Source organism: Grus americana, chromosome 4 (genome assembly GCF_028858705.1).
Source record: "Grus americana isolate bGruAme1 chromosome 4, bGruAme1.mat, whole genome shotgun sequence".
Classification (NCBI taxonomy): Eukaryota; Metazoa; Chordata; class Aves; order Gruiformes; family Gruidae; genus Grus; species Grus americana.
In genome coordinates, this window is record NC_072855.1 from 28,981,828 (window position 1) to 29,506,208 (window position 524,381).

The 524,381-nt window shown below is 39.8% G+C and overlaps 10 protein-coding genes and 1 long non-coding RNA gene across 42 annotated transcripts; 7 read left to right on the forward strand and 4 right to left on the reverse strand.

Annotated features, from left to right (window-relative positions):
- The first annotated feature begins 9,683 nt into the window (after positions 1-9,683).
- On the forward strand, positions 9,684-12,402 carry SLC10A4 (solute carrier family 10 member 4). Its single transcript, XM_054823106.1, has 4 exons — positions 9,684-10,186; positions 10,564-10,774; positions 11,438-11,966; positions 12,207-12,402. The coding sequence occupies exons 1-3, from the start codon at positions 9,801-9,803 to the stop codon at positions 11,951-11,953; spliced, it is 1,113 nt and encodes a 370-aa protein (XP_054679081.1). The 5' UTR covers positions 9,684-9,800; the 3' UTR covers positions 11,954-11,966; positions 12,207-12,402.
- A 246-nt stretch (positions 12,403-12,648) lies between these two features.
- On the forward strand, positions 12,649-15,896 carry ZAR1 (zygote arrest 1). Its single transcript, XM_054823105.1, has 4 exons — positions 12,649-13,488; positions 13,573-13,665; positions 13,755-13,829; positions 13,903-15,896. The coding sequence occupies exons 1-4, from the start codon at positions 12,649-12,651 to the stop codon at positions 14,044-14,046; spliced, it is 1,152 nt and encodes a 383-aa protein (XP_054679080.1). The 3' UTR covers positions 14,047-15,896.
- Positions 15,897-16,190: 294 nt separating this feature from the next.
- On the reverse strand, positions 16,191-197,490 carry FRYL (FRY like transcription coactivator). 12 transcript variants are annotated; one of them, XM_054823073.1, is made up of 63 exons: positions 197,282-197,490; positions 177,422-177,625; positions 120,789-120,988; positions 112,997-113,050; positions 105,893-106,032; positions 105,345-105,441; positions 103,346-103,425; positions 102,767-102,847; positions 102,174-102,342; positions 101,012-101,104; positions 97,866-97,964; positions 96,264-96,365; positions 93,358-93,402; positions 89,967-90,070; positions 89,231-89,339; positions 88,183-88,269; positions 87,343-87,514; positions 86,503-86,635; positions 86,145-86,252; positions 84,637-84,874; positions 83,821-84,006; positions 83,641-83,727; positions 82,570-82,838; positions 81,953-82,148; positions 80,828-80,952; positions 77,979-78,036; positions 76,884-76,975; positions 75,555-75,727; positions 74,926-75,086; positions 74,276-74,386; positions 73,194-73,348; positions 72,867-72,966; positions 71,687-71,855; positions 70,659-70,918; positions 69,591-69,731; positions 67,985-68,153; positions 66,597-66,681; positions 64,788-64,900; positions 62,385-62,535; positions 61,938-62,041; positions 61,131-61,316; positions 59,228-59,432; positions 58,144-58,265; positions 57,489-57,679; positions 56,698-56,792; positions 54,844-55,451; positions 54,134-54,231; positions 53,002-53,172; positions 52,476-52,616; positions 50,145-50,342; positions 48,762-48,923; positions 48,398-48,472; positions 46,728-46,904; positions 43,857-44,060; positions 42,789-42,959; positions 38,332-38,585; positions 35,996-36,203; positions 33,869-34,018; positions 30,348-30,446; positions 25,675-25,743; positions 21,262-21,372; positions 19,700-19,896; positions 16,191-19,324 (listed from the first exon to the last, which is right to left on the reverse strand). In XM_054823073.1, the coding sequence occupies exons 3-63, from the start codon at positions 120,906-120,908 to the stop codon at positions 19,066-19,068; spliced, it is 9,087 nt and encodes a 3,028-aa protein (XP_054679048.1). In that variant the 5' UTR covers positions 120,909-120,988; positions 177,422-177,625; positions 197,282-197,490; the 3' UTR covers positions 16,191-19,065. The 12 variants fall into 12 exon arrangements, with proteins under 12 accessions (XP_054679048.1, XP_054679047.1, XP_054679040.1 ...); XM_054823072.1 differs by lacking the exon at positions 197,282-197,490 and adding an exon at positions 191,536-191,705; XM_054823065.1 differs by lacking the exons at positions 177,422-177,625; positions 197,282-197,490 and adding an exon at positions 162,161-163,648.
- On the forward strand, positions 192,053-193,703 carry LOC129205535 (uncharacterized). Its single transcript, XR_008576770.1, has 2 exons — positions 192,053-192,482; positions 192,740-193,703. It is a non-coding gene; the product is annotated as an uncharacterized LOC129205535 (long non-coding RNA).
- On the forward strand, positions 197,482-214,760 carry OCIAD1 (OCIA domain containing 1). Of its 2 annotated transcripts, none has more exons than XM_054823109.1 (8): positions 197,482-197,691; positions 198,514-198,598; positions 202,627-202,680; positions 203,164-203,211; positions 207,445-207,574; positions 209,758-209,966; positions 211,321-211,470; positions 214,315-214,760. In XM_054823109.1, the coding sequence occupies exons 1-8, from the start codon at positions 197,497-197,499 to the stop codon at positions 214,350-214,352; spliced, it is 909 nt and encodes a 302-aa protein (XP_054679084.1). In that variant the 5' UTR covers positions 197,482-197,496; the 3' UTR covers positions 214,353-214,760. The 2 variants fall into 2 exon arrangements, with proteins under 2 accessions (XP_054679084.1, XP_054679083.1); XM_054823108.1 differs by having other exon boundaries at positions 197,574-197,780.
- A 9,514-nt stretch (positions 214,761-224,274) lies between these two features.
- Positions 224,275-241,299, reverse strand: OCIAD2 (OCIA domain containing 2). 5 transcript variants are annotated; one of them, XM_054823129.1, is made up of 8 exons: positions 241,113-241,299; positions 239,304-239,421; positions 233,662-233,755; positions 232,771-232,824; positions 230,991-231,038; positions 229,872-229,977; positions 228,546-228,633; positions 224,275-226,180 (listed from the first exon to the last, which is right to left on the reverse strand). In XM_054823129.1, exons 2-7 carry the CDS (start codon positions 239,331-239,333, stop codon positions 228,552-228,554), a joined length of 414 nt encoding a protein of 137 aa, XP_054679104.1. In that variant the 5' UTR covers positions 239,334-239,421; positions 241,113-241,299; the 3' UTR covers positions 224,275-226,180; positions 228,546-228,551. The 5 variants fall into 5 exon arrangements, with proteins under 5 accessions (XP_054679104.1, XP_054679105.1, XP_054679103.1 ...); XM_054823130.1 differs by lacking the exon at positions 241,113-241,299 and adding an exon at positions 240,668-241,091; XM_054823128.1 differs by lacking the exons at positions 239,304-239,421; positions 241,113-241,299 and adding an exon at positions 237,909-238,038 and having other exon boundaries at positions 224,275-226,076.
- Positions 241,300-248,291: 6,992 nt separating this feature from the next.
- Positions 248,292-278,458, forward strand: CWH43 (cell wall biogenesis 43 C-terminal homolog). 2 transcript variants are annotated; one of them, XM_054823102.1, is made up of 15 exons: positions 248,292-248,475; positions 253,308-253,428; positions 253,566-253,720; positions 255,077-255,278; positions 256,307-256,395; positions 258,361-258,615; positions 262,329-262,454; positions 264,620-264,699; positions 265,911-266,016; positions 268,814-268,949; positions 271,813-271,962; positions 274,319-274,463; positions 275,115-275,176; positions 276,252-276,407; positions 277,935-278,458. In XM_054823102.1, exons 1-15 carry the CDS (start codon positions 248,322-248,324, stop codon positions 278,020-278,022), a joined length of 2,025 nt encoding a protein of 674 aa, XP_054679077.1. In that variant the 5' UTR covers positions 248,292-248,321; the 3' UTR covers positions 278,023-278,458. The 2 variants fall into 2 exon arrangements, with proteins under 2 accessions (XP_054679077.1, XP_054679076.1); XM_054823101.1 differs by lacking the exon at positions 253,308-253,428 and having other exon boundaries at positions 248,432-248,475.
- A 6,948-nt stretch (positions 278,459-285,406) lies between these two features.
- Positions 285,407-333,873, forward strand: DCUN1D4 (defective in cullin neddylation 1 domain containing 4). Of its 14 annotated transcripts, XM_054823117.1 has the most exons (16): positions 286,382-293,043; positions 295,303-295,373; positions 296,331-296,370; positions 299,541-299,629; positions 300,132-300,300; positions 300,901-300,954; positions 302,387-302,416; positions 302,955-303,307; positions 303,721-303,835; positions 313,352-313,443; positions 315,764-315,834; positions 317,397-317,488; positions 318,326-318,434; positions 322,179-322,283; positions 322,745-322,847; positions 322,958-327,245. In XM_054823117.1, the coding sequence occupies exons 8-16, from the start codon at positions 303,262-303,264 to the stop codon at positions 323,011-323,013; spliced, it is 789 nt and encodes a 262-aa protein (XP_054679092.1). In that variant the 5' UTR covers positions 286,382-293,043; positions 295,303-295,373; positions 296,331-296,370; positions 299,541-299,629; positions 300,132-300,300; positions 300,901-300,954; positions 302,387-302,416; positions 302,955-303,261; the 3' UTR covers positions 323,014-327,245. The 14 variants fall into 14 exon arrangements, 13 of the variants coding, with proteins under 13 accessions (XP_054679085.1, XP_054679087.1, XP_054679089.1 ...); XM_054823114.1 differs by lacking the exon at positions 286,382-293,043 and adding an exon at positions 285,458-285,485 and having other exon boundaries at positions 299,541-300,300; XM_054823113.1 differs by having other exon boundaries at positions 299,541-300,300.
- On the reverse strand, positions 332,396-341,739 carry LRRC66 (leucine rich repeat containing 66). The gene is made up of 5 exons (XM_054823089.1): positions 341,615-341,739; positions 340,892-341,392; positions 338,364-338,533; positions 337,502-337,829; positions 332,396-336,077 (listed from the first exon to the last, which is right to left on the reverse strand). Exons 2-5 carry the CDS (start codon positions 341,385-341,387, stop codon positions 333,379-333,381), a joined length of 3,693 nt encoding a protein of 1,230 aa, XP_054679064.1. The 5' UTR covers positions 341,388-341,392; positions 341,615-341,739; the 3' UTR covers positions 332,396-333,378.
- Positions 341,740-341,876: 137 nt separating this feature from the next.
- Positions 341,877-350,914, reverse strand: SGCB (sarcoglycan beta). The gene is made up of 6 exons (XM_054823107.1): positions 350,777-350,914; positions 348,324-348,533; positions 347,218-347,403; positions 346,914-347,105; positions 345,574-345,705; positions 341,877-344,738 (listed from the first exon to the last, which is right to left on the reverse strand). The coding sequence occupies exons 1-6, from the start codon at positions 350,798-350,800 to the stop codon at positions 344,535-344,537; spliced, it is 948 nt and encodes a 315-aa protein (XP_054679082.1). The 5' UTR covers positions 350,801-350,914; the 3' UTR covers positions 341,877-344,534.
- Positions 350,915-351,006: 92 nt separating this feature from the next.
- Positions 351,007-378,570, forward strand: SPATA18 (spermatogenesis associated 18). 2 transcript variants are annotated; one of them, XM_054825545.1, is made up of 13 exons: positions 351,007-351,414; positions 358,010-358,115; positions 358,220-358,335; positions 359,802-359,920; positions 363,407-363,502; positions 367,226-367,360; positions 368,022-368,259; positions 369,271-369,429; positions 369,976-370,151; positions 372,100-372,223; positions 372,565-372,633; positions 373,444-373,489; positions 373,945-378,570. In XM_054825545.1, exons 1-13 carry the CDS (start codon positions 351,328-351,330, stop codon positions 373,950-373,952), a joined length of 1,479 nt encoding a protein of 492 aa, XP_054681520.1. In that variant the 5' UTR covers positions 351,007-351,327; the 3' UTR covers positions 373,953-378,570. The 2 variants fall into 2 exon arrangements, with proteins under 2 accessions (XP_054681520.1, XP_054681521.1); XM_054825546.1 differs by lacking the exons at positions 363,407-363,502; positions 373,945-378,570 and having other exon boundaries at positions 373,444-373,506.
- Positions 378,571-524,381: the final 145,811 nt, after the last annotated feature.

Consider the following 524,381-nt stretch of genomic DNA (forward strand, 5'->3'; position numbering starts at 1 on the left):
TCATCCTCACTGCAGAGCCGCTCTGGGAGCAGAATTCATACATGGCTGTAGGGACTGAAGGTGATTGCTCATGGCTTATGGCACATCCTATGGAGGGTTTCAGCAGTACCACTCAAATACTTCAAGAAACTACCAAGTGAAAATTGATTCTGTGGATGTTTAGCAGTTGTAGAGACACAGAGAGTGGTTTTTTTTGTGATGAAGGGATCACTCCGTACACGCTTGCTCTTCAGGAGTAAGGTACCTGCTGGAGCTCAGTGCGCTTGTCCCCAGTGTGCAGCTTTGCCACTATTTCCAGTGTGATCTCGAGCAAATGCATTAATCTCAATGTATTACTGCTCCGGCTGTCCATGAGCATGATGATGTGATGATCCTGGATCTTTGCACTCGATAATAAACTCTTTGGGGAAGGGAGAGGGACAGAAACCCCTTCCTAGCTGGTTTTGCCTAGCACCTAACATTTTGGGACCTGTTTGTCTTGGGCTTCTTGGTGTCAGTTTGAAGCAATTTGCTTTGCGAGGAGTTTCTGTATTTCCATGGGAAGCAGCAGCTCTGTTATCTCCTTGTCCATCCCTGACTCCTGTCCTGCACGGGGCTCCCTTGCCTGGAGGAGTTTGGGCAGGGTTTGGTTGAGTGTACTGAGATTACTGCACAGTACCGCTCACACCCAGGTGGAAACACCGAGCACTGGTACCTTCCATCGCTCTTTGAGTAGTTACTCTTACAGTCCTGGTTTGAATCAACTTCAGCAGCAAGACTGTCCTCATAAGTACTCAGCATTTAGGCTACTCATGTATATATGGGTAAAATATATGTTTCAAATATTTTATTTTAGAAATTATATGTTTAAAAGTGTATGTATAATACATGTTATTTATTTAATATATTAAAATTAATAATATTTCTAATCTTTTGCTTTCTGATATTATCATGGACTGAGCAAAGGTAAGGAGCTCTTAAGGCAGCCATCTTGTACATGTTCATTCCAATCTCTTGTCTTCCTTCAATTCTTTCACCCTGAAATAAAGGGCCAACGGCTTTTTAGTCCTTCCTCTGACTATCCAATCTTAAACAGCTCTGCCCAAAGCCCGTTATCTGGCAGGCAGATAAGATGCTGCCAGTTTAATAAAATTCACAAGGCCGCAGACTTCAGTTCTGGGCTGTGAACCCCTCCTGACATTTCCAGCTTGGCCAGATCCCCGGTCCTCGAGGTGCTGCCAGCAGCTACGACCACGAGCGCAGTTACGCCACAGAGAGACGTGCAGTTTTATCGATACCAGCGGGCGTCACAGCGGAGGACAAAGAGCATCCGGGCAAAGTACAAGAGAGCAGGGCCACTGGAGGAGCTTGGTGGGGTCACCTGGTCCCACTGCGCCCCCCCCAAAGCGAAGTCAGCAGCTGCAGCTCACCCCGCGGCAGAGATGTCTGCCGGACCTCTCCTGGGAGATCACCGCAGCCTCCCCAGGCTAGCCAGCCTTCGGCACCATTGTTTTTATTTGCCCCATCGGTATCTAATCTGAATCTCTCTGTACACTTGTGAGGTTATTTTCCAAAGCCACTTGCATTTATTTCTTTCTCTCTAATTCTTGTACCCTAAAGCAGCTGAATATACTTTCCAGGTTGGGCATCTTTAGCTGCTGTTGTAGGCAGAGATGGCAGAAATGCTTAAGAATGTTGTTTTTCTTGAAAGACATGGCTTCAGACAAATTAAACTACTCACAAATTTGTGACAGATTTGATTAACTCTTTAGCTAAAAAAAAAAAAAATTAAAGTCAAAATGCAAACCAAATTGGAATTACATTTCATTTAAAAGTTGGCATACTTCAGAAACAGCATAGAAGGACAAAGGTTAATGAAAGATTATAGTAGATTAATTAATTGATTTTACTGTAAAACTGATTTTTCTGTTTCGATTCAGCTCCAGGTGATATTCTCGCCCAGCCTCCTGTTCAGCACAGACACCAGGACTGCAGCCAGGTCATGGTATATCCAAGCCAACGCTTGCACACAGCAGTCGCTGCACCCCAGCAAGAACATCTCCCACTTGCATCCAAAAAACAACACGTGATGGTGAGTTGGTCTGCACCTCAGCCAACACCCTTTCCATTCAAACCATACACCCTCTTCCCCCTCTGAACTTGCCTTGTTTCAGTCTCTAAACTTTAGATTTACTTGTGCTCCTCTCCACTAGCACAGAGAAGACTCTTTCCTATAACGAGCAATCTTTTCTGCATACGAGTAATTGGAGACTGTGGCCAAGTCTTCCAGCAGCTTCCCCTTGGGTACATAAACCAGACCACCAACCCTTCACCATAAGGCCAATTATCCACACTCAAGCAATTTTATAGCATTTTCAACACTAATTTATCAGAATTATTTTTAAAGATGAGACCCCAGAAAAAAGAGACTTTCAACTACTGGTAGAGGGACACCTCAGGCAGGAAGAAATATCCTCCTGGCTTCACATCCAGCATTTCTGCTTATACACCCCAAAAAGGAAATGAAAGATCTTGTTGACTGAGATTTACGCTTTCATCTTCCTGGCAAATCAACAAGTTTACAAAACCTATGGTACATTTTCCTCAGCTGCAGCAAATTCAGAAGATTCTTTAGGTTATTAAAAAAATGTCCTACTTCATCACGGTTTTAAAAGTGCACATAACACGGCGTGTCAAAGCTATTTTCATGGGATTCATATGCAACATTATCTAAGACAAGTACTAAGAGATTCCTATTATGTTTGAGATTTATTTCTTCCCGTTTGAGATTTCTTTGTAGGTAGCTTGAGATTTAATTTAGGTAATAGTGCACCTGTTTTGAAGGGCTTGCTTGTTTGTTGATCAGCGTTACTGATAGTCATTTTTGTTATTTGGTAAAAATTTGGCAGCAGGACAAGAAGCATTTTTATTCTACGTTTGTACAGTTTCTAGCACAAAACAGTCTTAGTCCACCTCTAGGCACCTCAGATGCAGTGATACAAGTGACACCTGAATACAAAGATTTTTTTTTGCGTAACCTGAGATAGAACATTGATGCTATTAACTCTTCTCTTTCCCACGGGGCTCACCATGAACATCCTTTTTAATATGAAGAAAGCTTTGGCAGGAGAGGGATGTAATTTGTCTTTGTTCCAATTAAATGAATACTCTATAAAGTAAATGAATACTCTACAAAGCAAATTATGCTGTAGGTATTATTAAATTTACTTCTGCATTTTGTGACATTTAAGCTGTTCTGCGGGGCAATACCGTCTTGGTGTCATTTACTCTGATCTGGCATTTTTTTGCAAACCCCAAAATATAGTTTTTATCGGCACACAACCACATCTGTGTGATCTGCTTCCGTATTACCTCCCTTGATTTATGTCCCTAACCCTGACCAGATTCCTGCATAGGAAATCGAGAGGGGGCTGGGAGCCTCAACGGCCAATGGAAGCCAATAAACCCGGCTGGATCTGGGTCTGCAACTGCACACGCATCCTAAAGTCCCACCATTTACCAGGTTGCGCATGTCCCGTTTTTAGTGTGCTCTCCGGCCTCGATGACACCGCTGTCCCCTCACAGCCATCAGGGTCCCCCCGCTCCCGCGGACGCTCACCGGCTGTTTGCGGCACTCCCAGGGAGGGAAATCAGGGCTGCAACGTCAAAGACGTGCCTGTCGGTAAAGCACGACTAAGAACGTCTGCCTGTGAGAGCCCGTGTGAAGCGAGACCTGCGCCTGCGGTCCAGAACACCGTCTGACTTCTTTTAAAAGCGAATGCAATGCCTTCAGAGGCAGCCTCATCTCACCTCCTGTCCCTGCCTGGCTGGACAGGATGCTAATTTTGGATCTTCTGGACTGAGGCATGCATTAGTCATCAGGTCATTTATTTTATTACGAATTTCATCTTAATCTTGATAATACTCCAACTCCAGAAAAAGATCAAACGGCAACAAAAGGGAACAACGTCTGAGGCAGAATTATTTCTTATTTGAATTTGGGTAATGGTATCTCACATAAAGGCATTTAATTGCTTAAAAAAAAATTGCTGCTAGTAATTGGTTTACAGTTGTAGGGGTACAACTGCCTCAACAAATGACTGTCAGCAATCAATTTACAAAATTACTCTTCAATGATCCCCTGATTTTGTCTCCTTTCATGGATGAAAAGCCTTTTTCTAATGGGATGGTTGGCAAAAGATCTCTTCATCTCGTTTTTGAAAGGCAGATCATGCAGCCTTAAACACTTCGTTCTAGTTATGAATTATTGGAACATTGCGACCCGAGTCATGATGCACTTACTTGTTGATTAATGGTCTTCAGACATCTTGAAAATAATCATGGGGGAACACCAAGTATAACGGGAGGGTTTTATTATAATAATTTCTGCCCTTGACTGCTAACCCACAGCTCCAGTGAAAGGATCCATCCCCGGCTGCTCAGAGAGACAGAAGAGATAGCAGGGACACAAAGGAGCGCAGCCGAGTAATTGAGGCTTGCGCTGTTTCCCTTCCACACCACTTCAATTTAATAAAATCCTGGAGGCTATGAGTTGCAGAGCACTTCTCCCAAGGGAGGCGTAAATACAGAGTATTTATTATGGACTGAAACAGGCATAATTTGGAAGAGGAATCAGAGGGAGAAGGGGACAGGGCTCCCATCAACAGAGAAATCACAAAGGCAGCAGGGAAGGGGAGAGACAGCCGCAGCGCAGAGGAGGAGGGAGGAGTTGGAGGGTGCCTGGATGCCTTTGCCACCTGGGCCAAGGGGAAGGGAAGGATGATTCGGTGGGATCCTGCCTGTAGAGGAGACAACAGGGACGCAGCGATGACTCCCGCTGAGGAGGGGAGGAAGGGACGTGTATCTAATTTTCCCCAGTCTGAAATTCAAACCATGGGTCTGGTCGAGGCCGCTGGCCATGGGATAAAAGATGCTGATTATTTTGGAGATTTACCAAGCAGGATTGAGCCGTGGTGCTGTGCTAAGGACAGGACAGAGGGGAGTTTAAGAAAAGCAAGTTTGGGACAAGGCATGACAGGGCAGGGCTGGGGCTGGGTGTCATGCTGAAGAGTAGCACAGAAGCCTGAGGGCAGGGAAGGCAGGTCTGTCCTTCTCCTTCGGCACTACAGACAGCTGTGGGAACAATGAACTAACCGGAATCCCACAGCTCTTGCGTGTTCTCCACCTTTGTGGTCGAGCTGTGCTCAGCCTTTGTGGATACACACGTGGTTTGGGGCAGGAGCAACGTCAATCCATTAGCACATCCTCACCAAGGCAGTTTTTGTCTGTGTCTGGCTGGGAAGGTTTCTTAGGAACAACTTAATGGCACGGATCTGAATGCTTCATCTTATTTTAAAAATGTATTTTCTTGCCTGTTTAGTGAATTGGCTCCCAAACAATATAAAATTTTAAAAAAGAAAAAAAAAGGCCGTGACTGTTAAGATCTTACAGTTGCTGGTTGCTGGCTCAGTGAAGATGGGCTACGGGCCAGGGGTGGCAAAAGGAGCAAAGTTCCCTCTTGTGCCGCTGCTGCTCTTGAGAGAAGGAGCGGGAGCCAGGTACCAGAGAGGGCCCTGGTTCCTCAAAGGAAGCTGACATGTGCTTCCTAGCACAAAGACAACCATGGAAGAAAAAACAAAATCTCCAGTATCTCTGCACAATTATGCTCCAATTCCTAACACTCCTAAGCCACGAAAATAAGCACTCTGGATCTAAGTTATAAATAAGAAAAGGGATATATATTTCATGGATTTTTACCACAAATTTACACTAAATTGCTTGTAGGGGATCACACGATACACATTAAGGGTTATTTTAATCAATGACAGCAAAGACTTTTTTTTCCCCATGGAAAATGATTATTGCCCTATCAAGTCTTAAATTTCATTTTTATTTCTATCTATAACCTAGGTGCATAGCAAGTAAATTAGAAACAAAGGGATTATATGTCCCATGAAAATCAGAAACTGCTCCTGCTAGGTCTCACCTGAACATCACTTTCACCGCACTATTTTGTCCCAGCCTCTTCAGTAGCACCACCACTTAAAGCTGCTGACCGAGAGCTTTCCATCCTCCAGGACTATCCTTGGGAGGCCCCTCTTCCTCTGGAAGTGCCCAGCACAGCTCCACAAATCAGCTGGCACGGACACGCAGAGAGGCAAAGCATGACTTATGGGCGGATGACGCCATCCCGCAGCAGCTGAGCTCCGCTGCTTCCCGCAGACCCGGACACAGCACATAATGAGGCAGGGCGGGAGGAGCGGGGAGCAGAAATGAAGACTGAACCGAAATGGGAAGAATCAGAAAAGAGGGGGTGCCCGCCCTTTGCTTTCTTACCCCATCATCCTGCTTTTACATAGTGCTCATAAACACGGCATGCATGCACCTGAAGTGCAATGCAGTCACAATTTAGGCTTCTAAGTCCAAAACTATGATTTACCTGTGCCTGCTTCATCCCTAACATGCTTGGGATTTGCAAACCAACCCTTCTTGCCCGAGGCTCCTAAGCCTGTGGAGGAACGGGCGTAATGGCTGTGTGCACCGAACCTCCTCTTGTTGCCCCAAATTCAGCACAACACCCACAGCGACTTCCCTTGGGGGACGCTGAAGGGACCTCATTGCATATACGCACTGATTGCAATTTTGTAATAATGCTGGGCTATGCCAGAGGCTTTTAGTCTCTGGCAGAAGTGAGTGATTCAAACAACATCTCCACACAACGTGCTGGAGCAGCCACTAGCTGCATGAACAGCAAGGTTGCTCTGCTCATTTCTTACAGCACTGTCATAATTCCTTACAAGCCTATCCTCCATTTTTCACCTTTGTTTCCAGTTAAATAAAGGGAAGGCACAAAAATTCCTGTTATAAAAGAGCAAACAAAATTCCTAATGCTGGAAGGACTTCTGCTACTCCAGACCGGTTTATAGCACAGGTGCTCTCCTGTGGAAATCAAACCCCTCCTAAGACTAATGTAAGGCAATATTATTTATAAGTTACAAATTACAACAAGCTTGTATTTCAGTGAGTCCTTCCCCTCGCTCTTGCTATCTCTTATCCTCTCACCCATTTTTCAACAGGACTAACGAGGATTAATTTGAGAATGATATATGATCATTTTTATTTGCCAAGTCTTTTTATACTCAAATAGTCAATCTGTTGCTTCCAGTAATAGCAAGGCAGGCAGCATGCTCTCTCCCGCCTTCCACAAAAGAAAACAGAGAAGGAATTAGCCATTGATTTAGATACATCGTGGTGTGCGCTATGTGTGAGCTGGCTGCCTCGCAGCCAGATGCTGCAAAACTACTTAGCATCACTCCAGACTCCAGACTGTACTTTAATGATGACATATCAGGAAAGCCTGCAGTAAGTTAAAGAGACAAGAACCATGCTCAGCAGCAGATACAACATTTCTTCACTCTACGTGCTGGATGTGCAAATATGTCGGGTGCCACCCGCAGTGACAGTACCCGTTGGATGGACAATTAGCGAAGCACATCAGCTGGGTTCAGACTTGGCTTTCCCTGAAGTCGGCAGTACCACTCTTGTTTAAACCAAGAGTTAAGTTTGAATTTCAGCTGACAAATTTTAAGAAGTCTCAAGAAGTCTTGATTTGTTACGATGCATTCACAACATTTTCCCATCAGAAACGCTGTAGTTCAGTGTCCCTTGAAACCGAAGTTCACGATGACTGGGTGGGCTCTGAAACAGGACGCATCTGCTTCACTGTATCTAGGTTTACTGAACTCCTCCTATAACTGCCTATATGGTATGCTATACATCATGACACAAAAATATCTTCCCACGACCAGCCCTGTTCCAGCGGAGAGTTTGGGGAGTGACACTCGGAGATAAAATAGGCGGCCTGGCCTGTGCCCTTCACACCTGCTCGATAAGCAGCTGCCTTGTGCTCTGCCTTGCCCACCATAACCCCGTCCTGGTCCCACCGCAGGAAAACTGCATGGGCATTACTTATAAACCAGGGAGGGTATGATAAGCAAATGACCTGCATGTTGGGAAGCCAAATACTGGCTGCATGAAGGATGGGATACAATACAGCAGTGGTAAGACTTTAAGAAGCACAACAAATACACTGCAAGCACTGTTCTGCATACGCAGACCTGAAAATGAAGTCAAGAGGACACCGTTAGCTCAGAAAGTCACCAGACTCCATGCTCCCCTAGCCTAGCAGCACATGGAACCCAAAAATATGAACGAACTAAAGCAGTCTGGATCCTATTTGGTTGTTCAGCTCTGATGACTCACCTCCCCTGTGCTCTCCTCAAGCTAATGACAGGGAAACAAACACAGGAAGAACAATATTAAACTTGGCATCATTTTGGCAAAGTTGCTGTACCCAGGATTTTGTCAATAGGTACTACTTGCACTTCTTGTGTTGCCTGTGCCCCAAGTAAGAATTAAAGGTTTAATAAGCAAATAGTCTGTTTTTCTCTTGAGTCACCAATAATTTCTACTCAAATCCTGGGACAGTCTAAAATTTTACCCAAATAAATTTTTGAAAAAGTTGCTGTCCAATGGAGCTTAAGGCAATCAGCCAATCAGGGCAGCTCCCATAGCCTCCCTCCTTAGATTCGGTGCATCCTCCTTGAGCTGCAACCCAAGATGCTCCCCAGGCAGCAGAGCAGCAGGCTCAGGGTGGAAGCTAAGGGGCAGCTCCTGGGGATGCTACATACTGAGCCAGCTAGTCCCACCCAGGAGTGGGGATGTGAAGCAGTGGCTGCAAACCCTCTAAATCATCTGTATTAAAGAAAAGATGGTGACGCTCCCAAGGCATGGCCGGCAGAGTAAGAGTCATCCGACCTCCATCCTGCTCCCGGAGGCTGCCCTCCTTTCTCGGGAGCTCCTGCCCTTGTGAGCCCAGCCTCGCATCACATACAGCACTTGGCTTTTGAAGGAACAGGGTGACACGCAATTATTAAATTAAAAGTATGAAACAGGGAAAACATAAATGTTTTAAGCACAGTTTTATGACGGATGACGCTACAATCACTCTTGGATGTGATTTTTTGGGTGATGGACTACATTTCTTACCCGGTTTGAATACTTGTGTGCTTGTGAGCTTGTCTGCCTCCTCCACCTGCACAGACTGCCCTATAAAGGTATCAGCTCTCCTTACAAGCTTCTGGGACCCCACCAGCAGAAAACAGTGCCTCCTCGTCTTCCTAAAAGAGCTTTTCATCCTTCCTCACCCGTTCCCGCAGCCTTCACAGCAGCCGGCAATTTGCATAGAGGGGGGATGAGCTCGGCTGTCCCTCAGCAGAGGGGGACTGGTGATGCCCACCCACATCGGGTGACATTGCGACGTTGATTGTCTTTCTGGTGGCGATGCCAAAGTGAATCCCCCGACATCACGGTTCCTCTGCTGGAAAAGCCGGGCTCTGCCCCGGCCCTCGGGAGGATGCAGGCGGCTGTGCCGGCTCCAGAAGTGGGCTGCCGGGGGTCGCACCGGGAGGGGTGGGGGTCCGGCCATGAGCCCCCACCGCCGCCTGCGCTTCCCCCCGCCGGGGCCGGGCGGCGCTGCCCGCCGTCGAGGCGGCAGCGAGACACCGCCCACGCCGGGGGTGGCCCCGCGTGGGTCCGGAGACGCGCGGGCGGCGCCCGCAGCAGACAGCCAGCGCGCAGCGACGGACCGCGGCCGCGGCACATCAGCAGCGCCCAGCCGGGCTGAGCCGGGCCGGGATGCGGGCTCCGCGGGCCGCCGGGGCGAGCCGGCTCCGCATCCCGCACTGACGCCCCCCCCCGCCGCCCGCTCCTTTCTCCGGGGCTCGGCGGGGAGCCGGCGGCTCCCGGGGGCCGCGCAGCCCATGGCCGGCTCCGCGCAGCCCCCGACGGCGACGAGGGGCGACGGCCCCGACGGCGGATCGCTGGCGGGGGACGGCGAAGCTTTCGGGGACCGCTCCCTCAGCCAGGGCTTGAGCGTGCTGGTGGGGCTGGCGCTCTGCGTGACCATGCTGGGGCTGGGCTGCGCCGTGGAGCTGGGGCAGCTGGGCCAGCAGCTGCGGCGGCCCATGGGGCTGCTGCTGGCGCTGCTGGGGCAGTTCGTGGCGATGCCGCTGCTGGCCTTCCTCCTCGCCCTCATCTTCGCCCTGGACGAGGTGGCGGCCGTGGCCGTGCTGCTGTGCGGCTGCTGCCCCGGGGGCAATCTCTCCAACCTCATGTCGGTGCTCGTCGACGGGGACATGAACCTCAGGTAGGCGCCCCGCTCCACCTGGCCCCCAGCTGGCCGGGGGGCTGCGGCGGCCCCGGGACGCGGGGAGGGTTTGCTGGGCACCTACGGGGGCGGTGGGGCCGGGACGGACGGGCACGGCACGGCACGGCTGGAAACCCCCAGCGCTGCTCTCCTGCCTTTCCCGGGTCGGGCGGCTCTCACCCGGACCCGACACACGGCTCCTGTCCCCTTCCCTAACACGCCTGCCTGCCCGCGCCCCGGGGGCGAGGAGGGCTCTTGCCGTGAGAAGCGCCTCGGCCGGCTGCAGAGCCCCCTTCCCGCGGGGGGTGCGGCTTCCCGGGGCAGCCCCCCGGCCGGCCGGGCGGTAATCCGGTGTCTCTCTGCTTCCCCCGACGCAGCATTATCATGACGGCCTCCTCCACGCTGCTGGCCCTCTTCCTGATGCCCCTCTGCCTCTGGATCTACAGCCGCCACTGGATCAACACGGCCCTGGTGCGGCTGCTGCCTCTGGGGGCGGTGAGCCTGACGCTGGGCAGCACCCTGCTGCCCATCGGCCTGGGGGTGCTCATACGGTACCGGCACCCCCGTGCCGCCGACCTCCTGGTTAAGGTAGGCACGGGGACGGGGGTGCGCCGCGCTGCGGGGGATGCCCGGGGACGGGGCGGGGGGGTGGGGGTCTGACGGCGGTAACCTTTCTGGTCCTTCCGAACGGATGGTAGCTTCACACAAGCATATTCCACTACTCAGGTGAAATATAAGGGCTTATAGTCGTGACATAAACCGGTGGGAGGGAGACAGAAAGCAAAGGGAAGGGCAGGTTACCCCCCCCAGCGCACGGGAAGGAGGGCAGTGCAGCACTGCACCCCGGGAGGCAGTCTGGGCCCTGGAGCAGAGGCATTCCCTGGCATCCTGCTCTCTCCCCGCTCCCGCTATACCCAGGGCTACCAAAACCAACCCACAGGCATGGGGACACTTCCTTAAAACATACAAACAAATTAGCTTAATTATGAAAGGAAAAGCGAGGCACAAGCCCTGGCTCTCTAGTTTCCCAGCAAGTCACCCCAAAGCAAAATGATAGAGGGCGATCTCAGCCCCTTCCTTTCCCAGGATATGACCAAACACCACCAAAGTCCCGAGCCAGGAGCAAACTCAGGAAGGGCAAGGCAACCACGGTTTGCAGTTTAGACTGTGTATCAAGCTTCTACCTGCTATGCTTATCCTTTTAAACTAATAACCCACGTGTTGTTTATCAATGTCTGTATCTGTTGCCAGATTTCCTTGTGGTCCCTCTTGGTGACTCTGGTGATCCTGTTCATCCTGACTGGGACCATGCTGGGCCCAGATCTGATGGCACATATTCCTGCATCTGTCTACGCCATTGCGGTGCTGATGCCTCTAGCAGGGTATGCCTTGGGATACGGCTTAGCCACGGTCTTTAAAATGCCCCCACACTGCAGGAGAACAGTGTCGTTGGAAACAGGGTGCCAAAATGTCCAGCTCTGCACCGCCATCCTAAAACTCACCTTCCCCCCGGAGCTCATTGGGAGCATGTACATGTTTCCCTTGCTTTACGCGCTTTTTCAGTCGGCAGAAGCGGGACTCTTTGTGCTGATATACAAGATGTATGGGAGAGACAGCTACAAACAAGATACGCTCGGTGAAGAGGAAGACACGGATATTTCCTACAAGAAACTGAAGGAGGAGGAGGTGGCTGACACTTCATATGGCACAGTGACCACAGCGGAGTGCAACTCTGTTCAGATGGAGCCGACACAGACGGCGCTTTAGGCGAGATAGAAAGGTGACAACCGGGGACGCGTGGTGTGTGTTGTGCTTGTGACCAGGCCGAGGCCATGCTTACCGCTGTGCAAGCGGAGCTGCCCAGCCTCCATCGTTTCTCCAGCCGCTCCCATTGTACAACGTGGTGTGTGTTTATTACTGTGACAGTTGCATTTCCTCAAAAATACATATTAAAAAAATTAAAAACAAAGGAAAAAGTATCACTGTGACACAAACCAGTAACTGTGTGTCTTCATGCAAGGAGGCTCGTGCCCGCCTGAGTGCAGCAGGAATGGTTATGAGGAAGGAGACCAGCGTTTTGCAGAGGCAAAGCCAACGCGGGCGCGGTGCCAGTGCGGACGAACGGGCAAACCACCTTGCGCACGCGTTATCTCCACGCCTCCCACCCGCTGTAAAAGCATTGTGCTCGTTGTTCTCACCACAAATACATGGCGAAGCTGAACGAAACCCGTGTTCCCCGCTGATTAATCCCGTGGGGGCAATTAAGTGTCGCGCTGTATGATTCACCAGGGAAGCTGTGCTGGGGGGCGCTGGGGGATGCCCTGTCCCAGGCCCTGGCCCCGGCGGGGATGGGAAGGGGCCGCCAAGGCCGGCTGCCGTCGGGGGCGGGGGGAGCTCGGCCCCGGTCCCGCCCCGGGGGGTATTTAAGGCCGCCCCCCGGCGGCTGTCCCGGGTCCGGCGCGATGGCGGAGGAGGCGATGGAGAGCTACCTGTACGCCACCTACCACCCCTACTCCTACCGCTACCCGCCGCCCAAGGGCAAGGGGGGGGCAGCGGGCGGCTGGCGGCCGCGGGGCAGCGGCTACTTCTCGGGCTACGGGGAGGCGGCGGCTGCCGCCGAGTACTTCGACAACTACCAGCGGGCGCAGCTGAAGGCCATCCTCTCCCAGGTCAACCCCAACCTGACGCCGCGGCTCCGCAAGGCCAACACCAAGGAGGTGGGCGTCCAGGTCAACCCGCGGCAGGACGCCTCGGTGCAATGCTCCCTCGGGCCCCGCACGCTGCTGCGCCGCCGCCCCGGCACCCCCGCCGGGCCGCGGCCCCGTGAGGCGGAGCAGGAGCGGGAGCAGGAGCAGGGCAGCCCCGCCACCACCAGCACCCGCGCCGTGCGCTTCCCCCGCACTATCGCCGTCTACTCGCCCATGGCGTCCCGCAGACTCACCGCCTTCCTGGAGGAGCCGGAGCCGGAGCAGCGGCCGCAACAGCAGCAGCAGCGGGAGGAGGAGGCGGCGGCGGCCGTCGAGGAGGAGCCGGCCGCGTTGCGGGAGCAGCGGGAGGCGGAGGCGGCCGCCGTGCGAGCGAGTTGGGAGAAGCCCCCCGAGAGCGGCGCCGAGCCGCTGGAGCAGCGCCCGGCCGAGCCACTGGGGCAGCGTCCGCCCGCCACCCCGGAGCCGCCGGCGGCGGGGCCGGAGGAGAGCCGGGAGGAGGAGGCGGCGGCGGCGGCAGCAGCAGCGCAGGCAGAGCCGCCGGCTGCCCCTCAGAAGCGAGAGCCGCCGGCGGGCAAGACCCGCCTGCGCTTCCAGGTGAGAGGCGGCCGTGGGGGAGCGTGGGGGGGCGGGCTGGCCCGGGAGGTGCCTGCCCCGTCGAGTAACGGTTGTCCCCGGCAGTTCCTGGAGCAGAAGTACGGCTACTACCATTGCAAGGACTGCAACATCCGCTGGGAAAGCGCCTACGTCTGGTGCGTCCAGGGCACCAACAAGGTAGGCTCGGCTCGGCTCGCTTCACCCCGGCCCGGCGCGGCCTCCCTGCCCGCCGCCGCCCCCACTGACCCCGGCCTTCCCCCCTCCAGGTGTATTTCCGGCAGTTCTGCCGGACCTGCCAGAAGTCCTACAACCCGTACCGCGTGGAGGACATCACATGCCAGGTAAGGGACCCCGGGCCGCTCTGCCCCGGACTGCCCCCGGCCCGCACCTGCCGACTGCTGCCTTCTCCCGCAGAGCTGCAAGCAGACGAGGTGCACCTGCCCCGTGAAGATGCGCCACGTGGATCCCAAGAGGCCCCACCGCCAGGACCTCTGTGGGAGATGCAAAGGGAAACGGCTCTCCTGCGATAGCACGTTCAGTTTCAAATACATCATCTGAGTGGGATGGGGTTTTTTTGTTTTTGTTTAGGGCTCTTCTAGAAAACTGCAAGTAGAGCAGATTTTTTTTTGTTGTTGTTATTGTTTGAAGGTACTTAGGGAGGTGTAGCTAGGAAAGCGTGCAAATAAAAGTATTGCAAAGCACACTCAAATGGTAAGGTGGGTTTGTGCCTGGCTCAGAGGGCACATACTGCAACTTCTGTAACTTGCATATGGGAAGAGCCTACAAGTAATGTTTTGTAAGTCAGCAATGGTCTTGGCAGCAACTGACTGAGGACCTTGTAGAATCTCAGGTGGGAAAAAGTGTTTGTTACTATCGCTACCTTTGAACTAACCACACACCTAAGGTCAACATCAAATTGACATCTACAGCAGGTAGTAGAGCATCATTCTGTGCATACTTCTATTCCATGTAGAAAGTCTTCTGCACTTTTTCATCACTAGAAAATGATTGAGAAAAGCTACATTTATCTAAGCTGGTGCTCTTACCTTGTAGATTAAAGCCAAAGAGAGCCTGGGGTTAATGCATCTTCAGGGATGGTTCTCTCAAACTGCTGGGGAAGGGAGTCACTGATGTTACAGTCCCTTGGTAAAGGAGTTGCTTATCTTTGCTTCCACAAGGTTATCAAGAGAAATTACACTTCAAATGCTCAAAGTATGACACTGCATCTGCCTGACTTCCTCGTGTACCTGCAGGTGATGCACAAAGAGCTGTGCACTTAGTGGCTTACACAGGGGAGTTTCATCTAGTTACGGTTTAGCTGTTGGGGAGGGATCAAACTCCCACACCCTCCTGGAACTAAGTTTGCAACTAGGGATTGTACTTCTAAGTAAGTGCTTGGTAGTAATGGCAGAACTGGCATGGTTACTCCCAGATGATGCTCTCCAAGGCCTGTTGGTGCTGTCGGTGGTAATGGCCTCTGTAGGAATACAGCACTTCAGCCAAGTGTTACAAGCTGGTTCTGGGACTACAGCATCACCATCTGAGCAGATTCACAAGCTAGTAAAACCTACACACCACTAGTCTACCTTGTAACTGAGGAATTGGGTAAACTTAGAGGAAAACATTCTCTTGCAACAATGCTAATAAAGCTGTTAATTTCAAAATTGAGCATAATAATGCACAAAACCTTTTGCAGAACTCTTGAGGTAACTTCTGTTTGGAAAGACTGATCTATCATGACTAAAACTTACCTACACCTGTACCCAGCTTACCTGAGACCACTCAACTAAAGGGGGAACCAGTCTGAGTCAATCCTGTTTAACAGCTTCAGTGCCAGGTGGTCTTATATTTCTAAATGGAAGTCAGTGTATGGCAGGGTAGGCAAACGTTGTCCTTTGTATCAACAAAGGACCATTTAGAGGGGCAGTGAGCGTTAATTCTGTAGGCTTAACTCATCTTGCTGTAGAATCCTGCTTTATTTTAATGTGGCCCTTGAACTTGCTGCAGTAACTAAGGCTTAATGTCTCAACACCAATTTATTGCCAAGTAATTTTATTTATTCTTGCTCCATTCATTATTATAGCAGCATGAGGCATTCTGGGAACAAGTAAACCTGCCACCCCCAGAAAGGGGTACTGTTTCATTTCATGCTTCTGTCTTAAACATTTTTTCCCCTGATCACAGGAGAATATCCCTTGCTTTACCATCTCCCTCAAAGGCTTTCATAGTAAGTTCCTTCCTTGCCTTGTTCAACTTGAAAAGTACAACTGTAGCTGGGCAGTTTTCTGTTGTATTCACCTGTAGTTACAGTAATGAACAGTGGCAAATCCCCAGCCCAAGGCCCTTGGTGCAGCTGTCTGCCTCAGCTTGCAGTTGTAACCGTGATGGGGGATGTCCCTTCTTTTTATTTCTGAGCATATTTCCCTCTAAGGGTGTTCTTCAATTATGTTTTCCTGTTTGCCTTCCCCATTCTAACAACTGTAGTCTGTTCTCGATGGATGTGGTGTGGGAGACTGACCACGGTGAGTCTATGCACCTTGGTAATGAGTGTCAGAACCTAAGCTCTGGGCCACGTCATATGAAGTTGTATGGCAACTCATAGCAATATGAGCAATCGAGTGCTTCCTATTTATACAGACGTCCTTGCAAGCATTGTTTTGAGGATTACTTGCTGTAAATATGGTGACTCAACGCAATTATTATCAGCACTAGCCCAAAGTGAAATTTAGTACAACAGAATTGTCATCCCCACTAACTACAGTCAAAGCAGCAGTTGCTTCTGTTTGATAAGATGGAGAAGAGGCCTAGCCCATCTGACCTGTATGGAGCGCTTCAACGGCAACCGGTCCAAACAAGCTGATGAAGGCTCCAAGTGGCTGGCAGCAGCAAACAGCTGCCCCTGCTTTCATCAGCTACTGCAAGGTTTTGAGTGCAGTGGGCAGCAATATTAAACAAGCTTTCCTTCATCCTGTAGCATTCCTCAGTTCTGCAGTAGCTCTAGATGGCATTCCTCTTACATAAATATATACAATACTTTTACTGGTCCATGCTAAAGTACAGTTCTGTATCCTCTTCCACTTACACTGCTCTGTCGTGTCCTTGACAGCACACACTGTGTATCACGGGCACTGGTTCCTAGACTCAGCAGAAAGAAGGAAAGCTACTCGTGACCTATGTCATTGACTTATGTGATTATGCAAAGCAGAAAGGAACAGAGTCTTCATGCTGCCAATTCTTCAAAGATGTCTTGAACTTGCCCTGTACAGCTTTTTCATGAAGAGATGAGCAGTCAGTGCTGTATTTGCTGCATCTTGCAGAAGAGGGCTGATGTTTGCCTTGTTTCTAGACAGCTTTACCATAGCTTCAGCTCTGGTACAGACCTGGCACCAGGTAACGCAGGGCGACAGCTTATGCTGGAGTTGAGAATGAGTAATTTTGGAGAAGCTTCACAAAGCAGCATCAAAGACAGTCAGCTAGCGTGATTCTGCACCATAGGGCAGGTTCCACTAGTCATTGTAAATGGAGGAAGAGGTACAACCTAAGGAATTATGTATATAAATTCAGGTTTGAGTTGCATGAGAAAGCCTTTAACAGCTTCAGAAGAGGCCTAGGAAATGCTGTTGTGTTGACAGGACATAAAAGGAAAAAAATATGATTTCAGGGCACCCAGGCCTCTATTGTCAGTGTTTAGTCTGTTTAAATATTTTAGCTAAACTCTAGCTTGTAAACATACACAAAGGGACAGATACAATGTCTTTTATTTTTACAAAAAAAGCTGGTAAAAGATGATGTAAATAAAAGTGTAATGCGCCACTAAATAAAACTACTTATCCCCAGTAAATACTTATTAAATAATTAAGAACACCATCTACAGTACCACAAAACCATCAAAATAATTAAATTTTATCAGGGACAGGGAAAAAAATACAGTGATTATGGATGTGCCTTGACCAGTTACAGAGCTTGTTAGGATAACAGAACTACTGTCAGCAGTCCAACAGCGTGCACAGTGCCTTCAATTAATGCATTTCAGCATAATTACATTTCTAGTGGGGTCCAATTTCCCCAAAAAAGGCAGAGCTATGAATTTCAATTCTACATTCTAAACTCTGGAATTAGAGCCCATTAAAAAAAAAAATCACAGTGGGTAAGAGATGTATATAAAAATACTGGGTGTTCCTTTCAAATCACAGGAATCATGGGACTACATTCTTTTTTCTGGGTTTTTTCTTTTTTTTTTTTTTTTACAAAATGTTATTGGTTTCAACAGAATCCAGTTTGTTTTATGCTACAGACTTTGACACTGAACTATAAGTATATTGCCTGTTTGTGTGTTTTGGTAGTCAGTCTTTTTTTTTTCTTTCCTGTATAGTCCCAATTCCTTAGGCTTGAGTCATGAAGATGCATGTACGTGCATTCAAACTCTTTGAACCCTGCAGGCTACTCAGACTGCAAGTAATGTATGTGACCACCAATAGGGAGAAACCCCCCTCCCTTCCCCTCATAGCTTTATACACCTACTGTCTTAACAGTGCATTGCACAAATTTACAAGAAAAATACTGGTTTTGCACTATACAGTTTCTAGAATATATACAGAATAAAATAAGTTAACTTCTAATGAGAATTGCTGATGGGCAGCATATATCTTTAATATACATTTTAAAGTCTCTGCAGGCAGCTACTTTTTGGTTAGTTGTTATCAATATTTGTAACATAAGCACTGATCAGAGAACTGAGCAGCATTCCAATAAAGTTAACAGATATATTATTTCTTTTAGAAACACTGGGAAATCCCAGTTTAAAATATTATTAAATGTCCTAACATTTACACACTATGAGGATTAGATCTAATAAAATAAAATTTCTTCAAAAATAATCTTGCAGCTCTTTTAAGCATGCTCTGAGACCTTATTTAACAATCATCCATACCTTCAAAAAACAAGTGTCACATAGCCACACATTCTAACTCACACACATCATTTCCTTGTTACAGACAACAAAAGCAAATAAAACATTGAGAAGTCAACAGTTTTTGCAGTCGTAAGTCATTCTACTTATGTTTGACCACACATTCTTCATGACATTGCAAAGTGTCTCATTAGGTATTAGTCAATGATTATATCTACTACTGCTGGAAAGCCAGGAAGCCTTGCAGGTCTTCAGCCAAAATAAACCAGCCTTGATTTTAGCCTCATCCCACCTGCGATATTGATTCAACATTGAGAGGCTGTTACTGCAAACACCATTTATAGTTCTTTTACAACAGAAAATAATGCATACGTATGCATTACATTTAAGCCCTTTTCCTTTTGTGTAGTTTTTATACATATATTTAATAAAAAAATACTACTGCCACACAGCTACTGTGTAGAAAGAGCAGTCAAGTAAGATGTTCACTTCAATTTTCAGTTTTTTTACTTTTGATGAAACAATTTCTTGCTGTGATGAAACTGTGTTCGTTGTCAGGATTGCTGGAGGTTGTTTTTCTTTTTTTTTCCTTTTTTTTTTTAATGAAAGGTGCTCAATAATAGTCTGAAGTGTCTTCATCATCAGTTCTTTTCTAAATGACAGCTGTTTCAGAATCCAGTGCTCACAAGATTTATTCCTGGTTTGATTTTCCCTAGAAGCTGATAGGATTGCACCATGCGTAGAGACTCTCGAATTTCTAGATTGAGTTCCATCAGCTTTGAGCTGGCCTCAGACATATCTTGGTTGGAGCCTACTACTGCGAAGCTACCAGTTTGTCCAAGCGTCTGATGACGGAAATATATGTGCAGCAATGTTTGAACTGGGTCATCTTCAGAACTGCCAAATATGTCATGGGGCCAAATAGATCTGTAAACATACAATTTGGATTTAAACATTAAAAAAAATAATATAAATGTTTAAATATTCTTGTTCTTTAAACAGACATTTGAACAGAAGACATGGGAAAACGCAAGAGAAATGTTTCTTCCGTAGAGTCCTGGTAGTTAACACTATCATTTTCTCAGAAATAAATTCTAAAGAACAGGTACTGCTAGAATTGGTTACTTTTAAGTTGCAAAATACGTACGAACAAGCTGTAATGAAGCAACAGCGCTTGTCCTTTTCAATAAGGACATCTAGCAAGAGCTGAAAAAAAACCTGGAATAGTGCCTATCTCTATCTTTAAATTAAAAAGGCCCATTAGCAAACTCGGGTCTGAAAGCATAATCCTTAAGCACTTACCTGAAAGCCTTGACCTGTGCTACAGCCGACACAAACTCCTTGTTTCTCAGGGTTTCAATGAGAGAGTGAATAGCCGTCTCTGTGCTAGCTTGGGAAGCCTCTGCAATTTCAATTTCTTCGATACCACTGTCAGATGCAGCCTCAGCCTCTTTCAGACAGCTCTCCAAAAGAGCAAGTTCTTCAGACATGTTTATGACCTAAAACAAATATAAAAGTGAGCTTTTCTAGTTTAAATGTATTTCCAACCAAAATAACTTTCAGCACATCAGACCTAGATTTTTCCTCCTCTTTGCAATCATAAATGAGAAGCAGAAAAAGTACATCCAAATATTTGCTGCAGTTGCCTAAATATACAGTTAATTTAATGGTGCAAGTGTGCATGTCAAGTATTTGGGCTTTCCCCTGATGAAGTTTCCATCTTAGTTCTTTTAAAATTTGTTTCCAAAAATACATTTATTTTCTCCCCACATGACTTAATAACAATGACACTGATAAGAAGAATTAAACGCTTTGGAAAAGTACAGCAGCAATTGTGTTATTACAAGGGACAACTTAAATACGAAGAAAAAGTCTGGAAGACTAGTAACCCAGCAGAATAACTGTAGCGCAGCTGGCATATATAGTATCATCTTTGGCTTCAGCTCCAATGCATGAGTAAAAGACAAGGCCATCACTCAGAATATGATTCTACATCTAACTTAGGCAAGAAGTGGGATTGGTGTGATGCCGACCTTCCGCAACATTCTCCAGACAAAAATGAACTCACTTATTTGCAGCCTCTACAAAAATCTGGAAATCTAGGTGAGAAACATGCATCATTTTTTCCTAAGCTACTCAAAACCCAAAGACTTTCACGCTGCTTTTTCATTTTCCTCCCTACTATATCAAGCAAGACCAGGCCTATTTTTTTTCCTGTTACCTCTCTTTATTGAATTACAGACCCAGGGGAGAACTTTCAGAAGACATTATTAATAGCATTAATGGCATAATGCATTCAGATTAACTCAATTAACATCACAGATGTGCGCAACTGAAAGACACATTTTATTTCTAACTTCTTAGTACAACTAAAAACTAGGCAGAAGATGTCTAGAACACGTTACAAACTGCACTTAGGATGCGAAGACTGAATGGTGGCTGAAGTGACAGAGTTATATAAATCAGCTGGTAGTAAGTGACGGTGTTCGCAATAGGGGTGATGGAAAGGGGCTTCATCACAGAACTCTGTTGATTGGAGTTGATGTGCCTTGATTGTACCTTGATTAGAATACACCAGGAGCGCTACTGAAATATTTAAGATCCTCATCACTGGACTCCCCGCATTCCTGTCTATTTAAAAGCTTTCAAGCTGTACAAAAATCAACACAGATAATTGAACATCTCAGAAAATTCTTGCGAGCCTACTTAAATCTTTTATTAATTGGCTATAAAACAGCTGGTACCCTTCTTCAGTTTCTAGAAAGATGCCCCACTGATGACAATGTTATCAAAATGTATTTTAAATGGTTTGGCTTTAAAATGTCAACAATTAGTAGTGGAATGAATGGCATGGTTTGCATTACCTCTGCTTCTTTTTTGATTGTTTTTACTTGGCTGATGAGTTTGCAGTAGGCTTGGAACAGAAGCAGCAACTGGAAATGCAACTTGTATAACCTCCGACACAACTCCAGTTCCTACAAATATAAACAACATTATTAGATTCAGGAAGTGCAAAACATCTATCCAATACAAGAGACAGTAAGTGACAACTTCTTCAGTATAGAATGTGCAAAATTAAAAGTAGTTATTTGGTTACTGAAGGAGATGCCAAAAAGATTTAGAAGCTAACGTAGCAGGAAGCTAATGAAAAGCAGATCAAAGCTTCATTCACTTCAAGATTTACAGGTAGCCTCTCTCACATAGGTTTACTTTTTCATAAGAAGTTACATTTCCAAGAAGGGGGGTGGGGTGAGATGTAAAGTGATTCAAAAGGCATTTTCAAATGTCATGTTCCAAGACAGAGTTTTATAGATCACTTGCTTTTATTGTTGATATTTTACTGGTTTAAATTCAAGGTCTAATATCAAAAAGAAGCAGTTGTGGTCTGTAAATATAGAATCTTTCACAATTATTAATATAAATATGTAAGCACAGTTTATAAGCTGGCCCTTAGCTTACAACTACCTGATGGTGTAAGAGGAGAATAATTCCATTCTTGGAGGCAAGAATAATGTTTCCTTTATAAAAGGTAGCTCTGATTCTATTTTAGAAAATACCACGTGATATATTTTTAAGGAAATGAAACAGCAGCATTAACTTACGCACTGTCTTGCTTCCATTTTTATGTGTCTAAAACACTAGTCAAAGTGCAGACAGTGTTAATACTGCTTTACATACAGACATAAAAGCTATTGCTAATGGAATAATCTATAATGCTCTATTAACTACAGGATCACATTATCTACAAAAGACCAACAGTTCAATGGGTTAGATGATGCAAAATTGAAGCACACAGCATTTTTGTAGTTGTCTATGACAAGACATCACTATGTCACAAATGGACAAGACAGATGGAGACCAGTTTGGTGACTGGCACGGTTAAGCATTTGATAAATCAAGAACTGTCACTTACTGCTAGAATTTCCATTTGCTAAGCAAGAAGATGAGCAGGTCACAAAAATACAAAGAAAGAAAAAAAAGATCAAGAATTAGTGTAGGAAATAATTTTAATTAGGGTAAAAGATGTCCCAGATAAAATGGAGGAAGAAATACAAGTAGCATGCTCCAAATATACCCTGAATGGAAAAAATTAACAGACTGAATTTGAAGTGAAATTACTTGCTGCTATAACTAACAATAGATAGCGTTGGCTTTGTTGTCCCGCAACATGAGTAACATACTTCACTTACAACCCTGTCTGGTCTTTATACGTTGTGTAGTCTTAAAAGGTATGCAAATTTAAGAAATCAAAACCAAGGACACTTAGGTCTGAACATCTGTACAATGTTTTTTACTTGTTCTGTACCACTACAGTTTAAGCAAAAATAATGCCTTTTAAAATTTGAGATGTAATGTTAAGTTGGATTCTGAATCAGTTTAGAAAATTCTTTGTTTTGCTAAACTCAATTCTCAACACCTTGTTGTGAAATTTCTGTAATTTAATTGCACTTGGTTTTTACAAGCTATTTCAGAAAAACATTTGGGAAAGAGGGACAGGGAGAGAAATTGTCAGAAAATATATGTCAGATTGGGGACAGGAACTTCACTTCTGTGCTTTGTACAGTGCTAAGCGTATTGATGGCATTTAAGCAACTACAATGGTCATCGTAAACATACGAAGATGCAACCAATGTCTCATTCCAAAAGGCAGAAGGAGCTGAGCTTTACTAATCACAGTTATACACAATGTGTGTAAATTATACACTATGTGTTTAACAGACTATAAACATTGCATGGTTTTGTTCTGTATTCTGTGCTACCATATATGTAGCACAATTATTACCTAAGCAAAAAACTTGTGAGGCACAGCACACTGTGAAGAGATGAGAACTTGAACTGCCAAAGTCAACAAGAACTCTATGATTCACTTTAATGAAGCACAGAGAATCAGACTTTGAGGAATGGCAGGGTCGATTATTTAATATTTTTTAGCCATTAGGTTCCAGTGTTCTTTAAGCCAAGTCTCATTATTACTGTAAGCCATAAATAATCCCTCTCCCCCAAAATCACACCTTGATAGCTATTCTAAAAATTCAAGAGAGGTTTTCCTTTAACAATGGCTTTGTACTGCTTCAGTGTCTTTCACATACTGAAGACATCTGGTTTGTCTACCTGCCAGTCCTGTACTAACAGTCTAGCCAGAGTCCAGATGCATTCTTTCAGGCTTGCGAGTAAGTACTAATAGCAAAAATCCAGTAATTAGATTTACTTGCAAGTCTGCTGGCAACACACAAGCCAGAACAGAATTCATCTCACTATTCCTGAGCTGTATTGACCACAGTGCTAAAAATTAGCAGGAAAAATCTTATTTGTGTTAGTGAATGAAAAATATCTGTTGAATGAAGCAGCTCTGTTTTCCTCAGCAAGACAACATTTACATATTTTTAGCATTAACTGATTGACTGGATAGACTTATCAGCCCCACACTCCATTTATACAAGGACTTTTGAAACAAATGATCTTACACTTGGTAACTTCTCAATCTCCTTTCAAGTCACTATAAGCTTCTGTGAATAAATTTAGAGCTTCTGAAAACTGTGTATATTTATGAAGCAGGATAACAGGACTCTGCTTTCTCAATGGATACTATATATGAAAATAATTTTAACTGAACCTGCAAGCACAAGGAGCACATAAAGAAAAAATTGCCAGCATGTCTTGCAGGCTAGAATTGAAAACCAAAATCAAAATAGGTCCCCACAAATAATCAATGTGAATGGTCATGTAACTCCTTTTCAGAGGCTATCTTCAAACCCTGCAGAAACAGGGAAGAACAGACAAAACTGCCTCACTTGGAATCCTGCGTTCTCTGTACAAGCTAAATAAAAGCCTGCGTGTGGGTTTCCCTCCATATTTCTTAGTTTCCCTACCTATACAGTGGGAAGGTTTACCTTCATGGTAGGAATGGTTATGTTCTGACAGTTAAATGTTAGAACAGTTCCTTCGTGTACATAAACAACATTCTAAATATGGACTGAAATACATAAATGCTGCTTTTTTATTAATATATAGAACATTTACTGTATTGTAATAGTAAATGTTGTTACGTATCTAAACACATACCAGTCAGTATATGAAAATGTAAACCAAGTGGAAAATACACTAAACATTGTGTTCTTAGGCAAAGCAAAAATCCTTGGAAATGGTAGCAAATTATTTTGCTGTATGACCTATGCTTATCCACATGAAAGATTTTTTTTAAATGTGCAACTTTGATGCAATATAAAAATCAACAGCATATTACCACATGTTTCACTACTCTAGAAATTCAGGTGCATTTTGTGATTGAATTTAAAAAAATATATACATATAATATATATGAGAGCAAATGAAAACTGTATAAAAGAAGAAACAGTCCATGCACACAGTAGACATTTCTGTTGCTGAACACTATATTTTCAGCAACAGAAACATGACCAAATGCATCAATGAATAGTAAAATAAAAGCAATAAGATTCCTCTTCTAAGCTGAAAAGCTTAGTTTTGGGATTTTTGTCATTGTGAAAAGGTAAGTTCATCTGCTACCTGCAATTCTACTTTCTTACGTCTTTCACTGCTCTTATTACAGGACTCTAGATGGCAGATTCCTTGTGCCTAGTTTTTGGCTTTGTTTTTTTATCTACAGTGTCAATATTATGCAGCTATTGTTCAAAAAAAAAAAAGTCCTAGTCTACTTAGGGAAAAGCTATCACTCACTATAGCAATTAGTAATATTAAACATGGATGAATGCCATGCAAATACATGCAAAATATTGAACTACTATTAATAGGTTACTTCACCTATTGTTGTTAGATGACAGATGTGTTTCATGAGATGTATGCCATACTACTACTTTACTCCCTGTTCCTTCCCACCCAAGTAATAGCTCCAGAAAGGTTGTATGTATTTGTATAGTACTAATTATATTAAATTCAGTAGAAGTTTTTGCCTAGACAGTTTATCTGAGCATATAAGCAGAACACTAATCTTTTTTTCTTCTAGAAACAGCTGCAGAAAAGCAGACTTCCTGGTACACAGATGGTATCTAGTCTGCTTATCTACTCAGTGTTATTAAGTCTAGAACCCAAGTGGGGATGCCAACTTTTAATAAAAAGAGCCCTTTTTATTAGACCACTACCTCATAAGAATCTGAGTTTCCAAAAGATAGTATGATAACTGAAATGAAAAGCTTTTCATACATTTTTAATCTCTCTGCAAATATTGGAATTTTTGTGCAATAGATATAAAGATGTTTTTTAATCTCATATCCAGAGACTCACAGCTGACATACACCTACCTGGGCATCTGTGTTAGTGCCATGAATACCATCATCAGTACCAAATGTTCTTTTGCAGTCTTCTAGCCACTGCAAAATAAATATAAACAAGATTAAACATCTTCTGAAACAGAGCAAATTGAAGACTGTGCTAAACCTGCATAAGACACTTCATCAAGTCTCGCACAATTGCAGATTACATAAGAAACTGTGATATGAAATCAATTGTTTACCAATGTTGTTTGCACTAATGATCTCCCCTCTGATATATCACTTTGTAGTTTTTGTGTCCCCTGTAAATTTCCTGTAGCCTTCATTAGCCCAGATAGAGACAGTACACTTTAGCATAAATACTCATCTGTGATTGAATTTGGGTACTGTCACAGTGACACGTGTGCGAGGATGGAGACAGAAAAATCCCTTTCGTTAAATGAGATCATATTTTCTCTTTACTTGCTGCACAAGGTTTACACCAACATGATTTCTCAGCCTTTAAAATATAGCACTAAATCAGAGAGTAAGAGTAAGCCTGTTATATTTCTTGAGGTTACTTTAGAAACAGAAGGAAACAGAGCTCTCCTGTGTAATTAGATGCAAATGCAGGTTTACTGGATGGAAAAAAACCCCATAAATTCTTCAGTGGGAGTTTAGCATCACCTCCAGTTCATACAAGCCAGGAAGATGAAGTATTCTCACATTACACAATGCAAACATGCACTCTCCTTCACAAATACAGGGCTGTATTTAACCCCAGTTCCTATAGCAGACAACAAGTTTCTTAATTTCAGTGGGTAAGCTCTTCTAGCTTTAACCAACCACGCAAATTTAAAAGTGTTAATGTAAAGCCTTTGCAGAATCAAATATGCTCTTACTGGACAATACGACCTGATCATCTCATCGACACAGTGCCCAGCCTATTTTTGCTTGCAGTGCAAACAACTGCAAGCATGAGGTAATTCAGGTATTACTGAAATGGGAATGCGTCATGTTGAGATAAAGTGCAGATTATCTTCAGAAATGAAGAACAGGCTCTATATAGATCCAAGGAAGAATAATTTAGCATACAGTGTGCTTGATATCTTGAGTCTCATAGGAAATCTTAGTGACCTTTTTCTAACCTTTGTCTGATGCAAGAAAAAGAAAAATGTGATTTCCCATCTGCTCAATTTAATAAAGGTTACTTAGTGAATTAACTAGGCCTGTGTGCTTATCAAGAGGAGAAATGGAATTCTCTAAACACCGCAGTGTCAGTTCCAATTAGTGACATGGATACCAACGTACGCAGCAAATCTCATTTTTCTTTTTATCTGACAGCATCCATCGGTAACAATGGAATAGGTTTGCACTGGAACAAAAAGCATCAGCAATTGGGAAGCTAGTATTTATTTTCACACACTGCCCTTTTGAGATCTTTTTAAAATCTCAAAACCCATCTGAATAAAGGGTGTGCCTAGAATGGTATGATATACATATAACCTTATATTTTCTATTACATTTATCTGGTTCAGTATCTTTGTCCCTAATACACACATGAAGTCAAAGCAGCCCCCTTGCAACAAAATAGAACAGTAGCTCCAAAAAGGTGATGAAAGTAGTTTGCTAAAAATTTTTACAGAATATATGTTCAGCATGCTAGAAAGACCTAAATTTTCTCTTTGGGAACAGCAGTAGATTGTGTGACAAAATAATCTTCTTTATATGTTTGTTTTACATCAATTTATGTTTTCTCCATATATCTCCTACAAATATACAGGGTGAAGAGCATTACTGAAAATGTAATATAGAGAGGTATGTGCTTGGTCTTGGTCATAGCACAGGTTGGTTTGCCAAATTAACCCCAAAACAGACGTGCCAAACCACCCCTCCCTATACTATAGGTACCTTTCTCTCTCTCTTCTGTCAGTGCATAGATAAGAGTTTCAAGCAACTGCAGCCCAAGCCTCTTACTTTTTAGATTTGATTCATGTGAATGCCGGTAGAACACACAGCACTGATAGTGACAAACATCATCTATCAGGGTAAACTTTAAACAACAGTTTTCCATTAAATAAGTTAATGTACAGAATTTTCCAGTGGTTGATTCTAGAGGATACCAGATTAACAAGTAAACTATATTTATTTAAATATATCTGTTAACTTACTTTTACTTTATTATACAATAGCCCAACCATCTCAGTTTGATCATTTTTCTGCATGTCTCTATGAAAAAGGCAAGGCTCTGCAATAAGCTCATTATGTGTTTTGCTTTAATACTTTCAGATTGCAGGCAATTGTGCTAGGTATCCTACTCAATAACGGAAATTCAGATTTGACTTGAGGAAGTCTCTTTCAATCATTCCCTATACTCTAATAGGACAGAGTAAGAAAACCAGTAAAACATATCTGAGAAGTAGCTTTGGAAGATTCTTAGTCTACATATACTATATAATACACACACACATGTGTGCAAAAACCAGCTGAAGAAATGCTTTTAAAAAAGTTTTAGAAAAACAAATTATCCAAGATAATTAGTCACTCCTTCTAAATTAAAATGCTAAAACAAATACTTAAACAATGCACTAATTTAGCTAAATGACATGCTAGCAGGAGTCAGGAATGATTGGTCAAAGCTACACATTTCTTCCTCCTCAGTGCTGCTTCTGTCTGTTTATAAATGATTAAATAAAAATTAAACCCTGGCAAAATGCTCTCTGTTATTTCAGAACAATTCCTTTCATCCTGTGAACCCTTTTCTTGCACCAGTCACTCACAAATCCTGTGGCAGAAGACAGGCTGACCACAAAAACATGTTACTGGACATCCTTTTGACAGCTGCGCTACAGAAAAACAACATTCTTTCACTATGATATGACGACAGAGGCCACCAAACTGATATCGATATTCCTTTGTCAAGTAAAATAAAATACAAACAAGCTCTTAATATCCAGCATGGATTTATGTCGATATGATATGTGGCAGTGCAAAATTAGCTAAAAATACGTTAAGTGAATTCATGGCCATCTGAAAGGGACACAATTTTAACTCATCATACTTTGACAAATCAACCAAACAATACCATTTGTTATTGCCATGATAAAACTGTAGGCTAAAGGAGGAGTTTATATAAGGAGAACTCCTCGATGTTTTGATAGTCAACATTCTAAGGACACACGCATGCACTCCTCTATACCCTGCCTCAAATCTTCCTGTCTGGCCCTGGGGCAAATCAGTTAGCCTCTCTGTGCCTCAGTGTTGCTCTCTGAAATGAGGAATGAAATACATTATTTTCTCATAGGAGTGATGACAGCATTATACACTGGAGACTGACAGATATTACATATTACATCGAGGAAGGTAATCTTGGCCATTACAGCACTTTGTTTCTGATTAAGCCTAAATGGCAAAATGTACCTCATTATATTAGACCTCCTGAGTTAGTTTACAAATAAATTGTTATTACCACAGAGCAGGGCAAAAACTGCAGCAATTCTTTAGCAGAAATGGTGGCTTGGATCCTAGAAAACAGTTTATCTACATTAACAGTGCTGTGTGGCATATTCTAGCACTGGTTCTGAGGAAACTGCGTTCTTTTGAGATCCTTTCCACAAAAAAGTGGGTATCTATTCTATTCAACAGATGAGCTGTCAGCAATCTTCGCAAGGCAGAGGCCATCATTTTCTAATAAACGCAGCACGATCAAGAAACATGGAGCCACTTGTGCTGCAAAATACAGCTCTGTCAAGATGCCACGGCTTGAATTCTGGTTCTGTTTCATTCTCTCTCTTCCTGTACCTGCAAAACTAATTGTTGATCCATGTTTTCTTTTGGCTCTTGAAATAGAAATCTTACCTGTTTTGGTTTTCTGAAGTTAGGATCTTCCTTCCTGAACTTCACACAAAGGTTCACAAAACCAAATATACAGGCCCTTGCTACAGAAATCTTCAACTTTTCAACTTTGTGTTTCTTTGCAAAAAAGGATATAACCACTAACATATACCTTGAAAACTAAACTGTATTATTCTAAATAACTGACATAAATATTAGCCTCAATGGGATCCAGTTGAAGGATGAGACACCTAAATTTATGTGCTTATGTATGACACAGCTGTTTAAGCCCCCGTTACAGTCAGCGGAGATCCAGTCAACAATAAGAATTCTAAAGACCTATTCAGCTGAGCAACAAGTCAGTATCTATAGTAGGATAAAATGCATTGCTTTCTTGATTTTTTTTTTTTTAATTGCATTGACTTGATGCTTGAATACTCTGGGTGTTAAGGCACTTAATTCACATATAGGTAGTTATCTGTAAATGTCTTAATCTGGAGGTGAATCCCACCCTTCCAGTCTAATAAAATAAGCCAGAACGTTCATAAAGAAAAAAACCTACCATGATTTACTGATATTCATGTTAAAAATATCTGAATATTTTTAAAAGAGGATTTTTAAATTACTAATACTTTTTTCCCCAATGCTGGTGTATTTGTGCAATGTTATACATTCAAAGTCAGTTTCAGAAATATGTGCAACAAGCATGAATTACATGCAAGAAAACTGTCAGGTTTTCAGAATAGTAGTAAGAAAAGGAACAGGACTTTATTTCAGAATTTTTTCCCCACAGTTTACTTTTAGATACCCACATTGAGAGATAAAGACCTGTAACATTTTCTTGATGAGCAGATTCTAATATTTTATGCTTTGAAATACAAGAGACTCACCTGTTCTGCTGCCTCTCTTTTGACATTATAGGTATCCAAGTGTTCTTGGAGCTCTAGAACACTGAACTTCAATGTTTCTAGCAGGCCACAAGACACTAGCTGGAAGATAAAAGCAATCACCTCTGTAGTCATGTAACATCTGACTATAATCCATATGTTCTAATATCTAAATTATATAATATGAAATTCCAAGTCCACATTTGGAAAAACAATCATATTAGAACTAGTTGGGTACAGATCATTCATGACACCTTTGAGTTAGTAAACACATGTAGCTGTATCAGTTAAATCAGTGAACAACAGTTTTGATTCTTAAATAAGAAGGGCCATACCTAGTTAACATTTGAAAGAGAGATTTCAAAGGGATTTTTAGGTCTTTCAAAAAGAAGAATATTTGATATACACACAGCTAGTGTAAATAGAATAGCCTGCAGCAGGAAAAAAGGTACCGCTGGATTGCTCCTGTAGCAACCTAAGGAGTGTCCAGTGAGGGTTACTTGCCCTTCTCAATATACAAACTATACCACCAGCAAAGGCTTCAGTCTGTAGGAACCAGGAACTGTTGGATATTTGAAGAATTTTCTACCATTGATAACTTTGCCTTTTTCAACATAGTTTCAAAATCTCTTTCTCCCTCAGGGGCTGCTACCTCAGCTTTGCTCCACACCATTTCTCCCTGTAGTTTTATTTCCACTTGGGTTTTTCTTACTAATCCTTCTCCTGTCAGTTCCTGTAATAATCATGCCTCTAACATGATGCTTCCTCCCTCACACTGGTCACCCCTTGCACACATTAAGAGCCTGTTGTTTTCTCCAATCCCTGTTACCTCTTGGTCAGTTTGAAAGTGCAAGCGCAAGACTGTGATCACAAAACTGTGGCACGGAGAGTCACAGTATCCCATATTATTCAGGCAGGGGTGGGAATGATGCCTACATGTTTTCCAAGTGCATCAAGAATATTATTCTACCACCGTATTAAGACACTGCTACTCCCAACCTCTATGTCCACATCAATCAAGAAGCATTTATGGCTCTGTGGCACGATGTCACTCTGCATTCAATGCGTGCAATAACATCAAAGTGCAAAGAAGTCAGTGGGCATCTTGCATCACCAGTAGGCCATGAGCCACTCCCAAATCGCTCGTGAACCTGTGCTTTGATGTAAGGGGGCATCTTTCTGCTGAAAACTACTTTCTGAGTGAATCAAAGGCCAAATTTGAATCAAATGCCAATCTTGTACGCATGAGTAGACATCACAAACCCAAAGATTTGTGCATGATCATTATTTTGGATTAGCTGTTCTTTCTTAGTGAGAAGCAAGCTGATAAACAAGTAGGTTCATTTCAATTAAATAATTTGGAGAGGAAAGATTTATCTACACAGTATTTGCCAATGTAACAACACTAATGTGTGGATGTGCGTACATATGCAAGTACACATACACACAAGCCTGTATATGTGTTTTAGCTAGACACTAGTGTAATTCTTCTTGTGCCTTCTCATCCCAAACAAATTTCTTCTTTTGGTTAATTTCTACTGCTTTTAAAGTGGCAAAGTCAAATGAAAAACATTACACCCAGTTCCCTTGAAATGCACTATCCATGCTTTTTTAGTCTCCATATTCTAAAGTGAGAGCATAAGAGCAGAGCTGCCCCTTGGCACCAAGGGAAAACAACAGGTCAGGAGAAGTGGCCAAAGATCCATCTATCTCAGTCCCCCATCTGACAATGTCTAATAGCAGTTGCTTAAGGAAGGGCAAAACGGGGCAAGCATGTGGTGATCCACTTGCTCCAGAATGCTTTCTTGGCTTCTGTCAATGTGTTGTTCTGCATATTCAGAAATTTATCCTGGGGCTATTTCTTTCATGAATCTCTTTAGCTGCTTTTTGAGAACATGAACAGACACTGTGAAAAAGAACAGGGTTTCATAGTTTGATTATGTATCACATGAAGGATCACCTAGCTTAATTTGATCACGCTTAACATCAAATAAGACAACAATACAATAACTTCTAGTATTTTTCACAGAATCATAGAATGGTTAGGGTTGGAAGGGACCTTAAAGATAATCTAGTTCCAACCCCCCTGCTGCGGGCAGGGACACCCTCCACTAGACCACCTTGCCCAAAGCCCCATCCAACCTGGCCTTAAACACTTCCAGGGAGGGGGCATCCACAACCGCTCTGGGCAACCTGTTCCAGTGCCTCACCACTCTAACAGTAAAGAATTTCTTTCTAATATCTAATCTAAATCGACCCTCCTTCAGCTTAAACCCATTACCCCTTGTCCTGTCACTACACTCCCTGATAAACAGTCCCTCACCAGCTTTCCTGTAGGCTCCTTCAGGTACTGGTAAGCTGCAATTAGACCTCCCCGGAGCCTTCTCTTCTCCAGGCTGAACAATCCCAGCTCTCTCAGCCTGTCCTCACAGGAGAGGGGCTCCAGCCCTCTGATCAGCTTCGTGGCCCTCCTCTGGACTCGCTCCAACAGCTCCATGTCTCTTTTGTACTGGGGCCCCAGAGCTGGATGCAGTACTCCAGGTGGGCTCTCACAAGAGCGGAGTAGAGGGGCAGAATCACCTCCCTCGACCGGCTGGTCACGCCTCTTTTGATCATTTTAATGATAATCAAGACATCTGTGAACAGATTTCTCTTCTAAAGGGCTGAAAAATCCTACCCTACATAGTCATATCTTATATGGAAGCCATTCCATATATTTCATAATCCTTGTGATCTTTCTTGGAACCTTTTCCAGTTCAACTGTATTTTCTCTCAGAGCAGAGGAGCAAAACTGCCCCCAAAATTCAGGATGTAGGTATATTGGGGATATGTACATTAGCTCAGTGATGTTTTCTGTCTCTCTTATTTATTCTAGCATAGCTTTTTTTGACTGCTGCTGAACATTGAGCTGACTTCTCACGTTAATATTTACTGTAATTCAAGATTTCAATTTGCCTAACAACAAACAATTCAAAGCCTTCATGGTATATTTGTAGCTACTTCTCATGCATCATTGAATATATACATAAACAATATAACTTAAAAAGGCAAAGTTGCTACTAGATAAGTAGTCTTCCTTTTTCTTCTCTGTTCCAAGAATATAGAATAAATACGTACAGGCATAGAAGTTAAAGAATAACAAAGGAATTTAAGTGATATCTAGTATCAGTAAGTTCCCTCACTGTTCACTGTTACAGCTGGAGGTTATTTTTAGAGAAAACGCACTTCTCACTTGTGTTTTCAAATGTTTATGATACATAGTAGCCACCTAACATTTGAATTCCTTTCTGATTTCAATTATAAAAAACATTTTTTTACATCCCCAAATTATTCAGATGTTTCAATTAGTAACATTAGAGAGCACCCTTTTAAAAGGCAAAAATATAATTAACACATTTTATTCAACCCTCTGAAAATGCTCCTGAGCATTGCTATTTTCCAAATGTTAAAACATCATTTTGTACGTTACATAAAAACGTTTAAGCAGATAGATATTTCAGTACGTAAGTTTATGAGATTTTTACCGTTTCTGCATCCACAAAGACTGTCGGACATTCTGAACATAGCATCATCACTTCCAGAGAACTTTTAAATTTTGTTCCAATGCGCTGTAGACTTTCGCCAAGAAAGCTGACTGAATCATTTGTTATAGATACAAACTTTCTTTGAATGGTCTAGAAATCAAATCAGAAAAACATTTATTTTACATTGTATTTTACTACCCCTCCTCTGGCTTTCTAGATTAAGAATTTCAGGGCAAATTTCCATCATGACAGCATATATTTTGGTCATTAAATTACAAACTAATAATTTGCTCTGAATATTTATGTAGAACTAGCTCCAGAAAATGCAATCAATCAATAAAACCACCATGCATCTATAAAGACAATAACTCCTTTCACATCTAGGCCTTTAGCATCAGTATAGCTGGATGACTATTTGTCTTTATGCAGTATAGATAGCAGTTCAATTTGTTTTCAAGTGTTTGTGTGGTAGAAAATTATATAGAGTTTTACAAGTCAGAATACAACCGGCATGGCATTATCTGTGTCCAAAACCGCCACCTGCAGGGTTTCTACTTTTTTCAAAAATTGGTCCTATGTATATCATGTTCGATTACATAGACTGTTGGCTTGGCCTAATACAACACTGTGGCTTTGCTATATATTAGTTCATAAATCCTAGAAAGCTACATGTAGAACAAAACTATACAAAGATGATATTTAGAGCTGCAAAGTTAAACACAGTGTAGGAGCCAGAAGACGAAGTGGAAAGGTCCAGTCAAACAAGGCCTCCAGGGTGTCATTTAATAATTTTAACCCTCCTCTGCACCCAGTAATGACTCCTCAGGAACACTTCTTTGCCCAGGCTTGAGCCCTGGATTGCTATTGCCCCTCTTCCCAGGGTATCCATCTTCCCAGCGGACTGAGGGCTCTCCCGTTAAGCCTCAGAAAAGTTCACCTTTCTTTCTAGCTCCCTCTTTCATGAAAACAAGAGAATATGAACTCCCATTTTAGCACTTTCAGGAAATGAATTAATGTCTGAAAAGCAACTGCAGCTAAGCTTTGGTATAATAGAGAAACTAAACCCCTGATGTCTAGATGAAGCAAAAAGACAAAAATCTAAAACAAGTAACAGGAATTTCACAGCACTGTGGCAAAGTTCAACTAAAAATGGAAAATGGGTATAGATGCACAATTTTTTCTATCGATAAGGTAGAATTTTTCACAGGTAAGTTACTGCATAGTACTAACCCTAAACCTGCCCTTACATTTGGGATGAAATGTGTGCTAGTGTGGTAAAACAAAATGAGGCTCTCGTTGAGAAATTTATTATGATATACCAAACAGCAGGCAAAATTAATATTGGAGATATTAGAAAGGGTTGGAGTCATAAGGTCTTGGTTTGTAGTACTGAATCTGTTCTTAGCTCACTTGGCACATTGCCTGTAAGTAAAATAGATTAATTGTTCTTCTCCTATCCCATAAGAAGTTGGAAAGAATAATGTACGTTCAAGTGGTACCACCTTGAAAATGTAAAAAAGCCACCCCCTACATACAGGGAGAAGGGACCCAGAAAAATTAAGCCATAGGCATTTTGTGTTGGATACCAGATCTGTGAAGTAAATATAATTAAAGAGAGGCATTTGAAATTTCCAGCTTTAGTGGATCTCCTGGTGTTTCAATTACTTCTCTGCAGAAAAAAACCCCAAACTTTTCTCACAAGACAGATGCAAGATAAATTCATTAATGTTTGTCAAGCTGCAATCCCTTAATAATGAATCCCACAGAAAACCCAGGAGGAAGACATTAATTCTGTAATCAGCACAAGACCTGAGTGAAGTTCAGAAAATTAAAGAAGGGGCACAACCTGAACTAAGAGCTTACAAGAAACACTGAACCAGGGTTTTTTTGAGCTGTTTTTTTTTTTTTCCACCCCTCCTCCCTGAGTAGATATCCCACAGAAAAACAGTGTATGACCATATAACATTCTTTTAGCAACGTGGTGGGTTTTCTGTCTGCTTTTGATCTGCTTTCTAAGGCTTCTTGCTGTCATAATCTTGCGGCTTTTGCAGTTACAGAGGGGAAGAAGTTTCGAAAGCAGGAGGAAAGGCTTTCAGACAAACAACCGCACATTGACAATTCACTGACCTGAAACAATCTCGAGAAGACGTGAAATGTATAGACAGCACAAGATCCATCTGTATCTGACAGCATTTGATTGACGTGGCAGCGCCAGGCTTGCTCCTCATCATCGTATGCCACTGGTTGGAAAGCTGCCAATATGGCAGAAAGAAACGGTGAAGGAGGTGGGGAAGTTTGTACTTCTGGGAATCCATCTTGTTCTTCTTCATCTTGACTATAAGTAACAAAACAACAGAAATTAACTCCTCAGTAAGTTTTTCAGGGTAAAAAATAATTCATTTTGGTAAGAAGAAAAAAAAAAGAATTTGGAATTCAGAGTAGTGCTTTGTAAAATAATCAACTAAGGTAACTATGAACCAAGAAAAGAGTAAAAAATCAAAAACTTTTGCTTCTGCAATATAAAAAATTGCTTATCCTCTCAAATACCCCCAAAGTTTATTTAAACATGGTATTTCTGCGCATCTGTAGGTTATATATAGCACTATACACCACTGAATTAACTTTCAATTCTTCAAATTTTTATTAATCTAAACATATGGTCCACCAATACCTCTAATAAATTTTAGCTTCCCTGAAGAGAAACACAAGAGCTAATTTAGCAGTGTAATACTATTTTATAACTGTCTTAAGTAACATCATAAGTGAATGGAGATAGATTGGAACACTTTCATTTTTATGGGCAATCAATTTAACGGGCCTTTGTTCAAAGAGCATTCTGCAGTCATACTTTCCATTAGGCACCAAACAGCCAATAAAAATACCAAACTATAAATCAATCAATGCTACTACTTACAATCATTAACTTAATTGTTAAAATTTTCTGTATTACAAGGAGTTATACATTTTGACAGTTCTCCTTATATAATTGTACTTACGCAGCAAAAATAGGTGAGGGAGGATTCCAAGTACAGATAGTTCATTAAAATAATTTTTTAAACACATGCTGTTTTTCTCTATAACACCACCTCATTCACAGCAGCACCAAGTATGTCTTAAACAAGACTTAAACGTGTCTTAAACCAGAAGTGGGGGTGCTGTTTTTAGGTGCATTCATTTCAGTAGCACAAAGCTCAAAAGCTAGACGCAATCCTTTGGAATAATATGTGTAAGCAAAGCTTCAAAAAGATTTTCAGACGTTTTCTAACTAGCGTATCAACCCTATAATCACCTCTGTTGCTCTTCAAACTAGAACTATGGGGGGTTTGTTTGTTTGCTTGGTGTAAATAAACTAAAACCTTAAGAGATTTTTTCAGTTGCATGTTAGGAAATAAACTGCTATTAACTGGTACCAGCCTTCTTGCAAGGCGTATTGCTGTAGGTTGCATATGGGATTACAAGATGCAATTTCTCTGTGTCTGTCCCAGTACAGCCTTCTCAAATGACTTGGTCTTTTACAGTGCCTGTTGTGTCCTTTTCTGTAAAAGGCTCCTTAAATGATTGCTCTGACAGAATACACACAAAGTCTACATTCCTATATACACTAAGCCTATGTATTATTCAATCTAAACTTCTGAACAAATTTTAAGTATGAACAAGTCTATGAACAATTTGGATTTTTTTTTTTGTTTGGTTTGGGGGGTGTTGTTTGTGGTTTCATTTGTTTGTTTGGGGTTTTTTGTTTGTTTTCCCTCCTTCTGAGACTGCTACCTTCAAGAAGCTTTGGGTTTCACTTTAAATATGACTCAACCAGCTAGGACTAACTCTAACTTTTCCTCTCAATAGTTATTTTTGCTCTCCATATTAAAAAATGGAAAAACATTATTGTACTTTAAAATGCCTTAGAAATATACAAGAAACTGATTAACTTTAACACTGAAAATAAACCTTGAGCAAATTCAAAGACTAAACTGGCCTGACTCCTACAGGAGCTTTGAGTTTAAAAAAAACCCCACAACATTCCCCTCCCGCCCCATCTTTTCCTGTCTTTGGGTGCCAAAATAGGTTCTGCCATAATTCAGAGCAGTTCAAGGGCTTTACCGTGTTATACTGCTTGCAGCTGGTGCCTGCCAAGAAAACACTCCTAAACACGCTCTGACCTCTTTTCACGTTTCTGTCCTATTGACAGTGATGAACTGTGCTAGATTCCTTTGATTAAAGAATTCTCATCTTTTCCTGCACAGCTGTTTTCCCTGTACCAGAAACAACTGCTGAGCAAAGTACTGAGTTTACTTGCTATAACAGGCAAAACCAATCAAGCATTATTCCAGATATGCAAAACATCATTTTAGATACTTGTACTATGGGAGTCATGGAAAACCCCACACTATAAGAAAGCCTACTTTCTTTGATCCATGCACTGATAACATGTAATTCCTATCACTTAGAACCAATATTAATCTCACCTAGACAAACCAGAGAAGTCAGCTTCTTCTTCTTCACATCTCTCATCTAGCTCTTTCAAAGCAAGAGTGACATCCTCTTCACAGATAGATTCAGAATAGCTCTCGGGAGCTGCTGCCTCTGCCAGTTCTGGGGTCTCTTCCAACTCAAGAGATTCGTGACAGACCAGACAGTCTTGTTGTTCTTGTAGCAGAAACGACCCAGTATCTTCACTAGCAGTGCTAACCTGTTCATCCCTTACTGCTGAACTGCCTTCCTGTGAATCAAACACACTATTATTACCTTTATTATCAGGACTTATGTATTCTTATCAGTTTTTATTATGGTAAAGTAACAGTTAGAAAAACTTATACTTAAATCGTTCAGCTCTTTGGATTGTTCACACAGTTTTACTTGAGCAAAGACAGGCAGTCTAGTTGTAATGTTTATAACTTCTGGTTAACATTAATATCCTAGAACATGACTTATTATTTATAACAAATACAATTTCTCAAATACACTCAATTAAATCTGTTAAGAGAACAGTCCCAGAAAAATATCTGCAAATAGCCTCAAACATATTTAGATCACAACAAACACAATCAAGACTTTCATATTTCACTTTTTTAAGTAAGGACCAAAATGACTGCCTCATGCTTGCCTATGGGGTCTGGAACCAGTACAGAACATTTCTTCTCCTTTCCACTCTCCATTTTAACAAGTTTCTAAAGCCTAACTGAGCAATAGTGTAAGAGATGAACAATGGAAAAGAGACATTCCACTATTTTTATTATTTTGCCATTACTGTTCATATGGGGAGCTTCAAGGTTTTTACCCTCAATCTCTAAATACAGGCTTTCAATCATTGGCAATTATAGAGAGACAATGATTAAAAACTCAGGTAGGTAATATTAGAATGACCCCTTCTCCCTTCCTTCTTCCTCCATTAACATTATTATACTCATTAACATCGCCATATTGAACAGAGAAATTCAGATTTAGTTAATTTATGATGAATCCATTTGAAACCTTTTACTGGATTTTTCTGCAGAATAAAAATAACACTTTCTTGTACTTGCTATTTCCTAAAGCCACAAATTATCACAGGTTTTCATTCTTAGTGTGATGGTCTTCCTCTACTGGCATATCCAAGACCGGTCAACAAACCTTGGGACAGCCTCTAAGCATACACATCACTTAGAATCATAGACTCATAGAATGGTTTGGGTTGGAAGGGACCTCAAAGACCATCTAGTTCCACCCCCCCTGCCATGGGCAGGGACACCCTCCACTAGACCAGGTTGCCCAAAGCCCCATCCAACCTGGCCTTGAACACTTCCAGGGATGGGGCCTCCACAGCTTCTCTGGGCAACCTGTTCCAGTGCCTCACCACCCTCACAGTGAAGAATTTCTTCCTAATATGGCTTCCATCAGTCTAAACAGATCCTCTGACAGATAAGTAACTGTACACATATTAGAAAAGACAATTCAGCTTTAAACAGAACTCTATCACAGTGATCCAAACCTTATCTCACTTTGACTACAGTACTCCTCAATGTGACACTGCTGTCATTTGACACAGCTAGTGACCTCATTTTTTATGCCTCTTTTGTAAAAGTTAAATCTGGACTTTTATTGCACAGAACATCCATTTTGTCACACTGAGCAGCTAAGGCACACAGGAATGCAAGACACTTTTACAATACCAGGGCAAAATAATTTGGATTGAAGCAGTGATAGACGTTAACGTATGGTACAGAGCTGCACTGATAACGTCTGGTACACATGAAGGATTCACTTTTAGAAAATACTAAGTGCTAATTGTTAGTTAATAAATTTACAGCTAAGTTGGTCTTCATAGTGCCATGACTCCTGATTTCTGAAGTTTTCTGTGTAACATTGGACACGTCTTTCCTACCAACATGAATGTTCTTTAAGTATCTTTAAAATGTGATTTATGTAATTGACAACTCCACGGAACCTAAAGAAAATTACTTCTAGTAAACCATTCCCTCATAAGTCCACAGTGAAAGCGAGTAAAATAGAGAATCATTTTAGTCAGAAACTTTCATATATTTAAGCTTGTAAAACTTATTGTACAAAATTGAAAATTTTCTTGTAAGCTAGACTGTAAATTCCAACTGGAATGTGGAATGTCCTTTTTGCAAAGATACATGCTATTATTGGCAATCAGCCAAATATATTTCAATATGGTATTTACTTAACTCTTCAGCATCCCTACAAGAGAAACAAGGAACTCAACTGCATCTAACAAGCTCACATACTTGTTTTTAAATAATAGCTTCAATTTTTTTTATTTTACCTTAGATAAATTTTGATACATATTTATATTAAAAAACATCAAAACATTTTGATAACTGAACAATTGTCATGCAATGAAACGCCTGTGTTGAAAGAGTTATGAGCATCGGAAAAAACAACTGCACTATGCTGCGAGTTGTGCATAAGAATTTGGAACAAAATTAGTTTTACCAGGCTTTACAAATTTTTCAAAATGAGTTGATAGTGTGCATATTTTCAAGCTCATTCTGTTAAGAAGCATAAAGCCAGCTCTCCCTTTTAGAAACAAAATCCAACTAGATATCTAACTCCTGTAAAAAGGTAACCGAGTGTTTGGACTGTGCTTGTAGACAACATATGTATTTGACTGAATCTCATATTCTAACAAGCACAAAGTAAACCTGGAACATGTCATCACCTTTAGTGATTGTATTTATATGCAATTTTTTTTTTTTTAAATATAGCAATTTTTTTCTGGATGAAATTAATGACATTATTTTACAGCCCAGTTTAAATGTTTTCAATATTTTTAATGACATTGGTGCTTGTTTTGTGTAAATGTTTTCACCTGGTTTATCAGAAGTATAGTGATTTTATAAATGGGAGCTGCAGAAGAACAATGAATCCAAGTATAAAGGCAGTCTCGAAAAGAACTACAAAAACGTAAGTGAGTTATAGCTGAGAATGTACCCCAAGCTAACAACGGAGAAGACAAAGTTCTATTGTGGTGAATTTCATTCTATAACATCCCAGCTTATATACAGCTTCTCCCTTTTGAAATCTTAACATAAAACATCTATTCTATGTGGAAAAAAATCATCCAGATTAAGTGTTCCTTCCTCACTCAATATTCTATTGGAACAAAAATGTATGTTGTAGACAAGCAGATGAAACGCTAACAGAACAATGTGACAATCTAAGCACAGGTGCTCTACAAAAGTTGAGCCAATTTATTAACTGCAACGTAACCAAACACTTTAAAAAAAATCATATAGATAATCATAACGGAAAAATATGAAAAACGTGGGAAAAAACTGCTTTATGAAAGTCACAAAATTACACTTCTAGAAGGTGAGGGTTTTATCAGAGGAAACCAGTCACCCACACTTTGCCTTTGTTGTAATTTAAGTATGTCTTTTGTTCTTATGGTTATCTTCATTAAATGCTAGCTAGGTGGGTGGTTTGCCTGTTAGTAAGAGTGATTTTCTAGGTAGCAAACAGGCAGACTAGAGCCTTTGTTCAGAAAAACCAGTCACTTGACCAGTCACAGCTGACTGTTTAAACCAAGTTGGCTGAAGACTCATTCTTAAGTATAAACCATGCATTGGTTATTCAAATACACATAGGAATAGCTTAATTCCCTGGAAAACTCAATAAAAGTGTATCTTTGGTTGAAGATGGGATTAGCAATGCTTATTCAAATAAAAATAAGATTGCCAGTAGCATCAGTAATTTTAACTGAAGAGATAAAAAGTCCACCTAAACCAAGTCGCTTCAAGAAAAAAAGCAAACACATTGAGGTTTTAGCTACAACTGCTAAATATTGTAGGAATTGCAGCAGATGAGAGTTTTATTTTAAATGAGGTTTTTTAAATTATTCAAAAGATTGTAAAAACCAAGAAACTGAAGTACTCACAGATTTGCAGGTGGCCATTAGCTTGAAATCTGTCTCAGTCCACACAGGCCTTTCCAAAAAAGTACACCACTAGCATCTGTGGTCCTTTTTAAAGGATTATTTAACGGAACCAACTGCTAACACAGCTGGCCTGAGGTTTTATTCCCATATAGCACCAATCACATTAACCCAAAGAAAGCGGAAAAAAAAAAGGAGGGGTATGTGTGGGAAGAGTATTTGAAAGAAAATTGCTCGAGAAAGATTTCAACCATATCAAGTAAAAGCATTTTGAATATTAGCCTATTTTCATTCTGCACCACGAAATGATCATTATCAGCCCTTCAAGAATATTTTTAACCTGTGGTAAGTTCCCTCAGTCCATCCCAAGTAGTCTTCATACTGAGGGAACATTTTGTAAGAACATTCCAACAGGTTAGAAATATTAAAAGCAAATCAAATAATCATTGTAACAGATGAAAATTCAGTTGAAAAGAAAGCCAAAGTTGCCACTAAACACTAGAAGGAGCCCAAATCAGCCATGCACCAGCCCACATTTCTCCCCACCTCAGGCAGCTGGTTGCTAGAGTTATCTAGAGGAGAAGCCTCCAAACTTGGGGTCTCAGTTCTGATTTGAAGCACCTCTTCCGTTCCCACACTGCTAGTGGAATCTTGAGACTGGAGTGATAAACCAGCATGATCTGATATACTTTCGTCTATGGCAGAATCGCTGTTTAACTAAGATGGAAAAGAAACAAACATGAAATTCTTCATAGTATATTGAACAATAAATTACAGGGAAAAACACATTTATTTTGAAATAGGCTGTTTCAGTATAGGTAGCTATTTGAATTTATTTATGTATTATGTTTTTAACAGCTTTAAACTAAAACCATTACAAGCATCACATGTATTTCTGTAACATCTAACTTTGAAGAGAAGTTTGAAATTATCCTTGGGATCCCGAACATTATTTCCTCTCTTGTTCTTAAAGGTCTTTGGCACTGGTGAAATGCTAGACCGAAAACACTGAAGAGCAGAGCTCTTTGTTATAGGCATTAATACAAACTTTGCCTAAAGTCTGAAAAGTGGCATACTATATCCATGCTGCTCCTTGTTCAGTCAACTTTTTTCCTAATTTCATTTATGTAATGCAGAGAGACTTTCAAGTGACCAGCATTCTTGATTTTCCTTAGTTACATGTACACATGCTTCAAAATCCATAATTAAGTTAGCAATTTCAGTGGCTAAACACAACTGAGGCTCCCACTGGATCACTTACTGCTCTTGTTCTTATTTAGTATTTTGGGTTTTTTTTTTAAGCTAGGAATCCACAAGGACACACACTTTATATATAAACACATGCAATTTTGCACTTGTATTGAAACAAATATATTAAGTACAATCACACTAAAAAAAAAAGAATGTTGTACTACAATTATAAACCCGTTATGTACCACCACTAGGTACAGTAACTCTTTCCCTTCATTGATGTTGTTACGAAAAAGAAGCTTACCCACATTCATTTAGTTCCCCTTTAGTTCACTTAGGCTGAAAGCGTGAGCCTTACTTATCCATTAAAAGTGCAAGCGAAAGCTTAAGTTCTCAGATTCTTTTCACAGAAAAATAACTTACCATCTGTGAACGAGACAGTATCTGACTTGCAGTCAGGGCCGCTTCTTCTTCTGAAGACTCATCAGTGTCTTCCTGGTTGGTCAAGTTCAAGCTGGGCGTGCTACCAGAGTACTGACATTCTTGAAGAGACGGCGTGTCTCCTTTGTCAATACTGTCAAGAGAGCGCCTACGAACGCCCCAGTTGAAGTTGTCCATGCTTTCACCCTGTAATAAAAATAGTTTGCACATATGTGTATGTTCGAATTTCAACATGAGAAAATTAATACACAAATGCAACACAGAAAACACAAGTACGAATGCCTTATGAACAGAGTTTCAATCAGCCCTTTAAATTTATTAAAATTTTAAATACCTTGTTAAACGATGTTTGTAGATAAATTAAAATATATGGCAAATGAAGTAGAAATCTTTTGAATATCTTCTTGGAAAGTAACTCAATATATAATCTAGAACTATATCACTATCAATTTTATATATCTGACTAGAAAGTACAAACACACCACAGACAACAACAGATGAACAAGCCAGGGCACCAGGCTGCAACTTACCTGCAGCTCCTGGTTAGCAAAAAGGAAAACACATATAATTAGAAAGAACGAGGACAAACACTTAAAGATACTCTAGAACCAGGGAAAAATGTTTTATTACATAAGATTTGCCAACAGTAAAAGACTGATTCAAGCTCTGAAAAAAAGCTTTAGTCAAAAAACTAGTATTCAAAATAATTTCTCTTTCTAATGGGAGACTGATTAAAAAATAAACAAACTGACGACAAAACACTAAAACCAGCATGCTTATGATACATTTTCTCTAGCATAACATGTAAAGCAACTGTTTCAACATACATTAGATGGAAGTCTTTAACTAACACACATGAATCTAAACTGACCACATCCAACTGACAAAGCATCATCAACATTAATTATATACAGGTTGTAGAAAAACTGACGTCTTCATTAACTCTTTTACCAGCTACTTTGTATCAGTTACGATATGCACCCTAACCACCAATAGCTGGATCCCTTCTGTTTGCACATTTTAAAGCTGGCATACTTGGGTTTCAAACATCCAACATACTAAGTGAAATACGCATCTTAAAAACATTATTGGTTTAACTCACAAGTACAATAACGATCTTTGATTTTTCTCAAGCACTTTGTCAACCTTCAACAATTCATCTAAGATGGAAAACCTGATCAGTTCACTTCGCCAGTCTGCAGAGTTACTAAAATATCACACCTAGCCCCAAACGTGCAAGTATGGCTTCCAAAACTGCTCTTAAGAGTGCCTATCTCTTGTGGTGACTTCCAAGATCATCACGATGCATTAAATATGCAAAGCAAACTAAACATTTTGTAGTCCCTTTCTCTCTTAGTGATTTGTTTTGCTCCAAAAAAGGTGAAAAGTTATGGCAAAGCAAAAAAATCCCAGTTACAACAAAGTACTACTACTGTGGGCTGAAGCACTTAAGTTTAATCTGAGTATTACTCAGATTTTAATGTAGAAGCCCCAGTTCATACTGTTGACATTTAATTATTAGCAACAAAGAACGTTCTATATTTTTGGTGCAAAACTAGACAGCTCTTATATCAAGTGCTACAATTTATATGTAGTGTCCTACATTTGTACAATTTGTGCCTTTTTTTTTTTTTTTTTTGCAAGTATAGCACTACACGTTGCATACAGGCAAGTAATGAGAAAGAAACTGTCTTGTCTTCATTATGATCTGCTATTAAAATAATACAGAAAATGAAGTTAATCTTTAACTCGGTTTGGCAAAGTTTTCAACTTTTGGCATCCTACCTGCAAAGCCCCATCTGGTGTTAAAATAATGTTTTACTACTACTAAGCGTTGATTCTGAACTGTTTGACTACTTGCGTTCAATACAGGAAATTGTATCTGTATAGTATGTGGTCACATACATGCAGTAGACCATAATGAGCCTGTACTTTTCCTAGAAGATGCAAAGATTGGCTGAAGTGAAGCAATACACAGGAAGCATGAAGAAAGTGAGATAAAACTAAAGTATTGGGAAGAAAAAGCAAGATTTTGTAAAAAGGGCTAGATTAATCAGAAGAACAATCTTAGTGTTTCGATAGGCAGATATTCTTCTTAGTAGCTTGTTGACTCATGACCTGCAAGGGTCTCCAGTATTAATTCAATATTTTGTATAGACTGTAACAAAAACACTGAAAGAAACTACAAAGCATTTGATTTCTTCTCCCCAGTCCTTTTACAGTCATACTTTTAAGCTTCAGAAATTGTTAACAGAATCTTTACTATTTCTCGATATTTAATTTTGTTTTACCTCCCCTCTCTCTTTTTTGACAGGAGGAGAAGTGGAGGAAATGTAAGAACTGCAACAAACCAGATATAATGTAAAAGTCAATGCAAGCAATTATGGTGACCAAGTCAATCATATATAATGAGATAGTATATCATACAGTTTGTAACTTTGAAAGCTATTCTTCACGTTTTCAAAATGCGGAAACATATCAGGAACAAGAATTATGCCATTTTCTTAACATATTGTTCCATAATTAAGTTTTCTACTGCATGATACCCAGGTGTTCATCCCGTCATTGGCTTATACTGCCATATCACTTCACTTTCAGGTTAAGTCATTTAGCCTCCCCCACAAAAAATCCCAACTCTCCCCCAAAACAACACCCAACAATCTGCAACAACTTAACACTGCAAAGTTTGTGACACAGGTTTCTTTATCGTGCAAGTTAAGTTCAATCACGTCATAAATTCTTCCCAATTGGATTAGTTAGAAGAGCTGCCAATTTCTTAGAATTGCACCAACAGAACCTAATTTTTAAAACGTTCTCAAATGGAAATACACAGAAGAAATCCCAAGGTCTCACCTCTGCATCTTCCAATTCAACATCTAAAAAGTCAAAGTCTTTAAAAACTCCAAATTGCTGTTCACTGGTATTGTCTTCTACAGCCACTTCCTCCTCCTGAATCACTTCTTCTGTTGTTGAAATAAGACTAGTTTGTTGGTCTCCAACTTCCAAGTCTTCATTAGAAGAAAATACAACCTGCAGATATGGGTAAAAACAGAAATAAAAACTTCCAACTTCTGTAATTCCAGAAGTCAATTATCCTGCTTCCCGCAATTTATTGGCAGTTAGTGTAGCTCTGTAATGGTAATTCTAGGGCAAGTGCAGATTGCAATTTGTTTCAAGACTAGTTGCATTTTAAAGTAGTGACATCATTGTCTCCTTAATGTCAGCTGAGAGTTGCAAAGGTACAAATAAAGAGGAAAATATATCCATGAACCTTCATTTTCATAACCACAATATTAGTCAAACTCCAGAACAAAAAAATCCATCATAATCATCATCCACATAACACAGGCGGCCATGTCATTTTTGCCTACCAATTTCTGTGGAAGGACTGTATACCTTTAAAAAGGCATCCCATGCTGGCTTCCAGTGATCATAATCTTCACAAATTACAATTTGCTGTTTATTTCCATTTGATTTTTTAAAAATCTCTTCAGTTTCAGCTTTCAGACATCTAATTTTATTTTAGCCTCCTCCACTAGATTAAAGATCCGCCTCCCATCAGTATTTTTCCCCAGTTAAGAACTTCGATGTCACAATAAAAAACAATGTTCTAGATGATAACCAAGGTAGGCTACTCTATTTTAAAAGCTCTTAATGTCATCACCACCATTAAGCTTTGTATGCCAATGGAGGTCTTTTCTATGCTGTACACAGAAATAACACCGTCTATTTCTACTCAATAGATAAGACTATTGTTCCTACTGATATCCATGGTAGTTTGAAGGCATGTGATTCACTGCTAATTTTCAAGGGATTCAATGGTATTTTCAATACGGCATCAACATCCTTGCAGTCCTCAGCCACTGCTGCCCCTACTGTCTACAGTGCATCTTATTTATAACGGACTAGAGATTTACTCAGAAAAAGGGGAGATCCTCTTCTAGCCAAGACAATTAAAATTCATACATGCAGCCTCAAACATACAACACACTATTCTGGACACAGCTGTGTTCTGCTTTTCCGTGAAGAATGCAAAAATATTGAGAAAAAGTATTAAGGATTAATCTGATCAATGGAGCTCCTTAGTAGTCAACTAATTTAATTTGGAAAGATTTGAGTTCCAGTCCAAAGATTTTTTTTAAAAAAAACCTTGTTTTGATAACCACATAAGATAAAAATTAAGAATTAAGCCTAGTAATTTATCTTTACTTTAAAACACATAGACCTCCCCCTATAAGACTGACCTAAATTCACTGAGATGGCAACATTAGTTTTGGCTGAATTTAAAGACTGTTTTGAAACCTCTCTAGTAAAGAACGGTGCCCACTGGACTTCTTGAGGAATAACAATAATTCATTACTTATGATTCCATCTCTTTTTAATTCTTCAACTGGATTGTGAATTGTTGAACCAAAACCAGTTTGTCAAAATCCGCTCGTTACAACTTCACCAATACCTGAAAATGCAATAACATTCTCTCTGCTGGAATTTAAAAACCAAAACAAACCACCATCACCACTTACAGAAGGATTCTTGGGAAGACCAGATTCTGGACCACACAGAGAAAGTACGTTCATTAGCTTCTCCCTAGTTCTTCTCTGAAAAATATACCAAAAAAAATCATATAGCAATGTATCTGCTGGAGGTCCAGGTAAAAATGTAAAACATCTGCATTTTTAACTAGTCATCTCGCATACTGACATCATCTAAGAAGAACCTTACTGCTTTTTCTTTTCACCAGTATTAGCTTTTAGTTTATGCTACATTAATTTACTGTTTTGCTAAGACACAATACAGACTTCAAATTATACTTCAACAAATTGTTTTTATATACGTTCATAAACACTGTCTATAACATTTGTACAATGTGTTTGAGACACAATGTACCTGAGATAGCTGTGGTCTCTTCCAGCTGACAGGAACTAATGCATTTGAATTGGAGCCTGATGAAGTTGAAGAAGTGCTCCGGGTGACAGCAATGACCTTTGGCTTCCCATTTCTACCAGCTGCGCTGTGTTGATCACCATACTTATTCCCAATAATTGGTGTCTATCAAAGACAACAAATACTTTCTTAAAATTCAAATCCATATTAGTAAAGACTACACATTTGATTTCAGAATTTAGTATTATATAAAATGTAGGAGGCTTTGTCTGTTTGATTGTTTCTAAGCATTCTAAGAAGCCCATGTCTAATCCACTGAGCATCGGTACACTAGCAAATACAAAGCTGAATACTTCTACCCTATGCAGTAGGCTGCCATTCTGCACACCTGTGGTGTTTTTAATTATGCTGACAATCAAGTTATATTTTTAAATACACTTTAAAAACACTGTGTTCTCAGTTTAAAAGGTGCAAAGCTTCTCTATAGAATCATTCACAGACAAGAACAAATTGTTTTCACAGACCAGCAACTGCACTAACACACACACACTTCTGAAAACCAAAGATCAAATTCAGCCCTTTGACAGTAAATGCTGCTCCAGTGAATTCCATGGGAATTCATCTTGTCTCTCAATCACCCGCATGCACTGAAACTTTCAGTAAGGAATTAACTTACCAATTTAAATAATGTTCCCAAGACACCCATATCTCAAATCTTTATCTAGGGTCAGCTTCAACTAGGAGCCCTTACTTTTGATTACTTCTAAAGTTTCTACAATTTTCACATCCCTATATAACACTGCAGTCATTTGGTTATGCTCTCCTTTTCAGACATAGAATGAGTATCAGATATATTAATATATCATTTTCAGTTCTAATGAACCTTAATTGGGGAGCAGAAGTGTTGCTTTTAACTGCAGGAGGTTTTTCTCCAGTCGCGTCCATCTCACACTGATGTTCCTATATTCTGTATCCTACTCCTCTAAATTTTCTCCCCTTTCCAAATACGGGGTTTTAATCCTGTCAGCCCTTGAATGCACAACCCTTCATTTGAAGAAAGCCTGGAACATTCAGCTGCAAGCAGCAGCCGGGTGCATTAGCCTGCTCTCTGACACAGCTGAAATACCCTTGAGAATAATCCTATTGACTTCTAGTAATTAATTCTCCAGATATTCAAAGGGGGAAAAAGGCAAAAACACAGCATAAAAGAATTCAGCATTTATCTTTCAGTATGACTCTAATTACATATATGTAAAGCTTCAACATCTGCCATTCTTGAAAATGATACTTATTTTAAAATAGATAAAAGTAGAAGGCTAACAGAAAACAAATCTGAGTTTGGAACAGAAAGTCATTATTGCATTGTAATTTAAATATAAAAATTACCTCTGATATATCAAAATGAAAATCTAAGGTCTTCCCAGGTAGCTCCTTGGAGACATTGTTAAAAATTTTCGTGAAAGAGATTTCAGGAGAACCTACATCACCTCCATAAGACTTTGGAATATCATTAGGTACAACAAGGCTTGCTGAACGAGACACCACCAGTTTCAAAATATTAAGGGCTTCCTTCCAATATGGACTCTAAAGAGAACATACACAAACCACAAAACAATCACTTCAAACAAGACAGCCATTGTTAACGTACAGTAGGATTTTTGTGTCAATTCATTGTGAGGTTCCTAAACGCAAAAGCTCTAATCTTCTACACGTGGCTGCAAGGCGCTAGCACAGGTGGACAGCTGCGGACCCTGAAGTGCCAGGAAGGCAGTGGCAAGGTACCAGGTCATCCCACAGTGCATGGTCAGGTCCAGCCAGGCAGGTTCACTAGCTCCAGGTCACAGTGCCAACCGCACCAGACCCTGTTCCATGTCCCTCGCTCCCTGTATTTACACTATGGGTTTTACCATTCTCTGAAGTATCTGCCCTTCATGCCCCAGAAGATAAAAACTGATGACATTTAAAAGCAAAACAACTTCCTCCTCCTGGCATCTTTAATTATTTTACACTTATGGATAGAGTAAACCGAATTTGAAACAGACAAAAATATTTTGTGCTTTATGTTCCCTCAGGCACTTCAAAGATCTTAAAAAAAAAAAAAAAAAGGCAAAAACATTCACCAGGTTTTTATATAGTATCAAACCAATGGAGTACTTAAAAAAGCCAGGGCAAAAGTATGAGAAGGTAAGACGCAGAGCCTGAGTTAAGTGCACTCTCCTTAAAAAGATGATTTATGTAATGTAAATAATTCAGTAGTTTCAACTACAGAGATTGTGGAGTGAATCACAGAAAAGACTTACACCAAAAGCAGCACTTTGGGATGGTTAAGGCTTACACACTTCTGAAAGTGTTAGGATTCTACCTGAAACTTAAATCTTCCAGTTTTTGAAATTAGCAGGATGTCTGCTTTTCTTTTTTTTTTTTTTCCAATTAGGATGCCATGTTTGTGAAAATTTTTTTATTGCATTAAAAAAATAAACACCACTTTCAAGGCTCTAAGGAGTATATGCCTCTTTGTAGGTAATGAGAGTCCTCAACAATCTCCTGAATTTCTGTGCATAGTAAACATACAAAAAGTAGTCTCAAACTTGAACCATCCTGTAGCAACTTAAATTTATGAGGATGCATTGTGACTGCAGAGGACTAAAAAAAAAATCAGCTTAGTAGCACCACATTGAAACAAGACATGTTCATTTATGATCTTTTGTTCTGTTATTTACAGTAACAATTTTTATCGTATCAAAAATACATAGGCTACTTGGAACATTTTTTTGCTAGTAGCTTTATTTTGATAGCTAACATCTTCTAATTAAGATTACATTCCATGGTAGTGTGGGCTTGCATAGAAAGCTCAGAGAAGGGTTAGAGGCAACACAAGCAGCCGTCGGGCCATGAAAACTATAGTTATGCTAATCATTCCATTTTGCTTAATGCACTCTGACAGGAGCACAATATCTAAAGTACATATCCATCAATAACAAAACATCCAGGGACGCTACTTCTCCTCGTTAATTATGATTAAACCATTTGACTGAAATACATTTGGCAATAATGGAATTCAGGAAAAAAGAAAGGGGAGGGGGGAAGAGAGAGAATGCTGTGCACTGAAATGGTTTTATGCTCCAGGCATTTTTATAAAATCTTTCAGCAAGATGCTAGACCTTCTTCCGTGAAACTGATTTTCAGTAAATTGTGTTCCAAGTACAAAGGATCAAATTACCTAGGGCAAAACACTGTTCTTCATCTTTTGGGGACATTCTTATAAAAAATGTACTCAAATTCGTTAAAGATGCACCTTCATGTTCCTCACAGATGTATTAACGAAAGTGATTTAGATACACATTTAGCTGTAAAACTTCCTTTTGAAAACACATACACTTAAATAAAACATTTTTACAGTGTTCAACAGTAAACATTTCCTTATATTTTAATAGTTGAAGGATCATCTCTAACTACATATGTAGAGTTGCCTATATCTGTAAATAGATGCACATTCATCCAGATAATTTGTTCCACAAGGTGTAAATCAAACTGGACAAATACATAAGCATATAGTAAATTAAGTACATAGGACAAAAAATAAAATGCTATGGAATCTGACTTCAAACAGCTATTTTTATATCTGAAATAAATTAATTACCCCAAAAATTCAAATGTAATTTCACTACCACTTTGATAATAAGCAGAAAGACTTTTATAGTTTTTCAGAGTACCTACCTGAACATATTTACCAATAACTTTTATGATTTCCAAATTAAACTGCTTCACTGGTGCTGTGGATAGGTCAATATGACTCAGAAGACTGTAAATGATCTGCAGTAAGGACTGTTGCATACTGGATAACCCTTTCTCTAATAGCTAAAAAAAGAAGTTTTTTAAAATACAGAATTTAATCAGGACCTTTAATGGTAACAAAATAAACATTAAAATACAGCTAACTTCCATACATATTTATTTTCCCCTTCAAGAAACTTAAGTGTACCGCTTCATGTTTTTCAAAACTTTGTTTAAGCATTAAAAAAAAAGTAATGCAACAGAACAATGGTTCTCTGTCCTAATTAATTTTTGCCCTGAATTTTGACATATTTGTTAGCACAGATCTAAAGTACCTAATAAAACACTTCTCACTAAAGAGAGCTCATACAAATTCAAAATCTCAAAGCTGTATGAAAAATAATTACATCTACGCCTTAAAGAAGGCTAGCAAACACAATCTCACACACAAAATTTATCAAAAATTTACCTCTGCGAGATAAGTTACGAGGTTAAATGTGGCATCTGAGAAAGAGTCATGCAAGTATCTACACACTACATTAATCCAGTTAGAACAGTCTCTGGAATAACTGTGTGTACTGTATAAACTCATCATATGAGCCAGATTGGCAAGAGTTGGTGACTTCTCCTCTGCACAAACCTGAAAAGCAAAAAGTGTATTTAAATATATTAGAAATGACACATTTTTAACCTAAGCATTCACAAATCATTATGGACTTCTCCCAGATTTCACTCTCATTTCTAACAACTGAAATCAAACTAATCCCACAAGCAACACCTACAGTTTACGTTAAGTTTTGGTACTGTGGCATCCACGCTCCAAGCTGTTCTACTACTCGTACCAGACCTTCCTCAACTAGCGTCCCTAGCTAGTAGTGCAAGTATTTAAGGGACAGCACTAATTTCTGGATTTGCATCAGGCACGTACTCCTTCGAGACGGCCTGCACAGAGTTAAGGGATTTTTGTATCTCAGTTTGGGAACGTAGAGGGCTATGACTGCATCTCCTAAGACAGCCAGCACTTTCTTATTCCCCTTTCTACATTCTTCCTTAAAATGCAAACTGGCAGGCCAGCGTACCACCAGCCTGGCTGGAAATTGTTGGTGTGTACCATGCACTGCTTTAACAGACACTACAGTTCAGAAATATTCCAAGGTTAATCACTGTACAAGAAAGAACATACTACCTTTTCTCTGTCTACCAGTCTGAAAGGTAAGGATCACTTCCATCTCACAAGTAAATTAGGAAGTGTGCTTAAAATTTGATTAAGTTTACTTTTAAATATACAAACTGAAAAATTAGACAAGTAAGAAAGTAATTGATATCATTAATAAGGAAATTTGTTCTTTACATCTAAATTTTATAGAATAAGCTAAATGTGTTTTTTCATTGACAAAGGAAAACTCAGAGGTTGATATGAGGTCCAACTATATAAATTAGGACAGGATCACATCTTTAAAATACGATCTTTTATAGTTATTTCTATAGATATTACTATTAGAATCACCTAAAAGGACTACATAAGGGAGCAGAAAAATACAGAAGTATTTAAAATGCTGGTATAAAATCCTGGATAATTCTCCAAGCATGATTTTACATACCTTTGCTATCCTGTCAGCTGTTTCTTTACAAAATTGAGTTGGGTTATCAAAATGTTGGATCAGATGAGGAAGTAGGCACAAGATGTTTAGGGGAAATCCTAAACACATACATAAACAGAGTTATATGAGCCCTAAAGATTTTTAATATGACTTAAATTAATGTGGAGTTACCTGATATTTAAGAACTCTTAGAGCATGGTACAGATACATTCACACAGGTTTATAAATTATATAAACGCATACATGTACCCAAGTGTGTATGTATGTAGAATGTATATAGATGTGTCTGTGCATAGGTATAAATATGCATAAGATGAAAAAACCATCATCACTGGACCAATTAAGCAAAACTACCATGAAACTGGATAGCTTTAGGCAGTAGTCAAATTGTTCCTAAAATGTGTAAATATTTGAAATAGTACTAATTGAGCTAGTTAGCACAAGAAGATCATGAAAAATAATACATGTGCTCTTAAAACTCACTTGTAAGCAAGTTTAAAGTAAGTTAATAGTAAATACATAAAGTTTACATGCAGTATCATAGTCTGTAACGCATTCCCACTATCTAGCACTGTAATATTGACAACTGCAAAAAGCGTTTAACTGAAGGATTTTTTTGTAAGGCAAATATATAATTACTACTGATTTTGAATACACTTAATTTGATGAAAAAAATGTATTTTCATTACGTATACATTTACTAAAGATACCTGCTAACTGAGAAGGATCCACCAAAGCATGCCTGGAAATTGTGATGAGTTTACTGAGGAGATGAACTGTCATTTCTTGTGTAGATGCTGAAGTAAAGCCTTTCAGGAAAAGCTGCTGCAGGCCTGGAAAGTTATTCCATTTCAGTTTATTCTGCACCTTTTCTATCTTTTCCCGACTCTCTGATTTATCCAGAGGCAAGTGAATAAGAAGCTTGTTGAGTAGCTTGAGAGCCAAAAGGTATTCATACTCATAATCTGACTCTAGCAATGAAGCTGCAATCCAAAATATGGTGGCCATCAAGTTGACAGGGTCAGTAGTGGGCTGCACATCATACATCCCCCCCTCTCTCAGGGAGGAAAGGCTTCTAGTCCTTGCCAAACTTCCACCATGATTTATCCTTCCATCCATTATATCCAGTGTGTTGCTTCGTCGGCGATCACCTCTCCGCTCACTTATTAAATTCAGTCTCAAAGAATTACTCCTAGTATTGCTGTAGTATCCCAAACAACTGCCACTATTAATGGGACTTGTGCTTAGATTTATCTGTCCAGTGCTTTTCCTATTAGCTGCATACTTGTTTCCCATTACAGAATCATGGTATGAGGTTCTAGAATAAAAATCAATATTACATATTATTTCATGCAAAATACTTTAATAATATACAGTTTAGAAAAAGGGAAGAGAGGAAAAAGATTTGACACATCACAGATATACACACAGAGTGAATACTCCGCTTCATCACCAGAAGATTATTATAATATGTGAAAACTGAAAATTTATATATAATTATTAAAATATCCTATGTCCAGTATAAGGACAAGACTGTAGCATCCTGTTATCTCTGCTACCAAATCTATTTGTTACAATCCCAGAATAGCAAAATAATTACATAAAAATTCAGTAAAATTAGCCTATAGCATGTAAAAGATTATGTGGAAATGAAGATCTAGCATTCCAACTTACTTATAGATGTGATAAAGGTAGAGAAATGAGTTAATAAATTTATTTATTTATTACCTTATATTTGTCAGAAGTATCTGACCTAGAAAAATCAACACCTCCCAGTTCTGATACTGAGAAACTGAAGATATTCCTAGAAATCACAACATTTTCAAAACCTTGCCACAAAGTCAGACAGAGATGTCTGTACATTTAAAGATTATTTTTTTCCCAGTTTGATAAAAAGTCATTGAGCTAACCACTCAGACTGTAATGAGACATACAAATGACTCAGACTGTTCAATTACACTTGTGTCATATATGGACAACAAATCTGTGGCCTAAGACAGACTAGCATTTGCTGTAACCAAAGAAATTCCTTCTGCATTAACATTGAATAAAAATATTTCTTGCAGTCCAGGACTTTTCATCTGTGAACCTTAAATTATCTTAAATTATCTTTTAAAGACTGGTGTCACTACCTTCATTATATCTATGGGGAAAAAATAAGACCCCCAAAAAATTACACTATTAATCAAAGTCACTAGGGACTGAGTAAAAAAAAAAAAGTTCTAAATGTACTCTGTGCATTTATTTCTGAGAAGTTTCAGAAGAACTGACAACATTTCAGAATTGAGCCATAATAAACACCTTGAACACTTTTTTTTTTTAAATTGGACCCAAGCAGTTAAATTTGGAAAGGTAACAGAGATCCTTTTCAGAAAACCTAGATTCTTACAAGTTTTGCTTGAGGCAGAATGATTAAAAAGTACAAGAGCAAGTAATTTTGCTACTAGGATATGACTATTCTGCAAAGACAACATGAAATTATTTCATTACTTTTGTAATACAGATCTTTAATAATTCAAATGTATAAAAATGTGTAATGTAGCTTGACTAATAAAAGAACTTACTGAGAAAGGGCAGAAAGCAGATCATAATGCTTCATGGTTTCAGCCAATGTATCAATAGCAGACTCTAAGGTCAGAAGCAGTTCTATGACAAAACCCTGGGGAAAGCCACAGGTCGTTATAAGTTATGCAATAGGCACTAGGAAGATCACAGAAAATCTGTTGAGTAGTGATATAAAATCAGTATCAGTAACCAAATTATTATTTCGTGCTTGAATTAGAACACAACGCTGATAAGATGGCTGAAATTACCAGTATAGATTCAAGACAGGAAAAAACTATTTCTAAATATTCACAAAATTCATTCTGGTTTGCATTATTTTTATGGATGCACATAAGGATGGAGTCATTTAGACTCTCATTTTACAATATTAAAAATTAGATCCACTTCTTTAGATGTACAATGGAGCTAAGCTGGATGGCTGTTAACACTTTATCAGGTTAAGCTCTTAATGAAAGAAAACCTGAATTATTTTTTATATGGCTGATCTCAGGATTCACTAGCTATGAAAGAGAAGGTGATTTCAGGAAACAAATGTATCAAACTTTCTGAAAGTTTCTATTGCTGTAGAAGAGAATGTGCAAAGCTCAACTTTTAATAATTTCATTAGGTGAAAATTCAGGAAGTGTCATGATTAAAACAGTTCTGATACTTGAAATATCTTTATTTAAAAATAAAAATCAACTGAATCAAAAAGGCCTTTAAATTTTACTGTCATTAAAATAATAACAATGTAAGTACGTCATTTAGGGAAACTTAGCTTTCTAATAAAGTGGGGGAAAAATTCAAATACCTGAGCTTCTTCTCCTGCATCTCCAACAGTTTCTACAAGTCTGGAGAGAACATCAGAAAGTGTAGATGCAGTAAGAGGCTGCTTCAGAGCCCTGAAAATCTGAAAGGACCTCCCAGCATAATGTCGAGAGGAGCACGAAAGCGCAGTTTGCAAAGCAACTTCACTGAGACGGTGTTCTAACTGAAATCCTCCTATAAAAGTAAATAAATACCCAAGCAACTTTATAAAAAACCAAACCCACTTGAATTTAATAAAGAGTAAATTGCCAAAGTCATTCCTTACTTTAAAATACTATCCTCTTCTACATTTTTCTCAAGGAATATTATTCTCAAAAATCTTTCCAGGCATATGAACTTGTTTTCTATAATACTTAACACTGGAAAGACTTGTTGAGAATAAAACATTTATGATTCAAATTGTGTCCACAGTAAATTAATATTTTATCTCATTCCTAAAAGATTACATTTAAATCTGTTGTAACAGAAACATGAACTGAAGTGTGCAATGCACAAGAAAAATCTATTATTTAGAAGCAGTAAACAATCACCTAGAATGATTTTTATAGATTATCTGTAAACTTACAGGCACTTACAAAAGCTCATTTAGCTTGCAGACTTGAACACTATATCAACACATCGACTGTTTTCTAACATACCTGAGCTAGACTGTTTAAATATAGATACCACATGCTTTAAAAACACAGTTAACTGTTCAGCACTCTTTATATTAGGGTTCTTGGCCGAAACATCTTCATGATTCCAAAGTGGCCCTCTTTTCCTAAAAATATAAAAATACAGTAAACAGAATAGAAAATGTAGCCTTTGTCATTAATATTATTTAAATGTTGTTTTAACCTTAAGGTTAACTGCAAAAGCATCTACTACCTACCGCATAAAAGAAACCATTTAGAACTGCAGGCACAAATTGGAAAGAAGTTTGTCAACTGTCCAATATTGTACAAAATATACAAGAAGTTAAGACAAGGTGAAAAGCAATGTATCAGATCCAACTGATACAACAGCGTAAGTTTAGGAAGAGATGTTCTCTGTTAGATAATATTTATCTAAAAAAAGAACTAGTACAACTAACACCATTATACACTTCCTAATACAACCCTCCTTTCTTCCCATTTTCTTCACATCAGTACATCCCACTCTTCAAAATTTAGGCTGATATAAAGGGTTTTTTTCTGTTGGCATAAATAATCAAAAGCTTTGAGAAACAAGCGCGATTTCAGATTTACCCAATCTTGAAAGCTTTATATAAACTATCATACCAACTGCACAAGCATTGCTTGTTTTTACAGATGTTCTTTGCTACTTATTCATATTTTCTGAACAGCCAGCTCTCTACCATTAGGCAATCCATAAATTCCACACAAATCTTGCAGCTCCCTAATCATCTTTATGTATTCCAGCCCTAATCCTTTAGTATTGTAATCCTTTAGATGGAAAAGGGAACTCTATAAACTGTGTGGCAAGCAAAGATAACAGACCTCTGCAGAACATGGCAAAAGACTTTAAACAGTCAGGACATGAAAGGGGGGCCAGAATACCCTCAAATTGTTGGAAAGAGAGTTGATAGGCTGTATCACATAAAACCACTTCAGGATTAAAATCTTAATCTCTTACTGGTGATAAAACAGCGACAAAATTAGACAACATCATGCTAAATAATAAAAGGTTTGCCATATTTCCACAAAATACATGTCTTGACAAAAATCAAAATTGAAATCTTACCTTGAGGTAATAAACTCTATCAGAGTTTTCACTTTTTCATCCTGCTCTACTGAAATGTCAACCTCATTGAGGATTGTGGTGTGCAGATGAGAAATGGCAGCATTTGTATTTCCTAAACTGATGCTAGAAGAGGTAGAACTTGAACTAAGCCCTGAGTCTGTCATTGGGGAGGGCTGGTAATCTGGTATAAAATCATGAACACCTGCTGAAATGAAAAAAAGATGATTATGTGCTCTGAAGTTGACAGCTAATATTAGCTACATAAAAAGAAAAAATAGCCCTCTAAAAATCAATAATTTGGCAAAGATAATGAGAATAATTTAACTGATGCAATCAATTCAGTGAAGTCAACAACTCTGATATATAAGCAAAGTCTTCGTATGATGGGACCCTTAATTAGAAACTGCTAGGTCCCTCTAAAACCACTGCATTGTTTGATTTTGTATTGGTAATATAACAGCTCATCAGTTTGAGGCATTTCATCTTAAGTTGAGATATAAACTACTTCTCAATAATGTGCAGATAATTTTCTTTTCTTAAAACTCAGTCCCAGTATAACTGACAGCACTTTAAATCAGTGAACACTATGTATTAACTAGTGAATCAACTCTAAGCAGCTCCCCTCTGGCTGCACAAAGTTTCTCTGAAGTTAGTTTAATCTCATTGCTGCAAGACTTTCTCTCTATGTAAAGAATCATGTGGCAATACATTACAACTGCGGGAATGCCTCACATTACGCCTATATCTCTCTACCTATGAGGTGCTGGGAAAAGTAAACTAGCAAGGAAAAGCGGGTTGTGAATCTTTGATCCTAACAATTGTACATAAGCTTCAGACACGCTGACATCCACCATAAATTTTCACTCAACAGAGCCACAGGGTTTGGACTAGAGTATTAGTGGTTCAAATAAAATTTAACACCAGGTTGTCTGACCTTGTGCTAGGCATGTGTACCTGTAATCACCTTATCTTAATGCCCAGCTGAAAATGTTTGATGCTGATCCTATTCTAGTTTCTATCAGACATTTTTGTTTTAATAGCAGCAAAATACCGTGTCATGTTTAAACAGTTTTACTCCAAACTGCAAAGAATAGGAATGGAATGGTTTGTATAGGTCACCATATAGGTGCATTGGTAAAGTTCTGCAAGTAGGTTTACATAAAAGAATTCCTCCACTATGCTTGCTTTATGTTTCCTCATTGCCATGAAGATCAAATTCACAAAACAGATTAATATTTTTAGTTAGTGACAGAGTCACTTCTGGTGTCAACAAAATGGAATTAACAGATTGTATAGCAATATGCTGCCACCTACTGAAATAATATGAAATACTAGCTTTCAACAACATTTCTTTAAAAACTGCAACAGGCTTACATCATCAAAATATTGCTTTCGTAAAGAGATACATATAAACCACATAATTTCCTGTATAATTACAATATTGTAATATAAAATGAACATTAAAAGGTAAGATCCCCAAAGGGTATTCTGATAGCCTATTGAACAACGCAATTACACCTGACAGAAGTCAGAAATTTAAAGTTGCTATACACAAGAGATGTATCTTCTTGGTTTTTATTTTCAAGTGCGTCATAAAAATTGCTGTATTACAGATCAAAACATAGAGCTTTCTCTCTTGTTTCCACTATTATTTAATCATTCAACTGTGCTCCCAACTCTGATGACTGGGCACAAAATGCTAACGTGAACCATCTTCATTTTGACTTAATTAAAATCTGAAGAAATTCATTTTAACCAGCTAGACAGAGCTGAAATAAAATACATTTTAATGGCAAGGGCTCAGGGAAATATTACACATATCAGAAATTTTAATAATGCCTAGAAGAAAAGATAACTTTCCGTGTCATTTTAACAAGCAACACTTAGTAAATCTAAAGCATACCTGTGAAAGTATAATCTAAATGGGTGGTTTGTTTTACAGTGAGCACCCTGGATTCATTGAACTCTCTGTTTCTGAGTAGAACAGAAGCAACAGACTGGACATTACTGCCAGATCCCATCACTATCAGGAGATGCAAAAGCAGTCGTTTACAATGCTCATAGACTTCAGGGTGACAGTGGTCAAAACCTAACACAAAAGGAAAATGGAAAAGCTTTATTAAATTCAAAGGGCACACGTCCTGGTTTCAGCTGAGAGTGAGTTCATTTTTCTTTCTAGTAGCTGGTATAGTGCTGAGGTTAAACCATGACAGCACACTCACTTCAATTTTTAAAAAATAGTAGTATTCAAACTGGTCTGTTATACTTTACCAAACAATAGATACATAATTCACTGAAGAGATGTTTTTTCAGTGTTTCAATATAAAACCAAAAGCATACAGTTTAGCAAACATTAATATATCCTCTTGTTTCTCACACACCAGTAAGAACTTAATCTGTGGTCTGTATGAAAATTACTACAGAGAAACAGAAAGGAAAAATTTGAATTTTACTGTGTCTTCTAAAAGAAGAAAGAGGCAAAAGTAGTTCCACCAGAAAGGGCCTTCAAATGACTCCAAACCCCTCTATTATATTCATATTAATCAAGCTGAAAGATATTTAGCTGAATTTTTTAAAATATTATAAATATTAACAAATTAACGGGATTTCAATGCAATGGCACACATTCATTTAAATGTGGAAAAGAACAGCTACATCAGTAGCTACAACTGTTAAGTTACCAGACATATTTCTGTAAGAATTCAGTTACCTATAAAAATTGCATGAAGCAAAAGATGCAAGTATCCCCCCCATTCCACCTTGACGCTGTGGTCAACTATCAAGTCAGTCAAAAGAATCACTGCTATGTTGCATCTAAAAACAAAAAAGTAATTTGTTAGAAGAATGTAACATCAACTTTATGAAGAGCTGCAATGAGCTTAATATGCTACTAACCAGTATTCTTTCTTAAGTCTATAAACATCCACAAAGTTGTACTATAAGGGAAAAGATGAATGCTCAGAATGAAGACAGAAAAACCTTAGTCCTTCAAATTAAAAGGCTGAGAAATCTTCAACGGCTAGACATGTGAATAAAACCACAGAAAAGAAATCTACTATCTTTAAATCTACTGTCTTTTAATCAGACCTCTTTAAATTACTGTATTTGTGCAACACAAAATGTAGTGAATTGCCATCAGCATTGTTAAAACAGTTACCTGTGAAGAGACATGCCCGGAGGAGAAGTTTCAGGCAAGTAATCCACCAACGGTGACCAGCAACCTCCAGTAGGTGGAAAAGGTAGAGGCTCTCCTTGATTGTGCTCCATCACCTTCAACCGCCAGTTTGAATATAGAGGCATTGAATCACCTAACACAACAGGTAATTAAACCAGAAGAAAAAAATAATCTGTTTCTGTATTATATAGTCTTCTAAAGAAGTACTTTTAAATGATTCTACAGAAGCCATGCACATAACAGTAGGACTTTGTTGAATAGGTTCATAAAAGCGATGGATGCACATAGGGAACATGTATGCATATAAGGGAAAAAAAAGGGCAACGTGGTCTAATTCCTTGAATTTCAAACCTCATGTCAGATAGGGAGTTAAGGCTGGTCCCAAGATCATACTGAACTAATTCTGAAGAGCTGCATTTCATTATAGGCTAAGGAAGCACTTCTCAAGAGCACCTCTGTATAGGTCTTGCTTGCAAAAATCCACCAGTTCTGTGTGTCAGGTAATGCTGGCCTGATATAGGGGGTAACTCGGAACTTGCTACTTTTACAGCAGCATAGCCCAATCCCACTGTTTGACAAAAGTCACTGCTCAGAAAAATCAGTAAATTTGTTGAGAAAATACAGAAAGACATCCAAGCTTCAAAAGTGGAGGAAGCACATCAGCTGTTTTGGTGTATACTGTGTTATACATCCAAAATACTTTTCTCTTTTTAAATGAGATGTCTTGGACTTCAGAATGACCAGTTAAGGCTAGAAACAAAGAAGGAGACTGCCTCAACAGTTCACTGTTTCAGTGATTCTACCAGTTGTCCTTTTGGAAGTATAGCTGCAGAAGTTTAAGCAGTTCACGCATGTATCAGCTTGTTATCACCTTCTTGACTGGAAGTGACAAACTTCTTACTGATGGAGCATGTGAATTATCATCTGCTTCAGGATACTTACTCAGCGTTGCTATCACAAACAGCAAACAAAGGTGAAAACGACCACAACTATGATATTGGACATCACCCATCCAAGCAGTAATAAACACACTGGCTGCCTGGAAGATCCACCAACCTGTTACTGACCCAAAGTTTAGCAGATCTGCATTAGCACGCCCGGCCTTTACAACAAGCTCTGTAGAGGACATTATGTTCCGCTTTCTTAAAAGAAGCACTACGCACCACATATTCACACTAACCTTTAGGTCTGCACAGAATCAGACATTAAGGGGTGCATAAGGAGACCCTAATGGACTCTTTTGCTTCAATACAGCATGGGACACACTAGGTTCCATACCGGCATGCAACGCCCAAAACACAGTAGTTTACATCCTCTTCAGTAGCAAAAGAAAGGTAAGGAAAAGGCAGTACTGTATCATGTGCTGTACTATACCCTAACAACTTAACTGGCAGCAAAATCAACTGTCAATAAAAAATGGAGTGAAACCTAAGACGACAGTCTGTGGGAGCACTGTAATAACCTGGATCAGACCGAAATCTATCTGATAACCCTATGCAGGGTTAAAGTATAAAGTAATTTTAATTACTAACAGCTTGTTAGCTGAAACAAGAGTTTCAGTCAAACAAGCACTCTGACAAAGCTTACAGAACCCACTAATGTAACACTGTCTGACCACTGTCCTCATTTTTGCCTGATTACATGACCTGTTTAGCTTTCCCTAGTGTTGTCACGATGATTTATCTTAGGCACTGTTACAAAAGTAGCCTCAGCTAATAAGCCTCCGTTAAAGAAAAGTCTCCAAAAGTATATGTAGTTTCAGGATATACTTCTGCCTCTTTCCTTACCTCTGCACCTCAGAAAAAACAGGCCACAGATCACGAAAACAAACCCAAAACATATTTTCAAAACAAGCTTGAAAATTAGAGGTACACAACAAGATCCTTTTCCCCCACTATATTTTCCTTTGCTATGGCTTCTCAGAAAGTTTTGTACCCTGTTTTTAAACAGGCCAAGGACTGCTATCACTTAAAAGCATAATTACTTTCTTCTTTTCCATCATCTTTTTCCTCATTTGTCTCATGTTCCCCCTGCCAATCTCTCTCCTTTTTCTTCTGCCTATCTATCTTTGGTGGTGGTATTGGCAAAGAAAATAGACTAAAACTGCCTCATTTGGGAAGATGGTCACAATTCATTCCAAAGGACAAGGGAAGGAAAGAAAGTGTTATCATCTTCCTTGCACATTCTATTGTAATCAAATATATGCTAGACTTCGATAGCAGTACTAAAGCCAAGGAATGCAGAAGTCCCATATTTTTTAATACGTTTGTGCAAAAAAACACTGATAATGCCTGTTCCCTCATGTTCCAACCTTCAAGCAATAGTATTTAACTTGTGAAAATTTTATTTTCTATACACAGAAATATCTTTCAATAAAAATATTACTTTTTTCCTCTTCATATGATCCTCCAGAGCTGCTGCTGTAGCGAGATTCCAGTCTGTGGTGTTGGCGGTTTAAGTTACTGTTCAACCCGCTGTAGATGTCTAGATGTACGTAACTGTAGGAACAAATAAAGCAGCACTAGTAACTGACATTCTGCAACAAAAATTAATCAGGGTCTCTCAGTAAAACTGTATTTCAACAAAACTAAGTGCTATGCAAAAATATTTCATCTTACAAGGACAATATCACAGCATCTCAGCTGAAGCAATGGTAGATAAGGGGATCCAAGAAGATAATCCACTATAAATTATATTTCTGTTAGATGATTTTCATTAATATTTAAGTACCTTAAAATATTTGTTACCATTATACATAAGTTGTTCTCACTCTTAACAAAATAATGAAATCCCTATTTGATCTCGCACAGACATATATGTGTGCATATATATATATACACACGCACATATATACACACAGAGTCCAAGATTCTACCTTGCTAATCTGATAAACATAAAGAAATCAGAGAAATAAGAGTGCTAAAAGCACAATTTCCAAGCCATTTCTACATAAATTTCTAAAATTCTCTCCTCCTGCCAAGTCCAAGATGTACAGGTATATCTTATCAAAAAGCATATACCCTGGGGAGGTTTTAGACAACCCTAGAGCGTATGCCAAAACTTGCAGAGACTTTCAAAACTGCCTTCGTTACTTTACAAATTACTTCAGCTCCAGCCCCCACAGCAGCCAAATACTTGTCTGTGCCTTGCTAGGTTGAATTCTGAATGATGCCTCAGACTACATAGTCTTCTGTGATTTATTTTCTCTTCCCCTCAATTTAACTGAAGTATTGGGGCTGTCTCTGTCAATATATTTATTAATCTAAATATATTGACATAAGTAACCTAAGGAAGAAAAAAAAGTGTCCAACTGGGAAATTATATTGGAAACATAATTACTAAGGCTTTCAAAGTTGTCGTCACAAAGTAAACTGGTATGTGAATTTACCAACAGTAGCTACTCTACAGTAATGGCACGTGTGCACTTTTTTCTGCGCACACTTGTTCTCATGCTAATTGTAGAATCCCTACTCCCTTTTCACTTTAAGGTTAGCTATCTCATATTTAACACACAATGAGAGCATGCCCACAGTCAGTTACTGCTGAGCTCACTCCATACCCTGACTAAGTCCATGTCAGCTGTTTGCTCTCCACCACCCTCACAGCAGTTCCACTGCCTGGCAAATTTCCTCAAAAGATAGTTCTTAACGATCTCAAAAATTAGGGAGGCATCCATTTTAAAGCTAGCTGGAAGGGATCTTGCCACAGATACCATCCAAATACCCTAACTGGGAGAATAAACTAGCTGTCAACACGTGGGCACTGCTGATTTCTAGTGAGCTAGGAAACCAATTTGTGATTTGGCTACATTACTAAACTAGTAACATTTGCCATTGGTGTACCTATATCCAGCTGCAGTATCATTTCTTTTATGTAAACATATACAATCCAGTGTAACAGCAGCTCATTTAGGCATCAATAACAATACAGTTATAGCAATACAAAGCCTGACCTGGATTGGTCCCTTCAATTATTCAGCTTCCTCTACAGCTTTTTGAGTTCAAATTATGATTGAGGCTGGTACTGTTAATCCCAAATAGTATTCCAGTTCTGTTGCTTCAAACTTAAAAAAAACTTAGTCATATATTTCCTGCAGTGTAGACATACCTGGAGCCATTGATATGAAACTATTTATAGTACCTACCAGGAATTCCTGTAATTCAATTAATAACTGTTCTTCGAGGAGATACTTACTTCTCTTCAATACTGTCTTTTATATGTTTACTGTCGGGGTTGCCATCTGTGGGAGCTACCATTGTATTGCTACTAGAAGTGGTACCTGTGAATTATGGACAAAGAAAAAGATTGGTGAACAAAAGAAAAGCAGTCCTAAGCACTACACTGTGACCCTTATTTACTCGTCCATGCCAAGAGCCCTAACTAGGTTTACACTACAGTGATGGGCACAAATACAAACTGAGCCACAGAAATTCCTTTCATATCCAAGAAAAAAATTGTTGTTTAGACTAGAAGTTTCTAAGCTGCTATCATAATTTCACTAACTGGAAAAAACCAAAATAATTCACTCCAGGAATCTCTGAGTCTTCAATGTAAATTAAGTAGAAAGGCTTGTTTTTGAAGCAGAATCTAGAGCCCTATTTCTTTCTTTCCTGTATGCTATAGCTCGTAGCAATCTGTACAAAGTAGTTGAACTTTGGTATGCAGTTAATTCAAAACACAAACAGATTATGGATTAAAACCTAACAGTCTTCAGAAAAGCTTGCATCAATTTCTTTTTAAGAGAAACTTGCAAGCATCACACTGAATAGACGACCACAGTCGGAAATAGTTTTGCACCCTCCCCACAGATTGTGCTACTCTCAATTACTCTTAAGTGCAAGAGCCCCATAATTTTTTTTCATAATTTTTAAACACTTTCATAAACAAGTGTCAATGCATCCACCTTGTGATCCAGATAATCCCTATGTGATAGGTCCAGGTTGCTTCATAGCTTTTGTGCTGCAAAGCTGTCAATGTTAAGTCCTTGCTTAGATACTCTTCCATCCATGTCTTTTGTGGCTCACTTTGAGAGATGCTTCACCAAAACCAGACAGCTTTTCCCCACATTTCTCAGCATGTTCTTGTATTGAAGTGTGAGGTAGACACTTTTTATATTTTCAGTGGTGGTTTTTTTGATGATTGATCTATTGTTAATTATTTCTAAACAAATTCTCCTAAGTAAGTTCACTTAAATCCTGTTGAATAAATTCCTATGGATGCAGCTTGTGTCTATAACAGAACTTAAAATATAACAACTTACATGGATTTAAAATTATATAGGTTTTCCCAGTTGTTTGACTGAACTGACATAGAAGTGATATAGCAAGGGTGAACACAAAGTCTAAGACATATATTAATACAAACCTCTTCCTTATGAACCTACTGGATGTTCTTTAATAACAATGCTCGCTACACCAAAATCTGCAGATCTTGTAAAACAAACTTCGTACCTTAATTTATTTTTAGAAACAGAACATTGTACTTCTATTGAATATTTACAGATGAACTCCAATATTATAACTGATTGATAATAGCATGTTTATCATAAACAATAATAAAATTTTAAGTTAATAAATTCTCACCTGAAGTGACAGAAGGGATTTTGTAACTGGAAGTAATGCGGTAATATGGTGGATTATCCATATGGGTGACTCCTGAACTGACAGGATCTGTAAGCTGAAGTTCACTCACCAGCTCTTCTAGGAGTTGCATTGTTTTATCTCTACCCAAATAAACAATAACTTTCTTTACCTGCCATCAAAAAAAGTATATGTATATAAAATAGGATGCACATAAATAAAATTCTTACTGCAGTAATTTGATTAAAAAATAAAACCAAAATAAGATAATTGAATACAGCAACTTATTAGAATCAGTATCTACCTGCACCGCAAGTGAGGATACCTGAAACTTACTCTAATTCTAAAAACAAACAAAATTGCTTTCACAGCTCTCAATAGCAGCAAGCATCAGAAACATATCACAAGAGTGGGAAAGTAAGTCTTCTGAGTTCAATGACAGTTATATAAGAGGCAAAAGATTTTCTCTTACAAAGGTTTTAGCAACATCTGAGATCAACATTGGAGAGAATGTATTCTGATATAATTTATTTTTCATACTTCACAGTTGTGTTCTACACTTCTCTTCCAGCAGATAGCATATTTTCCTCATGTTATTCTGCAGTGCTCTCACATATGCTTCTACAAAAAATAAACCTGGTTTTGAGGGGGCCTGTGGTGGGGGTTTTTTTGTTTTAATACTTGGTCATGTGAGAATAATCACACTGTCCTTACCTGGTGTGACAGGTGCTTTATTTCACTGTATTATCTGTCTGCTTTTTAGCACTATCCTAAACTATAGCATGAAAAAACCCCATGTAATTCCCAAAATGCTACAGGCCTTTTATTCTTATCAGAGTATATAACACCTAACTATAGGAATATTTTATTAAGCATACAGTAATTAAGGATTCTCCACTACATCTTACTTCAGCAAAACAATCCTGGTCACTGCTAAGCTCAACAGTTGGCTGCTAGTCAGTGATTAGAAATCAGTAAGCTTATTTTTTTTCTCCTAACATTTTCTTGAGTCATTACTGATCAATTATTTATTTCCATTGATTTTTTTTTACTACTAGCAAAACCTGTAATAATTTTCTAATGAAAATATTGCTTATGGAACTATCTTAGTTTTTCCTAACAAACAGAGACCAACAATTGCAGTAGATTTGTGTTTTATGATGGAAAGGACTTGTTCAGTGTGTACTCCTAATAAAATTAATCTAAATTCAGCAAACTCTTAAGTTTCCTTTTTATCACAGAGAAAGAAAAAAATGCTAAGACAGATGTAGACATTTTGTTGTCTTAAGGAAGTCTCAGCTATCTTTAAGGTGAAATATCCTTTCTGGTTATTTCCTCTCCCAAGCCCATTCCATAAACGCCGAGTTTAACTGAAACTGATACTGAAATTTGGACACAGATGTCCAAAGTAACTCAAACAAAAGAACTGAATTTGATTTGTTCATAGTATTTAGTGGTCATAGAATATGGGGTGACACTATTATGTGGTTGGAGATTTTGATACTAGAAATCCTACCTCACATTTTTTGTTTGGTCATCTTTGCTGCTAGACATACAACTAATTTTTCAACTATCAATAGCAATAAGGAGAAACATATCACATACTCACATAAGGCAAAAGGCTGGGTTCACTGTTTACTCCACAGATGCTGATCAAGAAGTGCAAAATTATTTTCAGATTCTTTGGCCAGCTGTCTGCCAAAGTAGTCCAGACATTTTCTATCTCTGACCAAGCCACTTCATCACCGTACTAGAAAACAAAATAAGTATCTCTCATGAAAACTCCAGTAGAAAACACTGTATTTGAAAGTGATCTGTATTGACCAAGTGGGACAGGCTGCAGAAAAAGCAGACGTAAATCCTGTAAAAAACTGTTGCCTTTTTAACATTCCAGAATGAAGCTTTCACGTACATTTTTATAAACACATTCTGGAAATAACTATTTTCATTTATAGATATAAACATATGAAAATATATCTAAATATATTTGTACATATTATATATTTATATATAATATATACTTTTATACATTATGTAAGTACACAAATATTTATCTATATGTGAATTTATTTCTAATTTTATATATTTATTTACATATAAATAAAAAAGCTATCTAAATAAAAGTTAACTAAATTTAGCAGAGGCCTGTTTTCCCAGTTGCTGACAATCCTGAATAAAATTCCATGGACCACAGGCTACCAAGAGTTTTTAATTTGGTTTTAGAACATGATCTCTCATCAGGAGGATTCAAAGATATCAAGAACTGGCAGAGGCACTGCATGTGACCAATACTTGTTCTCTGTTGGAAGTTGCTATCACAGGAAGGAGGAGGGTCTATCAGCCTCGGGCTACAAGATCTGTCCCAAAACTCCACTTTGAGATCACAGGTATACAGGTGACTTGGTATTATCCATCCAGCTAGACATCTATATTGCAAAACAACAGTTATATACTGCTACTATATATATATATAACAATTACTATAACATTTACATTACGTATTTCTCATAATACCTCAAAACTGTATGGTATAGTTTGGGTACACAAAAGCAACTCAATAAATATGAATGTAACTCTTGAAAGTTTGGTAACACCCTATCTCTGAACAGTATTTTCTTGCACCCTAACCACAACAATCCACTGGAACAAAACGAAGCACTTAAGTAATTAGTTCTACCTTTGCAGTCATGTACAGCAGATTGTTCAGCACCATAGCTGTAGCCTGTGGCGATCCCCAGCCTTCTCCTCGGAGCCATCGTCTACTGTTCACCATTATTTCTCTGTCTTTCAATGAATCTTCTTCATCTTCATCTTGCCGACGAATGGTTGGCAAAGGTTTCAAGTCTACCAACTCAATATTGTTCATCCATGGCAGCAGATAATGCAGCATCACCTGTCTCCCAGCTGGGTGAGCCGTTTGGATTCTCTGACTTACTTCTGTCATTCGAAAATTAGGTACATTCATGAATTGCAAATCAATAAGGAGAATTGTTTTGGTAATAACAACAACAACCACGAGCCAATAGACCATAATGATAAAACATAACACTGATACAGACATATTTTTTTCTTGTTTAGCTGACTAGAGCCATTTCATAACGGTAAAGTCCACAGTCTTCAGTAGAGCTAATTGAAGACACTGCTGACAAACAGTATGTTGAAGAAACTGTATTAGTATACACAAATATATATATTCCTCTAATTGCAGGAGGGAACTGAAAACCTAGAGCATGTAAAAATGTACCAACTTTGGCAAAAAAGCACTTAAATTTTTTTCTTCCTCGTATTAGTCCTAGCAGTTTTTTTTAATTGGTGTAAGAGGTTATTATACTGCGATTGTTTAAAAAAGCTATGGAATAATATTTTTAAGCGATCTACAGTAAATAAGAAAACAATAGAAAGAACAACAGAAGAATAGTTTTAACAAACAGTTGCAAATTATTTCTCTAACATGATTTTTCATGGCTATTAGAAAGTCAGTAAAAGTATCTTTGATTAATATTGTTTCCTCTTGAATATATTTAAAACACAAGTAAACAAAAATTGTCATTCAGTAAATTTCATTTTCTCCATTCATTATGATGATGTTATCGTGTCCTAATTTTAGTAAATTACATATAAATTATGTATTGAAAAATAAGAATTACATGTTTTGCACAATGCTTTTGACTCAATTAAATTTTTTGTTTTGCTTTAAAACCATACCTGAGAAGATAGCAAGTGTTAGTTCAGGATAAGTTCTTGCTAATTCTTCTGACAGTTGATAATACGACACAGAATACAGATGTGGTAGAGGAGAAGGCTGACCCAAAACCCCATCCGTCCGCTGAACTTCCAGTTTGTGAGCATAACGGAACATCTTTGGTTCCAAGATCTACAACAGTAATGTTCAGAATTTGAAGCCGAGTATAGAGCTACAATGGAAATCTTTATATACAAAAAATCACCTTTTAAATTAATGTATCTACTCTTATTTAATGTTTCCTATCTATGCAGATCTCCATACACCTAGAGTATTCACCAACACTGTGGTAATTTCATAGAAGACTAGCTAAGACTCTCTCCACTTGAATTTCCAAGCAATAAATTCCAGAAATCTTTCACAAAACACCGCATTAAATATAAATTTCTCTGTAACAAAACTTAAAATACTGCTGAACACTTGTATTTCCAAACAATATCAATTTCTGCTCATCTATGAGACATGGATAAGAGCAACGTAATCTTTGACGTAGCAGAGATGCAGCAGGAAGCTAAAGCAGTTTGATACTTTAAAAGTCAGTTTGGGCAGTGGTATTCACTTGAGAAGAAAGATGGGGCTGAAAGGGAGGGTGGTGTGAGTTTTTAAACACTAATGCTGCTTTGTAAGATTAAGCTCATCCCTGAATGACCTTGGAAAGGAAGATACAAAAGCAAATTAAATGGCTAACAAAATTTTCAGTATCATCTCTCCACACAGATGGATGAATAAATGTTTGGTATTAATGCAAAAATCAGAAAACTGACTGCTACCCCAGCAGACAGAGTAAAGGGACAGGAAGCAATATGCTTCTCTCTGAGGTGCTTGTGAACAAACGGAGCTATATACTGCTCTGTTTCAGGGCCAGATCAGAACAATCTTCATTTAGGTTTTGTCTCTTGAAAAAGCAGGTATTATGAAAATACAAATCTTGAGTGCTTAGTTCATGAAAACAGACACACTTCTGAAGTTTATTTGTGTCAGGTAAGGATCTGGCCTAACTACGTACTAAAACAGAGAAGAAAATATATATATACACATTGTATTTCATTACTGAAGGAACAACCAAATAATAACATTTTTTTTTTAAATGCACAGGGACAATTCTTAAAGAATAAAAAAAATAATCAAAGTTAGCTTACAAACCTGTAATAGTTGCATAGCAACTTCATAGATAGCCCTAGTAGAATCAGCTGCTTTAAATAGTATCAGATTCAGGAGGGTCACTGTGTCACACTGGTAATCCCTAGGGGAAAATTGCAAGTGTGAAATGAGTAAAATTTGAATTTACTAACGTTTAATTTACAGGGGATATGACATGGGATAACATTACATTTTGAAAAGTTTCTCTAGTAACACAGACACACAAAGAAGGGTCATCTTTTCTCTTTGGGGGAGGAAAAAAAACCCCAGTTCTACATGAAAGCACACTTTGAAAATTAAAGTTTAAAGTTTTCAAAAATGCTGTCATACCTGTTTTGGAACACGCTGGCTATGGCTTTAAAACAGCCAGCTGCTACCCGCTTGGAACCTGTGTAACACCGGTCTACGGCCCAGTACATGAGGTTACTCTGGTCAGGGTTGAGTTCCAAGAGCAGCATGACTGCCTCACAGCCTAGCTGGTGAACCTGTATTCCAGAAAAGAACCCATACATGTTTACAAATATAGAGAAAAAGACCAACTTACAAAAATGGCATAAAATAGGGAAATACTTAATTAAAACAAACAAAAACCCCAAAACCCAAACCTGCAACACACAAAACTTGTTCCATCTAAAACCAATGAGACCACATCTACAAATAACAATAGGTAATTCTGTTTAATGTTCAACTGGCACACACAGTCATAAATTATTGAAGAAAATAACTAGATAACTCTAGTGACTTTTTTTTCCTCCCCTCAGTTCCAAGGCTACCTTGAGCTCTTTACTCTTTTCACTTGTCTTACTACAAGCTGAACACTGACCTGAAAGCATCAGATACAGAAAAGCACTTAAACATGCAGGAATTCCAAAGGGATGCAAGGGATAGATCTACATGAAGACATGCATGTTCTCTTGAATCAAAATAGCCCACTGGAGCTGTATTTTTATGTAGTCATACTATTAGTACAATGGAGAGACTATCTTTTAAATCTAAAGCTCGCCTTGCTGTTTCGATGTAAAGCTCAGTCTTTGTAAGTCCACAGAACCCTCAATGGGCTCTACAGTCTCATGGAGTTCACGTTTAAAATCTCATCTCCTTTAAACTTCTAAAAGATTCGCTTATAACTACAACTTAACCTAGCTGATTAGTTTACAAGCGATACACAATGTTTCACTCCTTGCCCTTTCCTCTTCCATTCTGTTTTGTCTGGTCTTAGACTGTGATTAGGGACTGCCTTCCTCAACAGGGTGAGCACACATATTAAGGACAGTGCAAAAACACGCACTACTCCAACAGCTTTGAGCTTAAGCCAGTCTAATGCATTTAGACCAATCTGACTGCAAAACCCATTAAAGCATATGTTGAAGGGACTGATAGTTGCAAACCAATGTTGACGCTGCCTGTATTACCTTTTTATCTTGTGAATCCAAAATATTATCCAGCCATTTGTATAAATAGCCGTCAGATGAGAGCCCGACGTTATCTGCAACAGGGCCACAACACAGTACAGCAGACATAGCCTTTAGAAAGTAATTGAAAAACACTACATTTTAATAACTCAGACACAGGAAGTGCTTGGTAAAAGTCCATTAAAATATCAGAAAACTAACTTCTATTCAGTCAAGGAAGGAAGACCAAGGCTAATAAAAACACTGTTTAACATCTTATTCAAGAAATTATCAAATCACATTTTTCTCAACTCCCAAATACAAGGAACTGTCAATACTGAAATGCTGACATACGTAAGAGTTAATAAGTCAGTCTGAATGTTAAAGTACTTTTATATGAAAGCCTTTCTCTGCAGGTAACTGAGGACTAAAGTTATGGGAAGTGAACATTTAGTAGTAATTTTAAGAAATTCCTATAGCGAGTGCAATAGTTTACAATATGGAAAAAGTCGAACTGTCATAAGTACACATGTAGGTAGACGAGAAAAAGAACTAAGTCATGAATGACAACAAGGATGTGAAAACCACATCCAAAAAGCCCAAACGTTAAATTTGCATTAGAAAAGTCAACATAACAATCTCTTTCCAAAATTCAAAAAGTGCTGAAATACCTTTAACGCACAGTATTGGTGTCTGTTTATTCGCATATTCCTATCACTGTATCTGTCCAAGGGAGTAAACATGATACTAAAAGGACCTGCCCAATGACTGAATAACATAAATAGACTGTGGCGTAGACTCTGCTGCGGAAAGACACTTCTTCTCTGGTGTACTGTAAGAAAAGCACACAGTTAGACACACTCATCATTCTTTAAAATAAACTATGTAAAACAGACCCAAACAATGAACATTAAAGGAAAAAATCAATGTACAGACACATTATTTCAACATCATAACAGCTGGATGTAGGTTTACTATTGTCCTGTTTAATGCCACTAGTGTACAAGAATAAGCTATTTATTAGTCTAGAAAATTTAAATGCACTGCCAACCAACAAGACTTTTTAAGAAAATTACTTGCATGCTTCCAAACAGTACCAAAAATCCCTCTTAAAAACTCATGCTGTGAAAGTTATATTCAAAATTGATGGCCAATTATTTTTATGAAAGTATTCTAAAACTTCAGAGAAAAAGTGGATTTTTTTGTTTGTTTAGTTTTGTTTGGCTAGCTTTTTTTTTTTTTTTTAATGTACTGCATGTTAAAGACAGTCATCAGAAGTTATTAAAGCATTTTTACATACCTGGAACATTTTGAATGATATTTGCCACTAAGGCACTAAAATGGCATCGGATATCTTTCAAAGTATCAGAATCCTTTTCATTTTCTGCTTCTAGGAGCTGTCTCGTTAGATCAACATACTCAAGCAAAGTGTTGTTGAGGGAATGTGTTTCATTATCAAGGCCACCGCTTGCACTTAAAAATAAAATTAAAAAAAATAAATCAAGTAGTATGATAAATACATGCAAGAATTTTTGAAAACAATCCTTATTTTCTTCTCTTTAAAAAAACCCTACAACGTCATCAATGCAAATATTTAATTCAAAGTCATCTCTTCACCCAGCTTCTATTTCAGTGTTAAGTAAAAAGCGCCAGTGAAAGCAAACTAACTAGCCCTAAATTGCTTGCTAGCTTCCACCACAGAGTCAGACTGGCCTCAGAGAGAAAAGCTGACAAAGTTTCAGGGTGCAGACTGTGGTTAGGAGCTATTTTGCATATGCTAATTAAACACCAGTGAGTACCTTAAAAGATAAGAAGGGAGAGTACAATTTTAACAGCTGGACTCTGAAAAATCAGCATGCCAAAAAGAAGAAAAGCTTTTTAGCAATGCTTCTGAGGCAACCCTCTGAAATATACTGTAATAGCTTCTTAAAGATTGAGAATTTCACACTGATTATATTGCTAAGGTTGACAAATATATATTTAAGTATCATCGTCTACGAGAATGGGAGGAGCTAACCTAACCATCTCCTAACCTACTTGCTCTTACACAATTCCACCTGCATAGAAAAAAACATTTGTAAAGAGACATGTTGAACATATGCAAGAATTTTAAGTCTTCTTTCAAAGTGTCCCTACATAAGTAGGGTAAACTGAGAAAAAAACCCCAACCCGATTAACACTGCCTCCCTCAGAAAGGAAGAAGTCCAACACTAACGAACAGCAGCCTTCTCTGCAGAGGACACACTGACTAGTGCCAGGACTCTAGCTGAGGAAGAATTCCAGACTGATCATAGAGTAATTGTAACTTGTGTTTTCTGATTCACATAACTGGTGCGATGCTTGAGCACACGCAAACAAAAAGGAACATGACACACTGCCTGTTCAGAGCAATGTCCCGGGGAATAGTAGCATTTTAAATAAAACACAGACCGCTGTGATAAAAAGCATAAGGGAGGGAGGGATTAGCAAGCCAGTAAAATTCCAAGTTTTATAAAGCCATGTCTATTTATTTAGTGGTATACTAAAACTCACTGAAGAATTTTGCATGCTTGTTATAACTGTGTCATAAGAATACTAATGACTTAATTCAGAAGCATAAACATCATCATTTCACCAGTGCTGCCCCTACCTGTGACTAATGACACCAGCATCTGCCAACAGTTCAAATATTCGTACTAGCTGTACTCGTAAAATATCTCGACGCCTGCGCCGTTTCATGTTCTATTCAACAGAGGAAATACAAAATTAAATGAAGTAGAGGAAAAACTAAGTATAAAACCACGGTATAAAAGCATTATTATATGTGTACTACAACTGGCATCAATTATCAGGGGTGCCAACCTTTTAAGATGAGTTAGCAAAATCACTAGCAATTTTAATAAACCAGACAACGAACAAAGTTTTTCCCTGTTGCAACTCCAAGATATACCAGGTTTGCTATTACATGTATTATCAAAATAACATGTTTTTATCAGTCTCCTGTCGCAAAGTGCAACACATAAAATAATGAACTGAAGTACAAATGCCAATCTTTCTACATATTTGCATGCAAGGCTGACTAAACACACTATAGCCCAGTAACATTTTGAAACAGAAGTGATGTTCCTTCCCATCATCTGCACTTCATCACAAATTTATTATTAATAAGAGTATGACAGTTACCACAAAAAATACTGAGTAAACATCTCTGAGTTTGTGTTTGCAGAGATTATTATTTCTATGAATACCTACTGAGGCTTCTAAACCCTGCTGTAAAACATGCTCTCCATCAGAAAATTCTTAGTCATAGCAGTCAGTCAGGTGAGCTTACAGCCTTTCTCATTTAAAAAAACCCCAAAGTTGGTAGACAGTAGAACTCAAGTCTGTATCTTAGGTACTACTAATTGTGAGCATGTTACTGATGATACGACAAAATAACAACTGTGTAAAACTATGCTTAGGTAAAAGGAATTAAAAGAATGTGGAAGAGGTTACAATAATTTTTTCATCATTTGAAACAAAATGTCTTTAGTACAGGAATAATACAGAGCTCAAAACAAACGCAAAGCTTTTCTAATGTAAACACCTCACAATCATTTTTAAAAGTAGCATCTCACCTTTTTATCTGGTATACTGACAGTTTTTAGGTGCAGAAATTAAAGAACATAGGTAACATTTCTTCACCACCGTTTGTGAGAAGATAATTAAAACTGTGTACTGAACATAGTGCAAAATATCTAATTACCTCTGGCCTTCTTTCAAGTGCTTCCTTAATTATAGGATGTAATTCTTCTATTAGTTCCCTGAATTAAAATGATAAAAACAACCATTAAATTAACATCTCAACTGAAAGATGTTTCACAGCAACTAGTGTTACAATATAACTTAAAACACCCTCAGGTTTTCCTTCTTTACCTGTAGGTTTCTGGAATAAATCAGCATTTAAGAGAGATGTTTCCTAGAAAGATATTTTCCTAATTTAAAGACAGACTACTAAACAGATGCCTCAATTACCACTAAATTTGCATTCACCAAGTATCATGGTGTATTTCTGTCACAGATTATTTTCATTTATTTTCATCTTCAGGGTTTAACAAAGCCTTATGGTGCAAAAAGATACTATTAAGAAAAAAAAATGTTGGCAGCTTATCATACAATGCTCTTTCAGTTGTCATGATGCATTTAGCTGTTAATAGAGATTGTTTCTTTAAGGCTAATAATGCTATGCTGACAGAAGTCAGACTAGTCTTTATGAAAACTAAAAAGCAACATGCTTTGATGCTGTGGTTACACTCCAAATTTGTTCTGAACCTCCACAGTGTTTATTACTATTCAGTTCCTTCTGCCAAACTGAGACTCTTAACAACTCCAAAAAGCAGGCAGGGAAAGGGGAAGATCAGTAGTATGGATCTACACAGACAAAATACTAAGGTAAAAACATTTACTTGTTAACATAACAACTACTGCCTCCAGATTTGTTGGAGTGTGACACATTTTTCTACCTCCTGTGCTACTGTAATTCAGACATATTAAAAGCATAAACTGCTTCAAGTTTTCATGGTAAATGACTGACTCCTCTGCTACATGACTCAAAGGTTCTCCTTCAGAGAATGGGTCCATGTTATCGGAAAGCTGCAAAAACTTTTGTGGTGTGCTCAATTACAAGAGATTTAAGCACGGTTAGGGATCGTTTTATATTTTCTTTCAAATGTAGAAAACACAGAAAATAACTTAGACGACCTTTTTTTGGTGCTAAAACATAGTAAAGGGTCTGCTACCAATGGAGAGAAAGAGACACCTAGACAAGTTCATGTGATCAGTAAGAGAACACAAAAGAGAAAAAGAATATTGTAGCAAGTTTTAGTGGACTGCATATACATATAATCTATAATGAAAAAAGATTCCAAGTAAAACATCCCAAGTGGGGAGGAACAATGCTTAAAAAGACAAAAACAAAACAACAAATCAGTGGAGAGCTGCAATGGTGAAGGATGGGCTACAGTTACCATCTGGTGTGAGTACACATGTTGGACACAGGAAAAAAGGTAGTCATCAGAAGCAAAACATATAGTTTGAACAAAGGAATCAGAAGAATGAGAATGAGATTATTTTTTTTTTAAGGTTTGCTGAATGCATTGCTTCTGATTTAGAAAACAAGGATTTCTGGTAAAAACCTTTCTGAAAGCATTTTTTAGACTTGTAGAGCACAATTATGATTTAAATGGCTCGGTAGATCTCCAGAGTCATGGGGCAAAGTCGTGCTTTACTCCTGGTAGGAGAGTAAAGTCAGACATGATATACAACTAGAAAGATTATCAAAGGAGTAAAACAGAGTAACAGTATAACAGTAAAACTGAGGACTTGGCATTATGGTTTCAAATACATCTTTGGCTCCTCATCTACCATAATATGGGACAGACATGATTGGAGAGAAGAAGTATCTCACTGAAAATCAGGAGTGTTAGCGATCCCTGGTTTCTTCTGCAGAAGCAGAACTGGTTGCTATAGCGTGGTACAACTTTATAACTCTCCATTATAAGAGGCTGGCTGCTGTCAGAGAACATCTGATGGTGGACACTGGCCTTCCCAGAAAGTTTTCTTCCCCTCAGATGTTCTCCCTCTTCATCCATCCTCCATACAGAGAGAGCTTTCAGTTGAGAACAGTGGCATAGAGATGCATTTTAAAACTCATGGCTTCCTGGCATAGAGCTGCCTTTTCACCTCAGTGGATTTGTACTACACATTGACAGTACAGCACATTAGGATCTGAAGAAAAGTAAATTTCAGGTGAGGCAGGAATGCCACAATGGCTAGACAGACCATTTTGAATTCAACGTTTATATAGACTTGTCACAATAGGGTAACCAAAATTTTTGGATTATGAGCTGAATCCAAATATGTATATAAAAGTAAATTGACAGAACAAGTGCCTTGGCACCGATATAACTCTGCTACAGTAGATCACAGTTACCAGCACCCAACCTAATCCACATGTCATCGGTACAACATATGAGAAAGGTGTATTAGTTATGAAGTTAAGGGAAGCTTACTCATGAAAAAAAGGGCAGGGGGGTGGGGACGGATGCATCATGAATTTCAGAACCTTCAGCATTAGTCAGAAAACAGTTTAACTGGTTTTTTTTTCAGCTTGATCCAATGGTCTCTTTTTAGAATACAGTTATCATGTATCTCCTACACACAAAGTGCTCAGAAACATATGATGTTGGCAATACCAATAAGGAGAGTTTAGTAACTCTTACAAACATGATTATCATTAACATTTCAAATATTAGTAGTCCACACAGCCTGTTATTTCATTTAAGGGCAGCCTTTAACATCAATAAAAGGCAGCTGTTTATTGTTTCAACTAACTTCTTTTTCTTTATGTAGACATGACCTCAACGTGTCTATCTAATAAAGATTATTAGAGGTTGAAATAATTTTATCACACTACTAAATGCTAGGAAAGATAATCAGTTTTCACAGCTGTTTTAAAATTCTGGAAAGAAAAAAACCCGCCAACCTTTTTTTTCTGAGCTCTGACTCCCCAGCTTTGTAATCAATTAGCATAAAAACAGATGAAACACCAGTTACCTAAAAGCTCCTGGGTTGGTCCTGCCAAGTCCCAGCACAAGGGATTCTGTAATTTCCATGCTCTCAGAGCGCATCATTGGAACTATGTGCTTAAACAGGGAGGAAGGGGATGGAATGCCAATGATCTAAGAAAAAAAACAGAAGAAAACAGAATGAAGTGGTTACCAAACAATCAGGTGGTGTTGACATTAAAACGTCTGCTGTAATTTAACAGTCTTCTCACACTGATCAGCGATTTAAAATGATAAAAATGAAATTTTTGATCTTTGACATGGAAAAAGACTTTCTGAAATAGTAAAGTAGTATTAACTACTTCTCCATTCCTTGTATAATTGAGTTTTCATTGTCAGATGACAATGAATGGCTCAATACGATAAGCAGATGCTTTGCATGTTTACCGTATCTGCCCTCCTTAGGGAGAGGAAGCAGACTTCTTGTGTCCAACTCCTTAGACTCCATTGTGGGTCTCACAAAGAACAAAGCTTTCAGTCTACAGTTTCTCAGATTTAGGGAAAGGATCTTGGTAACAAACAAGTGGAATAGGCTGCTTCTGCCAAAAATCTGCTGCATAGGCCATGAGTTATCTACACCTCTACCGTACCTTCTACAGGAAGCCAAAAAGAAGAACAAAAAGAAGCAAAGCAGCAAAAAAACCCCAAAACAAACCTGCAGGTGATAGGAAGCAAGGCAGACAGAAAACTGTCTGTGGTTGGGAAAAGCACAACAAGATACATCATGGCTGAATAGGTCACTGTTTCAGTTACTGAGGTGAGAGGCTATTTGCTCAGAATTGCAGAAGTCTACTGACAGCAAAACCACCTCCTTAATGGTAAATAAAACATTTCCTCATTACCACTAGATAAGCCTTTACAACTAGGTTAACGTTCTCTTGACATGATTAGATTCTGTGTTAAAAAAACATAAGCAGAAAAGCCTCTACAGCACAGATTGGGAGAAACGAACAGAAACACTATCCTAAACAAATGAAACACAATGTGTGTGAAAACATGTTTTAATATAAAATTACAACACTTTCAAAGAATCATGACAGTTATTCTAAGCCTCAGGTCTTTCTACTTCCAATAACATGTAGACTTATTTAGAGTAAGGATTAGAACCACCTACTCTTGAATCAATGCTATAACCACTGTCAGGAGTAGACGCCAGCGTCTCAGGAGGGGAACATCTCACAGAGCCTGTGGAGGAGGAGGAGTTTGAAGAAGATGCTGCACTGCAGCAAAGAATCAGGTAGTTTCTCCAGAGCCCAATATAGGAGTCACTGCTTGTAGTAGTATTCACTTTCTTTGCATTGATAGGGCTGCTATTAAAAACAAAACAAAACATCTCAGCATAGTAAATAAAGCTTACCAGGTTTTCCCTTTGTTTTACTACTGAATTTATTTTTCAATTAGGTACATGCCATTGCTTCCAAAATTGTTAACACAGTAAACTCTGAATAAATCATTCAGAATAGAACTGTACATCAACAATGTATGCTTTTATAGTCAAATTTGTTGAACTACGATATGGCCAAAGGCATGAATTAATTAATCTTTACAACAAATAACTTTTTTCCAGATAGAACTGCTTTAATTTTTTGTTATATAAAGCTGAATTAAACCCACAGAAAACATTAACAGGGCATATGTCACCTCACTGAAACATAATGACATTACGATGATGATAAATGTTGAAAGAATACTCATTATAGTATGTTGCATTTACTTTAGGAATTAACTTACTTGATATCCACTTGTGGAGACAGCAGTTGTAGTCTGGTATAAGCAAACGTCCAAGCGTAGCTTACAGCTGTTGGGCAGTGTTTTGGAAGATTTTCCTGTTTCATAAAACTTGAGAGGCTTATAATCCATGGGTCTTGGCCTTGAGTCACATGTGCAAATATCCATATATGTGATGGACTGACCACATCAAACTGGTGGCTGATTGGGGAGGAATTCCAGTCAGCCAGAGTTTGCAAATCTATTGAACTGGGACAGTACAATAAAGTAGTCTGTGTGCATAAAAAAAGAGAACAAGGCAATATTTAATACCCATGTATATTAAAAAACAACCTCTTCATTGTTAAATATCTAATAAAGTATTAGTGTCAAAACCACATCTGGAATAGATAGAACATATTACTTAATTATGTGTTGGGCTTTTTTTACAGAAGTTCCTAATGTAAACAGTTATATAAATGTGTTGTTTGGAAAGGAATGGGATAGTAGGAAATAGTAAATTCTAGAAACAAGCCCTTTCACTCATGATGACTTAATTCTTCCAAAAGATTCGGGACTCTGAAAGCCTTACTACTGAATTCCAACCTGTTTCCTAAACCTAAAACCAGAAGGGCTTCTCCTTGATAATTAAGAGTTAATGATAAATATGGAATTCAGTTGATATTCATTGATAGTTATTACAGCTTTCATCATGGATAAAGGACACATAGACTGTTAGACACTGTAAAAAAAAAAGCAGTGGTCTTTCTTTCAAAGAAATTGTAATCTATGAGCAAGATGATAAAAAACAGATATAGCTGTCTCTGTGTGTATGGTGGTAATAACGACACACTATCAATCCGAAAGCGTACAATGGTGGTGTCGGCCTCACAACATTCCTCAAGTTTTTTGAGGTGTTTGTTTTTTTGGTTTGGTTTTTGGTTTGGTTGGGTTTCTTTGTTTTAAGGTGATAAATTGCTGATAAAGTTAGCATGAATATAGTGACACTATCACTTGAAATATATACAATTTATTTGGGATGGTTTTGCAGAATTACCTCATCTTGCATCCAACTTAACATAAAAACTCTCCTACCTGGTCAGCCCCAGTGAGATGGATGAAACTCTCCAGGATAGTAGCACTTAGTCTGTCCATTACATCAATAGCCAACTCATCATCACTCTACAAAAGACAAAACACAAAGCATAAAAAGCTCAAAGTCAAGAGAAAAGCAATTTCCTTAAGCAGTCAGAAGAATGGGTCATCGATTCTCACCTTAGAAATGTCTAAAAGTGTGAACAAGGCCCTTATTTCTCTAAGAACGCTGACAGCTAATCTCCTGGTGGCAGGCCTTGTGCTGCAAAGGATGACCAAAGCAAAGCCTTCCACTACGTGAAATACACTGGAATAAAGGGTCCTCTCCAGAGGAAGGCCATGGGCAGCCCCATTGGATACACCACGCTAAGAAAAAGATCGCAGAAGTTAAGCAAATTAAGAAAAAAAAGTAAAACACAACCAAGCTACAGTTCCATTACTGGCAATGGCAGAATTAATCACCAGGTATTTAGATCTTGTCTGGCTACTAGTCAAATTTTGCATTATGAGAATGACATAATATCATCTATCTCTCTGAATTCAGTCCAAACGAGTATCACAAGAAAGTCTTTCTTATTTCGCTTTCTCATGAGAATGATGCAGTGAGGGCAAAATTAAAAATACACAAGTAATACTCTTACATATAGGATTGTATAAAATTATTTGAACCCTTTCTGTTCATTAAAAAAACCAAACTTTTTTTTTTTCTAGTTCTACTGTTTAAACATTGCTACTTAAAATAGTTCCAGTTACACATGATGACTTTTGATATAAGCAAAAATGTGGCCATGAATTAGTGTTTAGGGAATACTTAATAATATTAAAGTAATTTTTTGGCAAAAATACTGATTTAAAATAATAGATCTAAAAATCTTCAAGCACTGAAAGAAAGTAAGCTCAGTTTTTATTACTTAACAAAACTAATAGAGACTACTAATAAAATTGTATGTAGATTCAAACTACATTTTAACATCAAAGGACCTTATTTAGAAATACCTGAGAATCTTGGTTTTTATTGTGCATTTGGGCTGCTTGTTTCCACTGATTTATGAGCTGCACTAACATTTTTACTGCATTGTCAAGAAGCGTTGGGTGGACATCAGTCACTTCACGCACAATAAAATATACAAATCCTGAAAGAACATCTTCCCGCCAATCTGGAAAATCAAGCATTAATGCTTGGAGAGTATTGAAAGCCAAGGCACGAAGTTCTTCATCCATATGAATTGTCAGCCTGTTTAGAAAAAACAGTGGTATCATCACCCCAGATTGGCATACTCTTAACCAGCCTTTATAAATTCAAGTTTGGTGTTAAGTCTTACTTCTTTACTGTACAATGGAGAATACTTCCAACACAGATGCATTTTCTGCACTGAATACATCTGAAACTGGCTGCTAACAGAAGGCACTATTACTACAGCAAAATAATGCAAGACCTAGCAAAACTTTTCAAGAGAGATAGTCAAGTCTTTCAATATAGGCACATCTTTGCATGCATCTGAGCAATTCAGAGCTCAGTGAGCAGGCACCCTGTGACGTACAGGTTATTTTTGCCAAATTAAAATTGAAAAGAACAGATTATTTTTGCAGATAAAGCAGCTCAGCCCACTATGGTAGAAGAAACTTATCCAATACTGCATTATTACTTAATATTTCATGTCTTTTAAGTGATTTTTGACACTGAAGAAAAAGTGTTGGAAAAATCTTATTCTCTCGCATTATTACTAACTTTTTATATATGTAACAACACATTATATGCAAATGAATTTATAATTTCAAAGCTAAAAAGCTATCCTGTATTTCTGCACCAAGATGATTTTTCTATTAAAAATAAAAAATTAAAGAGGAAGGTTTATCACCTCTAGTAATACATAAAGACTGTCTGCACGTACCACCAACCACATATTCTTACTGAATGCTCAGTTTAGCCACCTGCAAACACCTGGCTGTCCAGTTGTCTCAACTACTTGTCAGTACTGATAAGGCACATTCAATTTAAATTGAGATAAAAGAGGGAAGTATATGGGTAGTGTTGGATAAAAAAAATAAAAATAGAAGAAGGAAGCAGGATTAGTAGAGACAAGGAAAAAAGTTTCCCATAAGTGTCTCGTCTCACATTTTGGTAACATTGAACAAGAATGCCTTTATGATTGTTTACTATTAGCAATAGGAAGGGGAAAAAAAAAGAAAGAAAGAAAAGAAAAAATGGGAAAAGTTTGATAGTAGTAATAAAAAAAACCAAGACAAATTCAAAAAAACAAAGCAACAGAAAGAAATCCCTACTTTTCAAAAAATTCTCTCTAAAAATAAGTGCAGGTCTTCAGAATAAATTTATGTCCTGCTACTCTGGCCAGTAACACCTGACCAGCTGCAGAAGTTAAGCAGGAATAGGAAGAATGGATTCTGTACACAGTGGTCTCACACTACATCGTGCACTGATAAACTCTCACACACACAGCATTTAAAAAGAAACATCCACTAAGAGCAGAATTTATTTCCCTTACCTTGCAAGCAATTCAATGAGGTCAGTCCTGCTCATGCCATCTGGAATCAGTCTTGGGATAGCAGCGATACAAGTTCTGAACAAATCTATCTTAGGTTTTCTCTCACCCCTACAAAAACAGTTTATAACCAACAAAACAACAGGAAAATCTACTTCAGTACACCACAAATAGTTTCAATTTCATGTCAAAACTAAGGAGCTAACAAAAAAATTTATAATTAATTAATAAAATTAGCATTCATTTAATAGTCAAGTAAAAACTCAATAATTAAAATGTGTTCATGATGGCATCTGCAACATTACAGCATAAAAATAATGACATAACTGTGACAGTGAAAATATTGTAATTCAGTACATACGTAATCATGTCTTCAGGTTCCTTATTGGACATCTGCACACTAGTCATGCACATGGGCCTTCCAACTTCTTTGTCCAAATGCCTAAGAATGCTATCTAGCGCTTTTCTGACTTGAGGGTAGTATATGGACATTCCTGAAAAGCCAAAGAGTTCTGATCATCTCTTTCATTTGTTCTCATCTAATTTTCACATTTTTGTTAAAATACTTGCCACTTATTCATCTTAAGACAAATTTCTTGTACAAAAGATGACACGAAACACACACTTTAAGCGTCAAAAGAAAGGCACGTTACAGGAGTAGTAGTAGGTATTATGTGAAAGTAGAACTTTCTTTCAGAAAGAACATAAACAAAGAAGCAACCATTAGTTGCTTTTCTGTTTTCTCAATTCCAAGCGTTTTACTTCTAGTTTAAATTTTACATGTTGAAACAGTCCTTTAGAGATGACTACCTCATCCACAGTAGATCAACAAAGCACAAGGATAAAAACTGGTTTACTCCACTTCAGCTGTGGGACATTTGGGACATTCTAGAGAGACATCAAGGGAACAAAAATTGCCATGCTATTTACCACACTAATTGCACTCAGGCTTCTTTGTGCTAATATGGCAGTGCAAAACAATTTTAAAAAAGCCACAGATTTGGTCTTAGACACCCAAAGGTCAATATTTTCTAGCAGTCCTCCCTAAAGAATCAAAGCAATTCTGTTAAAACAGACTATCATTAGATTATCACTAACAAAATAAATACAGAAATAAAATTACACAAATGTACTGCTTGACAATAATTGAGAATGTATACACACGCACTGGAATGCCAAATTACAAAAGAATACAACATACCTATAACTTTTGCTTCCTCATCTGTCAGTGTTTTATTAAGAAAAATTTTCTTCACGCGCAGAGTATTTCCTGAGGGAAGAACGACTCCTGTTGTTGGCATTGGTGGTTCACCATCTTTCTGCTGCAAGCTATCTGCTATGACAAGGAAGACTCTGAGGCCGATATTCATCCTCTTCAATAGCAAAAAAGGGAATGAAAAGGAAAGAGAAAACAGAAGGAATTTTAACATTAAAGTAACACTGATGAGGGAAAACACAAATTGTATTTTTCCTCTCTTTAAGAGAGACAGCAGTATGGTTCCAGTAGGACAGGCATTATTTAAATGTTACCTAGGAGGGTAATGAAAGTAACAAGAATAAAGTTTAGGCCTTCAGTGCCTCCCCACAACTCTGATTCCAGTTAACTAACTCGACACAGGCTAGTATACCAAATATTTTAGAGTACAGGGCACTAAAGGACTTAATATGAATTTCAAGAATTACATACTGAAGACAGACATTGCTTAAACATGCCATCTGTTAGGTAGGGTCTTGAACCAGAAGAGCTAGGTACAACTTTCCTGAAAAAAGGCTTTACAGTTATACTGTAACAAAAATTCACACATACGGAAGGAAATTATTGTTGAAATGACTCTCAACTGTTGCACTGCTGCTAGGGTACTCACCAGAAATGAAACAGCAATTGTGCACAACTACAATCACTTCTTCAGTTTTAGCAGAACATCCCTTCAGATATTTATTAATCTGCTTTCATCACGGCTCAATAATAGTTAACCGCTTTCCCCCAAAAAATCCCCCAATGCTCTATTCTTGCTGCATGCAAGTAATGAGCTTTTATTACCTCTGGATTAATAGTGAAGGTTTTAGGAGATTTTCCAACACTAAGAAGATCGAATATTATTTCTTTCATTGCGAAATCCAAACGTTCCTATAAAGGAAAACAGATTGATACGATCATCTCTTTTCTGTTAATATGCATAATTTAATTTCTTGGCTTTGCACAGGTGCTGGGTATCATGTCTTAAAAGTTTAAAAAAAAAGTTTTAAAAAATATTCCTTTTTTCCTATTTATTCTTATGACTTAATGTTCTTTTTTAAATACAGTATAATTCAACACAGCTCATCCCCTGATATGGTTGAATCATTTCTCCTGAAAAAAATTCCCAGGCAATTCTGCTCAGGTCAAACACATTTCTACAAATGAGCTGAACTGGTTTAGATAACTAAAAATTAGAGATAAAAAGAGGGAGCTCTAGGAAACAAATATAATAAACAGAGAAGGGTTGTGTGTCCTGCCTCATCCCTGTATGACCAGAAACAAATAATTTTGGAAGCTGAAGCACAGACAAGCTATCTGTAAGACAGGAAAACATGTCTCTAACCTATAAGGTTATAGATGAATGAGAGTTTATCTTGTGAGATCATATCTTGCATGTTGCTATTGAGACAACAGAAGCACCTAATATAAATCATAATGCAATACTGCATGCATTCCGTATTTTTTCTGTCTACAGAGCCTAGTCTCCAGGCTAAACATAAGTGGATATTACTGTTCAAATACCTTGTCCCTTATAAAAATATTATAGTGGCATATACTAATTATATTAGAGTGTGTATATATATCTATATACACACAACAGTGTAATAAAAATGAACATATTAATCATCATAATGTTCATACACGAAAGTTACTGAAGTTTAAGTAAAATAATTTTGCCACTACTAGAAACAGAATGAGCCTTTCATTTGTTATACATATTTGGGGAAATACTAGTCAAGATATAAGACCATTAATTTAGTGCAAATATTTCAAAACCGAACCTTAAATTTACATTTCTTCCAAATAATGTTCATCCTATTCTTATAGTTCTACCTAGATATATTCTTACCTGAGCAATGAACTGAATAATCTTCACAAATATATTCAGAGGTGTGTCTCGTGGGACCACACTACGTGATCCTTTTGGAAAAAGTGCTGAAACAATGCTCATGAGACGGCTACAAGAATTTAGAAACAAAAAGAAATTTAAAAAAAACTTTTAAAAATAACTTTTTTATAATAGCACAGATGCTACAATTCAAATCTCTAAGAGTGTGGTGGGGTTACTATGAAATAATATAAAAGCATATGACAGGGAGGACCACCTACAGAAAGTTACAGCCCTCTGCTGTCACAGGCAACAGTATCATGGGTTCATTTATAAAGCGACCACGATCCTGCTTTACACTAGTTAGAAATAGTCAGGAGGAGGGGCTAAATCTGAATGACTATTCCAAATCCTCATAATGCTCATTTATAAAGAAAACCTTTTCATTTCCAGCCCATAGTTAGTGATGGCCACTTCATATCCATATATTCATATTTGTTCTTGTACCATTAGTGCCTTTTAAATTTCCTGCTGCTTATCTCTCTGCCCTCTTCTATCCCTGCAAAGACAATCATAGACGAGTCTTTCTCCTCATCAAAGTAATCAAGTTCTTTTGGTGTTCTCTAGTAAGATGAAGTCTTTGTTCCCCCGTTTACTCAACTAGACCATCCCTGAGCTGGCTTCAAGATCTCTTTTGAGATCACTAGGGGGAAAAAACCCCCACCAATCAATAAAGTCATTTGCATAATGAACTTACCTTTGAGTTACAGTGTTGCTTTCACATTTTATTCTAATAACATAAACCCACAATAACCTATACAAAGATTCCAGTGCAACTCGGGACATTTTGGGATCTTTATTCTGTAAAATAAATGAAAAATACAGTTACTGTTGCCTGTGAGACACTCAGAAAATTCTATTATTACTCTTTTGACAATATTTTCAAATTTTTTTAACCATGAAAACTGGTGTGTTTAATACTGACTACAAGTTTCAATGTGTTTTCAGAAAAACAACCGTGTATTACATATTGCCAATACTACCTGAATATTTAACTAGCAATTCCAGATTATTTTACGCATGTTTCTCACTCCGAGAGCAGATGAGTAACTTAAAAGCACATATTCCTCTTGAGATGAACACCAAGGGTGTACTGCTTCCAAGAACTTTTCTCAGAAAGCCATTGGTAACGAATACCCACTTTATAGCAAAGTAACTTCTAGTTTGTCTAAAGTATGGGAGTAGCTGCTTTGGATCAGGTACAAAGTCTAAGTCCATCATTCTGTTTATGACAGCAGACAGTAGCAGGTGCAGAGGAAAAGAGTGCAAAACAGGGCAGGCACACAAGGATGCGTCTCTGGGTGTGCACTGCAGGCTTCACCCAGCTTAGCTGTTTCCTGTGGGCTGTATTAGTGTTTACTCACTTCCAGTTACTGCACTCACTTCAACTGTTATTGTAACAGTTAAGCTAGTTTTTTCTTGAATTAATATAAAATCTTGCGGCATAATTCAGTTTAAATTATGCACTGTATGAAAAACAATTATTTTTTGTCTTAAAGGGGCTACTAAAAGTTTACCTTTGCTCCTCCTAGCTATTAGACTGTATAAAACAGCAAGTAACTAACATTCTTCATACTAATGCCAGCAACCCCCTTTACAACTAGTGATTCTTGGTGTATTTATAAGCTTGAAGTGTCCAGTGAGACTCTTGGAATTGGCCATACGTATGAGCTTATGAACAGAATAAATGATTGCCAGTTGTCATCTTTTGAGGCATTCTTTCAATTAAAAAAAAAACAAAACACAAACCCAAACAAACCAAAAGCAAGAAACCCAAAAAAACCCAAACAAAAGCAACAAAAAACCAACAACAGAATCCCAAAAACATACCATGCCCATCTCCAGTGAAGTCTCTCTGTTTCAAGTCATATCTATATGATGGCTTGAACCTAACCAATTCCACATTTTGTGGCCTCTACCACGAGCCAATGAGTGAGAATGGCAGAGTACTTTGTCCTCCCAGGACAAGTGGGGTGCAATTTCACAAAGGGTGTAAGTGGATCTAAGACCATACTGTTCAAAAAGAGATGGTGTCCTCCTTGGTTCCCTCTTCTGCAATCTCACTGCTCCCTTTGCATTGGCTCTAGCAGTAAGAAAAGTCAACTCAGATCAGTAAGGTAATCCAAATAATTTCATGGCCATGTCTGTGCAATAGACTACACAAAGGAGAATAATTTGGATGGCTTTAGCACAGGTGGGTTGGGACTACTGGTTTGGGCAGCAGCTTACTTTAAGAAAGGCTGAAAGTCTATCACAAAAATCACAGAGGTGAAAGTGGTGCTTCACAGACAGATAACATACATGACTTTATCAGAATATTAGAGGAATAGCTTAACCCAGTCTATGTGAGTGATAATGCTGTTCTACCCTCCCTTCACACTCAACGTGTTCCTGCTGTCACCTCTGAAATAGCACACCTGCAACTAGACAGCGGGTAGATTTAGGAAGGTGATCTGGACAAAAACTAACCAGCAAGAAGTTACACGTGTCCCTGGTTAGTATTCAGACAGGTAACTGTCCCACTGTCCAGTTAATTTACCAGCAGCAGTTGTGTTAGGAAGAAGCAAACACTCATAATTATACGAGAAAGCGAAACTGTGATAGCTTTGATTTTAACCAATTTAAATGGCAAAACCCCCATGATATTATTACTTATATTTAATCTACAGGCCAACAGTTCTTGATGTTCGAAGTAGGCTGGTGAATTCATTGGTACACGTATTATCAAAGTCTATCTGAAATGCGGTGTCTAGAACAGAGCAATGCTTCAGTTTCCTTATTTCTGATATTCCAAAGGGGAGATTAATTTACAGGTCTAGAAGAAAACCAAAAATTTACTATTGGCTTTCAATCATCCAATCAAAAAGTGGTATACATAGCAGATATTTTACCATGTGTTAACAACATTCCATCTGTTCAGAGGTTTATCATCCAATATAGCTACTTCTGATTAGTTATGACAAAGTTTGCTTCTTTTTTAAATAAAAAAAAGAATACATGAGGAGGCATTCACCTTTTAAACAAGGGTTACAAAATAAATACAGCAGTACTTCTAATTTCTTAAGCACTGAAAATTTTCATTATCTCTTCCTATAACTAGGAAACTAAACAATTATGCTAGAAGAAAATGGCTTTTGGGGTCTAATTTATGGCACACTTCTTGTATACTTGGTGTTAATATATTAGTATTTCCTTTTCTCTCTGAGATGACTGCAACTAGAATGCAGTACATATGCCTATGTAACTCATCAACCTGGCTGAATTTCAGTCATTTTAGCTGACGCCTGTCAGATTTTAAAGCACTCTATCTGGATTTTTTTTTCCAAACATAGGGTTTTTTTAAAATCCTAGAAATTTAACATAAATTATATCAGCGGACTATGGAATAAGTGGTCAAGAACTGAATTACTGTTACAAACCCCAAAAAAGTAAGAGCCAATCTACAGTAGTCTTACATGACACATTGAGTCAATGAAACATATCTCAATGAAGGCAAGAAACAAAATAGCATTTTTTCCATGTTAGTCAAATGTAGTCACTTACTGAAGAAAGTACTTTTTAATACTGATGTTAAACTTTTCTTCTGTTCTGAACTAAAAGAATTTCTATTTTTTAAAACCTGCAAAACCAACAGTGTAAAAGTCTTTCAAGTTAGTGTACTGCAAGTCATCATAGTAAATCAGTTTCACATTTTTTAATTGTGAAAATGTTTTCAAGTTTGCTCACATGCAAGACACTTTTTGAAATGAATTAACAGAAAAAACCATACATCCGAATAGGCAGTTTACTTCCAGTGGAAACATGCACTGCTGTTCAGGGAAACTAGCTGTGATATTGATACTCAACCTCACAAAGCCACATTTTCACCCTCAAGGAAAAACCGATACTAGACAATTTTCTGATCTTTCTCCTTTACTCCCTGGCAAGAAAAATGGATCTTTGAAACATTAGCTATTCTAGTCCTGTTGCCTCTTAACATACTAACAGCAGTTTTACAAAGAAAGGAAAGCACAAAATACAACAATTAACAAAAAAAAAAACCAAAACAAAGCAACATTTCACTGAGTTATAACAACATATTAACTCACCTGCAGTGTTTCTATTTGTTTTCTGATACTGTTGTTAGATGGCATCTAAATAAAGCAATGTGAGACAGCAAAACATAACAAACATGAGAATGGGAGGCACATGCATGTTAGATGAAAAAAAGCACAAAACCAACAGATAGCTGTCTAGTAAGGACTCTATTCAGTAGAAATACAGATTTTGCTGTAGTGGCAGAAAATGTTCCTCCAACTTTCAAGCTTTTGTGGTAAGACACACTAAGGTTAAACTGTGGGAAAAAAAAAAAAAATCTTTTCCACCCAACAGTGGTGCAGAATGATAGACATTTTTCTCTCCTGTTTCAGCGGCTTGCTTAAATGTTCCTCTTCTCGGAAGAGGTGGCAAGGACACCACGACAACTCAGTATCATCCGAGAATCTGTCAGCTTTCTGATAAACCTGCTAAAATTAGTCTATCTAAATACTAGTCAAAAAGCGAGCAAAATGTTTTACAATACTGACCCAGTGTTATTGTCTGCTGAACAAATTCAGAATTTTGCCTACGCTACAGTGTGTAAAGAAATGCCCTGCTGGGCTCAATGCTGAAACAGCATCCCAACCGCTTTGTGGAACAAGGCCAGCTATACGCATGCCAAGAGAAACCCTTTGGTACACTCCAGGTCTAAACTGACTCCTACAACTCACTTATCTGCTATTTGCATTGATCCAGACCCAGAGCTATTTAATCCTTTCTCATAGCAGTGGCAGCAGGAAAGAAAAAAGAAAAAAACCCCAAACCTAGGCTTCCTCCTTTCAACAAGGCTAGGATGTTTTCCCCATACAATATGCCCGCCTGCTTTGAGGATAACTAAAAGTAGCGTGCACTGAACCCAGTACAAAGAGTTTACAAGGGCCATAAATATTACTAATATTGGATCAGGATTCAGAGCGCTCTCAGGAGCACGATCACATACAACGTAGCACTGAAACACTGCAGGGTGAAGGAGGGTATGAACATACTATACATCAGGTACTATGGAGCAACTGCGAAGATGTGAGCTTTTGCACCATGGCAAAATGGGAAATTGCTTATTTCTGCCGTCAAAGTGTGACCACGTGGTGTTTATTGCTAGGTAAGAGTTTGCACTGGGCAATCACCAGGAATAAACTGAGCACCGTGAATCCATGACCTACACTACCTTTCCAGGACTTGCTAACGGGCCTGTACTCTTCATAGAAAATCTCTGTTACAGAGTCTAGGTATTGTTATTATCTCAATTGTTAATTTTAAGTAACATGGTAGGGGTGTATGAACATTTTCAGTATTCCCAAAATTACTTGATTAAATAACAAAGACACTAGAGAGAATGGATTTGGAATCCTTATTGCATTTTACATATTTAAGTAACCGCAAAAAAATAACTTTAGTCATTAGGAAATCAGGAAATAAAATGGGGAAGGGGAAATCTAAAAGACTAAACTGCTATGAAATTCAGATTTCTAAATTAATGAGATTACTTATTACAGACTGCATGCATTTAATTAGCTTCAGAAAAAAAGGAACACATTCATTCATAAAACACATGAGGACAGTGGGGGTGTATTTTTCAAGATTAAACTCAACAATGTTTCTGAACAAGCTAGGCTCCCAAAATAACAATAGTATTCGGTGGGCCAAGTTAAACCAAGCCATAAAATACCCTAAATAACTCGTTGATGGCACAGCATCAGAAGACTGCAAATTCTGAGTTGCGGAAATTCATATGTAGAATTTCTGCTGAATAGAGCCTTACAGTAAATGTGTTAAGCTGTTAGTGGTTAACAAAACTAAGTAAAATATAAAATGCATGCTCAGCAACTACCAGTTAAACTGACTGGCATTTATAGTTTTAATACATCCATTATCAGCAATGGACATTATGCCAGAAAAAAGCAACTCCTAGATTGTAAGAATTTTTTTAAAAGCTTGAAAAACAAAAGCAAAAGCAGCCTCCATAAGCAAAATAAACAACAAAACAAAAATAAAGGCAAATATTGCAAAAGAACTGCAAATGTTAGATGAAAAATATACAAAAACCCAACAAGCAACAGAAAAGTGTGAAAGATGTCATGAAAACAAAATGACCCTTAAAAAACAATCCAAGCAGCTAAACCTGTTTCCTCCTGACTTCATGATGGTTTACGTATTTTACTAATAAGCTTTGGAATTGTCACTCATACCTAACCAGAATGAATATTGTAAAGGTGGATCAAGGAACTTATTAAAATTATCAAAATCAATACATTAGGCAAAATCATGAATTATATTAATCAAAATTAAGGAAAGAACATGTACAACAATTAATGCTACAAGAAATTCACTACAACAAATCCCCAGTTTCTACGTATCATGATCTCTTTGTCAATCAACTCATGTTTACAGTCCTATCAACTGAAGCTATGAGTTAAAGGGACACTGTAATTTTTACTTGGAAAATATATATCACAGGCTGTAGATAAAATCTCTTTCCTGGACCCCCAATTCATTTTCTGTTCCTTCAACAAGTGAACAAGAGAGAGAACTTTTGCAATTACTATACATTCTACTTAGAGGAGTGGACGAGCCACTTATTTTCTCACATATAATTTGCACATGAAGAATTATAGTTTGTACTTTCTCTGGCATAAATACCATTTAATTAGCAGATACTTCTCCTCCTGCAGATTTTACTCAATAAAACTGATGGTCCCCCAAGGGACGCACATCTATTTCCTGCATTACATAGCATCACAAAAACTTACTACTAAGTTTAATACTAATGGAGACTTCAGACATTTAATTTAAAAAAAAAATCACAGTGTCCTTTTAAACAGCAAAATATTCATTGTCGATTTGGCACAAGAATGCTGAGAACATATTGGAATAAATACTATTGATTTGCGATAGTTCCTGAATTGGAAAGAAGTCTTACCTTTAGATGTGACAAACAGTTCTGCAGGAAAACGTGCCAGTTATTTAAAAAAAACTGTTTCTGACTGACACACAACAGGCAGGTGATCAATGGATACAAAGCCTATGAGTAGGGGGGAAAAAGAATTGATCAAATTGCTCTTCGCAGACCTCCCCAAGTCTTATACATTGAGAATAAGACACACAGTCTGTTCTTGGCTCTCGCAGTTTTAGCATTGCACGCAGCCTTTCCCCTGCACTAGGGCACGCATGCCAGGCATGGTGTCCTGCGTATAACCTATGAGCTCATGGTGTAAGACCAGGGCAGCGGGACCACGGTGGTGCTCATCCCCTAGTAAGGTCTGATCTCAAAGACTGCGAGCAGATCTCACTCTTCCTACAAGATTCGCTCTTTCCCTGCAACCACATGATTCAATTCATGGGTTCCTACATGCTGGGAGAAGGAACTGCCTCCAAGAAGAATAGTCAAGGAAAACATCATTGATTCAGTAAAACCTGAGGCAGACTTTAGGTTGTCAGAAATGTTACTTCTCCTCAAGGTATACTTTTAATAAGGAATGAAGAACAATTTAATAAAGTCTGTGAATATGCAGACTAGCGTGACTTTGTTTTGCTTTAGTAACATAAGATTTGTTTAAATACCACATACTTTAACAGAATACATAATAGTGATTAATACCAAATCTGACTGCAGATTATCTTGTTATGGAGCAAAATTAAAGAATGAGCATGAATAGGTAAATTGTAAAGTTGATGTAACAATGTTTCTGACTTCATAAATGACATTGTGAATACTAACATCAACTACTTTACATTATTCTTATATAAGGAGTTTAACCATGTACAATGACATATGCTTTATATGCTCAGAAAGTAAAGCTCGTCACTAACATGAAAGTGAGGATAAATCATTTTCACTTCATTTGCATTTACTGAATATGCCAACTGTAATGCAAAATCTAGCTCTACATTTCCAGCAAAGTAAAGTGAATCAACTTGAAACACGACTGCTATGGTCATCAAGAATTACCAAACACTGCATTAATAAGAGATTTAAATCCTTGCTAAGATGCAGTCTTAGGGGAACAGTTAAGATGTGGTCTCAAGGGGAAATAAACCCACAGATATTTATATTCAAGAAAGATAACTTAAAATATTGGAAAAAAGAAAAACAAAATGTATGAGGAGGGGAGAAAATAGGCAGAGCAGGGCTATTAACAGGCTATTATTTTGCTGAAAAAATCTTGTCTGACACTTCTACCTTTTAATTAAACATAATTTAAATATACAGACTCCCTGAATGCAAGTTCTTTTTAGAAGAGACATTAGGTTAAATAACTCTGTGCTAACACCCACTGAAATAATAAAAAACGAGCATTGATTTCAAGACAATCTCACAAGTGAGATAACAGAGCATGTATCTTGCACAAAGAAACAAATCAAAATCAGAGCAAGTGTACATACACAGTGTAAATTTAATTATACTTGAACTGAGGAGTTAAGATTTAAATTAATAGAGCTGTTAGCTTTCCCTCATATAATGTACTAGCTTAAAAGTCTAAGATGAGCAAAATGGAGAAGTTGAAATATTTCTTTAAAATACCAGTGAATGCTTCTTTCTTGAACTCAATTCAAAGGTAGTCTGATAAAGCATCTCCACAAAATTTTTCAAACATGGCACATTCACTTCATTTTTAACAGCCTATTAAAAAAATACATACATAAATGGGTTTAAAACTTTATACAGAAGGCAATTTAAATGTACATTAAAATGTCCATGAATTCAAGAACATTCAAAAGTTAAATCTCACATTAAGTGAGTATTTGAGTGTATTTACTGGAAGTATAAACAGAAGATATCATGTCATACACTATACCCATACAGTTAAAAACACAAAACAAACCCAAAACCCATTAAAAAAATCCATGATTTTAAGAATGGGGCCTGCATTCCATACTTAAAGAAGAAAAAGTATTTGCCACCAACTAATAAATAAAAACTATGCTGAAACTCTTTAAAAGTACAATTTCAGATATTTAGAAAAATAATCCCCATAACTTTTTCCACTATTCCCCTCTTCAACACTACCCTTTTCTTTTACGTCCTCCAGTTCTGAAAACTGGAAACTTAGGAAATGATACACAGGATTACCAGCCAACCAACCACGTTGGTGGTCTTTGTTCAGCTTTCAGAATTAATGAAACAGATACATAGAACCCTACACCTTTTCTACCCACTCTGTCCCTGCATACAGGACAGACTTCCTTCCACAAACCAGGCAGCTACCTTCATCAAAACCTCTGCAAGTCTCTCCGGCTTCTCTCCGGATACCTGTGGTGATCTGTTTAAACATTATTCTCAACCTGCTGTTTTATATTGTGTTTCTGCTTTACTTATCAATTGGGGGGGGTGGGGGGTGGGTGGGTGTTGGGGTGTTGGAGAGGGGGTTGGCTTTTCTGGAAGAGATCCTCTATACTCATAATTTCCCTATAAGGTGATTGTTAGTTTTTATTATTCAAAATTAATAAAAGATATGTTATGTCCACCTTGCTAAGAACACTGAAAATATTCATAATGGGGAAGTATAAAAAATAATGTATAATCTCTCTGTAATGTGTACGAATCCAAAATGAAAAAACTGAGAAAATAATTATGTTTCAAATCACTTCCTACATACCCCCAAATTATTTATGTTTTGCTATTCTCAAGCTGTAAGTTGATGAGTACCCTGATAGCTCCACATGATATATTAGTCAGTTGTTGCCAGCACCACACTTGCTTTGGGATATAACCTTGGGCTTACAGATCAGCCTTAACTTCCCCATTGTAAAATATGCTGTCATCCGTCATACCTGCAGGGTCCAAATCAGGTCATATTTTTAAAAATGCCTGAATGACTAAGGAAGAGAATGACATTAAAGAAGTCACAATGCCGAAACCCAACAGCTTCCTTGCTTAAGCAATTTTCTGTATCCAAGATACAGAAAAATCTAGATTCAGTTCCTTCATCTGCTTCAGGAAGATTCAAACGTCTCACATCTCACATCTTCCAAGAGAATGACTAACCCTCTCAACTGCATCTCAATCTGGGACGGGGTTCTTCGCTTCTACTTAAGAAGCTCCATTTGCATGGAATGATTAGAGACTCAATGAGTCAGAAGGAAAGATCAAGCCTCCCTCGCCAAGCGTTTAAAGCGCTGATTCAGGCTATGCTTGTAGGAAGCAATCCACACACCACCACACACGCTCTCTGCACAGCCGGTGTGCATGCCTGCGTGGTTACCACCAGATAGTCCCAATTCCCCAATGCTGCTTCTGCCTTGTTACTGTACATGCCGTTTTCACTATATTTAAATTGTGATTTTGCGAACTAATATTTGTGTTTACCTAAACGCTAAGTACTTTCACAATGCATTCCCACTCCAACTGCTGAGCAACTATGATGTTCAAAACGACAAATGCATTCACTTTGAAACAGGATATGTAATTTGTTTCTAGAAAAGTATAAATATGCCCACGTAAGATCAAGACTTCAGTCAATAAACAGCTACTACTAACACCACCTCTCTGTGGTCATGCCTTAAGAAGAAAGATTTTCTCCTTCTTAATTTTTTTTAAAAAACACCCAAGACTGAGACCAGGGAAGGGAGAGAAGCATTTCCCCATGGCTCAGGGCAAGGCAGACCATTTGAAAGAGGATGCAGAATTCTGAGACATTTAGCTTTTCCTACAAGCTTGCTTGGATGGGATCCCCAGCCAGCGTGCTAGTCTTTGTATATCCCATTCTACAAAATGGGATCTATATGTCTCAGTTCTCCATATATAGCAGGACATGCCCCTATAATTACGTGGAACATGGAGCCATGACCTGCCATTCTTCAGGACAGCATGTTCAACACACTGTGGCCTAGCATTTGCTAATACAACCATCATTTGAGACAACAGTGACAGCAAGTATCCATCTTACTACAAGGAAATTTTCTGAGCTTGTGGTGAGTGGTCAATTCGAGGTTGAGCTGCCATAACTTCTTGTTGACCTGTTGACCAAGGTTTACACAACTGAGTGAAGCGGCCTGGGAGGAAGGGGGAGAGCCTGTCCTGACCGAAAGCATTCTCACAAGCAGCATTACAGGCACTGTACGTCCAACACTGTGATGACATCGAGGTTTTTTATTTGTTCGTGGCTGCTGAGTAAAATTTCTGGCTTTAGATTTAAAACACGTACAGGAGATGATTGACTGCTCTTCCACTTCAGGGATTGCATCTAGTGGACACTCACCTCTACGAACAATTTTTATTTAATTAGCCACAACCTACATTCTTCCTTCTTGCATAGGAGTTCACACTCTCCCTATCAGACTGTAAAAATGTTACATATCTCAGTTTATTCTAGAAAGAACTTAACAAGTTTCAGCTAATAAAGAAAAGTCAAAGGAACTTTTGTGTAAACAAATATTAAAACAAGTAAATTTCAAATTTTTAGAGCAAGTGTAAGATTACACAGTGCGCTGGGGACAAAAGGCTCTAGAAAACAGACAATTTAAGAAGTTCTGAAAAAAAGGTTGAAAACTAGCTAATCACACTGACACATTTCCCTTTAAAAGGTTATGTAGGTGCTCATAATTTACTTACATCTTTTTGAATCTGTAAAAATGTAATAGTATGAGCATTAATGGAAGCAATTTTAACAATGAGAGCCTAAATGAAAGTGAGGGAAATAGTGGGGGAAAAAAAATAAAAATACTTACAGCAGCCACAGGGATGAGAATTTCCACAAACAAACCAGCAAGTGCATGTTTTATATCTTTATCTTTTACTTCCAGGAAGTATTGAGCACATTCCTTAGTAAGGAAGCATTAGAAAAATACTTAGAAAAAAGACGACAAATGTCACTATGCAATAAAAACTACTAGCAATATCACACTGAATTTAAAACGTGCAATGTGTTTAAGTTAGTCTTATATTCCCTGATGATATCAACATCACAAAACATTAGAAACTTTGAAGCCTGTTTCCCCAGCAATTACAAAGAAATTGAAAGAACATTTGTAATACCAGATAGCTATTTAGTTTCTACCCAGAATATAGAGTACTCAGAATATAAAAGACCATAAATATGCACATTTTTTTTAGATTATTCTGAAGTTTTAGAAAATTAAACACTTATCTCTATTGAAATTATCAGAAAATACCGATTTTTTTTATATACTCATTTTCATTTTCAAGATTACTTTTATGCACAGAAAATTTTACAGAGAAATAAATAATCCATACACCTGTATGCAGTATATACGGTGTATACACTCCACTATACTTAACTGACCACTCGGGACACCATTTAAAGCCCCTATGTGTATGTTAGTTTTTTCAAGACTGAGATCAATGTCAATGGCTGTTAAATAACTCTAATAAAATTTATGACCAAGTTGCAATAACTTCAGTTACTGTGGAATGGATGAGTTAAGACAATTTTTAATCCACAATCAAGAGAAGCAAACAATTAGATTTTAAGTCTCTCTGAAAATTAACTGAAGAGTTTTTTTAAACAAAAGTGTTTCTTGACACCTAGGCTGTTAAAGATGTATCAAGTAACTTTTTTTTTAACTTGCTGCTTTCATAAAGAAAGAAAATTATTTGATTGCTACCCATTTTCATTTAGTCTTAAATAAATTCATGTATTACAGGTTTGTCACATTACTGAGACAATTGAGAATGGGTTCTCATTATGCTAGGTACTCACGAACTACAGAGAAAAAAATGATTCATACCTCTGAGAACTCAGGAACTAAACAGAAAAGGATGAAGGATGACACACAAGTAGAGTGAGCGACTGATCACAGCAAGCATCATTGTAGCTTCATGACTTAATCAAAACTGTGCTCATTTCAATTTTCTGTAATATTCATTTACCTGCATGAACTGAAAGGATGCTTCAAAATCCTCCACGGGATACATCTTTACTCGAAAAAACTTCATTCCCATAATCAAACTGATGATACTTTGTACTACATGAGGACTCTGTTCTTTTTGTCTCAGTTCCTTTAATTCAGTGACGAACTTCTTCCTAACAGCTTGAAACCTGAACAAGGGATATAGATGGCAGTTATTTGCATTCTTAGTTACTTTTACATGATGTCTGTAATTTTGAACCAATTTCTTTAGTCTGTTAATGATAACAGCACTTACAGTACAAGGAACACAAGCAAGATGAATCCTGATACTTAAAATCTAGGCATTTAAGAGTACCTAGGATGATCAGCACATTAGAATATGCTCATTAACTGAACAACAACTATTGACTGATACCAGGCCTCCTTGCCCTGCACCTACAAGTTGACAGCAAAGCAATTCAATATTGTACTAAACATGCCAGACTACACCTGACTTCACTTGACACTTAAGGGATTAGTTACTGGGGTCATTAATTAATGCTGCTGTATTAAATAGTCTCTAAGTCAACTCATTTTTCCCCAAATGCAAGAAAAGTCAGAGACTGAACTTACTTTGATTGAGCAAGAACCCCTGTCACTTCTGCGTATAAGTCTGCAATAATATGCACGTTCCCAGTGTTGGTTCCTGAATACCTAAAGAGAAAAAAAAAAAAAAGAAAAAAAGAAGAAAAAAAGGTGTTAAATATAACTTTGCTCTTCTAAACTCCAAACATGTTCTCAATTACAAAAAAAAGTTTGTTCCATACCAATGTGGACTATTACCATAAAACCAATGAAAGTCAAGCATAAAATGCATGGTTGATATTTAAAGTGATGTAGTTTAATTGAGCGGACATTAAGAGACATATTCTGCATAGGAAGTTTACGATAGTTATCTGAACTCAAACTTTTCTTATTCTGGCTAGCTAAGCAAATCATTCTGTATATTCGAAGCAAAATAAACTCAGCATTATATTGAACACAGCTGTGTTCTTTCAAGATAGGTTTTCAGTTTAAAGATATCAATCAGTGTTCATTATCAAGTGTTGTCACCAACATGTTACATGTGAGGCAAAGAAGAAACAATCACAACAATCAAGTACAGGCTGGTAATACACACAAAATATTTTAAAGTACACAAGTGAAACTTACCCTTCCTTATGTTTAAAGTGCTTAAAAGCCAAGTTTAGAACTTCATGTACTAAAGGATCTGGCACTGGATGAACAGGTATCTGAAATGCAGATATCATTTATATGTATGTAACTATGCATGTATACATACACACGTGTCTGTATGAAGTAAATAAACAGTACTGTGAGATGCCCTGCAGAAATCTCTCCCAACACTGTCAAAGGACACATCCTTTGTTGGCATATGATATCAAGTTAATTCTGCAATATATGAACATTTACACAACCTGTATTGACATTCTCTTAAATTATTTTGCATACTGGCTTCTAGGGAATAAATTAATAATAAAAGAAACAACAGTAATATAAATGCCATGAATTGGTCATCAAAATTTATCAGACTGTTAAACATGCATCCTTCTACCTTGTGTGGTGTTACTATTACAGATTTAACCTCAAAATGCAATCCGCCTAAATATAAAGCAAGTCAAAAACAAAAAATAAGAATGCAGAAGAGATTATCATCTCTATTTCAGACTTTCACAAATGAAAGCAGTCAAAACACATAAAAATCTTCCTAGCAACAAGTAACAATTTGGTGAGAAACTAAAACCAAGCAGTGTTTAGAAGGCCCTTTTTAACTGAGGTTTTCTTTGACATCATTGCTTTTCTCAGGTTTAAAAGAAAATATTTGCTTAAAAATCAAATGTATTCTTTAAAAAAAAGCACTATATATAATTATGAAGTCATATAATCTTTAAAATTTAAAAGGAATTTAGGTTGGGACTAGGATAACCCTACTAAATATTACTGCTTAAGAGTGATTAAGATTTTCACTAAAATATATTACAAGAAGAGATTACTGTCTTGTCTACAGAAAGTGCAGCACTTGCTGCTTGAGAACTTCATACTCTTCTGCATCAAGAAAGCTATTTGTCCAATAACTTCCAGTTACTGGAACTGGCTATTTACATGCATATTCATACAATGAGTAACATGTAGTCATTTAAGCAAAAAACTTTTGCTCCTACATAGGTCATGTCTGTCACCCGCTCTCCAGTTGCTCTGTGCACATTATAGAAAGGGCTGGATCATACCCTTTGCACCCTCTAAAACCAGTTTCTAAGAATTAAACAATGATAGGGTTCCCAGGAAGACAGATGTAACACGAATGTAAATACGTTTATTGATAAAAAGCCATCCTTTCTGCGCTCTGTTTGTGCCTAATTGCAGGCTGGTCAGTGGTGTCTCAGAGGGGGATAGGCAGCTCTTTTGTTTTACTGTTTTCATTTTTCCCTGTATCACAAACATGCCATACACAACCACATAAACATAAATCGCCTACAAATTATTTGCAAATTAAACCATAGTTCTTGCTTTTCTTAGTACAGAAAGCCATTTAATTTTCATGTATCTATACATAAAACACATAAATTACTTAAGTATTTGAAACATGAAGTTTGCTCAAGTTTGCTTCATGTTTCAAACCCTTTCTTACAGTAATCTTTCGCTTCTGTCAAAAAATTCAAGAAATAAATGCCACTGCTTGAAGCCAAACTCTATGCTCTTGTCCATATACCAAAGCAAACTTTGCATTAACAGAAATTGTGCATGTGACATCATCTAGTACCACACTACAAGGCAAAATTACATACACTTTCTAATTATTTAAGTGACATTTTAATCTTGTCATTCAATGATTTCACATTGTATTTCAAAAGTGTTTAAGCAGACAAAAGGTACTGAATATAAATAAAATGTTATTTTTTACAGTTTTGCTTTTTGCAGTACCTCAGCAGCTTTGACTTAGTGGATCCAAGACACATGAACTAAGACAATGCAAGCATGTAAAGAAAAGATAGGAGAGGCCAAAGGCTTTACGCAAGCTGTATAATTACAGCTTTGCATATGCTCATCGTATATATGCTCCAGTTTTTAATCTAAAAATTTAAAGATGATGATCAAAACTGACATTAAAACCAAAAGATTGAAAGAAGTTTGTCAAAGCAAAAGATCTTACCTGTTTTAGAACCTCTATTAAAACTAAACAAAAAATGAAATCTACAGCTAAGTCCCTCCTTTCAAGTAGATAATCTCTTTCACGTTGTTGGTCATCCCTAAAATAAGAAATCAAGAACACACGTATCATACACAAGACTGAACGCAAATATTGCGGAGAAGGAGTATACATGTCTTTCACGCAATCATTGTTACACGTGTGTAGAAAATGGATGGTTAGAGAAACTTTGGGGTTTGATGCAGCACTGACATCCTGCCCACTCCTGAAAGGGTCTACCAAGAACCAAAACAATTCAAAAAGGGGACAAACTAGCTTGGAATTATCAGCATCTAACTTCCTTCTGTATATCAATCCCCAAATCATTAAGTCACTTCATGCAGATCATCTACACAAGTTAAATACACTACCTCAAAGAAGCCCACACTCCTCCTACACAGATTTAGGTCATGACAGATCCAAATACAAAATACTTGTCAAAAAATTACAAAGCATGCATTTTCTTACAAGAAAGCACACAAAACTCAGACTTTTGCAAGAAAAACTCTTACCCCTTTGATTTTGTGCTAGACCGGGGTCTATATTCATAAGATTCATCTTCTGTTCCATTTTGACGCCTGTACCAGTCAAACAAGGTGCGTAATAAGGAGGGGAGACAGTGCTCTGCTACTGAGCTCATAGAGCTTATCAACTGGAAAAAAAAAAAAAAAAAAAAGAAAAATAGTTTAGCATGATAAAGCAATCTAAAAATCCTAGAACTATGATCATTCTTTCAAATTGGTTTTAAATGTGAAAAACCATGTGTCATATAATTTTACAAAGTGGCAACTTTACGTAACGTTTTCACCTAGGAGAATTACTGTAAATATGACACACTAAGTCTATTATTATGATAAATTTAAGCAAAGTGTTCCAAAGTTCACGGGGATCACTGAACCCTAAATTTATACGGATAACCTATTAAAAAAAAAAAAAGAAAAATTGAGAAAACTGCTGTTTTAGCATGTCCCTGAATGTTGCCATATATATATATCTCTCTGAAGTATATGTACCTTTACATTACAAGTGAGAGGTAACCCTCCTAAACTGAGCAAGCATGTAACCTTCAAAACCATGTTTCTTTTGCTATTATACAAACAAAAATAAGAGCCTTTTAGATATTCTAATCTACTTTTAATACATTTGACTGGTCTAGATCTCAAGCTCTATGTACTTGCAACATAACTCCCCCATCTACTGCTCTCTTTTCAGAAAACCCATATGATTTGTAAACTTATCCGTGAAACTGTGGCAGTAGAAACGATTATAGAAGGAAGACTTTCACATGCCGTGAAACTTAAATTCTCTAGGCTTCCTTTAACCTAAACTTTAACAGAACTCATCAGTGTCCAAGCTCTGAGAGGAGAACGACTGGGGAAAGACAGCATAAAGCAGCTGGAAAGTCCGTGCCAGGAGGCAGCAGGGAGCAAGCCCATCCCCAAAGCACTGACTGGAAAAGGAGAGTTACCACGTTGCTCACTGATGCCATACATTAATTACCTCTTGCATCTTTCAAATAAAAGGTTTCAACAGAAGCCATCCTCATGCTGTAACTTATCTATTATTCACTGTTCCGGAAAACCAAGATAACATCAGTGCCATTATTTCTTTGTCCTCATTTGAAGCACCTTGGTTTTTCAGGTTTGGGGAAAGGACAGGGGCAGGTTAACCATATGGAAACCTCAGGAGGACCTCTTTCAGCCATCTGAATACTTTACTCAACTCGTTAACCAGTCAGCTATTCAAGTCACAAGAAATATGTAGTACTCTTGACTCTCTGAAAAATTGCTTTATTATATAAACAAGTGGAGAAACTTCCTCAAAATAAGTAAAATCATATTCTTATTCTGTAAGTTCATAAAATTTTAAATCCCAGTATACAATACAAACTACATATATTCCAAATCTGAACCGGAACTAGGTTTCATTAAGAAATTTTTACTAGAATGAGATTACTTTTTTCTTATTATTATTGTCTGTCAATAGAGCACTCACTAAAAAGGGATTCAGTAGAAAAACTAGGCACGCCTGCTGCAAGAGGGGCACACACATTGAGCTAACTGCACAAAAAGATGAAGGTAGTTATGGCAGGCAACACAAAACCATATGAAGCCTTTTTAACACGGAAAAGAAACAGAACCTAGAAATACTCTTTAGGCTTGCTATAATGCCTTGCATCTCAGAACAAAGGCTAAATTTTGAGAAAACCTTCACTCTTAAACACACTGAAATCTTTATGACTTGCTTTGGAAACCGAGTATGTTGTACGCCTGTTCCTTGTGCACCGATATCCATACAAAACAAATACCCAGTCAACCAACCAACATGCGTACACAAACAACTTTGAGAAGTGGGCGGTAAAAACCAGCTCAATTTTACCACTGTAAAGTTCCATTGTGATTTGAAATGAAGCAGTGCACGATGAAAAGGAAGATGTACAAATTAAGATGTTGCTCAAGAGAATTTTCTGATGTGGCAGTGGCCTGACAAACTTCCTTGGAAAAAAAGCAATAGTGAAAATTTGTGAAGAGGGAGAGTAGAAGAAGAAAGAAAAACTACGAGGAAATTTTAGACACTTGTGGGCTACTATTAAAATTATAATCCTTCAGTAAGAGGAAGCATCAGAAAAAAAGAACTCAAAAGATTCATTTGTATTGTTAAAGCTTCAAAAAATCTTCATTGAGATTTCATGTGCAAGAAATGCCTGTTGCTTGCATCAGCTTGGGGTTCTCAAACATCTCTGTTGACCTTACTTCAGCCACGAGCAGAGATCACAAATTAAAAGCATTAGTGTATTTTGGGAAAAAAAAGAGATTCAGAAAGCAGAAAGAACAAAATCCCCTCATGAGTTACTAAATTGAAGGTATTAGACTTAACATAAAAGCATCAATGTAAATGGTAATCCTTAGAGTGAAAGCTAAAGCTAAACTTGATGAAGAGGGGACCTATCACCAACCACAGCAATTCAAAACGTGTTTTGCCTTCAGAATTTACTATCGTTTCCCATACCCCAAATAACCTTAACACTGGGGAAATACATTAATTTCTCTTACTCTAAAAATAATGGTATATCCAATACATATCCATGCAACAGGACAGGAACAGTTTAAGCCAACACTTAAGTTACCCTGTGCTGTCAATGTAAAATGACCACACAAAGCACTTCTACTACTCCTCTGCCTTCCTCTGAACTGATGGGTTTAGTAGTAGAAGAAAAAGAAGAAAGTTGTATTTTAAGCTTTACTAAATCTTTTCCTTAAGTTTTCCTGCAAGTTTCCCCAGTATATTAATACTACTACCATTCATAACCATTCTAGTAGTTAGGCAATTGACATCATCTTCCACAGAAACAAGCTGTTATCACATGCATTAAAAAAATCTGTCATTGGTAAAGTGCTAAATGCAGAAACTACTGGCATTATAAAGCATTTTCTTCTTGAAATGAAAAACCAGTTTTACATTAAAATTATTTATTTCCTGCCAAGTTTTGTATCCTTAATATTTTAATGTAAAGGCATGGGAATTATCAGGAAGATTAAATCTTTGCTCATATTACATAGCTGCTAAGCAGAACATGAGCTATACACTTATTCTTTTTATTTAAAATAATTATCATACTGGTTGGATACTAAATTCAAGATCATCTTATATAAAAATTCTAAGAAAACCCTTCTATTTTAGCATTAAATTATGCCTAGGTTGAAAGCAGCAATCCAGACAGAGATCCTATAATGCCCAAGAGGACAGGGCTGGACTAGTCATCGTGACGTATGCTTATATTCCTTGGAATGAAACAGCATAGTGTGCTCCAGTCTTAAAGGCCATAAAACATTGCTAACTGCTGCACTTAATATACCCAACAGCATACTGAAAGGTAAGGAGAGACACAGGCAAAATTATAGTAAGATGCTGGAGCCCAAATTCCAGCTATGGCCAAAATCCTGATCCTGAAAACATTTCTCAAGTTGTGCCTAATCACAAACAAGCCTGAATGTCTGAGACACGTTTGCTTTCAGCAAAGTCACTGAGATGGACAAGATATGCTTCTGCGTGATCATAAAGTTTTGGTGCCTTAGGACAAGAGTAGGAAATTGCCAAGTATGATTCCTACAACAAAAACAGAAGAAAAATACAAGCTATTTCAGTTTTGAGCTGTACAAGCAAAAAATATTTTAAGTAATGCAATATGTGCTCTATAAAAAAATTCCTCTCCAGTACCTTCTTGATGCACTGGGAATGACAAAGGGAAAGCACCGGTACTAAAATGCTCAAAATTTTATCAGTTTAGAAGTGTATCAACATAAAAATTTCCTTCTCATTTTCCAAAGTTTCATCTCTTTTAGCTAAATTTATGTTTTTGTTCAATTAAAACCTCACTGACAAATAAAAGAATTGTACTATTTGAAAATTTAAAACTATTGATTTTGCATTCTCAAATCTAATAGCAGCCCTCTTGGTCTGGTTATGTGTGTTGGGTTTGCACGGCAAGGATTTCGTAGCGGGGGGGCTACAGGGGTGGCTTCTGTGAGAAGTTGCTAGAATCTTCCCCCATGTCCAAAAGAGCCAACGCCAGCTGGCTCCAAGATGGACCTGCTGCTGGCCAAGGCCAAGCCCAGCAGCAATGCTGGTAGCTCCTCTGAGATAACATAGTTAAGGGGGGGGAAAAACATCAAGAGCAATTGTGGCCAGAGAGAGAAGTGAGAGTATGTGAGAGGAGCAACTCTGCAGACACCAAGGTCAGTGCAGCAGGAGGTGCTTCAGGCGCCAGAGCAGAGATTCTCCTGCAGCCTGTGGAGCAGACCATGGTGAGACAGGCTGTCCCCTTGCAGCCCATGGAGGTTAATGGTGGATATGCTCCACCTGCAGCCTGAGGAGTACCCCACGCCGGAGCAGGTAGATGCCCAAAGGGGGCTGTGACCCCATAGGAAGCCTGCACTGGAGGAGGCTCCCGGCAGGACAGACCTGTGGCCCTGTGGAGAGAGGAGCCCACAGTGGAGCACGTTTGCTGGCAGGACTTGTGACCCTGTGGGGGACCCACGTAGGAGCAGTCTGGTCCTGAAGGACTGCACCCCGTGGGAGACCCACATGCTGGAGCAGTTCTTGAAGAACTGCAGCCCCTGGGAAGGACTGACACTGGAGAAGTTCATGGAGGACTGTCTCCCATGGGAGGGACCCCACGCTAGAGCAGAGGAAGAGTGTGAGGAGTTCCTCCTCTGAGGAGGAAGGAGTGGCAGAGACAACATGTGATGAACTGACCACAACCCCCATTCCCCATATCCTGTGCCACTGCGGGGAGGAGGTAAAGAAATTGGGAGTGAAGTTAAGCCCTGGAAAGAGGGAGGAGCGGGGGGAGATGTTTTAAGATTTGGTTTTATTTCTCATTACCCTACTCTGATTTGATCAGCAATAAATTAAACTATTTTTCCCCAAGTTGAGTCTGGTTTGCCCATGATGGTAATTGCTGAGTGATCTCTCCCTGACCCTATCTTGACCCAGGAGCCTTTTGTTATATTTTCTCTCCCCTGTTCAGCTGAGGAGGGAAGTGATGGAGTGGCTTTCATGGGCACCTGACCTCCAGCCAGGGTCCCCACCACATTATGCTTCCAACAGAAACAACTTATAATCCCTTTAAATAGCTATTTTTCTTTTTCATGATAGGGACAGGCAACACTACACGCCTTCCTCCTCCATCCCTCTTCTCATCACTTACTGAGCTGAGAGAATGAGTGTTAACTAGATACCTTCTCACTCCCAGAGTCTCTCTTCTGTTTCAATCATGCTCTTTTTATGCACAAAGTACACCACTTACTAGCTCAGACACCGTATCAGTACAGCTAATGCCACTTTTTAGACTCGAATTCCTAACTCCATGAAGATCTCTGGGTGAACGAGGTTGGCCCAGCAACAGCTCTAGCTTCTCTGCTGTGTGCCACTGGATGTTGTGGCCACGCACTCTGGATCTTCCTCTCTCCCACACTTTGCCAATCTCTTTTTACTCTGCAATCTTCTGCGCTGCTGGAGAATTCGCCTTAATGTGGGTTTCATACACCCAGCAATGAACAGAGAGAAACAATCTTAATTTCTTTTGGCAAGCAATGTTCAAAATTCCCTATCAAAAGTCACAATCCCTGTTGCCACAAGAGAGCCATTCTGCTCTGACTCTCTAAAGTAGTTCTTCAGTACCATTAAAATTCAGATCTCGATGAACCCAAACTAGATTACAAATAACAAAAGAACAAAATAAGAACTCACACACACATATATATATATATACACATACACACACATTCAAACCTAATTATTTTTAAAGTACTACTTTTTCAGGAAAACTAGCTTATTTCTATATTACAAGATTACAAAAGTTATATGCTTTATTTTTTACTTCACTCAGCGTATTTTTAGAACCTATATGTAGTTCAATACATGACTACTAGTGATGTATAAAAAACATCCTTAACTGAGGAAAAATGCGGGGGTAGAGAGGAGGCTGGAGTTAATAGAAAAATCAGTGGTATTACTGAGTTACAGATTTCCTTAGATCATCCCTATCATGCATATTATTCAGCTTTTGGTCAGATTTAAAACAAAATACTGTAGCTACCAAAGAATTTATGCCCTATTCCCCCTCACCTATTTTCCTTGCTTATGAGTAAACTCTCATTTAGGAGATAACAGCCTTACAGCAGGTTAAATTAGAAAACATTAAAAGGCTATGTGAGGGGTTTGCTGGTGGTTTTGGTTTTTTTTGAAAAGAAAATTATACATCAACTATTACATGCTATTATTTGTTTCTCTTTTGGGAGAAGGGAAAAGAGACTATTAATTGAAAAGCAGGGGCAGGTCCACAGATTTCACTGCAATGTCTAATACCTATATCTGAGGAGTAATGGAAAACATGAAACAAAAATACAGTTACAGAAGATACGGACAGAACACTAAACTTTATACAGTAGTATGCTAATCAGTAACAGATAAGAACAGGAACAGGCAATTAATGGGGCTTCATCTGAATGCTGCCTCTCCATTGCAAGGAAGTAGTTATGGGACAAAAACCATGTCTATACTATGAAGGAATTAGAAACGCAGACAATAAACGTGAATAAGTTGAGCACAGAGTTATTCCAGGTACAGCTCACTCACAGCAAGTAAAACAGAATAGACTCACAGTGTGAATATATATTCAGCAAAAGGACAAAGTAACATTTTGAAACTACCTTCTGCTACGGAATCCAAAAGCCCTCAGTAAAAGCCAAGTTACTGAAATTAACACTATTTGCTGATAAAAGCAGAACCCCAAACACTGAAACAGTAAGCGACATAGGCTGAGGTTACACCAAGCCTGTGAACAGGAACAGAAATAAGTCTTTTTGTCTACCATATTTCAGCATCTTTCCTCCAGCAGCTTTCACTGTCACCTTCAAATAATTAGTCTAGCAGTTTCTTACAATCGTATTCTACAATGGAAAATAAAGTCTAACTAATATTCAAGGTCTAAATCTTCTGATGCTGATTCAGACATGGATGTTCCAAGTCATTACAACAGTGGAACCACTATTCTGCAAAAACAGAGGCCACCTTAATCCAATAAAAACTGCCTTCAAGTACATGTTTCCTACCTGATCAAACTGAAGATCTTCACCTCTTTGAAGAGATCTGGACAAGAGTTTTTCCTGTAAAAAAAGAAAGAAACGCAAATTTCACAACACAGTTGACTTATCGAAAATAGATTCCTTTTTTCTCAGTTATATTATAGAACAAAGAAATAACTCTTAATGTGAATATTTACATTATTTTTCAGCTAGAACCATTTCTGAAGATATGAAGTATACATCTAAAATTAATTTGGTGACTTAATAGTAATAAGGTTAAAGACTGACAAACAGAAAACGTCAAACACCTCTCCCAAACAGCAGGGCCTACTGCAGTGTGCTCAGAGATAGCTGGCAGTGGGTGCCAAGCGTAACTTAGAAGGAAAGCCGTTCCCATCTGAATTAACAAGCATATTCATGTTCACATACGGCAGTTATTGTAAACTACATGAACGAATTTTAAAATGCCTTCTACAAAGGTAGAGACAATTGTTCAACACATTTCCAATCTGCAACAAAAAACAGCTAGAAAACCTCATCCACGAAAAGGAAAATGTCAATAACAACTTGCTTTGCATTTGAAATAACTCTGTAAGGTACAGAAAAGATGCAATTTAGAATTTAATTATTAGAATATTTCATCACTACCAGTACCATAATACATACTGCTCTGTTAAAAGCAAAATTAAATCATATTTCTGCAAAATAATTTAGTGAGAATTGAAGCATTAACAAAACACTCATGAACTGTAATAGTAATTCTTACTAAAGCAGTAAGATAATATAAAGATGTGATGAGCATTTTTTGCTACTTAAATTTTAAACTACTTTTCACTTTATTATAAATCAATTGAAAATGTTATCTTTGAGGAGGAAAGTAGAAAAACACTCAAGGTAAGGAGTTAACAGCTCACATTAGATTGCAGTAAGCAAACACAGAGCTTTTATGGAGCAAGTTAAGTCAAGCAGTAAACTGGAAGAGCCGTTAACTTGCCTGGTGTGGGATGTAAAAGGAGGTGTCAGCATACTGACAGGCAGTACTGCTCTCAACGGGTTAATATAATTGCTCAGTAGTTTAATAAGAGGCAACACCCATCCTGTCAGGCTGTTGATAAAAATTTAAAGTCTCTATTGCTTGGCATTTAACACTTGCAAGGCTGCCACAGATGACTACATGTTAAACAGATACAAATCGGGATTGCATGTACCAGGTCCAAGATTCAAACTGGCAGCTTATTTTCGCTTGTCCTAATCTTGAAAACACGAGACTATTTCTGGCATTTTCTGCTATGATTGCAGCTGTATTTGGCATTCAAAAGGACACAACTATTACAGCCTCTGAAAACTTGAATTCAACATTGCCCAGGCAAAAAGCATTTGCCTACTCAAAGCATAACTTGAAATAATACAGGTACCAATTCACAAGTCAGACCATTTTCACCTTCTATAATCCAAAGAAACACACTTAATCGTCTAGGAAAACAGTGGCATTTATGTACACTTCCGATACATAAATATTTAAAAAAAAGAAGGTAGTTTCAGGAAAATGCATTTAATATTCAGAAATAGTTCTATGTGTTCACCAACTGATATATTAGCCAATGTTCCTACACTGCATATTCAAAAGCAAGGGGGAAAGGTTTCAGATACTGGCAAATAAAGACTTCTTTGGATCTTACAAATTCATATAATATTACATGTTAAGTCTGTTCAAAATACTGTTATGAGAATTGACATTTTGCAGCACACACACTAAAAGCTCCAGAAAGCACTTGCAAATCATAATTCCCTTTTAACTAGAATTCCTTCCTCCCTCCCCTATTTTTATAAGGAAACATCTACTGTAGGTGAATTTGTGTTATCTGGACTATGTTTTTAGATAAACTGCACAAATAATTGTAATCTTATCTACAAAGCAAAAACATGAGAAATGTTCCACCCTATATAAACATCATATATTGCTGAATAAGCTGAAGGAAAATAACTGGGAAAATATTTCCTGAGAAGATGGAGAAGTGACTTTCCTGTAAGAAGAGGGTGAAAAGTCAGGCTCCTTAAGTCTACAAAAACTTTTGTACAGGTAAACAAACACTGGGTTTGTTATACCCATTGCATGTGTCTAAAACCAGAAATAGCTAAAGAAAAGAATGATAACAAATCAGAGAGAACTGAAATAATCTTTAAGTCTTTAGATGAAGTTGAAATCCATGTCAATAGATAGCAAACTATTTTTAAGATAGTTCTGAAAGTTTAGCTTCCCCCTTACACATTCTATACTAATTGAGACACTTCTGTACATCAAATGTTGCTACAACTTTTAAGATTTTTAGTATCAGAAAGAATGAAGACCTTACAAGTCCATAATCCTATCTATTATTTTTCCTCAGCATTAAAAATCTTAACTGCTAAAAGGTAAATATTACCATAGCTAATGTAACACCGACCAAACAAACGTGACATGACCAAATAATACTCTTTAACCCAGTCACGGGTTTATCAAAGCCTTTGAATTACTTGTATAGCTTTAAAAGATTATTTTCTTTCAATGTCTTTTTCTAACTCTGCTTTGTCATGGGCCCAGTCATCTCACATGACTTACAAAAATCTATTCCAACAGCATAAAGTAAAGGTCTGGAAACTTTCACTGAATTAATAATTTAAGATTTATTTTCCTGGCTTCCTGAAGATCAGAGAGAGATGGAAATAACAGGTCTACATTTATCTTTTACAAGTGAAATGAAAAAAAACCCACTATCGAATTAACCAAAGAGTAGTTTGCATCCATTGCGTAAAGCAGAAATGTCAACATATGGCAGGCAGCAGAGATCAGGATGTAGACAGACGTGCCAGTGTTGTGCAAACAGCAGCACCGGTGGAAAAAAGGTACCACCCGTTGGCCCCCGTCCAGCGTTCACCAGCACCGTCCTCTGGTGGCTAGCACACCTCAGCAGGGCAGCTCAGGTGAACACAGCGAAACTACTGTGCTTGTTTCTGTCCTCCAAGCTGCAAGTAAGAAACCAGACAAGTGATGCCGTCTTGCCTCCCGTAGCCCAAGCGCTGGGCAGCACCTGCATCCTCGCCCCAGTGTCAGAGCAGCGTACGAGAAACACTGCACTGAAGAAATGTGGTGTGCTAAATTTTACATATTTCAGAAAGGCTTTTGAAAGCATCTGGGCAAGACTTGCAAAAGTGTACAGTACTAGTCTGAGCAACATATAGTTTCTCCACGATGGGATAAAATAAAGCTGTTGCCAGCACCACCAAAATACTCTTGATGGTTTTCACTTAGATGTGAGACAACTACAATTTAGTCAGTTAGCAACTTACCTAGTTAACAGCTTGGTAACTTGGTGGTACCATGCCAAACTGTCTCTGCTTAAATTCTAACCATCTATGTTGACATGCAGCCTGACAAAATACAAGATAACTGAATTCATCACTGATCCTTTTCACTGGTATAGTTGGTTTGACATCTGGGGAAGGCTGGCATCATGCCTCAGCAATCCTTGCTCAGCTGAGGAAGAGTATTTTAAGCTACAATAAATTGTGTCTGAGCCCTTTTTCTTTTAAAACTATACAATACTACAAAAGACTTAGAAAAAATGATTTTAAAACAAGAAAAAAAAGGTGTTTTAATTTTACTGACTAAAAGGATTATCTTCCTTCCCATGGTTATGCTCGCTACTGGAACATTTATTTTAAGCATTTGCTGATAAGCTCTTTCTGTAACTTCGGAAACTCTGCGGTATTAAAATTTTGCAAGCAGAGAACTCTTAATTAAATCAGTGAAACTACTTTGTTACTTACTGAGTATCTTAAGTAAACTCACAGCCAGAGAAACCATTTAGTTACTTCTAAAAATCACAAGTCCGTTACTCCTAGACGATACTGGTACCGTCCCCTCACCCCCAGGTGCTGTCTTGATCTGAGGTTACTATTTCATTTTCTTTTAAAAAATTATTTATTTATTTTAAATTCATTTTTGCTCCCCTCATGACATGTTCATCTTCAAGTTTTAAAAAAGTGTCTAGCTCCTAACTGTAATTGGTCTGGCTCCAAATTCTCTCCAACAGCCTAGCTTCACCTAACATGTTAAAGATTCACGCAACACTATATCTATTCTCTGCAAACTTGATTATTTGTAGCCAAGTCATCCCACAAAATCAAATCACACTAAAATGATAAAGGCTTTCCTCTCTTCCTGTAAAGCCTTCTCTCCAATCCCAATCAGTACTTTTCCTGTGCCCCTTCAGCCTTTTATCTTTCTCTTTAAATGTCATATACTAGAACTGAATATTCAGTATTTATATCAAATACTACACACAAAAATAAAACCACTTTAGTACTTCCTTTCATTCAGACACCTAAGGATTCCCGTCCACCTCTTTGTATTACGCTGGCTCAGGTTGTTTTACTTTTTCACAGCTTCTAGCACCTCTTTTAAATTTCTGGTTTTCCACAGAGTCCGTCCTTCCTATCAGTAAGGAATGTTGGTTATATATGCAAATTTACATCTGACTGCATTAAAATATTTTGTTTAAAGAAATTCAAGTTAGCAAATGAACCCAGACTGAACTGTTAAAAAGACTTTGATAAATGACTACTTCACTAATATTTATCATTTCATATTTTTCCCCAAAGCATATTGTATACACACAAAATAACGATTTCAGAATCTTATTAGTAAAAGATCCTGACTAATGTAGACTTCATGCAGTCAACACAGAACCTCACCAGACAAAAGAGCTGGGAATCACTCTTCTGAAAAGTGCATTATTTCATTAGTTTCATGGGTTTTCTAATTTTTAACCTGGTAAAATGTTTGGATTTTGTATGATTAACAAATTTTAAAATGTTTAACAGTTAACAGCATGGCAGGGAGATGCAGCCTGGGACTGTCGGAGTATTTATCTGATCTGGTCTATGCACAAGCTTTGCAGCACAAGTGAACTGCAGGGCTATTATATTTACCTTGCTACCAGCATTCTGGTTAGGAGATTGAACTCCAAACTAGCTATGGCTACAGGAAAAGCCCTCTTCAGCATATCTGAATCACAGGCAGCCTAGGTCACTCTGGCCAAGCGCTACCCTCCCGTATGTTTAGGAGATGAATGGAAAATGGGCTGAGGGAGCAGCATTTGCAGCAGTAGGCATGCAGAGCAGCCCGAGTGGAGCTGCCTGCTTTTCCACCTACAGCATCCCCATCCCCACAGCTCTCCTCTCGCTTCCTAACCACGTACCCTTCGCTGTTGGCATGTCGCTTTTCCTACAAACGTTTCTGTGCTTTCTTACCAACTCTCCTGAATACCTTTTGGATGTCTCTGAGGAAACAGACAAGTTATGTGGTACACACATATATATATACACACACACACACAGAGCGTATAGCCAAGTAGGTACGTATAAATAAATGGTTCCTTTTCCTCAGTCTTTGATCTACTAAGGGTTTTAGCTGAACAAGATCCACTCAGACCAGAGCACGTTTAGCCTCCTTTTTGTGTTCTTTTGGATTGCTGCTTATAACATTTTTCCTAAAGTGTCAAAACTGGGGTCCAAGTGCTCACATGTGCTTTCTTTCCTGTAATAGGATCATTCACAGTAATAAAGAACGTTTTTGCAAGTAGCAGTTGCAAAGAGAGGCCTTTCAATTCAGCTGACTTTTTAGTTATAATTTCTAATTATTTTATCTTTTGCCTGTAATTAAAAGAACTTAACTTTAAGATTTCAACACTCAAATGCATTGCACGCCACATCTATTTAATGTCTTTGACCTATTTTGTCCAAGAGATGGTAATGTAGAGATTACAGCCCCCTGCTTATATGTAAGGAACTAATAACACTTTAAATTGCATTCCAACAAAATAATTGCATCTATTTAGAAATAAAAATTAAATGTATGTTGCAGGAAGCATTCCTGGCTGAACAACATGGATAGCATCCAATAGTGCCGTAGCTCTAATGCAAGGATTTCTGTCAATTCTGAAACCAGTAAGCCTGTCCTGTACATTATACTCTACCTTCAGACAATGAGAAGAAATGAGCAGAAAGAAGCACCCTTATGCAAAGGCAAGTAGATAAAAATTAGGGAGAGAACTGCAGTAAGAGAAAGCGAGAGGACTTGACACGCGGTGGGTGGCAGCAGGGGTTGACACAAGAAGGAGAAATGGAGACACAAGCATTCGAGCACGTGCCCTTCCAACCCCAACATCAGGCCTGCTTTCTCAGAGGGCTGACCAACAAAAGAATGAACAAACAAATTCTTTTAGGAACTGCTAAAGCATGATGGTTACAAGGAAGAGAAACATCTGAATTAAGACTGCCACCGTATGCTCAATTCAACATGTCAAAACACAGCTTACTGTAAAGTTCATTCTACATAGTCATATATTGCTCTTACGTAAGTATCTGTGTTGCATCTTGCATGCACAGGATCACTATGTGATACAGCAAATTGTAACTAAGGTGTGCATCTGTCTCATTTCTTGTAAAATTTGAAAGGTATGTAGGAAATAGGCAGGGTGGTACGGGACAGATAAGTTTATTTTTATAGCTGTTTAAAGCTATTTGGAGGAAATGGGACACGTAGAACAACAGTTTATTTGATAGCATGCCCATAATATAGCATAATCTTGACATCATGCCTTGGGCATAGCAGAGTCATGATTACTTGCCATTACATAATGTTATGGGGTTATTAATATTTTAAAATTTTTTAAAAATTACAACTAAATCCAGTAAACTTCTGGTTTTGTAACATAATGTCTTCTTTTTTAAGCTATACAGTAGCTGTATAGCTTAAATCTTCATGAATCTTCACTAAAATTAACTTCAATATTAGGTGGCTGAGTGAGCTTTCTTCCTCCAAAAGGCTATATGCATCCTTGAATGAAAAAGTCTGAGAAAAATTGCACTACCAAGTATCTTCAAAACAATTGTATTGTGAGAATTCAAGGAGAAAGAAAAGCACAGGGACAAGAATGTTGAGGAACTGAGCAAAGTCAAGAACATCAAAAGCTGCATTACCACATGGAAGACACTACTGCTGTATTAAGTTATACCTGTAAAAATATTATTATTTTAGTGAAAGTTCTGATCCGATCACAGCTGCAATGCACTGGGTATGACCTTTACAGGTCATATGTTGAGACTAGAGAGTGCATTTGCATTTCCCATTGAACATCAGGATGGTAAATCACTTGCGTAAAAAACCCCAAATCCTGCATCTTAAAGGGATACTAACTCATAGCTTAAAAAAAAAATAATTAAAAAAAAAAAAATCAATCCACAACTGAGTGAAATTTCCAAGTTAAAAAAACCCCAAACCACCATTTATTTCAAGATCATGCAGTCTGGATCACCAACAGAATTTTGCATTTTGCCTAATCTGCAATATATACTGCCTACTATTTTCCTCCAAGTGTTAGTGTCATTACTTGGGAAAACAAACCAAATGCATCTCTTCTTGAAAGTACATTGTACGTATTATTTCCAAGGAACACCAACAGGAAACACTTTGCAGTGTTAATGAGAGAATATTTTTTGTTGTCACTGTTTCCTGTTGTAACTTTACAGAACTCATGAATACTAAGAGGTCTTGTTTCCAGTAACCACTGCATAACAGTTTTAACGGAAGTCAATAAAACATAATCCAGGTAGCAATCCTGTTTGCAGAAGCCTATTTATTCTTGAAGTAATTCCTTTGAAAAGTCAACAATCTGGGGACAGTTGTTTTCCAGTAATCATACATATGATAAATCAGCCTATTTTAGAAAAAAGTAGGACCATTTCAAGGGACACTAAGGAAAAAAAAAGGACTCACCAAAGGTTCAGCCATTACAACTTCAATTTTCTTTTCAGCCTGAACAGCAAATTCAGCAAAGAGGCTTTTGATGACATACTCGCCAGGTTTGACATCTGGATCAATAGTAAGGTTAGACATGATGATGCCTCTCTTTTCCCAGGTGGAAACAACACTTGGAGAAACTCTGCGTTTATTTACTCTGCTGGGTGGCGTGGAGGCTATAGAAGAAAAAAAAAAAAGAAAATTAAAGAACAATAAAGCAGAGCTTCTAAACACAGTGCCTGTCACTTCTTTACTTTACACACTAACTATTTTTGTCCACTCTCTAGTCACAAATCTGAAAGACCTGCTCCTTATCAGAAGTACTAATTAATTGATCAATATAAATAACACTGGATATTAGTCTCCCTTTCTAAGGATTAGTGCTTTCACTCTTCTACTGAAATTGTCATATACTAAGTTTACATATATTTATCCACCTTCAATTTTATTTTTCTCCCTAAGCACTCAAAAACATTTCTTTATTATCACAGTTGTCACCCAATGTGAACTGCAATACCAAAAATCAGGTATCAGAACTCACTCACACACAAGTTTAACGCACGCACGTAACAATTCGAGTAAACAATTACAATTCTTGTCTTGCACACTATAAATCAAAATCACTACTGACATCTCTAATGACGCCACAGATCTACCCAGACAGGTCTGATATTTCTCTAGCATATTTTACAATTACAGAATTTATTTTTTTATTGATACTAGGAATTGATATTAAGAATTCTTACCAATTGATATTAAGATGTTATTTTCCTAAGATCGTTCTGTAAGGAGCCTAGTCTCGGTCTATTTTACTGTATTACATATCACAATTTTTTCAGGTAAGCTTCTTTAAGGCTTTTTGCAGCTGAAGTGTGAGCAGATGCACTTGGCCAATTTTGATGAACTTTCAAAATTTTTGTGTTTTCAACTTGTACATGTGCAATTCCTGTTAACTAAATATTATCCACAATTTTGACTCAAACATTTTTTCAGTGTTCAACTCATTCATGAAAATGTCAGTTGCCATGGAGACCAAACTTTTGGTACTTCCCTTTGCATCTTCCCAAGTTTGCATCTCAGCCATTCATAATCTCTTTTATCACTTCAGAAAGTTATATTTTACATAACTCAGACTTCTTCAACTTCCATAGAAAGTATTCATTTATCAAATGCATTACTGAACAACAATTCAGCATGAGTGAAAACATAAGCCTCTAATCAAAAAGGAAGGGTACCTTGCATAAGGTTGGGAGTACTAAATATGCCTTGTGTTTTTTCCATTAAGTATTTTTTGTACAAACTTGCTGTTTAGTTGGAGTAATGTTTATTTTTTCCTACGCATAAATTGCATTATGCCGTCTTCAAGGCTGGAAGGACTTGCCAAGGTCACAGAGCTGAGTTCCCAGCAACCAGGGACAACACCAGAACGACATGCATGCACACTGCATGCCATAAAGCATTTCTGAACATCCTCTAACACTTTGATCTAGCACTTTGATCTTGGTAACAGGGATCCTAAAAGACACAGAAAAGCATGTACCACGGAGCGCAGGCAATGGGAGATCAAAGACACTGCCATGTTCTAGATCCCTATGGTGGAAGTTCACTAGATGAAAGGACACGAAGGTGTTAGGAAACAGACCAAATTGCATGCTGCAAGGAAAGGCAACAACCCAAAATATCTGACTTGAAAGAAAAATTCTTTCTTATCCCATATATGATGATTGGCTTGTCCCTCAGTACAGAAGTATAAACGTGTCAGGTGCTTTAAAAAAATTTTCATCTCTTTACAATGTCTACTTTCTCCAGCATCCAAGCTCTTGTCACTCTTAAGCTCCGAGGCTTTCAAAGGCAGCCCAGGAAACGAGAGAGATGCATTATGTGTCAAGAACGGGCACACAGAGGTTTAAGGAGAGAAGAGGTGAAAAAAAGGAATATATCTTTAGTAGGCAACAAGCAGGAACAACAAGCATGAAATTGACAAAACAGAAAAATGCTGCAACACAGATTTTGAACAACTCTCCTTTCATATCCATCTGCAGATGAACAAAATAAAAAATCAAGTACCTAAGGACTCCTAACAGATACCATACCTTTCTAAGGAAGCAGTTGCTTCTATCCTAAATACAGGTTTCTAAGGAAGCTAAAGCTTTGTTCTACTCAACAGACAAATTGCACTCTATTATTTTAAATCACATATTGAAGCTAACAGACTGGAAAGAAATGAGAAGTTTAAATCTCCTTTTGAACATCATTAGCTGCGTCTGGTCAGAAGAAATTTAGCAAAGCAGCTGCTTTGACTCCTTATACTTAGCTACTGAAGCACACCACAATCCTCACGTTATCAGGACTGGGGACTTAAGGGAACGTGCCACCACTCCGGTCCAGTCCACGCTCCTGAACAGTGAGAAGCTGGTATTCAACCAGCTCTTGTGTCTCAACAGGGAAACTGAGCAGGACTAACATGCTCCTTAGCCCAGAACGACATCTAGATATGCTTTAAGTAGACAAGTCTTAACAGTGTGTTTACACAATACATTTCTGTCTCCAGTTTTCAAAAGATCGCTTTAAAAAGCCTCTGTCATTTAAGAGTCAGGAAAACACCAAGCGCTGATCATCTTTGAACCACTGTCTTTACTTCGCATCAGTAAACTAATCCTTAGTAAGAGACCATCTTAATATGTTAACTTTCAAAGCTACAAAACAGCTTCTCTCACTAAGGATGAAACCCCAAGGCTGTTTAGGCTGATCTAAACCCAGGCATACTGCAGGCAAATCCCACCCCAGGCTTATGCAAAAACATAGAAAATCAATTCAAAATGGGTAAATTGGACAAAAACCTAACCCTGGCAAGAAAAGAAAAGAAAAGAAGAAGAAAAGAAAAAAAAAAAGAAAAAAAAGAAAAAAAAAGAAAAAAAAAAGAAAAAAAAAAAAAGAAGCAGCAGCAACTGGACTATACAACCAGACCAGCTCCCAGAAGTACTGCAGAAATTTCAGTGCAAGGCAGAGAGCACAACCATGAAGCCAGGGGAACGCGGTACCAAGACAGCCTTCCATCAGCCTGCAATGCCACAGACCCCACTCCTTGGCTACAGTTTCGCACAGGCCCCTTCAGATGGCATAAGCTGCAGCACTGTCAAAGGATGCAATGCCTCCCAGATCCCTCCTTCCCTGGACCATCCTCCTCCTGTGCAAGCAAACACAAGTGTGCAGCTGTGCAATGAACTGAACCGGAAAAGCAGCATAGGTATTAATTTCTTTCCCCGGGTTAATTTTGACACAATCAGTTGTCCAATTTGCTCACCACATGAGTGCATATATGCTTGTGCCAGCACAAAGAGGAGAGTCAATGCAGGGACAGCACTTGCCTTTTTACTCTTCCAGCAGCAAAGCAGGGTTGAGGCTATCCTACAGTCGTATGTGTTGCTAATCCCTGTGTTCACATGGACAAACTCTTCAGTTGGTAATAAACCTCCCCAAAAAAATCCAAGGGAAAAACGTCAAACTGAAGCAATTATAAATGCTGCCATGAGAGGATTACAAATATCTTAGTTTAGCTGAAATGCCAGCACATTCAAAAGGCAGAATAAATGTCTAGGATTTACTTTCACCTATGAACTTGCTGAGGACTCTAATTCGTGACAGCATTGATGGTTCACATTAATGACTCTTGCCTTGTATATGACAATGTTGGTGGTTTTATCTGCTATGTAAAACCAGTAAGTTAGTTAAACACACACAGAAAAAAAACACGTAGGAGGGAAAAAGGGGAAGGAGCTTTACTGTGTTTAATAAGATAGATAGATAGATATAGTAGTTCCTTAAAGAAAAGCCAAAATCTATTATCAGATTTCTTAACTAGGTCAAACAACATTATTATCTGGTATAATTATGGCCAGTGGGATTCATTTACTCATGAACTTACAAACGATAACACTGTAAGAAGGGTCTACATGGATTTTTAAATAGCATGTTTAATTGAAAAAAAAAATCTCACTACAGGACAGGGTTAAATAATTTCTTTCTGCTATTCTTTGCCATCAAAGCATAAGCCATTCTCTGCTGTTAGCTGCCAGAGAAAATCTAAGTTTCAAGCATTGTTTTGAAGCTTCGAAACATGGACCATTCTAAGAGCTTCAGATGAAATCTGGAACCAAAAAAATCATACCACTCGCAACAGTTCAAAACCAAAAAACTACTTTCACAAATTGCTTGAAAACACTGAATGTTATTCACTTGAAACAATATCCTGTTTGTTTGCTCTGATGCAAGCTAGCGCTACGTGGGAAATCTGGGAGCAAGTGCCTCGGAAACCTCTGTTAAACAGTATTGTTTGGTTGCTAGGGCCACACCAAATTGTTTGGATAGTTTCAAGGAACAGTAAAACAATACAAAGGATAATTAGACAGAAAACATACTCCAAGGTCAAAAGGCAACATGCCTTGATGTATGCTAAATTAGAAACAAAGTTGCTTCGTGTTAAACACAAGTGTCCAGAACTAGCAAAGGTTACTTAATACCCAAGTTGGTATTAAAGAATGTTATTTTTATTATCCCGCTTCTCTCTGTAGAGCCCAAACACATCAAGTATTTGAAGATATAAGTAGTGTCCTATTTACTAAAGAGATTATTCAGGATTCAAACATACAAAGCAGGTACCAAAAGGTAACAAACGCACCCCAGCCTGTGACAGTCTACGAGGGCATTTCACTTCACAGCTACTATGAAATGATGAGGTTTAGCTTTTGTATACTTTTTTTGGTACTACTTTACACTGAGCCAAGTGTTGACCCTCCATACGTGCTTTAAATAGTACTTTCTGAGCCTTTTTGTGTCTTTTCCTATAACTGAAATTTGTTCTCTTTTAGTTGCTGCTGTTTCTCAGGAAGTTGGAATGGTTGGACTGAAGCATAACTTCTGTCAGGTATCTCCCCTCTTTCGAGATACCTGAAAATACATGTAAAATTATTTTATGTATTTTAAATAAGGTATCAAACTATAAAACAAGGATATTCAACACACTTCTAAGAGGGCCTTCATAGTTTTCATCAAGTAGATCATATTCCTGGTTGCTATTTTTAAGGTCATTGCTAAGGTCGTAAATAATATTACACAGCTTATATTTAACGAATAAGCTTTTTATGATTATTTTTGCAGCACAGGTAATATCATGGGTACTTTATAGGGTTTGCATGTCCATCTGACAACACAAAAATTCCCAAAGATTGAAAATATTATCTGTGAGGCTACTTAAAGGAATTTTAATTAAGCTCCTTGTCTTCTACTCTGATAAACATCTAGAACATTTCATCCTACCTCACAGCAGTGATTATTAATATACACAGAAACAGATCTGTAACAATTGTTAGAGTCCTTCATAGCAACCAATCTTCAGTTATTTTACCAATCATTATTTTTTCCTAATAAGGATGTCAATGCTCAAAAGAGATGACAACCTATCATGTAGTATCATCCCAACAAATTATGAGCAAAGCTAAAAAGTTAAACCAACCTAAGTGTCCTGTGTCCCAAACCAGCAGTCTGTTTTCTAGAGCAGACAACTTCAATAACTTCATCATTATTTCACAATTGTACAATTCCTGTAGACCGTCCCATTTCTATTGTTTCCAAAGTCTCCTTACTCATATCAGTGAAAAAAAAAAATCTCATTGTATGAACACACCTTATGATATGAATGAGAGAAATTGTGAGCATCTCTATGAAGACAACGAAGTTGAACATATAGTGCTCTAATAACAGATGCACATTCCAAATCTTAGCCTCTGGTCTACAGACAAATACAAAGAGCTGTTCTTCACTTAAATCTCTTGGATTTGCTTTCAGAGTAGCGACGGGAGGATGTGGTTGCTGTTCATTTATCAGGCCCATTTACCCGAGTTGCCTAAGCATGTGACAGCACAGTAGACCAGCTGGCTCTACTTCACTGGTTTTTGTCCAAACTACGTACTGCTAGTGATAGTGATAGTGCATGGAGTATGTCCATAAATTGGATTTATTATTGCCTTACTAGCTCTATACTGAACCCCAGCTGATCTCATGCACAGCCAGCGCTGCTGCACACCCGGCTCCAGCTGGTTCCTTCGTTCGCCAGTGTCACTCAAGTGCTGGATTCAGCTCACATCAGTTATCGCAACAGAGCCCATGCACCCGTCAGGAACTGGAAATGGTACGCAGCACAGCGTGGAGGTGGCCAACTGCTGCCCTGGTACAGCAAAAATGGCATTGAGCTAGCTATAGTAACCCACTGGGTTCAAGCTGGCTCTTTGCAGAGATGGTGGATACTTCTGCATTACATTGCATTTATCCAGACTTTTCCATTTATTTCAATAACATTTATTTACCAGCTAAATGTCACTCCCTTGAAACTGTGCTAATAGTTTACAACAAAAGAGAAGAAATTGCAAACTTGTAAAATATACATATATACTTATTATATATAAATGCTATTCCAATTTTTTCAGTGATGTATATTGTTCTCAGTAATGTGCTTAGATAGACTAAGATAATAACTTTCTGCTAGACGCCATTTTTTGAGGCATTCTTAGGATGGGTTTTTAAAAAAGTACCTCATGAAAATATTATTCTTGCATGAAAACCTTTAAGTGAAGGGAGAGGCATAGCAGCCTCCTGACACCATAGTCATGACACTTTACAAGATAACCTGAAGTATGTGAATAAAATCCACAGTTGTTGCCAATGAAATTATATATCTGCTGAGGGCCGCTGACCACACAGATTTTCATAGATTGTGTTAGCTAGATATTCCTTTGCTTTACATAATATACACCCGCTGATTGGTAGCACCACAACTATAAGCACAGTGGTTGAAACTGAAATCAGTTCAAATACATTAGAATACACATGACCAAGGGAAAAAAAAAACAACCCTGCTCTTTCTTCCCTGTATCTCATACCTTGGTCTGGATACATAGTTCCTGGTGAACAAACATCCTATTATTTTCCATACAGACTATATGACTAAATCGTTCAGTGACATGAGGTATGGCATTCTCTTTTCTTTCTCTGTGTTGGCAGTAGACAGTGAATTATCTTTGGAAAATGTTTAATGATGATCATGGCTCCACGTGTCTAATTCCACTACATAAACAGGCAAAGAACCACCATTATCTCATTAACAAGCCACATGGACTAAGAGCCCAGATTGCAAATTCTTATTCAATTCTCTCTCTTTCATTGATTTTATGCAAATTTGATGAAAAGAACTAATTAAGCAGCAATAGTAGCTGGTACTTCTGTCATGCCTTTATGAAATATCACATGTTAATAAGGTGAATGTATTACCAACTTGTGAAGTAGAAACAGGCTTAGAACTGGCTTAGTTCAGCAGTACGGTTCAGTGTAATGTTTGTAAAGCCAAGTCAAACCTTTCAGTGAGAGGAAGTTATATGTGTATTGATAACTTCTCCCCCCATGTCTCAATCAGAACTTACATTTTACTTCTGCAGTAGAAATACTTCCCTATAGACAATATACCTAAGGAGCTTCAGATATGTTTATATTACATTTTAGTCATGCTGTGGAATAAAACAAAACATAAATGAATGCCACATCAATAAACAGAAGTTTATTTCATCAAGTAGTTAATTAATCGTATAGCTAAAATGTGAAGGATGCCCTGGGAGGAAATATGGAAAGGAAAGTTTTCAAAGTGTATTGTGAGAACTGGTACTGGGACAGCTGAGCTTTCACTTGGACTCAAAAAAAAAAAAAAAAAAAAAAAAAAACCCAACCAAAAAAAACCCCACCCCCAAAAAAAACGCCCAAAAAAAACACCCCCCAACCCAGAAAACCAAACAAAACCCCCCCCCAGAACAAAAACATCACAAATCTTCTGAAGCTTTATCGTACAAATAATTTTTCTACCCCCAACAAATACGAACACCCTTTCTTTATGGAAAGTTGACTCAACTAGGAGAGCAGCAACCCATTTGTCTAGTGACGGGCATTCACATGAAGCTTGTTTTCTGCTTTCAAAGCCTCTGAAGATTAAATTTCTTGCTTGTGTTTTCACTTTCCCCAAAATGCAGGCTCCTCTGCTAGTAAACGGTCATAGAAACATTACTTCAGGCCAACACAGAGACACAGCAGAAATTCTAAGGCATAAAATCTTAATTTGGCAATATCTGGTTTTCTAGGTATCTAGGCCAGATTAGGACGCTGATGGGAATACTGGCTGAAATTGCTACAAGCACAGGCAAGAAATACAACTCATTATGTGAATCACTTTACAGAGCCTTCTATTGTAGGCCATGCATGTAGATTATTATCAGACAGGAAAGAAAAGAAGAAATTAAAAAATAATTTTGATAGCACAAGATGCCAAAAGACCAAACCATACACATTGGAAAACAATGTGATAAAGCACAAAAATTGGAGGGGGAAGAGGAAATCGGTTTGAACTCAATTGTTTCAAGTCCTGCCCAGTCATTCTTGATTACGGCATGCCATCAGGAAATCCTGACCATTAAAGTGTCAGACCATTAAAAATGGAGTTTATGTAATTCCTTTTCTAGAACAACTGCCAGAATAGAAAACCTCTTCAGATAAACCGTTTTAATTAAAAATCGTATTTTGAATTCCCCAGAAACCTTCGCTTAGAAAGACATCAAATTTATTTCATAGCATACTTCCAAACTGGTAATACATTTAACATGTTTTGCTTCACTGTCAGAAAGCCATTCTCGTGCAAGAGCAACCTAAAAGAATATAAAGGATAAGTCTCTCTCACCTGTCCATAATCTAGAACACAATCCATCAAATAAGGAAGCGGGATAATGGTAGGAATGTAAAGGTTCAGGACTAGAAGTTAAATTCCCAATGGTTATTTTCAGAAACACTTTTACTGTCCTGAAGTTTTATACAACTGTAGCTTTCAATTAAAATTAAAGCTGCACATATAATAAAGCAAGTTAGGCTTAACACAGGAATTTCTGCTGGAAAACAGTTCTGTAATCAAGTTGCAAACTTCTCAGAGAAAAGATACGACCCTAAGCACACATCTGTTACCTACGGTCTTCTTTCCCAGTAGACTTATTGTGAAGACTTAACATGACCCTACTGTCAAATTACTTTGCACAGCACCAGCAAAGTACTAGTGCTGTGTTGTCAAGTAAGAGAGGTATGTATCCTGGTATCTCAGTTTCCTTCAAAACACTGAATTGTAATACCTGAGCATATATAACTGCCAAGTTTCACTCATTTACAAATTTTGTATTCCCTCAAAAGAGTAACCACATAAACAAAAAATAAAGTATCTAAACTTGTTTGTTTATTCCCTATACCTCAATGTTAGGCTTCCACAGCGCTGTAAGTCAGTAGCAATGCAAACACAGAAGCAATTCTATTCCAGTATGATTAAATTGGGGGGGGGGGGGGGGGGGGGGGGAGCAGCTTAGACTACTAATTTGAGAGAGCAACATCTGATGCTTATTTTTTATTTAAAATCATTACTGCAAGAGGACTAAATATGACAACTTCCTTTCAAACACAGAGAGCAAGGACAGACCAGCGTAACTTTGGCTTGTTCTGTTAGCTCTTCTGATTGACCTGCCCTTAGGAAAATGTAAACCAAGCCACCACTAAGTCTGAGCTGGTAGTGTTCCCTGGCTTTCAAGGGGACCTATAGGCTCAGGCTCATCACCATACCAGTCACGGTCATCCTGCTTTTAGATAGTACTGTGTGTTCACACAATAGCCAAGTGGCCATAACTTATGAAAGCACCACACATCTTTCCTTCAGCTCTAACTCCTGGAGTCAGAAGGACAACTGGAAGGAGCTCAGCTCAGACATCTAGCTATCCGGCACCAATTCCAATTATTTGTGCCATCAATTTTTTCTCTAAACACAAGCAGTTACAACTTTCTCTGATGACATGAAAGCTATAAACGTTGACATCATCCCATGGCTCGCTGCTGGATTCCCAGCCTGGCTGCAGCATTTACCCAAACTTCACCAATAAAGACCTAGAAATAGGGTATCCATTTAAGCCTAGCAGGTATGTATAAATCCTATCACCTGTATCAATGTTTTCCAGTATTTTGCCATTAGCAGTTTTTATTATTTTTTTTTCTTTTCACAGAGTTTCCAAGGGGGATGCAGATTTCTACTGAGCAAATTTAAGCGTGCTAGCTGCAGTTTGGTTTCTCTCCATTTCCTCTCCCGGCTGATGGACTGCAGTTTGAGAGCCACAGAACAATGGTCACCTTCTCAAGTGACAGGTAAGTCTGCAGGTAAATTTTCTGCTTGGTATGGAAAGTGTGCCCTACTCAGCCCATGGGGGTGTGGGAAGCAGGGCAGAGAACAGAACATTTACTGCTAACACAGAAATCCATTTTTTCCTTCCTGGGCTATCAAATTGAAGGCTGCACCAGGCTGGAAATGTATTGATGCTCTGAATCCTATGTTAAGCACGAGCTAACAAAGGCAATAAAATTATATCAATGCTTGGCTAATTGATGTTAAATTAAAAAGCATAAGGGAGGCAAAGGCAGCAGTGGGAAAATACACCAGTCAGGCCTGGGGACTAGAAGAGTAGAAAGAGAAGGAGAAAGAATTATATTTGCTAGTGTTTATTCCAGATTTTGATATACACTGTTCTTTAAGTTAAGGAAGCACACATTTCCACGGTATGAACTCACTCTGAATAAAGACTTCATTTTTATGGTACGCTAATTACATGAAGAGAAAGAAAAGTCCAAACTGAACCCTAAATCTACAGCTTTAAGAGGTAGTACCTAAAAAACGGAAACAAAGATATAGCATCAAGGGAATACAAACATGCTGATATATGGGTTGCACAAACAACTGAATTCTAACACTTGTCACTGCAAACATATCATCTATGATGAGGTCTTGCTTCCTTTCAATATATTAACAGATACATATACACCACACACAAAAAATGCATCAAGTAACAAGGTCAAAGTGATCATAGGCATGCCTTCGTTAATCAGCAAACAGAAAAAGAAACTTAAATACCTTCTCTCATGTTTCCTAATCCACATTTCTCTGGAAAAACAAAATTCCAAATCCTCAATTTCAAGAATTAAGAATATTAAAACCCTATTGATGCACTGTACTGAAAGAAAAAACAATGACAAAATACTCAACAAATTTACATTTGTGTTACTTCCAAAAAATAGTGTCAAAAGCCAGCAGCTTTTGCAAAGAGTTCTCCCACCGAGCACAACCCAAGGTAGTTTGTTTAAACCCTGTCTCCCACTCCAGGCTTATTCTTTCCTTGTGAGAAGAGGGCAATTCCAGCTCCCAGTAGAAAGAGGAAAAGACTTTTCCTCATTATGCTCATTATCCTCAATTATCCTCATTAATGTCAAACTGATACCTTTCCTGAGTAAATGCAAAAAGTAATGAATACTGGAAGCTTTGCTGTAAAAAGCTATTTTGGAAAAGGACTCTGGAGCATCAGTTAAAAAATAGCCAATAACTTCAAATCATGTATCATTAAAAAAAAACCCCAAAACCTATTTTTAAAAAAATCTATAAAGAAGCCAAATTAATTTATTTTAATGTTCCATATGAGCATATTGATATTTCAGATGAAAAACATATCTACAATTTACAGCTCATAACCATTACATTAGCCCAGACCGAGTCTGTTCACAGAGCATTTTCACGTCTTTGTAAGTGACTGCCTAGTAAAGTACTCAGAAATATTATAATAGTATTTCTAATACTGAGGAATGGTTTGAAAATTAAAGTCTTAGATATAAACACATGTATTAAAAAAGAGAATAAACAAACAAATACATTTGAGCATTGGAGTATGCTCAAGCATATACAAATCAGGGTTAGAATAAGTCCCATGCATTAAGTATCAACTTCAGGAAAGAACAATCATTCTAACAACTGTTCTACACTCCTATTCCGTCAGTTTTGCCTAGTAATCTTCCATATGAACATATGAGCTGAAAAGAAAATAAACCTCTGAAGACTAACTCAATCTGTTGTGTTTAACACAAATATGCTGAGGAGGAAGGGCGGGGGGGGAATCAACGTTTTCAAAAGTATATTCTTACAGTAAGTTTGCTGAGGAGTCAAAACAAAACAACAGAAAACTATTTTTTGCACATCCAGGTAACTACCTAAATTTGTTTTTTTAATACAAATTCATATCTGAACATATTCCCTAAATAAAGTCTTCTGCCCTGCACTGAGGGGATCAGCTCCTCTGAAAATTCAGCTCTAATGGGTTTCAGTTCCCCATTCAACTAATCAAAGAGTTAGCACATAGGAGAGAATGATTATTTCTCAACAAGAGCATAAATTTCCTTATGAGGGCACACACGTATCTTACAACATTGTTGTAAATTCTCCATTTTTAATTTAGGTGTAGATGTCAGTGTTTTTCTTATTACCAAATGTACTCTTCTGAGCCAAGTCCTTTCATTCACCAAACTCTACAGAAAAACAGCAAATGTCAGCTGCTGAGGTGGTGATGGTCTGGGAAGCCTATTTTCATTTTTTCTTGGGGAAAAAAGTTTGATGAATATGAAAATTAGCAAACATCTAGAAGATTCAGGATTGCTTACTAGGTCACTTTTCCAAATTTATTTTGCTTCTGTGGTTAGTGCGGGAACTGTATTTTGAGGCTCCTCAGCACTTTTAAAGTCTTTAACAGCATAAGGTAGCGCTGAGTTCACATGAAGCCCTAGTTAACAATATTTTTTTTAAAGTAAGCATGAGACACTTGTATTTCTAACCAAACCTTCTGAAGAAATTTATCTATGCTAACTGCAAATAAAAGTGAACTAAACTAGCAAGAATCTGAAGTTGTGCAACTCCTTAGAAAAACAGCTGACAGCCTTCAGGGCTTTAAGTCTTCAGGAAAAGTGCGAGGGCACAGCACAAACCTGGTGAAAAAATCTCATGTAGCACGCAGACACAGCCACCGCTCGAACTGGACCTCTGTGAGAAGACAATACTAAGTGCCATGCGGTGCTATTCTTAGCCACCATCAACACACTAAGCTTTCAGAGTTAACAGTTTCTTTGTCAGTTCCAGGGGAGGAGACTAGTCACATCTGAAATAAAAATAGGCTATCACATGCTTGTCCATGGAACTCCAAAATACATGGCTAAAATGGTCATTTAAAAGATGTGAGCTATACTGGAATTCAAGGGAAAAATAAAAAGCTTTTTTCTCCTACCTTTCTCAACTTTCATTTTAACTTTTTATCTGATTCTAATTTACTTCAGAAAGTAGCTTGCTTTCTCTACAATAAGAACCTTTATCTGGTTTCAATACACTCTTATAAACTCTAAAAAGCATTGCAGAGAACCGTGAGAGGCTCAGACTGGTATGGAGGGGAGGTCTGGCTGTGGAGGCACCAGGGGAAAGGGGCTCAGCAGGGCCTGAGCTAACAGCACCTGGGTGAGCAGGTCATGGAGACCCCCTGCACATCTACCTGCAGTTTCACAACACACCCAGATCTGGAGACAAAGAACCACAGAGACTCACAATGACTCAGGAGAGGTGGGACAGGATGGAGACACTGATCACTGTCAGCTCCAAAATCCAAAATCTGTTGGCAACCCAAGAGGAACCTGGGACATGAGTAGAATGTGGCAGCTGGTAACCTTACCTCCCATGCCATGGCCATGGATTCTGGACCTAACAGCTAGACACGAGCATCGTGGTGACTTTTTGCTGGACAGACACCTTGAACACCCCTGTCCCGGCTCCTGGACAGACCTTGCGGACACATACTCTGGGCCTTGAGAGACTGAGAGAGCAAGTGAAAACTCTTTTTTCCCCTCAGTTCTTACTCTACATAACATCTCCTTTCCCTCTTATAAGGTCTCGCGTTTACATCTGCTACATGGTTTATACAAAGTTGCAACAGTATTTCCTACATTGTTTTCTGATAAAAATTAAATAGTAGGATTCCTATTTTTGTAGGAAAACACAGAAAATATCCACAGTCTATCAGCAAAGTAACAGAGACTGTTCTGAAGTCTTCCATGCTGATGGACAGGAATGAAAATATGTTTATATATAAAACCGTATTTTAAAGAGAGCAGCCTGTAAGGAGGTAGGACAATTGTATCACAGCTACATTCAGAACTGTAATCGTTTGAATACTACCAGGTTTTGAGGCTTGAAAAATAACTATGCATCTAACTGTACACACTGACACCAACTATGGGCTTAGCCATTAATGACAGGAGTGGTATCTGGGTGATACTTAGAAGACTACACAGTTCACCACAAACATAAAAAGAAGAAGAAATATATTGCAAGAAAGATATGAAACTATTAAGATTCTGCTTTAAAAATTCTCCAATATACAGCCCTCTTGAGGAACAGAGGGTGAAATTTCCTAGTAGAGGATATCACCAAAAAAAAAAAAGGATGTATAATCCATAGCACTCCTTACTATTGCTACATGAAATAAAAAAAAAAAAAGATTACTTAGGTTACCAACCAAAATTAGTACAGATAGCCAGACAATGCCACCATCTCCCAAGTTGTGATATATAAATATACTGGTAGCATTATTTTGAAGATGGAACAATACTTGCTTCATTCTTGCTCAGGTATGTTATTTCCAAAATTGTTTTTATGTGCTGCCCAACCATTCCCACTCTGCCCTGGAAATCTCAGCTTCTATGGTCAAGGCTTTGGACCTCAAGCTTCCTTGGTGCATTAAAGTTACACAGGCAAAGCCTGTATGTATCCTTTGAAAACATTACCTCATTAATCATTCTGCAGTAATAAAAGACCGATTAGATTAACAACCGAACAACTGTTGAGGGGGACAGAAGCAGAGAGCAGGGGTACAGTCCAGCCGTGGTGGGATGTGCAGCGACCACAGAGCTCAGTCAGGGGTTAGGGCCTCAAAGCAGGGAGCGCTCTGGTCCTTACACTGGGAAGGAGACCAACACAAACCACAGAAAGATAACAAGCTCTGGCCACTGCTGAGTTAAAACTCTCAACCAGTGACCTGGAAATTTGAGTTTCACATCCAGAGCTCATCGTCCATCTTTTTCCCCAGTGATGTGGTATTTAAATTAGTATGGTCAGGCATCAACTGCACCATAAAATATCAAGCTGTTTTAATCACACTATAAAAGCCCACTTCACTTCTGAGCTGATGACAAGTTTGCTAGACCCATAGAAAAACAAAACTACAGTTTTCTTCCTCTGCAGATGGAGAAGAGGAGGCAGTCCGACCAGCAACACACCGCTATAACCACAGCCACAACTCAAGGGGAGGAGCAGCATTTAATCTCCAGAAATATGGTATCAATACCCTGCTACAACAGCTGTATTTAGTAAGAAGCACAGGACAGGAAAACAGAGGAAGCTCAAGAGAAGTCTATCAGTTGTTTTTTTCCTAATTGTAGATGCTGATGAAAACTTGCAACCCTCCACGAGGCTCTGCCAACTCAGTGGAGTCAAAATGCAGACCAATTGGTTTTAACGTTCCCCTCTCACAAGACTTTTTTAGGTAAGACACACACAAAGTGCGCACATGTTACAGGGCCATTAACTCAGAGGGTTAACTCAGGCCTAGCCAAGCTTCTGGATAGTACTGCCAGTCAGCAGGAACCAGGGACTGAGGCTCCTAAGAATTACAACCCTGCGGAGAAAATCCTGTCAAGATGGCACAGCTGCTCTTCCACACCTTCACAGGTCTCTGTCACCTCTCCCAGTCCCCAAATAGCTAAAGCTATCCAATATTCATGATAACTTTTTGGCAGTCAGTCTTCATAACCCTAGTCTTAAAACTGCAAATATAGAATGAAACCAATTAATTCTCAAGGACTTGACACTATCGTTCTCAGCACCATTAATGTAAATGGTCTTAGTAGAAGTAAGAAAGTACAGAAGAGATACAAAAGCTTGAGAAAGAACTAAAAAAGTGCAAGAATATATCTAATAAACCAGTATAAAAATTAAAATTAACCAAGGAATCAGCACTTCCTCACTTCAGGTCTTCAGAATAAGCAGTGCATACTATTTTTTTATTCTGAAAACTTGCATCTGCAGGAAGACACCAGTTTGGCACAGAGAGATTCAATTTTAGTGAGGTTGAACTTCAGTTCAATACACTTCAAACAGTTTTCATGCTCAGTGGAGGCATAATTCACATCCTCCACCACATTTTAGATAGTGAAATCCTACAGGCTTGTTCCCAAAACTAGAGAACCAATGTCTGTGCCCTCCATATGGCCCTCCCAGGCCCTGTCCTGCCATCCTCTCCTCTACTCAATTAAACAAGTTATCTTCTTGTTTCCCTTATCCTCTCCAAGATGAGCACTCTAAGTTTTCCAGTTACAGTATCCCCTTCAGGGATAATGTGGTCATAAAACAGAAGCACAAACTATAAATTAAAAAGTAAGCAAAAATTATTCAAACAATCCTTTGAACAGTACTACAGTGAATGCTAGGAAACTTTTAACAGTGGAATCACTTTCCTTTTGGTTACCTTTTGCCATATTTGTGAAACCTGGTTTTACTTATATTGCTTTGCTTAACGTAATTATTTCAGAAATCATGAGACACTTTTTCTTTCTTTCCTGTGGAGGAATAATTATAGCTGGGAGTACCCATTCAGGGTTTTTTCAATTATTATTTAAGAAGAAAAAAAATAAGATAAAAAGACTCCAAAATCTTTCTCTTCCATGCACTTCTGCTAGGAAATTTCTAGGTTTTGGATTCCTCCTCCCTCTTTTCCTATCCTCTTCATTTCTGGACAGAGAGAGAGAAAGGTTCAAAGATTAGAACACCCCTACAAGGGGAACAATGCACGAGTCCGCCTTAAGAGCTCCTGGTCAGTCTATCCTGGGTTTCTGGCCACAGTGTTTCAAACAGCTATCAAAAAAAAAAACCTTTGAACTTCTCAGCCAAACCTCAGTACATCTGGGTTAGCTTCCTTCTTTCTTTGCTTTGCTGTCATAAAAACAAAGTGCCAGTTGCCAGCCTGCCTTTTTTTCCAGGACAAGACCTCGTTTGTAGCTGAAAGAACATTAAAAATCTGGTGGTATTTGGCCCAACTGCTATATCCTGCTGACAGCTGGCACAAACAAGATGTCAGAGAGAAAAAGGAGACAGGTTTCCACTGAGATGTCAGACAGTTTTCCAAGCCTAACATCAGCTGCATTAAGAGCAGCCGAGTTGTTACTGACCAGTGACCCTGGCACGCTAGCACTCTTGCAAACATTGCAGTTCCTAATCTGAAGATCTTAAGTTCTAATTCAGCAGTGTGAACAAAGGAAGCAACCAGGGATGAATAATAAAAGAAGCAAAAGGGAGAAAATCAACAATTCCTAGGGCTACTTACGCTGCTTTGATAGCACTGTGAATAACAATTCTTTCCAATATCCATTAATTAGTTAGCATTGATTTGCAAGGGTTTAAGGCTTTCATACATCTTTCTAGACCAGCATTCTGGTCTGTAGCAATTGTCTACAAAGGAAACTTCAAAAAGTAAAGCTGAAAACATCCCCAAATCACATGCCAGCTGTGCCTGATGGGCAGAATCAGGAGTCATTTATATTTCCCATGTTGTGCTTTCCTAAAATCTCTTTGAGAAATTAATTACTTCCAGAACTTGAACTAATTCTTGAGCAAGAAACCTATAAATATTAACGTTTTAAATGATTTTTTTTTTTATTTTAGAAGCCTGAAATGGTTGGGTTTTTTAAACTCTTAGCAGTCTATTTCTGAGGCTATGTAAATCTGAAGAAAAATCACTCTTTCTCCCCTTTGGATTTTCAAATTCTTGATTCTTAAGAGAAGAATGAGAAAAGGTAAAGAGCGAGGAAAAAATTTTATATGTTTGTTGTTTTCTATGACTTTGAAAGCATTATATATTCGTTAGTAGTATTTATTCCGAACAGAGTAAAATCTGCCCTACACGTATTGCTTTTCTCGTTTGTTCTAACTATATCTACCTAGGGCATCAAGTCTAAAATCTGATGAAAATAAGCAGAGAGTCATAAAACATGTAATTCTGTTACTGTATTGAAACATTCTCCACCTCTACGTTTTTGACCATCACCATATTTTGAATACTTCTTGATCAGTCCATAAAAACTCCTGGATCTGTCTAATCAGTTATCAATGCAAAGTCAATGATATAAAGTTTATTTCTTTCTATACCTTGATTTTTCAGTAATTAATATTTTAATATTAAAAGTAATTAAACCAAAGCAATTCTATACCTTAACATCTTATTTTCTTCTATTATTGAAGCTTGGCGGTCTATTATACAAATAATATTTCACTAAACTCTCTTGAAATTTGTCTCAGAAAGTAGTTTCTACCAGACTTACTAACGTAAAGCTTTGCTTGTGACATTCTAACAGGCAACTGGGAATGTCAGAGTTCAAACACTTAATTCATATTTAGAGTAGCAGGCCTAGTATCTTTTAGGGTCCAAGTGCCCCTTCTGATGTAGAATGGCCTTTTCCTCTTTACGTTTAAATTCATCCTTTATTTTGTGCTGTACCTAACAAAATTTAAAAACTCCCTTTGACTAGCATCATTACTCTTTGTAGAGGAAGAGGAAGAATATTTCTTTTTATACAGGGGAAAACCTGTAACTGCATGCAAACAGGACATAATATAGCAAACAACAGTTTTGCTCCATAGAGTGTTCTAAAGTTGGCAGCCACCTTTCTAAATAAATAAATACTGTTTTGCCAGTGATCCCTTAAATGCTATTAAATCTCTAGTGTCTGAACCTTTCCTCTTCAAATACAAAAGCGCCGGAGCTAGAGTTTAAAAAAAAAAAAAAAAAAGTCAGCAGAAATGGGGTATTTGATATGGGTTGTTGGAATCAGTTTATCTGGAGCTTTCCTGAAGTCCATGCAGAGCATGCAGTTTATTCTAGCAACAGTAGCTGACAGAGTGCTTTGCATTTGGGGCACTTTCTCCTTTCAATAGCATTCTCTTCTGCAAGTTGAATCATTACAGAATCTATTTATGGGTTTAACAAAAAAGTATATTGCTTTAATAGAAAGAATGCCCCAAGGGAAAGCTCATTCTAGCATATCTATGCCTGACAGAAAATAAATAATGCATATCCCAACACATAATGTACTTAACACAACGCAAGCATCTTGTTTAAAAATTAATATAAAGAACCTCACACAAGACAATCTTAAAAAAAAAATCAGTTCAAGGTTTTCCATGTTGATGTGCAAAGAAGTCCAAAGTAAGGCCTAAAACATCATATATCCTTATCTAGTTATGACTGGTAAAAATCTGGTTACATATAATTCCCTAATGAACATCCATGCCCTTATGCCCAATCTACTTAAAAAGTGTTAGAATATAGACCACAGGCATCAAACGGCTAAGGCAGGGAAACAGTATACATGTAGGTATGAATGTTTAGCAACAGGGAAAGCTAGACAAACTCAAAAATACCCCAAAAATAGTCACACAGCTTCAGTCATACAGAAGAAATAAGACTGTGGTGGGTTGACCTTGGCTGGGGGCCAGGTGCCCACCAGAGCCGCTCTCTCACTCCCCTCCTTCAATAGACAGGGGAGAAAAAGTATAACAAAAAGCTTGTGGGTCGAGATAAGGACAGGGAGAGATCACTCACTAATTGTTGTCACGAGCAAAACAGACTGAACTTAGAGAGGGAATTCATCTAATTTATTACCAAGGAAAAGAGAGTAGAAGAATGAGAAATAAAATCAAATCTTAAAACATCTCCCCCCACCCCTCCCACCTTCCCGGGCTCAACTTCACTCCCGGCTTCAACCTCCGCCCCCCTCAGCGGCACAGGGGGACAGGGAATGGGGGTTACGGTCAGTTCATCACATCTTGTTTCTGCCGCTTCTTCATCCTCAGGGGGAGGACTCCTCTCATCATTCCCCTGCTCCAGCATGGAGTCCCTCTCATGGGAGACAGTCCTTCACAAACTGCTCCAGCGTGAGTCTCTCCCATGGGATGCAGACCTTCAGGAGCAGACTGCTCCAGCGTGGGTCCCCCGTGGGGTCACAAATGCTGCCAGCAAACCTGCCCTGGCATGGGCCCCTCTTCACGGATCCACAGGTCCTGCCAGGAGCTTGCTCCAGCATGGGCTTCCCATGGGGTCACAGCCTCCTTCAGGTGCCTCCACCTGCTCCAGCATGGGGTCCTCCACAGGCTGCAGGTGGAATCTCTACACCCCCTCATCCTTCCTCCATGGGCTGCAGGGGACAGCCTGCCTCACCATGGCCTTCACCACGGGCTGCAGGGGGATCTCTGCTCCGGCGCCTGGAGCACCTCCTCCCCCTCCTTCTGCACTGACCTTGGTGTCTGCAGAGTTTCTTACATCTTCTCACTCCTCTCTCCGGCTGCAAAAGCGCTCTCTCTAACTGTTTTTTTCCCTTCTTAAATATGTTATCACAGAGACGCTGATTGGCTTGGCCAGCAGCGGGTCCATCTTGGAGCCAGCTGGCATAGGCTCTATCTGACACAGGGGAAGCTTCTAGCAGCTTCTCACAGAAGCCACCCCTGTAGCCCCCCTGCTACCAAAACCTTGCCATGCAAACCCAACACAGTGACCAAATATAAATGCAATACAGGTGAGAGGAAGGCTCAATGATCCAGCTGAGCCCAGACACCCATACAGAGCCACAAAAAGAGGTAGTCAGCCTCTCGCTGCTAGGGAGGTGTGCCTGACCCTTCTTTTACATCAGCCCCCACATCCACCCTCCTTGCCTTGAGATGATTCAGTTGGATAATTTAACAACAACAAAAAAATATTCTTCACCTTTCCAAGAAAATTTCTGCTGATGTAATGACCTAAACCAGCTCACTAAAAGGACAAGACAAGTACCACAGTTGGCAGGTGAAAAGGTGACAAGGCTGCACTGCTGGAGGCAAAGCCACCACTTTTGGCAAGAGTGATGAGCTCAGCTATTTTATGAAACTTCTCTTGTCTTCATCCTGCTCACCTGACTCACATCTAATGGAGTGGGACTGAAAAAGTTTGACAACTTCAGAACTTTCAGTTACATATATGGGTATTCTTCAGCTTCAGGGTGGTACATTGGCGTGACTAGTTTGGGTGATCTACTTAAAGCCTAGTTGTCTCCTTCCAGCCTACATCCATTTATAGACCTTGTTATTTCAACTCTACCCTGAAAGAAAAGAAAAATAAAAAAAGCTATTGTCTCTTTACATAGCAGATTTTACTACACAGAATGTTACTGGCATTTCGTTTAATTGACTGTATGCCAACACACCATATATCAGGAAATGCAATGACTCATGATCTTGTGTGCCCCAAGATGTACTGCACAAGCAGCCACCATTAAAGGTTGCCTAAGTTCATAAATAGGGCCAAACATATAGCTTACACTCCATAATCCCTTAAAAAAAAAAAATATAGACACATTCACATTTTATTGGGTGATTAACTACTGTCAAAAACTTGCTTTTCCCATGACAACTGCCAGGCTGTAGAGAAGCCATTGTAAGCACTACATCCCTTCTACAGCAAACAAACTTGCTGCTCCAGCAGAACAGGGATCTGTAAGTACATTTACAATCACAAAGTAGACTTAAATACATCAAAATAAAAAAAAAGGTAGAATTTAGTAGGTTTTTCAAAACTTAACATAAATTTGGATTCATCTTTCACTTAAAAATTTCACTTTTCAGTATGTCAAAATAATTTCAGAAGATATAATCATAAGGAAAACTGGTGCATTCTCTGGACACAGACTATGGAGTTTCAGTACGTAAGACGACTACTGTTATGACTTTTTGAAGTCAAGGTTGCAATTAACAAAAAGTTTCCTATGAAAAGACTGAACGTATTATTATTTGGGATGTTTAATGTTGGAGAAATAAAGTTAACACTCTACTTAATATTGTATTTATTTAATTACTATTACTGTTTAAGAAGGCACCAAAAATAGTATCTCATGAAAATAAGACTTTTCTTGACTGTGACGGAAAATCAATTTTGCCACTGGAATGTAAAACTGCTGTTAAGAGATGTCTGAAAGTTCTCTAGAGCACTGTCCTGCCACTGATAACTGCTACCCCGAAGAACAGTTTTGGAGAAGCAACCACATAACATCTCAGACCAATTTTTTCCCTAGGTTTTATTTTTCTTTGCAGTTTAACAGTTGCTGGGAAAACAAGCTGAAACTTATCATACAATAATGATTCATAAAACATTAAGAAATTGTGCTTTTTAAAAGTATAATCCACTAGCAAACTACAACAGAAGGAGCAAATCTGTCCTTTTGCTAAAGCCATGCACACCTCCACATACACCCCACCTCACCCATCTCCTTCCAAAGATGACAACGGGCAACAAATCATTTGTTCCACAATTCTTCATATACTTCTTTTTCATATATGTTCCTATCGTGGCATTATAAGGTGATCTCACCTTTCTTATTTAAATTACAGTTTTGTTGCTATCATCAAATGAAAAGTCACAAAATAAAAATGAATCCATTACATCTACTTTGTTAAATACTGTATTATGAGAGCAGAACCTCTCTTGAGATCCAACAGTTCATTTTTGGTTGGTAAAGGAGGAAGTAATCTTCAGTCACACTAATCCTATGGGAAGGTAAGCAATTCTTCAAGTGCTTTTTCCATTCACAGAAAGAATGATTCAGAAGTATCTGCCAGGCAACTCCCCAGTTTTCACATGCTTGTCAGCACCTGGCAGCCGTAGCTCCAATAATTCACTTCCTTTTAAAGCTGCTCCATTTCTTTCTGATTTTATAACACATTTTCAAAAATGACTGCTGTACAGGCAGATACAGCTCGCCTTCCTGTCATGACTTTGTTCCCAGGCTCACATGTTTAAGTAACTTTGAAAATCACTGTCATAAACCCTTACCAAAAAAGAAGCCAAGGGCAACAACCTTGATGTAGCTTTGGCAGGCATAATGTTAAGAGCAGCCTCATTCTCTTACTAGTAAGTATGAGCTCTTGAAATATATACATGACTTCTGAATCAAGCTGAGCAAGATGATATGAAAACCTCATGAGCCACCTCCAACCAGATTTACCAGAAGAAGGTACCCTTCTGTTTACCAGACAGACACACCACAACCACAGCACAGCAACAGAAAGCTGCATATTTGTTATTAGAAAGACAATAGATACATTTTTGTTCTTTTTTTATTACCCAGAAATAACTATTTATTTCTGAACCACACAAGATTATTAATACAGTAAATACCAGAAAGACAAAAGAGCTTTTAAGAAAGCAGTACTGGGTCGTACTCATGTTTAGTGGAAAGCAGTTCCTGACTAGACTGTAAGCCCCAGAAATACATGCGTAATTTTCATTAAAATATATGTCATATCTTACAGAAAGCTATTCATTACATAATGCTTTTCATTGTAAGTGGCACCACATTTGGTTTTCGAACCCATTTGTGCATTACTAAAAGTAATTCTTTTGGCATTCAGACCTCCTTAACCTTAAACAAAGGTTTTCGTGGACAAAATATGAGAGCTTTCTTACACCAATCAACATGAATAACAATCAAAATAAGTATTTGTGCTACAAAATCAGAAACCTCAGAAGAATGGTTAAACAGACCACATATTCAAACTGCAATGGACTAAACAACAGAATCCATAACTTTAAGCACATTAGGTTACATGACCACAACTAAGATTCCTTAAATACTATGGAGCCAAGCAACCTGAGGACAAGCCAACATAACGCCTCTATTACATCCACAACTTCAGTAAGTAAATAATTCTTAAGTGGGAACATCCTCACTTCACTGTTGGATTAAAAGAACATTCCTGACTCCATTTAAAAAGAAGTAATGCCTAAAATTGTTGGCAGAGAGACAGCATTCTGAAACTAGGCCATATGAATGTCACTTCATTGTTGTTACTGAAAGAAAAAAGATCAACTACAATAAAACCTTAGCCAGCACTGCAACAACATTATGCCAGCTAAGCAAGCCCCTAACCAGACCCATGGAGCTTTGCTGCCTTTCTGTTACATACCTAAACACTCTCTACAGATGGTTATTTTTATGTATATGGAAATGCATGTAAGCATACTCACTCCTCTTCTGACGTTTCTTTAGTATACAAAATTCTGAAGTTATGATACAAACCATAAAAAGTAGCATTTGCATATAAAAATTTCATGATAACACAGGAAAAACCTTTCTCAAGTAATTTTCTCAGCATATGCACATTTATTGAGTTTCCAAGCACATACTCAACAGAAATACTGCGTAATTCCTTGTTCTGCACAAACTGCATCACTTGACTGGAAAACATTTTAAAGAAAAAAAAAAAGCAGCAACTGGCTTGCCCACTCAGCTCAATTCACTAAGCTACCCATGTGAATCAGGATACGTAAATCCAGTGTAGGCTGCACAGAGAGGTCTGCTCCTGGCCAGTCTGCACAGTGGAAAGCCATCAGAATGCGACTCTCACACACTTACAGAGCAGGCATGCAGCTATGCCGTCATCGCGGCAATTTTCACAAATGAAGTGACAATCATGAAAAAAGAAAAAGTGAAATAAACCCCAGCTATCTAATCAGTGTGCACAGAAAAGTAGTTTGGTGGTAGGTGATCCAAGTACCACTTTCTGATGAAAGAGTCAGGAAGATCTTCCTCCACTGTGCTTACATAACAGAGGACATAAAGGAGAAAACATAGCATGATATATAACCTCTTCTCAGATACCTTTTTTATTAGTAGTAATACTCTCTATCTTATTACAGCTGACAATTGTCTAGTCTAGATTCTGCTATTCATCTCCTTATCTATACAGCAATTATTTATCTAGCTGTTGATTGAACTTTTTGTAACTGAATATATTCTTTAGTATGGTTTAGTTTGGAAACAATATAAATTAATAAAATCAATTTTAAGGATTTTTAATCATTTTTATGAGACACCTTCAACTTCTACTATAAAATATTAGAAAAACCCTTCTGGTTATCTTTATTTCAGCAAGAACATTAATAACTATCAAGTACTATTACAAGGTATAATTTGGAACAGATACAGTTAATCTGCAAGACACAAACTAAACAAAGTAAAAAGCAAAACCTGTAAGGATGCCTATTTTGAAATATCCATTGCTTTAACTTAGAAGTCCTAAGTTCAAAACATGAATTACAGTAGTTAGTGCAAAAAGCAAATCTCATGTCTGAAGAAGCTATTAGGACATACTATCTGCATTCTCTCCTAGCAGTAATTAATACACTGTACAATAAATACCTTACTACTAATTCCTTCAAATAAGGCAGACCGGTGAAACGGACCATGCTGTATTGGGGTAAAAATCTGAATGGAGATATTTTGATGAAGCGCTTGGTGAATGAAAACTGTGCAGCCTGATACATCTCAAACAGCAATTCATGAAACATAACTTAAAGCTGAGATACCAGATACCTCCTGCTTTTGACTTTTTTAATTTTTACAAATACAAGAAACTTAAGACGTACGAAATACTTAACTGACATACAATTACGTCATCTTTATCACCTCCTGGCATCCTGTCATTAAGCTGCTGTGCTTATGGTAGCAGAGCCTGCTACACAGTGCAAGGCAGCTCCCGGGCCCAAGACCCTGCATTGAAGTGTGTGTGAAGGGGTGATCTGAGGACAGATCGGTTGTCTTTACTCAAAGCAGCATCCTTGCCTTCCTCGGTTCAATTAAGACAAGAAATCCTCATAGAAACTCTCGATCCAGGCCACTTCGAAGATCAAAGTGGGCACTTTCTGCAGGTATAATAAGGCGTTTGAGGCACAAAAATAATAACCCCATAAACACTCAGTCCAAGGATGATTGTTTTGCTTCCAAGGAGCATTTTGAGCTTGGCAGAACCAAGCCATAGTGTCAGCATCTGATAACTCCGCAGAGACGAGCATCTACGTGTCATCTCTCTTGGACAGCAAAGGGTGCAAAGAACTTTACCAGACTGAAACAACTGCAGCCTAAGAAAATTTTTATATATACATACATAAACCTTACAGGACAGCTAGGAAGCAGACAGAGCACTTTGCTCACCTCTCACACTGGCTATGCCAAGTTGCACCAGCACACAACGGACCGCTAAACCCCCGTTTTTAAAGCGTAATTTTACACAGCGGCATGCCAAAAAAAAAACCCCACCAAAAAACCAAAACAAAAAAACACCACAAAAACAAAAGCGCTATGTCGCTGGCACGGAGAGCCACAGCATCATACTTACTGCTGCTGCTGCTCCAGGATTTCAGCAGAGACTTTATGTTAATTTCGAAGAAGAGGGAATCCTGTAGGCTGAGCATGGTGCCGGGCAGGGCGGCAGCGGGGCGCCAGGCGGCTGCGGGGCGGTAGCACCGGCAGGAGGAGCGTGCCGGCACCCGCGCCGCTACCGCGCGGCCGCCCGGTGACGCAGGGCGGGGGGGGGGGGGGGGGGGGGGGCTGAAGGCGGAGGCGGGCGGGCGGGCGGCCAGCCCAGGGGCGGGGCTGGCGGCGGCTGCTGCTGCTGCTCGCGGGACCCCTCCTCGCCCGCCAGGCCCCGCCCCCCGGCGATGGCGGCAGGGTCCCGGCGGGGCTGGCGGCGCCCAACGCTCGCTCCCGTCCTCGCCTGTACCCGAACGCCTCCCGAGGGACCCTGACACTGACGGAGCGACCCGCCCCGCCCCAGAGAAACGGCGCAACGGCTCGCACTTAAACCCCGAAAGGACTACAAAAGGCTGTGTGCGCTTCCCCGGGTTTTAGATAAACTTCCAACCCATCTGTTACAAGTGTAGTGAAGTAAATGAACTGCCCGACAGTACTCTGCACAGCGCCAAAGCAGAGCAAGCCTTCTACACGAAAAGATCGGCAAAATAAAAAAAAAAAAATCTTTTAAAGGACCCAGCAACACAATTTTGATATTTTTGTTTGTTTACTTCGTTCAGCATCCTCTCAAAGGTCACGACGGAAAGTATCTTAGGTGTGAAGTTCCTGGATTCCCAGGGATGCAATCCAACACCAGCTTCAGACGGGGCTCAGGATTTACCACCGTTCTTCGGGGATAAAGCAAGACACCCCATCAGCAGCCTTTGCCCAGCTCCGCACATGGCAAAGTGGTTCAAGATAACCCTCCTCAGCTCTACCCACGCTACCAGGTACAAGCAAAAGGTGCTGCATCCCTGTCAGCTTGAGCTGTGCTCTTTGCACAGGTCAAAAGATGTCTGAAAGCGTCTCGAGATTTAATGGACAAATCTAAAAGTAGTTGAAAAATCTCTGAACGATTTCCGCATACTGACAGGAAGAAACAATATGGAGAAAATAATGTTTGTTTCTTTAAGTGCCGCCAAACTATATGTATAATGTTACCCTTGGGTCAAATACAGAAGATTGAAAGACACTGTGATTAAACTACTGTTAGCAGCCACTGTCACAGTAATTAAATCTATTTAAACTATAACTCAACCTACACCATACAGATGAATTAAAAAATTAATTATATTGGTCCAAGGTATACTGATTAACTAAATCTGCTTTAAGTTAATTTTTTAAAAAAACCTACATAGGTTCAGAACTGCCCCCCACCCTGTTCTAGGAGTAAACCAGCCCTGAGGAGGAAGAAATCAGACCTGTGCCCTCAAACAACTTCAGATAACAACAGTTTAAAAGATTTAAGAATGGTGTACATCAAATATTTTTGTTTGGTTTTTTTCATGATTTTGAGGGTTTTGTTGTGGCTTTTTTATTTGTTCTAAGTCTACACCCCCCTTGGAAAAAGGCAAAATAATTATCAATAACAGCGAGGTAACATAGACCAGTTCCAAAGGACAGGTCTAACACCAGCGGAAAGATGCTGGAGAAAGAGCGGGAAAAGCGTGTCTGTGCACTAGCCCATTCAACCACTAAGACAGCTGCTGTCTGACATCTATTCTGAAGATTAATAGTTTTATTAGAGACTGATGTGATCCCTCAGTTTTCATAGATTAAAAGTCCTCAAAATTTTCCCATGCAACAATATTTTTCCATAATAGGATACTAAATTGCCACATGGATCTAGATACTCCTTTATTTTTCTTCCCAGCTAGAGTACAGAACCTGCATCCACATTGAGTAACTTTTTGGGACATTGCATCAAGCTTGCTCTCATAAGCCTGTTTCAGGTAATGCTGCCTATGTAGTACCTCAATTACCTCATACTCCTTTTTCATCACTTCTTTTATGAATACATCCAAAGTATTCAAGCATTCCTTTTTCCTCTTACTAAACAAGATATAACAGAGGTTGTATTTTGTTAGGAGTAGGATATAAAGGTCAGATTTTGGAACTAGCTGATGAATATCACCACTAATTTGAAAGACTGTATTAATTATGGTTGGTCTCTTGACTGCCTTTAACACTGGGCTACAGAGAGTTCTTCAAAGGAATCCTTGTTAGCAGCATGCATTCCAAAATCATGAGCCAACTTTCCCAGCACCTCAAAAATAATGACTTTTTAAAATACACTTTGGGTTCTTTGTAGTTGCCCTTTCTCTCTCTCTCCCCCCCCCCCCCCGCTTTTATTTTTTAAGTTATTACCACCAGAAACTTATTAAAAAAAACAATCATCCCAGAAAAAACATACAGGACATATACTAAAACCCTACAGAAATACTAATCTCAATGTTCCACCACCTGAAGTCCTGTTAAGGATACTTTCAACAAACAGAAGAGCTGCCAGTATTTCTATGTAACAATGTTTCAAAAATCAATGAATGTTAGAAAATCTTTTTTAAAAATGTGCATTTATTTGTAATATCGATGTGTTTGGCCAAGTAAGTTACATGGCATTCCCACATGGCATCTGAGATTTTGTTGCACTATTATTTATTCATATTATCAACAACTGATCACTGCTGATAGGGCTTCCTGAAGGATACTAGTAATTAATTTTAAATGGAGTTAGCTCAATAGAAAATATTAGTCCATTAAGAACTGCTAGGATGTTAAGAATATTTTGAGAAGTGTATGTACCAAGAGTATAAGCTCTTCATTCTAAAGATTTCGGTAGCAGTATTGAAGACTAGGAATATTTCATATTAACAAAATTTTTTTAAAAAGAAAAATCCTCTTTTACTAGTACATAAATATACATAATATGTATGTTTTCATATATATATATGCACAGACATAAGAACTTGAATTCAATGGACATCATTAAAGATTTAAGAATGGCATACACCAAATACTTTTACTCCTCCTGCCCCCCCCCCCCAAAAACCAAAGAAAATACATACCAGTACAAGTCCATTTAACAAGAGGGGTAAAGGACCTGCCAGTATCCTTGCATTATCATACAAGCATCAGTATCATAAGCATTGTCTTATTTAACAACAGTGCACAAGCTTTCTAACATGTCTTCTTCCTCACAACTCAATTTACATGCTTTTATAATCAAAGATGTATGGATGACAACTACTGCTATTTTGGACTTTTTGGGGTTTGTTTTGCCTTTGAGTTAATGAAATAACCTACCAGATACTAGAACAAATTTCAGGATAAACCACCAAGTTTAAAATGTAACCTTTTGTTCTCTTTTTAATCAAAACAAGAATAGTAGAAGCAGGAAAGAAAAATCATGGATTGCAAGCCTCTGAATCTTGCCAAGCACAGATGAGGCTAATTCACTGAGAAGAGCCCAATAAAAGTCATTGTGTAGGGTTGCAAGATATCATCATCATGTATTTCTAAAACTGGGTAAGAAAAGGTCATTTACAGGATGGATTCTTTTCCAGTTCCTCACTGAGTGAGGAAAATGAAACAGACTCTGGAAAGTACACTGTGTTTAAAAGTGAGAGCAACAAGTATGTCCACTGCAAAAGAGTATAAAAATACACGTTGGAATACTTATATGGGAAGTCTTTCCTAAGATTACTATTTTACTGCATAGAGAGAAGATGGAAAAGAAAGCACTCACATTTAACTATAAGCCAATAGCTTTAATCTGGAGCTGGTTTATGTAAGAAAAACAATACAGAAAGAAACTCTCGAACTGAAGATTTGTGCATACTTATATTAGTAGGCTGGATATTACCAATAAATCCGTAGTTTATATACTGATCCCAATATTTGCATACCTTTTGATTCTGGACTGGTTATAAATTTTACTATTAAAAGGGAGCAGACTAAAGTCTATGGTTTTGATACTTTCACAAGAGTCAAGGCGAGATATTTGTGAATGAGCAGAGTGGTATCAGTAAACTCTTAAAAGAACAAGACAAGAAGTGTAGGTGTAGTAAAGCAGAAGTGCTCAATCTGCAAATGCAAGCTGTTTGCACTCTACTAAAATTACTAATGCAAGTGTCCAGTCTATCACATGCTTTTTGCTCAGATATGAGAACCTTTTAGTAAAGAAGATGGCTAGAAGCAAATTGCTTGAGCCGCTTCAGTGACGTAAGCCTGCAGACTTCAGGCTGCAAGTAGACCTATACATTACGAGATTCACGAGTAGTAAGACCAGCTGCTCTCAGAAGTATTAGACCATCCACTCACAGTACTGTTCATTCATTGCACACTTGACCTAGACAAACCAAGTGAATTCAGCCCTCTTCAAATGCATACCTTGTAGATGTAGTGTTCTATACATGCACAGTACAACAGGGAAGAGCTGCCCTGGGTGTTATAAGTAGCTATGCCCAAGCAATATAAGACATCAGACACTAAGGTGCTGTATTACAGATAAACAGAAGTTTCCTTTTCTTTATTTGTAGAATTTGGAATTAAATAAAACATTTCTAAAAGGATCACTATACTTACTAGGATCGATACATTTACTGCAAATGTGTATGCAAAGGTTGTCTGTGCAGCTTTCCTGTAATTAAAGTAGCATCATGCCATTTTCTTGGAGCTGCCTAGAAACATCACTAGGAACTATTCTGAACAATGTACATAAAATAAACGCAGTGCATAACTGCTGTTTCTATAACTGCCAGAGCTCTGGTCTGTGGCAAAGACCAAGATGCAAACAAAAAACCCCAAACTCCTAACTCCCCCAATGCAGTTCTTGCTCTTTTCTACTGGGATGGCCGAGATAAGAGAATCCAATTTATCTACTTACCCCTCTGCAAAATAGTTTGCATTAATCATTCCAGCATAAGTATTCCATTTAAAAAAAACACAGCTAAAGGCATTATTTTAAGTTATGTAAAAAACATGCAGTCACTGTTGCTTCCAACAGTTTCTTTGATGTTTTCAGTTTTACTACACTCATCTTCAGGATGACACGGACTGACAGAAAATGCATTCAGGCAGAGAATTACAAATAATATTTCCCATTTAAAGTAAATTACAACTATGAGTTTTCCAACTAGTTTTGGGAGGACAATGAAGATGCACAGCTTTCTTGCAGAACACAGTCTTTGAGTAAGATCAAAGAGGATGCTATTAATATTTAACTTTTCAGTATGTTAACAGTACTTTAATTGAATAGTTATCCTATCTTAAAAACACCAATCAAAAAATAAAAACAACCAAAAAAAGAAAAACCAACCACCACCACCACCCCCCCCCACACACTTTCAAGAAAGAATAATTAAATTCTGAAAAAAAACTCAAATAGCTTTCAAGGTAGTTTAACAAAGACTTTACCATCTTTGTAAGGATTTAGACTAAACAGATTTCAATCTGGCCCTTCCTGAAAATCCAGCTTTCCAGATAGCAAACGTCACAAGATTACAAGGAAACAAATCAGTAATAAAAAGGTGAAACATTTCAAACAACCCAGCAGGCAGTTCTGAGACGATATTTAACCAACCTCTCTCCAAGAGGAAATGAGACAGATAAAGTGATACATGAACCTATAGCTGTTACCAAATCTCATGAGCCTGACAAATCTGAGTTTCTTGATTTTCACAGGCATCCCTGTAGTTAAAATTCTAGAGAACTCAGTGATTTACTGTCTCTCAGATGCTCAATTTCAACTTTCCATGACTGCAAATAAACCTTAAAGGTATAAAGCCCACTTAGTACAGTTCTGTGTCTGACAACTTGACATAACTGCCCTAAGATCTGATCTGCCCCATTCTGTACTGTTTCAGCCTCCTTACTTCAAATGCTTCACCATTAATGTAACAATGTACTGCTTTTGGGGAACCAAAACTCCAGTTTTCGCCAACCTTTTAAATGGCAGCTGGAAACAGTTACAGAGCTACACGGAAAAAATCCCAGCTTAGTTGCTGGACATTTAAATGGATAGAGTAGGGCAAGGCTTAACTGTGTTACCCTACAAGGCCTTAAGACAACTGCTACAAATCAGTTATGTTTCTATTTTGGTTGCTCCTCCCAAGCTGCTAGATTTCTGTGCCACTTCTACATGAAACATCATATTTGCATGATGGGAGGATCAGCTACTCTATCCCTACAGAAAGTATTGGGGAAAAAACCACCAAGAGTTTAGGAATCATCCAGGAAAACTTAAAGTGAATTAGCTACAGAGGTAAGCTCAGCACAGAAGTCCCAAGTCTGTTAAGCCTCATGAGTGCAACAGCACTGGGGTAGAAAATGTTCTCGGCTGCAGCCTCCCACAGCAACTGAAGGTACTCGTGTATTTGCCTTCCCCTGCGTCAGGAGATAAATTCCTGCCTTCCTCCCTCTGCCATAAGCAAAGTTGAACATTTGCTCCTGAGCCACTGCCATTGGGAGCCCGCAGCCCATTTCTGTTTACACCTTAAAGCACTTTACAGCCCCACGTAATGCAGATGTACTTCTGGTTCAACCACCTCCGCCACAGAGTGCTAATGGTAGGTAGGGGGGTGAAGGACTGCACAGTTGCAAGTGGGAACTACTTCAGGTGTCTCTGCTAAAACTCCTCACAAGCACAAGCCTAACAATTCATTCCACCATAGCTTCTCTCGAGGTTTCAATTCCTGAAATTGCCATTCCAAATGTTTCAGTTACACAGGGCAGGAGCATAAGGAGCTCCGTCGCCCAGTATCATAAATAAATACATTAACATGGCACTCTTCATAGTTGAAGTAGATTGGCATATTTCTTCAAAGCCAGCAAATGTTTAATTACAGTGCATTTTTAATGCCTTAGTTACCAGGATTTAAACAATTAACTGCTTTTAATGCTGAATTTTACAGCTTTCCCATCTCTGTGAAACAACAGGTATTGATATAGGAATCTGAAGCAGGAGGACAAAATAGAAATGCTTTAAGATTAAAAAAAGGTAATTAATACATATACATTGATTTGCAATTATGAATGCCATTAATTCTTATTAGTGTCATTTCTGAACCTTTAGCCACAGCAAGTATGTATTATATTGAAGAAAAGCAAGAAAAGAAATACAAAAATCAGGAAGGGAGAAAACCAGAGGAAATAAAAACCCCAAAGGCAGCTAAATGCAAGTTAGACACCAAACACCTAACACACACTAAAACTTTACAACAAGGCCACATTTGTCTGGAAGTTCTGCAAATAGTCTGCAGCACAAAGCTCCCTAAAGTGCCTCAGCTGGTGGCCTACAAGATAGCCTCAGGCAGCAGATGCACCTGTGCCAGCACTGGGAGAGCTCATCACTTCACCAGCTCCATCCACGCACCTGCATCTAGCAGAGCAGATGAAATGGAAAGGGCCACTATCACTCCACTGCAATCCCTACTAGTTACAGAAAAATGCAGAACCAAAATCGGGTGGTAGAAACATGTTCAGGTAAATGGATAATATGCTTATACTTTTTCCATTCATGGAACTGGCTGCTCTCTATTTGTCAGTCATGTTATTTCTCAATAGAGCACCAGCATACTGTTAATTTCTTTCGGTAATTAACATGAACATGTTAACTTTCCAAACATACAATCTACCTACAAATATATATGGTATAATTTCATCAACTTCTGATTAAATTAAACTACTCAGTGCTACACTGCTCCTTCCATGAAATAAAAGGTTATGGAAACCCCAACCAAAGAATAAAGAAAGAATACATTAAAACTGATTCTAACCAACAGAAAACAACATACTAAAGAAATACAGTATTTTTATACAAGATACGAGCTGCTTTTATGTGGTTTACTTCCTGGTTTTCCTGCTTTAAAGTTAGGAAATATTTTGAAATTAAAAACATTTTCCTTCAGCCAGTCATCTTCTCAAAGAACTGAGACAAGGCTCACCCCAGTGCATCTTAAAAGATGCCACAAGACACCAGACAGCTTTGGGTCAGTCAGTGTCCAATACAGCTGTGCAACACCATGCTGATGGTAAAGTGTCTAAAGCTCATATTGCCATACTGGTCTTGTCAATGAGCAATGAAAGTCTCCCAAGCAATCGGGGTCCAACACAGACACTTGTCACTACAGACCTCACTGGTACTAATAAGCTAAAGAATTATTATTTATGTAGAATTTCTATATAAGGGGTACCACACAGCTTATGAAGTGAGGGTATGCCAAGTTCTGAACATCCAGAGCGTCTCATGAAAAACTGCTGCAGCCAGGAACTTAATCCCTTTAGAAAGTACCATTGCTAAAGTGATGAGGCTTTCTGAAAGTTTCACCTATCTCTTCAAATCAGTAGTGCCTTTGGATTTCTCGTAACAACATCTTTCCTTTATAAATAAATACGAACACCAAAAGCCTTCAAGCGTGAGCCGAAAACCCTCTGTCTGGGAGGCTCTCTGCTTGCAGGGACTTTTTAGAACGTGGCTGGAGAGCAAGATGCATGTCGAGTAAAACAGCTGAGGCTACAAACACTACTTCCCAAATCACAGGTATTCTTCAACAGTACTTACTGAGAAAACATATTCCCAACTGAAGAAAGCACTCATGACATTTCCTTACTGGTAGGACAACTAAAGGCTATTCAGTGCTAAGTTTGAGACACAAAAAATACCATTTATTGAAAATGGAAAGGCTTTCCAAAGTAGCCCTTGATTAAGATGAGATAGGTGAAATTATTTTCCTTCAGTTCGGATCCACATAATACTTTTTAGAAAGAACACATATAAAGTTAGCACTTACAAGGAAAGAACCATTCTGTTATTGAAGAGCTTAAACCAAAAGAAACTGGAAACATGAAGTCTACAAATCAAGACATAAAACAGCTAACACAGGCAGCCAACAAAAACTGCCAACAGCCATCAGAAGTATCATGAAGTACTGGAAAAATGTCATAGTCTATTTGCCTCTTCCATTTACAATCACATTTTCATTAGAAACAGAAAACACACCTCTAGAGGAAATTAAGACTTGTTAGATCACCTATAAGCTAAAACTTTCGCATTTGACACATGGACTCTTTTCAACTGAAAAGGGAAGAACTGTTCAACAAAGTGTTTAAATTTTAATCTTTCTGTAACTGAAATCTGAATTGCTGATGTTACTAGCATAGCATCTTCAGATGAAGCTGCTGGTTTAACCCTTCTGGTAAATACTATATTGACCTTAAATACTTTCTTGAGCATTTGGGGGGGGGGGGGGGGGGGTGGTATGTTGGATTTGTTAGCCCAGTGATTGATTTTAATGTGTTTTAAAGGAAAATGGCTCCTTAAAAATAAGCTGATATTTTGATTTAATATGCTGTCCAAACTCTTACAGAGTCTACCTTGGATTGCAGAATAACATTATAGAAAACAGATAGACAGCAGTGTCACAGGTATGTTTTAAAATCTGTTCTACATGCTAGACATTCACAGTGTGAATCAAAAAGGAACAACATGCTAAACTCTTCTCTCTCTCTCAAAACATCGTTTTCAAGACCTGTGGACAATTTAGACACAAAGAATTTAAAAGAACACTTTTATGTCCTTGTATTACTAGCATATCAGAGCAAATGGTTTTAGGAGTAGCATATATAATTATTTTGCAACGAGTTTCTCCACATCTTGTTGACTTCAGCACTTCACAGCTCCCCTTAATCAGCTATTGCAGGATCTTCTGTTTTTCTGGCATATGCTAATTTTTCTCTCACTCTCCCCATACTGTCACACCTCTTCCCCTCTCCTTCAAGTCAAAAGCTTTATTTTGGCTGTCTCCCAAGTGTCAAGTTATTGTGGATTCGAAAGGTAGAGATATTTGCTTTATTTACAATCCCCTTTAAGTTTTAACTGCATTACCTCAAAAAATTAGCCTAAAGATAATGTTTTAATGAATATTTGCAGCTAAATATTGTCCAATTTCACCTCTAATTTTTTTTCCTTAATAAACTGAAATTCTCATTACTTCTGGCTTTTCAGCTTACGATCTGCAGGAAAGACAAAAAGAACAGAAAAAAAAGCCCAAACACCAGGATTACTGGTGTTCACTTCCTAAATTTGCTGTTGGTTCTCTCTCAAAGCATTCTAGTTTGCTGCCTATCCACTGTTTTCCTCTTGGTTTAGCAAATCGAACAGTATCACCAAGGACAGACATGCACCACGACTACCACAAATGAATATACAAGATAACTACGCAGGTGGAAGGGTACAATCTCCTTTTCGCAGCACTGACCCATTACATTGGCTCAGCTGTCATATGAAAACTTACACTAACATACTTAAGTCTCAGAAACCCTTTTAAGTGCTGGAAGTCCAGAAGATGCATAAAAAAACCACCTGCAAGTGTGATGCAGAGGTAATCTATTAAGTGAACAACAGCACTAAAAAAATTGTAATTACCATATCTCAGAGGAAAACAAATAAATTATGTCTTCATAAAATCCATATGAGTAGCTCTTAAGTATGAAGAAAAAGCCCTTCTAGGTTTACCTTTGAGTTGTACTGACATCCACCTTGAAAGAAGCACTAAGTTACAAATACTTTGTCATTCTTTGAGATGAGGTAAAGGTAAGGTTTGGCAAAAAAAAAAAAAAAAGGCGCAAATACTGTAGGAAAAAAGTATATTAATTGTAAATTCCTGCATGCTTATTCTTCAGATGAAACCCTGAGACAACTACAGTAAAAGCGTATTAGGCATACAGCCAAGTACACAATACAATTTAAGAAAATCAGATCTCAAAAAAATAGGGCCAAAAATAATATTTGAGATCTCAGTTCTAAGTCATAGCATTTTTTTAACAATTAAATGTAACTATAGTCAATTTTCCATATTAATGGCAAAAATGAACAAGTCAAATGTGTACTCCTTTTGCACTTGGGCTTTTAAAAATTCAGTTCATTATTGACTCCATCTTAAGCAAATGCCTTACTTAAAAAACATTTACCCAATGGTCATTGCATCTGCTTATAAGAAATAATAATACAACATATCATCAATGCACTTAAAATGAAGCCCTGGATAGATGTTTGTGCTTCCATTTATCTAAAATATTAAAGAGTTTGTTTTCCACAAATCAATATATTTAAAGCAGAGGGTATCCAGAAGGTGACTGTTACTTTTGGTGATGGTAAGACACCTAATGCTGCCCCCACTACTGACCAAAACGGCCCTCTCAGTGAGTTGATTCCCCTCACCAATTCATCTCAAAAATACTGCCCCAAAAATATAAGAACATTTTCTGCTGGGTTTGGGAAATGAATCAGCTCAAGAAAAGGCCACAGCAGCATCAGACAGGAGATGGGGAAGGGCTGCACAGCTGGGAGCCAGATTGCCCTTTTCACTGGCAGCAAACCGTTAGATCAGCCTGATCCGCTTGTAAAACCACACTCAAAAATCCAAACAAAAATCCCCCTTCCCTACCTTCTGTTGCAAAGAGCTTCAAGAGCAGGTTCCAGAGGCCCTTAGGAAATGTTCCTTATTACTTCTTATGGAAAATATACACAGAACAATTTCCTGGGGCATTACTCAAACAAAACAATGTTATCTGCTGTGATAAGAAAACAGGAGAGAGGGTTAGAGATTTTTATGTACATAGCATTCTGGATCCCAAACAGTATTATGGAGCAGTCTCTGAACGTAAGAGGCAAACAGAGATCGGGGTGGGGGGGAAGCCATGGTGCTTAGTTGCCCACCAACTCCTCCAGTCTTCTCTAATTGAAACTCAGAACTTTGGTACAGAAACTGACTTTTATTCCAGATTGATGCTGGGCCTCCTGGCCATCCTCTGCTGTACAAGGCTGACCAGAGATGCAACACAGAGCTGAATACGCCCTGCAGAGCTGCTGGTTTTACAGGGACACAGTGCTCACAGGCAGTTTATGTCTATCCAGCCCCTGCTGTTAGCCCCCCTGAGGCAATTACAATTCGTATTACTCATTACCACCAAAGAACACATTGCTGTTGGCCGATTTCTGCTCCTCTAGCAGAGGCACTTGAAGGGAAACAGGTTTAATGTTTGCAAAAGGAGATGTTTTCCATACACAGAAATAATGTGGACACCATGAACAATAAGCATACTCACAGCACTGATAGATTTAACATCTCTTGTGCAGTTATTGCAGATGTGACTTACAGGGTTGGCCATTAAGACCGTTCCACAGCATTAGCTACCCTGCATTACAACGCAATTGAAGCGCAGATCTGCAACTGAAGGGCACATTTCACACACCACAGGTACAGCTGCCGTTTGCCAGTTTGTAAGTAGCAGTGGTGGCGTTCTCCTTTAACACTACAGCAAAAGGGAGAATATGCAATAGTTTACAGATGTGTCTGTATGTGTATACATTTATATGTGTTTCTTGGTACATGAAAATACTTTCTCTGGATCTTCCAAGCCCATCTTGCAGTGTTTGATTTGGATTGTAGCTTTTCTGAGACAGAAATTCTTAAAACTGAGAACACATTAACTCTTTAATGCTACAGGAAATTTAAAAGCACTACTTACATCTATTAAGTGTTGTGATGCATACAACCATATGCAAATACTTCAGCAATTATGATTTTTTTTAGAGTTCTAATAATCTTATAAAAAGACAGTTATGAAAGATTTCTAAAATACACTTGAAACCGTTCTGACAAAAGCTACATATTTTAAAAGATGTGCCCCAGAATGTGTATTTCTATGGTCTTGCTTTCAGCTATAAAACAGTATATACTAATTGAGTTAACGTGCTGAAAGGCAATAGTGATAAATGTTTTAATCCTAAAACAAAAAAACAAAACCCAAACCAAAAAACCAAAACCCATCACTTGAATTCCACACAAAATATTTCAGTCAGATATATGCAAACCCAACCAAGCGGTATTATCAAAATAACATTTTTATGCTTTGGATAAAAGCATAAAACCAGGAATAGGTCTGGTTGCTTGCTTCGTATAAGACCTTCTAAAATACTTTTATACTTTAAAATAGTTGTCAGACTCTATTTCACCTAAATTCTCATCAATACAAAAATGTTGCTTGAACAGCAGCAATAAGGAACAAAAAGGAAAAATAAAAAACCAACTAAACAAACACCCACTGTCAAATTCAAACATATCTACAAGACAAACCACCTTAGCTGTAAAAACTTACTGAGTTCCTGAACAGCTTCATTATATGACATTTGGTGGTGCATTAACACCGCCACATCTGCTGACATTAAGCAAGTAAGTGTTTACTTTTTTTTCCCCAAAATCATTCTATTGTTTTATTACCTGTTTTGTGGACACTTGCCTTCTGCAGCATACCCAACTGGAAAACACAGTAGTTCTTTTGCTCCATTCCAACAGAGCAGTTCATTCCATTACCAAGATACAAAAATAGAAATAAGCAGATAATTTAAAGAGGATTCAGCTACTATCTGCTATTGTAAAAGCATGATCCCAGAACAGACTATAAGTCTGCATTTCGCAAATGATGACATCACACTTAAGTGATGTTAGTCAGGCACTATTGATTTCCACAGAAGTCACTCCTAATAATCACTATTTAGAAGTATTTAATGAGGAAGAATTCACCGTCAACAGTAGGACTGGTGTATTCTATGTTTATTATCCTCATTTACTTGAGCTATCACCAAAACATTGAACAAGGTTAGATGAAGGCATCTATTTTAACTACAAACTTTAGCCTACAGCACTTTCTTTTAACCTGGCACAAAACCAATTCTGTTTGTTCTGAAATCATAACATTCTAAATGAAATACTATTTAAAAATGAGAGCTATAAAGAAACCATATTACAGCAGAAAAGCAGAATTGATGAGATATGCCTATGGAGATATTTAAACTGTGCACATCACGGTGACATCCAACTATAAACCTTAGGGCTCTACAGCATTCAAAATTCAACGAGGACACAAACCTGGCTAAAAGAGCATCACCCTTTGAGATACCATAAGCTTCTGATCAGAGTTTGCAAGCATATAGGCAACAACAGTCTTAACAGGCCTTCTGCAGGAAGTCTTCAATAATCCATACCATTACAACATTAACTTGTTCTAATTTGTTACACACAGGAACAATTGTTTAACAGAACAGAACTGTCCCCAGCTGCCAATGTTACTCAACCTGACACATTAAAAAAAGTGGTTTATATTACAATCAGAAAGGCTAAGAAAAGTCTTTCTAAGGAAACCCCTTTCTCTCACCACCACCACCAACTTAATTCCACAGTTAAGGCTATAAGTTCACCACCCAATAAGATGGATGTCACCATCTCCTATCTTTACAGTTCGACACATAAGGGAAAAAGTTCCAGGCCACACTAATTCCTGAAAATAGCCACCAGATAGCAAAGGGTAAAAACTGTGCAGCTGATATCCATCAGGAACCAAGACCATAAAGGCTCAAGACCTTACTATTTTAGCTGAAGGCAAAAAGTAAAAAAAGTAAAACTAGATTTTCCATTGCCACCCAGCTGAACTGTCTGAAAAAGGAACATTAACTCATTCTACTTCTTATTAGCCTAATACACTGTAATATTTAGGTACTAAGAGGTAGTTTAAAAAAAAAATCTTCATACAAGCAAGCCTACCCATGTTAAGTTAAAAATTCTCTATGCGATGTCCATATTTTTACTAGACTAATTTAATTTACATATTCTGTTTATACAAAAAAAAAATCTGCAATCCTCAAAACACTAAAAAGGAAAGCATAAACATTTCTGGAATGAAAAAACTCTGAAAAGGAAATCCTTCGAAAACTTAGGGGATTTGAAAAAAACAGGGAGAGAAAAGATGGCACGCAACTTGAACCCTGCACTGCAGTCAGAGCTCTGTGCGGCACACATCCATCTAGACAACTTAGTGCCTAATCATAGCTACATTAAAACTTAAATAGGGATACTTATCCCAAAACCGGAAAAAAGTCACACAGGGATGCAAAGACAAGGGGCACATTAGAAATCCTGTAAAATTGCTTTCAAATAGGTCACTAACATATGATAGTGTGAAAATGAGAAAATAGTTCTAAAACTAAAGACACTATTATCATAGAGACTCTAATAAAGACCTTTCATAATCAACTTCATCAATTTAGCAAAATAATCATGATCTGAAGAAAAAGCTTAGTAATTGTTTTTTACCAGGTTGATGACATGCATACATACTGTAATCAGGATGTAAAACATGTGTCTCCTCGTCCTCATCTATTGTCTGTCCTAATGAAAACAGCCTGACACGTCTCATCTTCAGCAGCCTTGGGGAGCTTTCACGGGCAGTACTCCCAACATCCAGAACCACATCTCCAGAAACAACAGTGGGAACAATTTTTTTCAGGAACTCCATTTTTACACGTCCTCTGTGTTCTCAGTATTCACTGAATTCAGCAGTTTAGCTACACGTTACAGAGCGTTGCTCCCACATGAACTTCCTTAAGCACTGAGGTAGACTTCGCCTAGTGATGTCACGTTGAACCCGGGTGGTGCCAACACTAACACGTCAGCCGCCAGCTGCTCCAAGGGAGATTTTAAAGAAGTCTAACTGTACAGAGTGATAAGAAAACCAAACAACAACAAGCCTATATATTAACCAATGCATGCTAAACTCTGCGCTTGTGGAAGACACTGTATTTAGCACTGCAACAAATTTAAGCACTAATAAAATGCACGGTGTATTTTCAAATTTCTATTTGACGGAGTTCAATAGCTCTTAATTTTCATGAAGTGCACAGAGTGTTCATCTGCATTTGAAAGATAACACTTATCATTCAGAAAGTCTATGCACCAGCTTTATAAACAAAGTGTCTAACAGTTCCACAATTTAAACCGTTAGCATTCTCACAAGTTTTTAACTACTAGCTATGAAAATACTAACATTTATTTAATATTAAGTTCTATTTTGCAGAGACTCTGATGCTATATTTACCACTTAAAATACTCAAACCACCTTCCAGAAAACATCAAGTACAGAAATAACCCATCTCGTTTTGTCCAAATGTCCACTTTATCCCTAGGGCTACTTCGCCATATGTGCCTAGTTTAGCTGAGTTTTTTCTTTTTATTTGGGGGAAGTTTAAGTGTTGTTCCATATTTAGCTTAAAGAAACCATTATGAAAGATGCATTGCATTTGGAGCAGAAAGTTCAGGAGGAAAAAAAAGAGACATTAGCATAGAAGAATGTTCCTTAATGCTTTTCACATTTGGGAATATGTGTCATTGTATGACAAAGTATTACTGTATTTACTAGACTTCGAGTGGAGATCCACAGACACACTACTGGGTATTCCAACCTCATTTGCCACCAAAATTGTACACATCAGAGAAATATAATACTAATACTCACTCTGCATGTCTGAGCAGCAGCATGCACACTTCTGTTATTTTTATGAAAGCAGCTCAGTGTCCAAGACATTTCTGAATGCATTCAACGCAGTTATCCAAGCTAAGTATGAAGTATACCACACCACTATACATTTCTTAAAAGAAGGTACTTAATCTGAAATTCACTACTGTGTCTAGCTCCTCTTAAAAAAATTATATATATACACACACACTTTTACATATATATATGAGAGAAAGGTAGAGTAAATAGTTCAGTGCTCAAAAGATGCTGCTCACCTGGATGAAGCTGTCAGTCCTTTACTGACCAACTCTACTGTCAGACTTCATAAATATTGAATCTAGTTAAGAATGCCACAACTTGAGAAATTTGGTACGATTTCATTAAAGTTGCCACCTAAGACATTTTTCAAGTTCCATACAGACTGAAAACATGTGATCTCTTTTTGTATTCAAATCTGCATTAAAATGCCCAAATATTCAAGATAGTGTGTATTTCTCTCTTAAATGAATACAAAATTCTACACAATTTTTCCCTGTAAACAAATACAAAATTCTGACTTTATAAAAGACACATTGTTAGAACATTATTTCCTGCAGTGAAAGATTTGGGAGATCAAGTAAAAAATTGTCCCCATAATGATTTCATTCACAGTATTTTTTCCACTGATACAAAAAAAAAAAAAACCTATACAGAATATATTTTCAGAAAAGCATTTTATGCATTTTCAGAACAAATAATAAGATACCACAAAGATAATTTGCGATTATAAGAGATCACGAGTCATTATAAACTCAAGCAATCATTTATTCATAATAGCATTATTTTCTATAGAATTTCTTTTTTTGCCCTTGCAATCTTGCCACAAACCTACTGTGCAGTTTCCAGCATTTGGGAACAAAAGAGAAATTCAGCCACTTCTGTGACACTGAGAATGCTTCTAATCATCCACCTGGCAAACTGCAGTTTGCAAAGAGGAGGATAATCATATTTCGAGTTGTACCTAACTTAAATGCCCTCTGAAAGGTTCAAACTAGACACCAACGTGCTCTTAACCACACTATTGGGGTTTTATCATGCACGTGGGCATTTATCTTTAAACAAAAGATATGAAAACAGGCTACAAAAAGCCTTATTTGATTAACTTCAACACTTTCTTATTCTGGAACCTCTAAATAAAAAAAAAAAGGGAGACTCAAGCTTATATAGAATTATTGTTTGTATTACACTAAGTCCTTTGATGTCTTTCTGTGAGTATTCCACTTCTGTTACACTCAAAGAACGACTCTGGTTTTGCACTGAAGTGCTTGCTGAGGTCATTCAGGCTTCCCCTGTCACAATTCCACAGCTAGTGATATAAAAAGCAAGAAGATAACATCCGAGCTCCACATCCCTCACAAGCAGGAATCCACACCAGCATGCTTTGCCATCAGAAGGGAACTCGAACAGATCATGAAACACACAGAAGTACCATGCAGAGACCCAGAGAGTGATCAGAGGGTAACAGCGCTTCTCAGAGCGCTGCCCGTCTGGGTTAGACCTTTCAGGACACAACAGCAAAGCTGTCTGGCAGGGGCGCGCGGGAAGAGCAGCTACATGGGAATTGTGTTGAGGCAGGTGAACCTGCTGATGCAGGAACATCCTGACAATGAGAAATGCTGAAAAAACAAAACACAATCAATGAAAGAAAGATCCATGTGAGAGAAAACTACTTGCAAGTCCCTTGAGTTCACATGTCTAGAGAAGGTTTAGAATTAGCAATAACAACAGTAAAAAGACAACTATGAAACAGAGAACATCCTGGGAAGTTTAATTTTAGAAGAGAGCCTCGATGCCCTCTAGCCTACCATAAACACGCATTATTTGATGGGTCTCTTTGCAAACAATCATGCATTACAAACCTTCAGTTTTCTAACAGAAGGTTTTTAAACCTATCCCACCCTGCTCGAGCAAACCCCCCCCCCCCCCAGTCCCACCTGCTGCGGCAGAGAGGACACAAGACTTCCTTTGTATCTAACGTTAAGCTGGCGGTACAGGCCCCGGGGTTTTTGGAGGCCGGGAGGAAGAGCGGTGCCCCTTGGCCTCAGTGGGATCACCGTGCTGATGAGGGAACAAAGAGGGCAGGAAGGGGACCCGGCTCTCCCGCGGCGGGGCAGCGAGGCCCGGAGGGCGGCAGAGGCCTTTGCCTGCAGCGCCCCCAGCCGGTGGCGCCGCTAGCCTGCGCCTTTCTCCTCCTCCTCTTCCTCCTCCTCCAGCCGCGCCAGGCCCGGCCAGGCCAAGGGGTAACGCTGACCTCCACAGCGGACTGGTTTTAACCTGGATTCCCTTGTCGGTGCCGCACAGACTGCCCTGCCACACGGAGGAGGGAACTGCGCATGGCTGCACGGGCTCCTCCAACACTGGAGGAAGTCAACAGTTCAGGGCCGCTTTGTTGGCATGGCAGGAACACGTTTTCTAAAACTGTTAGCCATAACTATACTGGCAAAGTGGCCGAGCAGTACAGCCACACTGGCAGAGAAGGCAACTGGAGACATCCCTGTGCCAGAAAGGCGGCAGGGTTCACTACAAACCTTCTGGAACCAACATACAGATCTACCCTGAGGTGGCACTGCTATGGTGTGGCACATCTCCTGTTGGCACACAGAACCCTTGCTTTCTCCCAGCTTCTCAGCAATATGACCATGTTGGTAGGACAAACCAACACAAAAACAAACAAAACAACAGTAAAAAACCCAAACCAAACCAAAAAAAAACCCAGAAGGAAAACTATCCCTGCTGCTGGGACACTGGTACTGGAAGTTCTGCCAAACCAGTTTCAACAGCAATGACCCAGTAGCAAGTTCTGCCTTTCAAAAAAGTGAGTGGTATGGGTTATGCAAAGTGGTGTCTACCTCAGTTCACAGCTCTTCAAGAAATGTTAATATTCCTTGAGCTCAAGGGTTTAAACTAGGCACCCTTGAGCCCGTATCGGACATATGATTAGTGTGCACCAAATAAGCATCATCACTATTTTCTCCAACCTGCTAATTTAAACCTGACGTCACTGTTTCAAGTGGGAGTGAATCTGCTAAGGAAACAGAACAACTACAATAGGACCCAAGTATTTAGGGAAAGAAAAAAAACAAACAAGTATGGGAAGTTTTTCCTTCTTGAATCTCAGAATAGAAGCCTAATTTGTAAGAATTTGTCTTATCCCAACGAAAACAATCTGCTCTTCCCCAAAAAAGAGATACATAACTAAATGCAGAATAAAACAGTAGAGTTAGAAATTGAATCTGCAGTCCAAGCCTGTAAGTATAAATTAACATACCCTGCATTACACTCATGAGAGGTACCAGGTACTGGACAGCTGCATTACACTTGTGAGCCAATTAGCAGGACACTGGCATAATTTCCATACAAAAAAAACATAGGGGTAGGGAAGACAAACCCCATTTCTTTCTCTGTATACGCTGCACTTTAAGTTACAAGCCTTTTTGCTTTAGAACTATAACTTAACATAGTCACATATTTTACCTTTTTTTTATTTTAAATACAGAAACTAAACAGACAACATAGCCACAAACAATGCACGTATAGGGAGAAAACCATTTGTCTCATTGTGGAGTCATCTCACCTTTTGGCAGTTTGGACTAACCACTTGTAGGAACTTGGCATATTTAAAGGAATTAACTTTGCATCTCAGAAGTTTCAAAGTGTTAAAATATATTTAAGATAAGAGGCTATCCTTCCTATAATTTAAAATTATGCTGTACCAGTTAATTCCCAAGGTACTTAGCATTAATGGTTTCCTTGGTCTAGTTCAATTAATGTAATTTCATAGCAAAAAAAGCTAGGACCAGTATAAGCAGGGACAAAGCAATGTACAATTTTGGAATAAAGTATCTCTGTATCAGTGTAAACTTGTTGTAACTATTATTTTGCATAAAAATACTTTAAACCTAAGCCATTTAATCTTTCTATAGTTTGGCTTTATTGTTGATTTTTAATGTAAACATGCAAATAGTTTCAGTTGTCCCCATGCTCTTCTCAAATAAAGTCTAGCTTTCTGTTTCCTGAGAAATGAAATGAAAGTAACAAACAACTGTCAGCTTTTGGTAAAGTTTCCATTTCCTTTCAGTCACTTAAGCTGTATTTGCTCTGTATTGGGGTAGGGGTTTGTTGTTTTTTTTTTTGAGTGAGTTGTGGGGCTTTTCCTTTAGAAGGTTGGGGATTTCTGGAGTGGTTTTTTTTTAGGAGCTTGGCTTTAATTATTTAGCATTAGTAGAAGTGAAATACAGGTAGAAATAAAATACTGGCAAAATAAATCAGAAGCTGAACATAAAACAGTTAGATTCACTGACTGAATGCAATATTATCCCATTTAATAAAAAAGCCCCAAATTTTTTACTTTATGTATTAGGTAGTAACTGTTCTTATCTTGAAGTCACATGCAAGAATACAATGCTTTCCTGAAGTCATTAGGAGTTCCTGAGAAGATCAAGGTATTGTCTTATTCTGTAGAATACTCTCACTCAGGATAACAATCTGGGCTTCCTGTCACTAACCTCTTGCTTGTTCCAAGTACTGACATACCACACAAGATCTTCCAAACCTATGAATTTCTTCCACTGGCAGATTTTCTTCAAATAAGAACTTGCATTTCAAAGCAAATCCCAGAGTAGTACATACTCTGAATCATACCCATTCCCATGCAAGTAGGAATACTGAGAGAAGACATCATTACACAATCCCATAACAACAGAAGCAGCCAGTTCTTTTCCCTTATAAAAGGATCAAAGTGAATGATGACAAGCATGATGTTGATATTTCTATGCAAAGGACATTTAAAAAAAACCCAAAACCCAACATTTAAAAGACAAAAATTCTGTGGAACGGCTACCAGTAAGTCAGACCAACAATGGCAACACTGCTATGAAATTGGATCTCTAGGGAACTGAGAGCTGAAAACCTTTACTGAAAGCTTTTTAAGTGCTTCACAGAAATACAAGGAACAGAGTTGCCAACCATTAATTTAGATTTGCCTATAGAAAAGCCAGAATATAGACAAGAAGTGACAACCAGAGACCAAGCACAGACATACATCTCCAGAATTATAGGAACAGAAGTGGTTTAACATACATTTCTTAAATATTTTGGCTATTTGGTTGATAGCTATTTTCACAGCCATTGTCACTGTTTCTGTTAGAATTTTCTCTAGTACTACATGAAAGTACACATCTGTAGAAGAATTTCTTCATGTTTGAATGGCCAACTTTTTAAATCACACCCAAAGCATCAAAGTCAAATGGCCAGGGAAAGAATCTATAGCTTATTGTTCAAAGTAACCTTCATTCCTATCCCAAAAGTGCATACAGCACCAGTTTATCTTGCTTCCCTTACTAAGCTTCCCTAATCTTAGTTTACTGCTTAAAGTTTTATACAAGGAAGGTATGTTTAAAATGTTACAGACCTGTGAAAACCATCATTATCCTTTTTTTCTTATGACTCCTCTCCATAGCTTCTATAATTTTATTTTTTTTTTTTTAAAAAAAGCAGGCTTACTGAGTTCATAGGACAAGCTCAGTCTCCAATACCAATGAAAATCCTCTGGACATCTAGACTAAATATAAGGCCTGTCTTGGTTTACACAGCATTCATCCACTCTAACCTATTTTAGTTCTCCCTTTGCAAAATGGACAGTTTTTGAAACACGGTCACAAAGTTTATCCACACTGCAAAACAGGAAGTAGAAATTAATACTCGACCTAGTAAAAAAACCTGAGTGAGTAAATTCACAAGTCCATTCACATGGACTGACATGCTCATGTCTCTGCTAGTTTAGATGTACATCCTCTGTGCTCCGTTATAAAATTCTGAAACACTATATATAATAGCGTTCTAGTGAAATATATTTGTATCACAAGATTTAAGTTAGATGAGGAGCAATGTATTTTTAAATCCCATATAATATATAATCCTCCCATATAAAATTTCATAGTGTGATCTCTTTCTCATAACAAAACCACAGTGCTGAAGAAGGATGTACAACTAGAGATGAAGATTCATAGGTTAATATTAAAATTAGTCATAGAATAAATAAGAACTTCATTTTCTTAAGTTACACCTTTGTTCAGGAACAAGGGTAGCTAAATCAAGTTGCTGAGCAAATTATTTCTCACACAGAGATGCAATATGTGGGACTTCAAAAGATTACTCTTAGCTAGAGCACATAGGTAGTCAAAATTAATGTATCTATTTTCTTAACAGAGTATTATCAGAAAAAAGTTAGATATCACATATGTTTGCCCACAGATATGTTGGGACAGTAACTTTAAAACTTATCCCTTCTCATCTCTTCTATCTCAAAGACAGAAATTATAATCTCTAAAGCATTACAAGATTTTTCTCTAGTGGAAATATGTAATTTTAGATCATAAAATAGCAGTAGCTTTCCTCTTTAAATCCCAAATGAAAGAATTCCTTCAGCGTACAGCAACAGCACTTCAATTCTTCTGCAAAATATAGATGTCTCTGCCCCTTCTTTTTACTTAATAACTTGAATAAATTTCCACTTGGTAATCTGAACATAACCAGAAATAATAAGTGCTGCTGCCAGAACTATGTAATTTGGTTTAAATAGAAAACAGCCCAATCTACCAGTTCATGCAATAAATGTAGTTGTACTAGGTACTCTGGGCTGAAGTCTTCAACATTTTATGGCTTACAGAAAGATTGGCACCTGCATTAAAGGAAAACAAATTCACTTCTCAGATCAAGATGCCTTCCTTTACCTATTAGGGACACATAATCATGATATTAAATTCAAGGCAATGGAAAAAGTAGGATACTTAAGGAACTTACTTATCAGACAGTACATGATCAGAGCATGATTTATCATAATAATACATCAGATGAATACCAGCTATTACAGCAAATCTTTTATATAAATTTTGTAACCCTGAAAGAGGTTTTTCCATGTGCCAATATAGAATGTTTATGGATATTCTTTCCATTGAACAAGTTTTTTAATTAACATTCAACTGCCTCCTGTCTTCAGGAGGAAAAAAAAATAAAATAATAATAATCAGGAACGCCACCAGACCATTGGACGCAGCAGAGGATACTCCCAGTGGAGCCCCATGTGAACTGATGGGAACCCCAGTATTGTAGCTTTAGGACATAAACAGTCATAAAACGTCATTCACGTTTAACAGAAAACAGAGCTATCCTTTCAATGCTATAGATGTTCACAAATAGCAGAACTAAAGTACTTTAAGTGACTACACTCATTTCTAAAAGAAAAAAAAAGAAGGCAGGGAATTTGCACTTTCATAATTTCTAGAAAGGAAGGAGAATAGATGTAAGTTAGGCTTGTTTGGCAAGGGTTTGGTTTCAGCGCTTTAAGCACAGGAGAGGAAATAGTAACTTTCACTGTAAAATGTTGGATGAAATCTTATTTACTCTTCCTATTTGAAAAGCTACAATATACTTGAGATGAAACAGAGGTCCAGCTAAATTAGGTGCTAAATTAAGGTCCAAAAATGTTTCTAGTAAGCAGAGGAGGGGAAAAAAGTTTAAACCCCGGCAATTTTGGATTATTACCAAATAAGACGACACAGTTGCTAAATGCACTGCTAGAATAAAATAATTCTCAGTACAAAGTCCCTAAGTAAACAAATCCATGGGAAGATTAAGGAACCTAAAACAACAATTGTTGAGCCACTCAAGAGAAAGCTCCCATTTTTACCCTGTATGGAACATTCATGTACTTATGCACACCCATGCAGCTTTGCTTGTTAAATTAGTTGTATTATCTCAGTAAAGCTTATAAAATTACAGAGAGGGAAACAAGAGCACCATAAATTTTAAAAACAAGGCAGAAACAATACATGGCACACTAACTGCAGCTTCAGAAGTTGCATGAACAGACTTTCCTTAAAAGACAGCAATCAGGGTAAACATGCTGCTCCTTCACATTGGCTCCACTGCTTGGGCATTCTAGCTGTGACCTGGAGGCAACACAACAGCTCAAAGAGCACCTTGATATATTAGTTCTTCCCGAGTACCACAAATTAATATGGATCTATAGAACAGACACATAATGAATGACAACTTGAAAAATACGGATTAAGACAAAATTATGTTAGCATACATTTAACTGACATATATCATCAGATTAAAAAGGATTTTTCCTATTTCTAACACCAGAAGCAGCATATGTGAGATTAGCATGCATTGTGAAGGAAATTAAGAAAAAATTCCTTATTTGGATTTGGAAGAGAGTTGCTGTATTACACCTATCTGAAGGAGATGTTAAACCTGCTCCTATCAGAAGCAACAAGAAAAAAAAACCTGCCTTGGAAGAACAGAAAGAGACAACCATTGAAATTTAAGGACATAGCTGAACATGATCACTCAGGAAGGGATTCCTTTATTTAAAGAAAATATTCCTTTAAATAAAGAAAAATTGACACTGATTAGAATAGAAAGACTAAAAGACTACCTGTATCCCTTCCTCATTTTTTGATTACTAATAATAGACTTCTAATTGTCATTGTGAAAGACACGAGGATTCTTTTGCAAAAAAGTTTCAGAGGCTGGAATTACTTCCTCCTTAAGGAAGATACCACAAAACAAACTTTACTGCCTTCCATTTCTTAGTAACTAATTTTCAAAAGCATCCATTCTATTCAAGTTAATATGCATTAAACAGGAAGAAAAAAATTCTCTAAAGAGAATGTAACTGTGGTGGGTTGACCTTGGCTGGGGGCCAGGTGCCCACCAGAGCCGCTCTCTCACTCCCCTCCTTCAATAGACAGGGGAGAAAAAGTATAACAAAAAGCTTGTGGGTTGAGATAAGGACAGGGAGAGATCACTCACTAATTATCGTCACGAGCAAAACAGACTGAACTTAGAGAGGTAATAAATTAGATGAATTTCCAAGGAAAACAGAGTAGAGGAATGAGAAATAAAATCTTAAAAAACATCTCCCCCCACCCCTCCCACCTTCCCAGGCTCAACTTCACTCCCGGCTTCAACCTCCGCCCCCCCTCAGTGGCACAGGGGGACGGGGAATGGGGGTTACGGTCAGTTCATCACACGGTGTTTCTGCCGCTTCTTCATCCTCAGGGGGAGGACTCCTCTCATTGTTCCCCTGCTCCAGCATGGAGTCCCTCTCACGGGAGACAGTCCTTCACAAACTGCTCCAGCGTGAGTCTCTCCCATGGGATGCAGACCTTCAGGAGCAGACTGCTCCAGCGTGGAGTCCCCCACGGGGCCACAAGTCCTGCCAGCAAACCTGCTCTGGCTTGGGCTCCCCTCTTCACGGATCCACAAGTCCTGCCAGGAGCTTGCTCCAGCATGGGCTTCCCATGGGGTCACAGCCTCCTTCAGGTGCCTCCACCTGCTCCAGCATGGGGTCCTCCACAGGCTGCAGGTGGAATCTCTACACCCCCTCATCCTTCCTCCATGGGCTGCAGGGGGACAGCCTGCTTCACCATGGCCTTCACCACGGGCTGCAGGGGGATCTCTGCTCCGGCGCCTGGAGCACCTCCTCCCCCTCCTTCTGCACTGACCTTGGTGTCTGCAGAGTTTCTTACATCTTCTCACTCCTCTCTCCGGCTGCAAAAGCTCTTTCTAGGTTTTTTTTTCCCCCCTTCTTAAATATGTTATCACAGAGACGCTGATTGGCTTGGCCGGCGGCAGGTCCGTCTTGGAGCCGGCTGGCATTGGCTCTCTCTGACACAGGGGAAGCTTCCAGCAGCTTCTCACAGAAGCCACCCCTGTAGCCCCCCTGCTACCAAAACCTTGCCACACAAACCCAACACAGTAACATACACATTTTTAACAGACACAGCTCAGCTATATCATACTATAAGTATGATTGTTTAAAGCCATCTTCAAATGGAAATACAGAGGTGTCAAGACTCATTTTGTCCACACTACAATTATCCTTCATCATTCACACAGAAGACCCAATGAAATACAGTTAAAATTAAGAATAGTAGTTCAGCAGACCACAAAGAAAGTCCCTTTCTTCACACTACCTTGTTATTCCTTCTTTGACTCTGCTGTACATTTCAGCCCAAATCCTTATATCCTCTAAGATACTCCTCAAATCAAAGGATTGGGGACTTTTTGTTGTTGTTACTGTGTTGTCTGCATCAGAAATGAGTCTTGCTGCACTTCATAAGCTATTTCTGAGCCAGAGATACTTACTGAGGAGCCAAGAAGGGCAGCAGAGGTGAGAACTTTGCCATCAGTGGTGTACTGCAGGTGCAGTGTGCCCCGGACCAAGCGAGGCAGGACGCATTAAGCCGTGCTGGACAAAAGCACAGGGGACAGGAACTTGCAGAGAGTTTCCACAGGAAAGCTCTGCAACTATCTAGGAGGTACCGCAAGTAGCTACATCACTTGTGCTTTAGCCAAACCTCTGAAAAAACATCTGTCATTGTCTTCCTGTCTTTGAAGTAGTGCTTATTTTGTATAAAGACATACAGTGTTTTCATCAGCTACTAGCATTTTCCAGTTCCCTAAAGACTTCTGGTTTCCATTCCATTATATATCATAGATTTAAAGTGTAATACAGAGTCTATAGTGTAACTTATGCAGTTACTCTACACCTTGATAAAGGTGCTGCAGTTTCTTTTAAATTAACACCTCTCCAAGTGAATTCTTTTCAAGCAAATAGTTGCTGGCCACACATGGAGAACAGCAGCATCTCACAACCAATAGTAAAATAGTTGTCTGACTAAAAAGAGTGTTAAAATAAGATATTGAGATACATATGCATACAGATAGCTGTATATAAATAAATTTCAGAGCTGTAATAGTGCCAAGATCAAAATTAGTTAGCAGGTAAGAGTTTCTTTCTCCACCATCTTCTTGACAATGCATAAGCAGATTTCTAAAAAAATCCACAACAGGTCAAGCCCCTTTAAAGGCCAAATGTATTTCATTTTAGGTGTTAAAGAACACCACTGATAGTGCCTTGTATATTATGTTCAATATACAAGTAGATTACATTAAAACGAACATATAGACATAAAGAAATCTTAATCAAACTAAAAATTATAATTCATGATAAAGATACATAGCTGTTCTCCATGACAGAAAATAAGTTCAAACAGTTTTACAAGAGGTTGAAAACAGGAATTTTATGAAAGTTAGATGTTACAAAAAAAAAAAAAAACCAACACAACACCCCCCCCCCCCCCCCAAAAAAAAACCCCAACCAAACCACCCCACAACACCCACAAACAAACCCAACCTTCTAGATGCAAGCAGCACAAAAAATCCCCAGAATCCTGGGGAAGAGAATCCTACTAGACAGGTTCAACATTTTTCCCCCCTTAGTCTGACACACAGAGCGCGCTTTCCCACTCCACAGACTAAGCAGCTCTTCTACATCCCTATTAGCATTTTCATCTTCTGTTTTCTGGCAGATGTGTCTCAGGTGTTCCACATTATTTGAACAACATGAGGCATCAAGTGTGAGGCATTCTGCAAGTCATTTCTCACTGCAAGCAAGCACAGTCTACAAAGCTCTTTGGCAGAGGCATACCTCTGGTCAGGCAGCAGAGTGAGAACTAATGTTCAAATGAAACAGGAGGGGAAAAAGAAACACACAAAAACCATATTAAAAGTTGGTGAAGCCCACTGAGCTATATAAAATACAAAACACACCTTAATAGAAACTTTGTCATAAAAAAAGAACTGATGTTTCCATTTATTTCCCCAATATCCATCTTATAATTTATATAGACACAGCTAATGAAACTGCTGAGCAGGGTAGTGAGCAACAAGTACTGCTTTAATCCTAAATGATTATTTAAGGAGAGGGAAAAAGAAAAAACACCCAACCAAACCTTTTATTTTCCTTTATTTTTTTAATTATGCTGAGAAAAATACTTAATCAAACTTTAATGCTACACCTGCAAAAACACTTGTAATACATGAACAGGTATATTAATTGTTCTGAATACTGTTTAGCAACTGCATTTACAGACAGAAATAGGCTTTTCAACATAACTGATGTTCCAGACAATTTTTCAGAGAGGTCGTGTAGTCTGCACCATGAGAGCTTTCAAGACCTGACTGGATAAAGCCCTGAGCAACCAGGTCTGCTGATCAGGGAACTGATTCCAGGGAACAAATTAGTAACACAGACTAAGGCAGCTAGCACATTTTTCCAGCTATGTATTATTTTTCCTTCTCACACATATTTTTAAAGGAAAGCACTTGAGATAAGACTCTCTCTGCATTCTCTGACAGGAAAATACACCCTGACAGATGACTTGTCTTTACCTTTTGCTGAAGTGGGGGGGCAGGGGGGAAAAAATCTGCATTTAATTTCCCACACACAACACAATAGATTTTTAATGCTCAAGACAGACAATAGATACAAAAGCTAAGGACCCAACGCAAAGGATATTTTTTTAAACCTACTACCTGATTGTTTTTTAAACATCTAGCAGTAAGTATAGAATGTACAATAATTACTGAGAAGTATTCCAAGAACTAGATCAGCACTGAACAGCCTTTTTTTCCAATGAGGAAAACCTACAGAATTCAACCTTGAACACTTTTGTGTTTGTCACTGGAGCATGTTTTCTATATAAACATATAAAAATGTAGAAAAATACATAATCATTAAAACCTTTTAAAGTGACGTAAAACTAGAGTTGTCCAAAGCATGGTAAGCACCCGCAAGAGAACAACTTACAGTAAAAAATGATGTCAATGTCCTCAAACCCTCTGCCTCCATTTTTCTGTTTCATTTAAAAGATTGATCTGGGGTTCCTACTCTAATATTGAAAAATGCATTTGCCATCCTTGAGCAACAGAAAGATATAGATGTTCAAGTTAAACTTCTAAAGCAACAAATTTATCATCTTTTGAGAGAAAAAAATACATAGACCAAACAAAAATAATTATGGTATAAAATTCTAACAAGAGACAGTGAAGCAAGTTCTGTAACTAGAAATGAAAGCCAGTGACAGAGGCAAACAACAGGGATATGATACACTGGAGATGATACAATGGAAGAAAATTATGATACATTCAAATTCTATTTTATCGTATACTTCTCCTGTAAAGAATACATAAGACAATAAAGTGAGAGCTACACTAAAAATATTATAGAATATATAATATTCTAATTATTGATAATTAGTTAATAATAGAACATATAATATCCTATTACATTCTATAAAGTAATATTATAGAACATATAATTATTATAGAATGCCTCGAATACAAAAGTCCATGGCAAATACCATAGAAACAACTGTACTTCAATATTTTCCTCCAGTCATGCCAATATACTCTCTGTTCTCAAAGGCCAAAAGTAAGTAGTCTACCAGTTTTACTACTTGACTAGAGTACTTGACTACATTGCATTCTGTTTGAAGGACAGTTTAGATGTTGGATTAGTTAGATCTATCCATATATCCATTTCAGCTCAGAAATGCTTTATCCAAAAGAACTATCTTGTGCTTGACAGCAATACAAATCTATTTACTACTGATAAAATCCTTACATGAAGAGCAAGCAGTAAAGAGCATCTATATAAGGAATTGTGACTGCCTTTACTAATTACCTGCATTTCCTGGCTTCATCCACAAGAGGACAGAGCTCAGACACCTGGCCACACATTGTAAGGGAGGACTATCAGCACCAAGAAAACTAATTTGCATTGAGCACAGAAGTTTGTGAAAGAAAACTTGAGAGAATTACTTAATATACAGAAATTATATAATTACTAAATGTACAATTTGAGGACTACTAAATATACAGGAACTACATGTGGCTTAGGAAGTCCCTGACCTGCAGATGACTGGAAAATGGGAGGCTGCTTGCCCTGTTCTTAACCTCTTCCTTAGACATTCACTTTTGGCCACAATCAGTTACTATACTGTGTTAAATCAAATGTTCTTATGTGATTTAACACAGTGCAGACATCCTTCTATTCAGATAATTGATATGTGAAGTAGTAGTTCAAAGTGTATTAACAGTAAAATATAGCTAACAAAGACCTAAGCAAAAAGGGGGGGGAAGATTAGATGCATGAAAATTTATTTATGACAGACTTATGAAAAAGGTCTTACCACTTAGAAGCCATTGTTAAGCACCGACGAAAGCTGCTAGCACATCACACTTAGGATGGATCCATCAAGACATTTCCCTCGCCCGAGTCCAACGTGTGCTTAGAGATGTGAGAGTAGACAGAGATGTAAACAGCTACAAGTTGGCTGGTATGTAGCCAAATATCGGAGAAAGGTCTCCAAACACGACAAATGAAGTATAGAACACTGAAAAGAAAATGAGAAAAACCATAGTCAAATCTCAGACACTTACTCAATGGAGATGTCAACATTTTCCAAAAGCTTTAGAACTCTGCTTTTTTTTTTTCATTGAGAAGTCATAAGTGATAAAAATGTTAATGTGTCTTCAGAATTGCTGCTCTGCTCAAAAGCTAGTGATTCTTAATGATTTTTCCCCATGAAAAAAGAGAAAAATTAAAACTGACACCAAAATAAAATCTAGCTTCCCACACAGCATATTTTGTGTACATCCATTCTTTATGTAGTTTTAGTTGTACTTTAATTACAAACATACTTTATTAATCATATATACAATCACTCTCAAATGCAAGTCATTCTGAATCAAATTTTTCATATTAGTGATTTTATTTCTTTTCTGATTTTTGTTGATTTTTTTTCCCTTGCTTGGTTAGCACGAGGATGTGGTCAGAAAAAGAAACAAACAATACTTCAGCTGGGTCCCCCTAACAAAGCCTCGAGAATTTCTGGAGATTCCTTCCCAACTGAAGTTTGTACACAACTTCACATACTTGTCAAAACTTGCCTAAGTGGCAGAGTTGGGTTTTGCTCTTTTACACCACCAAACTACAGCAAAAGCACTTTAGTATTTTTAATTTTACCCTGGAGGCAGATCAAGCACTTTTACCTGCTTTTAACAACTCAAGTCTCAACATGCAGGGGCAATCCACTGCTCCTGATCGTTTAGTTTGTATGGGGGAAAATTTTTTTTTCCCGCCTAAGGTCTTAGCCTGAAAAATTGCAGGTATGTAAGAAGACCTGTACACCCAATATGACTTTATCAGTGCTCTGATGCAACACGAATGTACTAGTTTCCTTTAGGGATGTGTGAACCATTCAATCATCATCAATTCTTTTATGTACGGTTTGTTCTACTTCTTAATTAGTGTTTCCAAAAATACAAGAGACCCACATAATAAGTGCAATCTAAAGGTAAAAAGCTACATCCTGAAGATTTAAAGATCTAAAAGAAAGTTTAAAAGTGGGACTTCAAGACAATCAGGAAAATTAGGTAAGCTTTTGCAAATAGGAAGGAAGCTGATGTTTATATATAAATTGGGAACATACCACATAACTCCTTGAAAAAGCAAGTCAAGTTTCTTAAAGACTTGACCAGTTATAAAGGGAAGAGTTTAAAAAAAGACAGATAAAATTCTAACTCTGAATTTTACTGCTAAACTGCAACTCTAAATAATGTCAATTGCTTTCTGTAGTTTGTGCGTGTGACAGTACAGTGCATCAAATCAACATCACTTTTTCCTCTTTAGACAATTAAGGCAAGCAAACACTGTTTTCTACGCAGCAGAAATTATGGCCTTTCACCCTGTCTACATGAATAAACTGCACTGCTCTCTTTTCTCTCTTCTTTTTTCCCCTTTCTTAGAAAAGAGAAGTAGTTTAAATCAACTCCTGCAAAACCTTACATCCACTCCAGTTTGGAAGCAAGTGGGTCAGCTGTCCTTTTAACTCCTCCCCAACTACACCTACTGTGAACAGCACTAAGGAAATCTATGGAGAGTAATATGGCATGGCTCTGAATTGAAAGAATACCCAGACAGAAATCCACCTTGGCATATACTGATATTTTAGCTCACTTTCTCAAGCAAAACATATATTCGCATATACATAACATGCTCTGTTTAGAGGCTTCCCTTCTCACTGTGTCCAGAGCAAGCACATACAGACCCAGTCTGTACTTCTCACTAATCCCCATGCCAACACACTACCCAACAGCCCAGCTGCTTAATGGAGAAAATAAAGTTAAGCTGAAAACTAACTTGACTGCCCAAGCTTTAGGACAATACACTGCTGCTTCAGTTCAGCTGTCAGAGTGTTTGGAAAGAACCCAGAGGGCGGGAGGCACAGGAAAACTCATTTGAGATATTCAAGTTTTTTTAGTGGCACATACTGAGCAATAATAAACTTCAAATTGCAGCTGCTGCCCAGAACTTCAAGTACAACTGGAATTGTATTTGAATACAACCTAAGATATCCTAGAGAATCAATCTGATCAGATTAAGTCTGACTACAGAGGAAAAAAAAGTAGTAGTAAAGGTAGCAAGCAGTAAGGTCAAAAGTCTCCAATGGATGAAAATAAAGCTTACATTAACTACAGCATATTGCTAGAGGGAAGTTCATTAGGCTTCATTGCCTAACTGCAGCTTACAACTCAAAGTTAAAATGTAACTATACTTCATCAGATTTGAAGTCAAAGGTATCACACAGGAGGAGGAGGTTCAGTGTTTGGGGTTCACCCCTATGAAAGATTTAAAACAAACCTAAGAAGCAGAACATGACAAAACTACATAATAAAATTCAAAGTACAAGAGGTTAGCTATCATAAGGTTTAAAAAGATAATTCAAAGGACACTGCTGCTACCTCTAAGCTTTCATACCTAAAAAAAATTCAGAACTTGTCTAACATCCTAAATTGGAAAACACAGCTAAAAATCCAGCCAATCTCAAACCTGTCCATGTAACAGCATACATAACTTACTAGGTGAACTTTTTTTGGGGAGGTGTTTAAAGGAGAATTTTCATCTCCATTATTTTCAAGTTGAGATATTATATAGAAACATTCTGTGAATAATGTTGGCTACTATGCAAGACTAGCTCAACTTTACCTTTTGAGCAGCAATTAGATGCTCCAATACATCGCATTTTTTGCCATTGCTAAGTGTAGGAGAGGTGGTACAGGAAACCGCTTCCAAAAACTTCAAGGAAGGGGATTAAAACTAATGCTGCAGGAAATCAAAGTCTCAGTACCTGCATTTAAGAAGTTATGTACACCACACTAAATTAGGACCTTTTTTATAATTACTGGCCCAAAAGACTTAATGGGATGATACTTCAGAAGAAAGAAAGAAATACTAATAGTTTTAACCAACTGCTAGAAGTAGTTTTCCATGCTATAAATTCTATGCAGGCTTCAATACACTACATGTTTGCTTTTACAAAGGTAGAAAAAAGGGAAAGATTAATTATACTAGTTTTTAAGACATCATTTTTAAAATGACAACAAAGAGTTAGTAATAAACCAGTTCAGGGGCAAACACACACAGAATGGTCACTCAAACATGTGGCTGGCCTGTACTTTCGGCATTTCATAGAGCTTTGCTGAGTAACTTGCTGTCACAAGCACTCCTAACCTAACACACTATCCCTTGTGAACGCTGGTCCTCTGTCACTGTCCCCCTCATCCCCTCCCCAAGGCGATGGCAGATGCAGTAAGAGCGCATACAATGGAGAAAAGTATCAGGCCACAGGGCAAGGTAAAGCCAGGCTTTAGCCCAAGGCTCACAACTTACACCACCCTTCATGCAAGGGGTGGAAGGAAAAAAAAACCCAAACATGGTAACAATAACCCAGATTTATTATACAACATACTGACCACATATCAGACTTTCCTGTTACAGACCAATTAAGCAATTTTTCCTACTACAGCACTAGGAGATGCTACCAGCGGGCTGAGAGATTTTCAGGGGCTGCCCAGTTCCGTCCTTCTCCCAACCTTATCTTCAGCAATAGTCTGTACAACTAGACTGTACCTAGCTTACTGCTTGCTTTCCTCCCAAAGAGATATAAGCAGGTGTACCAGAAATGACAAAAAAAGAGTTTGAGAGTACCTGAATATTATAGAAGTCATTTCTAAGCCACCTACACCATAAGACTGCATTTTATAAGAATAAAAAGGGGGAGTGAAGCTTTCCAGATTGCCAATATCCAAATCTGCCCCCTTTCTTTACTGAAGCTTAGCACGCTTTGTCTTACCTGAAGATTTTTAATAACAATTTGGTTCTTTCGCTCCTTACAAAAATTTTAGGTATATTAATTTAACAAATATAAACCAACAATATTCAACACCACAAACTAAAAATGGTTACATGATTGCATGTTACTAAATGCTGTCAAGAACTTGGTGGTCATACAGTACTTTCCCAGTTCACCAACCATCTCCTTACTGAAACACAGCCCTTTTTTCACTCCACAATCCACACCACCAGTGAAGCTGGGTGACTAACGATCAATTAACTATGGGCAAGCACAGAAGTCATAAACAGGAGAGAAGCAGGGGTCCCCAATGCAAAAAGCAAGTCTTTGGGGGGCTTGGAGATGTATGGGGGGAGGAGAGGGAGGACCTTCATTAAACACAGATATAGCAACTGGAAGATGCATAGATCATAGGCAAGAAATTGAGATAGGCTCAGCTTCTATGCAACTGATGCGGAAATGAGGTATGCTCACGAGGCAGATCAAGATCACCTAAGAGGAATCATGGGAAAAGAAAAAGATGCATATCTCAGTCATACCAAAACTTTGGAATATAGCCAAACATCTGCACCTGAGAACTACATTTGTTATACTGGTTCAACACTTTCTCTTCTTAAGAATTATAAATAGCTCTCCACTTACAAACTGATGAACTTCAGTTGAAGACTCCCATACAATCCCCATTTGCAGTTGAGAAGGATTTGCAAGATAAACTTCAGAGGAGGGCTTGGTGCCAAATGTGTAATAACTTGACCATGATAACTCAAATTTAAAAATGTGTATTTGCATTCTCCCTTTTCCTGCTAACTAAGGACAGGACTGAGAAAGTACATGAACCACAAATCATGTCCATTGGGCCAGTGCCAAAAAGACTGCCTGTTCTTTAAATTTTGATTATAACTTTTTATCTTTTGCAATTTCATTTCAGAGTATCAGAAATATGCCAAAACCCAAATGCTTTTTTTACCAGACCATAGCGGATATTTCCATCTACACATAAGACCTTTCAAGTCTCTCAGATTAGTCTCTTCATAAAAATTGCCTTTACTAGTGCCACAGCCCAAGGAACCCACTGCTTTCAGAAACCACAGTGATGCAAGAACTTGCTCAGTTACACCTTCCTTTGGTGCTGATGCTCTCTCTCACCTTTACCCTTGCTGTTTTCCGATTGTTGATTTAGAGGAGTGTTTCCTCAGCTGTAGTACAGAACCAATGATTTTATTGTGGGCCCCAAAAATGTGACCTCAGTTAATTTCTATCATACAAACTATAAGCTGGGACTAGCTATCCAAGAGAAAGTATTTCTGTGCTACTTTTCAAGAAACTGCAAAATAAGAGAGTGTCCAATCCGCAAGTGATCTGCAGAGAACCAAGAAAATTATAGCTCTCTTCTGTTAGCATCAGAGACTATAAGCAATCCATATATTAAGACTACTTTACATGTATGTTGCTTCCACCAGGAAAACAGCTAAAACCACCGTCTGTGCCAGCACAAGTTTTTAAACATTACATACAAGCATCTCGAAGGGAAGTAATGAATAAGACCCCAGTTTGTTTTATTTTAGATCACCTAGACATTTATCATCACTTGTTCCTTCTTATTTCAGATGCACCAGGGAAGGGAAATGGCAGACCATAACCAACAGCAACAACCATCTTCTTCCTCAGATGCGCTGCTGTCCACAATAAAACAAAACTATACATCTAGAGCATTTGCAGTGGCTCCTACTAAATCTCTTGCAGCCATTGATCTAAACACCATTATTCAATGTATCTGTATTAACAAAGTTTCAGCAGTAGGAAAAGTGAGACCTTTCATGAGTGCAGTGTAGGCAAGCCTCAAATTCTGACCTCTGCACCACCACCACTATAGCAACAATGGGGATAGTGCAAAAAAATGCCCAATGGCTCTAAAAACTAAAATCCTTTTTTTCCTTTTTACAAAATAAATTGCAAGCACAGACTAAACTAAAAAATCAACCTATAAGCATGAAACTAAGTAATTAAATACAAAGAACAGGAGCTTATATTACACCTTCAAACTGGTTTTGGCAGTTTCCTACGTTTGAAAGTATCTCAAACCAAAACCAACAGTTCTTTTCGATCCAATAAGCTTTTGGAGATCAACATCTAGCAGGGTTCAAGCACTTGGAACTTCTGAATGAAAAGTCAACAGCTTATGTACTACTTTTCCTCCCTTAAAAGACTGTTAAAGCTAAAAATACATTCTCTTTCTATTAAATCACTGAACAGTTTTCTTATTGTGCCTGTACAAAGAGAAAGAAAAATGTGGCTTTTTTTTCTTTAGCTATTTATTATTCACCATTAGGAGGAAACAACATGAACTTTATGCACGCTCAGTACCAAAGTCTATATGGATTTCAACTTAAAACAAAACCAAAAAAACCCCACACAAACACACACTTTACTCCCTTGAACAAAGTAGGAGGCTGCTTTCCCCGCTCCATCCCCCCAAAGCAACTTCAAGAGAGGTTAAACTTAGGTTTTGTATAGAAAAATGCTAGTTCTTCAAATATGCTGATCAGGCAACATTGAAATATAACAGTTAGCAGATTTCTTATCTACTCAAGCAGTTGCAGAAAAAACATGCTTATATTTATATATCCCAATCTAGTGCAATATTCTCTGGCCTCTGGAAATCTAGTTCAAACGCTATGTAAAAGGCAGCAGTGTTAACTGCTTTTGAAATACAACAATCAGAATGAGGACTTCATTGTACTTCCAGACCATCTCTATCCATTTTTTTTTCCCTTAAACAATGTTTAACCTCAAGAGTTCTTACAGTCTATATTCACACAGGCTGAGACGTAAAGTTGCTATTTCACTTTCACAGAAGCCCAAATGAGGCCAGTCTGCATTCTCCAGAATAACAATAAGATAAACAGAAAACTAGTTGAAATATTCTTCTTGTTTCTAGGCACAAAACATTATAAAAGCCCCACTGATATTCTCTTTGCTATGCATCCTACTCTTCTTGTAACAAATGCATACCAGTTTTCAAATAGCCACCTGCTAAATTCAAAACATCTTTTGAGGGTTTGTGTCACTAACATATGCCAGTTCTTAAACTTAAAACACCTGCATCACTAACTACAGTCACTGAAAGATCTTCTGCCTTTCAACTATATAGTTATATGCAAGAGTTTTATATACTAGATATGATTTTAAGGGGGCATGCAATAAATGCTACTATAAAATTATAGGAACTAGGAAATACTTGAAAACAGAACTGTTTATTCTTAATTTAAAAATGCAAGTCAAGAGAAAAACAACTTGCACTACACCATAACATGGAACGCACTATGCAGTACCATCTTTATATATCCTCTGAGGAGCTACAAGGTTGGGCTTCAAATTGGCTCAAATCAGTTACACACAATTTACCCTCGCTGCCACAAAAATACAAGTATAATCTGTGCCTACCTGATGGCTTGTTTACAGATTTTGAATAACAGACTATAGTATCAAAGGTTGAACATGATGTGCAGTAAGAGGAGTGTTCTTAAATGTTTTTAAATCAGATTCATTTTTTCCCTATTATAGCAAAGGTCCAAAGTATACAAAAGTGTTGAAGAAATGCATATAATGGTAAAGACTCAGATTCCTCTGCAAAAAGCTTGTTCTATTCATTTTGTGCTTGTATTTACCAAGCTTTCTGTTCCCACACTTGCTATCCACCACTTCTCACCAGTACCAGCTATAGTCATTCACCTATTAATTCTGCAGGTAGGTACATGTAAAAATATATATATACACACAAACATATGTATCAACTCCATCTGAAGAAACTCCTAGCTTTATTGCAAAAATTTTAGGTTCAAATGGGGAGGGAGAGGTGAGGTCTAAACTGAAGGAACAGAGGGAATGGGGGAGCATCTCCAAGATCTCCGTGTCTATAGTAAATTGAGAAACAAACAGGTTTGCTGTATGTGACTGAAGGTGTCAGGATGACCTACCCTTACTGCTAGTCTTCCCGAGACCAAGAGCACTCATTCCCATGTCCTTTCTCTTTACAAGCTGAGGTGGGGTGTCCCCAAGTGACTCCCTGAGTCCCTGCAGCAGCACCAGGCATCATGGGACCTGCTCATCACCCTACACCAGGGAATAAACAGGCCAGTCAGTAGTCACAGTGCACAAGACAGTAATTCTTCAGCTTTTTGGATGACATCTGTCTTGGATGATGTCTAGAGAGGTAGAAATCTTACTATTTTTGCTTGCAGCAATCTTTCTTAACCTGATCAGCATTACTGGCAGATTAGATTAGTTCAATTTAAGATCATGAAAACTCCGTCAATGTCAAAACGTTCAGCTGCCACAGAGACAACCCTAGCAGCTTTCTGATTTAGCACAAGAACAGAAGTGGCGTTAAGGACTATTCTCATGCAAGACAGATAAAAATGCCTAGAAACACTTCGACCTATCTTTCACGCTAGCTTCTCGACAGAGAGAATCAGTCTTTGTTCAGGTCTACTGTTAACTCCAAGTCCCCTTTCAGGCATGGCGTTTACAAAAGATGCTTCTTCATTTTGCAAAACTGGACAACATCACTGGAGAAATAAAGTCAATCTTTGCCATATCGACTTCAAATATGACTACACAAGACCTGGTTTTATCATAACATTCTCAAGCCTTACAGTATAGATATCACTTCACTTTTTTTTTTTACATTAATTACACTTCTTTTATTCTGTTTTAACAGTCTCCCACATTGAATTACCATAGCATTATCTTTTGGACCAAGTACAACAAACTATCTCTATCTGTAGTTTTCACCACTCTCCCCAGTTCTTATTTTATAAACACAGCCAACATTACATTCAGTTACTCCAAACAAACAAACGAACTGGATAGGGCTGGCAAAACCCACAATTGTTGTCTTTGAGACTACTACAAAAAACAAGTAGTGAAAGATCAACAGCAGTAAGTCTTCTGTGAAGGGCTAAACAAGGGGGTTGAATATTGCAGAGCAGATCTTACCCATATTCTCACAAGGATTTTTCAGCACATTCTTGCCTCTAAAAATGGTACCTGTTTTTTCTTTCCACTCTTCTCCCTTGCTTATTCACACATTGCTAGGGGTATCTTTGAGCTCCTTGAATACCTTCTGCATAACTATGACTAACATCAGTCCTACCATGACCTAAACCATGGTAGGCCCAAGGACTGTTGGCAACAGCGATACTTATCAATGCTGTGTTTAACCTATTGCTTCTCTTCCCATTTAACATAACATACTTCAGTAGTAATATTTTTTGTTAGAAGTTGCAGCTTATAAAGACAAAGCAGAGAAACCTTGAGAGGACTGAGGAAAGAAAACAGGATCCTAAGGTTTACTGGCAAGATATTTCTGCCAGAGCATTCAAAGACCTCTATAATGTCCCACTGGAACCTTCTCTTGTATACTTCATACAAGTCTGGTCAATGCATATAGAAAGAAGGCAACGATGGGCTTTTAGGATGATCAGGTGAACAAGAAACACCTCACCCAAACAGGAGAAAGTCTGGTTTATCTGGTTTAGCAAAATTATACTATTACTCTCTAGAAATACACTGAAGATAAGTGAAGTAATCATTACAAAGTAAGAATTGCTATTTAAGCTGGAAAAATAATGTTGGCAACTGACATAAACTACTATTAACATAAAACCTGAAAATTACAAATACTCCCAAGTATCAATTACTTAATTGTGTCTTCTAATAGCTAGATGTAACTTCAATTAAAAAAATCAAAGAACAGAGAGAAAAAGGTCCAAGCCAGGAGTCTTCTTCCATTTTCTGGAAAGAGGGGAAAAAGAAGAAAATAGTTCACCGCGCTAACTCCAAAGTGACCAGCAGCACCACTAAAGCGTGCATGTCAATAGTCCCAAGTCCCCTGTTACACACTGCTGAAAACACAGCTATTTTAGACTAACCCAGCCCCAGCTGTGAAAAAATACAGTTCACTTATACTTGCACAGATCACCTGCCAAAGCAGCAGCTGAAATGGTCTAAGAAAGGTACTCCTGCACAGAGATCTGTGCAAACTCCATGCAGGTCAGCTTTGGCTATTGTCACTAACTGCAAAAAAACAATTTACGTTGCTCACATTGACAAGGGGAAGAATGCCCATGTAAAGAACAAACCATTAAAACCCCAAAGCTTACAGTAAGAGTTTCTGGGCATTAGGCCATTGTAGCAGACCAAATATTTAGACATTTCAGAGAACCTCAAACTCAACTTTAGAAGTTTTTGGGGGGTTGGTTTTGGTTTTTTTTAAATATTTGTTCCTCTTCCATTTTTGCATGCAAATGTAAATCACTAGGAAAAACTAGGGATAAACACAAAAATCCCTCAAAACTGAAGTCACGTCAAGAGCAGACACTGTTGTTCAACTAGCTTGAAGGGATTTATTCCTTCCTGATATCTTCCAGTGACAGTATTGGACACTTGCTATCTGAGCCTGTATTCTGTCATTCTTCCTGGGAGGTGTTCATGTCAGAGGGAATTAGGGATTATAATAGATTTGGGGGAGGGGAGGGAAGGGAAGGAAAGACAACACCAGTCTTAGAAGAGACAGAGCTATATGGCAGTACATAGATACTTAGGGAATTAACTGTCAAACACAGACGATAAGTGAGCTAAATACTAGAAAGAAGAACTGCTATTTTAATCAATAAAAACAGGCAGAAGCAACCCTAGCTGAAGTTCACTGGGATTTGGAGTGAGACCAGACAAGAGTAACACCGAATCCAAAATCTTCTAACATTGCAACACTTCTTATCCAACCCATAGTCATTGCTGGGAGGATTACAGATACAAAAGTCATAAAGGTTCAAAGTTGTTCGGGTGTGAGCGTGCAGAAGCAGTACAAAGCAGTAAACCACAGCTAGGCAACACACTGGGCCAGCTGCCCTCCCGCTGATGGATAAGCTACATTGCATTTCCTACCAGTAAGGCAATGCAGGCCAATAACTACAGTTGCAGGGTCACCAACCCTGAACTATTATCCTCATTTTTCTCACAGTAACTCACATAACTCCTGTGTGCATATAGCGCCTTCTGCTCACGTTATTACCTGCACAACACCTATGGTTGCTGTTAAGCTAGGGCTTAAATATAGACAAAAACTGCTAAAAGTTCATGGCTCTCTAAGCCAGAGGGAGTATATTATATACCCACGTTCTGCATTATGCAAGTCCACTGAAGCGTAAAGTTTGCCTACATGCCTCTTAAGGAACTTGAACAATACCACCAAAAAAAATACTGTCATTTAGTCCTTTGCACAGTAACGAAGTAGCCATCACTAGACATGATGTCCAAGATAAAACTCCCTACAATAAAAAAAATAAGACATAAAATAAGCAACTCCTGATGTGGAACATGCTGTTTTCCAAGTTGTTTTCCTTGATGCACAGCCACTGGGAAGGGGGATAATTATAATCTTCTTAAGTTCTTAGAAAAAGTAAATACAGATAGCATGTTCTCAATTGTATTAGCAAAAACTTTCAGCATACCAATTAATGTTACCCCCCCAAAATTAAAAAAAGACAGACACAGTGGGGAAAAAACATGTGAGGACCACTCTTGAGCTGTTTGAGGCCTAGCAAGATGACACTGGAAAGTGTTAATACAGTAACATGAAACACAGAATAGTTCTACTTTTTGCCTTACAGACCTACAAACCTCCAGCTTCACTCTTCAAAGGTACTATGCTATTACATGAGAGCCAGCTGTCACTGTGCTTTGGTTCACCTAGGCCAGCCAAACAGAAACAGAATTAGTTGAATATTTCAGCTTTACCTTAACTAACCCCACAGAAGAATTAAACAACTTTTCTTTTGAAATGAAGTTCAGCAGCAGTTCTCTGCAGCATCCCACAGCAACATACCACTGCTCTGCTCCAAGGAAACCACTTCCAGAGAGAAGTCAGCACAGGCTTCAACCAAATCCATTTTGGAATATAAATAAGGAGCCGTTCACAGCAGCAATTTGCCCAGGGAAGTCAGTTGTCTACTGACAACAACTACCATTAAGTACCACTAACTAAGAGCCTCTACAAACCACAGATAAAGGAAGCTTTTGTGAGAGAGAACATCGTGCTCATCTTTAAATACTTGACTTACTAAACCTGCAACACGTTTTTACCGAGGGGTTTGTTTCCTTCCTGTGATAGTGTCACAAGATAAGAATCGGTGTGTGGTTTCCCAGCGCTTGCTCAACAATCTTCCACAGAGATTCTAAAGTATTCAGGGCATATCCTTAGCATGACAGTAACAACACAAAAGCAAAGCGACTGAAACAGCCTACTAAGGAAAATACTTAAGTAACTACAGTTAATTTCACTCTTTGCTCAACCCACAATCAGCAAATCACCTTCTTTATCACAATACTCTATATTCTCCATATTGCTTGTTCCTGCCCACGTGAATGCTTCTTCACCTACTGACTCAATAACTCATAAACACCTTTCTCTTTCTGGTCTGTGTTTACATGAAGGAGGCTTACCATCTAAGCCCTTCTCATTACATGAAGTCTGAGCTTGAGAGATATGCAGTGCACATAAGAGTACAGAAGAACTTGCTTTCTGCTTTAGCATCTCTCTTTCTTAAGGTCCATTTCGGATTTGTAATTCTGAAGGAAATCCAAGTTACACCCTTGCTACTTCATCTCCATACTGCCTTACTATTTCTTAAAACTGTATTAGCAAACTTTTTGCAACTCATTCAGTGTAAGTGACCACCAAAATATTTTGGGGGGTTTTTTTGTTTGGTTTGTGGTGGGGGGTTTTTTTTGGTGGGGTGGGAGGTGTGTGTGTTTGGTTTTTTTAACATTTTGCCTCAGATTCCTTAGAGTGTTTTACCTGGAGCTATCCCAATTGCCAGACCAGTGATTTCTGGTTAAAACACAAATTGAATTGTTTACTGAGCAGCTGAGTGTCATTACAGCCAACAAAAATCACATAACCAAAATACTGGTAGTGTATACAAAAATGGAGAGGGGGAAACTAATTAAACCCCTACAATACTTACAGCCACACTGGGAACATCTAGGTGAGACTGTAAAAACAAATCTTTAAGTTGCTGTTCGGACCGAGTTTGGTCCTAATAGCACCTTAAAGTGATTCTTTAGCGAAGTGCAACGCATAAGCAAAGGGTGCACAGGCGCGCGCTATCTTACTTTGACGCTCGGGATTTTAAAGTAAATCTGATTTAAAAACGAGCGAGCGTGGCCAGCTGCGCAGCGGGCGGGAGAGGCAGACAGGAGCGTCGCTGCCCGCCCGCGCCGCCCTTTCCACCCGAAGCCGGGACGCGCGTTTCTCCACCGGAGCTCCGCCGCGCCCGCGCAGCCCCCGGGCACCCCCCGGCGGCGACGGCGGGGCGGGGCCGGGAACAAAGCCCGGCTCCGTGCCACCCTCCCAGCTCCGTCCCGCCATTCCCGGGCGGCCTGGCGCACGCCAGGCCCCGCCATCCCCCGCGGAGGTGGCTGCCTCGGCGGCCGCCGGGAGCAACAGACCGGCGGCTGCTCGGCCTCGCCGCCGCGGGGGACGACCGGAGCCAGTCGGACGGGTGCGGGCGTGGGGCGGGAGGAGCCCGGCGGCGGCTGCTGCTGCTTTCCGCTCGGCCCGCGGGGGCTGTGCGAACGCCGTGCCCACCCCGGGGGCTTCGAGGGGCCGCCGACCGCGCCGAGGGGGGAAGACCGGGCACGCACCCCACCGCCGGCCGCGCTGCACGGGCGGGGCCGGAGAGGAAGGGGCGGAAGAGCGAGGGCGGGAGGAGACAGGGCGCGGGCCGCGGAGGGGGCCAGGGGGAGACTCCGTCTCCCCAGAGTAGGATGGCCAGAGCCCCGGCCCGGTGGGGAGGCGGCCAGGAGGCGCCAAGCCCACGCCAGCTGCGCCGACCCTTCCCCGCGTCGCCCCCAGCGGCGGGCTGGGCCGCCCGGCGGCACGCTGCCTTCCCCGCCGTAAACAAAGCGGCGCGGGCCGGGGCCGGGCCAGTGGTGAGGACCGCGTGCGGCACAACACCCCCCCGCCCTCCGCGCGCTCCGTTTCCGTTGGAGCGGGCGGCCCCCACCTCAGCCACGACCAGGTCCCAGCTACGCCGCTGCCTCACCTATCCCGCAGGTGGAAACGCTGCCTCTCGCCACAGCCCCGGGCGCTACCGCCTCAACGCGGCTACAGTCCCCTTCAGAGCGACTCTGGTGGGAGCCAGGGAGTGACTCGCGCCGCCAGCATCCCCCGCCGGCTTTATCCCGACACCGCCTCTCCCCTCCGGTAACTCGACGGTCCGACTCGTCCCTCCCGCCCCCCCCCACCTCCCCATTGGCACGCGCCGCTCTACCAGGAACCGACGCTCACTGGGGCAGGCGTGCAGCACTCACGCGGGACCGCCCTCCCGCCCCCTTCCCGTTGGCTCCCGAGCGTCCGGCCCGCCCTCCAGGCCCCACCTCCATAGCCGCCTGACGCCTCGGCCAATCACAAGGCCGCGAAGGGGAGCCGAGCTTTCGATTGGCGGCGCCCGCCAGCTTCCTGCGGCTGCGATAGGCCGAGGCGGCAGCCAGTTCGCCGTCCTGGCCAGCCCGTCTGTGGGAGTGCTCTGAGGCACCGTGTTCCCCCCCCCCTCCCCGGAGCCTCCCCCGGCGGGTGAGGGACCGCGGACAAACTCCCGCCCGGGCAGCCTGTCCGCGGCGGGGAGCGCCCCAGCCCCCAGGAGCTCCTCGCGGGGCTGCAGCGGGCTCCTCACCTGGCGGGAGGGCGGCCTCAGACGCCGGCGGGACAAGTAGAGCCGCCCGCGGCCCGAGGAAGCCTCCGCGCCACCGGGGAGAGCAGGCCGTTAAAAACAATTAAGGCGGCCGGTATCGCCAAGGTAGCCGGGAATAAGGTGGCCTTCCGGGCACGCAGCAGTGTGGAAGTTTCCTCGCTAAGGAAGAGATGAGGCCCTGCCAGGGTCCCGCGTGGGAAGCCGCGCCGTGCCCATTCGGTGCCCGTGCCGTGAGGGCGCTCCTCGCGGTCTCCCTTTCGCCCGCAGGCAACGGTCGGAAAATAACGCCCTTCCCCGACGTGAGTAAGGGCAAATACTTGTGCCTGGGCCAGCCTCACAAACGCGCGGATACCGCCTTTTTGCCAGAAATGATTCGCGCTGTTCTACCAACGCGAACCGCTGGGCTTCCCCCCGCAGAAGCAGCCCAGCTCCGACGGAGACTGCGGAGCAGGGCCGGAGGCCGCGGGGAAGCTTCCACCGCCCCTGCACAGCAGATAAAACACTTGGGCTGCTTTCGCCATCGGAACTTAACTTTGATTTCACGTACTTTCCACAGGCACCAATCTGGAAGGTCTACGGTAATGCAAGTGACACAGACGGAAAGGCAAGGTAATGAGATAATTCACAACGACATCCTCAGAAAATTCATCTGATACTGGGACTGGCCAGGATTTCACCAGTGGTGACTGAATGTAACAATGTATTTCTAAACAATGCAAAGATTTGGGAGCTCATGAAATTAAAACAGAAACAGTACCAACATTACCAGTTTAAGTGGTTAGAAAGTAACTACATTTTCTGTTGAAGTGCCTCAAAACTTCCAGGCTTGGGGAAAAAAGAAAAAAGAAAAACCCCAACATGTCAAGCATGATAAAGTAACACCAGATCTGCAAAACAGTGTTAGAAAGAATCCTGAAGTCACCACTTTTCCACTGTCAAATATAAGCCTGTCTTGCAAGTACTGTACTATAATAAGCGTATCCAACAAAAACAGAACTGAGTAAGAAGTTTGTTTCTTACAAACAAGAAATGCGCCAGCACAACAGTTGCCAATCTCTGTTAAGAGAAGCTCCAAGTTCTATTACATGCTGTGTATGATTCTGGTTCATTTGGAGTGAAAGGTCCCTTCATGCCCAACTGCTCATGTTCATGTGCTGTGCACCCTTGAAACAGATAATGTACATCAACTTGCAGAAACCAGTAGGAACTAGAAAGCAGGAGAGGAAAAAAATAATGATACACTGGTAGCTGAGAAGAATGCTTCAGGTTAACTCTTTCCTGTAGATTTAAGAATTTTGTGAATGGAATATTTTTATCCTATTTTAACAATTGTATCACAGTCTAAATGTTGGGTAATAGAACACCGAACAAGAAAAACAGGATTCATTGGTACTGGTGTTGTGCATAATTTCAGACAACTGGTTGAAGCAAAGTATGTCACAAGTTGCTTCTGATTTTGTTATAACTTATCCCAAGTTAGGAGCTCAGCCCGATCTTCCCAATAAATGCATATACATCCATGTAATTGAAACAAGAGCTGCTGAACCTCACCATAAAGGAAAATCAGACCATTGGTATTTACCCCTGAGCACCTTTACAGGATGCACAATCATACCACTTTCAGAACCAAGATTCTCCTAACTGTTACCTGCCTGCTTTACAAAATAGCCCTAAGGATTAGTTAACATGTAAAGTACTTTTCAAAGTACCAGTTATTAGTAGCAGTAATTATCAATGTGGGTAAAGTCCTTACTAATTGAGGCTTTGAGTATCGGCCTCACAAAGACACCCACTCTTGGTTCTTGCTGATGTGCCATAATGCTTCAGGCAAATAACTGATTCTTTGTTTGCCACCAGTTATAGTAGTTGCAACAACAGCTCTTTTTTTGGTATGAAGCACTGTTATTTCTTCATTAGGGAGAGAGTGATTTTTCCAAATACAGTCCTGTTAACTCTTGGCAGCCACTGAAGAATCAGAAGCTCTCAGCTGTTGTGTTTTACTCTATTGTCCTAAGTGCCAAGCAAAAAAAAAAAAAACAAACCCACAAACCAGCAACAACAAAAATATATCACCATTCCAGCTATGTACTCGAGCACATAAACTTCCAGCACTTGTTTTGGCAACTTTCCTTACCGTATCAGTGTATATTCCAACTCTCTCACACATCTAGTTGTTTCAGTTATGTATTATGCAATATCGTAAAACTAATTTGGTAAGCCAACTCTGTTTTGCAATGGATCTGCATAAAGCCTGTCACTAACTGTTGAACAAGGGGATGAAGAAGAATTTATCTGAAAGATAAGCTTTTAAACCACCTGACAGTCTACACACAACTCACCCTATTAATTATTGACCTCCAGCTTCAAGAGTTTTGAATATTCACCAGTGACTTTGTTTTGCAAAGTACTACAGTTAGAAACCATCTGATTATCACACCTACCAACTTCTTGTTACATAAGTAATCAGTTCATTTTAAGAGAATCTTATTTTTTAAAAGTTTTCCTTTTTTTCTTCTTTGAGATATCTCCTTCAAAAGAAATCAAATTTTTAATTTCTGAAGGTTAAATATCAAGTTACAGTATTTTGAACCTCAAATATATTCCTCACTCTTGGATAATACTAAATCATAAAAGATAAAAGTTTAGAGTCATAGATAAGTGAGTTGTAATACATCTAAAAAGCATTTTTTGACTCCTGAAGCAGTGCAAAAATAAGTAACTTCATGATATTCCTCTTTACCAATAACCTATCAGTTTTGTAGACTGTGCATGTTTAAAAAGATACACACAAACCAGCAATTAGAAGCCAGCTGCTGAAACATCAAGCTGTCATTGTGCATGTCATTAAGACAAACAGCTCAAAACTCCCCGAGAAATAACATTACCTGGTCATCTCTAAAGGACTACTCTAGTGCATAGACTTTTAAACAAAAATACCATATTGGATAATGGTACCTGTCAAAGGAGAAGGTAGGGAAAATAGTATTCAAGAGATTAGATTTATAGAAAGGGGTTAAAAAGTTAGCCTTAAGCCTTGCCCGAGGACAAGACTCTATGTAATGCATCAGAAGAGCTTGACCATGCCATCGCTGATTTTAAACTGACATTCTCAATAGTTGCTAGAAAGATGGCATAAAGGAAGTGGTAGTAGACCAGATGTCAAAAAGGGTGTCCTTGTTAAGATTTCTTTCTATGGCTGAACTTCACAAAAAAGGCTTGAGGACAGAGAACGAAGCGCCAAGGATGTGGATATGCTTTACCATCTATGTTGAATATGGTCCTACAACTGCACTTCTAAGCCAAAAAATGGATGTAGGCAACCAGGTGAAACTTTTAAGTACTTTTAAGTATCTCATAAGAAGACTGTATTAGGTAAGATTTTTGAAAGGATGGTAAACTCACCAGTTTGCTGCAGGATTTTAATTCTTTTTTTCCCATTGGAAGTCTAAGGGACTGATAGGAAAGTGAAGAAACTGAATGGATAACTATTAATTTTACAATAGAAAGGCAAAACAACAGCTCAGAGTCATTCTTTTCTTCAATGAAGGAGACTGATATCCATTGCCTCCCCATTGAAGCTCCATGTTTAGAGAAGCTGCAGTCCATAAACATTTCCTACCCTACCAAAATGAATACTTCAACAAACCATTGTACTCTGCCTAGAATATGTTGAAAGACAAGTGGGAAGAAGCATGAAATAAATTGCCTTCATAAGTCTGCTACAGTCCCATAAATAAAACTATTGTCAGCCAATGAGGCCAAAATCTTTTGCTTTCCAACTAATAATGTGCATAATTGATGTCTGTGTATTGGAAAGTGCTTCATTAGGGCAGGCCCGGGGCGGGGGTTGGAATAGTTGGAAGTGATCTACGTTACCAGGCAGAGCCATCTCATGGAAATTAGGAACAACTTTATTGTGTGATGACAGCTACGAATTAAGAATCCCACAATACATAGTTTCTGGTTCTATCCTCCCAGCTTATTTCAAGAATCCAATCCTTAGAATCTCATCTCTGCCGCAGCTTTCTTAGTGCAGCCGGCCACTCCAGGCAGCCAAACCCATTACTTCACACATACTCCTTAGTCCATTTGTCCTAGGTCCTTCACATGCTCCCAGCGTTCATTTTCTAGTTGCATTCTCTACTAATTTCAGATGCTTCGCATCCACATTCCCTACTAATTTCAGGCACCTTCAAGCCCTAAAACTCTCCCTCTCTTATCTTCAGGCATGGCCCTTTTTTTGTACAGCCATCAGACAGTAGCAATTGAAACCTCTTCACTTGAATTCCAGGGTGAAGAGACAATGGCTTGCTCCAGGAAAGGCTGAGAGGGAGTGGTGCATTCCAGGCAAGTAGAGGCAGATCAGGATATGGTGAATTCAAGCTACAGTGCTGAATGTTTACAAGAAAGCACCACACCATACATTGCACTATCAGAAACATCTATTTTATTTTTTCCTCAGCTTTTCCTGATTTCTGATAAACTGCAGGCATCCCCTTATGCTGCCATTTTAACAGCACTAGCTAGAGGCAAGCACATCAACTCCTTCTGATCTCCCACTTCAATACAATCCTAACCACCAAACTTCTACCACTTTTAAGTTCAGACAGCTGCCCGCTAGGTCCTTGCTTGGTCCTAATTCAAATAAACTTTTTTAGGTAACAGGCATCCTTTCTTTTTCGTTAATTCTGGCCACATATCTTTAGCAACCAGTTAACATACCTATTGGCAACATACCTAACGTTCAAGCTAGGCATGGACAGATAAAAGTCTTTCGTTACCATTTATCAAAACCAGCAAGTCAGTTACAAAGCCAAGAAGTATCAATACAGATATTATCGCCATGCAAAACAAAACCAACCACATCAGGATTACATTTAAAGGGATTCACTGCTTCTGAAGCAGTGCTTGCTCTCAAACATATTAGAGGGTGGCATTCTCTAAGCAGACAGGAAACAAGACAAAGCACAGGAAGGAAACATTTTTAATTGAAACGAATGCTCTGAGCCCCAGCCCTTAACTCAAAGTCCTTCCACTGCCCTCACTCAACTTTCCCAGCGAGGAAATACAATTGCTGAACCCAAATAAACACACGGACCTTGGCCACAACCCCAAGTTCACCAGCAACAGCGTCTAGGCAGCACCGCGGCCCTCACGGCCTACCCCGAGGCCCGCCCGCAGAGGTTCTCCACCGAGTTTCCACACAGAGGAAGGCTGCGGAGCGCGGGGTTTAAAGAGCGTCCACCGCACAGGCAAGGCCCGAGCAGGAGCCTTAGGGCCTAACGATACTTAACGGGGGCGCTCGGTCCCGCGATGGCGACTGTCCCTGGCCGCTATCGCGGGACCGAGCGCCGCCAGCGGCTGCCCCCCTGTTACGGTCTCCACGCATGCGCATGCCTCCACTATCGCGTCGGCTTCCGGGTCAGCGGTCGTTCGTATTGCCCTCCCCGTCCCGCCATGGAGGCCGGGCAGGGTCCTGGCGGCGGGGAGGTCGGCGACTCGGCCGAGGTATTGTCGTTCGCTCGGTGGCGTTGCCTGTGGGAAACCGTGAAAGCTGCGCGGGAGCCCCGTGGGGCTTGGGGTTGTTTCCGCTGAGGGTGAGGCGACAGGCTCGGGGCCTGCACACACCCTCCGCAGGCCGGGGAAGGCGGGGGGGGATTCCTGTCAGCCTTTCGCCCACCACTGCCTTGAGCTCCCTGGCGGCCCGCGGAGGTGCGGGAGTGGTGCCCTTGAGGCCTTTCCGGCGGCCTTTCGTGGGGGTGGGTCCCGGCAGGAGGTGTTCATCTCGGTACCGGCGGCCTTCTCGCATCTGCCCTTCTCCCGGTCGGTGATCTGGCAAGGTGCCTGGTCGTACGCCTTTCACGACAGGAGAGGATCACGCACCTCTGGTAGAAACTTCTTACCCGCTGGCACAGCAGCTGGCCAGCTCGCACTAAATATATGCGTGTAAACAGGCAACACACATCGTGTAATTAAAACTCTGGCAAATACTTGTAAAAGGGATTTAATGTCATAATTCATCAATTTGGAAGGCTGGTTGCCAGGACCAAAGCAAGCTTTTCTGAAGAAAAAGGAGTGGACTGAGTTGGGATTTGAGCATGCACAAAATATTTTCTGCTTTCTTAGGTGTTTTGTAGAAGCATCGGATATCTTTAATGATGTATTTCATATGACTTTTATAGACAAAAGGCACCGGTTCCTTAAATATAGCTGTGTGAAAGTACAGGTACTACAAGGTGTGAAAGTTAGATGAAGTTTTTAATTTAAACACACCCCCCCCCCCAACCTTCCTTTTGCTCATTCTTTTCTAATTTATTTCCCTAATAAAAGAGGGAAGTACCTAAGCCTTATGTGCCGACAGAGGAGGAAAGAAGACTCCTCAAGGAATGTGCTGAAGAGAGTGCCCGGTATAGAGGTGAGATCAGTTTGCTGGTAAACTTGGTTTGCTTTTCTTCCACCCTTAGTTTTTGTTGTTATCTAGGCATTAAGGAAGGCAGGCCCAGGTCAATATATCACAACAGTTCATTAACAAGCTTCACGTGGTCTGACATTGCACCCCAGTAAATGTTGATCCATGTAGGATTTACATTTATTAAGAGTTTGCAGGACAGGAATTTTGTAAAAGGTGCAATGTATTTTGTAAGGTTTATGCTTTATAACAAGATCCCTTCATATTTTAAATTAATATGCCTATTAAAAGTCTGAAAACAGATACATTTAACAGAGTCTCTCATTTATTTATATATCTAAATATTCTTTTTTTTTTGTTATTTCCACCTTTTTATTTTCAATTTTTGTTGTTATCTTTAGAATGCAAGAATAAAATAGTTTAGCTTTTAACCATTGCTTTCCATCTTTCTGGAGACTTGTGAAGAGAACAATGTATAAGTGGTTACTCAGCTCAATTTTTGGAGAAAATTTCTGTGTCTATGTGGCCAGATGTTTGGTCTTTTTTCCCCTGTAAATAAATCTAAGATTCTCAAGCATCATTCTGCAGTCAGAAATTATTTCTGTACTACAGCTAGTACATAATAATAAACTTGCATTATTTTCACAGAATACTCTGTGTGTCATCTTAATTTATTTGAAATATCAAGGTTATGTTGTTTGGTTTTTTCCTTCTCACAAAACATTGGGAATTGATGGCATTTCTTCTTAACACTGTTTCTGTAATCCAAAGGTTCAAGACTATACCTGTTTTTTATATACCTGGTCAAGAGGTTTGACCAAGCTTTCTGATGTGATTGTTCCCCACTATTTTATCACGCACTAGTAGATTACTCCTGATGCTGATAGGTGGTTTAGCAGAAACTGGGACAGACGAAGAATTTAGCAGCTGATAGGCTAAATTTAGCACACTGGGGCTCTGATTTCTCCTGGCAGCCAGTACTTTCAGGGGCAACTTCTAAGGCATTGTGATTTTCAATTAATGATTCAACGTTCTGCTTTATCTTTCTCCACTGCTTTGGGATTCTCCTCTTCCACTTCTATTCAAATACCTGGGAATCTTCACCTTGTTTGTTAAAATCTAGCTATTTTCCGTATATTTTTGTAAATGAAAAGAGTCAGGTTCATTAGTAGTAAGATGGCTTAAGGTTATGGCTTATTGATAATCTCTCTCCTGGAAGACAAGAGAGGAGGGAGTTGTTTGTTCTTGAGTTGTTCTGCTGTGAGTTCTTGATTAGCAACGTAACTTACTGCCCTGTTCATTTTTATACAGAGACTGAAGAAACAACGTGATGCTATTGTTAGAAAGCCCCAAATTAGTGTCTTCAGTAACTTCACTTTAGGGAGCTACAACAGTAATTGAAAGATTTATTTTTTTCAGGAATTGTATACTGTGTTGTTATGTCACTGGGAGAGCCTAAAGCCTGTGGCTGTTTTCTACATCTCCTGTCTTTGTTTCATTGTTTTGCATTACATGCACCTAGGTTGTTGCATTCGCTGTATTAAATATAGATGATTTGAATACCCCTTTGCAAGAGGTACGGGCTGCCTGTGTGACTGCCCTGACGTCCTCACTTCTTATTGTATCAATTCTTGTTAATCACAGATATTACTATAATTTTGGGTGTTTTCAGTTTGTTTATTCAAATTTCAAGCTGTAGCCAATTTTTACCAGTTGTTACAAACCCTCTCTGCCTTGCAGTAGTTTCTATTGACAGCTTTTATTTCAGAAATGCTTGCTAGTCATTTCATAATTCAGTTTAATATATGCTTTACTGGTACTACCGATTTTTAATCACATTATCATATAATATAAATTCTAATACTGTAAAAATTCACATTACAAACTACAGTTTTATCCTCCACACTTTTAATCTCACTAACAACATCAAACCAGATCGATATGGCTTTTTCCCCATAAAACCATTTTGACTAGAGTACATTACATTCCCATCCTTAATTATGTGCTGTTCATGTATCAGCCTTCCATTATTTTTCATAGGATTTACTGTGTTCCTGAAGCAGAAAAAGTACTTTTTGTCCATAGCAGTGAAAAGCATTGATATGTTCTGATTTATTAAGCTATTTTGGGGTTTTTTTTCCTACGCTTGAATAATTATTCGTATTAATTTTTATCTATGAACTAAATTTTCATTTACATATTACTCTTTTAATTCCTAGTTACCATTTTAGGTATGCTCACATACTAGCACCTGTTTCCACTAAAGTGCATAACCTGTCTTTGATGTCCAGAATATTTGTGTTGGGCCTATAAATCATTTGAAACCTCTAAAGGTTAGACTGAAATCCTCTGTAATAAGTTATTTTGGATTTTTTTACTTTTTTAAAACCTCCTCTTTGTTTTGTTTTTCTTTTCCTCTTACAATTTAGCTTCAAATCTGCACTATATCAGAAAATCTAGGTCTAGAATCTCTAAAAGCATGAGGGTTTTAATCTCTAAGAGACTAGAAGATTTTATTCTTTATTCTGAAGTGTTACTGTAATCTTGTTTGTGAACCGAGGAGCCAATACTTTTAAGAAAAAGTGACATCCAGTCATATTTACCCTAAAATGCTGGTTGGACTCCTAACCTAGTTTAGATTCATCAGAATTTGTGAATCATAGAATCACAGAATGGTTAGGGTTGGAAAGGACCTCCAACCCCCCTGCTGTGAGCAGGGACACCCTCCACTAGACCACGTTGCCCAAAGCCCCATCCAACCTGGTCTTAAACACTTCCAGGGATGGGGCATCCACAACCGCTCTGGGCAGCCTGTTCCAGTGCCTCACCACTCTAACAGTAAAGAATTTCTTTCTAATATCTAATCTAAATCAACCCTCCTTCAGCTTGAACCCATTACCCCTTGTCCTGTCACTACACTCCCTATTCCTTGTGAAGGAATAAACTGTTAGTTTGCAAAGTATATTTTAAAACCGTGCTGTCCAAATTCTAAAAAATATAATTGCTCTTCAAATATGGACTTAATTAGCAGATTGTGTGCATCAAAACACTATAAACATCTATTGCTGTTGCAAAAATTTCTCCTGTTGGTGAAGTCGTGGAGCCTTTTTGTAACATCTATGTTTTCAGAGTTGCTTAAAATGTAATTTAATCATGACACATCTAAATCTTTAATGTAATTAACTTTAGTCTTCTGTCTTGTTCGTTATTTCAGTGTCACTGTATCTTGTGTAGGCATGGTGGTCTTTACGAATAGTTTCAAAGTTAATCTTCCCAATATTATAATTATCATTGCTTGAAATAAGCATTCCTTTTGTTTCTTGCCATCTTCAAATGCTCCCTGCCACCTGAACTCTTTCAGTCTAATAAAAATCAACATGAACTGTTAAGCCGATTGTGATAGGCAGTAATGCTGTTCCACGTTTGTTGTCTTTTCTGCGTTCCTGACCCTACCCCGAGTTGTATAGTTTGATCCGTAAGCTACAGAAAAAGCTGCCCTGTTCTTTAATTTGCTGGTGAATAAAACAGGTTACCTAATTTTAATCAATGTAGCTCTATAAGAGTTGGACTTTTTCCAAAGTTCTTATGTTAAAACAAAATCCAGACTTTTGGTTATCCAAAATTTTTAGAAGTACTGGCCTCTATGTAACTGCATTCTGTCCTGTAGAACTGTGTATGCTTCTCTGGTTTAAAGTTCTGCATCTTAATGCTGTAGCAGTTCTAGCTAGACTTGGAATCTTGTCCTTAGAGCTTTAGCCCATCTGGCATTGGCTTTTGTATTTTAGGAAGGATGAAGTCTAATGAAGACAGGATGACTCATTAACCAGTACTGCATAATTTGTAGTAGGTCTCAAAAACCGGAATTGAGAATGTTTCATAATTTTTATACAGTTTGTTAATTTATATATACACACTTATATTCTTATACAAATGAGCTTAGCAAGGCCTAGCAACTCTCATTTTATTGCATATTTTTAATTGTGGTTGAAAATATTGAAAATCATATTTTAAGCAACTTTTCTTCTTCTTCACAGCTTTTCCTTTGGCTGCAGTGAGCATGCTTGCTACTAGTTTCTTAATTAGAAAAGGTAAAGTGTAAACATACTTTGGGTTAATTTAGATTTGCTCAGATGAAATATTTCTGTTGTTAATAAAGCTACTATAATAATACAATGTCTAATCTACTTGTAATTAAAAGAAGTTCAGGCTCTTCAGCTACATGACTTGCAGTTTCTTAAACTAAAGAAGGAGCAAACCTTTAAATTAAAATCAAATTCATGTTCATTTTATATTGTTTGACATTCAATATCTCAGTGATTATGAAACAATATATTCTATTGTGTGTAGTAATACTCTGTGATACAGTTAAAGAAGTAATTCTTAGATCGTTATAATTTTATGGGGAATTCAGATTTTAGGCTTTCTTGAATTTTCTTCAATGTTAAGCGTAAAAGAGTAACCTGCAATTTACAAACATAACTACAAACTAACCTACAAACATAACTACAGTTGATGTTTTTCAGTTTAATTCTTAATAACTTATTAGTAATTACTTTGATCCTCATTTTCAGGTGTTCTAAGAGATAGCTCAAGATTTGGCTCTTTTACGAAAGTTGCATGTAAGTAAAAGCTACATATAAATTCAGCTTGTATTCATTCATGCCTTAGGTGCTGGAGTCTGTTATGCAGATGTAATTCCCATGAGACTAGGTGGCTGATTCACTGTGACTCCACTCTATATAGGATCATAGAATCATAGAATATTTCAAGTTGGAAGGGACCCATAAGGATTATTGAGTCCGACTCCCTGCTCCTCTCCTTGCAGGACTATCTAAAACTAAACCACATGACTAAGAGCATCGTCCAGATGCTCCTTGAAGTCAGAGAGCCTTGGTGCCATGACCACTGTCCTGGCGAGCCTGTTCCAGTGACCAACCACCCTGTCAGTGAAGAACCTTTTCCTAATGTCCAATCTGAACTTCCCGACACAGCTTCATTCCATTTCCTCGTGTCCTGTCGCTGGTCACCAGAGAGAGGAGATCAGCACCTCCCACTCTGCTGCCCACCTTGAGGAAGCTGTAGACTGTGATGAGGTCATTCCTCAGTCTTCTCTTCTCCAAGCTGAACAAACCAAGTCACCTCAGCTGCTCCTCTTGCCCTTGAGAGTCTTGCCCTCAGACCTTTCACCATCTTGGTCACCCTCCTCTGGACACACTCTAATAGTTCGATGTCCTGCTTATATTGAGGTGCCCAAAACTGCACACAGGACTCTAGGTGGGGCTGCACCAGTGCAGCGTAGAGTGGGACAATTGCCTCCCTTGACCGGCTAGCTCTGCTGTGCTTGGTGCACCTCTTAGCTGCCAGGGCACACTGTTGACTCATATTCAACTTGCCATCAACTAAAACCCCCAGATCTCTTTCTGCAGGACTGCTCTCCAGCCTCTCATCACCCGATTTGTATGTATAACTAGGATTGCCCTGTCCCAGGTGGAGAATCCAGCACTTAATAGAATCATAGAATCAATGTTTACATTGGTACAACTGTGCCTGAAGATAGGGGTAAATGATCTCATACAGCCGATGAGCAAGTTTCACTGTGCTGCAGTTAATTCTATCAGTCAGCAACTTTTTAGCTATGTTTCTTGACTACAACATCTCATACTGCGAGAACCTATTCAATGTCAAGAGGAAGAGCAATTAATCTATTCACCGTCTTTGAAATTGTGCAACACACTTTTGACAAGTTTTGTCAATAGGCTTTCCGTAAAATTACAAGATTTCAAATATGCTTGACAAGTGTAATGTAAGAATTTAAGATAAAAAGATTGTAAATAGGTACTGTACAAGCTTACTTTAAATTACTTTGCCAGAGTACACCCACCCCTCCCTTCCGAATTTGAAGGTCTTTATTCATGCGTCTCACTTGTCCCATTCAGGCTATTTTAGTGCCTTTTTTTCCTGGACATTATGTATGTACAATTGTAGGAAAACAGCAATTTCATGTGAATGATTTTGGATTAAGTATAATAAAAAATAAATTAACCTTTTCAATGAAATACATGACAGTAAAACAGGAAGTTGCCATCTTGCCAATCTGCCCAGATACAGCCAGTTACTTTTACCCTCTTCCCACTGAAGTAAACGGTAAAACCCATGATTTGTGGTGGAGGAAGTGTTGTTTAAAGCAGATAAATGAATGTGAGAGACTAGGGCTGCCATTTGTTTATGCTAAATTCCACTTGCTGTCTTTGAACACCAAAAAATGTTATAACATAAACTTTTCTAATACCAGGGAAATAGTAATTCTATTCTTTATCTCCTGCACATTTCTAGTTAAGGGCTACATTCCTCCTATTTAATAGAAATAAGTTTTGAAATCAAGTGAAAAAAATAAGGAGCAGCTGGACTGGACCAGCTATTCTTGATGTTAAGGTTATAAGCCAAAACACTTCTGGCTTCTCCTTTTCGATGTACACTGGTAGGCATATGGATGTTCATTTTGTACTGAAAGAATTTTCCATAAATGTGTTTTGGTTGGTTTTCGGTAGGTAACTTTGTGTGATTTATATGCATTTTAAATACGGGGATCTTTCTGGGACACAGTTGAGGTGTAAAAGGCCTGAGTTAAGCAGTTTTCGTTTCATCGTCATATTGTTTAGGTCAGATGCCCCTACTGTCTACAGGATCTTCCTGAAAACTGTTGCCAGGGACATAGTTTAGAGGTCCAAATTATGTCTCATAATTTAACTGCACATTCCTCCTGCAGTGAAATCTGATTAAAGGAAGCAGTGCAGTTGTGTTTTGGTTTGGGTTTTTTTTTCCCCTCCATGAGCTCTGAAAGAAGAGCATATGTAATTCCAGGGCCCGCTGCTAGCTCATAGCAAGCTGATGTGGAATAACAGTAAGAAAGTTCTTGCTTTTCTGGTGTCACTGATCTGAGCACACTGCTTCTGCATCTATTGGTTACAATAGTCTGTCTTTGATAATGGTGTGTGTCACTTGTGATTGATTGTTAGATTCTTCTTCTGACAAGTATCTATGCCTGATTACAGTGCTTGGTCTTTTATATCTGACTAACATAGTTGAGTCAGGATTTTTTTTAGTCTCCATCTTGCATCTTCCCCTGCTTTGCCCCTCTTGGTTTTATCTGGAAGTTGAGAGGTGTTTCATTTTCTAGATAGGAATTTTCAGATTTCAGGATGATGTTCTGCCTATAGGAATTATTCATAACTTTTCTCGGTAGTCCTCTAGGCACTCTGACAAGTTAATGGAACTTCTAGTTAGTCATGACCACTACACTACACTGACACCATCCCCTTCTACATAGAGATATTGGTCCTCTATCCCTTTTTGGCAGAGAAGGGTAAGATCTATATGTCCTACTTCATGTTAGCCTGTAGTCGGACCTTTTATCTATCTGATCAGCTTCTCTAAGGTCTTGTCACGGTGAATGCAGAAGAAGCAGAGAGCAACGGTGTCTAATTTACTGTGCTGACTTCAAAAATGTGGATCATCTTGCTGTTAGTTCTGTAATAAGAGAAACCAAATATTTTAGCCAATAATCACTTTGGGTGAAACATCTTTCAGAGAGATGCTTCCACTTTTCTTAACTGGAAAGCCCCAAGAAAAGGAGACTTTCTCTTTGTAATTTATGCCAAGATTAGTCACCTTTGCTGCCTAGCTTTATTTTATATTTAGTTTCAATTCTTGTTGGACCGTTTTTCCTTTTAGGGGCTTGTAATTTTTCCCTTTGCACATATTTATAGTGTTTGAGGTGTCTTCCAATGTTTTTGACCTGCTAAACAGCTGAACCCTTACATTTCTCATTTGTAAACTTCACTCATAGTTGTGGCTGTTCTTCTCTCTTCCCTTGGAAAAGCATTTTTAAACTTCTTTTGAAAATACAAACATTAGAACAAGAATCACAATTTCAGTACCAGTACAGCAGGGGAGGGTAAAATCCCCTTTTATATTGATTCCCAGGCAATGTAATCTACAGCGTGAGGACCTCAGAGGATTAATGTTACTGGTAATTAACTCTTTCCTGACGTAAAGATGATTGAGGGTCTTTAGTATTTGTATTTAGAAAATACTCGTCCTTTTCTCCTACAAAGTCAACAAAATTTCTGTTAATTGCCATTGAATCCTTTGTGCTCCTTCATACTCTGACCCACTCATGAAAGTTGAAGGAGCCAGTTGATGGAAATCATCAGTTTTAAGCCCAGAAAGAACTAGCATCATAATTTCTTCTTATGTCCTGTCTAGCAGATGGAAATATCTCATGCACTAAATTGAAACCATTTGCCTAGAGATTGCAAGGGTTCAGCTAATTCAGTTGTTTGCCCTCTGGCACCCATATCATAGAATCCTCTTCAGATGATACTGAGCCTAATCCTAAGTTTATTTAGACTTTTCTTCATACTAGTGAAAGCCTTTTCAAGATCTGACTGTTCTGATGGATTAAATTAGCAGAATTTACTACTTTTGTTTATTCCCGACTGGCTTATCATCTTTGATAGTTAATTGTTCTGGATCTTGGGGAAAAACTGGTTGCAGTTATTTTCCTTTTTATGTCACCTTTCATTCCTCAAGTACTAGCTGAAATCATCTGATGCTCATGCCACATCTAAATCATTGCTCTGTGTATCTGTTCAGCTGTTGCATTTGTTTTTATACCTTTTGTCTGCAAAAGAAGCAGAGAGGGATGATTACTGCGTGGTTTTGATTTAGATCTAAACTGGTTTTTTTCTTTTATTCAATATACTGTATAATATATTTGAAATTATTATTTTAAAACTATGTTGAATGTTATGATACAGCATATAAAACTGTCTTTTTTTCTTTTAAAAAAGTTGCTGGAATGTGTGGATACCTGGCTGGAAAGATATCCTACTTGCCAATCTGTAGCGAGAAATTTAAGAAACTGAAGGATTCCCCAATAGGAGATGTTCTACGACAAGCTCAGAGACATAGTTCACATAAGTAAGAATTTAATTCTCTTTTAAATTTAAAACTTATTTTTGAATAGGACATTTTAAACACTAACAGATCAAGGCTACATTTGCACCTTTCAAAGACCTTCAGAGCTGCACCTTCCCTCTTTCCTTTATTACCTCAAATCTACCACTTTCAGGAAGCTGTATCTGTATCAGTTGGCCAGCTATAAAATACACATTTTGAGCTCTTTACATAGAACTGGTCACTTTGAGGAGTAGAAAAAGAAACATTTTAATTAGCAAAATGTATTCCTTGTAAATTAAGATGTTGTTTTCCCATTGAATTTACTTACAGTAGTGTGACAGCCGAAGTTGCCTTTTTAGTTTAGAAGTAAACTAAGTTAACCGAAATAAAAGTGTTACATTCTGGAAGTTTTTCCCATAGTTTAGTTTGATTGAAGTAGGAAGAGGGTGGAAATGATTTCAGTGTTTATCAAAGGAAAGAGCTCAGTAAACAATATTAGTGCAGGAAGAAGCATGGTGGTCAAACTTACAGCTGTTTGTTTAAATCCTTTACATCTGTAACAGCATTATGCTGTACATATGAGAAACTCATCAGGTTCTTAAAACTATTTCCTGTTTTGTTCCAAAATGTTTTCTACCTCAAGTGGTTTTTAATTGCAAACTACTTTCAGAATATCTCACTTAAAGCCTTGATTCAAAACTGGAAGAATAATGTTTGGATAGTGAGTAGTAGTCCTGCTAGGTATGTGCTAAGATTTGTCAAATGTTTATAAAGGGCTTGATTAAATTCTTAAGTACTTTATAAATTCACATTTATGACAGTTTTGTCTGCAAGATTTACCTTTATTCTGAAATGTTTCAATTTTTATGGCATTGAATGCAATTTTAGGAATTACCACTTTATACATTTACTGTATAAACTCAGCTGAATTGGAGCTGGACTTGTCCCTTCAGTCCCTGCAGTTTCTAATAAGAAATTGTCATGATCATTAACTATGTTTACTCTAGGTGAGAACCTGTTTAAATGCCATCATCTGCTCCACCGATAAGTCCCTTCAACCTTTAATGGTCCATTCTTTTGGACCTGTAAAATTTTATTTCCTAAGTGATAAATTATTTTTTCTTGGTTGAATGGTTAATTTAAATTAATTCAAATTGCATTATTGTCCATACATGCTACTCTTAAGTCAGCAACAGAAATCATTACATTTTCATAGTCATAAATCTACTAATTAATGTATTTTGGTAATTCTTATTTTCAGGTAAAAATAGGTAAAAATAGGGAGCTAAAAGATTAGATAGTTCATTAAAGCTGTGTTTACATACACTTTAAAAATATAATTGAGGCAATAAAATGGCTTAGCTCTGTATGTTTATTGTGACAGTAAAACAGACTCATTGTAAATGTTTTTCATATGAAAGGAAAAACATTTCTTCTTCTTAGCTGAAATTTAAAGCAAAAAATGAATAGGGACATTCTAGTGGCACCAAACAGTGGCATTCGTGATAGAGACATGTTGTGTGGTGGTTTGCAGGGTCCTTCTGAGTATGTAGTGAATGCTTTAGAATATCAGGCATCGGTTTCCAGAATATTATTTATATGATCTTACTTTTCTCTCTCTTAAGAGAAAATTTGTTAATGTTTCTGCTGAATTCAGCAACTCAATAAACCTTCATAATTTCATTTCCCCAAGATAGCTCTTCATTCTCCTTTTCTTCTGCTGTTCAGTACTGATCAATTACAGCAGCTTCTAATGATGAATGGGTTTAAATTGCAAATTCTTCCTAAAAGGCCTTTAAAAATAACTATAGTTGATGCTACCAGTAGTTACATGGGCACACCCTGTACTATTTGTGTCTGATGTGCTTTTTCTGTCTGAAGACTCCCTGGGGGGAGGGATTGTCATTTTTGTCTCGTAAAGTGCAAAATACTTTGTCTCTTTTGTCTTCTGTTCTGGAGATTTTCAGGTATGTGACAAGTTTCTGGGAGGAAGGGAAGAGTGTTGGGGATGGGACTGTGTAGATCTTTGCAATGTAAAGAAAACAAAACAAACCACCTCAAACTTCAAGATGATAATTCATGTTGGAAACTAAACTATTTAAAATAAAAGGGTATTTTCTTGACCTACACATATTGTTACTTTTATAGTTCAATTTTTAACTTTAGTATTTCTGTATTTAATATTTAATTGTATTATTTTCCAGCCGTTCCAGTCGGAAATCTGAATTTTCAGACATGCCTTCTCAGTCATTTACTGAATCTTCTTCTCCAAGAGCTGGCTTCCCACTTTCTTCTACCTATTCAGATGATTATAGTTCAACAGATAGAGCCCTCTCAAGCTATGAACCCGTTCCATTCAGTGCTTCCCTGAATGAATCTTCACCCACAGGAATTACTGATTACACTGTGCAAGGTGTGTTTTGTCTCAGGACTACAAACTGCTAAATATTAAGGACTCCTGCCTTTCTCTTAGATACTTCTCTTACTGAACTGTGTATTTTCATCCCCTGCAAACATACACGGTACAATATAGTGGTTTTGAATGAAACAGCCTGAAGTTCCCAGAATTGTTTTTACACAGAAGGTAAATAGATGTATGATTTTGTATTTTAACTGTAAACTAAATTCAGGGTTTTTTCATGTTTTGTAGCTCTAATTGCAAGTAAAGATGGTAAATTAACTTAAAAGGTTTAATCTGTTGTGAAACTAAACCTGCAAAAGGCTTGGCCTGACTTGAAGGTTTTTTTGGTTGAAATGAAGGTGAATACGTCATCCTTTCACTGCACTAAGGAAGCCATAGTCTCTACCATTTGTCTGCTAGTCTTTCTGAGGTTATTTCATTTTCACCAACGGTGGTGCTGTAACTGCATACTACTATCATTCACTGATATGAAACTGTTTTTTATAATGTGGCAAACGTTTAAATCTTCTGAGAACTGAATGCATACTGTGTTCTATCCAGCAACAGGTGATTTTCTCACAGAGAACTAAAATGGTTTTCAAGTACTTTTCTGGGCAGCTGTTCCCCTCCTACCAGTATGAACTCTGTCCTCAGCTACTGCAGGGGAAACACACGATTCTGAATTCAGGTCTCTCTGGTACACAGAGGAGGAAGTTACTGTCAAATGCAGAGTTTTGTACCTTGAATTAGTTTGGATTTCTTAACTCCTTTATGGAAAAGGTTTTATTTCACAAAAAAGCCCTTCCTTAGAACTTGGTTTTAGTTATATAAAAGTATCAGATGTAAATATGTCTAGGAAATTACAATTAGAAGAACCTTAATTATAGAACCAAGATTCTGAATTATAAATTTAGATAAAAGGATAAAATGTTTATCAGGTGACCTATGATGGATGTAGTCCTGATTCTTTGAAAGCAGAATTTAAAGCCCAAATGCAAACTCTTGAGCTTCTTTTAGATTTCTCTTCAGAAATCATAAATATATGAACTGTATCATTATAAATTTTACATAAAGTGACCAGAACTATTTTATCCATCAACAGCACACGGTTGTTAGGATTTCCATTGGGTAAAATGAAGAGAAGGAATTAACTGCCTATCTTCCAAAGCAGTTTGGCAAAATGAAAAGGATAAAAGGAATGGATTAATTAAAGACCACATACATCTCAGTTGCATTTAGAATTGCAGCTGTCCTGCTCCTTTTCAGTTGGGATTGAGCTGTAATCAACTGGCAGTCTAGAATAGGTTGTAGCCAAGTTTTGGTGCGTGACACCATTTCTAGTATTTGGTGTTTGTTTTGTTTTCAGATCCTGCTCCAGTTCCAGAAGAAAGTCGTAAAAAAAAAGGCATCACATACGAGGAATTAAGGAATAAACACAGAGAGACATATGAGGTAATGCTACCACCAAAGGCAGAAACTCCAAGCAAGTTTTCACAGGAAAAGCCAGTTAAGGAAGGTAATCTACTGATTTACAGAAATACGTAGTAAATTCAAATATTGGCAATAATGTTAAAAATGGGTTAATTCTGCTTAACCTTTAATCAATGTATTTTTACAGTATCTGCAGGTATCTCATATGTGATGTGGTCTGTAGTTTCATATTTCAAATTAATTTTTTTTTCAAAAATATTTATTTTTCCAATGGCAAATTATAATTCCTCTTCTCCAACTATTGCTTGGTGCCAGACCGAAAATCTCGAAACTTTTGGTTTGTTGAATGTATCGAGCAACCTCTTTCAACAAAGAATTCTCTGAGCTCAGAGCTATAGTGAAGAGTTTTAGCTGTGGAAGGGGGTGTATGTTTTAGATAGCATTGTTCTCTCAAAATAGAGCACATGGTTGATGGTTTTGAAGGGGGGTATTTATTTTTATGAATTGTTTCATGTGGAATTAGAGGATTTCTATAGAGGCATTGTTTGTAGAGGTTCATTTTCTACATTAAAACTCAAAGGAAGGAAACAGTATTTGGCAGCAATATTGAGATTTGTTTTCACAGTGAAAAACAAAACTTTACACAGCAAAATAAGAATGCAATGTCCTGAAGAATAAGATGCCATTCAGTCAACTTTTTGACTCCATCAGTTTTTTGAAGAGACACAGAAGCGATTCGTAATTGCTTGCTGTAGAACTTTTTTATTTAGCGTGACATCTGTGAAAATGATGTTAGCAAGAGGAGTGTTTGTCCATTTAACACACTGCTGGACTAGTCAGCTTGAATCGTTTGGGTTTGTATGCAGTGTCCAGTCCAGTCTTGTCAGTCATGTTGCAACAAGATTTATAGGAATAGCTAACGTCTCCTATCAGGCATAACAGGTGGTAATAAGTATAGAAAAATAGACTAATGCAGAAAGTTCTGAAGCAGTAATAGTAAGCTTTGGAACAGTGTTGCTTAAGAGTGTCAGTCTGTTTCATGCTTGTGAATTACTTTCTCCAGATCATCTGTCTTTGGACAGATCTACATGGTCTTGAAATGAAAATTATAAACAATTATCGGGTAATGATTTAAATCTGTTATTTCAAGGATGAAAGCCTTTTTCTCCCATCATGTGACTAAGCCAAATGAGACATTAAAAAGCCATTGAAGCTGTAATTTCAGATTGCTTCTAAATTCTATCAGCTTGACACTTCATTGATTTACATGCTTCTTTTTCAACATGTTTCTCCACAAATAGAAAGCCTAGACATGTCACTTGAAAACCATACACAGAAATTTTAAGCAACATTCTGCAGACCTTGCCATATTCCTAACCATTCTATGATTCTATGAATCTTGTGTCTGTGAAATGAGAATATGCATTCATTGTTTTAGTTATTTGAGGTCTATAAAAGACCTCTATAAAATGTTGATCAAATATTGCATTCTGTCTCTCATGTTGCTGTGTTCCACTTGAAGGTTATACTCAGGCTCTGAGAATAGAACTACGCTGAGCAGTGCATGAGATTTGTAAATAAACTTTTAAGAGTATCTCTTTGTATTTGTAGGGAAAAAGAGTAAGGAGGGAATACAGAAGTTCAGAAGTGTTTTACAAGTGGAAGCGCATTTAAATCTACAGTTCAGGGATTCTACTGATGTTGCGGGCTAAGATCTGATTTAGCTTCTTGTGTCATGCTGGACCCGTTACTTGTATGCCTGTTCATACGTCCCGAGTCATTACCCCTTTGTTCATCCTCTTATCTCTGTGTCGTGGGAACCAGGCTAGCAAATAAGAGATAGTGGTTTCTGCCCTCTGTTGCAAGGACATAAGGGAAAACAAACCATGTTTGAAACAGTTTTAAGCATTCCCTAACTTCCATCTGGTGATGCCCTCCCCATTCATTATAGCCGTACAAACACGTGCATCTGCGTGGTGATCTGGAGGGACCATTTCCCAGGGAAGGAGCGCAGCCTGCTCAGCTGCCGTGGTTAATAGCAATGGAAATCATGAGAGCTTCTCATTGTGCCTCACTGCAGTGTCAATCAGCTTAAGAGATTTGTCGGCGTGTTATGCTAAGTTTGCTGACATCTCACTGATACAAGAACTGTGCATTCTGCTCTATTCCACTGGTTCTACTGCAGATTGGTATTAATCAACAGTGGTCTCAGTAATTAACCTGCAAGTAGGTTTATAAAGGGGTGCTGGACTAGTGTCAACATTCCTACTGGACCATCTAGATCCATCCTTTACCCCGCCAGTGGTGACAAGTCAGTTACAGACTACTCTGCAGCTCACTTGCAAGGGAGTATCTTTTCACCCTCTGATTGTTGTTCAGTTACGCATGACACGCTTCTGAATAAATCTGTTAAGACAAGTACCCTGGTGTTTTTCTACTCTCTGACTCACTCCTACACTAAAGGAAACTGCCACATAATAATGGCTGAGTAGTTTCCTAGTAGGGATTACTGATTTTTGTTTGTTTGTCTTTCAATGTGTTTTTAACTATCCTGAATCCATCCAATTGTGCACGTAAGGAGATTATGTAGCCATGTTATTTATTGTAACATTCCTTGCCTGTTTCCTCCAATTGTCTTTGTTTCATCCACATGTTACATTTGTTTCAAAGTAATTACAAATTTTGTAGAGCAGGAATTAGCACAGTAGGCCTCTTGACTGAATATTAATTCATTAAAGAGTAATGATTAACAAATTCTTCTCCCTATTTATTCAAAAGTAGCTTTAATTAGATGTCTGTTGTGCTGTGACTGACACTCTCCCCACTCCCACTTAAAATGACAATGCATTTCATCATCCTTTTCAGTGCTAAGATAAACTTTTGCAGTTAAATTAAGTCATCTGTGACTACTTTTTCTTCTTTTCTTTAGTTAAAGTAAATAAATACGGAGATACCTGGGATGAGTAAGAGCTGAATGAAGAACCGAAGAGAATTACCTCCTGTCAGCTAACTTGAACTTCATCTAGATTAGTCACAAGTATCAGCACTTTTGGTGTGTTCTGCCAGGCACAGCTATTAAGAAATGAGGAGAAAATCCTGACTTGCAAAAAGATTTTTTTAAAAAAAAGTAATTAGGCTTAATTTTTTTTAATTTTGCATAAATGGCAAGCGAGGTTATTGTGAGGTGTCATGACTGTAAACCATTTGTGCTGTTGTTTAAGAATGAGAAGGATAACTGGCAATAACTACTACAAATGTATCGCAAAAGGTAAAAAATATATGTAAATAAATGTGATCACGTGTATTGGGAAGGGAAAAATATCAGAATCTTCTCAAATTTTCAAGACTTGCATTAAAAGTTACCTGTAGAACTCACCTCTCACTTTGTTTTGTCTGAAGGGGATATGTTGTTGTCATGCTTGCCTAGTAATATTTGGAATGATACTGTCAACTATTCGGGAAAAAGGGCTGCAGAACCTAGCCACACACTGTGGACTAGCAGCAGAGCAGTGTGAATGAGAAGATTATTTTGGGGGGTATGGAGAAATGAGGAGGGAAAAATGGGGAGGGGGGAGATGAGGCTGCTTAGAGAACCGATGCTACTTGTAACAATGAAAACAGGACGGTTGCTTTCAGAAGAGCCAATCTGCAAAAAAAAAAAAAAAAAAAAAAAAGGAATGTGCTAATCAGATAATCTTCAGGTTGTATCAGAAACTTGACTTGCAGAGACTGCTTCTCGTGGCCATGATGAGAGACCTCTGAAAATACACAAAGTCTGCCAGAATGGTATTGCTGTGGGTTTTGTGCGCTATTCCAAAGCTGATTAGATTTATCATGAAAATATTCACACTTATGCAAGTAACAGGAGGCAGAAGATTTAGATGATAAAACCGGAGTGGGTTCCTGTGGTGGTGGTTTTCCATCTGTAAAAAGAAATGCTTTTTCTTTTGAATAAATGAAAATTTTGGATGAATGAGAAGTCTCCAAGTGAGAAAACACAGGAGCAGGCTTATGGCATTGAGGAAACAGAAACACCTACAAGACACAACCTATTGATGAGCTTGCCGATAAAAATACTTATTATTATTATTATTATTATTATTATTATTATTATTTTGGTGGATTTGGGATAATACTGGATTTTCTCAAGTAAAAGAACATAAGGATATAGCAACTTTTTCTCAGGAATCTTAATGCATGCTTACACTGCAAGTTGTTTTTTTGTGTAAGGGAACCATCATTTCAGGAGTTGACTGTATGAGTTAACGTAAATACCTCTGCAGTGTGGACACTGCACTGAAAAGTGAGACCCCCCTCTATTTCTCAACGTTCTCTGTGAAAGTTCCTGCTGTGCAGTAAATAAACCTATGTGTAATCAAGTATTTGATGATGCTCTGGAATCCTGGGGCGGGTTGAAGGCCTTAAACTCCTGTTTCTGGCTGTTCTCCAGTTCCCAGTCTCGGGGCATTTGCCACGCTGCGCACTTGAATCTCCTGCCAGTACTGACTGTTGTGTACGTACCACGGTACGTATTTTGTCTTGCTGTGTACTTCTAGTGATCTGTGTGTTCGTCTCCCTGACAGAGTACTGACTAGGGACCAGCTGGTACGGAACAGACTCAGAAGAGGGCAGAGTATTTAACCCTATGCAGTTTAAGCGCTGAAAAGTTCATGCCTATTTCAGAGCCAGCTCTCGCAAACTATGATGTTTGAAGAATGCTCATTTTGTATGCTGGTAACTGATAATTAGCAGTTAATATGATTATCACAGTTCATAGCAGTATCAGAAGCCTGTGATCTGAAAATGAGACTTCCTTCAAAGTGTCTTGCCTCAGATTAATATTTTCAGTGGGCAAACACAGCGTTTTATATAAACTGTATTAGAAATTTTTTTCCTTCCTTAGAGGAGAAAAGAAAAGGCATATATCTTATATGATTAATGTTTTAAAGGTTTAATGTCTCTGCTTAAGGTAACATTGTATATGTAGGATTTCTAAATTGAATATGTTTTCATTCTGTTTTTTTCTTTTTTTTTTTTGTACTTGGGAATAAGTTGGGTTTACCATCAAACAGTTTAAAATTCTTTGGCTTTCGATCTCATCCTTAATAAGTATTAAATACAGGAGAGTTGACAATCTTAGCTGTTAACTTGATAGGGTATTGAAAACTGGTATTTTGGGTCACATCCAGTTTGCTGTAGCAACGTGTGTGTTGAACCCCAGATTCACTAAATAGCCATGGGAATTCACCCTGTGTCCTTCCCTTTCCCTCCCCATCTGCCGTTAGCACCGCTGCCTTTTGCAGTGGGTTTGTTCCAGCCTCATGGTTTCATGGCGGCCGCCCCGTTACCCCTGAGCGGCTCACTCGTACTGCGCTTACATGACTTTTGGGGATTTTTAACTGCATTCAAGTGTCTTGGAGCTGATGGCTGTCACTGAAAACAATGTCTCTAGATAGAAATAACTAGTAAGAATGGTGAACGTGTGAACAAAGAAAGAAAAAAATGCGTGAGACACCCTCTTGGTTTATGTTTACATGTATTTCCAGCTAATACACACCATATTTTTCTTAATTCATTAACAGGCCAACTGTTTTCCTGGAATATAAGTCCCTTACCACTCTTCAGAAATCACAGCTAAGCATTTCACTTTGCATTACTGCTTGTAGTTCCCATTGGGTATGTTTACAGTCTGACCTAACCGCAAAGACAGTGGCATTAAAAAAGAGTTGAAGTTGTCGTCTGAGCCATCATACCTATATTTCCGTTAATAAATGTGAATTAATATTTATTGTAAAGCTAAGTAAAATTTCTTTGATTTTGCGGAATAAATTTTAACTAGATAAAACCCCCTAACTTATACCTTAAATCCCACACCAGGAAATGAGTCTGAATGCTTCACTCTGAACGTTTCTAAAAAAAACCCTTTAACTGCTTTCACGATTTCCTAAAACTCTTAAAAATAAGCAGTTGCATGGCAGTTTAAAGGAGCCAGTAGCATTATCCTCAAGTCAGTTGTTACTAACATGCACAACCACAGAGGGAGGTTTGTGTAAATGTGACTTAGCTCTTCAACAGCTCGTAAAGCTCTACCAAGAATCCTGGCCTGGAATGTTTTTGTCTTCCACCAAATTAGCAGGCATGTTTAGAGTCCAAAGAAAGTAACAGTCCCACCTTTCCAGGAGTTTGTTCCTACTAAAGTTGTTTGGAATGCAGCTACACCTACACTAAAGAGAAAAGTGTAAATGAAAAGTAGTTTGATGAGCTGAATGAAAGTTAGGCAGATTTGCAGAAGCCTGGGGAAATCATGTACTATTCCAAACTGAACCCACAACTTTCTTGCCTCCATGAGTTTCAAGAAGAAATCCTGACTTGTCCACTATCTGGTGGAAGCTAGAAGACTGGTTTGGTTTCCCCGTGTCAGACTCTTCATTTGGTGGCCCTTGGTGAGGAACTCGTTCAACCCCTGCGCGCTGCAGGATGCTCATCCAGCTCAGTTCCTCGGCTGTCGTCCATACGTCAAGCCTTTCATAGTAAGGCTTTGCCTGCAACCCAATCTGCCTGACTTGCAACCAGGGTAAGTTCTCTCTCTAACCTCTCAAGTGAGACAGACAATAGTACTATAAATATCCCTTTACTTTTTGCAGTTCGGTCACCTATTAAGTTGTTTGTAGAAACCAACAAGTTGTGTTTAGATTTTAACCTCAAGGCAATCAATGAGACAATTTGCATCTCGTTACTATTTCAGGCTCTTCCCTCGGGTCTGTTGGAATGGGTTTGCACTAGTTCAGCTAAACCAGTGCAGGTTTTGGATGCAGATAAGCCTCGGGTTTATACGTCGAGTATTTTCTTTGCTAATGTAAGAACTGGACACCAGCACCAGAAAAAAGTTTTGATGCATCTTTGAGTGGCTACGTTAGAACCCTGAACCAAGGAACACCAGGGCGTCTTACACATGACCAATCTTGGCCAAGGCACAGATTTCCACTTCATGAGACCATCAAGTCAATTCTTCTTTCCAAACAATGAGGAAAATAAAACAACTAGCATTTTTATTTAACTGAAGTAAAGCGATATAGCAAAACTAGAAATGCATACTGTTCAGGTTATAAGATGTGATGAAAAGTAAACAGATTCATGGAGCTAACGGTTACTGAGAGAGCTGCTGGAGAGTAGATGACAATCCCTTGGGGATGTAACTTGTATGTATCTACTTCAGAGAAATGAAAACATTATCATTCTTAAAGAATCAAAACATTAACAGCCATGATTTAAAGCATTTGTTTATGTTTGTTCTCTTTAATGCTAACAAATACCAGTTACTGTGCTACTTATATATTGCTGGTTTAACACTTACCGCTTGTTTATTGTTATTTTTAAATGTCCTGAGATTTTAAGATACGTGACAATACACGGTAATACATAGTTTCAACAGATGATCATAAGGTATGCTGTTTAGCAAAAACCTAGCTTTGCACAACTAAAAAGCAGGAGTCTTCTGTGAGCTGCTTTCATACTGTGATATGGCTGTAAACAAAAAAGGATATATGATAAAGACATGGCACAATCACCTCATACGAAGGATATTCAGTCAAATACAACTTTAAATTATGCTTGAAATGAGAAAAAAGGTGAAAGAGAAATGAAGAGTTTGATAGATTTCCTTTGCCAGAACTCAAATTATTCAGGATTAAAAATCCATAGTGTATAACCCTTGTGGTGGTGTTTTTCCAGTTGCTCAGTGATGATGTAGGACTCTTATTTTCAGGATACGCAGTCTTGGCATGAACGGCTTCTAAACCAAAAAATTTTCGGTTCATTTCTTACGTGGAATACTGTACATTCTTTTCTACTCTCTCTAATCCACAGCAGAAGCACATTTCTAGTGCATTAGATTTTTTTTAAATTAAGCTAAAATTAGGTTCTATATATACATTATGCCAAAATAAGTAATTTTGTTTGGCTTAATTCTGCAGTTTAAATGTAATTGCTAATCTTAACAATAAGTAGCATTTTAAAACAGCATAACAGATACAGGACAGGATTAATTTGTTTGCAGTAGCTGATGCCTAAACATCAACGATGGCTTAACAATGCCTAAATCATCTTCTAAGTAAGCCATGCCAAGTAGAAAACATTTCTGCTAGCACAGTTGCCTGCAGTCAGCATATATGGCTGCGTGCTGGTGTTGAAGAGCTCAGTGTGGTTTTAGGGTCCCCCTAGACATTATGAAGGACTGCACTCATTTTTCTTCTCTTACCCTGTACGTGCCAGATGACGTGCAGCTGTCAACTGACTTTGAAGGCCGCATTGCAGACACAAGTCACGCATTGTGCTGTGGGAGCAACAAATGAACAAGAAGGAGCCGCTTCAGCCTTCAGCTGGAGTGAGGGAAGAGCAGGTTTAAAATACACCTCTGGGAGGAAGCTTCAAAGCTGTTTCTTGCTCTGAAATACCTGAGCTTGCCAACATGCTTAACCAAGACAGCATCGCTGCCGAATGCTCAAAACACACGTATGTGGGAAGTAACACTTAAAAGTTCAGGTAAGTGGGGTTTTTAATCGAGGTTCTAGCATCTGCTTTGGAAGTGCCAGTACTCTTGAACAATCTGAATGGCAAAGACAACAGGAAAGACCTCCATTCCCAGCCTGGTATTTATTTACCCTTCATCAGCAGAGAAAAGCACTACCTTGTAATTAAAGTGATTTAAAGGTGTGTTTTCTCATGAATTTTAAATCTTGTGCTCCGTGCACATGAAGATGTTTCAGCCTCCACTCCTAGGTGTTAACTACCTGGCATTTATTTCCTGTGGCAAGGCTCTTAACTTTGTTTTTTCAACAGCTGTAAGAATATTAGTCACTGTAATGGTCGCCCTGTCTCCCGTGTTGGCTAATGATCCTTCCAGGAAGAGATCCTTCACCACTATGCCCTCCTGGCCTTCTCTGATCAGGGTTGAGGATCTTCCTGAGACAAAGGTTGTATTTGGATCATGCAAATCCAGATGTTCCACAGCCTGGTGGGGAAGTCTCTGTGGGGACGGTGCCTTTTGGAGCCATTTTATTTGTTTCCTGTGGCAAGAAGATCCATGATGGAATCACGCTGTATAAAGAAGCTCTTCTCTTCTGGTTGTTTTGAATCTGATCTCACTGAGTGCTGATTGGTTGTCATTTTATAAAAACCAGCAATTACGTGTTCCCTGTTCATCTTTCACATGGTTACAGATACCATATTCTTCATCTTGGGTTGTTTTCAACCTGGAAAGTGAGTTACTTAATCTCTTGTGAAGAAACCACCTTGTACCCCGGATCTTCCTCCCATTTCTGTCTCTCAGCTTATTGTATGCTTTTTGAGGTAGACTGGAGGCACCGCAATATTGAAGACATGCCATAGAATTGCTCTGTAGTATAATCCATTTTCCCCTAATATTTTCCTAGGAACTGTTAATGTTCTACTTGCCTTTTGGCTGTCATAGACCACTGATCTTATGTCTTGCAACTATGCAAAACGACTCCCAGATCTCTGTACTGAGAATGTCAGAGTAATTTAAAACTGTGTGATGCAGTTAGTATTTTTCCGCATGACAATGAAGCTTATTACTCAGTCTCTCAGTATTGAGATTTTTTCCCAGCTCTTCTATCATTTTGTCATCAAGAAACTTAGTCATGCTTTCCTTTATCAGACTGTCTGCTAAAATGTTGACTAGATGCCCCCTGGCATGTCCTCAGAAGCCCTCTCAAGCCTTCTAGGTCTTAAACTGGCCTCGAGAACTGTCTCATTAATTACTTGAGAACCTAATTTTCTAAAGAGACTTAAAGGAAAAAAAAAAAAGGGAAAACCCCCATCTCATTCCAAAGCATGTGCACAGTATGGAGTAGATCCCTTTGTTCCCAGGTCCTCTCTTTCAAACAAGCATTAATATATTTGTAAGACATAACATCCTGCTGTGAAAGCTGGAGTGATTCTTCATAATAAGTCATAGGTATATTTATGGCACTTGAGGACTTTACAAATCCACCTATTTTAGAGGTGACTCCTCAAATGAAGCACACACTTGGGAAACCAGTATACTTCATAAAAGCTAAGTCTGTAAGTAAAAGTGGCTTGGTATTTCCAACATGCGGAACTACCGCAATACTGATGTCAAAAGTTGGATCCCTGGTTTTGGCTCTCCCAAATGGAGCTCCTCTCTGTGATGCCAAAAACAAGTTGAGTGAGTGGAACAAATTACCATCACCCCTTTCACTGGCAGAAATAGTCACGAGGAAGAAGCCACTGCTCCCACGTTAGCGTTGCTGTCAGAAGTGCCAGCACGGCGCCTGAGCCAGTTGCCCCTTCATGCTTCCCACTTGGCCTGGTGCAGCGTGTCCTGCCCGAGCTGGTTCGCTTCTTACCAGCCCGTCCCACAGCCCTCTGCTCCCATTAATTGTGGTTGCACAGCATGCCCTGTTCTCTCATTCTCCTCTCAAAATGTAATAAAATAAACCCAAAATCTTATTTTTGATAGGGATTTAGAAAAACTTGGATAGTGAGCTTTCATCTCCCCTGTCATTCCCAGTTTTAAAAGAGAATTATAGACCAGCTGGCTTGCCAGGATTTATTCTAAAATACTTTTTTTTTTTTTTAATTTGGATTGAATACAGTATTTGTAAAATAGTTTCAAGTAGGAAAGTCCCCAAAGACGAGCAATCTATTGCAGCTGTTTGAGGTTAATGTCATTACAGCTTTCCTCTCCTACTCGACACTTTTTCTATTCATAATTTCATAAAGTGGATTGAGGCTTACACAAAGCTAGTCTGCATGCATTAAAGCTGAAGGATGGATTTTGTTTCTTGATTTTAGCAAGTATGTGGACTTTAACTAAGCTGTGATATGCCCAAGCACACAGTTAAACTCTCTCATCTCTGGGTGAAGAAAGTAAACTTTACTTTCCAGATACAAATGCTTAATAGGAAGCTATGTATGTTCGTTGGATTATTTTTTTTAGCCTTGTTGTAACATCTTCCTGCCAAAAGGGAATGTATGTCCTATTATTAGTACAAGAAAATACTAAAAAAAGTTTTAGCACTGTATAAACAATGCTTAATCCTTTGTAAGGTCAACTAGTTTTCCTCCTCGAGATCTCTTCCCCTCTTGGATTGAGAGCAGCCCTGAGCAGAAGGACTTGTGGGTGTTGCTGAGCAAGAAACTCAACACAACCCAGCAATTGGCACTTGCAGCCCAGAAAGCCAACTGTATCCTGGGCTGCATCAAAAGAAGTGTGACCAGCAGGTTGAGGGAGGGGATCCTGCCCCTCTACTCCGCTCTTGTGAGACCCCACCTGGAGTACTGCGTCCAGCTCTGGGGGCCCCAGTACAAGAGAGACATGGAGCTGTTGGAGCAAGTCCAGAGGAGTTGAAGTTGATCAGAGGGCTGGAGCGCCTCTCCTATGAGGACAGGCTGAGAGAGTTGGGATTGTTCAGCCTGGAGAAGGCTCTGGGGAGACCTAATTGAGGCCTTCCAGTACCTGAAGGGGCCTACAGGAAAGCTGGAGAGGGACTGTTTATGAGGGAGTGTAGTGACAGGACAAGGGGTAATGGCTTTAAACTGAAAGACAGTAGATTTAGATTAGATATTAAGAAGAAATTCTGTACTGTGAGGTTGATAAGACAGTGGAACAGGTTGCCCAGAGTGGTTGTGGATGCCCCATCCCTGGAAGTGTTTAAGACCAGGTTGGATGGAGCTTTGGGCAACCTGGTCTAGTGGAGGGTGTCCCTGCCCATGGCAGGGGGCTTGGAACTAGATGGTCTTTAAGGTCCCTTCCAACCCAAACCATTCTATGATTATTCCAGACTAAAATAAAGATTACAGAAGCAACTGATTACCTCAAATCTTCCTTTTTTTTTTTTAATAGGTCACCCCTAAATTCGATGTTTTCAACTTCTGCTACAATTAAAACCAAATTCTTTAACTGACTTGTATGGAATGCATGAGAGTAACAGTCAACATAGGTTAGCTCATTAAATTGTGCATAATTACTACAAAACAGCTGTACTAACTTACAGTTCTTAGAGCACTCTTTGTTAATCATCAGTAGCTTATCTTCCCAAGCAGAAAAATCATGAGGGTCTGGCCATGAGAGCACATGAGGTTTTGTCCAGTTCTTCCTGTCTCCCTTTTGCATAAAGTAATAAAGTAGAATAATCAGTATGCATTTAAATGTTCCTTTCTGCATCATGGAGCATAACTACTAACACCCCAACACCTTTCTTACAGAACTTCTCCTGTGAACTACGAGGCACTTTTTCATATTTCTTTGTCAAGCCTTAAGCTTAAAAGTTTAACTAGGTCCTGTAAACCATCCAGTGCTAAAAAATCCAGCATCTCTCTGATTCCACCCCCTGAACACACATCCAGTCACCAGAAAAACTCCAACACACTTGTAAGTCACAGCACAATGAAAGCCAGATGGCTCCAATTTTATCAAATCAAGTAACAGTACAGAATGTGTTGTAAGTCTTCCCTATCCTTTTGTGGCTGGTGCTTTTGGGAGAGTCAGTTAACTTTAAAATTTATGTTATTTTACATTTTTAAGAAATATTGCAACATCATTACTACCTCATTATAAAGGCTTGTAGCCCAGCTGCACACTTGACTAGACTGTTGGTTGAGCAAAGCAGGAAAAATTGTATTTTAACAACATTGAATCACAACCTTGCCAAAACATACCCCCTGTTACTTCTCAGATCAAGGAGTATTATGTGGAGCCTGATACCTGACAGGCTTAAATAATTATTTGGCCATAAATGCTCTGAAGTACAGAAAAATACTTTTAAAGACCTTCTAAAGAACACTTTGCCCATAAACTGTGCTCATTTTTCCTTTGATATGCACTAATTTAGTGCTAATACAGCTCAGATTCACAAACAGCCTTTATTTCATAACAGTATCATAGTAACTCATGAACACAATCCACACAATTAGGTAATCAAAGTATGGAAATAAATTTAGAAAAAAAGGAGACGGTAATTTTTATATAACAGTACATTCATTACAGCAAAGTAATAGGAGGCCTGAACAAAATTACATTTAAAGCTAAGTTGTAACCCCAGGAGGTAGCACAGACCACAAGAACAATCTCTGACAGCCTGGCATGAAAGGTCCTCCATCACGTGCATCAATCTTCTCAGCATCACATGGATGTCATGGCTTGCCTCAGATAACCCAGGCATGACTAACCTTGGTGCAGTTTGTTGCTGTTATCTTGACAGCAGATGTCAGATGAAGGGAAAGTAGCTAAGACATGTCACCATGCAAGTTTTGCTGGCTATCACAATACACCTGTGATAATGACATTATTTTCACAAAGGAGGTTGACTTCTCTGTGGTTGTGTAACCCTGTCTCCCCACAGCCCCTGCTGAAGGCTCCCCAAGGTGTACCTGCCTCTACACCAAGCATCAGCTCTGATACACCACAGCTGTGTACCCTTGACTCAGACTGCTGAGAAAGAGCTGTGGAAAAAGTCTGCAGAATGGTAAAAAGTATAAAATTAAAGTCCCTGTTGAGACAAGCGTTCTTAGTAGCTCAAGAATTCAAGAGGGCAAACAACAATTTGGAAAGGTATAAAATCTTAAAGGAGGAAAAAAAACCCAGAGAGGCTGGTTAGTCTAACCCTTCTCCTCCTGCCTGGTGGTTGCCTGACTAGGAAAGACTTTCCAAGTGCCTTATCAGGGTGGTGAGTATTTAGCCTAATAGCTTGTTAAATCCAGAATGTCTTTTGTGTGTAGTAACCAATTAATAGTTACTTTATACTTTTACATTCCATATATCCTACTTGCAGAATCTCTTTGTGCCCAGGTAAAGATGCCCAGAGAAGCTGGTTCAAAAAAGGGGTACTAACCATAGGCATAGTATAAAAGCAAACAAAAAAACCCCATAACAAAAAAGACAAGCTTCATCAACTGACAGTGAAGCCCAAACTTTTCAGTAGCTGCACATTTGATTTCTATGTGAACACCACCGCTGTCTTTAGGGGAAGTGTCTGCTTTTGACTTCCTGAGATATTTCATGGAAGTTAGTGTGTCGTGCTGTTTGTAGAGAGCATATGCCATCTAGTTTTTTCTCAACATCTACTAGCCTTGGATTACATGTAGATCATAAACTGTTCCAAAATATTGTATCTTCTTGTTCATTATGAATGTGGCATGTCCAGCAAAGTGGACTTTTATGTAAAACTAGCCTATTAAAAGTTGGTTTAGCACAGTAGCTGCAGTGTGACAATACCCTAACGAACTTCTAGCTTAGTACTCTTAAAAGAGTACATAAACAAGGAGTCAGCTCAAAGCCTGAATAGCTGCTTCACTGTGCAAAATCATTTAAACACCCTTGCAAAACATTCCAGTGTATGCTATTTTGCTCGCTACATGAAGTATTGCCAGCATCTAAGTACAATAGACAAATTTAATTTTTTAGCACTAAGAGCTAAATTGCACTGAAGAGAGGAAAATAAACTAAAACATGCCAAGAAGACAGAGAAGAGGAAAAACCAAAAAGTACATTACAAGAAATTAGTATTTACTATGAACAGAACTATATAACATTAAGCAACTACTTCAAATAAGCCGATTTACACCAACCAAAGACATTATTTCTTCTCTACAGAATAAAGCCTTGAAAGAAAAAGCTGATCCATAAGACTTTTATCATCCTCACCGCATCTGTAAATGGAATGAAAGGACCCGTTATTTAGCGGAGTGGCATCTTGTTTTCGATGTGAAATGTGCAGCTTCTTGGTGATTTCTCTGAGAACTCTGCAAAGTCCCTGAGGATAAAAGACATTACCTTTGGACTCATCAACACATGTATAATTTTATATGGATGGTTCTCTTACGCAATGCCAGAGCTTTCAATGTACGCTTAGCATGGATAGTGGTCAGATGTGCTCAGTAGGGTCTCTATACATTTTTAGAGCATAGCATGCTAAGTTAAGAGGTTTTATTAAAACATAAAAGAGGCTATCAGGTTATTCTTTTCATTGTTTAACAATACAGAAAAGAACACAATGTTTACAGTATTTATTTTCCCAAGTTTCTAAAACCTGTCCATCAAAACTGATTTCTGGCAAATTCAAAATATCACTCTGGCCCAAATATAATTGCTTTTTCCTTCCAGCAATTACAATTTGAAAGAAATACACTTGTCTTAAATTTGTTTTCAGACCGTGTTTCTGACTAAGCTTTCTAGCCTTTTTAAAAACCAAACAAGACCTAATTGGCTGGTAAAAAGTGCAGCAATCAAGGTCTTTGATGAACATGTGAGCTCGAACAGGTTCCACAGAAGAAATTCCAGGACCTATTGCAGGAGGAAAACAGAAGGGCCTGTAGCATCCTGCATTCTTCCCTTCACACAGCTGCAAGACTCCTTTGTATTTGAGACAATGTGGAATTTATTTAAAAGCTAATTGGTACTTATACACCAGAAAAAATACTGTCAGCTCACAGAGGAAGGCTGAAAAAGGAAAAAAAAAAACTGAAAAAGAAAATGTGTTTGGATTTAAGATTCAGCAAGCTCCAGCTCTGACAAACCTCCATCAACATTTGATTCCACTACACAGGTAATTGCTAGTAAGTGACCGTCCTCAATTAAATGTGCTTTGGGGTCCTCAACTGAAATAGGTGAGGATAGTGACCTACATAAGCAAACATTTATTTAAGAGAAAATCTTCAAAAGCACTTAATCAGCACAGTAATGCAAGGGCTTAATTAAGCTCACAACTGCTAATGGATTTAGGGTGTCATTCATTCACAGTTATCTAAGCCTGGCTTGCTCCCTCCTTAGTGCTGGCACTAGCAAGTTACCCCTCAGTAAGGTTTGGGGTTGTTTTTTTCCCTTTCCTTACGGGTCTGATACCCAGCCAGAGCAGCAAGCTGATCTGGACGGACATAGTGCTTCAGCAGGCACAGGAGAAGCGCTGCCCATTTTGGCAGCAACCCTATTAGGTGAGCCTAAGCCAAAATGGATTTTCTGCTAGTGGCTGAGCATTTGCAGTTCTTGATATAAAATGCTCAAGCAATGGCAAAGCTGATTAAAACCAAGCATTTATTGTAATGGCTTCTTTCAGGACAATCTTTACTGCTGTGATGTATTGTTGCATAGTGAAAATCGATCAAAATCTCTCCTCTGGGTAAGTAAACAGGTTCTGCTAGGATACCCCTCCTTGTAAGATTGTCTGCAGCCATGCACTTCAGAGTGAGAAAGGGACCATTATCAATATCCTTGCCTAAATTCCTACATAATATATGCCAAAGGGACTCAATCCAACAATTTTTGCATCAGGCTTTTTTTCCAAGCTACAGTTAAGAGCCATAACAAACTTACACAGCAGGATTTCAGACAGGCCCTCTGCTCTCCTTTCTCACAGGCAGCCAAGCTATTTGCACTTTCACACGTTCTCCTGCCTGTGAGAAATGTAGGCCACAGCTTACCACAAGCAGAATGTGTGAAAATGCTTTTAAAAAGCCCAGCTGCTGGCCTGGTTTTCATAGAAAAGAAAGTGCTTTAAGTACTTCCCTGCCTTCCACTCTGTAAACTCGTGTTTTTTTGCAAAGAGAATTTTCCCCATTCCAGGTGAAAACATCACACAGGCTGTCTCCCCTGCCCCAGCCTGCAGTTGCTCTAGCACCACTCTTAAACTACCTTCACTAAGGCTTTGCCCAAACCATAGTACTGGGTGAAAAAACAACAAACAACCCACCAAACAAACGAAAAACCCACTCCCAACTGTGTCTGCTTTTAGATTCTCAATATTTCAATGTATTTTTAAATATCAACATTATCCATAATTATTTGATTAAGTAAAAAAGTTGGAAATTGAAAGGAGTTATATTTGTTTTCATACAAGCAGTCAATCAAAGTTAGTTCCAATTAGGTGAATAAACAATGCTACAGCTAAAGCAGAAATTCCTCAGAAATGAGGGATTTAAAATTAGCATGAAAGGTATGTAAGGTAAAAATGAAGAAACAAATTACACATCACAGACAGAAAATATTTGTTTGAATAATGCTCAGATTTTAATCCCTGATTAAAATCCATGATTTTCATTATATTGTTCACAGGTTTCAAACAAGAATATCACTCAACATGGAAAATAAATCAAGAGTTTATTTTAAAATTCAAAGTTGCCTACCTGGGACTAAGATGCTGAAGGAACTGAACTTTCTTTGTCATTTGATCCTAATTTTGCTTCACATTCTTTGCAAGTATGATGACAATGCCTACAATATTCAAAGCAGATAAATTGTTCAAGAATTTTGCTGGATTTCTTCTAATACAAACATATAGCATGCTCGCAAATGTTCTCGAAGAAGTAATCTCTTGCCTATATTCTCCAATTGTTGTAACTGCTTTATAGGACATAAACTACAAAAGATGACATCTAAATGTCTCAACCAATAAACCCCCATTAATTATTATTCTTAACTACCATTTCCAGCAATCATCAAAATATAATAGGATTTTCTAAGCAGGAAAAGACAGTCCTTGCCATTGTACCTATCAATAATGAGCAAACAGAGTTAGGAGCGAAGCATGTAATACAAAAGAGTGACAAATAGCCACTTTGTATAACACCATGTGAGGAAAGTAATAGCTTTGTTATGTGGGGGAAGAATGGAAGTGGAGAGACATGTGAACAATGAAGAAGCTTCCCATTATCAGCTGGGCATTTTCATAGGCATAAAAACTAACATTGGTCTGGTGGAAAGATGTGGAAAGACAGAGGAGAATGATTTTGTGGGTAGGATTTTTGGAAATACATTTTGTGTGTGAAAGGTGCATATGAGAAGCCATGCTGGGAATGAAGAGTAGTACTGGCAGTTGAAGGAGGAGCTTGGAAGGAAGTTAGAGTGTGATTTGATGGGAAAGAGTAATTTATATGAAGTTTAGAAAACAATGACTAAAACATGGAGGTGACAGGAGGCAACCATTGAGATCTACCATATGATTACAGTTGCAAGGTGGAAAAATACCCTTGCAGTTTGTGCTCTTCATGGTCTGGCAGGACAGTATGAGGTTGGGCAAAACCACAGAGGTTTGAGATTGAAGTTGTTGTTAAAATATGAGGATAGTGTAAAAAAACAATCTGCAGTGCATTTGGCCAGATGTATGGTACAACGGAGGACTCAATGGGACGAGTGATATAGAAGATCATGAGACACTTAGAGGCACAATATTAGATGGAAAGAGAACTAGTAACTGTTGTTCAATCACACTTAAAAGTATGATAATTTCATTTAAATAACAGGTTTCCTAATAACAGGTATTACACTGAGTTTACATTTCCATTTTCTGAAGAATATTTAGTAGTTTCTAATACTGACATATATAGCCTAAGAATATGAGTAGTATCTCATGAGCTGATCACAAAATTTAAATGCATAGTTTTGCTGCATATTACTTTTACTATTGTAAAGACTGTTTTGATCTAGAATTAAAGATTTAAATAAGCACAAACCTCTTTTTTTGTGGACCTAATGGTACAACACCAATTTTCTGGAACTTTTTTTGGCATTTTCCTCTGTATGACATCTTTCCAATGGCAAAACCTAAGACACCAGCAACTATAAAGACAGATTAAAAAACCACTGTTAATACAAGAGCTTAAATCGAGAGTTAATGATGCAACAGGCTCCATTTTAATCATGCGATGAATTGTATGTAGCATGTCTTCTCAAAACATGTCGCAAACACATGTGAAGTTATACAGGGATTACAGGGATGGTTTCAACAGCTATTAAAAACCAGCTACCTATCATGAGACACAGCAACTGGTTCAAAACAGTGCAGACAGGAAGAAGCTATCATATTGACTTGGAATTACAAGATTTCAGATTCAGAGGACCAGATTATAGAGAAAGCCCACAATGAAACTAAATCACAATGTCAGCACTAATTTCTCTTGCCCTTGTATGCACACCACGGTATTTCTGATGATCACAATTTTAACACTTATCCTCTCAGGACTTGTAAGAAGCTATAACGTCAGCCTGCCATACTAGTGCACTGGGGTTTCACTCATTACAGAGTCAGAATAAAAATATTACTTCAACATCCTCAGTTTTCTGTTGAACTTCAGCTGAAGGGGGAATCAACTTAATTTCTCGCCATTTAAGAGTCACCTTACTGTACAGTTTCTGCGCTTTTGTTTTCTTTATCAACATGGTCATGAACTAGACAGTTAAAATAAATCAAATGAACATATGAAAAGGAACACAGTATTTTATATACACTATGATGGCCCCTCGATACCATAAGCTGTGTGATCTGCTAAGCATGGCTGATCAATGAGGCTGACATTATTTATAAAACAAAGGTGAGATTAAAGTTTTTACCAGTTTGAAAGGATAAATTAAGTAAATATAAGCTGCTACTGAAATGTTTACATTAAAAGAATCTTATTTCAAACATTTATTTTTAAACACAGCAGAATTCTGATTTGCTAAAGCAATGTGGTAACATCTCATAAATTCCAAAAAAGGAAGAGTTTGAAAAGAGATTTAGAGAGATGCATCTAAGGTCTGCAGATTGCCTGTAAATAACCTTTCTTTTCCTTTTAGAATTGGGTACAACTTACTTGCCATCTTAGGTAATGCACCAAATCTTGGGCTTGCTGAGAAAATGCCTACAATAAAAGGAAATAGTCAGAAAACTTACCCATTTGAGGAACTCACCAGCACTCAAAACCAAAGACAGTATTTTTCCTACAAGCTTTTGCATTTCTGAAGGTGACGACTGTACAAAAATCTTGTAAGTCCACTAACTCAGATTTAGGAACATCAGAGTACTTTCCATTCCACTAGTTCTTAGTGCATCCGTTTTGGTGCAGTCATAGAGTTATAGGAGGAAAAAAAATCTGGACTTTGCAGGATTCACTTCAGGCAGGAGTCTGGAGTGTAAATCAACATGAAAACAGCATGGCTGCCACTGGTGACACCTGCAGCACTGCAGGAGGAAGAGATGGTGGCTTATGTTTCAGCACAAACCAACCTTGCAAGTATCACAGTGAACTGAAATCTCTTAGTCAGGGTCCAGCTCCTTGTGCTGCGAGAAGCAGGCCCAAGCTGCTCTTCAATAGTTTTCTGTGGCCAGTGATTAAACTTGTGTTAAACTGTACCACAGACATCTAGCCTCCTCCTCTGGAGAAGAGATCAGACATTTTGGCCTTTATGAGGAAAATACAGTGTGCTGAACATGAAAACTGAAAGATTAGCTTTTCCTACCAGAATTTCCCATGTTAACACCCAGAGGTGGAACACTCTGCAAGTGTGTGCGTCTGGCAGAGGAGTGCCATACTGTGGAGGAGGGCTCCACATAGCAAGATTGCCATGGCAAAGGGAAGGGAAGCGAACACTGTTTGCACTGTTACATGCATTCAGACAGAATTAATGAGGCTCAGAAGCTCCAGCTATTGTGTGCAGTCATCAGAGAGGAGTGTTTAGACAGAGGAACATTCAGTCTATGCTAAGTGCAAGGGCCTTCGCCCACTTGCATCTATGCAATTTTAAATTGGGTCTTTCAGGGGAGGGAGGAATAAAATTGTTGTTTCTAAAGAGCCCCCCCCCTCCAATTGTTGACACGTTGTAATGATTATTTAATATGGGCATTTGTTATTTCACAGCTGATAAGAAATGTCCAAGTACAATGGAGAGAAACTGAGTACCTCATGCCAGAGGGTGGCATGTTAGCTAGCGAGATAAACTCGGTGCCCCTCCTATCACTGCTCACCCCTTTTCAAATGCGTAAACCTTTGCCTTTCCTCACAGTCTCCCTTGCTTCTTCCCTCTCTGCCTACAAGCTCATAGGTCAAGGATGCAACAGGGAACCCACATCAGCCTCTTGTGGTATAGCACGGCTTTTAGGTTTTCTACTGTAGTCCTCATAATCTTAGTAAAAAAAAAAAAAAAAAGGAATGATGAGGAGGAAACATGGTAATAGTGGCTGGAGCAAAACAAGGGGCTTGCAACCACACACAGTGAGAAAAGTCTAAGCCACTTCTACCTCCTCCATTTGCTGTCTCCCATTACCTACAGCACCTGAATCTGATGCCCTTGCTCAGGTTGTACAATGCTTTGCCCTACAAGTGGCTCCAGTGAAGACTCTACACAAATACATGTGGTGACAGAATCTAGCCACCAATCTTTGAATTAGTGAATTGTCTTTTCAGTTCATATTCTTTCAAAAGAATGACTGTGGCAATGCACACATAATGATCAAATCACTATAACAATGATGGTGATGAGTAAGAGGAATATTGATCTTGAAAAACAGCAGGCTTTAGGGAAACTTGCATTTCAGCAGTAATTCCAGAGTCTCAACTTCGTAACTTAGGACCATCATGTATTTTTTATATTTACCTTTTGAGACTAGCCCCTGGGTGACAAGCATGCTCCCAAGAGACAAAGGAAGAGCTGTAAAAATAAGGAGGATTGTATCTGGGATCAGCCAAAAATTGATACATATTTGTTAAATACATTACTCTCTTATATGTTAAATGTTTTATATGTTTATAATGTTAAACACATTACTCATCTTCTAAACATTTACTTTGCATACTCAGTCACCTATTACATCTGCTCATTCAGATTAGTGTCTCTTCAAAGCAAGGATGTGTTCACACAGACATCAGGCATGCTGTAGCATCTGGAGCTAATGCATTATATATATTTTTTAAATAATAACTTCAGTAATCTGAGTATCTCCTCTCAGTACTGCAACACTAGTAATGACAGCAGCTCTGATTAAATACTGAAACCCTTTTCAATCTTCTCCTTTTAGAAAATGTATAATTTAGATACAAACTGACATGGTGGACTTAAAAGGCACTAAACCACTGATTAACTCATCTTTCAGATGTCCTAACACCTAAAGAGTTTCACAGACCCAGGACACATAGCCATGCCTGCCTTTCATTCAAGGGCAAGAATAAGTATGTAATAAAGTAAAACATTCCTAATGTAATTTTAATAATGGATTTCAAGAATAGAACCAACTATGTGGTTGTTAAAGTAAGTTCATATTAAACAACAGCTTAGTTCAAACACTTTTACCTACAATGATTATGCAAATAATTAAATTAACACTATAATAACATATTGCTCAAAATAAGGTGACAGAGTTAACCCACAATAATATTCCAACAAAACCCAATGTATTACAATAAACGGCATGGTATTTTGCAGCCAGTTTTGCATAACTACATCAAGAAGTCATTCTCTGTGTGATAAGAACAAGTTTGGATCACTCACCTCTGTACCAGAAACTTTCCTTTTTGCATTCTTCACGGATCCTTGCAATTTCTCCAGCATTGGAAGTTTGTGAGATGGGACAATAGAACATTGGCTAAAAGGATAAACCTGCGTTAGTTCATTGAATTTAATCTCACAGGAAGAAAAAAAACCCAAAACAATTAAAGAAGACAAATTATTAAAAAAAAAAAAAAACAATGCAAAAACAACCAAACAAGCAAAACTCCTTGTTCTGTTGTTAGCAGTGTGAAGAAATACTTGATTCCCCAATACAGAAACAGAAAGAACTACATAGGCTTTAAAGTTAAAACCACTCATCCGGTTGGTGGATACTTTCCTAAAATAGCTCAGCTGTTGCTTACCCCAGATGTATATTACTTTATTTCTGTTAGCCATTTCATTGCTACAAGCTATATCAGCTTTCTGGGAAAGAAATTACAGGAAATAAAGGCAGAGCGGTAGTTTATAAAAATGAAGTTCTGCCCCATATGGAAGTCAATTTAAGTTCAGTAAGAGTAGATTTTACAAGTATTCAGAAGAGGGTCAACATAAACTCTGTCAGATTCCCCTAACTAGCCTAACTTTCTCTCTGAGCAGTTTAAGTATACTCATGGCATTAATTGAACTCAACCATCCTGGCTTCACCTTCATAATAATTAGCTTGCCGACAGGCTTCTTTTAGGCTAATGGTAGCTCTTTTTTTTCCCCTTTTCATTGTGAGAAAAAAGTGACAGTATACTCTCTTGCATTATGCTATCCAGGGTATTGACATATGGATATAAGTATGTTATTTTTCTTTCTTTAAGAGATGACTTGGTTATCAGTGTTAGCACTCGTAGTATTATTACTGGACATCTAAAATATACAGGTGTACTGGTTTTGTCTGGGAAGGAATTTATTTTCTTCATAGTAGCTGGTATGGTGCTGCATTTTGGATTTGTGACCAAACCGATGTTGATAATGCAGGGATGTTTTAGTTATTGCTGAGCAGTGCTTGCACAGCGTCAAGGCCTTTTCTATTTCTCAGGCTGCCCCATCAGCGAGTAGGCTGGGGGTGCATGAGAAGTTGGGAGGGGACACAGCTGGGACAGCTGCCCCAACCAACCCAAAGGATATCCCATACCGTATGACATCGTGCTCAGCAATAAAAGTTGAGGGAAAGAAGGGGTCGTCATTAAGTTAAAATTAGTTGAAATTTTAACATTTTTCTGTAAAACCACAACCTCTACAAACATACCTTTTACTGAAAGCAAAACCAGACTTTGTAGAACAAGCAGTGCCTTGGGGAAAAGAGCACATTAGTGTATTGCAGAATTCTACCTCATTTTGTGCCCAACTGATCCATGATTTTGTAACCATAATAATGAAATGCATTTATTGGCTGGAGCCGCACATTTCACATTTTAGCTAATTAATATCTCAGTCCTTCTTCAAGCACTACTCCCACTAAAGTTAATGGTGGTGCTGCCTGGGTACACACTAGAGACTTGACTCCACGCCAGACCCTAGAGAACCACTCCAAACTGGTTTCACAGCAAGGTCACAGCAAATACAATAAAATCCAAACAGGCTGAGTGACAGATAAGGAAATGAGTGTCAGGGCCCTAAGTGCACCAACAGGCTTTGCAACCTTTCTGCCTCTGTACACACCCTGCCACGGGTTTTGTTGCTTGGGCTCAAAGTCAGCTCTAACATGGCACAGTTGTGTAACACTGAATTAGACTGCTGTGAAAACAGTGAAGCTGGGAGAGCGAGCTACAAGAAGCTTTGCCCAGGGCCTCTGCCCCTCTGCTCAGGAGCTGCATTTAAGCTCAGGCCCTTGCCTTAACTGTATTGTAGGTAGGCCTGTACCTGGCCTTTTACCATAATGATCCATACCTTGCCTTGCTAACTTGACGTCCTGGCTTACCATCAGACTTGCCTTATTCCTATGGACTTGCCCGGCAATCACTGAACCAACTGTTGGCTGACCCCAGTGAACATCACTAATCTGCTCTGCTCCTCTTTTTGGAATACTGTGGGGCTGTACTCCTTGTCCCTGAAGTCACAAGCCCTGCCCGCCTTGCTGTCACTTGTGGCTCCCAGGTCACCTTCCCTTGCACATCAGCCCACTTTTGCTACTCTCTGGCAGTGACTGGTTAGCAACAAGGTCGTACCACATTTAAATTCCTTGTGGTTAATTCCATGCTTATAGCATAAAATGGCAAAATTTGAACTCCCATGGGTAGCCAATTTCTCCAGCAGAGGGGAATGCTCATCCTCTGTAGAGCTGGAGGGCAGGTTCTTGTGCAGTAGTGTTCCCTTTTCCTCTTCTGAATACATACACACGCACATGCACAACTTGATGGGGACAGGTTATACTGAACTAGTACTCGCAACACTAGGGCTCTGCCAGTTCATAACTAGTTTAACTGGCATAACATAAATTAGAGCCCACTATCTTAAGACTCAAAAGCTCCTAGCCCTCTGAGTGTAGTGATTCAGGAAGAATAAGACATTACCCTTTCTTCTCTTCATTTATAGAATCATAGAATCATAGAATGGTTTGGGTTGGAAGGGACCCTCCACCAGACCACATTGCCCAAAGCCTCATCCAGCCTGGTCTTAAACACTTCCAGGGATGGGGCATCCACAACCTCTCTGGGCAACCTGTTCCAGTGCCTCACCACTCTAACAGTAAAGAATTTCTTTCTAACATCTAATCTAAATCGACCCTCCTTCAGCTTGAACCCATTACCCCTTGTCCTGTCACTACACTCCCTGATAAACAGTCCCTCTCCAGCTTTCCTGTAGGCCCCTTCAGGTACTGGTAAGCTGCAAATAGATCTCCCCAGAGCCTTCTCTTCTCCAGGCTGTGAACAACCCCAACTCCCTCAGCCTGTCCTCATAGGAGAGGTGCTCCAGCCCTCCAGTCAGCTTCATGGCCCTCCTCTGGACTCGCTCCAACAGCTCCATGTCTCTCCTGTGCTGGGGCCCCCAGAGCTGGACGCAGTACTCCAGGTGGGCTCTCACAAGAGCGGAGTAGAGGGGCAGGACCACCTCCCTCGACCTGCTGGTCACACCTCTTTTGATGCAGCCCAGGACAGGGTTGGCTTTCTGGGCTGCAAGCGCACACTGCCAGCTCATGTTGAGCTTCTCATCAATCAATACCCCCAAGTCCTTCTCCTCGGGGCTGCTTTCAATCCATTCCTCGCCCAGCCTGTAGTTGCGCTTGGGATTGCACCGACCCACGTGCAGGACCTTGCACTTGGCCTTGCTGAACGTCATGAGGTTTGCATGGGCCCACCTCTCCAGCCTGTCAAGGTCCCTTTGGATGGCAATCCCTTCCCTCCAGCGTGTCGACCACACCACACAGCCTGGTGTCGTCGGCAAACTTGCTGAGGGTGCGCTCGATCCCACTGTCCATGTCACCGACAAAGATGTTGAACAGTGCCGGTCCCAGTACCGATCCCTGAGGGATGCCACTCGTCACCGTTCTCCACTTGGACATTGAGCCGTTGACCACAACTCTTTGAGTGCGACCATCCAGCCAATTCCTTATCCACCGAGTGGTCCATCCATCGAATCCATGTCTTTCCAATTTAGAGACAAGGATGTCGTGCGGGACAGTGTCAAATGCCTTGCACAAGTCCAGGTAGATGACGTCAGCTGCCCTTCCCTTATGCACCGACGCTGTAACCCCATCATAGAAGGCCACCAAGTTTGTCAGGCACGATTTGCCCTTAGTGAAGCCGTGTTGGCTGTCACCAATCACCTCCTTGTTTTCCATGTGCCTGAGCATAGTCTCCAGGAGGGTCTGCTCCATAATCTCGCCAGGCACGGAGGTGAGACTGACCAGCCTGTAGTTCCCTGGGTCTTCCTTTTTACCCTTCTTAAAAATGGCGGTTATGCTTCCCCTCTTCCAGTTGGTGGGAACTTCACCGGACTGCCAGGACTTCTCAAATATGATGGAGAGTGGCCTGGCCACTTCATCCACCAGTTCCCTCAAGACCCGCGGATGCAACTCATCAGGTCCCGTGGACTTGTGCACCTTCAGGTTCCTTAGATATTCTTGAACCTGATCTTCTCCTACAGTGGGCGCTTCTGCATTCTCCCAGTCCCTGCCTTCTGCGACCTGGGCAGTGTGGCTCATTTATATGCTTAAGCTAACAGACATCTGTTTTTCTCTTCAATAAGAGCGACCAATGCAAAATCCCAGTTATTCACTAGCAATAGCATGAAAATAAAAGGGAGGAAACCCAGCTTACCCATCCAGTTTGCTTTAGTGGAGATGTCTGACTTTCCTGTTGAGTTGTTTTGGAAGACATTGTCTCTTTCCCTGTACTCTGCTGCTGCTCTGGTCAGCAGAAATTATGTTTTATGCTTGGCTACCTCTACGTCTGCTAGGTACAAAGGTGAAAAGCCAAAGTATCATATTGATACTCTAAGTTCAGCGTTCACCTAGAAACAGTAATGATCAAGTTGAAGGAGTGTATTTTTTTACATCAGATGGCACCCAGTCACCTGATTATATACAATTTGCAGCACAGTGTATCACTTATTACCAACACAGAGTTGTGTGTAGCCTAATTCCAACAGCGAAGTCAGTAAGTACAATCAGATGCTGGATCATGACCTAGCACAGCACTATCAATCATAAAGAAAAGAGAACAAATATGAGCAAGTCATCCAAAACCTTTCTAATTTTTATTGTATTACAGGTCAAAAATTTAGCTTCTTTAGTGTGCTGTCCAGAATCACTGTACTACTTCTATCCTCATTGTCAGTATCTGAAGTTTTGATTCTACAGGACCCCCAATGCAAGCCTATCACAAGCCACATCTGTGTTTCCAACAAACACAATCCAGTTACAAACATACTTTAAAAAAACAACCAACCAACTACAAGTATAAATAGATTCCAAAGAGTTTTAGAGTTGTAAATTTCCATGCCTGAAAATTGTGCTGCTAGGGAAAAGCAAGAAGGAATCCCATTTATTTACAGAGTAATTCAAACATCTAAACTGTGATTTTTGCCTAGCACTTCACTGCATGATCTGACACTTTATTTATTGACATACAGGGCACTGCTGCTTTTCAAAAAGTACCTTCTGAGAACGGTGGCAATGAGCAAGGCTAAAGTGACTGCGAAGGACAGAGTTAAACAGGAAACATATGCAACAACTTAATAACCTGAATGGGTTTTGGCATTCATAATACTACTGTATAAACCACTTCCTGCACTTATTTTGGGGTCAGTTGCACAGCTAAAAAGTTCAAGCAATGTCTGCTTCACACACTGGATATTCAGACAGCAATGCTTTTGTAAGCGATGGAACAGAAGCAACACAACCTCCTGTCCCCTTGGTAAAAAGAGTCAATTAAGCATTGCATTTACACCAATCTGCACTTTATTCTCAGCCACTCTCAAAAATGACAATGACCACTGTGTCTTCGAAAAATCTGACTTTGAAAATCCACAAGTTGGATCCACAGGTCTTCACTCTCTGGCTCACCCTAAGAGCAATTTAATTTTCCATCAGTCTTTCATTGCTTAAAGCAAAAAAGGAGATAAAAGATGAGAAAAATGCATAAAACTTTAAAGAGGTTTACATCAATCAAATACACAAAATTTTCTTACTCTTATCTGCTCACAAAGCCTACCTGTGCAGACTGTTGCATAAAAAGCATCATTGGAAAGTACTACTGACTGATATAGTTTCTAAATGCTGCAACAGATTTTAAGTACTCATCTTCTTCATGAGGATAAAAAAAGCTGTCACTGGAGAAAATAAATGAAAAAAAAAGTTAAGGTGTATAAATTATGTTATAAAAATTTGCAGCTTGCCATTAACCTTCTGTATTGTCTTTAGCATACATTTCTTCAGAATTATAAGTTATTCAACTACACTTCTGCTTCAACATAATAAAGAATCCCAAAAATATGTAGCCCTTTAAGCAGCTTCCTGGTACCTCTCCCACTTGGGATAGAAGCTGAAAGCAAGAACAAAGCAAAGGGACAGAGTCAAGGTCATCAAAATATTATTTAATTGAATTATTAATATTAGTACTTTGCACACATGCTGCCTCCTATACTTGTTCCAATATTTTGGAGCATTGTGTCTTGGAAAGGCAACCGTCATCCCCAAAAATAACTTTATTTGCACTGACCTATTGAAGAAATGTAACTTTATTGTATATTTTTACTGTAACACTTATTGCTGTTTTCTCAACCTAATTATAGAATTGTTAGTGTAACAATTAACTGTATATTCTCTTAGCTGCCTTGGGAAGAATTCCGCAATGATGTTATTCTGTTTAACTGAAATATCTATATAAGACATGATTAAATCAATGTGGTTTGCAAGGATCAAATAGTCAAAAAACTTCTTCCTATTCTACAAGAACTATCCTGAATCATTTAGTCATTTACAGAAGAAAAGGCTAATACAAGACTCCTGAAAGATCTCATAGTTTTGATTCTTCTAAGTGGTTGATAAAAAAGCAGTATGCAAGAAGACAGCTACGTTTTTCGGTTGTGATCATTACCAACTTCATACACTCTGTTTTCAATAAGAAGCCTCCTTCCAAATAGGAACGGTGACCACAATTTCTAAGATTACTTGGGGTAGAAGGTGGGAGCCAAAACTGCATGTTAACTGGTATATACAGTTGACTGTGCTCTACAGTGGAGATACTGCACATTTGCCCAGGGCAGGTGCCACTGAAGTACAATCTTCACTGAAACAACTCATAAGAACTTCAGAAAGGCCCTTCAAGGACTAAGTGTGCATTGTAAGGAAGAGGGGAAGACTCACTATATTGTTTCACACATATCTCCTGAACTGGCACTTTATTTTAAATCCAGGCTCTTATTTCGAAGGAGTCAACAGAGCAGCTGCACTAGGTCTTCAACGAACAGCTCCCCGCCAACAACTGGGTGGACACCACAAAGCGGGTGAATGCCTCGCGCTTGCCCAGCCGTGCCTCCGCAGCACCTGCTCAGACATCTGCTGACAGTCACTCACCCTGGGCACAGTACTCCCAGTGAGAACAGGGTATTACTTTGTGCTTGCTGCTTGCTCTAAGGACTAAAGATGCGGCTGGATGTGCAAAGATGTGCAAAACGCCGGGAGGTCTGGGTTTCGTGGGAGGAAATAGTGGTGGCAATCAGGCCCCGGGCAGGCGTTCACTCCAGCCAATAGTGGCCTTTCACACCGACCCTTCGTGCCACGGCCCCGGCGCTGGGCGAAGACCGGCGGGGTCTGAGAGGGCAATGTGTAGAGCGCTAGGGGGAAATTCCCCTTATGAGCCACCACCTGCCCCCCTGCTCCGGGCCTGCCGCCGAGAGCCACGCCAACCCCGGCCTTCCTCCAGCCGTGACGCTGGAGAAATCCGGCACTGCGGAGCTCAGCCCCTCCGGGACGGAAAGGAGGAGACTGACGCTCCTCCGGGTCGCGGCGCGGAAGGTACCTGGCGGCGGGCCGCGTCCCCGCTCACCGCTCCCTCCCCCGCGGGGCGTCGGGCCAGCAGAGGAAGGGGAAAGGGGCGGCCCGGCCCATCCGCGGCGGGGCCCGCACCGCCCAGCCCCGGAAGCCCATGAGGAGTGGGGGCCCGGCTACACAACAGCCGTGGCCGGGCGGGCACGCGCTCTGTCCCGCTCGCCTCAGCCTAGCCCTCGGGGGCTGAGCCGCCTCTGGGCAGGGCGCCTGCCCGCTGCCCGCGCCGCCGTTGCCGCTGGGCTCCACCGCCACCTCCTGGCCGCCGGCGGCAGGGACAGGCGGGGCAGACAGCCCAGGGGCCCCGCGGAGCCCCGGCAGACCCTCGGCCGGGCTGAGAGGCACGGAGTTGCTCGGGCAGATGGCGCTGAGGGGGCCAAGGCGAAACGCCGCCCAGGCGGGGCTGGGGGTTGTCGGCACCGCCGGGCAGTGCCCCGCTGAGCTCTCCTCACCCGCTGGCTCCTTGCCCCCACCAGTATCTGTTACTAAATGAGCAGTTCCCAGCTCCTCGTGGGCTGCTCCGGGAGAGGAACAACAGTGAACGCGATAATAAGATTCCCTCCGATTTCTCGTATTTCTGAAAAGAAATTCAGACCGCTATTTTAGCAATGGTATTTGTTAATCAAGTTAACAGTCACCTAACGGTGTACGGCATATGGTGCTGGCGGGTGTCCTACGAAGTGAAAATATTTTGTGGAAACTTAATGAAATCTTGTTCTTTAAAAAAGAAGTGACAAATTCCATTTTGACCATTTTGGAATGAAAAGCATTGCTTATCTAAATTGATTTTAATACTATGATGCTTACGTAAGTAAATCAATACATTTTAATATCAATATTAACAAGAAGTAAATAAAAACCAAGAAAAATACTTTGATCAATCAAAATAATCTTGCAAGATAAAGTTATCCTGAAAATACCAGTTTGGGGGTAGAGGTTGTTCCTCTAGGAATACTGAAAAAAAAATTGCTGCTTTCTCTGAAATGAGAAAATGCAATGCCTTTCTTTAATGATGAACTTCATAAAACAAAGCATGTAAGCCTGAGGTTTATTTTTGCATTTCATATTTAATAAAAACTGTTACATTTGGGTTTTTTACAGTGAGACAGTTTTTAGTAGAGTATCCTAAATGGTGATGTGACACTTTAGTGCTTATCTCAAAATGAATAGCTTTTGAGATCACCATAGTACCTCCTTCACTTGAATTACCTTGGCATCTCATTGTCATAGTAAACATGACATAACTCATAGTTCATTTTCTTAAGTCCAAAAAGGCTTTCAGCTTCCAGAAGTCTTGGCTGCTCGAAGCCCCTTTCCCCAGAACATTCTCTCACTCTTGCCAGCCAAACCAGACCATTGGGCTTTGCTGCTGCAAAATGTACTCTGCACATGGAGGTTTGGCAAGAGTGATGTCCTAAAACAGCTCTTAAAAGTGTACCTACATCTCCTGTGATCTAAGAGGTATCCTTGAAATCATATACAAAAAAAAAGATTTAATAGATACTGGCTATATGCTATTTTGAAAACTACAATATACAACAAAATCCCATGTGAGGTGAGTCCCTAATAAACAATTATTCTTAGCTAGTTCAGCTTAAACTGGTCATAAAATGAAAGAGCCCTGGAATGACAATTTCCTGATGGGACATATGCATGCTCGGGGATAGTAGTTGCTTGGATTCTTGCACCTTCCTGTGCAAAAGTGCCTATTAAAAAAAGGTTAGGGTTTTTTTTATTTTAACTTTAAAGGAAAAGTTGGTTATCACAATTGAATATGTTCCTCAAACACTCTTTGTTCTTATGATTTACCTGAAAGTACTTCAGAGCTATGAAAATGGAGAAGTTAATAGACAGAAACCAGTAAATGTTAATGCTTCAGAATAATAAACACAAACTGAAAGATCCTTACCCCTCCCAGAACAAAACCAACTTTATGCATCAAATAAAAACCCAAGAGATACCAAAAAACCCCAACCAATAAGGAATTGAATCCTCAGCTGAGGAATTTTCTGCTGTCAGAGTAGTAAGAAGTCAAGGAGCTGAGACTTCACAAACCTCGGAAGGTTTACAGGCTCTGGCTGCTTATCTGAAGAACCTTTAAGAAAACACTGCAGCGTTGCCAGGATCATGAAGTTCACCACATTTACCAAAGGCAAAGCCTTCTAGTATGTGTATTTAACAGGAACACTCCATGTATGCATACAGCACATGACAGGAGGAGGAACTATTACCAAGTGTGATAAATACAGTTTGTTTGTTCATTAGAAAATCACGAAGACTGTTAATTGCTTTAAAATTCCCTGAGAAACAAAGACCTGGAGTAACAGAAGCACAGCACAGTTACAAAAATCTATCAGTAATAAAAACATTTAGAGCACGGAAAACTGCATAAGAATTACACTGTAGGGCATTGTTCTCATGCTAATGGGATTAGGAGTTAAGGGTGAATGAAAAGACATCAAAAGTCACAGCAGGAAACAGTCAACATACTTCTGAGTAAAACATTAAACTGTCCTCACTATGTACAAGAAATCATGTAATAGTTTTCTGTGTTTTGGCTGATTCTTGGATGTACTTATTTCTATTTTACGCTTGGTCTGGCCTATCTTTTAGTAGAAAAGAATGGCTAACAATTACCAGATGTTCAAGCCTTAGGATTTTCACATCTTCGTGTGAAGAAGGGTGTAAAATGGCCAGAGAGTTTTCTCTTTTCCTAGGCTGCACAGCTATATGCGTAGTTTCTTTCCTACAGTAAGGACCTGCAACACGAGTTGATTTCAATGGGGTTATAGGTGCTTAGATACTGTAATCAGATTTGATTGTACCTGCCATTTCTAATACACATTGAAATGCATCAAGACCTATTCTATGGAGCAGATTACTGGAATTACTCTGTTCATGTATCCTGTCCCACAGAACATTTTACTGAAAAAGTCTTTAGCAAGTCTTAATATTTATTAGTCCTGTGTTTTAGGGCAGAGGTTACACTTCAGCCCAGGTGGAACAAGTGAACAGTATTTCGTAGCCAACATACTGTAACCTTGAGAAAATGACAACCAAATTAATGTTGAGTATGAATATGCATATAGAGTTTTGCGTAACAGGTGTAAAGGTAATGATTAAGAAGCTTCACACTGTTGTGCAAACAGAATAGGCATCTAATGACCTGCAAGTCTTTGTGTTTCCACTGCGGCTGTGGCAGGCGCCTAACTGTAAACTCTTTTCTCCAGAGTCACTTTCTTAATCCTAATTTATGTTTGTACTTTAATGCTTTTCCCCCCCTCTATTTCTCTGGCACTTCTGCTTCTTAGTCATGCCCATTCAGGCACATCTCTACTGGGCAATATGCAAGGACAACTTTTCCCAAGTGTCTGACAGTTCTTTTAAATTCCATGTGTTTATTTTGGGTTTCAAAACATGCTTGTATTACAGTTTGAACCCAAATAAAGCATTTTTTAACAATAATTAGCTTTAGAGAGGTATCCCCCTGTCAATACCAATATAATTGTGGGGCTGTAATTTATTTTCTGTTAAATTCAGATAATTTTTTATGTCTGCCTTAGGTTAAAGGTATATCAAATTCTATTCTAAAATTAAGATGCTCCTTTTTCTGTGAGTGAAAACTCCTGCTGTAGTATGCTATCTTGGTTTTACTGGTTTGCCATAATTGTATTCCTGCATAGATCAAATGCTAATGCTTTATTTTTTATCAGCCTCACATGTGGCACTCCAAGATTAAAAAAATGTAATGAAAGGCATTCCTACACATATATGTGTAATGAAGCACCTTGTAAGCATTGACTTTTGTATTTGAGATACATCTGTTTTCATTTCAAATGACATTACACCTGAAAACTCCCTCCTGAAAACTCCCTGCTTATCTGTGTGTCAAATCTATGGAGAGAACTGGAATGTAACTTTGTTATGTTTGAAGCCAAACTTAGTTCTTAAGAGTCGCAGAGAGAGTACCCAGCACACAATGGCTAAATTTGTGAGGAACTGCATTATTTACATTGCATTATGAGTTTAATGGAAGCCACACAAGCACATCAGGTTCCTGATTCCAGTTGTGTCTAGTTTTACTGGAACTGCACCTCTGAACTATGAAGCAAGATACTGTAATTACAGAAAGTGTTGCAAAATTGTTTCAAATATTTATTGGCTGAATACATCCTGTGCGCCTCACACTCCTGCTAGGCAGCTACAAAAGCAGTCATATTCTGAGTTTACTCTGGCCAAGGATCTCATCTTGCAAGTTCCATTTGAATCATGCCACAGCAAGATGAAATGGTGTCATCACTTGCATACTCCTAAACCAGTGATAAGTGAACTTGGTCACTATTCTGGGATGGCTTTTCTTTAATGAAGAAAATAAAAGATGCCTTTAGTTACATGGAACTTGAAGAAGAGAAAAAGAGGAAGAAGGTCATCAAACCTACGAATCTCATTCTTCCTCTCTTAGAGAGGTTGACTATTTCATCAAAATATTTCAATTCTTTTGTGGGCATTTGAAACATATATATGTTTTCAAATACCAACCAAAATTCAGCAGAGTTTCTGTAGCTAGCCAAACCCCATTATACTGCAGGGTAAATTAATTACTTGATTGTGAGACTACTGGAACAAACTTTTCCTTAGTACTCTGCCCCCTAAATGTTTTGACAGGAATTTATTGCTAGTAATAGGTCATATTTAACAGGTGTCAGGGGGTTATATCCTATGGATTTGGAGTTTAATAGGTGCAAGGAAAGAAAATGCATAAGATTTGTTTAGAATGGGATAGCGGTTTTACCACAAATGAGAAAATATAGCTGGCAGTTTCATAGGGTACTATATGAAGATTAATAAAACTTAAGAAGATGACGTATTGCAACAGCAAAAAGACTTTTTAGTTCTTAGTTCATAGTTAAAATTTTACTTTTCATGCCAAAAATGAAATTCTAAAATTCAGATTTTGCTTATGTAATCCTTTTGTCAGAATTTGGCAGCCATAATCACAGCTGGGTTCATAAGCTCAGGGTTTCTTCTAAAATTAACAAACAGAGCATCTTAAGTCTCAACCCAGGAATCTTAGCAAACTCAATACTTCTTTTGGTGCTTTTTGCAGACACAATTGCTTATCAGAAGTCCTTAGTCTGCTATAAAGCAAAGCACATTTCATTAAGATGAGCACAGCACCAATCTGAACACCCCACCCCCCCGAAAAAAAAAAGTAATAACAGTTAATCAGCGATATATTTATGCAACTAGCAAGTGAGTCAGCTCCTCTTTTCCCCATCAGCCTATGGGATGACAATCTTTTGCTTCTGTTTTGTTATTTGCGGGTGTGACTATCCAGTGGACAAATGCTCCTCTGGTAACACAGCAATGAAGGGGCAAGATCTACTCACTGTTCCTTGCAAAAGGGCTGTGAAGAATAAACTCCGGCCATCCAGGCTGCCCTCCATGAAAAAAAAATGTTTAACTGAACATCTCTTCACAGTCACATCACACCACACCACGCCATCCTCTCTATCTGCAGTGCTATCTTGATGTGGGTTTTGCCACCATGAGCACCTCCGTGACCACACAGCCACCGGCTCCGTGGGGCTTCGCTGGGACTCAGGCTGCTCCGCAGCCACCCTGCGGGCTTGGGCGGGGGGGTCACTCCTTTCCCTCATCAGACTGGGCGCTGGAATGGAAGGGAAACTCGGCCCTCCGGAGCCGGAGGCCTGAGGGAGCCGCCATTTCTGTCAGCGATGGCGCGCGGGCCGAGACTGGCGGGCTGAACACTGGAGATATTCCTCGCACCCAGCCCTAATAGCCCAAGCCGGCACCGCGCCATCACTCCTGTCTAGCAAGTCTCCTCCATGCTCCCGCTTGCGGCTGCGCAGCCCCATGACCGCGGGCCGCACCGCCCCTGTCCCGGGGAAACGGCTTCCCCCGGGCCGTCCCGTCACGGTCGGGGCGCACGGCACGAAGCCTTCCGCGCTCCGCCAGGCGGCGCTGTGGCGCCCGCTCACGGACGGCCGCGTGCCGGGCGGGCTCCGTGAGGCGGGACGGGCGGCGGCGCCGCGCCCTCCCGGGCATTCGCGACTCGGCTACGGGCGAGAGGGGCGAAGCCCTCGCCGAGCCGAACCGGGCAGCGTCGGGAGGCGATGTTCCCCCTGTGGAAGGCCGTTATCTCGGAGAGCTTCCTGGGTAGGTTGTGGTGGTGGTGCCGCCCGACGGGGCTGAGGGCTGTGAGGGGCGCAGTGCTCGAGGCGGGCTGGGGTAGAGGCGGCGGTTGTCGCCTCGTTGAGGAAGCGGTTAACGGCACCGGTCGGCCTCCTTCAGCCTCGCTTAGGAGCCCTGCGGCGGGGGTCCTCTCGGGAACGGCCGGTGCCCGTAGCACCCTGGGCTTACAGTCTGTGGGGAGGTGTTTCCCGTGAAAAGCATTTCAAAATAAGCTCCTCCGCTGGAAGTAAGTAAGTAATGGTCACTGCTGAGTGTTCTTCTTCGGCTTCTTTTTTTTTCTTCCAGTGCTGGAATGCTTTTTGTCTCTTGGATCAGCCTAGGGTTTCTTGAGTGCCTTCAGCTAAGTGTTTGTAGCACCAACACTGAACCGTGCCGTGCTGCCCCGAGCAAGGCACAGGTGGGCGGTGGTCCCGGACCTCTTGCCCACGGGGCTGCGGGCTCAGGTGCTTGGTGCATCTCCTGCAAAACGTATAGAAAATGGTAGTGGAGTGCTATTGCAGTGTCTGTCTTTGAGGTGTCTTCAGGGGAGAACGGTGCACCAATTTACAAGAATAATTTAGCTACCGGTCTGTCTTTGAGGAGCCCTGAGACTGTGGGTGGACTTCTTATTTAGCCAGCATTGTTCCCTCTGAACACTAAACCCTTTCCTAGATTGAGCACTCCTTCACTGAAGATTAAAGTAGGAATTAGTGCCTGAGTGGGGGACGAGTGGTTTTCTTCTCATTGTTCTATTTTCTGGGAAAACGTGTTTGTTTAACTTGAAATAGCAAATATTTCTTCACAGAAAGTGGCTATTGTTACTTGAACTACTTTCAAATGCATTTGATATTCTATATTTGGAAGTATAAAATGGTATATATTTAAGTAATCTCGAGGAAACCATGCTGTTGAAAATAGACGGGATTTGTTTCTTTTCCTTTTTTTTTTAGGCTACATTTCTTGGTCTCTTTACCATGCACTGCCACCAATGATCTATTACTTCCCCCTTCAGACACTGGCACTCACAGGTCTAGAAGTTTTTGCTGTTGCCTTCTTTTCTCCAATATTCTTGATAATTGGCCCTTTTTGGAGGTTGGCTAACAATAAGCACATCCTAGCCCTTCTGAGACTGACTATGATTGGTAAGTATGCACTGTCGTGAGTTGTAGCTTGCATCCTGGTATCAAGGCATAAGAATAAACATTCCAAATTGCCTCAAAATTCAGATGATTCTGAAAAGAGACAGGAATAAGAAATTCTTGCTCTCCCAAACTCATGCTTTTCTTTTTTTCTCTCAAGCTTTTAGATATGGTCAGAGGAATATTATTTGCATCCATTGTGTTGGTTTTTAGACCAGTACTGCATAATTAAAGACAAATCTCATTTCACTTTTATTTCTAGAAGCTTTTAAATTACTACAAGTCATGCCCAATAGGAAAAAAGTTTTTGATATTGCACAGAGGTTGGCAGAGCAGGTGTCTTTTGTATAGCAGTTCTGCATCTGTGACAACGGGTAGGGAAGAGACATTACAGAACAGCTTGGGGCTATTATAAAAGTAATCTGCTGTGAGTGAAACATTCTTTTTGGTAGACTTACTATCTGAGGCATTTTTTTGTTTTGTTAATATATATTTTTTAAAATTTGTTAAATGTGTCTGTATGCCTGTAGCATATTGATGGGGTTATAGGCTCATCCTGAGTGTGAGATGGCTCTCGTATTGTCAGTTGCACAGTAATAAAGTTTGATTTCATATTTGAGATAAAACTGCCTCACTACCCATCCCACATGCTCCTCCCTAAACCAAGACTTGCTGGGATTTCCTCTTTGGTCTTCAGCTAACTGGTGCGAGTCGTAGCTCTTGTTGATTTTCTGAAAGTTTGTTGGGAGAATGTTTGACAGCTACAGTCACACACAGAAGCAAGTTATTGCTAATGAGTTTGCAGCACCTGAATGAACTCAGAAGAGACAAAGATCTCCATCCTGTGTACAGAGAAAATGCTGCTGCTAACTAGTGTCTTTCAGAAGCAGCAGCTTCTGGCTTCTCTTTCAGAAGCAGCAGTTCCTAGCTCCTCATTTATAAATATAAGATGATGATTAGAAAATCACTTTCCATACAATTTTCTTCTTTTACTGGTAGAAGACAGAACAGGATCATTTAATTTACTTTCTCTGCAGAACTTTAGTTTTAAAAAGAGTTCTTGTTCTTTATCCCTCAAAAAGATATTAGGACTGAACATAGCTCATTGCTTTCATCAGTTTAGATGAAGCATAGTTTTACCATGTTCTTTTCTATTCTGTCTGTCATATCCATCTTAATACTTTTCTGTTGGTTTTAATAAGCTTTTCAATGAGCAGTGTCTTCCACTTCAGCTTTCTGCAGCAGTGCTCAGTGCGTTGCTTTCTACAAGATTGGCTAATTTAGAAACTATTAATGAGTGTAAGCATTACAAATTGCACCTTGCATTCCTTCAGATATCACAGTAACACAAAATTTATTTAAGATTAGTCCTTCAGATCATCTTGCTGTGTTTACTGGTTCACTTTGCCAAAAGAGATGGAAATCACTTAAATGTGTGTAATTTTTCTTCTGCTAAGTAGAAAGCAGTGGCCTATAATGATGTGTAAAGTCTGTTGGTTTATCCCTGTTTGTCTCGCCTGAATCGCAAGCTCCTGAAGTTCAAACAAAAGAACTACAAATGAAAAGCTAGCACCTTCAGTAGTAATCTGGGGAGAGAATGTGTTAATGGAGGTGGTCACAGAAGGACTCCAGAGCATTGGGAGACTGAATCTGTACACATCCTTACTTTTGGGCTAACCTGAGCATTGCTGTACACAGGTATGACACCTCCCCTTCTTATATCCCTCTGCTGTTTCCATCTCCAAAATGGTCCTAATACTGTCCGCCTCTTCGTGAGTCTACGCCATATTCTCTCCCAGCTCTGCTGTACTTACTCTGATTCCCCTTACCTGTTGCTCCACAGCGAGCATCAGCATTTGGGGAAGATGTAAGAGCATGTTGCATGTTCCTCACCCTCTTTGTCTCCAGAAAAGAGTTTAGCAGCCAGTGGTAACTCTCACTCTTTTCTTGCCTCCTTACTGCAGGTTCTCAAACCACTTTAAGTTATCGAGATGCCCTTGCATAGGCAGCACTGGGCTTTAGGGCTTTCCATATTGTGGTGGGTTGACCCTGGCTGGAGGCCAGGTGCCCACCAGAGTCGCTCTCTCACTCCCCTTATTCACTAAACAGGGGAGAAAAGGCATAACGAAATGCTTGTAGGTCGAGATAAGGACAGGGAGAGATCACTCACTAATTATCATCACGAGCAAAACAGACCAAACTTAGAGAGGGAATTCATCTAATTTATTACTAGGCAAAACAGAGTAGAGGAATGAGAAATAAAATCAACTCTTAAAACACTTCCCCCCACCCCTCCCATCTTCCCGGGCTCAACTTCACTCCCGGCTTCAACCTTCCCCCCCTCAGTGGCACAGGGGGACGGGGAATGGGGGTTACGGTCAGTTCATCTCACGGTGTTTCTGCCGCCTCTTCATCCTCAGGGGGAGGACTCCTCTCATCGTTCCCCTGCTCCAGCATGGAGTCCCTCTCACGGGGTGCAGACCTTCAGGAGCAAACTGCTCCAGCGTGGAGTCCCCCACGGGGCCACAAGTCCTGCCAGCAAACCTGCCCTGGCATGGGCTCCCCTCTTCACGGGTCCAGCGGTCCGGCCTGGAACTTGCTCCAGCGTGGGCTTCCCACAGGCCGCAGCCTCCTTCAGGTGCCTCCACCTGCTCCGGCGTGGGGTCCTCCATGTGCTGCAGGTGGAATCGCTACACCCCCTCATCCTTCCTCCATGGGCTGCAGGGGGACAGCCTGCTTCACCATGGTCTTCACCACGGGCTGCAGGGGGATCTCTGCTCCGGCGCCTGGAGCTCCTCCTCCCCCTCCATCTGCACTGACCTTGGTGTCTGCAGAGTTTCTTCCATCTTCTCACTCCTCTCTCCGGCTGCAAAAGCTCTCTCTCTAAGTGTTTTTCTTCTTCTTAAATATGTTATCACAGAGGCGCTGATTGGCTTGGCCTTGGCCAGCGGCGGGCCCCTCTTGGAGCCGGCTGGCATTGGCTCTATCAGACACAGGGGGAGCTTCTAGCAGCTTCTCACAGAAGCCACCCCTGTAGCCCCCCCACTACCAAAACCTTGCCACGCAAACCCAACACACATATACATCTTTTTACTTGTTTCTCATCACTTCGTTATCTTTTAAATTATTTCTGTGTTATCATACTGTGTGTCTGTTTTTCCTAGTCCTCAATTATTCCTGCTTTCTTTCCTTCTTCACACCTGACATGTCTTCCTTCTTTCTCTTTTTGATCTTTTTTTCCTTCTCAGAAAGCCCATGGCCTTCCTCTGGGGCTTGTTGAACAAAACTGGGCAGAATAATCCACCCCATTCTACTGGAAATAGTCAGTCTTCAATTTTGCAATCAAAAAATCTGGAAATTCTTGATGCTTAGCTAAAACCAGAATATTTAGGGGTTTTTGATGGAAAAGGCTCTTCCCATAGTTACCATTATCTTTCTTTTTGCCTTTTCGGAAAGCTTTATTTTCTCAGAAACTTTTGTTTTAATTTCTGTATCCTTTCATATTACTTGATTTTCTGTGCTATTTAAAAAAAACCAAAACAAACTAAACAATGAACTACCCCTGTGGTAGCGTCCATTTCAATCTGTCTTCAGACAATATGCAGTAAATTTGTATGTTTGGATAGATGTATTTACGTTTTGGGTGTACTTGCTCAGCAACAAAAGGTGTGTCTCCTGTAAGTAGGCAAACCCACGCTAGCTTTAATCTGGCTAGCACAAGTGATGAAAGATTTGAAGAGGCAGAGTTGTGGATTTCAGCACAATTTAACAACAGAAATCTGTGTGCATTGTACATGCAGCCTCTGCTAAAGTCCATACAAGTGCATCTTCACTACACATTGATTTCATTTTACCATCTTTGCTGTAAGCTTTGCATCTTTTACTCTGAGCAGAATGTGCAAATAGACAGTTGGAGGATTCCTAGCATGCATTGCCAGAATCAGCTGCTCCATTTCTGGCTTTCCTTGCTTAATGTCTCTTCAAGTTTGACTCATACTCACTTAGCAAATGGCTGGTAGCAAAACAATGTTGCTTCTCCTGCTGTTTGTCATTTGTCCTGGGCGAGAATTTGCCACCCTGACTGAAGTTACGAGAATGTGTGAGACCCATAGTCAGTTGAATTGGAAACCTGCTAGCAGAGCTTAAAACTGCTGATAAAGGTGAGGTCACTGTGCCCTGGGAAATGGTGAATGCTGTGCACATGCATGGTCTCTTTCAGTGATGGGGGAGTGACAATTTCCAGTAGCAAGATGACATAGGCAGCTAATGACCACTCTAAGACCAGATGCTGGGCAAGAGAAAGCCTTGTTCACCTCCAGTAAGGCGATTCCCTACTAATCCTTGTGCAATGTATGGCGACTGCGCCTTTCTAAAAAGGATGTGGCTTTTGCCGCAGTGCACTTACATAACTCAAGCCACATCCTTTTTAGAAAGGCGCAGTCACCATATGTAAAGTTTTATGGCTTTTGAGTTATGCAAGTGTGCTGTTCAGGAATATCTATATGCTTAGATATTTTATCCATCTATCCTTTTTATGAAATTAATGACCATAACTATTTAAATTAAGGCAGTCACCGCAGCCTTGGATAATCACTTAATGTTTGGTTTTTTTTTCCTGAAAATGGTAACTGCTATAATGTCATGTATACGCAGTTTCTATCCATACCTTCATTTGTTTGGTTTGTTTAAAAATGTGTAGTGTCATGTGTTTTCAGATGAATGGTGTAGCCATTCAAATTACAGACAAGATTGAACTAATACACAGGAAATCCTTATTACTTGATCCCTGTTGCCCATTAAAGCAACCTCTGTGTGTGTGTTGTGTTTGATTGTAGGAAGCTTAGCATCATACCAGGCGCCAAATGCTTCAATTAGACTATTCATCTTGGCTGCAGGTGTTTCCTCCTCATTGCTGGTTCAAACAGTAACATGGTGGTCAGGAAACAGTTTACAAAGGTATCTTTTTATACTGATGGGGTTGTAAATGACATTTCTTTATATTAAAAGGTTGGGGTTTTTTCTGAGAAGTAAGATTTTTCCTTTTTTTTTTTTTTTCCTCAAATACATCACTATTCCAAAACTGATTCTTATAGGTTCGTCAGGATATGGGGCTTCATGCTAGGCAAGATAATACTCCTTGTTCTTCGCATCTGGTGTACTTCACTAAATCCAGTCTGGAGCTCACAAGCTGCCAATACTGTCATACTGACACTTGGTTTTATAGCAGCACTGGAGCGAATTTATTCAGGTAAGCATATTACAGCAAAGATGGCAGTTATGTAAACATCCTAAGTTATACCTATTTATGTTTCACTGGGGTTTGATTCTTTGTTGTGGTTTGGTTTTTTTTTTTCCCCAGTATGGTCTGGTTTTAGACCTGATGCACGAGCATTGCAGACATTAGAAACCATGGGGTACTTCCATCTGCCCGTAACATGGCAGAATCAGTATCACAATTCATACAACCTGCAGTAAGTTGGTGTTGGAACTGCTAACTAATTGCAGTATCAATAATGTGACAGTAACACAAACAAAGGCATACCCTAGACCAATAAAACCAGACTGGGTTATTCTCATTCCAACATGAAACATCTGTGGTATTTCTGTTATTTTCTTAATTCAGTCTATTCTTTGAGTTTCTCTACCAATGTGTGTCCTTTGGCAGAGAAGGGAGACAGGCCAAAGTTGGGGAACAGCTGATGTGACAAAATAAACAGAAAGAATTGAAAGTGTGGATGAGTTGTCCTGGTCAAAATTTGCCTGAGTTCTTGGAGCATCTGGACAGAGTACATAGCAGTAGGGGCTGGCAGGGCTAATCACACTTGAAAACTGTGAAGGTAGTGTTGTCAAGACAGACAGCAAGGTTGGACTGGTTAGTTAAGGCAGCTCATGTTAAATTCTCAAAAGTTCCTTCCTTCTCAGTATAACCTGAATGAATTAATTGAAAGATAAGACCTTATCTATGTGTAAGTAGGTATAAATTGGCATCATGTGTATTGTTTGTAGACTGGCATTACATGATATAAATAAAGCCTGAGCTTTCATCGTAATTTAGAAAGGGAAACTACTGCAGGAGATTAGGAAGGGAATCTGTTTTCTTCCTAGGTGACAGAGCAATATGTCTATGCAATTAAAGGCACTGCTTTCTCCTTAGAGCAGAGAGTATCTAAAATTCATGGAAAAAGGAGAAGAGAAGGAAGGGAGTCTATTTCTGGCTTCTTTGGAAGTGTCAGGTTTTGTTCTTATCATGTTCTTATCAGTTTAGAGTTTCAGAGACTAGAATCCTCTGAACAAATTCTGATAACTTTTCTGCTTTCAAAGCTATTTTAATTATTTAAATTCCAGTAGTATGAAGAATTATCATATGGGCAAGTTGCCATTTTTGTACACTTAATGTGAGTAGCTTTTCCTGACAGACCTAGGAATGTTATCAGAGATTTTTTTTGTCTTACCAGTTTCCCTGAATGATCAGGTAGGTTAGCTTTTGTGTCTGAGCCAGTAATTTATTCTGGTAATTTTGTGATCTTGGTTGGTTATTTTTCTCAGTAACCCTTTCTAATAGGATTTGACAGTTTGCTCAGCTATATTTCTATTCTTATTCTAGGTGGAGACAAGAGGAAACAAGAAGCGAACAAAACTGGTAATGCAGTTAGAGAGACTGTTTCCCACCCTCATTGGCTTTTGTCAGGGATTGCTTTTGGCAGCCTCATGTTCCTCACCCTGTGGATATTTGGGGAGGTCTCACTAATTTCTAGATGGGCAGTAAGTGGACATCCACATACAGGTCCAGATCCTAATCCATATGGGTAAGTGCCTTTTTTTTTTTTTTTTCCCCAATTATAATTATTTAAACAAAGCAGTAATCAAAAGCCAGTGCTGTAGTGGGTGACAAAATAAAACTCAATCAGCCAATGGTACAAGAACTTACATAGAATAAAGTGGGTACAAGGTACTTCACACAGATGACTTGTGGATTCATTCTTGCTTTCAGATGCCTCTGAGCATTGTATCTATACTGATAAATCTTAATTTTTTCTAATACAGAATTATTTTTATTTCAACAATAAAAAACTTGATTTGCCACATTGCAAAACAACTTTTAAATTAGAACTGAAGTTCAAGGACTTATGAATGAAGTGCATCTATAATATGCAGTAAATGAATCCAGCAGTTGACTTCAGAGAGGAGATGGGAGGAAATAGTGTACATCAGAGATAAACGCAGATAAAAAAAAGTAAACTGCATGCAGTATTAAAAGATATACTTCTGTAGAAGTTTTGGTTAGTAAGAATTTAGTCTTAATTCTGTATGTTGCTCACCCAGGTTCCAAAATCTAGAAAGAGACCGGATTAGTTATTCTGAGTCAACTACATGTAGTGGCAGGTGAGGTAGTTAATAATTTGGAATTAGTATAAACAAGAGCTACCCAAGATTGATAGCAATGTTAGATGCTGTAGGATCCTCTATTTGAAGTGAAGAAAGTGCTTCTGTTTGGGGTGGATTCCTCCCTCTCATTTTCTCTGAGTTGTTTTTGCCTTTTGTACCCAGTACTTCAGTGGAGTGCTTCTGCTGCTGCTGAATGTAGCTCATACATATCGTACATTATGATAAACTGCCATTATTTTCAACTGGATTTTTTTACGTCCAGTAAAGGAGAGAAAAATATAGCAGGGTGTGAGATAAAGATATTTTGTGCTCAAATTGAGCTCTGTTTAAAATGAAAGGATTGTAAAATATTACCAAGCATCCTTGTCTGTATGTCTAGAAGTTTCTTTTTCAGCAACAGGTGTTTATAACATTATGTGTGATTTATTTTTCCTTATTGTTGTATTAGAGGTACAGTTCTGTTGGGCCTGGCTCATGGACTGATGCTTTCATTTTGGAGCTGGTCTTCTGTCACCAGTTTTGCCTGGTTTCTTGTAGGTAGGTGCAAATCCTGAGCAGTATTTTTGTTTCTATTACCTTATTCCCTTTACTCCAGCCTTCTGACCCTACACCACATCTCAGAAAAGTCAATTGCTAATCAAAGCATCTTTTTCTCTGTCACTGACTGTAGTATGCAGTTGTCTGACCGGTTGACTAAGGGTTACAGGCCAAATCTCCAGGCCATTGCAGAGCAGCGTTGTGGACGGTGTCCCTGCCCGCGGCAGGGGGGTTGGAACTAGATGATCTTTGAGGTCCCTTCCAACCCTAACGATTCTATGATTCTGTGATTCTATGATTCTCTTCAGAAACCCCTGTTCCCAAGAGTAGTGTCTCAGTTCTCACCGTCTGCATGGTGTAAGGCTACATCTAGGGTTATGGGGTTCAGAGGACACAAGCCTCTTGATTCTGCAGGAGGCACAATAGCTTGTAGTTTAATGGGCAGTTCACCTGGAGGTAAGCTTGCCTCCTGCCTCCTTAGTTGCCAAGATCTCCAGGCAGTAAAATAGTATGAACATCAAAGCAGTTCTGCTGGAGCAATATATCTGTGAATCAGTCTGCATACAGTGGGTCTTGAGTGGTGGGAAGAGGGATTCAAGTGCTGGATCTGGACATCCATTTTCAGGAGGATGGTATAGCTATGCTGGGGAGCAAGCTATGCATGGACCAAGTAGGAGGAGATGGAAATAATCCTGCTCTTGAACTGTGGAGAGATGTGTTTTCCATACCTTCTCAGCATGTATGGATGCAGCTTGGTTTAATTTGTAGGCCCATATGAGTGAAATTTAGTGATATAAATGTTGTTTAATAAAAACATAAATCTGCTGCTTTTTTGGCCTTAGATAATTGTAGATGTAGAAGCAGTACTTCCTACAAATGTTTAATAATAAATTTGGACGTACCAAAATACAGAGACCAAAGGAAATGATGAGTTAGGTTTTGCTTTTTTTCTTATTCACTTTCTCTTTTGGAACACTTAAAAGCCACGCTTTCAAGTTATTTTCCACAACCTTGAAGACAAGAAGTTTAATGCTAACCGAGTTTATCTTAGTCAGGAACCAAAGTACAATACCAAATATCAGGAAAGTCACAATAAAGGCACAAGAGTTGGCAATGCTTGAACCATCAGTTGCCCACATAATACACTTTTTGGTGCAGGTGTTAGTTTTAAGAAATATGTGTGCAGATTGTAATGTGAGTATGAACATTTGATTTTTGATGTACACACATTGCTAATTTAAAACAAGTACAGAATGGTTCTTTAGCTGATTCAAGCATTGTATTCTAAAATGCTCAGAATCTTGATGCATAAGAGTAGGATATTAAAAATGTTTCTATACATTTGCTATCGTGATGTGAAAGTTAGTAAACATTTTCTTACCTACAATAAAGTTTTTTAAAATGAAGTCGTCCTGTTATGTAGAGTTTCTGTGGTTGTTAATGTTCTGTTTGGGGTCAAATCCCATCACAGTCAAAGACAGTGTGGTAAATCAAGGATCTTGCAGTTAGTAAAAGATTAATAGTTGTTTTCTTGCCCATCATATGGTTATCTAAAGGGAGAGAAAATCAGGGAAAGATATATTTTCTCTTCACTGTAACCTATTTAATTCTTTCTATATTATGCTAAAGGAGGTTCATAATATCTTAAAAACTGCATCATCCCTCTGTTGTGCTGGGAGAGCTCTGTGTAACAAAAACTGTTCAATTTTGGCTCTTGATGTTTCTCTGCTATCTTTTTGCTGCACTGTTTTCAGCTGAATAGGCAATCTTTAGGAGAATGAGGTATTGGGAAAAGTAAGAGACTGTCTTTGGCTTTTGGGAATAACTGTCCTTCTAGTGATGCAGTTCTCAGAGCTGCAAAGCACAGTTGTATTTCTTTTTTTCCTTGAACAGAATGTGAAAAAGAAGGTGGCAGATAATATACCTGCCGGTGACTTACTCTATTCTTTTTCTATCCCTTCACAGGTTTAGCATCTTCAGCCGGTCTCCTTTATTTACACACCTGGAGTGCTGCTGTTGCAGGCAACATTCTTGCTGTCTTTACTATGTGTGTGTGGCCTCAGCTGGCTGGACGCTTTGTTAGCTGCCTGCATCCTGGGAAAGCCATGAGTACAGCCATGTTTGCCTATGTTCTTGAATTATTCTTCTCTGTGTGGTGTACAGCTTATAAATTTGTACCTGGAGGAATTTACGCTAGAGAAAGCTCCCATCTTCTTTTAGGTACATTTATGACTATAAACAAACACAAATATGTTTGCTTTAGCCTCAACCAGATGTTTAAAATGTATCTAGTGTATAAATAATCTTTCCAAATGCTCAGCTTCTATTTGATTTACTGTGGAAGGAGTTTCTATGAGAAAATTAGTAAGACATGCAAAAAATAATCTACTTGTTTCTTTACTGTTAGAGATAGTTTAAAATGTGGACAGAAAATGGAATTCAGTTGAGGGAAAATGACAAAGTGAAAAAAAGTCTGATAATTCAATACACAACTGAGGAAGAGATCTGTTAATCAGTCACCCTAATAATATGGCTGCAATCCAGAGTGTGAATGCACCTGTATGCTAGCTGACTAAGATAGCAGTATGGTACCTCAGGTAACAATGCAGTTTCTGGAAACTCAGGGGTTTATGAAGACTGTGTTACTGGGACCGTAATGTAATTCAGTGCATTATTTAGCTCTGCTCTGAGGAGCAAAGTGCAGCATCCTGCTAATCTAGCTAGTCTGCATTTGAGACCTGAGCTTCGTTTCCATGTGGCTCTACCTTATGCTTTGTGGACACACTGGCATGTTTGGAGGAATGTCGATAAGCCTGCAATGTCAGAAACATGCAAACAGGAGAGGAAGAAAAGGCATTTTCAGGTATTTGCCAATGAGAAAGAATTGAGGTGAGCAAATATAAAGGTTTTAGCAAAATGATCCCTTGATGACGGTGGAAATGAAACCAACCCTTTCTGGTTTTGTCTCCAGAATTATTTTCTTAATGGGTACTAATGTGTTTCAATAGCATATTTTACAAATTATATTTAAACAATGCTAAACATTGTCTTGGGCTAAATGTGTGGCACATTTTAGAATGTGACGCATTATCCTAGCTTTTGTTTGAAAAGCATTAATGAATGCTGTGCTTGACTTGTTGCTCCAATGGTTTTAGATTTCCTAAATGTCTTTGCAGCCACTTTCTGTCACTCCAGTTTCTTAGTCTCCATATGTGTTTAATATATTACAGCAATCACATGCAGGGTTTCAGTTTCTTATGATTTGAGGAGAGTTCAGTTACGTTTATTGCAGTTTTCTTTGTTCTGAAAGCACTCTGAGGGCCCATAGAAACAGTTATCTCAGTTAATTTAATTTTATTTTTCGAAGTTATGTGAAGAAAGCGTGTGTTAGAGGACCGTCAAATCCTTTCTTGAGTAATGCTTTGACAAAAGAAAAGCTGTTATATAAAATCCCTGTCACTTCCTTTGAAATACACACTTGTGATTAATTCACCTGGCATGATCATGGGATAGTAACACAGAGATGGCCCCAACTTTCTCTTTGGTAAAAAGAAAACTGAACTGAACCCATCTTAGCTGATGGTACTACATGAGTTTATATTCCATATAAGAATTCAGTTTCTGTCTTTTTGATGCCATCCCATTGCTTATCAAAGATTTGCAAATTATACTGTGAGAGTGTGTATTTGTTGCTGGGCTTCTACCCTTACAACCTGGCTTTCTGGCAAACTGCTTGTTTTCTTCTGGTTTCTTTCAGGTGCAAGTGCTATTTCTTGCTTTCTCCTCCTGTCCCATATCCTGCCTTTTTCTTGCCCGCGGTTTGGGTAGGGAACTGCACCAGGAAAAGTGACAATGAAAGTAAGATCACTATATTCAAAACTCTTGTGCTGCTTCACTGTGATGTAACGTAATGCTGAGAGGTCAGATCCCTGGTCTTCCATCAAATTTAATGGCTTCAAATCAATCTCCCTTTGAGAAGGGTTTTGGTGTGTGTCCCCTTCTTCACTGCACTAGACCCAGCTTCCCGCTTCGCAAACTTTCACTACAAATAATGTAACAAGTAAGGGCAATAAGCAAATACTGAGAAATCTTCAGCTATAACTCTGAAATAAAACATGAATTCTATAGTTAATTAACTATGCCACAAAGATATTAAGGACATATACCTTCTCCAGCAGAGCTCTTATACAATTCATTATGCTCTGATGTCTTCTTTGCAGGTAATTGGATCCCTTTAGCTCATAAGGGATGGGAAAAGAGCTTATACTATTAGTCTGAACTACCTTTTGAAAAGAAAAGGTACCATCACAGTGCATAGGAACAGTTAGTGCACTGAAGTCTTACTAGCTTTTAAAATGTATCTATAGGTGTGCTTAGTTTTCTATTCTTAAAAAGCACAGCTGCTTCTGTTGGCTCTGGAGCACAAGAATACAAGGTGCTGCCATGTTAAGCTGGCCTCCCAACCTGCTGCAGTCTGCTTATGCTGTTTTAGAACAAACTGTTGAGCAATTGCTTTTGTAGTTCCTAAATAAAAATGTATTACTTGTATCTTGGTGACAGAGCAGTTCATTTGCAAAGATAATAGGCATCTACAATCAACAATGTCTTTTTTTCATCAAGCTGCTATTTTAAGGTTCTGTAATATGTAAGTGTAACTTAATTGCTCTTCGAAGTTTACTGGAATTAACCTGGACAAAGCACTGGGCTGAGCTGAGAGTTGTAGCCGTAAATAGGGGCCTGGAAGCATTTTAGCATAATTTATCTACCATGTGCTAGCCTTTTTGGTGTAATACTCTGAAGCTATACTGCAAATCAATCTTTGCTTGAGAGTGCTGGCTAAGTATGTTTGAGGTTCTGTGGAAGCTGGTGTGAGGATACACAAAGGTAGAGAGATCTGCTAGAAGATTTGCTACTTTGCCCCAGACCAAAAGATTAAATTATTTTTGTATTGTTCTCCCAATTGGTATATGAATGGAGGAAGGGAAAACATGGCTTTAAACAAATATTTCACTAACAGAAGAAAGTTGATAAAACGTGCAGTAGTAGGACCCAGTAGTGCTAGCAGAGTTAAAATATCTCTGCCTTTCCATAGTGAATAATGAGAGAGGTTCTGAGGATTGCTTGGTTAGCACCCAACACAGCCTGATGCTGGGGACCACAAAGTTATCTGGTAATGTCATGATCCTTAGGCTGCTGGGTTGCAAGGGAAGAGCAAGAACAGCTGTAAGTTGCATTAGTGTCAGTAGTGCCCCTGGTGCTCAGCCTGAAAGACCTGAAGGTGGACTGTGTTTTGGATCTAACTGTAGTCCAGAGTAGAGATCATAATGTGAAGGGATATTTGGCTAGACACTTTTGCTATTAGGTCTGCTCTTCAGTCATCAGAACAAAGCCCACTTAGTAAGGCTGTTTCAGGTGTATTAAATCTTAGCAGCAATTTATTTGGGGGAAAAAAAAAATCCCAAACAGTATAATTTTGAACTTCATTATTTTTGTGTGAAACAGGTGTTGAATGGCATTTTAAATAATCTTTTAGCTTTGAATTTTTATTGCAATGCTACTATTTTAAAATATTTTTTTAAAATTTTTATCATTAGTGGCATGTTTAATGTCACTAGCTCATTTTGTTGGAAGCAATGCTTATGTCAACAAGTAGAACAATGTAAATTAAAAATTTTTGAAGTGCTGCAGGCATAGTTGAGGTGAACACTATGACAATGATAAGTAGGATCTTCTCTATCAATAAATCTCATATTGCCTGCATTACTACATTGGATATGGCATTTATCTGTGTTTGTGCTTTGAATTTTCTTTGTTGTTGGAGCCATAAGGTTGAATGTAACACAACAGCTGGGAGTTTATAAACGGTGCATTTATGAGCAATGTTTAATATGTTAAAGCTCTATGAAAAAAACTAATGACTTATATTTTTACAGGATTTATAATATTATGTATTGGGGCAGACTTTCTGACAGGACCCAAGAAAGACCTTAGCTCTATCTTTGAAGTGAAAAGCAACCAAAAGCCACTATTCAAAAAGAGTAAAAACTATATTAAACTACGTAAGTATAATTTTACTTCCTTTCTTCCGTGACTCTAGTAATACTGTCTGAGGAAAAAGAGTAATGCAATGGAGTGTTTTGCTCAGATGTTTTAGAAATGTTCTTTTGGTGCTAGTTTAGAGCCAGACTTATAGTTGATATTGCCCTAGTTCCCATTTTAAGGACATATAGTACCAGAGGAGCTGATTCACTATGATTACAGTTGAGAGGCTAGTCCTCATGGAGTGTGTGAAATGGAGACCAAAGAAAATGAACTGGGGGAAGAAAAATTGTGAAAATGGATTTGTGATTTCATTTTGTTGGTTGAGGAGGATGCCTCTCTGGATCTTGGGATTTATTACATGTGTATACAAAAGATATAAATGATTTCTCAGCCCGTTTGGTATGTTGATTTTGAAGCAGTTCAGTATGACATCCTTTACAGGGCTGTGAGAGCTGGCTGGCAGTGGGATGGGACTTGGTTGGCCCAGGAGCTGCTGTATAAAGTGATGCCCCTCCCGCATGAGGAGGCAGTCCTGCAAAGCCTGTTGTGGCTGACATCACAATCCTGACGCCTTGCTGCACATTCAGACCAGGCCTGTGCTCAGGAAACCTTTGTCATCTCTTGCCTGTGAACTATGCCTAGTGATCCCAGCTTTCCAGATTATATGTATGAAGTCTGTTTTTTCCTTTAGGTTTTGAAGAGAAACTAAAATGTTTGAGGTTTTACTGCTTTTTAGCTTTTAAGCCTCTGGAATCCATCCAAATGATGCTTTCAAGTATTTCTCTACAATCATTTGAGCTTCAGATTTGTTTTCATTGTTAGCTTACTTTTTCTAAGGAAAAGGTCTGTCAGTATTGTGAAGTTTGGTAAAGGAAAAAATCGTTAGGCATTAGGGCATGCTAACCTTACAGAGATCAGGGTAGTGAAGGTTCAAATTCCTGCATCTTTTTTTTTTTTTTCTCTCCTCTGTGACTTTGGATCAAATCACTTCTCATTTGCATACCTCATTTTGCCTCATTGGGAAAGTGGAAACAATAGCGCTTCACCACTTTTCAGTGCTGTTTCTGAAATCTTTATGAAGGTCTTTACCCTATATACTCAGGGGCCAGAAGAATGTGGCCCTTGACACTTCATGTGTTAGAGGCAACATGAGCACCAATACAATTGGCTTGAATATTACTAGTCAAAAACATTTCACAAAAGTGAGTAAATACTTCAAGATATCTGTCACAAAGCACAGCCCCTTGTACTTCCTCATCATCCCCAGACTTGTATTGTTTCCTAGCTTCCCCTTTAAGCACCTTTGCATCTGGCAGAGAATGGAAGTGCTTGACATTTACTAATGTAAACAGCATGTCCTTTCTTCTGATGTCATCCATGGTAAAATTTATTTCAATTTTACACAAAATTGTTCCAGAAAACTTGCATTAAAATAATTACATATCTGTTTAAAGATTTGTTGAAAGAATAAACTGGAGTTTATCATAAAAATGAAATCATTGTAGATACTGTGTGCTACTGTGTAAATTAAATAGTTGCAGAGGGGCTTGATCATCAAGTTACAGTGTGCCAAACCCTGAAAGCTCTTAAGTGTCCACTGTGGTTATTTGGAAGGCTACAGGTGCAATGGGAAAGCTCTGGATTTGCATTCTGTAAGGCCCTAGTGCCTTTCCAAGAATGTGTCAAACAAAGGGCTGCTCTGGAGGTCTGACATCTAAAGGCTTGTGAAGGAAACTAAATTTTCTTCCACGCATTGTATTAATATAAACCAAAAATTGTATACTACAAATGCATACCTGGAACACAGAGAGGAAAACACTGGAAGATTTACATGATGCTCTTAGTAATCTCCTGTAATGAATTCTTTGATAGATATAATTTTTACATAAATATTCCAAGGAGTTTTTGTATGTTGTATCTGCTCAGCCTGTTGTGTTTTGGAGAATGTAAGTGTGTCTGCACACATATAGGTATTCTGCACACACAGATACTCTTAAGTACACTACTTTGGAATAGTGTTATCACTGGCATATGTGGAAATTTAAATGTATACATACGTTCCCCATTCTATGAATAGCACACCTTAGAATGACAGTGCACCCAGTTCTGTTTAATTGCCATAATAACGATGTTGTTTTTCTCTTGCTTTAAAAACAACTTTTCTGTGTTTCTCTGTTTCAAGTATTGTGGCTGTTTGTTGGTGTTGGTTTGCTGGGATTGGGTCTGCGTTATAAAACTTACCAGAAGAAGTTGGGCCAAGGGGTGAGTAGTGTGTTTGTGAAAAGGGTGACTTTCAAATATACAGTAAAATGCATAGGTGTGTTGGTGCTGAAGAAGTCTTTGTGCCAGTATCCAAGTATTCACAACAATAATGCAGAAATAAAGATGCAAAAAGTTTAATTTGTAAATATTCTGAAAAACCGAGATGCTTGCCTCATAACATTCAATTTGAATGTTACTTTTATAAATGAGTTAATTTGAATTGTATTCAAAACTTGACTGGACAAGGCTGTTAGCAGCCTGATCTTATATCAGGGATGTTTGAATAGATAACCCCATGAGGTTCCTTCCAGCTGAAGGAATTCTATGCTTCTATATTTATATGCATGACTCTGAATTAAACCTCTCTGAAAAGTTGGTTGACTTAGATTAGGCTTAGACTAGTTACAGAAATTGGATAAAAATCGGAAGATTCCAATTTTCTCTCTGGCAAAAAAGTAGATACTGCAATAATAGTAACAATTAAGATGCTTGATGCTTGCAAAGCTTAGCATTTAGATTACTTACAAGTTGTCTGAGTGTGTTGCTTGCATATTTAGAAATTTTAATTCAAAATTAGAGCTCTTTTGATCAGATATAAATTAACTTTTCCATTCTACGATTTAATTGAATTTTTGATGCAGGTTTCAGTTACGAATTAGACTTTTTTTCTTTTGGTGGCAGTTAAGAAACAATCCTTTGAAACTTGCTCTTGACATGTATTCCTGTTGGTAATTTTTTTGTTAGAGAAATCACTGATGACAAATACAGAAAAGGTGATGAGAGCTAAGTAGAAATTGTGCGTGTGTGCGCGCATGTGCACGCACATATGTATTCACACATGCACACAGATATATACAGCTGGCTTTCTTCTTAGAAGTCATCCAGGTTTATAGTACCTTAGAATGTGGGAAAAAAGTGGATAGTTCCTCTTAAGAAGATGATAAAATTCGTAGTTTCTTTCATGTTCATTTATTTACTGTTACTTGTACAAATTCATTTTCACTATGATGACTCTTGTCCTCTTGTTAATAGCAGATTTTTCTCAAAAATACCTAAAGTATTTTGTAATCCTGACAGCTTTCTTAGGAAAATATGTTGGTTAAAACATCTCTTCTTGTGTGTCTCTTATGGCACCATGTATCTGACGTTGTTGACTGCAAAGGTATAATACATAAAATTGTACCTGACTTTTTTCCATTTATTTTTCTGAGGTTCCAAAAAGAGACTTCTCTGCTATGATCTGGCCTTTTAGATTTGCATATGACAATGAAGGATGGTCTAATTTGGAAGGATCAGCTAATTTGCTTAATCAGACAGGTAACTTTTTTCCCACTTCATTTATATTTGAGAGGCCTCATCCAATGAGACAGAAGCAAGAACGGCTGCTGGGTAACTGAGTCCATTCTTGCATTAACAGAAGGACCTGTGTCTAATGACTTTCTCCTGGGTTTGTGAGCTGTTCCAATACAATCACTTGCGTTAAAAATCCATTTTCAGAGGTGATAATTTTTTAAAATATATTTTAAAGAGGTTTCTGGTTGGAGGAAACTCTTTATTATTTGGATTCTTTTTCTCATATTGCTGATGAGTTACTGTTTATAGAGAAATTATTTGCATGAATGAAATAATGATAAATATCCTTTCAGATCGAATTTAGTGTTTTATATCTTCTCTGTGTTTTTGTAGTTTTTTTTAGATATGAAGCATTATATAATTCCTAAAGGGTCTGAAATTAAAATGCCCTAAACAAGGTATACAGAGGAGAAACAGACAAGTCTATGTCTATCACTGAGCCAGAGCAATGTATAAAATAGTGATTGTAGCTTGTTTCAGTTGTCATGATTTTTACTGTAAAGAAGGATCTTTTAACCTGTTGCTTACAGACAGCGTTTTGGTTGTAAAATCAGCTATCGGAAATGAAGAATTTGGACCAAAAATTAGTGCCACTGCAGGGTACATTGAAAGGAATCAACCAGTGGTGCTTGTAGGTGTTAATTACTTTCTGCGATACCCGATACCCGTGAGATAGGGAAGAGTGGGAGCTGCCCCATTAAGATTTAAAGTAGCTCAGGAGATTAGGAAGCATCTGTGCTTTCATTCCAACCTTTGTTGTTCTCCTCTCCTCCTGTGGTGTGAACGCACTGCAGGGCTTTCCTGAGCACCTCAGGCTTGACAGACACAAGCAGTAGTAAGGCACTGACACAGGTGCTGTTGTGCAAGTCTTGATTTTGTGGCAGAGATGCTCAGGAGTTGGCGAAGAGGGAACAGGCTGATTTGTGCCTCATTCACTCTGTTGTCCCATGGCCAAAGGTTCAGAGGGCTGAGGTCTGTAGGCTGTCTAGCCATATGAGAAAACAATTGGGACGTTTGGTAAATTGAAATTTGGGGCATTCTTGTACATATGTAATTCCATAGCTCATGGCTTATGTCTGAGTATTTATTTCTTCTTTGCATATTTAATTATGAACTGTAACAAATGCATTTATTTCTAGTACCTATAATTTAAATTCATGAATGTGACAAAAAGTGATTTACCTGGTTAAGTCCATTGAGCATTTCTTTGTGGTAATGAAGTATCACTTCTAAAAGAAGCAATTGGTAAGTCAAAAAGGCAGCAAATTCCAAAATATAAATGAATAAATCTTAATTCCTGATTGCTAGAAACAGTATTCTGAAGTTTTATGTTATATGTATATTGTTATATAAAATACCACATTAATATTTCCAGGAAACACATTATGGCATTCAGAGTTAAGCCAGAGATTGTTAAATGATTTGTCTCCTAAAGATGACTAACTGATTTTGAGAGCCACAGAGAAAAGAGTGGCTACCTTCTTCAGCATAGGGGTTATCTTTAAATGTGTGGTGGCATGCATTCCTTGGGCTCATCTTCTCTCTATTGGGATAGTGAAGATGCAACATTTAGTAAAGGCTTTTGTGATTGGAACTCCTGTCTGCCTTGAAGGGAACCACCATCAGCCCCACTCAGTGGTTTCTGTCATTGTTCTGTGTCCAGCACATATACTAATGATGTAGAAACAAAAATCTAGGAACCCACTTAAAAGTACTCTGAGCTGCCATTTTCCCTGCTAACATTGCTTTCATGGTGCTAAATAAGACATTTCAAAAACAAAAAATTTTAGGTGGCAAGAGTAGTGCTGGATGGAGTGGTCTCAATGCCTTATAGAAGGGCTGCAGATGAAGTGGTGACAGATCAACCTGCTTCCTAGAGTAGGAGAGCACTCCAACGGGGCATAATCACAGCAGGAAGGGAGCACTTGCTGCTGCTGCAGCTGTACCAACCTGTTGCTTGAGCTGAGCCTGGATGGTTTAGCCAGCCTGTGGCCAGCTTGCAGACTCCCACCTTCCTTCATGTGTGGGCAAGTCTTTCTCAGCTGTCAGTTCCTTAAGGGACCGTGTAGCTCTTCATGTATCCTGCAGCTAAAATATAGGAGAATCTGCCATGTTCCCCTGACAAAACCACACCTCAACACGTAAACAGAGAGGGACCACAGTGCCCTGAGAAAGTGAGGTGGCTGTGGATGGTCAACAATTCACCAGAGCTGGGAACCGTTTTGTTACCATGCCTGGGGGCTGACACTAGCTTGCTATGGGCTGATTAATTGTTTTGGCAGCAGCAACCTGCTCCCTCTTGCACAGGAGCCTTTGGTGCAGAATAGGATTTGGTAGATGAAGGTAAGTGCAGATGTGCTGTGTAGCGCTTTGCTCATGAAGTTGAAAGCAGTAACTTGCTACTGTGCTGTTAATCTGTGTATGCACATTACGTCTAATGCTTTTGAAATGGTCCACACTAGGTATGCGCAGGTAAACTGTACTGTGGAGTCTCGTGTGTCCGGTTATGCTCTAGGGAGGAGCTGTGGCATTCAGACACTAAGTATCTCTCCATCAGAGGCTGTGTAGCATAGAGTGACTGAAAGTTTGGGTGTGACTCTGTTGCCAGTGTAAGATTTGCCCTGATTGGCTCCTGAAGGACTTGTGTCCATCCCTGTGTAATCAAAAGGGAAATAATGACATTATATAGTCATTTATAAATCGCATTTATAGGTCACAATTATAAATTTGGAAATACTTTCTTTTTTCTTCCCCATTTTAGGTGCAGATTTTATCACTATTATAGAGAGTGATGCCTCTAAACCATTCATTGGGAACAATGATCCAACAATGTGGCTAGGGGAAAGACTAGGATTTTACACAGATTTTGGTCCAAGCACAAGAGATCACACTTGGGGGTGAGTCATCTTTACATGCACAGTGACAGTAAATAAATGTAAAAACACTACCTAATACTAACTCCACTAGAACATGGGCAAAGAATAATTGGAATAATAATCACCATGATCACTTGTTGGAGCTTGTCTTTAAGAACACACTTTGATTCCTTAGCATTACAATGCAATGGAGATGAAGTTTTCTCGTTGTTAAAAATGATCAGATTTTGATGCCTGCCCTTGTAAGCTGCTTTGGCTTTGGTGATGCAAAGAATGGTGTCCTGCCCTTTAATGTACAAATTTGGAAATCTATCATTCTAAGTATTATATCTGATTGGCTTTTCTTGTTATTTTGTTTTGGACTATGAGAACTTTAGATTTCAGACTTAAAATGTGATAGCAGTTGGAAAATGTAACTGCACCTGGAATTATTAGAAATTTTGAATTCATTAAATCCAGCTTGGGCTGTATAGTGGGAAATGGGCATAGAAAGGCACATATCTACTTGACCAGATTTTTTGTATCTGGTTTTATTTTACTGCTTGACCAACTACCAGTTGCATACCTTTGAAAATCTTTGCCGCCTAGAAAATAATGGCTTATGATGTGACTTTTTTTCCAGGGGAATATGCAGATCTCTGTGGCAGATGGAAGTTCCCAGTGATGTTGCAATGGCTATTTAACTTTTGCCATATGTGAGGGGAATTTAGTAACTTTCTTCTTCCAGAGCCTGTGTCTTTAAGGGATACAGAATGGGGCAGAAAAGTCATTCTCTGAAACTTTCTTCATGAAATATTTTGAAAAACCTGATGCAAAAATGCTTTTAAGGTTGATTTCAAACAGAAGCTGAAGGAATGAGAAATCATAGAATCATAGAATGGTTTGGGTTGGAAGGGACCTTACAGATCATCTAGTTCCAACCCCCCTGCTGTGGGCAGGGACACCCTCCACTAGACCACATTGCCCAAAGCCTCATCCAACCTGGTCTTAAACACTTCCAGGGATGGGGCATCCACAACCTCTTTGGGCAACCTGTTCCAGTGCCTCACCACTCTAACAGTAAAGAATTTCTTTCTAACATCTAATCTAAATCGACCCTCCTTCAGCTTGAACCCATTACCCCTTGTCCTGTCACTACACTCCCTGATAAACAGTCCCTCTCCAGCTTTCCTGTAGGCCCCTTCAGGTACTGGTAAGCTGCAATTAGATCTCCCCGGAGCCTTCTCTTCTCCAGGCTGTGAACAACCCCAACTCTCCCAGCCTGTCCTCATAGGAGAAGTGCTCCAGCCCTCTGATCAGCTTCGTGGCCCTCCTCTGGACTTGCTCCAACAGCTCCATGTCTCTCCTGTACTGGGGCCCCCAGAACTGGACGCAGTACTCCAGGTGGGCTCTCACAAGAGCAGAGTAGAGGGGCAGGACCACCTCCCTCGACCTGCTGGTCATGCCTCTTTTGATGCAGCCCAGGACAGGGTTGGCTTTCTGGGCTGCAAGCGCACACTGCCGGCTCATGTTGAGCTTCTCATCAATCAATACCCCCAAGTCCTTCTCCTCGGGGCTGCTTTCAATCCATTCCTCGCCCAGCCTGCAGTTGTGCTTGGAATTGCGCCGACCCACGTGCAGGACCTTGCACTTGGCCTTGCTGAACTTCATGAGGTTTGCATGGGCCCACCTCTCCAGCCTGTCAAGGTCCCTGTGGATGGCAATCCCTTCCCTCCAGTGTGTCGACCACACCACACAGCCTGGTGTCGTCGGCAAACTTGCTGAGGGTGCGCTCGATCCCACTGTCCATGTCGCCGACAAAGATGTTGAACAGTGCCGGTCCCAGTACCGATCCCTGAGGGATGCCACTCGTCACCGTTCTCCACTTGGACATTGAGCCGTTGACCACAACTCTTTGAGTGCGACCATCCAGCCAATTCCTTATCCACCGAGTGGTCCATCCATCGAATCCATGTCTTTCCAATTTAGAGACAAGGATGTCGTGCGGGACAGTGTCAAATGCCTTGCACAAGTCCAGGTAGATGACGTCAGCTGCCCTTCCCTTATGCACCGACGCTGTAACCCCATCATAGAAGGCCACCAAGTTTGTCAGGCACGATTTGCCCTTAGTGAAGCCGTGTTGGCTGTCACCAATCACCTCCTTGTTTTCCATGTGCCTGAGCATAGTCTCCAGGAGGGTCTGCTCCATAATCTTGCCAGGCACGGAGGTGAGACTGACCAGCCTGTAGTTCCCTGGGTCTTCCTTTTTACCCTTCTTAAAAATGGGGGTTATGCTTCCCCTCTTCCAGTTGGTGGGAACTTCACCGGACTGCCAGGACTTCTCAAATATGATGGAGAGTGGCCTGGCCACTTCATCCACCAGTTCCCTCAAGACCCGCGGATGCAACTCATCAGGTCCCATGGACTTGTGCACCTTCAGGTTCCTTAGATATTCTTGAACCTGATCTTCTCCTACAGTGGGCGCTTCTGCATTCTCCCAGTCCCTGCCTTCTGTGACCTGGGCGGTGTGGCTCTCACGCTTTAAAGATGTATTTCTACCTGCTTCTACTTCTGATAAAATACATTTTAATTACTGGTAGTATAAAATTTGGTGTCTGAAGATGCAAGTTTTGAAAGGCTCAGTGTAAGAATTCATATATATGGAATAGTATTTCTTAGTGTAGGAGTGAATTTGATAATACAATTATAGATACATACGTAAGTATTGTTTTAGAGGAAAACCTAAATTTAGAAAAATCTGCTAGAGATGGTTTGTGTTCTGGTCTGATGGTTTTGAGTTCAGTGACCATTAGTCCATTAGTCTTCTGCCTTCATTTATCTGCTTAGTTCACACTTGTGATGCTTGTGAACTACAAAATGTAACTGTTTCCCTCTTCTCATGTAGGATTATGGCACTATCAAGGTATCCAATTGTAAAATCTACCCATCACCTCCTTCCATCTCCAGAGGGAGAGATTGCACCTGCCATCTCTATGACTGTCAACTTCACAGGGAAACTGGTTGATTTTGTTGTCGCCCACTTTGGAAATGAAGAGTGTGTGTTTTATCTATTGTTACATATATTGTGCAAAGTCGGGTAATATAGTTGTAATTTGTGAACTTCTGGAATTTCTTTTGTACCCTTTAAAATCTGCTGCTGTAATGCTGGTTCTAATAAGGCACGTTGGAGGAAATGCTATGGCATAGCTATTGGTTTAAAATTTTGAAGCATTTTTAAACAGGGACAGATGTGTCACACAAAACTCAGCTGAGCCTAATGTCTGAGTTACTAAAAATATAAAGATACAGTTCTACAAAACCACAACAAGTAATAGGGTTACAGATACATCTCAGTGCAGGATAGCATCCTGCTGACTTTCCACATATGGAATAGATCTATTATATTCTACAATGAGTGCAGATAGTTACAGTTACAGACAGATAGCATTATGGACAATTGGTGTTTATTAAAATGAAAAGTAACAATTCTGAAACCTCCAAGAAAGGACAGTGTTGAAACAGCAACAATAATATCCACTCAATGTCCTTCTGACTATATGAAACTGGAAATAGGAAATCTGATCTCTGGATTCTGAAAGAAAGAATTATAGCAATAACTCAAATATGTGATGGAAAAGATTAAGGTATATATTTCAGTTTTTTAAAACAATGTCTTGATTACTTGTGTGTAATAAATATTAATAAGGGATAGTTTTGTGATGCTCTATGTAGCTATATTTTCTGGCTTATTTGCTGCAATATCTGGTATGTTTGTGGTTATGTAGTAAGATTTGGGCTATTTTTTTAATATAAGTTATAATTCTTGGAGAGGCAAATTTATGGATTGGATGCAGAATATAATAAATAAAGAAGCTGCTCAGAAAGCAGTAGGAATTCTCATTATCCTATACTGAGTTTTCCCATTTCCTTCCCCCATATAGAAGCTGTGTTCCAAGCATGCAAATTTGTTTATAGATTTCCCTTTTACTAAACCTGTATAGTTGTCAGAAACCACTCCCAATTTGAACTCGAGGAAGGAATTTCATTCTGAGCCTCACACAGATGATTAGACTTGCCTCTCTGAGCAACTGTTTGTAAAAGTAGAAGAAAATAGCACTGTGTTCCCCCTTCACAGAGAGATGAGATAAAGATGAAGGAGAAAATAGGAGGAGACACATGGGAAACGAGTGCAAATTAGATTGTATTTTGAGGTGAATGAATTTGTAATTAAATGGCACACACAACTACTGTTTTTCATCTTTTTTTCATCTGCTGCTTAGGATGACATAGAATCATAGAATCTTTAAGGTTGGAAAAGACCTCTAAGATCATCAAGTCCAACTATCAAACATAAACTTTAGAATACTGGATAACTAGGGAATTTTTTTAAGACTGTTTTTAAAATGTGGGAATATAACAATGCCTGTGTCATTTAAAAGAACCCATCTTCTGGAGAGGTGTAATTCTGGAAAGAACAGCTAGCTGAGCAGGCAACTTCATGTATACCTAGGTCAGGCTTCTATTTATATGGTTGGGGTTTTTTGTCTCCTGTCTGCATGCTCTTTTTCCGTAATGCATTTCCTTCAGTCAGAAGTACTGCTGCTTAAAAAGAATAGCAGCATTTAAATTCTTGTCTTCTATTGGGATTACAGATTCCAAAATCAACTCACTCTCTCAATGGTATTTAGCCCAGTCTACCAAAATACAGAAGAGAACATGATTTACACAGCTTTTTAAAGTTATTAACATGAAGAATCATAGAAAGAAAACTGCCGTTATATTGTGTTATGACAAATCCAAGGACAAGGAATGGGATCCAATGCAGTATTTTACCAGGCTCCACTTATGCTATCATTTTTGGTCATGTTGGAACTGTTCTGTAAATATTATTAAAGAGATGCAGAATACCTGCCAAATGTTGTTAAGTATTGTTAATGGGATGACGTAGGTCTTAAGTTATATTTCATAAATTATGTGACCCAGACTTTAAGACGATATTTACCATGATCTGTCCATCATAAAAGTTTTGTTAGTATGTGAGCTCTTTGTTATGCACCATGCTGTGCTAGCACAATTAAATTTCAAGTGCAGGCAGAGACAAAGCCTCAGATAACCGAAGCACTTACGTTCACATTTCCTAGTGATGAGATCAGTATTAAAAACAAAACAGTAATAGAAAAAATTGTTCCTCTAACGGTTAGAAAGAGAACCCTAATTACATCTACCACGACCATGTGGCTTTTATCAAACATAGTGATCATTTTGAATCAGTGAGCTTTCTATAAACTCGCATACTCTCTAATACTGAGAAACGAAAAAGGTACCAGGTTCGTTTGTGGTTTACTATGTTATAGCACAAAGATTCAGAGCTAAAATGTATATACGTTAAAAGTCTTTTCCATTTCTTTCAGAGAGGACTTGGACAGAAAACTCCAGGCTATAGCTGTTTCAAACCTATTGAAGACTAGTTCTAAGCAAGTTGTATTTCTAGGATACATCACTTCAGCTCCTGGATCCAGAGATTATACCGAATTAATAGAAAATGGAAATGTCCAGGTAATGTAAAAATACTGCTGCTTTGAGCAATTAGAGATAAAATATATTTGAAACATTCAGCTTAATATTTCAAATTAGTAATTTAGAAATAGACATATAAGAAAATACATGCACACTTTCAAATAGAATCTTCAGCTACCTCATGTTATAGAGATGGTGGAGTTACACAGAGAAAGAACAGGATGCAATGGACAGCAGTTGCTGCAAGGGGAATGTCAGTTAGATAGTAGAAGAAAAAAAATAATCACAGTCAGGGTGGTCAAGCATTAGAACGGGCCCAGAGAAGTTGTGAAATCTGTCCTTGGAGATATTCAGAAGTTGGCTGCATAAGGCCCTGAGCAACCTGCTTGAAGTTACTTTGAGCATGGGGTTGGGAGTGGGTGATCTTCAGACATCCCTTCCAACCTCTAATTCTGATTCTTTTGTTTTAAAACTGAGTTCTGCAGTTTCGGGTTTTTTTTGGGGGGGGTTGTTTTTGTCAGGAGATGTCAAAAAGTTGTCTGATTTGTCTACCTTTTTTTTCTTTCTACCTTATTACAATGTTTTAGGCAAAACATTAGCGGGTTTACACATTGGTTCTGATCTAAAGCCTACCTATAAGGAAAGCTTGCCTTATTTGTTTGACTTTTTTTTTTTTCCTTTCACTCATAGGATATTGATAGTACAGATCATGACAGATGGTGTAGCTATATTATGTATCGTGGAGTAATAAGGTATGTTAAAGTGGATCATTTATTCATTGGTTTTAAATATCTTTATGACAATCAGTTTTACACCCTTCTGTAGGTAATTGTGGAAGAGGGGTATATTCCTAAACAATTATGTATGGACAGTTAGATATATCATGAAGTAATGCAAAACATCGATCTCAGGATGGATTGGTGTATTTCTGAATGTAATTTACAAAGTATTGCAGGTTTCATTCTTCTTTCTCAAAAGCCTTCAGTTCTAATATGCTTTGGTAATGTAAAACTACTTTTTTCCAAAGCTCTGGCTTTGCAGCTTCATTCTGAAATGTGAAGACTAAGCCCTAATTTGTATGTGACACAGAAGATATAAATTTTGAACTATGATTGTAGGGTTCATTGAAGCAAAATGCTGATCTAATCCAGCCAAGCTTTATGCTGGATTTAGTGGAAACTTTTAACTGCATAAGCCCATATTGAAGCACTTACCTCTGCTGGGACCTATGCACTCCATATCTTCTAATACCAAGTTGCTTGTAAATCATTCTCTTGGTGATATATGTACCAGAATGGAATTCAGCTTATTCTGAATAAACCATGCAAATTCTGCAGTGTTCACAGGAGTAAAACCAGTAAACTAGATAGCTGTCATAAGTAACAGTACTGAGTAAAAAAAAAAAAGGGGGGGGGGCAACAAAACTCCCGTTTGCAACCTAATTTTTCTCGTTACTCATTCCATTGATGCTTGAGTTCCTTTCTTGAATTTCAAAATCTCCTCAGTGATAAAAATTGGTGAGCTTGTATCAGTGTATATATATATTCTATATATGTATATGCATACTCTAAAACTATAATTTTAAAAATAAGTTTCTAGATCTAGAACTTATTTTTCTTGTCAAACATGCTTTCTCAGTTTTTCTACTTGTGACATTGTTATGAACCTTGTGTTTATAGAGCACGAAGTTTTTTGAAGGTGAGATTTACAGAAATGGAAAGTTATGTTGATAGGTTAAATAATAATTCTTGGGAAAAAAGAGACGTGAATTGAGAATGTGGTGAAATTGACTTATTTCTTCAAACTGACTCTTCTTGTATCTGATAGGTTGGGCTATGCCCGCATATCTCATGCTGGTTTAAGTGATTCAGAAGTCCAGATGGCCAAATTTAGGATCCCAGATCACTTGGATAGCTATGTTGACAATGACAGAATTGTCACTGATCCCAGCCAAGTTCCTGAGGACATCCATTTCAATCCCAGGTCAGTGTATCTCATAAGAAATTAAGGGAATGATGTACGTGGCCTCTTGTAAAAGAGAAGTCTAGGAACAAAATTGTTGTTAAAGTAGGAGGCACTGGTCAGTACTAAACTGAGCAGAAGATTAGGAGGCAAGAACTTCTGATTCGTGATTCCGTTTTTTTTTTTGCTGACTTGGCATGTGCCTTGGGAAAATCAGTCTGCTGTGTCGTAGCATAAATTGAATGTAACGCTTATTTCACCCAGGTGAATAATTTCTGAGGTTGTTTGGTAGGGATATTTGCCAAGTGGTGTGGTGACTCACTTAATAGATGATGATGTGATCTCCCATGTTTCTCACCACTTTTGAGGACTGGGGTCTTAATATACTGTAACTTAGGACACATAATACAATATATACATTAAAAACTCTTCACATAAACATTTTAAAACATGCTATATAAGTGGAGCAAAAATTAAGGAGAATGCCTGAGGCAGTATGTTACATATGTCAAGAAGAAAAGAAGGTTAGGTTTTATGTAAAAAATTATTTATTTCTGGAATGCTGTCAGTTTTCCATTGGCATTGCATAAGGAAGAGAAATACGGAGAAAGGTATTTATTCTACACTGAAAATCAGTGGAAGAGTCATGAAGTTTGAGACAGATGTTGCCACAGAGAGACAATTTCCAGCAATGCCGTATTTACTACTTCTAACATGCATAATACAGAATATATTAATTTCTTATGTACACCTAACAGTTGAGCTTACTCCTTATTTACTACTCAGTCGCTGGCTTCCTGTCTAAGCAGGACTTTGCCCAGTCTTTTCCACATGATGAAACTTGCCTAAAGTTAGCATTCACATTCAGATTTTTCTCAGTTGATTTCAGCGCAGAATATTTTTCTTGTCCTAATTTCTTTTATGTCTGCCTATAAGCAGAAAATTTGTACCCTTTAGGAATAAATTTAACTTTTTCCAGTTAACTATAGTTCTTTTGAAATACAATGGCATTGGTCTTAAATATTATTTAGCACTGACATTTTGAATAAGTACTATATTTTACTTTTGCAAATCTGTCTACCTTAAGAGTCAGTAGTCAAAACTTTCAGATTTAAATATAGCATGAAAAATTAAAATTTTCACCATAATTTTCAAAAGTAAGATGTGCAATATTAACAATAGGGTTGACTATTTGGATACTATGGGGGGTTAAATTATATCTCCACTGAAGTCAGTGGAAAAAACTTCAAGAGCACAGGATTTAACTAGATAAATGCACCGCTTACCTTTGTCAGCTGGAGTTCCATTTATAGAGTGCCTATGGCATTCATCCAATCAGTGTAATTAAATATCTCCATTATACTCAAAGACCTCTAGTTAGCGTACATAGATTATGATTTTTATGTAAGTAAGGTTGTGGCTTGTTTCTGAAATAAACTATCTAGAACGTTCAGAAGAAGTGTTAATTATACTGAAGTAAGTGTATGATTTAATTGCCTGGGTTAAATTATGTTGTAATGGTTTTGCTTTGTTGAATATTTTTCCTAGGTTTGGATCTTATAAAGATGGACATAATTATGAACATATTCATCACTTTCATATGAGCACTCCTAAATATTTTAAACAGACAAATTAGAATGAGAAAATAATGTATCATTGGGATCAACAAGAAAGGTTTGTTGCTTGAAACTGAATTGGCAGCCCAAAAGATTACATTGTTTAAGAATGAGCAACTCCCATGTTGCATAACACTCTGAATGTCTGTATAATAGTTAGTGACTCTTTTCTTTAATGAGCTGTCATCGCTGTGAGAGAGGGAAGACGTATGCATTTTGATAAACTGGTATCTACCTGGGGCAGATATCTGCTTTGTATACAGCAGAGCAAGGGTGGGAACTTACCTTTTTTGAAGGTACCCTATATTGTGTTGTTTCAGAGTTGAATGTATCTATCCACCTTTTCTTTAGGGTCCAGATAGGACCCCTTTTCTATCCTGGGAGCTCATTGCAACAATCGTGAGCAAGGAATTTCAGCTGACTTCCACACTTTTTTTGATGACTGAGGCAGAGCCAAATAATGTGGTAGTGTAGATAACCTGTTGATAATACGCTGCACTTTCTAGGCCTGCTGTTATTGCAATAAAAAGGTTGGTCTTAGGTTTTTCAAAATAGAAATGGGACTAGTGTGTTTCTTCATTGGGAGATATGCAGTAACCGCGTGTTTGAAATGTGTGCTTTTTTGACTTACTGAAACAGTATTTACATCTGCTATTCCATGTTTTATTCTTACATGAGTTTTATTAGAACATTGCAGATGATTGATATTCATAATATTGGAGAAAAGGTGGTGGCTTTTACAGACTTTTTTTAATAGGATGTTAGATGCTGCAATGCTTTTACAAAGGGTAAAGTACCTCTGAATAGTTATTGTTATGAGATGCTTATGTGAGCACTGCAGAAGAATTAAAACCAATCATGCTCAACATGACAAGGTTTCTGAGAAGGGAGAAAAGTTGATTGTAATTTTTATTTAAAGTGTACTATAATAAAACAAAAAATGCATTGTTCCTCTGCTAGCACTGCACTTTAGTAGGACTGAATAGAAGTGGGGCTTTTTTTGACAGTGAATTACCTATTATGTAACACACATGTGACAGTGTAAAACGTGTTTTCTCAGGGTCTCTTGGCAATGTCTTTTATGTTTAACTCCTGATCCTTCAGTGTATGTGCAGAGCTTCCCTTAAACAATGGGGACATCTTCAGTGTTGTCCAAAGGAGGTTTCGTGCTTGTGAGAAACATGTTAGATGGTTTATTTAAATGACTGTCTCAATTTGGAAACCACGTTTGTGATGTTGGTATTTAGTACTGTGTGTCTTTCCAGTGATACCTAAATATACTGTGACTGAAAGGAATAGGAAGTGTTGCAGGAAAGAGGGTGGGGTTTTTTTCTCTTCTGATTCTCCACCATGTGCTTTTGAGAACAGCTTGAGCATACTCATTTTTATTCTTTCTCTATATAAGCAAATACAGGATGTGTCTTTACCCCGGGGTTTCTTGTTCTATGGAGTCAGTGCTGCTGTCACTAAGCTTGTCACTTTATCCTGGTCACCCATCATTTTGCTCCCTTGTTTTTAGGGCTGTGTTTCTGAGAGTGAAACACTTCACTGATCTTTGGGGACAGAGGATATTTGAAAGACACTTGAGGAATACATAGTCACCACAAGTTCATATATAGATGGTATTAGAAAGCCTGACTTTGTTAGTTACAATTAACCATCCATTGTTGAACTAATTTACTTCTCACCTAGAGATGCTGTATTTTTCTTTACAAGCCCAAGGAAGTGTAATCAAACATACCAGTTTAGATATCCTTTAGGAAAGATTTTAAATCCTCTGAACATGTTCTCTGTGTGACTCTCCAGCAGGACAGGATAAATTAGGTTGTGGAGTGATGGGAGTGACTTTCTTGCCCTTTCAGCAGTTTTTTTCTGCAAACAGCAGTAACCCCTGTCTCTGCCTTCTCCCAGCCTGCAACAGCAGCTGGCAATGGCACCAGCATTGCACAGAGGCTCTGAGTATCCTCACATCTTTGCAGCATGCTCTCATGCTAGCTCTGACGCACATCCAGCCACAGGTTTGCCTTTCCATAGCCTTTACAAAACATAACATTATCTTGCCACATTACTTAACATTCTCCACAGGCTGACTCTGCAAATCCCTCATAATGTCAACAGTTTATTCATCTGAGATGCAGGAAATGATACTCATAAACATAAAAAGCTTGAAAACCCCTTATTTTTTTAACAATTAAAAAATAGAGTCTGGGTATTTTTCAAGAAGCCAGACACCAAAGCATGATTTGCATAACAGATCAGACTATATGTCATCTCCATGTGTAATCTTCAAAGTCTGTGAGCATACTTGGATGGATTTCCACAGGATTTAGAAATGTTCAGCCCATTAGAAATGTTCATGTAGACGTTGCAAAATCTAAAGTTTGAATATTTTCTTCTGAGTAGCTTGTGTAGTTTAATGTTGGCGGATCCATACCTCATGCCTACTATCAGAAAATACTGTATGCAAATGTAATGAGTAGAAAGTATTTGTTGACATTTGCATTATTTTATCAGAATGACCAAGAAAAACTATGACCATGAACTGTTTGTATACTGCTTCTACTATGGTGGTTAGAAATGGGAAGCTAAAACTACACTTTATTTGTCCTTGAATCTGCATGCTGATCTAATCCCCTGTATCTGACTGGTTTAGAAAAATGTGCAGTACATCTCTCAGTCACAATCACTGTTTCAAACTATGAAGGAAATGTGCTAGAACAGGTCCTGCTGCAGGGGTGTGTGACTAATCTTGCTGTTTTCTAATCATACTCTCTTCATCTCAGCTTTCATGACATAGTATGTTATGAAAGAAAATGTTTGTGGACATCTTTAACTATTCAGAAATAGCACAAAAAGATAAAACGTGTAAAATAGACATTATTTTCTAAAAGTTTGAACTTTTGCAGGCAGTAAAGGGTCTAGATTATATATATCTGACTTCAACATAGTATGTATTCTGTTGTACTCCTAATTCCATCCTCTTTGACATTCTGTGCAGGTCATTTAAAGTTTCTATGAATATACAGGAAGAGGCAGTAGTACATCAGGAGCCTACCAGTGTGTATCTCTGAGTAAGAAAAAAGGACTCTAGGTAACACGTAAGAGAGCAACTTCTGAGAGTAACTGTACTGAATTCTTCAGCAGGGTGGAGACTCAAAGTCTTCTATGTATATTCCAGCTTTGGGGCCTTGACTCAGGCATTTCTCTGTGTATTGTAAGCTCAGCTTCAAGAGCAGTGGTTCTGGTGGTGTCACAGAGCACTCTGAAACCTGGGAGCTGCAGTTCAAACCCCTTCGGCTAAGAAGGACGTGAAATTTTTATTTCCCATTTTCAAAAAGGGTGTTGCAGCTACAAAAGTTGGGCACACCCTTTGGTTTTGGACTGGAGTTGATGTTACTGAAACAAGTTGGGTGCAGCTTAAATGTGCAGGTGACCAGCTCCCACATGTCTCGCTGAAAGAGAACAGTGAAAATGTTCAGGGTTGTCTACTAACAGTGAGGGAGCTTTGTGGCCCCAGACAAAAGTGCTGGCTGTTTTGGTGCACCTCCAGGGTTCAGGTAGAAATTCTGAGCTGCTCTCTTAAGCTTGGGCTGCTTAGAGCTTCCTAACTATGAATTAAGCAGATTTGTTTTTAAATTTCAATCTGAAGCTGAAAAAAACTATAAATCCAATTTAAAGATTTAAATATGAGCTACCAACAGCCCTGAAGCATGCTTTTTTTCTCACGTATGTAAATTTACATTTTTTTGCAGTGAGTTAAAAAAGAAGTCTCAAAGTTAGACATCTGTGGAGCAAGTGTAACAAAAGTTTTTACTTAAACAAGGACCATAGTATGAGTACATGGGACATGGCAATTAAAATGAGCTAAATTACTTAATGAGGAGTGGTTTGAAAGCAGTTATATAATCTGCAGCTGCTACTTTCTACCACCTGAGGTCCTCTTTACCCCTGATCACTACTGTTCTGCTGATACCATGCAAGAATAAGGCACAGTTAAGGTGTTTCATTGTAACTCTGAAGGTGAAAAAAATCTTTTCAGAGACTTTACATAAAGCTGTTTGTATTGACTTGGGTTTCAGTTACTTTTTCATATCTGCAAATGATTTGGAAGTGTGATTGCTGGGCTTCTGGTAGACAATTTGTTTCTCTTCTTACAATGCCCTGTACTGTGCTTTTTACTACTTTATCCGCTTTTCTAATGTTCAGTAAATTCTGCTTTGCTAATGTTTTTATTTTCAATACAATTCTCTTCCCCCCCTGACTTGTAAAACACGTAATGGTTTGTGACTCTGGTGTCTAAAATTAGCTTTCAAGCTTGTTTCTAAGGAAAGCAAGATGAACAAAGGTATTTAAGAGATGCAATGGCTTTAGCAATTTGGAGTCTGATACCCTTTGGAAATGGGGGATCCTCTGTCTCAGAGACCCCTTCTACACTATGTTTCTGATAGCGAAGAAGATATCACTAAGTAAATGGATCCTCTTTCGCATGTTAGCCAGTATTTTTCATAGTCCGTGGGTTGGTTTTTTTTGTGGTTGACATTTTAGATATCAGTTAAAAAAAAGGCAACACAAACAGTCTTTCTCCTTAAAAAAAAAAAAAGTCTGCAGTTTTAAGTTTGATCTAGCAGTGTGTAAATTTGCTGGTGCATTTCCTGCCCCTCTCCAGTTCTTGGTTTATTATTCCTCTCCTGTGTGTTGATGGGAGCATTTGCACATATGTGTCGTGAGCCAGATCACGATATTCATCTGGCTGGGAAAACGGATGAAGAAAAAAAAAAAGTGTGTTCAATTTTGTTTGTTTGGTTTAGGTTTTTTTGCTTTTTGGGGGTGTTGGGGGCAGTCTTGCGGTCTGATCTATCTTGCTTTCTAGGTGTCCAAATGGTTGCATTGGCACAAAAAGGATGACGGGAGGACTAGGATTAAGAGGGTAATGCTGGAACTGCTTAAACTGTCTCTATCCTTGAGACAATGCTTGATCAACCATGACCTGATTGATCTGCTCTATGTAAAATGAAGTACTTCTGCATTTTGTAAACTCAGGCTTCAGAAAGAAAATACAGAAGTAACTACATAACATGTGCCAGCCTGGAGACTTGCATAGTAGTTACAACTAGTGGTAACAAAGGGGATATTTATACCTTCTTGAGGTTGGAATGAGGGTGCGTGTTGTAATGGGCCTTGTTCTCGTGGGGCAGGCCTTTTCTGGCTGAAGCATACGTTCCCTTGTTTAGCAGGTAGAAGCAGAAAACAGAGTCTCTTTTGTGTTTCCCTATGGATTTCTTGGCAGATCTGGTTTTTAAGGGTCAGGGATTATACTTGTGCATTCAACTATTCAAAAATATTTTTAACTTTTCTTTGTCAAACTTACAGTATTATTTGCTTTACACATGTGGATAGTATCTTTCATTTTAGACTAATATAAATGGAGGGGGGGAGGGGAATACGAACCTTTCCTTAGGTCCAAATGGTTTCAGATACAACCAGATAGGGGGTTTTTTTGTGCCACCTTTCTTTAGATCTGTATCAGTTTACAGCTGCATAAGGCACGGGAGAAAATTTCTTTCTGAATATGTTTTTATTCTGAACAAGTGGTCTATGTGCTTTTTATGGTCAATGTGAACAAACAGGCACCCCTAAAGGAATTGTTCCTCTCGATCCAGAATTAGAACAGATCAGATGAATTACAACTCGATGGTGCCCCTATTGGGTATAAGCGCTTGGGATGACACGCACAGATGTGAATGTCTGGCATGTGGGATGTTAGAACTACCCGAGAAGTGAAACCTAGCTTGTACTGCTTTACTCTGATACAGATGATTATTATTCTTCTTAAAGGTGGTAGGGTAAAACATAGGACAGTTGCTAAGGTAAAGAAAAGATGGTGCAAATAGGAAAATACCAGACACAGAGGCAGGAAGTTATACAGAAATAATTTCGAGGAGTTAGTGAACAAGTAAGAATTTCAAATAATGGGGTCTTTCATTGCTCTGACATGGTCTGAGTATGTGACTTCTGAAGAGAGAAATCATTTTCTTATGGACTCCGTCATCTTCTCTAAAACAGGCAGTTGAAAACATAAGATGTTGCTCTGCAAAATAAATTGGCTGCACTTGCACATTCCGATTAGTTCACTGAATAAGGCAAGGGTCGTAAAAACAACCAAACCAGGTGTGTGATGAGTCAGTTCAGGACTGTATGCTAATACACTGCTCCAAAGAGACAATTACCTTAAATCTGGCACTTGTTCGGATCTGAGTCCTTGACTTTCTTTTAACTTTACCTCTTAGAGGAAGTTTTTTTTTTTCCATGGGTAGCTTCTGCCTTAATAATCTGCCATTGTGTGCAGGCGGTGCCGTAGCAGTCTGTTCTCATCTGTGTTTCAATGCTGAGTAGGGCAAGGAAGGCCCATATCCCCTGAAAGGAGGCAAGATGCTGAGCTCACATGCTAAGCAGCAGTGACCTGCAAGGTGTCTTCCTCCTCGGGATGGATTTCTAGGAGCAGGAACAGTTACCTTGCCCCCCCCCCCCCGGTTGTCTCATCTACCTGCAAGGAGCAGCTGTTGGCCCCGGTGTCCCCCCACTCCAGCCCCGCTGCTGCTGTAATGTTGACCCACCACTTCAGTGCATTCCGCTGGTGTTGGGAGGCTGCCATTTTTCTCCTTAGGAAGAGGGAGAGGGGAGGAACAAAGAAATCTTTCTAAAATAGTTGGTGATTTGGCTACGCTGGAGTTGGGTATCAGAGAGCAAAGGGAGGGTGGTGTAGTCGGGAGATCTTCCTTCCCCAGCGCCAGCTACCTGCTGCAGCCGTGACGACGCGGCCCCAGCCGCCCCGCGGCAGGCATTACGTACGCGTGCAAGCGCTCGTTTATCCGCGTAGGGCAGGTACGAGGTTTGCGAGCCTTCGGGCATACAGAGGTCTGGGCTTGTCCCGACAGCCCGGGACCAAGGAGGCGGCCCTGGGGCCGAGGCTGTCTACCATCCCCTTGGGCCCCCGGGCTGCCGCCGGAGCGCCCTCGGGGCTGGAAGGGGGCGGATCAGCCTCGGCGGCCCCGCCCTCTGCCCCGCTTACCCAATCGTATTAGGACGTGGGCGCGGCCCTTGGCCTCTATAGCCAATGAGAGCCACGGGTGACACAAAGTGGTGTTCTTTACACGCGCTTTCAAGGCCAGCAAAAACTGGCACCGGCAAAGCCCAGTCAGAGTGGCGGGGGCGTGGCCGGCTCAGCTTTGAGCCCAATGGGAGGTCGGGAGCGGGTGGGGAAGGCGGTGCGGGGCAGGCAAAGGGAGAATGGCAGGAGCCTCATGCAGCAGGAGAGCAGGACGTGCGGCCTCTCAGGGCAGCCAGAGCCAATGGGCGCCGCCGGTGGGCGGGGCGGGAGGTGTCCGTGCTTGGGCTCTGTGATTGGGAGAGGGGCAGAGGGAGCCGGGCCGGGCAGGGCAGTCTGTGCGCTGCACGAAAATGCACTCGGATGCCGCCGCTGTCAGTGAGTAGCGGCGGGGCTGGGCCGCGCGCTCCCGCCCGCCCACCGGCGGCGCCCGGCGCCACCGGCCTCATCTTTCCGCCGGCAGGCGCTGCCGCCCGGCTGGGGGCGGTTTCTCCTGCCCCTCACAGAGCAGGCTCGGCCGAACGCACCGCCGGGGCTCCCGGTGACGGGGGAGGGCGTGGGGCTTGCGGGCGCGGAGCCGGCGGGGAGAGAGGCGGCGTGCGTACCTGGGGGCGGGGGCCCCGTCGGGACGGCGGGTGCCCCGCGGCCCTCGGCGGTCTCCCCTGGGGGGTGGGAGGGGCCGGGGCTGGGCGGGGGCGGCCCGGGCGGGGGTGGGGGCGGGTGAGGGGCGCAGCAGCGGAGGGGGCAGGGGGCGCTCGGAGGGTGTGACGCAGTTTCCCCGACCCGGCTTGCGAGCGGGTGAGGCCGCGGCCGGCCCTCGTGGCTGGCTGCGAGGGAGCCGGGACTGCCGAGAGGGGGGGGCGGGCGCGGGCGGCGGTGCTGCCCGGCGGCCTCGCTACGTGGGAGCGATGTGTGTGTGGGGGGGTGGGTGGCGATTAATTTAGCGGATTCCGCCGGGCCGGTGCAGGAGAAACGGGCTGTGAAGGGGAATGGAGACCGCGGCGCATTGTGGGAAGTGTAGTCTGTCTTGCGGCTGCCCCGCGCGGCGGGGCTGTTGGCGGGGGGTGGGGGACTACAACTCCCAGCAGGCACTGCGCCGCCGCCGCACGCTGCCCCCGCCCCCGCGCGGGGGTGCGAGTTGCAGCCCGGTACCCTGCGGCCGGCACGGAGCCCCCGAGAGGACCGGGGACCTGCAGCCCCCTGCCCTCCCCGCGGGGCAGGACGCGGCCTGAGGCAAGGCCTTTTGGCTTCGGGGCAGCAGTAAGGGGGGCTCACGCCGCCAGTTTTGGAGGAACGTAGGGAGGGCTTTGTCTCTGCGATATAGTTTCTGGCTCCGCTTTCAGAGCAGGCGGGACCGTATGCTGAAGGCAGGTTGCCTGGCATGGAGGGATTACACACCTGCGTGGCTGTGGGGTAATTGTGGGGGTCGGGAATAGGCTCCATCCCTGTCCGCTGGAGAGATGAGGCTCTCATCCCGAGCACAAAGCTGTCTCGGAAGAACGATGTTCCCAGTTCCTGTGAAATCTCCCAGGGATGTGTTCTCACTGTGCGAGGAGTAACAGCCCTGAGACGCTTCATTACTGCAGAACTTGCTTTTGGGAAAGATAATGAAAACTGAATCTTTGATCATACGTTAATGAATGATGGTCTGACTTTTGGATGAAATCCTGAAAGCAATTATGGAAAGAAATGCTGCATAATGCCTGGATTTTCTTGAATCTTCCTGTGTTTCTCAAAATGAGAAATTGGATAGGGGCAGCTTGGTAAAGGCTCTAACTCATAAGGTTATATAATTTGTTTAGTGGTTCTGTGGTGGTTTTTTTTTTTTAAACCTTTTTATTTAGGGATCATTATATGTTGGTGGTTAAGGCTGCCATTAAAGCACAAATAACTGCTTCATGTTGGAAATGGAAGGATAATTATTCTAGAAAATGCCTTCTGTTCAGTCTCTTTGTCATGTTCCTTGTCCAGAAAAAGGTGTAGGTCTTGATTATACGTATGTAATCTACAGTTAGAAATATTCCAACACTCCCTCCTGGAGGATGTTGAAGGCTATATAGTGATTTTTTTTTTTTTTATTTCTCTGCAGAAAATACGAAGAGTACTGTTTCACAGCCTTCAGCTGTTACTGGCTTTTTTTCAAAAATGTGCCTTGAAATGATTGAATCTTCTATCTCAATACCTTTTTTTTTAAAAAAAAATGGCAGTTCATGGCCTTGTGTATGTTATTTTAAATATATTTATAAATATATAAATGCTATTTAACTAACTTCATTATCTGTAGCTTCATAGTAGTTGGGGTTTTTTCTCATTGATTTAAATGCTTGAAACAAGAAGCGTTCATATCTTTACGGAAGTTGGCTTGTTGTTTCTTGACTGAACATTTCTTTTGAGCTTTCTTTTTGATCCTTCTTATATTCTTGTGTGTTCTTATAATATAAACTCCATTAAATATATTTTGCTCAGTCTCAGTTTACTTCCTGAGACTGAATATATACTGTTCACATTATGTGAGAAAAACAATTTTCCTCTTTTCCGTTGCAAACATTGATTTAAAAGTTTTCTGCAACTCCGGTAACTATAATCAGAAATGTCTTCAGTGTGCAAGGTCGGGTAATGAGTTAGGCAGGTAAACAGTCTTCCTCTCGCTGCTTCTCTTCATTCATTTGTATCAGGATGAGATTTTATTTGTGTAATTTCAGCACTTGATTTAATTTATTTTTGTCTGAGTTGGTTTTTTGCTAACTTTAAAGTGAACTATTAATCCTGCATTTACTTTTTTCTCCTTACTTTGGAGACATTGAAAACAAAGATTTGGGGTTTTTTCAAAGCATTATTTCCTAGCTTTGTTTGTGTTTTCAAACAGAAGAGTTAAACTTGCTCAATTTGTCTGTCCTGTGGAAGTATGGTACATCCCATGAAAATGTACAACTCTTGTATCCAATTTAAATATAAGAGCATTTAATAGTGTAGTTATTTCTTCTACAATAAGTAAGACTACTAATAAGGGCTTCAAGCAGAATCCTTATTTTAAATGTGCTAGTATTTTTCTTACACTGTTCCATTAAGTTGTTTTCTTTAAAATCATAGGTCTAAGGTTAAACAGAATTTCTACTTTTGGCTCATAAAGAGATAGAAATAACTACTAGTTTGCCAACTATATATAGTTGTGTGTATATATATATTTGTGTAGTGTGTGTATATATATATGTATATTGTTGTTGGAGCTGCAAGACTTTAGCTTGCCCTCAGGAACCAGCTGGTGTGACACATGCTTGTGTGTCACTTGATGCAGATGTGTGGCTGCACAGACTGTGGGACTCTGTCTACTGCAGCTGCTCATTACTGCCTTTAGCTGTAGATTACTGCTTCCCTTGCTCTACTGGTAAAGTGGTTTGTAGGAGCACTCTCTAATCCACTCAGTCAAATGTATCTGGGTTAGCGCTTGCCACTTACTTAAATTGTCTAAACTGACAGGGTTGATTTTTGCCTGAAGTGGATTAGGGAATGCGCCCATGACCTGTGCTTGCTGGCAGAGCAGTGAGGTCTGTAACTTTTGGCAGAGAGGGCGAAGCAAACAGCTGGAGCAGTAATGCTTTTGACTAGCATAGCTGTTCCTAGGCTGTTGCAGATCCATCGTGATGTACACCAGATCTGCATGGTGCTGGATACCCTAGTAGCAGTACTTGACAGGGTTACATTTCTGCTGAATTAGCTAGAGCACAAGATACAAAGTTTTTATTAGCTTTATGCCCTTTGTAGGATGACAGATGACACCTAATCTGGCATGAAGTTAAGAGTAGTGCTGGCAAACAACTCTCCGGCCATAGCAGCTGATGATGCAAAATTAACTCACTGATGCTTTTTTGAATCAATTTGATGGTAGAGTAAGGGTTGGGCTGGATGAACACTTTGCATCAAATGAGTGTAAAATTGGTTCTCTATTAAATGCTTTGTAGCTCTGTTTCCTATGTTCTTGAACTGTAGACTGAAACAATGGCTGTTCACAGTCCGAGAAACATAAAATCACTGAAATGGTGTTTGATTTAGTAATACATGCTTTAAAAATAGATTTAAATTAGCTTTAATTATCCACTGTTTTTACTCATTCTTTTCCAACTGTGGCTAGTCACTCCAGCTTTGTTATATTCTGGCAAGAATCTCCATTAGGAATGCTTATCAAATACATTTAGTAGGTACACAAGTGGTATTTGCAGCAATAGAAACAGACATTTTGCACCAGAAATACACTTAATGTTAGGCCTTTTCTATAAAAAACAAAATACCCAACCAAAACCACTCCCCCCCCCAACCCAAAACAAACCCTAAACCCTGCCATGAGCCAGTGTGTGGGGTTTTTTAACCTGTATGTTAGTATAGCATATCTCTTACTTGTTCAGAGTCAATTTAAGGCAAATGGGAAATGCGTTCAGACTAAAGTAACAGTTACACGACTTTAGCACTGCTTAAATGGCTCTAAAATTCTTAGTGAACTTTAAACTGCAGTAGCTCTTTTTGTAAACAAGCCTTCAGATCAGGGTACTTTTAAAATACCTAGGTAGAATAAGGATTTGTTCCTATGGGGGGAAAAAAGGTTAATGCTTTTCCCTACTCCGTGTAGCATGCAGTAGTTTTAAAATATTCTGTTGCAGATAAAGTGAGTGACTGATGACGTATGCTAATACCAAATGTTAGAGTTGAATGTGATTGTTTACCTTAAAATCATAAGTTGTTTTTAGTGTGTTTTCATTTCAACTACATTTTGTTGTTTGGGTTTTTTGTATTTTTTTATTTTTCTTTTTAATAGCTTAAATCACTCTGTGTTTTGCTTCAGAACATTTTCGGCTCTTGCGTTTGGAAAACGTACACAAATTTGCAACTGTGGGTTTGGATACTGCTGGTATCAGCAGTAGCTCCGAGCCTGGTGCGGCTCTGCGTGCATGCGTGCAGGAGAAATGTCCTGCAGCACCCTGTCTTTAGGTCTAATGGCTATGTCCTGTTGCTCCTCAAGCTGGGATGCATCATTCCACTTCTCTTTGCATTTAATTGCATGTTCTCACTGTCCAGACTAGAATTCACTTCTGCTTTTTGAAGTATGCCCTATGTTCAACTCCACCAAATCAAGGGAGACCCTACTTTTCAAGCCTGTTCTTCTCTGCCTCCCCTTGCCTGCTCTTGCATCGTGACTGGGAGAGAGGGCTCTTCTGCAGGCTGCCCCTGCTAAAGGGAAGGGTGTCACTGCCTCTGCAGATTCAGCTACAGACACATTGGAAGCGAATTCTTGATCCTGTCTTTGACAGGAATGCAGAGTCAGCTCCTAGCTGCTCTGTACTGCAATTTGGGATTCTCAGTTTTTAGGCGCATGGTGATGTTTTTGTGTAAATGAAAAATAACACTGATGCACGTTTTTCTTTTGTTTTCTGCATTTAGTAATGAATATAGAAATTCTGCTTCATGAACATAAGTATTGAAGACTGTCATCAAATGTACATTTCAGAGCTGAACTTCTGAGTTCATTAATCAACATAAATTGTCTTAATCTTAGGATAATTCTGTAAGTAGACTACAGAGCATGAAGTGGTGTAGTTCATAGAAGATTAAATTATTCTTCTTTGGATAAGTAAAGTTTATTTAAAACTATTAAGACAACAGTACTTTGAACTATTATTTCCAGTACTACTGCAAGTTTTCTCCAGTTCTATTTAAAACCAAGGAAACCAATTACATAAAAGTAAAAGCATAAACTTTCCATTTTAATTTTCAGGAATGAGATTGCCTAGTATGTATTTTTTATCAATTTTTTTTTTCTGAGAAGGTTACAGAAAATTACCCACAATGTTTGTACTGAGTAAGATATATCTTAGCAGTAATAAAAATTACTACTACAACTATTTGCATACTTAATTTTTAATATGAAGTTGTATCTATTGCATTTATATGGCATGTCTGTCTAGGGTAAATATTTTTATACCTACTGTTACTGTGAGATTTTCTATTGGCTCAGAAAAATAATCTAGATGCTTTTAAAGGATACTTGGAGTCAGCTGCAGATCTGGTTTAGTACTACTGCTAATTTTTTACTAGGTTTTTAGTAGATTGTAGTGCACCCTGTAGCTGTGTTTTGTCCAAGCTTTAAAGTGATAATTCTGATAGCAGGAACTAAGTTGAAGTTTTAGTTCAGGTAGGTACGTGTCTATGTGTAAGGGTGCATAAGCAGAAATATGCGCTTTATTTTTTTTTCCCCCCTTAGGTATTCATTTGTGGTTTCATTTAAATAGCATGGCAAGACATCATTCCCTCCAATAAAGAATTTGACTTGACCTTTAAAGTTTTTTTTCATCTCAGATTGGAAAGTAGAGTATTTGAGTTATGTTCACCTGTATCATTTGCTTATATTTAAGATATATTGACTTGTTTGTTTGTTGTATTTCATATGTTTGTCTTAATGGGGAGGTGTGGAATGATTTTTGTCTAGTTTGTTATGGAAGCCAGCCTAGCTAGCTGTTATTTCTTTTGCCTCTCCATAACTGTCAGGTCCATAGTGTAAACATTAATCTATAATATTTTAAAAGTTATTTTTAAACTGTTTGCTTTTTACATTTAAATTGTATATGATCATGATTAATTGACTAACACAGACTTTAACACTTAACATTAAGTGTTAATGATAAACTGCAGACAAGATTTAAATTCCATGATATTAGGTTGGCTCTGGCATTTCCTTTCCGGATTCTGGATTTGCAATTATTTTACTTGGGGTTTTTTTGGTGGTGGGTTTTTTTTTTTTTTTTTTTTTTTTGCTTTAGCTGTTGCACTCTGAATTATTGCAAAGTATTTAATACTGTTTGGAATTTCCATTGCTTCAATCCTTGCTAAAGATAAGCTAACATCTGCATGAAAAATAATTTAATCAACAAAATACGTGTGCTTGTTTGACATACACCTCTTAAAGTCTTAGCAAACATTCCAGCAGTATTCATGAAGCAAGAAAGTTTCCTTATTCTGATCCTAGATCAATAAACTGTGTGGTACTTTGCTATAAAATATTTTTTCTGCAGGAAAAAATGAAATATTTTCAGACCAATAAATGTGCTTTGAAACTCTTGTATTCAGGTGAAAAATAGCTTCACACATTATGACTTTCTTCATGTAAAGCTCATAGAACCAGTTGCTGAGTATGTAGCTTCATGTGATGTATCACTGTTCTCAAAGAAGGGCTTGAATGGATGGTTGATTTGATTTAACACGTTGCTGCTGCCACAAGAGACTATTTTGCTCCCACTTGGGAGCACCTGTCCAGTTTCTTGCTCTAACTCTGCTTATCTGGTGTTACATCTCCTTGATGATCTGATTCAGACCACTGAGCTGGCACGGTTTGTTTGTTTATGATTTTTGCAGAGAAGAGTGCTGGGGTAGTGGGCTGACCAAGGGGATCAGGCAGGCACAACTCGGAGGCTGCATAAGCAAGTGTGGAAGTTCCGGAGGTGGGGGGGGGGGAGAGAGCGCGTTCCTGAAGTGTACAGTTGCAGCCAGCTGTTGAATCACTTGCTTGTCATGTTGACTATGCCATTATCTCTTTGCTAATTTTCAAGCTGGTGTTATTTGCGCAGGGGAAGTATTATTTTTTGGTTTCTGTTTCTTCAAAAACTTTTTTTTTTCAAAATACACCTTTTCAATGGCATAGGATACTTTGTGTATCTTCTTTGCAATATAGATACAGCAGGCACTGTGACCAGTTCAGAAGGTGACCCAAGCTGTAATTTAACATCCCTAATTCATTGGCTGCTGCTCGTATTTGCTTTTGTAACAGTTACTGTAGAAGAAGCCTGGTTTTGGATAATACACCTACTTTGCAAGCTTGACCTGTAGAAGAGAGAAAACTTTTGGGCTCTGGTCCTTCATATTCATGTGGATAAACAGTCTTTGTGGAACTGAGGTGTGATGCTTGTTGTATAAGAGCTGTAAAATATATTTGTGTAACCACTCTAAATCCATTATAACTGTGTAACCTATTTTTGGAGTAACAGCTTAAAATTGTAAGGATATTTCCAGTGGATATGTGAAACATACTGGGATGAATGATGTGTTTTGAAGTGCCTAGGAATGTTTTGTTTCAAAGGTGATACCTAATATGTATAATCCTAATTTAAAAATATTCTTTTCTATTATTTTTAAGAGTACCATCTAAAATTATTGTTTAATATTAACTTAGAATAAAATATTAGCTCACTGTCCTCAGGTTGTTACCTCCAGGTATAACTGGTTTCTCTAAAGACTTGTGTTCTTTGTAGATTTTAGGCTGAGCAACAAGGGGAATTTTAAAATTCATATTCCAGAAAGCTTAGTCTGGTCTGGCAGTTAACAAAATAAATCTTACCTTTTTAATCTTGCCCTTCTCTGAATGGCTTTTATGTCTGTGTGTCATGTCCATGTGTCCATTCGTGTCGTGTGTGTCCCCATCCCCCCCCACTTTTTTTTTAATTCCTTTATGTTGAATCGAAGGTTGGCCAGGAAACCCAGGGGGGTGTGGGATGTGTGTTTGCAGAATGGTTCTGCTTAGTATTGTTTTACTAGCAAAAATGGAACTTTATTGAGCACTTAATGCAGGTAAATCTAGCACCTTGTTTGAGATGCAAGATCTTCCTATTGTATCTTGATAATAAGATATGGATTGTCTTTGACTTAGTATAGGTAAGTACAGCTAAAGTTGGAAACACCATCTTTGGCACTTCTGACTTACAGAAATTGTATTGCTGTGGTGGGGGATTGGGGACAATACATTAAGAAATAGGTAGCAATTAGTGAAATTATAAGCTGACATAATAAATGAAACATATGATTCCTAAAGGTATCTTTTGAATTTGTTTTATTCACAGTGACAAGAGAATTCCATAACAATGTGTGTAACGAGTATGCTTACAGAAGACAATTCCTTCAGATCTACTTTTTAACGTCATAGCAGTGTGGTTCACTGACCTGGGGATCTGATATTTAATGACAACTTTGTTTATCCTTAGGTTCTGGGTCATCTTAAGTGTATTTTGAGAGCATTTGTTTGAAGTGCTAGGGATGGAAGTATCGGAATTATGTGTTTTACCTTACTTGCATCTTGTATCAGCTACTGGGCAAAGCCAAATTAAATGTCTCCCAGTAGAAATACTTTAATGCATTAAACAGGGTGGTGACACTAAGCACATACAGCTTTTCACATATGAAAGAATTTTGCTTGAACTACTTCACTTGTCATGTAGTATATGTCTCTAATTAGAGTGGTTTTGCACATGAGTTCTAGTGGGGTAGCCAATTTAGTTTAAATGGAAGTACTGTGTAATAGTTGACTGTCTTTGATCCCTGTCAGCTGGTCTGTGTCCAGCTTCTGAGATTCTTGTTGGTTTGCGTGCTCTCTGGCCAGATCATAGTTGATCCGTTTTGTAAATTACTTATTTTCCAGTTTTGTCCTCAACACATTTCTAGCAAAAATAGGGGATTTAAAAGAATAGAGAAAAATGAGTTCGTCACTTTTTTGCAACTGAAGCAAACTCAAGTGTTTTATTTTTGGAGCATGGAAGCAAAGTTAACATCTATGATATTAGTTCTTTCATGAAGTGTCAGAATATTTTATTTTTGGTTTTATTTGCTCTGGTCTTAACAGCTGCTGTATTGTGACCTTTGGTTCATTATACAAAAGGCATGTTTCAACTGTGTAAGTGTATTCCAGTAATTTAGTTTTGCAAGGAAATTAGTATAAAGGCAAGTATGTGTGTATTAATAAAATTATCTTTTTTAATAACTAGCATTTTTAGTAATTATTTTAGAATGTCACGTAGTACTTGATTTTTCTAATAGATGGAACAGAGGTCTGGGTAGCGTGGAAACCATAATGATTCCCAATTTGAAGGAAATAAGTTGTAAATATTTATTTTTTTATTTTTTAATATAATTTTGTAGTTAGCTATTGTTCTACTTTGCTGAGGGTCATCCATGTCTTAAGAAAAATACATATGTAGGATATCTTTCACAGATTTTGCTTACCGTTTCCTCTCAGTGTTGAAAATGATGATGCTGAAAAAGTGTTGAGATGGCTTTTATTTTATAGTCATGTGATGATTTTATTAAATGAGCAGAACATATGAAGATCTTGGTTGCTACAACTGGAAACCAGAAAGTTTAAAACTTTTTTTTTTTTCCCCTCTAGATTTTCAACTGAATTCTCACCTATCAACACTGGCAAATATTCACAAGATTTACCACACCCTCAATAGGCTGGTAATGACTTGCCATTTTCTCTCAGCAGAATAGCTAGGAGTTTAGTCCAGAATGTTTTGTGACTGAAATCATTAAGTGATTACACTTTTAAAAATTGTGACTGCCTTTTTGTATGAGAGGCTGTGGGCTTTGAATCCATTAAGAGATAAGTAGTACTAGTACAAGGTGAAAGATTGTGCTCCGGGGGTCAGAGTGGTATTTAAGCACTGTTCACTGCAGCATTGGATTGCAATGTTGTCTCCATAGAAGAAGCTTTCCTAGATATATCAAATAATGGTAATCATCATCATTATGCAATTTCTTCTGGTTCTTGTGGAAAACATACTGAATGAGCAACCTGTCCTCTTACAACCATGCAAAGAGTGAAACAAGATTATTTTGAAGACTGTCCCTGCTTGTTTGCTCTGCATTTACATTTGTTTTATTGCAACTGTAGCTGAAAATGCTGATATGGCTTCTGTTCATACACTGCAAATTTAGTGGAAAAGACACTGCCTAAAAAAAAGGGTAACTTGTTTCCAAGATCTCAGTTGGTTTTTAATCAGTTTTCTTTAGAACACCTGAGTGTGTTTATCCTTAAGCAAAGCCATTTCTGTGGTAAATGGTAAATTCAGTCTTTCTAATGCTGTATTTATTAATGGAATTGTTCAATACAACAATGCAAAATTCCCCATCCAATGGATGGTTATTTCCACTCTTGAAATGTAGTTTGATATATTTTTGATAATATCAAAAATATTTTCCAAATTATTTTGATATTATCCTTGAAATGACTAGATAAATCTGCAAGGGTAGCTTTTCAGATGAATATGAACTAAAAACACAAAGGGTCTGCAATCTTAGCTAGATACTGCCTGGGTAATTAAGATGAATATTAATGTCAAATAAAGGTTAAAAACATTACTAACAATGAAGATCACCATCTTGTTTAAATGTATCATTCCTACTCTCTTGCAGAATCTGACAGAGGACGTTGGTCAAGACGATCACCAGACAGGTATTTAATAGGGATGTAGTAGAAATAGACTGAAACAATTTGAACATGCTTCATCAGAGAAGTTTCTCTAACGTCATTGAAAACTATATTTTAGAAAGCTAAAGGAGTTTTAGTAAACAAGTGCCAGGATTTTTTAAAGTTTTCTTCAAAATAGATGTTCATGCTTTTAATTTATCCAGTTGTGAAGGACTCGCACAGGTTTCAGCAGTATCTGTCATTTTACTATTCCTTAGTGTAAGTACTTTAGAAGACTTCATGAACAGTTTCACTCCTTGGGCTCAACCCATTAGACTAGCAGAATATCCATGTTCTTACAGTGTTTTGACTCTTGAAAGAGCATTAGTGAGAACAGAGCAGAAGCAAGACCTCTCATGGCTATTGTGATGCCTGTGACCGAGTCTAAATGCTGTCCTCCAAACAACCCAGCTTTTTTCTTGAGTGGTTTTGATGCAGGTTGTTCCTGTTTCTTATGCAGATTTTCAGTCAATGTCTAAGGGCAATTTATTAGTCCAGATCTGTTTTCTGTTCAATAAAATGTCATCATTTTTCGAGGCCTTCATCTCAGGTGCCTGGTACTAGCTTGCTGCCATTCTTGATTCATCAGGATTTGTGCTTTGTAACTTGGTATCTTGCAACTTTTGTTACCTCCTTTTGCGCTTGTTACTGAGCTGACGTCTTCCTTGATTTCTTTTTCTTCCTTCCTTTCTGTGTTTCAGGCATGATACCTAAGGAGGAAGGAAAATAACTTACTGGCTTCAAGCCCTGATCACTCAGCAGAACTGTTCTTTAAAACTGACCATATCTATCCTACCATCTGTCTCAAAAGTTTTTCTCTATCCTGAGGTGCTGGCTGTGTTTGCTGATGTTACCTTGAGCGTTTAAGAAAGCAGAGTGAGCTGTCAGCTCCTCCTGGAGATTTCTGGGACACGCTTCTAAATCTAGCACACTCTTAGCCTAGAGCATTGAGAAGAGATGCATAGGACTGCATTGTTTGGGATTGGACAGAGCTCACTTCAGGCTTGTCTACCCTCCTCCATACTGTGACAAGTGACTTTGTTTCATAGTTGAGCTATCTTACCCTAGCCACAAAAGCCTTCAGTCAAATATTTTCGTTCAGTGTGGTTACTGATTTGATACTTGAAATTAACTGATCACGTAAATGAAAAACCTCTGCAAAAGAGGTTGAGGCAGGTAGCTCAAGACAGTCAGAGGTTTTATTGTCTATATGTTAGAACTGATTATCTTCTTCCATCTCCTGATGGAGACTTGGAATTTTCCCCTTTCATTTCCCTATGGAATGAAAATACATTTCATGATCTTTGTTTGCTTTTGATCACAAAAAGCTGTTGTGAAGCATTGAGGTAGTCCCCTTCTGTCACAAATCAATCAATAAGAGTAGGCATGCTTAAGGTATTTGGAATTTGTCTTATCTCTTGCCTAGCACTTCTGTCATAAAGGTCAGTATACAAGCTTGGCCTCAGAGCTCTCATAATCTCTATCAGAAGGTGTTTGAGCGTGTTACTGGTTTTGGCGAACTACTTTATACTGACACTCACAGTTATCCTATTGCCTGCATTGTGGTGTTTGAATTAAGCTGTTTCAAAAGCTTAAATATGCCCGTTGAATGAGTTTGGGCACAAAATCCCAATAAAGAGTGTAATTTTTTACAGTAGTTGTAAAAGAGCCTTTCAATCCAGGAACAAGTATGAAATGAGAACTGAAAGTAGAGGTTGATACTGGCAGGCTCCTCATCTTCAGATTTATTCCAGTATTTCTTATGCTTCTGCCCTGTTTTATGTCTCCTTGTAGATAAAGATGAAGCCCCAGTGTTTGCATAACTTCCAGGCAGATTAATTCAAAATGCGTGCTTGGTTTTCCTCATATGAGGACAAATACACATGCAAGGAGCTATTTTGGCCATTGTGAATGTAGTACAGTGAAGTCTCCTGTGTCCATTTTGTATGGGACTTGACACTTCTGAAACATCTTACTGGAGAGCCTTGTGTAAATCTAAAAAGAATTACTCTTGTAAGTTGTTTGATTTCAATGTGCCTAAATTTTTGGAACTTCTATTTACCAGTATTACTGACTGCATAGTAAGAAGCGTCAAGACCTATTAATTTTGTTACACAATTCATAGAACTGCGTAGATGCTGTGAATTTGAGATTCTATGTCCAGAACTCATTTGAAAGTTGTTAATAACTCTGTTGCAAAAGAGTCTTTAACTGTTGCCAAACCCATCTAAAGATGATTTTTTTAAATTTTGAGATTATTTATTTATTTATGTATTACACTCTGAATCTCCTGGAGCAAGCCTTATCCTTACAGATTACTATTTATTTTCTGACATTTCTAACCTGGTTAATGTTATTACGTTGTGGGCCCTGCTTTTGGGATGACATAATAAATGCATATCTAAATTTGGTTGAGATTTCTAAAAGCTATGTAAAAACCCTGAGTATTTCAATTTTAGGTTAATATTTATAATGAGCTTTTAATGTATATTACATTTATTTCAGAGCATTTGTTTCTGAGCTGACAATGAAGGTAGTGGACATGTAAATTACTTTAAGCAAATTATATGTTTTCTAAGTATTAGCCAGATCTCTTTTCTGGAATGAGATCTTAAATATCTAAGAGCTAGAGAGTGGCAGTTTCAAAATTCCTTCAGTGATTTGGGATCTAAGACAGACTTCGCTTCAAAATTCCGGTAACCTGTAATGATTACAGCCTCATAAAATATGTTCACGTTCAGTGTGTGTATATATCTGAAAAATAAGGTAGGCTGTAAATGTGTCATGGGCCTTTGCCTTTTCAGCTGTTTGTAGGGGTAAGAAAAGCAGGCATTCAGATTCTGTAAGCAGTTTCTTTTTCTTCTAGAATGTGTATGCATTACCTTAGAAAACTCTCTCTCTAGAATTTGAAATAATAGTTGTTTTTATGTCATAACTACAAATCTAGCAACTTGTTAATAGCTTGAAGTCATGATTTGGTTATTAAATTTTGACTTCTTTACCTATCCAGACTAAAATGTCTGTAAAAGTACACTTTCTGTTGTCACTTCATTTGTTTAAAAGAATGAGGTAATGTCTTCAACAAAAACAAGGCTTCATTGCTGTTCTTGAAGGGGGAAAAAATTACTTTTGCCTGTACTATTTTTTTGTTGTAGAGAAGAAAACGTCTTGAGTCCAAAGCAATTCTGTAGTGTGGAATTCAAGATGGAGAAGATGATTTTTTCCTTTTACAACAAGATTGCAAGTTGTTTCAAGTTTTGATGAGTATCTTAGTTTTCTCATCGTGTATCTGAAAAATCATGATCGTTAACTGTGCTTGTGGTGGTCTTGTTGTATCATTAAGCGAGCAGCTATATCTTTCCAATTGCTTCAGCATTCACAGTTTATAATTATTCTTCCTTTGTAACATCCCTCTACTCAAGCATCAGAAGACCAGAATTATTCACAGGCATTATCTAGTGAGAAGGTGAAAATTACATGTCTGTAAATCACTTCTGTAGGGACACAGCTTGTAGAATTCTTATTGATTGACCTCTGTTTTTTCTTTTTTGTTCTGGTTTTGTTGCTATTCTAGGAGTGTGCCTCCCTTGTGGTGATTATCTTGCATGTTGTTTTAAATTTCTTAGGGTGAATTTTAGCTCTTGAGTTTATGTTTCCCTTTGGTAGCTTTGTCTCCTGCAAATTGTCTTCTGCAAATCTGGAAGTACTGAATAGAACGTTTGGCAAACAACATTTATACTCGGCAGGCTTTTGGCTGATGGTGGCCTATTCAGCAGCCATTTGGAGGCTCTACCTTGCAAATGCTAGCTTCAAGTGTTAAAAAAACAGTGAGAACTAGGAGGGTTCTGCCAATCTTGAGTTGAGACACAGGAGTAAGAAACTTTGAAGATAATCACATCAGAGAAGCTGGATTTGGTAAGTAAAGTTCCTGTCCAACTTTGCATGAAGTCAGAGCGAACTGCATGTTCGTTTGCAGATGATCAGACCTTTGAGAAGTGAGATTAGTTGTGAAAGGCTAGGCCTAGAAATTACATTTAGAATTAGAAGGCTCTGTGTAGGAAAGGTTAATATTGATGGTACTTACTGAGCTATACTGTAAAATAAGAAATTGCAAGAATTTAAACAAAAAAAACCCCAAACTCTGATAGTTTTTAGCTGTAGATAGAAATAAAAGATAGAAATATTCTGCTGGTTTAACTTTCAGAGATTGTTACAGGGAAACTATAACTGCCCTTCAAATTCAATATACTGATTGTAGTAACAAAGGGAAATACTTTTGAAGTAACATTCTTGTACTGTGTTTTTAGTAGTTTAGAGATCATTCAACAGTTAAAACATGGTGAAGTCTTGGTCTAAACCTCAGTTATTAAGATGTTAAATCTCTGAAAGCATGTACAATATGTTTGTCCACCTGGTGTCTGCGTGTGTGTGTGTTTGTGTGAGGGGGGTGTACATGTGCATTTAATAGCCACTTACCAATTTCTGAGCTATCTCTTTTCTTCCCTTTTCTGTCAGTTTGAGAGCTGCAACTAGATACATTCAAACCAAGAAAGGGTATAAGTTTTTCATGTGAGTCGTTGGAGAAATGGGGTTATGGTTAATTCTATTATTAGTTTAAGCCTTTAAAAGAAGTTCAGTGATCTTCCTAAAAATGTTGTATCATGTAATGAGGAAAGGACTTCAAGCAGGAATTTTTGGGTTAAATTCTTTGGTTTGTATGGGGTTGCAGATCTGACAAAATGATTTTCCTGTTCTATAACTGTTTCATTTTTACTTTTATTTATTTTTATGTATTTTATTTTCATCTTTGGCTATGCTTTTCTTTTCACAGAGGCCTTGCATATTTCTTTTCCTAATCAAATAACCAGTAAACTGGACAAACCCTGTGGGGGTTGGTGGTTTTTCTTGCATTTTACCAGCATCCAACACCTGTGGCCATCATAAATAGATTTTTTTTTTTAATATAGAAAGGCATTTAAAAACTATCAAATAGCTCTCAAAGGAATGAGATAGCTACAGGTTGTAGTCAAGTACACACATATTTTCCAAAACAAGGTGTTCATTAGCACACGTTTTCATTTATTAAGTTTAGCGTGTGTCTGTTTGCTGTCTCTAGCCATCTGTTAAGTTCTGCTGTCATCTTAAGTGTTTTTAGTTTGTGTAGATTTTCAAAAAATACTTACTGGCAGAGTCTTTAGAAACTTGATCTAAAAAGCCATAAAGCTTCACACTTTCAGTAACTTATGAGAATACAATTTTGCAGTATCATTAATTTGCAGACATAATCAAATGGGACTGATGACATTCAGCAGATCAGGTTCCTTAGCTTCTTTAATCTGGGTAGTAAAATGCATTGGGCATACTGTGAGTTTTTGATGGTCTCTTGTTTACCTGTTTCAAATATATCTTGATATTGGTGAGAAGATAAGTATTATTGTTAATTTCCTCTTGTAACGTATTCTGGACAGTGCTTCTAGAAGTATATTCTTCTGATGCAGCCATTATGATTTTTTTTGTGATAGTAGTTTATGGAGTATAATGCTTGGAAGTTTTTTGATAACTAGTTAAATTATAATTTGAATTTACAATACTGTTAAAACTTTCTTTCTAAAAGATTACATAGGCATGGCTGTACTTTCCTGGGAGGATGGCTGGGGTGGGGGAGCTTCAGGGTAAAAAAAAAAAAAAAAAAAAAAAGGGAATATATAGGAAGAATTTTTGAATTGGAAAGAGTATTTCATGAACTAGAGAGATTAATTTTCTTCTTAATAGAAATAAATGTAAAGGTAAGACCAAAAAGGCATACTAAGTGCAAAAGCTTTATTAGTTGAAACCAAATTAGCTCATCTTGATGTAAAAACTGGTTTGAACATCTTGCCTAATACTAGAAAAAAATCATATGTTCATATGCGTAATGGTTTCAGTGCATGTTTAAAATAAAGTACATGTAGCAAAGCCTGTGAGGCTGTAAGGTTCCTTACATGTGTTTCTCCTATAACAGGAGAGAGGCTTTCAAAGATACGAAGAATAGGTAAGCAAAAGATTGCTGTTAGTGTTTGTTGTGAATTGGGCCTCTGATTTCAGTCTGCTCCCTTGGTGTCAAAAAGTAGCCAAAGTTTTATTGCTTGCTTCTGTGCTGTGATTTAAATGAAAAGATTTTATCGGCATCTTAATAAAGCATAGCTAAACTTGGATGCTGTTGAAACTGAGAAGGTAGCTTAGGCCTGCTGGAGTTCTTCATATTTTCTTGCAAGTTTCTTTGGCATCGCTTTGTGTCTGGATTTTTATACCTCACCTCTCTTCCTTTCCTTTTAAAATTCTCTGCATAACACTTAGAGCTTTGATAGCTCTTTGAGCTGCTCTTACACACACCTTTCTCAGGTGCCTATGTGGTCTTCAGTATGTGAAAGTAGGACAAAATTTTGCCTGGAGCGTTAGTCTGCTGTTTCATGAGACAGCAAAGGCAATTTAACGACTTGCTGTGGTCAGAAGGGCTGGTCCTGTGCTCTTTCTTGTGCTAATGTATAGAAAGTTGTTATTCTTTTTTTGCTTGGGTTAATTATCTACAGGTTTGGTGAGCTGGATTGGTCCATTGAAGAGTCACCAGAGACATAGGAGTATGTAGCTGAGAGAAGGGGAGGGAAAGACTGCCACTTGATTGTCATCAGTGTCTTGATTTGGCTGTTTCCTACCTGGGGACCTTCATTCTTTGAGAACTATCCAGTCCAAATGATACAGCCAGCCACTTACTTCTTTTCCCCTACTGGTTGCTGAGTGTCTCTTCCCCCTCCTCACCCCTGCAAAAAAGAAGGAAAACAAAAATCAAAACCAAAGAACAAACAAGCAAAACCTTTCCTACCCCTTGCTCTCTGTATCATGAAAAACTTGGAGCTTAAAAATAAAAAGGTTCTGTTTTCTAGAGGTAGGTGCTTTAGTTTTTGAGTCACATCTGTATTTTAAAAAGTAACAAACAACTTGTAGAAGTTCTGAATTGAATAAATGGCTAAAAATAAGGATGCCTTTTTGAGGACTTAAATACTTCTTCAGGGTAGTCTCAGTTCTTGTCTTTTGTTAGACTGAAGTAGCACTGGCACTACTGTGCATTTTGGTATAGTACTTTTGGCCGTAACTGAAATCTGGGCATAGAACACCATGTAAAAGTGAGATGGATTTTGCTATTGAAAGGAGACCATTTTTTGTGATTTTTTTTTTTTTTTTTAAATCCACTAACTTCCTCCCTTCCCTTCCCTTTGTAATATATCTATTAGTGGACACAGTTTGACTGGTCTGCAACAGTTTCATTTCTTGTACTGGTGTTTTTAATTCCCTCTGTAGGAAGTCTCCGGTCTTGCAGTTCATCAGACTGCTTTAGTAAAGTGATGCCTCCAAGGAAAAAGAGGAGACCTGCAGCAGGAGATGATTTATCTGCTAAGAAAAGTAGACATGATGGGTATGTCATCTTACCATGAGCTAAGACTGATGGAATATCTAAAGTTGAATAGCTGATATGATCATGTTTTTAAATACTAATGGAAATGGTATTCAGATTTGCTTGGTTTCTCAATGTGGAACCATAGCCTGTGATTGAACTGTGGGATATTGATAAGCACACCTAGGTTCAGTTTGCATCTTACCTTTTTCTAGTCATACAAGAAGTTTGTAGGGATTTTCTCCTTGCTCTAGTTTGCCTGCTGTCAAAATAGACATACTTGTTTGTTCAAAAACAACTTCTAAGAGATACAGTAATAATTTCCTGTATACATGCATAAGATCTGGATTGGGCATTCTCAATCTACAGCCTGTCAGAAAAGTGAATGTAGTTGTAGCCCACTCAGCTCTTACTTGAAGTCCTGCTAGTCTCTCCCTGTTGCATTGTGATTTGATGCCAATCGTGTAAGGGAAAGGTGAAGATTGCCCAGGCAAGGTGATAGCCAGTGGTGGAGTGGTGATCACTGCTCAGCTTCCCTCTGGGCAACAGAAGCACAAGTGGGTCGTAACTGTGTGCATGAGCAGTGTATTCTTTTGGCATAGGTGTTGCATAGCTGAGACTTCTGCAAGTGTTGAATTTGCAGTATGTGTATGTTCAGTCAGCCTCAGTCACTCGGAAACCATTGAATACAGGACTGTCCTGATGTTGAAAAGTGACATACGCAGCCAGTCTGGTTGCCACTGCGTCAGTGAGTAGAATGTGAGCTGTATTACATTCATGTACTACCGGTGACTCAGAAAACACGTTTCCATAACAAGTATCTTCAGGAAGGTAAAAAGATGCGTTTCTCTCCTGTCAGCCTGAAATGAGGCTGGGTGCTTTCCTTTTTATTCTCTAGCATGAGTAAGAAAAATGCTGGTAGCCAAATTAAGCCTCTGGTTATGCCTCTATAACTCCATTGTGTTTAATAGGGTTGCACAACTGTAGCTGCACTGGAATTTATTAAATGATCTCTTGATGCAGAAGAAGAAAGAGATTTCAGCTCTCCCTTTCATTGCTTTGCGTATGTAACACTAGCAAGAACAAAAAAGCAGGACATGTCCTTAATATTTTTGTTGCTTTTCAGAAATAATAAAGTATAAAAGCTAAATAGTTGATAGAGGACATTACAGCTTATTCAAAGATATGCATAAAATATGGAAATGAAACAAGGACAGAATGTTTCTATAATCTAAGTAGAGAGGTTAATGAAATTTAACTCTACCTCCCTTTGCCAAGACACTGATGGTAAAACAAAACCACCCAAACCACTAGAAAGTAATGTTGTCTGTAAGTAAGAGATACTGACTTGTGTTATTCAAATAAGAAAATTATGAGAAACTGATTTCTTACTCTATCAGTAGTATATATATAATAATTTTAAGAGCTTTTTGAAAGCATAATTTGAAGGATCATTTTTTAATATCTGCCTTTCAGTTTATAACTAATGGATCTAGTCTTTATTCTACTGGCATGTAAAGCTTTATTAAAAGGAAGACCTCAGCCTGCTTTTAGAAGTGGAGGTGAAACCAGATCTGCCAGTTGTGGGCCACAGGGGAATATGCTTCTCTGATGTGGTTCCAATTTTTATCTGTCTTCTTTCTTAACTTCTAAAGGTTTTGGGGCTTTCTCTGCTTCCCAGTGCATAAGTTTCTTTTGTTTTGGTCTTCAAGAAAACAGTTTTTATTTCAGCGTGACTGGCAGTATGAAATCATTTGCTGAACATCCAGCTCAGTCTTGGAGCTCTATTTGCTTTCAAGGAGGGATTTCTTCAAATTTGGCTTATGCCCCTGTAACCTTCTGTGAACAAGTTAGACAAAGAGCAGGCTGTCTCCTACTTCCATGCTTATTTGTCAGGCAGAGCTCATGCCTGTCATGTTTGGTCTTTGGAGGTCAAACATCTCAGTTTGTCATGCAGAAATCAATCTGAAATCAGGAACCTCTACAACAGTGTGTAGCAGACCTAGTTATTTGCATTTTCTCTTACATTGTATGCAGAGAATGCTGTATACAATAAAACCAGTATGGATAGTGCAATGCCAGTTTATGGAATAAGGGGCTTCTAGGCCCAGTTCTTTACCATTGCTTCTGTTTTAGAGGCTGACTTCCTAGAAGCTGCATACTGGCATCTCAGGATAAGCCTTCAAGGGACATTAGCCTGTGTGGATTCTGTATGGAGCAAAAAAGGTAGTCAGTGTCTGTTCTTGAATGTCTGCTTTCAATGAAAAAATACGTGTGATCTCCAGAAGAGACTGTATTTCCTAGCAGAGATGATTTCCTGCTTCAAATGTTTATGGAATTATGTAAGTTCTGTATGTTTCTCACTTACAGTGGCAAACTTATAAGGGCAACATTAACAAATAAATTCCATAATTGTGACTCGCCTGTTTGCTTTCATTTCAGAAATGTTAGGTAGTGGCCTGAAGATTATCAAAGGAGTTTCATCATTAATGGTGTTACCACAGCTGAGACCAAATGTTGGTGATTCCTCCTGGTTTGTCCATGCAAAGGAATTTATTTTTTTTTAATCCTTACATGCATAATTTTGTTGGGTGATATTTTCTGTCTTCACTATTTGTGGTGTGTTCCTATAATCTCTTCAATTACAACAGCAATATTTTTGAGATATGTACTCTTTCCAGAAAGTTTATTTCAGCAAGGCTCTGTGCTGAAAGAGAAGATGATTTCTAAAGGCTTTTAAACTCATAAACTTAAACATATCTGATACCAGGGAGCTTGTAATAGCCTTCACTCTCAGTTCCAGGGTGGTAGGGATAGAGCCTCATCTTGGAAGGATTAGTGGAATAATGACACTGGCTATTGAATAAAAACATTTATAGGAACAAATCTAGTTGCTAGTGAAGTTATTTGGAAATGCTGATCTCATGCATAGACTGATTATGGAAAACAAAGATTTCAAACACGTTTTTTAGCATCCCACCCTTATATAATAAAAGCTTGAATTCTGTTAATTAATGTTCATAATGTCACCTTGAACCATGAATGTAGTGTTTCAGTGGGAGGCAATTTTTATACCAGATGATGTATAATGAAAAGAACTCGCTGTATTCATTTCTGGATCACAGTAAGATTTATCTTGTCTTAAAGAATAGCTATTGGAAGTAAACAGTTTAGCACACACCAGAACATTTCTGTTTTCCTCTCAGTATCACAGTCTTGACTTTATTGTGCTTACAACTCTCACAGTATAGGGTATTCTCAAATTGGAGTTAAAAATACATTTTCTGTACATTGCTCTTCCATCTCTGTGTTAAGTGTCTTAGGAAGGGTAGAGCCAGTTTCATGTAAAGATACTTGCTGAGTAAGAATATAGTCCTCACTGTATAATTATCTAATGCTGTGTATCTGTTACACAGTCTCTAGCCAAATAGTGGCTTTTTCCTTAGGGAAAAATGAGCTGTATAACATCATACCTTCTCTTCTTTCTGATAGTATAATTTAAAAAATAATTCTACTCCCTATTCCAGAATCATGCCAAGGGCAAAAATCTTACAGTAATGGATATTTGGAACCTTAGAAGGATGAAAACTAGGAATATTTATCTGCTTCCCTGGAAGTTATGTTTTCAAGCAATTAGATCTAGAGTCTAATTGATCCTGGATGTGTGTATGGACCACATAAGGGCCTATTAACATGAAAAATAGATTTTCTTTATTGAGTAATAAGCTCCATACTCTATAGTAGCAAAACTTAAGTTTTGAAAACACAGTCAACATGCTGTTGTTATCATGGGAAAATAAAATAGGAGTATACTAACCTTGGAAGTTTTCAAATCCTTCCGTGTTGAGAGTTTTTTTGGTTCCCTTGTTGTTTAGTAACTGGTTTGGTCCTGCTCCATGCAGACAGCCTGTGTTAGCAACTGTCATAGGTGCCTAGACCTTATTCCTTGAAGTAGAGATTAAGTACGCACATAATTTTCCCTGTTTCTACGCCTTTTCAGTGAGCTTGACTTAATAGTTCTCAAGAAATTTAAACAGGACATGTGACTCAGCATGTATGCTGTTATACATACTGCTCCTTAAGTACGCCTGATGAAGGTCAAAACATTAATTTAAAAGTTTAGAGATGATTGCAATTCTTTAAATAGGGAGAGATAAGACATACTGATTCATAAAACTTACCAGTCAAGTCAATTTGTCCTTAGGGTTGCTTTAGACAGTCTTTGTCATACCTTGCAAATCGTAAAACATGTCTCTTCCCCTCCCCTTATTTCCGCTACATTATTTATGAAACTATTGCTAAAATCATTATTGTGAATGAATAGGTAAGGCTTTATAAAAATACTTTGATTGTGCTGCACTGATGAGAATTCTCAGTGAAAATTTTAAATTAATTAATTATAATTAATGGAAGTAGTACGAGGCATCTTCAATCAAAAGTTTGCATCTTTCAAAATATAAATAATCTGAAAGCTGTTAGTTACTCAGTTGGAAGCTCATACAAAATGAGGTAGGGGTTTTGAGTAAGTTCTGGCTGCATAGAAACAAAGTTGCTGTTGGTATATTTCTTAATGTACTCATTCAGTAAACACTGACCATCTGAAATGAGCAGGCTGCAAATCTTCATGAGGGGTTAACTTTTCACTTACCATAATCAACCATACTTTTTTTTTTTCTTGAATGAGCTGCTACCAGCTTCTGCAATCAAGAGAATGTTTTGTGTGACCTAAGCTCCATGCTTTCACTGATCTCAGTTTGAATATTGTGGAGCCATAGAGCCCAGAGTTGCTGCTGTGGTCGGTGGAGCTCTCACAAATTTCAGTGTAGTTGAAGCATGCTCAGAGCAGGAGTGGATACCCAGCTTTGAAGACTGCAGTTGATTGAAGAGAATTACTGTCACTTTGTTCTTTTTGCTGGCAGTGATCATGTACTCTTAGAATGACTTGCTTAGTCACCCCATAATAGCTGGATGGAATTTTCATGCTTTTGCTTTCCCACCAAATCAGTTATGAATGGAGGAAAATAATCTGTGAAAGATATGGGTGATCATGTGTTTAAAGAAACATGAAAGGCCTAGACAGTTTTTTTAATTAGTTTGTTTACATCTACCTATAGCACTTCCAATTACAAACTGTGTTGTCTTATCTTTATTGTAGGGATATTACAATTCCCTAGCTCATAAGAGTGTTTCAAAGATAAGTTTAAAAATTGATGTTATGAGTCAGCTATTAGGTCATGATGGATATGCAAGCATATATGAGAAAATACCTTCATTTAAATGCAGTTAAGTAGTTGATACGACTTATAAAATTTAGGCAGGTTATCTCATGTTGCTTTTCCCCTGCCTTGTCTCACATTTGTTCTTCTCTCTAGTTGGTAAAGGGGCTGTTAGAAAGAGATAATAAAAAAAGGTAAATGCTCCTTAAGGGGATATTAGTTATAATATAAAGAAGCATTTTTTGAAGTTTACCGTCACTGTCATGACACTGACAGTGTCATGCTAAACTAAGAAAAACTTATTTTTTCAAGTGAAGATTTTTCTGAGTCATTGTACCTGCATGTGTGTCTCATCTGAGAGACAAATATATAGTCTTTGTCCATAGGTAATTTTTTACTTCCTTGCTGTTCCTGATGGGCAGCATGTCAGGGTTCAGAAATAGAAAGGTTAATTCTAAATGCAAAGGTTTGGAGTTTGCCGTTGTCCAGTAGTGATGCGTATAGCAAACCCTCTGTGAAAAGTTCTGCACGCACCTTTCTAGCTCTGATGATGGAGAAAACACTCTTTAGCAATCCTGTGCCAGTGGTACCAAATTCTGGTACCAAAAGTACCAGGTATACTCATCGGCCCTTCCTTTATGGAAAGTGTCTGTGGGGTTTTTACTGGTTTCACCACCACCACCAGTTTTTTTTTTTTTCTCCTCCAGACTCTGAGCAGGATGTTCTTTCACTTCTGGTGTATGACTGCAGGTTTCTCTTACGGACCATCAATGCATAAGCTAATTACAAAACTGTAACACGGTCAGCATAATGGTTGTGCATCTATTTGAAGGTACTGGTCATCTTGAGGAAGCCGTGAGCCATGGAGGACCTTGTGTTTGAGACTCGTATCTGTTCAGTAGATGTTCGGTGCCTCCAAAGTATTCCAGATATCTACCCTGTGCACTCTGGCAGTTTGTATTTGTCTACGTAGCCAGAGACATTGTCCTTAGCATGAAGACAAAGCACACCATCTTGCAGTATGTACAGAGAATTTCCAAAGATAGGAGGAATATTCAAAGATACAAAATGGTTGCCAGACTTCGCTGGCAGTTTGTATTTTTCTTCTCTGCACATATGATACTTGAGACAATCCAGTCTGTATTCAGGGTAGTTCAGAAAACACAGTCTTTGGAATCACCTTTACCCTGTGCTGCCAGGTTGGGTTTGCTGTGATAATTGAACTGAGTTGTCGTAGGCTGTAATCTCAGATACTTGTCGTCTTGCTTGTATCACCCAGCTCATCTCGCCTCACCAAGCACTTGAGGGATTAGGAGTCTCTTGCTAATAGAACTAGCTGGTTTGGCTAGACTGGGGGGAGAAACTCATCTAGTGTTTCGATTAAGCAGGGAGAGTACAGGCTTCATCTTTATGCATGAGAGATCACTAGTACCACGACTGCATTGGTGCTACTTGTTTCTGTCATTCCTTTTCAAGTGGTCCTTGTCTTACAGAGTATGTGATCTGCTATTAGTTCCTCTAGGTTGAGAGAAAGGCATCTGGGATTCATCCAGTCATTTTTATTGCATGTTTTTATAGTTCTGGGCATGCATAGTCTGTTTTCATTACAAATGTGATATGGTGTCACCTGCACTTTTCATGAAGGTCTGGCTAATTAGCTTGTAGGAGAGACTAGGATAGCTCAAGATTATATCCTTTCTGATTTTATTTTCTGAATTTATGAAGTAATTTCTCTTACTGGCACAGGTTGGAAGATCTGTAATCAGTTCTGGTTTCTCAAAAATCAATCTCCAGTGGTCAGATATTGAGCTTTTTGAACAATGATAGGTTTGATGCCAGAGCATTTTGCTTGGAGTTATTTGGCCGTATGTTGGGCACATGGACTTACTAATGAATATTGTTGTTTCCTACAGTTTCTAAACAATGACCTTAGCCTTAAGCAGAGCAAATGACTTTCAGTCCCATATTAGTCCTATAAAAACTTACTATGTGTAGAGGCAGTGAATGTATGAAAAGGGCTTTTTTTTTTTTCTTCTGTTCTTGTTCACCATTCCTCTTACACATGCTGCTGTCGTTGATGTCTTGGTTCAGGCTACAGTATTGAGCTCTGCCACTTGCAGATGCAGGAATTCTTTTTCTGAAATAGCTGCATGACCTGGAGCTCTGTGAATAAATTTGTTTCTTGAGGGTTCCTTCCCAAATCCACTGTTCACATACTGACAGCTAATGTGTTGATGAGTTATGTGAACAAGCAGGGTGAGGCACTTGGTTATCATCCCTTCATAAGAAAAAACATTGAGTCTTGAGAGGAATGTCTGTCTTTGGGAACCACATTTAGCTTTGCGTGTCTTAGGTCCCAGCAGTGCTCTTTCAGGCTTCTTGAATAAATAGAATAGAATAAAGATGTTGACTAGCTCCTGCTACAATCAATTTTTAACTTGGTATTCCAGTTGGTGTTTGTCACGTTTGTTTGCTACAAGAAAGGGGATACTGAATAATTAGGCTTCTGCCAAAGTGGCAGAATGCCTCCTTTCTTTGTCTCAAGACATTTTTTTTATTCCTTTGAATTCAGAACAGCCTAAAAAATATCGGATAGGTCTTTTGTAATCACAGTTCATTTTGCAAATATGAGAATGTTAAGTTATCAGACCTGTTTTTAAAACAAAGATAAAATTGTTTCAACTGACTTATACTTTCTGGCTTAGTTGTTTACTTCCTGGGCAGTGCTGTCAGCCTGTTCCTTTGCAATTGCAGTAAAGCTTATAGAAAGTAGGTAATTCAAATAGAAAAAAATGTTTTCAAAATGAAAATGAAAAAAAAAAAACCAAACCCTACAAATTGTGGGTATATGAATATATGTGTTTCTGAGGTGTGTATGGCTGGCATTTTTCTGCAGTGTTTCAGTTTGTTGCAGTTCAGTGTGTTTCAGTACAGTGTTAATTTTTCTTTCCATCTTGAAATTTCTTAAGACCCTCATTTGTATTTGTCTTCCAATTAGCAATTTATCATTTTGTTCTGACTAGTAGTATTTTCCTAATGGTTAGTTGCTTCAAAGGAACTATGGCAGTAAGTTAGGTGGAGGATAGTAGAATCAGTGTACTCTAAGCTCATAAGCATAGACATCTTTTACGTGTCTTTCTAGAAGGACAAAATGGTGATGAAATCAACTCCAAATTAATTTCATCAGGTTGTTTCAGAATTCTCCTTGAAGCAATTATCAATTTTGTTGTCCTTCCCCAGCAGGGTTTGACACTGTAAGAGGAAGGACTGGATGCTTGGAACACATACAGAGCTGTTCTTGGCTACCTCCTCGAGACTAAGCCATTTGTTGCTCCACTCTTTTCAGCCTTTATGAGCCCAAGCTACTGCAGAGTGATGGAAATGGATCAGAGAGTGCATATGCAGAAGCAACTACTTGAGCTGCTGAGTCTCTTCCCTCTAACAGGCACAAGTGATATTGTCTCTGTTTCAGAAAAGTCTAAACAGGGTGGAGTAACTCATCAACTTTTGCTATGTCTTCCATGGTTTAGGTGATTCAGATGCTAAATTCAGGAGACTGGTACTTCAGTGTTGTTTTCTGAATGTAGTTAAAATTCCTTATGCTTCTAGGTGAAGGAGAGCATTACCTTGCCGGTCATCTCTGGGAGAGGGAGTGCTATGGAACTATCTTTTCAGATAACTGTTTATGCCGTGATGAATAGGTTCCTTGAGTTATTGTCAGTGAGCACATGTAACTTGTTCTCTGTGGTTCTTTTGTGTTACCAACTTACTAGCTTTAGAATAATGTAAATGTGCATCATGTCTGTTTTGGCCTTTATGCCTTTTATAGGATTTTTTTGAGGAGGCAACAATAGTATGTGCAGTTCTCCTTAGTTAATAATTCAAAGTGCACGAAGTGTGCGTGTGCCTACAGGTAGGATGTGTTGACTGTGACATGGAATTACTCTGGGTGTAGACCCACAGCCAAGTTGCAGCCCATCAGTTGATTGTGGTAACTAACGGTGTGCACAAGTCTTACTTGAACTTACACAAAGCAGTTTGGGGTTGAATTTGAACTAGTCTATATTTGTCATAAGGAACGTTTATGTATATAGGTAACGATTATGAATCAGTTGGAGTGTGACAGACTGAGCAAACACAGTATTTAGGTTCGGTGTTTCTTACTCTGTTAAGCAGTGCCCCAAATGTCTGGATGTGAGGACAGAATGTTGGATAAACTGGTTCATGAAAGGACAAATGTTGCTGCTTACAGTGGCTGTTGACTAAAAGATTACTTTTATAAATTGAGAATTAACTACTTGTTTCTCTTTCTTTTTTTAAGTATGTATAGAAAATATGATTCAACTAGAATAAAAGCAGAGGAAGAAGTCTTTTCAAGTAAGAGATGCTTAGAATGGTTCTATGAATACGCAGGTAAGGGTGAAATGCAAATTTCCTCCTAATAACAATTTAATCTACAACGCAATATAAAAATTGCATTGACTGAGCTTTTCCAAGACTGAACATAGAGGCTTTTTTGTAAAAGTCTTAAAGAAGCTTTTCTTACGTTCTGTATAGCGTGAAGTTGAAGAGTTCAAAGGGCAATTTTGTCTTTGTCTCTATTATATAAAAAGAATAGAGAGGGTATGTAACTTAAAATATTTTGGAACATGTATACTTTACTATTCAAAAGTAAAAGTATAGTTAAAGCTGTACTTCCGTCCAAAATGTTGTTACCTCTCTGGCTTTAGAAGTTCTGTCATCTGTCATGGTAGTGCTGAATAGTACAGGATTATGCTTCAGGAGAAGTGTGTCTTTAATTAAAAAAAAAAAAGGTAGGGGAGGTTATGACATTGGTTTTGTCCTCCACGGGCTGCAGGTGGAATCTCTACACCCCCTCATCCTTCCTCCATGGGCTGCAGGGGACAGCCTGCTTCACCATGGCCTTCACCACGGGCTGCAGGGGGATCTCTGCTCTGGTGTCTGGAGCGCCTCCTCCCCCTCCTTCCTCACTGACCTTGGTGTCTGCAGAGTTTCTCACATCTTCTCGCTCCTCTCTCCGGTTGCAAAAGCTTTTTTTAACTCTTTTGTTTTCCTTCTTAAATATGTTATCACAGAGGTGCTGATTGGCTTGGCCCTGGCGGATCCATCTTGGAGCCGGCTGGCATTGGCTCTATCAGACACAGGGGAAGCTTCTAGCAACTTCTCACAGAAGCCACCCCTGTAGCCCCCCCGCTACCAAAACCTTGCCACACAAAACCCAACACAAATACTTTGAGACCTCACTTGTCTGCAGCAATCTGCGAGAGGAGATTCAGACAAATTCAAACCAAATCTAACCTGTTAGATTCTCTGCGTTTCTGAGCAGCTTGATTTATTTTTTTCACTCTAGCAACAGGGATAACTCATTTTTGCCAAGACTTTCATGGCAAGAAGGGGTGAAAGGAAGGCTGTATATGAAAGAAGTTTTGGGTTTCCATTGGATGCGTACACCAAGATAAACCAGACAAAAGCAGAGAGTATGATTCTGTTTACAGTATTGAGTAACATTCTAAAAAATTAATTTTCAAAGAATAATCTCATGTGTTCTTGCTTCATAAGTCTTCTTTATATAGGCAGACAGTTGACACTGCATTTGTGGGGTTTTTTTCCCTAGTGTGTCTTTACAGAATGCGTCTTTTTAAAGACTGTTGTGTACACTCAGAGAACTGTGAGATGTCATGAGAAGATGGCAAAAGATATAATTAAACCTTGTTATTTCTAGAATACTAGGTCACCTAATAATAAAACATAGAATGATCTTCCCTTTGTAAAACCTATTTTTCTTGCAGAGGTGATCTTTATATTGGATGAAAGTAGGCATTTCAGCCTCTAATTAGATTTTTTTCTCAAATGAGCTCTTTTAAACATGAGTAAAATAATTCTAACAAGTCCAAATACTTTATTTAAACAAAAATAGAATTGCACAGTACAATTCTTAATGCCTATATAACTTTTTTCAATAGAGTATTGTAAAAGTTACAAATATCTTGATTTAACAGCATTTTTTGATAGTAGTTGTTTCTAATAGCATCTGTCTTTTGAATCTTTTTTTCCTTTTAAGTCAGCAAAAAAATAACTGTAATTAGTTTCTTCCTTCCCCCTGCAGTTACTAAAATTCAAATAATGTGTGGCTGTGGTACAGCAATATGAATAAACAGGAATATGAGATTTTTATTCTAGGCTCTTTTTTGCAAATGGCATTATATAAAGATAGTATATGACACAATAAGGAATGAGATTCTGGGAATGATAATGTCTTGTATTTTGTAGAGCTATGCATCGTGCTTTTATGTGATGTGATCTTAGGATAACAGTAGAGATTCAAGCCAAGATATGAGTTTCACTAACCATTGTCAACTCATTTAACCATAGTGATATTTACATGGGTGTTCTGCTAGACTTAAGTGCATTCTTAAAGATCTTACTAATTTACTCTTCCAAGATTCTCTCAGTAAATGGGTAGAATAAAAGATGCTGTCAGGAGTGAAAAGTTGTTTTACAGTTTTTCTGTCTCTGTTTCCAAAGGTGAGATAAAAGATTTAAGTGTATCCAAGTCTGATAGTATATGTGGAAATATTTATTGCATGTCAAAACAAACAAAAAACCCCCTGTATGGAAATTCAGGTTGTACTGCATGATTGCGTTTCTCTTGTGCTGTAAAGGTCAGACTGTTTTAATTTTCAGAGATAAGTAAAATGCATTTTGTTTGCAGGCACTGATGACATTGTAGGGCCAGAAGGTATGGAGAAATTTTGTGAAGACATTGGAGTTGAACCAGAAAATGTAAGTTCAAGGTCCATTGAAAAGATGCCTAATCTGTTATGATGTACATGAACCAGTCTCATACCTCTTACTTTTCCATCAAGAGTTAAGAAATTCTTGAGAATTTTTAAAAAAATTAAAGAAATATAAACTAAGGAGATTTACATACACATTCGGAAAGAGCTTGCCTTTATTTTAACTTCCAAACTGTTAACTTGTAAAAACTCAGTTTGTCTTTGCTGCCACCCCTTCTCTTTCACTATCCCACCCTGCCAAAAAAATTAAAAAAAAAAAAAAAAAGGTTGATGGTTGTCTCCTCTGAAACAATGCAACAACCCTGGAGATTTAATATAGCAACTACAAAGTAATGTTTTCTTTGGGTTTTCTAGGAGAGAAAGGGATTCCAAATATTGTGAGCAATATTAGTGCTCCCATTATGCCATTTCAAAACACAAGTAAGGATTATATATGATTAGATATAGGTATTTTAGATGTATATATATATAATTAAATAAAATTTAAAAAGGAATAGTTGTGTCTTTTACAGGCTTTTTCCCAGGGCCTCCTTCATGCTCTTTAAATGTATATGCAAGTCCCATCTTTTGCAGGATTCCTAAAGCATCGTCTCTGACTAAGTAAAATAAGAATTGTGGTTTTGAAAGATTTACTTATTATTTGCTAATTTTGGAATTTATTACTATACTAACCCCTTGAGATTGATGCAGACATTTGGGTAATACAAGTAGGTATTCTAATTTTTGCATTAAAAACCATGCAGAGCTGCACTAACATTAGCTAGTTAATGGCCGAGTTGCAAATTTAAATGACTTGATTATTTTTTTTTTCTAGTCTGCAGGGTCAGTTGTCCTGCAAGTTTTTTGCATGTATATATCAAAAGTGATTTCTTAAGTTCCTGTATAAGATAGTAATCTTATGGTATCTATCTAAATCCTTTATTGCTTCAGTCTTCTGTGTGTGATATGGAAAGGACTGTGTTTCCTTTTGGGCAAAATGGAAGTATTTATGTATCGGCCTCTGTTTTGATGTATTTTAATGTTAGTTGACCTAGCTTTACTTAACATCTGTTTGGATTACACTGCATGTTCAGATCTGCAAAATTAGGTAGGCTGATGGTATGCTGGAGTAGCTGGATTCAGGTGGGATCATGGTTAGCTTTAGAAAAATTGGTTTTCACAGAGCTCATGGATTGCAACTGATGTTCATCTAAATGAGAGTTTAACAATGTCAAATGTAACTTGTTGTCAGATTGGTACTTGTATTTGTTTTGGGAAACGTTTTCTGTAGCTTTTGCACCAACTCATCTTCGTCATAGCACTGCTCACTAGACGACTGTGCATGCTCCCTTGAAGTATGGTGGCTACTGGTAACTTGGGTGGATGTTCACACTGTATCTTTGCATTGTTATCTTCTCTTTGGCTTTCAGGTTTTTTAATGTTGAAAATAGTATAGCATTTATATGAGTAAAGCATTTGTAGCCTACTAAACAGTAGTTATTTGAAAAATGTGTGGATCTGTTTTAATTCTTTTCAGTCTCTTTTTTTTTTTTTCCCTCTTTAAAACAGGTAGTTATGCTTGTACTAGCATGGAAGTTGGATGCACAAAACATGGGCTACTTTACATTACAAGAATGGTTAAAAGGAATGACATCACTACAGTAAGTGACAGTTACAATAAACCCAGTTTTTTAGAAAAACACACATTGATGTTTTGACTCGTAACACCTAAAGCAGAGAGATGTACTGTGGAGTAGAAGCCATACTTTTTTGATCCTATTTATGGTGATATGGTCACTTAGAGATGACTTGAAACCTCACAGCTGCATGTTTAAATACAGTTGGGTTAAAATGTCTGCAGTCTCAAGAAAACAGAAATGTTCTGTCCCCAAGGACATCTGTCTCTGTCACTGTCTGTTAGATATTGGTATGTTGTTAGAGCACATGTGGTTTGAAATGCTAAATAATACAAACCCTTGCTGTGACTCTGTATTGTCATGTTCTCAGAGTTGCTTTCTCCAGTTGAGAGCTTATCTTCATGGCATAACTAACATAAATGTAGTTGAATAATCACGTGTTTTACAGAGAATTGTAGAAAGAACTGTCTTTTGACTTACCTTGCAGAACAGAATCACTAAAACTGTGTAGGGAGTTCTATAGTTTCAGCAAAACTGTAGAAGTATTGTTTCACTGCTGTGGTTTCCTGGTTGGTTGCCATGTGGAGACAAGCTCTTTAGTTTAATCTGTTGGAGAGTGCACTTTCTACAAAGCCAAACAAATTTTTGTCAGAGTACCAGTGTAAAACTTGGCTATCTAAATCCGTTTCACACTGTGGATTTAATCAAGGCATCTTATGCAGACAAACTCATAAACATGCCTTTGTGCAGAGTGATGTATTTTGAAGAGAGTGATGGGGATACGTTAGAGATTCTTTTCTAAAACATCAGACATCTGTATAAGAATGCAGACTCTAAATTCATTTTGTGCTCTTCTTGTAGATGTGATACTACAGAAAAATTGAGAAATTCTCTGGATTACTTGAGATCTTTATTAAATGAGCCTACAAATTTTAAACTTATTTATAGATATGCATTTGACTTTGCACGGGTAAGTACTGTGGAAGACCAGCATCTGAAATTAAAACTTTACTTTCATAAGTAATAATTGAAAGACTGTACACTTCTAAGTATGTTTCTCGTAAGATACCACTCAAGATTGCTTCTCACAAATGGAACTGTTCAAGTTCTAAAAAAGTATATGCAAAATGCCAGAACTGGAAAAGTGTATACAATGCTCGATGTTCAGTGGTTTAGTGTTTTGACATGTTTTGTCACCTCTCTGCTTCAAGCTATTGTGTGACTTCAAGGAAATAATTTAGTCCCCATTCTGTTGCATATTGGAGCTTTGCCACTTACTTCCACTGGCTTTATAAGTACCCTGTTTGAATTTTGTGAGCATAAACATATTTAAAACAGGAAGGCACTTCAGGCATTTCTGCAGGTCGTAAACATAACTAACATAATGATAAAAACAAGATGTGATATAATGTAAATACTGGTTCAGAAGACTGTTGGGAAGGTCATTAATGATGTTCTCAGTATTTATTAAACAATATCCTGATATCAGTCTTCCTACCGTAAAATAGGTATTGATGAAATTGTACCTGGTATTGGAACCCATAATATGCATAAGACTATTCCTACTTAAAGGGAGCAATAAAAGAACTTTAATTTTCTGAATTACATTTTTTACATGGAATTTGGATATCCATCTTGCTAATGTGATGGAATGTACAGAAGATTTAACATGAAAATTATCACAGGCACAACTGAACCTCTGGTTTCAGTGCAGGAGAACCAAAAAAAGAAAATTTGCAGCAAAAAAAGTAACATGAGAAGAATAATAAGAAATTGAACTGATAGCAATTTTGATAGTTAAGTCTGTCAGAAGTAAGTCAGATTTGTGGTACATCAGTGCTTTCTGCACATTAGCATGCAGAGATTCAGGGTAGTTCACTTTTCACCACGGAAACCTACAGCTGAATATGACAGAATGCGTGGTACTATGAGAGGAAAAATAGCCATATCAACATCTTTGTTCCTCCTTTGCCATGTGAAGATTTATTCTGCCAGTTTTGCTCAATGTAAAATGCAAAGGCTAGAAATAACTAGTGTTGCAAAAGAAGTTCAAGATACTGATGAAATATTTGGAATATATTAAAAAATGTTTTACTAGTAGCAAATCTGCACTAGCTGATGGCCTGTCAAAAGTAAGTAAAGAAAATTAAGAGGAGGATAGTGGGTGGAGTTTTTTTCAAGAGGTACCAAATTGCAGAATTTAAACATTTAAACAGATGCTGTGACATCATTTGTGGCAAAAACCTCCAGATTGTAAAACTGGAAGTCAAAGGCATATCAACAGGGGAATTGTCCGAACAATATTAGATTAATAGAATTATTGAACTTTTAATACTGTGGAGCCAGGGGAAGTCTGTAGGAGAATGGCATCCAGTAAGAATAGAAATGAATGCTGACAAAGGCTGTTATGTTTATCTAGACACAGCAGATGAATCTGTACATAATTTTTATCAGAATAATTGAAGTGATTGATAGAAAAAAGCTGATGGGAGCAGTTTTGGGTTTTGATTCAGAAGATTGTGTAATTTCCATCCTAAGGGTAATCATTTTGAGGAAGTGCTCCATAGCAAAAAAACCACTTGTCTGAACTTCTTAAGATTTAAGAGAGGATTTTTGAAAGCGTCTGTTGTGATTTGGTATTTAGAGTCAGTTTGTCAATAAAAATAGGTATCATCAAGGCTTTACGCAGCATGCACGATTTAAGTCAGCATGGATTTGAGGAAAATAATTTAAAACACCATATGTTGGTATTAAGCACAAATACATGCCTTGCTGCCTGTTTGCCATTGTCATTGCCAAGTTTGAGAACATACAGATGCATGTATTTCATGTCTTAAATAGGTCTTTTATCTGAAACATTGCGGGGGGGGGGGATCTCAGAAAGACTGTCTTATCATCAACGTAAAGCAAATACTGAAATTTATCAGAGTTCGTCAATATATTCTTTCCACTGTATCCAAGAAAGAATGTAAGTATCTGGAACGTATGTTAAGAATGAAATTGGAGCATCTGTCATGGCAGATGTGCCATTAGGCAGTTGGAGGTGGGTTTAAAGGGCTAATCTGAACAATTTGTTCTGAACAGTAGTCAGAGAGGGGAGAATGTAGAAACTTAACGATGTAAGGCATGTAAAAACAGCATGGCCAAAGTAAAGGCAACAGAGCCTGATTTCATTAACACTTGAGTGTGTGGGAGGAATTCAGAGTATGAACAAAAGGAAAATAAAATGTATTCTCGTTAATTGAAAAGCATTGTTCGTCCTGGAATTTGCTTTTTGCCTCTAGAACAGATTGAGTGAAGTCCCTCTCATATTTGGTGACCAGAATGTAAGACAGCTGTTGATGTTTTCAGAGTTGCTGGCCTCCCCACTTTCCTTCCAAAACAAATCTACATTAAATTCTGTCTGCACAATTTTCAAATTGAGGTGTATTTTGTATGAAATGGGTTTCAAGAAGAGAGGATAACCTTGTGGCTAAAGCATTCAGTTGTTGGCTGAGAACTGGGATCTCTCTCTACCGCATCCTTCCTACATGACAGAAGACAAATCAGTTATGTTTTGAGCTTGTTTTTTTAATAAAGATGTGTATTCTGTAATACATAGAACTGCACTTTTACAGGTGCGGCATAGGGTTCAGTCCCCTTTGTCTTGGGTGGCTGTCTCGCACTGTTCTATTAGGCACTCCCTGTATCCTATATCCCTGACTTTTCTTAATTTAGACTTTGCAGTCTGCAGTCATGAGTACATATAGAGACATCAAGGTCTACAGTAGCCAATATAGAATGGTTTTTTTGTGATTTCATTAATTTCTGAATTTGTAGCTTAATGCTATAACTAAGACATAAAAGGGTGGGGTTTTACATCCCATCTCTCACCAAAATTTGTTTAATTTCAAGACAACAACTGTAGTTGGATAAACTACTGAAAATAACAAAATGGAATCTTACATGTACACGTGTTACTTTTGAGATGTGCAGTAGTTATGATATCAAATGTATTAACTTTCCCACTGATTAGGTATAATGAATCCGCTAGGTACAGATGACGCTTCTTTTTCTTAGCAAAAACAAAATCATCCCCTAAGCCTATATATATAAAACTGCTACAGTGAACGAAAACTGGGACAGTTCTGAGCGGGGGTCTCCATGTGCTAGTATATTATGTTCCCTCTGCTCATTTGATAATTAATTTAATCTGAATTTCATGTAATCAGTAGAACAACAGAACAAAGAACCTCCTTGGCTCACTCTTGCATAGTCAGTGTTACTTGATAGCTACTTAACTATCTACTGACGGTTTGTGCAGTTGTAATAATACCGCAGGAAATACGTGCAGCGATACTATTTTAAGAGACATATGGCTATGCAGAGACATATGTGCAAACATGGGTATGGATCTAATGGCTATTGCTTTCTACAAAGGTCTGAAGTCACAAACAGGAGCGTATGCCTCATCCGCAATAACCGTGACAGTTTTTTGAGAAAGTCGATAGAAAGCAGCATCTCCGTATAGCAAGCGATTAGCCACAAGGAAGGAAATTTTACTAGGAAGTTGTGTTTTAGTAAAAAACACTGTTAGATACTGCTATTTATTTTTGATTTGTTAAATTATTTTATGTATGGGTGAGGTGTAGTACAGGGAGTTGGGGAAGTGAAAAACCCTGAAATCATACTCTTTTTTTTTTTTTTCCTTTTTGACCTTTTCCTTTTTATGCAGGAAAAGGACCAGCGCAGCCTAGACATCAATACTGCCAAGTGTATGTTGGGCCTCCTTTTAGGAAAAACATGGTCCCTTTTTCCAGTATTTCACCAGTTTCTAGAGGTATGAAGTTTGAAACAGAATTACATTTTTTTGATGTGTTTTCTCTGATACTTTAACAAGAGGTAGAATGAACAGCTAAGATTTTTTTTTGTTCTGATTTAGAATATACTAACCCCCAAAGCAGCACTTGTAACTGGTTATCTTTCCTTTCTTCCTTTTCCCCAAATTCCTATGCTGTTAAGGTTTATTTAATGCAGGACAAAGTATAGAATGTCTTTGATTTGCTTTTGGACTTTCATTTTATTGCTGTATGTTCATTCACTAAAAGATGTCTTAATCAGAAACATGAGTTGTTCAACACTGGTTTGATTGCGTAGTGGTTTCTTTAATCCTGTTTAGTTTTAGATGGCATACAGATTAAAATAATAATTTATCATAAAGTTTAAATTTTCTGTGAGAAAATCTGAATTTGAGGGAGTTGAAAATATATTTCATTAACTTCTGTTTCTTGCCTTAAGCAGCAATCAAAATATAAAGTTATCAATAAGGACCAATGGTGTAACGTGCTTGAATTCAGCAGAACAATTAACCTTGACCTCAGTAATTATGATGAAGATGGAGCCTGTAAGTACTACCATATGTTGGTGTTCTAAAAGAATTTATTTCTCTGAGCTTAATCATTCAGTGTCCTTTTACAAAATTTTGTAAAATACAGTTATTTGATCTCTCTACAGGGCCAGTGTTGTTGGATGAGTTTGTGGAATGGTATAAAGGAAAACAGATGACATAGGAGTTTAACTATGCACAGCCACTCAAGAGTCACTGTTACCACAGTTATGTCAACCATTAGCCATAAACTGCTATTTGTATCAAAGTGCATGCTGCTTTTCTTGCACTGCATCCCTTTTGCAGGGAACTTTTGATGTTTGCTATTTAACAAGCTAGCTATGCTTGCTGTGTAGCATTGTTCTCTTTGAAGGCTGCTTTGCATTTTGTATTTACACTACGAATTGGTGAACTTGCCAGCGTCTTCACTGTGATTATGTGTATATTGCTGTCTAAATTTTGTATATGTGTATAAAAAAAAAGCTTCACCTAGGGATTATTTCTGCAGAAATGTATTGTAAAAATAATTTTGTGGCATATTTCTAGTCATCACTTACATGTTTGTTGAAACTTTAGTTATTTTGTTTTTCTTTTGGTCTCAAATGTAGCATTTCAGAAAATGAAATGAACAGACTGCTTGGACATAGTTATGTGAAGAACTATTGTCAATTTTAATGTTACTATTTGAGATGCCAATTTCTGAGGGGAGAAGACATGCTGTGACTTTCTTCACCGGAATTCGCCAGACCTGACCTATTGCTTAATAGGAATGAAACATTGGTGTCTTAAAAAAAATATATATATACATATAAATATTAAAACACTGTAATAGTTGTACATGCCACAGATGATTTCCATTTGAAGAAAAAAAGTACTGACTTTTTAATGTTAAAACTGCAGTAGTCATTACAGGTACAAATGAACAAATTAAAGTACCTTTTAAAAATGGGTTTTAGACTTTTGTAAATTGCCTTTGGCATACTCCTTTTAATTATTGGTGTACCAAGAGTGTTTGGTCTATGTTGCGATCTAGCGAAATTGAAAGTTCTAGCTAAAATTAGTGGTTTGGGGAATAAAGTCTGCTCACCGCTAGCACACAGATAATACAGATCTGGGGTTTTTGGGGTTTTTTTGTTTGTAACATTAGTCTTCCCCAGGGTCTCTAACTTTGTGTTTCTAAGTAATTAAAAATATGCTATCAAATAGTCAAAACATTACTTTTTCTTTCATGCTGGGGATCAGAATTTCCTAGCAGAATGTCCATTGCAGGCAATGGGCATGTTAAACACCAGCATTAAATGACAGTACTTTTTAGTAGGGACCACTGCCTATGTCACTCATTTCTTTATCTGTAAAGGACAGTTCTAGTGATTATTTTGGGGAAATTGAGTGAATGCAATGATGTTTAAGTTCTGTACTTTTGTCATGTTGTCTTTGCCTTACCCTTCCTTATTAAGTAATGTTAGTGTTGATTTTTATAAATTAGGTCCTTGAAGTATCCGGTGCTATTCAACTTTGATCCCTAAGGATTTATTAAAATGTTCCATATTGATTCACGGAGCATTTAACTGGGGCCAGTGGATGTTTTGGAATGAAGAATAATGTTACTTTTCTGTAGAAATATTTTACAAGGTATTGGCAGTTTTGATATTTCTCTACAATGCAATCCAGGGGGAGGGGGGGGAAGCATTTTACGTTGAATGTGAAATTTTTAGCTGTATTGAAGGTCCTATTCTGCCATCACTGAAGTCAGGAACAACTCTCATTAACTTGACTACTTTCAGGATTAGGCCTAGTTTAGCAAAACCACATAAGTTTGCTGTCCTGGACCAGGAGGTTGTGTTGCTACAGGTGGTCAATTTGTGTTCAAATCTATTTGTTATTGTTGGTTTTTCTTTGTCAAGCTCGGCTGCCAAAGACAAAAATTATTTGTGTGTGTTTGTGTGTATTTGTATATACATAAATATACAATATGTATGCATATACAAAACCTAGAATTTCATGATGCTGAGAAGAAAATGCTACCTTTCCCTGTGAAATAGTCATGTTCAGATTTCCATGACACTAAATAGCACTCTTTAAAGTTAATAGTGGTAAAACATACATAGTCATTGCTTTTTCATGTACTAATACACGTAACCTTAATTCCATGTTTGATGCCAGTTTGCACAAGAAATTAATTCAGTGGAGTGTGGTATTTAATGTTTACAATAAGCCTCTTACTAAATCACACACGTTTTATTAATGTGTATATTACCATAATATAACCGTAAGGAAATACCAGTGGAGCTGCTGGTTTAGTTCTTAAAAGAATGAACTTAGAAGCAATATCACTTTTAACATTAGGCTAAATCGTGGTTGCTAAGATTTTAAGTGGAATACTGCAATTGTTCTTCAATGTTAGGCTAATTACTGACTCTGGAAAACTGTTTAGCACAAATTGGCATGAATACTGTAACAAATACAAGGTTTGCATAAAAGGTTTTGTATGTCACAAATAATTTGGCTTCCAATAATGGAAGCAAGAGCCAAAGACTTTTAATCTACTACTGTTATAGGTATAACTTTCATGTAACAGGGTCAACAGAAATCTGTTCAGCTCAACCAGGTGCTTTTTATCCAAGTTTTGCTAATGTTTAGCAGAATACAAATTTATTTAAAAGCAGAGAAAACAGAGGAAAAGAAACCTCAGAAAGTCCTTGTGCTGTGTAAGTAAACTTTTCATTTATTCTTTGGGTAAAAGTAATCAGGAAAGGAAGAATTTGTTTGGAAATTAATGAGATGCTGCAAATTTTTTTTTTCACTTGCAAGCAGGATTATTCTGTAGTCTTCAACTGGTTTATAAACATGCATCTTCATAAATAAACCACAAATTCAATTACAGCTAGTAGACAGCTTTACTGACATTTATAGAGAACAAATGGACTAAAACGGACCCGTATGGCTTGATAAGCTTCCCTGTGTTATCCATCCTTCTGTTTTTGCTATATATGCTGATAAGCAGAGGATCTTAACATTGCTAGCTCTTGTATTTTAGAGAAATTCCCTCTCAGTTTTAAATAATTGTGGAAGCTTAATTATGCTACTCAACTTACCTTGTAGTTAGTACAAGTTTGGTGTTTGCTTTTTTGCTTGTTATGCCATCATATAGTAGATGTAGGGTTGGGTTTTTTTCCTTTTGAAAAGTAATATACAGAATATGTTGACTTCTTGGACAAGAAACTAAGAGGTTGTTCTGGCTGAAGTGTCACAGGTCTTATACTAATCTTTCTGGTGCACTATTACTGTCCTTATAGCAGAAACTTGATGATCTATGTGCAATTCATGCTTGGTATTTGGGAGATGTGAAGTGGAAAGCCAGTTAGCGAAAGGAAGACAGCATTCAGAGACTACAGCAGTGGAGAGTCTTAAATTGATAGGTGACAAACATTTGGAGCTCGTTATTAGAATAGCTGTAGAGATAGTAGTAACAGAAACATTCCACAAATTAATTACACAGCAAAATAATTTTAAGTTTTAAAAATTCTTAATGTAATTCTGTGTTACTGTTGCTTTTTCACTTTTTTCAAAGGAAAGCAAACTGAAGAGGATGGAATTTATTGGAATCCTTTACGTACTTGAGTTTTCAGTTAGAGCCTGTTCAAGGTTGTAGTTAAGCTACAGTAAATACTTGGGTCTCCTTTGTGTAGCCTTTTCTAACATTTGTAGAGAACTGAAGGCTTCTCCCATTTTACCACAAATACATGCATTTTATTTCCTCAGAAATATGTTCACACAATCAAAATTAGTTATAGCTCAGTGCTACTTGGTTAATGTTCCCAAGTTACCTTTTTGGAGGGCAAGAAATGGACTTCAGTTGTATTAAGGCTTTCCCAGATTTCTGTTGACCCTTGGTCACAAGTCTAACAAATTGTTTAATATGCTCGGAATTCATATAGACAGCTTTAAAGGTTAGCTTGTGCCCTGGTTTTAATTATAACTGCTAAAATACCTCTTTCTAGGCCTTATATTTTGTCCTTTCATATTGCTGTAAAAGCGTATAGAATCCATCCACCAACTAAATAGTTTGTTGTCTGTAATTGAGACCAAAACTTGGCTTGGTATTTTTTTGTTTGTTTTTATTTTTTAAATTTTTTCCCCTCTGTGTGCGCGTGTGTAGATGTGTTGCCACAAAATAGTACCTACTGACACTGCTGTTGCAGGAACAGCAGTTAACCTGTAACTGTGAATGCTTTATGTCTTAGTTATTTGGATATTACATACATAAGGTGTGCTAAACTCCTGTGACTCACGACCTGACGAAAATACTGTTACGCCACCTAACATGAGTTTATCCGGTTGATTTTTAGGTCTTTTGCTGGTGTCGATGTAAAATGGCATCCCACAAATAAACAGTATTTGTGTTGGTTTCAGCAACTGACTTCAGATTTTTCTGTGGTTCATACTTCAGAAATTCTCATATCTGAACATGCATCACGTCAGCTGGCAACCTTTATCATTTATCAGCAGAGAACTTGTATGTACAATCTTGTCCTTATTTCTAATACTACGGCAAATCAGTATTTAAAAATTTGTTGGAAACAGGTATGTTTCAAATGGGGCGTGTGGGTGTAAAACAATATTGTAATACAAAAGTTTTCAACAGAGTCAATCTGAGCTGGAATGTCTCTTAAGACAAAATTTTACAAGCAGCATGATCATTACCTGCTCATCGTGACACAGGCTTTTGACCCATGAGGTCCTAATAGAAAAGCTGTTGATGTGTGGGCTGGATGAGCAGACAGTGAGGTAGACCGAAAACTGGCTGACTGCTGACCAGGACCCTCTGGGCCCAGCCAGTGCAAAGTCTAGTTGGAGGCCAGTGGCTAGCAGTGTACTGCACGGTCAGTGCTGGGTCCAGTCCTGTTCAACATGTTCAGTAATGACCTGCATTATGGGGCAGAGTGTACCCTCGGCAAGTTTCTTAATGACACAAAACTGCAAAGCATGGTTGATATACCAAAAGGCTGTGCTGCCATCCAGAGGGACCTCCATAGCCTGGAGAAGTGGGCTGACAGGAACCTCCTGAACTTCAACAAGGAGAAGTGCAAAGTCCTGCACCTGGGGAGGAACAACCCCAGGACCTGGGGGGTCCTGGTGGACACCAAGTTGAAGATGAACCAGCAATGTGCCCTTGCCACAAAGAAGGCAAATGGAATCTTGGGCTGTGTTAGAAAAATGTATTGCCAGTAGGTCGAGGGAGGTGATCCTTCCCATCTGCTCAGCACTGGTGAGGCCACAGCTGGAGCACTGTGTCCTCTTCTGGGCTCTTCAGTACCAGAGACACCCCAACATACTGGAGAGAGCCCAGCAAAGGGCCACAAAGATGATGAAGGGACTGGAGCTTCTCTTGTATGAAGAAAGACTGAGAGAGCTGGGACTGTTCAGCCTGGAGAAGGGAAGTTGCTGGAGGGGGATCTTAACTAACGTGTATAAATGCTTGAAGGGAGGGTGTGAAGAAGACAGAGCCAGGCTCTTTTGAGCGGTGCCCAGTGACAGGACCAGAGGCAATGGGCACAAACTGAAACACTGGAGGCTCCATTTGAACATTAGGAGACACTTCCTGACTATGAGGGTGACCGAGCACTGGCACAGGTTGCCCAGGGAGGTTGTGGAGTCTCCATCCTTGGAGAATACTCAAAAGCTGTCTGGACATGGCCTGGGCAACTGGGTCTGGGTGGTTCTGCTTGAGCAGGGGGGGTTGGACCAGATGACCTCCAGAGGTCCCCTCCAACCTCAACCCTTCTGTGATTCTGGATATCTAAAAGCATATGCTAAAGAAAATTCTCTAAGTTACCCAAATGCAATGCTGGAAGAGACCACCAGTCGAGTGGTATTTAAATGGGGTGATATTTTGATTTGAGGGTCTGTTCATGACCTTAAACACTTGTGCATTTTCTTACCTTTTAGAAGAGTTTTTCAATTGACTTGTAATGAGCTGTTGCGTTGATCTTTTTAAAGCAAAAGTGATAGCGTCTAAGCAAAGCAGTAGAAAAACCGCTAGCAATAAGACATGAAAATTACAGCCTAAATGTCCCTAATACATCCACAAATTTAGTTTTTAAAGGAGCCATTAGTTAATTTTCATACTTTGTATTGCTTGCAGAGTAACAAATCTGGTTTTGAACAGGAAACAGACTTAAAACTTGGCAAAGAGAATAAAGAACACATGCAAGACAGATTCCACAAGATTTTTTTTAATATTTTGCACTATTTGAGCTATCAGTCCTAAGGCTCTTGACTTAAAATATTTGAAGTTGAATGTATTTATGTTACAATTAGAATATTGTAACGTGGAGCCCATTCTGGAGAAGCAGTTCTTTGTGATGTTCATGTTGGTGATGAAGTCTGGGGTTGCCTTCACCAGTTCTCAGAATGTAGCCTGCTGCTGGTATTTATCAGAGGAGGTGAGTCTCAGCCTTCTGTACCACAAAAACCTTGATATTAACATCCAAATAATAGTTTCTGATGTTAATTATATGTAGGTTAAATGTGAATGTCTTCTCTTTATATTCAAGGGGTTTTTTCCAGCCCAGTTATCAGCGTACTCTGGAGAGACTGAAATGCTTTGTACCTACAGCAAACAACTTGATAATTATCAAAGTATCATAAATATGTGATTGAAAATGAGAGCTTTGTTTCATTCTGATAACTGTATCTGAAGTTCTTGATCTACTCTTAAGACCTGGGTATTTTTTCCTGTACTGAGACACTGTATGAAGCACAGTATGTCCTGTCGACCCCTGAGCTCAGCATGCCGATGCCCTTGGAGCAGGGTGCGCCCAGACTATTGCCAACATCCTCTTGGCTGCGTCCTCGTGCTTCTTTTACAAATTCATACAGCATACACTCAGCCACCTGCTCAGCCTGTTCTGTGACTCAGTCTGTTTACCCACTATCAACTGTGACAGTGATAACGTAAGTCGCACCTGAATGTGAGTTTTGCTACCTGAAGCTACTGGTGAAGCCAAAGAAGTTTTAGCATCCCTGGAGCAGCTGCAGTTACACATCTCTGCAACTGTAACATCTGTGCAGGGGGGAAAAAAGAAGGTGGTGTCTGTATAATACACATTTATACCCCTATAACTGCAACTGGTTTTGTACTAGTATGGGTATTCTAGAAAATTCTCAGTGATCAAACCAGCTCAACTAGTGAAGTTTTCAGTGCAAACAAGATATAGTGGATTGATACCAGCTGAAATGTAAAGAAAAGTGAGTGGATAAAATCTCAGGAGGAGTTGGTGAGTGGGGCACTGTGTAGCTATTGTGTACAGAAGGGCATGGAGAAATAGGATAGATGGAGAGGAGCAGAGTATGAAGAGTACTGCTTGGAAGCCACAGAAAATAGAAAAGGTTCTGTATTTCAGAGCAGTAGCTAAAGAAGTGAGGAATTAATATGAAAGAGAAGCAGCTGAGTGTTTGGGTTTGAATGAACAAGTGCTAATAAGAGTGTCTGGAGCGATCAGTAGCAATGGAAAGGTGCAAGATTAGGCAGAAATCTGAAGGTAAGTTTGAGACAGAACAGCAGTATTCTGACAGTGGAACGAAATACTTTGTCTCATGTTAAAAATCCTTTGATGAAGGAGCAAACCTATTTTCTCTGAGAACTGCAGATAACCTTGCTCTGTAACGCTACAGCCATAGAGGGAGGCTTCAAAAACTCAACAGTTTCTTCCAAGGAGCATGCTGTCTGCATCCCCCCTGCAGCATTCACACTGGCAGGAAAAAGATGAGAAAATAATTCTCTGATATGTATTTTGAAAGCCTGCTGAATGGTAGCAGAAGCAAATGATAAAACATTGGGGTGTGAGACATCTACGGAGCTACTCATACACATTGGTTTTGCCATGATCCATGAAATTGGCTTGCTTATGTGGCTGGATTTCTTGTTAGCAGCTGGTGCAGGCAAAAGGCTATCTTGGAGAGGTCTGTCAGCACAGTGTTGGAAGACTCATACATGCCATAAAGACCAAGTCTGCATTTTTTTTTTTAATTTATTCCATTTTTAAAGTTGCTTTGGCCACAGTTAACTTTTGTGTACAATGAGCTTTACTGAAAGCTGATTATGGGTGCTGAAAAAAGTGGTGGTGATGAGGAAATACTGTTATGTTTTCTGCTCCTAGGGGTTATGTAGCTGTTCCTATGATGAATCAGTCTGAAACTTCTACACAGTTCTTTACTTTTAGACAGCCTCTAAAAACACAGTTGTGTTTTGTCACACGCTGTTCTCTGAAAACAGCAGCCTTAAATTCAGTAGAAGCCAAGGCGTTACATGAGTATTGAGACTATGTGGGGATTAGGAGAGAAAAATTGCAGTAGAACAGGGTATAACATTGACATACCTATAATCAAGGAATGAGTTGTATTGGGAAAAATATTTTATTTTAGAGTAACTATTTTTAACATTTCTGGGAATGCTGTGATTTTTTGCAGATTTGAGTCTTTTGTAATTTAGTTCTTGTCTGTTCAGACTGCATGAACAATTCTCGACAGTTATCTGTGTAAAACTGTCCTTTTTGTTTGAAGAACAAAATCAGGCCCCTAAACTCCTGAATAATTTGATGACAAATTATCAATTTCTTCAGAAGATGATTTCATCCTTGGTTCCAAAGTTAAGGACTCCTACTGAAAGAATGAAGCCAGTACCTGCTCTTAAAAAAAAAAAAAAAAAAAAAGCAAACCCAACTTAGTTATTGGTTTAGGTATCACCAAGTACTGGAGCAAAAGAACAGAAATTTTCTGAGAACCAGTTGGAAAGGAAGATCTGTGTGAATGACAGCAGATTCATTGCTTGTAATTGAATTACAGATGTTATTAAGTGCCGTTATTTGCAAATACCAGAGTGAGCTAAATCAAATCCATGCAACGCCCACCTGAAACTGCTGTATAACCTATTCTGAGTTATGTTGGAGATCTGAGAAAATCAGCCAGGGGGAAAAAACTAAACCAAACCAAAGCACTAGGAGAGCTAAGCCTGGGTGACTGTTGGCCTAGTAAATGTGTAACTGATAATTGTAGTGTTAGATGTGTCAATTATTTACAAGGACCTTGAGGGGCTAAAGAAAATATTGTTCAAGAGATGAAATAGTATTGGTGCTGGTTTCCTTGATCAATTGCTTTTACTTGCTGCTTAGGTTTTTTTGCAAAACTTTTGTTTTAGTTCCAAGTATGCGAAGCTAACAAAAATTATTAGCTTTTGTCAGCATCTCTTTCTTCTTTCCTAGCTTTCTCTTTAAAGATAGTTTCAAAGATGTATTGCGCCATTGGACTTGCTCGTCATCTGATGGAACTGAAAGGTGTTCCTTCTGTTCCGAGTTTTTAGCGAATTAATTGTGTCTTCATAACAGAGTTTTCCCAGAGTTGCTGGCCAGCCTTCTGCATTCCCTTCTGGGGCTCTGGGCCTGCTCCTCTTTGTGATGTCATTCCCCTTCAAGGACTACAGCAATGACTCTGTATGTTAAAAGGGCCTTAGGCTTTTTTCAGCATTACAAAATATTCACAGAAAAATTTATCTTATATTTGTTATCTTTTCGCTTAGAAAAAGTTACTTGCTATCTTCTAATACAGCAGTTTTGAGCTGCTTTTGATTTGGCCTTCTCAGTAAAGTTCTGAAGTGGGTATAGGATCCTTTTTATAGGGAATTACAGTTTTGTAATAGCGTATCTTTTTTAAGTCACTGTACCTATGTCATCACATCTGCAAACTACAGGTGATCTCCCATCAGTAGGCAGATCTCCATAACTGACTTTTTCTGTTTTAATTCTGTTCTGTTTCTTTGAAACAGAAGGCTTTCGCTACTCTCTCTGTCTTGCCAAGTTAAAAAGTAATTTTTTGTACTGTAATTGAATACTGCTTGGATTTTACTTATCTTTGCAAAACTGTGGGAATTCAGAGACCTTTAATCCACAAATTTGGTTCGAAAAGCAGAAGACAGTAATATGTACTATTTCACTGTATAGGGTGAGTCCCACAGGAAAACAAAATAATAGTAATAGTGTAATGATAATTTCAGTATTACATTTATTTTAGACAAAGAGAAACAAAATAGTGCATATCAAAGGCAAATTCTAAGGGAAACTAATATCTTAGTACCAACAATAATGAGAAAGTAAATATACATTATTATTATAACTCAGCAAAAGCTTTGTTCATTTATCATTTCAGTATCCTACAGTTGTTTTTCATAAAATCTATTTTTGTTTACAAGTACCCTTCTAAACTAAACACAAGTCCATGGCTTCTGGCCTGACTTACCCTTTGGAATTACGGTGGTTTTAAATTAGATGGATCCAGGCTTTGTATGTTTCCTTGTTAAGTCTAGTTCCGTAACTTGGATTTCTGAAGTTAAAGGCAGATAGTTGTGCTGAGGGGAAAAAACACCACCAAAAAAACCCAACCCATGGTATTTAATAGTTATTAAAAGCTACACACTTCCTTTTACTACACAATCATTTTTGCACCTACTATATGACATAAACATTGTGGGAGCTTAGTATCACACTTTTGTGTCTCAACTATTGAAGTTTGTTCTCCTGCTTTGCAAAACATTAGCAAATCCATCAAATGCTCTTTTCTTCTTAACAAAAAACTGTCCCTGTCCTAAATTGTTCTGACTTTTTTGACTGAGCTTTTCACTTGAATTTTGGAGGTTGCCAGCTGTTGTAAAATTTTTCTCCAGTCCTGTCAATGTTGTGTCATCCTCCGTCTCGCTGGAATCAATGCTTTCGGAGATTGTATTTCCTGTAGTCTTTTGTGGGAATGAATGTGAATTGTGTCGTGTGCTTTCATTGAAGCAGCCTTGTGGGACTGAGAAGGAATGTCCATCCTCGTCGCTCTGATCCAGTTGGAAATGATCTCCTGTGTTGAAGACTGATCGTGTTTTCCCAGATGAGTGAAGATGCAGCAAATCTGCCATAGCACTGCAAGACTGCATTTCTTTGGGCAGACTCCAGTCGCTGGTGTCCTGTAATTCTGTGTATCCATCACAGTCTTTCTCATTAAAACCTCTTTGCAATTGATCTGCACAAGCCTTAGTTGTGTTCACCTGCTTCCCCTGTGGTAGCAAGTCGTCTTTCTCTGTAATAAATGTAAAATGTTTTTCAGTTGTGTGTTCAGGCAGAGGCTGAAGAGATAACTTGTGACTGGAATGCAGTAGTGATGTTTTTTTAACAATTTCACTCAAACCAGTATCAATGGGAGCAAAAATAAAATCATCATCCTCAGATGGACTCGTGTTTCTTCTTAATGTAACGTCCCCTTCGCCATGATTCTTTTCGGAGGAGTTCCCATCGTTGTGCTCATCTGTACTTCCCTCTGGTGCATTTTCTTTTTGTTCAGTGGGACTGAATCTGAGGGGATGCTGAGGTTCAATGGCAAGCTGATACAGCTGCAATTCAGCCTCTTCAGGAGCACTCTCTGTATCCGTGTTGTATGTGGGAGAATGTTTTAATGAAAGTAACGTATTACCAAAATCTGTATTTCGATTGTGGAGAGAATCAGAGTATTGTACTGTTGACTCTTCGTTAGTAAAATAATCAAACGTATCAGGAACTTCCTGACCTGAAGAACTAATTGTGTCTGAATCTGACGTGCTTATATGGTCACTACATTTATCAGCATAAGGTGATGCTCTTTCAGGCGTGATGGTATCTGATCCGTAATTAATAGTGGTTTCAAAATACCCATTGTTCCCGTCTTTATGTTTCCCAATATGCTGAAGTTCAGCAGCAACGTTTGGAGACTCTGGCAGCGTTGAGAACTTGTCGGTTCTACTGTTCATATTGGCTTCCTCTACTGATGACTGACAGACTGGCGGGTTGTCACTAACACCGGGTTGTTCCAGTTCAAAGTCTGCTAGAGAACTACAGTCACTCATTGTGAATGGAGTCCCTTCATCTGAAGAACTATCGCCAAATGTATCTGCTGAAGTGTATTTTTCATTTGTACATTCTGTTTTACAGTCGTACTCCCTAAGAGGAGAGTTTTCTGTTGTTTGGTAGACACTTAAATTCTCAATATTTGTACCTCTCTTGCAGCCACCGGGTGAAATAAAATCTCCTACATCACCAGTTATATTTATGTTGCCATTTAGACCAAATTGTTCATCACAGCTTTGCCTTTTGGGCATAAATTTTGTAATGCTCATGGGTTCGTTATGTGAAACGATACCTTCTCTTTCAGGAGACTCTGGTGGAGCCTTTGTGATTTCAGACTGCAGCAGACCAGAGTTGTTGCTTACCTGGCTGTTCCTAGAATCTTGTGCAACTGTATGTGTTTGTGTTGTGGAAAATGGAAAGCCAGTTTTTCCCGTGAAGGATGAATCCAAATCTGAAGAGTCAGTGTGATTTGAGTAAGAGTCAGCATTCAATCTCCTGGATACAGGAGGGAACCTGTTCTTCTCTGAGTCTTCATTATTTGCATATTTTGAATCTTCCCACAATGAAATGTCATTACTCATTAATTTTCTTGGTGTTACTTCATTGCTGTTCTTGTAATCTGTCCTTACAGAATATAGTCCATTATCATCGACATTTGTATTTTCATAATTGTTGATACTAGTTTTGATGTCTGAAAACACTGTTTTTTTCTTCACATAGATCTCATTATTGCTTTCTTTCTGGTACTCTTCTTCTGTATTTGGTGCATGTACACTGCTATCAATGACACTTTCATACAAAGTAGAAGTTTCTGTAGGAAAAATGCATGTGTTTCTTGAAGAATTCTCATCACTAATGAACAAATTATGCTGCGTTGGTTTGCTTGCAGAGCACCCTCTGCTCAAGGTTTCATCTGAAAAAGCTTGATTAGAATAAGTATGTTCTGAACCTGAATTTTTGTTCCTGCGCATGAGTCTCCACAGGCTCACAAGGTAGGGTCTAGCAAAAGCACCCAGACAAAAAGCACAAACAAATGTAATGAGCACAGAGAGGCAGACAGCCAGCGCAAGGTCTTGCTCTGTTCTTCCTCGTCGAAAACCAGTGTTAGTGTCCCGGGCTTTTCTAACCAAAAATGTTGAAACTTTTTCTTTCACCTGTATGTTGTAGATGAGATATTTCATCTTTGTTGTATTAAAAATACACAGATATAACCCGTCAGCAGTTTTCTCAGCATTGTATATCACTAAATTATTCATTTTATCCAGTGCCATATGAGGAAGATGATTATCTTTTGAAATTCTGCCTTTAGGTGTCCACCAAGAGACTCCGTTACCTGAAATAAAAGAAAATACAAACTAAATCTTTCTTAAAGGTATAGGATACTTGGTTTGCAGGGTCAGGTTATTTCTATAAGGACATACTGTGACCTGTCTGTGATAATTTTAGCTATTTATTATAAAATCAATTTTCTTTTTATCCATCCATAGTAATTTTTTTACATGGTAGCAAGTATCTGTTAAACTATCATATATTCCCACACACACATTTAAAACACGGTATGTATGGGGTCTTAATAGCAGACTTTACAACAAAAATGGTGTGGGTGAGGGAGGAGGTCACTGAAATTACACAAGTATGTTCTGGGTTGTACTAGAAACACTTGCTGATCTCCCTCCTGGAAGATCCCTATTTCTAGGCAGCCGTTCTCCAGCGTGACCGTGGTCACTGTGTGCAGCTAGGAGACTGAACACTAGATCACTGTCAGTGTTTCAACCACCGTGATTTTCCTGTAGTTACTGCTTTGACTGCAGCAAAAAGGTTTGAAAACTAAGGATGTTTGTATTGGCCAAGCAATTGTTCCAACTTTAGCTAGTGTAGGCCATGGCTGGTTGTTGGCTTTTGGAATATGTTTCAAGGTTGCACGTACACCTTTGCTTTTGGATCTGCTTGTGTTCCCAGTTGGGTTTTGGTGCAATCCAGTGTGTTTGATTTTAATTCCATGATCAGTTTCTGTGACTTTCCTTCTTAACAGACAAAGCAGGTGGCATTTCTGATGGACCCCATGTATCTTCATCTGGGGATAAAGCGTTCCAAGGGGAAAGCCTTACCAACCTCCAAGTGCAATGAGACCATTGGAGTTAAACCATTTGGCCTTGCGGCACATGACAAATACACCTTCTACTCTAAGTTTGTCTTAGTTTTCCTACTGCATGGGAAGTCTTAGCTCTGTAGATTTTTGTCGCTTACACTTCAAGTGCTCTGTATTAACTGTAAATGCTGAATTCATTTCCGAAGTGAACTGTGTGCTACAGTAGCTGTACTTTTTTAGAAGAAATATAAATCCTTTCCCTTGCAAATAAACTTTCATTTCATTTTGCTATAACTGAATACTAGAAACACTATTGTATCCTTTTCAGTTTATATGCCCCGGAAATGCCACCCCACTATTCCGTCCTTTGTTTGCATTCCAAAATTAACTGATAAAGTCGCAACGTACTGCTTACTGAAATTTGTGTATAATTTGGCATCACTTATTAGTTTAATGTAAGGAAGGAGATGAAGACTTTTTTTGGGAAATGTGACTTTCAAATATTCTAACTGGTATACTATGGTCTAATGAAATAATTTGCATGTTAAATTGTTCAGTTCATGTTAAACAGTATCTTTAGAAAGTCACTTTTTAAACCAGATTTCTTTGATCATTCTGCATGCACTTGAATTTTAGCAGCATATGGATAAAGTCCTGGTTGTACATACCCCTTGTGTTGTCCAAATCACAGTTTAGCACCGATGTCTTCCCAGCTGGGATCACAGCCCTCTTGAGCAAAACATCGCGGCAGTTTAAATGGAAACTCGAAAGGTACAGCAGAGGTTTCTGTGAGTTGTTGGCAGACTTATTGTATGAAATACTCCACTTTTTCCTCGTGGAGTCAAAAAAAAAATGAAATAAATGTTTGAAAACATTTAGTCTGCAGTTAAATATCCAGGCGTTACTTGACAAATCCACTTCAAGTTGAAAGAAGTTCAAACTGATTAATACCTGCGGTAGAGGGGTTGTCAGAACATTTTCACGGAGATCCACAACCTATTGGGAAATAATTCAGAATTAATTTGATAAATCTTACAATGGAATCCTAATGGCAATATCAACAATAACATTTATTTTAATTTACAAGAGTTTTTGTAGTTAGGGGAACAATACATCTGGTTAGGATTTCAAGAATATTGTTCTGTGCTTTTTAATTTAAATGAAAAGCTTAAATTGTGGTATATTCAGAATTCTCCCGTTGTAAACCACCTCTGTGTGAATGAGAAGCCACAGGGCTCTTGCCATGGAAGGGGTGGGGGTAGAAAGGACCTCTGTGTTTAAGCCAGTTATTGGTTTGTGGCATAGATGAATTGATGGTTTTATTTTGTGTATTTACAAGTGTGTGTGGTTTCCTATATATGAAAAGCAAATATATAAAAATAATCATTATTTTCACCATTTGCTTTTTTTTTTAATATTTGCATACTAATATAGTAATCAAAGACCAATAGAATCATGCTGAATAGTTGATAGTATCTTTAATGGTGATTAACACAAACCATTGAAACAGTCGTCATATTGCTTTACAACCTGTAATTTGTTGAGGTCCCTGAAGGCATCTGGATGAATTTTAGTTATCTTGTTGTTTTGCAAGTCGATGTCCTTCAGCTGTGAACAGTTTTGAAAATCATCCAGATCGATCTGTCGTATGCCATTGGATGACAAATGGACAGTTTGCAAAGACTGCAGCAGACCCAGTCCTAGGAAGAACAAAACTATTTTATATTTCACGTCCTTGCTTTCCCAATTACATCAAGTGGCTTTTTAAAATCCGTTGCCACAAAATTCCTTCCGTTCACGTCTATTGCAATGAGTGGCTGCAGGCTTTGAGTTACCATGCCTTTCTTATTCAAGTGGTTGTCCCATTCTAAAGGTTGTATAGCATCAACAGCAGACACATTAATACATTCACAATTGATGCATGTTTTAAAAATTCACATCTCCATAAAAGCAGTAATGTTCCTTTGTGCTATTAAAATTATTCTGACTGTGATCTCTCTACTTTGAGCACGCTTCTCTGGAGAACTGGAGGTAGGAAAGGAAGAGTAGGAAAAAGGTGGAATAGACTGAGTTTATAAAATCCAGATATGTTAACTGTAAATAAAAGATGGAAATGCAAGAGGTGATACAGTATCTCCTATTCATTGCCATCTGCAAGTTCGCTGGAGTTTTTCGTATGTGGAATTATTTGAACTGTATGCATAGGATGTAAACTTGACTGAAAACAAACCCACATTGTTGCTTATGCCTGTCTGCCTGTGAATTATCAAACATGACAGTATATTCTTCAGCGTACCCTAGTTATGACAGCATCTGTCTTGCATAAGTAGCCCTTTGGAATGCTGGAGATACTGCATTTTCATCGGTGCTGTGCAGGCAGCCCCAAAGCTCCAGCCTGCAAGTTCCAGTGGGAGCCCTCAGCATCACCACAGTTTGTAACACCTGAATGTCGCTCTACAGTAATTTTTGATCAAAAAGCATTGTTGAGAAGATACCAGTTCTCCTTAAAAAATTTGCCCCTGCTGTCATCTGGTTTACTGGAAATCTCTTACTCCAGTTTGCTGTTCTGTTTTCTTTGGGTTTATTGTGAAAAGCAGAGAGAATGATTCCTTCCTGCTGTAAAACCAGAGGTAGCTGAGAGGAGCGGTATTTGGAGGTTCTGGCAGTTCGTCAGTTCTTCCTTGTAGTGTGGATGCTTCCCTGACACTAAACTTCTGCCACAAATGCAGGCTGGTATGGCAGCAGCGGGCAGCAGCCTGACACCTGGGGTGGTGGTGGTTGTGAGAAGGGTTTCTCTGTGGCCAAACCCCTCTGCTTTAGAAATTCAGTTTGCATTTTCTCATCAGCACTTAAAAACTAGAATGTTAGGGAAGTGTTTTGGAGGAGGGAAAATGAAGTTCTGAACATGTATTTAAATGAATGTGGGATTTAACTATAACTTGAGGTATGGTGGTATGATGACTTCTAACATCTAAAAATTGTGTCTCCTACAGAAAAGGGTTGATCTGTCCGATCCACTGAGGCATCTTACAATGTGTAGTCATATTTATCTATCAAAACAAATAAAATCAGCATCAATGCATTTTAGAATGTAAGCTTTTCTATACCGTCTATATGGGAACCGTACAGATACTACAAAATAATTAAGTGAAATGGTTTCCTGCATGCTAGAGAATTATTTAATATCAAAAAAGGAGAAAAATAGAACTTCAAGGATCCTATGTAGGCACAAAATTATTCCCTTTGTCTGACTTTGTGAGATAAGTGGGTTTTTGGTTTGCCCCTCCCCAGTATTTTCAAAGTCTAGAGCTAATGAATCTGATGATGATATCAGAGACAATTAAATTCAACAAACAATACATAGGATAGTGTTGCTTGTACTGCACCTTCTGCTTCATTTAAACATTGTTTGGACAACGCGAACCATCTGCTTATGAGGCTAGAGGCTGTCAAAGGCTACGACGCATAGCACAGTTCAGCGACTAGCAACCACTTTCTGAAAGCCTATTGAAAACTTACAACCCTCTCTGGTTACTAGAAGGTGTCACTTTGGTTGGGTGTCAGAAGGCATAGAGCAAAATTGTTTCGACTGAACAAAATGTATTTTCCTGTCTTCGTGAAATACTGAAATTGGAGCAAGTTTTATTTAAGAGAGTATTGACTTTCTTCTGAAGAGTAATATGAAACTCATTATCCATAATTTTCTTGATGTTCAGGTTCATGACTGGATTGTGGAGGCTGGTGTTTTTCCAAAGATCCTTACTTCCCTTTCTATACAAGAAGGAAAAATACTGCTTGGGCTCTCAGAAGATAAATTTGGTTATATTTAACACTGAGGCATTATGATTGCAAAGACTTTATTAAAAAAGCCCAACCTAACCTGAAACAACCCATTTGCTTCAGTCTCTGTGTTTGCACGCAGTTGGAACTTTCCTTCCCCTAAAGCATAACTAAATGAGAGGATTAGTTGCATTCTGAATTCAGCCAGATGCACCGAATCGTATCCAAAACCAACTTACCCCTTGGGAGTGAGGTCCTTAAAGATTTTGAGAGCTTACCTCTTGGAACTGCGTGAAGATTATTTTTTTCAACTGACAATACTTTCAGAGCAGGCAGGAGATGACAGCTTTTTCCTTGCTTTTTAGACTCACGTGCAGGCGTAGGTATGTCCAGTGTGAGGGTGTGGATGGCATTACCGTTGAGGTTGAGAGTTTCTAAAATGGGTAAGTTTCTAAAAGCAGTTAAGGAGAGTTCAGAAATCAGGTTGTTACTGAGATTCAGGTGTTTCAGCATCCATTCATCATTTCTTTCATCAGTATGCATGAAAGTTTTAATATTATTGTAACTAAAATCAGCTGTTGTTGCTGTTTGTGACACATCTTCTGGAATAGTAGATACTCCGGTAAAAGAACAATTCGCTGAGAACTCCCCATCCCACCGGCAGTCTGAATGGTGATGTGTATCAAGAAGAATCTGCTGTGACTCGGTTCCCACTGATCCAGGAAGATTAAAGTAAAGGACCACAGCTATGACACTCAAGTGAAGGTTATCCATAGTATCTATATGTAAAATGTAAAATTATGGTAAGTTCAGTACAACAAGAGTTAAATAGAAAGCGGAAATACTTTGACATTAAAAAAAAATCAACACCAAATAGCCAAAGCATTACTAACATTTTGCCTTAAACATAGTTTTGGACTCTCAGGTATGTTTCAAAAGGAACATTCATAAACTGGTAACGTTTCCCCCTCCCTCCACCTCTCCCAAAAAACAATCCAGACCTTTCTTTTCCAGCTGTTCGGTCGAGAAACACAGTGTCCCAGGAACTCCTGAAGTAACAACAGTGGGGACTTTTGAACTCTACTTTAGGTATTATACACAATTACCACCGAGCAAAGTCCGCCAGATATAATCCATGACGAATAGATGTGGAATGACTTTCATTCTTACAGTTAATAAAATACTAGTTTCCCTGACAATAACACAACAATGTATTTTTAATGAAAAATTATATTCTTACAAATAACACTTCTGAACCACAGCTGCATGTTAGAATTTATTGAAATTATTTCGTTTCAAAACAAAGATTAGAAATTCAATTGTCTTTCACCTATTGAAACAATCACCACCTTTACATATGCTGAGAACTCTTCACATGTAAGTTCTCTCAACGTACCCAGTACGGTATATTACACAGAGGCATGGAGAATGTACTTTAAACACACAGAATCTTAAGTGCATCTGTGGGATTGAAATAAATAATGTGCTACATAGTGTTTTAAATACGTGTAGAAGAATGTACCTTAGGCAGTTAGAAGGTAAACAACAAATAAATGCACAACACAGGGCATGTCTGGTACCAGCATTTCTCAAACTGTGTAGTGAAGGCAACAAAATATATTAACAATACATAAATAGTGGCTAACAAATTGGTAAATTATTTCATTTGGTATTTGGATGATCAGTTTTGCTATATTTTGACAGAAAATCCACACTTCAAGACCAATTATCCAAACCATGATTTAAGAGTACCTTTGTGACAAATCTTTCAGCTATGTTGCATACAGTATTTTAAAAAGAACTCTTGAGAATTACAGGACTCCAGTGCTAGCATATAGGCGTGTCAGTATTAACCAAAGAGCTTTAATATCCTATTTGTATGTATCAGACTTGACAGAGGCAGTATCTGTCATTTTCGAGATCTATTTCAGATTCAAGGATGCTGCTGCTTATGTTTTATACGTGTGTGTGTTTATTTATATATATATCTGTAGAAAAATAAAGTGATAAACTTCCATTAGCATGAGTGAAAATTCTAAAAATGTTATAGTTTACTTCCTCCTCTTAATGGTAACAGATACTAATTGGTGCACTACTTAGCAGCAAAGATGTGTGCATGTTTTCAGCAAAATGCGTGTTGAAGTGGTTAATAAAAATTAACAGTAGTAAAACTATGAAGTCCATGAAGGCAGGATGCAAAATGTTAATACTTTCCCATAATCTTTAATATGAGTAATTCAATGGCTTTTGCTACATTTTATTCTGTTTATTCCATTTTTGTTTGAACAGCCACACTGCTGTCAACCCTGCCAAACCCCAACAACTACTGACCATCAAAATCTGGCTTTGCAATGAGGGATAAATGACCCCTCTGATCTCCTGTGTGGTGTAATGCCTGACCTAAGGATCCCCCTCTAGAAATCACTTCCATCTATACACATCCTGCATGAGGGCTTCTAATAAATACAGCAATCGGGAACTTAGATATGAAGCCCTTGTTGCAGCAGGAGCTGATTTGTGTTTTATGGAATTCTATGTACTGTGAGAGCTATAAAACAAGGGTACATAGTTTATCTTCCCATAACAAAGGACCAATTCTGAAGTTAATGTGTAACATCTGCACAACTTCTAGGAAGAGAAGCGTGTGCTTATCTAGAAAAACTTGTCAAAAAACTGCTTGCAGCATCACCTTTGTGGCCTCCGTTATTAAGGTTACTTGATGCTCCTGCAAAACAAACTGTTTTAAACTGAAGAAAATACATGCGGAGGGAGGAGTGGGAAACTCATAATGAGTCGGAACACCTTATCTCTGCAAAACCAGTTACAAGGCTGTAATAGTTTCAATTAGGTCTCAGTTTACCATAGTTTCACTGTTGACAAATTCAGATACACGTGTATTTACTCTGCTGTCATAGGATTCGATACCATCACATTTAGAATTACAGACCTGCAGTTTAACTTCAGAATTTCATTCTGAGGTTCTCAACAACGCATCAGTACTGGCATTTATGGGGAAAAAGATCTGATCTCAGACACTGCTGCTTACAGTCATGCTTCAGATTATTACCTGTTGAATAATGAATTCATACACTGTTCACATTAAAGTACCCAGGAAAATACTTTTTTTGGGTAGTAAGCAAGTTACATGTACATCTTTAAAAATGTACTTCTAATATAAACACGTTTTATAAATACTTCACATAAATTAAGCAACTGTAGAATCCCTAAACTGCACAGATAGAATGGGAGTTCAAGCAACACTTCAAAAATCGAAGATATTTCAAAATTGAAGTTACATTTCCACACTTGATATTAATTTGCAAATATTATTTGTGCTAGCATAATTTCTTCTTTACCTACGTGAGAGTATAGGGCAGAAATAATGCAATATTTTAAAGTGAACCTGCCATTATTCCTCTCTTAGTACACATCTGGTAAACCACATAATTTTGGGGGAAATCATTGTATCAACCTTTAGTAAGAAATGAAGAGAAGACAAAAATTTGCCGCTTCAGCCATCCCAGGCAAATCCACTTCCAGCAGCAAATCGACATTCTTATTGAAATACTTCAGATCACAGTTGTGTTCTCAGCAGCCCCTGAGGTCTTGGGATGTAGGACAAAATCCTCCTTTAAAGGCAGTCGAGAGAGTTGCTAAGATCACCTTCTTCAAATATGTTCTACAGATCCCAATTCAGGAAAGTACTTCAGTAGACTTAAAGCTTACTAAAGCAGTGCCACTATTACAGCTAACAGGATGATGACATAATACTGCTGAACATTATCAGCCTTTGCTTAAAAATATTATGTAATAAATGTTAGTATAAACTGCTGTAAAAACAGAAATCCTTGAAGGCATGCAATTACTTCATACAAATATATGTAAACACAAAAGAGAACTCTCCCGGTAGTGGTTTGTGCTTTAGTGCGTGGCTCCACATGGATTGACAGAAGTCTGACAACCCATGTTATAACCAGTCACCTGAACCTTGAATAGTGTCCCATCTGCACACATACAGAGCTTGAAACGCAGCCAGTTGCCATTATTAAACTGCTCCCCGTAAGAAGAACTTGGCAGTCGCGATGGGCTGACCATCACAGTTCCATTCAGGATAATACTGTTTTCCTATTAAGAGGGAGAATTTAAACAAGGCAGGTTGTTTTCGAAAAGGACAACTTGGTTTAATGAATCAATGACAGCTTTAGGATGGCTGTAGAAATCAACAGACTAAAAAAAGTATATATAAAAAGGGTTCATTTTTTAATTAAGTTTGTGAATAATGCCCATGAATTTCTCAATTATAGCCAGCAATGTACTTTGCTATTTCAGTGGTAGATCGATATTGAGAGAGACAGCAGAAGTATGGCTTTTCACTTGACAGACCTATTAGCAAATGCAGTAAATCTAAAAATATGTACATGAAATGGGAATTGGTGTTTGAATTCATACATGAAATTAATTCACACACTAAATAAAGTGCATGTATCTCTATTTTTTATCCTCCTTTAACCTTTCCATCATTCTATATGCTCTGCAATCTTAACAATGATCAAAAATCTTAAATGAATGCTGGTGAGTCTTGCTGCAGCAGCACAGGAGGTAGCGCTCCTGACTGTATGCTCTGCCCCTCTGTCAAACATTGCTGTCCCCAGTAAAACCTCCAGAAGAGATGAATTCCCTTTGGTATTCATTTCAGTGCAGAGGCCAATAGCTTAGCTTTCACTGCACTGTGGGTTTTTAGCTTCTTAATAGTAGTAAATCATTGTTACCTGAACCACTAATTAACAGCAAAGTAGCAATCCACTTTTTTAAAAACTTTACTAAATACACTGACCACAACTCAACTTTTATGCATGACTACTTTATATAACATTTGAATCCATATAAAGCATCATCAGGATACTATCAGCCTGAATTTGAAGCTAAGCTGTTAAAAAAAATGGAGATTTGAAATACTTACTGCTTTAAGTTCCATGTTACCCCCCATTCGAAACTCAATGGTCTTGCCTGTGATGAAAACACCTTCATTTCCACGGACAATAGCACGGCCGTCAACCTTTATGTTTAGATCACTGGTTGCATTGCTGGTAATCTAAGAACATAAACAAAAAAAAGCCTATTACAGATCAATGTAAATGTGCTACTTGGGTTTGCCTGAGTAACTTTACCTTAAAAATATTGTTACACAATTTAATAAAAACCTTCAATGTGCTTTTTGCCCTTCTCTCATTATGCCTATGAAGCTTCTGCCCATTTCTGCATTCACATTTGAAAACAAGCATTACTTAATTTTGGAAGGTATGTGAAATAGTTTATGTTTGCATATTGTTTGTGATAAAAATAACAATTCATATGACAGTTTTATGGGATACACAGTTAACACTGGTAGCAAATATGGGCTTTCTGTTAGGAGTGACTATGTAAATTTACTCCTCTGTTTTCATTTAATCTGTTCCTCATATGTATTTAAAGTTACAGTTGTTTTTTTTTCATGGACCATACTATTTAATTGTTAGCCTGCAGAGGAAACACAAAGAAGAGCAAACTAAATTTTCTTTTTTGTTTGTCCTTAACAGGATTGCTCAGTGCTTCCTAGGCACACTCAACCCTCTACAAAACCACTGATACTACTCTACTAATGTTATACCAAAGGCCTAGAAGCTGTACTCTGTAAAGCCTTTATTATAAGTGATGATATGCAAGAAAGAAATTTCACTTTGACCTTAAGATCAACATTTTAAATGGACAACACCAATATTTAGGTTTTTTAGTTTTCTGATAAAGCATATTTAGTGTAGAAACCAACTAAGAACTTGTTTAACCTAGAAGCCGTGAACTGATATAACTCCTATAATGCTGTGATTGTTCTCTACAGTTTTACTCAGACTTCTGAAATTCTCGTTGTATTAACATTTATCTCCAATAGAATGAAAATGACACATGAAGTTCTGGTAATTATTTTGTAAGTTCTTACTAGAAACAGAGAAGCTTTTCATAGAAATTTTATTTCTGAAACAGTTATCTACGCACAAAAAAATGGACAAATGCTTAATAAAAAGACACACAGGCCTAGTTGGCACGGTATTCTGGATATTACACTCATTTAATGATGTCAGTTTTCATTTCTGTTCTAATTTTTAGGGTGATTTATGTTTTCAGAGCTGCATTTTTAGCTACATTTTGTCGAATTTCTAAATATGCTTGAAAGATCGTGCTAGTAAACTTTCTTCTTATTCTTCAGCTGCAGCAATCCTGTAACGAGCTTTTACAAAAAGGAAGAAGTAGTTAAATGAGACATACCCTCTCTGTAGAAGCCTTTTGTACATTCAAGATTTTAACTCCATTTGGCAGATGAAACTCATGAGTTTCATAGTCCGTGCTGAACAAGGTATTTTGTGTCCGTGGGTCAACAAATTCCATGCCAATATCACTGGTAATAGAAGTTTTGTCTTTTTCCACACTAAGCTTGGTTGTTCCTTGCTGAAATACAATCTTCAGAAACATAGTCATTAAGTTAATGATGTTTCAAATATAATGTTTATTAATAATGTGAGTGTAATTTCATAGCATTGCTGACAAACTTTCAATTCATGATATAACTTACAGGCTGATTATTTCCAGTGATCACCAAATCTTCATTACGTCTGCCTCCTACAGTGCTTTTATATAATGGATGTATAACGCCCATGTCAGAAACTTGCTTAAACCGCAACAAGCCACTCTCATGGAACTCCATACTGTCACAACCATTGGGACCAATTCGAATCACTGCCCAGATAACTAGCGTAATCTGAGAAAGAAACACACATTTTCAAAGATTACTGTGATTGTTTGGATCTTCCGACAAAAAGAATTGTATTAACTAGATGTTTTATCTGAAATAATTATTAATGCTAGTGTTTAAATGAGCTTAAGGTGTGGATCTACTTTAGTCAGTTTAATTCCTGCTACAAACATCAGAACACATTTAATTGTGAAAAGCATTTTACATGATTTTTAGACTCATCTGAAATGGTAACTAAAATAATTTGTATATATATTAAAAAATAAATATATATATATTTGAAATTAAATCACATCCATAATTAAATCTTTTTCCTGTTTAAGAGTAACCATGGTATCATTAGCTAAAGAAATTTCCTGAACAAAATAGCTCAGCTCAGGATATACTTATCCTTGAACTACAAGAAAGCACCTTCACAGGTTGATGTCCAGTTATGAAAAATAACTCATTACTTCTCATTAATCAAGCAATAAAAATGTGGTAATTATAACAATGACGGTTTAAAGTGCAGTGGCTGATTAATTCTGAATGCTCACGTTCAGCTCTGTTATTATACGTAAAATGTTCCTGGCGTAACAGGTTATCCTGAATACATGTGAACTGCACTAATAACACTTTGCCCATTTACTGTTACTGAGTTTTGGGAATGGACAGACACTTTCAAGGTTCCTAATTCTGTGCTGCATAAATGGTAGGTTCCTTGCTGGGACCATGATAACTGAAATAATCATGACCGAACTTAGAAGATTCTTCTGTCTAATCTTGCTCAGATGACAAAAGAACAAAAAAGATAGGAGAAAATGAGAAATCTTCTTCAGTACATTTTAAGACCTTCTCAGCCATACTGGAATAAGTTTTATTTCTCTAATAAACCATCAAAATTAAATACGTTTTAATGTTGCTTACAGCCTAATTATTATACTCACAATCAGATTGATGACAGCCAAAATAAAAAGAAGAACAATCACACAAATAGCCAAGTTGCCTTTCCTGCCACGTAACCCTGTCTTATGGAGACGGTCTTCATCAATTGGAATGTATCCTGCTTTAAAGTTACTGTTGTGCTCCTTATTAACGTTTCTGCGTTCCACAGCCTTCTCTCGCATAGACTTCTTCACCGGGCCATTAGAACTTTGCTATAATACAAAGCATGAATTAGCTGTTATAAGGCGTGTAAAGCCACTGAAATGACACACATATATGTATGCAAAAAAATATAAACTTGAATTGGCTAGTGGAATATATTAGATAGCATGTTCATTGCTATATTTCAGTCTGCCACTCTGTACTCAGAATACACATTTACAACCACTGCAATCTCTGCTAATGCTATGACTAAAATTAAAATCCAGATATATTCAGACAATGTATGTTTTTATATCTCATTTTTATCATGGCAGATAGGAATTATTAATTACATTGTTGCAGTGAAAAAACAAACCAAACCAAACCACAGTTATAAAGAACTTCATCAAGTTTTCACCTCTTGGGGATGATACAGGACATAATCCTGCAGATCATTTACCAATACACAGGATTTTAGTTCCTTCCATGCTAATGCGGGATAAACTCTCAATGAGTCTATCCAAAAGAAGGGTGGCAGATACAGTTTTTAAGTTAGTTTGATAGCACAGGGTTTGTATTCAACTTCTGTTGCTTGCATGCAGCATTAAGAAAAATACTTTAGGGCTTCAAACCTGGCACGGGTTACTTGGCCAGTCTAGCTTTAATTTCATCATTTGAAGTTACTACATTGCAAGGGATATCCTGTCAATGTTACAAAGTAACCTGTAGAGGAAACTCTTGACATATTCATGGGGAAAAAAAACCTTTGATGTATTTTTGTAACTTGGTCCAAAATTTTGTTCCACCTCCCTTGAATGGTTCAGGCTGCTATTTAAGAGTTCAATTCTTCAAAGGGGCTTGACCTTTTTGATGGGATTAAGTTTGTTCATCTGAAATGAATCCTGAGGCTGTGCCTTAAGCTTACTGCACTTGCATATGTCTATACCAATGTAATAGATAAAAATGTCTTGTTTTCTTCTGTTGCCAAAGAACATGGAAATAGTGTTGAGAAAGGCGCTTGACCTGAACAGGTTTATGGAGGGCTTCCTTGATGATGTTCTGGAAGCCACTCTAACCCTGCACAAACTCAGAATTGGCTAGGCAGGGAAACCGAGAGAAGAGATCTGTGCTCTGGGGACAAGGAAACAGGTATCTTGTACAACAGGACAGTATCTTGTACTGAAGATAGTGTGTTCTGGAAAGGATGTGACGGTGAGATAAAACTCCCATGTAGTTTTTTCACCTGGTAAGGCAGCACAACAGAAGACAGCACCAGGACTGGGAGAACAGGGCTGAAATGGTAATTGCAGGAACGAGTGCTGGAGCATCCATGCAGAACTAGGCAGTGCTTCCTACGGCACCTGAGGACCCCTCAGGAATCTGGGGCTTCCTACCCACTGCCTCCACCTGCGCACATGCACATACACGGACTCGCTGTGATGAAGAGTCCCGTGGAGATGCAGGAGCTCCTGAAAGATGAGCCCTCCAACAGCTCGGTTCTTTCCTTCCGGCTTGCCCGGCGCTGACAGAGCCCCCGTCCCACCCCTCCGCCCGGGTGACAGTGACGCCCCTTCTGACGAATTTAGCTTTCGCTCCCCTGTGAGACCTCGGATGCTGAGGCTGAGCCCGAATCTGAGCTTCGGTCTTATTTATACACTGCCGCTGAGCTACCGACCATACTTGTGCCAGCATAACAAGACGACTGAGACTGACGGCGCAGTCCTATAAATACCAACTGCACTGACCAGCTGCTTTCCGCGTCACTAAGTAGTGGCAAGTGCCTATTTACGCAAGACAGTCATATTCCCGTGCAGAAATACCAGAACATTTTATTTCTAAAACAGAAAGTCTTTGTTCTTGTCAGAGATTCTGCATCTACGGGCTAGACGGCGCAACTCCGGGCTGTAACACGTCCCGCCTCGACAGCGGGCTCAGGCCGCCTCTACCCCGCTGAGGCGGCTGCCCCCGCAAGGCAAAGGCCGTCCTTCCCGGACAGCGCCGGGCACGGGTCCGAAACGCCGTCCAAGCGTTTCTCCCCTCCCCGATTGGTGCAGGCAGTGAGAAGCCAGGAGGACCGGGTCGGCCCGCCGCGGCCCTGCACGCCCGCCGCTGGCATCATACCAGCCTCGGCAACCGACGCGAAAATGGCGCCCCCACCCGAGCGCCCCCTCCACAAGCAGCGCCCTTCGGCTAGAGCGGCTGCTCGGGCGGCTCGCCGCGGGCCCGCGGGCGGCGGGGCGGGCGTCGCTCCCCCCTCGCCCCGGCGGGGACGGCCCCGCCACCTCCCCGTGCCTGTGTCTCGGCGGGGACAGACCTGCTCAGAGGCGGCCGCCGCCATCTTCCCCCGCCGCTGCTGCTGCTGCCGCCACCGCTGCGGAGGGGCCCGCGAGCGCCCCCTTGTGGCGCAGGGAAGGATGCAATGGGAGACGAGCTCGGTGCCGCTCCGCGAGGCGGGTCCTTGCCGCCCGTTCAGAGACGCGTTACTTGGCGGCGCCACCTGGCGGCCGACGCGGTACTCGCTCCCTCCCTTCCCCCCTGCCGGGCCGGGTTGTGGGGCCGCGGGCAACCGGGGGACGGCTGCCGCGTTACCACAACCGAGGCGCGCCCTGCCTGCGTCGCCGTGGCACCCGCCACCGCGCCGGGCCCGGCCCACGTTACAATCGCGATTATAAAGGCGGCGCGAACGCGGTGCCGCCTAGAGCAGCGGGCCCGGGCCGGCGGTACCAGCTCCCCGCCCCCTCGCGCCGCCCGCCCGTGGAGGGCTGCCGGAGGGACGGGGGCGCCGCCCGCCCGCGGAGGGCTCCCAGAGGGACGGGGGAAACAGCACAGCCCATCGCAACCCCGGGAGCGAGCTGACAGCCGGCCATGGCCGACGGCTTGAGGAGGCTGGTCGGCGCGGAGAGCGGCCGGGTGCTGCAGGAGAAGCTGGAGAGCTGGTACCGGGACTACGAGGTGGGACCCCGGCCGCCAGCGGGGGGAGATTCCCGTCTGCTGGGGGTCTGTACGGGGGGCCGCCCGCCTCACCCCGCGGGCCCTCAGGGGACGGGAGGTCGCCGGCAGCGGCGCCGTTGCCGCGGTGCCAGGGCCGTTTCCGCGGTGACGGCGGGACGCGGAGCGGCGGCGGCCCCCACCGCCTCCCGGGAGCGCGGGTGCCCTTAGCCCGGTGCAACCGAAACCTGCAGCCGGCCGTGGGGAGCAGGTAGTGGCCGCCGCTTGGGGTTCAAAAGGCTAATTTGAGACGCTGATCCACACATGCACCCGGTTACCGCAGCTTTAACACCCAGTGCCTGTAGCACTTGCAGCTTCTGCTGTTTTCATTTTTTTGCCTGTGACAAGGCTCAGTGAAGGCAAGGACTGGAGGTTAAAAGTGATATTTGAGCTGTAATGACTGAGTCTGGATCAGAAAAGATTTTTGTGGTAAAAGGAGCACGAGTGAGGGTGTGCTTAGAAGGAATCGCCTGTGGCCTGGGAACAGCCAGGATAATGTGAGTAAAAAGGATGTTGAAGGTGAGAAGGGGGTTATCCAGCTTCCCAGCTCTTCTGGGTGGGAAACCTGTTAGAGCTGAGAGGCTGCTGGAAGACAGCACACCTGCAAAGGGCTTCAGAAGAGGGGAAGCAGGTGTGGGCAAAGAGTTTCAGGTATAGGTGAGGAGAAGCCTGGAGATGGATGCAATGGGATGCATGGAAGAGGATGAAATAACAGGAGATTGAGGAGGCAAACCAGTGGAAGCAGGAGAGAAGGTGTAAAATTTAAGGAAAGAACAGATAAAGGGAATTGAGATTTGAAAATGGGAAATTTGTCAGCAGAAACAGTCTTGACAGGGTTGTCACTCCTGTGTCCCCAGGTTTCATTAGCCTCAGGGCACTGATAATTGATTTGGTGATGAGCCTGCAAGCATCTACAGTGTGCTATGGTTGGTGAGGAAACGTGCTGAGCAGAGATGCAGCCTTTCTGAGAGAAGTCAGCTCCTTTTTATCTCATGATATGTAAGAGTTACAGCATTTTAACAGCCAGTCAAACACTCTGCAGGATTCGTGGCAAAGAACAGTTTTAACGAGGATTTTGAGGGTAGCATGTAAAGCTACCACAGAGTGCAAGACCCCAGAGGAGGAAGAACACAGGCGCTCATTTTAAAAATCTTCCAAATGGATGGTGGAGGTAGACCTTGGGGGGCTGAGCAATAGCAGGAGCTGAACTCTCCATAATAAGTGAGGTGAGGCTAGTCTGCGAGGTCTTGGGAAATGAAGATGAGCGGCTTCAGGCCGCTGTTGTGGAAAAGGAGGAACTGGCAGATGGAAGCACCATGGGTGTTATGTCAGTGTAATGAGCTGGAAAAATGAACCACTGCAAAAGTGATCTTCTGGTGGAGGTTAGCAGGGTGAGACTGTGCTCCTTGAGGCCAAAGGAAAGCATGTTGCAGTGATCAAAATGCAAGCTGACAGGGGCGTGGGTGGGAGTTTTAGCTGGTTTGGAAGCTTGTAAAAACCATATGGGGCCATTAAAGCCTGAAGACCTAGAGGGTGGTCTACCTTGAAGGTGATACACAGGTAAAGATTAAGGAAGCAGGTACAAGCTATGTGTTCTTCTGGCAGGTGCAGTAGCATCCTGGACAGATTAACCCCATCAACTCCTTTTCAGAATAGCATTTGCTGAAAGTGGTGTAGTTTTGCTGTTGTGTTGTTTCCTAGGCATAATGCTGGATTTTGCTCATTCTTCAGTAGTATTTGTTTTGGTTGGTAACTCTTAAAAATCAGATGAAATTGCATGGGAGTCTCATGTGGCTGTTGACAAAGCAAGATATTAGCCTTATACATACTATTTTAGCTAACACGGAAAATCAGATTTTGGACTAATAGATTTTTTTCATCCAACAATCTCCTATCTTATTATTTTTAAAACTCTTTGTTAAAAGATTTTAACACAGATCCACAATTATTATGATTCTTGTTTTAGAGATATTTGTGGTTGCACCTTCTTTATGAATGGGGACAGGAGTAAGTTTTCTCAAGCAGTGAATCAACTGCACGAGTCAGTCGCCAAGGCGAGCTGCTCCAGAGCCAGCCCAGCCTGCAGTGGAGTGGCAGATCTCGGCACACAGGGGGTTTCCCGAAGCTGGTAAACATTGGTGGAGTAGAGAGACCTGCCAGAAGCCAGCAGCTCTTGCAGGAGGTGCTAACGCGGCCTGGGGTTTGCCAGAGCAATGGCGGCAACCCTACACCTACACAAGGCAGCTGGTTGGTGCGGGGAGGGTGCCTCTTCGAAGGAGGGGTGTTCCACTGGCTGAATGGGAGACTTGGAGTGCATGTAACCCAGCAACCGGACACCATTCTGTGACAGGTGAGGGGAAGCCATCCTACCTGAGCCTCAAGGTAGAACGGTGGGCACTCGCCTGAGAGCAAAGGCTGCACCTCTGGCTGGGGGGACTGCACCATCTACCCCTGTGGTGGCTGATGCCTCCACCCAGATGGAGGTGCTGAAGGGAGAGTCTGCAGTGCAGAGCTCGGACTGCAGGATGTGCCCAGACCTTTCTCCTGGGGCAGGGATAGGTGGCAGACCTGCCTTCAGAAGGTGTGACCGGGGGAGGACCTCCTGCAGCAAGTGGCTGAGCTGCAGGAGGCAGTGAGAAGTAACATCAGGGCTGAGAAAGAGTTAGATAGCTGGTTCTGAGTGCAGTGGGCCCACAGACCATGGCCAAACACCCAAGAACTCTGCCACTGGCACACACAGAAGGGAGGGGGGCCAATAATGCAGAAGATTGGAAGCTTGCAACAGAAAGGATCAGCCAGAGGAAGAGACTTCCCTGAAGGCTGAGGTGCCCTTGCAGAACTGCTTCACTGCTCTGCAGACTGAAGAGGAAAAACCCACCACATCAGGAGAGGTGCTGGCACTGAGTAAGGCAGCCCAGTCTGCTCCCCATGTAACAACCAGTGCAACTAAGACAAGGCAACAGGTGAATAGTAGTAGGCAACTCTCTCCTGAGAGGTACAGAGGCACCCATGTGCTGACCTGATGCACTCTCTAGAGATGTGTGCTGCTTACTGGTGGCTCGGATCAGGGACATCACTGAGAGACTACCAAACCTTGTACAGGCCGGTGACTGTTATCCACTGCTGTTGTTTCACATGGGCACCAGTGATACAGCCAGGAGCAGTCTGAGGAGTATCAAGACAGATTACAGAGCCCTGGGAACAGTGGTAAGGGACTCTGGAGTGCAGGTAGCTTTTTCATCAGTCATCCTGGTCAAAGGGAAGGAGTCTGAAAGGGCCAGTTGAATCTGGCGAATCAACAAATGATTACAGGACTGGTGCCACAGCCAGGGGTTTGGCTACTTGGGACTTGCTTTGAGAAACCTGGTCTACTGGGGGCTGATGGGATCTATCTGACAGAGAAGGGGATTGCCAAGCTGGTGAAGAGGGCTTTAAACTAAAGTTGCTGGGGGAGGGGAACCTCAATCCGTCTGACTCCTACCAGTTTGATGCCAGTGCCAGCAATAGATGCCCAGATCCAGGAGAAAAATCACAGGTCAGCTGGAGAGCACCTGAAGTGTAGCACAAAGGAACTCCAGTCAGCTTCATTGGGGGCTCAGCTTAAATGCCTCTATGCAAATGCATGGGGAATAAACAAGAGCAGTTGTAGATGTGTGCATGCCTGCAGGGCTGTGATCTTATTGGCATCATGGAGACGTGGTGGGATGGCTCCTATGGCTGGAGCATTGGAATGGAAGGACACGGGCTCTTTAGGAAGGACAGGCAGGGGAGACAAGAATAGGGTGTCACCCTCTATGTCAATGACCAGCTGGGGTGCATGGAGCTCTGCCCAGGGATGGATGAGGAGCTGACCAAGAGCTTATGGGTCAGGATTAAAGGGAGGACAGGGACAGGGGACACTATAGTGGGGGTCTGCTACAGGCCACCTGACCAGGAAGACCGAGTGAGTGAGGCCCTCTATAGATAGGAGCAGCCTCACGTTCACAAGCCCTGGTCCAACCACCCTGATATCTGTTGGAGGGACAACACAGCAGGGCATAAGCAATCCAGGAAGTTCCTGGAATGCATTGATGATAACTTCCTTCTCCAAGTGACAGAGGAGCCAATGGGGAGAGGTGCCATGCCAGACCTTGTTCTCTCCAACAAGGAGAGGCTGATGGGGCATGTGAAGCTCAAGGGCAGCCTTGGCTGCAGTTACCAGGAAATGGTGGAGTTCAAGACCCTTAGGGCAGCGAGAAGAGTGCACAGCAAGCTCACTACCCTGGACTTCAGGAGAGCAGACTATGGCCTCTTCAGGGATCTGCTTGGTAGAGTAGACAGTGGAACAGAGCCCTGGAGGGAAGAGGGGCTCAAGGAAGTTGGTTAGTATTCAAGGATCACCTCCTCCAAACTTGGGAGTGATGCATCCCAGCAAAGAGGAAGTCAGGCAAAAATGCCAGGAGGCCTGCATGGATGAACAAGGAGCTCCTGGGCAAACTCAGACACAAAAGGAAGCCTACAGAGGGTGGAAGCAAGAACAGGTAGCCTGGGAGGCATACAGAGAAATTGTTTGAGCAGCCAGGGATCAGGTTAGGAAAGCTAAAGCTCTGACAGAATTAAATCTGGCCAGGGATGTCAAGGTCAACAAGAAAAGCTTCTATAGGTACCTCAGCGTTAAAAGGAAGACTAGGGAAAATGTGGGCCCTCTCTGGAAGGAAATGGGAGACCTGGTTACCCAGGATATGGAGAAGGCTGAGGTACTCAATGACTTCTTTGCCTCAGTCTTCACCAGCACGTGCTCTAGCCACAGAAGGCAAAGGCAGAGACTGAGAGAATGAAGAACTGCCCACCGTAGGAGATCAGGTTTGAGACCATCTTAAGGAACCTGAAGGTGCACAAGTCCATGGGACCTGATGAGATGCTTCTGTGGGTCCTGAGGGAACTGGTGGATGAAGTTGCTAAGCCACTGTCCATCATATTTGAGAAGTTGTGGCAGTCTGGTGAAGTTCCCACTGACTGGAAAAGGGGAAACATAACCCCCATTTTTAAAAACGGGAAAAAGGAAGACCCAGAGAACTACAGGCCAATCAGTCTCACCTCTGTGCCCGGCAAGATCATGGAGCAGATCCTCCTGGGAACTATGCTCAGGCACATGGAAAATAAGGAGGTGATTGGTGACAGCCAACATGGCTTCACTAAGGGCAAATCCTGCCTGACAAATCTGGTGGCCTTCTATGACGGGGTTACAGTCTTGGTGGATAAGGGAAGAGCAACTGATGTCATCTACCTGGACTTGTGTGAAGTATTTGACACTGTTCCACACAACACTCTTGTGTCTAAATTGGAGAGACATGGATTTGATTGATGGACCACTTGGTGGATAAGGAATTGGCTGGATGGTCGCACTCAAAGAGTTGTGGTCAACGGCTCAATATCCAAATGGAGATCAGTGATGAGTGGTGTTCCTCAGGGGTCAGTATTGGGACTGTGACTGTGTAACATCTTTGTCAATGATGTGGACAGTGGGATTGAGTGCACCCTCAGCAAGTTTGCTGATTACACCAAGCTGTGAGGTTGACACACTGGAGGGAAGGGATGCCATCCAGAGGGACCTTGACAGGCTTGAGAGGTGGGCCCATGTGAACCTCATGAAGTTCAACAAATGCAAGGTCCTGCACATGGGTCAGGGCAATCCCAAGCACAAATACAGGTTGGGCAGAGAATGGATTGAGAGCAACTCTGAGGAGGAGGACTTGGGGGTGTCAACATGAGCCAGCAATGTGCACTTGTAGCCCAGAAAGCCAACCATATCCTGGGCCACATCAAAAGAAGCATGACCAGCAGGTTGAGGGAGATGATTCTCCCCCTCTACTGTGCTCTGGTGAGACCCCATCTGGAGTACTGCATCCAGCTCTGTGGCCCCCAATATAAGAAGGACATGGAGCTGTTGGAGTGAGGCCAGAGGAGGGCCATGAAGATGACCAGAGGGCTGGAGTGCCTCTCTTATGAAGACAGGCTGAGAGAGTTGGGGTTGTTCAGCCTGGAGAAGGGAGACCTGATTGTGGCCTTCCAGTACCTAAAGGGGGGCTACAGGAAAGCTGCAGAGGGACTGTTTACAAGGGCATGGAGTGACAGGACAAGGGGTAATGGCCTTAAGCTGAAGGAGGGTAGATTTAGATCAGATATTAGGAAGAAATTTTTCACTGTGAGAGTGGTGAGGCACTGGAACAGGTTGCCCAGAGAAGCTGTGGATGCCCCCTCCCTGGAAGTGTTCCAGGCCAGGTTGGATGGGGCTTTGGGCAACCTGGTCTAGTGGAGGGTGTCCCTGCCCATGGCAGGGGGGTTGGAATTAGATGATCTTTGAGGTCCCTTCCCACCCAAACCATTCTATGATAGAAGTCCTGATGTCTTATTTGTTTGCCTGTTAACAATGTGAACCTTTTAAAGATGAATATTCTAGCGGATGCAATAGGAAAAGGTTATGAAGATGTAATTATAGGGGAAAAAAGTCATGATCATAATAAGAACCGTTTTAAGTAAGAAAGTCTGGGCAGATGTATTAATACACATTAATTTACAGATTAATTCCTGTGATCAGAATCTGAACCGATGCTGCGAAATAATAGAATTGAACTCTCAGATTCAAGGGCAGCTCTTCACAATCCTCAATGAAACATCTCGAGAAGGTAAATCGGTGTTTTGTCTCATATTAATGCTTTTCACTTGTCATCTTTTCAAGCTCTGACTCTTTCTGTAAGTGTTCTCACAATTTCTTTATGTGTTTTCTTAGGCGGGCATTATGCAGGTGTAGAAACAATAAAAACTCGTCTCCTGCCATGGCTAGGGACTTGTTTTTCCTGTGCTACTTCAGGAAGGCTCTTTGAAACCAACCTCTCTCTCTCTCAGGTATGTACAAAATTTATTTTAAGGGAATAGAACAGTGTGAATTTAAACCTGCAGGAGAGGTTTAATGACTTTCTGCTAATAGCAGCCTCCCTCCCTGATTTTGCTTAATGAAATATGTCCTTAGTTGCTCATGGAGACAACTATGCTATTTCTCTGTCTCTTCTTACATTTCCTGTGAAAGGAAAATCAAAGAGGCCATAAAAGTTACGTTTGGCCTTCTAGGGCTGATGCTGTTTCGCAACAATGAGTGGCAATATGGAGGAATTTGCTTTGTAAGAGAAGCTATGTTGTATTGCTTTCCTTTTCTAGGTAAAGAATTATGCTGCATTTACATTTGCAAAGACATTATAGAAGTAATTATGCCATATCTCTATTAGTAAAAACCAAAGGTGTGTATAAACTCCATGCATTTATCTGTGAGGTCCTTTTATCTTTTTGAAGAAAAAACCCCTTTGTTTAGTATCCGAGCATAATAATATCTCCAGAAGGGGTGGAAAAGTGCTCATGTCCATCATGATACTACCACGTGCCTGACTCGATGTTTGGAGTTAGTATATATTTGATATTTACTGAAGAGTTTGTAGTAATAACAGTTTGGCAGGAACACAGATCTGCTGTGGCTTTGATTTGAAAGAAAATAAGAGCATTGATTGATGCAGATTAGGGGAAAATATTGAGGATCTCAAGACTTGACAGCGATGTCTCCATGTTCTCTGACTTCTCTTTTTTTTTTTACACCTCTTCTGTCAAAATCTTTCACAACTAAAATAGGACAAATGAAAAGTGATAGCCTTTAAGAGTCAGATTGCAGGAGTAGGGTTCTGCCAAAAAACCCCCAAAGTGTAAAATAATGATGTTATTAAATGACAGTACACCTGGTACACCAGTTGTGAATTTGTCATTGCATGTGACATTCAAAATTTAGAGAAGCCTGCTGCACAGTTACTTATTTAATTCTGGTAGTATCAGGCAAATCTATAGGCTATTAAAGACAGAGCTGCATGTGTAGTAGTGTGCTTTCTGGAATGACAATAGTTGCCTCCTCTGTTCTAATAACTGTTATTTTGTGTACATGAATTCCCGAAAACTTTACTTGAGTTGGTGATATAGTCAGTCAGAAGATGACTGACTGGGGAAAAAACACAACCCATGCAACACATCTGCAAGAACACTTTGTTCAGATGATGTGTACACAGGTAGTAAATCTGCATATGCAGACCTTCCATGTTCTCTACCATGAGGTGGAAATGAAGTGAATATTTTCCTTTATATGATTGAGTCTATTTTGTCTGCATGTATTGCTTATGTCTCTAGAAGATATGGCATTGCTTTTATTTTTGAGTTACTTTAGAAATAGTCTTTCCTGAAATGCTCAGAAATAAATCTACTAATAATGCTATGCTACGTTGCTGAAGGATTCTGTAAGGTAGAACATTGAAGCAGTGTGGTTGTGTGTTTTGTTTTAGGATTCAATTGAGAAAGAGAGGCAGCTGAGAGAGCTAGCCAGCAATCAGACTTTTCAGCTGCAAGAGCTGCAGGAAGAACTGACTTCAACTCGTCTACAGCTCAACCATGTGCAACAAGAGTAGGGGAATTAAGTGTGATTCTTTTTGTTTGTGTTTTCTTTTTCAACAAGCCATAATTTTCTCTTGACATCTAAATACCGATGGAGATTTATTAAATGTTTCATTTCTGGCTTAAAATCAGAGCTTCAAAGTACATCTAGGCTCTGGATTGTCTGTGTGTGTCCAAAGTGGGGTACCAATAATACCGTCATACCCACATTCATAAATTGACTTGGTAGGTTTTGCTTCTGGCAGAGGAGTTGGAAAACATGCCAGTATTCTAGACAAAAGGGTTTTGTATAGTGCATGACCATCCCAGTGGAATTACAGTCAATGAACTGTTGCATGCTGAGCAAACACTGATGAAAACCAATTGAGTAGCTATAGTGCAACACCTATTGAAGGACCTACGATGTGTTATAACTAGTTATGGTGTGTAATCAGTACGTGAACATCTAAGAAAATCAAAACCCACTGTGGTAAGATGGAGGAAGAAAGAGAGGCAGATTTTCAAATAAGTGACTAGGACTGAACGGTTTTTGTCCAGTTGCATAAAACACTTTTTGTGGAACACTTTAGTCTCAAAATGACTTAATTGCTTCAGAAACAAATTTGTGCTGGTTCCAGGGCCATTTCAGAGGTAGCTCTAAATGACAGATGCTTTCTCATGCATCCTATTAGCATGAGAACAATTAATGTTCACAGTCCTTGGGTCAGTCCAGTAAGTGATATAATTTAATGCTCTTACTAAGCAATTTCAAGAATATCAAGTTCTCAGAACTGCAAACTGTATTAGCTAGATTAGAGGAAAGAGGGTCAATAGAATATTTCATCCTGTATCCCAATCTGGCAGGTGTCTCCTGCTTTCATAGAATTGTAGAATCTCAGAATGGTTTGGTTTGGAAGGGATGATCAAAGATCATCTAATCCACCCCCTGTGCTGTTGGCAGGGACATCTTCCACTAGATTAGGTTGCTCAAAGCTCCATCCAACCTGACCTTGAATACTTCTAAGGATGGGGTACCCACAACTTCTCAGGGCAACCTGTTTCAGTGTCTCACCATCCTCATGAATAATTTCTTCCTTATATCCAATCTAAATTTTCTCTTTTAGTTTAAAACTATTACCCCTTATCCTATCACTAGGACGGGGTAAAAAAGTAAAGTCCCTCTCCATTTTTTCTTATAAGCCCCCTTTAAGTACTGAAAGACTGCTATAAGGTCTCCCTGAAGCCTTCTCTTCTCCAAGCTAAACGATCCCTACTATTAGCCTTTCTTCATAGGAGAGTTGTTCCAACCCTCTGATCACTTTTTCTGGCCCTCCTCTGGACCTGGTCTAACAGGTTCATGTCTTTCTTGTACTGGGGACCCCAGAGCTGGATGCAGGTGGGGGGTCTCATGAAAGGAGAGTAGAGGGGGAGAATCACCTCCCTTGACCTGCTGACTGTGTTTCTTTTTATGCAGCCTCGGATATGGTTGTCTTTTTTTGGGCTGCGAATGCATGTTGCCAGCTCATTTCTAGTTTTTCATCTACCACTATATCCAAGTCCTTTTCCACAGGGCTCCTCTTAATCATTTTTTTTCACCAGCCTGTACTGATATTGGTGATTGCCCAGACTTAGGTGCATTGCCTTGCACTTGGCCTTGTTGAATTTCATGACATTCACATGGACCCACCTCTAAAGCCTGTCAAGGTCCCTCTGGATGGCATCCCTTCCCTCAAGAGTATCAATTGCACCACCTCACTTGGTGTCATCCACAAACTTGCTGAGAGTGCACTCGATCCTGTTGTTAATGTCATTAATAAAGATATTGAACACAACCAGTCCCAGTACAGATCCCTGAGGGACATCACTTGTCACTGATCTCCATTTGGATATTGAGCTGTTGACTGCAACTCTTTGGGCACAGGCATCCAGCCAATTCCTTATCCATCAATGAGTCCATCCATCCATCAAATCCATATCTCTCCAATTTAGAGACTAGGATGTTGTGTGGCACTGTGTCAAAGGCTATACAGAGGGCAAGGGAGATAACATCAGCTGCTCTTCCCTTACTCATCAATGCATATTAGTATCTGTTATGTCTCATTTTAGATGAATGCAGGCATTTTAATTTTTCACTATCAAAAAAGTCTGTCAGTCAACTCTGAGTTAGATCAGTGTGTCCCCTTGAAAAGAAGATAAGAGGACAAAAGCTCTTGTGATCTTGCAGTATACATTAAATATTAAAAGTGACAAGGTGGGACAGAGAAGGACCCCACAATGTTTGGGAGAAGAGAGAAGTGTTTTGTTCTTGGCATTTCAACTGGTTTGCCAGAATTAGGTAATCTTGCAAAATAATTCTCAGCCTGGAAGGTTTAATAACCAAAGGAGTTGTTTTCTGTTGATGTTTCTAAGTATAGAGGAGAGTTATGGAAGACTGGTGGATCTTATTAACGTATATATGTGAATGGAGTGTGTAAAGAAGACAGAGCCAGGCTATTTCCAGTTGTGCCTAGTGACAGCATTAGAGGCAGTGGGCAGAAACTGAAACACAGGAGGTTCCTTCTGAACTTCAGGAAACCCTTTTTTACTGTTAGGGTGACTGGGCACTAGCACAGATTGCCCAGAGAGGTTATGAAGTCTCCATCCTTGGAGATATGCAGAAGCTGTCCGGATGTGGTCCTAGGCAACTGGCTTTAAGTGGCTCTGCTGGAGCAGGGGGGTTGGACCAGATGACCTCCAGAAGTCTCTTCCAACCTCAACCATTCTGTGGTTCGGGTATACACAAAGGTTGGTTTAGGGGTGAGGCATTTCATCCTATGCTCCTGTGTGGATAGAAAAAGATTATTTGATGACCTGGAGAAAAATGTTGGATGGTCAAAGTTATTCACTAATACAGATTGGAATGACTGTGTAGCAGTTTGCAGTACAAGCAAAAGTCATTGTGGGCTAACTCCTGCAAGAAGTGGGAAGTCAGCGGTAAAGTTTTTGTACAGTTTTGTGGGTTGCATTTCTCTGAGCAGTCAGATCAGAGAGGTGTTGGCTGTGGTTTGCACAGGTAGAAGTCTGGAAGGTGGAAGGTCAGGAAGAGGTAATTCAAGCAGAGATAGTCATGTGTGAAAGCTTCAGAACTGATACTTTCAAGGTGATGTAGTGCAGAGTCATGCTTGTGTAGTTATTAGCAGGCAGGGGACAGGTGCAGGAGAAAGAGTTCATGTCCCAAGATACCCCACCTATGGACAGTAGTCATTCTGCATGCTGTAAGTTGTTGAAATCGATGGAGAAACTGGAATTGAGTCTTAATGAAAATAATGGATTGTAGCAAAATAATTCTGTTATTGCATAGTCAGATCTGTCCTTTTATAAGCTATTTGTGTGCTGATAGCCTGCACAAAGCCCACTGTGATTGTTTTCATACGTTAAATTGGTATGGACTTGGTCTGCTTAAACAGTCAGTTTGTCATTTTAAGTTCTCTGGTAGAATCTCTGCCTTTACCATGAAGGTTATTAATTTTTCTTGCAGTCTGGCAAAAACCCAGTTGGCTCTTGAAGACACAAAGACCAAATCAGCCACCACTCTTTTGGCAGCAGAAGATGAAATTGTTCAGCTAAAAGCAGCGTAAGAAAAATTGAATCTAGGGGTATTTGTGGTAGAAAGTCAGCATTCAGAGACACAGTCTGTCATTTACCTGGGCGGGTTCTGTATATTCTACACTGTCCTATGTTATAGCAAAAAATAGGTCTAGCTCCTTAACATCCTGTAGCTTTGTTTCTTGGTGTTATAGCGAGAATGAGCATAAGTAGATTGAGGTGAGAACCACCTTTATGCCTGAACTTCTATCCTTTTTTCTTTAGCATAGAGGAGGGATTACTTTGAAACTAGGAGCTTGATAGCATTTGAATCTTGTAGATGAAGTTAACTAGGAGAGAACCATATTCTGAATATAGCTGGAAACTGTTGTTTGCAATTTGCTATGATGCTCTTGGAAGTAGTGTGTGTGTTAAGTAAAAGACACTTCAGCTTGTCTATCTTAAGATAAAGTTCTTCATATGGGTTTTTCTTTTAAACCATTTTTGCCAAATCTTTTTGCCTGTCTGCACAGAAGTAATGGCTATTGGTAATGTTGATGATGTGTCTGGTTTAAAAATGTTTCTTTAATTTCTAAGTGTGTTGGTCATATCTGGGAAGTTAACCTGGATCAGTAAGGGTGCAGCTGGGGGACCTACCTTTCCGTTTCAATACAGAGGTCCTTAAAGCTAATTTCCTTTTGTGGCTTGTCCTACAGGCAGTTCTAGAAGCAGGAATAATTCTTCACTGTTATGAAATGTAGCCCATGTATTTTTTTTTTTTGGTGTGTGTTATATTTTCAGAAAAGAATACAAAGGTAGTTGAAATTAATTCCAAAAGCATGTGAATTCTTGTGATAACTGACATTTCAACAACAGAAATATAGTCATACTTGTTAAATAAATGCTTGCAGCCTTTCAGTTAAATAACATTGCTGCTCTTAAAAATGGAGGAAACTTGACTTTGCTGCTTAAACTCATGGAAAATTATATCCTTTCCTACAATGTATTTTTCCTTTTAGGGCAACTGAGAGGATGAGCTACTTCTGATAAAGTTAATCAAACAAAAAACCTCAGGCCATTAGAATTTCTTCTTCCAATATCAAGTTGAATATCACTTGTTCATCTCCAGATGTTTATCATTGCTTCCAGAGGAATGTTAATTGTCAGATTTCATCCATGGACTTTCCTGACAAGTGTTGATCACTTGGGATTTTAATTTTTTGGATGGCTATCTGGGGTATAAACTCCTATTCCCATAAAATAGGCTCTTTTGATTTGTTGGGTGAAAAGTAGCTCATATCACTCCTTGATTCTTAGATATAACCTGGTTTGCTGTCTTTCTGATTAAAACTATTAGTAGGGAATAAATACACTGGCATCTTCTGCCTGGGTGTTCAACTTCTGATCAAAGCAAAGGTGCTATTTTTCATGTTCTGTCAACTATCTTTTCAAAATTTGAACCCTTTTAGGTGGGTGAAATCAGATTTGCCTAGTCTTCACCTGCCTACCAAAACTAGAATCATTCTAAAAGTAGAAGGAGAGAGGTCAGGACTGGATCTGTCAGGGCAGAATTATTATTTTTTTTTATTTTTTTTTTTTTAACACAAGGAACAGTTTGTCAGGAGTGTCCTTGGCATCTTTGTCTGTAGAGTTGGTTTTTGAGACTTTTGGAATAACTGATGATCTCATTCCTCTCGTCTATAGTCTGCCTGTCTCGCATACTTAAATCAAAGCATGTTTTGCAAGACATCTTGGTCTCCTGGTTTGTTAGAGCAAATGTGGTCTCGACTCAATATAATTAAATTCTATAGCCAGAATAAGCTTTTGTTATATAAAGATACTAATTATAAAAAGACTTAGCTATTTGCTGCAGAATTATGAAGGAAAATACAATTTTTTTAAAATGAATAACTATCAACATTTAAAAGTAATTGGAAGTTCTTCAGGGGAAGACAAAAAATAAAGTGAACTTAACCCTGTTGTTATATACAGACTAAACAAAATCCTATTAGTACTATTATAAATGGAAGCTTACTACTAGGGTGCTTGGACTCGTGCCAAGGTTTAATGAAACTTAACAAAGCCAGACAACTCACTTTGAAATAAATGAGGTCAAGAGGACTTTCTTGATCTGCTGTACAGAGGACCTGTTATATAGATTGGCAGGAAGAAGTTTTGATAAACATGGTTGTAATTAGTAACAGCCAGTATAGTAGCTCGAATCGGTTACCTCAAGACCTTGTAGTGTCGCTGGTTCCGGGGGCTCTTAAACATAGGTTAAACAGGCATTTGGCCAAAAATTACATAGGTGGAGTTGTTCTGCCTTGAATTTGAAGGCAATCTGACCAAATGAGTCTGGCTTAGCCCAAGGACTTGGGGAACTGTGACTTTATCATTAATAAATTGTTTGAAACTTGAGGGTAGCAGTGGGCTTCTTTATCCAAACAGCATTAAGTAGGTACTTGACACAAATTCTCAAGGCTTTTGTATTTTCTCCTGAAAAACTGTTTGAAGATGCCTATTTTATTTTTAAATGGTTAGATGACGGAGTTTAAAATGCTAGTTATAGCCTTAAAGTGGGTTATAAAAACTGTTCTAAGAATTGTATTTTGCTTTGTTTGTTCCCATTATTTTTTTTCTAGCATCTACATCTCTTTAACATTAACAGAAAGATGACAATACTCTCTTCATTTCAGATTAATATTTAGCAGTAGAGTGAATGAACAATAAAACAGCGGAAACTCCAAATACTGCATAGATTTAATTAGCATGGAAAGGATTAATGTTAAGGCTTACAAAAGTCAGCACTGGTAATTCATAAATGCATCTTAGTTGGTTTTTTCCTTTTGGTATTTAGCTTTTCTTACAAAGAAAGAAATCTTCGTTTTCAGTGGTGGCTTTTCTTATGTTTGTGATTTACTATGTGACTTGTGATGAACAAGGTAAGATGCAGGTATTTCTGCTGGTTTCAGTCTGTCATGTGATCTCTTGTTTTTTGTTTTTTTTCCCCTCTTCTTATAAGGGCAGACCTATAATTAAGCATCCGTATTTGTAATCATTACCTGCAGTCATGATGAAGCTTTGTGGATCTCATAGCACTGAGATAAAGACCATCAAAAATTGCTTTAAAACTTTCTGAAAAATCCCCATGTGAATAGGGGTAAATAACAAAGAAAATAATACAGAAGTGAAATGTTTACTTTTTATTTATCCTTCCTCTTAGACAATGCAGTGTTAATAACTATCCATTATGACAGTTTAAGGAAAGCCTGCCGAGTGTGTTGCATGTTATATAGGGTTTCTTTTCACTTTTTTTTGTACATAATCATTTTCCCTCATCTCTATCTCTAGACCTCGTCTTCCCAAATCTACTTTTCTTTCCCAGTTGTTCTTTATATTAGAATTCTTTAGCCCTCTTTTACTACTACTATCTTAGATTTCATCATCTGAGATAGTGCAAGGACACCAAATGTTAACCAGTGATCTGTCCTGTAATATAATGTGTAGTGTATCCAGTTTCCTGCCACAGTACACTTCTACATTTTAAAGTGTAATTAAGAGTATGCTTTGGAGTATGCTTTTTTAAAAAGTCTTTATTTCCCTGTATTTCAGCATAAAGTGCTTGCTCAATATTTCTCCTCTTTTTCTGTTGTTTTTTTTTTTTTTTGTTTTTTTGTTTTTTTTTTGTTTGTTTGATGATGAGGATTGATGGCTAGATGGTTTGCATTAGTAGAATGACAACTTGTGACTGACTTTATTCTGTGTGGTTAAGTCTGAAGACTTCCCGTGCCCAAGAGAAGGATGCCCTGAGGAAGTTAGATCGTCTGAATGACTATGAGCAGCAGATTCAAATACTGCGGGATGAGATTTCTATCCTGGATGCCCAAAAGTCGGTTCTCCAGAGCAGGTAGAGGTGTTACTCAGAGAAGTCACTGAATCAGAGAAATTGTTCATGTTAGTTTGCATGAATTCTCTCCTCATTTTATATTGAAGTATAAACAAAAGCTAAACTTTTGTACTTTGTTATGAAGGAACATAAACTCTTAACTAATTTCTCCTAGTGCCCAAATGTTTTAATTTCAGGCGGCAAGGTTAAGTTTCTGGCAAAACAGTAGAAAGAGCAGCTTTACAAAATACATTGAGAGCAACTGTATGGGATAAAGAAATGGTTAGGTTTTTTGTTCTCTTTGAATACTGTACCATTACAGGGCAGAACTTCTTGTTATATTCTCACTTGTTTGACTTTATAACTCTTCAGTGGTACTGCAAGAAGAACAAATCTCCAAAGTATTACTAGTTAAAAGTGTGTTTCCCCAGAACAAAGTGCTTGGCTGTACACACTTTAGGAATTACTTTAATTTTATTGTTCAGGCTCTAGCCCATAAAATGTATTGACACAAATGCCTTCATATTAGACTAACCAGCTGCGGCTTTACTTCTTTAATTATGTTGGCTCAAAATCTTGGCTTACCCTGGTAATAATTAAATTGACACAAAACTCTGTGCACTAGACAAAAGCAACTGAGGATGATGAAGTGACCTCACGCTTCTTTACATGTCTGTCATAGGCTTGCACGGAGCCGCTCTCCTTCCCCAAGGCACACTGAGAGCAAGTCACCTAGTCCACTTCCCCTGAGAAGCTGCTCACCCGGCCGAGCCAGGCGTACAAATGCTTCACGTCGCACCTGCCTGGTAGCTCGCTTTGGTGACATTTATGCTCAAGAACGCTTGGATGCAGAGACACTTTTGAGAACATACATCAGTGATGTGGAAATGGTGCAGAGGATAATATACATTGCAGCTGTGGTAAGAAAAAAAAATCTTGTTTAACAGGCCAAAAGTGTTTTATAAAATATTATGGGTGGATTAGATTACGTTGTTTGTAAACTAGCATTTCTGTGAAGTACAGAGAAGAAAACTTCTTTTTTCCCATTTGATTTTCCTTTCTTTCCCTCACAGTTTTACATTGAACTCTCACTTTAGTGTCCTTTTCTGACTGTCCTGTTCCAACATTAGAACAGGGTCAGTGATCTACCATACAGGTGCTAAAAAGGACACATAAGAAGACTGAATGATTCTGAAAAGTATATGATTTCTGCACTAAACAAAACTGCCTTGTTTAGATTAATTATTTTGGGAATACTCCATTTTAGAAAGCTAAAAATCTTTCCATATCATGCTTCCCTCTTGCCTGTAGCTATGTGCTTTTCTAGTTTTATTTGGTCCCTTGAAATTACCTAGATACCTCATGTTTACTATGAGATCAATCTGAATAAATTTGTTTTCATTTTTCTGTGCTTAATCTTCTTTTCTAATAGAATTGATGTGGTACATACCTGTGTCAGAGAGGCAGTGTGTCTCTGAAAGTGTATGATCCCAAGCACATTTAACTTGCTGAAGTGTTTTTCCCACAACTGTCATTCAGTTTACACTCTCCAATTCAACCTTTTTTTCCCAACAGAGAAGAGGTGCTCCTGTCTGACATGTTAGACTGTGGTACATAAAGCGCTATTACTGAATGCTGCTCTTGATATCTTTGAATGTGATTCCATTGATCATGGGTGTGTGATGGAATCCTACATAAAAATAGAAGGTTAAGTGGGAAGCTTTTCAATCCTGTCTTCTGCAGATAAATCACATTTGATTTAACCAGAGAAGTCCTCCTAGATGAGTACTATTTTTGACTTTCACTTTTACAGCAGTGTTTTGTATTCCTCCTTACAATGATGATTCTGGGTTAAGTTCATCCTCTCAGATAATTGATAAAAAATTAATCTCAGTCTCCTGGATTTAACTAGATGTTCTTTATGTTTGCAGGAGTCTTTTCATGCAGCAAAGATGGCCTACAGGCAGTTCAAAATACGTGTAAGAGAGACTCTGTCTCTAGGTCACTCGGGGCCTGAGTCATTGGAAGACACTGTCCTGGATTATATAGTTCGCCATGAGGATCTGTATGACGTTCAAGCCAGTGTCAATGTAAGTCAAGGACAGTGGGGAGCTGACATATTGAGCTGTTTCAGTAGCTAAAAAATTTGAAATGTGTAAACTAGAAATGCACTGTAATCTGAAAAAGGAAAAAAGTTTATTGCATGGATTTTATGTCTTGTAGCAGTTTATTTTCCAAAATGATATTGTAGTATGACCCAGTAATCACTTATTTTATTTGCCTGTGACTAGAATGTCTCTGCCAGAATAATATTTTTGGCAAGATACAGTGTAATTGTCTTAATCAAATAAATGTAAGCCAAACATCGTATTTTCCTTAAATTCTGTGCTCTACTGAAAAACTGCGTCTTCCTCCTAAGATTGATGTCAATGACATAGCTCATACTTTATTTCTAAAATGGCGCATTCTTTCTGAAGCTAATATTTTCTAGACTAGCCTAAGACAATATTGCTGTGAATTCTTATACTGATTTTTAAATGTAGAAAGCTGAGAGGCATATTCAGGAGGGATTTCTATACTTGCCCGGGAATAAAATTGTTAGTGAGCTCAAATTACTGAATTGTGTTTATTTTCAGGAAGTAATTCGCTCCATGAACATCAACCCAAAGATTTCATTTCCACCGGAAATTGATTTCATTGTGATCAGCACTTTGATTCGAGAGTTGTGCCGTGTGGCTTTTTCAATGCAGACACTCGTTCCTCCTCTTGATATTGCCTTTGGTACTGATGGAGAACTTTTCAGTGAGACCAAGTAAGAACTCTTTCTTTTCAGTCAAATTCTTACTATTAAAAAAAATCCATGTATAGGCTACTTCTTTCCTAATGAATATAAAGGTTTAAGATTGATGCTAAACATTAATTTGAGGCAAATATTCCTGATCTGTAGTGAATTTGGTATATCTTTAAGGTTTATGATGGTATGTAAATGCCAGGATGTAAACCAGTGTTAACAGCTTTTTTTAATGAACAGCAGAGTGATTTTCTGGATAAACTCCAGTCTCTAAAGCATATTTAATTTATCCTTTAAGAGCAAAATTATCATAATCTTTACTTTCCCTGTTTAGTCTCTATCTGCCTCAAGTGTTTATAAAATGCATGCATCTTTGTTCCTCCTTTCTGGCCCAGTTTGTAAAAGTCATGTTTACTGAGATCTGGTGTCAGATACCAGGATCATCATGTGTGCTGTGACCTCCAGGCTGTGGCTGCTGTACGATGTATGGATCTTAATACATTCCCATCTCTTCTGGTATAGAGCTGAGCAAAAAGAAAAGTGCCTTTTAAAAATGGGAATTTTGTTTAAAAAATGCACACCATATGTTACGTTTTCTTTTTTCCATAGGGTCAGGGCTGGGGGCTTTGTTAGCTGGCAGAGAACTGTAGGGTACTTCCATGCCTTCAAGAAAACTAATGGGATTGATGGCTTAAAAAAAATGGTCTCAGAAGCAAGAAAAGCCACACCAATAAGGAGGTTTCTAATAATAATTTAAAATAGAATGGAATCCAGATGGGGAAGAGCTTGAGAAGCCAAGGAGAGAAATAGAGAATATAAAAGTAGCCCTTAAACAGGAAAGTGCAAAGTCATACATGACTACTTAACAATCCTGTCCAAATACTGGGCAGTTAGCTATGTGATACCCAAAGCTATTGGCTGAATTAAGCAGGCAGCAATGTTATGGTATGGTCTTGGGATGCTTTCTCCACCGACTTGATGTGTGTGGCCTTCAAAAAACACGTGATGTGTTTATACATGCTGTTGTGGGAGATGTGTATATACACACATCTATCCATCTATATAGATAAATATCTGGCATATATATGTTTACATGTATAGCATATATATGTGGTACACAGAGATGGACCAAAATTTATAGAAATTAAAATAGCTGTGTTAGTTATGTGTGATGCCATTCTATAAAAGGGCTGGCCAAACCTCATCCTCCCCTATACCTTCCTCCATGCAGAGATTCACACCTCTGTTTACAACATTGTTTTATATAAATTGCTATTGTGTATACCTTACTAATGTATAGATGCATTGATATTTTTATTTCAGTTATTCGATGTTTGGTTTGAGTTTGAATCCACAAAACCAGACACGTATTATTCAGCCAATATTGCAGACTTAGGGAGGTAATATATAGCTGGTATGGTAATACAGGCCTTCAGAATGATTTTTCTTAGCTGAAAAGTCACTGTTTCATTATCAAAATCTCAAGATCTGAGAATCTTGCTGATAAAATTGCCTCTTACGTCTCATAAGATACTAGGATGTAACTTTATAGTTGAGATAGAGTATTTCTGTAATATTATTTATAGGGGTCTTTCAGGAAGATGGGATGCCTATGCCTGCCAAAATGCTGCTTAGGGGATTTAATCTGTCGGTGGACCCAGGGACCCTGGCTTGTGTGAGGCTTATGCAAGAACATGGTCTAGCAGCCTTCTGAAGAGTGAGATGGCTTTATTGGAGTGTCTCTCAGTATAAGTAGACAGTATATTTTGCGAAGCCTGTCTTACAAATGCATTTCATTTACAAGTTCACTCAAAGAATACTTATTTTTGTGATACAGAACTATTGTCAAGAAAGGTGTTTATGAGCTGTAACTAGTATTCTGCTTTTTATCAGAATTGATGACTTGAAGCACTGTATGTATCTTTTGGCACTTATATGCAGACGTTCCTTGTACTCTGTGTTTCAACAGGTACCATCGTAGTTTTGACTCTGATTTCACAGCTGCCTTGGTGGCCTATCATGTATGGCCTGCTCTGATGGAAAATGATGTTGTAATTGCGAAGGGAGAAGCAGTCACAAAAAGAGGAGCTCTGGTACGTACTTTTGTTAAGGAACACGTTAAGGGTTTTAAACACTGCTTTAAAATTTAAAAAGATAACTTCTTGATTGTTCCCTATATGGCTGGAGTTGTGTATATCAAATATCAGTTAGGTTTTAGTGCCTCACCCTGTATTTAGGATGAAGAGTGCCATTTACCTTAATTTATTCATTATCCAGTTGTATGATTGTTGGCAGAGTCTGTTCTAAGGAGAAAGTTTACTACGTTTACTCTCTGTCCCCAAGCCTTGTCTCCAGCATGGCATGTCTGCTTGCCAAGTCTGTCTTTATTAAATGCTCTCTCTCAAAAGAGGTTTGTCAAACTCTTCTTTTGTAGTGGTCTCGCAGAAGTAGAAGTAGAAGCAGAAGCCGCAGCCGTAGCACCAGTCCTCTTCTATCTCATCATGTAAGCCCCAGCTGAATGCTTGTAGTATAAACAGCATCAAGTATTTTAAACTCAGAATGTATGCAACCTTTTAAAAATGCTGATGTGCCACGTGCATTTTAACATTGGGAATAAATGCCTTTGGGTCCGGAATGAGGTGAGGCTGAACTAAGAGATAGTTATTGCCTGGTATAATTATCAGTGGAGATAGTGTATGAGAGGTACGTCTTGGTTAAATTCTCAGAAGTATCAGCTGTGGATCTTGGAATACTTTCCCCCTACTTCCCCTTGCTTCAGTACCTTTCTAAATAACTAATTGCATCATCTGGAAGTGTTTTAGTCATCTTGCAGTACATATACAGCACATGGTCCCTGCCTCCTGGGATCTGTAATCTAAATTTATCCTCCAGTGCCTCAAAGGAGCAGAAAATCAGTGTAGGGTGGGCAGGAGGGGAAGAACTGAGGTGATACTAATAAGATATTTGAAACCTTAGCAGAGTTCTGCAAATGGTATAGTCACACATTTTTAATGATTTCTGTAAAAATCATGTATATTTTTCTAATTGTTAGCCCATCTTATTAAATTGACATAGGTGCCCTCAACTTAAGTTGTGAATATTGAAAATGTGAGAGGCTTTGGGTAAGGCTCGCTTTTTTGTGTGTGCAGGGTGTGAAAGAAAAACTAGAAAGTTGTTGAATTTGACTTTGTAGCTGTGGAGCTCCACTGATAGAGTAATGTACAAATTTTCTGAATGTTGCTGGATCCCCAGGTGCCTTTCTTGGGTACAGTCCTTTAGCACATCTGAGTTTCCTTTTCTGTTTGTCTTGCAGTTGTCTCGAAGCCGCAGTCCTTCACCACTGAGGAGCGGAAGCCCAAGTAAGTGGGCATATTAGTTCATAATGACTTATGGTTTTCACATTAAGCCCTTGAATGACTGAGCAAAGAGAAAAAATAACGTGCTGAAGGTCTTTGGTTCTAAAATACTTGTCCAAGTATTATTTTTAAAATGGGCAACCACTTTCTTTTCTGTGTGTGGAAACAGGCTGAAATTTCTGACTTTGAGTAGTGAAAAACAAGCTCTCCTCCGACCTCTGCCATGAGTTCTCTGCTGGCTGCCTTTGTTGTGGCCAGTTCTATAGTGAGTAAAACTTGTTCTCTTCCCTACACAAGGGAGTTAGCTGCTGGCTCCATGCCTTTCAAAATCCAAAGATCACTGAGTGGTGACAATCAAGTGAGGAATTTCAAACAGTATGAATCTTGAAGCCAAGCTAATTTAGAGATTAAGGAAAAAAACCCCCACTTGTACTGAAATGTGTCTTTTTCTTTAATAGGGCGTTAAGTGAACATCTTCCCGTGATTGAGTACATCCAGATCCAACAACTGGTGCCTTTTCTCTTCAAGAATACCTCAAGTCTCGCAATAATGTGAATGAAAATTGTCACTCCAAATGGAGTTTGTGTTCAGTGTGGGTTTTAGAATTATAGAAGGCTTATTTATAATTTTAGAAACTAATTCAACCCTTCTGACTTAAGATAAAGTGCATGCAATACAGGATCATACTCATTAGCAAAATTTGCAGAGCATTGAGGAACCATGCTGTAATCCTGCAGATAGAGAGATAGAATTATAGTGTCTAGAATTTTTTCCAGAGATACCAAATGATGCAGTTTATCTTGACAAGATACTTAATGTAACCTAAATGGTGAATGTTGCAGAATGTTGAGGTTAGCTGTTACTTGAAAACAATTACATTTATCGGTGCTTACTTACAATTTTAGAAAATAGCAATAATCTTAGGACGTGCCAGTCTCACACAGCATCCCTTTACATACCTCCTTGCGGGAAACTGAATTTTCTAACTACAATGCAAAAGTTGCACGGAACAGTCATAAACTACCACTAATCCAGCAAGCCCCAGTGCTTTATTGACATTTACTTATGAAACATGGATGTGTGCTTTAGTAAAGCAATAATAGTCCTTGTTAAATTCATTGTTACTTAGAAATGAAAATCATAAATTGTAGTTTGGAACTTAATGTATTTTGAAAGTCAGCCACTGACTATTTGTAGGCTTGAAATATTTGCTTGAGGTGATCTATTGGTATCACTTTTAATGGGCTTTCATACTAGACTGATAGATTAGTAATTCTTGTGAACACAGTGAAAAAAACCTGTCCAGTTATCTCTTACTGTGGGATTTTATTACGTTTTAAGTGTAAAAATTAGAGACCTGACGAGATTTTATTCTGTCCCTTTAAATAGTCTGTTCCTTTGTAAATGCTTATTTTAATACCAACATTTTTGTTTTTGAGAACTGAACCTCATCTGTAGGGCCAGCCTTAAATACAAGCCACACAGGCGACTGCTTGGGGCCTTGTGCTTTTACATCCAAACATAAGATTTGTCATAATGGAGCTGATATGTAATTCACCAATCCAACTGTCTCATTCCAGTCAATACCTGATGCTTCAAAGGTATGTGGAGCTTCCCCCAAATTAATCTGCACAATTTTGGAATATAAACAATCAGAAGGAGGAAAAATTCCTTTCTTTCTCCTCTTTTAATCTGCCTATGCCCTGGAACATGACACTTCTTTAGTACTACTGTAATAACATGAGCAAAATATTTTTATTAGTTCTGAAACTATTTAGTCCTTAAATTACGTTATAGGAGCAGATTTTGTCATCCCTTTCCAGGGATCTTATGTGGATTTACACATCCATGCTCTTTCTCTCTACTTCTTGTGTGGCTTAAGACTTTGGCACAAGGCTTTTTGCCTGACATCTGATCCTGTGCTGGACTTCAGCATTGGTCCCCATCAGCCATGGATCAGCTGTGACTCTAGTTCTACAGGTATATTTTCATTGGAATTAGGCCCATTAGTAACCAAAGAGAGCAAAATGATGTCCTGTACATACAGAGTCATGCAGAGTGCCCTTCTGAATGAACTAAGGGGACACAAAGGCACATGCACATATGCGGTGCACTTGTTACCTAAGAAAGTCACAAGAGAAAATGCAAAACAATTTATTTCCTCTTCTAATGAGCCTGATTGTTGGTCACAGCTATGGATCTGAGCTTGAAGTAAAACTGCATGTTTCTGCACTGATCTCATGACTAAAACCACCACAGTTCTGGAAAAACTGAGTACCTGCAACTTGTGTGGCAACAGAAGACAATTAGATATCCTGAGTATGATTTTGAGCAGAAAAATGAAAAATTTCTCAAAATCTTGTAATTACCAAGGGCTAAGGAGATGTGTTTTTTTTAAAAAAAAAATTAGGTGTTGTATGTTTGTCTTCTGCATGTAATTACCAAGACATGTCTGTGTTATGATTTTGAGTTAAAGTAAGTTTCCATACCAACTGTGAGAAAACTAAGACTACATCAAGGAAGTATGTTTTTCTTGACAAGTGCGAGAGGCAGGGTAGTTCCAGACTTGCATGTACCTGTGATGCCACTAGGAACTAGTATTCCCAAAGATCTAAAATTGCCATAAAAGACAAACTTACAGTGCTTGGTGGACCATCTCATCTTACTCCCCCAGAACGTACCTAGAGAACTAGTTAGTCTCAAAGTAAAAGAGAAAACTAATGAAATGACAGCCAATGACTTGTTTTGGTAGTGAAGAAAGCAGCTCTAAGATTTTTTTTTTTTTTTTTTTTGCGTAATGTTTTGGAGGAGAGCAAACAGTATTCAGCAAAATAGGAAGTCAGTCCACAGCATGGTAACGCTTAATCAGTGAAACAAACCTTGCTCTTCTCAGTTGTACTCTGCAACCCATAGTCTTTTTATAGGAATATACTGTTTCATACTGGTTGGCTGCACAGCTTGCTTATAGCCACTGAAATCTATAGGTCATATAGAAGATTGCTTTTGGTGTGAAGTTAGGCATTAGCAGCTCCTTGTGCTTCTTTTTATTCACATGACAACAGTGTAGAGAATGCATAGCAATAAAGATTACATGGAATGAACCAGCAAATGCAAAAGAACCTATAAAAAGGGACTTCTGTAATTGCTTGTAAGACCCTATGAAAGAACGGATCATGAATATGAAATTGATGACTTGATATTTTAATAAGAGGTTTTAAAATCTTAAGTAAGATTTTTTTTTTATTTTCTTTTTTTCTCTAAATCACAAGCCTGGATAATGCCACATTTGTAAATACAGCAAATTAGGAACAGTAAGGGTGGATTCTAATAAGTGACAAATACAAAAAAGCCAGTAAGGCTTCTATTACAAGATATTTTTAGAACAGTATGATCATGATCAAAGTGTCAATACGAGGAAAAAGAAGGCTAGATTTTGAGCTAATTTAAACTCTTTGCATATGGACTGATGGAAGTGAGACTGCATGTGATATAAAAAAGCACCACCTTTGGGCCAAGGTGTTCATGTAGAACAGCACATTTGTGAGGAATTTTGAGGCTGCTGGAGAATTTCTCCTGCATGTCAGCTCTTTGAAGGCTGGTTATGTCTGTCTCAATTCAAAGGCTGTCCTGGAGTCAGTCTAAACCTGTGGATGTTTTAGCACTTATTTTTTGGAAAATCCAATGTCATCAAAATATCTTCAGTCTTCCTTCTTCAATGTTTGCAGCTCAGTAACATGAAGTAGAGACTCATGCAGAGCTGGCAGATACTGAGGGTAAATGACTTAGCTGAATTTGCTACTGCACAATGAAGATTTAAATTCAGAGATTATCTTAGATTCTCCCAACATCCTGACAGGAGAAAGAAAGTTGGGAGCAGGAGGTTGGTGGAGTCCTCCCATGTAATCTTGCTGGCAGTGAGCTGTGGTGCTGATTCAGTCTTGTAGGAGGCTCTGGAGATGAGCGGTAAGTTAAAGCAAAAAAACTCTACAGCCTGAAGAAAATAAGTGCGAAGGCCAAAAATTATCAAAATGCTCCCTGGAAACCATGCCTGTACATCCTCCAGGATTTGAGCTTTTTAACTTCACTTTTGTATTGCATGTATGTACTGCAAAAGTTTGTCATCCTGTAGAAGTGCCATCAGAATTAAATACTGTCTTTCAGCTTTATGTAACCTTTGTCAGCTGTTTTTGATTGGTGTTAACTACACAATGATTTTCTCACTGTAGCATTAAATAGTGTAGCTTTGTATTAAAGAAATGAAAATGTGTTTGTTATGGCTTGCAGCTACATTAGCATGTGTTCAGATTGAATGTTTTAAGTTTCAAGACTATTGTATTTCTTTTAGTCATGCAGCATACAAAGCAAGTATACTAAAGAAATGTACATTTCATTTTATGCAACTTTTTCATAGTTTAAAACAACATGTGTAAGCAAATCTGTCACAGGCTCTTGCTGATATACAGGTGTGTTGTTTATGTGGAAGCTGTACCTTTCACTCAGTAGATGGAGAACAAACATAGAGCACTTGGTATCATTTTACTGTTAGCAGACAAAGGCATGGACAGAAATTAGGTGGGTGGTGTATTTATACTTATGGCTTTGAGAAGGCAGCACTTCTGCCTTGTAAAAACACAGTTCTCAAAATAATGTTACCCGCTTGAAAGTAAAGTGTCAGCATAAAGATGCTGTTTACCACCATTAGTATTGCTTCCTGTGAAATTGTTTTTTCCTGAAGGGCTTTGGCCTGCATTCAAAGTTCTCTGTTTAAAAACAAAACAAAAAATGCATAAAGAAAGATCATGTTAGGCTAATTCCTTCTCTTCACAGTAGCTGGCACTTAGCCTTTTACACTAGAGGAATATAATCTGTCATCACAAGCAGTTTTACCTTCAGTGAAAACCTGTCTCTATGTTGGTGATATGTACACCCCCAAACAACATGGATAGGACAAACAATTATTATTTGGAAGCATCATCCTCTATTCACAAAAAACATTTTGCCCTACAAACTTTTATACGGTTTGCTCTTTTTATGGCTGACTCATTTTAGATAATCAAAAAATAAAGAGAGTTTTAAAAAAGTGACAAGTATTTTTCAAGTTTTGTCTATCTTCTGGTAAAGTGTGATTCTTGGGTACTTCGTTAATGAAAAATGCGGCAAAATGTTGAAGTTAAGAAAAATTACACAGTTTATTGTATAAGATGACTATACTAGTTTTTTAAAAAATATTAGAATATGCAATTATCATACTAAATAGCTTACAAGAAAGATTTATCAGAATCTCTTGTGATGCAAATTTAAGATTCAGAAAATCTGAAGGGCTATTTTATCACTTTTTTTTCTCCATTTCTTAGGGCTAATCTTTGACTGCTTTCAGGGTAAGTTGTTCATATTGTAACAGTGCATTTAGTGCATGTTGTGTTGACAGACTTCCTTTTCCCAAACCTTTATACAGGATTTATGGTTTTATGTGTCAATCAGAAATTTAATGTTTTATTCTTTAAAAGCACTTTACATGCCACAAGTAAGTGAATGATTACTACTCAGTAAGGTGAGTTGCTTACATGAGGTCATGTGAAGTAATAGCTGGTTCACCGCAAAGTCCTCCCCAAGGCACGCTCTTGCTGCCTTCAACTTTATCCTCGACATCACACCTTTGCTCAGAAAAGGAAACTCAATTATTTCTACGTGCTGCTGTAATTTGGGCAGGAATCTACCCAACTAAAACCAGGCACAGGTAGAGCTGTGCCAGTCCTTTAATATAGAAATACAATTAGTATTTTCATTTCTAGTCAGTGTATAATGTATTGCTGAACCTGAAGAGCTTGTGGTTTAAATGAAGTACTGTCCTCAAATCCTTCAGCTATTGAATCAATGAAATGCATATGAAATTTTGAATTTAACCATTTTCAGTTGATTAATACCAGTTAGTACCATATGTTTTCTCACCCAGACTGGAATTTCAGGAATGACTAACTGCAATCTAAATGACATGTCCATTTCAATTAGTCTGAATAAACAGTGTGTTTTAAACTAGTACCTCAAAACTGTATTGTAAATTGGTTATTTTGTTAGAGAATTAATAAAATACCAAGCCTAACCTCTTTGTATCTTCCACTAACAGCACCAGACCTGCTCTGAATTTAGCTTAAACCAAATTAAACCGGATGTCAATTGCTGTTGTTGCAAATAGACATCTGATGCCAAACCTTGAGGTGACATGTGGTCTCAGTAAGCTTGTGGTCTTCTTTTTGTTCATACTGCTGTGACTATACTGGCACAGTTTATTGAGAGTTGCGATAGGTTGTCCAGCACAGGAATTTTAAGCTTGGGAGTGTGTGGTTTTTACACTACATGTATCATAGTCGAGGGAAACAGTCCAGAGCCTCATACAGGAAGAGAAAGTAGACAGGTGTGACAGTTTCTTCTCGTTTTATAATACTGGTATTTTAAATACCAATTTTATAATACTGGCAAGAGTGTACAAATGATAAATGAAGGTAATATTTTACTGTTTTTCCTGACACTTGGCTTCATTGATAATGCTGAGCCAACACCATCATGGAAATACCAGCCTGAGAGTCATTCCTGAGTGTGTCTTGAACTACTGAGTGCTGGCTGCTAAAGGAAACTTGCTATGAATGCAGGATCCTATTTCATTCCTATTGCTGGTTAATAGCTATCTGATGGCTCCAGAACTCACCACCTTTATCAGGGATCTAGACAAAAATCTGTGCTGGGATTTACCTTTATTTGCTTACAAAGAAGTAGGTTGACCGGAGCCCAGATGGGGTTACAGCGTGCTGTAGTTTTGGTGGGAGAGCCCTTAAAGGCGTTGAGGAGTCAGTCGCAGCAGACAAGCGTGGCGGTAGGAGGAGAAGCCTTGCAGAAAGGGCTGGAGTCTGAAGCAGGCAGCTGGTTTGTGTTTAACGCCAGCTTTGTGTAAAAGGAAGGCCATTTGGGTTAATCAGTTCCCTCCTTCACCAAGGAGCCATGCACATGGAGCTCACTGGAGGAAAGAGCCTTGTTCCTGGCACTCATCTTCCACTGCTCGTGGAAGAAACAGATGAATCCTTGTTGTTTTCCCTCTGTGAGGTGGATGACATTTTAAATGTAAAAAAAGTTTCCAGTGCTCTCTGGTGTGTGAAGTGCTGTTTCTGATTTGGGTCTGCAGAGATTGAAGGAAAAAGCTGTTAAAAGGGTAAAGAGGACCAAAAATGCTGATAGGAGAAGCAAGGTTGAGATGTGACTGGCAATGGCATGTGAGTAGCGCACGTGCAGCAGACCCGAGGACTCAGGGCATGCACTTGCCCAGCGAGCCTGGTCTTGCTGGTCAATGCAGAGCAGCATCGCTCTGCCTGCCGGCAGGGCTGGAGCTGGGCTGGGTGCTCTCCCTCCTGCTCACGGGACCCTCCTGGCAGGACGCAGGACCTGGCCTCTCCTGGGCTGTACCCGAACAGGGCGCTGGGGCTGTGGTTTGTAGGAGAGGACCTCTGAGCAGAGCAAAAACCTTATGAAACCTTACCACAGAGCCCAGAAAAGGCTAGCAGGCCTTTCAGATGAAAGTTTATGTGCTAACCCGAGGAAGCCAACTTAAAAAAACAAAACAACCCCAAAAAAACCCCTACATCTTTTTTACTTGCGATGTTTGTGTGAAGAAAGGCTCCAAGCTCCTTTGCCCACCATAAGGCACGAAAGCAGAGTATTTCCCACGAGATGGCACTATTGCCTTATGCACAGAAAAAGCAGGGTTTAGCTCCAGCTGCAGTTTTAAAAGCTGATTGTCAAAGCGAGGTTTGCAACGAAATGTATAAATGTTACAGATCTGAGCAGTACTAATGGATGTCAAATAGAGAATTAGCTTGCCAATTGATCTGTTAAAGTTTGCTACCTGATAAGGATGTGAAAAATCCGGACATGTGGGTGATGAGATGAACATCACTGTCAATCCATTATTGGAGAAAATGGTTTGGATTTAGGTTTTTTAGGGGTCAAACTTTCAAAAATTAATGTGGCGCTCTAATGAAAATAATATTTACTTGGTTGTATTCTGACTGATCTTCTCAAAGGCCTTTTACTTAAAAAAACAAACTAAAAAAACCCAAACCCCAAACTGAAAATCACACTAAAAAATTAACTATCAACATTTGTCCATTTTTTATTATTTCTAGTTCTTACCTAGTTCAAGAAAATGTCAGCTTGCAAAAATGTTATATTTTGAGTGATTGTTCAGTTGTGATGGCTGGCTGGCAAGTTGCTCCACTATTCCCTTTGTCTATGACTGACAGAGGTGTTTTCCTAATAAATTCTGCAAAGTCTCTGAATCAGAAACATATTCCCCGCCTTTAGCTGCACCTTCTGTTTTTCTAATCAAAGACAGGGTCAGTTTCATCTCCTGAACCATCAGGGTAGAGCTGGAAGGAGCCCTGCTGTCACAGCAACTGCTTTGGATAATCATGTTCTTAATCTTATTAAGTGCTATTTCAAAAACAAGTTTGTTTTGCACCACACGCTATCTCTTATTGCAGCGTAGTTCCATAATTTCACTTCTTCAATGCTTGGAAATTTTCTTCTGATTCCCAGCCCAAATTTATTCACTTCTAGGCTATAGCTCTTTGTTCTTCTGCCAGTATTATTCTTTATCTTCAGAAGTCCTTGTTCCCCCTTTTCGTATTTGTTCTACTGATGAGAGCAATCATCTCTTCTCTTAGTTTTTGTTTCTCTAGGCTAAAAAAGCCAAATGTTTCCATCTCCTCTGAAGAGAGAGGCTCTTCATTCCCTTGATTATCCTGTTTGAGTGGCCAAGGGTATATTTCTGTTTCAATCCATCTTTCTTGAGCACAGATGACTAGAAATGGTGCTCAGTATTCTGGATAAGGCCCGACAAGAGCTCTGTATCATACATTTATCAATTTCGTTGTACCGTTGTACCATCTCTGTGGGAAGTGGCTCAATATCTGTGATCAATTAATAAGCTTTATTCTCAATTGTTTCAAACTGATGAGTCTTTTTTCCCCTAGAACGTCAATTTATCCACACACTTTTTTGTGGGCTCTTAATTTTCCATCCCTAAATGCCTTTCATATGGGTGGCATGGTTATTTTAGAAGTTCTAAACTTTGGACAGCCATTTGCATGCACACTGTGACAGTCGTGTCTGTAGATGCCGTAGTACATTATGATGTGTTCCTCTATTATTAAAAACTACTGCAGGGCAATGCCTTGTGTTAAGTTGCCTGAGTGGAGGTTAACAACCAACCTTACAGACTTTTAGTAGGAATAAAAGAAACTGCCTGGAGCTCGATGTTACAAAGAAAAATATCTTATTTAGCTCTATTTATATCCACTTTGCCAAGACAAGAAATAAATGCTAAGTGTCACTGTAAACTTGTTAAAATATAGGGTACTATTCAACAGACAGAAGATCTCTGTCAGTATTAACAGAATGAAATACTAGAAATTCCTCATGAAAAGAATGTATTTGTGTACCTGATGGTTTGCAGTCAGAGCTTAAAATAAAGTTAAAATATTTTATAAGTTGTTTAACTCCTTACCTTTTGATTGATCAATGACACGGCTCTCATTTCTTGAGAAATGCTTTTTTTTTTTCTTTTCAATCATAGAACTGTTTGGGTTGGAAAGGACCTCAAAGATCATCTATTTCCATGTTTCATGGGCAGGGACATCCTCCACCAGACCACGTTGCCCAAAGCCCCATCCAACCTGGCCTGGAACACTTCCAGGGATGGGGCATCCACAACTTCCCTGGGCAACCTCTTCCAGTGCCTCACCACTCTCACAGTGAAAAATTTCTTCCTAATATCTGATCTAAATCTACCCTCCTTCAGCTTAAGGCCATTACCCCTTGTCCTGTCACTCCATGCCCTTGTAACCAGTCCCTCTGCAGCTTTCCTGTAGCCCCCCTTCAGGTACTGGAAAGCTGCAATAAGGTCTCCCTGGAGCCTTCTCTTATCCAGGCTGAACAATCCCAGTGTTCTCAGCCTGTCCTCATAGAAGAGGCACTCCAGCCCTCTGGTCATCTTCATGGCCCTCCTCTGGCCTCACTCCAACAGCTCCATGTCCTTCTTACATTGGGGGCCGCAGAGCTGAATATAGTACTCCAGATGGGGTCTCAATGAGAGTGGAGTAGAACGGATTGTCATATTTGTCCATCTCTTAAATTTGCTGAGGGCCATCATAGCCATCTCCACAATACATGTCTGTCACTTGTCACAGACAAAATACTCCTGTGAAAATGTTTTCTGTGATGCTTCTGAATTTGTGCTGTTTCTCTCTAAGTCCTGGGCCATCCAGAGCTTTGAAGTCTGTTCCCTTGGTTGGATGGGACTCTGCCCATGGGGATGATTTGGTGCTATCACTTCATGTCTGAACTATGCAACCAGTAGTAGCCGAGCAGGCAACGTGTACAGGGCTGCCTCTGTCACTGAAATGTCCTGTTAATATATCTTAAGTCTCTGTGCACCCATAGGATACCGTTATTGTCCCCATGGTTCTTCCTCTACATTTCATCTACTGTACAGCACCTTGCCTGTTGCGGACTAAAGTCTTTGGGACAGGGACAGTTTCTTACGTCTGTTTGTGCAACAGGGCTGGATTTCGCAGGTGATATGTTTGCACTGCAGATGCAGCCTTACCCTTATCACTGCTCGGTGCAACGTGCTCCGCTGGTCCCATGAGATGGCTGTGGTCCCATCCGCCTTCTCTCTGCATGGCATCAACCGCTATCTGTGCCCAAGTATTGTGCAGTTCAAACAGCTCCGTCATCTAGTATACATAAAAACAACCCAGGCAGCTGGATGCGCATTTACATACACAAATTCCTATGAGCAATACAGGCAGGGAGGGAGGATTAGAGGGAATATGATCAAAAGGCAGATTGTGCCTACACAGAGAACCTCCCTAAGTCACTCCTGAAATGTAAGTGAGCCTTTAAGTGTTCCTGCAGGTAGCTGTACACTTCTGTATTTTTGAACAGGCTTAAAGGGAGCCTCCCCATATCTCCCTGAAGCACGGAGTGCATGCAAGGATCAAAACTGCTGGGGAGATTCGGCTGAGCCAAGGACAGGAGGTTTTTCACAGGGTAAGGTCTTCCCCCTCCCAGCTGCTATCTAGGAGACTTCTCAGAACCTGAATAGATAGGCTGTTCTTATAAATTTTTATTCTTTTTTTAACCCGGCCTTGCAATAATATCAGATAAATTAAGACTTCAACGAATGGTGAAAGTTGCCTGAGAAAAATTGCTTTTGGCAACTGTTCCTTCCAATTAAAACAAAAATCTGAAAAGCCTCAGTCTTTGGGAACAATTACTAAAATGCCAGTGCTAGATAAGATACAGATAATTCTTTGTGCCTATTAATGCTTAATTAGCACATGTGAGTTCAGCCAAATGCAGCCTGACCCTGGTATGGTAGGAAGGAAGAGGTTCTGATTAAAATGAGGGCAGCACCTGTCGCCTGGCCTACTGAGCAGGTCAGTGCTTTCCCACCTTCCTGCTAGCAACGAGAAGAATAATTAATAGAAAGTTTCAGTACTGAGAGACTCCCAAACTGTTCCCAGGACCCTGCAGTGGGCATCGGGACTTTGTTCTGGTTGCTTAGATGCAGCAGCTACATCTCTGTAAGCATTTGGGTGGATGGCCAGGCAAAAATAAAGAGAAAGGAAAGAGAAATTCTCTCCCTCTGGGGTCCAACGTACCAATTTCCCCGCCGAGGGCTTAAATGCTGATCCGAAGTGGTCAAAGACGCAGGCGTGCAGGACCTCCAAGTTGTGTTTATACCTACTTATTTCTCAGCCTTTTAAATAATTAGCAGTCGTGATGGCAAAATCCTGAGGAAGTCTGTCCTTTCTGCCCCCTGAAGCGGCAACCTCAAGCCCAGGACGCAGCACGGGGATGGGGTGCGCTTAACCCCCAGAGACCTGGGGGCAGGCAGCTGGTGGAGGTCCTGGGGGGGGCTCTGCACCCTGGGGTTTGGCCCACAAACCTCAGAGGTTGTCCTCTGTCTCAGCTTGGGAGGCCAAAAGCATGTTGAGAAAGTGCTGAGCCGGAGCAGCAGACAAGACCCATGTGCGAACATGCGTGCAGGGGGCAAGTGAATCCCCAAGGGAAAAACAGGCAGACAGAGGCTTTGGGAGGTGCTGGTGGTTTTACGGCAGCCCAGCAGTAGGAGATGTGCCCCCAAAACCTGAGAGACAGGGCTGTGGAGGGAGGTGCACAGGCAGGCGCCTCGAGGAAGGCTCTGGAGGACAGCCGTAGATCGGCACATGGGAAGGGGACGTGCTGGAGCCTGTGGGACCCAGATGAGGCAGAGGCCCGCAAAGAAGGGAACTTTTGAGCCTATTATCTTCATATGGAGAATGCGTGAGCCAGGGGTGTGGGAGAGCTGAGGATGCACATGTGTGTGCACGAAAGGGAGAGGGGCAGGGAGCTGCCCGCCTGCTCGACTCAGAAACAGCAGAGGCAGGGGGTTCAGGCGATGCCTCCTAAGTAAAACCAACTGTAAGCAGCATTTCAGACAGCACGGAGTGAGAGTTGAAGATGACAGATCAATGTCATCATCCAGGCTGGGAGTGCAGACCTCACCCCCTGACAGCTAAAGCATGGATATGTAAACCAGTGAGTACTTCAGAAAATAAAAGCACCGTGCAAGCTAAAGGGGCTGGCTGGCACATCCATTCCAAGCAGGGTGAAACGCTACTGCAGGTGGGGACATCTGTGCACAGGACAGGGACCACGTTCTGGGGATAGCAGCCCCATGGGAAGACCTGAGCTACCCCTGGAGGAGCTCAGGTGCCATGAGCCATCTTGCCTTGCCATCTGGGTTGCAGCCCAGGCAGATTTCTTCAACCGAGGCTCAGAGATGTGTCGAAAAAGTGCAATTAAGTAAGCCATGTATAGGAAAGTATTCCCAGAACTTGCTTTAGCCACTGCCACAACCTAATGGTTTCAGAAATGACTGCAGGGTAGCTGTGCTGCTCCTCCACTGCATGGCTTTGGTTCAAGGGAGGGATTTATTCTGGCTATGCTATAGCTCTGGGTGCCTGCATAAGCCTGTTTTTCCTTTGCTTTTTGCGCAGGAATGAGGGTCTGGGCCCAAAGCTGCTCTCTGACTAGGCTCATTCCCAGAATAACTCCTCTCCCAGCCTCCTCTGCCCCTCAAGAAAAAAAATTCTTAATCAAATATATAAACACTGGCAGCTTTCAGGTTTGCGTTTCTTTCTGAGCCTAATTTAAATGAACAGCAGACATTTTATGGGCTTTTCCAAGTGAACCTACAGGGGCTTATTTGCTAGAGTCTGACTTTCTGACAGCTCTCTACAAGCCTAATCAAAACCAGACTTACTCTCATACAAAGCAGAATAATATATATTCACGCAGCTACAAAGAACAAGGCTAAATGTAGTAAGTCATAAACCACTACTATGGCAGCAATCATGTGCATTTACCACACTTGGATTTTGGAACAAGGGGTGCATTTGTTTTGTTCCCTTTGTACGAGCAAAGTTGTAATGGCGAGGAGTCGAGTAAACATGCCTTGCGTCTAGAAAATGCTCCACATGTGTAACTTGGAGTTTGTAGCTACAACATGAAGGATGCCTCTTTGCTCCTCTACCCAGAGGTGGAAACAGTGAGCTGGTGTCTCTCGAGGGGAGGTGCACCCAGGTCCCCTAGGGGAAGCTACTTGGGGGAAGGTGCTCCCTTTTTGCTGGACAGGACAAACTCTAAGACGAAGCTGGATTTAAGGGAAATTTGTCTTTATCGTATTTGCAGTTTGTAATTCTTCAATGCATAGACAATATTTCTGAAATATTCCCAAGACTTCCTTTTTTTAGACAAATTCTGCATGGCAGAGTTAGGGTAGGGCATACTGTGGAGACATTAAATACTTAAAATGTCTCGATGGAGAGTTAAATGCTGACCTCTGAAAGAAGACTTTTTTCTATTTCTAATTATCCCACAGTGTTCCCATCACCTCTCTCTGTACGAGGATGTGTTCATGTTCAGTTCCTGACATCTGGAAGAAATTTCTCCTTATCTAGCATATGCATTTTCAAGTGAAATGTGAAAAGAGGTGCTGAACTGATAAAGCAGGGATGTACCTTTGGGCTGGACCAGATGGTGAAGTGCTGCAAAGGAGAAGGCGTTCTGCCCAAAACAAGGAGGAAGGGAAAGAAAATCTGCAGGACTGAGCCAGGCTGACAGAATGGAAAATACTGTGCCCATCTGGGAGGCATTGGGCTGTTTAGCCTTTCTTCGTCTTCTAACAAAGACATTAAGTTTGTCTGAAGTTGGAGATACTTCAAGCAGCTTTGGATTGTGAGTTAGCTTTCAGTGTTTCCAATTTCTCTCTTAAACTGTTGTGTGACTGAAACTCTTACCTGTTAGAAGACAAGACAGCCAGCACTGGCCACGACTTGTATAGTATGGGCTGCCTGATTTCCTTAAACCTTTTGCCTTTCAATAAAGTTCAGCCATTCCATGCTGAAGCCACAGTTTAGCACTTGCTGTATAGCATTACTGATTTTAGGGTTGATGATGATTGCTTTTGCCTAAAAAACCCCCACATTATTTGCAACTACCTGTTGCAATTTGTCTAGAGGAGGGATTTCTGCTCTTGGGCTGAGATTCCTTCAAACATTGTGCTTGTCTGAAGGGTGACTATAGACAGGGGGCTTTGAGATCCCTTCTCCGCTGTCTCCCAGTGATTTGGAAGGAAATGTCTGATCCTAGAGAAAAGTTATCTTGTCTGACTCTTTCAAAACCAGCGCCTGTTCATTACTGTTGTGCAGAACAAATCCAAATGGGCTGTTGGGATTTGGTAGTAATTGAGGTCCATCTGGCACAGGATGCAGGAGAACGTCTCTCATGGAGAGCAGTAGCAGGACCAAGGCATGGAGTTGCAGCATTGCCTACGTGGTCATGTTTGATCACCATGGGTTGTTTTGGGTGGATGTACAACTGATAACAAGTTCATTTTGGTTTGTATTTCTAGTGACTTACGCTGAGTGGACGGTGAAGAACAACTTCATCTGTGTAGATTAGACTGGGATTTTTCTTTTTCCTGGACACTCTTTTAGAGTGTTCAGATCCATAGTTTCGATTCAAGGTCTGTTTTGGGGGGTGGGGTTTTTTTTTTGTTTGTGCTTCTTTCTTTGTACAAAGCCAGCAGATGGACAGATGTCATTAATTGCATGGGCCAAGTATTTTATCTGAAGTAATTATTTTTCTCTGCTTTCTGCTGAGCATTGTCACTGATTTTTTTTTTTTTTTAATATGTGGTAGCCATTTGATACATTTTCCAGGTTTGGTGTCTGTCAGCGCAATGCATTACAGTACAACTTGCTTTTAGAAGGGTGGATGACTACAGATAAAACATTATCTTGCTTTAAAAGTATGGAAGTGTCTTTTATTCTTGTTTTTATGAGTAATATCCAGTTTTGGCATAAGAACACCTGTGCAGTATAAATCAAATGCTTTTAGATACTTAGACCTTTCATCATTTTTCGAAAATGCGGATGTATTGACATTTTCTGAAACCACCTTTAAAGTCTTTTTGGATGGACCATTTATACCGCATCATTTTTCTAGGCTTTCTTTTTAATCTTTCAGCCTGTCCAGTTTTATAGGTGTCATGGTGACTCTCGGAAACAGGAATTTCTGTTTCTTTTTGTTGCTGCTATAAACAGACAAAGTGATGGTAATAGCTGACTGAAAAACATCAGAATTTGGTAGGGTTTTTTTACCTCTCTGTGTAGAAGATGAAATAATTGGAACTCTCTGGATGGCTTTTTAGCAAGACTACTTTTCACTCTGGACAGGAAAAAAGACAGACAGAGGCAATAATATTACTCTTTTACTGCATAAACTTTTAGGGAGTTTAATGGTGGCTGTTGCAGTGGATTGGAATGAAATGCAAACTCTTCTCTAAGAAATGATTAAAATTGTAGTGCTTAGTTATGCATGAATTTGGTCAACATCTGAAGGGTCTCACCGGGGACTGATTCGCAGCCTGGCTTCTGGTGCCTTTCTGTCACTCGAGAGCCCAGGGCAGTACAGACGGTAGAAGACATTTTTACAGCTGTACGCTGAATCTTGTATCATGCAGGCTCATGGAGTGCAAAAAGCCTTGTGTAACAAAAGAAAAGCCATTTTCTGGGCATGTTGAAAGAGCGACACTCAGTATATCAAGGGTTTCATTTGCAAAAAGTTGGCTGGGTGGAATAATCATAAAAATGGGTGCACAGGAGACTATTCTGCTTGCATGTGCACCTGGCTACACAGAGGACACCACTGATTTTTGCCCTTCCTTTCTATAAGAGGAAAGAAAAAGGCTCGTACTAGGTCTTTTCATACATAAAATCTTCATGTCAATCTTTAAATAGCCTTTCAATGAAAAATAAATAATTTTTCCTGTGCACTTGCATTAATGATGAGTATTCAAGTTCTGTGTATGCTTGAGGAAGTGACTCTTTTGGAAATTGAATGCCTTGGCTAATGGTGGCATAGCAGAACAGGCAGTAATAATATTAAATCAGATCACATTGAAAAAAGCAGATCTGTGTCATTTGGAGAGAGTAGGTTCATTAGTGAAGGCGGGAGGCATAATAATTCACAAGATGAAATTGATAAAACCAGCAGCCTCCTGGACTGGATTCAGCCATTCTCTTACCCAGTTACTTCTCATGGGAAACCCTGATCCTGCAGAAGAGAGTGCAGCCGCATGAATGAAGTGTGCATGAGTTTGCCCCTTGCCAGCAATAGCAATCACTTCTTTGTCTCATTTGAAAGTGATTTTGAGATCCTGTCTGGGCAGGAGTTTTTTTCCTTCTTGTGTAAATAGTCTCCTTTCCCATCATACCAAATCCGAGTCAGAATATCAAAATCTGAACTCAGTTTTCTTGCAGATGCCGCTGGCAGTCTTCATCGGTGCCTCTGATTATCTGTGGTGATGTAAATACTGCTTGGGTGCTACGTGTCACCCACAAATCACAGCCTGGTGATGACCTAATAGGTGAACTGTCTAACTGTGCCTTTCATAAAGGGTTGGTTAGTGAACAGTAACAGTAAGAAGTTTTTCTTCTGGACACAGAGCATCAAGGTATGTGTTTTTTGGACTCTTTATTTAGACATACCCCAGATGTGCTCCTTGCTGCTTGGCAGTCACTGCATTCCTCAGATAACTATGTGATAATGATAATATTAGCAAAATTCTAGTTACTGGTGCTGCACAGCAGCTTTCAAGTATATGACAATTTCCTGCTTAAAAAGAAGGAGACTCAGGTATGTTTTTTTCTTTATTGTCTTCCTAGGAGGATTGTCTTACTTATACATCTTTAAAAGGAGGAAAACAGAAGGTCATACATACACAGACTGTATTTTTGCTACCTCTCTCTGAGTGCCAGAAGATAACAGCAAGATGTAGGTTTCATTACTACTATGCTATTTTTTTTAAACCTGGATACTATGCCAAAGTTTTCTTTTTCTCTCTCTCTTTTTTTTTTTTTTTTTCTAAAGTAAGGTATATGTAGGGGAAAACTGAAGTTTTATGCCGAGTTATTTCTTGCCAAGCTTTTTCAGCTGCAGGATATAACAAAGGCCAAACTCTTTGGAGCTTATTAGGACTGTCAGTATAATCAAGGGGAATTGCATGGTGATAAAGTTATGAATCTATGCCGTAGTGCCCATGTGTAATGGATGTCTGTAGACATAAATATGTTTATTATGTCAGGGTGCTGGGGCATAGCTCCATAGTTTTCTTCAAATGTAATTGCTCTTGATTGCTGTATACATGTGTACACACACATACATACAGGAGAGAGACAAAAAGAAATATGTCCTCCCCCTATGTTGTCTAATTCTTTGAAGACAGCGTGTGTTCATAATGATGTGATCATTGACAGGCAGATGTTCCAAAGTTGGATTTAACTCTAGCATAAATCGAGATTTCAAAGATTCCTCTATATTTTGATATGGCACTTTCAAAATGCCATGTATTTTGAATTTAGGAAAGACAGAAATATAAATGCTTTCATTTTCTCTCATACTTTAGCCCCAACAGCATTTTTTTTTTAAATGATGAATTCCTTTGTCAGGAGCCACGTTCTATGGCACATCCACAGTTCCCAGCGGAAATGAAAGCTGTGATTTGGGTCATTTGTTCAGAGCTGCGGTTGTGCAGGCTCTCTTTGCCTTGGCTGGTGTGTGCAATGCACCAGTGTCCTTACAGTAGTTCCCGTCAGGATTTGTAAGGGGGTTTTTGTTTACCAGAAGTTATTAGGAGAAAGACATGGCTTTCATGCAAATAAAACATGTAATGACACTCACAGCCAAATCAGCTTTTATGAAAATAGTTTTAGAGGTCCTGCTTAGAGCAAATCATGTCAGGAAATGTGTGTTTGAGAGGGAAAGTCCAACTTATGTTGTTTTGTCTGACGCCACAGGAGGGAAGGGGGGAGACAAGGCTAAATGTAAAGGGGTTGCAGGAGGATGTTGCCTGCGTTACATCATCTTCCCTTTCCCAGTGGGAATCTTCCTGCAGGGACGGTACGAGCAGCAGGTTTCAGGCTGTGAAAGGAGACAGGCCCCCGACCGTGGCTGTTTGCCACCGAGCTGGGCTCTGAGCCTCGCTCGGCATCAGCCAGCTAAGTCCCGGCTCCCTGTTCCCTTGGCTTGCCTGCTGTGTGCTTGGAGGGAAACCCACAGCTCTCCCGGTGCTGGGCTGACGTGTGGGTCGGGCACATGGACGAGCAGAGGACAGCTAAGGGACAAGCATGTCCGGTGCTCCCAGGAGCCCGTCCTTCAGCCCAGGGGCTGTCTGGGCTGCTCCACAGAGCTGAGATTAACTCCAAAGTGCATTACCCTGTGTAATTCCCAATGTGCTTCGACGGGATGCAGATGGGGAGCAGCTCCTTCTGTGGGACACCTTGTCAGCCAAGGACATGCTCTGGCCCAAGGAGACCATGCATTGCACAAAATCTTTGATTCCACTCAAAAGTGAAGTAGGGTCAAAAGACTCCCCTCTTTTTACCTTGAGGTTTGGGGCACTCCTGGGTTTCGAGGTTTGAGTCGGAAAGTAACCCCTGGCAAGACAGGCAGTATAATTGTAAAGCTGCTAGAGTTTTTCAGTTACAAGCTATATAGGACACTGCAGTTCTGTACTGTATAGCTACACAGTACACATGGTGGGATTCAGCTGGGTGAGCTCCAAAGCAACATTTTGTCTATTATTGATAATTATTTGTCATAGGCAGATGAAGTACACCCCGCCCCTCCAACAAACCCTGGTTAACTTTTCAAGCTGGGAGATAATTTGTCCATAGTTAAACAGAAGATATTTATAGAGACATTAGCTGGTTGTACAAAACACTTCAGAAGTTTGTTTAGAAGTGATTGAAATCAGCTGTTACTGAGCTGAAAAACCAACCACACAAGCTAAGTCTACAGTTCTTGGCCTGTCTGTTGTCTGTTAACGTAGTGCTTTCTTCTTCCAGCAACATTACCCATTCAGGGCAGTAACATCAATCTCCTGCCTTTCATTGGTGGGTATTAATAATTCAAGGATTAAACTCATCATTGAAGAGGGGCAATTTCAGTGGGTTTTAATGAGAAACTGCTCCAGCTTTTTACATTAAAATATACTTAAAATATTGCCATGTTTGAGAAGTCAAGCACTCAAGCATCAGGAATATCAGTGTACCCACCCCCCCCCCCCCCCCAGCCAAAGCCCCTCTTTTCCATCAGTTGTAAATCCAGCCAAAAAGTGAGTGATGTGGGAGGTAACGGAGGGTCCTTCCCTGGCAGAGTCCTGCAAGTCAAAATCTGCTATTGCACTAAGCTACATTTAAGAAAATGATAGGGTCAGTGTGAACCTGGCTGTTCTGCTCCCATCCAGCCCCGCTGGCTGCCCCATAGAAGCCGTGATCACTTTTGTTCTTACAGCCCTTCTTCTACCCCTCAGCAAGTTGTGGGCCCAAGTACCATGGCGTGTTTTGCTGACTGAGTAGAGCAAAAAATGTCATTTAGGGTAATGAACTGAACCTGTCTCACATGAAAGAGAGCTTTCCAGACGATGCACTTCCCACTGAAGGCAGCTATGCTCCACTGGTGCCCTTCCTCTAGGCCATTTCTAGAGTATAAACACAAGCATTGCTGTAATTCCTATAAAATACTAAAACAGATCGCTGATTTCAGGGAATTAATCACTAGGCTGATAATCACCAAGTTGGTGATATTTTATTTTGGGGTTTTGTTTGTTTGTTTGTTTGGTTTTTTTTTACATTTAAGTAATTACCATTAGTTAAATAGCATGCTTAACTTGCCAATATTTAAATACCCTAGGATTCTAGTGGATGGTGTCCCTGCCCATGGCAGGGGAGCTGGAACTAGATTATCTTTGAGGTCCCTTCCCACCCAAACCATTCTATGATTATATGATTGATAACCTCTCTTACAGCATCCTCATTTACGAGGAATTGGTGACACCTCCACAGCACAGCACAACCAACCAACTGCAGCCCTGTTTAATTCCTGAGCACCTCAGAGCTGTGGTCTTCCTTGGAATATTCCCTGGTGGGAACATCACAGCCTTGACCTCTAATGGGGGTGCCCTATGGTTTGATGTCTTCCAGTGGTGGTTGTATTCCAGGGGACATACTTCCTTGATGAATAGCGTGCAAAATGCTTTCATAACAAAAAAATGCCAAAGATGCCTTTAAAATATTTCTATGCAAGGCGCCTGAACATGGGCTAAAAGGAAAACCTCCCCATATTTAATCTCAGAGTCAGAAGTTTATTGCTGATGTTTACACAGATGCCATAGAGCTGGAGCCACTGCACATCTGGGGAGTAGGCGGCTAAATCTCCCTTTCAGTTTTTTACTGGAAACAGTCAGAGGAGGTTGCCTGACAGCATGAATAAATCAACATGTTGTCCACAGGAAACAAGGAGATAGATGGAACGAAGCATAAATAATGTAATACTAACATGGAGAGATTATTTCATACCTTTTTTTCAGAGGACTATAGTGAATGGTTCGCAGGAAAAATTCTTAGAGAGCTGCTGTAAGTGCACAGTTATGAATGATCTCTTCACCTCCATACAAAAGGCTGGATTAGCAGGATTCCACATGGCCGCAGACAGAGAGGCAGGGGAAGATGTGGGAGACAGAAGATGATGCGGAAAGATCTTCTGACATCTTTGGTTAGGCAAGTGAAAGAACAAAGACTTGTTGATTTCAGCAACATGAAAAAAATGATTTTGTCCTTTCCATAAAACTTTCCAGATTATAAGAATGAAGAGGTATGCCATTTTTTAGTCATCTGCTTTTCCCCATATAAAAGTTCCCACGTCTTATCTTTGCAAGAGCGGAGTTGCTAAAACTTGCTTAGTCAGAACATTTAAAAACCTGTTCCTTCCCAGTATTTTTCTTCTCTGAGGAAAAGCTCTGTCCCCCTTCTACTTGCTTGCACTTGGACGTTGAAGGAGAGGTACCAGCCCAAGGGTAGTGTTATCAGGAAAGCTGTGTTGACACTAAAAAACTCAGCCATTGCCAACGGAACAGTTCTGCTGTGGCAAGAAGTGCTGCTTGAGGGGTTGTCTCAGCAGTCACAGTCATGGCTAGGTGCAGTTAGGCTCACACTAGTACCTGCTTCATAGTGGGGTTACACTGCTCACCGCCTTGAAGTCTGCAGAACATCTTCTGGAAGCACTGACTTGCCAGGTATATCATGACCACTTGTAGAAGTCCAGGAAGATGGTGACTGGAGAGTGCAAGCTCCTGTTGTTTCCTAAGAAGCTCCAGCAGGTCCCAAGAAATCAAACCATTCAAGTGACCAGGTCTTGGTCCTTGCTGAGCCAGAAAAGGTCCTGGTCTTACCACTTTGCAAATCCATTGCAAGCCAGTTGCATAGAGATGTTAGCCTGAGAGCTAAATCACTGAGAAATGCTATTGCAGGAAGTTACAACTCAGATTTGAATTCCAATGACTTCCCTTTGGATTATGGGCATATTGTTAGGCATCTGAGGCAAAATGATTAGAGCAAAAAGAAACTGTGAGCTTCTGAATCACTCAGAAAAGTTGTACAAGCCTATCAAAATGCAAAGCATGCGCACAGAACAAGGGAGAATGCATGAAAGACCCTGGGACAGGTACAGCATTAATTCATGAGAACTTCAGCTGTCGTCAGAGTCTCTATTTCCCAATTTCTGTGTTTGAGGTTTTTTTCTGAAGTAGCCCATGCCTGCTAGAAAACACCAGAGGAGCAAATGCCAGGAGCAATTTCTAGTTCTACAAATAGTGTCAAGGGAAGGAAGGACCATTTCTTCTGAAGCCCACCTGCTCCTTTGAGAAGCCTCTTGGTTCCTTTCCTGCTACAAAAGCACCTTCAGCTCTTACCAGTGCTGTCTGCCTGCTCCTGCTCATGCCAAAGCCTTTATGTGACTCTCAACTCAGAGTGCTCCAGTTTTTCTGGACAGGTTGCAAATTGTCCCTTACTACTTCTGAAAACAAGGAACCTTAGCAGGGAAAGAGACTCTGTCCTGAACATAAGACTGCCCCAGGAAAGCTGTGCCAAGTGTAATTTAAACTCAGATGCTTCTCATGGGTGGCATAGTTGTTTATTTGTGGAGTCTTAGGTTTTATTGTACTGGTCCACCATTCTTTCATGGGGTTTTTTTGGTATTTTTGTGTCATAATGCTGCCCCCAAAACTTATGCAGTATCATCTGTGTCCAACATTAGGGGTTTTGAGATACAAGAAAACCAAGACAGGAGGGGTCATGAGAGATTCCAGAGAAGTTTCATTGCATTCACGTGACCACAGAAATGCTCTCTCATTTTCACTAAGTGTGTGCAGTTTTTCCAGGATCCTGTAAAAGCCCCAAATGAACTTTCTGTCATGACAGAGCACTGCAAAGCTCTGCACGTCTGTAAAGTGGGAAATTTGGCCAGTTCTGCACAGTCTTATTTTGCTTTTGTTGGTGGAAATTCCCTTCTTGCTGATTATGCTTCTCTGAATGTTGTTTTTTTCCAAGCAAGTAACATGTTAGAATTTAGATGCAACAAAGATGGTTAGAGAGGTCTGTCAGCTATTCCAAAGTGATCTCTGTGTCCTACAAGCTGTTACAACCACAGTCTTTTCTATTGACTCAGACCCTGTGCCATACACTTTCCTCTATTTTCTGGGTACCTTTGTCATGAATTGCTTTTAAAATCCAGCACGGAAAAACAAGTGGGTCCACTACAGGACCCAGGGTAGCATCCATGTGTGGTACCAGGTATGATTCCTTCACAGTGACTTTCTTTGTTCTCTGTGGCCAGCCCTAGATGGTCTCTGATGTCTTTGCTCTTTGCCAAGTGATGACCAAAGGCTCTTGGAACAATTTTTAATGGCTTGTAAGATTACTTTGTCCTTTGCAATTACCAAATGGTGAGGCAGTTTTTTACTAAGCCTCTTCCCTCTGCATCAGTCTTTGCTGGACTGATGTTCTATGGTTGATAATATCTGAGATAAGGACAATTCCTAAACAAAAAGTATCTTGAAGTTATGCTGAAGGCATTCATTTAAGATCCATCCCATGCTATACTGAGCCAAACTGAATCTAAACTCAAGGAGCTTCTACCTTGGAATATTCTTTCTTCTTTTTTCTTTAGCGTATTCTAGAGTTGACATCTTCAAGATGGAAACACCTTTCTGTTCATCTTCCCACCAATTTACGCGGGCTGGATAACAAATTGAGAGAAACAGGACCCTTAGCAAATGGTCTCCTTAAACTAGCAGATGTTTTCCTTATTTGAGCTGAGACAATCTGATCTCTACCTCCTGGATCTCTGTAGGTTACAAAAAGATTGTGAAATTCCTGTTGCAGCAAAGTTTTCTGGTGGGTCCAATTCATTACCCAGGTGGTGACTTTTGACTGGGGTCTTTAGTTTCTTTGTGGATCTAATGCCTCTTAGCTCCATCATCTCATCAGCTGCTCATGCCTGGCATATGTGCAGAGAAGCCCAGCAGACAGGCAGGCTGGGGTTGAATTTGTAAGGAGGACAGAAGCAGGGAGACCAGGAGAGACATGAGCTCAGGGGCAGAGCAAGGAGGTGGTGAGCATTGAGCCTGAAAGCCAGGGTGTTAGACGTTGCAGTAAAGGCTAATAAAGCCTCAGTCAGTGGGGTCAGGAAAGTCTGATGCACAAAGGCATTTGGGCTGAAGCACAAAGAGAGATCAGAGCAAAGAGGCAGGGTCTGGGCAGACAGAAAGCTCTCAAGAAGATTCATTTGGCCATTGCTGGCTGTGAGCTGTTGTTTTGCAGAGGATTTCTCCTTGTATTGAAGGTAGAGGAATGGTTGCCTGAGGAATCAGTCACTCCAGCAAGACTCATGTTAGCAACTTCCATATTGACATAAAAACTCCTGGCCTCTTCTGTTTCTTGGAAAGTCTGTTCCTCAATAGTTAGGTTTCTGGGCATGCCAGTGATTTGCCTTACTGCTTGAGTATGGAAAGTTATAATGCCTACCTGCCTTGCTGCTTTCTCTAGTGAAATCCCTTTATGTTTAAAGAGCCTACGAAGCTCATTGACTTGAACACAAGAACAGTCCAACAACAGATGACTATTTCTTTTCTTACAGTCCCAAACCAAGTTTTCTAGCACTTATCCCAGAAAACTCTCCAGTGGCTTTCTTCCAGGGTCACACACCAGTGACTCTGTGACTGTGCCTGCATTATGGCTGCTCCCTTCCTCCCTGTGCTTCTTTTGCCAATATAATACCCTCGTAATGACAAGCCTCTACTACATCCATGTGTTTCAAATTTTGGAGTAGCCTCTCCTGTGTCCTTTACACGGACAGGAGGACACTTGCTGAGGCTTCAGGTGACCTCTGTTGACTACTTGTTTCCAGAAAATGAAACAGTGCTTTCTGTCTTAATGACAGGAGACTATGACTGTCTTCAACTTCATGATAAGACACTGTCATGATACAAAGATACGTGAAAATGTTGCTACATAGCAGCATCTATCTGTCTGTATCCGTGAGGGTTTTTATGATGATGTGAGCATCCTCAGTTACGTGTTGGGGGAAGAGCTGAAGAACACAACAGCCACACCTGATGAAACCTAGGCCAGTCTGGTCTCCCTCTAACCGTGCTCCAAGTGGTTGCTTAAGGAAAGACAGCATGGAAGAAGAGTGATTCTTCTCCTGTACATCCTCGCAGCTTCTGGGATCTGCAAACCAAACTGTCCCAGGTGAGACAAGGCTTTGGGGAATCAGACCCTTCAGGCCCAAGAAAGGCAGAATTGAGGGAATCTCCTGCCAGCCCTGGTATTTCCATATTACCTATTTCTCAACCATGGTATGAGCTGACATCCTACAGGCTGTTCAGGGACCCCGAATTCATGTCATTACTAAGTTAAAGTCAGACTCTTAATTGTGTTCTGACTTAACAACAGTATTTGTGGTTTGGTATGGTTTATATGAGTTAATGACCATAATCCTGATGATGAATCCTTTTCTGGTGGTTCTACGCTTGTGTTGACAGTACTGTTCTTTCCTGAGAAATCAACAATATCTATACTTTATATTAATTTGCTTTGAGGTATTAGTCCACAGCTAATAATTCTGCCCTCCCTAGGCTTTTGTTTTCTTTAGAAAACAGTTTAAAGATTGCTTGGTGCTCTTGTTCTGGTTTTGGCCAGACTCCAGCAAAACAAAGGCTAGAAGTCTCACTCTAATTAAAACAGTCCTTACTGAGAGCTATCAAGCTATGAAGCATATCTATGTTTTCAACTCTGAACTTCCTTCCTGAGGACATTATATGTTTTAATGAAAAAGAACATGATTTCTTCAGCAGTTTTTTTTCTTTTCGTGAACCACAAAGATAAGGTCTGTCGCATATGTTGTGTATCAGAGAAACTCTCAAACAGCTAAGAGAAAACCAGAACATTTCAGGCAGCCTGTTTCATTTTGACGATTTCTTTATTTCTTTAGCAAAGGGAGGAAAATAACTGACATTAGCTGCAGGCCCTGCCAAACCAGACATTTGTTTTCCATTAGCTGCACACATCCTTTCTTAAGGGCTTACTGTGAAATGAGACACAGCTCTGGGCATAGATCTGGTTTATGTAAGGCATTTTTGATAAGGATAAGTAAACTTCACACTCAGAAGGTTACTGTCTCTTCCTCTAATTCTGTATGGATTATCTCTCTGCTTAACACCCAAGGACTCCGAGTCTGTCCCACCCAGGAAGAGGTGTCCATCCAAATTTAAGAATAATACGCTATTTAAAATGGTAAACTTTTAGTTTAAAGCTATTTAAACCTTCTCTAGGCTAAAAAATGCTCCATCTGGGCTCAGGTGGGTGCTGTAGAGAAAGGCGTAACTCCTCAGCTGATCTTCTTGGTAATCTACAGCAAGTGGAAGAAAAAAAATGTTCCAGTCATTTTTTATTTTTAGCTGAAGTGTGAACTGGGAGCAATCCTTTGGCCAGACTGTTACCAGTAGTCTAGTGCGTGCGTAAGTAGTAACTTCTTTTGAAACCGAGTTTTCACATGATGCAGGTGCAAGAAGCTGCATGTGGCCACATGGATGCCAGAAGTACTTCAGAAGGAGTCATTATTTATATATTATATATATATATTATTTATATATAATATTTATTATATTATTTATATTTTATTTATTATTTATTAAACCCCCCACTTTTGTAAGTAAAACATGCCACGCACTTCAGTGGCTACATTTTTTATGGTGCTGAGTAACACAAGCTCTGTAAGAGGTCATTGCCTCTGAAAAATCAGGTCATTGATTCTTTGAATAGCACAAATATAGATAGCAAGAAGAGAAAGTGAAACGCAGTGTTCATCACTACCACAATCCCTGAATGAAAGCGAATTACTGGAAAGCTGAATCTCAGAGATACCTCATCAGCCCACAGGCTCCCAGGCTGTATCCTGGTCCCGATCACAAAGAGCTGGAGGAAACAAATAGGGTTTTCAGCCTCTTCTGGGGGTCAGTGGGCTTGGATGCTCTCTGACCAAAGAAGGAGGAGAGAGCCCTGCGCAGTCTAGAGATCCATGCGAGGCGTGCCCTGCCAGCAGATCCCTCCTGAGAAAGCCCATGGGAGGCTCCTGCTGCTGGCTGGAAGGGGGGCAGAGGGAAGCGGACAGGCAGGGAGGTAGAGCAGTTGAGGGTAAACAACATGCTTGGCAGGGTGTCTGGCTTTAATCACATCCCCCAGCTGGAGGTTAGTAGCCAAGGTCGGCTCTACCAGCCATGCCTGGTAGGGCAAATGGAGGAATGTGTGCTGTTTCTGTCCGTGGGGTCTCTCTGCAGAGGTTTTGGTCTTGGGTTGGAAGGGTGAACATCTGAAAATAAGGTGTGAGACTGTGGCTGAAGGGAGGCAGGGCATCGTTACAGAAGTATACTATGCAGAAAGAGTTGGAGGAGATAAGCAAGACCAGAAACGCCCTGCTCAGTTCAGGAGAGGCTCCACTGTGAGCAAAGATACGTTGGCTTGTGGGCAGCCCTCGGGATTCCCCATTCACAGAGTATGAAGAAAACGCATTAATTGGAATAAATGTTAATTATTTTTCAGTCTTGCAGAAGAGATACCAGGAAGACATAAATGACCTCTGTGGAAAAGTGAAAACTTCAGCAAGCTGTAGCTCAGGTTTCATTTTGGCTGGTACAGTATGATATGGGCAATGCTGCCCAGATGTGGTTCTTTACTGTTTATAATTTCGATGAGGCTAATATTTGACATGCTCATGCTGTATGTGGTATAGAGCATGGGATAAGTTAATGAAATCACTGGGATATATTAGTGGCTCCCAAAGCAAGGGAAATTCCACCCCAGGTGGTATTTTGATGATTCCTCATTGTTGAACTGTTTTTAACTGATTATTTTAAACGATCATCACTTTGTGCAAACAAATAAGAAAATCCTTCCCTCATCAGTCTTACAACCTGGAATTAAATGAGACTATAGTATTTTCCTAATTGGAATTCTATCCTTTTTCTTTTCTTTCTCTATCATAAGGTCCATTATGCTCATCAGAAAAGATTCAGGCTGTGAGATCAATCAAGAGTCATATCTGAGGCATGTAACTAAAATACAACAACTAAAATATGACAACCATTTTTCTTCTGTAGGATGGCTGAGTTGGAGAGAAGGAGATACTCCTATTTGTATTTAATGTTGGTTAAATCAGCTCTGAAAAAAAAAATAGGATACTGATCCCATTTCATGAGCGGCCTTAACCATCTAGACGGGCCCCACTTTGATGCCCATCACTGGCCTGTCTGCTGTGACCTGTGCTGTTTCTCTGATTTGGCTGGTCTGGCAATGGACTTCTTCTCAATCTCCTGTTCCCCAGGACTAGAGCTCACAATGCTTTTCCTTGCATGTGCTGGAACAATTTCCAGTGTCTTGGCACAGGGAATAGATTTTGGGGGCGTACAACCCAACTAACCTCTGCAGGGAATCTAGTCCCATGAAACAACGTGGAGGATATGTAAGCAAATTGCAGTTTTCATGACTAGACACACAGAGAGAGAAGGCATTTCAGAGACAAACTCGGACAAGTATGATTTGGCATAAATGCCTTGGCTATACCTAGCTGTTCAAAAGCAGTTGAAAAGATGTTTGCTAAACAATAGCAAATGCTTCTGTGGGGATCCAAATAGGAGCAAATGTCATTTTTTTAATGAAAGCGAGCATTTAAAGGAATATTCTCATTTTTGCAGTATTTGGTTAAGCTGTAGACAGCTATATAATCATTGCCAAAATAGGCAATGGATACAAATTATCTAGCATTTGAGTACTTTTAGCTTAAGGAATTTTATTTCATCCTTCAGTGGGATTTTTTGGCAAATTATGTTTTCCCTCTATATTCAGTAGCAAAGACTTTCTGCTTTCCAGGGCAGTAACTCACATAAGATGGTCCAAATGAGATCATGAAGTTTCTAATCTATGCCTTTTTTTCTTCTTCTTCTTTTCTAGGCACATATGTTCCCTTTCCTAAAACGTGTTCCTTCTGAATAACTTATGCCAACTCATCTTCTGGCCAAAAGGAAGATAGCAAAGCTTATTTAAAGACTTCCACTGTTTCTTTTTAAAAAAAACTTAAATCTTGCATGGAGGCTGTAGAAAAAGGTATATTGTATCATTTAAATGCATGTGGAGACTTCATTTCTACAAACTTTGGCTTAATTTGAGTGTTATTTTAACTCAGCCCTCGTTTGCGCCTGTTTGCCTATGAGGTGCAGTTTCACCAGTGCACTAGCACTTCATCCTGAGGGCACCACAGCAGGTCTCTTAGAAGCTGTGTCTGATGTTTGCTCTTTAAATCACCTTCAGGAGCATGTCCCAGGCTGCCACTGCTGCGTGGGGGGATGGTGCCGTGGCCAGCTCGTCAGCCCCGTTGTGTCCTCCTGTCACCATGGCTGGCATGGCACACGGTGAGGATTTCTTGGGTGATGTGGTCCTAGAGACTGATGCTACCAGCGGGAGACCTGGCACAAGGACTGATTAGTCTGAGTCTATGCAGTGATCTCCTAAACCTGAAGAAAAATGGTGCAACATTTTTAGAGGTTCCCACTGGAGTCCGGTCCTGTCCTTTGGCCACCCAAGCAGGACGGAGGCAAAAAAAGAGTGCGCTGCTAGGACCAGGTCTTGTTCCTAAGCTCATAGTAGTCTCTTCCCAGCGTGAACACCTTTGCTTAAAGAAACAGCACTTGTAATTGGTGTGTGGGGCTCAGGCTCCATGCTGAAACTATCTGCCTACCTGTAAGCCCACCTCAATGCTATCAAATCAGAGCAGGTGGTCTCTGTTGGACAACAAAGGCAGCTATCTTTGTTCTCCCCATGGAGAAGGGCAGTAAGCTGCCCATTCCCTCCCGCACGTGCCTGGGAAACAGGGCAGAGGAGCAGATGGCGTATCTGCAATACCCAGGACATCCCTCCTGCAGCAGAACAGAGTTGAGATGTCTGCTGCCTGGAAGGAAAATGGCAATGGGGACCCTCAGGGGTGCCTACGGAGCGTGCCTGGCACAGGGTCAGCGAACCCAGCAGCTTGTGGGTGCAGTGGGGTTGCCAGCTACTGAGCTCTCTGTGGTGTCCTGCTGGTCCCTCTTTATCGCCACAGCTCTGTCAAGCAGCCATCTGGGCATGCTGGGCATCTTGCTGCCTGATTTCACCAGCTCCTAGGGGGTCCCAACAGATGGATTTACCTTTAGCACAGGGGTAGGGGAACATCTATGATGTCCTCGGCCTCTATGGAGGGCTATCTCCACCCCAAGGCAATCCTTTGGCAATGGTGGATCTTGGTAATGAGGAAGCTTCTGGATGTGGAGGCTGAGAAGTGACATCCTGACAGTGATTTATTTTTCCTTTGCTTTTGCCTTTGTGAAGTAGACTGTCACAGCCATGATTGTACATGTGGTGATGGAGACGTTTGAGAAGGTGCATAGTGAGCTCTGGGGGACTGGTCCTCATTTCTGCGAGCTGTAAACTCTGCAGAGCACCTCAGGGCTGAGACACTGTGGAGTCACTTTTTGGTCCTCATTACCTTTAAAGGCCAGATCACCACATAGCCTGTCCTGCTCCGGGTTATCTGCCTCAGACTCATCTCATATGGACGTCCTTGAAGCATAACACACTCAGAGGGATTCCAGGTGGCTCCACCAGTGGGGAGAGGTCTGCCTAAATGAGTGTACCACTGGGATGGCGCTGTAACCCCATTTCTCTTGGCCAGCAGAGAAAGTGCAGCTTGCTTATCTACCCAGCTGTACAGACATCACCTCAGTGTTTAAATTTGTGTCTAATCTAGGCTGGCTCCGGAGATTAAGCGTTGCTCTAGCTAAGGACTCCATGCCTTGTGTCCCAGCTCCAGCACGCAGGGCCAACCATTTGCCATGAGCCCTGGCCCCAGCAAGGGCTGGCCCGCACCCTACGCTCCTTTGCTTCCTGGTCTCCACAGCAGGTGGTCCCCGCAGCGCCAGGAAGAGTGGGCTGACTGTCTGGGCTTGTGTCCTGCCAACAGCCTCTATGCAAAGCCCCCATGGCTGCTTTCATTTGACAACATAAAAAGGGGCTTGCAGCAGTCAGCAGGTAGCTATTTCTGTATTTTAAAACACGCATCTGTTCTCTAGGGTGAGTGCCCTGTGCTTAGATGTGTTATACCCTTACTGCCTACAGACCACAGGTGTTTGACTCATCTGCAGTTGGCCACTGCGTGGGCAGCAGATCCACACGTCTGAGGGCTGCTGGGTAGCTTGTGTAGGAAACAGGCAGCTTCTGAGAGGCTGGGGCTTGAGCTGGGAGGAGAAAATGGGATCTGGTTTGGGATTCAGAAGAGCTGGGAGATGGCCCCTAGCCCTTGAGCTGCAGAGCCCCTTCCCTCTTCCCTCACTTGGTCACACCTGCAAACAAGGATGTTGGGCAGAATGTGCAGGCATGGACATGTCCTTCCCGGCACAGCCCTCTTGCTGGGAAGCCTGACTCCCCTAGGAGGTGCTCGAGCACACACTTTCTGAGCAGGGTGGTGAAAGTGTGGACAGGCACCAGTGGCATGGAACTTCTCCCCTCTTGGTCACCAAGGAGGGAGTGATCATTGTGTCTGAAAGTAGTTTTGGTAAGCAGTAGCCCAGAACACCTGTTCAATGGGACAATGACCAAGGGGAGAGGGAGAAAAAGGCGGCAAAGGGAAAATGATGGAGAAAGAGGAGACATTTAGCAAGGCTCGAGAGGAACAGAGGATTCAAGAGTCTTAAGGCCAGAGGCAGATGAACTGGTGCAAAAAGTCCAGGAGGCCAGAGAACTCTGCTAATCTATATGCAGATGGTGTTGTGCATGGCCCATTCCTCAGAGGAGCAGCATCTCTTGGGGCTGTGCCCATGGGCAGTATCAGCTGTGGTGGAGGCCAACCAAACTGATCTTTTTGTAGCTGTTTGAGTGGGCAGGGCTCCCTGTTTGCCTTGCGCAGTGAAGCATGCAGTTATTCTTTTGTTATCGTCCATGTAAGCCTTGATACCTCTGTGGCAGTACCAGCTGGCATTAAGGGGCTGAAGGTGCACTTGGTGGACACCCAGCAGAAACCCAGGCTGCAGCCTTCTCGAAGGCTGTGACTGTTGGAAAGGAATGACTGAGAAACCACCATCAGAAAAAGAGCACTGTTGCCAGCTGCACAAGTGGGGTCCCTTCTCCCATGCATATCTCTGTTGCTGAAGAGAGAGAAGGAGGTGCCTGCTTGCCCAAGTCACCTGCACCCATGCACATGGTCTGTGTGTGTGAAACGCTGTCTGGTAATCATCTGCAGTGTCAGATGAAGGTACAGAGTACAGGGAAATGTTATTCTTGAAACAAGTGTGGGTCTGCACAGGGAACTGCGATAGGAATTTGTGTTAAAGCCAAATGTGGCTCCTTCCACAAGGAAAGAAACTGGAATATTCCTGGGATATTCCTGTTGAGATGAGGTGGGACAAAAAATGGGAGAGCTTGCAGGAATCAATGAAAATCCAAAGGAAGGAAATGGCACATGAAACATTTGAAGCTTTGCAAAAGTAATTAAGGCTAGTACTGAAGCTGAGGCCTTCACAGGATTGAAGGGGCTTGGGTTTTGGAGGCTCCCCAGAAAGAACAGATAAAATACTTCCAGGCACAATAAAAACATTTTTTTTGTGAAGGAACATTTGGATAGATGGGAAGTGCAGTTGCGACACCTCTGGCCTAGAATAGCAAGATGAACTGACGAGGTGATCAGCAGCCTGACTGCCATGGACAGGAAGCTTTTTTTGCAAAATATGATCAAGTTGGCTCTGACCAACTTGGAGCTTGTCAGCTGATGTGAGCAAAGACTGAAGGAGCTAAAATATCAGCTTCGCACCTAAAGAGTCAAAGATCAAAGTAGAAATTCTGTATGGACATGGAATTCAGCCAGTTAAAGGACTTGGGTAAGACATGAAACTTTTATAAGTTTCCTACTCTGTTTATAACCTTCTGTGCTGCAGAGGGAAGAATTGAGATGGTTACAGCTCATAACTCCTTAACAGGTTTATTTAACTTCAGTGCTAGAGCTCAAATGAACATGTAGGAGGATGGAGATTTTTTGAGCAATGGATGTGGCTCATAGAAGGAGCCTGCAGGAGATCATGGCTCTGCAGAGTCTCTCCAAAGAGAGGTGGAAATTTCCAGAGCCAAAACAGGCTTTTGAACTCATCACTCCAGGAGAGGCTGCCTAGGGGGATGTCCCAGGACTGAATGGCAGATAAAAGTCTCCAGGACTCAAGGTGACTCCTTGTTCAGTTTGATTTCAGAAAAGTTAGCATGAACTTTCTTGTACTTTATGAAACAACACCTTCTTTCTGCAGGAAATTACCAAATTCTGAGTCTTCATTGTAGTTCGGAAGTAAAAACTTAAAAGATTATTTTAAATTTCTGACAAACTGGAAATTTCATTCCTCATGCTACAAGACTGCTCTTAGAGTACAAACCAAACTCTTGTTTTGCCCTTTAAAATTAATGGCTGCAACAGAACTGGGATATTTCCTATTTGGTGTTCCAGACATGGACGATTTTACTTGATGTGCCATAGTTACTATGGCAGTTCTTTAGCTACTGTGATGACCATCAGTCATCCATTATTCACCTGTCACCGCTGAGGTAATCTTGTGAACTGCTGTTTCTCCACAGGTATATTCACACTTGCATCTTAAGGAACTGTTTTATCATTGGTGACTTTTAAAAAACATTTTTTCTGAAATGATGGAAAAGGAATATAATAATGAGTGACAGCTGCGGTAGTTCTGGGATGAAGTCCCCACATCCAGTTTTCAACATCTGAGAGAACTGATGACTGAAGGAGAAATCCTGCCTCCAAATGCTGCCTGTTATCAACCAGCTCCTTTTGCTTGGATTGTTCTAACAGTGAGCAGCATTGCAAGGATGGGGATTTTGATCCAGCAAGCAGCTGAGCACCTTGAGAACTCACTCAGCCCACAGCCACGCACCAGAAAGACCTAATTAATCTAATGATGGGGCTATAAAAAGCAGCTGCCAGCTAAGACACAAAGGAAGAGGATGGTTTAGAGGGGGTGATGTGGTTGGTTTAGTGCTTACGTCCTCTGGATGAAGAGGGAGTTCTGGATTGAGAACTGTGAGATAAGGTATGCAGGAGTGTGTTGATAACATGAGAAGGGGGTTGCCTTGTTAGGAGTAAGTACGGTGCTTAAATCCATTTCTAAGAGAGAGAAAAGGAGTGATTAGTCTAAGTGGAGGGTAGCTGAGTGCCCTGAGAGGTGAGGTCTTGATGGGACCCTGCTGTGGGACAGTAGGCCAGTCCCAGATCTGGTCATGGATGTAAGTATCTGAGGAGTTTCAAGAGCTCCAGATATTTTTGTCTTGTGCTGTGAGAAGTGCTTGGAGAAAAGCTAAAGAGAGGAATTACTAAGGGTATTGCTGGTGAGTAGACTGTGAAGAAGTGTTAAGGATATCATGCTGTGAAGCTCTGGCCTGTTCATCTCTCCAGTGCTTACAGTGGTGGCAGCAGTCAGGAGGCAAAGAGGTACTGTCACCCTGTCATGTTCAGGCCAGTGATAATAAAGAATTGATATTGTCTTCTTCCACTTTGTTGCAACTGAAATAGCACTTTGGAGGGGAAAAAAAGTGAACAATTTATTAGTCCTTAGTAATCACTGCAATTGTTAAAGTGGGGAAAAGCGGATATGAGCTGGTTTTGCCTCATATACAACCCAAGAGTTGTGCTTGCCTTGGCATCCAGTAGGTCCTTTGACTGGCAATTGAGCTCGCTGTTGAAATGTGAGATCAAAAGGTGAACAGCTACACTTGGGAGTGAATATGAAAAGAAACTCAGAAGCATTACGTAATACGGAGGGTAGCCTACATCCAGGAACTGTAATTGATCACAAAGCCAAGAACAGCAATACAAAATAAGAACATCTGCTGAATGGTTTGAATACACCAGGCATAGGAACTTTCAATAACACCTGTGCAGCAACTGGTCAGGAGTTGCTGATTTACAACTGGAAGACTGTGTATATTTTTACCATGTCTAACAATGGCAGAGAGACCGCTTGCTAAGCTGTAACACCAATACCAGGAACTTGTTTGTTTTTAAACCTTCTGAACTTGTTGTTGTCCAGTCAGGTTCTGGGATTTCTTCCATCCTTCCTGTTGCATCCTTGGACTACTACCATCTCCATTTCCTGTATACTCTCATTATTTCTTTCTTCATCTTGTGCCCCTACTGGAATCCTGTTACTATTTGCATAAGTGACATTGAAATCAATAGAATACATTAATTCCTCTTATTTTCAGTCTTGGATGACAGAACTGAGTACTGGGAAATAGTTTTTGAATTGCACTTAAGTTCTTGTAATATGGTGCTAGTGGTTGCAGATGCAGAGTTGCAACAGGCTTTTGCAGTAGTCTTTAGCTGCCTGGTATGCTGCTAAAGGTTACTCACACCTGGAGAATTGCTGCCCTGGATGTTCTTGTTTGGCTATTCTTGTTTGATACTTTCCTATTTTGGGGTTTCTGTGCAGCTGGTACCCATTTTACACCTAATAGAAGAGACAGAGGGAAGAAGGTATGTTCCCTGCTCTACCAAACTCCCTAAAATCTTGGGTAAAAACAGGCTGAAAGGATATGTATGCAAATCACAAAGTGTCGGAAACTACAGGAAGTGTTATCACTGCCTACACAGATCCTTGCTTGGAGGAACTCTCCCACACCAGCCAGAGATGATCTGTTGCTAGAGAGTAACGCCTCCTCTTTGCTGGCAGTAGCTTCTGTGGTTGGAGGCTGAGGAAATGAGGGAGAACATGAACTCACAGCACTGGGGTACAGGATCCTGCACAAGTGAGCTCTTCTGAAGCAACCCGAGCATCTCCTTCCTAATTAACCGGAAGTGAACTGGACCATGCAAGTTTGGATCAGATTTAGGTGGCACCCAAATTATACTTAATATGAATGAAGTGTGCTTGTACACTAAAAGCCACTTGGAATTGCTTAAGGACAGTTGACAAAATACATGTCGTGGTGAGCTGTCTTTCTCAGCACACTTCAGTCTCAATGCTATTAAGCTCCTATGCTTCATCAGTGACAAGTTTTCTTCAGGATGACAGTGCATCATCTTGCTATGGCTGTATTTCCCCAGACAGGGGGAATACATAGTCATTTAATGATCAGCAATTTCTTTTGGCCCTGAAAGCAGGTAGCTCAAACAGGTGTTTTGTCTGTACAGACTGTACTATTTCCTCTCTTAGTCTGTGTGAGAACTTCTCTGTATGTGTAGCTTTTAGCATAAAATGGACAAAAATCATACCAAGGGCAACTTCAGTATATGCTATAACATTCTGCTCTCCTTGTTTTGAGCACCCTATTTCAATGTTCTGAACCAAATGAATATGGTCACATTAAATTACTCAAGAGAACTTTTTATATTATAAAAGTGGAAGATAGTGTTCCTATGTCAGTCGTTATTTTTTTTCTGAATTACTTTTCCACTCCATACGGCTACTTACTGTATAATAGAATTGGAAGTTATTTATCTTGCCCTTACTGTTTCATTGGGGTTTATTTGGCAATAAACTGTATCAAGGGTAGGAAAGGAACTGTTTTTAGGACCAACCTTGTCAGTGCCTCATAGACCTCTAAGTAATGTAAGAAATGATGCATGTAGACATGCTGGGATGGATTTGTCCTCTTGCTATGGCAGAATCAGTACTGGAGTATTGTGTAGATTTCTTCTACGGTGGAATGAGACTTCTCTGACTATTAATGCTCTCAAACAAGGTAAAGAGGCCTGATAGTGCCCTCTTCACTCAGGGTCTGTGAGCCCTGAGACCATGAACAGGATGGTCTGACTTGCTCATGGGACCTTGGGGTACTGCTGCACCATATGCAGTCTCTGTTACAAGTCAAAATGGAAGCGTGGAGCCAGCTGACAAAATCTGACATGGGACCTTTGATCCTCAGGAGGGTGTCCTGAAAGCTCATGCATGCTGTGCACAGCTGTCTGGCTCTGCACTTAGTTGCATGAAAAGGGGCATACAGGCTCTTGGCAAAACCTTAGCCCTTAAAGAAAATTTCAAATTAGTGAAAAGTAACTGGTTATTTTTATGAAACTGACTGTGCATACCTAATTCTTTTGAAATCACAAGAAAGCAGAAAACTCCAGGATCCCATTGAAGCTTCTGTTGTAATAATAATTATTATTCTGTTTTCTTTTCCTATTTTTGGCACAGATCATACGGATTTCTATAGCATCTGGCATGCAGTTTTTGGTGAAATAAGAACTATAAAGGGCCTTATTTCCCTTAGGAACTCACATGCTAATTAAACCTGTACTATTACAGCTTATCTGAGCCAGACGAAATCAAAGCTTTGAGTCCATACACCTTAACTTTGAATGGCTTCAATTCTCAGGGACTGGATCAATTTGGAGGCTTCAGAAACCATCTGTAGCTCCTTGAAAGCTATAAAAGGTGAGGAAAAATATGATTTACACCTGCTGAACAAGCTATAAACTGAATTGCAGTTGGCCAGCTGTCATCCATTTTTGAAGCTGGCTTCAAAGCACTGTATGGTACATTCACCCCTCTACTTGGTCCTTTTTAAGGGCTGTATATTATGAGTTTATCTCCCTTACTATTGGCAATAGCAGTACTATGTTCTGATCATCATGCTCTTTAGGATGTATTGTTCCTTTAAGTTCTTATTTTTCTTAGTTTCGTACCACTGGCAGCAGAAATATTTCTGGACACTGCTAGGCAAGACGTTATGCTTTATCTAGTAGCGCTTAGCATCCTTCTTGCAAGCCTGAGGCTTTGAGTTTTGAGCTTTAGTGGATAAAGCCTGCATAACTCTTTGGAAAAATAAAGTTTCTGTAAGTGAAGTTTGATTAGCAACCGTTCCACAGTCGTTTCTAATCACACCTGGACACCATTTGATCCTGAATAGCAGGTGTGCCTGTTGTGTTGTGGCACAGCTGTAATCCAGCACCCGTGCAGAGTGACCAGCTGAATTGAGATCCATGTTCATCTCATCAGAATAAAATACTTTGGATTAGGTCCTTAGGGCAGGGTTGCCTGAGCAAACTGGTGTGTTTTCGAGCTGAAAAAGCCTAAACACTTCTCTGTTGGGATACCAGAAAGTTTTGCTGCTGCTCTTCCAGTGTGTAGGTAGGAAATAATCACATGATGTTCTCTGCACTTGCAGGTAACTTTGGAAAGCTTTAAGAGGAGTGATGTTTAAAACAAGGCACAGTGTATCTTCTGAATAGTGTCTCTTTTGAAAGGACAAGATAGGTGGGGCTGTTGTCATAGCATGCAACAGTTATTGAGCTGTATTCTAATTTGATATTGAAGGATAACAGGAAGAAAAAGTAAACAGAAGGCTTAAGGCATAAGAAGGATAGTTTACTCTGTGTAGCAAAACACACTGAAATGTGGCCCTGTTTAGGGACATCTGTGGAAGTTTGACCTCAGCACAAGCTGCGCATAAACCAGGCTGGAAATAGACCTTCAGTCATTGCAATCATTTTCTGCATCAAAGTGCATCACAGCACTGTGCTTTTGAATTGCTTTTAAGAAATAGTTAGAGCTGAGGTTTGAAAACTCAGTCCTTTGTTCTGCACATTATTTGCATGAAGCTACCAAATTCTTTATTTTCCTATCTCTAAAATTGTAATTATAAATACCTTTACATTCTACATTGTACAGATGTTCTGATGTGTGGAAAATCAGAGTATTCCTGAGGCCTGAGCTACCGATACCAGAAGTCCATATTATTCAATGTCTCATCTCTGGATGTAGCCGGTACAAATGATCCATGGGAAGATGTGTGAAATGCTGATGTGCGTTATTAAATTCCATTTTGGTCTTTAGCTTAGATCTTGAAATGGAGAACTGAAGTGTAAAATATGCAACGGCTGTAGCTAAATATGTAACTAACCGAAGTTCTGGATATTCATGTAAACATCCAGCTTCTTGAATCTTGCTAATTGCCTGGCCACAAGTTTTGCAGCTGAATTATGCAATGTATGAACAGGACTTTTTTTTTTCCAAACTTCCATCCTTCAACTTGACTGAAATGCCATCTTGTGTTTTTATTCACATATGTTCTTTTGCAACCCTCAGTCAAGTGATCTAAAATTGTACAAGAACACTTTTGACACTACATCCAAAGCAACATGCTAGACTCCACATTGCAAACCTGCAAAGAGATTATGCTTGGGGTTGTTCTTTTCTGGGGATATGGGGAAGGGGGATGCAGTGGAGATGCATGAAAGGGGAGAGGAGGATTTGAGACATACCTAGTGTCAAAGCTTGTCTTGGAGGCATACAGCTGGACTATAGACTGGACCTGCTTTAATACTCGTCTGTAACTACTGGGCCGCTTCTGCTTCCTGAGGGTCAGTCATACTTTGAGCTGACAGGAAATATCTCATGGGGCTTTGCTGGCAAGCAAAGCTTAATCTTGTGCTTTGTCTCTTTAATTTTAGCAGGCGCTGGCAGAGAGAAGGGGTGGTCATAATCTGTCAGAGTCTTGACAAGGCTGTCTCGCTGTCTGTACAGCCAATGACATTCAGATGGGATGTCAAACTGCATGCAGGTCCCATGGAGACTTTGTGACTAATGGTGTTAATAAGCATGTCATGCAAATTTAATCTGAAACAGCCTTCTCAACTGCTCGTTACTGCTTAATAGTGCTGAAGTGGTTATATTCTATGAGTCTATGAAATAGTTGATCTGACAGTATGGCTTTTGTTACATCTTCCTGCATTAGATTCTGGGATTATCCTTGGCTTTACAAAAGACAAGGTAATTTTTTTTTTAAAGCTGCAAGCATCTGTGAGCGAGCTCTGGTTCCCTGGGGACTGGTTCTCTTCAAGCTGTCTGCCTGGGTTTTCCTCCCTTGGAAAGGGGAAATATCTGCTTAGTCCCTTTCCCTTCCTGCCTTCACTGTGGCTTCTGGCTAGGGCATGGCTCTGGTGTCTGTGAAGAGCTGCTGGATCTCATCATAGGACGTGGCCTTTGGGGCAAATGGGGGGTACTTCCATTTTGAGTATCTGGAAGGGTAAACTGTAATGTAACTAACTTAATAGAAAAGTGAATTCTGACACAGAGTTCTCTTAGACTTCTGCAACCATCTTGTACAGATCTCATCAAAAGCTGGAATTATGAATCTTGGTTCACTTTCCTGGGGCAAAGCAGAATCATAATATTCAGTTGCTTAGTCACAAGACTCAAAACAAAACACTCCAAACAGGGTATGGTAAGAAGAAAACAAAGTTATTAACTTGTCAATGTCTTGGTTGATCAGTTGCTGCAAAGAGGAGAAACTAAACTGATGCACCACACAGATAAATTATGCAATGTTATGAAACAGATGTTGAGAAACTGATTAAATGCACATATCCTTTGTACTTAGAAATTATTTCTGGAAGTTCCCAGCCGTAGTCATGGCATGTGGCAGCTTAGGCATCATGTGTCTGAGATCTAAATATAGCAAACCAGAATCTCTGGTGCTGGATCAGTATCCAGTGATCAAAAAAGACAAAGGACCTGCTGTTAGGATAGGGTTTTTTCTGCCTGCTCCTTCTATCCAGTGCATTTTGGATTACTTATTTAATGACATTTAATCATTAATTACTTGGTTGTTTGAAAGCCTGTTTATATTGATGATTATGGCTGCTTGCATATGTAGCCAACCCATAAACTTATCTGGGTTTCAGATGCAGCTTGTTAAGTTTTAGCATGTGGTTGCCCTGTGTGAGGACTCACTAAAACTCTTGTCTGTGAAGTCGTGCCATCGGTCAAGGACTGTTCACTTTTGCTCTGCGTGAAGAAAAGTTCCCTGGAGCGAGGTGACCATTTTCTAACGGGTTCCCCAATGCCACTTAAGATGCAGAGGCACAGCTCCTGCTGGGAACCCCACTGGTTCAGGTGTGTTTTCATGATAGAACCCAGCACCTCTAATATGAGGCACTCCAGGAGCAGCAGGTTAAGTCAGACTACAAAACTAATTTTAGCAGTCTACAATCTTCTAAGACATAACTGTTGCCCCTAAGTGAGGGCAGGGTGGGAAGAAGCCATTCAGCTGTGAGTTTGGCCTTGCAATAACAGCACTGAGGGCTAATTCTTGGATCAGGTCGTAGGCTTCTTACCACTAGAAAGGGGACAAATAGGGAACCTTCGTACCCACATTTAATACAAACTACAGAGAGTGAATTTTATTTAAGGTTTTCTCTGGAGGAATGTTTTTGTGACTAAGCCAAAAGCAAGTGGTTTTACATGGTATCTCAGTGTGTAAGGGATAGATTATCTAGGCTCCCCCATGGCTTAGAGGGTTATGGATGAAGTACCAGCACAGCAGAAGTGCTACAGGCCAGCTGGTAGCTCTCTCGGACAAAATGTTGAGAGGTACTTATGACTGGATACAATATGCTATGGTTAATATTGAATGAAGGCGAAAAAAAAAATCCCTTGCCACTCTGAGTGTGTGGTCTCCTGGGGTATGAAACTAAAGAGATACTGCACTCTTGCTTATCGCTTCTGAAGGCAATAAATATTTGAGCAGCTTTGGTTTCCACTTTGGCTGAAGTGATGGAAGCACTTCCTACTAAAGCAGGTCTAGATGCAGCTGGATGCCTGCCTGAAGCAGGGGGATTGCCAATGAAGTACAACCTCTGTTTTGGGTCTACAGTCATTGGAAGTCAGGCATAAATGGTATTTTTTTTCCAGAAGAAAGTCTACATATAAAACTTATTAGGCAAGCCACACTACTGAGTACTCTAACTGGATAATTAACTTTTTCCCTGAGATCTTTTAGTGAGGCAAAGGTTAAACCATACAAAATTCAAGAAGGACAAAAGCAAGGAATAACTTTGAGAAGGAATAAAACGTTGCAACAATACAGGCTGGTACTGACTGGTTGGGGAGCAAGCTGGGCATGGGCAGTAGCATGCCCTGACAGCAGAGGAGGGTAACAGCATCCTGGGCCGCATTAACAGGAATGTAGGCTGATCCAGGGAAGTGATTATTCCCCCTGTCCAGCACTTGTCTAATCAAATCTGGATACTGCATCTAGTTTTGTTTCCCCTTCCATGCCAATACAAGAAAGATGGTAATAAGCTGGAACTACTCTAGAGGAGAACCGCCAAGCTGGTCATGCAGGAGCACCTGCCCTGTGAGAAGAGGCTGACAGGCTATGGCTTGTTCAGCTTGGAGGAGAGATGGTTTTGGGGCTAGCCAACAGCATCCCCCCCAGTATCTGTGGGAATGTTGTCTGACTGGATATAAGGAACTCCACGAGGACAGTTAAGGATTGAAACAGGCAGCCCATAGATGTTGAGCAGGTTCCATCCTTGGAGGTTTTGAAGACCCAACTGGATCAAGCCCTGAGCAGCCTGGTTTGATCTCACATCTGACCCTGCTTGAGGAGGAGGCTGGACTAGGAGACCTCCCGTGGTCCTAGAGCTACCCCTTGAACCTATGATCAGTGTTGTATGCTAATATCAATAACACCTCTGAATCAGTTACATCTGGTTATTTTGCCAGATCTTTCAATGATGGACCTAACCTGTGGTACACACCCATGCTTGGGTTGATGGCAGTGCTGTCTCAGGTGACAGATATGAAGCCCAGCTAGACAGCCCCTAGAAGAAAACAGCACTCTTGCAGTTAAACAGCTGTGAGAATCTTCTTGCAGACCATAATATATATTTAAAATAATTCCCCTCAACTGAAGGTGAGTAAACTACTGTGAATGGGGAGCAGTTAGGGGATAGTCTTGGCAGAAAGGACTGCATCTTCTCCCTTTGATTTGAAAAGCTCTATGTGATCAAAGAAAATAGTACTGCTTAAATGGTGAGGAAAATAAAACCTGAACTTAGAGAAGCAAAAACTTCAGTTCTCTGAAAGGCAAAAGCTACTGCTAAATTGGCTGTGATGACAGCCATCAGGTTGTTTGTTATGACTTATGTTATATTACAGTCAAGAAGGAAGATAACCTCAGTGTAGTGTCAAGTTTATTTTAATAATGTGGCTTTCATATCTGACATTGCGACTGTTTTATTCACCTACCTTATGGCAAGGCTTTCTGGAAGGAGAAAGAGGGCAAGAGTAGAGATTGGATGTTCAGGCTGTAATGTTTACAGTCTCAACAAGAACAAATGCTGATGCCTTCATGGACATATCCAACTAGTATTAAATATGGTGGACTCCATATACACATCATACATAGTTACCCCCTACTTCAAAAAATAGAAATGATAAACCATCATAAAGCACTGATGATTCTGGCTCTGGGTGCATTATCAATTTGATGAAGATATTTCGAGATTGCACACAATCTCTCTGCCCAAATGGTCATGTAGTAAAACGTTGGGAAACAAGATATGTAAAAGCAGCTGATGTCTTGGTGGCAGCTCACTTCTTAGGTTCTTAATTTACCTGGCTTTGTTATCTTGGCAGGTAACACAGCAGAGTAAACCTTCAGCAGCTTGCCAGAGTGTGTGTATTTTTTTTTGTATCTTTTGTGGTACTTGTTTTGACCTCAGTTTGATGTCATGAATTTGATTCATGTGCTTCACCTGAAAGTATTAATTTCTGTGCTGTCTATGCTGAATGTAATTTTAGTCTTTATATTTTTCTTGGTTTTGCTTGTAATTTAAGCCAAAGGGGTCTTTAACCTAGCACATCTGCCAGGGCTCTGTTGCTTGCTTGACATTCATATGAGCTTTTAGGTTGTCATCAAATATACAGTGGATGCTTTCCCAAGTTTTATAAACACTTTTTTTGCTTGTTTGTACTAATATCAATACTACAGACATATAAAATCTCATTCATTATATTTCCTTGCCAGCGGCAAGAAGTTATTTGCAGAACAATTGCCTGTGTGTCATATATGAAGTGTTCTTCATCTGGTTTTCTTTTCTGCATCCCAAGTTTGTCTTTGCAACCTGTTTTTCCTTCACTTGAAGGGTTTGTTTAAAAACAAAACGCACAGACACCTCCATCCGATTCATGTATGTATTTCACATGCTTTCCTTAAGTTACCTGACATCTTCCAGGACCCCATCCCTGGCAGTGTTCAAGACCAGGTTGGATGAGGCTTTTGGGCAACCTGGTCTAGTGGAGGGTGTCCCTGCCCATGGCAGGGGGGTTGGAACTAGATGGGCTTTGAGGTCCCTTCCAACCAAAACCTTTCTATGATCTGGTCTGTGTTTGGGATGTGGCTGTGAAGAAATTCCTGACTTTTACCAGCCTATTGCTCTTGTTCCAGTCAGGGTAGGTTCCCCTAAATTTCATTCAGTCTCCTGCATATCTTGTATCAAATGCTTCTCTACCACTAACTAGTTTTTCTTCAGGAATAGCAATTGCATGTGTAGTGACCTTGCACAGTTCGGACAAGTAACAGGATCTGTCAGCATGACTTTGTTTACAGTTTCTGATGATGTCAGTGGGCTGAGATCACTTTTGGAGCATTCCTGAGTGTTGCCAGCCCTGTGCTTACAGACTGGCTGCTGTGGTGGTCACTGTGCATGGCAGCTATTGAATAATCTTTCCCCTCTCCATTTGTCTGGGGACAGGAATCTGATTTTTTTTTTCTACTCTTCTTTCTTCATCTTTGATTTATTTCTTCTCTACTGCTCCAACTTTCTAACTTCACTTACCTACAGGAAGCTGTTCTCTGCCATCCTGCTCAAGGTTCAAGGGTTAAAAGGAAAGGGGCAACATGAGACATTCAGACTGTATTCTTTCCTTTCCCTGTGCTTCTCAAGGCCTTCCTTCAAATGCTTATGTGTAGTCCCAGATTCCCAGCTAGTCAGACACTTAGAAAAGTGGTAGGGGAGTCCAAAGCTTTGGCAGGCGCAGGTAAATCTGCCCTGGGATTGCTCATTCAAATCTCAGGGATTGCCTGTCTCTGCCTAACAGTGCTGCTAGCAGGTACTTGAAGTTGTCTGAGGGGCTGAGTGACAGTGATGCGATGCTTGACAGAGGGAAATACCCCAGTATGGCTGGCTTGCTCTTCATCTCCTGAAAGCCCTTAGATGCAGAGGGAACCACAGTTATCCAAACAGTGCTGGAAAACTCTGGGAGCCTGGGGCAAACTACAGGCCAATAAACAGGACTGAGTAATGTGGTAACATCAAAAGGAAAGGTCCAGTGCGTTACAACTACGGACTCTGTTTCACCCGTCTCTCTGCTCTTCCCTCCTTCTGCCTGCAGACTACTCAGTGCCAGTGAGGCTGAAATAAAAATAAAAAGGATACTGTTTATTTCAAAGCTTGCTTAGAACAATAAATGAGGCAATGGAGGGAAGCTGATTTGTCTGGCTTTAGTCATTAATGCTTGCACTAATTTATCAGCTTTAGCTGTTCAGGCTGAAGGAGGGGACAGGAACCAGACGGTCTCCTCTTAGCTGGTGGGGAAGCCTTCACTCAGACACGTTGCATCTCCCGGTGCCGATCTACAGAGGTACCTGCCTCCCGCTCCCCTGGCAGCATGTGGATTTGAGACACCCCCTGAGGATGCCCTGGCCCTTCTGAGGAAGAGATCTAGCTCTCAGTTTTCAATGTGGGGATCTGTAAAATATTGCATGTCTGTCCTGATGGGAGTCAGGCTATGTGATGGTGAGGCTACTGCTTGTCTCTGGTATACTGGTCACAGCACTGGTTTCCAGCTTTGGCTGGACCCCAAAGTGAATTAGATCTGCCTCCCATCCTAGCTGTGTGACCTGATCACCAGGGCATGGTGAAGAGCTGCTCAGGTGTCTGTCTGCCTTAGACTCATTTGCAAAGAGTTTTAGGCAGAAGACAAATATCTCTTCCTCCAAGTCAGTCAGCTAATGGATTTAGCACTTCCACAATTGTGCAGTGATTTTTAGACAGACCAGACTAACATTTAGGATGTCAACAGAGGTAACTAAAATCCATCCTGTCATAACCGTTATTCAGGTGTCCTGAATACTTCCCTGTAAGCTTAAAATGGTGGCTACTACTGTTCTTTTTGGCAGCAATTCATCTAGCATTTGATTTTGTCAGCTATACTGAGTTTGATGCAGTTGTGAGATTGCTACAGCTTCTTTTGGATTGTTGAATTTAATTTATAGGCAGCCTCGACAGCCTTAACTGCAAAGACAAGGAATGAATCCTGTGTTTGAACAAAAAGTAGTAACAGACAGTGTTCAGTTAAAGTCATGGCCAAATGTCATACATAGAACTGTATCCTGTATAATTTAAGGTTAATTTGAAACTTTACCAGCTTCATCATTAGTAGGGCGAGTTAAATACGAATTCATAAAGCTATTCTTGCCAGTGAAAAATGTGGTCATCCTGCCAGAGAGCAGTATCAAATGATAAACTGCATCTCTCCCCCCTCCCATGTCCCTGCCGTGACCAGACCATTAATGATAACTACCTAATTCTACCAAAGGGGGTTTAGTGGTCAGCAACCAATCCTGTGTATGTGGTCAAGGCCAGAAATTTAAAATAAAAATGTAGGGCTAATTTATCTACTTGTCTTTCTGTCCCACAAACCTCTAATTCCAGGCAGCAAGTTTGCATGAATAGAAACCAAACAAGAACCTTGGCATTTGTCCTACCACAGTGAAAATCTAGAGACTCACCCTTTGACTCTTGTTCTAGTCTACCACAATCGTTTTTCCTATCTGTTCTGCTGTGGCAAGAGAGCTGCAAATGCTTAGAGCTGAAGCCTGTTTCAGTAAATCTACAGGTAATAGTGTATCGTTCCTGTAAGTCCTCATGTGGTTTTATGTTACAGATTTGGCTGGCTTGGAGCTACCTGGTAGCACTGCTGAGTGTCTGGCCCTCTTTATTCTACTGTTCCTTGTTCCCATGCTGTTCTGAGTATGCGGAGGAGCTCTTCAATATGTGGGTTGTTTTCCATTTACCGTTGGGTTTACCTGCATGTGTATTGTGTCAGAGCTGCAAGCACGATTTGCTCTTGTGATGCGTTCGGAGCACTCGCGTCACCCTGGATCCTTCAGTGACAGTCGCTACCTCTTCCTTGTGTTATTACTTGTCAGCACTTGCTGAGTTTCTTCAGTAAACGTAGTCAAAGGCATCAGTCAGTCCCACAGCTTGCATGGTCCTACACACGGGAGCTTTAGCAGTGGTCCAGAGGGCAGTAAACTACTCGTTTCCAAAATGGCCTGGTGGCAGGTCCCTGAGTAGTGTGCACCAAGGACAGTGGCAGCCTGAGAGAGAGATTTAGGACAGGCTGAGCCCCTTTCTGGGTCTGAACTCAGGACCAGGAGCTCCTGGAAGCAAACTGTTGCTGATGAAACTATATATGTAAGACTCCATATACATTTCTGTCTAATTTATGGACCTAAACCTGACTTTGTCAGGCTGACACATTGTTCTTTTAGGCTGCAGTGTGGGTCATTGCCCAGAGTTTCTCTCAACAACAGGTATTCAGGTACGTATTTGGTCATAAACTTCTCTATATTATCTGAAATTAGAAACCAGAAATATTTCCAACAGTAGTGTCTCCCTACCGTTGGAAAACCTAAATGGCTGAGCTGTTTTGTCACACTTAAAAACATCTATATGAGTTCTCCCAGCCACACTTACTAATTGAATTGCTAAGACAGATGCCTGCTCAGCAGTTTGCTAAGTAAGATACAACTTGTGTGTAGCATGTGAATTTTTCATTTTGTTAGGTTTCTAATTGCTTCCACATCTTTCTCTGAATGTTGTGCACATATTTGCTCTGTGCCCAGTAGGAGCTCTGGGCTGGGTTGCTGTAGGAGCCTGTGACAGTCTGCAGAACTGAAATATTAAGGCATTGCTTCCAATATAAGTTGTAATTTGTGGAACAAACCCCATGTTAGAGTTTGTTTGTACTCTCTTCAAATTGCCACCAGATGACAGTGTTCCATCAGATTTTAAAACTATGACTTCAGGTTTTATTGCCACTGGGAGACTGTGTGGTTGCATTTATTCATAGCTATGCTGTCAGTCATTTGGTAGCTGACATCTTAGTTAAGATTCTATTCAAATATTTTAAAAGTAAGTTTTATTCAAACTGATTGCCTTGAAGCTCTGCAGATGCGAAAAAGAATACTCTCTCTGCCCAGCCAAAAACAAACTCAGGTTTTAAAGGCTTGGACTCCATGGCAATTTGCATGTGTCCTGTATAAAATGTTTCGCAAGTCTAGAGTCTTAATGCTGTATTTCTAAGCCTGAGGTCTATAATCTAGATTAGTTCATTAAATATGCATGATTTTGTGTTGCTGTTTCATCCAGAAATTCAACATTAACTGTCCAAATATTACAGCACTACAGATACTATTGGTATCAATCTTGACAGCAGGCTATCTTGAAGATGACTGTCATAGGAAGAAAGAATGATGTCTCTAGATGCTTCTTGAAGTTGTTGAGAAATCCAGCGGGAGATACCCAAATGACCTGCAGATGCAAGTTCTGGTCCTGCCCTATAGAAGGAGAGATCTCAGTCTTCTGGATGGTTTGAGCACAAATATTTATATGCATGCCAGTGTTACTTCAAATTGTCAATCAGCAAACAGGCTGTTTGTACCAAGTTGGGAAACAGTGCAGGTGCTGTTGGTTTTGTCTTATGACAGGAGCATGGATTAAACCAGAATTATTGTCTGTCACTCATGGGCTTGGGGTCAATGAAGTATCAAAGGTGGTCCATGAAAGCACTGCCATGAATTGAATTCTTCAGTCATAGTCAGCCATTGCAGAGACGCAGATTTGAGAGCTGTGTTGAAATATTTGTATCAACTGCATTTGTAATCTTATAGGAATGCAAACATTACTATAAACACTAATGTTTATAATTCAATTATCTCTCCTGATGGATGTTAAGTAATAACACATTCCAATCAATTTACCAATTGATTAAATCAAGTAATCAATTTGATTTATGTTCCTCCTGCAACCTGAAAGGTCAGTCAATTTCCTTAAAAAATGTCTTAGATGACCTCTAGAATTTTCTTCCATCTTTGTTTTTATTTGCCACTACGACAATTGATTGAACAGCAAACAAGTATGAAGTAAAACATTACCAGCAAGAATTAGTGGAAAGCCAAGATGCTAGGAATTTAAGTTAACTTTACAGATATGAATATTTCTAGTAACTTGATGATGAAATGTCATTGCTATGATTTTGCTCTTTGTAGAGCACAGATGCTCTTATTTTTCTGACCACCAGTCTTAAATAACATACTGAAAACCTACAGTAAGCCCATCATGAAATGGCTAAAAATTCTGAGTCATAAATTGTAGCATAATCTTTTAGCACTGTAAGTGCTGCTTACCTTTCATTTCTGAAGGGGTAGATTACTGCCTTTAATTTTTTATGTCCCATCACCTATCAGCTGATGTCTACTGAAATTTACAGAGACAGGCTTGGTATGTCTGGGTAACTATAGAGTGAAATAGTCAATTCCCTTGGCATCTTCCTTCCTTCTTAGAGACCTAATTTATAGAAGGTTCCTGTTTCAGCTGAAAAGGCAATGGATATTTTTGAATGTTTTTCAGAGAATCAGATGGCTTAAAATCAAATATAAATGAGCCAAAAAAGGCTAACATGAAGGCTGAATATAAAGTGTATTTTTATTAACAGAGCTCTCTACCCATTAGAGTACAAACCGTCTAATGATGCCTGCAATATCAATTCACAGTGTCAAGGAAAAGTGGTTGGAATAGCACTCAGGCATATGCTTACCTCTTATAATCTCATCTTTAACAACCACCTAAACTAAAAATAATTCAGTCCAGTAAATGAGTCATGAACATTAGAGGAAACGGATGACTTTTCCATGGTGAAAGTAAGCTCTCCAGTGAGGGCATCTCTACTTCTCTCCAAGCATCTTTTGCCCTTTATTTTACCTACAGCAAATTCTCAAATGACAAACTTACAGATGGCTGAAGCTCTCCGGGGTAAACCAGACTGAAGCACTAAAGACAAACTCTCTGAGAATAGATGGCTGAAAAATACCAGGAGGTCTGGGAGGAACGCTTTGTCTTGGCTGGCCAGAGCTGTCTAGCTAGGGTTTAGCTCTCAGGGCTGTGCATGTGGTAGCAGTGGACGTGGTCTCTTGTTACACTTTGCATTGATTTTATACAAGGTAAACTGTTTTAAACCACTGCAAGAAAGACTTAGTGATATCAGCAGCTCCTTTCACCCTTCCCTTCTGGCTTTTTTCCCCTCACAGGCTTTCATACCCTGTACCCGTCCTGGCTGCTGCTTGTGTTCCCTATGTTTTTATCTAACCTAATCCCGCTCTCCTTTTTACCCTCTTTAAGCCCTTTTTGCCTTCCAAAACATGACATCGAGTCGGTCCTTGCTATTACAAACAGCTTTGATTTGGTACAAGAAAAGACTGATCTGATGATATCTGTATCCATCTCCAGAAACTTTGCTAGCAAAATCTGGGGAGCAGTTTTAGACCTAAACCATCTAATTTTGAACCAAAAGTGTGAAGAAACAAAACACAGATTTCTGTTGTCATCATAAATCAGTTGTTCCTACCTGCCTTGGTCTGCTTTGAGCCCCCCCACAATTTCCTGGGATGGAAAGGGTGGGCAGCTTTCTCTGGCTCTCCCAGAGAGGAGACTCACCAGCTTGATGACAGCTGACCTCAGGCAGCAGGAAAGCTTACAGTTAAAGGACTACAATAATTTATATTGGGATTTCCAAAATGAACTCTCCAGGCAGACAAAAGACAGTCAATGGCACTAATTCATGTCTGATTGGGAATAATTAAAACATCTTTCTCGCTTTCCAGTCTGGTTTTCTTCATAGCCAGTGTTTATGCCATGCCTCAGCCAAAGGATCTTAAATATCCTTTGCCACGTTTGAATTAATTTTGGTAGGTGTGTGTCCCTCTAGGCACAAAAACCTCTTCAGTTTCCTGTTTATTTGTAGTTCTCACAATTTAGAAATCAGGATTGAAATTAAAACCTTTATAGGATGACTGGTGACTGCTATCCTGCTGCTGCATGAAGTCAGTCCCCTGGAATATAGCCAGCCAATATTTTTGGCAGTTTTCCTGGAGCAGCAAGAGGACTTGCTGACCCTGACATCTGGTGCACCTTATGAAATCCAAGCAATTAATCGTGATCCAAGGTAGAATCTCTCTAGACTGGTTAAGAATGTCTGCTTAGCAGAAACCTTGTGGTATTCATTAGGACCCTTCCAGATAATTTCCAGCAGGTAATTCTCCTAGCCATGAACAGCATTAGGTAATATGTTATCCAGAGCCCATTCTAACATTCATCTGTGTTTTTTGGAAGGTAAACCAGGGATTATTTACCAGGGGATATGACTGACTGAAAACAAGACTGAGGATAGAAAACAATCTTTGTGCTATTGTCTGAGATGCCTTTAAGGTTAAAAGTGTCGAGGAACAGGGTGGATCTTAGTAGGGCTGCCCTGCTGAAAAATGGGTCTTGCCCCTTATTGCTAGCCGGTCACTCTGGGTATATGGTCACTGTTGCACTGGGAAAGGGCCATGGGCATCTTTTTAGCAAAGTTATTTCTTAAATTCTGCTGGCAGCAGGTCTTGTTCTTGCTACAGATGAGCAAAGAAGAGCAAGTGCAAGCTTTAAATCCCTGAATGTGAATTTGCTTCTGCGCTCTAATGAGGAAGCGTAACAAGCCATTCAGGTAGATGTATAGTGCTCCACAAGCCATGTGTTTTGAATGGACATGGCATATTTTTGGTCACTGTCACTCACTGACAGGGTTGCACAGAAAGGGCAGAGACAAATCCTTGAAATGCCAAGAGACTCCTGCTGCCACACAGTGAGAACTGTGACCTGGTTTCACTGGCAGGAACTCACTACTACTCACTGCGATGCTTCCTTCGATATCCTGCAAGGTAGATATCTTTCTCTCCCACACATCACACTATTTAGTAATATATGATTTTCTGTATGCTGAGAATTATGTTAGTTCTCATGTAACTGCAACATCGAGATACGTGTTTCTGTCACCCTGGTCTACTGCGTTGCCTGTAAATAAACAGGAACCCACAGGGGAAATTTAGCCCCAATGTAAGCAGGTACAACCCAGGTGAAGTTAAAGGTGTTTATCTTATTTACACCACAACTGAATTATACTACACTAGGGGCTGACAAATGCTATCATGTTGCAAGATGAAGTTGAAAATTATAAATGTATAATATCTTTTTAATTACCTTTCACTGGGATTGCGGTTAATTTTTTTGGCCAGTGTTTACAGGAATTTACTAAAAGGCATAACTGGTTGACTTTATAGTTAACCATATAAGACTTTTGAGTACTAACTCCCAGATGGAAGTTCCCTAATGCCCAGATGGTGTAAATACAAACTTTTAAATAATACCTGGGCCCTTAAAAAGTGGGATCAGGACTAAGTGGAATTGATTATTCCACAGTTTGTGCTTCAACTAACTGTCAATACCCAACAAATAAGCACAACTTGCTCTGGTCAGCTTCAGAGATCTTGCAGTGCAGGTGCTTGCTTAATCCAATTGCTGTGCTGGGAATCATGAAATCTCAGTTAATGTGTGCAAAAGCAACTCATCATGCAAAGAAAATTCCCAGTTTGTAATAACGCATGGATTTTCCAGCATCTGAGGTTAAATTGTTCTCTGTAGGATACTAAAGAAAAAAAAAAAGTGCTTGGAAAAAGTGTTTAAATTTCCTGTTCATTTCAAATAGGTGTCATTTCACAGTCCCAAAGTTAATGGAAGGCATATTTCTTGGCACTGTGATTTTAGCAGTCAGGTGGGCTTTTAACTTTCATTCTTTTGCAGAGAGTGAGCTGATGCTTTAGGGAAGGGCTATGCATAAAAGCCTAAACACATTCAGATCCCATTCAACCAAACAAGAGCTAAGAGTATCCAACACTTGAAAGAACCTTGCCCTGTACTTTTGGATACATAGTTTAGAATGTAACAGTGTCCTTTTTCATCGATGTCCTCTTTGTATGAATGAAAATGCTTAACAATTCTCTCCTATTACCACTTCTAGGCTGTGGTGTTTGTTTTTTAATCCATTTACAAGTGACTTGATTGGATGTAATACTAGTACAGTCATAGAAGACCACAGTAGTAGTCAATACCATTTTGAAAATAGGGAGAAGATAGTTCTCATTCTCCTGTTTGTACGTAAGGTACTTCAGTCACAGCTTGGTGCTGCATAAATTAATTGCTTGCTGTCAAGAATTGGGATAGCCACACTGACTGGAGAAGAGGTTTATAATTGTCCGTGAAGATGTTCAAGCCCAAATGATAACTGTGATTCTCACTGAAAAGAAATTGAACTGGAGGGGCTGCAGGTTTGGCAGTTAATGCTTTTTTTCTCTTTGGAAGAAAAGCATTGTGGCTCTGATTTTGAAAATGTCTCTGTAACACTAAGGACTTCAGGGGAGTGATACTGGTACAAGGCAGAGCAGAATCAGGCCTTGTATGAAAAATAAACCAGGATGTTCCCTCCAGTATAACTGCAGGACTCATTAATGTTCTGCATTTAAGTGGTGTTGCAGACATTCATGCAATACAGACCATACATCTTCGTCAAGGTGACAGGTCTCTTTTGGAAAGAAGATTTCTTCTGCTGCACACTGTGAAGTACTGTATGTTCTGTATTTAATGTGCACAACACTGTCTGAATTCTTAAGCTTTGTAATTCCCTCTGTGCCATCTGCGCATCTTGTTGGATGATGGGATGCTGATGAGGACTCTCCTGTGCTTTGCATATGCCAAAATGGTGCCTTTAAATCATCACCTCTTTACAAAGAAGGCAATTCTTGGTGCTCTGTCCTGTTGCAAGCTTCACATCAGCATTGCTCCTCTGAAAAATCTTTCTAAATACTGTTGGGAGTGTATCAGGCACTCCACAGTTGCATATGGGTGGAAAGTTTTCTAAGATTGTAAAAGAATTGTAATGCAAATGGAATATTGTCTTAGGGATAAAAATCCTAATAGGTATTTGTCATGTATTTGTGTGTTAAAACAAAGAAAAATAAAACCGATGTTAGTTATGTGCAAAGCTATGAGTCAGCATCAGAAATGGGAGAAATTAAAGAGATTGTTTAAAGGATAAGCCTTTATTTCTACCTCTGTGTCTTGTAAATATTTTGCATTAGCATTCTGTTGACTACAGGGGGAATGACTATGAGTAAGAAAAGCAGAATCTATCTTGAATTCTGCCTAAAAATACTTAGTTGTGAGTAGTAAGTGCTGAGTAACAGAGGAGAAAATTGCTTCCCTGTTTTGTTGTGTAAAGGAAGCTCAATGGTGTGAAGCTGGTAGAAAAGGGCAGGGAGAGAGGAATGGGAGCTAGAAAGGCGGAGGTCTGTCCCTGCCAAGGTCACTGAGGAGTGTAGGGCAGAGGCACATGGAGACACGAGCGTAGGTAAAGCTGCGATATAGTTTTCCTGTGGTATAGCTCAGGGAATTCAAAGTCACCATTTATCTTACTACTTGGCAGTTGTGTACATAACGAGGGCCATCTTTCTGGGAGCGTTCAGTCTCACAGTCACTGTTGTCTTTCAATCTTTCTTTATCCACAGCACTCTTTTTTTTTTCTGACGGAAGGGATAAATTTGGCTATATCTGTTGGAGAACTACAACTTCAGTCTGACTTTTTTTTTTTAATCCACAGAATTTAAACCATTTTACAAAGCAGGTCGATACTGAAGCAGAAGCACAAACTTGTGGACGAGATGGCTGTGCAGCTGCTGGCACCCTGTGTGACCAGAGGCAGGCAATGCACAGGAACACAGCTGGCTCAGCCTCCTGGCATGTTACCAGCAGATGAGTGATGTTCAGGGAAGAAAAGTGTTCATGCATGAAGAAGCTAGACTAAAATACATCTACATTACCATTTTAGCCTCAGAGTATGCAAACTGCATCCCTTTCGGGAGGAGGAACGGGAAGGTGTGCACCGGGAGAGCACTTCTCGTTCTGCAGCCACTGGCGGCTGTCCTGTCCATACAGCTGGACTACTAGAGCTTCTCTGAGGTGGCCCCCCTCCTTGAACCAGGGGTTGCATGGATGTCATATCCTCAGCACCAGCTATTGCGCTTTACAGCCCTGCTCCTGTAGTGCAGCATTACTTACTCATGTATGCATTGTCCTAGTGAAGTCACTGGGTCCAAACCATGAGAAACATGTGGAATATAGGATGTTAAATCTTAAATGTGAAGAATTTCTTTGTGGTCATTTCCACATTCCCCATGCAACTTTTGTTGATACAGTGAATTAATCCAAGAACTTCAAGTGGGCTACATTTCAATAGTTCATTTTTTAAAATGTCTGGGCATTGACTGAGCTTTAAGAACCCAAGGAATAATTAACTGTACTATTTTAAAGTGACCAGATGCTGCCTTAAGATGTGCTTCCAGGAGAAAGGAAAATCCACTCAACTTCTTTGCTAACACTCGCACTTTATTTGGAAGGCCTAGAACTCACACGGAGCCAGTTCTGGGAAGGATTTGTGTCTTCCTCTTAACCATCCAGCAGCAGCTGAAGAAAAGTTCTCCAGAGCAATAGCGCAGCTTTTTAAGTGAGGTGCCTGCAGTGACTTGCTGCAGCTGCTCTTAAAGGCATGGGGGGAAGCCTGCAAGCCACCATAGAGCTTGCATTTGGAAAGAAAGTGCTCATAAAGCCTGTAGAATAACCACTTGCATCTTCTGGATTTGGTGCTGTGCTCCGTGGGTCTTCAGTACATGTTGCAGCAGATATGTTCTTCATGGGGGAACCTGGGGGCTGGCAATGGTTGTCCTATACAATTTGCTTTTTGGAAGGCCTCATCCTGCCAAAAATTGCTAGCAGGAAGGAATTTGATTCTAAACATGCTGTTAGTTATAAAGAAAAAACCCCACAGTTACGTGCCACTAGATGTCAGAAAAACTACATGGTTCAGCTGGAGAGGAAGATCTGGCTGAAGGGTTTTGTTCACTGTTTATGCACTTGCATAACACTTTGGACAGGGCCCAAGGAAAACAATTAGACATTTGAGTTTATTTTTGTTTGCGTGAAATAGTAAATACGCTGTTGGGTCAGACTCTCCTCTCATTTCCCCTAGAGGAAAATGGAAATAAACTTTTTGTCAAGAGTTATACCACCCTGGAAAACAGCGATTGCTTTTAGTCTCATCAGCAAATCTTTCTCATCTAGAGTGCTGTGGGTTTGTATTCTTTGGATAAAGCTGGGCTCTGAGTTTTAGGCAACTCTAGTGGAAATTTTGTGGAAGGTGAGTGGGTTGGTTCTGCTTCAGCAGAAATGAAAGCTGTTGTGGTTGTGCATGCATTTGCAGTAAATATCAGATACGATGTTTTCTCTATATAGGAACATCCTCAATTCTTAGTTCAGTAGGATGAAATTGGTACAAATTGGAAGTCTTTATTATGAAGAATAATGCCTGAAACCCCCTAGAGAATTATGATGAAGTATATGCAGATTCACCTAAAATTGTGTCCCAATCTCCACAACACAGTTCAGCCTTAAGAGGAGAATTTGTCCTTTATGGCTACTGTTCTGCTGCTTCACAAATGCAGCTGCAGAGTTTGATTTGTATAACTGGCTGCAATTCAATACTTAAATGAGTTGTCAAAATTATGTTTACATGTTGTATATAACGTGAATAGGTAGGTCACTGTTTTGTGTATAAATGCATATGTATCTGAATACTTCACAGGCTAAAATCCCCTTTGGAAACAGCACAAAAATTCACACTCGATGTATTGATTTTATATGCTAATGCGTGCACCTCCCTCTGGGAGAAAAGCACATTCTAAAGGAAAAAAGTATATGGCTTGTCAAACACAAAGATTTCTGAAGCAGTTCCATATTTCTAAACTCTTGATTCTTACAAGGGACATATTCAGTATTTAAGGATCAGACTGTGACCTTTGACAGGAACATTGCCAGGAAAACTAGAGGGATATTAGCCCAGAAAGAGAGAGTCTGAGGAATAAGAGTATAGAGACATCCAATTTACTCAATGTCTTGAATTTCTATCTAAATGATTGTGCTTCCCTGTGAACTATGAATTTGCTGCATATGTGTCCCAGTGGCAATATTAAAAAGTGGAACATGAGTTGAATACAAGCTGTTTTTAAAAAGCAAGCATATATAATAAAAATAACATGAACACATGAAAATCAAATGTACATATTCTTAAAACAATTTTTAGATCCTAAGCAGTTTCAGCTATTATATCGTGGGCATCAGATATTTTAAGATCGATTGATGCAACATTATTTTTGAAAGGTTTTCATAATTTGCTTTCCATTTCTCAACTTTTGGAAAGAGTACTCCTCACCATGAGGTTAAGACACTTACCTTTTGTAACAAAATCTGAGATTCTTAGATGCCGTGTGACTCCAGGGTTAGGAAAATCTTTAAATCTGGCAGACTTGTGACATAATTATGAGTCAGCGACAATACATACTAGGGGCCCTTGTCCTTCAGTCGGAGGGTGCAGTTTTGAGGTAGCCCTCTAAAACAGCTGATTTAGCATCATAAATTGCCTTACCATTCAGAGATAGAATAGCTGGTGCTGGGGAGAAGTGTGAAGGCAGAGGAGCCTGTCTCGCACCTTCCCCGCTGCGGCTGCCGACGGGCGGGAGGGATGTGCATCTCTGACACCTTGCAGGGACCCTTCTTTCCCCCAGGATCCTGTAGACAACTATTGACAAGCTATAATTTAGCACAGGAGACCTCAGAAACATAGCCTGGGACTGGTGATTCTCACTAGGTCTGAATTTCAGGTAATCACAGACTAAATCAGAACTGCATTGAAACCTTCTTGGAGTGAATTCCCCAGTGGCTTCTCCTTGGGCTTTCTTTTCATCAGTGAAGAGCTGAGGTCAGGGCACAGCCAACCTCAGGATGGTTTTACGTTTAATCCCTCCCCGAAAACTCTGTGTGTGAGGCACTGCGTGGTATTTACACTGAAATGTTGACTTCTACAGTGACATTTTTAGTTGTGTTTTAGGGCAGAAGAGTTGTCTTTAAGCTTCTGTCCCTCATGTTGAGGTGTTTTTCTCATGTACTCTGCTACCCTGCGTCTCATGCGCAAAAGGAGTGGAGAAACACAACCTTTTCCTATTCCACATTTGCAGTGCACAGCTTTTGAGTAGCTAGAAGTGGCAGCCAAACAGTTACCTCTTCTACTGCATAGAGGTGAAAGACATTATTAACCTGTGCATCGCACCCAAGTGAAACTGGAGTCACCCGGTGTCAGTGTCACTCTAAGTTACATCATCTTAAAAATAAAACCCATTTCTGATCAGCTGAAGAAAAGGAATTTATTCAGGTATAGATGGATATGTTGCTGAGCCTAGGGACTGTTAGGGAAAGCTCTCAAGTTGTGAGCAAGTTTTGGGTGGAGTGAGATTTTTCCGTACAGAATATGTTTACTGCCTGATGAGCAATTGCATGTGATAATAATACAATACAGAAACTGCAGTCTTCTGACTCCTGTGATCTCCAGATAGGCTCAGCCTTTTCTGCTTGAAGTTGCTGTACGAAAAGAAACCTCGCTGATGATTTACAGCGACTGCTTGATTCATTCATTGCTTCTTTTTTATGTCTTGCCTATGTTATTACTTTCTTAATATTATTTTAATAAAAATGTTGTGGACCCTCTGTTATAACACTTTGCTGGAAGATTTCTTCCCACTGTTGTATGGATTTTTTAATGAGAAACCTGCACTAGCTTTGCAACGATATCTTTAGCAATGCTGTTTTACACAGGGGTGTTTGGGGAGGGAATTTACAATCAAATTTTAAGCATCTAATCAGGGTGCTCAGAAATGCACCCCAGAAATGCCTCTCACTTCCATTTGCACGTTCGCACCTTAAGCATTTTGAGTTTTGCCCAGTTTAGACACCTAAAACCTGCGACGTGAAAGCTTCTTTTTCAGTACCATAAATGTAGTATATGGTGAACATACAGGCAGATGTTCTATATGCTTTAAATGAGAAAGCTTCAAAAGTTGGAGATTTTTTGCTTTATACATGGAAAAAAAAAAACCAAAAACCATCCCTGTGTAACTGTAGCTTCCGTGACAGGGTGGAATTGGCTCCTACAAGCCCTGATTTGCCTCTGAAGATTTTTTTTTTTACTATTTCACGATGGTGTGGGAAATGAAGAAGATTTTCTTCTTTTGTGCCACAATACCCATTAAATCCTAACCAACAGCAGTGTTCTGGGTAGGGCATAAACTGTTGCATTTGGACTTTCTTTGCAGTAAAACAGATGTTTTTTCTTGGGAGTTTTTAATCTGTGAGGACAGCGGTCTGAACATTTTAGTAGGATCTAGATCCAGTAGGTAGATGATTATGTGAGATCTTGTTGTGAAAACCATCATGTAGAAGTTGAAATGGCATGTTTCTAGTGTGCAGGTGTATGCATATTTGTATATAGACACATGCATATACGTACATGGTTTTTTTTATTTGTACATAAAATCCCTTGTTTCTCTTAGCTAGCTCTTACTTGTGCAAAACTGACCTGACTAAACCAGAAATGAACTGTTTCATGTATTACTATCCATAAGAAAGTTTTGGAAGTTAGAGGAAGCTTTTGGGTGATATGTTTACTTGTTAAGAAGGTCTATTGACCTTCTATATCTAGGAAGAACATACTCCAGCTCTTGAGTTGCAAATTGGATTCTTACCATAATTTGTTGTCTTAAGGACAGCATGGATGCAGAACAGTAAAAATGTATTTTGAGTCCTCAAATTGCCAGAATGGAATTGGAATGTATTGAGTAAGCACTACTAGTTAAAAGATGTCAGTAAGAGGGTGATCTCTTTTAAGATGAGACACACACTTTATGTATTGTCTATTTTTTTCCAAACCAACTCAAGGAGCCCAAAGTCACATAGACGGAAGATAACCACAAAAATTTGTAATTTTCAGGAAAGGGTTGCTGGAATAACAAACATTTTAAAATCTAAAACCAGAAATGGTTGTCAACGTCCTTCATCATGTTCAGTAAGATTCAAAGACTCAGTAGTTACAAGACTACCCCTGATTCCCATAAAGCTGCTTTTATGAGGGCCAGCTTCTTGAGGACTGTCCCCTAAAACTTTCTGCAACCTAATGTGCTCATGGTAGAGGTGCTTCTGTGGGAACTAATAAATTCCTAACTATAGTCATAATATACGTTATAGTACATGATGTGCCACCCAGAGACCATGTACATGTCTTGTTTAGCACTAGACTTTGTCTCTGTATGCTCAGATGTTGTAGATAACAATAGCCAGCGACCGAATACAGACTCCTTATTGCTGTTAGTCTTGCTAAGTGTAAATATGAAAAACAGAGAAATAGTGCAAAGCCCTGAGATCCATGCCCCACCTTCCTGTGAAGATGCTAATTAAAGGGATGCTAGATTTAAAAAAACCACACAAAATCGGTCCAGGAAAATAATGGTGCCAGTAGCTGTTCCTGTGTTGAAATTCTAGACAGTCCCTGGAGATAGTGGAGAAAAAAAATCTGCTGCGATTGCAAAAAGAACAGTCACTAACTAAAATCAAAAGTCTGCCTTGAATGTGAATGTCACTTTCTTTCTCCAGCTTATTTTGTAACTCAGTCAAAATTCTAAATTTCGCCTTTATATCTCCTGTGTATAGAAGAGCACCTCTCATCTATCTTGGCGGATATATAAAATTTATCCACATGGTATTGTTTAACATATAAAATTTAATTATATCTTGTATTATTTGTATTTGTTGTAAATTCCATTATGCAGAACGTGCACTGAACAACGTACCTATAGGATTGAATTATGTCAGGAATGTGGAATGGGAAAGGCATGCATAAAGATTTCCTGCATGCCGTCAAGGACACCAGCAATGACCAAGTTGCAAATTCTGCCCCTGCAATGTCTTTGCATTATGTTGGGATCTAATGGGGTTAATAATTCCTGATCACGTTCAAAATATTCTTTCCTCAGATCTTAGAATGCTACAGCTGCAGGGAGGAGCAGGCAAACCTTTTGTGAGTGAAGGAAACCTTAGACAAGTGAAGGCATTAAATACACTCATGCATTCTGCATGTGGTAAGTGGACTTTGTGTAAATATCACAGTTGTGACCTGAATCCCTATCTAGACAGTAAATCAGCCACTACTTTTAAGAAGAGGAGGGGAAAAAAAAAATCTCATTGTGGCTGAAGATGAAACAGAGAAGACAAAGATGTAGGCTAGGGAATAGGAATGCATCAAAGAACTGACCATGTCTATCACATTCCCTGAAGAGGCTGTACTACATGTTTTCTTGGATACCTGTACGTGAATGTGACTTCAGACACCATGGCTGGAAATAGCTCTCTTAGGCAACAATTCTTTCCTGCCAAGAGAATGAACGAAAAGTTTTCTGCTGCCACCCTGCCATACTTTTATAGATGCTATGCATGTCTATTTGTCAACCTTAACATATGTCCCTCCTTGGCAGCTGCTTCTGCTGATTGTCAGATACATTCAGGTTCAGTTGATGTGGCTGTTGCAATGCACTGGGATTAGGAATGAGACTGCCTGTCTAAATAGAAAGGTAAATGCACCTCCTCCAGCTGGTTCAGACGACACATCTTGCTAACAGGCTGGAACACCTCTTCAGCACTTGCTAGAAATGAGTGTCCAACAGCGTTCATTTGCTACTCCCACCATGAAATGAACTCCATGCTGAAGTTAATTCTAGGTTGAAAGTAACTTCACGCTAAAAAAATCCAACAAAAACCAGTGGGGGAGATCTACCTGAAAAAAAAAGAAAGAAAGAAAAAAAAATTGGGGGAAAAGAGAGATTTATGTACCTGAACCCAAGAAACACACACAGATGAAAAGGAAGGTATGAAGGAAGGTAGATGCAAGAAGGAATTCAGCAGATTGATAAATTGTAAAAAGTATGGTAATCATCTGGGATGTAAAGCAAAACACCATAATAAAGAACAAAATAAATACTGTGTTTCTTCCCTTCTTTGCCAGGATAAGTAAACATGAACAGATATGCCAACTTGTTCCCTCCATATGTTTTCACAAGTGCATTTTTATTTGATATGGAAGAGATGCTTTTCTGTTATGTGGTCTGATTTTTATATTACTGTATGTGACTTTAATCTCAGATCTGATTATTTCTGGGAAAAGGAAAGTGAATCTACCCAACTGTGTCCTTTGTGGAAACAGAAAGGACAGCGTTGCTGGGTTCTTCTATTAGTCCTGTAAAGGGTTTTGCTAACCCTTTGAGATCCACACCTTCCCTCTGCCACATCTTGTAACTGTCCTGATCTTTGTCCATCCTTTCAAACAGTGGAAGTGGTCTTTTGGCTCTTGAAAGCTTGTTCTATGCAGATCACATGTTTCTGCCAGGCCTGTTTAGCTCATTGTAATAATAAACCACAAGTGGGTTCCAAAAAAAAGTGCCTCTGCATTTCAATTTGTTTTCTTTTAGCATAACTTCAGAGATCAGAATGTAAGATGAAACGCAAATCTGCTTTTGTTGGCGTGTATCCTTGGTGTATTATGACAAGTGAATTATTGCAGGCTTTGCGGGAATACATTATGGGGTATATTATGGCCCTGGGAGTCTGTAGAGATCTGGAGGAAGAAAGAGATTTAGCTATTTAGTCTATGAGTCGTGTCGGAACGCGCTGCTTGTGGCGTAGGGTGTCTTCTGTGGGGAAGTGCAGGGACCTCAGTGACATACGAGCTCCTTCCTGGCCTCATGCTGCTGACTTGAGGTATTAGGATCATGGTCATGAAACCTGGCAGCCAAGTCCTGGTGTCACCGGCGTCTGCTGCTCTCCTGTGGGTGACAGTCGGCTCCCAAACCGGTGACCGCTGAATCCACGCGTCCTGGTCGCTACGGCTGATGGTGGCCTGGAAGAGGGAACCTGCCTGCACGGGTCCCTGTTCGGTTTTGGGTGCCAGGAGCCCAGAGCAGGGAGAGGTACAGTTACCCCACCACTGTAACACCGGTTATTTCGTCGCAATTTTAGGTAGGCTGGCAGCCCTGTAACCCAGGCTGCTCATTATTTCCCACAGTAAAACTCTGGTTTTCGTTTTCCACAACTTTTCCAAAACTTCATTTAGGCAAATTTTCCATGCCTTGGGCAGGTTTTTAATTCTGAAAATACCAGTAAAGTAGTTCTGCTGTTTATGAGAACAAGGCAAAGAGTAAACAATGCATTGGTTTCCAAGGCTAAAAAAGGTTAGGCGACCTTTTCTTTGGGAAGTTCAAGTGCCTTGAAGCTTTGCAGTAGGGGCTCTTGGTTTGGCACAAGAGCTGCCTTTATGTCAGGGATGTGCTTTTCGGTCCTTTAGGGAAAATCCACTCATGCTTTGCCAAGTTATAAACAGTTGAAGAACTGCAATTTATTCATACTCAGAAGAAACTTGTTAGAATTTAGCAATGAAAATCTCTGCGGTGTTTTGGAGCCTCCACAGCTTCCTGTGCTGGAAGTCGCATGCTCCAGGCTCAGGCTACAGGGATGGTGCCAGAAGGACTTTGTGATGGGCATTCCCCACTGCTTGGTCTGTAACGTGGTCAGAGGTGACGTACGTCTGTCTGGCTTGTGACTTCTCTCTCCTTTGCACCCAGACAGGCTGGAAGAGGAACAACAGTGTAGACAGAGAAACTGTGAAATCAGGTGGGGAGGCTGACCTGCCAGGGTGTAAGGTGAGGAAGGGACTAGCTGGACATGGAGATTAGGATGAAATGCTGGGGAAGTGAGGGTACTGACGAGGTACTCGGTCTTCAAGTCAAGTACTAAAGTGTGTATCTGTGCGAGGTGTCTATTTTTACTACCATGCAGATATATTTCTTTAGCAGAGGAAATTGTACTCGTTCATACTCCTTCCAGAAGTGCCTTCATGTTGCTGTTTGATGTCAGGTTGAAAAGTAACATCTAGTTGTTGTTGTTATTGTTATTTATTATTTTTATTCTAATACTACCAGTGTTCCATAAATATACACAAAGATACAGTAGCCAAGTTGTTTTTATTGCTACCTCTGTCATTGTCATACATATGACTTACATGACAGACATAACAGCCTCTTCCTTGTTTTGGCCCCTTTTGCATAGTGGGAAATTATGTTCATGGCTTATATAGCTTATAATTAATGACTGATAATGATCATATTCACTGTTGCAAGAGCATCACCAAAGAGCAAGGTTAAGCAGAGAGAACAGAACCTGTATGTATGTGGTTTTCACAGGCACACGTTGCAGGCTTGGGAGGATGGACAAGACATTGCACATGCTTTTGCAAATTCTTTTGTGAATTTATAGTAACATAGATTCTCCTCCCACCCCCCACATTTACTCAGAACACCTGCACACCAGTGTGGTTATTTTGCATAGGTGCTGCAATCTCAGACCCTCTACTCAGTGTTGTGTTTTAGAGGGCTGTGCTAGCATCCTTCTGGACATTGGTCTTTGGAAGGACATCTCCCCTCTGGTCTCTTCTCCTCTGCCATCGTGAGCATTTTATAACTCTTAATATCTTTTTATCAGCCTTCTCTTGGCTACCAGCAGCCCAGAGTCCCAGGTCTGGGCGATGCTCTGCTCGTTCAGCAAGGCTTCCCCTGGGGCTAAACGGGTCCCCATGGGAGAAGCATTGAGTGGGTGCTGGGGAGCAGGACCAGAGCTGAGTGTGAGGTGCTGACGTCAGAGACTGACATCAGCGGCACGGAGGGAAGCTCTCTATGGGCAAACAGCCGGCACGTTGCTTAAAAGTCTGTGGGGCCTTGTTCAGTCAAAACAGAGCTGCTGCCAAACTGCTAATTGTAGCCCTATTTTTTCCTCTCCTGCCTTCACAGGTTAAGAATGGAAATCCGTACCTCTGCAGAGCACCCTGCCACACTGAAGCTCTGGGGGGACTCTAATCCACTACCACCTCCCGCGATGCATGGCTAGCTGTCTGACAGTTTTTAGCATCACTTTTTAAGACATTTTTCTTTTTTTCAAATGCTTCCCTTACCTTGGCCTGACATATGGTTTTGCTTTAAGAGCAAAATGGTTTTCCATAGGCAGCTGGTGAGGTCCCTGAACACATGTTCCTCCAAAACACAAAACTAGAAGACATCAATTCCCAGCGGAAAGGTTACTTACATACAGCTGCAGAGCACCTCTTTAAAGTTTTGGAAAATAATATTGTAGTCAGCTGACATCATTTAGTCACTTTGATTAGTTTCTTGTGCCTGATTGCCGAATGTCCTGAATAATGACAAATGAGGCTCCTTCGAAGATCACATCTATGTGCACTTAAGTAACAACCAGAAAATAAATCATTTGTTTCAGAGCTAAAACCAGGGAAAATGGCCCCAGGATATAACCAGATTAGCTGGACAGCATTTAAAACAAATGTAATTACAAAATACATGTATCGTAGCCAAAAGTATTGTTTGAAAAGAGGGTTCTCCTATGCTTTTCAGTCTTAAATAAGGTGAGGAAAATGTTCTTTCTGAAAAGGAAACAAGGGAATTAAAGAGACAAAGGCCAGCTTAAGAAACAAAACCACATCCATTCACCCACAAGTTTTCTCTTTTTTTGAATGAGTGCGGAAGAACGGGCAGGTTGTAAAGTCAGAAGAAAAGAATGTGGTTCTTCCTGAGAATAGGCACTGGATTTGGGTAAGCTGATCCAACTTCTGTGTCTATAGACAGAAACTTGCTCTTTCCTCCAGGAGCCCTGTCGCTGCCGCTTGCTCCCTACCCCGCTGCAGAGCCCACCAGCCCCGGCAGCTCGTGCTGCTCTTTGCCAGACACTGAGCTGAGCTTGAGCAGCAAAGGCTGGAGAGGCAGCGCTGGCTCCGCACTGGCCTTCGGCGTGGGGCATCTCAGGAGCATGCCATGGGATCCTCTCTGTAAGGGAATGTCTGACCTGGCTATTTTAGAAATCTCTATTTTTGGTTCTTCCCCTGCATTAAATACAGCCATTCATGACAGTCTGCTCACATGCTGTGTCCTTCCTGTCCCGATTGTATTTTTAAGTGGCTGCTTGGGCCAGCCAGCACTGTTCCTTTTCAAGTGTAGGAAAATCTCTAAAGAATGGCTCAATGGCTTTTCGAACTTCTGTAAGGAAAAACAGCTGGTCACACTGAACCAAATACTTGTGTTTTAAACTTATAAATGGGATTGCAAGGTGATAAAATCTGCAGGATGATTTTGAGACAGGAAGCTGAAACTGCTTGCATCTGAAGTGCTAAAATGTGACAACTATTGCATATATTTTTAAAACGGGCGTGAAAAATCACAGCTATCTGCTTTCAATAAAAAAAGAGCAGGAAATTCACAATAAAACAATAAAACCATAAACCTTAAAATATGCACATGCGACAGGTGCTGATATGTACAACAATATTAGAATGCAATAAAATGTCTTACTATTGTCCAAAAAGTACCGCAGCATTTGGCTACATTGTGCCCTTGATGTGAACTAGTTCAGATATCCAAAGCCAACATGTGCTAGATAAAGAGAAAGAATTTCTTTGGGAAAGAGAATGGAAAGCATGTTCTGTTTCAAATCACTTGCTTTACTCTGTTGAGAGGTCTCTATTGTTTGGGGCTATTCAGCTCTTTTTTCCTAATGGATGATTCGTTTGGAATGTGGATTTATCACCTTTTCATTCCCAAAATTTCTGTGACTGTGATTAGCTCCCAGAGATGCTAGTGAGGTGAGGACTGTGTGCACCTTGCCTGCCGTATGAAGCAATGGAAGCAAACAGGCTTTGGTTTCACTGTCTGCGCGAGCTCTGTCCTTCTGCCCTGCTCCTCTTAGAGCCGGTCTGCCTTCCTGGCATCAGCTGCAACTAAGAGCAAAGCTCAGCACATCTTGCGGCCTCCTTTTTTGGGACAGAGCATGAGTGGTGTGAGAGCGGAGAGCATCCAGGTCAGTGACCATCCAGCTGGTGAGAGCTGGGCTGGGAGGGGTGACGATCTGAATCCTTGCTTGGCGCTCTCTCAGAATTTCATTTAGTATGTAGCTAAAGGGGGTATATTAGATATGAACACTGAGTAACACTCAAAGGAAGACTGGAAAAGGAAAATAGTACTGCAGTCTCTTCCTCTCCAGACTGATTAATTACTACAGCTGCACTGTTAAAAGGGTGACTGCAATATTCAAACTGTCCTTGACACTTTATCTTCATGGCATCACTCACTGAAAGAACAACTTCTCTGCCCAAACCCTCATTTTCTAGGCTGATTGTGAAAATCTATGGAAATGGTTTTGGTTTTAGAAATAATGGTCTCACCAGGTGTTCTCTTGCAAATCTCTGATTCTAGACTGCTCCATTTCTCAGATTTATCAGCTGGTGCAACGTTGTGGTTTTGGTGAATAGCAACCTAGAATCAGATCCATTTTTGGTGCAATGTGGGGTGGGAGCAGTTGGAAAGCTTTTGTTTGTGTATTTATATGTATTTACTGCATATTTACTTTTAGAAAACCTCAATTATGTTTTAGGCTGTAGGATCCCCTAGATCCCCTACACGTAAAGTGGAAGCTATGGGTCCAATCTCTTTCTCTGTAACTTTTTCTGCCTTCTACGCTATATCAAGAGGAGATACCCTCACCTTAAGTATAACCAGATACCATATAATAATCAGCCTTTTCTAGCCCCTTGGTCTTGGGTGAAGCAACAACCCCTTTTGTGAACATTGTGTTTTCTAGTGATCATGGCCAAGACACTACAAATTCCCTTTGTAATGAAGGGAATTTAATGGAACATATTCAAATGCATCCTATATTGTAGTAAATGGAAACCAAGAAAAAGGAAATGCTTCTAAAATCATGTATACAAGTCTTTACATTTACTCTTTATACCCATTTCCAGAATTTTTTTAAAACAAAACATTTTAATGAAATGATTAGAATCAAATGCATTAGGAACTAAGTAGCTGGGTCCATTTCCTTGAGGGCTGTCCACAGTTTCAGGTCCTGCCCATGAGAACTAGGCTTTGTAGTAGAGACATTTTTTATCATAGCTGAAATGGTCATAATTACAACTTGGATATTTTTTCAGTTTAAATTGAAGTCTGTTGGTTTTGAAAGTATTTATAAAATATAGTGTCCATGTTCACCTGAAATGAGGAGTAGGCGTACGCAAAGAGGGAATGACGAAAGAAGTGCTAATAGGCTGTTTCCCGCACACAGCATCATATTCACTTAGTGGCCAATCCACTGTTCACTGAGGTCTATAGAAGAGCTCCCGTGTGAGTCGACCCTGTTATGAGGACTGAAGGGATTACAGAGAAAAAAGAGACTTTGGCTTGATAGAAAACATTTGCAAGGAAAATAAAGTAAGTTCAGGAGATGAGGGATGAGACATTTTGCCGTTTCAAGATCCTTTTTTAACTGAAGGAGATTTCAGCCTTTGAATCACTGTCAGAAACTACTGAAAAAAAGGCTGGTCAAAAATATTAGATATAAATTTTAAATGGTTTTCCTTTCTTTATCTGAATTACCTACTCATGATCACCTATATAATTTCAAGATGGAGGGAGTGCAAAAGTGTGCACGTGAGTACTTCACTACATGTCCCACAAGCGCATGAAACTCTTCCACCCCATTTGTCTCCCCGTACCTGCATCCTCGGTTTCCCTTGGCCCTGAGTGAAACAAGGCGCTCGGACCACTTTGCACTGCATTGTCTCAGTGGCATATGGCTAAAGCAGCTTATACAGATGCAAGCTCTTACGCTTTTATAGTACTGTGATAAAACAGCATCTACACAGGAAAATTTTGCCGGCATATTTATGCAAGGCAACAAGACCTTTCTGGTGCATACTGTAAATAAGAGCCAACAAGCATTCTATATTATAAACAGATTGAGGACCACCACAGACTTCCCCCCCGCCATGGATTTGTTCATTGTTTCTCTGTTACAATTGCCAAACCACTGGCTGTAAAACTTCCTTCAGTCCCTGCTTTTATTTTCATGGTGGGTGCCACAGCCTTATCAACATGCATCACGCACAATGGCAGTCACTACTGCTTTTTTGCCTTTCCCTGCTCTTCTGCTACTGAAATGCAGCAGCATTACCCTCTAGACAGGAGCAGATCCACGTGTTTTTTTTTTTTTTTCGATCAGCAAAAAGCAAGGATTTTTCCTGAGAAAATCTGTGTGAGAAGTAAGGGAAGGGATGTAACACCTTATTAAGAAAAGAGCTTGAGCTGAGGAAAAGAGTCTCAAATTTCTATTATTCCTTAAATACATCCAAAACTGTCTGCGCTGGCCTGTGTTGGCAGTGAAACATAACATCACTCATTGCATTGGACTCTGCTCTGAAGGCTGCAAAAAATTTGTTTGCCTTTTCCTTTAAAATGTTAACATAACTGATACTTTATTTTACAAAAGTTAGAGTGGCATTGCAGAGGCGCTCTCTTTTGAACCAACAAGCTGGGAAGTGCAGCAGCGTGAAACAAGAGTCAATGCCTCCACCGTGGGGTGGGTTTTGGTGAGAGGGTGTGATGCACATCTGGTCTGCAGCTCCTTGCTCTGGGAATGGCTCTAGTCACACTTTTTAGACTTGGCCTGTGTTGACTTAGAAGCTCATTTGACATGCGCATTTGAAGGGCAACACTGATGAAAAGGGCAGGGCATACTTTAAATTAAAAAAAAAAGAAAAGAAAAACAGAGGGAGCTTTATTGCTTTTTTTTTTTTTCCCCCCAATCCATTGTGAAAGAACATGTATGTTGGCTGGCCAATTTGAAATTCATGCATCAGGAAAGCTGATGCAGTAGAAATCAATGAAGGTAATAACAGAAGATCATACTCATAGATTTCCAAAATCAGCAAGGGGCAGTGATACATTATTAAAAAGAGATATATGATGTTCATGTCTCATATTTCATATTTTCTTCATTTGTCTTCCTATCATTCCTGGGATGCTGGTTTTGACACCTGTTTCATTTCTTCCCACGAACATCTGCTGCTTTCTATGCTATTTTTGTTGCAAAATTCCTACACATATAGTTTTCACAAAATGAAGGTTAACCCTTTGGGATAGGGGACCAGGCTTCCCTTGGTTACAAACCAGAATGTCCTCACTTCAATGGGTACTGCCAAAATGTGTGATGCTCCTGGTTTCTAATGTTAGAGCTTGGGAAAAGTAAGTTCAGCTAAATAACACTAGCAAGGTCTAATTTTATATATAAGGTTTATTTTATTCCCTCTGTTGTTTTTTTTTTTGGCTGAGGAAGGGAGATTTTTTAAAAAATTTAATTGCAGAGTGGGTGAGTCAGTTTGGGAAATCTGGATTGTACCAATCGCTGCTCTATTCCTCTCTGAAAGAAGAGGAAAACATCAAGAATCTTACCAGAAACATCACATTATTTTTTAATCTGGAGACTCAAACAGACAAAAATCTGGATGTTCCCATATATATAGTTATTGAGAAGCTGAATTTAAAAGAAAATACTGGATTTTCACAATCAGCTTGTCAGCCTTCACTCACTGCAGCAAGTGCTAAGTCCTGTTCACCAAGTAATCTTTCTGACCTTGCTGAATGCTCACTCTGGCCAGAGGGTATTTGCTATAGAGCCACTGAACTACTGCCATTTGTTTTACAGAGTATATAAGAACTGCTGAGTCACATGCGGTACTATTTTAGATGACACTATCTTTTCATCCAGTTAATTTTGCCCATCGGTGTGGCATAGCATTGCAAGAATGACTGCATAATGGAAATCAGAAGATGGTTTCTGACTTCTGATATTTGGAGAATCTGACACTTTAAAGCTTCTTGGTTTCTCCTGAGAAATAATTTACCATATTGTCCTGTCTTAGCTAAAAAGGAGGAAGAAATCTGCTAGACAAGTGCAGCTTTTTTTGCTCCCTGTACTAGTCTTAGGTCTTGCATTTCCCTTGATCTCTTTGGCATATTTTCCCACGAACACTTGTGCTGAACATTGACAGGATGAAAACTAACACTGAATTTTGTCCACTGGTTCCATTTCTAGCAAAATTCTCCACCCCATTTGCCTTGCTCAGTCTCCCATGTCACATCCCATCCTTTCTCCTCTCCTACACATGGAGGCTATTGTTGAAGCTTGCTTACTCTTCATCTGGGGGGTTTGTGTGTGAGTATATGTGGTGTGTTTCCTTCCAAGCCCATGTACACAATGGGATCTGTCTCATCTAACTCTTTAAGGTATTCAATCTCCTCCCTCTAATCAGCAGTCATCCTTCCAAAACTTCATTCTTCCCATCCTGGTACAGAAATGATGAACCAGGCTTTGCAGATAGCCACGTGAATCCCATTTCACATGCCTCTGCTCTAACTTTGGCTTTGAATATCATGTGGTGACAGCCAATGCCCTTTGGCTGGTGTGGTACTCCCCTTGCCACCTCTTGCTCCCTTGTGTCTCTGCTCTTAGGTCCAGCTCTGGCTCCTGCTTGTGTTGTCCATCAGGTTCAGTCTTGTTCTCCCATGGACTCCGGGACATCTCTTCTCCCACCTACATTTTGGACCTTCGCTCTTCCTCTTCACCCAGCACTGCCTTTGCTCTCATCCACATGTGATCCTTTGCTCTGCCCAAACTCAGAATCATCCCATCTTCCACATAGCCCCAGACCCTCACAAAATGGCTTCTGTGCTGGGGTGCCCATCCCTCTTTTGCTACATATTATTCCCAACATGTACTTATTACTGGCAGGTGTGGTACAATTAATTATGATGAATGAGTAGTTTGGGCATATGCTGAATTTAAGCAAGTCTGATTTCTAATGGATTTGATCTTTCTCATTCATCATGATTTCAGTGGGATTATGCTAGGACTGTAGCAGGACTATGCGTCAGCATGCTCCTATGGATCAAGACTTGATCAATACTGCAACACATTGGAAAAGCTTCAGTCTGGATTTTTGGACATGAGAAAATCCGTAAGGGTGAGAAACTTGAAGAACTGGTTTCTCTGGTAATTAGTAGGAGTGATTCTCTAGCAATTTATAAAATGTAAACCCTGACTGAAGATGTTACACAGGTTAGGCTGGTCATAACCCTCGTCTTTTTATTGGGATGCTTTGGGTCATGCTGAGGGTCATCCTCATGGCATTTTTCTCTCTGCAAGAGGTCAGAGAGGGACTCTGTCCTCTGGGTGGCTTCCACTTCTCACCAGCTACCAACAGCTTCATTCTTTTATTGGCTAACAGGGTCAAATCTATTGGGATGAGATGAGGTGAAAAGGTCACCTGTTATAAACACACACACAAGCAAATAGAACAGGATTCCTTAGGAAACCAGGCTGAAACAAATAAGAAAGCCCTAGAATGCCAGCAAAGTGACCTAGCTGCAGCACTTTGGTTTGTGTACAATATTTTCAGTGCTGCCTTCTTACTGTAAACTTCTTGGAACAGGAACGTCCACTTATAGTTCCATAGAGCATAGCAGAGTCTTTGCATTCATTAAACAGAAATATAGCCAAGTTAATTACTGGTCATTTTCAAGTATGAGGATTTCTAGCTTAAATGAGAAGGACAGTAAACATTTTAAGGTCAAGGCCAATATGAAATCCTTTTTTCTATAATACTTAAAACTGACTCCTTAAAATCATTATTGATAGTTTAGAATTACATTTGAGTTGGACACCAGCTTCTAATTTTGTGGAAGTTTTTTGTGCTACAGGTCTTGGACTTTTGAGCAACTCACTTTGATTAATCACCAATGCTATTTTGAAACATACTTTGTCCACTTTCATCTTCTGTCAGTTTTATCAAATCTTTACAGCTGATACATGCTGGGCTTGATATCTTCGAATTGAAAATAATTAAAATGCCTGGTATAGTAGCAAAAATGCACAGCCATTTACCAGATATTGTGCAATACTGAAACTCACTGTAACTTTCAAAGTCTTTAATAATCTAAAAATATCTGCTTGATTGAAATGATTGATGGTCCTTGTCTTAGAAAGTGTATCATGTCTCACTCCCACTGAGTTCAAAACTTTACAGCCAGCTACCTCCCAGCTGGAGAAGGCCTTGAACAATAGTGGAATAAATCATGGGAAAAGCACAGTACTTTTCTGGAGGATTTTTGTGTTTTGTTTGGGTACTTTTTCCTTGTGGTGCAGAATTAAGAAGCAGTTGTGGGACCAGGACATACTCGACGGGGCGGGGGCAGGATTGCATCCTGCAGGCCAGTTGGATTTCTCACTGAAAAGGTTGATTCTCCTTGTTTGAACTTGGTTCTTTGTGGGTTTCAAATGCACGGTACAGCTGGTTTCCCTCTGTAAAATATTTCTTACTGAGGAACATTGGGAAAGAGGGGAAACAGTTTCCTAATGACTGTTTTAAGCCAAATAAAACCTGAGAACAGCATGGCTCCTGCTGGAATGAAATTGCAAATTAGTCGTCAAAACCAATGGTCTTTTTAGGAATCTATTGAAAAGAAAAGCCCTAAAAATTTTACATCATAATAGTAATAATGTATACAAACATTCCAGAGGTTATTTCATATGATGGGCAGAAAACCAGTCAAATCCTGCTTGCTTTGCAGACAATTTATATCACTGGGATAGAATCTAATAGCAGAATAGGGAAAAACTGCCATGTACCATAATTCATGTCTTAAAATTATATTTGGGAGATTTTGCCTTTGAGAAAAAAAGGCGAAATTGTTTTCTTTCACTTAAGAGGAGTTCTTTACTTCCAGTAAATCAGAAAAAAAATTTATACGGAATTGTGGTATGTTTCTGCCTCCTAATTCTGATATAAGTAGGGAATAGTTGCATTTATTTCAGGCTTGCACCAAGGTGAATGAGAACAGCATAATATCACTCTTCTCTTTGGTCATTATTAGACATACAGCCATCTTTTTTGTATTGATTTTGTAATATATCCTCATATGCGACACTAGTGCTGGCCTGAATCTCAGGGTTTGGATCCTTCTTTCAGGTTTAAAGAATTGTATGCTAGTCTTAATTTTCTACGTCTATTCACCTGGAGTTTAAGCCTTAGGTTACTTCAACTCTTTTATGATCATTTTAATTTTGAGAAAAAACATTGATAAAACAATCACTGTTGATTACACAATTGCAAATGAAAACGATGTCATGAAAGGTAATAGTTTTAGATCAAATCCTGTAGCATTTAGATATGCAAATGGTCCCCTTTTTGCGTGCTTTATTCTACCAAAACTACTGATGTAAAGGTATGAATTTTGAATTAGAAAATTATGAACCTTCTACAGCTGAGTCTATTTAGTATTATCACAAGGTATCAAACTACCTAGCTAAAACTACCAATAAAAAACTATTCCACATATAAACTATACCATTATAAACTATCACTGCAGAGATGTGCAAGTCTCCATAACAATCCAAGGGAAAACGTATGCAGCAGGTCAGAGAGGTATGTGAATGAAATTGTTGCTAAATTAGGTGATTAGTACTTTTATCACTACCTTTGCCTGCCCATTGTATCTCTGTCTGTCAAATCTTGTCTTTGAATTCTCATCTGCAGGCATGAAATGGATATTTCCTCTCCCAGTAAATCCTTTTGTATTCAAACAAAACAGAGCCTGAATGGGGAGACACAATCAGGGCTCTTTCAAGAATGAAACCATTAGCCTTGCCATATTTCTGCTGGCTCAACAAACAGCTGAGTGGGATTTATTTGCTGGCAGATGGAGGTGACTAATGATGTAAGCAGAACTTTTTTGCATGGGCGACCTCCAAATGTTTAGCTAAATGATGTCTAGCAGGAAAGGCAACAAGCATCAGATCCATTTTTAAAAAGGAGCATTATTTCACATGTAGTACTTTGCTCAGTATTTTTTGTTGTTGTTGTTTCGCTTTTGTTTTAGTCTTTTTTTTTTTTTGGTGATCTTTTTCTTTATGGGCTGGGACCTAGACATCTCCCTTTAGGCAAAATATCTGCTTAACACAAATTCAGTGACACATATCCAGTTATAGCTGCATACAGTTACTTCGTTTGAGAACAAAAGGGAGAGTGTTCTGATGAAATAGTTCTGAGTCGGATTGGCTGAAAGATCCAGAATACATTACAGAGACCACCAGGTTTTACTGACTGTACTAATCCTCTTTAATTAAACCCCTTCCGTAAGACTGGCATTTCCAAATTTATGAATGCGTCAATCAAAACAGAACACAATGAGGTTTCCTGTGGTCATCAGACATCTCCACCCAGGACTTGAACCCACTAAAATAAGCTGAGCTCCATGAATTGTGTTGTTTGAACCCATTTTGAAGCCCCCACAGCCTTCTTATCCTGTATCTGATTCTGAGGCCTGAGCTGGCTCTGCTTTATAATTATTTTTGGAGACACTGGAAACTTTTAGTCTTTTATCTAGAAAGTTTGTCTTTCCTGTCAGCAGAAGCTGAGCACTTTTCTCAGGGATGTCCTATTTTCTCCCATGATGAAAGCACCTTTTGGAGGTTCTGCTGGAGAACCCCATTCTCCTGAGACACTGCCCAGGTCCTCTGGAAGAGCGTGTGCTGTTCTTCAAAGGTGCTGTTGACTTGTCGCTGTTCAAAGACCACCTGACTGAAACCAGTCCCGGGGGTGCAGGACACCCCTCAGGGCTGGGGAGGCCACCCCACCCCTGCCTGGGTGAATCTGCAGTACTGGGACAGTGGGAATGAGAGCATCCGAACTCCAGCCCCATGGCAGGGTTGTGGCTCATCGTTTTCTGTTTGTGACACCTTGACTGGGCTAATAACCTGTAAATGGTTAAGGATTTTTGGAAACAGAAAAATGAAATGTTTCAAACCTGAGATGTAACCACGTATTGTGGATTGCTTACCATTATCAGAACTGCAGATTATCAGAACTGCAGTTAATTTCAGCGGGACTGAGACTGATGGTGTGATGGTGCACATGTACTTTATTTCTGCTCTGACTTGTTGAATGAGAGCACAATGTCTTTTATGGAGGCTCCATAGACAGTTCAAACCCATTGCTTTCCTCAGTTCTGACCTTCTCTTTCATTAGTTTCCTCATTTTTGAGCTCTCCTTTTATGTGACTTAAGACAACCCTAATCAGTTTGATGAACATGCTGAAAGCATTTATGCTGCAGTGAGTTTTGCTTTGTGGCTCAACTCTTGTGTGTCCTGAACTCACTTTTGCGCGTTGCTGATGAGTAACTCAGTAAGAGCTGCTCTGTGTGACTGTACCCGTGTATGCAGCACCTATGCATGCAGTTGAAGCCAGCTATATCTATGCTTTGATATTCTTGAATGTTGTGCACTCAATATATTCTTGATTAGGAGATTAAGGAACATAAATCTATGGGTATATTTGTATTTTTATCATGTTTTTATGAGGAAATAAATGCTCCCTGCACAGCCTGGCAATAGATTTTTTAAATATCCCTCTGTTATTCATTCTCACACTGTTTATCAGGATGCCTGTCATCTCAAAGTCTCTGTCATCATTAGATTTTTTTTTCTCTGAAGGTTAATTCATTATTTGGATGTTACTTGAAGGATAATTTGGCAGATTATTTTTAACTGTTTCTGTTCATATTACATTTTGAGCTGGCATTCAAATCAGTCTAATTTTCTGTGCACAAATCCCACTGAAGTTTACCCGAGTACCTCCCTCCCTCAAGTCTCCTTGGCAAATCACTTGTGGCAACCCTTAATCACTGGCTACATAGGCTTCGTCAAGCTGAAACGGTGTTAGTTATTTTGCAATATAGTTTTCTCTCATTAAGCTGTCTTGCAAGTTCTGCAATAAATTCTGTCCTGAAATGATGTAAGAACTTTGTTCAATGATAAAAATTTGCATCCATATCTAGAAAAAATATACAGGCCTATAGCAAAGCCTACTGAATTTGATGAATAACTTTCCATTTCCATTGCATTTTTGATCCAGCTGCGACAGACAGACGGGAATCTTTCAGTCCATTTTCCCAAGTATTTGCTTTTTGTCTTTAGACTCATAAGCGTATATTCTTCCGTAGGGAAATAAGATCCTATCTCATGTATTTTTTATTTGCAGAAAATAATTTAAAACCTTTGACTTGTTTATAGCTCTCCATCAGGGACTGATCCTGTTGTGTGTCATCCGAAAGGGAACTTCCCCCAAAATAAATCCCCCTGGTGATTACTTTGGAAAAATAAATGTATGGCAACGCAGTGAGATTTCTGTGAATTTTATTTACCCAAGAATGCAAGTTCCTAATGAGTCAGAAACCTCCTTCCCAATTTATTTCTTTAGACACTTGTGGTATTCCTAGAATGACATTGGAGGATAAACCATTTCTTGCTCAAAGCCAGATGAATGGACTTAGAGCAAAATCCAGCCTAAGTGTATGTAGACTATGTAAGTGAACATAGCCCAGTCAGCAGTCGTGTCACACCCCGGTCTGTTAGTGTAGCCCCAGGCTGCTGCCTCATTAGCTCCAGCCGTGATTAGAGGAGAGCCCGTCAGTCTCATACTAATGCTCTCCAGGAAAGATTTCTTATTGATAAGGTGGAGGGCAACACTGGTGCACTTTCTGGGGGACATTGCAAATGTTGCTGTGCTTAGTGTAACTGGTTAGGCAGGAAAACAACATTTCTGAGCTACACAAGGAGGTAAGATACCCTGTGCTGTTGGAAGCAACGTTTTGCTGCAGTACTAAAAGCAGTGGCTTCTCTATCTGATGTGAGTGTGGCGTTTTCTTCTTTTGTTTCAAGGAAAGCAGAAAAGCAGCATTGGGCAAGTATGCCTAGCATGCATAGTACTCTAATAATACTCTAATTTAATTTTTATGTGAAATCTTCAGCTGGCTCAAATGATACTATTGGCCCCAGCCCAAGATTTCACACAAAAATTAAATGCAGAGAGAACAATTCAAGCCGCTGCTCTACCACTGCACAGCTTCAAGTATCCTGGAGGTCCCGAGAGCAGCAGGAATAGTTCAGTGATGCACAGTAAGGCTGGGAGCACCCTGGAAGCCCTGATGCGGCCGGGGAAGAGCTGCATGGCTCCAGCCGCATAATGAAATGTAAGCGTGCGTTTTGCTCTGGCTAGTGTTTTGGGGTAGAGAGATGGACCTGAATCTCTGCTGCACCCCATGCTCTTGTTAATCCATGTTGGCTCATGCTTGCATGAAATAGGTAAGCCTGAAGGTACAGAAATACTTTAGGGCGTTTTTAATCTGTGTCTGCTGCTTGTTTGCAAATGCACATAGGGTGAGTGCATCAGGGCTGTCCGTTTGTGATGGCCACTCGTCTGGTGGGAGCTCCCTCACCAGAGCAGGAGGGGCAGGGATCCTTTATAGCCCTGAAACCCAAAATCATAAATCAAACCACTTGCTTTTTCCTTAGAGAGAAGAGTGACGCAGAGCCAGGTCCTCAGCTGGAGAAAGTTGGTGAGATCCATATGCTTTGCAGGTGATCATTGATGACAACATGGCTCCCTGGCCCAAACGGCATGTGTCCAACTCTGCTGGTGCCTTCAGGCAAAGGGAGAAGCTTTGGTGAGTGCAATGGCCCCCAAATAATTTGGTTCGGTCCCATATTGCATTGAGTCACTATATCTCACACCCACTCGATCCTACAGAAAGGAGATGGCAAAGAGCAGCTCCTGTCATCTGCTATAGGTAGGAAAGAGGATTTAAATGCATGAAGGTGTGAGACACTGTTTTGCCATTTGCTTCTCTCTTCTCAGTACATATCACAATAAACAACATGAGTGACAGGTTTATTCTTAAAATACTCTTTCATGTGAAACATCAAATTGGTACATAATCAATGATGTCTGGCAGCTGAACAACAAAAAAGCCCAGCCAGTTCCAGAGCTGAGGCCAGCTGAGCTCTGGACGCAAGGGTTAAAAATAGTCAGCCAGAATATATGGCTGAAGGAAATAAGGATAAAATTTGCCTGGCTTTGGGCCTCAAGTAAAAAATTTTAGGACCCAAGGGCCCAAATAACAAACATAGACTTTCAGATATAGGTATGCATGAGGATTTAGATCTAGAGAGTCAGACTAGGAGATGTCCCTGACAACAAAAAAGAAAATAAACACTTATTCAGTGGATACTGGCGAAGCATAAAGAATGGTTCCTTAGCTTGTACTGATTTTACCTCTTTCCCATTGCAGATTGTGGCTCAGGTGATGCCTTTGCTCCATCATATATGCTCAGTGTTCCGACGTGCTTGGTTCTTGTGGTTGCTACCCCAGTCACTGTATTGCCAGGAATTTCTACATTTCTTTTGCATGTTTTGCAGCTTGAGGAGCTTATAGACACATGTGGGATTTAAGAACTTTCTTTAAAATTTTAGATGTAATTTAAACAAATGTCTCATACACTAAAACAGTCTAAACAACACATTTTTTGAGCTTCAGGTGTTTCCTGGCTGAGGTAGTGAAAAGAAGAACCTAGTGATATGAGATTGCATACAACTACTCTGAAGTATTGTTTCTGGGCACAATCTCTACATAATGGTAAGTGTATTTTAATTCTGTTTTAAAATCAATCCTTTGTAGCTGCTTCTTATTCTGAACACATGCCCGGCCTTACAAATTACACATAGTGCTTGAACGATGCATAATAAACATGCTAATTACCAAAGTGAGGATTCAATATCAGGGTTACAGAAATAGAGGTAGAGCTGATGTAGATATTATGAGGAAAAAAACAACAAAAATCTTCTCATCACAGAATATGTTTGAAGTCCCGAACCATCTTCATTTGGAGCATTCACAGTATCATAGGCAATTATTAAAAATAAACCATCAAAAATTAAATTACTGAATTCAGTGATTAAGCCATATAAACCATAATCATACTACCAAGAGTCTGCCTCATAAAATGGTTACAATTTCTTGCAGTAAGAGCTGAATATTGGAAATCTTTGAACTGATGGAAGGGACTCTCATTGTTTTCCTGCTGACTTTAGGCACCTGCTCTGTGTTCGTGACAAAGCTAGAGCTTTAGGGCAGGAATCTCAAACTGTCCTACCGAAGGGTCAGTATTTCCCTTTCGCAGCTGTGGGAAGTGGGGATGTGGAGGAGTGGAGTCACTTGTCCAGGATCTCAGAGGTCAATAGCATTGCTAGGAATAGAAATGAGATCTTCTGGTTCTACTCATTTTTATGGATTTCTATGTCGCCATTTCAGAAGGGGTTTAGTGATGTTTTCACTGCTCTTATAGCAGTGGAACATGCTAAGAGAGCAGCCGAGACAATTTTATTCCATGGCACCTCTTATCTGTGGTGCTCCTGTATTTAAGCCAATATAAAACCAAAAATAATAAAACCTAAATTTTGGGTGTTTGATCTGAGACACTTCAGTACTTTTTGATCTTTATGAGCCTTGAAGTGTCTCAGCTTGTGCACCCAAAGGGATAATTGAAAAGAGGTGGAGAAATGATGCAGAATGAAGTCCTATCACCTGCAGTAAGAGCTTTCACAAGCCAAATTTCGTGACTGTGTTTTCGCACTCAATGAATTTGTTGCACTGGTGAGTAGGATAACAGGAGCTAATTGCAATGTACTGAGCTAAGAAAGCTCTACTGAGGCAAGGAATTGAAAACAATGGTATACACCACCCTTAAAGATTAAGGTTTACTAACAAAAAATTTTTGTGCTAATCAGAGTTAAGTAGTGGAATTTGCCACATTTACTTACGTGCAAAAAGGTGTAGCTGAGCTGAAGACCCTAGAGCACTGTACAAAAAACAAATTGATATTTTTGCCTCAAAAAAAAAAAAAAAGTCCAAACCTGACCCCTTTGGGAATCCAACATCTGTTTTGAAAAGGGCCTGAAGAGGTTACCCCCCACCCCTGTCCCCTGCAGGTTGGGATAGGAGAGGAAAACAGGAAGTTTTATTCATCTTACTTTCTCGATTTTCCAAGTTACAGTCTCCAGCTGTTTCCATCAACTTTATTTTCAGAAAAAAAATTTAAAGACCTCTATAGAGCTCTTTAGCTTTCTTTAAAGTGGCTCTTTGTTAAAACCTCCATTGCAGTTTTCTAACAATTCCAGAGTAGTCTTCTTTCTTCTTTTCCCAAAACAAACATCTCTTACCCAGCTTCTCCTCAGCCTGAAAGAAAAGAAACAAAAGCAAAATGAAAACAGCGGGCTGGGGGGCAAAGGGAGAGGAATGGTGTCTACAGCAAGAAATGTGGCCGTGCAACGTCAGACCTCAAGTGTCTATCACAGGTGACGAGTGAAAGCCTATCAGCAGGCAAACAGCAAGGGCGCCTTCCACTTCGCCTAAAATTCACAACATTTTACAGAACGTTCCCAGATAAAGACTGACTATGGTATTTAGCGTTTAGGGACTGCTGGGCTGGTATTTTAAGTGGCATTCATAACATACTCTGTATCCTACTTGCAGGGCAAGTTCTCCCAAGTATCTCCCTTCCCAGAAGTGCACTAACCCACATGGACTGTAGCACGTAGAAATGCTGCTTTCTTTCCTTGCCTCCTTTTGTATAGTAGAAGGGCCAGAAACGCCTGCAAATGCTGGGGATCGATTAGCTGTCTTTGATGAGGCGGTTGGAATAGCTGTCACTGCTGTTCCTTCATCTCTTTCTTTGCAGCTCAAGGAAGTGAGATTAGTGGGTGTTTTTCATAAGGTGTCTGGAAGCAACTGTCTGAAGTCGAGGGAGATATACTCCGTAGAGATACCTTTTTGTTTTGCAAGTTCAGCTCATGTTTTGTGGCTGTGTGGCAGGATGCAAAGCAGTAAATGATATTTATAGGCAACTAATACTCCAGTGTTAAGGCTAAATTATGAATACCCTTGGGTGAGAATTTTAATGCAGTCTTTAATGCTTTATCTTGTGGTTTGGTTTTTTTTCATTAATGCCTCATATTAGCATAACTATCATCAGTACAGGGTGTTTAAACTGTTGGAGATAAAATGCAAGGTTTTATACAACCAATTTTTATTCATATTGAAGATAGACCTATTCTTGCCTTCTGAAACATTTCCTGTTTTTCAGTCACTTATAATTTTATGAAACTTTTACCATTCCAGCATTGAGGGTCTGCTTTGGACTGGTGTCTCCTGGAAATTTTCTATAAAGTTGTTAGAGGTTGCTAAGAATGAAGCAATGAGAAAAAAAGATTCTTTTGTTGACTAGAGATTTTCTAAAGGAAAAGCAAAGAGTTTCAAACCAAAGCCCACAACTGGAACTTGAGGGGAGAGACTATGACTGACTGAGTAGCTGTAGATCTGCCAAGGGTACTATATCTATACAAGGACAGATGGGACCAGCTGAGGGCAAAGATGAGGAGAAAAACCCAACAAGACTGAGAGAATTAAGAAGAGGCTGGTGGAGGAATGAGCCGGGCAGTCAAGGTGCATGTCCCAGCTCCCTGGCGGTGGCCTCTGACATCTATCACAGTTCTCTGTCACGCCAGTAGCCAAACAGCAGAGATCTGTGCAGTGCATTTACAGGCCCCGTGTACCTCCTGGTAGCCCTTGTGAATGACAGCACGATGTCACACAAGGGAATTTGCTCCTCTTTTTAAAAAACAGGCAAAATACATGCCAACTGAAGAAAATATTATTAAGGCTGAAAACTTTGGTACTTCTTGGTTTTATGCCGCTTGTCTTTCATGACAAGGTTCATTCTATAAGCAGTACAGAAAGTTCTGGGAACTGATCATGGTTATACAGTTAAAGACACTATAAGACCCCTTCCTACTTCATTGATCCCAGAAATGGGAAGCGGGATAAGGAACGAGACAAAATTTGGGAAGAGAGCAGATGGGAAGGGAGTGATGTTCTACCCTGGAGAATTGGATACTGTCCCTTTTTCTGTCACACAGCTCCCATGTGATGATGGCTGAGTCACTCGAGCCAATCTTTTCAGAAACTGTCAATAATTTTACTTTGCTTTTATTCTTGGTACAGGACTTGTAGGCGTGCTGAACTTTCACAGCTGCAGCTGAAGTCAGTGGGAGCCGTGCTCTGAACACAAAATAGTATTCCAGAAATCTGATTTGGGGAATTTAAAATCATGTCCAAAGTGGTTATGTTTGGCCTTAATCTTCCTGGAACCCACCAGCTTTCAGCATGAAGGGATTCTGCCAAACTCCCTCACTTCAAAGTGATACTGTGCAGGAAGTTCACTGTGAAGCTCTCCATTATGAAGGAGTTGTGTGCTGAAAGAAAATCTCATATGGAAATGAAGGATACTGTCTTTAGAGCAGGCTCTGAACCGCATGCAGGAAATAATGCAAGTGTAAGTCTTGTTGAACTGCAAGAAGAAAACAAAAGGTGTAATAACCTGCTCATCCCATTAGCACGTCATCCTTTCTGTGCAGTGTGAGTACACTGAAGACATGTATGTATATGTCTTGCCATGTACAAATTCCTGCAAATTCTCATCTTGATAGCTGTATTCCATGGATGTTTAGTAGAGCAGAAGGTGTATAAATGAGGAAATAGACAATTTCCCCAGTTCAGTCAACTTCCCAAATAGGAAAAGAGCAACTTTTTCACTTTCATTGCCAAAAATCAGACTGTCAGTATTATGGCAAGTGGGCTCAGCCCCTTTCAGGTCTGATGGTGCCAGCATTTCTTCAAGACTTGCTCTGACAAAAGCAAGACAAGCACAGGATGAGAAAGAAGCCACGTACCCACCAGCGCTCTGCCCTGCATTGTTGATTCCTGCCCCATTACCCAACTGTTTCACTCGCTTGTCTGAAACCTTCCTGAACTGCGGCTCTTCCAGTGTTACAGCAACAGGCACATGAACTGACTGACTGCTGAGCTGAGTGTGCTGTTTTAGGGGTGAACAGAGCAATACTGTCACTTTCCTAGGTGACTGAGTATGAACTTCTGTGAGCTGGGTAAATATCTAAATAAAAACCCTGGGTCATAAGGATTGTTCCAGCTAGGAAGAGAAATTGATGTTTTCTGAAATGAGTTTTCTGTGATGCAATCCCATTTAATTACAAAGAAAGTACAAAGTCCTCTTTTTCTTCGCACAGCAAGAACTGCAGAGGAGGCATGGCCTCTGTTTACAGCTCAAGTCTATTTTCCATTAAACACTTAGTATAAAAGCTCTTTTTCCCGTTCCTCTTAGCTTTTCTCGGAGGCACATTCCTGGCCCTTGTTATGTCTGTGTTGTTGGCTTTTCCCCTGCCACCATCTGTCTCTTCCTTTGATCTTTTTGTCTCTCTCTCATAGACACCCAACTGATCACAAAACAATGGCCAGTAAAACGCAGTAAAACCCTTCCACCCATGTGTCTTGCAGGTGCCTTTGTTTTTGGACAGTGATGTGTGCTGGTGGTTGGAAGGAAAGCTATGGTAGTTTCAGCTATCTGGTCCCATAATGAACTTAACATTTTCTTACAGCTGAGGGTTATAAGGGCAATGTTCAGCCTGATTTAGAGAAATTTTACCCCAAGTGCTAATGAAACTGTTGATGAGAAATCGGACTGTTTCTCAGCAGCATGGAGAAACATTGAAAGCATAGCACTTGAGGCTGTACTAGAGAACAAAGGTCCTTTCATCTTCTTCTGTTTACAGTTTCTGTACTTCATCTACTTATAAACTTGATGCTCTTCCTCAAAGCTGTTGTGACTTAGAAGTTTGAAGAAATGTACTTCATGCATTTAAGCATTACCATACTTCTTTTTCATTCATCGCAGAGTTGTATTTAATTGCCTAAGTGTGAATTGTCTGAGAAAATAATATCTAGGTCTAATATGTTGCTTCTCATCAGCACTGCTTCTCATAGGTGGCTTCTGAAGTTTACCCAATGAATTATGGAATCACAGAAGTGCTGGCTAGAACTTCTTCTGGAGGTCTCCAGTCCAATGTTCTACTTGCAGCAGGACTATTGCTGAAGTTAAAGCAGGTCAGCCCTGGATTTGTCTACCGAGCCTTGAAAACTGTCAAGGGTAGAGAATTCCTGGGCAGTCTTTTCCAGTGCTGCACTGTCGTCCTCCTAAGTTCATACCTGGCACAGTAGGTGCATCTCCTCTGTGACTACCCCACCTTTCTAGGTGCCCTTGCATAATAGGTATGAGGCTCTGCAAGTGGAACCAAACAATGATGAGGACGATGGTTCATCTAGCTTGGAGGTGTCACCAAGGTTGTGTAGGTCTATGCTCTGCATCAAAAAATGCCTCCATAAAGAGAAAAAGATGAGTCATTGTCATAGCAGAGTCTGCTATCTCCTTGTGCAGCCCAGGTTAAAGATGTGAAGAGAAAGCTTCCTACCCTGGGATGACCCTCAGATTACTGTCTATTATTGATTTTTCAGGTAGACAGCAATGAAGTTGCAACAGGAAGTCCAAGGGCAAGAGAGACTTCAGGGACAGGGAGCAGAATGAAGCCCCCATAATCCAAGGGGAAATTGTTAGCAAACCTGATACACAACTTAGACACACACAGGTCTATGGGCCCAGATGGGATCCACCCAAGGGTACTGAGGGAGCTGGCAGAAGTGCTCACCAAGACACTTTCCATCATTTATCAGCAGTCCTCGCTAACCGGGGAGATCCCAGTTGACTGGAGGTTAGCAAATGTGACGCCCATCTACATGAAGGGCCAGAAGGAGGATTCGGTGAACTACAGACCTGCCAGTGTGACCTTGGTGCCAGAGAGGTTATAGACCATATCATCCTGAGTGCCATCATGTGGCACTTACAGGACAACCAGGTGATCAGGCCCAGTCAGCATGGGTTTATGAAAGGCAGGTCACGCTTGACTAACCTGATCTCCTTCTATGACAAGGTGACTTGCTTAGTGGATGAGGGAAAGGCAGCGGATGTTGTCTACCTAGACTTTAGTAAAGCCTTTGACACCATTTCCCACAGCATTCTCCTGGAGAAACTGGCTGCTCATGGCTTGGATGGGTGTATGATTTTCTGGGTAAAAAACCGGCTGGATAGCTGAGCCCCATGCAACAACCCCAGGCAATGCTACAGGCTTGGAGAAGAGTGGTTGGAAAGCTGCCCAGCAGAAAAGGACCTGAGGATGCTGGTCAACAGCTGGCTGAATATGAGCTGGCAGTGTGCCCAGGTGGCCACGAAGGCCAACAGCATCCTGGCTTGTATCAGGAATAGTGTGGCCAGCAGGACCAGGGAAGTGATCATCCCCCTGTACTCAGCACTGGTGAGGCTGCACCTCGAGTGCTGTGTTCAGTTTTGGGCCCCTCACCACCAGAAAGACATTGAGGTGCTGGAGCGTGTCCAGAGAACGGCAACAAAGTGGTGAACGGTCTGGAGCACAAGTCTTATGAGGAGTGGCTGAGGGAACTGGGATTGTTTAGCCTGGAGAAAAAGAGGCAGAGGGGAGACCTTATCGCTCTCTACAACTACCTGAAAGGAGGTTGCAGCTGGGTGGGTGTCAGTCTCTTCTTCCAAGTAACAAGCAATACGACAAGAGGAAATGACCTCAAGTTGCACCGTGGGAGGCTTAGATTGGATATTAAGAAAAATTTCTTCATCAAAAGAGTTATCAATCATTGGAGCAGGCTGCCCAGGGAAGTGGTTGAGTCACCATCCCTGGAGGTATTTGAAAGACGTGTAGACGTGTTGCTTAGGAACATGGTTTAGTGGTGGACTTGGCACTGTCAGGATTACAGTTGGACTCGATGATCTTAAAGATCCTTTCCAACCTAAATGACTTTATGATTCTAAAAAAACCTCTAAGGTCCAGCCTGAACCTTCCAAGGTGCAGTATGTCCCTCTTCTTACTCCATTTGCCACTATGAAGAAGAGTTTAACTCTCATCTTTCTATCTCCCCTTCAAGTAGTAGTGTGCTACTGTTAGATTCCCTTTTAGTCTCCCAGGCTAAACAAGGCAGCTTCCCTGACATGCCCTTGTATAACCTGCAGTCTTGGCCCCTGACCATCTTGGTCAGCCTTCTGCTGGTTTCTCTCCAGTCTTGCAGCGTCCCTTTTGAATTGGGAGTCCCCAGACTGGACGCAGTACACCCGGTACAGCCTGACCAGTGCAGAGTAGGGAGAAGAATCATTTATCTCTATCTGTTTGCCATAGCCTTTCTCATGTAGCCCAGCATGAGGTTTGCTTTACACTGTTGATGTACATTCAACATGGTGCCCACTGCGGTGTCCTGTTGTTTTCAGCAGAGTTGCTCCACAGCCACTTGGTTCGCAGCCTGTGTTGATGTGAAGGACTATCCTTACCCAGGTGCAGAACTTTTTGTTGAACTTGATAGGGTTTCCTAATACCCAACTTCCTCAATGTCCTTCTGGATTGAAACTCTGTTGTTCAAAATGTTAAATTTAGTATTGTCTGGAAATTTACTGTGGGTGGATTCAGTCTCATCATTAAGGTTGATGAAGAAGCAACTGAACAATATCAGCCCCAGTGTTGACCTCAGGAGGACTCTGCTTATTCCCAGCTGCCAACCAGCCACCATGCCATCGATCACTACCCCTTAAGCCTGGCAGTTCAAGCCAATTTCCAGCCCAACTGACAGTCTGTTTGCCAGAAGCATATTTGATAGTTGATTACTCTTTTTCTTGTTTATTTGAATAACACTGTAGTCACTGCACTATCTGCATTCATTCCAGTTGTGAATTAAGTAATATGACTGTTGTGTATAGGTAATTTTTAAGAAGTTCTTTCTGGGATAAGCAGGGTGTAACCTGCGCATGGCATTGTTTTGTTAACTTTTAAAATACGGATACAAAATGGTCAGCTCACTCTAGCAATGGTCAGGAGTGAAGACAAGTAGAGAATGAAGGGAAGTCTTATCTAAAGCTCACTGCAGTCTTTTGTTGAAACATCCTTGAGTTTTAGAAGTTCTCTATAGTAAAAAATTAGCAAAATGTAAGATCCTTTCAAAGACAAGATACACAAAAAGCATTCTGTTGCAGCACTAAGACAAATTAGTAATCTGAAAAGAAAGGCTGTATTCCATGTACAAAGAGCATACAGCAACCACCAAAATTAAGACTTCTTCACTTCCTCAAAATAGAAAAGTCAGTCTGTTAATAATCAGATTTTTCTTTGGACTAGCCTAGCATCCAAGACTTTCATCCAAGTAGATTTAGCTGATTCTTTCTTTCCATTTAAGTTTGAAAGTTTCAGCAGGCTTAGGTTTCTTATTTGAGACCAAAGCAATCCTGGCATTCATTTGCTTATATAAGAATCTTGTCTTTGACTGGAAAGAGCAAAACAAAATATAGAGATGATGAAGGTTTCAAAACATCTCTTTCAAATAAGAGTTTTAATCCCACCAAGATCTGATTCCTCCTGTGCAAATGGAGTGACATTCAGAGGTACATCTGTACTCCAGTACCCTTCTACACGCTCAGTGTTGAGGGATGTGCTGGGTATAGGGCTTTCAGGATATTTTAGGGCACAATTGGTTTTATTATTTTTCTGGTTTAGCAAATTGGAGTTCTTCTGGAGTCCATGCTTTTCAAAAAGATCTTTGTCAAATTGGAAGTTTTTTGGAAGAAAACTGCAGAAATGATTCAATCTGGAAAATTTTCCTTATAGTGAGAGATTGAAGAAGTTAACAGATCTCTATCTTGGTCTCAAAATACTTATGTAAGGAAATTATTTTTTCTGAGAATAGATGACTCAAGATTTATAACAGCAGAAGGAGATTTCAGCTCTGGAATCCAAACCCAGACAAAACTATGCTGGAAATATGGTGCTTGTTTTTAGTAGCAATGTTCATGTGATGAATCCTTATTACTGAGTCCCTAGAAGTCAGGAGTGAATGTCTTTCCAGCCGTTGCACATTAGCAGCAGTGGGTAGGGCCAGGTGCAGGAATGACTTGCAGAGACATTGGCCTGAACCATGCAGCAAATCAAAATAATAAGGTAGTTGCTGACAGCTTTTGTGGCCTGACTTTCCTGCTGCCGCCTTCTCTTGTCCTTCCTCTTGCTTCCCACCGCCTGTGTTCTCTCCTGCCAGCTCCAGCTGCTGCCTCTTGTCCTCCTTGCCTTGCTTTCTCGACAACACCATCCTTTGCTTCTGCTCTGGCTTTGCCTCCTCATCTCCCACACTTCCAGTAGCCCCACGACTGACCTGGGCAATGCTATTGGCTTTTATTAGTTGGAGTGCTACTCAGTAATGCTCCTCAAGCTGCGGTGCGAGATGTCCCACCAGGCAGACACACACCTTTGCTGGCAGGAACAGGCAGCCCAGAGGATTGCAAACAAGCTCCTCCCTGTCCATCTGAAGGCACAGAACAGTCCTAATGGCAGGATTTAAACTACATCGGTGCCTCTTGTAGCTCTTTTCTACCATCAATTTCAGACTGCGTCTGAACTATGTACAGAAAATAGATTCTTATTTGGTTCCGAGTTAGATACAAACAGAAAGATTATGGGCACGTGTGTATTTGATAGATAGCAATGATATCTGTGGCTGAAGATCAAGGGAGGTGGTTTAAGGTTATTGCTATTTTTTCCAGCTGTCCATGGCCATTTAGAAACTTCCACAAAATTACTTTTCAGAAACGTTTGTGGAAAAGAGGAGTATCCAAGCACAGAAGCGCAATGTGTTCTGACATATCTAGTGTAAAGTAAGGGTTTTTTCCTCTTTTATTTTAAACAATGACATTGAAAGCAAATGGATACATGAAAAGAAACAGTACTCTCCATGAGGTTTCAGCTTTGGTAAACCATGTTGCAGAATCCAGATCTTTCACCATATGGTAAGACCTGACACATCTTCAACATTTCCACTGTCTTTTTGGACAAAAATCAAGAGTTAAGGACCTGGCAAAACAAATACATGACTGAAAATGTGTGTGTTACTAGCACGCGAGTTTTTTTGGCAGGCATATTTTTAGTATGCCTGCTCTAGCGTTTTACTGGCTCTCTGCTGCTGTAAACAAATCTGAAAGGGGAGGAAGATTTAGAAGCTAACTAATGAGCGTGAACGCTACAGAAAGGAAATGAAGACGAATGGCTATTGACCCTCCTCTCGCTTATTAGGCAGCAATTAATTTTTCAACTGATAAAATGGCTTCATCCGATCAGATCCCTATGGTGAAATTAGACAGTCAATACTTGGGGGCCTGTGTTTGCCAGTAACACCCAAAGGGCAAGGATTTTCCAGCCATCCGTGAGTCTCGTCTGGCTTTCTCCATCCTGGATTCCTCCACGGTGGCCTTAGGATCAGCCTTCCCCTTAATTGCCCATCTGGGCGACATTGAAGGATGTTGGCAGTTTTGTTGGCTCTGCTTGATTTTGAAATAGAGAAAGTGGAAGGCTGGGTCTTGGAGCCAAAACTCTATGAAAAGTGGATTTTCACCTCCAGAACAGCATTACAGCTGATTTCCACTATATGGTGGAGGGCAAGTATAACATCATTATGCTTTGTCTGGAGGTGATTCTCCAGCTGTTGAAACAGTATCTTTTTAAGTTAAATTAAACCAAACTGCAGCCAGCATCAACATCAAACTCCAAAAATGTAACGGCTTAAATCTTTTAGGCCAGATGCTGATCTCTGAAACACTGGTACGAATCTAGAGAAATTCCAGTTTTTACACTTATGTATGTGAGATCGAGGAGCTGATTTAGAGCCAGTGATCTGCTTTCACGGGTGTGCTTTATTTTAAGGTGCCATCAAACTAGTTTCTCCCCATCACTCTAAAGCTGTTGAAGATTAAAGATAAACATTATCGGTAAACAAAGAAACCAAAAGAAGGTGGGGAAAAAAGGTACACATTTCATTTCTTTCTCAGTTTAATTCTAGTTAAGGAAAAAAAATTTCTGGGACATTTCCTTTTTATCAATCACAGAAAAATTCAAACTAAGCTGGTAGATTACAATTAAAAAATACTGTTTCTTAAACAGAAAAAGATTCACACAGGCTTCATAGTGGAAACTTAAAGAACTGTGTTTTGTTCACTCTCCTTTTTTTTGCCATCATGTGTAAATCTTCAGTTTTTATTAAAGACAACTAATATAAAGATTGTTCCAGCGCACTCCCTGTTATCTTAGCATGGCTTTGCTTTGAGAAATCCTTGGGGGACTTGGTGAGAAACTGTTGTTTTGGTGGGGTTTTTTTCATTGCCAGACACCCAGCAATTAGGGGGAGGGGAATGGAATTAAACTGAAATTCCTTAAACTGAAAAAAGTGTGTGTGTGGGGGGGGGCCTCCGTTTCACACTGCCATACCTCAAAAATAGCTGAAGGCAGTTTTCCAACAATTTCCACATACTGTGCACAGTTCATCCCTGGACTGGGACCTAACATGGAAAGGATCATTCCTCAAAGGAGAATTTGGGAGGCTTTTAAATAATATGTGAAAACAGAGAGCGATAATGGAAATCTGCCTGTAAACAGAACCCTTGCAGCCTATGTGGAATGAGATACTGCCTTGAAGTATTTTTTCAGTACGCAATAACATGTAAAGTAAAGTACCCAGGCACCGTTGTACCTCTCTCATGGCCTCTGTGTTCATGCCCAGCCTGGAGCTTGGTGCGTTTGCGGGCAGAGCCGTGACAACCCAGTTGCGATTCCCAGGTGTGTGCTTGCTGCTGGAGCCGTCCCGGGGAGACGCGTCTGAAGCATGACACAGCACCATGAAAAAATAGTGTGTTACAGCCTTGGCTTGCGTTCAGCACCCAAACTGGAGTTCACTGGCCAAGAGTCTCGCTCCTTTTTTGCTGTCCAGTATCATGCTTGGGTGTTGCATGTAGGGGCGATGATGCTCATAGTGATCATCACCTTTTGTAACAGGCAATTAGAGCTTCGTGGTGAGTTTACCCAGGCATGGCGAAAGGACCATAAATCCCATGCACAAAAGAGTATTGGGGCAAGAAAAGTAAAAGTACATTCATCTCAGTCATGGTGGGAAAAAAGGAAAAATACCTTTCAATGTTCTTTACAGAAGATAATCTCCCATTTTCCTACTAGGATGAGATTTTCATCAGTGCAGTTTACATAAAATGATTATGTATTTATGCATCAGCTTTTCCATTTTCTGTCATTTCAATAAAAACAAGCAAACAATGGGATCACTTAAGCCTTTAGTATTTGTATTTTACCAGCTCTTCCAAACAAGCTACAGCGTGTTGCAAGACAGCTTCATGTTTTGCCTCCGTGATTTGCTTTGCTTCTTAAATTAGGAGATTCTTATCTGTTTCATAACATGAAAAAAAGAGGAACTCATCCTCCCTCCTCATTCCTTTCCACCCCAAAATCTTTTCTTATCTTTTAATTTAGCAACATGATATGGAAAACATGAGACGTGACAAGCATGGTCTCATTGGTTTCAGCATGAATTATGCTTTGCAGGTTTGTATGTATAAATAGCAACACTAAACCCAAAATGATTTCTGGGCCAAAAACCCTTAAGCAGCAGAATGAATAGGGTGGTCATAATGCAGTCCAGGATAACATGGTATTAGAAATTCAAACTGAACTGCTGTTCCACACGCATTAAAAATGTACGTGTTAAAATAAATGACCCACTAACTCATCTATATTCTGTTTCATTACCCTTCTTGTAATGCCATACACAGATACCTTGTCTAACCTCATTCTTATTTTGTACAGGTGCACATGCCAAGAAGAGCCGGCCAAGAGTAAATTCTGCAGAGCAACTTACCCTCATTCACATGGAATACCCAGCCAGCGATCCAAATGATTCACATGTGAATGTGAATGACTCTGCCCAGGACTAGTGCTCTGTTTGCAATATTTTGCAAATGCTCAGCTGTTGCATATTTTCATACAGGGTCCCTCTTGCCTGGGATAAACAAACACAACAGCAAGCTCCAGAAGAAATAAGAAACCCTGACTGAAGAATGAGACCACACATAAAATAAACTCTAACATGTTACAGTAAGTAATACGTCAAGGTAGTATTTATTCTTCAAATGCTTATTATTTATTTGTATTGTAGCAGTGCTTAAAGGGCATGGCTACTTTGTGCTAACCATTATGCAGGCCTAATAGCCCAAGCTCCAAGGGCGGGCCTGCCTGCCTCTACATTTACATTTGCTGGTTTTGAATCACTCATTTGACTTTGGAATATCAAAGCTTTAGAGGAAATCTCATCCACCTTCCTTCCTTTCAGATCTGAAATCCCAAGAGCCCCAATTCAAATCTTCTCCTGTATATTTATTGCTTACTAAATGAGATACAGGAAAGGATTATAATTCAGGCTGCAAAATTCTACCTTCAAAAGCTAGGAAATGCCAGATTAAATATGTAATAGCAATTCAGTCCTCTTAGGTATTATATACATTATGATACAAGACATAATTTTTCCTTTCTCCTCCTGGCAACCTTGCCTCATTCAGTGCTGGCAAACAAATCAATGAGCCATTACTCAATATTCTCTTTTACTCAGGTGGCTGAACGTACGTTATATGCCTCCTTTGCTGCATGCTAGTCAAAGTCCTGAGTGAAAACTGAACATCTAGTTTCTTATTTTTCTGTGGTGCTCTTTGTTGTTGCATTTGAGGGCTTCATGAACATTTCTAAGATTTTCTTCAGAAAACCCCTGGGGGTGATTCTGTTTTTATATTACAGGTGAAAAACCATGCAGGGGCTGGAACACTTCTCTTGCCAGATGGTGTCATGGGTGGTTGCTTACTTCAGAGAAATAGAGGGATTGGGGAAACTGAGGTAGCTTTCCAGAGTCTGGAGGCAACTGTGCCCTCAGAGCACGGTCTCCTTTCTGTTCCCTGAAGCTTCTTCACCAGTCTTCTTAAATCCCAGCTCTTGCCTATCCCACATTCCTCTCTTCGCTTCCCCAGTCTTCCTTCCTCGGGCACTTCATCACAGTACAAGCACTTTCAGTTTTTATGTTTTCCTCTCTGAGCTCATAGCCCAAGTGACAAATCATCCTCCTCATCACCCAATCTCTCCCTCTCCCATCGTCATGGATGCATTCGACATCTGCAGGAAATAATATGACTGGGATTTTGACAGGAGGGCTCCAGCGCCTCAAGGGCTAGACCAGATTTCCTGTAGTGCTTTTAAAACCAAGGTCCAGGACTGAAAGTGTATTTCATTGGCATCCAGCTAACACTCCAGGACAGGAATGGCCTTCTAGCAGATATTCTTTCCTCCTTGTAAAATTCCCACCATTTCTGAGGGATGTCTGAGAACAAACTGCCAAGGGATCTTTTTTACTCTTCACTGTTGTAACAAAAAAATAAAATAAATTTCCTTGCCCTAGACTGCTTTATACAATTTGCAGTGCCTACTCCAAGTTCTGGGGAAAAAAGCCAGCTTCCTGGATTACTGTGTGAGAATTGGAGATTAATCATCTGTGCTTGAGAGTGTTTAGGCATTTGGTGATCTGTGGGTGCTGCTGTAAGATTCACTTATTTCCCAATGTCATTTCCACAGTAAGAAATACTGACTGGAGGTAGGATATGCGGTAGAGAACAACAGTGGGAATTCTGTCAGGGACAGTCTTCAATGCCTCCTGGGCATGCTGTAGCTGTAGTTACAGTCCAGTTCTAACATGATTTTTTTAATCTAGAAAAACCTTGATGCAATCAAGTTGCAGCTGAAAATAATGTTGCATTAGAGCTGCATTTGCACCAAGACTTTCAGTGCTACCTGTATCTTCTGCAGGACAGGCTGGCTCAGCAGTGCTTTGTAATGTTTGTAGCAGGGCATGCATCAAAATGAGCATTTAAAGAACCCCAAACCTCGTTGTGGAGTACCCCAGCTTTTCATGCAAGTCCTTGTTAAAGGAACATGAAGAACAAGTGGCGCCTGGAGCAAAAGTGAGGGGATGAACCAACAGTGGTCTCTGCTTATGGTTGCTGCATGGTGGCCTCTTCTGCATCTCATTGCCGGCTGGGTGCTGCTGAGCACCCTGGTGACATGACTCCAGGCAGCATGATGGGCTGGTCAGAGCAGCAAGAGAGCTCACATTGGGTCCACGGGTGTTCAACAGATAGTCTCTGAGTCCACTCATGCATTTGGAAAGTGTTTGAGAAATATCCCTGAAGCCTCAGCTCTGCTCTGGCTAGAAGTCTTGTTGCTGTAGAAAGTGGTGGCTGACCCAAGAAATTCAGCAAGCTGCGTTAATGCAATTGTCTGATCACTTTTGATTACAATTGCTAAAGGTGAAAGTAATATGACTTGAACTTGTTGGATTTACTTCTATTTCTTCGATTCAGTTATATTTGCTGTGCTAAAACCCTTTGAAACCATTACAATTGTGACGTAGGATTTTATATGAACAGCCAAGAGCCTACAGGTCCCTTGGCTCCCCCATGCTCTTCCTTCCCAGACTCCTGCACAGGATCAGCGATGCATAGTGTTGCTTGCACATCACATCCAGCATCCGAAGTCCCACACCAACAAAGCATGAGTAAATTCCCACACAGGAGAAACTTAAGAGTTGTTTCAGAGCAATCGGGTTTTCAAACCCTATGACTGGCTTCTCCTGTCTGCATGGCTGGACTTCAGCTATTTTTTTTTTTTTTTTTTCCCCCCAGGGGCAGGTTTTTATGGCTCGGAGCGACCAGCCTTGCTGTGACTCCTGGCTGCATGCAGCTCCTCCATGGAGCCCCGCAGCTCCGTTGCTCGCAGCCCTCTCCCAGCCGCCCGGCTTGTGACAGCAGAGGGCAGCAAGAGACAAAGAAGATCGTTTCATAAATTGGGTCAAGTTCCACTTTCTGACATTTGCTCTTCAGATACAGTGGCTGCAAAACCTGCCCGCAGTTCCTCTGCCCTGCTCCCAAGCTGTCGGACAGCGTGCCGGTAGCTGGCTCGGGGCTCGGGTGCTGCGCCGGCAGCTCGTGTCGTCCCCCGGCAGGGTGATGCGCTTCGTAGAGCCATAGCAAGCAGGAATATGGCCTTGCACGGCTGTGCCTCACCAAGTGGGTTAGAAATGGAATCGTGCTGATTTCAGAGACTTTGCCCAGTTACAAGAGCGCCATATGGCATTTTATGATGCTCATGTTGAAAAGCTATAAAAATCTGAAATTAGCTATGGTTAGCTTTCACCGCACAGCAAAATGTATCACTTACTCTAACTATGAATAAATAATTTCTTATATAATGATGAGAGCTGCTGGGTTGCATTCTTTTTCTCCTCCATTATGCAAAATGTTTCATACCGAAGGACAAAGCAAAATGGTCACTGCTACTATGTGATTTTTAACAAATGGTTTTTTCCTCTGCAGACTGATAGAAATGGACCTTTTTTGCTTGCTTAGCTAGTGGTTAGGTAAACAAAGCCTGGGGTAATGCAACATTCCCTTCACTCTCCTGTCAGTAGGTACCCTAAATGGGTCATGTTGGTGCAGGATGGAAACACAACTGATGGTGTCCTCTCAGGTGGCAGCACTAACAAAACTGGCAGCTGCATTTCCTGGAGGTCAGAGTAGCTACCCAGAGATGTAGGAACTGAAACTGCTGCCACAGTTGGTCTTCATGCCTACCTGTAAAGCAGCATGTTGGTAACGCATAAGCAATCACGTATACAACTTTAGGCACATATAAATCAACTCTGTGACCTGGCATGAGCAAGTGCAGCGGGGTGGTTCCTCTTCTTGCTTGCCCTCAGAGTGACAGCAGCAATGCCCAGCTTGTATGCTGTCTTCAGAAATGGCCTCGTTATCTGAAAGCTGAGTGGCCTTAAGCTCTTAACATTGTTAAGCTTGCCTGGTCAGATCGATTATTCCCATGCTGAACAAACATTTGCAAAATTCGGCATAATCTTCACATTAGAGAGACTTCTTACACCAACAGAATAATTATAGAGGTTCCCTTCTATATAATGGAAAGTGCAGCTGGGCTCATGGCCTTCTAAAATTCTCTGTTTCTCCAGTGTAGAGACAGAGATCCTTAAAGAGACATGGCAAGTGGTTTGGATGGATTTGAGAACTGTGCATGGGGGGTGATAGAGGAGGAGATAGAATATGAAAAACAATCTGAAGGGACCTTCACTTTTAATAAAAATATGTTTCAGAAGAAGAGAGCACTTTTGACCTATTTGTGGTTTTAATTTCTTTTTAATATTGTAAACTGAGACAGAACACTGTCATCTAAGCATGTAGCAGAGTGAAGCTGGCTGGTCTAGTTTCACTGAAACTCAAGAAGTTCATCCTAACTCGGATTCTCATTAATCAGTTACTACTAAACATTGTTCCTTCTAAGTAATCACAAGCGTGCTATAGTACTTGTTTTATTTTTTTTGCAGCTGCCATCAAGCAGTGTGCCCCTCTGCCGAGCATGGGGCCAAACCCTGGCATTTCTTCCTGCTGTCACCGGCTGTCAAAGTGATAAGAGAGTACTCACCATGACAGAGCACATTTTGATGGCCTGCAGCAGATGAGACAGACGTCTGGTTTCATCCGGTGAAACTGTTCTTATGTTCTTATATAATATGCTCCTAATGCTTTATTTTTTGTTTAAACATCTTCAGTTTGGACCATCTTCCACGTCAATTCCATATTTCAATGTTAAATGAAGTTCTTCTTTGACAAAATTAATTGTATTCAGTGCTGCTATAACCTGAGAGTTGTAAAATGTAGAAGAGGCCAGTTTCTGTCTAAAAGGTCTTCTAATTTTATTCCCGCCCCCCCCCCAATTCAATAGGAGCAGGATTTGGGCCTCAAATCCAGGGTATGCTCTATGTTGAAGTCATGCCAACCACAATATTTTCTTATACAGGCTGCTATTGGAGGCTGTGGTCGCTTGTATTCCATGGTAATGAGCACTGTACAAAAATCTCAGATGGACACCCCTTAACTTCAAGAGACAAAGGTAACAAACACTGGGTGACCAACACCTCTATTTAGTTTAGATCTACATTCAGTACCTTTGAGTGTTGTGGACCAGACAAGTGCCTTCCCAACCTAACGGAGGTGCCACTGGCACAAGGGAGACAGACGTGCAGAGCAGCCCATTACCCCTCTCTAGGAGCTCTTCTTAGAAATTTTTACATAATGGTCTGCTAACAAATGCCATGTATGCTGATGTTTTTTTGAGTTCAATATTGCTCTCAACTGAGAACTTTTCAGTTGGATTTTAGAAGCACTCCATCTTCCAAGGGAAGAAAAAAAACCCCAACTGTGATGTTTATTGACGAAAACCCCACATCATGGAAGCACGCTTCACTTTATCCACTGTAGTTGTAATTTTCCAAAGACTTCTAGAGTCTAAAATAAGTAGTGGAAATGAAATGTAATTTTAAACTAGAAGAGAATTTCTAACATTAAAAGGTTCTAACATAAAACAGGTAAGAGACTGAAAGTTTTATTCCTTCATCTTAGACAGTAGAAAGTGAATGCTTCTCATAAATTTGGAAATAAATTTGTGGGTTAAATTACACATCTGGTGAACAAAACACATGTAGAAAATCTAAGAATGAAAATATCACTCCTTGTCCCAGTCTGGCTATTGAACAGAACTCTGGCCCTGGATGAATTTTCACAGAATTTAACCCATTCTAATATTTTGTAGAAATCAATGAAGAATACTGCCAAACTGCCTTATTTCTCTGTTGATATTTTCCTTAATTGTTTTCATCCCTGTTTCCTCCCTGGAGTATCGCTGCATAGCGAGAGCCCCTACACGCTTGTTAGTGAGCTGGAAGAAATGCAGTGTACCCTTGCCTTTAGGCATAACACTGTAACATCATCCCATACAATTAACTGCTTACAAAATGTTTCTTTCTCTCACTATTCATGGCACATATTATGGATTACTTGCTGAAATTTGTCTTCTCACCTCGGGCAGGAATCTGCAGCTTGGTAAATTTCCAGAACATGTCACCTAGACGTCAGGGTAGACTTACACCCCTTAGCATGAATAATCCTTTTCCCCACCTGGAATTTCAGAGTGATTGATTTCCTACAAAGCAACTTGCTCCAAAGTGAATTAAGGATTGGACTCACCTTCTTCCCACTTCAGGAATCGGGAGCATTTTAATAGCCAAATCCTTGTGCTAAGCTAAGTTTCTCCCAAAAGGGTTGGGCTGAGACCTCTGGGCATGGCACTGTGGACATGCGGCCATGAGTTCTAGTTTTAATCCTTTGCTCACGGCCGCGCTATGCAGGCATGATCAAATCATTTCGGGCAACATTTTTAAGCATTCTCCCATTTTGACATTTCCCACAACTGACACTCAGTAATTCCTTTCTTCTTTCTTCCCGCCTCGCTGTGCAGGGCTGTTTTCAGAAGTGGCCAGTGAATCTTGTAGGTGTTGATCAACAGCTCTGAAAACCAGGTCATAATTCACTGTTAATCCCTGCCTTCTAAGCAAGGCTGAAAGCCTCTTTCCTTATGCTAGCCTCTCTGGCCCAATCGACGGGTTTTTTCCCAAAGCTATAATCTGTCTCCCAGCAGGATAAGTTGATTTCTACAATAAAACTGCCCCAGTGTGTGGGGTTTGTTCTGGGTTTTTTTTGTTTTTGTTTTGTTTGGTTTTAGTTGTTTGTTGTTGTTGTTGTTTTCTGCAATCTGTTAACACCACGAGAACAGAAATTTCCAAACATTTGTCAGAGAAGCACATTCTTCTTATAACTCTCCTTGGTTTATTTTGTTAATGGTGTCTAGATACAGCGCTATTGGGTACATTGGAAACTAACTTAAATAGAACTGTCCTGGAGAATTAATTTGGAAAATAACTGAATCCTACTAAAAAGCTTTAGAGATGAAGATACAACTTTGTCATCACAAACACTTCTTAATGGGATCTATTTCAAGTATAAAGCATTTTGCATTCGAGCTAACACCTTTATGCTACATTTCAGTCTGATTTTGTTTAAAAGCAAACAGAAAATGCTTGAATAAAACTTTACAGTGGGAATTCTTAAATTATTTAATGCATTTATTTATGTTAGCAGGTAAAGGGAATTTGAAGCATAAGAACACACATGCAGATGGCAAGGGAAGGGCAATTAGTATGACAGTCTGGTATATGGGATAGGCATACAGTACTTGAAAAGCATTCCCAGAACCTCAGTATTATAAAATTTGGCATTGTTTTTTTGACCCAGGTGCCTAACCAATAATAAGAGTCCCATAAGATGTTCCTCTTGGGATGAGAACACAATGTGGGATCTGGACACCTTCTCTGTTGCAGAACCTAGAAACTGAGCATGGGACAGATCAAATAGGGGAATATTTCTTTACCCAGAAAAGTTCTTGGTCTGTTCAACTGGTGATGGAAACTCACTTGGGCTGCTGTGTTTGGGGCCTGAACTGTGGACCTACCCTTTGCTATGATACCTTTCTTTGTCCCAGCGTTCTTGGACCTTTCCAGCGTTCTCCATGGTCACTCCTGTCTGCCCATTTTCATGTGCATGCTTGTTTATGATTTATAGCTTTCGCAACACAAGTGTTTCTAAAGCTGGATTTTACTTCAACAGTCTAAGGTCAGTAAGGATCTAGACAAAATAATAGGTTACCTGCATGTCGGGCCCCATCTTTCTCAAAACGTGAGGTGGCTTTTTGGATTGAAGCCGTCCCTCTTAGCCACGGAAATCAGCTTCAGTAAAGGCCCTGCCTGGGTGATCTGGCAGCTAATCACCAGCTTACCAGGGCACAATTTTTTCTTTTCTATCATCCCTCTTTGTCTCTTCCATGGGAACAGGAAATTATCAGAGTTTCTCTGAGTCTCCGTTACTGACTTAGTACTGGGTTGTGTAACTTTTCTTGGCATTTTGTGAGTGTTGTAGAACAGCCTGGAGCTATTTCACAATCAGCATCATCTAAAAAAAACCCCTGACTGTAGAAATACACTGGCTTTCACAAATCAATCACGGCTAGCCCTTAATCCTAAAGTTCTCTATCAGTATTTTTACTGGATGACATGCTGCATCTGTTTGTGTCTGGTGTGTCTTTGCTGCCTTCATTGTCTGGTATTTCTGACTTTTTTCATGGACACCTGAAGCTCTTCAGAAGAAGAGCCATGAATTTTCCTCAGGTGACCCATGCCTGCTTTGTGCTTTTTGGGGAACGCTGACACATGCCTGGTTTTGGCAAACTTCTATTGTTTCAGCTGCCTGATTTTGAAGTGGAGTTTCATGGCTCCTAGAAAGTCTTGCAGTTATTATAATTACAGCAGTTGTTCCTCCTATAATGAGATATCTCTTTCTCTATTTTCAAATCCCATCTACTCTTATATGAGCAGATGAGAATCAAGAGGCCGAGCACTGAGGGTTACAAGCATTGCTTTGTGTATTTTACAATCAACAGTGCACAGTTCAGTGTTGAAGCAGTCATTTTTGGATATCCCCTCAACTGGATTGTTTAATCACTGCAGTGTGCCCTAAATTCCGCTGACGCAAAACAGGACTGCAAGGTTTGCCATCTGTTGCTCTGTCAGCATCTCAAAGAAGCCAGAAACTAGAAAGAGAAAACTATTAGGAAAGTGTACTTTTCCTGCATTTAAACGTATGCAATTCACATTGCATGTTGCGATAAAAAGAAATTTTTAATGAATGTTTTGAAAAAGCTAAAGATGAAGTATTAAATATTGAAATTTCTCTTTCTTCCCTCCCTCTCAAAATACATATTGTGTTCTACTTTTTTCTACCAAAAAGGCCACAGAGCTGGGGATCAGTGTGCTCTTCAGGATGCAAACCTGTTTTTTTGGGAAATAACACATGGGGCAATTCACAAGGCATTTAAGCAAATCTTTTTGGCTCCCGCATGGCATTCCAGTGCAGGCAGTGAGCTCTGGGGAGCATACCAGGTAATTCATACCCAAAAGAATTCAAAAGGGAGGCAGAAAAAGCTATTTTTTCTGAAGAGCAGAAGTTCTAATCCTAAAATAAAAGAAGGAAACTATGCAAACAGGATTTGCCTGTAAGAAAATCACGTGCCTTGGTGTGCTATGGGGTTTGTCCCATGGCCCTTCTGCGTTACAAGACAGTGTAATGCCCAGATTATGGCATGCATTCATAGGCCTTTTCAAATACTCAAATGTCCTCAATGCTGTAACAATGAGACAAATGCACAGACATACCTCTCACACTGTTCCGTGTCATTTAGGTGAAGCTAATCCTTTTACAATCAAGATTGTAAATAGCTTCCAACCAAAAGCCTAATTTAGGTATCAACATTTCATTCCATGTTTATAGAGAGCCTGGTGCAATGAGATCCTAATCCATGACTGGCTTCTTTAGCAATACTGCAATATGATTAACAGATCTTTCCTTTTGTGCCAAGAGTGGTATGGGGCCAAAGGAAAATGGCAGAATACAAGAAATAAAATGCCTATGGAGAAAGAAGAGGAATCCAGTGTGTGTCTACGCTTTCCATTCTGGTGATTAGATTTCTACTGATGTTAGTGGTTTTGAATTAAGCAATTGGTGGCCTATATAAAAATGTACTCAGAGAGATGGAAATAATTATTTTAAAATCCTAGATGGTTATGTTGCAAGATGATTTCTCTTACAAGACTCTGTGTTTATGCATTTCTGAATGCACGAAGGAAAGTTCTCCTTTCACATCTGAACTTTACAAGCTTGGCACTTGTGCTGATGAAGTCTTGACTTGACATCTGCAGGTAATCCTACTGCACTGAGTGGATCCCCTTCTGAGCGTTGAGATATATTGCATTGGACCATGTGAAAATACCTACATTTAGTGGATAGTGCTCCAGATGTACTAGAACTGTCTTAATCTGTCCTTTCCACAACCAGTGTCTTCTCTGCTGAAAATTTGAAAGTATGTACTAATTTATTTGCTTTGCATCCTGGGTGTGCACATGGCTGACATTATTCTCTTTATAGTTTTAAATTGTGAATCACACTTTGTCTCTCCTATATTTCTTCTATCTCAACTCATGCTCCAGGAACTTACTGATTCCATAGAGACTACGGTGAAGAAGAAAATGTAGCTCAAGTGTTTATGACTCTCTTTATATAAGGAACTTCAAAATTTTCACCTATTTGTTTTCATATTAGTCCAAAGACTTTAGACCGAAGCTTTTCAGACCTTAAAGATTAAATTGTATGCCCAGGAGTGAAAGCAGATGAGATCTCTGATCCTTGTCAGTATAAGCAGAAGAAAATTCCTTTCTCATCCCAAATCTAAAACACAACTGCACTCTGAGCAGATAAATAAGACATACTGCAGGTTTTATCTGCTAGTGCTGCTTTATCACATCCCTTGGAGTGAGGGGAGAAAGTCTGACACACCGAGCCACGTTCATGGCATTTTCAGTCCATGCTGTGCAGAGACCAATGTGGTGGGATGCTGATCCACGTCTGGGCCTCCTCCACGAGTGGCTCAGTCATCATGCACCACAAAAATGTCTTCCTGAGCCCTGCAAGAGGCCAGCAGAGGCCCTGAACCTTGAGCTCTGATTTTGACCACTGTTTTAGTATAGCGCTGGGAATGCCAGGAACAGGGTGAGCATGTCCCAGCTGGGCACCGGGAGGGGGTCTGCAACAGAAGGAGTCCTGGCCAGGCAGAGGAGAGGCTATGGGTGAGTGCACTGGCCCTCCAGCCCTCACCTCCATCCACTGGGGTTTCTCCTCAGAATGGATTAGCCTCCTCCTCTGGAGCAGCGTCTGATCCCACATTGAACGCTGCTGGAGTGAGATCCCACCTGTGGTGCCCTTGGGAATCTAGGACAGGCAGAGGGCTGGCTGACCTCTAATTGCTGGGGCTGCAGGACACCAGAGTCCTCTGTACCAGCATCTGGGGACCTGGCTGAATGCCCTGGGGTATCTCAAAATACCATTTGCTACCTGTGTTTGGGGATCTGACTTGCGCACTTGGTAATAAGTTTGCTGTTCCCCTTACAGGCTGTTTCAAAGTATAAATAATCTCATATATCTAAGCTCAACTCTCAAACATTCAGTCTCTTCCAGCATGAGTAAACCTGTACTCTCTCCCCAGACTATCATAAATCTTTTATATGGTGTGTCATGTATCTTTGAGAAGCTGGATAAGTTCAAAACATTTTTGTGACCTCCTTGTGCTCCCTCTTGTATTCCCACATCCTTCTCAATGTACAAGCATAAGGAAAGAATGAATTTCTCCATAGCAGCTTTACCGAGGCTGTGCACAGGAGCAGGTTCCCTTTGCTACCTCTCTTTGTTGCTTCTCTTCATATTTATCGAAGGGTTATGGCAGCCTTTACTAGTAGTATTGACAGTTACTTTCAATAACACATGAGTTGTGGCTGTTATCATAAGTCTGAGTCTCCCAGTTCATGGCTATCATCTGTGTCCCTGAGTCCTAGCTGCAGGTTGGATGGTGACCGTCTGACCTTGCAATTCAGATCACTCTGCCTCCACAATCTGCTATTCTACTATTTTTATTTTGATCTGCGGTGAATGCCACCAGCAAATATTTCATGTTTCTAAATGATTAATAAACTATTAGTGTTGGCTCAGGGACTGGTCCCTATGGACCAGGCTGGAATGGCCTCAGTGACAGATACGTCTCCATTAAGACATGATGAGATTCACGAACGAGGCAATTTTTAGTTAGTTCAATATGTACTCTGTTATTTCTGCATAAAATACTTTTAAACAAAATATCACCTGCTCCTAAATCAAATGCCTTGCAGACATCCAAATAGACTATATCAATACACATGACCTTGACAACTATGCCCGAGATTCCCTCGAAAAAAGGTAATATTTAATTTTCTGGTATATGGGACAGCATGAGTGCCATTTCATCAAGCATATGATGTACAGCCTGAGGCACTCATAGTTAATGGTGTGTGAAGCTAATGCACTGCTCTTAAAACTTTTTTCTAACCCTGACTAAAGAGCAATATTAGTGTTTTGATGAATGACTGGAAGTAACTGGCTTTCTGAGTAGGCTGAAATTATCTTTGCATGCCATGATTTGCATTTTGGAACAGGGATAGATGAAAACAGACCTCTCATTTACAAATTAATTTGGCTTTTAAATCAAAAAAGGCTAAGCTGAAAACAAGACTGTGACATGTCGGGTCTGGCCAACTTTGCTCAGACACTGTCAATCATTTGCATTTAGGACTGGTTGGCATTTTTCCCATTTTAGGTGATGAAGACCCCGTAGTCAGAGAATACATAGAGAATTCTTCATTGTACTTGGTTTCTTGTATCTGATTTCTATTTTTATTGCTAGCCATTCCCTAGCGAAGTGTCAGCTTGGAGGCAACTGGGCTAACATTGTGGTTCTTCAGGCATCAATTCCACTTATATAACGCTGTCTCCCAGTGACCCGCAGTCTGGACCATTACTCAATTGTCAATTGAAATTCCAGCGAGGCAATGGACTCTTATTCTTAGGACTGTGGCTGTAACATATTATTGTGTGTCTTTTTGAAGGCGATCTTTGAAATTAGAATAAGCTTTATCCTAAGTAGATTTGAAGATTTTAGCCCAGAAGATATAAAACAGATGACAATACCTCTTAGTTTTTCTTATTCCATTACCATCTATTTTTATCCCAGACAGAATTTGCATAGAGACAATGTAAGTGAACTAAAACGGGATCAAAGAAGAGTCAAATGGAAGGTAATAGAATTGGTGAGACCTCAAACCTATTTGTCAACTGTTTGCATTTTAAGCAGTTATATCTAGCACACTTTTTGTTTCTTTCTTATACCTATTTCTGTAGGGTGGCATTTAATCAAGCACAGCAAAACGTTGGGGTAGGCTTGATCCCATTTCTCTTCATCTCAGAGCTGGAGAAGCTCAGCTAAAAGAGCTATTGCTATAAATTGATTCATGTCTCTCTCTTTTCAGAGTGACTTTTTACAATTTGTAGTCCATAGAGTATCCTCCTTTCTGCTCACAAAAACATGGAGCTGATGTAAGGGGGAGGCTGGGGGGAGTGTTTGCTGCTGCTCCCTCGGAGGCAGGCTCTAGCTGTGGGGCACACAGGCTGCCCAGGCTGGGGGATGCCGTGGCTGGGGAGCTGCTGGAGGAGGCAATGGGCACGGCTGCCACGTGGTGCCCTCCGCAGAGGCACGGACAGCTCGGTCTGGCCACCTACACAGCACCATCGTGATTCTCGGTGTTGGGTAATATGGAAGAGCTCCAAATCCTATTTCACTGAGGCAAGTTAAGAGCAAGAAGTGGAAATAAAAACTTGGGGAGAAAATGATGGAAATGCCCTAGCCTAGCAAAGGACTTAAACGTGAATACTGACCAATATCAGTAGGACTAGACATGGCAGGAGCTGATCCCTTTGTGAAAAAATGTGAGCCCTGAAGAAAATAAAATACTTACCTTAAAAATTACAGTTTCTGACAATAGCATGAATATATGGTTTTGAAATTAATTTTTCTTTTTTTCTTTGTGACATAACACCATTGAGCCTGTTTAGTTGAGATCCAAACCAAGGAGGGCTGCGCTGCCTAAGCGAGGCTTCAGTGGTCAGTGAGACCCAAGATCCAGGCTCGCAGCTGGCAGTGTAACTTGAGGAGCTGTATCACCTGGCAGATAAACAGCCTGCCCATCCCATGTGCAGGGTTACGGTACTCTACCCATCAAGAGACTGAGAAACTACTGTAGAGTTACAGAAGACTGCGATAGGAAGAAGAAAGCCAATGAAAATTAGATGCTGAAATAGAAGACTGAGGGGTTTTTTGCCTTTGTTTACCCAATGTTATTAAAATAAATTGGCAGGTTAACTCATTCTTTCAAAGACACATTTGAATAGTTAACAAATGCTTCAGACTCTGCAGAAAGCATTCATCAACACCTTTAGTAAGAGGTTGTTTGCCCAGTCTTTTGCTGGATATTGTTGCTGCATTCCTTACAATCGCTCAGTAGTTTCACAGCAATAATTGCCAAAATGCTGCATGTGAAAGCTAAGACAGCACAAGGAATTTAGCAATACCTCTTTGCCTACAGACTGTGCAGGGAATTTGGTCACCTAAAGCTCCGATGAGGTCTCTGGAAAATCTCATGTTCAATTGGCCAGCTCTGCAGTTTTGTGCCCCAATAGCTCCAAGGAGGACGCCACTGCTTCCTCACCCATGGGGCTTTTCGTAATGCCAGCAGTGCTGTCCTGGAGAGATTTACTTGCCTAACTGGCAGTGAAGTCACATGGGAGTTAGAAACCAAAGAGGAGCAACTAAAGGCACTACCCCGCTTCCCCAGCTGGAACGAAAGGGATTAACCAGAGAAATGCAGCAGACAGCGTATTTAACAGCGTGAGCAAGCTCACAGTTTCCCTTGGCATTCTGGCTTGACCAGCTCCGGTCCTGGCTAACGGAAGCAGTGTGTCAGAAGACAAATGTGGCAAAACATAGCCTTGTTTGCTCGGCGCTGTGTGTTTCCTGGATGTGATTATGTGTCTGTGGGAAACAGGTTCCTTCAGCCTTCCTGGCCAATTATGGGAAAACATGGATGGGATGTTGAATGTTATTTGTACTGTGAGGTTGCTGGTTCAAATAGCATCCCAGGTGGCTTGTAACTAAATATTGCTACCATTTGATTAGACCTCTGTCTTTAATATCAATTAGCCAGTGGAAAAGGAACTAGTGGTTTACCTTGATTCTTAGTAGAGAGATACCCACACCATAACAACTAAGCCCTGCACAGCTCTCCTGGAACGGACAAGTGAGGCATTTGGGAAAGCAGCTAACCATAATCCTGGGCACAGTCTTTTGATATCAGGATTACTGGGTGTTGCTGTACTCTTTGTGGCAGAAGACTTGACTTTCTGTTTCCTTCCGCTTCCATGTATGATCAATTCTCTTTAACTACTTGCTTCTAACTAAGAAAGGAAAGAAAACACAGTTGTAGTAAAAGACTGATTCAGCATACAATTAAGGACAAATTCTTCACCAGTATAAATTGTCATTGCTCTAATGGCTTAAGAGGAGCTTTAGTCATCTGAAAGTCTTCCCCGTCAATTTGGACAAGTTAAGCCCATAAGCCTGTTGCAGTCCACAATAATGATTAACATGCAAGAAAACTGGCTTTGGCCACTTGGCAATGATGCTTGATTAAATTATTTGAAGCCGAAGTTCAAGGAGTGGAGGTCAGTCATAGATGAGAACAAGTGCAATTCCTGTTCTCTGAGTGTTTTCTTACAGATATACCAGGGCCTCCTACTAGAAAAAATATCATATCTTAATTTGGGTAATGAGATAACGCTGTGAAGAATAATTCCTGAAAAGATTTTATCTTCTTTGCCTTGCCCCGTATAATCCTCAGCTCCATAGCAGGAATGCTGTGATCAGAGATCTACTGCCTTGAACCAAATACTGTATAAAAGGAGTTTAAAAGGAATACAAGGAAAATAGGAGCCTTCCTCCATAATGTTAATCCATCATTTTACCTTGTAAGTGGAGAGTGTTTCCTACATTCAGCTTGGGTGAGAGACCACCTCCAAGACGCTGAGTTGAAAAGCTGAACACTCTCCTGATTTGCGAACATTGAAGACCACAGTGGAAGTTTTTGAGTATTTACTCATATGTTTCAGATTCATGATGCAGACTAGAAGCTGACAGGAGGAGGAAAAAAACCCACAGAACCCAAACTGCTTAGTAGCTGGTTGCAGCAAAACCCATCAAGGTTTATTTTTACCCTGTCCCAAACTCTTCATTAGTCAGAGTCCCTAAAATCATTTTATATGCTGGAGAGAAATGTGATTGTATAAACATGGGAAGAAATCTTTCCCTTCATAAGTAGAAAAATATGGCCTTTTATAAATGTTGACTTTTCTTTAGGTAGTCTATAATAAATTAGTGTTGATAACAACAGTAACTGAAATCCAGTACAAAGAGCAAGTGGGTGGTCTGGAAATAAAAGAAAAGCAATATGGATTGATTTAATTTTTTGTGTGGAATCTCTGACAGAGTGAGACTCTGTGAGACATTTTAGCTACATGACAGTTTGACTTTTTTACCTCTCTGATTATTCAGTATAGGATAGTAATAATGGTTGAGATCTTATTGAAAGCTTTGCTGCAGAGAAAGGTCTGAGACATCCCAATAAGCTCCATTTCCCAGTTTGTATAAGGACAGAAAACATATTTATGGAACCGGGCCAATTATAATACAGAAAAAGAGTATAGGAGGTTTTTGAAGGCATACTGAAGATTTTGAAGGTCTGACTATTGATTTCCATTTTGCATATTTAGTAGCTGATGCAAACTCACAAGAGCTACAACAATACTAAAAGAAAAAGTGAAGTATGAGTCACACAAAATATGAGTTAAAATGGGTTGCTTTGAAGTGTTGATCTTGTTTAAACAAAACTGGAGAAAGAAGGAAGGGAAAAATAGCTCCTTATCTATGACTGGGTGCTTCCAAGGGGTTGGTCTTGCCAGAGATGGAGATGGTAATGCTGCTGCTGCTGCTGGGGGAAGGACACTGGGGAGTCCCCCAGGGCCATCAAGGGGGACCTGAGCAGCTCCTGCCTGCACCTGCACAGAACCCTTGCGATGGGCCTGGGGGATGCTTTTTATCAAAGAAAAATACAGCATCCCCCTGCCCCCCCCCCCCCAAGAAATGCTCAGGGAAATGTAACTTATTGATAAGACAAATACAAAGGTAAGTCTCCCCTAACCTAGGAAAATTAGAATAACAATGGTTGCATAATCTGTGTATTCTTGCTTATAGGAGGAACTCTCGGCTGTTGAACTTTACAGAGTAGGGAGCAGTAAGGAACAAAACGTGGTGGTATACAGTTACAGCTTGTCCTAAAAAAGCATGTGCAAGAAAATTGTCTGGTAAAAAATACTGTTGTTTGATTATTAACTATTAGACTGTTTGATAAAATGTTTGATATATAATTCAATAAGAGCTGTGGAAAATCAAATGTATCTTTCCATTTTCATTATTTATGCTATTCATAACCCATTATACGTGTTATTTGAAGAAGATAAAGCAATTTGGTGAGTGATAGTTTTATTGTCGACATTTCTTTGGTGAAGCTGGATCCATAAAGATAAACTGAACAAAGCATTAGTCAGAGTTTGCTGACGCTAATGAACAGGGATGATCTATATATGAATAAACTCATGGACACCAGCCTGGTTAGTCACATGAGGCAAATTCACAGGATCAGTGTCTATTTTGTAAGGAACCTTGAATTAGATGATATATGTTCTTTTTGATCTACTGTATATTATGGACGTGGACTGAGCCGTACCAAATCTGAAGACTCCTGAGGGAAATATTTTACTATTTGAACACAGGCCTTCATGTAAATATCACAGCTTATCACGATACCTTGTTTATAGCTGGGACCAAAGTCTTACGCTGTTGGACTTCCCCAGAGGTGAAGAGGAAGTTGAAATCCAGCTCAGAACGTAAAGGTCAGGTTCATCTCTAAAAATAAACACCATGTATAACTTTCAAATGACAGTGGTTCATGAAACCACCAAGCAATCAAACAAGGTAGCACATCTAATGTTTAAAAGCCATCATTTATTGACAGGTGTTGAAGAGACAGTGCAAAGCCGGGGGTATACTTGCAGGGGGGTACACCTGCAGGGGGGTACCTTACAACCCCATTAACCATCTCCCCCCATCTTCGGACATCAAAAGACTAAGCACATTCTGCAGGCATGGGAATGGCTGAATGTGACTCCATCTCTGATGTTTTTTTCTCTGCCCCGACTATTTGCTAAAAGATTCACGTTTCCTTACATTTGCAAAGCATATGACCAAGGTACTCCCAATGGTATAGCTGCCCTTGACCAAATCTCCCACAATTAGAAAATGTTTGCATGGAGGCATGAGAGTAAGCACCTTCCTCCAGATGGATGAGGAGGGACGACTGGCGTGGTAAGTGGGGAATGGTGCCAGGTCCCTGCAAGACACCTGGGCACAGCACATCTCATGGGCAGCTATTGCTGGCCAGGCAAGTCGTGAGTTTGCCACTGCCTCTTGCAGCTCAGTCATCCAGGCTGGTGCAGTGAACGCCCCTTCCACGACTCTCGTATTTTGCAAAGGTGAACCGTTTCCTATATTTACTATGATTTAACACTGCCATATAACGAGACCAAGAGACTCATCTCTTCAATCTAAAGTCATCAGGACTTAGCTCAGGAAGAAAATGTGGGGATTCTCCCAGCATCTTTAATATTGTCCATGGTATAATAAAAAATTTAAGTAGCATCATGGGCATAAAAATTTAGTGCTTATTTTCACTTAATTGTACAGGCACACTGGGAACTGAATTAGTTGGACAAAAATGGAGACCTTGGAAAAAAGCAGGACAGTTACATAAATCCTCAGAATTTCAGTAATAAAATCAAGTTAGAGTGTTAGGCAGATACCATCAGCTCCCTTTTAAGGAAGCTTAACAGACCAGACAGGGTTTTTTAATCCCTTTATGTTTTATTTGAATGCTGAGTAAACATCTGAGCTTTACAATGTATGCAGGCTGTGTGAAAGATTAATGTGGAAAACAATCAGCCACATTTACATACATCTGGAGATAATTATTGTGCACTTAGCACTGGGTATAGATATCGTCATAATTCCAACCTCAGTGACACAAGAGGCATGGGAGTTCATTAGCTTTTCCCCTTTAGAGAGAGGTTCAAAACTTGCTTTCCAGCAGGAATGCAAATAGGTTTGTTGATTTCTGCTTATTTACCATGTGCTTGAGGAGTCACAGAAACCTCATCAGTCTCTCCTGTTACAATCAGATGTCCATGACCATGAGACCTGAGAACATCTTATTCTGGGATTTTGGGAGGTACATCCCGTCTCCTTTCTTGCAGCTTTTTAGCTCAGCCTTGCAACCCCTCCATCCATCACACCAGCATGGCTGGCACCCTGCTGTCTGCGAGGGGAGAGTGCGCAGGGCTGACCAACCCTCTGCCCTCAGCTCAAAGCCACTGCAGGATGCAATTTTCATCGTGACTGAATCAGTGACCTGAGTCCTGTAATTCAGGCTTTCCCAGCAAAGCCTGTGTCCGCTGCCCTCCTGCCATGTGCCCCTGGGAGCCCATGAGGAGAATGGTTGGTGGCTGACACCGACCTTGAGGCTTGGGTGGCAGCACCCAGAGAGGAGACCCGCACAAGAGGCTTAACTGGGGGAGCATGCAAACATCAGGGGGAAAAAGGGTGGCTGCATTTTGGCCAGGACAGGTTGGCTTGGGACAACTCAATGGCAGGCTATTTGTGCATCAGACTAAAGATGAAATAAGTGGGCATGGTGTCATCTCTAACTTGTCCAATATTTTAGGACAGTGTAAGATAATGCTGGCAGCAGATTTCAAAAAATGATAAGAAAAGCACCGTTGACATAGTTGGAGCAGCACAGGGTCTCGCTACCCAGTCATTCAAGTCTAAGTATACCCTTATGCGCAAACAGCACAATAAATGAATGCTTTGTATCGATTATGCAGTAGGTGGTTTAGAACAAGTTGGTTTGAAGAGTATGTGCTGTACCTCAGCTGCACTTGACATGACAAATCTTCCTCTTGTTTTCAAATGCAGCACTGGCAAGGACATACTTTGAGCTCATTTACTTCCCTCAAGAAGCAAAAGCAACTCTTGTGGAGGTTTCTTGATCCTGCTGCAATCCATCAAAAACAACAGATATGCCCACGGTCTTTCAGGAAGAGACATGAATGTTTTCCCCTCCAGACATCTGAAAGCTTGGTTCAAATTTTAAATGAGCAGAATGCTAGCTCTTGAAATAAAACGAAACACCAAGAAAGATACATGAAGGGGTTAAGTGGCAGGGTCAGAAGTAAGATGAGAGCCAATGTATTGATTTCATGATAACAAAATGTTGGGTTTCACAGAAAGGATTCATTACTCTGAACTTCACAATCTTGGACAATGAAGACTTGACTTTAATCTCAGCTGCAAAATTAAGATATAAATTCATACTTTCCCCCTCTCTATCACCAGAGTTGTTGACTTTAGTCTGGACTTTGATTTATCCTGTAATAGGAATGGAATCTAGCGTTGAAATTTGGATCTTGACCCAAATACAGTGCAGAACTGGACCATATCGGAAAAGTTGAGACAGTGATATTCTGGTCTCATATTCTGTGGTCAGGTTTTCTATTACGTGTGAAAAATGGGAACAGGTCCTTCTGTGTGCTGGTTGCTAATACCCCACAAGGGAAGAGAGTGGTCATTTGATCATGTATGGGCAATCTCAAATACCTGTGCCACAAAATCCCTGCACTGGCCTCACAGACCATCGTAGTCCACTACATCAAATTTCACCTGGCCATACTTACAGAAAACTGCACGTACCAATAAATCAAGTCTTTCATTTGGGAGTGCTCATTATGCATATCTTCTGTGCTGTCATTTCCCCATTTTGTTCCTTCAGTTCTTCAAAACTGGGGGAAAGAAAATGTGCTGGACCAAAGACAGTGTTTTTTGCATCATGGAGTTATTTGACCTTGACCAGATTCTGTGAATCTGTGTGAATCTGTGACCCTGATACGAGCCTAAATCTTGTATCCCACTCCTTCCCTTCCCGTGATGTGTACCAAACCTACCCCACTGCACTGCGTGAAGTTCAGCGTGTGTTGCTCCAGCCTGTGGAGCAGTTTGGTGAATGTAAGACCGGGTTCCTTTCGGAGGAAACTGGATTGGAGGCTCTGCTCCAGGTGCACGCCTGTGTCCTTCCACTCCTCATGAGAACATTAGAGTCTCAAGTAATCTTTGGTCTGACCAGATGCATATTGGGAATATGTGGCTCAGGAAACCAGTGTACAGTAAAACCCTTGAACTGCATATATCATAGCTCCAGCTGCTTCCCTCTACTGATCCGTTCCTCCTCTGTAAAATTTGCTTGCTAATGTAGATTTACCACTGAAGCCTTAAAAGTGCAATCAATCCTGATTTTGTGAATGCCCAGGCAAGAAATCTGCTGCAAAATTGTATCATGTAAGTGGATGGTCTGATTATTTGTCCTGGTTTTCGGCTGGGATAGAGTTAATTTTCTCGAGAAGCTGGGAGGGGACACAACCAGGACAGCTGACCCAAACTGGCCAAAGGGGGATTCGAAACCAAGATGTCATGTTCAGTATATAAAGGGCGGGGAGCTGGCCAGGGAGGAATCATCGCTGCTCTGGGAACAGGATGAGCATTGGTTCAGGGCAGTGAGCAAATTGCATTGCGTATCACCTGCTTTGTATATTCTAAGTACTGTTGTTGTTATTTTCCTCTTCCTTTTTCCCTTTTAATTTTTAGATTGAGACAAGCTGGTAACTGCTCCATCTCTAATAAAAATAGCTCCTGGTAGCAACATGTATGAGGTGAATTATTTGTTAATCTCCTGAAAGAACCAGGAGAACAAGGAGGACAGGTAAGTGACACCAGGGCCAGGATTTCACCACTAGAGAGTGTAATTCTACTATGTAATTTGACCTTTTCTGCTCCTAGACAAAATGATTCAAGGTGGGAAAGTTAGAAATATGCAACAGCTTGAACAGCATTGCCTGAAGTACTTTCTTTAGGTCTTTTATCAAAATGCACATCAAGGAGTTTCTGTACCCTTGGAAGATAAATGCATTACTTCCTCTGTGCATTACTTAGTATGAATTTCAGGAGGCATTTTGCGAAGTAAGATGTATGTAAATTGGAATAAAAGCTTATATTGAACTTATCCTTGAGACAGATGGTTATGCATTCAAATTTAAATTTCAAGAACTTTAATAAAAGAAGCCATCCGAAATGCATTTATATATATTTTTTAGTTTTGTTTTCAATGAAGTGTGTTCTATCACTATGCATTTCTCTTGGGCTGATGCTGCAATTTTCACCTTAAAGATGGTTCTTTGAAAATTCTGCCTTTGCTTCTGCTAATGTGTCTCCAAAACTGCACTGCTGAAGTCACGGCTGTGCCATGGCATAATGATAAGCAAACTAGGCATCTAATGGTTAGAGAAATAGGGGAAATAAATTAATCTCTTTCTTACATGCAATGTCACTTCTGTTTATTGGCACATGTCTTTGTCATGAGGTTCACATCGGGATTCTTCATTTGACCGCTGTAGTCTGCCTGTGGTGGCATCCACATGTATCTTTAGGTCTCTCTCAGTGATCACATACTCAGGCCTGTCGTATTTCACTTGTTAATGCCTGGGATTTCTCTGCCTTGCTGCAGCCTCACTCCTCCTCACTGAATGGAGGGGGGGGAAGCTGCAGCAGGCAGCAAGAAGCAAGAAGCAACTGGTACCTGCAGTGCCTGCTGGAGGGCATGAGATCTGAGGGGCTCTGGGAGCCCATGGCATGGGTTTAGTCACAGCCTGATGCTGGCAGAGCAAATGAGGGTTCTCAGGTCATCTCCTATGGTCACTGGTAGATGATGTGAAGAGCTTGTGAAGTGCAGAGTCACAGCCGTCAGGGCTGTGGATGAAGAAGAGATGCAGCTTGGCATCATTCCCGTGGACAGCCTTTGTTGTCCTTGTTCAAACCAATCTCCAGCTGAGCTGGAATCACCAGAAGGAACATTGAACCTGGGGAAGAATAAGGCTATTTAGTACACTCCGGGAATGTACTGTTAAGGGATTGTTAATGGCTCCCCTGTCTGTGCACAAGTGTGTACATGAAAAAATACGTCATTGGTACCTGGAATTTTACAGGTTTAGGAACAGGCTGACTGAATCATGTACGCGTAGTATCTCTTCCTTACTACTCATTTCCCATAAAGTATATTGGGAAAGAACTTATATGACAGTGTCCATCAAGCACTTAAATGCTGTCCTTGGAAACCTGGGAAAGGGTCATCACATATTCTGAAACCTGGGCCAGACTGTGAATGCAGTTATGCCTCTAATAACAGCCTTGAAAATATATCTTAGTCCTGAAGCTAGTGAAACAAATTCATTTCTAATGTAACTGCATAGATTTTAGCTGAATTTACTATAGGGTGAAGCTGACCTAGTCTTTCTCTGTTGGAATTTTAAAACTTTGCAGCGAATCGAGATATACCTAATCCAGAACATCCATTGGTGTTTTATAAGTTTTGCTGCCTTCTCCTTTCATAAAAAAGCTGGTATAAACTTGCATCTCACATACAGTAAATATAGCAATTAACTCAGTCATAGCATGTTCCAAAGGACGTGCTGTTCCATGACTGACCATTAAAATACCAAACCAATTATGCTCAATTCATGTATCATTTGGACAACACAAAGCATTTAAGAAAGAATGGATATTTAAAAGTGAGTTTTATATAGTTTCCATGGTGATTGTACTAAAAGCAATAACAATAGGTTTAAATATGTTTTCATTTAGAATATCTTTAAAAGGACTTGTTTGGTTCAGACATGCTGTGTTTACTCTCTAATTTGTCCCAAATCACCGATTATTATAAAATGTAGCTAAATTGACATGGCAGTATTGTTCAAACACTTCAACAGAGCACCAGAATAGTTCAAAGCTTGTTGCTCAATATCTTTATCACAGCTGACATGCACATTAGAATGGGAAAAGGTTCCAAAAAGGCAGTAACATTATGATTTAAAATTGGTGCCACAGTTTTGCATTAGGCCATCTTCCAGAGTACATTTTGCTCTTGCTGTTTTATTATAGAATTCAGGAGCTTGTCGAGAGACAGCTAAACTTTGTACAAACAAAGGCAATGCACTGGCAGCTTCTCAGGAACGGATCAGAATTGTGAGTATTCGCATAGTGGTAAGGACTGGGGGGAATAATCGATATATTGTACTGTTAGCTCTTACTTCAACCTTCTTTTAAAAATAATACAGAAATTGCTTCATCTTTGAGTCCATCTGCAACCGACAGCATTAAGGAGTGGTGTAGTAAAGCAGTGAGTATAAAGTAAGGCACAAGGATTTGGGGGGGGGGGGAGCTGTGCAATATGAGGTTTGCAAGTTGAACATCACAACCCTTGGACTTATGCAACTGAGTTACTTCGAGCTAACTGCAGGATGAAAGCCCCTTGAAAGGCTTTACTGCCTCTCAGAGCAAGGTAACTGAGCCAGTACTTGTTATGCCTGCTCAGTATAGCCAGAAAAGATTTATGTTCAAAGCTGCGCTGTAATTTAAGTGTAGTGATATTTTGCTGTAGTGTGTGTTTTCTGAATTAGGACTAACATATTGGTGAAAGTTGTACTTTGCAGCAAAATTATCCTTCTCTCACTTTCTGGTGACCAGAGCTAATGCTGTATCTCTGAGAGGATCTGCTGCCTCCACTGAACTGGGAAGTAGTGAGTGTAAGTGATTTAGATAAGAGAGGTAATTCTCTAAAGCTGCAAATTGCCCCGTATTTCTGATTTGCTCTCCGGCAGGCCTAATCCCTTCCACAGTAGGGGGGAGCATGGCCTTAGGAAGTGTATCTTTCTGAGCTCCAGCTTTGGTAAAGGGATAGAAATAAGCTCACCCAGAAGACAGCCAGGAGCACCTAAGGCTTGGTTTCCAAGCTGGATGGCCCTGCAGAGCAGCCCATCTGACTCCTCTGGCTATGAGAGGTGCTGTGGAGAAATAACATTTGCGACTACAACCCCTCCATCCACACGTGCTTCAAACCATATCCAGAGCTAAGACTCTGGGTTTAGCTGAAAAGGGGAACAAGGTACCTCTGAAAAGCAATTTGGGGTGAGCATTGAACAACCTAGTCTTGGCCTCTCAATGTAGGAATGAGGTGGGTTAGGACTTTCAGAAGCTTTGGCTGTCACTAACTAGTGTAAGGTCACAGCATGCACATAAAACTCTTCTATACTTTTTATGTAAGTCAGACAAGACTAAATTACAGTGTTCTTCTGTGAATTATAAATGCTGCAGCCACAGTTATCATCCAAGACACGGATCAAGCTGAATGACATCTGGACTCTGAGGTAACCTGAGATGAAAATACTGCTTCTGTGCTCGACTCAGTCTTCTTGGAAGCTGCTCCTCCATAAATGTTTAATAATGCACAGTAACTGCAGACACCTGCCAGCTGGGATATGGATGCTTTTGTTCATGTGCAACTACTTACTTTGAAGGGTTGATACAATGCTAGGAAGACAACGGTGTTTGAACTGAGAAATATTCATGGATGTTTCTCCTTGACTCCCACTCCCATATTTGACCTTTGGCTGTCTTTCCTCAAGTACACATGAAAATCTGCACTTTCTGAGAGAGCTGAATACAACCATGTGCAGTCACGTGCAAATGCACAAGGACGGTGGTTCAGGAAAATGTGTGCATATGTTCTGAGACAGCATGAAGGGGAAGCAGGAACAACATTGATTTAGCAGTTGCTACCACAGTCCCATCTTCTTGCCAGGAGGAAGTTTTGGTTTAGGGGAGCTCTGAGATAGGAGTTCAATTCTTCCATTCCAAAGCTGTCTCCTGCTTAAAGCATGTTTACTCAGGGTTTTCCAGAGAGGGGCATGGCTTTGCTTTTACATGGGATGTCGGATTTTGGCTGATGTGTTTCAACTGACTATGATGGGATTTTCTATGTAGAAACTTATTACAGCTCATACAGGAGGGTTGCAACCTACTTAAGAGAGTGAGTTACTCTTACTGGGTGAAGTTCTCCACTCTCACTCTGTAGAGGTCAAACAGCCAAATCAGATGATTTTTGCCATAATTTCTTTTCTTGATTTTTTTTTTTAGCTTGGAAAAAGGAAGCGAGGTGATCACAAAGTGATTTCAAGCCCTTTTATGTTCTCTGTAGCTCCCTTGGCCTTGGCCACAGGCTCTGTGTAAAACACTGATATCCTGGCCCAGGTTTTCCAGGCAGTATGTCCTTCCTTTAGACAAAGTCCACCACGCTTTTCACACCTGGGTTTGTCCCAAAGTACCTTCACCATACGGAAGACAGCTCCTTGCTCATTTCCCCTAGTTGATGCTTACCCGACCCCTGCCTTGTACAGGGACAAAGTGAGAATTTGTAAGCTTAGTAAAATTACTGGAGGGAGCTGTTGAGGTAAAAAAAAAAGACAGGATTTTGACTCTTTTAGAAGCACATGATGTTTCCCCGAATCAGCCTGTGTCTCAGTTTGAGACAGATTGGACTCAGATCAACACCTTTCTGCAGCTCTAGCTGCTTCACCCATCAGCAAAGCACAAAGGTCATCAAGAAAACTGTCTACTAAATGTCAGAGGGTTGCAGTGACCCAAATGAGAGCCTTGGTTGGGTCTCATTTGGTTTAGGTGAGAAGGGTCTGAGTAGTTACAAACAGCCTTTGTTTCTTTTATAGGGTGAGAAAAAAGGAAACTTGTAATACTTCAAGTGCCAGGGGGTGTGTGGTCTTTTCCTCACGCACGCTTACCTGAAAAGTCATTCCTACATTTATAAGCAGTCTGCAGTTATTCTAACTTCTTTTTCTTGGCTATGGTTCTAATACACCTTCTGCCCAGGTGTCAAAGTGTGCCACACACATGTAACTACTCAAGCAGCAGCCGTGGGTTATCTCAGACCACATAGCCAACAACACACATGCTGTTTTGCACTCCCATCTCTAATATAGACATAATACACCTTTTGCCTGATGTAACATACCTTTCTGTAGAAAAAAAATGACATATTTTTAATAATCAGCGGTGATTTGCAATTAACCGTAAAGTGCAAAGCAACTGTCCTGATTAAAACACAGGAAAAATGGGAATTTAGATTTTTACACAGCATTATATGTACCCTGAAAGTCCTTGAATTAGATATTCCTTGGAAATTACTTGCTGTCTAATTACAAGCAGCAGAACATATACCCTTGTTTTCTTAGCATCTCCATAACTACATGGTAATAGGGCCTTCTGCTTTGGTTTGCTCCGACAGCTTCAAATCAAGCAAACACAGGTCCCTCCAAGCTTTATTTTCTTCTATTTTAATTTTATGCAGATTTTTATTACTGGATAAGATCATGGTATTGTACTTTGTGCATGAATGCTGAAAGTGAACAGTAAGTAAATGAAAGTAACAAGCGAAAAGCTAAAAGTGCATTTTTGTTGCTTTCACCATATTTTAAAATACATTGTTTTACACTAAAAATATTACAACTCTTCCTTTCTGTTTTATTCACTCTTGTGCTGGGGGGGGAGAGGGCAGATTAAACTCTGGATTAGACTTGTGAAATTTCTGAATTTGCCAAGAAGCCATTGCTACAATTCTCCAACGATACAGGCAGAACCACTGACCTGATACCTTGCCACTGACGTCGTGAGGCTGCGAGTGCGCCCACCACCGCGGGATGTGCTTTGGGCTGTGTAGATACTTGTTCTAACTTGCCATATGCAAGGAAAGAGCCTGTGATCAGTGCATCCCGAAGCTTGCTGAGTACCAGAGGCATGAACCACTGCCAGTCCGGTTCCTCTGGCAAAGTTCTTGCAAGATAAATAAGCAAACATGCTGGTACAGAAGGGGAAAAAATGGGCTTTTGGTGCCCGAGGCTGCCTGCTGTTTTATTTGGCCACTTTCCTTGATTTTCACTCCAGGCAGCCAGAACAGACGAGGCAATACTGTGATACGCAGAGAATAAGTTTGCCTTTCATAAGGCAGAGTGGTTCAATAAGATCACATCAGTTTAGACCAGCAGAGAACTTTACATATTTCTTCTCACTGTTGCTGTTACCAGCCCTCCAGAGCACTGCGTTATTACTTTTTTTCAATACACAGCACTGATTGCTTTTGAAATGCTGCTGCAGTTTGTCAAAGCAATGAGGTTGGTTCTCATTTATGAAAAGAAGATTTCTTTCTACAACTAGAGTAGTGCAGAGGAAGCTTTCAGAAAGCAGTGACTGAAGCTCAGTGCCTGTAATGTGCCTGTAATTCTTTAAGATGAGTAAATGTTACTGTCAGCAACTTTCATAGCCAAGCCACCAGACAAAACATTGCATGTAAACACACTAAAGCCTTTAAGGAGAAGGGAATAAATGTAAACTATGATGGTTATAGGCTTTTTGATGGTCTATTTTTAAGAAAAATCCCCTTTGTGACAACTGTATCCCTACCGATATTCTTCACCAGGCAGACTACTTTCGTCTATTAATCAGACACATATATGCTAAAAATATTGACTCCTTTGATAACAAAGCAAAAATCAATGAAGCTGAAGTCAGGGACAGTTTGATTTCTACATGAGTCTCAGCATGATGCAAGATGAGTTTTCTTCTACTGATTAGCACATCTGAGTGTGAAATATTGGTGATGTTTGTGAGGGAAGGATTTATTGTTTTAATAATCATACTAGGTATTTAGTCTTCCTACGTCTCCAGGCTAATTTCAGAGAAAACAATGGTGAGATAGGAGAGATGTAACTGCCTAATGTTGCAGGCAGATGTCATTAGTTTTATATTTATTTTTCAATATTAAAGCAAGTATTAAACTTGCTAAACACCCTTGAGAACAGGAGACAAGGCAAAAAGGCTTGTAAAGCTACTCACACACTTTAAAGTGCCATTGTCAAAATTTCCAGCCATTGAACTCCCTGAAAATGATAAAATATTATTGGAAAATTATCTTCACAATTCTACAGACCTTCAGATAGTATAAAGTACCATCTTCCTACTGTAGTAGCAGCTTATATCACTTGAGAATACATCCCTTGTGTTGTAAACCAAACCACCAAGCAATTTAAGCAACTTGCTGGTTAGAGGTGGGATCTGAAGTAGGGATCACAACATGAAGAGTCCCGGTTAAATTCAAGCTCTCGTCGGAAAACCTGAAATAACTTCATGTTTCTTGTCTGGGTTCTTTCTCTTCTTTCTGAGCAATAATGCCACAAACTAATTATTCCTGAAGAGAGATCCCTCGAGAGAAGGCTGACATCTGTGTCACGCGCTGACTGCTCTGTTAGGAGTCTACGGTTATATGCAGTCGGTGTCTGATCAGATTTCATCTGCCTCGAAAGCCAGACAACCTGCAATGGGATACTCTTAGGCAGTTAAATCACATTAAATATTTAAACCCAGAATTTGACATCATCCATTAGGTCTATTAAAGAATCTCACTTCTCGCTGCCAGAACTAACCACACAGCTTACAAACTGTATGACTTTAAAAATGACTAACTCTTTCTGCCTCTTATGCCCTCCGTGAATAAGTTTCCATGGTAGTTTCCTATGTTTCCACAATACTGCCAGCAGTTTCTGTGAAAGTTTCTAATCCCATTTCCACTGAAGACAATGGCACTTAAATCAGTTTTGTACTGTATGGGAGAAGGGAAATAATAATTTATAGTAGAGAAATTAATGAACAAAATGGGATGAAGGAAATTAAAAATTTTCTTCATTTGTCAGTAAAATTTGAGTTCATCAACCAAAATATTTTATAGCAAGACCTCTTTGGTCTCGTACCAAATCACTGAGAACCCCAGAAGGGAGGCAAGCAATGCATTGCCAGTTCTTGCAATGAACTCCAGCACAAAGAAATTAAATAACTTCCCTGTGGCCGCACACCGATTACAATGGCAAAGCTGAGGATTACAACCAGGTTTTGTGACTGTTAATGCTGTCTTTAGATTGGTACGGGTGTCTTCTGTCTTTGGAAAATGCCACGGTGTTTTTGCTCGAAGCACTCAGCATCACCCTAGTACTGCTCCATCTGAAATCAGTAAATATTAAGCCCCTATTCCATACATTAAGTAATGCTACCATATTGAAATTGTATTTTGCTTTCCTAGAAAGATTGACCACTCTAATAATAACAACGAAAGTCCTCTGTGTTGTGGATTTCTTTTCCCTTTAAAATATTTAGGGTTTATCTCTAGATAAATGTCTTTGGTGCTTCTTGGATCACCAATTCTTTCTGTCGCTTTCATCAGAAAGAAAACGTTGTTCCTCTTTTGTCTGATTTCATAATCTTGTAGCCATCTTTATTGATTCAAGAAAAATGATTGCTTTGTGCTCATCCCATTGTCTGTTTTCGAAGGCTCTTTTCTTCTAAGTTTTTGCAAGGCTCTGGAAAAGAAACTTTTGTATTATTTACGTACACATTGTTCTTAAATTTAGTATCTCCTCTAACTTAATGACCTGAGAAATTATTCCACTTCAGAAATTATTCAACTTTTTTATTCTGTTATTATTTAGGCCATTTTCACTGTGTAATTTCAATAGGAAAAGAAAGAAAGCAGAGCAAAATACCACAATATTATAATTTTTGCTGGATCTACAGTAGATGACTGATGTGACATTGTGATAACTTTGAAGTAACATTGATGCAGAAGTTAAAAAATGCTGCTTTCAAGGGATGTTGACATAGAACATTTTTATATAAAATGATGCTATGTCAGAAAGTGTGGTATTATAGCAAAAAAGATGAGAAATTGTATATAGGACACCACAAACAATAAGTTGGTTTTTTAAAGTGAGAAAAATTGCTTTGTTGTGTTTTTTTTTTTAAAAAGCAACAAGGATGATGGCTACCAACTCCTGTGAGCAACCTGGAACTCAGTGTGCTCTTGGGACTGCTCTAGAAGGTACCATGGGTGATGGGCTGTGAGTCTTCGTGGTGAGCTGTTCTCCCTGCTCTATAGAGTAACTGCTGTGAGAGCAGGAGTCCTTCTGTACAAATCAGTTTGGGGGGTTGCCTCCATGTCTATGCTTTCAGTTGAAATCAACTAAATTCTTTGCCTCATCATTTCGTAAACTGTTTTTTTTTTCCCCTCCAGCTAATACAGACGACTAATTTTTTTCCTCCTAAATGACAGATGTCTGTGGTTTCTCACATACGCAAAGCTGAGAGTGATAAACAGAAAGAAATACAACACTGATGCATTTATTCAGGGGAGAAAAAAAAATGTTTCAATTATACAAAACTGACCACTGGAATCAGATACTTAAAAAATAAGTCAAGCTTGAGACCTTCTGAAGCTGGCCTTTTCAAAGCTAAGAAGAACCTTCTGGACACAGGTTAGGGATAAGGTAGTAATGTCAAGGGGGGGACAGAGAAATATCTTTGGTCACAATAGTCACCACAAGAAACGAACTGCACCAGGTTCCTTGCTTCTTCAGAAGTTCATCTCTGCCCTTTTACCCCAACCCTTTGCAGCTTTCTCACCTCTGCCCTGTACCTCCAGCTCTGCTCTCCTGTCTGCAACCTCCCACCTTCCCCATCTGGGCTCTGGTTCTCTCTTCAGCCTGCCCCAGCGCTTGCCGCCACCTAAGGAATCAGTGCAAGGCATTATCTGCTCCTTTCTGCACTCTCTAACACTGCTCCAGAGACTCTGTCTCCTCCTGACTCGTTATTCTTGACTCTCTTGCACCTCTAGGAAACAAATCTCCTTCTCTTGGTACTGGAACTGGAATGTTACTTTTCTGGAAAAAACACAAGGCTCATTAAAAGCTTCTGACATGATTCAAAGTTATATGAAATATAGGAAATATCAAGATAGCTGATCCCACTTTTACGACTCCAAGAGTGAACTGTACAGTATCTTTTGCATTATCCTGCCTTCCCTCTATTATAAGCTATTATTCACAGAAGTAATTCCATCTTAGTTGCATTGCTGTGCATCATAATAGAGATTTTCTTTTTTTTTTCCCCTGTTTTTTTTCTTTCTATTTGGTTTTGCCTAAACTTTTCCAGACTTCAAGTTTTGCTCTTCTTTTCCTTCTCTGACTAATTTTACTTTAGCTTTTCTTTGTTTTTGAAGGTCTTCTACTAGTGCCCTGCTTCATGATCTGAACAAAAATGACCTTTGAGGAGGCAAACAATCTTGCAATCTTTGCTTAGTAAAGAACTGATTGAAAAGTGGTATCCCATTTCCTCTGAAAATGTCTGGGTTTTTTCCCCTGCTAAACTTTTGCCAAAAGAAGGGGACCACTTCTTAAATTTCTAGCACTTTCCAGTTTCTCGATGTGTCTGTGCTGTTTGCTGCTGCCGCATCCAATTCAAAGCAGCCACCACTGCTGAGGGATTTCATATTATATGATAAAGGGAGAACTGGCAAATACAGTAACAGCTTCAAATACGTTGAAATGGTGAAAAAGCACAGAAGGAAATAATTACCACTTTATTCATGTTATTAGCCTAGACTGAGACAGTCCCTTTCAGCAAGCCATCTGTCTTCGATTAAAATGGAAAGGTTTCTTAGGAAATGATGCATTTGCAAGGGGTTCACAGCTGCAGAACCAACCAAAACTTTTAACATCTGTTCAGTCTAAAGAGATCTGGACCTAAGGTACCTTTGAATGAATATTCTTCAAATGGTGCTTTACTTCAAGTATTCATCTTCTGTGGTCTCAGTGGTTAATAGCACTGTCACTGGTGAGCAGCACACTTTGTCGCTTGGAAAGGTCAGGGAGGAGGCTAATGTGAGCCTGGCCAGCTGCCTAGAAAAATGGCCTTTTAAAACAAAGCCAGAATGGATTGTACATTACTTTTTTGTACTTTTGTTGTTCTAAATTTACTAATGGGGTTATCAAATGGGACTGTAGAAGGAACACCCAGTGGAGAGAGTGGGTTTGTATGACCTGAGAAAGCCTGCTGTCCAAATATCTCCAGGCTTTTTACCTTCCCAAGTCCATTCCAGGTTTTCAAATCTATGCAATCTGAGAGTAAGAAATTTTTAAAGCTGTAAGAAGACTATGACTACGCACAGAGAAGGACATAATGTGATCACCGACATTGCTTAGTCATGTCTCTTACTTTGCCACCAGGCAATGCTAAATGGTAGCAACAATCATAGCATATGTTCAGTCAATAATGAATGCATTTCAGACCACAACAGTTTTGTTCTTGTCAGGTTTCCACTGTGTTTGTTCACTGAAGAGAATGATGAGTTTATTCTTACTTGAGCATTCATCTCAAATGTGTTTGTATTTAGTAATCTCTTTGTTTGAAGTACAGGAAATGACTGGATGCCAAAAAAACCCCAACAACCAACCCCTAAATATTTATATAGCAGTCCAGAAAGGTCGTGGTGTTGTGCACAGGGATAAAGATAATCCATCTGTGCTCAAATGTCTTATTTAAAAAGCAAACAAAATGGCTACCTCCAAATATGATTAAAATGTCTGTGCAACTAGATCATGCATGCATGGTCACTCCAGAACTAAGACATAGAAAAGCTGCTGCTGCTGTGCCATGCATTTACACCTAGACAATTAATTCAGCAGGTCCAGCAGATGTCCAAATTGACAGGTACGCACAGATTATTATTATGGACATGCGTAATAGCACCAGCACATCTGGATCTGGGTCTTCTGCTAGTCAAAAAGGCAGGGCTGCTCTCGCTGCAGGTTTTAAACCAGTCAGTGGTACCCACTGTGATGTGAAGACACGAGGTGCAGGCAGCCCGCTGCCTTTGGCATCAGGCTGGTGCGAGCAGCAGCAAAACCACCTCAGCCCCATGGGACTGAAACTAGATTGCCATGGAAGATGGGCCAAACTGTCTGGGGCAGCAACGGAGTGGGACAGTCATACTGCTCAGCGGGGAAGGGGTTCTCCTATCCAGCCAAAGCCCCGGCAGCAGCAGAAGCAGCCAGCCTGTCTCTCCCAAGCTCTTCATACCCTGGCTTTGTCTCTATTCTTCCCCTTCTTCTTTCCAGGGGTTATGTCAGGGACAGCATGGAGTTGGACCATTGTCCTTAGGGCAGCACAACTAAATTTGAGTTATGATGTTAAGAAGCTGTAAGTTGGCTGGTACAGCACATTCTTCTACTATAGGGGTCTGGTCTTTGGTGTGATGCAGAGAAGCGGGGAAAGGGCTCATTCTTGCAAGGCATGATCAACTTTATGTGAGCAATCCTGTTAAAAACAGCAGACCTACTTGGAGATCAAAGATAAGCACATGCAGTAGGATTTACAGAATCTGAGATTGCCTTTTAAACAGCTATTTAATTTAAGGATTGGATACCAAGTTTCTCTGTCAGAAGGGTTTTCCTCATCTCCAGATGAAAGAGGTGGAAGGTCTTGTAAGGTCTTGTTCAGCAGCTGCAAGTCTTAGGTTAGTTTTGGGTCCAAGTACTCCTGCAAGAATAGTTCCAGATGTACAGATTTCAGGGCTGTCATGCTCTGGGATCATCTGGGTCTCTCACTTCCACACCTTCAGGTGCTCTTCCTGACAGCCTGAAAGCTCTGGTGTCGCTGCTCTTTGAGCAGTCTGATGGGATTGCTCTGCAGCCATGGCTATAGATACGGGCCCATAAACAGCTTGCCTGGGCAACCTGGAATGACAGCTAGTAGACTAGATCCCTGACAGTAATACAAAGGAAACCTGGTGTAATGGGTATGTTCCCATCAAATACTTTGGCTCCAACAAGCCCCATTGTCTGGTGATGATGTGTTCTGCAAGAATTCTCACATTTCTAGCAAACTCTGCCTACCTCCAGCCCTGAGTTATGACTGAAGACAGTAGAGGCCATTTCACGCAGGGGTGTGATCAGCTGGAAAGTAAAAGATCTAAATAAATAACACAAAACCAGTCCAATTCTTCAAAAGTGAAATTATAGTGATAAATGATGTTTTGGCATTGGCTATCACTCATTCCGACGAGTCAGAGGACCATGTTACTTGACTTAAATGGGCATTGAGAAGGGCCATTAAAATATAACTGTCCTTAATCGAATTATCCTATCACAAATAAACCAACCTTCCTACTCATTAATTTTCTTAGTGTGCTTTTCTGGTGTATGCTTCTATCTTTTTTTTTTTCCTTGATCATTGACAAGGAAAGGAGAATAAATGGATTATTCAGTTTCTGCTAGTTTCCCCAATGTAATGCATTCACCATCACCCCACCAACTACTAGTCATATAAATACAGGTAGCTAAAAATCCAGTCTTTGCCAGTGTGTGCTGTTGTATTACCTGAGTTGATCTTGAATTTGATATGCTGCATAACAGATTTAGAGAGAAAATCAACTCGGATCTTGTGTTTCCATTTCCTGGTAGCACATGTTTCCAAAAGAAAAATATATACAACATATTAGCTATCCTTCTCCATTTAAATAATGAAATTCTGTTCTGGAATTCTGAAAACAAGGTCAGAAATTTTTTAATGGAGAAATGGTGTCTGTTTCTTGTGTATTACCATCCTTTATATAGGAATTGTGATTACTTCCTCCATTACATTCAATGATACTAATGCTGGTTTACATAGCCAGTTAAATTTTTCTTTTTAATTTGAACATTTGTGTTATCCAGCTGGTGTTTAAAAATCAAGTCTTACTTTCCTGATCCCATAATAGAGAAAGAGTTCAACTTCAAGGATAATTTCAGTGCAAATAGATGAATGATGTTCTTGTGGGGAAAAGCAATGATGAGCACAGGAGAGGTAATAAGTTCATTAAACTGGCAGAGAGCAAACCCCAGAGCAGGTTGCAAAAAATCAAGGATAGCCCTGAAGATGATTACTCTGAGTAGCAAAGGGAAGATGAGGAATAATTAAAAGCAGATTTTGAAGGGGAAACCAAACCATGACACCCCTGTTACATCAACATTTTCATGTTTCCGCCTATGTTTTATGGCTTGCTACAAGTGAGGTATAAGGAACTGGGCAAGATTGAATAAACAGAGGATGCGTCTCACTTCAGCACATATCAGATATGACCCAGATAATAGCTTGACAGGGTAGGTGTTTTAGATCAAAATCAATCACACAGTACAGTAAGAACAAGGATGTATATAAAGTTATTTGTGAATTGAGATAGAATGTAGAAAATGCAGTAAAAAACACTTTTTATATGGAGACAGATGAATGTTTAAAAATGGGCCTAATATTTGGCAACTTTGTCTGGAAGAGAAGTAATGAGGCAGGAAGACCTGGTGTGTATGATATACAATGCCTTTTTACACTGCACCTTGTGACCTTACTATTTGGGTCTCCTGATTACTAAACACTTCACATAGCCCTGACCAGACATCTGGAAGCCATTCATGAAGAGCTAAGCAACATGATGGAGGCTGAGGTTCCTGCTGTACAAAGGAGGATGATTTCAAGATTCCACAAGGGAGACAAAGTTGAAAGGAAGAAAGAGTTCTTATTTAAGCTATGTTAAGTGTGGTATGTTTGCTTTTGTTCTCCAAAGCCTGGAATATGTGTTTACGCATGCAAGCCACAGGACCAGGAACGTTGTCCTTGGTCTCTCAGGAAACAGGTCATCTCAGCTGAATCCCCTGCCTGGTGGGGAAACAGCATCTTCCTGACTGGGGAGACCCAATTTATAACTTGTTCTATGCTACACTCAGTAACTATAACTAAGAGGTTACTGTTTCCATAGCAGTAATGCTAAATAGATATTTGTCACTCCTAAGATGTTCATATTCCATCAGATCTGGAAAGAAAAGATCCTCAGTGCTTGAAGGAAACATTTTTCACCTATCATACCTCAAAGTACTGGTAAAAACATTTCTGCCAAGATATAATACTCCCCATGCTACGGAAACACCACCCCTGTGTCTCTGTTAAGGTCTGTTGCATGAAAGGACCGGGAAGCTGACGAGAACTTGGCTTCCATGAGTATCAGGGAAAGTGCAGAAGAGGACAGTGATTCTTCCAGCTTGGCACATCTGGTGTTGGGTGAAGAGAGCTACATTGCACTGTGAATCAAGTGTGCGAGTCTGGAGAGCCCTGGAGAGTGGGATCCAAAGGTATGAGCTGGATAATGCTTTTCTCTCCTTTTTTTTTTTTTTTTTACAAATGCAGGGTAGGACTCGAACAACAAAGCACCACTAGCCACTGTCTGAAGGAACCTATCTTTTATGCAACACTGATAAAAGAGTCAGTTCATGATAAAACTAAGAGTGGTGCTTGAGGCCACTTGCAACAGAAAGTGCATTCTTCCAAATAAGAAAGCGTGATACACTCCGTCTGACCTTACCCTGCCGTCAGTCACAGACACTGTTGCAGTATAACACACAGTTGGTGACAGTTTGAAAAATTAAAGAATGATTGAAGACCCAAAAAGAGTTGTCTGGAATTAAGTATGTCACAGCACATGGACCAGGGCTTAGCACTGAAATTACTCCAGGTGTACCATAACATGCCATATATGGCATGCGCTAGTCTACACTGTTAATTAACTATTGCTTGCTTGCCCTTGTGGCACAGAAGTTTATGTGAAATCCTACAGTTCGGTTTGGGCTTTTCTCAGGGAACACCTCCAACCCCAGCTGCACTGTCATTTCAGCTGTTGCCTGGAAAAGGACAGTTTCTTGATCAACGCAGAGGAAACAGCCACTGTCAAACTGTTAGCAGCCCCCACTGCTCTCTGCCTGCTTCCTGAACGGCATCATGTGCTCGTTGACTCAAGCTAAAATTTGCATAATTCATTATGTTCTTATTTATTTTTCATATTTGCAGAAATCTAGTAAGAGGTTTTCTTTCCCTGGCTGCCATCTCCCCAGTGTAACCTAGGCTAGGAAGGAAAATGAAACAAGTGTTAAAAAAAAAAAAAAAAATGGACAGTGGGTAAAAGTGATGCCTCAATGAAGACCACACATCTACCAGTGGCAGCAAAATACAACAGACTTTGTCTCAGAGAAATATTTCCAGTATAACGTATTGCTTACCAGAGGAGGATGGAAGAGAGTCTTCGCTGTGGTGAGAAAGTGCCACAGTTTGCACAGGTTTCACTAAGCAGGAGAGGGGATGTTGTGGTACTATGTCATAAACATGGAATGGCCACTTAGGCTTGAGCAAAATTTAATGCTTAAGTGCATAGCTGTCAAAACTGACATTCCTGAGTAAAACTGCCGTTGACTTTAATTCCCCAGGTATTTGGAATCTGGTCTGTACTTAAAGGCCAGAGGATGACTAATATAGGCTGGTTTATTTCAATTTTCTCATTCCATAGTTTATAATACTTTTATATGACAACAACCAAGAAAAACTCTAATTATTATCTTTAGAATAAAATCATAACAATACACTTACAGGAAAGTAGGTCTTTTAACCAAACACTTTTTTTTTTTTATCACAGTGCATTACAAAGCTGCTTTTAAAATCCACAAAAATTCTTTAGTGTCTAAAATAGCCATCTGGAAACACCATGATAGAGTAGCATCGAATGGGAACAAAAGGCAAAGTGGAATGTCTTTTATTCTAAAAATTTCCAGACACAAACCAGAATTATCAGGTTTTGTGACTAGATTAATCTTTATGCAGCACTAACTGGGCAGCATGAATTAAACGTGTTACTTGACAGTGCATGGTACGTGAAGAGCTTTATTTACAAAAATTTGGTGGCCAATACTACATCTTAGACTCTCCATGACGGCCACTGCTTTAAAGAAGAAAGGAAGTGCGGGTCTTGCTCTACTTGCTCTACATAGTCTCCTTTCAGAAAAGTCAAATGGACTTGACTGTGAATAAACCCAGGCAAGAGCTGCCTGCCAAACAAGAAGAAAAAGCCTTAGAAAAAGATGAGTCAAGAACTGGAGCAGCAAGCTCAGAATCTTGAAACCTTCCTTAGATCAATACTCTTTCTGTAAAAGCCTTCCTTGTCAATGTCCCTGGCTCCAAATTATGTTTCACGGGGACCTACTCATCAGAGCACATCAGCAGCACGCTTTTTGAGGTGGAACAGAAAATTTTCACCACTGTGTTCATTGATCAGAAAAAGCTGCTTCATAAATAGGCTTTTTTTTTTTTTTAAATACTTGTTTATGTGCAATATCACTCTAAAAAAAGTCAGTGAGGTATTCCAATAATGGTGAAATGTTCCCTTTTTCATTTCCCAAATGTAAGTAACTCTTCTGTTTATCGTTTAGAATTTCCTTTCTTTCTAATAGTTTTAACTTTGTAAACATTTAAAAATTGTAATCTTTTAAAGTCAAAGTAAAAAGCTATCATTCAGATAAATATTAAACATTTTACTCAGTCCAAAACAAAATCCTTAAAATACTTTCAATATATAGCAAACATATTTTGTTTCAAATTTTGATTCACAACAAAAATGAACTTGAAACATTAAAACCTCCTCATGGTACACAAGTTCTGAATTTCAGTCAGTTCTGTTCATTCCAAAATCCTGTGTTGATGTCTCATTGGATGTCTTGTTATACCTACTGGAGCGCACATTCGAAGGAACCGAATAGGGGAAGGACACCAGGAAGGACACCATGGGCAGCAAGCTCCTGAATTGGCCATGACTGCGGTAGCTCCAGACCTGACAAGTAACTCAGGTAGTGAATCATGCTGAGAGGTGGGGCTTTTGGCTCATCTGGATTTTAGCATCCACAGTAGTGTCTGGACACAGTGCTACACTGTCTTCGTTCTGGTCAGAGCCACCTTTGTGAGGCACAGGTGTTCCCAAGCAGGGAGAACAAAAATCCATGGTGAAGTGTGGCATTTGGGAGCCTGTCTGAGTTCCCACTCCCAGGTGCAGTCTCAGGCAGCCACCCTTTGCCTGAGACCATACATTGAGAAGAACAGCCTTGATGGAGAAATGGGGTCTTGATGGCCATTAGAGCTGGCAGACCCATTTTGGGTTGACAGGTGTGGAAGTTGCTCACTGCTCATATTTCAGTAATGAAAAAGGCAGAATATTTACAGACCTATAAAGGAGGAAATTGGTAATAGGAATAATACCTGGAAAGATCCTTTTTTTGCCTGAGAGCCCTTGTTGTCTAAAGGACCTGTGACTTGGTTTCCATGACATGGCTTCGTAGTTAGAAATACCTTGGTCTCAGCTACGCTGCTCTGGGGAGCACCTCGCAGACACCCTGTAGGTTTTGCAGGGGCTTTGAATCATGTAAGTGAGAAGCAGCTGGTTTTGTGCCACGTCTCACTGTAACGCTGAGCCTGATTAAACTCTGAACATCGACGCATTCTCTGCTTCCAATTCAGGCTGATCTTTAAGCTTGGGCTTTGAAATGTTATCCTGGAAGAACAAACACCAGAAAATTTCTTGAGAAAGAAGCTTTTAATTGCTTTTCATTCCTCAATTCGCCTTTCCTCCTTTCCCAGTCAGAAACAGTAATTGCTTGTTTTTTCATTATAACTAAAAAACAAACTATGAGAAAAGCAGGTGTTATCATACTCTAACAGCTGTATGTGATTTACAGCACATATTGACTATGCAGTTTTCATTTTCATCACTTTGCCTCACTCAGAGCAAACTTAGCTGTCTGCAAGCATGATCCTAAGAAACTGCACACCACAAAAGCACTGGCAACGTCGCACATTTGAGTCAAGACAGGCTAGGAACTTGCTCTATTATCACTGCTTGAGTGTGTTATCTGAGAAAATGCTAGCTCCGTGGCTGGTGGATAATAGCGGAGCTCTGTTGATTGCCGGAGGCCAAGACCTCCTGCTCATGGAAACAGCCACTATTTGTCTTATTTTAATCTGATCAGATCCTCAATGGCTGCTAGTCAGTATATTTCCAGTGAAGAATAAAGTCTGAGTGTTTAGCATTGTCCCTCAATTTACACTGAATTATTGCTGGGATTTGTTAGTCCCAGCTCCTCCACCTGTGCAGATCTGGCCCAGGATTTTGTGACCGTTTAAGTGCACTGTGCCCCTGGATAGCACAATTACACGACCTGTGGAACCTTTCTTCATTTTATTTCCAGCTCTACCTTTTCATCTTGTTTACCTAACAGGGTTGGCCTGCAGTCATTCCAGTTCCAGTTGGAAGGTATCAGTATGTCAGTGTCTAATAAGGCAGCAACTCTTGGTAATGCATTACCTATTTAGGACTTAGAAGTTTGCATTTTCCTCACCCTAGTTCTCATAAGGCATCGGTACTGCAATGCTTTATTTTATGGGTCTAATAAATAAAAACTTTCTTTCCATGTTCTGTGGAAAGGCAAAAAGTTGTTATTATTCTTGCAAAACCACATTAAACAGAAAGCAACAGCAACCAGAGTAGTGCTGACATTGCTTAATGAAAACCAGGGCATTGCAGTGGAAAACATGCTGGGAAGGACAGCTTCAATTAGAGGAAAGAAGAGATTAAAGACCTCTCTTTTATACAACCTAGGGAAGGAATGTGAAAGAAAGGGTTTGAAGAAGGCTCTAATTGAAGGATAAAATGGAAATGGTAAATGGCTTACGATAAGATCAGTAAGCAGAGACAGTGAAGCCAGTATTGCTAGGAATATGTGTAGAAGTTCATAAAACCCCCCAAATCCAATTCAGTCTGGAACAGACAGATATAGAGGAAATATCCCAGGAATTGTGAGCATGTAGAAATCCTATTGGACAAGGACAAAAGGTTTGAAAGGGAAGAATGTAAATAGTTTGAAAAACAATCAAGTATTTTTCGCTTTACAAAAATATTCACCGAAATGGCAGGAGAGTCAGGAAGGTCAAGGTCTTTTCCTGAAGGAGGAGTGAATGAAATTTGGTGACAATTATGCTCTGAAGATACCCCTGTAATCATAGAAAATTGGTCTTCTCAATAGGGAAAATCTGCACAGCTTGGAAAGGTAAAATCTGTTAAACTTGAAACTACTATAACCATGTGTCATATTTCTTCTTAACACGTTGTATAAAAGAGCTTTGACTTAGACAAGTATGTTTTTAATTAATTTAAATTGTTAATTCAACCAGGCTAAGAACAAGGAGGGGGGAGGGAGGGGGAGAGAAAAGCAGGATGAAGGAAATTATTTCAGCTTCAAAGAATGTTCAACTGCCTTAACAACAGCAAAAGAAACAGGACACCAAAAAGAGGAGTTTTTCTGCAAAAAAGTCCTTGCTCTCCCTGGGTTTTCTGTAACAGCTCAAAAATTTGGCCTTTTCATTTGCTGCTGATTTTGAGGCAGGGCCAGCCAATACTGGTTTTGTTCACCTATGGAAGCCCTGTCTCTTCCCACTGCCTGGCTGTCCTTGGTGGGTTGTCTGGTTGCTCCTGGTGATGCCAGGTGCTGGTTGCTTTGGAGAAAGGCTCCACCTGAGCAATCTGCCACATCGTCCAGCACAATGGTTTTTCCACCTCTCATGGGTTAGCAGCACAGGTTAACTGTATCTCTTGTAGCTAATATTGCCATGTAATACCACTGACCATTTTATATATCCCATGAGGTGTCTGAATGTATCTGCCCTCTTGACAGGCAGTACACATCCCATTTCTTTCTGTTCTTAACAGCTGCCTGCCCTGTCTTTGTACCGTGCACTTGTTCCTGCCACTTGTTCCTTTCCACTCTCTGCGCTTATTCCGCCAACTTCCTTTCTGTCTCTCAGCTATTAAAAGCCCTGAGGCTAGTACAGGATGTGTGCACAGCCGGGTATGTATACGCAAGTACGTATGTATTTCATCTATTCAGGCTATGCCACCTCTCTGCTCCTTTTTGATGGTAGGTTTTTTTGGGGATGGTTGCCTGGCCACACGCAGACACGTGTGGTGCTGGAAGGAGGGGAACCTGTCCCTGGAAAAGAAGGGTATTGCAGGTCAGGCCTTGGAGACACGAGGAGAAGTATGTGAGGAAGCTTGGCTGACGCCTGCCTGAACCATATCTAGCTCTTTCCAATGCCCAGGGTCCATTTATTTCATTAGTACTTAAAACCTCTTTGGAGTATTTATAATTTTTATTGGGTGTTTCTAAGGGACACACATAATATATTTGGTCTAACAGTAAATCTGCTATGATGTGTTTATAAATGCAGGCTTTAGCTTCTCTGGAAATTTCCCTGCAGGAATGATGCAAGTTTACACAGAGGTAGAAGTGTGAACCAGAATAACTAGATCATTATGGGGGAGTTTCTATTTTTACCTGAAGTAGATGAACATTGACTGACATCCTTACGAAAGGATGAAACTGTTTTCTTATTGACTTATCGGCACGGTGTTTTCTCTTTGGTTTAAACTCTGCCCTGGTGAGAGACCAGGGAATGTTCCTGTTGAAGCAGCACAGCTATGTACAGCTATCCAAATTAATTAGTCCTGTTAATCAAGAGGGTCTATTCACCCATGCAGAGCAGAACACTGATGAGATTTTTAACTCGGCTGCTTAGCTTCCTCCGCACAGCTCTGTGTCATGTAGACAGGTCTGGATTGACCTACATGATATGCCTGGCAACTTGTACCATTTTCTTCCCCAGCATGATGAACCAATGCCAGAGGTTCACAAGTGGAACTCATGATCCTGGCCATCAAGTAGAGCAGGACCCAGAGCAGCTCGCTATCAACAACTGCCTCTGGCTAACTCTGGTACCCTAACAGGGCATGCCATCCCTTACACACACTCCAGGCAGGTGATTTCTACCTTCTTTCTTCTTTGGAACATAGAGCTTGGTTAATGTTCTGAAAGGAGAATTATTGCAGTGGATAAAGATGATCTAAATTCTACTGCAGTCACTCTCTGTTCAGGTAGGTAGGTCCATTTACCACCAGGAAAGGGAAATTTCTTCTTTGCTCACTGCTGTTATTGAGCAAGCACAGGGAGATGAGTGGTGTTTTCCTGCTGGTATGGAGACTAGGAGTAAGACTGGTCATGAGTCTTCCCAGAAACACCTTTTGTGCTTTTTTACTGCCTTACAAACTAGAAAAGCTTCAAAAGTTATTTAACAAGGAACAGGAAAATGTCTCCAGTCTTAAACTGTCATGGGCTGGAGAAAACCATTTCCCTGACAACTCTGATCAGATGGATGTTGTCGTGCCCTTTCCATCACCTTCATCCTGTCATATCATACTGCAGATCCTAGAGAAGCATGGGTCCATAAGGCAAGATCCTGCGTGGGCAAGCGCTGCTGCTCAGGTAACTTGCTTTGCTTAGGACTGTGTCTAGGGTCACAAAATAGTTGCCTTAGTGGTGGGCTGTTATGACACCAGGTATGCAGCATATCTGAACAACTGTGCGGGGAATTTGGAAGGCTACTGCCTTGTGCTGCTGCTCCTCTGGGAACTTTCTCTTCCTCCATAGCCTTCAATCACATCCTGTGCATTTTAAAAATATTTTGTGTTAAACGTGTCCTCTGGTCAAATAAATCTCAAAAATTAAATTGGGCTGTTAATTTATGCTTCTCCATTCCTCAGTCACTCTGAAGATGCAAATCCTGTAGAAGAGAGGCAGATACTACTACTGTGTATAATACATTATATGTGTATCTGTACTTGCTTACTCAATTCAGGTGACTGCTCTATCTAATGTGAGGAGAGTCTCCATTGTGATATATGTTTTTTATATATGTGTCCTTCAGAAACCACAGTTTGAACACTTGACTTTGAAACTGCAGTGAACCAGGTTCTGTCTCAGTTACATGAAATGATCCTTCAGCTTTTACTTTGTTTCGGCAAGGTGCTGCTGAAAGTACCTTTTCACATAAGCAAAGGTAGTGGAAGTGGTCTACCTCTTCAAATGCGTCAGCATGGCTCAGCTTCCCAAAGATATTTCGGTGCCTAATTGCCACTGACATGGCCTCTGAGATAGTCATTATATCCGTGATTTCATGGAAATGAGACTCAGCATGTTTTCTAAAGCTCTTCAGAAAAAAAGGGCTTAGGGAAAGCATTTATCAAAACAAGTAAGACTGAACTGGTCAGAGGAAGGTGCATTTGCTGCCATGGAAAGTATAGCATTGGAGGCAATTAGAATCATGATGGGTTTGCTGTTTCCTATTTTTAAGTATTTTGAAGTATATTTGAACATAACTGAAATGTCAAAAACTCAGTGCATTGTGCATGATGTTAGAAAATGTAGTCTGAAATTTTAATGAAGCATAATCTGTGCTTGAAATGGAAACTAAGTAGAAACCAATGAAAACTTCAACAGATGTGTAATAAGGTCCTACAGAGAGGAAGAGAATGATTTGTGACATGCATTTTGAGCAGAGTGGATGGAATATGGTAAAGATGACAGTGGCATGTCTGGGTAGTTTATTCCCTAGTGAGGGCAGAATAGCAGAGACAATAAAATCTGAGACTAGTGCATCTCTGGGCCTCCCACAGAGAACTAAAGTCCTGCTTTTGAGGAATGAGCAGAAATAAAATCCTGTGAAGCGCTATGGCAACCATCACCAGGGATACCATCACAGATCTGAAACATGTTTATCCAGAAGAATTACAAGTCACGGAGTGGGATGATAAACTTGGAAATGGTATTTCAAAAGTAAAAACACTGTCACCTGGTAATTGCAGTGGTATAGAAATGTGACACTTGGACTTTTTAATAAAACAAAACTGGTTTTAAGAGATACCGCAGTGAGCACCTCCTAGAAATAGCTACAGAGAGCTGTATTTGCAAAATATCTGCACGCAAGAGAACTGGGCACTGTGTAAGAAGGGAAACCAGACCAACAAAGTCACTGCAGTAGAACTAGGTAAAGATCTTTAAACAAAAAAAGTTTTAAAAAATAAATTAAATGAATAATCACAAAAATATTTTATGGTCCTATGTAAGACCAATACATACTGACATCTGTAGTTAATCATGTTTGTAGGTAAAGCAAATTCCATTGGCTGTAGCGTGGTCCTCATGGATAGGGTTCAGCTGAGCTGTACTCATATTTGGCAAAGGTGGAAACCCAAACCGATTCTTGGCTCTGTTTTCTTTTAAAGAAGGAAGTGGGAATTGTCACATTCTGTTCCTGGGTGTATCACTGACCTGATCTGTCACACTGGACAATTTATTTACTTGTTTCAAATTTCTGTCTTTCAAAGGAAGACAAAAGCTTGCTAGAGTATTATGAAGATGAGCCACTTGCCATTTATGCAGAGGTTTAAACGTGTGAAGTGTTGGTTTACAAAATGCCGTATGATGTAATTTGTTGGCATTCCTCACAATTGACATTTTTTTATCATGTGGTTGAATGCTTTTCTCTTCCACCTATACTGCCCACGAGTCATCTTGCTTCTCCACGAGTTCTCCAGTTTCATGTAGTTCTGTCTGCCCACGTTTTCTGCAGAGATACAGAAAAAGACAGTGTTATCCTTTACTCCTGCTGGATTCATGAGTGATCCTGCAAGAACAATAGCTAATAGTAGCAGTCTGTGTACATAAATGTTTCCGGATCTCGCTGCCAGGCCTGGTTCAAACGTGAAGTTGAACTGTCTTCGCTGGTAGTTAGATGGTTCCTGTCTCCTGCCCCATCTTTCTGGGGGTATAAATGTCCACCAACCTTTTCAGATGCTTCAGTTAGTTAATAAAAAGTATAAAAAACCCAGTACCCCACAAGCCCCCCAGTCCCTGCCAGGATCCCCAGCTGGTGCTACTTGGCTTCCCCATGAAGGAGGCTGGTGTCCAGGAGCAAGACTGGGTGACCCTGACAGTGCTTCTGCATGTCTGCTTGTACCCAGCGCCACCTGACAGAGAAAAATGAGTCTGTATCGCTGGTCATCAGGCAAGTACGAAGCACCCTAAATGAGAAAAACATTTCTAATGTTTGAGATTTGAGAGAAACTTGTAATGGTTTTGTAGTAGCAGCCTAATCCTGATCTTGAATAGCAAAAAGCTGTTTCTCAGTAACAGGAAAGACAAAAGAAAAAGACAAATAAATATTATCACAGACACATTCCTTCTCAGTCTCAAAAATACTGTCATCTCTGTATTTTCTTACGTACTTTTTTGACTCTGATATATTCAGTGCAATGTTTGCCTCCCAATATGACATCAAACCCGCACTTAATGCTTACGTATTGGCTTATGACTTCAGAAAGGAACATTTTGTTCTGCTGCATTGTTTAACATTATTCTTCACTATTATTTGCAGAAATATGTTATTGTCACTCTCACACTGACTCAAATTCAATCATCCTTTCGGTGAACGCCTTACCCAGATTAAATTAACCACTATGCGTTGTATAAAAGCATTCCAAGTTAAAATGGCTCGAGTCAGTCCAATAACCAAGAAGTCCAATGATTCATTACAGGTGATATCGTTAGTTATATTAGTATTGCATCCTTATCTTTTTGGAAGGCAATTAATTTTTTTTCAGCCTGGATTTTATTACTGCTGAACACATAAGGCCTTTACGATTGAAGTAGGGAGCTGTATGATTATTTTTTTTCCCCTCTAACTTTTCATCCTGGGTTTCAAGGGTGGCTGAAGAGTCGCTTGGCCTGATGCAGGTGGCAGCTGCAGCTGCTGTGTGGGCGATGCACCGGCATGAAAGCACCCTTGCATGGCACCCACCCTCTGCTTCCCGCCGGGATACTTCTTTGTTTTCCACTTGTCACAGCGTTCTGCCCACTTTTCAATCCAAAAGACCACATCCTTGTGGACCAGTTTATTCTGAGTGATGAATGATTCAGGTGGGTTTTTTCCCTAGCTTATGAAGATTAAGAAAGATAGCAATGCCTTTCCTAATGATTCAGTGTAATAGTTAAAAAAGTCAGAGCTTATTTCTAGATGGATGTGGTCATTGTTTTCCCTTTGTAAGTGCATATACCAAGTACAACTCAACTATACTGCCATATGAATCAGAAGAAGTGCCTATATAGAAAGTCTGCTGATGTGGGAGTTTCAAGCGTGAGTTAGTGAAGAAAAGCTGTGACTCTACCTTAAGTGCTTTTTGAAAGCCCATCTCGTGCTCTATTACAAATAGAAGAAACAACTATCTGCATTAGGTATGCAGCACAGATACTCTGCATCATGTAAGCATGAAGACAGGGTTAAGATGGAATCTTATTTCGCCTCGTATGAGTTCCTGTGAGAAAACCACAGAGCTACAGCTTTCTGCTTGGTTGTGAAAGTGTAATTTAGATACTTGGATCTATCTCTTCTTGGTAATTCTATAATCCGTTTTTATAGCAAACTAAATAGGAATGGGATAGATGAATTTTCCAGGATATTATGTATCAAAACATTCCAGGGGTAACTCACAAGGAGTTTCATATAGCGGCTGCCCCATGCGCCCAAGGCTACATGTCTGAAATCAGAACCACTTGGTTCAGAAAAGACAGCAGCAATTAAGGATGGAGGGTGGTTTCCATGTGGTGAAAATCAGTAAGTTTTCATGGCTCCTAGTAGAGCTACCCAGCCTATTTCAGCAGAGAACTTGGCTCCTTAGATGCCTACATGGCTTTTTGTCAAAGATGACTCTGTTCTTGGACATGCACGCCAGAGTTAGCAAGCTGCTGGGCAGCCCCAGAGCAAAAGAAACAAGCCTAAAAACTCTGGACTCAACACGTGCTGATGCTGGGGAAAATCTCAGGTTTTCTAGTGCCTTCTTCCTTGCTCTAAGAACTAGATAACACTGATGAAATGCCTCAGTGGAAACTTTCCATAGCAAATTTCAAATAGAAGAGGTAGGAATTTGTGAGTGTATTCAGTGTCAGATACTTCTGAATTTACAGGATTATAATGGAATATAAGGTGCATAAATCGCCCTCCCTTTTTTAATAGACTTCAAACAGTACAATCTGCATATGATCTTTTAGCTATCTGACTACTACATCTCATTAGCTGATTTGATTAATTTCCTTTATGATGAGTCTGTCAGCTACGGTACAATGGGACTGCAAAAGAACTTTTTAATTTAATGGCTTTCATTAGATTATGAGGTTCTCGAATGAATAAGGAATTATGAGAAATTTAACTCATGAAGGGCAGCAATGATCACAGACTGAATTTGAACTTATGGAGGGGGCCAGGAGGAGCAAGAAATATTACTATGAACTTTAAACTGCTGTTAAAATCCACATGAGATCTGTGGATAGAAAAGAAATATAGAAACTGGATACCCTGAATTTTTTTAACTATAAATGCATATTAACCAACCATAACACTCTGACATTTAGATAAACAGCTACAGTAAAATGTAGCATTTGAGTAAAGCAACTTTCGGCTAGTACCTTAAATTTAGTGCTATTCCCACTGAAATAAACTAAAATCAGTAGTGGCCATACTATGCAAGTTGTGAAAGACCAAATTCCATTTTCCCATCTCCATCTATTCCATTTTCCCATCTCCAGCACCGACCAGGTCCAGACCCAAAGCTTTATTAATGCAGCTTTAATGCAAAATCTATTGAATTCAAAGGAAAGATTTCCCTCTTGATTTCAGAAGGAGCAGAAGCAAGCCATCTAAGTGGCAATTATATATTCTCTGTCTATTTTGAAGCCAAAAAATAGAAAGGAATATTTTGAATACCCACAAAATAGTTGAAGTACATTGCATTAATCTAAGTTAATACAAAAATAGCCAAAATTTGAAAGAATTATAGTAAGGATACTCTCAGTTTTGCTTGTAAAGGCATTTATACTTATCACCGTGACATTTGTCTTTCCACTGCCGTACTCCATGGGAGGCACTTTGGTGCTGTTAGTGGTGTTATTTAGTTTACCCCCAGCCCTTCTCAGAGCCAGGTGACTTGCTGACCCTTATTGTAATAACAGTAGACTGTTTCCTTGTGAAACAAGCAACCTGGGTAATTACGTCAGGGTCCTACAGGCCAGCGAACATGGGAAGAAGGACAAATGTTCCAGGGTGTGGATGGGAGCAAGGGGGGCCCTGATGAGCATAGAGAGATGTAGGAATTAGGGGCTTTGGGTTTTATTGCCCACGGATCACTGGGGTGTTGTGTTACTCCAGTCAAGGACTTTACCTGGATAAACACTTGTAAAGGGCTTTTGGGTCCTTGCAAAAGAGCATGCTCATGTATTTCCAGTGGTAACCCCAAGGATCCCAAGGAGATGAAAGACCCAGCAATCCCAAACACAACTACAGGCTGGGTAGAGAGTGGATTGAAAGCAGCCCCGAGGAGAAGGACTTGGGGGTATTGATTGATGAGAAGCTCAACAGCTTGCAGCCCAGAAAGCCAACCATGTCCTGAGCTGCATCAAAAGAAGTGCGACCAGCAGGTCGAGGGAGGTGGTCCTGCCCCTCTACTCCGCTCTTGTGAGAGCCCACCTGGAGTACTGCGTCCAGCTCTGGGGGCCCCAGCACAGGAGAGACATGGAGCTGTTGGAGCAAGTCCAGAGGAGGGCCACAAAGCTGATCAGAGGGCTGGAGCACCTCTCCTATGAGGACAGGCTGGGAGAGTTGGGATTGTTCACAGCCTGGAGAAGAGAAGGCTCCGAGGAGATCTAATTGCAGCTTACCAGTACCTGAAGGGGCCTACAGGAAAGATGGTGAGGGACTGTTTATCAGGGAGTGTAGTGACAGGACAAGGGGTAATGGGTTTAAGCTGAAGGAGGGTAGATTTAGATTAGATGTTAGAAAGAAATTCTTTACTGTGAGGGTGGTGAGGCACTGGAACAGGTTGCCCAGAGAGGTTGTGGATGCCCCATCCCTGGAAGTGTTTAAGACCAGGTTGGATGGGGCTTTGGGCAACATGGTCTGGTGGAGGGTGATCCCTGCCCACAGCAGGGGGGTTGGAACTAGATGGTCTTTGAGGTCCTTTCCAACCCAAACCATTCTGTGTTTCTAAGATTCTATGATTTCCTCACACTGCTTTTGAAGAGCGCAGGCTTCCTGCCCTTTACATAGTCCTGAAAGGGAGACTAGGGTTTGCCCCCTCTTTCCCCCTTGTTCCAAAGGGCATACCAGTCTTTTAAAAAAAAAAAAGGTTAATTAAGGAAATAGTGACTACATATAATGCCAGAATCTGTAAAATGTGGGTTTATATTTTATGTACACAGTAAAACAAAAACTTTTGCTCCTTTATGTGTTGCTATAGAGATGCATACAAAAGATCTTTGTAGGAGAGATTTTAGGCAGTTTAAATGCAAGTGATTTATGTGAAAGGAATCATAAAATAATTAAAGAATAGACATAACATTAAATTTAACTGTTACCTTCTGTTTACTGCTGCAGAATCAAAATACATACTGATGAGAGACAGGCAGAAAAGAGTTATCAGGGTGTGGAAGCTTTTATCAAAAGAAAGGCAGTATGAGAATATTTCTGAGTATTTTTTTTAAGCTTTAGCACATGCTTGTTCTAAATTCCCTCTGCTCCCAACACCAAAGAGAGCCTTCTGTCAAACAGGCCCTTCATCAAACAGCTTAGAAGTTGTTTTTATTCAAGCTCCTTGTCTACAAGTTGTTCTTGTACAAGTTCTTAGATTGCAGCCAGGTACTAAAAGGGAGGAGAAAAAAATTACTGACCTCCAAACCCCACTGTTTCATGATGAGCCATGCTCCTGGAGCTGATATTTCCTCCAGAAACCTGGCTCTTTTTTGTCTTTTCAGATTCAGGTTGTCTGGAAATTGTCCTGGAAAGCACAGGCAAAACTGTCAGAGCGCTTATAACTTCAGGAAATTCATCACAGACTGCCAAGGTCCAACATCTCTACACTACATTTTCAAGTATAGTAACATGCACCTAGTTACGAATATTATATATGTTTTTCAATTAACAGACACCTAGTTACCGGCTGTCCTAGCCAATTTTCCAACACAACAGGAAAGAAAGTGCTCACGTTGATTTCGGTGAATGCCCCAAAGCACATTGAATTGTAGCATGCAAAAGGCAGGATTTCTTTCCCATCTGTTCATGTGTATCCAATATTGCATGAATGTAGATGATGGTAATTCCTGCCAGTTGGGAGTTATTTGGATGTGGTGTTCTGTTTTGAGCTCATCTTTCATCACACCACGTTCATCAGTACTTGGGTCCGTTTCGCCCACTGGCAGTTAAGATTTTTTGAGGCTCAAGGGTGTTGCTTTGTTTGACTTTTTATTAAATACCTGTTATGGAAGGATGGCAGATAGGATTTGGGAGGAAGAAAAGCAACGCTTTTTCACAGAAGTAGGAAAATACAGTTCCAGTGTAAATGAGATCAGTGTCAAAAGGCATCGGCTGCCAAGGAAATACACTGTACTAGAGAAATAAGATCACAGTTTTCTCCTACTGCAGCTTCTCTATTTTGATTAAAATCTGTTACAGTCCAGAGGAAACAGCAACGGGAGCAGAAGCTGCTGTTGCAGAACAATTGGGCACACACGGTATTGAGAATAACCTTTTTTAAAAAAGTGAGAGTAGGATGACGCTTGCTGCTCTCATTAGTGTTGCAAGACACTCTGGAGCACAAGGATGCCCACGCCCTCAGGCTCATGCCTCAGGCAGTCATCCATCACTTCTCCCATCATTTTCTCAAGTAGACTTCAAACCTGAGAGACAAAATATTCTTTGTGGGTGAAACTGTGTGGAAAAAAAATCCTTGTCACTTACAAGTTCCTGTGTTATACGCTTGTGTTCGTTATCTAATTCACTGTATCACCCATCAGGAGATTAGGCACAAGCTATCCAGCCTTTGCCACTTGTAAATGGATTTGAACCATATGGCTTGTAAACCCCTTAGCAGTCCTAATGTGAGTTTAGTTGGGTCCCATCTGCTGCTTCTAAAAACAAGTATTACTAATGTTTTTACATCAAACTCATAAAAATTGGAACTGGTTTTAGGTCTGGATCTGACCTTTCCCAAAGTCTGGGAGTGCTGAGATGATTATTATAAGACTGTGAAGCCAAAGAGTAAAGGCAACACTTGGTAAACGTCCACAAAGGAAAGCGCCAAGAAGCACAAAACGATTTCGTCTCTCATAGCTGATATGGCCCAAAACCAAGTGACAGTGACTCTTCTGGTTTAATGTCCTTGACTCGTCTTATTTGTTCTGTGAAGTATGTCTCTGTTAAGCAGAAAAGCCACCCAGTCATACAGGTTTGCTTAATTTGGTCAAAGGAGTTGAAAAGATTAGGTAGAGTCCCCTCCTGGCTGTGTGCGTGTTGGGTGTGGGGAGCAAACAAAAGCAGATTATTCCACTGTACTTGGACAGAATTATAAAATTAACATTCAGCCAAATGCAAATTTTCTTCTACAAAAGAGCTTATCAGCATTTGGAAGAGAATAGCTGCCTTTCCTTTGCTCGGTGCCTGGTAGAAATGGTCTGATAAGAATGGACATTGAAAATGAACGGCATCTCTTCAAACCACCAGGCCACCACCATAACAGCTGGGGATGGCTCACTTCTGCATATTTGCTAGTGTTTGTTCCAATCTCAAAACGTGGGTTTTTTTGGAAAACTGATCCTTATGAGCTCCAAACGCCCATGTGGGCGAGGAATTGCCCTTTAGAAAAGGAACACAACATTTCTTACTCCCCTTCATGAATATTAACCATTTCCTTCTCACAACATTGCAGTGATATAGCTGACTTCTCGCTTTGCAGATGTGAAAAGTAAGGTTAAAATGAACAGTACATACCCAAGAGAGAAATAATTTAAGGACAGAGTTCTAGAAAAAAATGTTGTTGTTCACCTTTTTGATATTTAACTTCATAAAATAATTGATGGATTGGGGTTTTTTTTTATTATCTTATCATTGTTAGGTCAGTTTTGTTGATGATCTTGTAGTCCTAAAATCCTCCCAAGGTCCCAAGATATAATAAGTAATACTGTAAATAACATGATAGCATCTTTTTATCTAAGGCATAAATGGAAAACTATTATGGATGACAAAACATTTTTTAGGGGGGAAATGAGCTGAGCAAATCTGTAAAGAACCAGGCAGTACAGAGTGCATAACCCATTAGCCTAATTCCTTTTTTTAAAAAAAGCAACAATTAACTAAGTTTGGAGAGAAAGTTTCTTTCCCTTGGAAACTTCCCTTTCTTTTCTTTGTAAGGAAACTATCTTCTTCAATGGGTCATTTATTTCATAGCTGTCTGCAATAGGGTTTTCCCCCTTTCCTTTGAAATCTCTAGATACAGTTATCATGAGAGACAGTGAGCTGAAAGAAACGCAGCAACTCCCTTGTCAGATCGCCTATTACTCACGCTGGACCTGATCTTTGCACACTGACTTTGATTTGGGTTATGATGGGGTATGTTGCTTGTAAATAAAATTCAATAATACTGACCTTTCAAGACAAACTTGGAGTACATTTGTATCACTGAATTAATTCCTGCTACCTCTGGACAGTTGTTTGATCTCTTTGTGAAGAACTTTTCCTGTCAATAATGGTCACCTAGTCTTACTGTCTGCAAATCTCCTCCCTTGAAAGGAGTGCTGCAGGTATTAAAAGAAGACTGCCTGAAAAATAAAAAATATACTGTTATAAGCTAATTATTGTGCATATGAGAGTAATTGAGGTTGCAGCCTGTATTGGCATGCTTATTTTCTAGGTGGGAAATAGAGGAGGAGAGAGGTTGCATTATTTACCCCATGTAATAACAATGAGTTCTTGACGGGAGTGAGATTGGAAGTCACAGACTCTGATGTTGAAGTCTATAGACCTTGCTGCTTTCCTGAACATCTTCTCCTGAAGGATGAGTCTTGTGAATATGTCCTATAATATTGGATATTAAATTGTTGCAAAATTCACTGAAGCTGGTGGACTGGTATTGCAATACCTCGGAGAGAGAGAAGCTAAGTGCTCTTCCATTCAATGAGAGCTACAATTGTATAAGATACTGCCCAAAATTACAGGAGTAATAGGAAAAATAAAGAAGCCCACACATCATGGCTTATGGGGAAAAAAAAACCCCAAACAACAAACCAATAACAAGGGGGCAGAATGTCACTTGAAATTATGCCAGGGAACCTGCATCTTGGGTTTTTTTCCATTAGGAAATGGTTGCCTGAATTCAGGTTTAACAGATTTTCAAGATAAAAAAATGTTTGGCCTGGGAGATACGGCTCATTTTCATTTCACAGGGATTTTGAGTAAAATACCTTTGGATGAATCAAGCTCAATTGTATATAGAGCATGGTGAATGGAGTGGTTTGTTTTCAGCTCAGTATCTAGAGGCTGGGATTGTCTGCACAAGAGTGAGAGCGAGAGATTCAGTATATTAAGGAAACACATTCCCTAGGTACATTTCTTCTACAAGCACCATGAAAACTAAACGGATCTACTAAACAGCGAGCGCTTCTACACTGCTGTTCCTACACCGAACACTGGCTGTGCACGGTCTGTATTCTGCAGCACTGCTTACTTTATGATAAACTGTCTTTCCTCATCCTCTGTACCTGCATTTGGGAACAATAAATGAGTATGAATGTGTAACATTGCCATAAAGTAAAGCTTTCAGATTTCATGCACCACCTTCTCTAAGCCGTAGTAAAAATACAGTTTAATATAAATATTGAACACTACTCTGAAGCATGTTATTGCAAAAGTGTGGTTAATTAAATGTTGGTTGAAACCATGTCACAGCATAGTGATGCAGTATGCCCAGAAATATCCCCATATACGTCAACAGTAGAATTAGAAACCTGTGCTTGAACGTTTAAAAATATAGTTGTAAAGGCTAGGGGGAAGAATTCTGCTTACCTTTTGGGGGTTTTTTGTCCTCAAGGCCTGCTTCTGAGGGGCAACTGAGTATCATTCTGGTGTCTTAGCCAACACTAGTCTTTGCCTGAACTACTCATCTCGCAGAATTAAAACAGTCAAAACTTCAATGACCTTACCTCAGAATACTTTTGCTCATCTGAAAGGTAGCTAGAAATATCCAGAATGAAGAAAGAGAAATAAACCAAATAAATTCCATCATCCTTGCTTTACCTAATATTTACTGCTAGTCTATAATAATTACCAACTACTAGGGGGCAAAAGAAAGCTAATCCATAAAGTGCTGTTGTGACAAATTTCCTGAGTAACCTCAGCTGCCCCAGTGCATTCCAGGCAAGAGAAGCTGTTTCAGAGATAGCACGGGATCAGGTTATACTGGAGAGATGTGCTACAAGATCTGCACTTTGAACTGCATCCAGCAGTGAATAGGTCATCAAGGCATCTGCCAAGGAGCTGGTGAAAATGTTCCTACCAGTTAAATTGATCTAGCTGAGGGGTGGCCAGATTCAGCTCAAGTTGTAGTTATCTAAAATATGTAGGGATTTTGGTACACGTTACCCAATTTCTACTATTTTCACCAAATTAAGAGTTGGAAAGTTATTATCTGGTAAAAACTATTTTGAGGATGAAAAATCCTTCATAAATGACAGTAAGAATTATATGATTAGTGACTAAATAAAGTGTAAGATTTTGTTTGTGCTCCTAAACCGTGTTTTCAGAGAGCAGATATAATCCCACTTGTAGTTCTCCAGTGCTCGCACTGTTCCACACATAACCATGTCTTACAGCTGCACAGAAAACACAGCTCTGCACACCAGAAGTTTTATGAGGATGTTGTAAGAAACTTTATTTCAGTTTCTGTTACTACCTATCCCACTGTAAAACTGCAAACCTGTCTGGAGCTTCTTCACAGCTATGCTGAAGTGATTGACGGTAGGATTTGGTCTCTATCAGGTAGGCTCTTGGTTCATGCCTAAGCATTTGTGATGTCTGGTTTGCAAGGTTGGGTGAAACCTGTATCTTCTGTTTCAACATCTTTGCTGTTCTGGAACATGGATTGAATATTTTTCCTCATATATGAGTGAAATGAAATCCAAAGAATAATATTTCACTCTGGCTTATTCCAAATTTCATTCTAGTATTGACCTCTTAACTTTACCCTTTGGGTGATTTGGCAGAAAATGTCAATCAATCTCCACCTCTGGAATTCTGTTCGACCCTGGTAGGTCTCTCTGTGCATCCTGGGGCAACCTGCAAACTCCAGGTTGTTGCCTCCTCTGCTGTTTCTGTATTGGTGGTGAGATCAAACGCACCGTTTGCACCAGGTGAGGTGACTGATATAGGCGAAGAGTATGTTCACTTTGATAATGATCAGCAGCAGATGTCACCAATGGCTTCCTTCACAGCAAGCCCAACCTTCGCATCTGAACCCTAACATTGGGCTCAGAGCAGTAGACACCTGCTGTGACAAAATAGACTGAGAGTGCCTCCCTGCCCCCCCATATAAGAATATGGGGAAGGGAGCCATAAGGAAAAAAAAAGGGAAAAGCTGTTAGGGTTCGGAAAGGTTGTGGATTGATTCATTAAAGGGATCTTTTTAGGTTCAGACCACATGAGCAAACTGAAGCAGGAGAGTACATACGGTTGTTTATCTTTTTTCTAGACCTGCTAATGTATTTTCCCACGTAAAGTAAAGTGATTCCGAACTGGAAATAATACAAGACTCGTGCACCATGTGTTCCTGGAAAGATGAGCCTGGGGAAAATGTGTACTGAAGCTGCTTAGGTGTGGAGTGGAGAGAGCCATCACTGGTCTGGAGTGCCCTGGGAGGAGGGATCCAGGAAGACCCAGGTCTTCAGGGGATTGCTGGCTCACAGCCTGTGCCACAAGTCTCCCAGAGGCAGCAAGGACACGTGGCTACCATCTCTTTAGATTGAGGAAAGCTTGAAGCTCTTAGGTCACGGTAGAGCAGCCAAACGAGCCATGCACTGAGGGTGAGTGAACTTGAACAAGGCAATGGAATAATCTTTTACTATTTACTATAACATTAGTAAGTGAAGATGAACATTTTTCAGCACAGATAATTGAAATGTTCTGTTACCGTCTATATACATATGTCTTGAAAATGGTTGTCTTACTTTTCGTCTTTAAAAATTTTTACTTCATTTTTTGAATTGCACACAGACATTCAAGGAAATTAACATGTCCAGAAACATGGTCTTCCATGTCATATATTTAGTCGTGTCTGAAAAACGTTGTTTCAAATCTGGTGAGTGTATTTAAATGAGGAATCTTGTAACTTTCTCCCACCATATCTGAGTTTTCAATCAAGATTAAATTATATTTTTAGCATTTCTTTGTTTATCTGGTTCACAGAATACAACCCAATCTAACCTAAAATGATTAATCTAACTCATATCAAAAAATAAGGAACAGAGACATAAGCAAAAATCATACAGCTTCTGAGAAAACACATTTCTGAACTGAGAGCAATCCTAGTGGAGCCCACATACAGTGACCGCAAACCCTGCTCTTGGAAACCTTTTCTTGGTTTCTTTATATGTTCACTATAAATTTTATTTCTTTAAAATACTTTAAAGTATGGATCTGTGAGTTATTTATTTCAGTCATCCCTTGTGTTTTAAATTTCTGTCTCCATTCTACAGTTAAAAGCTTATGTTCTAGTAACCTAGGAATAAATTTGAAGGCGCTTCAAGGTTTTTAATTTGAGAGGAAATCTACTGTAAGATGTGAAGCATTTTTCAACCTAGTCCTTTGATAGTCTGATGTGCCATAATCTTACAGCATGTTAGCTGTATATTTATCATGCAGTTTGACAGCTATGTTTGATTTTGGTTCTCTAAACAATTCTGAAGGAATAACAAGAATCCATTTAGACAAGAGCAAGAAACTCCAGCCTTTTATTTACCTCACTTTTGAGAAAGTAAATTGTGTTTGCTAATGAATAACTTCAGGCAAATGAGCAGACTACAGGAACTGTTCGACTCTCTGACAGAATTTTAGATCTCATTAGCAAAACCCTTTGCCACTCTGCTAGTCCCAGGTAAAATCCCAGGCTAAAGGGCTTGGGATTCTCGTTGTTCCCT

Coding starts and splice junctions, on each gene's coding strand:
- SLC10A4 (XM_054823106.1), top strand. CDS start 9,801: ATGGCCGGCTCCGCGCAGCCCCCGACGGCGACGAGGGGCGACGGCCCC. Junction 10,187..10,563: donor GACGGGGACATGAACCTCAG/GTAGGCGCCCCG, acceptor CCCCCGACGCAG/CATTATCATGACGGCCTCCT. Junction 10,775..11,437: donor CCGCCGACCTCCTGGTTAAG/GTAGGCACGGGG, acceptor ATCTGTTGCCAG/ATTTCCTTGTGGTCCCTCTT.
- ZAR1 (XM_054823105.1), top strand. CDS start 12,649: ATGGCGGAGGAGGCGATGGAGAGCTACCTGTACGCCACCTACCACCCC. Junction 13,489..13,572: donor AGACCCGCCTGCGCTTCCAG/GTGAGAGGCGGC, acceptor TGTCCCCGGCAG/TTCCTGGAGCAGAAGTACGG. Junction 13,666..13,754: donor GCGTCCAGGGCACCAACAAG/GTAGGCTCGGCT, acceptor TCCCCCCTCCAG/GTGTATTTCCGGCAGTTCTG.
- FRYL (XM_054823063.1), bottom strand. CDS start 162,338: ATGGAGTTCCTGAAAAAAATTGTTCCCACTGTTGTTTCTGGAGATGTG. Junction 74,387..74,925: donor ACCAATACTGTGCGTTAAAG/GTATTTCAGCAC, acceptor TACTTTCTAAAG/GCTATGTCTGCTGTACTGTG. Junction 69,732..70,658: donor TGCTGTACATGACTGCAAAG/GTAGAACTAATT, acceptor TTTGTTTTCTAG/TACGGTGATGAAGTGGCTTG.
- OCIAD1 (XM_054823108.1), top strand. CDS start 197,577: ATGCCTCCACTATCGCGTCGGCTTCCGGGTCAGCGGTCGTTCGTATTG. Junction 197,781..198,513: donor TGGGGTTGTTTCCGCTGAGG/GTGAGGCGACAG, acceptor CCCTAATAAAAG/AGGGAAGTACCTAAGCCTTA. Junction 207,575..209,757: donor CAGAGACATAGTTCACATAA/GTAAGAATTTAA, acceptor ATTATTTTCCAG/CCGTTCCAGTCGGAAATCTG.
- OCIAD2 (XM_054823128.1), bottom strand. CDS start 237,968: ATGTCTTCCAAAACAACTCAACAGGAAAGTCAGACATCTCCACTAAAG. Junction 232,825..233,661: donor GGAAAGTTTCTGGTACAGAG/GTGAGTGATCCA, acceptor TTATTTTTACAG/CTCTTCCTTTGTCTCTTGGG. Junction 228,634..229,871: donor TTAGGTCCACAAAAAAAGAG/GTTTGTGCTTAT, acceptor TGAATATTGTAG/GCATTGTCATCATACTTGCA.
- CWH43 (XM_054823102.1), top strand. CDS start 248,322: ATGATCTATTACTTCCCCCTTCAGACACTGGCACTCACAGGTCTAGAA. Junction 248,476..253,307: donor TCTGAGACTGACTATGATTG/GTAAGTATGCAC, acceptor GTTTGATTGTAG/GAAGCTTAGCATCATACCAG. Junction 256,396..258,360: donor TTTTGCCTGGTTTCTTGTAG/GTAGGTGCAAAT, acceptor ATCCCTTCACAG/GTTTAGCATCTTCAGCCGGT.
- DCUN1D4 (XM_054823110.1), top strand. CDS start 285,461: ATGCACTCGGATGCCGCCGCTGTCA. Junction 285,486..295,302: donor CTCGGATGCCGCCGCTGTCA/GTGAGTAGCGGC, acceptor TTTCCCCTCTAG/ATTTTCAACTGAATTCTCAC. Junction 315,835..317,396: donor TTGGAGTTGAACCAGAAAAT/GTAAGTTCAAGG, acceptor TCTTTAAAACAG/GTAGTTATGCTTGTACTAGC.
- LRRC66 (XM_054823089.1), bottom strand. CDS start 341,387: ATGGATAACCTTCACTTGAGTGTCATAGCTGTGGTCCTTTACTTTAAT. Junction 338,534..340,891: donor TCTTCACGCAGTTCCAAGAG/GTAAGCTCTCAA, acceptor TGTTCTTCCTAG/GACTGGGTCTGCTGCAGTCT. Junction 337,830..338,363: donor GGGACCTCAACAAATTACAG/GTTGTAAAGCAA, acceptor ATTTCCCAATAG/GTTGTGGATCTCCGTGAAAA.
- SGCB (XM_054823107.1), bottom strand. CDS start 350,800: ATGGCGGCGGCCGCCTCTGAGCAG. Junction 347,404..348,323: donor TGGCTGTCATCAATCTGATT/GTGAGTATAATA, acceptor TTTCTTTCTCAG/ATTACGCTAGTTATCTGGGC. Junction 344,739..345,573: donor GTAACATGGAACTTAAAGCA/GTAAGTATTTCA, acceptor CCCTCTTAATAG/GAAAACAGTATTATCCTGAA.
- SPATA18 (XM_054825545.1), top strand. CDS start 351,328: ATGGCCGACGGCTTGAGGAGGCTGGTCGGCGCGGAGAGCGGCCGGGTG. Junction 358,116..358,219: donor CAATGAAACATCTCGAGAAG/GTAAATCGGTGT, acceptor GTGTTTTCTTAG/GCGGGCATTATGCAGGTGTA. Junction 358,336..359,801: donor CCAACCTCTCTCTCTCTCAG/GTATGTACAAAA, acceptor GTTTTGTTTTAG/GATTCAATTGAGAAAGAGAG.